The sequence below is a fragment of the Amblyomma maculatum genome, chromosome 6 (genome assembly GCF_055883805.1).
Source record: "Amblyomma maculatum isolate TAMU_Amacu chromosome 6, ASM5588380v1, whole genome shotgun sequence".
NCBI lineage: Eukaryota > Metazoa > Arthropoda > Arachnida > Ixodida > Ixodidae > Amblyomma > Amblyomma maculatum.
Genome location: NC_139349.1, coordinates 962,843 through 1,497,577, shown reverse-complemented (window position 1 = coordinate 1,497,577; position 534,735 = coordinate 962,843). Strand labels below are relative to the sequence as shown.

General features: G+C 46.6%; 10 protein-coding genes, 2 long non-coding RNA genes and 1 pseudogene across 20 annotated transcripts in view; 3 read left to right on the top strand and 10 right to left on the bottom strand.

Annotated features, from left to right (window-relative positions):
- The window catches only part of LOC146184942 (guanine nucleotide-binding protein G(q) subunit alpha), a 56,161-nt gene extending 5,003 nt beyond the window's left edge, over nucleotides 1-51,158 (bottom strand). The window contains exons 1-8 of one of the 3 annotated variants that reach the window (XM_084605916.1): nucleotides 51,040-51,158; nucleotides 50,546-50,773; nucleotides 43,950-44,134; nucleotides 32,372-32,526; nucleotides 27,915-28,043; nucleotides 20,456-20,585; nucleotides 19,725-19,878; nucleotides 7,049-7,156 (exon numbers count right to left, since the gene is read on the bottom strand). In XM_084605916.1, coding sequence (XP_084462042.1) covers nucleotides 7,049-7,156; nucleotides 19,725-19,878; nucleotides 20,456-20,585; nucleotides 27,915-28,043; nucleotides 32,372-32,526; nucleotides 43,950-44,134; nucleotides 50,546-50,666 — 982 coding nt within the window. In that variant the 5' untranslated portion in view covers nucleotides 50,667-50,773; nucleotides 51,040-51,158. Of the gene's footprint in view, nucleotides 1-1,870; nucleotides 6,549-7,048; nucleotides 7,157-19,724; nucleotides 19,879-20,455; nucleotides 20,586-27,914; nucleotides 28,044-32,371; nucleotides 32,527-43,949; nucleotides 44,135-50,545 lie in introns of those variants that run through there. The other 2 variants (XM_084605917.1, XM_084605915.1) reach the window with 2 other exon arrangements.
- LOC146184943 (uncharacterized) lies at nucleotides 34,874-37,424 on the bottom strand (annotated as a pseudogene).
- Nucleotides 51,159-51,210: 52 nt separating the features above from the next.
- On the top strand, nucleotides 51,211-54,750 carry LOC146184941 (uncharacterized). Its single transcript, XR_014707766.1, has 2 exons — nucleotides 51,211-51,495; nucleotides 54,479-54,750. It is a non-coding gene; the product is annotated as an uncharacterized LOC146184941 (long non-coding RNA).
- An 11,127-nt stretch (nucleotides 54,751-65,877) lies between these two features.
- On the bottom strand, nucleotides 65,878-95,832 carry LOC146184939 (uncharacterized). The gene is made up of 10 exons (XM_084605914.1): nucleotides 95,635-95,832; nucleotides 91,625-91,652; nucleotides 89,397-89,502; nucleotides 86,742-86,836; nucleotides 77,167-77,253; nucleotides 75,577-75,725; nucleotides 73,277-73,370; nucleotides 72,231-72,324; nucleotides 70,660-70,752; nucleotides 65,878-66,069 (listed from the first exon to the last, which is right to left on the bottom strand). Exons 1-10 carry the CDS (start codon nucleotides 95,635-95,637, stop codon nucleotides 65,901-65,903), a joined length of 918 nt encoding a protein of 305 aa, XP_084462040.1. The 5' UTR covers nucleotides 95,638-95,832; the 3' UTR covers nucleotides 65,878-65,900.
- Nucleotides 92,694-95,619, bottom strand: LOC146184940 (sorting nexin-19-like). The gene has a single exon (XM_084605913.1). It carries the CDS (start codon nucleotides 95,434-95,436, stop codon nucleotides 92,869-92,871), a length of 2,568 nt encoding a protein of 855 aa, XP_084462039.1. The 5' UTR covers nucleotides 95,437-95,619; the 3' UTR covers nucleotides 92,694-92,868.
- Nucleotides 95,833-103,054: 7,222 nt separating the features above from the next.
- On the bottom strand, nucleotides 103,055-110,852 carry LOC146184938 (uncharacterized). The gene is made up of 2 exons (XM_084605912.1): nucleotides 107,856-110,852; nucleotides 103,055-104,256 (listed from the first exon to the last, which is right to left on the bottom strand). The coding sequence occupies exons 1-2, from the start codon at nucleotides 110,742-110,744 to the stop codon at nucleotides 103,855-103,857; spliced, it is 3,291 nt and encodes a 1,096-aa protein (XP_084462038.1). The 5' UTR covers nucleotides 110,745-110,852; the 3' UTR covers nucleotides 103,055-103,854.
- Nucleotides 110,853-128,741: 17,889 nt separating this feature from the next.
- On the bottom strand, nucleotides 128,742-135,316 carry LOC146184937 (uncharacterized). The gene is made up of 2 exons (XM_084605911.1): nucleotides 133,856-135,316; nucleotides 128,742-129,940 (listed from the first exon to the last, which is right to left on the bottom strand). The coding sequence occupies exons 1-2, from the start codon at nucleotides 134,711-134,713 to the stop codon at nucleotides 129,539-129,541; spliced, it is 1,260 nt and encodes a 419-aa protein (XP_084462037.1). The 5' UTR covers nucleotides 134,714-135,316; the 3' UTR covers nucleotides 128,742-129,538.
- A 17,867-nt stretch (nucleotides 135,317-153,183) lies between these two features.
- LOC146184934 (uncharacterized) lies at nucleotides 153,184-333,062 on the top strand. Its single transcript, XR_014707953.1, has 4 exons — nucleotides 153,184-153,246; nucleotides 155,407-155,490; nucleotides 163,358-163,455; nucleotides 332,984-333,062. It is a non-coding gene; the product is annotated as an uncharacterized LOC146184934 (long non-coding RNA).
- Nucleotides 164,098-190,530, bottom strand: LOC146184936 (transmembrane protein 192). 3 transcript variants are annotated; one of them, XM_084605909.1, is made up of 6 exons: nucleotides 190,366-190,530; nucleotides 188,719-188,856; nucleotides 186,235-186,463; nucleotides 184,140-184,295; nucleotides 179,378-179,486; nucleotides 164,098-164,399 (listed from the first exon to the last, which is right to left on the bottom strand). In XM_084605909.1, exons 1-6 carry the CDS (start codon nucleotides 190,396-190,398, stop codon nucleotides 164,258-164,260), a joined length of 807 nt encoding a protein of 268 aa, XP_084462035.1. In that variant the 5' UTR covers nucleotides 190,399-190,530; the 3' UTR covers nucleotides 164,098-164,257. The 3 variants fall into 3 exon arrangements, with proteins under 3 accessions (XP_084462035.1, XP_084462034.1, XP_084462036.1); XM_084605908.1 differs by lacking the exon at nucleotides 190,366-190,530 and adding an exon at nucleotides 189,726-189,876; XM_084605910.1 differs by lacking the exons at nucleotides 184,140-184,295; nucleotides 190,366-190,530 and adding an exon at nucleotides 189,726-189,879.
- Nucleotides 198,668-287,506, bottom strand: LOC146184935 (monocarboxylate transporter 13-like). Of its 2 annotated transcripts, none has more exons than XM_084605902.1 (6): nucleotides 214,285-214,348; nucleotides 208,676-209,018; nucleotides 204,971-205,114; nucleotides 203,368-204,528; nucleotides 201,988-202,113; nucleotides 198,668-200,918 (listed from the first exon to the last, which is right to left on the bottom strand). In XM_084605902.1, the coding sequence occupies exons 2-6, from the start codon at nucleotides 208,968-208,970 to the stop codon at nucleotides 200,671-200,673; spliced, it is 1,974 nt and encodes a 657-aa protein (XP_084462028.1). In that variant the 5' UTR covers nucleotides 208,971-209,018; nucleotides 214,285-214,348; the 3' UTR covers nucleotides 198,668-200,670. The 2 variants fall into 2 exon arrangements, with proteins under 2 accessions (XP_084462028.1, XP_084462029.1); XM_084605903.1 differs by lacking the exon at nucleotides 214,285-214,348 and adding an exon at nucleotides 287,010-287,506 and having other exon boundaries at nucleotides 198,669-200,918.
- Nucleotides 324,205-415,216, bottom strand: LOC146184933 (uncharacterized). Of its 4 annotated transcripts, none has more exons than XM_084605906.1 (7): nucleotides 414,544-415,216; nucleotides 339,657-339,857; nucleotides 333,022-333,303; nucleotides 332,099-332,242; nucleotides 330,058-331,665; nucleotides 329,465-329,590; nucleotides 324,205-327,522 (listed from the first exon to the last, which is right to left on the bottom strand). In XM_084605906.1, exons 1-7 carry the CDS (start codon nucleotides 414,560-414,562, stop codon nucleotides 327,305-327,307), a joined length of 2,598 nt encoding a protein of 865 aa, XP_084462032.1. In that variant the 5' UTR covers nucleotides 414,563-415,216; the 3' UTR covers nucleotides 324,205-327,304. The 4 variants fall into 4 exon arrangements, with proteins under 4 accessions (XP_084462032.1, XP_084462030.1, XP_084462033.1 ...); XM_084605904.1 differs by lacking the exon at nucleotides 414,544-415,216 and adding an exon at nucleotides 393,593-393,818; XM_084605907.1 differs by lacking the exon at nucleotides 414,544-415,216 and adding an exon at nucleotides 369,959-370,993.
- A 3,297-nt stretch (nucleotides 415,217-418,513) lies between these two features.
- LOC146184932 (uncharacterized) lies at nucleotides 418,514-440,748 on the bottom strand. The gene is made up of 3 exons (XM_084605844.1): nucleotides 440,502-440,748; nucleotides 427,310-428,155; nucleotides 418,514-418,554 (listed from the first exon to the last, which is right to left on the bottom strand). The coding sequence occupies exons 1-3, from the start codon at nucleotides 440,746-440,748 to the stop codon at nucleotides 418,514-418,516; spliced, it is 1,134 nt and encodes a 377-aa protein (XP_084461970.1).
- Nucleotides 440,749-504,794: 64,046 nt separating this feature from the next.
- Nucleotides 504,795-533,898, top strand: IFT57 (intraflagellar transport 57). The gene is made up of 11 exons (XM_084605452.1): nucleotides 504,795-504,983; nucleotides 505,065-505,234; nucleotides 505,400-505,508; nucleotides 506,062-506,115; nucleotides 506,216-506,334; nucleotides 513,529-513,622; nucleotides 514,452-514,535; nucleotides 523,468-523,596; nucleotides 527,553-527,819; nucleotides 529,564-529,630; nucleotides 533,693-533,898. The coding sequence occupies exons 2-11, from the start codon at nucleotides 505,074-505,076 to the stop codon at nucleotides 533,863-533,865; spliced, it is 1,257 nt and encodes a 418-aa protein (XP_084461578.1). The 5' UTR covers nucleotides 504,795-504,983; nucleotides 505,065-505,073; the 3' UTR covers nucleotides 533,866-533,898.
- Nucleotides 533,899-534,735: the final 837 nt, after the last annotated feature.

Here is a 534,735-nt window from a genome sequence, read left to right as displayed (position 1 = left end):
TTTTTGTTTAACTACCTCGATTCCTAAAATTAAAAAAAAGAGTCATGATTGGAGGTCTGATTGACACCTCACTCCAGAGTCCCTGATATACTGGTTGTCTCGCTGTTACTGGCATCACCATGCTTTGGTTTCCAGTGCAAGTCTCTTCCCCCCCCCCCCCCCCCTCATTACATGCAGAATTTTAAAAATAAAAAAATAATAAAAGAGGCAGATACGCAATCGTAGAAGTGTAGAATAGTGGAGAGCTCCAGCTTATCCAACCACATGGAACTGATGATGTGCACCAAAATTACAGTACATTAACGTTTTGTCATTTCTCCTGAACTGAAGTAAAACATTTTGTTGGGCTATTTCAAGAATTTTCGCGCTACGATATACACAGATACACAAGAAAGCAGGAACCACATGCTTTCTTGTGTATCTGTGTATGTATATCTTAGCGCGAAAATTCTTGAAATGGTAAACCAACTAGCCCCCATTGCTGCTTTGCTTTGTTTGTTGGGCTAGTTGGCCCATTCTGATATCAACAAAATAGTGCAAACGAAGTTGCCTGAAGGCAAAAGGAAGCGACAGGAAAGAGCACTAGCTGACAACTAATCTTTATAGAGTGAAACGCACACAATGTATACGAAAGAAGTGGCACAAATAATCAAACCCACGGTAAAAATGGCCATGACAGCAATAAAAATCAACAAGGGTGAAAGACTAACAGATTATGGCAACTCAAAAGGATGGTATAACATATGGTGCTCTGAATGAAGTATATAACAAAAAGAAACATGGATGATCAATCACTCTGGCATGCGCAGACAGCAATTAAATTTAGCAATGTGTTTCAAGAAGGCAAGGTCAGTACTGCAAAAAGATTATTACACGTCACTCACACACTCTGAGCTCTTTCTTTTTACAAAGAAGGCTTCTTTCAATTCATGGCTGCACTCTCTCGAATTCTATCAAGAACCCCCAGTGTGTGAGTGAGCGCAAAAAAATTGCTGTACAGGACTTGCCTCTTCGAAGCAAACTTAAATTTAGTTGCTGACCACCACATATACCTGATTGATCGCCCATGCTTTTTCTTTTTTTACATCTTCACCTTCCTATGTTTCATATATTTTAGCATTCCTTTGAGTTGCCATAATCTTCTATGGCTTATCAACCTGTTTTAGTTTTTATTGCTCTTACAGCCTTTAAAGAGACAGAACACTGCCCTTTAAGCATCTCAATTTTTTTCGCCACGATGGAAGATTCCTGTTTTAAGTGGTCGATTCCATAGCAGTTTTGTCAGAAACGCTGTAGAAAATTATTTACCGAGAGTTTTTCTTATCAGTGCACACGCCCATTTTTATGTAGACTGATGCTGGAAACCATGAGCAGCGACCACGATGACCGATGGTCGACAAAGCGACACACCAAAAACAAAAATAAATCTTACCCGCCAGACAGTAATTAGACATTATTAGTGTAGAGTGGCGTTCATTCTAGTTTCAATGCTCAAGAATGTTACGGAAGGAATGTACACATCGTCGACAAAAGTTTTAGCGGGCCCCAGTTACTGCTTTATCCAAAGAATTCAAAACACTGTGGCCCCATCTAGTGACAAAAGTTGAAAGCATGCCATTGGCTTTGCGAAAATGGGGTGGTTTTTGCCGAAGGGCGCACCAGCGAGAAAGAGCAAAATATAATAGAACAAGGCGAGCGCTCGAAAGAATAGAGAACACTGTGCACTCAAAAAAAAATTTAAAAAAAAGACATTTTCCAGAGAGATGCGATCACATGGGTTACTACAGTGATAATTACAGCAGACCTCTTCAGACATTTTCGTCTCATTTTCAGCGTCAAACTAAATTATAAATCCTCGTTCCTTGGATACTGTAGTGCTCGATCTACACTATACAAAGCGAGATCTTTGCATTTCCATCATAATTGCATTAAATACTTTGCTCACTGTTCTATCCCTTTAACACCACGCGACATTGACGGCATCCGAGTATTCCTGACACTGCTTTTGCATTTATGGTTCACATTTTACTCAACAAGGATTATCGTAAAAACCCGCATACACTACGAGGTTGCTTTTTTTTCCTGATTTTATCATATGAAATTTCCGCCTCATGAGTCATATCACATGCTGACCCAAATTTCTGCCTAAACTCGCAGTTCCGGTCTCGCTTTTATTCAGCACTATCAGCACAAGGCTTCCAGCGAGAGTAGGTGCCATCTGGCGCTGGCGTCGGTCAAGTGTTTCGAAGATTTCAGTTTCCCTGCGCTGAACCAATGTCCCTCGCGACCACGGCATGACCCCGTAGCTTGCGATGCACATGCGACTGGAAGCAGGTTGATCACACCTCATATAATGTAAGAAAGGCAAAGGCAAAAGCAGCCCTCTGCATTTGCACTGGTCTCCTGCAGCCGAATCGCAAACACTTCAATAGCATTACCAGGGTCGCACTTTCGAGAAATGTGGGATAACGAACACACCATTAAGAGGTGCCGAAATATTTTTACGAAAGGATCTCTAGCAAGGGACTCACGGCAGACAGTAAAAAGGACATCGTGAAAACGTCATATTTGAAAACACTTCCAGGGCGCACGAGCCACACGTCTGCGTGCAGTGTTAGACGCGAACTGAAGCAAGTGCGGTGCATGATAACTGGCAGCTCATGCACAGCCGTCACATGTCTGAGGTGGAAGCGGCCTACACCGGTTTGGAATAACTGGATCATCATGTGGCTTCCGCGATTGCCGGGACAAATGTGAGCTGCGCTCTTCTCTTCACGGTGCACGAAATTCTATGATCAAGCGTGTTGGCGCGAGGAAAAGGGAAGCGAACCAGCACTGGCACATCAAGGTACACACGTGGCACTAGTCGACGCCTGGCGCCAGGTTGCGAAAGCGCAGAGAGAGTACGCCTCACAGAGCAACCCCGAAATATAATGCCAATACATACTTTTGTTTTTTCTTCGCTCGCACTATATACAGATTAAAACTTTTTTTCCAGAAGAAGGATGGACAATTGGGCAAGTTGTTGTTGGTTCATATTGAAAGGGCACAGCGCAAAAAGACACAAGACGAAGAGGAAGGAGATGGACAGACAACACATGTGCTGTCTGTCAGTCTTCTTCCTCTTCGTCTTGTGTCTTCTTGCACTGTACCCTTTCAATATGAAACTTTTTTTCCAGTTTTCACTACCTTGAAATTACACCTCTTATTATTTGTGGGTCCATATTATATACGCGAGTTTTTACGGTAGTTGTCAGTGAGCGATTTCGCATTTCGGCAAGTTCATTCATGGCGTTTTATTCACGTCTTGAATAATGCCTAGCAAGGATGTGGGATTAGATCCCCTTACTGCGGCTGTTTTTCTACAGAGCAGAAAAACAAGGCACCTATGGAACAGTGTGATGTCAGCACAAGTTAAATAACCACCGGTGGTCGAAATTTCCGCAGCCCTCCACTCCACGAGCATCCCACATAGGCTGAGTCACTTCAGGCCATTACATACCCCGAAAACCTATAAATATTGTTGGAACAGTTGGCATAAACGACTGCTCAAGATACTCATATGAAGTAGTGAAAACAAAATGCAAGGTCAACTGTTCTATTAAAGAGACAAAAGACGAGGTGAAACGACCATTTTCCAGTTCTCAAGTATATTTTTGCTATTAACAGAGTTTGTTTTAGACCATTTCCACTTGGTAAAAACCCTCCCATTTCTTCCCCTGGGCAGTGTCAAAGCATTGTACTGCAAGTGGACTGTGCGCCTTTTCCAAAGCTACTGTAATGGCAAGGCTTGTAGTCTCCAAGACAAGTGGCATATTGTCATAAGCCATAAATAAAGCAAAAATGTTAGGAGCAGTTCAATTTCCATAGAGTAACTGCCAGGAATAGCCTGCAATGTAACTAACGGCACAACTCAGGCAGTTTAACAGTTACAAAAACAAGGCAATGAGCACCGAAGGGATAATACTGCTGTCACATGGGCACGGCTGAACTCCTTTTAACTCCCTTCAACAAAGGTAGTCTTTATCCCAATGGAGATACGCACCGTGTCACACGGCAGTCCTTTAGGAAAGGAAGTTTAAGGAAGTTCCTAGCGTAAGGAGTTCCAATCATCTCCCTCGAGCAGGTAAAGGGAGTACTCTGGTTCCCCGTGAGCTTTATGCAGGTTTTAAAAGAAGTACTTATGCATTAATTTTGCGTTTGTAATTAATTTTAATACTGTAGCCCAACGTAGAGCATGGAAAAAAAGGAAATGCGCTAATATCTAAGCATACACGCAAGAATTTTGCAAGCACATTGTGGCCAGCAGAAAGGACAAACCTACTATGCTAGTAAAAGTAACAGCGCATTCCTTTCATATGAATGAAGGTACATTTATATTTTAAATTACATTCAAACTGTTGAAAAGAAAGCAGCTAAAAATTACTTTACATGTTTCCAACTTGATTATATAATATGCATACACAAAACGAACAGCGCCTAATGGGACCCTGACGGCGTCTTTGAAGAGCTCGTTCTTAGCCACCGTGTGACATGGCGACAACTCCTTTGGGGCTGAACTCCCTGCGTGGTCCTTTATGGAAAAGAGGTTCGAGGGAGTTGGGACTTGCCCGTGTGACGGAAGTATAAGGGTGCTCATTTTCTTCAAGTGACAGCTTAAATGATAACAGCTATTTATATATTTATACACAGCAGAATTTCCTTAATTAGAACTTCCTGTTTATTATAACTGATGACGTTTGTCCTGAATACATACCGTCAATTAAAAATGCTCCGCTTAGATCAAACCCCACATATAATGCACACATTTTCCATGTTCAAACTATCAAGAAATAACTGTACGGAAAAGTCCGAAGTACAGGTGTGGACAGAAGTAAACGGAGCACTCAGCCTAAGAAAAAACTGGGGGTCAGCGCCGCTGAGACGAGCCAGCCGAAAGCAGAAAATCGTCAAGCGCATCTAGCCAATCCCTGCCGGCGAGACCCTACATTTGCTCCATATGCCTTGTCACTGTCGCTACATCACTGTCACGATAATGATGATCACGATTTTATGGTCACGCTCTTCAAGACGAGCAGTCATTTAAGGTGCACGGACCACCTTGAGGCATTACAGTCCGCGAGGCGGTGCTAATTCAGCCGCATCGTTTAGAAACCAGTAGATGGGCCAGTGTGTTTTGAACACTCGCCGTCACTGATTTGTATCTCGCTGTCGACCTGCTCGAAATATGTGAGGTGCCGCCGCAAATTGAGTTTGTTCAATTTGGGGGACCATTGGTCCATATTTGCGGGTAGCACCCTTATACATCGAGGGCACCACTGACTGGCCTTTGTCAAATCAGATTGGATACCAAATTTGAAGTTCAGACCATGTCAAATGTTGAGGCTCCAGGTTTCCAAATTTTCGAAGTGGCCACATTAATTTAGTACTCATCACTGATTTTACCATAGCTAAGAATTAATATACCGATTAGTAGTTGTGGATTAACTTCCTATCGATCTTATTTTTATGTGGACACCTTCTAAGAAAATATTTTGTAAGTATGTACTCTCCGCCACATGGTCGTATTATGTCCAAGCATTAACAGCAGCCTTATTAAACGAACCCGAAACTGTGCCGGCACGTTGAGGTCGAGCACATTTCGTTGGCATCATGATAAAAATGAATCCCGGCAGCAACAAAAGTTCAAAACACAGAACACGCTGGCATCTGCACAACTACTTGCTGAATGAAGCAGCTTAAATGTAGTGCCATCCATGCGGGCTCTGCTAGGAAGGTAGTAGTCCGCCCACCTTAAATGTCCGCCCGGCTCGGAGCCCGACCATCAGATCACGATTATCATTATCGCGACAGTGACGCCGGGACAGTGCCAAGGCATGCGGAGCAAAGGGAGGGTCGCGCTGACAGGGGTGTGCAGATGCGCACCATGATTTCCTGCTTTCAGCCGGCTCGGCTAAGCGGCGCTGACCCTCAGTTCTTTTGAGCTGGGCGCTTCGTTTACTTCTGTCCGCACCTGTACATGCATGCAGCCTTCCTGCATGAATTTCCTGCCTTCAAGTGCAGCACATCGGGTCACGTAACCAGTGCATCAGTGGCAGGACAATTACAGCTGGAATCTGCCAACAATGATGCATCGGTCTTACATTACCTCTCTAACATAAAGAAAAAAATGTTTCTTTTTGAATTCCAACTAACGCTTCGTTTTCTTTTTTACGCTGTTTATATATAGACATTTCAAACATCATCGCATTCATTGCGCCGTCTGCACTTGTAGGATCAGAACCATGCGGAAATGCTGTATGAACAGTATAACTGAAAACACACTCTCTGGAAAGAACTTCCCCCCAATGCACACACATGCAAGAGGAGAGGGACCGAAAAGAGGCAAGTCACACAAACCGATCCAGACCACAGGATGTGCTGTGCAAAAAGAAACACAGAGAACAAGAGAAAGGCGAGAGAGCGTCAGGCAAAGTTGAACTCCTTAAGGTTGTTCTGCATGATGGTGTCCTTGACAGCGCAGAACACGAGCCGAATGTTCTCCGTGTCTTACGCCCACAACGCATGCATTGAGGAGCAGGAAGAGAAAGGAGAGAAAAGGAAACAGGTCAGGCATCACAAACGTAGACAGGCAGCAAAAATTAAACAATTCAACTCCCTCAAGAAAAGAAACTTTCTGGGTGTGCATTAGGAAACACAAGCTGCAGTCAAGCAGCAAAAGGGAAGATGCATACAAGACGACGATTACACGAAGAATCAAACAACATTCCATAAAAAAAATATATATATATATGCGAACAGCCAAAAGAGCGGCTGCACAAGCAACTGCAAGCTAGGCCCAAGACAGCCACAAGTCAGAGGGCATGCACAGCAAGACCCACCACTCCAGAGCTTGGCTTGACAACAGGAGGAGAGCAGAAAAATGCAAATAAGGGAAGACACCCCAAGCAACAACCAGAGAGCAGCACGCTAGTGGTGGCACAGAGGTGTGCACAGCGTGCGAGTTGGGAGGGGGCCCACTGGAACAGGCCGCCACGCTCTCCCCTACCTGTTGCACACGTGAAATGAGAATAGATGATTTTTTCACTGTCCGGGTTGAGGTCCACAAACATTTTAAGGATGAACTCCCTAGCGTGAATGGCGTCTTTCTTTGGTCCTACGAAAAGCAAACGAAGCGAGGAGGCAAGGTTCACATCAAGATCAACAGGTCAGAACAGCGAAAGGAAGAAAACAATGGATGACGAAGGAAGACATTAACAAATGTTGACATCGGTAGCAAAATAACTGGCAAGCAACCACTACCTGTAACATAAAGCGTTCACACACGATACTAGAAGCAAAAAAGAAGCCACGTATCTAATACATTGGCTAAAACTACATTTCTACTAGCAGCAATGGTAAAAAAAAGAAACATGTTAGCTTAAATGAATGTTTGCAGCATATTTCAGTGACCAGCTCCAAAATGAGTGACTTGAGCAACATACTATAAAAAAAAAGGGCAGCACGGAGAAATTAATGGATCAAAAAAAAAGGAAAAAATCCCATTCTATTATGTTCAGCAGGTTTCTGGGTATACGTAACACCTTAATACAAGATTTCCATTTATGCTAAACGTGAAAAAAAAAAAACCCCAAAGAACTAAAGACAATGTTCCAGATGACTACACATTGCTATGACCAAGCACAGCACACATGTGCCTCGCCACGCCAACTCTATCTGCTGCCTTACTTTAGGTAGTACTGTACCAAGCAGCAGCAGCATACTGGAAGGGTGTACTCTGCTTTCCCTACCACAATGTGAGACGGCTGCAGGCTCTTTCAGCAAGTTGGGGTTGCTTCTACTGCAGCGGCACAGTGGTGACCAGCAAGACACCCCAGCCTACAAGCTTCCCAGTCCAATTTTCACACCAGGACTGCTGATTAGCACTTTCAGGTACTAAGCACGCAATCAGTACCGCGGTTGCATCCAGCTACAGCAGGGCAGCTTGCAAAGCTCACACATTCATTGAAACTTGTGCCACAGGAACTCCCCTGTTGCCATACTCTCTTGCTCCGAGCACTGTCAGAATCGCGTTGCTCCCAAGCAAGCCTGTGGATGCAACTATGCAGGAGGCAGGATTTAAAGAAGCAATTTTTGTCATGCTGTTCCTGTTACTGCCCCAAACACTTCAAGAATAAAAAGAATTACTTTGCCCCCCAAGGGCCAAATCTAAACATTCGTTCCTATGGCTTGCCTGAAGACCGCTACACTGAAAACAGAGATCACACAGCCTTTAGAGTACACACAGATTCATTACCCTGTGCTAAATGAAGCAACATGCTAAAGGACCAACTCTGACAATGTGGAGTGTCTTAATGTGCACAATTAAGCAGCACGTACCACACCTGCAAAAACGTGCTTGTGAATATGAATTCGCTAAGAAATTTGCCTTTAACTACGACAGGCATCATATGGTGGAGTGCTCTTAACATATTAGGGCGCATATTTTTTTTGCCTCCTCAGAACAAGCAGTGAGTGTTGAATACAAGGCAGCCTAACCCAAGCAATACAGACACACACACGCGTGCACGTACGCGCGCGCGCGCACACACACACACACACACACACACACTTAAAGAACACACATACCCCAGAGAAATCTATGGAGGTTTGGGCACATTTACAAGATCTGTGGCTGATAACATGCTAGGTTCTAAAGAAAGATGCAGGCTGCTTCAAAGCACGGTCATCATGATTTCGGTGACCATACAGCATCAAGCAATGCAATGAACATAAACCACTAAAATGTAAAAGCCTCTGGCAGCGAAACCTAGTAAGAACCTCTGCGAGGTATCAAATCCCTCAAAACTAATTAAAAAGCTCTGGTTTAAGCTTCACACAAGGAGTCAGAAATTACGATGACTTAGCATTTATTTGCCAAGTTCAACCAGAAGATGTGCGCACCTGTGGCATTCGGTTCGTGCCCATTACTCTGTATTTTTACTCCACATAATAATTTCCACAATTGAGAAAGCTTGAGGAATAAATGGGACCAAAAAAATGATCCTTTGCGTGTTGCCAATTTAGCTACTTTGTAGCTAGATTTAGCTACTTTTGGACTCAGCTAGCTACCAAGAAAGTTAGTTTAGCTACGAGTAGCTGTTTTAGCTCCTTTCTTCAAAATCTAGCTACAAATCTAGCTATTTTGGTGAAAACTAGCTTAAATTTGGCTACATTTCGGAAAATTACTATTCTGGCGCGAAAAATCTTTCCACAGACGCTACACATGAAACTGACGTCAGGCACATAGCGCCATCTAGTAGTTTTTAAACAAGACGCAAAATAGACAAACTTGGGAGTACTTTAGAGAAAGAAGGAAACACTTGAAAAGAGAGAGGAGGATGCAATACAAGGCAACAAGGCGCCACTTAGTGGGTGTTGGTATGCCGTATGCCTCGCCGCCTCTGCCTCCATAGAGCTTCCTCCATGTCTGCCTTAGCGGGAAGAAGAAAAAAACAGCTCGCAAAGTAAAGAGAGGCGAGGCGGCCATGCGACTGATGCGGCGGCGCAGCTTCCGACGGGTGTCGCCTATCGCGCAGCGCGGGGGCTCCGATGAGCATCGAAGTCGTGCTCGCAGTACACTATTGTACATGTGTGTACGCATTCTTATTGCTTAATAAGCCTGGAATCAACTGTCTGATGTCAGTGCCGAGCGGATGAGAGGCCAAGAGGCCCACCGGTCCGAGTTATGCCGAGTCGCGGACTGAAGATATTGCCTGGACAGTCATTAAACCTTTCATAACTCTCCGTTCATAGGCCTCTGTGTACGTGCAAAGAGTAGATAAAAGTCCATTCTTTACATGTTTACAGAGCAGTGATGCATTCGCAGCTCGTCTTTTCTTAGCACGCAAGCCTTACGCTTTGCGAAAACTATGTCTGCCTAAATTATCAGAATGGAAACCTGAGCACATTTATCGTTCATAATTCGTTAGTTAGCCCTTGCCATGCCTAGTCGCCTGCAGGAAACCATGTCTTGATAGCTGTGTTTAATTTTTACAATAATAGAGCTGCCAATAAATGCGTTATATATCCAAAATATAAAGTAAAAATTCTTGGGAAAAACATTTAACTACTTTTAGCTCCTTGCTAGATTTTTTAGCTACTTTTAGCTACTTTCACACTGCCATCTAGCTACTTTTGCTAAGCGACATTTGGCAACACTGCAAAATTGCGAGGGGAAAAAAGAAAGAAATAATCCAAAATCTTTCATCAAGTATTGCTCATTCCACCACCAGAGCCATAGACAAGACTTTTCGGTGCTCACGACTGCTACAATGGTGATACGATTGCGAACATATACCATTTTGTACAAAATAAAAAAAAAAGCGAGAACTGCACATACAACTGCAAGTAACGTCTCCATGAAGCACTTGCCACAGTCTACAGTGCAGTTGCATACGAAAAGCATGTTCCCCTTAGCGTCCCCCTAATCGCTAATGGCATCTAGGTACCTTCCAAAAGCAGCCTTTGCCAAATAAAAGCAGGCTACGGAGAAGGCTGTCCAAAGTAGAGGTGTGCACGGGCCGAAATTTTGAGCCAGAGCCCAACCCGGGCCCGACAATACAGAACCGAGCACAGCCCGACTCGGATAGGGACTGAGCCCGGCCCAGCGCTTAAATTTAAGACCTGGGCCCAGCACGTCATGCACTATAATTGCAGTTGATGCGATGAAAACGAAAATAATTTCTAGAAAGTTCATACAAGATCTTAAAAAATTGAGTCTTCACGTTTTTAATTACAAATTTGCTGAATATGTAGGGGCACAGGGCGTTTGTAGAATTAGCTTATTGTGCAAAAGCAAGTTATCCATTGAATTGAGGCATTTGCGGCGCTCCTGGATAATGAACCCGGTAGCGGTTAAGTTTATTTCGGTGCTACAACTTTTGGCTGGAAAAAATAACACGTTATAGGAAAGGAAGTTTTCGGTAGGCGGACTGCTTGCTTCTTGAAAAGTTCTCAAGCTCTAAACCTAAACAAGAAGTTGATTTTGTGGCCAAGAACTCGGTGAACTCGTCTAGCTCAGCGTGTGCCTTTCCATTGAAACTTTCGCAACAAAAACACGAAGCTCTTGCACTGCCCATGTCTCGACTATGTCCCGCTTCAATCGAGTCACAATAAAGAAGTAATTAGCAATAGACTGGCGCGAATTTTGAAATGGATACCTAAACATCAGCGCCGGTCTTACTAAAGCAGAGATGCGAAACTCGAAACTAAGTAGCCCACAAGCTGCCCCTCTCCTCGGTCACTGACAGCTACCAAATATGCATTCGTGGAGAGGAGGCGGGGAGAAAAGGCGAGTAGATGCCGGGAAAGAACTCAGAAGCTCTCGCGTGGGGACGACACGGGAAGTTGCTGTGTGCATTCTAGACGCTCATCGCACTACGACCATATTTACACTTTCGCAAATGTTTCATGTGTTCATGATCGGGGCATCCGGCCCGACCCAGCCCGGTCAGCCCGAGACAAATACAACTTGGCCGGGCCCGGCCCGAGCCCGAGTGAAAGGGCTTCCGAGCAGGGCCGGGTAAGGGCTTTCGGGCCGGCCCAAGCCCGTGCACAGCTCTAGTCCAAAGACAGCTGCTCACTCCTGCAAGTAAAAGGAAAAGCAGCGTGCGGGAAGAAAAGGGGCCTGCTTGGGACTTGGGCTAAAGCTGCTACTGTTTCCGAGTGCCGTTTGCCGAGCCTCCTAACTGACCTGTGGCGCAAGTGAAGTGGGAGTACACCATGCGATTTTTATCAGGATTCTGATCCAGATACAGCTTGAGAATATAGTTCCTCGCAGCCGCATGATCTTGTTTAGGACCTGTTGCAGCCACAATCGATTACTGTAGTATAAAGTGCACAGAGTGGCAGTATGCCACCCTTCTTCATGGATACAACACAACAAACTGAACTGCTTCCGCAGCCTTCAGTGAACACTTTCTCTGTCTACGGCATGGATTAACTCCACACGTTCGGACTACCAGCTATTAAATTTGACTTCTGTCCTCAACACCTCACGACCTTCACGGAACGTTGCCACTGTACGCCATTACCACATTTAGCCTATGCACAACTACAGGAGGATTTCAGTACACAAGGCGTCGGGAACAAGTGCAGCCTTCCTTCCATTTCCATCGTAGAGCCCCTCCAAATACATTGGAGGTGCGGACAGCTGTAAGTAAGTATGACCTTCCTCAAGAACGCGCCGCCACTGTTTGCACTAAGAGGAGAGACAGTTATGTGTGGATGTATGGCACGGACGACATCACGTGCGCAGTTGAACTACACTATGCCACTGCGCTTGCAATATAGAGTGAAAACACCTAGCCAGTGAGGAACAAGAGTTCTGTGTGGCCAAAGCCGATCTTGTGAAAATATTCCCACGCTCGCACCACACCTTCCTCACTTCGTGGTAACCACCCTCCAGTTACACATTCCTGTGCTATCATACCCTCCTCCTTCCAAAGTAACTGCCATCCAGTTTCATATTCTAAATGCCGTTGAACCTCAATATAACGAAGATGCACCTTCTGGGGAAAAACTTCGTTATATTGTGAACTTCGCTGCACTGAGGGGTTTTGGTCATACAGAGGTGCAAATGCATCCCTGAAACCTTCCTATTCCACTTTGATTTGCCTACGTGCATTTGTGAGGCTAATACAGGTGATTTTAGAAGAAACACTGAGCAAAACAAGCAGCGAGAATGGTACAATAAACCTTCGTTAACTTAAAATCTCATATTTCAAAATACTGCATCAGTCCAGGTTTTCTGCAGAGCTGGGCAGCTTCTCACTGGCGCTGTGCATCGAGATATAACCTTCGAACTATTTTCTGACCAAATAATGGATATCTTGAAATCTTGATCGGTGGCTGGAGGATCAATGCCATCAATAAAAATTATTACGATAAAAAGATTTCCACTGAGCAGGCGCTTTCACTGAATACAAAACCAAGCGGTATCGTGGGAGTCCATTAATGGCGCCAAGTAACCCAGCGACCCGTCACAAGCTCTCGTGGGCTGATGGGAACGACACGCAAGCAGCCGGCAAGTCACCACAAAACAGCACAGCCAGCTTGATATCATTCGTTTAGTTTAGTCGGCTGCGGGCTACACCGTGAGTGCAGTTGGCACACACACTGAACGTGATTTAAAGGCCGTCGACTGTGCCCACAGTTAGTATTTGAGAGCACGCGTTATAGGTTACACAGCATCTTCCACAAAAAAGCTAAACATCTTTTTCTGCTGCAGGTAACCATGGCAGAGCTTCAGCTCACTCAAGAAATGAAGAGGCACACTGTCACAGTATCTTTGGCTGCAGGACATCCCGATTCAGAGATTGCGACATTCTTGAAGGTTGCCCGATCATTCGTCTTCAAAGTCCAGAAAGAAGTGGAGGCTGCCAATGGTGATGTAGATGCAGTTTCTCAAAGGAAACAACATTGTCGGCGCTCTGACACTCTTAGGACACCAGAATTCATCAGTCGCGTACAAGCTCTCATTGATAAAGACCCTGGCAAGTTGATAAGAGCCATCTCCGAGGAGGTGGAGGTTGACGAGGCCACTGTCAGACGCGTGGTTCATGAAAACCTTCGCTAGAAGTCCTATGCTATGCGGAGAGGACAGTTCATGTCCGAGAAAACCAAGGAGAGCCGCCTGAGCAAAGCTAAGCCCCTCCTGAACAAACTGAAACACACAAAGGAGCCTGGAATGCTGTGGTTTTTCTTCTTTTTCAACTTTTCATCAAAAACTTTTTCATCGGAGAAAAATGTTTATGTGTATGTTATGCATTTCACAAATTTCCCGGTCCTTGTAATTAGCTGTTACTTATACTATGTATTGTGCGCTTGACCTAATTAGATATGTTGTCATTGCTTGTTTTCATTTTTATTTTTGTTTCCACTCCTGTAATGGCCCTCACTAAGCTGGCAGTATCAATAAAGAAAGAAAGAAACTTTGTCCAGGACCAGAAGCTCAACCGCAGAAATGATAGGTGGCTGTGCAAAGGCCCTGAGGAATATCCAACCGTGATGAAGACAAAATACATCAGTGATGATCCTGTGCATTGTGAGCAGTGAAGTAGATGTGATGCCTCCACATTTTTTTCTTCAGGGTAGCAGGGTCAACGCTGTTGCTTACACTGAGGTACTGAACACGGTTGTGAAGCCATGGATTACTTTTGTGGCACGTGGGAGACCATATGTTTTCCAACAAGACACTGCGCCATCCCACACAGCCCACCCAATCCAAGAATGGATGGCGGAAAACCTCCATGACCATGTCATTCCAAACATGTGGCCTCCCAGCTCCCCAATCTTAACCCAATCGACTATATTTCGTATGAGGCGTGGTTGAGAGAGAGTGCAATAGACACCAACACATTGCCATTGCAGACCTAAAAGGTGCTATTGTTGATGCAATGGCGAATGTTCCAAAGACCCACCTCATCACTGCCTGCGGTCGGTTTCGACAGCGTGTAGAGTCCGTGATTGCTGCTCTCGGCTGTTTCATTGAATAATAAAATTCATTGCATGCATGCCTACCTGTACACAATGTTAAATGTTCCTAAACTATCTCTCCCCAGTGTCTGCGTCCGTTTGCACGTGGACACAACTTTGTTCTTAAACACCTGCCGCATGTTATGCTCGTGGAACAAGGCAACTTTGAAAATACCTCAGCTTGAACTTGTAGCGCCCACGCGGTGCAATGTGGAGAAGAAAATAAAGTCGAGTGGCATGTGCCCAGGGTACTCCGCTGCAACCCCGTGAAAACCGACAGTGGTGACTTCGGACTTAGTGATGAACAACCCTGCCAGCCCGCCGCCTTCAGGAAACCTTCCGCCTGACGCTACCTCGCGCCCACGGGACGTTGCGGCCATTCAGCTTTGCCTGCAGTCTTTGCACAAGAACCCTCAGGTGTGGTTCGCACAGGTGGAAGCCATCTTCAGTCTTCCATCGCGTCCCCTCAAAAGCTTCTCGGTACCAGAACCTCCTTTCAAACCTGTCTTCCGAGGTGGCTGATGAGGTCGCAGACATCATCTCTGAACCAGTGTGTGATGCCCCATACCGGAGCCTCAAGCAGAGCATTCTGGACCACACTATGGCATTCGAAAGCACGCACCTTCAGCTCCTGCTCACCGGCGAAGAGCTTGAGAGACCACCACCAATTCCAGCTGCTCAATAGCATGCGGCAGCTCCTAAGAGAAAGCACGGTCAACTCCAACGGTGCCGCGCTCTTCCTGCAGCGCTTGCCGAAGTCCACCTGACTCATCTTGTCTGCTGCAGGGGTGCGTCTCTCAACCGCCTCCCACAGTTAGGTGATCGATGCCACGACACGAGTCCTCCTTTGGTCGCCGCCCTCACTCCAACAACTGAGTCCTCCGGCATCTCCCGATTAGAAGCATGGATTGAGCAGCTCGTCGCTGGTTGACACCCTTCGGTCCTCGTCGCATGGCGTCTGCTTGAGCAATTCTCCGACCTCAACTATTCGCTGGTAACACTGCCCTTTCCAGCAAAGTGCCCGCCGGCGCACTTCCCTAAGCAAGTGGTCGAAAAACGCTATGCGAGATCACTGGCGTCGGCATGTGACTTTACCTTGCAACCTAGCCACCTTTTCTTAGTCCTGGACCGCATTTCCAACCTTCTAAGTCGACTGGAACTGCACTCCAGGCAGCGTACTCTTCCTCCATCCCCACGTATATGGTCTGCGGTCCCTCACTCTCGACATTGACCTGTGGCACACGTTCCAGTGGGCATTTATTGTAGCCAACGTTCATCAGCCTGTCCTCGGCTTCGACTTTCTGGCGAACTTCGACCTGGACGCCAGCATACGCCGCCATCACATCAACAGCAAGACGCGCCTTTCTATCACTGGTGTTACGTCGACTGTCGTTCCTACTGGCATCTGCATGCCAATTCTGAAGAGCCTGTACACTAATGTCCTTGCGGACTTCCAGAGGTTGCGAAGTCCTGCAACCTCAACCAACCTACGAGGCGCAGTGTCACCTACAACATTGTAGCACGTGATCCACCCATTGCTGCACAACCGCACCACCTATTCGATGAGCATCTCAGGATTGCTAGCACATGCACATTCGAGCACATGCTCCAAATGACATAAATAGGGCCATATTCACAAACGCGCCTCGACTCGACGCTCCACCTCCACTTCGTGGAGTGGAGAAATCAGCCGCTCCTCCACTCCAGGGCCGATTCGGATTCGTGAACGCCCCTCAGTGTTTCCTCCAACAAGTTCTTCTAGAGAATACCTCCTTCACTCGAAGCAGCGCAAGTGGCGTAAGGGGACGAGATTAAGATGAACTTTTGGCCCGATAACTGCATGCTGAAGTGTGCAACATGTTCAGTTTTTCATGTCAAGTCTTCTAAACAGCTTTCACAAGCAACCTCGACGTTAACAGCATAGTGGAACTTGTTTTGTGGGCTGGATGAAAAAGGCGGCTGTGAAAAATGGCCGAAAATGCCTTTGCATCTGGCAACAGTCGCTGCTGGTGACGTAGAGTTTACACAAAACATGACGTAGGCTACAAGAAATGGTGTGAACACTTCGGTTTATTTTTTTGGTGCGAGATCCACGTTTGTTATTGCCCAACCTTGACAGAATTTTTTTTTATTGCCGGGCTTTGACAGAAATCAAAATATATTACAGGAAAAAAGAAAAAATTTTCAAGCCGCCAAATCGTACGCGCACGGCTCTGGCCTTCGTAGGGCTCGGGGGCGAGCGGTGAAAACATGCGTGCAGCTTCGCAGCTCGTTGCAGCTCATACACACTGAATTCAAATCTCCAGAAGCAAATGCCACGTGCGGTTTCCAAACAAGCCCTAATTGAAAACATGCTTGAAAAGCCATGCCCTTCGTCGGCCGCGAAAGTCTTTCTGTAACACGCGCACACCAACGCGCTCCCTCAACAGCGTCGCGCGTCTGAAGACTTACTACATACACTCGGGCGACGGGCAAGCCATTGATGCGCGGGGTGCAGCACAGATGTCCGCAGAGTCCCACTGCGCCTCCGGTACTTCTCAGCTTACTGCATGCAACACGCTGTTCCCCCACAAATTCGCCGCCGTCTGAGGAAACACGCAGGACGAGCCACCGGAGGAGTGCGCCGCCCGACTGTTGCGTCCGGCCGCGGGCGAACTCACCATTAACGGTCAAATCACGCCTCAACTCTGCAGTTGGTAGGCTCCGAAAAGTTTCCCACTTATCCAGTGACGACTTGAAATGTGCCAACGCTACACAAGCGCAATGTGATGATGTGACGATCAACACAGCACAGACGTCGGTAGCAAAGACAGCCAGAGGCTAGCCATAGCCGCATTCGTAAAACGATAGCGTGCCAGAAGTCCCGGGTCGCTGGCACTCTCAGGCGATGCTCTAGAGAAAGGTTCAGTGCATCCTTGTCATATCCGCTTTCGTGAAAAGTTTGGTATCATCGGAAGAACGAAATCCACACAGCGAGCGAGCGATACGATGTCGGCCATGTTTACAATTGAAGTGGTGGTCGAGGAGCGGCCAAGGTAGCAGCATCGCCGATTTGAGATTCTGAAACGAAAAACGGGCCTCGAGGGCCGCTTGGAGTAGAAGTTCAAGTGAAGGCGTGTTCATGAATACGGCGGTTAGACTTTCATCCAGCACTTGGACTTCAACCATACATCTGGTGCCCAAGGAACCAGGAAACTGGTGACCATGCAGACTACCGGACGCTCAGTGCTCACACGGCAGCTATCCCCTTCCACACATCCAAGATTTCATGGCACACTTAGAAGGAAGCAAGATCTTCAGCAAAGTGGACCTTGTCAATGCCCTCCCACCAGATCCCCCATTGAGCTTTAAGATATACCAAAGACGGCCATCACAACGCCTTTCGGCCTGTTTGAGTATGTGCGCATGCCATTTGACCTTCACAACGCAGCTCAAACTTTTCAAAGATTTATTGCCGAGGTGACACGTGGACTTCCGGCTCTATTCGCCTATGACATCCTCCTCCCGCATCCCACACCACAAGATCACGAGCATTACCTTAGAGAACACTTTCAACTACTTCAACAATTCGGCAACAAGCCAATGCCCAGAAATCTATCTTCGGGTCTTCCAAGCTTGAGTTCCTGGGCCACCATATTTTGCCGTTCGGAATTCGTCCACTGCTTTCCCACATCAAGGCTGTAAAAGGCTTTCCAGCTCCCACTATCCTGCGCAAGCTGCGGGAGTTTCTGGGCCGAGCTTCTGCAACCACTGACTGACCTTCTTCCCACAACAAAGAGCTCCTCCACGATTTCCTGGTTACCGGAGGCTCAATCTGCTTTAATAGCTACCAAGCAAGCCATCGCAGGTTCGGTCCTTCTCGTTCACCAGAGGACTGACGCACCCACGCGCATCATGGTGGATGCTTCCAGTATGGACATTGGCGCTGTTCTCAATCAGAAAATCGGCTCCGAGTGGGACCCACTGGGTTTCTTCTCTCGGGAGCTCCAACCTGCTGAGTCCTGCTACAGTGTTTCTCGCCATGAGCTGCTTGCTATCTATCCACCATACAACATTTCTGACATTTCTTGGAGAGCCAGAAATTTTATGCTCTTACAAGGCAGAAAGTAATATGATACTTAGATCCCTTCAAAAAGGCTTTTAACCGTAGGAACACATACACACACACACATGCATGCACACACACATACACCTTGTTAACATTTTGATCGTGGCATTTTTAATAAAGAAAAACAACAAAATTCCCGAAAATTTCTTGAGAAAAACCTTTTAAGAACACTTTACCATGCAATCTCCTCTGCTCACACAGACTGCGCCATTCCCCTAAATGGTTTACCTGCACAACAATGCACCTGGCAAAATGGCCTCTCCATAGTAGCTACACTGAAGTGCCTGACCGCTGGTACCACCTATAGAAGCTTCTTGTAACCACAGCTGCACAGCTGCTTAGCAAATCCACTGCAACCAAGAAAACTGTTTCTTTCTTAACCTTCCATATTGTAAGTTGCCAACTGTATTAGATATATGCTTGTTTTGACGGCAGCACTGGAATACTACCGGCTTTCTGCGTTCTTTTTGCAATCAGTTTCCTCTCCTTACGATGGCAGCATTCTTTCTCTTAAACTATCCGTACTGACAGCATAACGTCTGAAAAAAAAATAATAATAATAATAATAATAATACTAATAATGAACTGCAAGAGGCGACTATATTTTGCTGTGTAGGCAGAATGGGCAAAGCTTTGGCTCTGCAGCATCAGCTTAATTCTCAGAATAAGCTGTCACAGATTATAGCTGCATTTATTCTAGCTTTTACCATGAAAATATGCCTTCATGATTCATTTTTCAGCAAATGGCCCTTTTTTTTGTTGTTTTAAAAAGCTAAAGGAGGACCATTTTTCGTTACCACAAAGAGACAAATGACCGAGTAAAAATAAATAGCATTATGCTTTAAATCAACATAAAAACAAACCACTTCACAAAATGTGAAGCACAACAAAACAGAAATAAAGGAATAAATTTCATGCTTTGTAGTAACATGCAGCATCAATAATTTATAACGAATTCTTACTTCAGAGTACACAATACTCATACCTCACACCAATCCTTCAACCTGCTACTGCTACGCACTCCACTCATTGAATCAGTGCATTTGCTAACAATAAGAAACCAAAATATAAGCAGGTAGAAGGGCCTTGTGCAACTTACCATCATACTCAGGAAAATAGTCCACTAAATGAGAATACATAATTTTTTCTTCTAGTAAGTCCTTCTTGTTTAGAAATAGGATGACAGAAGAGTTTTGAAACCAGGGATATGTAATGATGGTCTTGAACAAAGCCTTGCTCTCCTCCATTCGGTTCTGGAAATGACAGAAAAGAATGACAGACCTCAGTTTTCACCACAGAGATGCAAAGGCAACGGAGTGACCCTGCCGCCCAAATCACAACTGTGTCAAAGAAAATAGCAGATTTCTGATGCCGCACAGTTACTCCGTATGCCAGAGATGCCACAACACAAGGGTCTCAATCCAATTTCGACCCCTGGCTGGACCTTTTGTTCCACACAAGATATCTCAGTACAGAGGCGTTTTCGCAGCTGGCAGCATATACTGAGATAGATTACTTCACGCAAAAAGTGTCCGTAAAAAATGCAAAGGAGGGCACCTATTTGTGATGTACATACATGAAAACAAAGCATTTTAAAGTTTAGGCCACAACTTATTTACAAATACTGCAGCCCAAAACATACTGTGAGCAATTTGAAGCTTTTCGAAAATGAATGAAAAGAATCCTTAACGTACAGCAGGCCTAAAAAAAATGTACACCGCTCGTCTGACCGTTACAGACCGGCAATGCTCAGCAGTATGCAAACTCACGAGGTCACCCTTAGACAGAAGCAAAGAAAAAGTCAGGAGAAAATGAATAGAAAATATGTACCTCATTGTCCGACTCAAAAAGAATCTGGTCGTATTCACTTAAGGCTACTAGGAATATAATAGACGTCACATTCTCAAAACAGTGGATCCATTTCCTCCGCTCAGATCGCTGGCCACCGACATCCACCATTCTGAAAAGCACAAATAGAGAGAGAAAAAAATTCCAATCAAAATTAACATAAGGCATAATATGTTACCAAGAAGCCAAAACTCGAACTGTTAAGAGTCCAAGAGAGATTTCTTTTTTTTTTTCTTGAAAGATTTCTCTCTTTTTTTTTTTTTTTGCCGCTACCAATAGTAATTAGGTTCTGCATTACTTGGTTTATTGGATTTAACATGCCAGAGCAAATCGCGCCACGAGAGACGCCGTAGTGCGGGCTCCAAATAATTTCGGCCGCCCAAGGTTCTTTAACATGCACCAAGGTAGCACCACACATGGGCATGTTGCATTTCTCCCCCAAAGAAACACAGCTGCCGTGGCCAGGCTCGATACTGCGTCTCTAAGCTGAGCAGCTGAGCGCCTGATGCCAGTGCACTCGGCCAATGTAGCAGGACAACTCGCTTTCCGCAGTTCCCAGCAGCGCTAATACGAGGAGGCCAACGTACCGGACACTGAGGACATATCATCAATACCAGAAAGTCGGCAAAAGACAAAAAAAGCGTGTGCCCCACATAGCAGCAAAATGCCACAAGGAAGCACGACCGGTGTTCCCATCGACAACTGCATTTTGTGGAAGGGCAGCAAAAGCACTCACAATCTATTAGGCACTTTGATCTTGGAGGCAGGCATGCAGCAAGATATGACAAATTATAATGTTGGCAGAGTGAAGGTAGTGGCGTTTTCCCAGCTTAGAAGGGGCACCCCAACAGATGCAATAAGGCAGCATGTAATGAAGGACTTCTCGGAAGTTTTTTTCAAAGGCATTTGAAAAGATATTACTAAGAATGGACAACGTTTTTACAAAACACAGTTCAACTGATGCACAATTCGCTCCTTGCAAGGGTCACTGGACTGAACCTGCTTCACTATATAAAAAAAAAATTCTCCTGCAAAATTTTGAAAGCAAATGCTAAATCTAAGGTACGGTCGCACTTATTTTATAATTTCATGGTGCAATTTACAATCTCTTGTCATTGGCAGCAACGTCACTGCAAGCCTAAGTCTCTTTCCTCCTCGATTGTACACATGCCACAAACCAAAAAACAAGGAGAAAACTGCTTCCAGCATTTGAAAATTGCTGGCACGGAAAGAGTGGTAGCCAGTCCCGTGCAGAACAACATTTTTGCCATCCCAAGTTCGTATGTAGTGCAGCCGAAGGCAAGGACTCTAGATAAAAACGAACAACACGGGCACCAGCTTCCAACAAATTTCTGCTTTTCACATGGTGCACATTTACACGCCAAAGACATGCTATCATTTGTGCAAACAATATTGGTGCCTTAGAAATGACAGCTCTTTAAGGGGGGAGGCTACCTTTGAATACCAACTTTGTTGTTTCTTGAGATAATTGAATGAATTTTTAAGGATATACCCATGGCACAGCCATTTGAATAACTGCAAAATTTCATGGAGCTGCGCACATTGGTACTCAAGTTAGAGAAGTATATCAGAATGGTTCACATGGGTTCCTTGTTCCATGCCTGGAGAACTTGCAAAATGTGTTGGCACTATGGAATTCATTATGAAGGTTCCTGAATAGGTACCACAGGGCAAGACAGAGCCCTTTTTTTTTTATTTCTCTGCCGAAAAATTTTAGCAGTGCATTGAGGTTAGCGCCACTAACTGGACTTGCATTAGCCTAATTTTGATTGTTTATTATAAATTCCAGACTCAATAATTTGAAAAAATGAGCTTGTCTTGCCCTCGGAAATTTATTCAGGCACACAATAAAAAAAAACAGGTGGGAATCCGATTAGCGGTTCCAGAAATACTGCGGGAATAAGCAACCATACCATGAAAAAAATTCATTCTGAAAAAATGGCCCTTGAAGTTTAAAACAGCATTTTCAAGTCTAAAGTTTGTTTTTCACTGCAGCACGTTGTGCCTCCACCTCCCCGATTCCCTCGGAAAGTGCATTTTCATGCGAACAGCGGACGACGCTGACGACGCGTTATCGCTTGCGATGACAGACGCGATACGGGAGGCAGAGATCGCCGAGGTTGATATGGTCGGTACAGCAGGCACGCTTCAAACGCTGACTCCTTACGTTGACGCGAAAGATACGCAGTTGGAAGTGGCAGCGCAGTCGGTCTAGTAGTGATGTAGCAGAAGCAGCACTAATAGAAGCGTCTCTGCACCCGTTGGCAACGCTTTTCGCTAACTTCGCGATTCGGACGGCATTCACAGAACGACGACGTATGCAGTGTTTTGAACTTCTTAGCGCGCATCGTGGCCGACCGTGCAATAATCCACAAAGTGCACATAACCGTTCAAAACAAGCCATTAGAATTCGTAACAAGCGATGATCACGGCAATCTCAAAATGGTGAAACGTGAAGCGATTCAGCGAGCGCACAAAGAACGCCAGCTCAGTAGGCAGCCAGAGCAGACGACGCGCCGGGGAGGGGCCACCGCATCAGCGCGCGCAGCAGCCAATAGCAGTCGCGCGATCCCCCGCGTTTTCACGGAGCGCACGCTTTGTCCAATCACAGCCCGAATTCGAGACGCAGGAAGCTCAACAATCCCTGTGAGGCCCCCAATCACAAGCGAGTCATGCTTCTGCTACGCCGCGGACGCCGCCGGCGAAGGCAATATAAAAAAGGGCAAGCATTCACAAACAAAACAAGACCAAGATGGCGGCGCTTGGTTCAGCGGCAGAGAAATGGCGCGCGCGCGAAGTTTGGGTACTTTTGCCATTCGCTCGCGACTCTGGGGCTGCCGCGCCCAGTTGTATATTTAATTTAAAGCAGTTCCACGATGAATTAGGCATTTATAATTATAGGAAAGGTAGTTTATAACATATACAGCCGAGATAAGCACTTTTTGAAAAGCCGACTTTTTCGCCATTTTTCGACTTTCATAGCCCACGTCCCCCCTTAAGCGCACAGAAATGTAGATGGTATGTTAACACACTTGCCTCTTGATGCGTTTATCTTTACGGCATAATTATTAATTGCGTGGTCATGTCTACTTTTGCCTATAACAATAGATTTTCCAAGAAATGGCTTGAATGAAATAATGTGGTCAATGAGCAATTCTCATAGCGTAACATCATGCACACGCATGATGTTACGCATCTGTTCCATTAATCGCTTGTTTAAACACCTCCTTATTTGGCCAATGTACAGGGCCCTGTACAATAGAGCTCCTGCATGATAAAGGTAACGAATACAATGACACCTCCAATGCAAGTTAAATATGGCTTTTGATGTCAAGTAGAGCATCCCAATGCTTCGATATTGGTTTTGCCAATCTTGCACAATGAGGTATGTTTCTTTGGGGCTGGAACATGACGTTGCATTCACTCACCGAAAAATTCTTTTCACATGGTGGAAAATCATGTGCAAGTGTGTAACAAAGCGCTTCCTTTCACCAAACAACGGAGGTGGTTGGCACTGCTCTTCACTCAATTTTCTTCTTAGCAATACCCGTGAACATCGGCGGGGAAACCAGCATTAGTAAGCCCCATGGACTGCTCTTAAACTAAGCTTTCGTTCATCAAGGTAGTACATGGCTTTCAGAGAGAATTCTGAAAACACATGCCGACGATGGCTCTATCTACAAGCTTCAAGAGTGCAGCATGATATAGCAAAACAGTGCAGACCGCTTATAACGTAAGTCACGGGAGTTGCGAAAACCTGCACTATAAGCGGTACCGCGTTATAACCAAAACATCGCGTTTTTAGGCTCTTACGCATGTGAAATGGGCAACCTACCTTTCAACACAATTTATTGCACATTTAACACACATACATACAAAACAATTGCAACTCGGCATGAACAATGTTTATCTCACGAGTGCATTATCAGCGCAAGAATGCAGTGATTTTCGTCTGGCAGTGTTTTTTCACTGCACTCCAAATGATCTCATCCACAAAGAAGCTTAAACACTGAAGTGCCTTGTCGCTCAAGTTGTTTCTCGTGCAGTACATTTTCACTTTGCTCAGACATTCGAGCGCGTCCTTGCACGGCACATCCGGCATCGGGTCTACATCGTCCTAGCCATCCGATTCATTTTCGGTTGCAAGCTCCACGCCACTGCGAACCACTTCGACAATCGCATTGTCCGTGCTCGCCTCCTCGCAGACAGCCAGCTCATTTTCAGCAGCATCGACATATTCTTCAAAAGTGTCTGTCACGGAAACAAAGTTGCTCTCAATGAGGCCGGACCACACGTCGTCAGCATTGACTGCCTCATCGACAACGTAGCCCTGCTCCTCAGCTTCAAGAGCCATGGCATTGCGTACGAAGCCAGCCTTATGAAAGCACTTGCTTATTGTTGTGGCCTTTAACTGCCACCACGAAGCAACAACCATGTCAATCGCGCCCCTTAAATGCACCTTGAGGGGCTGCTGCTGCTGTATGTTCAGCAAAACTCTTTCGCAAAGGCGTTTCTTGTAGTGCCTTTACAGTGGCAATGACGCCTTGGTCAAGGGGCTGACTTTTAGCGGTAGTGTTGGCCGGCAAAAATTTCAAGTTGACTGCAGTCAACTTTGGCTGGATGTAAGAGCTGTGCAATTGTCAAGGATGAGCACAACCCGCCGCTTCTCTGCCACCACATCCTCATCAAACTTGCAAAGCCAGCTTGTAAAAATCTCTTGCCCCATCCACGCTTTTTTGTTCGCTTTGTACGTCACTGGCAGGTACTGTCTCTTTTTGAAGCAACGCGGCCTCTCAGATTTTCCAATTACGAACAGGTAATGCTTATCGGTGCCGTCCATATTTGCGCAAAACAACACTGTGATACGCTCCTTCGAAGCCTTGAGGCCAGAGCAGGGTTCGCCTCTCAGCGCGAGACTGCGGTTGGGCAGGAGATTGTAAAATAAGCCAGCTTTGTCAGCATTGCAGATGTCCCTGTCCACATATGACGAGACCATATTTTCCAAATTTAAGCGGAGCCAGGCTGCGATGGACTCGTCGTTCACCTCTCCACTTTCGCCGCACGCAACTTTGCAGCTGATGCCATGGCGATCTTTGATACGTCGGATCCACCCATTAAGTGGATTAAAGTCGTCGTGACCTAGAAGAGCACCAAGGCACGTAGCTATTTGTTGGAGCAGGGGGCCACTTACTGGTATGCTCTGAGCCCTCACTAGTCCGCTTATGCTGGCACTCTCCCCTTACACTTTATTGGGTTAGATCTCTAAGTGTGATCGCAATGCCACAATCCAATCCTAGGCTACATGACTAGCCACACACTTTTAGAAGAGTCTTCACACATTTTTTCATGCCTAATCACCATTTCTACATTTTGTTTCATTGGTGTCATATTGTCTGTCAGTGAATTCGGGAACTGCCTCTCAACAACAAACTGGGTGAAGGAAGTGGTAGCGGACGCTGGATGTGACTTGATCATTATTCCAGGTGGGCTGACATCTATCCCTTAGCCGCTAGACTTAGCACTGAACAAGCCATTGAAACACCACATGGTGTTTTCTCTGACTCGATCCAGCAGGAAAACCTGATTACACCTACTGGGCGGCTGAAATTTGGCACAATGGGCCAACGGTGCCTGGTATGCACTGCCAACCGATATGGTCTCTAGAGCATTTGCCACATGCTGAATCTCGGCATTGCTCTCGGCAGCCAACAGCAGCAGTGGCTTGTATGTTGACGACGGCCATGACTGCATCCTCCTTGCAAGCAACCACGATTCGCAAGAGGAGTTTCATGTACGAATAAACGTCTCTTTGAACGACTAGGCCTCCTGAAAAGTTATTGGTGAGCTATGATAGCAGCTGGAGTTAGGGTTAAACATGTTTTTTTTTTGCTAAGGAGGTTTTGCGAGCTGGGGTGTTGACTTATCCGGGTATTATAATTTGCAATATACAGCAACAGATGCTACCCCCGGTTGAGTTCAGTTGTTTAAGTTGCCAGCCGCTGATATTCTCAGGTTGTAGGTGACCTACTTTTGACATTCGAGAGATTTTAGCCACAAGGTAGTGCCTGTACCAGTCAAGACTTTGCGAGTGTGAATGCCCTAGTGCTGTGTCCAACTGATAGGGTGAATTCTCTAAAAAAACGGCCTCACAACACCTTTAAGGAGCAACTTGTTGCGAATGCAAAACCACCTTATGTGTGCACAACACATGGCTCGTGCTATGGTTGCAAATGCTGCATAGGAATTCTGGCGCACATCAATAAAAGGGCCATTGTATGACAAATGCAGTTCGACAGCATGGTTTCTAGGGTTGTACCTCACCTTTATATGGGGAGGAAATAAAATACATTTTCTCTTGTGGAGGCTAGTTGTCTGACAGGTGAGGCAAACCGATTCAAAGAGGGCACACCGGAGAGTAAAAAGAAAAAGCTGTCAAGTGAGGCCCGCTACACCTAGACTATGCATGCACATTCATACAGTTTGGTCAAAGGCTTCATACTGCCACATGGCTGCACGGCCACCGCGCTGAGCCATAACAACAAAGCGGCTGTTGACGCATGAGGAGTGTTTGCGGTAGACCAGGTTCAAAGATTAGAAAGAACACGGCCTGCATGTCCCTGTACGTCCACACGACACTGCGCCTACTCGCACGTCTGCAACTCCTTGGGTCTAGACAAAATGTGTTTTTTTTTTGTTTTTTTTTTAAATGTTTAACCATTCGTACGTTCCAAGAATCTGAAACCCACCAGACTTCCGCTATTTTTCGACATGTGGTCAGGATAAAAAAAAAATAAGACAGAGACCAATCACAGAAAAAACTTATAGCTGATTTGCATAGCTAATCAAATGCAAAGTAGGTGCGTAGCAGTGATTAGGTGCGAAGGTAAGCACAAGCTGCTTCACAACGCAGCAAGCGGCTCGGAGCTGAGGTCCAGGGAGCCCCGCGCGTGCACGCCTGCTGTCCATGAAGGCTGAGGATTGACTGATGCGAGAAGAAAGATGCCGAAGTTGAGGACGCGCAAGCGACACACGACTGCTCACTCCAGAGTAACACACGCTTGTGAAACGCTGCCCAGTGACGGCCGCCTTGTCCGCAGCTGACATACCCCTCGCTCACTGTCTTACTCTCTCTCACTGGGTGCATTTATGCAACGACTCCGCCCCGTTTTAAGTCCCGTGATGCGGGCATCGCCACTTCCTCCTCTTCAAGTTCAAGCAGGAAGGGATGGACAAAGAGAGAGAGCGGCTTGTGTGGCCGCTCCGCCTCCTCAATGCCGAGCCGCATGACGCGCGCATCGACACCTTCTCTTTCTCCACTTCAAGTTCACAAAGGGAGAGTGAGCGGCTTCGGAAAGACATCGCCGAAATCCATGACCGCGGCTAGTAGTGCTACGCACTGAAAATTGCACTGTGAACCGACCTGAAAATGATGGAGTCCAAATCGAACGGGTATTCGATGATGCCTGTGGTGGGCACTCGTACCCGCAGGATGTCCTGTTGTGTGGGAAGGTAGTTCGCGGCAGCTATTCTGTCCACGTCCGTTAGGTAGCTGCACAGTGACAGTAAACACACATCTTAATTCACTAGTAAGAAAAAGAACAAAACAGGGCAAAACATTCTCCACAATGCCAAAACTCATTCCACACAAGTGGGGCAGAGAATGAATTTGAAATTCTATAATGAATTGCTCCTATTGTTCCCGCTACACCCACAAAAAATATGTCAAGGTTCAGTACTGACTACAGAAAACTATATTAGTACAACAATTAACTTCAGAAATAGGACGCTTGCTACCAAGGATCATTTACTTTTGGCAACCTCTGTGAATTATTGAAAGGTGCTGTGGCAGCATACTTTGAGTTGTTTGTGCTGAGAGAACAAATCGCACAACATAGCCTGCTGAAGTGCTAAAATTAAAGGAACAATTCATGCCATCAAATTAATGTTCTTAATGAGGGTTGGTTCTACAGCTCTTGCCGGGTACACAATAAAAGAGTAATTACTAGCGATGCGTGAATACTAAAATTTTCAAACAAGAATGAAACACGAAGAAAAATGCCTTTGGCAACAGGGGCAAGTTTCAGTGCAATTTTTCTGATCACACTGGAGCCCTCATGACATGTCCCTCTTTAATGCTGCGACATGCATTGTTATGGCGCTACAGTACAACACTATCTGCAATCCGCTACCACGGTCCATATGCACAAATCACCTTGAGGGGATCCAGGTGGCCCCATGCTTTGGCCGGTGGCTGCTATGTCGTGACCAATCAGCTGATAGGAGCTGGTGGCAGAAGACTGAGAGTCACGGTAACAGATTACAATATTCTGTGACTCTCTTTATGATCCATTAGCATAGCCTCAGCAAATCCTTCAGATATACGCAGCCAAGCAAGTACCCAGATATTTCAAATCATTAGCTATTCAAAATATGTGCTGCATGTCTGCGTGGCCTGGAACCCGGCATATAGCCAAAAAAAACCCCGCACTAGGGCGGCATATTTATGAGGCTGCACAACTTCAAACCATTGAAGAATAGGCAAGGCCAAACTGGCACCATGACCGCCATGACGGCTGGTGCCGCCAAAGGGTAGGGGTTGGTGGCTGCGGCAGTGGCTACCCTTCTCTGTTCCATGCGACTTTGGCAACTTCCAACTAAATTCTCGTTAACAGAAATATAGATCAATCTTAATGTCAGCGTGATTCCAGTCAACGCCCATGTAAGACTGTGGTTTCGGACAGGTGCTACGGGTCTCGCACCGGTTAGGCCACACAAGGCACGATTGACATTTTAAGTGATTGTCCAAATAACATTTCTAACTAAAACCCAAACTGCATGTTGCAAAATTGACAGCGCACCTGTGAGGTGTGCTCGATGAAAAGCATGAAAAAACACGGATGGCCTTGTCGTTGATTATAGGTCATTCAATAATATGCAGATAATGGTGCGGCACTCATTCCAACCCACGGTGACGGCGACTATAAGCCACGCATCAACTGGCTAACCAATCTCAACTGTGCAGTATTTTGAGTAATTATTAACGGTACAGGACATTTTCCATGCTTCCGCCCAAACAATTTTCCTTCAGTGCTCCAAAAATGCTACTGAGGATAAATGCATGCACAGTCGAACCCGGATATTTCGAACTCGAAGGGGATCGCGAAATTGTCTGATACAGTCGCCGACCGATATTTTGGACGCCCAATTTTCCAGACCTGCCTGAAAATCCGAACCTTGCCATGGAACCGCCACACCGACCAAAATTTCAGACGCTTGAAATCCTTCTCGTTCAATTTTCTGGACTTTTTTTTTCGATTCGCGACTCAAGAGGTACCGAAAACGCAAACAACGGCAGTGCCATTTTGCTTTTCTGCAACCTCGAACCCATGTGTCATATCGTCCGCTGATCACGCCATCGAAACCTCGCATGCCTGGTAGAGCCTCGATAGCAGGCACCACTTGCTGCACCCTCCCGCCAGCTCCGCCATGCTGCCGTCATGCACAGTCGTCAGTTGCCGCGGTAGCCATTCATGTGTGGTGTGTTGTGCTGTACGACATCCCTACCACAACCCATGGACCAAGGCATTATCCGGACACTCAAGCACCTCTATCAGTCACGCATGGTCTGTCGCATGGCGTGGACAGCGGCAAAACGCACAGTGTCGATTGTCTGCCCTCGGCATGCTTTCCGATGCATGGAAGGCGGTGACCGAGGAGACGCTGCGGAATTGCTTCCGCCACGCGGGTTTCGCGATCAGAGATGAAGTGCCGTCGTCATCCGATGATAGCGCCAGTGAATCCCATCAGCGGTCTCCATGTGCTGAGCTCATCGAGCACTTGCGCGCTGCAGGAGTCGTTCTCATGGAAGCGACACTAGAGCAGTTTGCTAACGCTGACAGCGAGCTATGCGCTGAACTCAACAACGACCAAATTGTTCGCCAGGTGCTGGAAAGTGATGACTTGGGCTCCGACAGTGAGGAGCCAGAGGCTTTGCTGCCAACTAGCAGTGAACTATAATCCAAGCTCTGATGGTGCTTTCGGCTGTGTACAGCGAGAATGTCACCCTTGTCGACGTGCAAGCAGACTTACTTGTACGGCAATGTACCACCCCGCAGAGGCATACTGACCACTTTTTCAAGCCACTCGCTAAATAAAGTGACTTTTTTTGCGTGAATTTATTTTTTCGGACTGCCTGATTTCCCGGACACTATCTCGGCCCCTTAGGGGTCCGAAAAATCGGTCGGCGAATATATATTGATAATTCTATATACAGAATTCAGCTTGAGATGCCACTTGCGATCGTGAAAAATGAATGGCACATTTGTCACGATCAACCCACTCGTATAATAAACCCACACTCCACTTTTGCCGCCGAGAATTCGAAAAAAAAAAAAGTGTTAGTCGATGGCGCGTCCCTCCGTCTCAGCCATCGCATCCACAGCTCATTTATTGGCAGCCCGTCAAGAAGCTGCGCAGCGATAACATCATGGCGTGGTTATCTTTGGCTATACTTTTGATGTTAGCTCCTGCAGTGGCAAGGAGCGAACTTGGCAGTGCCCATGATGGATGGCTTATTTCACAAGCGTAGCTTGATCTATCACGCCGCGCTTGGGGCAGGCGGAATCCACTGGCACAAAATCATTGGAGAGCGTGATAGCTGTAAATGCCATTTGAAGCGAATGCTAAAAGCTGGTGTCATGATCGCAGCTGACCACGTGCTTTCACTGATTCATAGGTGCAAGGACAAACGACTCTTGCAAAAAAAAAAGTTCCCGTTTCTTAGCGTCTGCAGCTGCCATAGCTTACGCTATGCCGCACGTTCAACACGATGACAGAAGATGTGCATCAATTCATCGGACGTCACGCGCCGTGCACAGAGGGCCAGAGGGTTCACAGCACACACTGGACAAAGCGTCCGAAGTTCTGTCTGCCATGCCATAGGCTGAGCAGCTGAGCTGGCTTGTTGGCGCATGCTTAGTGCATGCTGCTGCGAAAGAAGACAAAGAAAGAGAGAGGAAGGGCAGAGAAAGAAAGCTCGGCAGAAGAATGGGCACACACTTCTCCTTCGTTCTATCGCGTTTCCCCTCGCCTGAATGCCACGCCTGCACTGGCTACGTCTGCTTCGTTCCTGCTGTTGTCAAACCGGTTCCCTCTCGTTCCTTCACGCACATGGCTTGCAAATGTCACGTGCTGGCGTGCGGTAAACGATCACCACAGATGCGCACACCTTTGGGGAAAGTGCGCGGTGCTGCTCTGGACCAGCCGTCGCTGAATGGTTCTCTCTCATTCCACGCGTGGATTGAAAATGTCACACGGCAAAATGCCGAGGATGATGCTATCGTCTTTGAGGAAGGCGCACCCTCCAATGCATGGTGCGGAGTTCAATATATCAAAAGACCAGTGAAATTGCAGTTCAATATACGATGCAGCTTTCCTAATCTTTTACATGGGATTTTCAAGGGGATATTCCGTGAGTTCAATATACCCAAAATTCGAATTCAATATATCCAGGTTCGACTGTATACACAAATCTTTGCAACCTACATTTTATGTTGCAATAAGGGTTAACAATGGTAACTGTCACTACGGAATCTATTCTATCTTCGAAACCATCTCATATGAAGATTATGGCATCATTTGCACTTGATATAGTGTTGCAAACAGTCAATCCCATTAAATTTAAAATTGTCTCTTATTAATTAAAAAATATAAAATCAAATATTTAAAGTGGAAACATGGCAGTTTCATCTAACCCCCGAAATTTGCTTGGATTTACGTCACTGGTGAGGACATCATAAAAGAAGTTATGGCAGCTAAATACTAGTAAATATTTTGAGCCAGGCATATGGAGGCAACACAATAGGCAGACCGACTCACTATTTGGCAGAATCTGTCAGCTGGTACTCGCGGCGCCTGTCGTAGCACTCCTGGATGCCCGCATCAGCCCAAAGCTGTTTGATCGCATCCACATAGGGCTTCTCGAAAGTTGTGACTGTCTCGTAGTCCACAGACATCACCAGGTTGGCGTTTTCCTGCAAAAAGCATAATGTCACTGTTTCAGAGCACGGTACATGATACACATTGGAAAACAAGGCAGACAGCATCCTTCATCCAGTCCCCTTTTCCCCTGGCACCAGGGGAAGGAAAGTGATGGCAATAGATTTGCTGCACCCACCAAACTGAGGGTGCCTATTCGAAGGGCAGGGTTCTACCCAGAAATTCTAGAGAGAGAGGGAGGGTAGGAGAGGGGGAAATAGCCATTTAAGAAGTCTCTCAGCAAATCCAAGCAGAATATGAAAATTACGCAACAAGATTGACATTTGTTACTAAAAACAACAATATTAGAGTACAACCCTGCTACTGCACTCTTCATGGAGCTCAGAAAAAAATTTCTCCCGAGTGCAGATTCTGCAGTGCTCTCGGAATTTTTTTTTTTTTTTCCTACCAGCGTGTGAAAAAGTATTACATCAGTGTCTCCCCTTTCTCAATTTTCAGAAACCTTCTCGCTACCACAACTGTTGGCTGCAATCGTTTAGCATGCACAGAACAAAACATTCCGTGTGTCGTGCGATGGCTGTCCGCACCAACCGGAACAAGTGCCCGCAGATAGGCAACGACTCCTTTATTTTAACATAACCATCGTCGACCAGAATCGCAAAACTCACTTCTTATCCCATGAAAAGAAGTCGAAAGAAAACGAAAGCCTCAGAGCCCACTCACACCAGAGCATTTCATACAGCAGTGACTACATGCTCTCTCGTGGCATGGTTTCATTTTTGCAGATGGCACTGCACAAGAAGCACGTGCAGCTGACATCTGTATTTGTTGTTTCCTTGTCAGAAAGCGGCAACAGCACCTAATTCCAAGCTCAACAAGATTAAAAAAAAAAAATGGCTGTGGCTCAACTTGGCTAAGCTGGGAAATTGCGAAAGCAATACCCATGGCTACGCCCTCGCTCACGTGATAGTCGTGCTGTTGTGGTGATCACTTGGCTATTCTATGTACAACTAGTAGTGAAACTATAATCGCTGCGGCTGTGAGGATATACTTGGTTGCTGGTGATATTAATGCAGACTGTAGAACTGCTGTTCCTGCACTGGCTACAACGGCATGCTTGGCACTCATGGTAAGTGTCCTGGTAAATCCAAGGTACACACTAGTCACACAAGAGACACATTGTTACAGTGGTTACACATACTACACGTCGCTTAGTGAGTCTTGTTTCACGCTCTTCCTCTATCTCTGTAGCTCACCGCTCTCTTTTACGCACATTACGACGAGCTTCCCTAGTGGTAGGCGGCATCGCCGCGAAGTAATGTTAAGCCGCTGGTGGTTGGCACAGCTACTGCTTTCTAGCGACGTGAGTCGAGCCTAATCTCGTCAGCATAACGCCACAATTGCGCTCCTAGAGGAGAACGCAGGAGTTGGGCGCTGGTGGTGGCACCGCCGCGGCTTGGGACAGCGTGAGTCTGTCGCCCTTCTCTTCAGTGTGACGTCACAACACCTGTTGCGCTCCTAGCGGAGAGCGCAGGAGTTAGGCGCCGGTGGTGGCACCGCCGCGGCTTGCGACGGCGCGAGTCGGTCGCCCTTCTCTCAGCGTGACGTTACAACACCTGTTGCGCTCCCAGTGGAGAGCGCAGGAGTTAAGCGCTGGCGACGGCACGAGTCGGTCGCCCTTCTCTTCAGCATGATGTCACACATGACGTCACACAGAGGTCAACTAAGGTCAATGGTGGCACCGCCACGCCACGGCAAAGGCTGAAAGTGCAAGTAGTATTGCTTTCGCAATAAAAAGAAAGTTGCTTGTGCCCACACCGCAAGCAAAGGCATGTCACCTGCACCAGCGATAATCTGGAAGTGCTTTCCTGCATGCCCCGAAGCAGGCATGTAGCGATGACATAGCAGCAATCTCCACCAGCAAAGGGACAAGTAAGTATGATAAGCTGGACAATTCTGCATTCTTCGCGCTATACATTGCCAATTCAGGCAGCCGGGCTCTTGGCCAGCCACAGCATGATCGAATGGTGGGCAGAAATCGTAGGTGTATCCACTGCCACCCCCCGTGAGGACATCCCTGCCCAAGGAACATCTACATCAAGTGAGGGTGCCCACTTCTCCCTAGCTAGCTGCTTTTCTACACACAGCTGCTCCAGCAGACGCAAGGTGCCATCAGGTGACATTCAAGACTTTTTGCACATGTAAAATACATGTGACCAACAGCTGGAGGAGCCAAAGTCTGGCAGGGACGTTTTGCTCACAACGCCAACACTGACAACGGCATTGATGACGAATTTTGTGAGTGACAGGACTTTTAGCACTGTCACATTAAAATGCGGGAGACACAGACACAAATTTTTTTTTCCGACCTGAGGCAAGGTACTCACTGGGTCCATTTTTTTCAGTTCGCATCTTGTTCCCTCCCTCCTCCCCTCCTCAGAAGTGCTGTGTGCACATATCACAAAAGACTTCATAAGTTGAGCCTGATGATATAGGACTCTGTTAAATTGAATTTTCCTTTAATCGAACAATTTCTGCGCATTGCAAAGCTACAATGTGAATGTATAAAAACAGGGTTCGTACAGGTGGCAAAGAAAAAAATTCAAGGATATTCAAGGAATTTCAAGCCCCCATAGGAGGATTTTCAAGGCCCCCTTCGAGGGCTTAATTTTTTTTTTCCATGTCAAAGATCTTCAAACAGTGCTCTCAAAACGTCTGAAATATTTATTCCACAAAGAAAAAAAACATCACTACGCAGATTTGCTTCTATTGCACAGAAAAAAATTAAATATAGCTTCATAAAATATCACAGTGAAAGTTTGGCCATATGCCGCAGAAAAGTAAAAAATTAGTTTTATAAAATTGTTGGTTATTTCCTATACCCTCACAAAATATTGTCCACTGCTTCAACTGCACAAAACAAAAAAATCCTTAGGAAGCAGCTCCTCAGAGCTACTTCAGGAGAGCCAGCAGCTTTTGTTGAATTTGGAGCTTGATGGCGTGTAGCTCCTCACTCTTGTCTTTGGCCGTCTTTCTGAGGCTATTGGACTTTACAATGTGTGTCACATTGTTTTCTGCCTCTGCTTTATCAGCATAGACATTTGCAGATGCCATGAGATCATCAATTGTCAATTCCAGCTTCTTTTTCTTTCTTTTCATTGCATCAAGCTCTTCCTCAATGCAGTGCTTTTTTCTCTGCTTTGAAGCTTCAAGGTCCTGCTTTTTCTGGGCTTCCAAGTATGCTCCATACTTTTGCCTTGCAGCTGACACAGCGATCCTCAGTTCCTTGGTGATTGGAACGTTTAGATCACCACCTGCTTTCTCGACCGCATCGCACACGATCCGTTGTGAAACATATGAAAGGTCCTTCAGATTCTCAACGCACACCTGTCGGTTTACACTGAATCCACGCTCGACAGTTGCCTGGCCATGACTGAGGACAAGCAGAAGTTTCACAATGCTCCACAACTTCGAGTAGGTTGACCTGAACTTAAAGAGATCAGGGTAAAACTCATCCAGTCTGTCAGCGCACTTGTCAAATTGTCTAAGCTGATGTTTCTGCTCGTGCAGGAGCTCCGTGTACTCGGCCAGCACCGTGTCTCGAAGGTGATCAGCCATTCTACCTGCAGTGATGAGGGTGTCCAACACTTTTCTGAAACCTGCAAGGCATTCCTCTGGCTTCGAGCACATCTGTCGTGGATCTAGTGAAGAAAGGCCCCTAACAAATGCAAACTTCAAGGGGCTTCTGTCTAGAACTTTCTTTGTGGCACTGATCAAAAACTGTTTACATTCCATCCGGAATTGAAACACGTCCTTTGAGCTCACTTTAGAATTCTTGAGAACTTGCTCTGCTTTGTAGCCTATATCCACCTTTTCAAGTGGAACATGGTTCTCGGCATTATCAATGTCGATCTTCAGCAGACCCACTATCCCTTTGGCAGACAGGATCGAACATTTCAAAAACTTCGTCAGCAGCTTTCCGAGAACAGTTTCTAAATCCCTTGCAAGGAAAAAAAACCATTGGTTTGTCTGTCTGGTACTCTACCAGAAAAGGGTTCAGTGCCATCGCCACACATAAGGCAAAATTCAACTTTGCTGGCAGCAAAGCATCACAGCAGAACTCCCACAAGTTATTGAACGATGCACATTTTGGCAGGTTGACTTCTTTTTTTCTAGCAGCCTCAATGTACTTTTTCATGTCACACCACAACAGCAACGCTCTCTCAATCACAGGAACATTCTCTACCCACTGGTGGGCGACAAACTTAAGAGAAAAGGTATCTTGGCCTGTAACTGCCGAAAAGTCCTGTCTCCGTGCTGGAGCACCTTCGAAAATTGCACTCAGACTAGACAACAAGCAGTCAAGTCCCCATTTAGTCGCTGAAACTCCAGCCCTATAAGCATTGTGCACTGTGTGTAGCCCACAAGTGCCTAAGTCCACACACAGAACTTGGTGGTTTTGTTGCAAGTGCTCTTGAAGACCTTTGAAGAACTTCAGATTGACATTGGGCCCATCCATCGATATCTGAAGAATCTTGGCAAGAGGCAAAGGCTCGAGGGCGCTTAGCAACTTTTCCTGAATGTCATCGGCTGTGGAATGCCCCATAAAAACGGAGGTGTAATACCTGGTCGTCACTTGGTGAGCAGAGTCCCAACACCTCATGTGCACATCCATTTGCTTACTTTGCAGAAGGTCATTTGCCGACTCGTCAAACAGTACGACATAGAATTCACACTGTTCTATTTCTCGCTGCAATGCTGAAAGAAAGGCCTGAGACCGTGACACGTCATATAGGCGCATTTCTTCTCACCACAAGAAAACGCCTTTGCCACTTCACTGTCCGGAAACATGCGCTGAAATAGCTCCCCTGCTTGGGATGACGACCGGTACGAAAAGTGGGATGTCACAACTTTCAGAGTCCAAAGAATTTCAGCGTCAGTGACAAGCTCGTGCACTTTGCAAGCATCGTTTAAGCTTGGCGACTGCGAGGAACACTCGCTAGTAGACTGCTCTACCGCAACCGGCGTCAGGTACCTTTTCAACGCGCTCCCTTGCGCTACCTTCATTGCGCCAATATGCTTGCCGCTTTTCATGTAACTTTTTAAAGCGGGTTCACCCATGGCAGTCACATCTACAGTTTTACCGCAAAGCTTGCACTTAGCCCGATGCGGACTCGTATCAGGCGCAATCCACTGCTTGTATTCGTCATGGTGGAGCCACGTAGCCTGAAACTTGCTCTTTCCGGGCATTGCGTCACATATGAAAATATCACGTGCGCTGACAGGCAGAAGCCACGCTCATTCCAAAAATGCAAGCACTAGGGCAACGCCAGCGTAGACACGGCCGCACGGCTCGGTAAACCTATCTAAAAACGTTGGGCTCGGTGAGTGATGGCGATGCGATAGCGATGGGACGACGCAGTCGCGCGCCCACTGCAGTGCTGCCAGCCGCCTAACGAGAATGCACTAAATAGGCTAAAAATCGATACGTTTCCTTCCCCGCAGTTCATTCAGAACTCAGTCAAGAATAAAAGTTTAGCAACAAAAATGTTTTCATGACGAAAAACACCAGTTCAAATTTAGTATTCAAGGAATTCAAGAATCTTCAAGGACCAGTCATAAATTCAAGCTTTTTAAGGGCCTTGAAAACAGACTTCCGTAATTCAATGGTATTCAAGGTTTTCAAGCACCTGTGCGCACCCTGAAAAAGCAATATGGCTACATTGCCCTAAAGTTAGCTGTCGCAACCAACAGATCAAACGTGATCGGCTGACTCACGAGTGTTGAAAGTGGATGGAAGAGCTGCTGTTCTAATTGCAGAGGCAACACTCTGAACAGCAGCACTTCCAGGAAGGGAGAATAAATAGTGGAAAGAAGAGCCAACACCACTCATGCATTTCTCTGTTTAAGCAATAATTACATGCATTTAAGACATGAGCACTGCAGTAGTTTTAGCACTGTCAAGCAGTTCACATGGACGGTGCTTCATGCCGTGGAACGACCGCTGTGAAATGTCAGAATCTCCCCTATTCCCTAAAATTGAAAAATACTGGGCAGAATACAAGACTCCAAGAAGCGCTCTGAGGACCAAGGCCCCAAGGTTCCCAGGCTTGATTCCTATCTCAGCCTCCCAACCCAGCCAAAAAAGCTACATAACTTAGCTGCTCCTCATGTGGTCCCACGACATGATACGACCCGCCAACCATTCAGTACAAACCCTTGTCACCTGCCAACCGCCGCCTGCGAAAGGAACGGCACCAACAACACCAGATTTTTTGGGGAGAATTGGGCCTTTAATGCAATTACATTATTACAAGGTAATATCGGAGGTCTCCCCACGGTGAGCGGCGGCAGTGTCGCCACCCACCTCTCAGCTTTCTATACTCGTGGACAGCTTTCTACGACTAAGTTGTGGCCAGTCACGCCATTTTAGACGATGCAGCGCACGTCATTGGCCTTTTATAATTTCATTTCGGGAAGACACCACGTCATTTCATCGCCTAAGAATATTTTTCTCTCGTGCGCGTGTGTCGCGTACATGTGCTGCTTTCGATCTCCGAGTATGCAAAGTTCAGCAAAACCGTTGCAGTATGGGGATGCTTCACTGCACGGGTTACAGTCCGTGCAGGGAAGCACCCTCAAAACGCAACAGGGCCATTTGTAACAAGGTGCCAATGCGTCGCACTGCAAAAAGAGCCGTAGTGAGACTTGCAATTCTGAACCAATTCCTCGACACTCCCGTCAGGTGCGCAGAACTAACCACTCAATGAATCCGTGAAAAATGATCGTCACTCAGACTTCATCTCAAATCACCATGTTCCAGGTGTTCATCAAATAAAATTGCTGTAATGCAATTGGTTTTCAGCAAGGTACATTCGATAATTTGCACTTTTTCAGACAATTCGAATATTTTCTTTGAAGCCCAAATTAGCAAGCTTTTACTGTATTTGCAATGTGGCCATCACCTTCTTCTCGTGGTTTCATCATGGAAACCAAGCAACCATCAGAAACGATTATTTTAACTAATCTCATCTTGCCTCCATATTGGACATACCCATTTGACACGCAACCTCATTCTTAGGAAATATAAGCCGATATGTGAAGAGTGCTAAGATGAGGTCACTATAAACCCCACATTATTATTCTCTATGAAATTCGAGAAACCAAGAAAAAAATACTTTACAGCAAGCAAATCCCATTCCATCCCAACTTTCTCCTCGGAGAGGATGCACTTGTCGATAACCCCTTTGTTTTCCACTTCATAGAGGATGCAATGACCCTAAACAAGTTGTAATGCCTCTGATGCTTGTAGTTTGTGTTCATAACGCAGACATAACACATCTCGTGTTTGGCGTATGACAGCCTTAGTTGCTTAGGCGCCATAAAATCCGACACAACACAATAGTATTGTTAAAATTTCTGAAAAGCTGCATTTTTCTTTGCATACAATACTAGCACTAGTACAGCGCCTACTTGTGTGACCCGTTAACACCTTCAAAATGTCCTATTTTTCACCACAGTTTAGTGCCACTGAACATCCCACATTAGGGCAAGGCCGATGTAGACCTCATGATCTATAGAGCTAGCACGGCATTGATGCATAGACAAAGACAACAAATGATTCAGAGTAGTGCCATGGGTCCAAAAAGAAAAGCTGCGCAGTCATCTGTGCGGTCTTCTTTTTTTTTTAATGTCTTCCTTCATTATTACAGCGCAAAGACGGCACGGAACAAGAGGAGGACACGCAGCACCGTTGTGTCCTCCTCTTGTTCCGTGCCGTCTTTGCGCTGTAATAATGAATGTATGTAACCAACTCGCCCAAAATGTTGCATTATAATGTCTGCCGCGTCATCATTATTTGATTATTCACGCTGTCACACATTCTGAATTTGCATGGAACATGGATGCCCTGTGTAGTGAAGCCCGTAACTTCAATACAGAGTCGTGGTGAGTGCGTCAAGTCAACTAAAAAGCAAATCTGAACTAATCGTCAATTCAGGTCAATAGAGTATGCTGTGGATCAAGCTTTCCAAAATTGCAATAAAAACAATGGTGTTCCATAGGGCCAAAACGCACACTAACCATGTACAATTGCAGGGAATAAAACCAGCGGAAGGACGCATGCACAGAGAGTTACACAGAACAACACCAGACTAATAACTGAATTCATTTCTAAGAAATTCACAGTGATATGTAAGGGCCATTTGTTTAACCTACACCAGTGTTGCATATCTCCTATAGACAAGCGTCAGCCCGTGACGTCAGCGGAGATGCGGTGGCGCTGGCGACAGCAGTGACTTTCGTGGTGTAGGCAAAAGCGCGGGCCGTCTGCATTGGATGCGCGGCAATTGCTGTGTTTTCGGGCATAATTCCCAATATTTCTACGAGCTGTGGTGCGGTTGATTGCGCCACAAGGCACAAAAAGCAAAATGGCACTTGTTTTAACATGTTTCTTGCGGTAAAATAAAGATGAGAGCGAAGGGCAGCGGCATTGAGCGCGACAAGTAGACTCTTCGGTGACGGATTGCCTTCGCGGCTAACATATTATATGCGTTGCAGTTCTTCACCGAAACTAGATCAGTTCGTTTGCAACCCTTAATTATCATGATTGCTTTTCGGCGGCACGACGAATAGCGCAAGAACAAACGCCTGCAGCTCGTGCCCATTTTGATATGCTATTAAGTTGTAAGAAGTTCAGACGCGATATATTCCGTGTGCGTATGATCCCGCAGGGAAGCTGCACTGTGAGTTCTATTCACTTGCAGTGCTGCCCGTGCATATGTTCACACAGAAAGGACACAAACGCTGCTGTGAAGGTAATTGCAATTACTGTGAGCGCGGTCACTCCAGTACGATATTGCTGGCTACAACAGGCCCGAACCTGTAAAGTATAGCTTTTCTCTGTTTGTACTTTCACGAGTTTCAACCAGTCTCTTCATCACTGGTTCTATAGTGAACATTGTTATGATCCGGGCAGTCCCGCAGCATTATTTCTGATTTCTAAATTTTATTTTTGGAGGTCATTATAAGATCCTGACGAACGAATTAAATATCCACATGCAATCTAGCTCTGATCGAGCAGGATATTTAAGTATATATGGTACATGGAGTTCAATGTCCCAAAGAGGAATCGACTATGAGGGGTGCAAAATAAGCTGAATAAGATGATGCGCATTTGAATAAAAAATTTCCATGTATATTAAAAAAAGCTCAGCAGATCACGCAAATTTCACTGCAAGCGATCGTGGAGAACGTTTCATCTGCACTCATGCGTCTCTCCTATAGAGCAAGAGAACAAAATGAGAGCTTTCGTACTGGCATTCATGTACATATTAACCTGTGAATGACCTTGCTACATCTGTAAGATGAGATAGACATCAACGTCTTTTTTATCGGGCAGGCGAAAACAAGTTGGCAGTGCACTTTGCCAACATGTTAAAAAGATCTAAAAGATTGAGTTCTTCTTTTTAGATATGAAATTCTATGACTTAAGTTGCCGGTAAAGTGAGCTGGAAATGTGATTTCTAGTTTACTATATATAGTTGCCGATAATATTGTTCTTTAGAGTGAGTGCTTGAAGCAACAGAAAGGCAGTCAATAGATTCGTCATATGAATTAAACACACTTCCAGTCATTCATATTGTCGTCCTCCTTGCATGCGCTAGGAATAGGCCTGGGAGTTGAACAGGGTTGACTATTAGTCTTTCTTATACATTGCGCTTTCTCGTTTTTATTTAACTTAATCACTCACGGCCGTCACCTACGTACCGCAGCCGCGCGCTGTTGAGGCCACGGAGAAGGAAGCCAATGCAGCGCTCTTCGCCAAGTAATTCTGGCTGTAATCGGCTGATAATGTGCGGAAATACTCTCCAGGCATAAACCAAGCTATTTCTACGTATAAGCGAAGCTTACGTTTCAATATATTCGCACGCGCGAACTGGTTTCGAAGGCAGCGTCGCTTTGCGCAGTGTAGGCACGCCGCGCTTTTGCCTACACCTCATGTCGCTGCCGATCGCAGCGCCACCTTTGTTTACAAACATGACGCTTGTCTATACCTACAATGGATTTTTTCTGCACTGGTGTAGGTGGTGTAGGTTAAAAAAAATAGCCCTATACCCTTCAGATATGGTGCAACACATGCGCATGTCATAGAAAAAATGACGAGAAAAATGAAATGCCCATCACAGCAAGCTAAGTTACCTATGGCCACTAGGAGTGTCACAAGTTAAGTTCTTTATAAAACAGGGCCATAGACATGTCACTGACACAATTTTCTTCATTTTTTATGATATGATACACTTTCAGGATTTGTGTTGGCTCTGTCATTTTTGCCCCTCCACAGAACGGTAGTTTTCTTAATAAACAGGCTACATTTATGCTTCCGGCAGTGTTTTGGCAAATTCACCCTCATTGGAAAGTACAGACCTTTCATGTTCACGAAGTCGGGCATTTATGCAACGGCCCGTCTATCCGGCATACGTTGTTTTCCCACACGACAACTGTATACGATACACAACTTGCATTGCACAGGGAACAAACTCTGAATCATGCTTTACAGTGCACTGTGAATTTTCGAAAGCAAATTGGAAATTGAGATGTGAATTTTTTTCTTACAAGCGCTCCTGTACAGACTAGCCAGTTTACGTGGAACAGAAAAAGCAACTCGAAAACCTTGACGATTGGCAACCGCTTTTAGGTTGTGGGAAAGCGTGTCCATGCAAGTCAATCTTCCTTTTTTTATTTTTTACCTGCCAGCTCCATTTGTTTCGCCTTTACCGCCTTCAGTACTTTTTCGAAGATCCCTTTGCTTGCATAGGGAAACCTGCTTCTTTCAGATGTTGCTTTTGCTGCGGAATGCTATGTTGCATGGTGTTAGTTATACAGGTTAGTTATATCCCTTCTAGTTAACTTCGAAAAGCGTTGTCAAGAAAAGTGCACAGAAGGAAAAAGCAGGTGCAGTATAATGTGTTGCACAATAACATGCGCGACACAGAATGCTTCTCTCAGCTTAACCCCTGAATCCTTGCAGCTCACATTTCGCACGTAAATGGCATTTGGTCGGCAGTATTTTCCAAGGAATCAGCGGTTTAGCTGGGAGAAGCAATCCACGGTGCGCAATTGTGCAATGCACTGTCTGTGTGTCCTATCCTAAGCCTGCACAGAGCCATTTGTTGGCATGCATTCGTATTGTTGGTTTCACTGTGCCATTTCTGCCTTTCATTCCTCTTGCCAATGACTGTGGATTATGCTTGTATTATGTGAGCCTTGAGTACAGAGTTCGCACCACCAAAGAGCAACCCTCACCAAGACAACCCGTATAACTTTGTCCTTGATTAAATTTGCCTTTATCCTCACCCTCACACGTGCCTTTTCTCCATGCTTTCCTCAGAGCAGAGGACCACAAGAATGTTATCACGCAGCCTCAGTCTCCTTCGATCTCGAAACGAAGATAGCTCACCTGGTTTGTCGGATCGTGGAAGGGGATCTTCAGCATCTCCCGGGCCTTAACCATGCTTTGCATTGCCATGAAGATGTTCTGATAGACAAGCTTGATGAAGCCCTTTTTGTCCTCATCATTGTAGCCATGGCCATGGATGATTCGCATCTGCTTGATGAAGGTACTTTTTCCCGACTCGCCTGTGCCTGTGGAAAACAATGCCACCCAAAAAATTCACTTCAGAATGTGGCCAATATGCGAGCCTGAAAAACATCATAGCCTAAGTCTCTTTGGGACGTTAAACCCCACAAACCAATCATGGGTGCAATAGCACTGATAGGACACCCTCACTAAGCTGCTCAACAAAAAAGCGCTTTGTATGCTGTCTGGTGAAGCTTACGAAGCAACCCTTGCAAACTAAATTTTTCTGCTCACTGCTTAGAGATCATAATGGATTAGTACCTCTGCAAGATGGGAAGGTTTAGTAAAGGTACTGGGACCCGAGGAGCAGCGGAGAAAAGAGTCTGCGGACAGCCAGGTCAAACATATGCAGCGATAGTGATGCCGCTGAACACAATGTTCTTCGTCTTTACACCACATGTAATTACCAACGTCGCAAATATGGTAGCACAGCTACTGTACTGGCAAAATGAATCTTTTTCCAGCATACTTTCTCAGCTTTTCTGGTCATCTGTACCAAATCTCAAAGCGGCTCGATGTCGTGTTGGAGCACAAATTAATTTAAATATTTCAAATTTCGAGGCCTCAATCAGGGAGATTTCTATGAGCAACCTTGAGTGCAACATCACTGGCTGCAAAGTGCTCCATATTTGCTCTGCACTTTCTAGGGGACCAAATTTAGAGCCCACTTTTAGCCATTTCAGATAAGCAGTGAGCCAAGCTTTTACGATGGCCAGTTTGGCCAATAAATGCACGCCCAACAAGTAGTGGCTATACCCATAACGACATAGTGTGGCTGAAAATGCTTTCGCTTTCAGTTTCTCAGTTCTTGCTCTTATAAAGCTTTGCATTTTGCAAACTGTTTTTTGTGCCAGAGAGTGGAGGATTTGAGAAAACAGATGCGATTATGAACTCAAAATGTTCAAAAAACCCCAGGGGGGGAGGGGGGTAAGTGCCCCCCTCCCCTTCCCTCGCTTTTTCTTTTGTGACCCTGTAAATCCTTTTTTACGAACCTTTACAGGGTAAATGGACATTCAAAAGGAAAACCAACTGGAACAACAAGCTATCCCAGACAGATTTCCCTTCAGGAACATTGCAAAAGATTCTTTTTCTGCTCGAAAAGATGACTGTAGAGCTACAAAAATTGCCACTGAAGCTGCCTTAACACCCCACAAAACACATGCATTGTTATTCATTGCATACATCCATCTAGCTAGCTATTTATTGTCTTGGCAAGTTGCTGAAAAACAAAAAAGAAAATACTTTTCCCACTAATTAAAAATGCGTTCATTTGACAGATCTTAGCAGCAATACTTATCAGTCGATGCACCATCACACTATCTGCCATGAAGATAAGCTCACCTCCTTTCAACTGAGATGCCTCAGCGGATAAGCCAAAGGAGCCAGGTTCAACAACACCCACAGTGGCTACATTTCAACTGAAGCAAAAATGCAAAATGCACTTGTGCGCTATGTAATGTCAGTGCACATTTAAAAAGAAGAAAAAAAAACTGGTAGTCTAAATTATTTCGAGCTCACCACTATGGCATCCCTCAAAATCCCCACATCACTTTTGGATGCAGAACCTGACAATTTACAATTATTTACCAATCTTTGTGGTGGCTTCACAGTACAGAAATGGCACGAATGCTAGTCGAAGTGCTCATGCCTAGCTTGTGCATCTAAAATTACTGCACACAACAGCTTCATGGCGGTCGGCCAGGTGGCATTAGAATTGAGCGACACTTCATGTTTTATGTTGACAGCACTTGCTATGTTGCTTTCTTGCTTCTGTACTGCTAGAGGAGTTGTTTTCACTGAGACAATTTGCACATGAAAAACAATGAGCCAATTACGGCAGGTGAAAGGTTTAATCTGGCCAGTTTTGACTGCCAGGATAGCCAGTAGAAGTAGGCAGTAGGATAGTTAGAGAGGATACCGGTAAGCTGTCTAAGGAGACGAAAGATCTGATTAAGAAACGCCAAAGTATGAAAGCTTCCAATCCAACAGACCAGATCGAATTGGCCGAGATATCAAAGCTAATCAATAAGAGCAAGGTGGCTGATATAAGGAAGTATAACATGGAGAAAATTGAGCATGCTGTAATGAACGGGGGAAGCCTTAAAGCGGTAAAGAAGAAATTGGGCATAGGCAAAAACCAGATGTATGCGATAAGGGACAAGGCGGGCAACGTCATCACTAATATGGACAAGATAGTCAAAGTAGCCGAGGAGTTCTATACAGATCTCTACAGTAGCCAAAGTAGTCAGGACCGTAACGAGATTGGTGATAGGGAAAAACAGTCAGACGTTCCACCAGTGACGAAGGACGAGGTCAAGAAAGCACTAGAAACTATGAAAAGGGGGAAATCAGCTGGAGAGGATCAGATAACTACAGATTTGCTGAAGGACGGGGGGGATATCGTGCTAGAAAAACTGGCCACTCTGTATACGCAGTGCCTGGTGTCATCGACGGTGCCGGAACCATGGAAGAATGCAAACATTATCCTCATTCACAAGAAAGGGGACCCTAAGGACATAAAAATTACAGACCAATCAGCTTACTGTCTGTTACGTATAAGGTATTTACTAAGGTAATCGCTAATAGAATCAGGACAACCTTAGACTGCAATCAAGCAAAGGATCAAGCAGGGTTTCGGAAACGGTACTCTACTATCGATCATATCCATACCATCAATCAGGTGATAGAAAAATGCTCGGAATATAACCAGCCCTTATACATAGCATTCATTGATTACGAAAAAGCATTTGACTCAGTTGAAACCTCGGCGGTGATGCAGGCATTGCGAAATCAGGGGGTAGACGAGCCATACGTGAAAGTGCTGGAAGATATATATAGTGGCTGCACAGCAACCATAGTCCTGCATAAAGAAAGCAACAAAATTTTCATAAAGAAAGGTGTTAGGCAAGGAGACACAATCTCCCCAGTACTATTCACAGCTTGTTTAGAGGGAGTATTCAGAGACTTGGAATGGGAGCAGTTAGGGATAAGGGTAGATGGAGAATACTTCAGTAATGTGTGATTTGCTGATGACATTGCCTTGCTAAGCAACTCGGGGGATGAACTGCAAATAATGATTGATAACCTAGACAGAAAAAGTAGAAAGGTAGGCTTGAAAATCAATATGAAGAAGACTAAGGTAATGTTCAACAGCCTCGGGAAGGAACAGCAGTTTACATTAGGTAGCGAAATACTGGAAGTAGTAGGCGAATATGTCTACTTAGGACAGGTAGTAACCGCAGATCCGGACCATGAAAAGGAAATAACAAGAAGAATAAGATTGGGATGGAGCGCATTTGGCAAGCACTCGCAAATTATGACTAGCAGCTTACCGGTATCGCTCAAGAGGAAAGTATACAAGAGTTGCGTCTTGCCTGTACTCGGCTATGGCGCTGAAACGTGGAGGCTAACCAAGAGAGTTCTACTTAAGTTGAGGACAACCCAGAGGGCTATAGAACGAAAAATGGTAGGGGTAACATTAAGAGATAGAAAGCGTGCAGAGTGGGTCAGAGAAATAACTCATGTTACCGACATTCTAGTGGAAATTAAGAAGAAGAAATGGACATGGGCAGGACATGTAGTGCGAAGAGAGGATAACCGATGGTCGCTGAGGGTAACAAACTGGATTCCAAGGGAAGGAAAGCGTAGCAGGGGGCGGCAGAAAGTTAGGTGGGCGGATGAGATTAAGAAGTTCGCAGGGATCAAGTGGATGCAGCTAGCACAAAACCGGGTTAAGTGGAGAAATATGGGAGAGGCCTTCGCCCTGCAGTGGGTATAATCAGGCTGCTGCTGATGATGATGATGATGAAAGCCCTCACTAATCGCAGAAGCAAAATCGTGAATGTTTACTTCGGAGTCAGCTTTGCTTGAAACTGCCGCTCTCGTGACACCTTTCTTCTCCCTACTAGGGACATCTCCCCATTCAAGCTCCTCTGCTAAGCCACACGTTTTTTGCCCATAGATAGAAGCAAGTGCACTGATGGCTTAAGCTGGGAGAGGCTGGTCGTGGCAGGACAATCCCAACAATCTTCCACTTTTATTTTCTGGCTTGCGCAGTTGCCGATTCTTGGCTTTCTCAATAATAGCACGCTTGAAACACCAATGTAAGACTGAAACTGGGCTTATCGGTGACCTCTGAAATCTCTTTAATCTTAGATAAATCAATGAAAAATATTGTGTGCTCCTATCAAAGGCAACCTATACAAGTGGTTAGTTTTTATGAAATAAATCTGGATGCTTCATGAAATTTGGAGCCCTTAGGCTATTCCAATACGTAAGCATACAGCAATACATCACCAGCAAGCTGAACTTGAAGAAAAGGTTATTGACAATATACATGAACATGGTTTGACTTATCAGCTCATCTCATGACTAGTAAATGCAAAACTATCACACTAATAAGAGCAAAGGTCAAGCAGGTTCTATCAGCATTATGTACTAGACTTGTGCATCATGCAGCAGAAACTACAAGCTCAAAAACGATGAAAACAACGGCTGCCCGAAAAGGATGCAAAATTTAGCTTTAGACTGCTTTCAATACGCAGCTGGCATTCATATAACGAAATCCTTGCAACATGTACAGTCTGACGGTTCATGTTTCAAAACAATAAGCAGCCTTCCAGGTTTCATAACAATTGCACATCCACTTGCTCATTCCCGGCACACAGCTATTCAGCACAGTTGCTGCGGCTTACAACACAATGCCCGAGCTCCATATCAGCTTTTAAAAGGTTAACACACACACAGAAGAGACCACTTTCAGCACATTTCTACTGATATCTCATTTGCCTCACAAATTTCAAGAAACATGCATGCGTGTCACCTCTGCCCTGTCTAATGCTTGCCACCAAAAGAAAAAGCAGATGTAGATAATTGAATGCCAAGACTGAGTATTTACATGCACCACGACGACATAACAGCGTTAAAAAATATTACAGTAAAGTTTGTGCACGATTTTTAAGTGAACATTTTCATACAGCAGCAAGGAAGATTTACTACAGCACTGCTACCCGTAAAAGCAAGCAAGGATTACCAAGGTACTCAACATGTGAGAAGACTGGTATTCAAGCAGGCAGCGGTTTCATTGCCTATCACTGAAAGCTGTTCCACTCACGCTGGTTACCATCACTACGCTGACATATAGAAAGATAAACAGTGCATGCTCAACGAAACAGGACATCCCCTCTCCCCACCCTCTTCCGCCAGCTACTGTGGTTTTGACAAGCGCAAACAGTCACGCAGAGCACGAACTGGTCATCGGCTCGTAGCAGTGTGCAAATGTGCAGTCTCAGTGAAAAGTTTGTAGCCCACTACTACCGTAAAACCACAACGCAGCCCTAGATTCAACGATTGCAGCGCCGCCCTCCACCGACATCGCCCTCAAGCTTTGACAGCCTGTACGCCCCTACAATCATAAGGAAGCCGCCTCAAAAATGAGTGGCTCCAGGTCACCACGATCGCGGACTCAGCTGAAACCTCTAACCTCGAGGAAAACAGCCAACTCAACGCCGGCGGTGTTTCTGTTTGCACCTCTCTTCCTTTCGCGACCGCGTCCGGCTGCCTTGTATAAACCGTGCTGTTTACGAGATCGTGCGTGCCAAGGCGCCTGCCCCGCCTACTTGATTGGCTCGTGCGCTTTTCTCGAAATAGAAAAATATCGCCGCTCCCACGTGCTGCCCAGCGCTCGAAAGGGATTTCGGCCCAAAATAGCGACGCCCGGACTAAATGCACAAACCTATTTCGTTCGTAACCCTGCCGCTTCAGATAATCGTGCAAGTGGAGCGAGTTCCCGTTATTCCGCACCAGACGTTCGCGGAACGACGAGCTAGATCCCACGTCGGCGAAGATTCTTTTCGAAGCCCGACTACTGCTCTCGTCCCTAACATTCATTCAGCAAAATCTCGCAAAACTCCAGGAAAAAAAAAAAATGTATTACCATCCGAACCGAAATGGGCTTTGAGCGGATCACCCTGGAGGTGTAACCGCAGCACGCAGTTCCTGAATGTCTTTCAGCACCAGCCAGTGGAGTAGGAAACACTAAGCACTTTCGATCGGCATCTGTTATAATCGGAAGACTAAAGCAGTACGAAAAGATCGTGCTTGAGAGCGTTGCAGCCGGCGCAGTGCTTCCAATCATCGGCTGTACGAGGCGCTCGCGAGAGTACACCGGTGGAGCCACACGCTGTCCCCTGAAGGGCTTCGTCGCATTTCTCACGTGCACAACACTCCCTCGAACTGTTTCGCGCGAATCACGGCACGATCGGCCGGAAAGATGCAGGAAGTTTTCGAAACGCAAAGGTCCGTAATAGGCTTAGTACCGGCCAGCATTTAGGCCTAAATCAACATGGCCGCTCATAGCCTGTCATGTAATTCCCTTGTAGTTGATCCGCGCGCAGCATGCAATCCGTGCAACTTACCGAGCAGAAGGAGCTTGAGCTCCCGCCGGGCATCACGCTTATCCTTTCGTAGTTGTCGCTCGATCTCTTGATTGATTCTTCTCTGTTCTTTCGCTTCTTCACTAATGCAACACGCCATCATGATCGCGGACTCCTCTGAACACCCGCCGTCCAGTTTGTCACTCCGACGACTCCGTGGTGCCGCACTCACAATTGGCGTTCGCCGGACAATCCACAAAGTGCTCCAGCCTTTCGGAGAAATGAGGAAAACAAAGAAAAAAAACAAACCCTAGTTCTGAACACCTCGTCACAGATACCCAATCAACCCTCACCGCCGTACTCTCAAGCTTCCTTTACTCCTCTGGGTGTGGTGATAGCCGAGAAATTTGCGTGAGTCCCCCCGTTGTCCGCCAAACGACTAACTCCTTTGCCGCATGTCGATTACTTCACCCAACACTAAAAGTGGCCGCATAAATCAATTAGCTGCCAATGCAGGCTTATGCAAGAAGACGTACCTGCTTAAAGGTTTCCTAATCCAATTTCTACAGAAAGAAAGCACATCATCACAGGGAGTTCACGCAACTGAGCCAACAGCCACTGCCAGAATGCCTTGCAAAGCATCATGGGACAGAGGTCGTGTCTGAAAAGGTCACGTGACTCTACGACTCTACCACGTGATTGTCCATGTGTGCCGGCCGGCTTGTCTGCGTGTAATCCATTTAAAAAACAGCGAAAGATTGTTTTCTTTCGACACCAGATGTTGAAAACTGCTACACGGCTTTTGTAAGAGCATCCGAAGCCACTACTTAGCAGGGCGATGCGTATGTGCACGCCAAAAAGGCATTTTAACCCAGCGTTTGTAAATCACTTTCGCGCCGGATTTGAATCTGTACTGACGGTGGGCTGCGCGTAAACAAATGTTATGTGACGGAAGTTCCCGGAGCTGCCAGTGTAATGCATAAAGCCTGTGTGTATACGTATGCACACTCCCTTCCGTTCGTGCAAACATGCTCGCTACTAGTATCCTGTTGCTAAAAGTGTTTTTTTTTTTTTTTTTTTTTTTTTTTTATGTATGCGGTTTACGCTTTTGCGACGGTACGCTGCTTTCCAATTGTGCACCGAGAAAAACACTGTATGCAGCCTAGCTGTATTTTCTGGTGCCGAGAAACGTGACAGGCAAGTAGTTTTTTAGAGATTCATTAGCCAGTTGGATGCCAAAATGACTGTCATTTATGATAAGAAAGCACGTCTTTCAGTTTGAGAAACGCGTCTCCTTTTCGTGTTACTTTTTGGTTCCCGTCGTGTGTCGCAATTAGACGTGATGTGCCTTTTTCACGAAAATTTTGTTGCATTTTCAGCGACTTGCTATACTTTGCCGCACGTCTCATATATGGTTACAAATTCATCTCTTCACTAAATAATTAAGCATTGTGCAGAGTTAATCAAAGCTGAGCAGAAACGCTACCTTCGTGGAAAAGCTTTGCTTTAGCCGAGCGAGCTACAAATGCAGTGTGGAAAAACGAGCTGCCTTCTAGATGCCATATATATGGCACCTTTTGTGACATGAAGCTTTTTTTTTTTTTTTTTAAGTCGATATTTATTGCCTCAGGGCATCAGTAGGGCATGAGATGAAGGATGAATAAATGATTAAATGAATGGGAAAAGGTTGGCTGATTTTATGAAGTCCAGAAGTGAGCGATGATGAGGTCCCTGCGTCCAAGTGACGTATGAGGCAGGATTGGTTGCTGAAAGGCCAGCTCAGGTGCCGGATTCGTGTTGGCTTGAGTGCTGGGCAGTCCCAAAGCAAGTGGTGGATGTCGGCCTCGACATCTTCGTTGTTACAGATCGGGCATCCTGGGCGAGGATATAAGTGTTGTACTTGCCAGGTTTTGGCAAGAGGTCCTGACAAACACAATTTTGAAAAGGATTTCGCCAGACTTCAATGTGAAATCGAATGCATGCACATTATGTATTTTCCATCATATGCACCTAATTAAATATATACGTGAATTTACTTAGCTATTTGTTATTCTAACAAGACATATTTCTTGCAGTAAAACAGTTCTTGTGAGCATAATGGCTGAGACAGTAGAAAGAGATAAGACTAGCTTCGCATGCTCGTCAGGCTCAATAATGGCCTTTACATTTAGACCTGTGTCTTCTACCGTTAGGAGCTTACTAATATATGATCTAACGAGAAGACATTCGACAGACCTGTCTGGTTGGGAAGCTTAAGAGAAAGGTGAATAACATCAACCTAGTTCATTTGCAGAAAAACATGACGTTTTGGAACCGGCTCAGTGCCTTTCTTATGGTATGACTATGGGCGAGGTGCAACTTGGCTTTTTAAGCCCCCGTGTGGACGACCACCAGGTCAGTGGATGGGAACCATGGATGTAAGAAGGGAAAAGGGTCCCTCCTGCCTGCTGAATGTGCCACGACTCCAGTAGAAACCTCCCACACTGGTCGTGGCGCATTCAGCAGACAGGAGGGAATGTTAATCACTCCCTGGTGACCCTCTTCCCTTCTTTAATCCACTGTTTGCATCCACTAGCCTGGAGGTTGTCCACATGGGGGCCAATATGCGCCTCACCTGTTGTCACACCATGAAGAAAAAATCGAGCCGGTTCCGAAATGTTGTGTTCTTTTGTAAAAGTACTTGGTTGGCAGTATTCGCATATCTCTTAAATTATACGACCTAATATTTATGCAAACTGTGCACACAGTACTCAAAAATGGTTTTGCATTAAGGGAACTGAATGGGTTTCTGGCTGTGAACCAAAAATAAATGTAGTTCTAGCAAGTGGTACTTTATTCTGTGAACCAAAATTACGGTCATTAAGAAAGCACCTGGCAGGCACCATCGTGATGGCATTGTTCTATCATGAAGAGGTTTAATTTTGCTGCTCCTAAAGCAGGACTCCAAACAGTCAGTCGCTTGGCCCTGATAAGGTGTCGAACAAGCTTTTGATGTGGTTATAACAGTTTTTAAATGTGCCAATAAATTTGATTTTTCAAATTACTCTCCCATACCTATCACATGTTCTGCATGTAAAATTTTAAGGGCCCATACTATCTAAATATCTTGCAGAATACATTGATAATAATGACTCTTTTCTCGTGGTAAGCAGCATGGCTTCCATAGTGGTCTCTTGAGAGAAGCAGAACTTTTTGACATTACGCTTTTGCTGCAGCCGTAAACTCTAAAAAACAAATTTGTGATGATAGATCTGTCTAAGGCATTCACTAGAGTGTGTCATGTCAAATTCTTAGGCAGACTGGAAGAGTTTGGTATAGATATGCAAACTATTAATTGGATTTATGCTTATCTAATTAGCAGAAAACAGTTTGTAGTAATTGATGAATGCTCATAGATTTCATCAGTACCCTCTGCAGTTCTGCTAAGGTGTGTTCTGGGTCCTATATTATAAAGGGCATACACCTTCAGGTCAGAGCACAATTATTTACTAATTATTTCTTATTTTGTTCTGTAAAAAGACTTGTAGGACAATAAAAATGCTTAAGCACAGCTGTTTTCCTGCAAACAGCCAATGTTCGTTACTCTTGTCAGAAAAAAGTATGGGTTGTGTTCCTTGGCAGAAAGAAAATATAAACCTTACTGCCAATCTTTGAGCATGTTCATATTTGTATGAGATATCTTGGATTGGAAATCGAAATTATGTTGGCTTATTTCAGTTGTCCTTACTATCGAAATTTTTTCCTTGGGCTGCTCTAGAAATATATTGTACATGGTCACTTCAGGCAAAATCGTGAGGAATAGTAATACCTAAATATTTTAATTCATTGAAGCACTTTATTTCATTTTTAATATGTATTGGAGCACTATGCCTTTTTATAAATTCAATTCAGGTTCCAGCTTGTACTTGCAGCCACCAGGAATACTGTCATATTACTACTAACCACCCCTTTTCGATTATGTCTTATGTGCTGTAGGGCCCGTGGCGCGCCGCGCATTCGAAGGCCGCGCCACTTCCCAATACTCCCTGCGCGGTGCCTGTTTCCCTCTCCCCGCTCGCTCGGTGATAACCGGTCCCGCGCGAGGGGGCTATAAAAGAAGGCACGCGCCGCCGTCTCGGTCTCTCTTCGTTCCTGCTTCGCGCCTGGCGCTTCTCCACGGAAGACGACCCGCAGGCTGCAGCCCCCCGGACGACGACCTAGCACCGCCTTCGACGACCCCTGTGAGATTAAAGATGTTTGTTACACGGCCCGCTGTGTATTTGTCGTGCGCATCCCTCGGGCAGAGGAATCGCCCACAATGCCTAGAGTTGATGTCTACAAATTTTCATTTCTGTCTAAAACAGTTATAGAATGGAATAACCTTGTTCAATGCATATTCGATAAAACTTGTCCACTAGAAACTTTTGAAAACAACTTGGAAGTTTTCTGTATTGACTGAATGTACCCTTTGCTCCTTGTAACAGCTCAGAAGTGCTAAAAGCTTATGTGAACATATCATAAGTGTTCTGTTTGAAACGGCCCCGGGTGCACAAGGACACGAGATAGTATAGCAAATAGAAAACTTGCTAAATTTGCTGGCCAGCATTAAGCTTATGCTAGATCAGACAATATGCTAAAGTGGTTGGAGCCAGCGACACCTTATAAGCAAAAAAGAAAAAATGGATACAGACTTCCGCATTTTCGTTTTGAATGCTCCAGTGGCTGATTGGAGAGTACACTGGTGTCACTGATGAGCGGCTTAAGGATTGAAGTAGGAAATCATTGCAGACACACATTTGCAGAAAACACGGTTGTCATGTCTCAAGAAGCTATGTCAAGGCACTTGCTTTACGAATATCTCAAATGCACACTAAAGTGCATCGTTCAAGTCCTTTAGACAAATGTGTGCACGCCTGTGCACTGTTCATCCAAATGAATTGCTTACAATTTGGCCTGTTGCAGAACTCTTGAAAGGAAATTTTTATGGGAACCCTTTGGAAGGCAGGCGTGTGAAAGCAGAACTAAAGGGTACCTTCAGTATTTCCCAAATGTCTGCATTACATTAATGGATTACATTGTCTTTTCACTTTCAAACCATAGTGGCTATAGTATCACTTCAATAAAAATGCACGAAAAATTTTTGATTGTCTTTAGGTCATTCTGGCTGACTGAATAGCAATTATCAGCATTCTGCCACCTTTTGCAGTATCCTTAATCCTGCCGTGTCACAAGGTTTATTCGAACTTGCACATTAATGATTGTGTTACATGTACAATTGCATAAATTGTTCGTGAAATGGGTGCATTTGTCTTTATCAAGAATGCATAGTCTAAATGGTATACTGACTGCTGTTTTAATAAAAATCACCCTAAACACAATGACCTGTAATGTTTGTTATGCAGGTAGGAAAAGGAAGCATGTGCAACATATAACTGCAGTTGAGGTGAAAGTTTTCGCCTGGGAGTAAAACTGGATTCCTAGCTTTAACTGGAATAAACTGGTTCTGGTTGAAAAGCAATTGGTCACCTAAATTTGAGCATAACTGGGAAGCATCTCGTTCCATTTAGGTGCCAAAGCAGCAATAAACGGTCTCACTTGAGGCTTGTACGAAAATTGGTACATGTAGGAGTCAGCCTACCACGTGTGCACTATATGCTGTAAAGTAGGAGTTTCGATGGTTCCATTTAGCACATGTACTGTACTCGGAAAAATAGTTCCACATTGCAATAGCATAAAGATGAATGTGAGGAGGAATATGTCATTTTGCAAAAGCTTTAGAATACCCGACTACTGTGGAGTACCCGGGTTCGATCCCGACCACCGGCGGCTGCGTTTGGATGTTTCATGTGCTATGCATTGTCAGCGCGCGTTAAAAATCGCCAGGTGATCGAAATTACTCTGTAGTCCTCCACTATGGCACCCCTTTCTCTCTATCCACTTTCGCTCCAACCTTCCTCCCTTGCCTTATAGCACGAGTCGTACAATTGTGACATTATTTATTGTGACATTATTTATTTATTTATTTACATAAGCTTTGCAATTAATAACTTCGTACTGCAAGATATGTTTTTCTGTCATGGTTTCCTGGCTTCTGCACTTTCAGAAATTTTGCATTGTGCAAAATTGCTCATATGAATACATATGGAGTATAATATAGTTTAGCTTTCTCTGATAGGGGGAATTAATTCAAAATTTCATACTATGAATTTGTTCTTTTAAATGTAAATCTTACAGGTTGTACTTGGCTTAGTATGGCTGGTGAGTCTATAGGAATAGAGCTCGTTGTGCATAATCATGCAGTTTCTTGAATTAGACATCAAATACCTGAAGCTTTTAAAGTACACTGACATTTCAAACCGTCAAAAAAACTTTCAACTGTGAAACTGCTGTACCAGCAGCTACTGGTGGAATTCATCCACCATAAATCTAGATCCAAAAGAGTTGGCTGAAAAATTCATTTAGTTGAAGCAAACCCTTACATACGAGCAATGGAAAAAGAAGTTTAATAGCAAACCACTCAACCCTGATATAAGTCCAGTGAGTGCCTACTTCCACAAATAGAAAACCAACCGGCTTCCTGCTGGCGCCATGCAGCACGTGGATCCCAGCGCAATCAGTTTGCGTCCTACTAGAATCATTCGAGTCATGACAAATTTTTACGTGCGTTGTGAAATACAGTAGAATCTCATTGATACTTTCCCAGTTCATATGAATTCTCGTTTCATACGCTAAAAAATTCAGGATCACTTTATTGTATAAAGTGGTGAGAGGCGAAATCCTTTCTCGCTGCAACTGCTACGAATTACCTCGAGATCATTTGTGGTTGGCCCCACAGACTGGTGGCGGCACCCGCCAGTACCAGCCATCGCAATTGCTCAGTCGATAGAGTAATTGCGACGGCTGCTACTGGGTGCCACCACCAGTCGTGCGGTGAGCAGTTGTGATTAATGATGGATAATTATTTAACTAATCATTGTTTTATTGTAAAATTTGGTAGGTATGTTCATTATTACCACCTACCACTCCTGATCATTAGTTCGGCCTCATTGGTGTTGCTTAGGCGTCGCAAAATGCGGACACTTCTGTTCACAGACTCTTCCGTTCACAGACACTTTTTTTCATGGACACTTCCGTTCACGGGCACGAACGATGAGGCATAAGGGTACGGACACACTGGCGGGAGAACGCGCGCGGCGCGCCGCCAGCGGCAGGACGCCCGCGCGGCAGAGAGGCCACATCGGATTCGCGCGGCGGTCGCCGCGGAGGTCACGTGACAACGCTGATCTCTCCTTGTGTTCGACTGCTTGAGCTGATCGGCTGATCTGCGGTTCTTTTTTCGGCCGTAGACCGCATTCCAGCTTCTCGTTGTCCTTCGTCATCTACCGCGACGATCGTGTTTGCTCCGCAGCACACCGCTCGAGCATTCTAAATACGTTTACTGCTCTGTTCACATTTTCCCCGACGTGAATGTTCAGCGGGCGCTCACGCATGAAAACAACTCGCCTGCGAGATCGAATGCTTTGCCGATGATCGCTCATCGGTTGATTTTTGCGTAAAAGGGGAATAACCAAACAGTCTCAAGCAAGTATTCCATTATTCTCTCACTGAGGCTAAGTTTTCAACACGGAGGCACAAAAGAATGCTCGCTTCGTCGTTCATGACACGGAGCGCTTGATCGTAGTCTCACCGCCTGAGCCGCGGGTAGTTAACTTCGGTAGTAGGCACGAGATGGCGACACTGACGCGCACGTCGCAGAGCCGGACGTCTCTCATTGGCCCTTCCGACTCGCGGCACGCGGCAGGCCGCCGAAAATGGCTCCTCGACCCATTCGGCGCGCGGCAGGTCTACCCGCCGCCGCGGCAGGTTTTACCCGGCAAGCTGCTTGCCGCCGGCGGCCTGCCGCGCGCGTCTTCCCGCTAGTGTGTCCCTACCCTAACTTTCGCCTCAAAATCACGGGCTGTGAAAGATATCTTCTATAGAGGTACACTATTTTTCTCTCGGTTAATATGCTCCCGGATAACACGAATTCCCGGCAACTATGTTCAAAATTTCAATAAACTGTGGTCGTACTATAACAGGTTTTGCGATCAACCGTACATGTGCTAATGAGCGCTCGCGACATGAAAAGCTATCGGCGGTGCTCACCTGCCATCTCTTCTGCAGTGCCTAGGTGCAATGGGGCAAAGCGTCAAAGAACATACCAGGCGCCTGTTCCCGCAGAAACATGACTTCATGGGGACAAACGCGGTGGTTTCTTTGCGGTGCCTTGAGGGCATAGGGGTGAACCATTTGACTACTATTCGCTTACGAGCTGGCCCGGTTTGGGTGACGCAGAATGTGCAAATATGCGCCAACTGTAAGCCTGGCTTCTCCACATGGTAAAAAGGGGTGAAGCATCCAGAAGCAAGCAAGTGATCCCGGTTCGTCATTGTTTTCTATGAACCGGATTTGTTAACAAATCTCTTGCGCACTGAGGATAATGTAAACGTGGACTGAATTCTGTAAACGCTAAAAAAAAAAGCTGCGCATACTTGATGTCTTTAAACGCTAGCCTATACATTTATGCAGTGAAATTCTCAATTCTAAATGCTTTTGTACCTCATTCAGCACTTAATTTTTTCAAAATCAGGCAGTTCGGATCATACATTTTCCCAGATGATGCGCTTTTTTTTTTTATTAAAAAAAAAAGTATCATCAAGGTTTTACTGTATATGGCACTATAAATACTGGGTTTTAGCATAGCGGTGACGTGTGCCGACGCTCTCTCCCTCGAGTGCTGGGCTTGGCCAGCGTTTGCACACACACGCACATACACACATGGCGACACATGTAGATTGAGCACGTTGGAGCATGCCCGCGGGAGGAAGCGCTGGGCGGCCGATTGCACAGCGCTGAAATGTCCGAAATGCTCGCTGCTCTGACTGATGTTCTTGCATTCGCTGCATTACGCTGCATTACGCTGCGGCCGCCTCTGCCACTGTGCATGCACTGGATGTATCCTGAAGAATGCGCTTGACAAGTCAAAGCATAGAACATGAACCATGGTGGTGCATGAATTCAATGTTGCAAAACTGATTAAGCCAAACATAGGAGTTCTTTCAAAAATGAACAAGATTTCACCCTTGTCATGAAGAACACATGTAAAGAAATGTTCACATAAGTTGGCTGGGCACTGCACGAAGTTAATTTGGCTTACATGGTTGCGTGCACTACTACCACCTCAGATGCTGAGTGAACACGTGGCCTATGCAGCAACAACCACAGGTGACGTTACCAAGTTCGGCATGTTTATATGAGGAACTCATGCCATGAAATAAAAGGTATCGGTATTAGGATACATGTTTAAAGAACGGCAGTTGCTAACTATTGGTCATGGTATGTGGCGCATGTACTCTGCTGAACAGTTGACCAAATCATTATTGAATTTGACCATACAAGCCATATTTGTCAAAATTCTTAAGCTTGTAATTTAGTCTCATGCTTAGCTTTCTAGCTTAGGTAACCAGAAAAGATATATTTTTATGTTTACTTAAAGCTTACTAGAGGCAAACAGCAATACAAAAAAGGTGCACCTATATAATAAATTACAAAAAAGGTGCAGATAAATTACTTTTCGGAAACTAATACTAGTTTATTTTCTGCACGAAAGAGTGTCTGCGCCACCAAGAATAAAATTGCTAGTTCCTAAATTCATCTCTTATTAATTAGTATGCATGAAAATTGATGTTTAACATATTTTTGTCACCTGTGCAGCTCGGTTATGAGCCAATTCATAGAGATTGAAGGACTGAAAACAAAGTCGCTTTGCCCAACGACTGCTGTATTACAGACAGAGGGCACCACCACACTGTTGTATGAATCTGTGGGAGACTTTATTCATGCAAGCGCACTGCACTTCTCATGAATGATCATACCATTCGCAAGATCAGGCACACAGATCCAGATTAAGAAAAATTGGGGCCCTGGGCCAGAGCGCAGGCAACCCCCCTCCCTCCCCCACCTATACACACATTTTTGGTGGTGCCTCCTCAGTTCCATATTATAATTCTACAATATACCTCATCTCATTTTAACTACACTAAACTAAAAAAAGAACAAAGTGTGAACATTAGTGCGAGAGCGATGCATTAGTTTGGCGGCACACAGAACACAACCTTAGCCATTAACGCTCAGGCAAGGAAGTAACGAATAACAAGGATAGACCGAGACTCGCTCTGACACAGCTTAGTTTTCTCTCCCAAAGCAGGAGAAAAGGAGTGATGGAACTATTTGAGATGTATGGCAACGGTGATTGTGGAAAAAGATTTTTCTCATTATCTCATCTCTATTGTTCCCGTTCCATTTTTTAGACATTGCTCACTGCCACAGGAAACCATAACCAGGGCTGGGCAAGATACTTCAGAAAAGTATCTTCGATACCGATACTCAATACCCTGACAAATTGTATTTTCGATGCCGATACAAGAAACAGAAGCGAAATCGAATTTCGATACAGATACTCGGTACTGTATCGTCGATACTTCGACACATCACTGAAATCCCAACCTAATAAAAGTGGCAATACGCTTAGCGACATCAGGAAATTTTATCGTGCTTTCTGGAATCGTTATAGCGTAGTTTTTCTGAAAGGGCTTAAATGAATACGCCAGCACGGAATTATTGAAGCTCATCCGTTTGGGCAGCTGTACTTGTCAGAACTTCGCATTCAATTGAAGCCAGGGTTGCAATGAAGCGATTGCTTTCACAAGCAACCTAGCGAAAAAATTTTTTAAACTTATGCTGTTCATGCGAACCAACCTATGAGCACTTGGCTATGCATACAAATACATCTGAATTTTGTTTCTGTTTATTCTGTTGATTTTCATTTCATACTACACGTTACTTACTCGGTGACCCCTGCGTAAATTTATTTGTGCTAAAAGGTGCAACCTGCGTGCGTTTCGAGAACTGAGCAGTTATATTACCATTAGTGTGATAACAAACTGGTGAAGCTCTGCAGATTGTTAGAAACTAGAATTAAAACAAGAAATATAAAATGGCTGAACAGTATTTAGTGGGCGCGATGTGGGCGTTCTAAAAGCAACGGAAATGAGAAAAGCCTTTCTTTATACGCACACGAGCACATTGCAGTGTTGCATTAGATGAAGATGCCTTTTATCAGCGTCTAAGAGTGAGCCATAGCAGCGTTGACTCAAGCATCTTGGAGGAAGTTAGGAAACTCGAGGTTCACTAGCATCGCTGGAGAACTATGACTAGTTATAGATAAAATATAGAAGTATTTTTTTAACAAAAAGTGGCTAATATGGTGCCAATTCGCACATTTCAAAAAGTTTTTTTTTTTTTTTTTTTTTTAAGGTAGAAATGCCTTTACAAGCTTTACTCAAATGTATTTTGCAAAAAAAGTGTTTGACAACGTATAATTTGTTATTCGAACTATACTGAAAAATTGCATTCATAGCTTTCATGTCGTGCATTTCATAAAATGTTAGAGGTAATATTATTGCCAGAAAAAAAATCTAGTGGAAGCCTCTTCCTTCTGCAGTTACAAAGAATGGATTTGTTTTAAGTCAAATGCAGTAACTGTAAGAATGGCGGTTAAGCGACTGCATCATGGCAGACTGATGCCTTAATTGAAGCTTGTGTTCTTGCCGGCACGCGGAGCCCAAGGGTTTGGGGAAGGGTCGTGCATAAGTTACTGCGTGCGACAGGACACTGAGGACGCTGCTTGACGGGAATCAGATGACAAGGCGAGGGGGAGGGGGGGTGGTAGCAAAGGGTGGGCAAAGCGGCTACGGGTGCAGCTGTGCTTGATTCCTGCTGCGTGTTCGCCTTGCAATTCCGCTTTATTCAATCTTTCTGTGCGTCTGTTAACGGCTTAACTGCTTTGTGGTACGCACCCGGTGCTCAAAAGTGCAGCACCTCGTGAGCGCCTACTGACTATTGCCTCCTTCAGTTTTAAAGAAAGGGGATCTGGAAATGTGGTTGATGCTGAGGGGCCAGGACATTTGTAGGGAACTCATGCGGTTCTACAAGCCGAGCTGTCTCAGGGCCTGGAGCTGTCTGAGCGAGCGTCATCAACCCAAAATCTCACAGCAGTTTCAATATTTTAGGTTTTCTTTAGTATAGAGTATCTTCAAAATACACGATACTTTAAAAATGTATTTTCGATACCGATGCTTCGATACTTTCATTTCCAGCACACGATACCTAATACCGATACACAAATTGTATCTAAAGATAGTATCGAAGATACATGTATTTTTGATACTGCCCATGACTGACCATAACAAACTCCCCTCAAGATCACCTCAAAACAAAGGGTACTCTCAGAGTCGTGGAGAATTCCTGTTTTTTGCAGCTCAACAAGGTCTTCCCAAAAGGTAAACAAAGTCAGAATAAACTGGTGCCTAGTCTCATCGTTCTAGTTTTCTCTCTTTATATGTGTTGCTAGAGGTTCCATTAATTTTAGTTTCATATATGAATAAAGGTTAGAATAAACGGGCCCCCTCCTCATACCCTCAGAGATGAGGCCCATCTTAATGGCCATTGCCATGCATGCCGTGAACAAAGAATCACAGCCATGGCCCTGGCAGATGGTAGTTGGCAGGTGACACCAACTCAGGCCTCTTCTTTCATATAGTGAAGTGAGATGGAAATCAAACCTCCAGAATCCTTAGGCAATGAGTAAGGAATGCTACTCCTAAGCCATGCAGGCCTGTCCATACAGCTTGGTTGAAGTGGGGGTTTTATAGGTACCCATACAGGTTGTCTTTCATATAATTTGGTATATTTTCTTATGACTGTATGCTAACAAATATATGCAGTATAATAGAGGCACGAATTGAGGAATTAGCAGTTAAGCGAGTAGCAAACTGTGTGTAAGGAAACACCCTCGAGACGACCCTCAAGGCAGAACTTTTGACCTCTCAATTTTTTTTAATGGAAGTTTTATGTAACGACTTTATAGCTATCACGTTGTACACGAAACGATGGGGCCATTTGAGGGTGAAATACAAGAGAAAGCATGCTTGTTTTAAACCACCTCTGTTCTTCATTAACACGACTTTCAACTTATGCCATACCAAGTCCTCATGGAAGTGACCAACCTTAGGACAAAACTGACATGCATTCACTGCCCTCGTATAGAGGTAGTTCCCAATTTGCTGCAAGGACACATAGAGCCCTGCGAAATCTTCGATTCAAGGACGCTAGCAAAACAGGCTGCTTCTAAGGTCGGCCCGGAGCCGACATCTTATGTACCAACTAGCTCAACTTTCCGTATTACTACATCTCAAGTTTACCAGACAAGAGTTTGCTGAATAAATCAAATTTTCTTCTCATCTTGGCGCTTACTGCACACAGACCTTTACATTTTAAACATCTGCAAAATATGCGAGTTTGGAGAGCAGTAAACTGTTCATAAAACAAAAAAATACACAACTTTCAAGTTTTGTACGTTGCATGGATGGGTTGCATATATATTTTCTTTCTTCATACACCTTGTTTCAAATGCTGTAGTCATCATCAGGTCGAATGCTTTGTTTACAAAAATTGTCAGAAGCTGGTAATTTAATTCTGCCATCTATGACAGATTACATTCATTTTGAAGCAGGGAGATACCATATTTCTAATGATAACTAACTTGCATACAACACCACTTGGCTCTTTTCACCATAATACGACTAGTCGAACCTCGATACAACGAAGTCCTACTCGCAGCCAAAAATTTTGTTAAATCGCGATTTTCGTTACGTTGAGGTATGTTTTAGCTGCCCAAATGAAGCAACAGGTTCGTCGAAAACTGCTGGGAACATGTAAATTACGAATTCAGGAAATAAGCAAGAAATTCTAGCAGCGCTAACAAGGGCACCGAAAGTTATTTTGTATATCCGGAGCACATAATTAGTGATAGCAAACGGACGCGAACGCATAAATTTTCGCTTGCGCAAAGAGCAAGCGCAGTGCCTAGTACTCAAAGCCGCTGCCAAATGTTGTCAATGGTATCATTATCATCCAAAGTTTGCAAAAGAAAAAAACACAAGATAGAGTTAGTCCCTAGATCAAGGGACTTTAACGGGGATGCTGAACTAGATTTAGTAGTATGTCCGCATTGCCCATGCCGGTGCAGCAATCTTTGCTCGGGCTTCACGTACGCGTACCATATTTATTTGCACAAGAGCCCACCTCCCACTTTTGCCACTGAGAACTTGGGGGGAAAAAAAGACGCATCGTTAGCGCGTTCCCCCTTATCGCGCCGCCGCAGTTGTGTATTTCCTTGGCAGCGCACCAAGGTGCTGCGCAGCCAGAACATCACGGTGTGTCACTTGGGATTAGGCATTAGCTCTAGTAGTATTTTGAAGGGGGGGGGGGGGGGGGGGGTAACTTGGTTGAGTGCCAGCGGCCTTGAGAGGAGTGCCTGCGGCGGCTCCGTTGCGCAAGCCTGGTTTTCAAGCACAAAATTCGCTTTATCAAGCAGGGGGTGGGCGCCGTCCGCCGTCCGCTACCACAAAATCATTAGAATGTGTGATAGCAGCAAGCGCCTTTTGAAGTGAACAATGCTAAGAGCGGCGTCATGATTGCGGCTGACTGCGTGCTTTCTTTGATGATTGATGGCTGGGATATGGAGGACTTCCAACATTTTAATGGCAAATTCGAGTGGGAGAGCAGACGAACTCGAGAGCACTTCGAACGTGCTCTCAGACAAGCGGGTGCCCTCAAGTGGGAGAGCAGGAGTAGAATCACTAACTTCCAATGGTAGAGGAGGAGGGCTTTTCCTCCGCTGAGAGCACCCTTGTGCACTTCCGGCTGCTCCCTCTTCTAAAGCGAGAGTAGAGGAAGTCACATGGCAAAAAGCGTTATATCCGCGCCATCTTTTTTCTTCTCTCTGGACTCTGGAGTCGGCGATGCTCAAAATGGCAGCTGCAAAGCGTCGGCGAGCGGAAATCAATCATTGCTCATGTGCTGTATGCATGTTTTAGAGTCACTGCTGACGTCGAAAGGGCCAAAGGAGGAAGATCGCCGCGCTGCGAGAACAAAGGCATACAAAACAAGCGGTTCTACACGAAGCGATGGCCTCTCCTCGGGTTGCAACTGCCGCCACTGCGGGCAAGCGGAGAATGCTGGGGAGAGAACTGCAGTCACATGGTCGTGGCGCTCTGCTCTCGACACGTAGAGAACGTTCCCATGGGAGGACAGTTACACCCTCGCTCCGCATGCTCTGTACTGCTCGGCGCCTTTGCTCTCGTCCCCCCAACCAAATGCGCCATAAGAGTGTTGAAGAGCAGCAAGCAGACCCCCGAATTTTCCATTTTTTATTCAGTTGGCCCACAGAATTCTAATGTCAGTTTATCCAGCATTTAATGGTTGCGCTGAGTGCTGGCAGCAAAACAATACCATCAGAGCAGACACAGTTTATTTACTACACGGGACACTGGTACACAATGATGCTTTTGTCTTCAGAGACGGAGACCATGCGGCTGCCCATGGGGTTGTACTTGGCACACCACACCTGGTCTGAATGCTGAGAGAAGGAGTGCACACAGTCCTTGGCTGGGAGGTCCCACACCTTCACTGTCCGGTCCGATGAGCTGCAAGGCATGTTGGTTATTTACTTGCTCCTCTAAGCTGACCTAAACTTTACACTATTTCAGAAGTATGGACATCAGTTTTTAAGCAGTGTGTTTTCTCCTTCGGGTGACGTGCAAGATGTTAAGTACATATGGATCATCGCGTGAAATATGCCCATGCCTGGTAAGTTACTTATACAGTAAGAGCTCGTTAATTTGAACTTCGATAATTCGAACTATACTACTTGGTACGGCTGAGCTCCATAGAGGTATGTGCACAAAAAAAGGCAATTAATTCAAACACGAGTTGGTTCTGCTGCAAATAATTCGAACCACCCATGCGACCTGGCACCCGGCAACTATGGGCAAAGAAACATCCCACAATAGGACAGCACAGTTATGAGGCTGTGCACGAAAACCAAAATGGGGACAGAAAATAGTAAAATCATGGCAGAATGGGTAAAGCCTAACCCATGACCGGCACGGCGGGCGGCGGCGCCGGAGAGTACGGGGTTGGTGGCCGTGGTGGAGGCTGCTTGCCGTTACTGCTGCGTGACCTCCGGGACTTGCAATCAGTGCTCACTAATTCAGCCCCTGTTAATTTGGAAATAGATATTTTTGTTGGTGCAGTCCCAGCTGACACGGAGGTAAGGCTAGGCATCGAATGGGTGCCACCGGTCAAGCCGTGTCTGCATACAATTGCATGACACAGCGATTGTAATTGTAAGAATAGCATTCCTCAAACATGAACTAAAATGTTGTGCAGTTGACCGACACCCCTGACGTGCGTGCAACATCAAGTTTGACGACAGCAAACCCATGCTGAAGTTTGCTCCGCGACGCCAGCAGTCGGTTTCTGAGGGAGCAGAAAGAAGCGACATTTCCTACTCGCAGCTGTGCCCACGCAGCACATGGCTGACTTGCTGCCAAGAAATACACTGTGGAATGCGACAGCGCGAAACAAAGGGAAGTGCTTAAGCTTTTTTTTTTCTTTTTTTCAGATTCTCGGCAGTAAAAAGGGAACGAGTTCACTACACGAGTAAATACGGCAAATCTGCCATAACACAAGTAGTTCCTGTCAGTTTTTTCGAGGCCATTCGACAATTCTAACATTTTTTTCCGGTCCCGCGAAGTTCGAATCAACGAGCTTTTACTGTAACTGAATCTACTTCACGTTTACATCCTGATTTTAACGGTGCACGACTGTTGCATTTAAAAATTCTCTACATTAAATGGTCAGTCATATTACAAGTATAAAACCGTGGTTAATTAGACGTTACCCAGCTACGCATCTAATCTGATGGGCAAGTTTGCATGTTAGGAAAAAAGGTGGCACACGTGGCTTAGCAAAGTTGAATATTCAGCAGGTTTCCCGGCAGGCAAACACCTCCCAGGTTTAAAGGAACAATAAAGGGAAACATCAACAGAATAAGCAGCTACATGCACCAAAATTACGAATTACTCTTCAGGAACATGACCAACATTTTGTGTGGCTTTTTTTGTTGTTGTTCTAGGCAAAAAGGAAACTACATTGCTGAGAAAATTGCAAAAGAATGCCCTATTTCCTCAGCCATTCATATTCCCCTTGTAACACAGGTATACCAGTCATTTTTATGACAAGCACAGTGGTGGAACTGGCGACTGGCCTCTTGTAGCAGCTTTTGTAGCAGCAGGAATCTGTTTGTTGCAGAAATTTCAAGTTTTGTAGCAGGAAAAATGGCATTTTGTAGCAGAAATAAAAACGTTTTGTAGCAAAATTTCAAATCTGAGATGGTTAATAAAGAAGGCTCATTTTATTTTTGGAACCCAATTGCTCAGATGTTTATAACGACCATAGCCATGCAAAAACAAGCTTCAAGCTCAAATGCAGTCTAAAGTGTTGTTCTTTCCTTAAAAAGCTCTAAATTAGGCAAACAGGGAGTTTTTCTAAAAACAAAGCAGTTTTTATTCAGAGGGAAGGCATAACAAGATATGCAACTACACTATAAACACTGTAGTCTTGGAAAGAAGGTAGTTAGCTGTCTTAGTATAAAAACTCTCTGTAGAAATTCAGAACTTCCGCTTCTTAAACCTGCAACTTCAAGGCACTATTTCTTCTCTTGTCTTGATGACTCCAGCTTGGACAGTGCCGCTGCGAGCCTTTCCTGTCCATTCTTCAGAAGGGCTTGTCCACTCTCAATGTCTGCAAACCTTTTAGACTTGACACCTTTTGAGAAAAGCAGCTCAGCATTGGTGCTCATATTCCTGGCCAGCCTGATTTCTTCCTGTACCTTTTTGTGATTCTGACCTCTTTTCTGGGTGTCCTTATGCTGTACATCAGGGTAACGTTGAGCGCATATGCTTTTCTCATTGCAATGATAACGTCCAAGGGTACTTACTGACCGTATGTGGAGCTGCAAATATATTGAGTGCCTTTTGTTTTTTAATAACGTTGTTTATTACCTCAGGGCATAATGGAATATGTAAAAAAATTTAAAGGGGTATTAAATGAAAGAAAAAAGATTGGCAGTTCTAATAAAGTTCAAGAGAGAGCGATGATAAGGCCCTTCCGTCCAAGCAATATACGAAGGTGAGTTGTTCCGCGAAAGGCCCACTGCCGTCAGGTGCCGAATTCTCGTCGGCTTCAGTACCGGGCAAACCCACAAGTGGTGAATATTTGCCTCATAATTTTGTGACTTGCAGACAGGACATCCTAGATGTTGATATAAATATCGATATTGAGGCCATGATCGTGCTACAGCAGGTGTGAGGGCAACCCCGACCCAGATTGAGTACCTGCACAAGAGTTTTTATTTGCACACGTGCACGCCCACACAGATGAAGTTTTGTAGTGACGAAAAACAAATAACTGTCAAGACAGATAACCTTCTAAAGGGTGCGTAAAGGTTGACGTTTGGGATTAAGCTATGAAATTATACAAGGTGTTCCACATAAGAGGTTGAACTTAAGGTACAAAAGCGGACAACAGAGTCCAGTGCGCGCGCACAGAAGCAGTCAAATCCTTAGCGCTCCCTCCGCAGCCTGCTACTCAGCTGCCATCGCAGCCCATACCTCACTGGTACGAAAAAAAAAAAAAAAAAAAAAAAAGGAAGCAAGCGTGCATACTGCTCCAGCTGTGCTTTGCCGAGGGCAGTTTCAAACCGTCACTCGTTTGAAACCGTGCTGTCTGCGTTGGCCAGCTTGCTCGCACATCCTTTGCACACACACATGCACACACGCACCCAGGGCAGCTCAAAGGCGTCACACGTTTGAACGTACTTCGACTCTTCGGAAGAAAAAAGAAAAAAAAAAAAAAAAACACCGGCAGGAGACGCAGAAGTAACGTAGACAAATGTCAATTTTGTGTCACGTGATTGTCTGCACAGAACCTGAAAAAATATTCCTCCATCTTGCACAGTGTTACCAGCAGATGTCAGTTTGGTTTTGCGACAGTTCGGTTTCGCTGTCAGCAGAGTTATTCAGCGGCTTTTGGTGCAGGCGTGGCGCAGAAGTAGGCAAAAAATGATTTTGTAGCAGCATGTAGCAGTATTTCTGATTTGGCGCGATTGGTGCAGCAGTTCCACCACTGCAGGCAAATCCAGGTATTTGTTACAGCATGTATCCAAGGATAGTACCTTACATTTGCCACAAAGCAGAGTTTATCACTCTTCAATATTCAAAAAGAGCACGAACTACACCAAGGGTTTGAGCTTGGCATGCATTTAACAGCTTCAAGCAGGCGGTTGGGTGGTAATCAAAGACGACGACGCACAACAGTTTCTTATATCAACAGCATCTGTCACGCTGTACGCTTTGCTATTTCTACGGTTCCCACCTAGAAAGTGTTATACAAAAAGCGACCAGCCAATCATGGTCAGTGAATGGTTCACTTGACCAGCACAGTTCTTTACTCAGAGACACCTTGCTTTACCCAAGGGTGTTTAAGCAGGTGGGTGACAACATTTAAAAAAAAAAGAAACACCTTTGTTACTACAACACATCTGGCTAGAAGAGAAACAATTCCCCTCCATCATGGTTCTCGCAAAAAAGGAATAAATAGCATAAAGGTTCATTCTAATCCGACATTCTGGTACTATTTTAAAGTCATGATCAGCGAAGTGCTCTTCACCATACAAATGTGCAAGAAAATAAAAGTAAAGACTGGAGGCTTTTTTTGCAAACCAACCGCTTTAAAGTGTAAATGGCATTCAGAGATCTACAATCACCAGTACCTGCTCAGCAGCAAAACATATCAACAATTCTATCGTCTATTCATTCTCTAGACTGCAGCACCACCCAGAGCAGCTTTCTCTTCTCTCCTCTAATATTTGTAATGTACTTCAACAACGTGCGTGACAGTAGTAATCCATTTGTATTGCTAATTACACATGACTGTTACTTTTGTAACCAGCCCTGATTTTGAATCATTTCAGCTATCCAAACCTTAACCGTAATTCTACCTACTGCACCAAATGGCCAATGACTAAATGCTACCGACTACTGTGACGTGGTCACATAGTGTGCACAACAGCAGCAAGTCTGAGGTGTGCAGCAGACCGGAGCTGTGTCAAATGCCAAACCCAAGGGGTTCATTCCACAGAACGCGCTCCAGTTCTCTCGCCAATGCAATACCTTGATGCAAAGTGGACGTTGTCGGAACAGAAGGTCACATGCAGCACCCACGAGCCATGGCCGGCAAGTGTCGTCACAAGGCCGGCGTGTTGACTGCAACAGACATGACAATTGGTATTAAAGCTTTGCACTTCAACAAACATTCAACTTCCAGCAGGTTGGCCTATTTTCAGAAGCTAGCACACATGCATGGTCAGCGAGGGCATTTTAATTAATAGGTACTGCCAGAGCTCAATTCACTATGAGCTTGACTACCCACAGGTGACGCAAAGATTTGCGAAATCAGCATGTTCTGTAGCAGTCAGAGCTACAGAACCATCTCTGTGGTTCCACAGAGCTACCATCTCTGTGGAAGTACAGCTTGCCTCTCTCAGCATTTCTGCGTCTGCCTTTTTCCCAACACACAATGTACACGGTCAATGCGCAGAATACGGACAGAGTAAATCCTCAGTGATGGTCTAAAACCAAGCATTTATACATTCTTGATCCAGATCCCGATATCTTGTTTAAGGCACAACCGCTTGGTTCTTTCAACATTCACAGTTCTCACTGAACAGCAGGTTTGCTAACCATTGCATGTTAAATATGAAGTCTATTAGAATGAAATTCTGGCCACTGACCATGTCAAAAAACTTCTGCTTATGTTTCAGAACATTTGCAAGTTCCTTGGTCACAATGAAGAAGCGTCCATGAAAGAAGCAGCTTAACTAACGGGCATTTTGTTGATCGCATTCAGCATCATCTGTATTACCAGGAATTTCTGAAAGCTGCTACTCTCGTGGGGCTAGATGGTGCTGTTGCACTCCAGCTGCAAGATACTTGTCAAGTCGTTACAAACAAAAGAAGTTTGTTGGTGCTGCTGCATTTGAAATCCCTGATAATACAGCTGCTGCCAAATACGGTCGACAGAACAAAGGGAAAACTTCACCTGGCATATGCAAAATAAATATGCCGATTATTTAAGGCTACATAACCGGCTTCTTTCGTGGCTGGTTCTTTATTGTGGACAAGGAACCCACACGGGTTCCAGAATGTTAACTAACCTTTTTAACGCGACAACGTTAAAGGGCACATTGCACAGAAAATTTGGCATTGCTATTAGGAGCAAAGAATCACGGGCTGGTAGTTGGCAACTGATACTTATGAGAGTGACAGTATTTAGGGTATATCCAACGGATTTAGAACTTGTTTAGGGCAGAGAGTGAGCAACTACGAACTTCCTCTTGCAGCGAAATGCTGTTCTCACAACAAATGTCAGTGCAGCAGTGGCAAAACTTACAACCTGCCTTCAAGCGCATTCAACTTATCTCCCTAGAGTTATTGGAATGCAGAGTAGCCATGATAATATGCTAATGCATTACATCTAACATAAACATGGCATGGCAAAAACCACTGGCACGCTTTAGCAATCCCATAGCTAAATTTGCATGTGATGTAAAAGAACCCAGAATGTGTTGCTGTACATACACACAAGTGGAAACTGCACAAAAATGCGCCACCGCATTGACAAATGAAAGCAGCAACGCAGGTTTGGTTCTGCACCAGTTCACGAGAGTGAAGCAGCCACTCACACGTCATACACCTTGATATGGCAATCGTCGGATGCGGTGACCAGCATCTGAGAGTCGGGTGAGAAGGTCAGCGAACGAATAGGCATGGCATGACCTGCAATCAGAGAGAGACCATGTGTATACTTTGCATTATTTCGATAATGTATCTTCAGCACAAGCCTAGAGGCTGCCTAAAGGAAATGCAAGTCCCCAACTGTGTAACATCCAAGTAAATCTAATGGGACGAAAAAAAAAAAAAAAGACATCACAACAAGCTGACCACTGAAATGTACAGAGCCCACTAGAAGTTGAACGTCATTTACGGACACCAAATTCCGAGCTTGCTTGCATAAAACCTGCCACAGACAGCACACGAGTAAGCAAAGCCAAAAAGGTTTAGTATAAAATTATGAGTATTCCGAAGGTTTAAAGGGGCACTGAGGATTTACAGTTCTCAGTGAAAATAGATTGCTTGGCTCTTTCTGTGCATGCTGACGCTTGTCCTGCAGCAAAAGCCAGATTTATTGCTTACAAAATGAAATTTTAAAATATTCCAGTCATTCAATTTCAATTCGAGACATTCTTGTCAAAAAGGATTATCTGCCGTCATAGTGAAGTTATTAGTAGCAAGGACCTGGGATCCATGCCCAAAAATCTGTATTGACGCATGCATGTTTACTTGCAAAATTGGCCGATGAGAGTGGCACCTGTATTTTGCCTTTCAAAGCTTAATTAGCTTAGCTAAAGAACTGCCTACGGGGTGTAAAATGGCAGAGTCGAGGCCACACCACGGAGTATCATGCTTGGAAAGCAGAAAGCATAGTTAGCAAGAGTTAAAGTCTGGTGGATACATGTGTACTCAATGAGAGAATGGAGCTCCCACTGGTTGCTATGGTGACAGCAGTTGCCATCATATGACATGGCTAGTACACACTGACTCGCCATGCTAGTTTTAATACCTCATTCTCCTTTAGTTCATTGCACATACTGAAACCAATGCAGCACCTGCTGCTGGCTGATGTATGTATGAAGCCACTTATGGGCCAAAGGAGAGGAAAGATGATCACCTTCTAACGTGTGCACCAGCTTCCCTGTGGAGATGTCAAACACATTGATGATGCCGTCAATGGCACCGCTGGCGATGTATTTTCCGTCAGGGCTCTGCAATAACAACAAAAATTAAAAAAGCGTGCGCTACACCACATATGGCAAAAGACATTCGAAAAAAAAAAAAAATTGCTTTCAGTAAATCCTCACTTGTAAGTATAACATGGAGAAAATTGAGCATGCTGTAAAGAACGGGCGAAGCCTTAAAGCGGTAAAGAAGAAATTGGGCATAGGCAAAAACCAGATGTATGCGATAAGGGACAAGGCGGGCAACGTCATCACTAATATGGAAAAGATAGTCAAAGTAGCCGAGGAGTTCTATACAGATCTCTACAGTAGCCAAAGTAGTCAGGACTGTAATGAGATTGGCGGTAGGGAAAAACAGTCAGACGTTCCACCAGTGACGAAGGACGAGGTCAAGAAAGCACTAGAAACTATGAAAAGGGGGAAATCAGCTGGAGAGGATCAGATAACTACAGATTTGCTGAAGGACGGGGGGGATATCGTGATAGAAAACCTGGCCACCCTGTATACGCAGTGCCTGGTGTCATCGACGATACCGGAACCATGGAAGAATGCAAACATTATCCTCATTCACAAGAAAGGGGACTCTAAGGACCTTAAAAATTACAGACCAATCAGCCTACTGTCTGTTACGTATAAGGTATTTACTAAGGTAATCGCTAATAGAATCAGGACAACCTTAGACTGCAATCAAGCAAAGGATCAAGCAGGGTTTCGGAAACGGTACTCTACTATCGATCATATCCATACCATCAATCAGGTGATAGAAAAATGCTCGGAATATAACCAGCCCTTATACACAGCATTCCTTGATTCCGAAAAAGCATTTGACTCAGTTGAAACCTCAGCGGTGATGCAGGCATTGCGAAATCAGGGGGTAGACGAGCCATACGTGAAAGTGCTGGAAGATATATATAGCGGCTGCACAGCAACCATAGTTCTGCATAAAGAAAGTAACAAAATTCCCATAAAGAGAGGTGTTAGGCAAGGAGACACAATCTCCCCAGTACTATTCACAGCTTGTTTAGAGGAAGTATTCAGAGACTTGGAATGGGAGCAGTTAGGGATAAGGGTAGATGGAGAATACCCCAGTAATCTGCGATTTGCTGATGACATTGCCTTGCTAAGCAACTCGGGGGATGAACTGCAAATAATGATTGATGACCTAGACAGGAAAAGTAGAAAGGTAGGCTTGAAAATCAATATGCAGAAGACTAAGGTAATGTTCAACAGCCTCGGGAAGGAACAGCAGTTTACATTAGGTAGCGAAATACTGGAAGTAGTAGGCGAATATGTCTACTTAGGAAAGGTAGTAACCGCAGACCCGGACCACGAAAAGGAAATAACAAGAAGAATACGATTGGGATGGAGCGCATTTGGCAAGCACTCGCAGATTATGACTAGCAGCTTACCGGTATCGCTCAAAGAGGAAAGTATACAACAGTTGCATCTTGCCTGTACTCACCTATGGGGCTGAAACGTGGAGGCTAACCAAGAGAGTTCTACTTAAGTTGAGGACAACCCAGAGGGCTATGGAACGAAAAATGGTAGGGGTAACATTAAGAGATAGAAAGCGTGCAGAGTGGGTCAGAGAAATAACTCAAGTTACCGACATTCTAGTAGAAATTAAGAAGAAGAAATGGACATGGGCAGGACATGTAGTGCGAAGAGAGGATAACCGATGGTCGCTGAGGGTAACAAACTGGATTCCAAGGGAAGGAAAGCGTAGCAGGGGGCGGCAGAAAGTTAGGTGGGCGGATGAGATTAAGAAGTTCGCAGGGGTCAAGTGGATGCAGCTAGCACAGAACCGGGTTAAGTGGAGAAATATGGGAGAGGCCTTCGCCCTGCAGTGGGTATAATCAGGCTGATGATGATGATGATGTAAGTCAGGTTTGAATCCTTCAACACTGAGACCTCAGCAAACTATAAACAGAGGCAACAGGACATAGAAAACTATGCCAAAACAATAGAAAGCAGTATATTTGCTATTTCTGTGCTCTGCATATACAGGAGTAAGGACTTGGTGCCATGCCGTTGAATACGGCTGTTATAAAAAGTTAAGATTAGGATCCTTGAATATGGTACTCAAAAAGGAGAGGATATAAAGAGTGCTGCCTGTACCTTTTGCTTCATTTCCTAGTCTCTTTGTTGAAAGTATACTGTTACAAAGAATACGCAGCCAACCTCCACTATCTACTCGGCAGGCAGGCATGCAGGCACACTGGGAAGCACTTACAAAGGCAATGCTGAGCGTGAACTTTCCAGTGGTGTCGAGTGAGGACTCTAGCTTGCAGGACTCAACACCGTAGAGGTTAATTTTGCCAGAATGGGAGCCAGATGCCAAAAATCGCGAATCAGGCGAGAATGTTACAGACCACGCATCAACTGCAAAAAAGAGATATATATATTAAAAAAAAACTAAACAGAGGAGAATGTTATAGGTACCTCGCAACACAAAACACAATTCAAGCTTGCTCTTAGTGCAAGCTTCTTTCTTCAATATCAAAGCATGCACAAATCAATAGTGGGCATCAAGATGGCACACAGTGTTTGAAACAGATGTGAGGAGGGAGTAATGCACACAATGAAATCATTGCAGCCAGGCAGGCATGGCCAGGTCTGAAATTGAAAACCCGCAGTACATTAATCAGTAGTGTCTATGCAAGTATGCAGTATCCTCTTTTATAAAATCTAGTTATGTCATATCTACGAAACTACACAATGGGCTCGCATAAAATCTGGTCCAATTATGGGACACACCCCACTAGTTTCCTTTCTCTAGTCATGCTTCCAAAACCTGTAGACAGCTGTGGCTACCACAAACAAAACCTTTTAGAACAGTACCTAACCAGTGTGATCGGGTGTACATTCGAAACAATCATATGGGCACCCTTGTGACCATCTCAAATGCACATGCCCTTTTTGCAATACGAACAATATGAACAGACTCACCCAACAGCAGATCCTGTTCAATTCACTACGAGGCACGTATGCAAACGGGAAACATTTCGATAGAGTACCTTATCACCATATACTGCTGCATTAAAAGAACTCGGCCATGTTACGTCTCATGTCAATGATACAACCCACCGGTTTCTGGCTATGCAGCCAACGCTGCGGGGATGAAGCTTCCGCCACGATGTTACTACACCATGTGGTTATGGCACATCTGGCCTCAGTTACTGTTTCGGTTTCAGTTCCACCTTTACTTGAATAGTTTTGGGCCGCAATGATGCAGAAATGACTTTCCTTAGATCACTTTAGGCCTAAGAGAGCATAAAATCATGGTTAATAAACATCCCGTTTGCTTGGCGTACTGTAGTGATTTTAAAATGCACTACAATAACATTGTACACGCTTGTCTTGTAGTAAAATCGTGACATAACAATAACGTTAAAAATTTTGTAATGGTATAATATTCCAGAGCATGATCCGTGAACTCTGCGACGGGACTATATTCTGCTGCGCAGTGAGCTGATGCGGTTTAGTTTTGTAGCTTTGGCTGGATAGCCAGAAAAAGTTGTCCGGGAGTATAGTGTTTCTGTGGCTGCAGTCCTGTGGAGCACAACCATGCGATGTGGCTAGCATTTGTGCCACGGTGGAAGTTTGTATTGCATTTTGGCAATTCTATTTTGCCAAAGACTTCACAATCAAACAAATGACAAGGGTCGAAACGAATTTTGATTCAGCTTTTTGAAAAGTACACCTCCAACTAACGACCGGAAAAAAAAAAAAAAAAAGCCATCTCCAAAAGGCATTCATTTAAGCAAGGTTTTAGATGTGCAGCCATTGTTAGCAAACTGTAAAGTGTGCATCATTTTTTTACCTGGTCCAGCATCTATATTTCTCTTTTCTTCACCAGTCTCCAAGTCCCAGAGCTTTATGTTGCTGTCCAAGGAACTTGAGGCAGCCACTGAAAGCGTTCCATAAAAACTTTTTATTGGAAGAGGCATACTCCATCATGCAGCTATGATGAAACCAATCACTTCGGCAAGTTAAACTGAATACGCGCTCAGTAACATTTTACAGTGTTAGCTCTTATTAGCTCGTTTTTCAATTTTCATGCCACTGTCATCCGCAGGGCCACCTGCCTCAATTGACAGGTGGCGAAGTGGAGAGCCAGAAAGATAGCCTCCCCTTTCTGAGGAGATGCAGCAAAGGGACGGTAGGAATGGGATAGACAGCTGGGGTGACCTAGTGGCTTGACTGCTAGGCGAGGATAGGTAGAAATTTCCTTTGGCTTAGAACCCAGCCTTCTCAGAGGTGTGTGTGCTTGTAAGAGAACCCACGAACCCCATTGCACCCTTTTGGGCAAACCCTGTTTTCAACACTCCAACCTGCAAAAAAGGTTCACGTTACCATGTTCACATGGGTGTTCAAATTCGTATGCTCTAACCAGAGCATCTTAAACAGACATAGAGGGTAACTGACTACTGTAAGCGATCGCTCCAATAAGGTTCACTTCATGATAACTATTCAGACCTGACCGAGTCTACGTTCATCTCCAGCTGCCTGACTTTGCGAGAAACAACAACAAAACATTTTTGTGAGAAATTGTTAAGCTTTTTAAGGCGAAAGACTTTCTAGATTCATGGAACGAAATCCCGAGCATGAGAGTCGTACACAAGATTTGTGCGCGAGATCTGTCATACTCCGCGAGACTAGTTTTTGTCTAGCGTTCCTGCCATCTGCAAAGCCACACTTGAATGCACACCAAGGAACGCCACACGACAGGAGCTGTGGTGTACCGTCCAAATCCACACTTGCCGGAGAAAGCGTAACAGATACTGCGCCTTCCCTTTCCTGTAAACCTGTTATGACTACATATATGTAGCACTGCAACAATCGCCGATAAGAGGCAAACGGTGAGAGGCAAATGATACAAGAGGAAGAGTAGGCTTTCACCATTCTCCTCTTAGAAAGAGGCACCCTAATTTTATTTATCCAAACACCAGAGACAATGACTTCACATATAATCTGATAGTATAGTCGTATCCACACATTACTGGAATATATGGTGCATTTTGTCTTGAACCTTAAAAAAAAAACAAAGTGACCCAGAATTTTATCTGCAGTATGCTTCTTTTAGTGTCACTGCACACAACTGCACTGCCAGACTCTAGTAGCACAAACTGTCAGCCTCAGAACCCTATTTTCGAGTGGAAGATTTTGGTTTGGCACCACAACCCCAATTTCATGTCACTTAGCAGCTAGGCTCAATGCATCTTTTTATGAACCACTTGCATAGGGTCCATAAGCCCTACTCTGAGAGAATAATAAAAAATAAAATAAACTATGGCAGACTGTTAACAAGGCAAGAAGATGAATTCCAGGACTCGCTTGCACATGGCCTATATTTTTACAAGATATCACCACCATGCCACCTGTAATAGTAAAATCCATGTCCCACCACTAACTCCCTCACATGTGTGGACAAATGAAGTGACAGTTCATGAAAGGAACAGGGTGTTTTCAGTTTCATTGCCGAACTCGGCCTCAATGGTAGTTGCCTTAACATATCTCCAGTGCCCAGAACGCATAGTGAAAATAGTACTATAACAAATAGATGCAGTGCATAAATGAAACAGTGCACTCCTACTTTCAGACTGCATGCCATTCAGCAGGAATTGTATCTGGGGCTTCACTCAGAGAGAGTGTGCCTTCAATGAAAGCAGTCAAAGCCCTTGTCATGGCCTTGCCTCGAGTTATTGATGGCCTTCTTGTACCAGAGCTTTTGCAACTACAAATTCGCCATCATGATGCTGTCGCCGCGGTGCCTTGGCAATTGCTTAGACACTCCTCTGATGCCACATACTGGACAGCATTTAGACATAACCTCCTCATCCAGCACTTTCCCAGAGTCTACGCTGGTCGCAGAGACTGTACTGTCATCGAAAGTGTAGCCTCACCTTTGCCAGCTTCCATCCTGAGCAACTGCTATGTCCTTGTTTACCTCATTGAGCTGCACAGTTCAAACTGCAAACACTTGCAACGCCTACCCGCTTTGACACAATTTTCCCGAGTTCAACGTTTCCACCACGCAGTCTACAAGCACAATTCTGTGTAATTGCGCCATTAATAACATCCATGTCCATTAGGGCATACTCGCTGCTGCTCTGTAACACATTCTCTTCCTGGAAGCATACAGAAAAGCTTGAAAGCTTCGATGTTGAGGCACTGGCCAGTTCTGAATTTGGCATCTCAACACATCACGAGCATCCATTTGCTTTTTTCCAACGAGTGTACTGGTTGCCGTAAAATGAATGCTTGTTGAGCGTTTTCTTTGCCCAGAGCATGTCAACGAATGCAGGCACAATGTATATTATTACTAGAGCAGAAACGCACTGGAACGCAGCTGCTCGATGTTTGCAGAAATGTAGAAAAAAAAATGTGCGCAGCGTGTCTGAATTGTCTAAGCTAAAGGGGAAAAATAGTTGCCGGACCATTTTTTTATATGTCGCTGATTTCAGACAAGCTTTGGAATCTGGTGGCATTTTTTTTCTTTTTTTTTTAATTGACGATAAATGCAGAGAGTATTTGAAAAGGGGGTGTGGTCGCTGACTACTTGGTTTAGGAAAGAATGTTTTTCAGCCCAAAATATGATTTTCTGAGAAAACTGCGGCCGTGAAATATGTGTAGAGAGAGATGAACTTCTCAAATTCCAAAATAAAAAAAAAAATGTGATTTTTTTTTTTTTTTAATTTTACCTTACCCTGTGCCCTTGAAAAACAAATTGCATATAAGTCGCATCTGTTCACTAGGCCAGAGCTATAAAAGAAATATTTGCCTGTTGCAATATGCGTTCCTTACCCTGTGCCCTTGAAAAACAAATTGCATATAAGTCGCATCTGTTCACTAGGCCAGAGCTATAAAAGAAATATTTGCCTGTTGCAATATGCGTTCTTCCAACGGCCTGCCTTTATTGTTGATTTCTTTGATGGGGGTGTTCTTGCGGAGGTCATTTTTTTCCACCCATGTCAAATGGCCACCCTGCCACCTGCTTGTCATTTTCCAGTACACGTATGCTCAATGGCAAGCAACTTCAATTTTTCACTGTAGCAATGTTCACCTTGCAGGCAGTGTCATGGTTAAACTGGATACGGAGTCTAGTGTCCGTCCTGTTCTTATGTGTTCCTCCTTCATCTAATGTCCCTTGTGTGTTAAAGAAGTGCTAGAAAAGATGAGTTCAAATGCTTTCCAACTCGCCCAAGTTTCCGCCTTATTAAGCACTACAATAGTTCATGCTTTAGAAGCAGCAAAAAATAACAGAACAAAAAAAAAAAAAAAAGACGAGGCAAGCAGCGTACGCCCATCGCTGCCATGTGGTTGCTCGCGGGCTCTCGCCCATCATCGATAGCAGGTCGAGGCACCCTAGTAGCAGGAACAGCGGAACGCGCCGGCAGGCAGAGTCAGTTTCCTGGGGCTATGCCTGGGGCAACAGTGGTAGGGAAGCAGGAACATGCGTGAACACACAGGCGCCTCTTTGCTCGGCGGCGGCAGGAACGCGCGCGCTCTCCTCCAGACTGGCTCCGCCCCCTTTCCCCCGCTCCCTTGTAGATGCATCGCGCGGGCTGCGGCGGAGATGGAGGCTGCCACCGCAGTCGCACCGTGCTATCAGCGAACGCAATCGTGAAACATTTCACGGCTTCTATAACTTCGAATAATTCTCATTTATTGTAAACACTCTCAAGGTTGTTTTCCTTACAATCAATTAATCTGGTTTCTGTTGTACATTGTCCTTAAGGCCGAGTCAAACTGCGGAAACGCAACAGCGACATCAACAGAACACATTCGCCAAACAAGCTGCCAACAAGTTTCCAAACCAACTTGTTTCTCGACAGTATGTCATACCGCATGAACAACGGCGAGCCAAACAGGTTGCTGCGATGTTGCCTCGGTGTGACAATGTTGGGCAACCAAAACATGCAGGAAACAGTGTCCATCAACGCTGTTTGGTCTGTTCGCTAGCCGGGCAAATTTCAGGGTGACAACACACCGACCAAAGTACTCAATTTGAGCTGACTGCTCGTTCCTGCGCGTTTCCTACTTGCAGAAGTGTTCTTTTTTTTTTTGCAGAAAGTATCCTTGCAAACCATTTTCCACGTGGCGTCTTGCAGGCGGCGCATGCAGGCGGGCGCTCATGCCGCAGAGGTCGCTCGTCCCATTGCCAAGGGCATGAGCAGTCGAGTGAGATTGCTTCAGCCATACACCGGTGCTTTGTGGGGATTGTACATCCATGCTGCGATGTAAGCAATTGTCAAATACACCTCACTATAGCCAAAACTGTACTCAATTCTCCTTTTCATTCACTAAAACTTATGAAGGCTGCCGCGGATAGCCCGCCAATGGTCCACGTTGTCCGTCGCCGCAGCCGAGACTGCAGAGCTGCGCAGCATATGTAGCACTGTGTGGTTTGATGCAGTACACATTCGTATCAGAAAACATTTGCTATCAGAAAGACTGCCTACTATACTTGTGCAATAGCAGCATGCCTGCACAAAGCACGGAGCTTTCGGCAACGGCACTTCCTGCGGGTGCGCCAGGCGATATGTACTGCTGCCAGCCTACCGTACTCGTCGCTAGGCGTAGTCGGTTTCGGCGGACGACAGTCCTGGTTCCTGAACAGGTCAACGGCCTCGACATTGTAATAAAGATTCGTTTTTCGTCACCGCTTTACAGGGAAGCCCATCTCAGTAAAATGCGTCGAATAAGACGTGCATTCGGCAGAAGTGCTTAACTTGTTTCCCACAAGCAGAGGTGGGCAACCTCATGAGGTCAACCTCAACTTCAAAATGACCTCAACCTCACGGAGTGAGGTGAGGTTGAGGTGAGGTCGGCAACACCTCAACCTCACGGAGTGAAGTGAGGTCAGCAAATGAGACCTCAACCTCATGCGTGAGTTTGAGGTTGAGTGAGGTCGTAACTTAGTGAGGTCGGCTTGTGAGGTCGAAATTATTGTTTCCAACAGCGATAAAATAGCCGGCAAAACACCTTTCATAATGCCTGTCGTGTACGCTCTTTTGGCTACCAACGCGCACGTAACGAACAGGTTGCGTCTGTGCGTTTGCGTTCGACACGAAAAAAAAAGGAGGGGGGAGGGGGGGGTAAAGTGCAGCGCGGCAAACAAGTGGGGTCGGACGACGGCTGCAGACTCGAAAGAAGGTGAAACAAGATCCCGCCACCATGCCGAGCGAGTTTGGGAAGTAAAGAAAGTCTGCGCAAACTCGAAGGGTTTCTAGACCTATGTGGGTGTGTCGGCTTCTCGGGGAAAAAAAAAAGCTAGAATAGTAGAAAAGAGGGAAGCGCAAGATCCAGCAACCAAGGAATTGCTTGGAGAGGATGGCACGAGAGAGGAGGTTTCAGAGAGGCATATGGAAAGAACAAGGATGCAGAAGAGACGAGAGATAAATGGCTTGACGAGAAGTCACCCCACGAAGGCTGTATTTTAGTAAATAAAATCTGCTTTTGCTATTGTATATGGTACGAGTTAAAACGAAAGAAAGAAATAGGACGGTAGTTCGTAGTTGTATCAGTGCAATCCACTCTTTTATTATTATTATTATTAGTCACTAGACATTAAATTAACCCTTTTATAAAAAGATAAATTTAATGTGCCCTTCTTGAAGAATCATTGAAGAACAGACAGGTGACTGACGACTGCTTGCAGTCATTCCTTTCTCATACCCTACATGAGCTTGCGCCTTTTTCATTTACATGTTTGTTTATCGAGAGCCTCCCCTCCGTTTTACAGCTTGCAGCCAAAGTGGCGGGCGCGCCTTTTGTTCGTAAGCTGGCTTCTGCTCTTTCGGCTCCGCAGCCGGTGTCCGATCTCAACTAGCGGACAAAGCGCGGACCCGCGAACCCCTCGGCATTTCTTGGAAAGTAAGCCACTGCACATACGCGCGCCTCTGGGAGTTTGTGAGTTTTAGGTATTTTTGAGAGCGTTTCTGTCAACGGGGCCGAGAGTTACAAGGACAGTGGCAGTGTGGGCGAGAGAGCAAGATGTGTGCGCGGTGCTCGAGCGTGTGAATGCGCGAGTGAATATCTGCGTGTCCTCTTCTCTTTAGTTTTTCAGTACACTTGCACCACCCCTATTTTTCCTCACTTCTTATATTCGTTTTGTGTGGTCACTTACCAGTGCCCCCTCTCGCGTTTGTGCACCCGTGTTTACTCACAACCGGCCGCTTTTCTGCGGTACGGCCAATCGTCACCCTTCCTCCTCCGCCTAAGAAAAAAAAAAAGACAAAAAAAATCAGAAGATACAATTCTCAGATTCTTCCTCTCGCAACATTCTTTTCTTTTTTTTTTTTTGCTTCTTTAGCTTTTGGTTGTGCGCTATACCTCCGACTGGCGTATTCCTGTTGGTCTAAAGAATATAAAGACAGGCCCTTCTGGCTTCTCGGAACACCACGGCGGCTGCACGGACTACTGTCGCTTGTCGACCATGCAGGCATCTCATCGTTTCGCAGGAGGGACACGCTAGTCAGTATTCAAACTCTGCTCTTCCTCCGTGTAGACGCGTTGCCACCCTGCTCACCACCCGTTAGTCTTCCTCTCTTGACGGATATTGTGCAGTCGAAGAAAAACGAAACAACTCCCGTAGCATGGGTTAAGTGTTTGCGCTTCATTCTCCCAGTGGGCGTGGTTCTCTCGTCACGACTAGAAGCTGGTGTCTCAGCCCCACGTTCTCATCGACACCAATCGTTCCTGGAACGTCTGCTTGGAAGTCACCCTTAAACGGCGTCGGTGAGCCGCCCGAAATCGGCAAAAAAAAAAAAAAAAAGGCAGCATCTAAACAACATGCTGTGTTCTTCGCCATTTACCGTGGCCATCTTTTTCAAGCGAAGACACGCAGCCATGCCGTGGTCGGCGACTTGCTGTAATTTATGACGGAAGTTTCCGCCCTTTCCAGCTGAGGCCTGCCCTTCTTCTTCGTGGTCTATCGCATTGTTGCGTTCGGCGTCGAGGGTGCATTAAATGGTTGCGGTTATGGAAGGTGTGGTTATGGCTGATATAGCGAAAAAATCTAAATATACCGACGACGATGTGCGCACACGCAGTTGTCGAATTGACAAAGACATCGAAGGCCATTTCCGTTACTATAGCCACGCAAAAGAAACGAAAAGCATTGTAAACTTGGAATGCATTCACTGCGACAAGAAACTGTGTGACAAGGAAACCAGCTTTTGAGCTTCTCTCGGCATCTCAAGGTAATGTGCGAATTATCCCTAATCCAACGTATTATTTCTTTAACTTACATCAATGATAAAAGGAATGTTTTGGGGCTGCAAATTCACCTTTAGTTATTATAAATAGAAGGGAGGGTAATCTTTCCAATAATTTGTCACGGCGTTTGTTCTATACAGCACAACCCACTCGTCAGGATTATCGAAAGTAGCGCAATGTTAAAAGTCAAGCACGCTTTACCTTTTTGTAACTAAGCGTCTCTGCATATCGCAACATTTTGTTCTGTCCGCCTCTTGTGATAAGCCCCACGTCAGAAGTCAATTTAATAAAAGAATGTTATAGTACTACAACTTCCATATATACGTAAGTGGTCGATCTACTTTTTCTTTTTTGTAACAGAGACGTAACACTGAAGAAACATTAGATTGCTTGTGATTTTATCATCCGATTCGATTTCAAATCGCAGGAAAATGTCTTCACCAAGAAATTATGACTTGCTTGTCATGAGGAAACACTATTTGACGGTCACAGATATGTGCGGCGTTTCACTGCAGACCTTCGGGGGTTTGCATCCAGCAGTGCCAAGGACACACAAGCATTACAGCGGGAATTAGGTCAAAAGTCATCATATCAAAACAAATAAAAATAAAATTTGAAGAGTTGAAACTGACCAATTTGAACTGCCGTTATTAGGTCAGCTTGCTATGAATCAGTAGCCCCGCTGGCAAATGTTCATTTCAATTTTTTTACTTTACAAGTAAGCCTCTTCATATTCAATGTTGTTTAAAATTTGTCGTCATTCTGGCGTGTCACCGCACAGGACTTGTGCCATGACGTTTTATAGTTAGTGTTCTCAAGTGAAAAACCTTTTATTTTTTTGTTATTATTTTTTTATTTTTTCTGAGGTCGAGCGACCGACCTCGAACTCACAGTTTGAGGTGAGGTTGAGTGAGGTCGGTGGTGGCATCAGAAAAATTGAAGTGAGGTCACCTGGTCAAACCTCAACCTCAAAGCGTGAGGTTGAGGTTGAGTGAGGTCAGGAAATTTTTATTGAGGTTGAGGTGAGGTTGCACTTTTTGAGGTCAAATGCCCACCTCTGCCCACAAGTAGCGCCGACGACTGCTGTCAGCCACTTGTGGCACTGCTCGGTGGATAGTGCCACGCTGGCGCTTCGTGGTGATTTTATGCGCATCTTGTGACGTAAGCAGTCATTAATTTCAGTTCACTGTAGCTGATTCTATACTCGATGGCCATTTTCATTTGATAAAATCTTCGAATTTTGTCCACAATTAGCAGATTTGTACACGAGAAGGCAGTGCTCAAGATGGCGCATGAAAGCGGTGCCTCAGTACGATAGCAAACTAAAGCCCACAAGCATTTACGTGCCCTCCTTCATCCTTAAAGCAAGTTAAGACTAAAGTACAGCCTCTTTCACTATTTAATTTTTCACAACACCCCGTATAGCGCATGAATTTGGGCGAAATTGCAGCGAAGTGGGCGGCTCCAAACATCGGCGCCGCAACGAGCAGCAAGTTCCCGCGGTGTGACACGGTGTTGCGCAACTGTTGAGGAACAAGTTCGCAACAGCTGTTGGTAGGAGACAATGACATGTTTCAGCGCAGTTCGTGTTGGGGCGATGTGACAGGGTCGCCAACACTACACGAACATGCTGTTGACAGACTGAGTTGACCAACTGTTTCTGCAGTGCGACTCTGCCTTTTTGGGTCTACACGCAAAAACTGCATAGAACGAAAACCTGGATACTATAACGAAAAATTGCAGACATTATACAATTTCGTTATAGCCAAGTTTAACTGTACAACGATTATAGCTACTGACCACTGTAGTCTGTCCAAGCCTCACTTCCGAGCAGCGCGAGAGGCAATCGGAACCTTTCTTTGGAACCTTTCTTTGCTTTTCACGAGTGCCTCAACCAGATATGGCTGAGACTCACTTCACCTGTGACAACGAATTCATTTTTGTGTTTCAGAAAGGTACTGCATGCCTTGGCAGGGATGCTTCGATTGTCCTCTAAGTGACGGTAAAGAAAAAGGCACATCATGCCCAGACCTCTCTTGTTTACACAGCTCGAATGTTTCCCTACACTTAGAAAGCTCGTAATTAATTTGTTAGGCAGTTTGTGAATTCGATTAGAGAAGAACGAAAGACGAGGCGGAGTGACAGTGGGCGACAAAGAGTAATTGGGAAGCTCACCTTTTCCGTCATGAGACACATCAACTGAGAAAACGCCGAGAGCATGGCCTTCAAGGACATGCAGCAGTTGCAGTTTTTCAATTTCATCGTCATCCCTGAAAAAAAAGAAATAAGAATGGGTGGCGCGTGATAAAACCTACAAGGCAGCTCTTCACAGTGAGAAGTAACCTGTGCCCTTTGCATTGGTAATCGCTGCCCATGAGGAGCAACTATAAGTGAGAACACATTCTAGTGCCATTGATACTAACACAAAAAGGATGTTGCCTACGTAATTCACAAGTTTTCGCTCATGTTTGCAAAGCCAAGCACACAAAATGGTAAACACTGATTTCTAGTCGAGGCCAAACAAAAAAGAGAGACTAGCTAAATGAGTGTGCAAAGATGCATAAAGCAAAGTTTCCACGCGTTTCCCTTGAAATATTTCGCCAGGTGTAACAATATCCTGAAAATGAATTCAGAAAGCTGTCTTGAAACATGAATGACTAATTTCGATACTTTTTTTTGCAGATTTCAAGCTTCTGCATTAAATTATCACACTGATGAAAATGCAGAAGCTGATCATCCACCAACTTCAAAAATTGCACTTTATGAAGTTCCATTCCAGTTGCACGGGTCACTCTTGGAAGAAGCAGTTGGAAAAAAAGGAGGGGAGGGGGCAGATCCATTTGAACCATGCCTTTTCTGGACATTCATTGTAACATAAAAAGGAGAACGGGTTCAACATGGCTATCTTATGTAAACTTTCTTGCTGGAGTGGCGCAACCCCCTTGAAGATTACATCCTCTGTTAGTCTTTGAAATATTGTGCCCATACCTCTTTAGATACACAGTTTTACACACATGAGCTTTGAATACACAAAAGCAAAGAACAAACTTGCCTTAATTTTTTTATGCAGCAAAGAAGATAAAGAAAATGCATAAGGCACAATCTATCAGACAAGCAGAAGCTATGAATAGACCACTGATTTGAGAGGTGACCTCAAACACGTCAATGTGAGAAAGGTTTGCACTTAAAACCCTATAAGAGCCCTCTCCAACACAAACGAACAGTGTACATTTCCGCACAAATGGGACACAGTTTTGAGGTTATTGTTAACCCTAGCCTGAATCATGTGTAGTATCTACTCAACGTTTCAGTCATGCCAGAAACCAAGGTCTCGCCAATGATGGCGCCACTGCTTAGCAGTGGTGTTATGCAGCAGGCATGATGTGGCTGCCCTCAATGGAAGAGAAACCAGGAAAACTTACAACCTGAGGGCGTTCCCTACAACTGCCATCTATATATCTCTACGTTCTGCTACACACAATTTACATTCTTCTTCTCGTACAGAATCATTTTTGTGGCTCTTCACATTTCTGTTGCCGTTAAAGTCTATTTATTTACTTTTCGTAGAAATCAAATTGCGCATCTAGCTGATACAAGCAAGATACATGCCGCACTGCATCAGGCTGCCCGAGCAAAAGAAATATGTACAATCTGCTTTCCATCAATACTCCATTTAGAGCTAGACAACAGGTGGAGGCTAACAGAACTCATCGACGACTGAACTACTGAGCGTGCTTGGTGAATTTCATTAAAAACACCCACAAACTTGCCCAAGCATTTGGCATCCACTTACAAGCAACAACAACAGCTTCAATGTGGTGATGCACCAATGAGCACCACACTTTTATCAATGGCAGCCGCCCGCACAGAATGAGCACTATATCTAAGCCGGTTGGTCGGTTATATGAAGGCCACAGGCCTTGATCCTGTCCCAGTCTTCAAACTACTTCCATACAAGGAAGTAAAAGGCCACAGCAGCACTCGTACAAAGGGTTTTTTCCACTTTAAATTAAACCAGCATATTTTGAGAAGTTCCCCAAGGTGGAGTAGTTTTCCACTAAGGAGTAATTAATTGTCAGCATACCCCTGAGCATGTACACACAGAGAAGACATACCGCTTTCTCAGGAGCATTGCAGTAGAAGGAAAATTCATTTTCGTTGTGGGATTAGGACAAAGTAGGTAAGAAACAAACAAACAAGTGATTGCAACACTTCTTGTTAAATGCTATTAGCAAATCACAATGGGGCGATCAATGTGATTTTTGCAACTGGGACAGCAATGCCTTCAATCCGAGCACAAACAACTTACAGTGAGCCATGAAACAGTGCGAATGGAAGAAAGAAAGATGGGAAAGAGATTCACAAATAAGTGCTCCCTTTCCCTTCTGTCTTTCACTTATTTCAGCTGTTCCACCCAAAAATCAACTATTACCAACTTGCCCAATTGTCCACTATGGGTGTCAATCGGCCGTCCAACTGGCTCTTCACATGTTTGCATCACAAGTGTGGCGAAATGGAAAGAGGAAAGCTAATGCATTTCAATTTAATTTTTTTTTTCTTTACTTCTTATTATCTCTTTCTTTCTTTTTTTGCTGAGTAACTTCTGTGATGGAGCACCTGTCTTCGTAAGACAACGTAAATTCACTCAAGTCATTAACAGCTTTTGCTTCAAAGAGTGTTGAAGGACTTTTTCACAAAGGACCTGCTTAAGAGGCAAGCAACTACTAAATTATTTTCAGTGTTTGCATTCTCTCAGAAAGCCTGAGCCTAAGCAAAAAGCTCTCACTAAGTTGCACCTGGTGGCCAACAGACCTAAAGAGGCCAGCTTACCACTTCCAGACTTTGACAGTATCATCAACAGAGCCAGTCAAAATATGGTTGGTCCCATCTTTCGGCGACTTTGACCAAGCACAGCTCCAGATTGCATCATCATGGGCTAGGGAGAGATGGGCACTATAAAGTAGTTGCCAAACCCACAGCAACGACACATTCAACAAGAGGCACATTCTTGAAATATTGCAATGCAAACAAAAATTTGCTCTTAAATTCAAGTTGCAGATTCACCAGAGAAAAAATTGTTGCATCATTTATGCATACATGGACATACCCAGGTATTTATATTTCCCAAGTAATGCTTCATGGCACTGTAATTAAAGTGCATGATCAGACATTTCATTACGTGGCCAAAAATAACACACTGAATTTACAAGTTACACACCTAAGGTATTTGCACTCTGACACCTGGGCTCGAACCCAACCACCTGCTGGCGGCTGCGTTTCGATGGAGGCGAAATGGACTGGCGTCCATGTGCTATGCAATGTCAGTGTGCATTAAAAGTATACTGAATAAAAAAATTGCCGCCGAGATTTCTAGCGCAGATGGTAGATATCGCATTGGGAGTGACCAAAACAATCCACTTTATGAACAGAAATGAGTGGAAAGTAAGCATTTTAATGAATATTTCTCAAATCACCACACCTAGCGGGCTCCTGTGAAAGCTCTGACAAAACCGGATATCACGTCACAACTACCCCCATTGCGGCCGGTCGCACCTGTTCATTTTTCCTTTCCCCCGTAGCACTCACAAAGCGCAGGGATGGACGCGCTTTTTTTTAATTTTTTTTTTTTGCTGCCCGTGTTCCTGTGCACAATTCATCGTTCCCTCCCAGCGAGCAAACAATTGTCCGCAATATGCGCCCTCCGTACGCGTCCCCCTCGACCTCCCTCGTGTGCAGTATTCCACACCTCGCAGCATTGTGCACAGCGCGACGTGGGGGAACCGACACTGCGTGTGGCTGGTCAACCAACTTCAGGTGCGGGGGCGGCGGCGGCGGGATCGCGGGGCCATAATGTTGATGAGGGTAGTTGTGACATCACACCCGCCGGCTCGCAGTCGGGAGCATGCTGCCTCTGGCCAGGCAGCCACTCAGAAAACGTCAATAATACAGCCATCCGCTCAAAACTAACCCAAATTATGTGTCTGTACTAGTGTAATCGTGTCTTAAGAATGCAATTGTGGTGATTTCTCAATATTCTTGGATATCTGTTCAGTATACCTTTAAAGAACCCCAAGTGGTCGAAATTTCTGGAGACCTCCACTACGGCATCTCTCTAGCCTAAGTCACTTTGGGACGTTAAACCCTACAAACCAACTCAACTTTTTTTAGCGTGTGTTAATGTTTGTAACCACATACCAGTGTGCCAGCTTCCTTCACTGAGAAGCATATAAATTCATTGTGAGTCTGAGCGAAGGATTGTTGTCTCCGCAAAGAATATGACGAATATTAGTGTCAACATAACAAGAGCAGCTGCATACAGTTTTAGAGTGTCCTACTCCAAAGCATGCGGTGAACGCTACACGTGAGCATACTTAGCCCCTTTATAAGTGCCCAACAAAACAATTCAAGTTACAAGCTAAACTTCTTCGACCTCGCGGAATCCCTAGGGGAAGTGAAGTGGCAGAGGACGTTTGCTTCATTACCAAGAAAGCAGCAACGACCAAGTGAAAACAAGGGACACATCAACCTGTCTAGGAGCTCTCTACCAAGCAAGGTACAGTCCACTTTAGACAAAGGTCCTAAGTTTGCAGTCTGCGCTTCATTCGTGTGTCGTCTTTCACTTGTCTCTGTCTATCAAGTAGCGCAGTATTCCCCAGTAAGCTAAATCTACTTTTCAAATTTTGTTGCCCTTCTACTTGTCAACCTTGAGCCATGCACTTTGTTGCAGCACAATGCACAGTATGTAGAATCATGTACAGTTTTTGTCAAAAGTATACGGCCCAAAGATTTTTGTTCTAAGCCCGTAACGAGGCTTGTAAAGCAACTCTAGCATTCGAAATCTCGTAGATGACAAATCTCGGTATCATTCTCCTCTAGCTTACATTCATATTCCAGTATTGCTGCCAGGAGCCGTGCTACAGTGCTTAGAAGCAAACCTCTTGGATCATGTACTTTGGCAAAGACTGTATATGCCAAAAACGACCTCAGGGCTATGTGTCGTTCCACAACAGCAAATGAGAATACTCTGCCACTGACAAGAATCGAGAACAAGAACTTACCCAGGTCCTTCCTATACATATGACAATACTGAAACAAATAAAAAAAAAAGGACACAGTGATGAAAGACATATTAATTGGAGCAAGTCACTCTTATGAGGCATGTTAAGGCAAAAATTTACGATGGGCTTCCATGGCACCTCTCAGTGCAAAATAAGCTCTGTACGAGTTCTCATTTGTCTGAAGTACAAGGACACAAAGAATTCACCCTGGTTCAAAACTCTCACAGATATCAAGTTGAACCATTTAGGGGTGGCAATATAATTCAGCATTTTTTACACTGAGCAACTATGTCATAGAAACAAAGGAGAGCAACAGTTGAACCTACTATATTTCCTTGCTTTGAATGTTCAGCGACGCATAGTGAATTCTGGTTTATATATATATAAAAAAAACGAACATTAGAAGTTCTGTTTCAATACAAAAATTCAATACTATTATGATGTATGCAAGCAACAAACTGCAATAAGACCGAAATACTTAAGCAAAGGGTAGTTAATTGTTTTTTTATTTGCCCACTATGCCTTTGGAGCATTACGACGGAAAATGAACTTTACTGCTTGCTACACCAATCTCCAGATGCCACAAGTTTTCACATGTTGAAACCAACTTCTGCTGACTTCAACGTTTACTTTTGCGTTGTGGTATTGAACTACAGTAGAGTGACTAACTGTATAAAGGCTTGTTTGGCATTGTTGAATCTTCATTGCTTGGACCAGCATCATACGAGGAAGTCTCGCTACAGAGTAAAAAATGCATACTGGTATTCAAGTCCTCACTAAACAAAGGGCAGACTTCTGCGTCTTCCACAAAAGCAAGGGCTTTCGAGCATTTATGCAGGAACTATGGCTTTTCATGCCCAACGGGTTCAATTTTTTCACCACCAATCGCCAGTAATCAGAACAATTATTTAGACAGTTTGTGTTAATCTTAATAGCCGACAGCAGTTAAATTGGTGCACTCTGCACAATTCAAGGGGCTAGTTACATTGTTATATGCATTGCCCATTTAAGGAGTTATCTGTGAATTAAACGCATACTTGTTACTGAACAGTACACAAAGCAACAGGTGTTTCCACTCAAAGAGAAGCAAATTTATTGTACACACAGGGTGTATGTAACAAACATCTAATGGTATCCTAAGTAATCAGTAAATAAATAGAGAGGGTTCGCAACACACACTATATAGAGGGCGTAACATGGCAGCCAGTAACACTAATAGTGAACAATTGAAACAGTGAACAAATCTACCTGGCATCACAGTTTTCCTGAGCAAGCAGGGAATCGACCAAGATGTCCATTAACTGGTAAACTAAACATTTGTTCACATCTCGAATCTGAATGGATTTTGCGAGCGTCCTCGCTGCTTGGCACACATTGTCCACGCCAAACACAAGCTGCGCCCATGTGGGGACAAATTTTGTTAATCCTCGAGCAACCTGTGCCTCAGTGAACATTTCAGCCCTGACCTCTGAACCCCACAACTGTTCATGCAATTTGTGCAAGTAAACAGTGCAATTGGCCACGTCAAAGAGCCCAGAAAACTGCTCCCTCAGAGTCCTCTCTAGTGTCCTACCCAACAGCAGTTCGACAAATAGCACGAGTTGGGCAGATTTGCAACCATGGCCATCTTCGAGAGAGTCCACCACAAAGTCAACTGCCGAAGCACACAGAGGGATGTCGAGGTGCAAAGACTCTGTGACCCGCTCAAAAGGTGTCTGGGGTGCATTGCCTCTCCACAAGGGCACAATGTCCTGCTCAGTTGGGGGGAAGTGCACTTCAGGAGTTGACGACCCCTGGGAACTCTTGCGCGATGCAGTGCTTGGGGAATGTTCCTGAGGCAAAGGTAAAGAACTTGGTGTAAGCGGTGGTGAGAACTCGGGAGATGATGCCTGGTCAAAGTTGTCCAGGAAGTTGTACATACACTGCTGCAGCTGCTGAGGCCGACTGCCTTCCGTGAATGAATACTCAAGATCGGCAGGCAAGTAGTCGGATAGAAGCACCATGCTACCTTCCAGAGGGGACAGCGGGCTCAGAATGCTGTGATCATCCCCAGGCAAGGCTGTCTTGAGCAGTTCCAACGTACTCTTGACGCCTTGCACCAGGACCCGGTCCAAACGGCTCGAAGAAGTTTGCCGCCGCATTTCAGCCGGTGGCTGCGGCTGCTCCTCTGCATCCTCTGTATAGTCAAGAAACTTGTGGAACTCCTTGCTGTTAACAATTGCTTCCCTACTACAAAGCTGCTTGAGGTAGTGCTGCAAAAATATAAGCCGTTCCTGGACATTTTTCTTGTCAGACAGCACGCTGCCTAGCCCACGGCTGGGCCCGCGAATGCCTTTGAGATGCTTCCTCAGCTGCGGGTTGCTCTCAAGAGTCCCTTGCAACTCTAGAAATTCCCGAAACCTCCTCCACACTTTGCGCACTTCAGTTGTAGGTGCTGCTGCAACCTCACTGTTATTACAAACTTCATATTTGATGCAGTAGACAGTGTGAACTCCTTTGCCTGGCACAGATCTAGACTCTGTGCGTGTAATGCACATATCCGAGAAAACTAAGGACCCTAAAAACACTTCTGCTTCGACGCCCTTTTCGACATCTTTGGCACCAAAGATTTTGACCGAATTATCTTGCGTGCCAACATAGACATCTGGGAGACTTAGGTAATCACTCCCAGATTCTTTGCTCGACCTTAGGCTGGATGAGCTAAAACCCTGGTAAGGCAGCGCAGGACTAGAACTCTGGTCCTGCACGGCACTGGAAGACTGGTCGCTACTGCCGGTCTCTGCAGCAGCAGGCGGGCCTACATTCTGTGGTGGCTGCTCTCCTCTGCAGAGACAATCGCCAGCACCACTCCAACTATCGTTGCGGCGCTCCACCGCATCGCGGCTTTTCGAGGCAAGCACTTCTGCATCTTCCTCCATCGAAATAAGGTAAAGCACAGCCCAGCTGAGCCATTCGGGCTCGCATAACAGGTCGATGGTAGGAACAAGTACGTTGTTTGCCAGAATGTCTATCACAAGCGCGTTCGTCGCCGGGCTTGCCAGAAGGTGAGGCGGCTCGAGCAGTTTGACCAGAATCGAAGTAATGCCCCTCAAGTAGCACTGCTCCGAGGCTTCACTCTCGAAGGCGACGTGTTTCAGGGGGAACCTCTTTTTGATCGCCTCGCGCCGCAGGGCGTCGCACGACTCGTCACAGCTGTCCCTCTTGGTTCGCTCGACGGCCGTCATGCACGCCTTGTATTTCCTGTAGTGGGCGTGCGCCACGGTCACAATCTGCTCCAGGAGGTCACACGGGTCCAAGGAACCAAGCCGCAGGTACAGAGCCCGCAACACGTCCTCGATAATGAACTCGAGCTCCCTGGGGAAGTCTTGATCGCTGCTCACGGCGCTGTACCAGGAGTCGATGTAGCGACTCTTAATGTTGTCCACGAACGCTTTTACCTCTGCAGTGACACAGTCCGACATGTGGTGACGCTCTTCGTCGCCGTCTTCCCCTCGAATAGGCAAGGCGAGGCAAGTGCTGCCGCTTTGCGAATCTGTGCCCGGAGCTTCCTGACCAGCGAGCAAGCCGTACAGGTGACTCAGAAACTGCACGGTGCTGTCCGGCAGAATGAATGCGTCCTTTGGTAGGCGGCATTTCGCTGCGCTCGCTCTGGAAAACTTCTCAGTTAAGCTGTTTAGCTTTCCCTGAAGCACCTTTTTGACGCCGTAGAAAGCTAAAACACTACATATTACGCTTCCTAGAAAGGGGTTCCACTTATGACACAGCATTAGACCTAGCGCAAGTACAACTAAGCTTAGTAGTGTCGAAAGCATCACAGCCGAGATAAAGGCAGTTCCCAGTCATACTTTCACAAAAAAAGCAGTTAGCCAGTCAAAACGGGAATGAAATAAAGTTGGCACATCGGACAGAACGGACAACAGCTATGTACGCCATCTTGTACAACACAATAATCCGCGATGCTCATTGGCTGCTAGAAATGTACGGAAATCAAACCGGCGCTATCGGCTTACCATTTTGCACGCGGTATCTCACAGGGTTATCCAGATGACGCGCACGATTGCAAGTTGTTTTGTGGAGTAGCCACCTGTTATCAGCCTACGAATAAACGTTGACAGATAGGTAAACTAACTCTGTTAATAGCTTCCAAAACCATAACACACGCCCATGCCCTCGAGTTTTTTTTTCTTCTTTTAGATAACGCTAATTCAGCCTTTTTGCTGCTCTCTGTTCCGGTGCATCAACGTATTTTCAACATCAGCGAAAAATGATGAAATTTTAATAAAAATTACTAACACCTTTTAATTAACTAATACATAAACTTTATATTTTTAAGTGTCGCCCCATTCTAAGTGGTAAGAAGAAAACGGGAAAACCAACTTTGCTGTAATATTATTATTATTATTATTATTATGTAAGTGAAACTGGCGAAACCAGCGAAACTATGGCGAAACCGCGAAACTAAAAGGTGGGCGCTGCGGGCTGCGTGTTTATAGTGTTTATAGAGTCACCCGATACGTGTTTAAATGATTTGCAACAAGTCTGCATAGAGAAGGAATGAAGTCTGTACCGTTAGACAAAAGTTCATTCTAGCGACACGACTGCCCCTTTCTCTTTACAACTCGTATGAGGGCGGATAATGGCCTGCTAAGCGTCGCCGGTAAGCTCGGACGCCGCTTCTTAAAACATGATGCACTCCAATCACTTTTGCGGAGGATGGTCCGAGCAGAACTCAATCGCCTCAAGACGACTTAGGCGGCCGGCCCTGACCGCATTTCAAATAAAATGCTTAGGAATCTAGACGACGCATCCATTAATTATTTTCAAGAATGTTGGGCCAGCGGTACCATCCCTCATGAGTGGAAATGCGCCAATCTAGTCCTCATCCCCAAGCCGGTCACTTCCTTTAAGTTGTTTTTTGCTTGTTTCTATTTTTTTTTTTTTTTTACACCACAGAAAGATGGCGACGCACATCCGTTGCTTCGCCGACGCTGGCGTTGGGGCGTTGGTTAGCCAGACAAGCGTGTAGTGCCTGTGGTTTAAAGGGTGCTGCGGCCGCAGTTTTGAGGCTTTATAAACGCAGTGGCCCAAGCCGTGCCATTTGGATGCTGGATACTGTGATGCTTGCAGTTCGAAACAAGTGTTTTGGCCGTCATCTCGAAGTGTTTGACTCTGACAGCAAGCAATTTTGTGAAGCCACGACTGCTGAACTTTTGCTGCCTAAGCATGCTGGATGCCGACTGTGCTGGTGCTGGATGTGCAAGTGCGTCGATTCCAAGAAAGCTGCGCAGCGCCGTTGGATGCTCGCCTTGGAGCCACTAGTCGCTGAAAGTGCCTTGGTTAGTAGCACTGCAATATTTGGATAAGCAGCGCTGGAATATGGGGGGTAAAAAGGGGGGAAACAGAGAAAAAAAAAAAACTTGGTTATGTGGTGTATTTGTGAAACATTTGCTGTGATGCTGCATCGCTGCTCGAGGGGGTCTTCGCTAAGGATGCTAAAGCTACTGGCCTACCCAAGGGCGTATGTAGACTACTACCGATGCTAAATTACATCTCAAAGACCGTCTCTCATTTTATGCTACCTTGTGAGCAGCTGTTTGCACTCATTTTTTTTTTTTTCACTTTCCGGCATTTAAATACGGAAATGTTTCTATATGTCAACATGCTGTGACAGCGAAGCCAGTTTTCTGAAATTAGCGGTAATAATCCTTGAAATGAAAACATGATCTCGTTTTGTGAACGCACGCATGATTACGGCGCCCTGGTCATAGCGGCAACCGCCCTTTCTGAAGCCCATAATCTGGCGACGTCAAACTATTGATTCTGAAAGTAGTGGGATAGTAGGTGAACTCGATAACCAAGTACTCGCGCTTCTGTGGCTAAAAAACAGCGCTGACACGAGACGAAGCAGAGGGGACACGACGCTGTTTCGTCTGCTTCGTCTCGTGTTAGCGCTGTTTTTAGCCACAGATCATGCACCAACCAGCCAGAATTCCCACCCTCTTAAAGTACTCACGCTTGTTTGAGAGCACTGCGTTGAATAGGCATTTTTTGAGCGCAGTAGCTAACTTAACTGCACCTGTTAAGCAGAGGCAGTGGCATAGCATGCTGTGTAATTTGTATTTTGTAACTCTTTATGTATGTGATTGGTATTCTGCTCAAGTGTCATGGCAAGAAGAAACAAGAGTTTATTTTTGAAGTCGTGGGCACCTCATAACATGCTTACGCAGAATGGTGCAGTTCAATATTGAGTCAAATAAATAAGTGCTGGCTTTCACAACAACTGTTTATTCCTTGTATACATCTCAAAGTGACTTTGGCTAACTTGAATTCCAAACTATCTTACAGCCACTTCAAAAGCCTCTGAATTAGGTGACATGTTGTACTTGCACCATTATGCCTACCAATATTTTTGAGGAAGGAAGCATTGCTACAAAATTAAAAGCTCACAAATTATACCAACACTTGAAGAGGGGAGAACCAGAGTATTTTGACATCACTCTCTTATGGTTTGCACACTGGTCCACTAGCAATCCAACATTTCGAGAAACGCTTGTGGTGGCGGTGGTAGTGGTTATTTATTGTATATACAAAAGAAAAGAAAAGATGTTTGCCAGCCCCGGTATCTGCTATCTGATATCTGAAGCACCTGAACTGGGGCGGCAGAAATAAAGGGATAGCGAGGAAAAGGTAGAGGAAATCAAGAAGAAACACTTGTTAATGTCATCATCATGTGCCAGAAGTGTGTTTATAGTAAATTAGGTACTACAAGGCTACCCCGATGAAAGTAGTCTAGGAAATAGTATGAAACAACCAGTTTTAGGCATTTAAATTTGAGGAACCTGAGTTCGATTCCTGCCATAGCGACCATGTTTTGATAGAGAAAAATGTAAGGCACCCATTTACTGTGTGATGTCAGTGCATGTTAAAAAAAAAATCATTGGTCAAAAATGAGCCGGAGACCTACACTACAGAATCCTGCAGAGCCTAAGTCAGTTTGGGACACTATACTAAGCAAAACTGAAATGCACTGCTTCTAAATTTAGGTGAAACAATGCCTTTACTGTTTAGTAAATGCACGGCAAGCAATACACTGTAAACCATTTATGCAGAAGCAGTTTGTTTTACTGGCAAATGCCTTCAACTTTTTGGCAGGAAAAAGTGGCAGATGTGACTGCAGTTCTACAAATGACACTGGGCAGCCATCAAAGAACCTACTTTGAATTGCAAATTGCCACATTTGTGTTTGCAAGGAGGCCCCCAAGCACAGTGAATAAGCAAGATAGCGATGAAAATAATTCAATGAAAAGAAAGGTGGAGAGTTCGGCCAGCAGCAATATGACCCTAGCGTGCTGCCCCACACTAGAGAAGGGAGAAAAGGGAAATAAAAGGAAAATGAGGATACAAATGGTTGATGACAATGTTGTAGTGCAGTGAATTGGTTCGAGTTATAGAGAAGACTACGCACACAGTGGATTGCACTCGTCTCGCATAGTTGACGTATAACACATGAAGTGCATGTTCTCCACATGCACTAGTTGTCATTGCACACACTTTCACTCTCATATTCTGGTCCAAATGCATACACAGGCTTGCCACGCACTGATTCTGAATAAGCTCAAACTAGACAGAAACATGATTGATCGCACTGTAAGCAGCTGTATAGGCATGCGAAGCACAGCACTAACAATTTGTGGTGTGTCACATATGGAATGGTTTGACTGTTAAATTGACAGGGTACCATGCCATCAACTAATGTCTAAAGGCTGAGATGATGGCTTTGGTTGGAAGTAGTCTAAGCCCTTGGCGATGCAAGTACACAAACGTAATCCAAATGCATTGTTCTTGAATGGCTGTTTTCCAAACTGTTGATATTTAAATTAAAGTAGTGTGGTGTTGGTAGCATGTTTTTCTGAAAAAATCTTTCTGTGCAGCTAACTTCATTGCAACATCTGAGTGAAGCTGGAACATCTGCAGCAGTACCAGACAACAAGACAAAAGTGTCCATGCAGATTGCAGAACTTTTGTAGACATGGAAAATAATAAAGTATGATTCATACTTATGAAACCTTTGCCATTGTCTTCGTTTTGATAGTGTGGCCCTAGGCAGCTGCTGCACCAAGATTTTCATAGGTCAACAGGCCCACCAGAACCAATGCACCCAACCGACCTTCTGCAGGGAGACCCAGCCGCTACCGATTCCAGTGGCTATGCGGAATGTGTTAATATACCAGTACTACTGGAACTAGTAGGATCCCAGCAAGAAACAAGTAGGAAATGTTTACCTTGGATAAACAATTATCATCTTTGGCATTTTTCAGCAATTGCTCTGATTGCTCTTATTATAAAGTGCTGTACTCTTACTGCACAGCTCACAACCCCTAAAAAGATGTTGGCTACATATCCACAGAATATCATTTAATATCTCATCAAGAGATGTGTGGGCATATGTGGGTATTTGGTACATGTCCACTTTCTACTCTTCAACGTGGACATTACAATGTATACTATAATGATATATTAGTATTTGCGGAAGATATTCACTGGATGTTCACTGAGTATAAGTTCTTTGGCTAAGATTCTTTTTTTTGTAAACTGATTTTACGAACGCTTACAAGGGAAAGTTATTAGATTGACGGCATGTGACTAGCACTTTGTGTCATCATTTCTACAATTAGTCATTTAGCTTCGAGGTGATGACTTCCTTCAAAAGTCTCTTCTCTGGCGCTTGCCAGCTAACTGCATAGGTCTGCATGGAAACTATCGCCTAATATATTGCGCTCGTGTACTTTCGACTCCAGTATGAGCGAGAAATGTAGTTCCGCATTTTATTAAATTGACTAAAATTCAACCCACATATAGCACTAGCCGAGTATAAATTATTGACAATGATTGAAATATATTGCTAAGAGCAATGCGGGCTGATCGGCAATGTACGTACCTTTCTCCATCCCTTTGAACCTTTTGCACGATCCAAGACGTGTTGGTTTCGACGCTGTAGGCTTCCAGCCATTCGTTGACGGCTGCCTCGTTTGCCAGGTTCGCCCGATACACTGATCCGTGCCCTTTTGTCGCGAGGTCATCATTTACGAGCTCGAGCGGCTCTGGGAGCTCATCCATCATCTCTAGTTATCCGCAATTGACACACAAATTCGACAAGCACAAAATCACCCTGGTTAGCGCAGCGCGCAACGGATGAACCAAGTGCAAGTGCGTACAACCCAGAAGCACCGGACGAAGTGCGCGGAGCTATGCGGATGGGGAGAAGTGCAAACTTCGGGGTGTAGCCGAACCGAGCGCCGATTCCAGAACATACCAGAACAAGAACAGCCGCGCAAGTGACCACTGGACTGAAATTTACGTGACACGTGACCGGTAACCGACCGACGTTTACAGAACACCACAGCAAAAAGCCCGCGCAGTGGTCACTGCACCGAAATTAACGTGATCGCGTGACCGAACTATTATCCGACGGCAATTTGCGTGACTTTTACGTGAACTTCAGCTGACAGCCGTGCGGAAATATGAGCCCTGCGCGAAAACGACACCGAAACATGCGTACCTTTGACAAACACCAGTGGGGAAAAAACGTAAATGCGAGCCCTGCGCGAAACGAAACTGAAACTGAAAGCCTATGGAGTCTCGTCATAAGGCGCGCCCGAACTTTTAGCCGACGGCAATTCGCGTTATTTTTACGTGAACTTCAGCCGACAGTCGTGCGAAAATACGGGCGCTGCGCGAAAACGACACCGAAACATGAGTACCTTTGACAAACACCAGCGGGAAAAAAACGTAAGTGCGAGCCCTGCTTAAAACAAAACTGAAACCATGAGTACGTCACAAGGCGCTAGGGAGAAACAGCGTCGCTGCTACTCTTGCTCCTACGGGATATGGTTCGTCAATACGCTACCGGGTACCCATAATCAATCTCATGAATATAGCAAACTTGAAGGGGATAGTTAATTGATATATCGGTAATTCGGTGCATAAAACATGTCGAGAGATGAGCTCCTCTGTGTCAATACGGTGTACCCAAGATATATTTGGCAGAGTCGGATATTGGCCGCAGCATTGAAGCACACTGCTCGCACCTAGGGTCTAACGCCGCGTGGCACATGCATATGCCGTTAAAGTTGAGGATAACATCAATGCTGCTGCGGATATGATGCTTGGGATATGGGGACAGAGCGCATGCCGGAAAAGAAGGCGGTACAAACGGCCGCGAAAATAGGCAACTGAAATGCCAACAAGTATAGGGAGAATCAATGGATCACTCTTACAGTGTGCAATCGAATTTAAACTTGTTTTTTCTGGACGTTTTTGGCGGGAAAAAAAAAAACAGGCTTCTGCATTGTTCTGCCATATAACATTTTTTGCATAGGGAGAGACCACCCTTCCTTTTTTCAAATCTGGCCCTGGACAAGTAGGACAGTGGTTCGGTGGTGGTTGCTTCTGCATGGGAAGCTGCGTGCATTAAGAGGCTTGGGTTAACTTGACTGTGGTATACAGAGCTGAAATGTTGCTTTCTAAATGTAGGTCGGCACCAAGAGGGTGGCTTACTCACACTCCCAATCACTCAATTACTTCTGAGTGAGAGAATACGAATGCACTCATGGGTGAGAGCACCAATCTATGCTCTCAATTAACAAGGACGTATCCACTGGTTTTCAAACATTCCAGCACGCCATTTGCATTTTTTGGGAGGCCCTCAGGATTGTGATTGCATTAAATGTAGAATAAAATGTTTTAACATCCTCCTTAGCATTATATATTTACGAGATTGGTCATTTTTCCATTTTACTGTCATTCCTGCTGATCCTCCAATAATATTACCATCAAACAGAGAATGTGGCTACTAACACATCATTCTGCAAAAAAAAAATGCTCAAATCCACAATTCTTTACGAAATCATGCAAAACTAAGGGCCTTAAGCATGGTTCACCTCTAGAGAATGTTTTCCACTTATTAGAACAGCTAAACCTCTTCCCACAAGGTGCGACGTCGTACAAAAACTGTCTGCCAACCTTATGCCACGTCACGCGAGGTGAAGCGCACTGCAGGCTTTGAAAAGTTTGCATAATCAGCCACACGGTGTGGTTTGTCAAAGTCCCATTGAAATTCAGCAGACAGCCCCAATGCCCTTGAGACGCTGCCACTATAGATGCAAACTACACATAACACAACGACAACATTGAAAGCACTGAGGATGCTCTTTGCTGCATGTGATGGAGCAAAACAGGGCTGCAGTTCCCGTCTCTACAGCACTGACAAGCCGAACTGTACACAAACCTGTTTACTCGCTGTTAACAATGCATAAACAATTTACTGCTCTTTCACAGGAGAAGCTAATCCAATCACAAGGCACAGTTGAGCACATAAATCTCATATCAGAAAGCATAAATGCTAGCAATGAACTAAGCCGAAAACCATGGTAATGTTTCATAAAATATTTAATGCTCTAAAATGAAACCAAAGAGTACAGCACAATGCAAAAAGCAATCTATGCTGATAAAAAATGGAAACAGATTAAGAACTCGTTGAAAATCTGACTCAAGAAAGAATTTTATCGAGTACAAAAACCTATGCACAGTTCCTTCCCGGAACTTGCTCACTGCGTCAGATTGGCATATCCAATGCTCACTCTATTAAGCAATAAAATGATAAAATATCCCACCAGTGCATGTATATCACCACTGCAGCAGTTGTACAAGCCAAGGCCACATCATCTCTGCGCTCTTACTATACTCCCAGACAACTTTCTGTGCCCTGCTGGCGAAGGCTAGGTCATTTGTTTTTTGTGTAGGGGTGCGGCAGGATAAAAGGAGAGATGGTGCAAGGTCACTAGCACCGAAGTAGGCCACTGCCAATGAGAGGAGGACAGAGTCCTGTCTCCATCCATCGCTTTCCTGCCTAGCCTCAGTTGCAAAGACAAAGAAAGCTGTTTGCGAGTTTACATAACACTGCACTTCACAAATTACTAACATGTCCTGCAGTCGATCTGCCAGAAGTAGCAGGTTGTCTACAATACGCTGTCACTCTGAGGTCAGTTCAAGCAAAGAACCATCTTTGTACATTCCAATACAATACTCACATTCAATGTATTCATGTGGTACAACATCTGAACTGCCATATTATGATGCATCATGATGGTATCAGGTCACAATGTTGACTAGCAGACCTGGTAGTCGCTTGACCGAATGCCACGGACAGCAACTGTAGTGTCCACTGCACGTCACGCGCTGTCACTGCTGCCCTGCTCCTTCTCACTACTGACTTCGAGACGACGCAGCAAGATCTCTAGCAGTAGGGCCGTGTTGGCATCTTCAATTCCGGGGCTCTCACTTGGCAGTGGCTGGCCATGGTAAGCCAGGAAGGCACTGAGTGAAACAACTGCTCGGGCCGCTTGAATGTACTGAGCCGAACGGGGGCAACAGCAGTCTGCTGGGCACCTGCTATGCGGCTCCATGTTCTGCCCTGCTCTTAGGACTCCCAAAAATGTGACCAACATTTGTCGCGCCTTGGAAATGTCATCCTCCTCGGACTTTGGAGTGGAGTCTTCGTCTGCTGAGTCGCTGGATATTGTGATCGCACTCTGGATGCTAACTGTGCTTGCCTCTGAATCTGCCTCACTGACCTGGGAAACAGAACGAAATGCCACTGATCATAACATGGATTGCATACTGGAATGGAGAAAATTCAGATGGGAATTCGGCTGACCAATGAATGCCTGGCCATGTCATACGCCAACTACCACCTGCCAGAGGTACGCGCGATTTTTGGTCCTTGGGTACCACGGCAACCGGCTTTTGTGTTAAAGGGTCAAACAATGTTTAGGAATTTGAAAAGTAGCCCAGGCATATTTGCAGTGACAATTCGGCTATCTTACACTTGTGGGCCAAGAGCTAAATTGAGACCAATTTTCATAACAGCACAAATGCCTTAGGAAGGCTCAGTCATGGGCAGTATTGAAGATACATGTATCTTCGATACTATCTTTAGATACATTTTGTGTATTGGTATAAGGTATCGTATGCTGAAAATGAAAGTATCAGGGCTCACGAGGTGCTTTACTTCTGAGCACCGAGTGAGTACCACCAAGCTGCTAAGCCTTTAACAGACATGCAGAGAGATATGAACAAAGCGGAGACGCAAGGTGAACACGCAGTATACGGTCCACGCAGACTGCTGTACCCCTAGCTGCTATTCCCACCCTTTGTTATCTGCCCCCCATTTCTGCGGCATTTGATTCTCGTCAAGCAGCACCCACAGTGTGCTGCTGGACGCAGTAAAGCATGCACAACCCAATACCCCCGGGCTCTGCGTGCCGGCTCTGCTTGGCGGCAAGAACACAAGCTTCTAAGGCCTCAGTCCACCATGATGCAGTCGGCTAAACATGTTCTTGTAGTTACGGCGTTTGACGGAAAACAAACCCATACTTTGTAACTGCACAGAGAACAGGCTTAGACCAGACGTGTTTTTTCTGGAAAAAAAAAATCATTTCGCCCCGCCGCGGCGGTGCAGTGGTAACACGCCCGACTACTGTGCCGGAGTACCCGGGTTCGATCGCAACCGCAGCGGCTGCGTATCGATGGAGGCGAAACGAAGAGGCGTCCGTGTGCAGTGCGATGTCAGCACACGTTAATGATCCCCAGGTGGTCGAAATTACTCCGTAGCCCTCCACTACCGCTGCTCTTTGTCTTTCCACTTTCCCTCCAACCTTCCTTCCTCCCCTACAGCATGGTTCAGGTGTCCACTAGAGCAAGTGTGACAGATACTGCGCCTTTCCTTTCCTGCGAACCAATAACTTAATTTTAAAAAATATATCCAAAATGTCATGAAATGCACGACATGATGCTATGAATGCAATATTCCAGCACGTTTGAATAAAAAATCATGCGTTGTGCGTTAGCAAACAATTTTTTTTTTTTGAAAAAGATTTGAGAAAACCTTAAATTAAACTTGTCAACATATCTCTATCTTTTTTGAACTATACGGATTAATAATTGACACCATGTTAACCACTTTTGTTAAAAAAAAAAAAAAAGATACTCTATCTTTTATTAGAATCAGCTGTAGTTCTACAGCGACGCTAGTGAACCTCGAGTTTCCTAACCACCTCCAGGATGTTTTAGTGTATGCAGCTATGGTTCACTCTTACACGCTGATAAAGGGCATCTTCATCTAATACAGCACTGCAGTGTGCTCGTGTGCGCATGTAGAGAGGCTTTTCTCATTTGCGTCGCATATAACACGTTCACATCGCGCACTTTCCGTACTAAATAACGTTCAGCCATTTTATTTTTTTTCCTTCTAGCTTTTAACAATATGCAGAGCTTGAAAAGTTTATCGCACTAATGGTAATATAACTGCCCAGTTCTCCAATCGCACGCAGGTCGCACCTTTGTATTTGTATGTATAACCCGGTGCTCACAATTCGGTTTGCATGAAGAGCATTAGTTTAAAGAAATATTTCGCTAGGCTACTTGTGGAAGAAATCGCTGAACTGTAACCATGGCTTCAATTCAATGTGAAGTTCTGACAAGGACACCTGCCCAAGCAATAACTCCATGCTGGCATATTTGCTAAGCCCTTTCAGAAAAAGTACGCTATAGGAATGCTCTAAATATTCCAGAAAGCATGTTAAAATTTCCTGATGCCGCTAATCGTATTAGCACCTTTATTATGTTAGGATTTCAATGATGTATCAAAGTATCGACAATACATTACCAAGTATCTGTATCAAAACTCGATTTCGATCCTGTATCTTGTATCGGCATCGGGAATACAATTTTTCAGGGCATCGAGTATCGGTATCGAAGATGTTTTTTCGAAGTATCTTGCTCAATCTGTTCTGGTTATCACTTCATTTGCTAGCCTCAGGCTAATGCTTAATGCAGATTAGCATAATTGTAAGCAATTAACAGATATACAGAATAATGATTTAATGCAATTACAAAACCATTTACGACAACTACAAGGAAAACGTATCAAGATTTTTTTTTTTTAGAGTGCAGCTCTTTGGCGCCCGTTCCTGCATATCACAGCATCGCCGTTGTCCCTCATAACCAGCTCCATAAATAATAAAAAAATTACTTAAAACCTGTCTCCATCGGGAATCAAACCCCCATCACTTAGATCCCCAGCCAAACGCTGAGCAGAGTCGTGAAACGCACATCATAATTCTCCTTGTCTACCGTGAGGATGATAGTAGCGATGACAATGAAGCTGCAATTAGTGATAGTGACAATGATGGCATTAGCAATGATAATGAGGGTTATTTAGTTGCTAATGATGAGAGCAAATGCGATGCACAATGTGCACCAGCAAGGCTTAGGCTTTTGTATCCCTGCAGTGTAGATTCCATAGTGCTCTCGGAATTTTACAGCGCAGGTCTTTAACTCCCTGCATTTTGCGGCGTCGCCGTTGTCCTTCGTAACCAGCTCCGCAAATAAATAAAGCTTCAGGCTTCTCATTCGTGCACATGCACTTTACTGGTCACGCCATTAATCTCTTAATCTGAGGCAGCATTATCTCACATGGGGTAATTAGCATACTGTCATAAGCTACCACATTACATGAAAGACCACCTGACAGACAAAATTTTGGGGTGCAAGGGTATGATGACTCAATAGCGTAGGGTACCCAAATGGCCAGTTCCTGCCAAGTTGACTTTGTCATGTGGTCTTATGACATCACACAATCAGCCAATCAGTAAGTTCCATGACCACCTGCCAGAGGCATGCTTCGTGATTTTTTTTTTCCCATAATGCTGGTGCTGCATTTTCTGCACAATGGGCCTTTTAAGTGCAAGATCACTGTCGTGCACTAACCAGCCCGCAGTTGCACAAGTAACGAAAAGCTATACGCATTCACAGCAATCATGGCATAATAGATGAAATACATGCGCTGCCTGGGATTTACAAGGACAAGGTTCAAAGACAACACAGGCATCATCTTCTTTCCCACTAAATTTTATTAAGCTAAGGTCAGTCACATGCTTCCTCTTCTTTTTTTTTCTTCACTTGAATGGAAACTCCAGTTGTTAGATTGCACTTAAATGTTTGTGTTGTCTTTTAAGCTTGTTCCTGTAAATCACAAGTAGCCCATGTATCTTCATCTAAAATGTTCCAACTGGCCCAATCACAAGCACTAATCATGGCATTAGTAGCTGCACATTGTAATCAAAACATAAAACAAGCAGAAAATGTGAATGTGAAGTACAAACAGACTTACGTCACGCCCCTGTATTTCTCCGGTAGCCATGGCAGGGCGACCTTCAGCAACATCTGGTGTAGGCCTAGGACTTCTGCTGAAAGCAACTTCTTGCCCCAAAGCCTCGGTTAGCAGGTCTTCATCAGCACTATCTAGAATTTCCACTTGTTCAACACCAGTGCTCAGCTTTAACGTGCGGATCTCTCCTGTGCCTGCATCCTGGCATGCACTGCTCGGCCGGCCATCTTCACTGTGTTGCGGAGGTGAAGGGCTTCTCCTAGAAGTTTGACGTTTCAGAATACCTTTTGGTGCCTTTTTACCCTTGCGTTCAGTTTTTGCTTTTGAGGCTCCTGAGCCAGACTTGCCCTGTAGTTCTTGAAGCAAGGAGCAGCGGCTTCTTGTGCGTTTTCCAGCGCTGGTTCCTGTACTGGAGGTAAGGTCGCTTGACGCTGTCTCGTCAGAGGGTGTGATCAAGGGGCTCGTACTTTGGCATGATGCGTTGCCACGCTCTCCCTTAGCTTTTTGTTGCTTGCGAGGCGAGGTATTACTTTTGTGCTCTTCAGTGGGTACAGAGTTTGATGCCACCTCACTGCGCAATGAAATGCCTTTCTTTTTACGCCTGTCTGCTACGGAAGTGCAGGGCAGCAGTCTTCTGCCAGTCTGCAAAGGAGCTAGCTGATGCTCAAGATCCGAAACTGCTGTCGTGTAACTACTCGGTTCACTACAGTGGAGTATGAATGACTGACTGCTGGAGTCCTTTTGTAGTTCTGCACTCTGCTGTTTCCTCAGAGATGAGCGTGTAATGCCTCGTCTGCCGAGTGGAGGTGTGGACTCTAATAAACCTGCCGTAGCACTCTTGTCAGTAGCCCGAAACTGTCTTGGTGAGTGTGAATTCTGTTTCCCCTTTGAAGGCCTCACACCTACACCTGGCTTTGAACATAGCTGTGAATCTGAATGGTTGTCAGTGAGCGCTTGGGGTGTTTTATTTGGTAGTTTCCTCTGAGATCTCCGCAAGGGCATGGTTCTGCTGGAAGCTGATGCGTGTTTAACTGCATCTACCAAAATGCTGTTCTCACTACTTTGGGCAAACAGTTCCTGACCAGAGTGGTTACTGGAGCATTCTTGCAGAGTTGCACCGTCAGACTTCACAGGGGATTGGCGGTGCTGCTCTACAGGAGTTTGTTGCTTGCCAATAACATCGGAGGAACACTGCCCTTTTGAGACCACCGCACAAGTGGGACGGCCAACGCCTGTGATCCGAGAGCCTGATCTCATGTTGCGACGAGGAGCGGGCTTTTTATGATCCCCGAGTGATGACTGCAATGCTTGTTGCTTTTTCAGAATCAGTTGCTCTCTTGTATCCTCAGGCACAGGCACAGAACTCTTTGATGCCTCTTCCGGTCTCGTAGGAGAAGGTGAAGCAGAGGATACAATTTCCTTGGCCCTTTTGCTCTTACGAAGATTTTTGCTGATGACAGACAGCTCAGAGCTCTGCAGTAGCGACGAGCTTTCTGTTTCAAGAACTACATAGCTTGATGTGCCCTCAACACCTAAACCATTCTTAGGAGGACTTCGAGGCTTTTGGGAGTCTTGCTCATACGCGCTGTCCTCAACGAGGACGTGCGATGCTGCAGGGAGTACCAGCGAGCTGTGGTTGTCAGTGAGCTTTTGGGGTGTTGTATTTGGTCGTTTCCTCTGAGATCTCCGCAAGGGCGTGGTTCTGCTGGAAGCTGATGCGTGTTTAGCTGCATCTCCCAAAATGCGGTTCTCACTACTTTGGGGAAACAGTTCCTGACCAGAGTGGCTACTGGAGCATTCTAGCAGAGTTGCACCGTCAGGCTTCACAGGGGATCGGCGGTGCTGCTCTACAGGAGTTCGTTGCTTGCCAATAGCATCGGAGGAACACTGCCCTTTTGAGACCACTGCACAAGTGGGACGGCCAACGCCTGTGATCCGAGAGCCTGATCTCATGCTGCGACGAGGAGCGGGCTTTTTACGATCCCCGAGTGATAGCAATGTTTGTAGCTTGTTCAGAATCAGTTGCTCTCTTGTATCCTCAGGCACAGAACTCTTCTTTGATGCCTCTTCCGGTCTCGTAGGAGAAGGTGAAGCAGAGGATACAATTTTCTTCGTCCTTTTGCTCTTACGAAGGTTTTTGCTGACGACAGACATCTCAGAGCTCTGCAGTACTGACGAGCTTTCTGTTTCAGGAACTACATAGGTTGATACGCCCTCGACACCTAAACCATTCCTAGGAATGCTTCGAGGCTTTCGGGAATCTATATCACACACGCTGTCCTCAACGAGGACGTGCGATGCCGCACGGAGTACCGCCAAGCTGTCAAGTTCTGTCGCCACTTCGAGGAGACGTCTTTTGAACAGAAGATTGACTGCATTAGGCGACTCGTACAGGTGCTTGAAGGGAAGTATTTTTTTTAGGTAATGCTGCTTCAGAGACCGCCATGAATGCCTGCCAGGCACGGCACCAACCGCTACCATTTCTTTGTACACTGCACTGCCATGGATACGGGCGCCTGGCTTATTCGCTATGTACCTCGCAATTAAAATTTCCTCACCAAATGTGTAGTTCCTTCTTCCTCGAACGGTGCGGGGTCTTCGTGCATTGGAGTCGACTGGTATCTTGAAGTCTGCGAGGCGAAACAGCGTGTCCTTGTCGGAACATGCGCGAATGTAATTAGCGGAGAATACGTCATCGGTGCTGCCCGTAACAGTAACGCTACACGGCACCAGTTGTATGACAGCAGAAACTTCTGGCTGTAGAAGGACGGCCCCTCCGTGCTCTATAAGCTCTCGTATTTCCTTGCGCTCCGAACAAGGCACCAAGGAGAACACCATAGGGCCACCATCCGCCCTCACGAAGAGCTTTCGACTTCGCTGCTTACTTGACATTACTTAACAGCACTCGCGGTGGGTCGCAGCCGACGGCGCCTATTTTCATTCGGTCGCACGAGCGTCTGACTGGTTGCTTCAACGTCGGCCCTTGCAACCATGCTTGCAACCGACGCAAAGCAGCCAGAGCCAGAAGTTTGATGAGCTGACGTAAGCCAAAGAGCCGAAGCAGTCAGTTAGCGGGGGAAGGAAAAAACTGAGGAGAGGCAGGAGGCAGGCAAGGCACGCCCCATGTATCCCAGATGCATTGCGAAAAACGTGACGAAAGTCACGTGCTTTTTTTTTTTTTTTTTAACCTAGAGTTAATACAAGAGGGAAAGCTGCATTCGAGTGGTGACCGCGTGATTGATGATGCTGATGCTGATGCTGATGCGGCCATTCCGGGGGCCCGATCCTCGATATTCGCCTTTTCGGCCATGTTGTGACGTACCCGTGACGTGAAAATTGGGGCGGTGCTAAAACGCGTATAAACAAAAATTGATGACGAAATTTAAAACACAAGGAAAAAAGTGACAAAAAATAACGCCGTCGTCTGCTACTTGGCGCCGATTACAAAAAGGCTGTGGCTAAAGGTACGTCGGACGGACCCGATCAATGGTCTTAAAGGTACGTCCGACGGATCCTGTGCGTTTTTCTTCGGGATCCGTCCGACGGATCCGGGAAATATTTTTCAGAGGTACGGCGGACGGACCCGATCGGTAGGGTTCTTCCGACGGACCCAACGCATTTTTCTCCGATATGGGCCTTGGGATCCGTCGGGAAAGCCGGACGGATCCGAGATCCCCAGATGTGGTTGTAGGTGGGTTGTAGCAACAACATGGTAGCCATATGTAGCCAAATCGAAGTTGGTATGAGGTGTACGTGCGAGGTGCAAGAAGTATGTACTACATACTGCATGCGTGAAATGTGAAATTACAAAGAATAGTACAGTGGCAAGAATAGTGCCTAGAATGGGTGATATATACTACGTGATGGCATGATGATAGGTTTACGTGAGTTGGACCGCGGCAGGGTGGCAAGCAGGACCAGAGCGCAAGCGCATGTAATCGCGGTGTTGACGGCCAGCCCGCGGCCCGCACGCCCGCTCATCTGGTCCTCGTTATTATGTGGATTAACGTCTACGATGGTCGTTATGTAATTATGTAGTTTTGATTCTTCAAAGTTTCCTCACTTCCATCTGTGATGAGATGCGTCACGTAACGCATCGCTTTCTGCTCGCATTGAGGTTTGGTGCTGCAAGTTCCACGTAGTACAAGCGGCGCTGAAAATGCTGGGCACCGCCGGCGTGTCTCTAGCCCAAGCATCGCGTCATTCGTGTTTGTTGTACAACTGGAGGTGATGTACGGATTACGTCCTACTAGAGTGCTGTGATGAGTGCGCCGATGTCCGGACGGACATCAGTGTGTCCGTTTATGATCGGCGATGTTGCACGTGCATGTCAGTGTTTATTAGGTGCAGTGGTAATTTATTTACACGCGCTGTGCAACAATCAGACGAAAATAAGTCATCGACAATTTGTTAGCCTGTACTACAGAGCTCAAAACTCGGAAAATGGGAATGCACATGATGCAGTTTTCGCATGTTGGAGTGGACCGAAAAATAAGTGCCCAGCCCACACCGCCGGGATGCGCATTACTACAGGTGAAATGGTTCAAGTTTCTATAAAATAGCTGCCTGGCACAGCACCTTTTTAAATGTTCAGGCTTTGTACTATTGTTGAAGGCCACTTTATCATTAATAAAGGAACGAATATGCTTTATGTGTTAATGACTAGTGCTTTTTCAACTTATTATCTTCATTTTTTTTTTTTTTCGTTTTTCCTTAGTTTCCTTTGTTTTTCATGCTAGACAAACACAAATAGTACACTTTTAAACTTGTCAGTCCAAAGCTGAACATGAATATCTGCCATGCATGTGACAGCTTTAATGCTAGAAAGGTTGACATGTATAGCATGTACGTACACGCTGTGACATCTTAGTGGCACGTTAGGCTACTTGCCCCAAGGTCGTGATGTTTAATACCAGTGATGGCAGTCGCACTTTGGTGCAGGTGAAATGCAAATGCTTCTGTTTTCTGCAAGATGTCAATGCAAAGTACAAAGCCCGGGCAGTCAAATTAGTCTGGAGCTCTCCACTACGGTATTCTTCATAGCTACATATGTCACTTTAGGATGTGAAACCCTACATGCCACAGGTAGGCTGCATTGTTTTTTAGATTTTGTAACCTCTCATCTATGTTTTGCAACATTTGGCTAATTTTAGTTCCCAAACAGTTGCTAAAGATGAAACCGAAGCAGTTCTTGGCATGGTTTGCTGCTTAGATTAATTTGCTAATTGCAGTTCTTTGAAACTTGCATCAATGCTGGACAGTTCAAATAGCAAGCAGTTGAATTACAGAAATGATGTGGATCATGCATTTCAGTTCTGACAAGTGGAAAGTAACGGTCCCCTCCTTGCATGCATAGGTGCCTTTAGACAAATACATACTCGGGTGTGTGATTGTGACGCATATCAAGGGTCAACAGAAGGCCATGTGGAGCCAGTGTGATATTCTTCATGAAGGCTAAAGTAAAATTGTACAACAGCTGCTGTACCATGCAGAAAAAAATTGATCATTTAGTGTATGATTAACTGACCATGAATAGCATCTTACTCAGAGTATGATGTGATATATATCTGGTTTAGCATCCCAAAATAACTACGGCTATGAGGAACACAATAGTTGAGGGCTGCGGTATAATTTCGACCATCTGGGGTTCTTTTACATGCACTGACACTGCACGGTGCATGACGGCCTATTGTTTCGCCTCTATTGAAATGCCCCTGCTGTGGCTGGAACCAAATCTGCATCTTTGGGTTCAGCAGCCAAGCACTCTAACTACTGAGCCAGCACAACGGGGCCAAGTATCAAAATGCATGCCATTACATTTCTTTCTAGCCTGTGGTTTTCTTCACAGAACTAATGTATACAAGGAAAAGTAAACAGCAAGAAAACACTAGTTTTATTGCACATTATATTCACATTTCAGCAAACATTCTCTAGGAAAAAATTTCTCATAATGTTTTCATGGAAACCATGAACAAAACAAAACAATGCACTTACTCCACTCGAATTATTAATGGGCAAGGTTGCATCTATGCTACTACACTGCACTTATCACAAAACCACAAGCCCCATCTGCTTTGGCCAATCACTTGATGAAACTAACGGAGACAGATGTCGTACACCACAGACTGGTCGTCTCGCAACATATCTCTGCATATGTTACATTTCAATTTCATGCCTTTCCACTTAGTTTCAACTGTTGCCAGAATTACTAGTCACCCATCTTTTCTGAAATTCCTTTTTACGCTGTTGGGATCAGCATCCTTGTTAACGATGGTCTCTGGCATTTTGGATGCTATCATTTTCACATCTTCCTCATCTGGAAGAACGAAGGAAATGACAAGCTTTGAGCAGACAAAAAATTAGGGAGACTCCTAATCTCCACCTGTAAGGGTATGGTGTGCCAGCCTTAATTGTTCTTGTCTGCAGATCCCACTGTGGATTCTCGTTAATTTACGTGCCCTTTGCTACAAACATTATTACTAATTCCTTAATTCATGTCTCTGTTATCTCAGATATACTCATTAGCATACAGTCGTAGGCTGCCTTGTAAGGTGATAGACAACCTGGCATAGACCTGTGTAAGCCTCAACCTTTCTTAATTGGAGCTGAAACATCCCAGAACATATTTCAAATATAACTTTGTAAGCTTGACTTAACAGCTCCTGCCATGTCGTGTGGCCTCGTGAGATTTGGCTCGTGGCACTTTTGGCTTGTGCACAGGGGTCATCTGTTAAATACTGGTTAACATGCATGAAAAATACATTTTCACACAAACTGGTGGCAAATGGTCAAGTGGTGCACTGAAGATTCTGAAATGTATACCCATATGCATGCAAGGATTGCATCATCACATAACATGATCAAGAGTTTTATCAGTACCTGTAGTTACATAGCATTTCAATGCCCATTAAAGGACCACCTCAGACAATGGTTGTTGTTACCACAAGACCTGTTCTGACAGCGTACTGACACCATTCCACTGAGCGATGGACATATGCATACCCTAGATAGCTCATGATTGTGGATCTCATTTATTTCTATGACTTCCAAGGATTAAAAGGTGATGAAAAGAAATAACCAGGTTACCTTGACACAATGCTAAATTACAGAGGGTGAATATGCTGCATGAAGATACCAAGAAGCTTGTACAAAAAAAGTTAAAGTGAAATGGCAGGATTTTTGAAACATTGAAATAAACTACAAACTATACTTGTCAAACCTGTCATTAAGGAATGGAAATCATGCAGTAATCAGAAACACAACATGGAGGCCATTTTAGGTCATCTTCAAAACACATACCAACACCTCACACACAGCTTCATACTTATGAAAGAGGACAAACCAATATGCAAGGAGTGTGGAGATGAACTAACAATAAACCATATATTACACGTGCGCCAGAGTCGAGAAAATAAGAGGAAACATTTTGTACAATTTTGCAACAGATCCCTTTCCATCCCAGCATGATCCTAGGAGAGACGTGCAAATTTCCTGCATTTTTGGTTTCCTAAAATGTTCCTAAACAAGCTACATCCTAAAAAACATTTTAGTCATTACACACAAAATAAATACATTAAACATTGTTCTTGGTGCATGGCAGCATTAGTCGCTTATGCACCATAAAAATCAACACAATGCTGTAAGGTATACCTTAGTTAGCTATGTTATATGAGACAAGCTTTTGGTCTGGTGTGGTCCTTATTCACGTGAAAGCGCTGTCATGAGGGTCTATGTCCCAGCGATCGGAAAGTGACCTATTCCAATACTTTTACAAACTGAAGGCGATTCTACAGATTTCTAAAGACTGGAGTGCTCAACTGTTTTATCAACGTCCGCCTGCTTTGACAGCCTGGAGTGAAACTGTTGAAGAGAATACATTTTTGAACATTTAACGCGTTTCTGAAGGCGTTGCTTTCAATTACGGGGCCAACAAAAAGCAGGTGAATGTCAAACGCCGCCTAGATAGGCTTTCTAGCAAGACAGCGGTGTAGCGTGGAAAATCGCTCCGCCGATCCATCGCTGGCGCCGCTGACTTGAAAGGCGAACTGTTCAAACTTATATAGCTACTGACCACACCTGAAACACTGAATTGCGCATGATCAAGGCAGAATTTCTCTAACACTGAGCACTGGTAGCTATCGATTTCGCGCCCAATATTGTGAAAATCTGTCCTCTCTTCGATCATTGATACGTCCACGGTTGAACATTTATGCGCCTCGGGGTAGGCCAGCCGTGGGAACATGGATGCGTGGTTGTAGCAACGATCACTTGCATGGCACACTGCAAAATTCCAAGAGTCAGCTTCTTCAACGAAATGTGCAGCGCACATTTTCTACCGCGTACCTAAGTCCGGCGATGCATGCATATCGATCCCGATCGTTTCAAAGCTGCGCGGCCGTTCAGTCGGGTCACGCTAACCTCGAGCATGCGGGGGTTTAAACTACATATGTACGCAAAGTTCAACGACAAGAAAAAGATGCAGCCTAAGCACTTTAGTCTAGTCTTCCCCTATATACCAAAGAACATTGCTGTTCACAGGGAATTCGGATCATTCACGCTTCCGGCTTTCCGGTTGTGCACTCTTGCGGTGCGGTGCAGTAGGCCTTCGCCTCGACGAGTCGATGTGCAGGCCTCTAGTAGATTCGGCATGTCTTCTGCCACGGCTCTGAGGTAGAATTTAAACGAAGAATTTAGCTAAAAACATCTTGTTTCCTCGGTCTGCATGTGAGGAACGAGCATAATGCCATTTCACATACATACTTTGGACTGCCGAATGTTCAGCTGCACGGCGAGGTGTGTGTGTTGTGCCGGCGCTAGATCTTCGGAGGTCGATGCAGGACCTAAGACAGCGTAAATGCTAGGAATAGCTCGCTCGCATTACGGGCAGATCGAGGTGATAGTTTAGTGCGAAGCGAAAGCTGCTCGTGAATGTGCGTATCTCGATGCCAGCTGGTGGAGCTGGTGCAGTACGTATAATGCCAGTGATGGCAGTCGCACTTTGGTGCAGGTGAAATGCAAATGCTTCTGTTTCCTGCAAGATGTCAACGCAAAGTACAAAGCCCGGGCAGTCAAATTAGTCTGGAGCTCTCCACTACGGTATTTTTCATAGCTACATATGTCACTTTAGGATGTGAAACTCTACATGCCACAGGTAGGCTGCATTGTTTTTAAGATTTTGTTACCTCTCATCTATGTTTTGCAACATTTGGCTAATTTTAGTTCTCAAACAGTTGTTAAAGATGAAACCGAAGCAGTTCTTGGCATGGTTTCCTGCTTGGATTAATTTGCTAATTGCAGTTCTTTGAAACTTGCATCTATGTTGGACAGTTCAAATAGCAGGCAGTTGAATTACAGAAATGATGTGGATCGTGCATTTCAGTTCTGACAAATGGAAAGTAACGGTCCCCTCCTTGCATGCATAGGTGCCCTTAGACAAATACATACTCGGGTGTGTGATTGTGATGCATATCAAGGGTCAACAGAAGGCCATGTGGAGCCAGTGTGATATTCTTCATAAAGGCTAAAGTAAAATTGTACAACAGCTGTAGTACCATGCAGAAAAAAATTGATCATTTAGTGTATGATTAACTGACCTTGAATAGCATCTTACTCAGAGTATGATGTGATATATATCTGGTTTAGCATCCCAAAATAACTACGGCTGTGAGGAACACGATAGTTGAGGGCTCCGGTATAATTTCGACCACCTGGAGTTCTTTCACATGCACTGACACCGCACGGTGCATGACGGCCTATTGTTTCGCCTCTATTGAAATGCTCCTGCTCTGGCTGGAACCAAATCTGCATCTTTGGGTTCAGCAGCCAAGCACTCTAACTACTGAGCCAGCACAACGGGGCCAAGTATCAAAATGCATGCCATTACGATTCCTTCTAGCCTGTGGTTTTCTTCACAGAACTAATGTATACAAGGAAAAGTAAATAGCAAGAAAACACTAGTTTTATTGCACATTATATTCACATTTCAGCAAATATTCTCTAGGAAAAAAATTCTCATAATGTTTGCATGGAAACCATGAACATCTTACAAAAACAAAACAATGCACTTACTCCACTCCAACTATTAATGGGCAAGGTTGCATCTATGCTACTACACTGCACTTATCACAAAACCACAAGCCCCATCTGCTTCGGCCAATCACTTGATGAAACTAACGGAGACAGATGTCGCACACCACAGACTGGTCGTCTCGCAACATATGTCTGCATATGTTGCATTTCAATTTCATGCCTTTCCACTTAGCTTCAACTGTTGCCAGCATTACTAGTCACCCATCTTTTCTGAAATTCCTTTTTATGCTGTTGGGATCAGCATTCTTGTTAACGATGGTCTCTGGAATTTTCGATGCTATCATTTTCACATCTTCCTCATCTGGAAGAACGAAGGAAATGACAAGCTTTGAGCAGAAAAAAAATTAGGGAGACTCCTAATCTCCACCTGTAAGGGTATGGTGTGCCAGCGTTAATGGTTTTTGTCTGCAGATCCCACTGTGGATTCCCGTTAATTTACATGCCCTTTGCTACAAACATAATTACTAATTCCTTAATTCATGTCTCTGTTGTCTCAGATATACTCATTAGCATACGGTCGTAGGCTGCCTTGTAAGGTGATAGACAACCTGGCATAGACCTGTGTAAGCCTCAACCTTTCTTAATTGGAGCTGAAACATCCCAGAACATATTTCAAATATAACTTTGTAAGCTTGACTTAACAGCTCCTGCCATGTCGTGTGGCCTCGTGAGATTTGGCTCGTGGCACTTTTGGCTTGTGCACAGGGGTCATCTGTTAAATACTGGTTAACATGCATGAAAAATACATTTTCACACAAACTGGTGGCAAATGGTCAAGTGGTGCACTGAAGATTCTGAAATGTATACCCATATGCATGCAAGGATTGCATCATCACATAACATGATCAAGAGTTTTATCAGTACCTGTAGTTACATAGCATTTCAATGCCCATTAAAGGACCACCTCAGACAATGGTTGTTGTTACCACAAGACCTGTTCTGACAGCGTACTGACACCATTCCACTGAGCGATGGACATATGCATACCCTAGATAGCTCATGATTGTGGATCTCATTTATTTCTATGACTTCCAAGGATTAAAAGGTGATGAAAAGAAATAACCAGGTTACCTTGACACAATGCTAAATTACAGAGGGTGAATATGCTGCATGAAGATACCAAGAAGCTTGTACAAAAAAAGTTAAAGTGAAATGGCAGGATTTTTGAAACATTGAAATAAACTACAAACTATACTTGTCAAACCTGTCATTAAGGAATGGAAATCATGCAGTAATCAGAAACACAACATGGAGGCCATTTTAGGTCATCTTCAAAACACATACCAACACCTCACACACAGCTTCATACTTATGAAAGAGGACAAACCAATATGCAAGGAGTGTGGAGATGAACTAACAATAAACCATATCTTACACGTGCGCCAGAGTCGAGAAAATAAGAGGAAACATTTTGTACAATTTTGCAACAGATCCCTTTCCATCCCAGCATGATCCTAGGAGAGACGTGCAAATTTCCTGCATTTTTGGTTTCCTAAAATGTTCCTAAACAAGCTACATCCTAAAAAACATTTTAGTCATTACACACAAAATAAATACATTAAACATTGTTCTTGGTGCATGGCAGCATTAGTCGCTTATGCACCATAAAAATCAACACAATGCTGTAAGGTATACCTTAGTTAGCTATGTTATATGAGACAAGCTTTTGGTCTGGTGTGGTCCTTATTCACGTGAAAGCGCTGTCATGAGGGTCTATGTCCCAGCGATCGGAAAGTGACCTATTCCAATACTTTTACAAACTGAAGGCGATTCTACAGATTTCTAAAGACTGGAGTGCTCAACTGTTTTATCAACGTCCGCCTGCTTTGACAGCCTGGAGTGAAACTGTTGAAGAGAATACATTTTTGAGCATTTAACGCATTTCTGAAGGCGTTGCTTTCATTTACGGGGCCCACAAAAAGCAGCTGAATGTCAAACGCCGCCTAGGTAGGCTTTCTAGCAAGACAGCGGTGTAGCGTGGAAAATCGCTCCGCCGGTCCATCGCTGGCGCCGCTGACTTGACAGGCGAACTGTTCAAACTTATAGCTACTGACCAAACCTGAAACACTGAATTGCGCATGATCAAGGCAGAATTTCTCTAACACTGAGCACTGGTAGCTATCGATTTCGCGCCCAATATTGTGAAAATCTGTCCTCTCTTCGATCATTGATACGTCCACGGTTGAACATTTATGCGCCTCGGGGTAGGCCAGCCTTTGGAATATGGATGCGTGGTTGTAGCAACGATCACTTGCATGGCCCACTCTGCAAAATTCCAAGAGTCAGCTTCTGCAACGAAATGTGCAGCGCACATTTTCTACCGCGTACCTAAGTCCGGCGATGCATGCATATCGATCCCGATCGTTTCAGCTGCGCGGCCGTTCAGTCGGGTCACGCTAACTTCGAGCATGCGGGGGTTTAAACTACATGTACGCAAAATTCAACGACAAGAAAAAGATGCAGGCTAAGCACTTTAGTCTAGTCTTCCCCTAAATACCAAAGAACATTGCTGTTCACAGGGAATTCGGATCATTCGCGCTTCCGGCTTTCCGGTTGTGCACTCTTGCGGTGCGGTGCAGTAGGTCTTCGCCTCGACGAGTCGATGTGCAGCTCGCCGCAGTAGCAGCGCAGGCCTCTAGTAGATTCGGCATGTCTTCTTCCACGGCTCTGAGGTAGAATTTAAACGAATAATTTAGCTAGAAACATCCTTTTCCCTCGGTCTGCTAAGAGGAACGAGCATAATGCCATTTCATATACATACTTTGGACTGCCGAATGTTCTGCACGGCGAGGTGTGTGTGTGTGTTGTGCCGGCGCTAGACCTTCGGAGGTCGATGCAGGACCTAAGACAGCGTAAATGCTAGGAATAGCTCGCTCGCATTACGGGCAGATCGAGGTGATAGTTTAGTGCGAAGCGAAAGCTGCTCGTGAATGTGCGTATCTCGATGCCAGCTGGTAGAGCTGGTGCAGTACGTAGCATCGCCTGCAGCTATGTGCGTGACAGCGATGCTTGCCGTACACAATCCTGAGTGAAGACCGTGATCTATGTTAGAACGGATGCACTCTTCGTAACACCTCATCGAGAGTCGCGGATAGCTGATATGGCTGATATCCATTCACGCGTAGCACGGAATGTGGCCGCGCTCGACGTGCATACAGCCATGAGCCTGTATATCGACGTCCGCCGTATCTTTACGAGAATCGAATGGATACGTCGGACGTACCTTTAGACACTGCGTTCTGTTTAACGAGGACTACAGGCGACGACCATGGGCTGCTTGAAGGTTGAATGACGCCATCGGCGAGCATCTCCTTGACTTGCTGTTGGATAGCGTCTCTCTCCCGAGGAGACACACGCTAGGGCTGCTGATGGATGGGTCGAGTGCCTGATAATCCGGTGTTTAATGACCGACGTTTGCTGCACTTTAGATGAAGACGTGAAGCACACACGAAACTCCAGCAATAGGTCTTGGAGTTGCCTCTTTTCAACGGAGGAAAGGCTAGAATTGATGTCGACAGCGTGTACGGCATCATCCGGTTCAGTGCTAGGCGTAGCTTCCTCTGAAGCAAAACATTCGGCGACTTCGTGCAGATGGTCGACGTAAGCAATGACAGTGCCACGGAACAGATGTCGATGTTCATTGGAGAAATTGGTGACAAGTACCACCGTCTCTCTTCCACGAAGGAAACAAAGACCTCTTGCCACAGAAACTCCCAAGGCGAGTGAGAGGGAGACATTAGGTTCAACAACCCGGAGGCCGTGATGTGGCTCGTCACAAGTAACTCTGGCGAGGATGCTGGCGCGTGGTGGCACTGTGAGGCTATCATCGGCGACTCGCAGCGTGGAGTACGTACCCGCGGGATCATGCTTTTCAGTGGCCAGTTTGGCGGAAAACGTCACCAATTAGCGGTTCGGTAGATCTATAGTGGCACCGTGCTCACGAAGGAAGTCTATGCCAAGAATAACATCACGAGAGCATTCGCGTAGAACAAGAAAAGTCGCAACAAATGTGCAGCCTCGCACCGTAACCCGGGCTGTACACATACCCAGTGGTGCAACCACGTGTCCGCCTGCCGTACGTATGTCTGGTCCGTTCCATGGCGTCATCACCTTTTTCAGTGTCCTTGTAAGCCGCCCGCTAAGGATAGAATAATCGGCTCCCGTATCAACTAAAGCGCTGACCTCCTTCGTGTCGACGATAATAGGGATGTCCAGGGAGACCCGGCCAAGACCAGGGCCTGTCGACGTCGGTTCGGAGTGAAGTGAGCGATGTGGTGGCGGAAGCTGGACGGCGGTTGGGTGGTCGGCGTCGGGACAATTCAATGTCGACGGCAGGTCGGAGTGAAGCAAGCGGTGCGGCGACGGAAGCTGGGCGGTAGTTGTGTGGTCTGCGTCGGGGCGATTTAAGCGACACGGCGGTGATAACTGGTCGGCGATGCGGACGACGTCGGGGCGATCTGGTCTGTGCGGCGAAAACTGGACAGGAATTCGGCGTTCGACGTCGGGGCGAATCGAGCGGTGCGGCGATGGAAGCTTTACGGCGAATCGGTGTGCGGCGGCCTCGCCCCCAAAGGTCGCCGGAGCTAGTTTTCCCGATGAGGGCTCGAGGAACCATGGCGTCCAGCGGTATACCGTGGCCCAGAAGGCGAAGAGCGACGAGGCGAAGGCGAGCGCGACTCGCGACGAGGAGAATGTGGCAGACTACGCTGGCGGGTGACGTACTCGGCGATGTCCTGAGGCCGCTGACCAGGCCGTGGATGAGGGCTGTCGGGGGAAAATCCTCTAAGGCCCATCTGACGATAAGGGCACTGCCGGTAGAGGTGACCTGCCTCGCCACAGTGGTAGCAGAGAGGGCGGTTATCTGGAGCGCGCCAGAGATCAGTCTTCCGGGGCGCCTGGCGCCGATCTGCCCAAAGGGGCAGCGGTTCCGCAGCGTGCACAGCGACCTGAGGTTGCGTGTAAGGCGAAGGGGTAGGTAGCAGGGCTGGGCGGCGTGTGACATTAGCATAAGTCATCCGCTGGGTGGGGCCCGGGGGTGGTGATGGAACGACTGTACTTGTCGGTGGCGTGAGTGCGTTCTGGACCTCCTCACGGATGATGCTGGCCAGGGAAGCTGCACCAGGAGTAAATGATCCATGAAGTTGCTGGAGCTCCTCGAACCACGGTGCGAATGAGGTCGCGAAGGGAGCTCATATCTGCCCCGGGATTGTAGTCGGTTCGGTCAGACGGCGGTAGTGTGGGTATGGAATTCAGCGGCCGACCGTACTGCAGCTGCATTGCTGCTGTAGCAGTTTCTCCATGGTCACAGCTTCAGCCAGAAGCGCCGCGACGGTGGTGGGCGGGTTCCGCACGAGGCCGGAAAAAAAGCTGTTCTTTGACGCCGTGCATCATGTGCCGCACCTTCTCCTCACTCATGGACGGGTCGGCGCGATGGCAAAGGCGCATGACGTCTTCAACGTACATTGCGACCCCCTCGTTATGACGCTGAACGAGAGGTCAGGGCACGCTCGGCATTCTCTCGGCGGTCACTGTTGGCGTACGTACCGAGGAGCTGACTTCGGAAGGCCGGCCACGCCTCGCGGTTCTCGAACCATATCCGAGCAGCGTCTTCAAGGCTGAAGTAGACGTTCCGCATTTTCGCAGCGTCGTCCCAGCCGTTAAACGTCGCGACCCTTTCATAGTGAGCTATTCCAATCCTCTTCAAACTGCTCACCGTGAAATATGGTTTAGGGGTACGTGGGGTCTGAAGGATGAGACAGGACGAAGGGGTGGAAGGGACAGTCATGGTACGGGCGGGCGGTGTCGTTGCCACAGCCAGAGTCTCTTCGTCAAGAGGGAAGGCCTCGGGGGACAAGCCTCGGAGCCGTCGGCTGGTACGATGAACAGGAGTGGTCACGAGAGGCGGCCGCGTAGGGTCGTCCGCAGGAGAAGGGATCATCGATGGCACCTCCTCCAGTGTCACGACTGAAGTCAGAGGGAGCCGTGAATTGGTACACGTAGCCGAGGACCCGAGAATAAGGTCGGCTTGTAGTTCCGAACACAGAGTCGTTGTTGTTGTTCTCCTCTAATGTGATGGCACATACCCACACAGGGGGATCGGCCAAGAATTGGGGTGCAGAGATATTAGATTTTGAGATGTATAACTACATCGGAAAAAAAAAATAAATGCTAGGGAATAGAAAAGGAAATGTAAATATGATAAACCAAAATATATAAGAGTAAATACTAACGCACGCAGTAGGAGAATAGTAAGATTTATATGTACAGATTAAAACTTCAAAGCATATTAGCCAGGTGGACGTTTTGTTTCTATTAAGAACAAACAGTCACAGAGTCCAGCACCAGCGCGCCGCTCGTGCCAACCACCGCTTCGTCGTCGTCGGCACCAAACACGGCTGTCGCGCGGCGCTAGGCACGTGGCAATATGTTTTTTTTTTGTTTTTTTTTTTTGCGAAGTTTATTGCCTCAGGGCATAAAAGGAATGTTATGATGGATGAAGGGTGTGGTCAAATAAATGAAAAAGGTTGGCTGATGCAATGAAATCGAGGAGTGAACGATGATGCGGTCCCAGTGTCCAAACAGCATATGACTGCGGATTATGGGGTGAGAGGTCAGCTGCCACCAGGTGCCGGATCCGCGTTGGCTTCAACGCTGGACAATCCCACAGTAGGTGATGGATGTCAGCTTCTATATTTTTTGACTTGCAGACAGGGCACCCAGGGTGTGGATATAAATACCGAAATTGTGGCCACTTTCGGATCACTGCTGGTGTTAGGGCCACCCAAACTCTAATCCTCCGAAGCGCCACCTCCTCTGCACGGGTTAGACCGCGGGGGAGGCTTACCGTACACGGAGGTATAAGAGCACGTGTACGGCGCCGGAGGTGCTCCTTTCTTGTTAAAAGCAGGGTGGCATTGTCCAATTTTATAAGGTTTGGCGATGTCGATGTTGAGTTTGAAAGGCGGGTCGCAGAATCTACTTGGCTTTGAGCACTTAAAAGGTCACGCGGGGTCCATTCAATACGAATTGGATTTGGTATGCGAGCCGCTAGACTGTGTATGTTCTGGCAGATTTCCGGGCTACTACTAACTCGTCTAAGTAGCTTTGTCACCTGGAGAGCATCTGTACGTATGATAATATGGGCCGTGGGAAGCATGGGAATGGCGGTCACAGAGCGAAGCGCCTCTTGCACTGCAAGCAGTTCCGCACAAAAAGGAGATGGAGGTTCCGATAATTGAAATGTTGACGTCTTGTTCAATGAAGATTTGCTAGGACAGTACACTGCTGTTATCACTTCACAGGCTTTGATGCTTGCGTCGACGTAAATTATAATGGAACCATGTGGCAAGCGGGCGTCTTGTTCCATAATTCGGTCGCGAAGTGACGACGCCGTTTCTTGTGTTCTTGGTCGGTGTAAATCAGTTGGCTTGTTATCGCTCAGCTGTACAAAACGCCAAGGAGGAAGAGCTGGCAGTGGCGGCGGTAGTATTGAATGTTTCGAAGCATAAGCCTTCAGAGCGCACGTTGCGTGAGAGAGTGTGGCCTTAAGCTTGCGTGCATCACGTCGTTGCTGCACCAGTTCATCTATTGTGTTTAGTTGTGCGTTTTCTTGGAGCGCCACGACTGGTGTAATGCGAGGGAGGCAGGTGATGACCCTCATTGCCTCTCGATTTATAGCCTCAAGTCGATCCCATTGTGCCCTTGTCAAATGCTGAAATTGGGCTTGATAAACAAGGCGCGGTTGCACAACTGCCCTCACCAACTGTACCAACTGTCTCGCAACATCTGAGCGAGCGCCGCCCATTTTTGGAGCAATGCGTCTAATTAAACCCAGTGTCTGTAACGCCTGTTTTTTAGCGCCAGACAGCCATGTAGTTCCAGTTCCTGACTCATGAATTGTTAAGCCCAATATTTTTACTGTTGGACTTTCCTGAAGTGGGGTTCCGGATAGATGTAGACGAATAGGAGTTGCCGATAGTTTACGGCGGCCCCAGCGGTTGGCGACTGATATGAACGTAGTTTTACTGGCGGAAAGTTCAAGGCCAATGGAAGATGCATATGTGCACGTAATGTCTAAAGCTGATTGCAGGGCCGATGATTGAGTCAGTAGGTCGTTGTGTGTGCTCCCCACCGTGATGTCATCAGCTTATATTAAGAATTTAACATCAGAAATTTCATGATTATTCGCTCCAAATAAAATTATAATTTGCAAGTTAGCGCTTTGCTCTGTGTCTCTTTCACGTCACTGTCTGTTTTGCACTTCAGGCCTCACCAAAATGAGTGAACCCAATAACTAGTCCAAGAAACAGCCCTAAGAAGTTATGTATTCATTTGCTTTTTTTTTTTTATAATGTCTTGTTCATGCAGAGAATACAGAATTGTAATAAAACATTTGTTGAATGTTGCGACAGTTATAGTGCTCTCCGCTGAGTTCCAGAAATTTCACAGAGTACAGAAGCTCAACATAAAGTATCAGAAAAAACAAACTGGAACAATTGGTTAGAAAAACTACCCTTGCAGCATCCTTCTTTGGCTGTGCCTTAAGCGCGGCTGCACAAGAGGAGGAGAACAAAGAATGCACTGGGCTAGAGGCACGTGCTGCCACAGCTCAGCAGTTTGGTTATGCCTTAAAATGTGTGGGAAGCTTATTTTTCCCTGCGGCCGATTGCACCGCATCTACAACTGATTACCTAGGACTAGAGGATGACTGAAGCCGGCACCTGCTCTACAGAGCCGCTCTTACTCTCGCAGAAAGTTTCATTGTTGCAACTTTGCCTTTCACCCTTCTGACCCCAGAATCCTCGGGCAGCAGAATAGCATGTATTCATTGGCTGACCGATTTGACGTGTCAGTCTCGTCGGTGAGTGCTTGCGTTGATAGAGTGCTAGATTTTTTGAGCAACATTAGTGAATCGCCTGGCCTGACCAGCGCCGGCAAGAGCGCATTAAGGCTGCCGTTTTTCGGAAACCGGCGGCAAGAGACCGTGCAAAACAATCAGCTGCGTGGACGGCTGCCACGTTGAGATTAAGGCCCGCATTATATAGTCGCCGCAGTCGTACTACAGCCATAAAAAGTAGCTGTTGATAATACTGCAGTGCGTGTGCGACGATCGGAGTAGGTTTATGGGGTTTCCTGAGTCGGCCCATGACGCCAGAGTATTTCGGGAAAGTCCTCTTTTTGAAGACTGTTCTCAGAAATACAGCAATACATACTTGCTTGGTGACTCGGCATATCCGTTACTACCTTGGCTTTTGGCCCCATACCGGGTACCCATAAAGATGACTTCGCAACAACCGTTGTCTAGCCATTACAATCAATCTCATGAATATAGCAAACTTGAAGGGGATAGTTAATTGATATATCCGTAATTCGGTGCATAAAACATGTCGAGAGATGAGCTCCTCTGTGTGAATACGGTGTACCCAAGATATATTTGGCAGAGTCGGATATTGGCCGCAGCATTGAAGCACACTGCTCGCACCTAGGGTCTAACGCCGCGTGGCACATGCATGTGCCGTTAAAGTTGAGGATAACATCAATGCTGCTGCGGATATGATGCTTGGGATATGGGGACAGAGCGCATGCCGGAAAAGAAGGCGGTACAAACGGCCGCGAAAGTAGGCAACTGAAATGCCAACAAGTATAGGGAGAATCAATGGATCACTCTTACAGTGTGCAATCGAATTTAAACTTGTGTTTTCTGGACGTTTTTGGCGGGAAAAAAAAAAAAACAGGCTTCTGCATTGTTCTGCCATATAACATTTTTTGCATAGGGAGAGACCACCCTTCCTTTTTTCAAATCTGGCCCTGGACAAGTAGGACAGTGGTTCGGTGGTGGTTGCTTCTGCATGGGAAGCTGCGTGCATTAAGAGGCTTGGGTTAACTTGACTGTGGTATACAGAGCTGAAATGTTGCTTTCTAAATGTAGGTCGGCACCAAGAGGGTGGCTTACTCACACTCCCAATCACTCAATTACTTCTGAGTGAGAGAATACGAATGCACTCATGGGTGAGAGCACCAATCTATGCTCTCAATTAACAAGGACGTATCCACTGGTTTTCAAAAATTCCAGCACACCATTTGCATTTTTTGGGAGGCCCTCAGGATTGTGATTGCATTAAATGTGGAATGAAATTTTTTAACATCCTCCTTAGCATTATATATTCACGAGATTGGTCACTTCTCCATTTTACTGTCATTCCTGCTGATCCTCCAAGAATATTACCATCAAACAGAGAATGTGGCTTCTAACACATCATTCTGCAAAAGAATGCTCAAATCCACAATTCTTTACGAAATCGTGCGAAACTAAGGGCCTTAAGCATGGTTCACCTCTAGAGAAAGTTTTCCACTTATTAGAATGGCTAAACCTCTTCCCACAAGGTGCGACGTCGTACGGAAACTTTCTGCCAACCTTATGCCACGTCACGCGAGGTGAAGCACACTGCAGGCTTTGAAAAGTTTGCATAATCAAGTCCCATTGAAATTCAGCAGACAGCCCCAATGCCTTTGAGACGCTGCCACTATTGATGCAAACTACACATAACACAACGACAACATTGAAAGCACTGAGGATGCTCTTTGCTGTATGGGATGGAGCAAAACAGGGCTGCAGTTCCCGTCTCTACAGCACTGACAAGCCAAACTGTACACAAACCTGTTTACTCGCTGTTAACAATGCATAAACAATTTACTTCTCTTTCACTGGAGAAGCTAATCCGATCACAAGGCACACTTTAGCACATACATCTCATATCGGAAAGCATAAATGCTAGCAACGAACTAAGTCGAAAACCATGGTAATGTTTCGTAAAATATTTATTGCTCTGAAATGAAACCAATGAGTACAGTACAATGCAAAAAGCAATCTCCATGTTGATAAAAAATGGAAACAGATTAAGAACTCTAGAAAATCTGACTCAAGAAAGTATTTTATCGAGTACAAAAACCTCTGCACAGTTCCTGCCTGGAACTTGCTCTCTACGTCAGAATGGCATATCCAATGCTCACTCTATTAAGCAATACAATAAAAAAATATGCCACCAGTGCATGTATATCACCACTGCAGCTGTTGCACAATCCAAGGCCACATCATCTCTGCACTCTTACTATACTCACAATTTTCTATGGCCTGCTGGCGAACGCTAGGTCATTTGTTTTTTGTGTAGGGGTGCGGCAGGATGAAAGGAGAAATGGTGCAAGGTCCCTAGCACCCAGGTAGGCCACTGCCAATGAAAGGGGGACAGAGGCCTGTCTCCATCCCTCCCTTTCCTGCCTAGCCTCCGTTGCAAAGACAAAGAAAGCTGTTTGCGAGTTTACATAACACTGCACTTCACAAATTACTAACATGTCCTGTAGTTGATCTACCAGAAGTAGTAGGTTGTCAACAATACACTGTCACTCTGAGGTCAATTTGAGCAAACAACCATCTTTGTACATTCCAATACAATACTCACATTCAATGTATTCATGTGGTACAACATCTGAACTGCCATATTATGATGCACCATGATGGTATCAGGTCACAATGTTGACTAGCAGACCTGGTAGTCGCTTGACCGAATGCCACGGACAGCAACTGTAGTGTCCACTGCCCGTCATGCGCTGTCACTGCTGTCCTGCTCCTTCTCACTACTGACTTCGAGACGACGCAGCAAGATCTCTAGCAGTAGGGCCGTGTTGGCGTCTTCAATTCCGGGGCTCTCACTTGGCAGTGGCTGGCCATGGTAAGCCAGGAAGGCACTGAGTGAAGCAACTGCTCGGGCCGCCTGAATGTACTGAGTCGAACGGGGGCAACAGCAGTCTGCTGGGCACCTCCTATGCGGCTCCATGTTCTGCCCTGCTCTCAGGACTCCCAACAATGTGACCAACATTTGTCGCGCCTTGGAAATGTCATCCTCCTCGGACTTTGGAGTGGAGTCTTCGTCTGCTGAGTCGCTGGATATTGTGATCGCACTCTGGATGCTAACTGTGCTTGCCTCTGAATCTGCCTCACTGACCTGGGAAACAGAATGAAATGCCACTGATCATAACATGGATTGCATACTGGAATGGAGAAAATTCAGATGGGAATTCGGCTGACCAATGAATGCCTGGCCATGTCATATGCCAACTACCACCTGCCAGCGGTACGCGCGATATTTGGTCCTTGGGTACCACGGCAACCGGCTTTTGTGTTAATGGGTCAAACAATGTTTAGGAATTTAAAAAGTAGCCCAGGCATATTTGCAGTGACAACGCGGCTATCTTACACTTGTGGGCCAAGTGCTAAATTGAGACCAATTTTCATAACAGCACAAATGCCTTAGGAAGGCTCAGTCATGGGCAGTATCGAAGATATTAAAATTGCATTTTTGATACTGATACTTTCATTTTTAGCATACGATACCTTACACATCGTATGCTATCGTATATATAGTATCGAAGATACATGTATCTTCGATACTATCTTTAGATACATTTTGTGTATCGGTATAAGGTATCGTATGCTGAAAATGAAAGTATCAGTATCAAAAATACAACTTTAAAGTATTACGTATGTTGAAGATACTCGATACTAAAGACAACTTCAAATAAATGAAACCGCTGTAAGACTTTGGGTTGACGGCGCTCACTCAGAGGGTGGAACAGGCCCTGAGGCAGCTCAGCTTGTAGTACCGCCTGAGTTGCCTACAAATGACCCGGCCCCTCAGCGTCAGCCAGATTTCCAGATTCCATTTCCTTAAAACTGAAGGAGGCAATGGTAAGTAGGTGCTCATGAGGTGCTTTACTTCTGAGCCCCGAGTAGGTACAACAAAGCTGCTAAGCCTTTAACAGACACGCAGAGAGATATGAACAAAGTGGATACGCAAGGTGAACGCGCAGTATACGGTCCACGCACTCTGCTGTACGCCTAGCTGCTCTTCCAATCCTTTGTTATCCGCCCCCCGTTTCTGCGGCGTTTGATTCTCGTCAAGCAGTGCCAACAGTGTGCTATCGGACGCAGTAAAGTATGCACAACCCAATACCCCTGGGCTCCGCGTGCCAGCTCTGCTTGGTGGCAAGAACACAAGCTTAAGGCCTCAGTCCACCACGATACAGTTGGCTAACCACGTTCTTGTAGTTACGGCGATTGACAGAAAACAAGCCCATGCTTTGTAACTGCACAGGGAACAGGCTTACATTACTTTTTTTTCTGGAAAAAAAGAAACATATATATTATTTCGCCCCGCCGCGGTCTTGCAGTGGTAAGACGCCTGAATACTGTGCCGGAGTACCCGGATTCGATCCCGACCGCAACGGCTGCGTTCCAATGGAAGCGAAACAAAGAGGCGTCCCTGTGCTGTGCGATGTCATCGCACGTTAAAGATCCCCAGGTGGTCGAAATTACTTCGTAGCCCTCCACTACGGCTCCTCTTTCTGTCTTTCCACTTTTCCTCCCACCTTCCTCCCCTACTCTACCGCGCGGTTCAGGTGTCCTCTGGCACAAATGTGACAAATACTGCGCCTTTCCCTCTCTGCGCATAATTTAAAAAAATATTATGTCTAAAATGTCATGAAATGCACAACATGATGCTATGAATGCAATTTTTCAGCACGTTTGAATGACAAATTATGCATTGCTAAACAATTGTTTTTTGAAAAACATTTGAGAAAACCGTGAATTAAACTTCTCAACATATCTCTATCTTAAAAAAAAAAGCTTTTATCGCACTAACGGAAATATAACTGCTCAGTTCTCTAAACACACGCAGGCTGCACCTTTGTATTTGTATGTATAGCCCGGTGCTCACAGTTCGGCTCGCATGAAGAGCATTAGTTTAAAGAAATATTTCGCTAGGCTGCTTGTGGAAGCAATCGCTTAACTATAATCATGGCTTCAATTCAATGTGAAGTTCTGACAAGGACAGCTGCCCAAACAATAACTCCACGCGGGCGTATTTGTTGAAGCCATTTCAGAAAAACTAATGCTCTAAATATTCCAGAAAGCAGGATAAAATTTCCTAATGCCGCTAATCGTATTAGCACCTTTATTATGTTAGGATTTCAGTGACGTATCGAAGTATTGACGATACATTACCAAGTATCTGTATCGAAACTCGATTTCGATCCTGTATCTTGTATCAGCATCGGGAATACAATTTTTCAGTGTATCGAGTATCGGTATCGAAGATGCTTTTTCGAAGTATCTTGCCCAGCCCTAGCAAGGCTCAATTTCTTGTGGTTATCACTTCATTTGCTAGCCTCAGGCTAATGCTTAATGCAGATTAGCATAAGCAATTAACAGATATACAGAATAATGATTTAATACAATTACAAAACAATTTACGACAACTACAAGGAAAAAGTATCAACAAGATTTTTTTTTTTTAGAGTGCAGCTCTTTGGCGCCCATGCCTGCGTATCACAGCATCGCAGTTGCCCCTCATAACCAGCTCCATAAATAATAAAAAAACTAAATAAATCCTGTTTCCATCGGGAATCGAGCCCCCATCACTTAGATCCCCAGCCGAGCGCTGAGCAGAGTCGTGAAACACAGATCATAATTCTCCTTGTCTACCGTGAGGATGATAGTAGCGATGACAATGAAGCGGCAATTAGTGATAGTGACAATGATGGCATTAGCAATGATAATGAGGGTGTATTTAGTCGCTAATGATAATGACAGCAAATGTGATGCACAATGTGCACCAGCAAGGTTTAGGCTTTTGTTTCTCTGCAGCGTAGATTCCACAGCGCTCTCGGAATTTTACAGGCAGTTCTTTGACTCCCTGTATTTTGCGGCGTCGCCGCAGTCCTTTGTAACCAGTTCCATAAACAAATAAATCCGGTCTCCATCGAGAATCGAACAACGATCGCTCAGATCCCCAGCCGAGTGCTTAAACCGACTGCGCCACGACAGGGATTGTGAAACGCACATCATAATCCTCCTTGTCTACCGTGAGGATGATAGTAGCAATGACAATGACGCTGCAATTAGTGATGATGACAATGATGACATTACCAATGATAATGACGGTTTATTTAGTTGCTAATGATAGTGAGAGCAAATGTGATGCACAATGTGCCTTTTGCATTTCTGCAGTGTAGATTCCACATTGCTCTCAGAATTTTACAGCGCAGCTCTAGAACTCACTGCATTTTGCAGTGTCGCCGTTGTCCTTCGTAACCAGCTCCGTAAATAAATAAAGCTTCAGGCTTCTCATTCGTGCACATGCACTTTACTGGTAACGCCATTAATCTCTTAATCTGAGGCAGCATTATCTCACACAGGGTCATTAGCATACTGTCATAAGCTACCACATTACGTGAAAGACCACCTGACATAGAAAAAAAATTATGGGATGCAAGGGTATGATGACGCAATAGCGTTGGGTACCCGAATGGGCAGCTCACAATCAGCCAATCAGTGAGTTCCATGACCACCTGCCAGAGGCATGCTCGTGACGTTTTTGCCCATAATGCTGGTGCTAGATTTTCTGCACAATAGGCCTTTTAAGAGCAAGATCACTGTCACGCACTAACCAGCCCACAGTTGCACAAGTACCCAAAAGCTATATGCATTCACAGCAATCATGGCATAACGGATGAAATACATGCGCTGCCTGGGATTTACAAGGACAAGGTTAAAAAATGACACAAGCATCATCATCTTTCCCACTTTTATTTTTATCAAGCTAAGGTCAGTCACATGCTTCCTCTTTTCCTTTTTTTTTTTCTTCACTTGAATGGAAACTCCAGTTGTTAGATTGCACTTAAATGTTTGTGTTGTCTTTTAAGCTTGTTCCTGTAAATCACAAGTAGCCCATGTATCTTCATCTAAAATGTTCCAACTGACCCAATCACAAGCACTAATCATGGCATTAGTAGCTGCACATTGTAATCAAAACATGAAACAAGCAGAAAATGTGAATGTGAAGTACAAACAGACTTACGTCACCCCCATGTACTTCTCTGGTAGCCATGGCAGGGCGACATTCAGCAACATCTGGTGTAGGCCTAGGACTTCTGCTGAAAGCAACTTCTTGCCCCAAAGCCTCGGTTAGCAGGTCTTCATCAGCACTATCTAGAATTTCCACTTGTTCGACACCAGTGCTCAGCTTTAACGTGCGGATGTCTCCTGTGCCTGCATCCTGGCATGCACTGCTCGGCCGGCCATCTTCACTGTGTTGCGGAGGTGAAGGGCTTCTCCTAGAAGTTTGACGTTTAAGAATACCTTTCGGTGCCTTTTTACCCTTGCGTGCAATTTTTGCTTTTGAGGCTCCCGAGCCAGACTTGCCCTGTAGTTCTTGAAGCAAGGAGCAGCGGCTTCTTGTGCGTTTTCCAGCACTGGTTCCTGCACAGGAGGTAAGGTCACTTGACGCTGCCTCGTCAGAGGGTGTGCTCAAGGGGCTCATACTTCGGCAAGGTGCGTTGCCACGCTCTTTCTTGACTTTTTGTTGCTTGCGAGGAGAGGTATTACTTTTGTGCTCTTCAGTGGATATTGAAGCTGATGCGTGTTCCACTGCATCTCCCAAAATGCTGTTCTCACTACTTTGGGGAAACAGATCCTGATCAGAGTGGTTACTGGAGCATTCTTGCAGAGTTGCACCATCAGGCTTCACAGGGGATTGGGGGTGCTGCTTTACAGGAGTTAGTTGCATGCCAATAGCATCGGAGGAACACTGTCCTCCTGAGACCACTGCAGAAGTGGGACGACCAACGCCTGGGATCCGAGAGCCTGATCGCATGTTGGGACGAGCAGCGGGATCTTTACGATTCATGAGTGATGACATGCAATCTTTGTTGCTCATTCAGAATGGGTTCCTCTCTTGTATTCAGACACAGGCACATCCACTTGGCCTATGGTCGCCTTTTTTTTAGATACGGCGAAATCCTGCCTGAACACTTACACTGCTCGTGAAAGGTTTTCTTCGTTTTCTGCTGTACAGAACTAGAGATGAAGGCAAAGTATGTTTTCTTAGTGCGACTGCAGTGCTGCTTTTGCCTGACGTCGAGGTGCTGTGTTCATGGCGATCCTTTCTTGGCAATGAACCGTCCAATGCAATTTTGACAGAACTCTTCTTTGATGCCTTTTCCGGTCTCGCAGGAGAAGGTGAAGCAGAGGATACAAATTTCTTGACCCTTTTGCCCTTACGAAGGTTTTAGCTGACGATAGACATCTCAGAGCTCTGCGGTAGTGACGAACTTTCTGTTTCAGGAATTACATTGGTTGACCTGCCCTCGACACCTAAGAGTGCTTCGAGGCTTTCGGGAGTCTTGCTCACTGTCGCTATCCTCAACGATGACGTGCGATACCGCAGGGAGTACCGTCGAGCTGTCAAGTTCTGTCGCCACTGCAAGGCGCCGTCTTTTGAACGCCGGCGTTGCTGCAACCCGGTTGCAATAAGCTAGACCTGACTATCCAGGGACTCTAACCTGACGATAGCCACCTTGCGATCTTAGTAAGCTGCGCATGCGCGAGAGGAAAGAAAGTAGGCGAGCAGAAATCGTTTGTAATCTGACGGATGTGACGTAATGGCTGCACTCTTTGCACAGTTCTTGCCGCAGGTGCAGCACCGGCACCAGCTACTTACAAACGAATGGTAGAGTGCAGGCCGGGCCGTCTGCTGATAGAACCATAACGCATGCATGCACGTGCTTACTTGGTAGACCACGGCCGGTCTCGATCGGAGAGCGCGCGCTCTCCCTCGAGACCGGCCGTGGGTAGACATGGTTTGAAGTACGCGTCGTCGTTTCTTTGGCAAACACAGGCACCGTTCTCGTTCGCGAGTGGAATAAGGGTCGCTTCACTGTTTATATCACAACACGCAAGCCATCGTCTTGCAAGCTGTCGTCTGTTTTCATGCGGCGGCTACAGCTGCCCCATTTCAGCACTAACCGCTGAGGAGGTGCACAGTTTTGCTGAACTTTTCGTGAACTCGACCTGCACGACGTCTGCACTTTGAAACGAACGGCGTGGTGCAGAGCAGAGGGCGCCATTTTGCATCGCTGAAACGCATGGTGAAGTGCAGCACCACGTACGTGAATCAGTTCACGTAGTGCAGGTAGAGTCCCTAGAAGTATTTGCCGTCCGAGCGGGGTTCCCTATGGAACCGGTTGGCCGCTTCCCGGATGAAAGCGCAGGGGGCGCTGCACGCATTCGCCGGCTTCGTCTGAGCGACATTGGGTGGCGCTGGCCATCTCCTCGTCGCAAAGGGCGCGATCTAGATTGCCAGCTCCCGTTGTATCTCCCAGCTTGTCCCAGTCCACCCTGATAATGGCGAAGCGGTCGACAAAGAAAGCTCAGGACGACGATGCGATGGTGCAGTGCGACGGGTGTCGGCGATGGGCCTACCTCGACGAAACGCACTTTGAAAACAAAGAAACAGCGGGTGCAGGGTTATTCACCTGTACCTTGTGCCGAAAATTTGAGTCCCTCACCGGCAAATTACAGGATGCGAATAAACAGATCGAAGCACTTCATGGGGTTGTCCGGGCGCTGCAGGAGCAGTTACAAGGTTTGCAGCCTGAGCCAGCAAAGGCAGCTCGCATGGAGGAGCCCCGAAAGTCAGATGCGATCTCATCTACTCTCGAGACTGCTATGGGCACAGTGTCTGACGCCCACACCCCTTCGGCTGAGGGGGAGCAGCAGTCGGATAGCGCTTCGCTGTCATCGGCGGGGCAGGAGACGCCTAAGCTCCTGGGGAACTCCAGTACACAGGGGGCGGAGAATGCCGGACAGATGAGCAGCACACAGAGCACTGCGGCAGCGGTTGAGTCCGGTTTACCCCAAGAGAAAAGCGGCAACAGGCGTCAGGATTGCCGCTTCAACAAGGCCACAAAAACCAAGCATTCGGCCCCCACAAATAGTGCTCGACCCCAAGGGGCGGGCATGGCAAGTCATGATAGCATGACGCCTGCTGACCGGCGACCAGAAGGGGGGGAAATCCCCACACCGCAGGTTCTCGTCGTTGGAGACGCTAATGCCCCTCGAATTGCGGGGGCGCTTCGGCGACAGCTGGGCAGGGGTGTCCATGTGCGGCTTCGCTGTGAGCGCAATGCGACAGTAGGAGCAATGCAACAGCTGCTTCAGCGACGGGAAATTAGCATTCACAGTGAGCCACTGCTGCTTTTCCATGCAGGGTTGACAGACCTACTGAAGGGAACGGAGCTGAATGATATTACCCTGGGTATTCAAGAGATCGTGGCTCCATACGCTCCTAAGCTTGTGATGTGCTCCATCCCGGAAATCACCACTAGGGGCAAAGCTACGCGAGCAAGAGCAATGCTAGCCAACGCAGAGCTCAAAAAGGTGTGTGAAGCGGCGACCTTCATAGACCTCACCGAACTGCAAGCAGGCGTCAGCAGGGATGGGCTGCACTACCGAGCCGGCACAACCCGTGACATTGCGACCCAGCTGGCCCAGGCGACACGCCCTTTTTTAGAGGTGCAGAGGCCTCAGAACAGGGAAAGCAAGGCCGCTCGCCAGCTTCGGCGGAAATCAAGCCCGAGGAGCAGACTGCGGGCGCTGGAGAAGCAAGCCAAGTCTCCAGGCCGGTTTGTACGAGCCAGTCCCATACACGGTGGTCCCATGTGCCCAGAGGGCGGGTCGTTAGCGACACAGGGTATGGCCCCCACAGGCATTACACCGACAGTGAGACCACTCCCCATCTTGCAGCCGCCACCAGGGACCCAGGGGATACGCTGGGAGCCGCAGTCCTTCGGAGTCGGGACACCAGGTCCAATAATGACCCACCAGGTGCCACAACATGCCCCGTCGCCACCGATGCAGATTTTGCATCATCCGCAAGCTGCACCACAGGCAATGATGGCCCATACGACACCACCCAGCCCAGGCACCGACCTGGTCCGGATGGTCGGCGACCTTGTCCGCCAGTTCATGAGCCACCAATGGCCACATCAGCAGCGCCAATTAGCCAGTGCTGTTCCCGTCGCACCAGAAGGCGTAAACGGCAGGAGCATTTTATAGTGGGGTTCCTAAACCTACATGGAGCTCGCCGCGCGCAGAAGTGGGCGGAGTTGTACTGTGCACTGGACGCTGAAAAATTCTCTGTGTATGCAGTCGCAGAAACACACCTTCGGGAGCTGGAAGAGCCCCCCATCCACCCAGAGTGGTGCTGGGCTGGCGGCAATAGACGGGGGCAAGGACGCAGAGGTGGGGGTGTCGGCTTACTGTGGCGGCGAGAGTTGCAGTGGCAGGTGCCATCACCGGAGCAAGAGTGCAGCGACCACCTGTGGGTGCTGGGTGATGTGTTGGGGGTGCCAGTAGCACTGTGTGTACTGTACCTCTCTGTTTACAAACCCAGAGATTGTGCAAATGCCCAGTTGGTGCAGTGTGTGTGCCAGGACTCAGCTAGGTGGGCTAAGGAAAGAGAGGTTGTGATTGGCGACTTTAACGGACACCTCGAGGAACTGGATGGGCACACAGACAAGAATGGGCAACTGTTGCTGCAGCTTTCTGAGGCTCTCCACCTGGGAATTGTGAACCTGGACTCTCGTTGTATAGGGCAGAGCACATGGTGTGCACGTGGTAGTGCTACTTCCATCGACTATGCGTTGGTGTCTGGTCGTCTCAGTGCCATTCTCCGGACGATGGATATCGACGAGGATGGAATGCATAGCCTTGGGAGTGATCACAATAGGTTGAGACTCGTGTTTAGCCACTCCTGGTCAAGTGGCATTCGCCTTCCTCCTGGAAGGAAAGTTGGTGTGTTCCTGCCAAGCAAAGCCATCGAGACGGTTGCGGAAGAATTTGAGAACAGCCCATTTCGACGAGCAGCCGCGTCGTACCAGGACTTCTTATCAGCCTTGCGAACCATCATGGACAGCCACATGGTACGGTATGCAAGGCCGTCGCGGAAACCCAAGAATCCATGGTGGGATGCTGAGGTTGAGAATGCATGGCGGGCACGTCGCGAGGCCAACCGTGATCATCGCAGGGCCCGTAAGTACGGCGATGCTAAGTCATGTATGGTTGCATGGCAACACTACCTCAACCGTAAACATGACATGCAACGGCTCGTACAAGCCAGAATTGCAGAACACAACCGCAAACTGATGGAGTCTATCAGGGCGGAAGGACAGTCTGCGGCCCAGAGGTTCTGGCGATATGCCAACTCGCTGGACAGAAGTGCTCCAAGGCCACCCACACTAAGAGACTCGGAAACTGGTTTGCCGGTCACCAAGGTCAGAGGGCACCTCACCCTGCATTTCACTCACTTGTATGGGAGACCAGGTGATGAGGATCCGCCTATCTCCACAGACCAGGACCTTGAAGTTTCGCATGAAGAGACAGAACCGGACAGCACACCACCACGATGGGCCGTCTCAGAACGCACGATCGACCGAGCCATCTCTCGCCTGAGTACCCGTTCCTCCTCAGGTCCTGACGGGCTCCCCGCTAGCCTGATAAAAGGCCTTGGACCGGAGGCCAGAGGACAACTGGCTGGCATCTTTACGGGCATAATTCAGGGGGCTCCGGTGCCTGAAGACTGGCGTCACGGAAGAGTCACCCTCATACACAAGCGAGGAGGGGACGCGGCCAGTCTTCGATCGTACCGCCCAATCACTGTCACGAGTGTCATGTATCGGCTGTTCGTGCGTGTCATGAAGGAGTGGCTAAGTGGGTGGGCCGAGGCAGCCGGTATCCTCACCGAACTTCAGAACGGCTTCCGCCCGGGCCGCCGGTTGGACGATAACCTTTTTGTCCTCACTCAGTGTGCCGACATTGCTAGAAGGGAGGGGCGCTCTTTGCTGTGCTGCTTCCTTGACGTGGAGCAGGCATACGATAATGTTCCGCATGCTGGCCTGTTCAAACGCCTGTCGGAGCTGGGGATGCCCGAAGAGTTGCTGCGCACCATTCGTCGCCTCTATGACAAGAATGAAATCGTCGTGCACTTCGGCGACGCAGTATCGGCTCCCATCACTGTAGCAAAGGGCCTACGCCAAGGATGTCCCCTCTCCCCACTCCTATACATTTTGTATGCCACGAGCATTGAGCGGGCCCTGCTGCAGGCACACATTGGCTTCCGCTTGCCGTACTCGACCAGCGGCTGTGACGAGGACCACCGGTTGCCGGGCCTGGCATTCGCAGATGACTTGGTGCTAACGGCGGAATCGCAGGCGGACATGCAAGCTCTGTTGGACGTCTGCTCCGCCGAAATCAAGCACCTCGGCCTGAGGTTCAGCAGCCGGAAGTCTGCCGTCGTTTGGCTGGCGGGAGGAGATGCGGAAGCTGCGGATCTCACACTGGGCGGAGAGAGTATCCCGGTGTGCAGGGCATTTAAATACCTTGGAGTATGGCTAAGCGCAGGAGCGGGCTTGTACGACCTCCACGAGGCGCACCTACGACAGGCCGCTCTTAAGGCGCAGTCCATACTTCGCCGCCGCTGCCTCTGGGGATACAACCGCTACATCATGGTCCGAGATCTGTGGAAGCTGGTGCATGTGCCGGGCCTTACATTCGCCAACGCGGTGGTGTGCCTCTCGGCGGCGACGCGGGACTGGTTGGAGCGGCGACAGCGAGATGTGCATGGGCCGCACCGCGCTCGGATGCCATGGCCGGGTGGCGAACGAGGCCATTCAAGGTGACCTGGGGTGGTCGACCTTCAAAGCCCGGGAGGCCAAGAGCAAGTTGGTCTACCTTGGCCGCCTGCGGTTCCTGCCCCGAGACCGGTGGGCCCGCCGTGTGTTTGAATACATGGCAGCAACATGCGTCCGCACGCCATGGACACGTCGCCTCTACACGATAGAGAAGGACTGCGGCATTTTTCAGGATCGAATTGTGGCCGACACCGTGACGAAGTGGACGGCTGAAGTGCGTGATCGTGTGCAGCGCATTGAGCGGGAGGTGTGGGCTGCAAATATGGAGAAGAAGTCTACTCTCTTCTTCTACCACCTGCACAAGACAGACATCGCTCCTGTGCCGCTATATGAGAACAGCGGTGCTAGCAGCCTCCTGTTCGAGGCCCGGGCTGGGGCTCTCCGTACGCTGCAGTACCGCAGCCACTTCGAGACAGCAGTGTTGTGCACGCAGTGTCGGGTGTGTGGGGTGGCGGGAGAAACAGTGGAGCACCTCGTCCTCCATTGTCGCGGACTCGAGACACCGCCCCTAGAGGGCGCTACGCTGTCAGAAGCTTTAGTGTTCCTAAGAAGCTCTCGGGTTTGGACAGGTTAAACCGGCAGCAGTAGCAGCCTGCAAGCGCCGCCTGGCTGAGTGGTGGGCCGTGGTGCGTGGTGTTGACTGATGGTGCCCGGAGCACCGCTAGCACAGCACATACCGTTTTTTTCTTTTTTCCTTTTTTTTTTTTGGTGTTGTACTTTAATTTTTCATTTTGGTCGGACTCGGTTAGCCCGACGTCCACCCGTTGCAAAGGGCACGACCGTTATATCATCATCATCATCAGCGTGGTCGCATTGTGTATGTGGTGCTGTGGCGGTGGTGCCGTACTGCGAGTCTGCGCCGCGCTGATCCGATGGTGCCGTGGCAAGGCTCGTGCACCACGTGCACTTCTTTTCGCTCGCGAGCCGGAATGCGCGCAAATTAGCTAGCATGTGTGCAAGTGTGCCTTTTTTATGGATGTGTGATGGCGTCATGTCCAGAAAACGGGGTTTCTTGCCCGGGTGCAAGAGCGGGTAGCGCTCATGCAAGGTGAAATGCTCTCTCTTCAGGACACCGAAAGACGCAGGGAAGAGGCAAGAATGGGAGCGCAACATCAAGCGCGGCGGGAAAGGCAATAACATTGTGAATTGCCTCAGCTAGGGCATAAAGGAATATGTAAAACGAAAATTAAAAGGCGTAATAAATGAAAGAAAATGGGTTGGCTGTGTTCTAATAAAGTTCAAGAGAGAACGATGATAAGGCCCTTGCGTGCAAGAAATGTACGAAGATGGCTTGCTCGGCGAAAGGCCCACTGCCGTCAGGTGCCGATATTGTCGGCTTCAGTGGCGGTCAAACCCACAAAATAAGTGGTGAATATCTTACTCATTATTTGTGAGTTGCAGACAGGAAATCCTGGACGTTGATATAAATATCGGTATATAATTTATATACCGGAGGATCCGGTATATAAATCGGATAATGAGGATATAATGAGGGCAACCCCGATCCGGATCGGGGTTGCCCTCACATTACTGTAACACGAACAAGCTATAGTGTCGACGTTTGTGAGCGACACCTCGAACCCTGCTTTATTGAGCGAAGTTTTAAGACAGGTAAAGGTAATTGAGAATCCCCGGGATGTTACGCGACTCATGAAGGATACCATCTCAGTGCTGTTTAATGACATTCCAAAATACTTGTTGAAACCCCTGCCTCTCAAGAGAAAGGATCACTTGTACGAGCAAAAACAGTCAGCAGGAAGACCTGCAGAGAGAGAGAGAGAGAAAAAAAGCGCACTGATCCTGAAGCATCAGTGGAACCAGTTGAAGAATACAGCGGTGGTGGATCGTGTGACGCGAGCCTGCCCCAGGAATGCAGAAAGCTGCATGCCACCGCCACTGGGGACAAATGTCGATATTTCTGATGTTGAGCAATTAACACTCGCATAGTGCCACTCAAGCGAGGACGAATCTCCGGAGGCAATTGCCATCGGCGAGTTCTGTTCCATCGCAGTGGTGAAGCTGCCATGAATGCTGCTGTGTGCATTCGAGGAAACAAAGTCAAGGAGATAGCTGTAAAGTCGACAGAAGAGGTAATTAATCTTCTTCAGGACATTGCGAAACTCAACTTATGTCCTGGCAGCGGATTGAAGCCTATTACCAATTCTTTCCCTCCTACAATGGGCGTTACTTAATTTGCGACGAATTGTTTTCTGATGCAGCATGCATATAGCCTGCAAATACTTGCGAAAGTTAACTCAGAACACCCTGTCAAGAAGAAGAAAAAATTAAGAAACAGACTTCTAAGTCTCGAGCAGTTTGTAGTACGAAGGACAAGGTGGCAAAGCTGGTAAAAGCTCTAGGTGAAATGAAAAATGAAAATGAACACCTTTCAAGGACAGAGTTTGAAAGAAGTGTTAGTGCCCTTCCTCTCAACTAACGGCTGGCTGTTAAAATATGTTTTAGAGGTTGCAAAACGCAAGTCAACAAAAGTGATGGCATACTCTGATGAGTGGCTACTAGGCTTCCTAAGCACCAAAGAATGCCTATCAGCAGTTTGCCTGAAGCGCGGTGCGAGTTGAAGGGCTCGGGTTCCCATCTTGCGTGCTTTAATTGTGCATGCATCCGAAAGTCTCTAGTTCTACATACGTGTTATAACTTAGCTAAACGTCCGAAGAAGTTAAGATGAAACTATAGCGCGAATGAAAACGCCGGCGACAGCGCTCTGTTGCTCGCACACATGGTCCTTGGAGCCTAGAATGTGCGTCTAGTACAGTCCTCCATGCAAGCGCAATTGTTTGCACAAAATCCTCAGAATTCTTAATTACAATACAGCACGGCGGTAGCTTCAGCAGGATAATAGGGTATAAAAAGCAGCTTCGTTTCTACATCGGCTCAGGTGCATGTGCGCAAAACTTCGCTCACGAAAAAAAAAAAAAAATCGTATCTGTGGCTATGCCAACAACTCGGCTGCGAATTCAATATTACGACTAAACTGAAATCAAAGACTAAAGAGCGGCATCGCATGTACAAGGCACCTGACAATGAGCATGCAGCGAATGCATTTCGAAGCGCACGGGCGCGCGCGTCGTCTGCTCCGCCGGCAGTGGCACCAAGGTCAATGTAGTGGCACTCCACTTCACCGCAGCGCCACCGCAGCGATCATTCAGCCTTTTCTTTCTTTTTTTTCTTTTTTTCAATTTTGGCGCGCAGCGGTGATGGCAGGAGGTTTGTTTGCATCGCATTGTTTCAGATCGACCGGACTGAAATGGATTCTTCAAAATAGATTGGGCGACACGCATCCCTGCGGCTGTCTCCAAACTTTCGTGAGTACTGCGAAATACTGCGCAAAACACGTGTGGCACTCCGTACTTGCCTCGCCAACTCATGGCACCGCTGCCCCCTCGTTACATATTGTTTGGAATTGTTTTTCTGCATCGACGCGCTATTGTTCAGCGATCTCAATTATTTTTTCGTAATCTTGCTGTGAGTCTATTTGACAATGACTTCAAATGAAGTGTAGAGGAACTAGGGAGCCCTTTTTCGTGCGCTTAAAAGCAACGCAGCCGGGCAAACCACCAACCTTGGCCAACCTCCGTCCCATCTCTCTCACGTCCTGCGTTGGGAAGCTGATGGAACACGTTATCCAGACCAGACTCTCACGATACCTTGAAGACAACCATATCTTCTACCTGACACAATGTTCGGCTTCCGCCCTCATTTAGCGGCCCCGGACATTATGCTTCTTCTCCATCATCAGATAGTCATAAGACGTACACTAGACACGAGTCATCGTCGGCCTCGATGTTGCCAAGGCATTCGACAACGTCCTCCATGAAGCGATTAATTCTTCAACAACTTCAAGCTCTCGGTGTTGGACATCGCATGTATGCACATCCGAAACTTTCTCACCGACCGCACAGTGCAACTTAAAGCCGTCACTGGAGATCCTTCCATCATCTCTCCGGGAAACCGTGGCACGCCGCAAGGCGCCGTACTTTCGCCGATGCTTTTTAACGTCGCACTGATAGGCCTGCCGAAGCTACTGGCTGACATCCCCCACCTGCATCACAGCATTTATGCTGACGACCAACACTTTGGATCACGCGCGGCAGTGACGGCCAGATTGAAGAGACTTTACAGACCGCGATCGAACGGATTGGAGATTATCTAAGTACAGTTGGCCTCACAATTGCTCGGCGACAGAGTCCGAGTATATCATCATCCCTTCCCCGGGACGACGCCCTGCAAAGATACTTCCTGACATCATCCTCCAGGTGCAAGGAAACCCGATTCCTCGAACAGACAACATCAGGATCTTGAGCTTGCATATATCTACAGGCCAACGGCAGCAACAACATCACGATCCAACGCATCGACCAGTCGGTTGTACAGATCGGACAACAAGCATCGCATGCGAGAGTCCTACCTCCTGCGCCTCGTTCAAGCTTTCATCTGCTCCCGCATCACCTACTCTGGACCCTACTTACTTCTCACTCGTGCCGAAAGCGAACGGCTAGAGGCGTCACTTCGAAAAGCATACAAGACGTACGGCCCTAGGTCTTCCCATGTCCACAGCTACCCATAAGCTCATGGCTCTCGGAATCTCCAATACCGTGAGCGAACTGATCGAGGCAACCCTCACCGCGCCCAGTATGCAGCTTCTTGGCACCGTCGTTGACGAGGATGCCGAAGGACGACCGAAGCCGAAGCTGAGTACTTTTCTTTACCAGTTTTTTTTACGTAATCGTATAGTGGCGGCAAATTTAGTTTATAATTTAGCTTAAGATCAGAGACAGGGAAGTGAAAAAAAAAAAAATTCGACCTATAGGACTTAAATAACATAGAACAGCGCTAGGAAAAAGTATTTAGGCCTAGTTCGGAAAAATTTTCTGAGCAGCGCGAATTCTGTCGCAGAGTTGAAGCTATGGGGCGGCCGGCCAGGAAGGCAAAGGGTGGGGATCCAGGGGGTCTCGTCCAGTGCGGAACGTGTGAGCGCTGGTGCTTCCTGGACGAGACAGGGTTTGAGAGCATGACGGAAGCTGAGGAGGCCAGCTTGAAATGCAAAATATGGACGGCGGTGGAGAAAGTAGAGGGGGAGCTGACCAAGGAGGTAGAATGGATGAGGAAGTAGCTTCAGGAGGAAAGGACGAGAAGGGCGGAGTTTGAGACAAGAGTCGAGAAGGAGTGCGGCGTCAGGGTGGAGAGCCTACAGCGCGAGTTGGGAGAGGTGCGCGATAAGGCAAGCAGATTGGAAGAACAGGTGGAAGAGTGGACAAAGAGACAGGCAGAGGGACGGAAAGCACTCCACAAGAATGCAGGCAGTAATGCCACCCTGGACGACGGGGGGGGGGGGGGGGGCGGACAATGAAGCGATTCTGGGAGACACGAGCCCCGATGTTAACCGGAGGGAAGAGGGGACACGGGGGTCGAGGCAGCAGAGACTGGATAGCACTGACAGGGAAGAGACAGGAGCCGGCAGCAAGAGGGTATGGGTGGTAGGGAGCTCTAATGTCACGAGAATTAAAAAGGCAGTCTTAAAGACAGTGAAGTTTAATGAGAAAGTGCAAGTGGAAAGCAGGCCGGGCGAGTGTTTTGAGCAGGTAGTGGAGAGGACAAAGGATATGCTGTGGGAAAATAGAGAAGGAGACAATCTGGTAATCATCCATGCCGGAGTAAACGACGTGCTGAAAAACAGGGGACAAAACCTAGGCAGGCAGATAAGAACAGGGGTGGCGAAGCTACGGGCTACAGCTGAGAATGTGCACATAGTGTTGTGCACAGTGCCGGCAGTCAAGGGACAGGGCCCGTACGTAGCACACCAAGTACTGAGGGCTAATGAGATGATCTGGGAGGTAGGGAAGGCCCTCAGGTGCGATGTCATGGATGTGAACAGGGTGATACATGGGGATAGGAACTACCTCCCCTTCACGCCTGATGGCATCCATTACACCGCACCAGCGGGATGGCCGCTTGGGCTACGGATGGGGCGAAGGGCGCTAGCTTTTTTACAGGTGAGCAGATTGCCCTTGCATACCGAGAAGTAGGAGACAAAGATGGAGGGAGGAAGGGCAGGACGAAGGCACGGAGGAGGAAAAAGAAACAACCCGTAAATTTGACCTTCATTAATATGCAAGGGGGTAGAAGTAGAATTAAATGGGATGAAATTCAGGAGCAGCTGCAAACTGGAAATTTTGTGGTATATGGTGTAGCAGAAACCCACTTTAGAGTCAGTGAAGAACCTCCACACATTGAAGGATACTCATGGCTGGGGTGCAATAGAAAAGGGAAGGACCGAAAAGGAGGTGGCCTGGGGGCGCTAATCAAAGGCCAAGATTGGAAAAGGATAACAGAAAGCTGCAGAGAACATGTATGGCTCCAGGGTAGAGTGGGAAACCTAGATACAGTACTAGGGTTTGTTTACCTAAAAACAGGAAATGACTCGAATGAGGAAAATTCAGAACATTTCAGATGTTTAGCTAAAGACATAGAGGAATTTGGCCAGAATAAGGAAGTGATAATCTTAGGGGATATGAATGCCCATATGGAATTTTTTGATGGAGCTATCGATACGACAGGCAAAATGTTAGGAACATTTTGTGAAACCCAGGATCACACAATAGTTAATTCAGATATAAAGTGTGAGGGAAAAATAACATGGGAAAGAAATAACTCTCATTCCACTATCGACTATTGTCTGATGTCCCACAAGCTGTATGACAGGTTAGTAGGTATGGAAGTTGATGAAGAAGGGGCGAAGAGCTTAGGAAGCGATCACAAAAGAATTAAACTCCAATTTGGCGGGACAGCGGCCGCAACAAAAATGCAGGCATGTGAAAGCAACCAGAAACTCAATGATATGCAGTTGGAAAAAGGGTCAAAGCGCATTGAGGACATAGTAAACCAACAACCAAATAGAGAATGGACATACGATGACCTAGTAGAAGTATTTAAAAGAGAGCTAAAAAAGCTCAAGATTAGAAGAGGAAAGAGAAAATATAAACCAAAAAGCTGGTGGGATGCTGAAGTTAAAGCAGCCATAACGAGGCATCAAGAGGCATCCAGAGAGCACAGATTAGCAAAGAAGAGGGGAGCCACACCAAGGGAAGTAGAATCCAAATGGGAGGAGTACCTTGAGAGAAAAAGGGAGGCGTCAACCTTAATCCAAATCAAAATAGGAAAAGCTGGAGTCCAGTGGATGATGGACATAAGTAAAAAAGATAAAAATGCTGCAAAGAGGTTTTGGAACCACATAAGGCTACAAGCAAAAAAGACGGAAGGGGTCCAACGCTCACTGACCACACAGGAAGGAAAAAGAGTGGAGGGAGAGGAAGCACAGGAATATGTTAGGCGCACAATAGAAACAGCCTTTGCCAGTCTGGAAGTGAATGCCGCAGAAGAAATGGAGAATAATGAGCACCACAGGGACGAGGAGCAAGAATACAAGGAGATGACAGCAAGAGAATGGGAAAGAATAGAACGGAAGGTCCCCTTGGGAACAGCGACAGGACCAGATAGCATACCCATGGGATTGATTACCAGATTAGAACAAAAAAGCAAAGTAAAATTGCGACAGTTGATTGAACAAACAATAAAGGGCGGACAAGTACCAAAAGATTGGAAATTAAGCAGGATGAGACTAATGTACAAAGGCAAGGGAAGCAGAGATAACATAAAGTCCTATCGGCCAATCACAGTTACATCAGTTATATACAGGGTAGCAATGCAGTTAGTAAATGTAATGATGGAGGAATGGGCAGACGGAGGGAATATCCTCGGAGAACTAAAAAATGGTTTCCGCAAGGACAGAAGACTAGAGGATAATATATTTGTGGTTACCCAGTGTATAGAAACAGCAGCAGCAAGTCAGAGACCATTATGGATAGCGTTTTTAGATATTAAAGGGGCATATGACAGTGTAGATAAAAAAAAACTGTGGGACCAGTTGAAGGAATATGGCCTGAATAAAAACCTGGCTCAGTTCATACAAGAAGTGTATGCAGATAATGAGGCAGTGATAGTATGGGAGACGGAAACAACAAAACCAGCAAAAATAAAAAGGGGGCTTAGGCAAGGGTGCCCACTGTCACCGCTGCTTTTCATGATATACATGAGCCAAATGGAAAGGCGCCTGGAGGAAAGTAATAAGGGATTCGATGCAAGCTATATGCAGGGAGGACAGAAAGTAACACAAGTTCTACCAGGATTGATGTACGCGGATGACATTGTACTGCTGGCAGATAAGAGGGATGGGTTGCAGGAGCTGCTTAAGATCTGTGGAGAAGAGGGCGAAAAGCTGGGACTGCAATTTAGCAGTGAAAAATCAGGAATAATGGTATTTAATGATGAAAGGGGGGACGTGCTGGAAATACAAGGCACCAAGGTTGAACATGTGGAGAGCTATAAATACCTGGGCATATGGATCAACGAAGGAAAAAATTACCTAGAAAAGCATGAAGGAATTACGATAGACAAAGGGAAAAGGAGTTTGGATATTATGAAACACAGGGCCCTCTGGAATTATAACAGGTATGAGAATTGTTAGAGGGGTATGGAAGGGTGTTATGGTACCAGGTCTCACTTTTGGAAATGCAGGCCTGTGCATGAAATCAGAAGTACAGTCAGGCCTTGAAATCAGACAGAGAAAGGTAGGTAGATTGGCATTGGGAGCACATGGCAACACACCTAATTAAGGAGTTCAGGGAGATATGGGCTGGGCATCATTTGAGGTTAGAGAGGCAATTAGCAAACTAAAATATGATCAGAGACTAACCGAAATGGAGGAATCAAGGTGGGCACGAAAAATGTACAAGCACCTCTTCATGAAAAGCCTGAATACGAAATGGACTAACAGAACCCGAAAGCTCAGATTTAAGTACCTAGAATTTGGAGATGCACCGCAGCAAAACAGCAGCATTGAAAAGCAGGTAAAGGAGGCAGAAAGGAAAATGTGGGAGGAAAGAATGCACGGAAAATCAGCATTGGGTATGTGTAGAACTCGAAAACAGGATATAAAGAAAGAAAGTTTATTCGACAACTCACGAGGGAGCTCATTGCTGTTTGAGGCTAGGACAGGGGCCCTCAGAACAAAAACGTACAGGAAAAAATTTCAGGTAGTAGATATATTATGCGCGGCGTGCGGAACTGAGGCGGAAACAACGGAACATGTTCTAAGGGGCCAAAAACTTCGTCCTGCCCTTCCCGCGGGAAAAGCGGCAGATCTGGAGAGAGCGCATGGAGAGCGCTGGGATTTGCTGGGGAAGATGGACGAATGGATGAGGAACGCGTTTTGATAACAAAAGAGAGGTTAGAGAATTGGTGGAAAAAGTTAAGAGAATAAAGAGAAGAAAAAAAAAAGGGAGGGGGGCAGATACGGGCGAATTAGAAGCTAAAAATAGAAAAGAGATAAATATATTTCTTTTAATTTTTTGGCTGGCGGCGCAATATCATCCATCCATCATCCATCCGTCCATCCATCCGAGCCGAGCCATGGCTTGTCCGAGCGGCTCTCACTCACACACTCTGGCCGAGTTAGCCGAGTGGTACTGCAGCAAGTTGGGATCTCCCCGCCGAGATCGGCCCCAAGTTACGCTGAACTTGCACCGGAATATCGCCTAAATCTCCGCATTCCTCCCATTCCGAAACGGATGCACCCGGAACACCACGCCGAGAGACGGGCCGACCGGGCTCGTCAATTCGAAAAACGCTTCAGCGGACGTCCGGACGTCACGTATACGGACGCAGCTTACCATCCATTGAGGCCAGCGATGGTGGCGGTAGCTCTCGCCCCTCATCGCAGCTGGTACACAGCCTGCAGCATTCGCAATGCAGAAACAGTCACCGCAGCTGAGGAGGTTGCCATTGCGCTAGCGTTAGCCGACCCTAATACCAAAGTCGTCATCAGTGACTCTCAACAGGCTATTCGCAATTACGATGCTGGCCGTATCTCTTGCCAGGCGTTACATATTCTACGTTCTACAGCACCCTCTTCCACATCTCGCTTACTTCTTTGGGCTCCAGCCCACGAGTCGCTCAGCGGAAACGCCCAGGCGCACACACTCGCTCGAGATCTCAGCTGCCGAGCCGAGAGTATGATCAGCCACCCTGCTTCCGTTTCTACTCACCACGGACATACTCCAGCACTACCGACTCCAAAGGTGCATATATCCTCCCGCACACCGCGATCTAACAAGACGCGAGGCCGTCCAATGGCGCAAACTACAAACTGGCAGCTTCCCACACCCCCTCTTATACAGCAGGATATTTCCGGATCAGATAGCCCCCATGTGTAAACACCGCTCAACTCCGGCCTCACTCATACACATGGTGTGGACTTGTACACATTACAACACAGACAACACAAACACCCGGCCCAGAGACGTGGGAGTCTCTCCTGTGCACTTCCGAGCCAGCAGACCAACGCTGGCTTATCCAGCGCACGGTGGAGGCCGCGGCATCCCAAAAGATCCCCGCCGACCTCCTCTAAGTCAGCGCAACCGGTCCTTTGACTGGTCCCCTGTTTTTGGGCGCAATAAAATTGTTCACCACCCCGCTGCGCGTTCACTGGAACGCGCTGCGCGTTCGATGCAATACTGGAAGACGCTCCAAAGTTTAGTTATGTGGTGTACGTCCCAAAGCGACTCGGGCTATGAGGGACGCCGTATTGGAGAGCCTTGGAAATTTCGACCATCGGGCGTTCGTTAACGTGCACTGACAACGCACAGCACACGGGCGCCTTGCTTTTTCCTTTCGCCTCGATACATAAGCGGCCGCCGCGGCCGAGATTCGATCCCGCATCCGTGGGCACTGTAGTCGAGCGCCCTAACCACTGCAGCACCGCGGCGGCGGGGTATGACGCGATAGCGTTTGGCATACACGGATGATGTTCTTTATTTTTATACATCGATCGATACTTAGGATCAGCAAGCATTGGCTTTTCATCCTGAGCATTTTGACACGTTTGAAACCTCCTTTTTCCAATATTTAATTTTTTTTCATTATAAGTTGTCAATGTGCACGCTCTAAACTTTCTGAATTAGCATCATTAGTATTCGCATTTCATTACGAGTATTAACTTGACATCTTTCAACCCCCCTTTTCTGGTTCATAATTTTCTATTTAAGTTAACTAATCAATTACACACTTCAAAGTTTGTTAACATCATGAAGCATTTGCTTTTCATTCTGAGAATTTTGACACCTTTGAACTCCCTTAATTTTTTATTATTTCTTTAATTCAGCAATTAATTACCACAATTTAATTAACTCGTCATCGCATATCACGCACCAATCAATCACTGGAACCATACATCAGCACAAGGAGGTTATATAACCTCCTTGCATTAGCATGATATGATTTTTTTACGCAGCCCCTGATTATTTCCGACGTGGTGCAGACTACTACAGTGCCGAAGGCTTTCAGGCTGATATTGCTTAACAAAGGTGGCGCGATAGCCCTCCATGGCCTGGCTAAACAGTTTTTCAGGGTTAAAAGCAAGCAGTTTGGAAGCCCACTTCAGTTTCTAAAGGCGGAAGAAACGCGAGAGGTGTGGCAACGGAGAGCATGCGCGAGAGGAAGAGAGCTTCTACGGTAGCGGTGAAACTCAAGCTTTCGCTGCACTGCTAGACGGGGCTGCAATGCAAAGCGTTTGGCGAGCAGCGGCGCTGTGTCGGGAAGAGCCGAATCCCTTCTAGCAGAGATCCATCCCCCCTTGGCACAATTAACGGGTCCCCCATTACTTCCACTGGTCCACAAGGGCTACGTCTCCGACACATGCATGGCTGAGAACCACTGGCTTACAGAGAGAGAGAAAGGTATTTAATAAAAGAAAAGGCAGAGAGGTCAGCCGGTGGTAAAAGGACTCTGGCGCCAGCTACTCCGCACTAGGAAAGGGGAAAAATCATAATCAGTTATCAAAGTAGCCAAATGAAATAGGCACTTATCGTCTTTCTAACGTAATAGCATTAACGGCCCTGTTCTGCAAAAAGTCTGTTGTCAGCGTTGTAAAAGTCTGTGTGAGCAGGTCGGCGGGTTGTGCGATGTCACGAGACCACATACATGATGTGGTCTAGTTTTCAGGGCATGGCAGCTGTGGTAGCTCTTGAGAGGTGGCAAACGAACCCGGAACGCTTGAAAGCCCGCTACCAGTAGACCACTCAGGCATATTTGTATGGCTTGGATTTATATAGCGTGGTCCTGCACATATGGAAGCTTACAACTGTGTTCTAATGAGTATGAGTGGGGTCACAAATTAAAGGATCATACTGATTGAGTAGTAAAATGCATGTATGCGAATGATGGTCTGCAAGGGGAGCTATTAATACTGATGCATCATACCTTAAAAGGCAGCGTTTAAGTGTCCTCAACTTTTCCCCCTCTCTCCACGTGCACAAGCATGCACTGGCAAGCAGCCTGCGTGTGCCATCATGTGACCTGCTTCTAATTATACACAGCACCTGTCACAGAACGTCCCCCAGTGGGTATCCTGTTCGCTTATTGGCAAGATGATAAATGAGTGAGTGACTAATCTTTATTAAATGGAGCTGGCTGTTGCCTAGCTGTTAATTTAAAATTGATGCATCACAACTGTGATCACTCCATTTTCTCTATATATCCTCTAGTAATCCTCTAACCATCACTGACTGCTTGTTTTCATGCATTTTTCTAGAAATTGTCCACATGGAACCACTTTTTTAACCTGCAGAATATCTCAACATCATACACTGTGGGCTCAACTATGCATGCCTATCATTTTTCTTACATGCAGCAACACGATATATCCTGGGTGTCAAATTTTTGGTGGTAGCATTTCATTCTCAAGGACCTCGTCTATCTTCGAAAAGTAAACGTGCTTCCTCTTAAACGTAAAAAAAAAAAATAATGCTCTCAATTTTGTTGATAGCTGTGTTCACTGCCAGCTTCTGAAATTTGTTCAGCCAGTGAATATTTTTTGCATACATTTCACGTGAAGGTGTATATATAGATTGTTATAGGGTGGACGCTTAAGCTCCGGATTTAAGTGCATGATGGAACAGCGTAACTGGCTCATATTTACCAGCTCCCTTTGCAGTTCCTCGTTTGCATACATGCATTTTCCTTTTGGCACTTAAGCCGCATTATCATGTCTACTCATACGGAAAAGCTTAAGTGTCGCCCTAGTTTTGTTTCATGATTATATGTTTCTTTCTCCTTTTAATTTGTGTACTTATTTGCTAGCCATGAGAATTATCACCGTGAGGTATCACTACACAAAAGCTTATCATCACCGATTGCTTTTCCTTTTGTTTTCTTCAACCAGTCTGCATATGGAGCCCTGCTTATTGCCTCACATAGCACTTTGACTGTAAACAGCTTCACTGATCAGGCTCCTATAGACCAACACCGTGTTTACAAACAAAGGGGGCGCTCGTGGCGTCGCAGCCGACTGGGGGTGAAAAATAGGGTTAGCGCCCATAGGAATACATAGAACCGAAATATTTCTAAGCAGTTTTCTCATTTCACAGGGCACCTGTGATGTCGTTATTCAGTACAAAGCAACTATGAACATCCTAGAACAGATTACAAAAGTATGAAATCTCATTACCGAGGCGAAGTATTTTTAAAATACCGCGAAACGTATGGGGGTTCCAGTTTGGAGGGCGACCCGTAGAAATACATGTAAACGCAACTTACCGGAACATTTTTCTCATTTCACAGAGCATCGGAAGTGGTGGCCGGTCGTTAAACGTTGACCAGCGCTTTGAAGAAGTGTGTGATAAAGTAGGGTGCGTCATTACGGAGGCAGTCCACTTTTAAAACTCCCCGAATAACCTGTGTTATGAATCCAGACACCGCCAAAAGGCAAGCTGGGTGTAGCGAATCGCGCAGTTTTGCTTACAGTCTGATATGCTGCCGCCTAGGGTAAATAAGCTTGATAATACTGTCGCTCCAGTGATACGTGCTAGACAGAATTACATTTAAAAAGCAGTTGTCAAACGCCATACGACAATATGAACCGAACGAGATTCGCGCATTGCAGCAGACGACAGCGTATCTGGCGATACCCACCGCTGCCGCCTCCAGCTCCGGAGCGTCTGCTAGCGACAGCGCCGGTGGCGCATTGCCGTCTGCAACTGTGCGCGGTCAGTTTATCGTGCTGTGAGCGGTCCGCAAGTCGTCAGACTTGCAGTACTTGCAAGAGAATGTAGTGTGTCATGCAACGTGACGTCGGGGTGTCGTACAAGACGTTCACCAAAAAATGAGAAGGGTTCAACGCTGCTGAACCGAGCAAAATGTTGCGGTAAGTTGTGTTTACATGTGTTTCTATGGGTCGCCCTCCCAATTCGCACCCGCATACGTTTCGCGGTGTTTTAAAAATACTTCGCCTCGTTAATGAGTTTTGATACTTTCGCGATCTGTTCTAGGATGTTCATGGTTGCTCTGTACCGAATAACGACATCACAGATGACCCGTGAATTTAGAAAACTGCTTTGGAATATTTCGCTTCCATGTATTCCTATGGGCGCTAAGCCTATTTTTCACCCCCAGTCGGACCACGCTGGCGATAGAAGCGCCACCGCATCGTGCTTACGTCACAGATCGGTGTTGGTCTATATGCGCCTGAGCAAATCTACCGACTTTCTGTCCCTTTATTGCATGTATTATAAGGTTTAAGCCATATCCGGAAACATGACAGTGTGCCCCAGTAATAAACCTGTCATCAAAGTGTTTACTGCCCGAGTGTGAAGCAGCTGTCATTGCCCATTACTATCATGTCAACGTTCAAATAAGATTCTGGTCACTACAACAATTACTTATGTCGATAGCAGTCAAGTATCCAGTTACAATAAACTGCACTGATTCTCTCTTTCCACTTTCACTCCCACCTTCCTCCCTTCTCTTACAGGTGTCCACAGAAACAAGTGCGACAGATACTGCGCCTTTCCCTTCCTGTGAACCCATTATATATGGTGACACTGCATAGCCCAGCGTAAGCTTCTCAAGGAGTTATTAATGAAATTGAAGTAAAAGAGAGACATGTTTAAATATCGGTTAGAAAAAGGATGCAATATCACTATTTGTATTTAAGGACTGCTCAGCAATAACCTTACTTTAAGCTGCTTCTGTTAGTATTGCTGTACAGTGGACTGCTCGCAAGGCTACTTGTTAGTATTCAAGGACATTTATAGCTGTCATCAATGATGATAACAGCAAAAGGAGCATGCTTTCAGTGTAGCAACATGATGCTCTACCCAACTGACATTGTGTTACAGTAAAAAGAAGAAAGGCTGCTTTCACTGCATCATGCTGGTTACTCATGACCACACTGGACTCCAGCGCACACCAAAATATTGGCATGAGTCCATTTCCCTTCCACTGTAATGCAATCACAGGGACTGGGAATCAAGCCTGCGACCTTGTTGCCAGTAGCAGACCTCTGCAGCTACTTGGCCTTTGCAGCAGGTCTTGGAAATTTGATGTCTCAGTGGGAATTGAATTTTTTTAGAGCCAGAGGGGCAAACTGAGCTTTGCCTGTATTGATTCATCACAGCAGCAAAATAATAAAAGGTTGCTGCCATAGAAGGTAAAGCTGTTAAGTGGGGACGCGGGGCTAAAAGCGTAACTTTCACCAAGGAAACGTGTTTTTAAACTTTTGATGTTTTGGATTATGCACGAATTAAAGAACTTCTAAGTTCGGCTGTCATCTGTGCTGTGGAAAAATTAAAATTAATTTTATTGCGAGATAGGGTGCACTTACCACCGAAAGCGCCTATGAATGCTGATTGCAAGACGCAGCCGCATAGCAGGCAAGAACCTGGACGCAGAATGTATCCTCAAGTTAGTATGCCCTTTTTGCGTGCTCTCCAGCCAAAAAGGGCCTGCTATCGAGAGTACAGTAGAGAACAAAAAGGAAAAACAAAGAAAAGGCAAATTTTGGGCAGTAGCAACAGCAGATTGGCTGGCAAACCGAAATAGAATCTTTTTTTTTTACTAAAACGTATCACGTAACCCTGAACACTGTTCCCCATCATTGGAAGTCTGGCTAACCAAAGTGCTCGACATGCTGGAGATAGAATATGGAGCCTAGATGAAGAGGCACGCCCAGCAAGCAACCAACGAAAGTTTTTCATGAGCGCAGACAAGGGCGCTGCACAGCTGTAAAGCTTAAAAAAAAAAAAAAAAAGGCTACTCGAAGCAATCACCACAGAGCAGTGTCATGTTGAAAAGGGCAGCCCAGCGTATGCACCAGACCAGTTTGATACATTAACTTAGGCTCTAAACTTGAATAGCACGCGTTCTGAAATCTCTGAACTCATTTTTCTCAGTTTGCACTTTTTGCAAGAGCACAACCATTAGGAAAACTATCATTTCCAAACTCTACAACCAAGGGATGCTTTCAAGGTGGTTTCTTAACTAAAATTTTGTTGGGAACGAGATGAAGTACTTTCTGGAGAACAAATTATAACATAAAAAAAATGATCACATATCTGGCATGCAATGACAATAGAAAAAATGAAAATTGATTTTACAGTGCTGAGAGTTTTACAAGAATGTCATAAAGAACCCGCAACTTGCCTTATCCTGCACAATGAACTACCTAGAAGTTATCTAAGCTCAAACGGTTAGTACATCTTCACGATTTTTGAAATAGCTTTCCTAAGTTGACACACTTAATTACTCATTATGAAAGCTGCAACTTTTTTCTTTTTGTACTAAGGTGATGAAATGTGGAATTTATTCTAATAAGAAGATAAGCCATCCCTGAAAATTTTATCAAAATTGCCAATAGTTCGCAAGCTGACCCTTTAGCTCCGCATTCTCCCTTAAAGCTAGAAAAGGTATAAAAATGGAATCGTGGCACCGCCACTATAAACGATCTTCATAAACAAGCTGTAATTGTGTCAGTTCTGCTTGAGGGTCTCTGCCGCTACACCGCTATCCATATCACGGCGCCAAGTGCTGCGTCCACATTCCTCTCTACATTGCCACTGCCCCAAGTTTGAATAAAGTAGCAGGTAAAAATTTTCAAATTCAAATTTCTAAACAATGAATAGGTATTTTGCTGCCAAATGAGCATTAATAAAATCTCATTAAAAGATCTGGAAAAACTGACTTTTACCACAGACAAAAATTAGACGTGATTGCCCTTAGTGTTAATTGAGAAGTGTTGATTTCACTCTGTAAATTGTCTTGTCAGCATAAAGTGACTAGTGTATGTTTTACTCAGAGTTCTGTCTACACATTTCTGGACCTTATGTAAACACCCAGGATTGACCTCACACCATTGATCAATGAAATACATCAGGCTCACTCATAAAAAACAAAACAGTGCAGTGCAACCCACATTTATGCAGTTTCTTGCATAACAATAAATCTCACAACAGTAGTTGTCCAATTAGCGCATGGTGACCTAGGAGGAAATAAATATACTGCTGGAGTGGAGAGGGTAAATGGCAGGAAAAGCGCCGGGCCGCTGCACGCTAGGATGCCACAAGCCGTTTCGCGCACAGTGCCGTGATAATTTTCAAATGCTGATGCAACAAGCATGGTGTGTATTATCATGCAACAATGTTTGTTGCATCAGCGGTGAGGATGAAAAAGCTGCTGTTGGAAGTTGAAATTGATGTGGTGTCCGTTTTAAGCAACAGCTTGCACAGTTCGTTTGGCCAGCAAGCCATCAGCGTATTAGTAGTGGTAAAACCTCGCTACAAGAGACACTCAACGGACCCGAAAAAGATGTCTCTTGTAAGCAAGGCCTCTTGTAACCGAAAATTATAAAAGCACTATGTTGATCAGTTTACTGCACATCAGCATAGAAAGCATTCACACGCATTACAGGAAATTGTTCAGGAAAGCTTAAAGAAGTTATTCGTACTACGTTAAATCTCGTTACAAGAGACACTCGGTTATAAGAGACATTTGAAAATGGCTTGGTTGGTTTTCCTATGTCTGCCATGTTAACAACATTGCATACAAGAGACATGGTTACAAGAGACACTCGGTTACTAAGGAAAACTTTTGCAGGTCCCTGGAGTGAAATCTTCACTATTTAGAAGAGACACAACCCAGGTGTGCTCATGCAATGCAGCTGAAGCATGCCAACTCGTACATGATGCAGGTCAGATTCCCCTGGCTAAATTCTGTTTCATATCAGCATCCTTTTTGTTGTATATGTTAGTAACTGAGAAGGAGTGCTTCCCCATGATTAGGAAGTCAAAATGACCCCGTTGTTTCAGCCACTGGCATTGCATTACTGTCACCTACGAAACAAATCAAAATGCATGAATGACATCCAGCATTTTTAACCCCTCGCTGTTGAAATTTGATCACAAGATGAAAGCTCAGAATCCTGATGTCTTTCTCTTTGCAGACAATGCTTCTTGCAGCACCAAAGTTCTCGTGCTCAAATTCACCGAAGTTATTTTTTCCCTCCAACCTCCACATCCTACCTTCAACCAACAGACAAAGGCATTATGCACTCAGTCAAGTTTCTGTACAAAACAAGGTTGGTAGAACATCTGTTGCTCGACAGGCAGCAAGACTGTAAAATAGCAGTTGATGCGAAGTTTGCTGTTCTGGTGATTTCAGGTGTCTGGAATGGCCTGAGAAGTGAAGCTGTGGAAAACAGTTTTAGACAAGCGGGTTTAACTGTGGTGACATGATGTAAGAGGGCTCATATATGGATACTGTGGAAAGCTTCCTTGAAGAAGCGTGGGCGAGCATCCAAGAGACTGCTGAGGTACCAGAATCTTTTGAGGAATTCGTATCCGCAGATGTGGATCTTGTGTGCTCCCGAAGAGCTTACAGACTGCAATTCTAGCGCAAGTAAATGGCACATGTGCCATAGAGGATGACTACAAGGACATTTCAGGGGAAAAGTGTCGGCATCTGAGGTTGACAAGCATGTAAGAGTGCTTCAAAGGTATTAGAGCAGTAGGAAGGCTTGTAATGCAAAGTGCTTTAGCTTCAGAATTAGGAAGGAATACACTGTGCACTCACAAAAATACATACTTGCATGAATACCTTCTTTAAGCTTTCCTGAACAATTTCCTGTTAATGCGTGTAAACACATTCTATATGCTGATGTGCAGTAAACTGATCAACACAGCGCTTTTAGAATTTTGGTTACAAGAGAAAAGAGACCTTGCTTACAAGAGACATCTTTTTCGAGTCCCTTGAGTGTCTCTTGTAACGAGGTTTTACTTATGTATTTTTGTGAGTGCAGAGTGTATTCCTTGCCAAATTCTGGAGGTAAAGCACTTCACTTTGCAAGCCTTCCTGTCGCTCTAATACCTTTGAAGCACTCTTCATGATCGTCACCCTCAGATGCTGACACATTTCCTCTGAAATGTCCTCGTAGTCGTCCTGTATGGCACATGTGCCATTTACTTGCACATGAATTGCACAGTTTGTAAGCTTTTCGGGAGCACACCAGATCCTCATCTGCAGATATGAATTCCTCAAAAGATTCTTGTACCTCAGCAGTCTCTTGGATGCTCGCCCAAGCTTCGTATTCAAGGAAGCTTTCCATAGTATCCATATATGGGCCCTCTTACATCATGTCACCACATTTATAACCTGCTTGTCTGAAACAGTTTTTCACAGCTTCACTTCTCAGGCCATTCTAGACACCTGAAATAACCTGAACAGCAAACTTCGCATCAATTACTATTGCAGAGTCTTGCTGCCTATTGAGCAACAGGTGTTCTACCAACCTTATTTTGTACAGCAACTTGACAGAGTGCATAATGCCTTTGTCTATTCGTTGAAGGTAGGGTGTGGAGTTTGGAGGGAAAAAATAACTTTGGTGGATTTGAGCACGAGAACTTTGGTGCTGCAAGAAGCATTGTCCACAAAGAGAAAGACATCAGGATTCTGAGCTTTCATCGTGTGATCAAATTTTAACAGTGAGGAGTTAAAAATGCTGGATGGCACTCATCATTTTCATTTGCTTCGTAGGTGACAGTATTGTGATGCCAGTGGCTGAAACAAGGGGGTCGTTTTGACTTTCCATTCATGGGGAAGCACCCCTTCTCAGTTCCTGACATATACAACAAAAAGGATGCTGATATGGAACAGAATTTAGCTAAGGGAATCTGAAGTGCATCATGTACAAGTTGGTATGCTTCAGCTGCATTGCATGAGCACACCAGGGTTGTGTTTCTTCTAAATAGTGAAGAATTTACTCCAGGGACCTGAAAAAGTTGCCCTTAGTAACCAAGTGTCTCTTGTAACTATGTCTCTTGTATGCAATGTTATTAACAAGGCAGACATAGGAAAACCAACCAAACCATTTTCAAATGTCTCTTATAACCGAGTTTCTCTTGTAATGAGATTTAACTGTATTAGCAGAAGGCACTGCATGTTGGAAATAATTGGGGGCTGCATAGAAAAATCATATCATGGTAATTAGTGATTCTAGTGTAGGGTATACTGCTGGGCTAGTTGTTGGTGGTTATCAAACATTATGGTATCGCAGCGCTTTCAGACAAGGACAAAGGACTAGGGACACACACAACTGCGCTGAATCAGCGCAGCTGTGTGTGTCCCTAGTCCTTTGTCCTTGTCTGAAAGCGCTGCAATACCATAATGAGTGATTCTAGTAATTGATAGGCATGTAATAGGTGATGAAGAGTGAATTAAATCAGTTTAATTGATTATTTGATGAATTAAAGAGATGAAAAATTGAAAAATGGGATTGGAGTGTGCCAAAATGCTCACATTGAAAAGCCTATGCTTGATGATGCTCATTAAGAAAGTTTAGAGTGTGCAACTAAGCAAGTAATTAACTAAAATAATTTTAAATAATCAAAATTAGTGAAAGGGTTGATTATCTTCGGAAACCCGTAAAATGACAAGCTAGCAAATGCAACTATAGCGAAACATGAACAGTGAAAAGACCATCATGAAATGTACCATTTGCCCCCCAACACTTCAAATAAATGTTGAAAATCAGGGGGACACTTATGTCTTTGCCGTTAAGGCTATGACGCGATAGTGTATCACGGACACGGACAATCGTTTTTCGCTTTTGAAATTATATCTTTTTCAGAATTTTTATGCTGCAAGCTTTGGCTTTCCATTCTGAGCAGGTTGACATCTCTAAACCCCTTCCTTATAATTTTTCATTCCTTAAATGAAAATTAAATATTTTTAAAATTCTATATTGATTAATTGATTGATTACACACTCTGAATTTTTTTAGCATAATAAAGCATTGGCTTTTCATTATGAGCATTTTGACACCTTTGCACTTTCCTTGTTTCAATGTTTCGTTTTTCAATAATTTCTACTGATCAATTTCACACAATCACCGCCGCGATGGTGCAGTGGTTAGGACACTCGAATTTTATGCCCAAGGATGCGGGATCAAATCCCGGATGCGGTGGCCGCTTTTTGATGGAGGCAAAAAGCAAGGCGTCTGTGTGTTGTGTGACGTCAATGCACATTAAAGAGCCCCAGGTGGCCGAAATTTCTGCAGCCGTCCACTACTGTAGCTCTCAAAGCCCGAGCCGATTTGGGATGTTAAATCCCACAAACCAAGCCACCAATTACACACTGTAAATTTTCTGAATGTCATCAAATTGACTTTTTACTATGAGCATTTGATACCTTCGAACCTCCTTTTTCAATTAATTGATCAATTACACACTCCTCATTTTCTTAATTACTATCAGCAAGCATTGGCTTTCTATTCTGACTAGTTTGTCTCCTTTGAAGCCCTTTTTCTATTTTCTTAATTCATTAATTCATCAATTACTGTACATTTATTCAACTGGCATCATCAAGCATCGGCTTTTCACTCTGAGCATTTTGACTAATTATAGCCTTCTGTTTAACAGTTAAATAATTAGGATGATTTCATTACCTACTCATCGCCTATCACACACTAATCAGTAATCAGCCACTAGAACTATAAATTACCGTGCTACGATTTTTCTCGAAGAGCCTGATTATTTCAGACACGCGGTGCCGACAATTACTACCACATGTTACTACTGCTGCTACTACAGTAGAATACCTCATGACTGAAGGTAATTTAAATGAAGTATTCAATTGTACGAACATATATGCCCTTACCGAAGATCCAATGAACACTATACAAACGGTCTTCATTTTAATGAAATTCAGTTACTACTCATTTCAGTTCTATGAATATTTTTTTGCGACATTATCCGGTGTCTCCGTCATACTGAGCACTTCAACAAGCACAACCCTCACTTTTTCTTGCATATTTACGTTACTAACCACGTTTTTATGTCTCATGACGAAAAGTGCCCGTCAATTAGCCTAAAACTGAATTGGCTATCTAAACAAGCTTGTAGCCAGGTGAATCCACAGCTGGCTTGCATGCTTAACTAGCTCCATGCTCATAGCCAGCAATAGCCAGAGCTTCAGCCCTACTAGGCCTTTTCTCTCCAATAAAAGTATGCATGCACGCTCGTTAACCATGATCTGCTGAAGAAATAATCTGTTGTAGAAAATGAAGGCCTTTCCTGCCCAGCAGATTGTTGTGGTAGACAGGGTTCATGGGAGCCTCCATGGAGTGACTGAGTTCAAGACCACTGCAGTCCCAAGTTAAAAAATGCTCCAAAAATGCTGTATTCTTTGCTTGTAAATGAGCGCAGTGACAATAAGTGGATCAATATATTATCTGAACACCGGATGTTTTTTGGAGTATAATGGAAGCAAGTTTCCACGCACTTATTTACAGCGAACTTTCACTTTAACGAAACTTTTTCCTTACGTCACTAGAAGTTCGTTCCAATGAAGTCTGACTGCACTACTATGAGTTGTGTAAGCTTTCACTTAATATTTGTTTTCTTTGCGGTTTTATGCAACATGAACTCAAAAAGTGCTGGAAGGCTGCATCGACTGCGGTACCAAGGGGCTTGTGCTACCAGCTTTTTGCCCACTGCAAAATGGCCTCCATCGGCTTCACGGCAGCCCATTGGTAAGCATAGGAAGCTTCTACTCCAGCAGCTTTTTATATCGTCTGAAATGGCACCAAACAGAACCAAAAAAGGTCCGATATGTGCACGTGGGGGACCACACTTGGATGTACCGACTGCATCACTCGCAAAAGTTTGGATAATAGGCTCAGTAATTTCATTCTTGTTTCTTCCAGACAGGCTTTGCATTATGAATTTTTGTCCAGTCAGGAATGGTGAAACAGTGTCACATCAGCAACAGTGTGGAACCTAGAGTCCTATGGTAAATAAGATCTAAAGCATAGCATGCACTCACAAAAGAGAAAAGAAGTTTATTTCTTTTCAAGCTTGCAAACAAAGCACCTCACGTTATTGCAAAATTATGTAACTAAGTATATGGCAAGTAAATGCTGCCTTTCTGCACACATTTAGGTCTTGTTACATCTTGAATCACAGCATGTGGGCCTCAATTTGGCCTCATGTATTGTCAACAGGTGGCGTGCTCAAGGCTGCTAAAAAGCCTCAAGCAATGCCACCCAAACTTACAGAACAGAGTAACTTGGCACTGTGCTCATTTGAGGCAACATAACTGCCTTCAGTAAAAATGGTAACATTCAATTTAAAGTACAAACATTAAAGCAGTAAGAACGAGACTACAACTAAAGTAATAATAACAACAACAAGCAAAGATTTTAATAGTTTCAGTAAAACCTCACTATATGACAATCCAATAAAAGCAAAAGTTCAGCAAGTCGGCAAAACATACAGACCTGTGCACATACACATAAACACATACACACACTTGTTGGAACACGTTGCGAATCCTTAGCAGGATGTGTGAGACCTGAAGTTGTTCAGTTCAACGCTGAGATTTAGTATTTTCCGTCCAAGAAAGGCGTTGTATTTCTTCAGGTATCGAATCATGTCCGATTGCTTCTCCACAATATCTTCCAGATAGGTGTCATCCCTGCAAGACCAACATCATTTAAATAATTGGCTGTCACTCGCAGTAAACAACTGCATTCTTCACATCTCCTATCCAAACTTTTCAATCTTCAGTTGTAAATTTTACTAGTGACAGCCAGTTACACAGACTTGGATGGGAGCAAAGACATCATCATCAGAAGCTGCCAAGAGCACAACATAACAAATGTCCAAAAGTTAATACTAAATCACTGAAAAAGGGGAAAAAGGAAGTCTATGCATAAATGTGTCAAGGCCCAGTGGCACAAGTGCACGAGGCAGACGGGTGAACAATAGACTCTGGCACAATTAACAATTTCCACTGCCCGTTGCTGCAAGCATGAAGATTCGGTCACACCGAACATGCCCTCAATCATAGTTATGAGCAATGTATACACATAAGGCATAAAAACTTTGATGAACAATGACAGCATCACTCACTGTGGCCCAACACTGACTCGGTACTCATACATTAAATGCAAGCCAAGATTTCGCAACTACTCCTTCAACTGCCGTCAGCCAAGAAAGCTACCAAACACTTCAACAAATCGAGGTTAACATATTTGACTGCCTGCCTGCAGACACGCTGCGATTGCTATTTCAGTTTTTTTCTTTTATCTATAACTGTGCAGCTATAAATGCAATGTGATTAGCTTTTCTATTCTCTTTCTTTCTACTCCTTTTATACCTCAGAAGTACAGCCCAACCTCCTTGCCACCTGTGCTTCTTGATTGCTTTCGATCTGGACCTCTGAGCTCACAAAAAGCTACTCTATTAATCGGGAAAGAGGGTACGCACAACAAGGCTCAGGTGTTCAAGACAGTCTTCTCAGCATTATGCATGTGCCTTTAAGGTGAGGTGATGCTGAGCTTCTGGCATACCACAGGGGGGGAAGCAGAAGTGCAGCAGTTACAGGGTGCGTCTGCGACAGCAGCGGTCAGCTGGCATTTCTCAAAGGAGTTCCCACAGGAATACAAAATCTGGCCTACAATAGTTCACTTATATATAATACCCCCAGGGCACATATGTATGTTAAGAGAGGGAAGGGACAGATACAGGATAGTATACAATGCAAAGGCAGATGGTTGAGAGAACGAACTTGTACAAATCTCTGTAAAACAAGTTTACTGCAGAAGTTAGCACGTGAAGAAAAATAAAACAAAAAAGCTGGACCACAGCCCTCCACAAAGGAACTCCAATGAAAGTGCCAAGCTGGTTATGAAGGTCATTTAATTTCAGTAACCAAAGAAGGTGCGAAGGAGTTGCTAATAACGATACTGCATCCCGCACACCTGTACAATTTTGGGAGCTCCTGAATTTGTGACTTTTTATTTGGCTTCTGCACACGCTGAGGTTATCAGACAAATCTCGGTACTTCCATCGTTTTATTAGGGAAGGTAATGGCCAGAAGGTTAAATATAAGTTGATATATATCTTGCTAATGTGACACATCCTGAACTGTATTTTGTGAGAATATTATACCCCAACCTCAGAGCTATCAGCATAGAGTACCAACTGTGGCTATCCCTCCAAAAAGTAACGAACGAACGAGCGGCCGGCCGGACGGACGGACGAACGAATGATAGGAACAGGGATAATAAAGAGTGTCATGTTTATGCTCTCAAAGGCTTGGTTCTGGACTTCGGCTGGTATACCAACCGCAAGTACTTTTTATCCAACATAAAGGTGTCCTTTGAGGGACATTGCCAGGATATGGCTAGTCAGGTTAGACCGACACGTTGGTATCATAATAGCAAACATGTAATTTCCATAAAGAATAATGCTTTTATAACACAGGAACTTGCATAAAAGCAAAGTAGCCCTGGCACCATCACTGGCAGATTCCCACAGCTGCCATGAGAAACGTAAATATGACACCTCTCAAGGAACGCTATTTTGCCGCAAGGCGGCAGGGCGAAATCTACTCCAATTCCTGTCCTCTTATAAACCACGGGAAGCAATTCAACAATGTAGAAACTGTAATGAAGCAGAGTCAATCACAAGGATTACCTGCAATCATACTTGCTGCATAGTTAGTGAAGTTAGTGACGAGGCAACTGACAGCACAGGGTGCCATTCAACAAACAATTTGGGCCCAATTTTTTTTACTCAGGTGAGGTGCTGAATGAAATAAGTTCAGTTTGACTGTTGCACACGTGACTTTGAAGGCCCCTTCATGTCTCCAAGCGCACTTCACTGCCACACACAATGCACCAAAAGCCACACATTAGCATCACTGTTCCTGAATGCACACGTGCGGAAGTGCTATCAGCAGTTTGTGCTGCAGTCTGTGGCTGAGCTTGATAACTTCATCTACTGAAGCCTATTTCTACCGTGCACGCGCATTGCAACGAGACACAGGTGCATGCGATGCAGTGGAGAGCTCTTCTGATTGGTTGAACTGCAAAGACATCATAAAATGACATCAAAGCAATTCATTTTATGTGGGTGCATTGAACACGGAAAGGTTCGAAGACATTTATCAGTGAAGTTCTCAGCTATGCAGCCATCTATCCAAGCAGTAAAAACACTGGCAGTGATCGTGGATAATAATCCATCTATCTGTCTTGCTTAGTTGGATATTTTCTTTGAGTGCCCCTATAAGACCAAAAAAAAAAAAAAAAGGCATCTTTCTTTACTGAATGCGCCCAAATAGTAGGCATGCAAGCACACGTCCTAAAAGCTCACAATCTTGCCAGCTTCAACTATTTAACTTCTGAGGTTTGCTTGTATAAAGGCACACAACCCCAGGCACAGCAGTATAAAGCTAATCGCCCACAGATACTAGCGATATTACTACAGTTATTACAGAGCCTCACATTTTAGCAAATTTCCAGTTTGGCCAACAAAGACAAAGTCGAGGAATACACCATGTTTTTGGTTGAGGCTACAAAAAAGGAGTGTTCTTTAGTCTTTTGTTTTGCTGACACTACACACACGTGCTACCTGGTGTACAGTCAGGCCGGAATGTACTGTGAACAATGTGGGCGTCTAATTAGATCCCTCCGCGTCCGGTGTTCACATGCAGCCCAAAAGTGGGTCTCTGCGTATCCCGACGCCGTGCGGAGAGGGAGACCCACAGCAGGGTTCGAGCACCGAGCTGAAAGGGGTCCGGTCTGCTCTCGCCGCGCTAGGGCACTCCCACTCCGAGGGAATCAGCGACACTCACGATACAGACATTTAATCGCCGAGGGCTACGGTACAAAAACACTGTGCAGTAATACACCCCTAAGTAACTCTTCCCAGGCGTCCACCTCCTCGTAACGGACCACCGCGGCAGCGCGCCCCGACAACGGTTGGAGAATGCGGACTGGTGCGGCGGGAAAAACCCCGTCGCCGGGCCGTCCAGCAGCGGAGGCCACACGGCAGATATGAGGGAAGGAACAAGCCCGACAAGGCCCGCGAATGTCCGTCGGCACAGGCCTTTGGAATAGCGGAAATGGTCGCTCACGTACCTTGTCGTTGCGGCTGGCCCCCGTTACGCGTGACCCGCGCTCGTCGCCTCCGCATCCCAACTCCCCCGCGCCCCGCAACCCCTGCCTTCAGGACGCAACCCCGTGCCTATGTCACGTTCATGGTGCCCAATGAGAGGGCCGGCACAGAGCGGCACCCCGGAGAGCGCACTGGGCAGCCAGGTAGAGACAAAGTACTGCCGCGCCTCACGGAAGAGGGTTCGCGCGTGTCGCAGGGACAGCACAGGCTGCGCCTGCAGACGCCGCGTAATCCCACATCCCTCTCTCCTTAAATACCCTGGTCGGTCTGGAAAGCCAGCCGACCGTTCGCTGCAAAAAAAACAGTGGGCATTGTGAGGAGACCCCACTGTCAGCCTCAGTTCCATCCCCTCTACCAACGCACAACAACAACAACAACAAAATAATCATAAGAAAATCGAGACCAGGCTATACAAGCGATAACATAACACAAAAATATTATATAAAGACTAATGATCATAAGAAAATCAAGACAAGGCTATAGAAGCGATAACATAACACAAAAATATTATATAAAAACTAAAGGCAGGCATGCTACGAGTCATACGCTACACTACAAAGCGGCAACGTTATGTAAGCAGGACTAATGACACACACGCACAAAACTAACCAGCGTCCGTAATCATGGCGTGAGGTGATGACGCCCCAAATGTCTCATGCACGTCGTAGCCGAGCTAATCCATCCCAAGGCTCGCCCACGCGGCACCAAATGCCACGGATGCCGTGCGTGAAGTGTTCGTTGCTCTTTCCTCTTTTTTTTTTTTTTTTTTTTTTCGGCACACCCTGGTGAGATGACGGGATCCCCGAGGTTCTCGTTTCTTTCGCGCCCTCCTGCCAGGCCTCAGCCTGCCCCCTTCACGCCAGGGGCTTCTTTTAGAGTGCTTGCGTGCCGGTGGGGGGGGGCGAGTCCCACGCAGTCATAAGGCGAGCGGAACAGGCAGTTCAGGCAGCTTGGTGCTCGCGTCATCAGCCCCCCCACGCGAGTGGTTTGTGCTTTGAGTGGAAAGTGGCTTCCGGCCACTTTCGGAGGGTCCATCGTTGTGCGGTCCCGGTCCTGTATCATCCGGGGCGGGTTATCACTCCTAGCGGCCAAGTACCACTTGTGAGCACAGTCTCGGACACCACACACGCACACGCAAGTTCACTCACGCGCACTGCCAATGAAGAAAACAAAACAGATAACAGACATGGATTTTCAACACTTCCGCGAGCGGGAAGGATGCATGCACACAAAAGTTTACTCACGCGCACTGCCAACGAAGAAGACAAAACAGGGTATAGACATAGAGTTTCAACGTGTATACGCGGGCGGGATGGAAATGCGCGCGCTCGCCTCTCTGCGAAAGGTCTTAGAAAAGGTGTATACGCTAGCGGACGCCGAGACGACCGTGTGGGGCATTGTTTAATTCCCGGACAAAGTCCAGACACCCGGAAGCGCTGTCTCTATGGGGTACGGCGCCTCAGGGGGTACCGATGCGACGGCCGAAAGTATTCGGGCCCACCGTCCGTGCTCTGAGACCCGATGCCATTGTGCTCCGGCATCGACTCCTGCGGCCTGCAATGGTAGGCTTTCAAACCGGCTATATGAACGCGGCCGCCGGTGCGTCCCGTTTGAGGTTCCACCAGCTGGTACACAAGGGGAGAAAACCGTTTCTCCACTCTGTAAGGCCCCAACCATTTAGGAGCCAGCGCTGCGGAGAACCCTTTGCTGGCATCACTGAGGGCATGGTTGCGTTTCAGCACGAAGTCACCCGTCTGAAAGCAGATGTTTCGGTGGCTTTTGTCATACTGAGCTTTCTGCTGGGCTCTAGCCGCTCCCAGGCTTTTCCGCGCCCTGCTGAGGGCCTGTGCAAGCCTGGTACGTAGTTGCGCCGCATAGGAAGAGCGCTCCCGTGACGCGTTATCAACCCCTTCCTGGCACCGCGTGACAATGGTCAGCGGGTTACCTAACTCTCTCCCAAACGTGAGAAATGCGGGGGAGAACCCTGTGGAGCGGTTCTCAGCCGTCCGAATCGCGAACGCGAGTTCGTTCAGATGGTCCACCCAGTCTCTCCGACTCCTGGCAAAGGCCGTGAGCATCGTCTTTACCGTGCGGTTGCAGCGTTCTGTCATATTGGACTGGGGGTGATAGGGCGAGGTGGGGCGGTGTTCGATCCGAAGGGATGAACACGTTTCTCGAAACACCCGAGCGGTGAAGTATGACGCGTTGTCCGTAATGAGGCGCTTTGTCTAACACCGCCCGGGCCGTCACTTTGCGAAGTGGAAAAAGCTCCACCCATTTGGTAAAATGGTCGACCACTACCAAGAGGTGCTGAAAGCCCTGCTTACTTCTGGGAAAAGGTCCCATTAAATCACAGGCAGCGTATTGCCACGGCCGCTCACTTTCAATCGGTTGCATCAACCCCGGCGGGCGGCCACCGCGAGATTTCACCGTCTGACAAACGTGGCATGTTCGGCAGTAGCGGAATATGTCTCGCTTCATGACAGGCCAGGTGACAGTGCGGCCAAGGCGTGCAAAGACCTTTGGCTCGTCGTGAGCGTACCGCAAAAGTGCGCACCTCAGACCTTTCGGTACCACCACCTTAAACGGATCAATGGTCTCATCCTCGGCAGCGATATACCTCAGCACAAGCCCATCGGCGTCCAGCAGGAACGAATCTTCAGGGCAACCGGCAAAGCACGCTGGCTGGGGCCCTTTGGCGGCCGTTGCACTATCAGCAACGTTACGGCGCTCTACTCTCTGCATATGACTCACGATCGCCCTACAGAATGGATCGGCCTGCTGGGCCCTCAGGAGCTCTTGCCGGCTGAATATGATAGCGGCATCCCCAATGGAGGAGCGGTCTTCATTGCGATTAGCTGGAGATAAAGCAAAGGCATGGTTCTCCGTCGCGTTGCGGGGCTGGCCTACAGTGCAACACCCCTTAGGCACTCGCGAGGCGGCTTCGCCCTTAAAGAAGGGGATAGCCCGTCCACCTCTCTATGGGCCGTTAATGCTTGACCCACTTACTTTCTCCGTACAGCGCAACTGGCACCCGCGTGCCGCCTCCGGCGCACAGTCACCATCGGTCCCTCCCAGGGGGAAGGCAGCCACCGTGCAGCTCTCTTCACATACTACACCGCCCCCGCCCTCTCTCGTCCCCGAGGGGGAACCCGTATCATTACTTTCACAGCGAACGGCAGACGAGCAAAGCGACTGCGAAGGGAGCTCTCTCTCCCGTCTATTCCCTCGACGCTCACGCTGGGAAGGGGCGCTGCTTCCCCCTGCCGTCGCTCGTCCCCAGCAATAGCGGTGGCGAGCAGAGGGGCGCGCGAAAGCGCGTCTGCGACGACGTTGGTATTCCCTTTACGGTATTGCACCGAAAAGTGATAGTGTTGCACGAGAAGCGCCCAGCGCGCCAGCCGACCCACAGGTTCGCGAAGGCGCATGAGCCAGCTGAGTGCGCTGTGATCGGTTTGCACCACGAACCTCGTGCCGTCCAGATAGAGATCGAACTTTCGAAGCGCAAACACGATCGCCAAGCACTCCTTTTCAGTGACAGAATAATTCTTCTCCGCGGGGAGTAAAGATCGGCTAGCAAAGGCCAGTGGATGCATGACGCCATCGAACTCCTGGAGGAGGACAGCCCCCAATCCCAAATCACTCGCGTCCGTCTGGACAACAAATTCTCTGGACAGGTCGGGCAACCTAAGCTGCGCCGTCTCGGCAATGGCGCGGGACAAGCCGCGGAACGCTTCCTCTTGTTCAGGGTCCCATTGCCACCCGACTGATTTTCCTAATAGCCTGGTCAGTGGAGCCTGGAGCCTGGCACACAACGGAATGAATGATCGATAAAAATTGACCATTCCCAGAAAGCGGCGAAGGTCACGCACGTCTTTGGGCCTGGGAAAATTTAGAATCGCTTGTAGTTTCTCCGAATTCGGTTCTATGGAACCTCCACCCAGTGTGAATCCCAGTAACTGAATTTGAGTTTGAGCCACCTGTGCTTTCGCTGGGTTAAGGGTTATGCCCGCTGCCTTGATTCGGCGCAGAATGTCCTCTACGTGATGGGCGTGCTCCTCGAACGTGTGCGAGTATATCACAATGTCATCAAGGTAGCACATGGCATGAGACCACTTTGCATCGCCAAGGACCTTGTCCATTAGCCTCTGAAAAGTGGCCGGCGCGTTGCACAATCCGAAAGGCATTCTCGCAAACTGAAATAGGCCTCGATGGGAGGTAAAGGCGGTCTTGGCTTGGTCCTCGGGCTCCATCTGCACCTGCAGGTAGCCCTTGCCGGCGTCAAGCGTTGTGAAATATCGTGACGAACCCAAGTTACTCACAATAGACTCAATGGTGGGCAGCGGATAAGCGTCCTTCCTGGTTACGGCGTTCAATCGACGGTAGTCGACACACAGGCGAACGCTACCATCCTTTTTTGGGACCAGGACAACTGGGGATGCCCAGGGGCTATCGGAACGCCTGACTATACCGGTAGACAGCATCTCATCCAGCACGCCGTCAATAGCCCGTCATTTGCACAGACTAACTAGCCTGGGATTGCTCTTCAGAGGAAGCGCGTCTCCGGTCACAATCCTATGACGCACCCTATCAGTGCAACCTGGCCTTTCGGTGAACAGCTCGGCATAACGACGAAGCACGTCTGACATGCGAGCCTTTTGTTCCCGTTCCAGCCCGGAAGCACCGATCATCAAAGGGTGTAACACCTCACCTCGCGCAGTCGCACGCCCCCGCCTTGTTCCGAGTGCGACCGTCGGTTCCGTCATGGCTGTCGCCCCCTCGCCCACAGTCCCGCACAAAAGAGGCGCCCCCTCCGAAGGGGCCAGAACACGAGTGGGAGGGGGGCTTGCGAAAGGCCTCAGGGGGGACAGCAGTCCGACACGGTAGCCACCGCTTGCAATGTCCACGACTATCCCCGTCCTATGCAGAAAGTCGCGCCCAAGAATGACGGGGACCGTTACCCCAGGGAGGTGAATAAATCGAAAGCGCATCGCTCGGCTCTCCCATCGGATTTTCAACCTCGCCGCACCAGCCGCGCGTACGGTACCGCTGGCAAGGTTAAAAACAACCCGGCATTCTCTCAGGCGAACAGAATGCCGCTGAAGTAGGGCGAAAACATCGTCTCCAAAAAGGGAGGCACTGGCCCCCGTGTCCACAAGTGCTAGCACTTCATGACCCGCGATGGTGACTGTGATGTACGGGGCTGGCATGTCAGAGCGCAGGCCCGCACGGCACACGGAGGGGGCAACCATTATCTCGGTTGAACGTGTGCTCACGCCCGACCCCCGACCCCGTTTCCCTGCTGGATGGGCCGACTTGCGCACTGACGAGAAATATGGCCTAAGCCACCGCACTCAAAACACCGCACCCCGCGCGTATTTCCACTTCTTGGAACGGCCTCGGGCCGGGTGCTCCCCGCTGAGCGGCCTTCCGGTCGTTTGGGGAGTGTCTCTCCCTCCTCCCTGCTCTGTCCCGGGCGGCGATTTTTATCAGAGTGGCAGACCGCAACCGGAGTGCCACTGTTTACACGTCGGTGGAAAGAAAACGGGTCCAGAGCGCGTTCGCTTAGCTGCCATTCTTGGAGGCTCTCCATGCCGACTGCGCACACAGCTTGGGAGGGGGAATAATGACGCGACTGAGAGAAGGACCCCCCCGTCCACGCGCACCGTGGCTCCAACGCTTCTCTGGCAGGCGGTGGAGGGCGATAAGCGCGCATGGCAAGGATGTCGCCTTGCACGCGCTTGGCCTCCGCCGCCAGCTCCCCCATGTCGCTAAACCGACCGCCACGCAAGTAGGCCGCAAAGGTCGGATGCGCCTGTCTAACAACTCTTTCGACGCGCTCCTCGTTTGAGGCGGTCGGCTCCGCAATCTGGAACAGCTCCTCCATCGTTCGCACATATTCCAACAGGGACGCGTCAGGCGCCTGCGTCCGCAACTCTAGCTCTCGCCGCATCCTACGATGGTAATCTACAGGTAAAAACTCCCGACGGAGAGCCTCCCTGAACTCATCAAGCGTCGTTGCGCGATTACCGCAAAGCCTGTACCACTGCGCTGCTCGCTCCGTAAGGGCAACAGGTACAATACGTGCGAGCATATCGCGGTCATCGAGACCTGTCGCTGCCTGGTAATGCGTCAGACTTTCAATGAAATCCGTTACACTGACTGTGTCGGCATAGCCGCGGTACGTTGGGACAGCCACTTTTACTGCCGGGCGCGAGTTCTTGGATGACTCCAGGGAAGCCTGGAGAGCGTTCGACAGCGACCGGATGAGCTTCGTAGCGTCTTGCAGCAACGACGACGCGTCTGGCGCGGCCGCTCCGCCGAGAGTTCCCGCCTCTTGGGTCCTAAGTTGTTCGGGGTCCGTAAGCAGCCGCACCTCTTCCACCCATTCCTGCGGTCCCAGGAGCATCCAAGGCGACTATTTCATGGCTCCACCTGAGCGGGCTCCCAGCTCCCTGCGCGTTGGCACGCCCTTCACGGTGGTCCCTGTTAAAAAGCGGTGTGCTTAGCAGTCTGCCCTCCTCCATCAGGGACTGCAGTCCACCATTATCCGTTGCCAACTCGCGCGAGCCCGAACCGGAAAGAATGGGCGTCGGGGTGGCGCTTTCCGCCTGCTGCCCTACAGCCGCTAGTGCCGTTTGTTGCACCGCTGATTCCCTTCTCCCCGACATTAAAACATCCCCAGTGACGACTGAGCTATCCCATTCAGCGACGTTTGTGAGAAGCGTCAAAGGTGACGCCTCCCGAAAACTGGAGTACATGACGCGGCAAGATAACACCGGTTTTCAGCTCGAGGTGCACAGCAGCAATTGCACAGGCAGTCGCTGCCCCACGTTCGGGCGCCAGAAATGTGGGCGTCTAATTAGATCCCTCCGCGTCCGGCGTTCGCATGCAGCCCAAAAGTGGGTCTCTGCGTATCCCGACGCCGTGCGGAGAGGGAGACCCACCGCAGGGTTTGAGCACCGAGCTGAAAGGGGTCCGGTCTGCTCTCGCCGCGCTAGGGCACTCCCACACCGAGGGAATCAGCGACACTCACGATACAGACATTTAATCGCCGAGGGCTACGGTACAAAAACACTGTGCGGTAATACACCCCTAAGTAACTCTTCCCAGGCGTCCACCTCCTCGTAACGGACCACCGCGGCAGCGCGCCCCGACAACGGTTGGAGAATGCGGACTGGTGCGGCGGGAAAAACCCCGTCGCCGGGCCGTCCAGCAGCGGAGGCCACACGGCAGATATGAGGGAAGGAACCAGCCCGACAAGGCCCGCGAATGTCCGTCGGCACAGGCCTTTGGAATAGCGGAAATGGTCGCTCACGTACCTTGTCGTTGCGGCTGGCCCCCGTTACGCGTGACCCGCGCTCGTCGCCTCCGCATCCCAACTCCCCCGCGCCCCGCAACCCCTGCCTTCAGGACGCAACCCCGTGCCTACGTCACGTTCATGGTGCCCAATGAGAGGGCCGGCACAGAGCGGCACCCCGGAGAGCGCACTGGGCAGCCGGGTAGAGACAAAGTACTGCCGCGCCTCACGGAAGAGGGTTCGCGTGTGTCGCAGGGACAGCACAGGCTGCGCCTGCAGACGCCGCGTAATCCCACAACAAGAACATCTCGCACTCCTCAAACTTCCAGCGAGATAGTATTACAGTGCAGTCCACTTATAACGATATTGAGAAAACCTGAAAATTCAATCGTTATAACCGATTATCGTTATATCTGGACCGGCGGAAAAAAGAGAGGAAAAAAAAGGCACTCCCACGTATTTTCCCATGCTGTAGGCTTGCCTAATTACTAGCGATGAGTAAATTGGGTTTAACAATTCTAATCATGGTAAAGAGCACTAAAGACCTTATTACAGTATACATCAGTAGCCATAAAGTAACTTAGGCATACTTATAGAAGTCGGTAATTCGCGCTCGCTTGAGCAGCAGCTGAAGCTTGACAATCGCTGTGAGCATCACTTGTGTGTACGCTGGCGGCAGTCCTTTTTGTGCGCACGAAACCGATTAGCGGCTGGATGAACTGAAGGACAGCCCCAGCCTTGATGATCATTAAAATCGTAAAGTGCGAATGTCCGTATTTTTTCACAAGGCTTCCAACCTTGAAACCCTGCCAAAAATCCCAATGAATTTGCCATTTCATCTCGTGAGCTATCGCGCCGTCCGTCTATGTGGTCGTCGCTAGAGTCCCTAGAAGTATTTGCTAGTCTGCCGTCCGACCGGGGTTCCCTATGGAACCGGTCGGCCGCTTCTCGGATGAAAGCGCAGGGCGCGCTGCACGCCTTCGGAGCATGGTCGCGTGGTGTAGCTTGTGCCGTACTGCGCGTCTGCGCCCTGCTGAACCGCTGGTGCCATGGCAACGCTCGTGCACCACGTGCACTTCTTCGCGCTCGCGAGTCGGAATCCGCGAAAGTTAGCAAGCATGTGTGTTGGTGCTCCTTTTTTATGGATGTGTGATCGCGTCATGTCCACACAACGGGACAAGCGTGACAGCACGTGTTTCGAACCCTACCGCCTTCTAGAAACTGACGCTAACACACAAATAATATATGCCAAGTATGGCTCCCTTAGTGGCCTGGTAAGAGCAATTTGATTTCAGTGATGATCTGTGCAAACACTAAAGATTCTGCCTACTCCACATTACCTCCATCCATGGCCATGAGCCGTCCTATTCAATAAAGGACTTCAACTCTTGGATGTAAGGGCGGGTAGCGCGCGAGTTGGAATCCACGGAAGTTAGCAGGCATGTGTGTTGGTGCTCTTTTTTTATGGATGTATGATCGTGTCATGTCCATACAACGGGGCAAGCGTGATAGCACGTGTTTCGAACCCTACCGCCTTCTAGAAACTGATGCTAACACACAAATAATATATGCCAAGTATGGCTCCCTTAGTGGCCTGGTCAGAGCAATTTGATTTGAGTGATGATCTGTGCAAACACTAAAGATTCTGCCTACTCCACGTTACCTCCATCCATGGCCATGAGCCGTCCTATTCAATAAAGGACTTTCAACTCTTGGGTGCAAGAGCGGGTAGTGCTCGTTCAAGGTGAAATGCTCTTTCTTAGGACACCGAAAGACGCAGAGAAGAGGCAAGAGTGGGAGCGCACCATCAAGCGCGGCGACAGAGTGCTCGACGAAGGTAGTGTCGTTTGTGAGCGACACTTTAAACCCTAGCTGTTTTATTGAGAAGACTGTGATTCAGGGAAAGGTTAATTGAGATTCCCCGGGATATTACCTCACGAAGGATGCCGTCCAGATAGTGTTTCCTGACGTTCCAAAATACTTGCCGAAACCCCTGCCTCAAAAGAAAAATGAGCGCAACTTATTGTGCGAGCAAAAACAGTCAGCAGGGAGGCCTGCAGAGAAAAAGAAGTGCATTGATTCCGAAGCACCAGTGTGTTGATTAAAGAATACAGTGACGGTGGATCGTACGTATGAAGCGAGTCTACTTCAAGAATGCAGAAAGCTGCAGTCACCACCACCGCGTAGACAAATGTTGATCTTTCTGATGATGAGCAAGTAACATTCGCACATGCCACTCAAGCGAGGACGGGTCTCCGGAAGCAACCTACGTAAGCCGGCGAGTTCTGCTCCATCGCAGTTATACAGATGAAGCTGCCATGAATGCTGCAGTGTACATTCAAGCAAAGAAAGGGAAGGAGATAGCAGCTGTCAAGTAAACAGAAGAGATAATTACTTCTTCAGGACATTGCAAAACTCAGTTTGTGTCCTGGCTGTGGATTGAAGCCCATGCATGACCAAGACCTTTCCCTCCTCTAATGGGCGTTACTTTGCGATGAATTGTACCATTCTTTCTGATGCAGTACGCATACATAGCCTACAAATACTTGCGAAAGTTAACTCGGAACACCCTGTCAAGGAGAAAAGGATCAAGTCTGGCAGTGTAAAGAATAAAAGACTTCCAAGTCTCGAGCAGGTTGTCGTATGAAAGACAATTGGTGACAAAGTTGGTAAAAGGTTTATGAAATGAAAAATGAAAATGAACACCTTTCAAGGACAGAGTTTGAAAGAAGAGTTAGTGGCCTCCCCCTCAAGCAGCAGCTGGCTGTTAAAACATGTTTTGAGGCTGCAAAACGCAATTCAAGAAAAGAGGTGACATACTCAAGTGGCTACACGGCTTCCTAAGCACCATGCGATTTGCAGGGCTCGGGTTTCCATCTTGTGTGTTTTAATTGTGCATGCATCCGAAAGCTTCCAGTTCTACTTACGTGTTATAACTTAACCGCCCAAGAAGTTGAGATGAAATTATAGTGTGAACGAAAACGCCGGCGACAGCGCTCTGTTTCTCGCACATATGGTCCTCTGAGACTAGAATGTGCGTTAGTATAGTCCTTCATGCAAGCGCAATTGTTTATACAAAATCTTCAGAAGATATTATTACAATACGGCACCGCGGTAGTATTCAGTGAGGATAATAGGGTATAAAAATTGGTTTTGTTTCTCCATCGGTTCCGGGGCACACACGCAAAACTTCGATCATGACAAAAAAAAAATTGTTTCCGTGGTTATGCCAATAACTAGGGCGCGAATTCAATACTACCACTAAACTGAAATAAAAAACTAAAGAGCGGCATCGCACGTACAAGGCACCAGGCAGTGTGCAGTGAATGCATTCTGAAGAGCACGTCTGCTCCATCAGCAGTGGCGCACTCCGGTTAACCGCAGCGCCACCGCGGCGATCATTCAGCGGCAGCCCCCGCCGCGGCCGGCGGATGAGAGACTAGCAATATTTCTAGGGACCCTATCGTCGCCATCTTCCACGGACGCAGAATCGGTGATGGCGATGACGATATGGTCGCAGCAGCACCCTTTGCGTGGTGGCAATTGCAATGATGATAGTGCTCATTTTATTCCATTTTCGTCGCATATCACCGTTTTCCACATATGTTGAGCTTTCAAGTCATCGTTTTCTAAATATTTTATCTTTTATTGAATATTCAGTCAAATTTTCACGGTATACACTTACCGGGCGGCGCTAAATTTATCGTTGTATCCAATGTACTGCCAATAATCGATCGTTATATGTGGTTTATTTTTACATAGGCGCAAGGGAAAAAATGATAAATCACAAGAATTTGATCGCTATAAGCAATATATCGTTATATCTGATATCGTTATAAGTGGACTGCACTGTATTGCTTTACGGCTGGTTTGTGAATACATACTTCAGTAGGCAATGTACCCTCAAAGATAACTGACAGTATTTGTCGACTACAGTTGAAAGTATGCAGGTGTAAATCATACTGTTTCACTTGCTTGCATTTCACTTCAGTGTGACTACTAATACAGTTAGCGCTGCACCATTTCCTGTTCTACTTATTCGTCTTGTTCTGCTTGCTGTCACAGAACCAAGCATGTCACACGAACTAGTCGGGCAGTTCCTGAAGCATTGCGTAGCTCGTTTAAGTAAATGATACAAAGTCTGGCTAAGTCTGCGCGTACAGTGGACACAGCACCAGTGTGGTACTTACCGAAAGCCCAGATCACCAACAGAGGACTGAGAGTGCATGAAACTGAGGAGAAGCTCATCATGCTGTACGTCCAACCTGTACTTGTTCTTGTGGAAATTCACTGTCATCACTGTAAAAAAGAGCGCAGCAGGTAACTAAAATTAGAAAGCACTTATGCTTGAATTGGTGCCGGAACTTACAGCATTTTGACCTGACACTTTTGAAAACAGAAGGCAGAGAAAAGACTTGCATTAAGTCAAACTGCACACACTGGCAAAAAAGAATACAAATTAACTGACTTTTCCAGCCCTTAATTTCAAGCCCTCGGCTGCATTTGCAAAACGCAAGTTTTGCTACCTCAATGTTTCATAACAAATACTTAAAAAAAATACTTGCTTGAAGCAACGAGAAAATAGACATCAAAGACAAATGCACAGACAAGTATGGCAGGGAAATGAATAACACAGCTTAGCTTGATGCTGCTAATGTGCAAAACAAATACTTAAAAAAAATACTTGCTTGAAGCAACGAGAAGCTAGACATCAAAGACAAATGCACAGACAAGTATGGCAGGGAAATGAATAACACAGCTTAGCCTGATGCTGCTAACGTGCACCAGCTCACGAGCGGACTCTACCTGATGCAGTTTACAGATGGCATTAAATAGTCTGATGAGACGGGACTTACTCGAACATTTTAAATGATCGAAGCAAATAATAGTGAATTCAACTCTGTTTCGAAGCGAATATCAGTAGTTGAAAATTGCACAAACATTTGGAAAGTATTTCAATGTTCGAGAATAAAATAAAATAAGCTGTTCAAAGAAGCAGTCTATGGTCTGACTCTTCCACGCGATCACACCGTGGCAATTGTGTGCTGTTGACATGCTTGGTACATAAAGCACGCCAGCCGCATCTGCAAACTTGGCCTTCAACGACTGTACCGTTGGGCGTGTCGCCGACGAGCGTTTGTGATAAGAGATAAGCCCAGATGCGAAAGTGAAAAGCTGCAATGGGAACAGCGATGCAAAAGACAAGTGACAAAGAAAGATACGAATGCACGATGAATAAACTGTCCAGGCAAGCAGTTTGTCAGCATCGGTTTTGTAGTTGTGATGCTGCTGGAAATTAACTTCAAAGTCAGCAATACTTACTAGTAAGTTTACACCTTTCAATGGCTAAAGTTAGATTAAACGTGAAACATCTTAAAGGTACGGCGATGAGAAAGCCGGGAGAGTGAAGCATTTCATCACGGTTGTGCAGTCTTCGATTTTGAGAGCATCGCCATTTACTTGTGCTTCGATCATAGATTATAACCCTGCCACACTTCTCCACTACCTTTACATATGTTTAGATGAAAGGACTAACATCTAAGGAGTTCCATTAGTTAAACCAAGATAGGCCGCCCACGCCTTTGTGCGTTGGCGCATTGGGTTGTACAAGAGGGTATTTTCACATCTCGCGCTTCGTGCTGACGACGCAATCAACATGATTTCATTGTCACCAGTACCATGATGCGCAATGTTTAAGGATTTGTCTGTACAAGAACTCATCCCAAGAATCACGAATACTGCAGTCTTCGGTTAGTGTGCGGCAACGTTATAACACGTGCTCCTTCCGACACGTGCTCAAGAGCCTTTGCTTCCTCTGGCAATGGTACAAATGCTTGATCATGTATGCGCAGTGCGGTTACATGACCAATAGACCTATCCCACCAGCCAGTTTCACGACGGCACCGCTGTAGCGGTGCATGCTGGTACATGTAGTCAATCGGCCGCTCCAGGCGCCCAGAGAGCCTGCGCGCCGTGCTTTCGAACGATTTTTAGCTCGTGTGAATGCCGGAGTGGATTGGGAAAATTCACCTGTCTCGTTTCTGGGCGCTATAACAGCACATGGCACATATATTACTCTAGTTTATACAGCTCGTTCGGCCGAAAAGCCGTCGGCGTTGTTGTAGTAGTCGAAGTAATAGTTCTCAGCACCGCATGTCGGAAATAAGGAGGGCTGCGTAAAAAACCGTATCATGGTCATTTGTCCTACTGATTGATAACTGATTCGTGTTTGACAGACAACGAGCTAATGGAATCAATGTGATTAATTGATTAAATAAGGAAATAAAAAAAATGGAAAATGGGTGGTTCAATATTCTCAAACGCTCAGAATGAAAAGCCAGCTTTATCATGCCAACTTAGAAGGTTCAGAATAATTTGCCACATATTAGTTGAAATAATTGAAAAACAAAAACTTTTGTGTCCTATTACCTGAATGAATAGCCAGTGCTAGATGGTGCTGTTTACGAAAATTTAGAATATGTAACTCAATTGAAAAAGCAAAAATTAGAAAAATGGGGCCTCAAAGGTGTCAAAATTATTTGTCACAATGAAAATCCAATGCTTAATTATGTGAATTAAGAAAATTTAGTTGTAATTAATCTAATAAGAATTGAAAAAGTGAGAAATTAAAAAAAAAAACGGGGTTTGAAGGTGCTTATTTCCGAGACCAAAAAGCCAATGCTTGATTGGAAGGAAGATAATTTAGAGTGTGTAATTGATCAATTAGGTTATTGAAATATTTAATAAATGAGGAATTAGAAAAAGGGGTTTAATGGTGTCAAAATGCTCGGAATGGAAAACCAACGCGTGATGATATTAATTAAGAAAATTTAAAGTGTGTAATTGGTCAATTGATTGAAATAATTGAAAAAGTAAGAAATTTGAAAAAGGGGGTCAAAGGTGTCGAAATGACCAGGATGAAAAGTCAACGCTAGAAGGTGTTCAAGCATTGAACAAATAACAATTGAAATAATTGAAAATATAGTGTTATCAGATAAGGCAGTTCAAAGATGTCAAAATCAGTTTGACTTCGTTAAATGCACTTTTCCTTATTATACAATCACTGAAATTTTTTGTTTGTCAATAATGCACTTTAATTTTTTCATTATCATCATGCATTTACCTTCCATTACAAGTATTTGACCCCACTTCATAATTTTTAAATTTTTCCTTTATTTGGAATAAATAATTGGTCAGTTCCACCCTCTAAATTTTCTTGAATATTATATCAAGCATTGACTTTTCGTTTTATGCAATTTAGCAACTTTGAACCCTATTTTTCTTTTTTCACTTTTGTGTTATTTCAATTATTTGATCAATTACATACTTTAAATTTTCTTTGTTAGACCATCAAGCATTGGCTTTTCATTGACACCTTTGAAGCTCCTCCTTCCAATTTATCATTTTTTCAATTAGTTCACTTAATTGATCAATTACATAAGCTAAATTTTCTATAGCATTATCATGCATCGGCTTTTCATTCTTAGCATTTTGACACTGTGGAAACTCCCTTTATCCAATTCAATTTTCTTGAATTCATCAATTAATTACAATGATTTCTTTACCTCGCCATTGCCTATCACAACCAGTCAACCATCATTCACCAGAGCCACAAATCACCATGATACGATTTTTTGTACGCAGCCCTCCTTTATTTCCAAAAAGCTCTTCACAACTGAACGAGGCTGCTGATTAAAAAAACAAAAACAAATTTAAGGCACTTAGACCGCTTGTTTTGCATGTAACAGTCACTGTAAATTTGTGAAATAATGAAAACGAATTTTTCTCGGCAGTGAGGTATGGGAAATGTGCCTTGAGTTCCTGGGGAGCAGAGATTGCAATAGTGCAGTTGCATGTACGCGCGCTGACCAGACGACAGCCGACTACAACAAACATGGCGGTGGTGCAACTTCCGGAAAACCGGCGCATGCGCAGATCGGTCGGTGGGATCGGTCTATTGTCATGCCAATGGGGTCGGGAGAAATTGTGGTGGCATGAGTTTCGACACATCCAAAATTTCAGCCGTGGTTATACACTCGCTCTGGGATGTATGAATCAGTGCTACGCAAGTTGGATGTATGAACTGTGTCCAAAATTGCAGTGTCTGAAAAATCTGTCACTGACTTCACATTACATCAGTAGCATATGAAGGGTCATATGGTAAGGGCTTGAGACTATGATGCTCTGTGCACTCTGGTCTGCTTCTGACTCAGTGTTACGAAATGCAAATACGAAAGAATTTACTGTTTTTTTTTCCGTTTTATTTTTCTCTCTCAGGTAGCTTTGGTTCTAAATCCCACAAAACATGTCTACAGGTGTACCCTACTGAGCTCTTACAAATTCTCTTTTTGAACGGCTATAATTGCAGTCGCGAGTATTTGATTTGCTTCAAAAGTCTTGAAACAAAATAGCTGTTAGTGTCATGTTCACTGCAAACACGAAGTTTGACTAATCGCACATGCCTAGTATTGAAACGGTTATGCGACATTTGAATGCTTTTGAAACCATTTCTATTTCATTTTTGTTTTCCCCTGCCCTTGCCTACACACAAAGCACTATATAACATGAGCACCATCTTTAAATATAAAATGGGTATTATTTAGCTTCCATTCACTTCTCTTTAAAAATTCCACTTCAAGCCTGTGTTGTAAAATTGATCAATATGTATCCGAGTTAGAACATTTGCAAGAGAAAAGCTCGTGGCATCACGGGCAACAGCCTCGATTTATCAAAGAGTGAGACCTTAAATATTGCTCTTTTTTTAACACAAGCTAAGACTGCAAAGGAATATTAAAAATAAAATACAGCTTGAATTTGCCGAGAGTGGCATTTTATGGGACTTTTACTAAGATTATAGCCTGTCCATCTCTAGGCTTTAGTGCGCAATTAGGCTTCAGTGCATCATTACGTACACAACTGTTAAGATAAAAATACTGTGTTGGATGCTCTTACCAAGGTACTTGAGCAAGAAGGGAAATGCCACAAGCGCCTCGAGCGTAAGGAGAATTTGCATATAATGGATGGGCTTTAGCGGCGAGCCTGGACAGGCACCTCGGTCGTGGCAGTAGTTGTCGACAAGGACAGCCAGAAGGACGAACATGGTGCTTCCTGGCAGCACGTGAATAACAATGAAAACTGATCACGATGGACGTAAAGACCAAGTGACTGTCACACTCATGATGCATGCCTCAACAGTGTCTTGTAGGAAAAAAAAAAAGATAGATACTGCACCACCAAATCTGACAGGGTAACAACACAAAATAAAGCTCGCGCAGTAACATCTGTAACACTGCGTTATTTAAGCATTTCTTTGTCCACCGTCTATTACCATTACTGTTTGATACAGTAAGCTAGCCAACCTGAGCAACTACTTGTGAATGGTAAGTACAAACTCAGCACTATCCAATGGCCCCACTTGAAAAGCCATTCACACATATAAAAATGAAAACTCAATGGCAACCAGCTGTGATCACAGCATATATAAGTACGCACATACATTTTGTTTGATCCACTATTCTAGAAACCAGCACTGTAAGGCTTGCATGCAATACTTTTTTTCACAACATAACTTCTGTGTCTGCAATGCAGAACTCTCCAGAACAACAACAAAAAACTTCTTTTTAAGCACACATTCATGTACAGCATGCACTTTATATATATACTAGGCTTTTCAGCTCACAATTTCAAAAATTTGTAAATATAGGGCGGTCAAAAGAAACTAAAAAAGTTAATGAAGATACTTTCAGTTACAGCAAACATAGCTTATAGTAAATTTTCTCTAATTATGCAAGTAATTAGGCAAACTTCAGTAACAGACTTTTTAATTTGAACTTCTACTCTATTGCATCGTGTCATGCTTCTTTCTTCTGCCGCGCTCTCTCTAAAGTAACTACTATGCAGTTGGTGATGCCTGTTCTTTTCATTGCAACAAGCAGCAAAGCGAAAGCATACACATGATGATGCCCAAAAACACAGGCAGTTCAAATTGCGTGCCATAGGCAATGTAACACCTCGCCAGCAGGGAGTGCACTTCCACTGAGCTCCCTGCACATCTAATGTGCCTAGTTTCAGCCATGCTTTTGAAAAGTACTCTACATTTTCTCGCTCTGTGGCGCTTTGCAGAACAATTTTTTTCTTGTTTCATAAGCTGATATGGCATTGCCTTGTCTATGACATCAAAACTCCCAATTGGCACTAACCATCTAAGTGGGTTAATCAAAAGTTTATTTTGGTTTGGCTTGTGGGGTTTGACGTCCCAAAGCGACTCAGGCTATGAAAGACGCCGTAGTGGAGGACTCCAGAAATTTCAACCAACTGGTGTTCTTTGCACTGACATCACACAGCACACGGGCACCTTGCTTATCGCCTCCATCAAAGAGCGGCCACCGAGGCTGGGATTCGATTCCGTATCCTTGGGAATAGTAGTCGAGCGCTCTAACCACTGCACCATCCCGGCGGCGAAGAAGTTGAATTTAATTAATTAGCTGCATTATTATAGACGAGATTTACAGTGTAAATTATGTCTGCTGTGACTGAGAGGATGCTTTTGAAAATATTTTTTTTCTGTTTTGAACTCATTTTTAAGAATTGATGAAAGTATTCATTGAAATGCACAGTAAGTAACAAGTGCACAGGAGGACAAGTTATCCATGCTAGCAATGTCTATGCTGGAGATGAAAAAGTAGGAGACAAAGAAAACAGCTTCAAGAGAATCTGTGAGTCCACATTACCAGTGTTAAATTCCAGCACTTATACTAGCAAGCGATCACCAAAAAAAACCCCACCAACCTAGCGTGCAGACAGGGAAATTAAAACTTATTTGACAGTCTCAGACACGTGGCTCAAGCAGGTGTAGCTGCCCCAGCTCCCGGTTAATTGGAGAATAATGGGAGTGGTCTCTGTCCTGGCGCAGGGCTAAGGCAGCAACTGATGATGCTGATGATAGTTACCTTTTGTCCCATGGTCAGCTTAAATGCACGCAGCAATCCATTAAAATTGGGTCCAAACCGAAAGCATGCTTATTCTGGTGCAGCAAAAGTTCCCTCACCAGCTGACATAATGTAGACGTTAGCCCGGCGGAGGCGTTTGGTGAGCTGGTAGAAAGATATGTAGCCGCAGCAGTGCAGGATGCTGTGCTGTCGGTGCAGGTAGCAGTCAATGAGCATCATGGCGGCCCACAGGCAGCAGTGCGTGTATAGGAGAACCGAGTAGGCATCGCCAGGGCCACTGCTGTCAACTATGCTGGGCAGCACAAAGCTCAGCACAACCAACACAACCTGGAACATGCACAGAGGCAGCAAAATGAAGCTAGCCCATGTTCAACGATCACAGCATTCTAGTGACAAAGAAACCACTTCACTGAAGATGGAGCTTTTGTGACGTAGGAATGACTAAAAAATTCTAGGGGACACATTGGACCACTAAACTGCGATGAGGCGAAAGCCTCTATTGTGCAGTGGTCCGAAGCCTTCCACTACGGCACCTCTTTCACTATTTATTTTCACTCCCATCTTCCATCTTTTCCTTACAGCTCGATTGTGGTGTCCATGAAGAATTGTGACAGATACTGTGCCCTTTCTTTCCTGTAAACCAATTTGAAATGCTGCTGATGCCTGCTGTACTGTGTCTGCATGCAGTGTGGTGCGCATTCGAGGTAGCACCAAATGAAAGGCGCCACATGGACACCTGAATCGGACGCCCGGAAAAGTCAGCTTCATATATGCGTGAATTGCCTGGCGACGTCACGACCGGATGTGACGTCATGATGACGTCACATCCGGTTGTGACGTCACGCCACGGCCATTGATGTCACCATGTGATGGCGTCACAGTCATCTCTGTCATTATCATCATCAAAGTGATTATTACTAACTACCACTATTATTATCGGTCACTATCTACCACTGACTTAAGTTCTTCAGTGACAGCTTTAAAGGTAACAGTGGCAGTGGTCTCCATGGCAACCGTGTTGGCATGACGCTAGACAAGGAGAAACTGCCGCCGTGGCTGTCAAGATGACTGACAGCTATAGCATGACCGAATGGACGACAGTATGAGCCATCAGCCAGTACGAGCCTAAAGTACAAGTGCCAGCCACTCACTGTTTCACCGGCCATCACGGCAAACAAACTGTAATAACGTCAATATTTTTTCCTATGCATATCTCTGAAAGTAGACTGCAGCACCACGAGCTGCCTGCTCGTAAATAATAGTCACTAATGCTCTTATCATCATCACCGTGAGTTTTAACGGTTTCAACTTCAAATTTCTCGGCTAAAAATACCTTCTCCTGCCAAAACGAATCTCGGAAGAGCTACAAAAAGCAAAATAATTGAATTTTAATTCGTGGTGTCCTCAAAGGGCCTTCTACTCTTTTTTAAAGTTTATATATACATATATACAATACACAAAAAAAAAATATATATATGTATATAATATACCTCTTAAGAGTACAAAGTCTCGCAGCTCCTAATGCTCATGATCTTAATCCTTTTTATAATTTTTTGGCTCTGGACTAAGGGCCCTCTTATGTTATCTTTGTTTTTGTCTTAATTCAATAAAGTTTATTCACTCACTAACTCACTCAATTGCAGGTGTCACCCCCCACCCATTATTTATTCTCTTTGAAGAGATGTTGAATGAAACCGGGCAAGAACTTTTGTTATCTGAGCAACCTGATGCTATTGTTCAAAATGTACCCAAATCTGTCACATCAGCAGATAAAAGTGTGACAGTTCTGGTGAATCTGACTATTTCCATGACTCACTCAGCTTCTTACAGGCTAAACTTGACTTTTCAATGCAAACCAAGCACAGTCACAAGAATGGAATTACAATTAATGGGTCACTCCTACAGCAATGTTACCAATTTTGTAAAGTTGGCCATTGATGCCAGAAGCATATGTTTGGTTAAGGCAGTGGACACTAAGGCTTTCCTGCCAACATTAAAAATTTCAGCAAATATTTGTGCTACACCACAGGTAGCAGGTTATCAGACTACAGGCTCTAGCAAAATGGTGTCACAAGTGCGTATGAAGTGTAAGGATCGAAATGAATTCCTGCAGGCAGGAATTGCTCCATCCAGTGACGTTTATCCTTTCCTGCAAAAACTTTGTGATCAAACATTGGATATGAAATAAATTAAGGCCAGTTTAAAGCATGCAACCCGTTGTTTTAATCTGACCACAATAATATGGGAAAAAAAAGAAAAGATTGCATACCGGCGTTAAATGCGTACTGAGTCACATCGCTGCTGTCCATAGTTTACATTCATAGTAGCCTACAATCACTGTTATATAATATATATATATATATATATATATATATATATATATATATATATTTTATTTACTTTACAGCAGGATAGTTGCTAACTCCCCAGCTTGACAGCTACCAGTGGTTCCTGTTTGTCCTAAAGGATGTTCAAACAGTGCCCAGATGCAGTATTTTCACACCTTCTGCTGTATTTCAGACAGCACTAGGTAGCAGGACATAGTACTGATGGTGTAAATGAAGAAAGTTGTTCATACTTACAAGACTTAAAGCTTGAAAAATTATAACTCCCGAGGTTGCTACAATCCTGAAAGGCGGTTCAAGGTCCGGTGCAGAGCAAGGGTTGACCAGAGGCGTTGCATCCTTGTACATAAAGCTAACACTGTCAGCTGTAGAAGCCTGCAAGAGGTAGCCAGAAAAGAAAATTAGAGGCTCATCTTTTGATCTCACAAATAGCACTTGGAGAACAGCGAAAAAATTGGCAGCTGACTCAGTGCAATTGCTGACTTGGCCTACCTTGGCCCTCTTCACCTTACGAAGCAATTATTTATAGATATTAAAAAAAAAAAAAGTCTTTTTGATGTACTGATTCATGACATTCATGACATCACACAACTGATTTATATTGCTCATTCATCCCGAGCACCATTTGATGAATTAATGTTCTCATAATGGCATAAGGGCATGAGAGAAGTGCTTGCGCATGTTCCTTCTGCGACGTTTCTCATGTCATAATAAGTTTTTGCAGGTTCCACAACCTCCTCCCTGCTTCAGATCATACAATCGTGCTGAATTGTGGATGCATTGCTTATCAGAAAAATATAAAAAAGTATTTACACCATGCCCACTTTCAAAAGGCACTGTCAACATACATTGATTTTGTATTGTTTTTGTATAGTCCTTGTGAGGAAGCTGCCACAAGGACAATGTTTACTAATAAGCCTGAGTATGCATTACAGTTGGCTTGCCACTATTATACGGACATTAAATGAAAGGGGTTCTAAAGTTGGCCTTAAACATACAGGACTGCTAGTTCCTGATCCGTTTGTAAGCGGGAATGCAACAACAGCTGAAATGCACAACTGGTTTGCGCAGCAAGTAAACTCCCTAAATGTCACACTTCTCTAGCATTGCTCTTTTCATCAGTGGAGTATTCGGCCGTGTCTAGTCGGCTCACTGCCCGATTGTTAACGGCTCCCAACAACTACCGGCTAGTTCAATGCTGCATGCAAAGACAAAAAAATTAAAAAATATATAAAATAACATACCAATAAGTCGTCGCGGTTCGTCAAGTATTCCCATACACCCCTCATGATAAAGGCACATCAGCCGCAACCGTAATTTGAACTTGGCTGGAGCTGATTAAAACCTAGACCTAAAAAAAGGCGCATTCACCTCTGAAATTGCCCCTATAATACCTACAAGCAGGCAAACGATCGACACGCTAGAGGGCTTGAGTCGAACTACTGAACTGATAGGGCCACGGCTGCCTTGCCTTCGGGATACGATAACATTGTAAATTCCTCCGTCGTGCATCGCGACAACTTGGGAAAGCTCTTACACAGGAGATATTTCGATCAGCCAAACGGCGAGTTATTCTGCTTATTGATTCAATGTTAGTAATATAAGAAACACAAGGAGCCGCTGAAAATGAGTCGATCAGTTTTTATGCTTAGGTTTCAGAATCGATATATGCACTGACTGCATGCAGGAACAGTATGACAGTGCATGGGCAAAAACATTTGCGCATCACAAAAAAAGGAAAGAAGAGACCGAGTTTACGGCAGAGTGCTCAGTTGAAAACCAAATGCTGACCGATCGGATATATGCCGCTCCTTCAGAGGCAACAAAACAACAACGCTGAAGCTCGCTCGCAAGCAGGGCACTCAATAGAGTACAAACGTTTACCTCAAATGTCTCGTGGTTTGACAAGCTCACCATGACTGTTTTTTCGATTCTAGTATCGCTCACATCTAAAGTATTATGGAGTGACACTCATAGGAATCGGAGTACCCATCACATCAGCTGAACGACACTTCATCATTGCAGCCGCGACCATAGAGAAAGAGATTGCGATTGCGATGGCGATGGCGATGGCGATATGGTCGTACCCTTTTGAACGGGCGATCACCCAGTGGGATCTGACCAGAAAAAAAAAAACAAAAAAGACACACACACACACAAAAAAAAGGAAAAAGGCGGCGGAGCGGCGGCTACAGCGTTGCCACCATAAGCCTTAGCCTGTAGCGTTTGCCGCTCTATATGGCCACACAATGCAAAAAAAAAAGTTATTTTCTGTTTTCTTGCTTTTTGTGTTCTACATAATTCTCAACATATTTTTATTATAATTTATTTTTAATTAAGCATGTAATATTTTGTACATGATATCTGCAGAAACGAACCGTTCTGTGACGTAAACAAAAGGAGGTTGAGGCATGGTAGACCTTGGTTGAGGCGTTGAGGCAGTTGAGGCGCGTAGATTGAAAAGAAGCGAACCCAACAGTGTTGTTTTGTCTGTCCCTGTAAAATTTAAAAAAAAAACAAAAAAAAAAACGGTAGAAGAACTGCATATGCTCATAGAAGCTTAAAAAACAAAACAAAAAACGAACATGTTGAATATTTTGGGAGGGATAACGATCAATAATGATATTGGTGCCCTGACAAAATATTCTTTCATTGCCATATATTTCCGTCTGCCACACAGCGCCAAGCAGCACAAATGATTTTGAACTCCCTATTTCAATTATTTCTCCCACATTCTAAATAAACCCCTTGCCCCATCTCGACGCCGTGCTTGTTTGAGAAGGAATATGTTTTAATAACTTATTAGGAGTACTTTTCATGTGCATTTACCATTTGAGGGTCGAATTGTTTTGAAAAAAAGAAACTTCTCCATATGGTCAAATTACTTTATTGCGGATTTTGAAAGTTTATATGAGTAAAGTCGAGGAAACGTTGTAGAAAAATCTTATGAACCGTATTTTGGACTCAACCTTGCTCCAGAGTGCAAATTCAGGAACCTCAGGAAACCACAAAGAGAGCAGAAATACCTCGTGAGCGTCGATGATAAACAAGCTAACAGCAGCCCCAATAAAGATGGAAATCGGTTTCTATGGCCCTTGCACCGGGAATGGCCATAAAGATAAAAATCAAGATTTGCTCGCCTCCATTGCGATCACGGAGGGGGGGGGGTAACCAAAATCATGCAAGGGCCTTGCCGGAGACCGGGCCACAAGCTGCAGCTAAGAATCAGTTCAGTTTGTCCCCTGCACGGAAGCACCCATAAAGATAGAAATCAAGTTTCGCGCCTCCGTTGCGATCACGTCGCGAAACCGAAACCGCGATGGGGTAGGCTGCAGCTGGGAATCACTTCTGTTTATCCTCGCAAGAAAGCAGCGTTCATTCATTCATAAACTTTTATTTACAAGGATGACAAGCGTTTCTTGTAAGCCCTAGGAGGTGGCAGCACCTCCCAGTGAGCATGCATGTCATTAGGGCGTAAAATTTCAAACGGAGGATTGAAACCGTACCGGTACGGAAAAACCTTGCGGGATGGAAAACCGCCGCCGTACATTTACGGCAAAAACCCTCAAAGGGATGTTATTGGATCATATAACATGCACAGCTATCCCTTCGCTGGGTGCGCACACCTGAACGAAATGTTCGGTTCTGCCTGTTCATTTAACTCATTGCCGCTTGATGAGGCGGCGAGGTCCTAGCCGTATGAACATCTGAATAATCGGCAGTCCCACTAATACTTTCTCTGTATTAACTGCCGATTTTGCCTTGCACGCATTCGTTTTCTTGCAAATTTTAAAAGGCTTGAAAGAAATAAAACATTCGTTTTTAAACTTTTTCATCATTTTTTTTTCTTTGAGGTAATATGTAAGCACTTGGCTAGAACACGTGTACGAGGCGGTGAGAAATATTCTTCAGTGGTGCTGTGCTTGCGGCCACGCTGGCTACAGTGTTATTCAATCGCTTTCGAGCGTTTCAGCTTTTAGTGTTTCAGTTACTTTTGCACATCTTGCCGACTGACTGTATTAAAATAATAGTTTGGTGTAGCAGCGATAATTGAGTGCCTCGTCATAGATATTTGTTCACCCGTTTGTCAAAAGTGCCTTACATGAAGCATTTTTCAAGGTCTCCTCTACACTACGCTTCACACGCTTGTACTTCGAATCGCGAAAAGAGCTCCACTTCAGGTGATTTTTGCAGCTCTGGAGTGACGCGGTCTACAAGAGACGCAGACCTCTTGATTTTTTTTTCTGTGGTACCAACTAAGTGCCACTTGTCCAACTTGATAACTGCGCTTGATGTTGATTCTTGGCGTTTGTTCATTGATGTATATTTATTTGATCTTCGGTCGCTGTCACAGGCAGAACAAGATGCAGAACCGCTTTCATGTTGTGTCATTACAATAATTTCAGTGCACTTCGTTGTCGAGATCTTCAGACGGGAGTAATTTCCTGGCTTGCATTGAAAACAAATGTATAGGCATTAATTGACTATACTGAGCCAGGGAACGCGAGTTTGTTCCTGGCCACGGCCACCGCGTTTCGGTGATGGCGAGATGTCGTGTGCTGGTCGGGACTCAGTGCACTTAAATAACCAATCCCTTATAATCGAGATTATTCGAAGCCCTCCGCAACGACGCCCCTCATAGTCGATGTAGATCAGGGACGTTAAACACCCCAGAACACTAAAAACGGCGATGATAATTGATCTGTACTGTTTAGTCACGGTTTTCAAAGAAAAAAAAAATCTGAAAACAAGCACTCATAGAACCTTGAAGGTACATAAAGAAATTTTCGATGCTTCTTTCGCCTTTTAACTAAAACAACAAATAAACAAAAACAATAACATGTTTTTATTTTTCAAAACTGCAGCGTTCTTCATTGTTTCTTTTTTTTTTTTCGCCATTCAAACATCAGAATCCCCAAGCGCGCCTGCCGAACCGATGCCACCATGGTGCGACGGGAGCATTGGTGGCCTGGTACGCCTGAGAAAATTTTAACATAACCATATAATCTTTCGTGGTGCTGTTGCATTGTACACATTGATTTGCATTTGTGTGGTGCTCTGTATGCAAGCAATAAATAAAAGAAAGAAAGAGAGTAAAGGCCGAACCACATGGCAGTGTCAAAATTGCGCCGCCCTTAAAGCGAGACAACGCTGAAAGACGCAGGTATCTGGCAGTGCCAGATCTCAGCGTCGACGCCGGAAATGATTCGCAAGTGGGGACCAATGACAGGCCATGCACGGGCAGCTAAAGCACCCACCGCCACAGGCGCAACTCGTTTCCACGGAAGCCAGAGCTCTTCTTTGTCCGCGCGCATGTCTGCGCCTTTGTTCCCCTTGCCACCCCCCACCCTACCCAGTAAGTACCTGTCGTCGCTGAATAGGACGATTTTAGCTATGGACGGGGGACAATTGTTCGAACTTCCAGGATTCCCCCATGCCTTGGCTTGCAGACGCCAGTTCGTAGGCTGTCATGTGTTTGGTCGCCCTCTCCGGCGCGCGCCGAGCGACGACGCTCATAACGAGACGCTGGCGCGACGCTACAGTGTACTAGAATAAGTATTCTAGTACACTGTACGCGACGCCGAAGAAACGCTGTCATGTGGTCGGGCCTGTCGCTGCGAGGCGTGTCATGTCACGTGCACGCCTCCCATCACACGCGGGTGGCGTTTTGGGTGCGTGAACCCCCCCCCCCCCCCCCCCCCCCCCCCCCCCAAAAAAAAAAAAAAAAAAAAAAACTGAGTATTATAACTCCACCCACGCAAAAGCAAGTGGAGTAAATATTGCAGCCTTAGTTGGACCTTCTGAATGCAATTTCAGCTATTTCACAGAAAGTGGTAATTTCTTTGCAATACATGCCTTTAAATGAAAACGCAGCTTTTACAAACTGTCGGAAAGTGTAATTCACAGATATCACTACTGCCTATACCGTTCCTGTAAGGAAACTGGATCTTCAAGGCATTCCCCAGTCGGAAAAAACTACAGAAAAAATTTCTGTTGTTACGACACAATTTTTGTGCGGTTTTTGACAGAAAACGTGTTGTGACAGCAGGACTTCCTGTAGTAACATCAGAGCTTTCTGTAACAACAGAAAAGTACAACAGAACTACAGAAAACTACTACAGAAAAACTACAGAACTACAGAAAAGTACTACAGAACTGCAGAAAACCTGATGTTTACGACAGAACTACAATATATTATGCCGTACTTTTTACATGGTTCTTTAGATTTTTCGACTGGGTGGTTTTTATCTATTTATTTATTTTTGCAACCGTATTTTTGAACCTTGGCTGCCAAACGGAGATTACAGACTAGTTTTGACGCCTGATTTTGAATCGAGTGACGAAAAAAAAAAGTTCCGTTCTTGAATGATTTTTTCGGCAACAATATGTTTTGCTGTCACACAAACATCGACAGAGCCAGGAAGACTCATCCAATCAATTTTTACAAAAAATAAACTAAGACAAGAGTTGTCCTCGCGGTGTTTCTTTAGCCACTGAAAACCGTTCACGGGTAAACAGTAAAGACAGATGAGATGGTCTCCGAATGCGGAATGGCAGGGTTGATGAATCTCAGTCTTTTATATTGAACGGGAATGCCCGAACGAGTATTTAAAGTTTCGTTCCATTTTGCTGTTCGCGTTCTGCAATATGTGGCGACCCATTACACTTGCGTAAGCGCGAATACACCTATATTGTTCCGCAGTGAGTTGGTTAGTGGATAAGATATATAAAAACAATGTGGTACCTACTCTGTAATAACAGCTAAGAACTGCATGTTTCCCTGCTTTATTACCGTTGTTGTGACCGTGCATGATCCGCGCTTGCGCGCGCTATTGTGCGCCTGTGGGCATGGTATTGATATGTGCTGTTTGTGCAAGGGCTCTAAGTGAGCGTGTTCACATGAATCTTTTTGTGTGAGCATGCTTTGCTTTGTCGTGACCCTACAACTGCCAACTTGGCCCTGTCAAGGGAACGTCAAGAAAAATAAAAGAAACGTCGCCCTGTGAGAAATAGCCGGAAGTGCTTTTGTTCAACTGTTCGCCCTTCCCGTCGAGAGGCGCTATTGTCAAGTGAGGAATGCCTATTGTCCAAAGGAGACGATCGGAGTGACACGTCCGCTGACGTACAGAAGAAGAAAGAAGCATGAGGATTACAGCCATTAGAGGATTTCCCGTGAATGCAGGAAAGAGTTGCAATTGCCGGAAAGGGACAATGCTGGGAGCAGTATGGACAATGCTGGGAGCAGTATTCGTGGCGCGCACGTACACTTCGGTTTCTAAGGAAATCCACTTGCCGGAACCAACATAGTGGATCTTTGCAGAATAATCGAAATTTACCTCTTCGCCGCTCCCAAGCTCTACCCGACCACAAGTGACCACGCCCGACGAAACAATACTGGACCAGTCAGTGCATCAGACCATCAGTGCAGTGATTTGTTCGATTGGTTGCCGATATCTGAGGGGTGCGCCCTGGAACTGATTGGTCAGCATCTTCAGAGAGGGGCTGGACATAAGGGACTTAAGGACGTTGTAGAGCACGAAATGACGCTCTGAGCCCTGGGTAAACGGCTCATGATAGAAAAACAGCGCAACAGACGTGGACGGATGTAAGAACAAACAGGACGGGCGCTGATCTCACCTCCGTCCACGTCTGTTGCGCTGTTTTTCTATCATGTCACCATACCAACTCGCCCAGATGTCTATTTTATTACAGTAAATGGTTCATCCAGACGCTTCTCGCTATGAACTCTTAACGCTTGCCATTTTTCTGATATACCCTTTTTTTCATGTAAATAAGTTTTCTCAAAGTGCCATTAAACCTGCTTGTATATATTTTACCAACTTCGAAGATTCAATCCTTCATCAACCCGGAGTCTCTGCACGCTACCAAGTGAAGGCCGGGTCGACTTAGTCCCAGCGTCACGACACCGTCCATTGTACGCACTCATTTCTATGTGCTAGTCAAAGCTAGTCATTTTCAATCATTATTTCCTATAGATGACTGCATATTTTAAACTTCCCCGGCAATTGCTGCATACGTAATGTCTACTTAATCGCCATCCTGAACTCTCGACGTGATTTTTACGAACTGCAGTCTCGGTTTTCTTCAGGTAATAGCGTCAACTCAGAGCAAAATACTTTCGTTCTCCGAAGCACCCGAGGCCGTAATTTCCGCCGCCACTTCATTCTTTAATTTAGATCAACGGCGCATTTTTTAACCTGCTTTCTAATGACTATGTAATACAGTTCGGAATAGCTCGCCTCTAAGCGTGAGAGCTTTTCAACCCGAAAAGTCTGTGTGAATCCCGCACATCCATTAAAATGTTATGGGGCGTAACCGCAACAGTTCGCCGTCAAGGACACACTCGCAGGCTTCAGCACCGTCGTTGCTCACTACTCCAGCCTGCCATACGGTGCGATACCTGGTGCATACAAAAGTTATTACAGGGAGGCACCCACTCCTTTCACTATTTACTGCCTTTATAACATTCGCTTAGACTGTTCGTGACGCATCTCATTTCTCACGACCCTCTCGCTTCTGTAACCGAACGCAATACTATATCTCGGATGTATAAATCAACTCCCCGCTTTGGCGTAGCATACATTTTGCCTCAGTTCAGGTTAAATAAAATGGATGCGAATGAGGGTGAATACGTTTGCTAGTTTTATATTTCAACTCAGCACCCGACATAACTGCTTTGAAGCAAACCCTCACCTGCCATTCTTGTCATGACCTGTCATAAAAGCTTCCTGTCGGTATCCGGGATGAAATGTTACTGCAGCAGCTCTGTAAATGAGGTTGCCGCAAAAAGACATCCTCTTTGGCGTAGTATGTCGTAAACGAAGAGTTGCGGCCCACCATAAGTGTCAATACAGTGAAGCGCTCAAAATCACAAAGGACGAGGAGGGAACAGGACAATAGCGCACCAACATGATTAACCGACGGAGGAAAGCCACCAAGCAGGGCTCTAACGGCGGGAGGGAGGATCCTGGATCGGATACAGAAGGAAAAAGCACGAGCTTGGACCTCAGCGTTGGCAGCAAGTGAAACCAGGGAACATGAATCCAGAGAACAAAGAGTAGAAAGGCCCAAGGTACTAGAAATGCACTTCAGAAGGGAAAATGTTTGGGCGTGTTGGTTCATCGTCAATACAGCGAAGCGCTCAAAATCACAAAGGACGAGGAGGGAACAGGACAATAGCGCACCAACATGATTAACCGACGGAGGAAAGCCACCAAGCAGGGCTCTAACGGCGGGAGGGAGGATCCTGGATCGGATACAGACGGAAAAAGCACGAGCTTGGACCTCAGCGTTGGCAGCAAGTGGCTTTCCTCCGTCGGTTAATCATGTTGGTGCGCTATTGTCCTGTTCCCTCCTCGTCCTTTGTGATTTTGAGCGCTTCGCTGTATTGAAGATGAACCAACACGCCCAAACATTTTCCCTTCTGAAGTGCATTTCTAGTACCTTGGGCCTTTCTACTCTTTGTTCTCTGGATTCATGTTCCCTGGTTTCACTTGCTGCCAACGCTGAGGTCCAAGCTCGTGCTTTTTCCTTCTGTATCCGATCCAGGATCCTCCCTCCCGCCGTTAGAGCCCTGCTTGGTGGCTTTCCTCCGTCGGTTAATCATGTTGGTGCGCTATTGTCCTGTTCCCTCCTCGTCCTTTGTGATTTTGAGCGCTTCGCTGTATTGACGATGAACCAACACGCCCAAACATTTTCCCTTCTGAAGCACCATAAGTGGTTGCTCTCAAGAATAATGTGCCTTGTGCACGTCATCTAACCCAGATCCCCCCTGGGCAAAACAGATATACGTCTGGCAACTGTGGTGGACGTCTGGAAACTGTGGCGGGGATATGGCGTCGTAGCGTCGTAATAAACGTGTTCGTGTTGATCATGTGAGTCGTGCTGTTTACTGCTTGTTGAATTACTCCGGTGCACCCTAAGTGGACAACATTATCGACGTTTGGAAACACTGACGATGGGCTTCGAAAACCGTTGCGCCTGCGCCGCCGTACTATTGCGCTTGTGCCGTTCGTGGTCGAACTTCGTTATTGTAGAGCTCTTCGCAAACGAAGTGAGAGTTCGTCACTTCACTAGACTTTTCAGCTGTTTTTCGCGTAACAAAGAATGTAAGCTTGTTCTACCTTCCTTGCTGCACTCACCTTACCCATTCACTAACAGCCATGTACAAAGAAATGAAAATAAAGGAGATTTAACTCTGCGCTTAAATTCTTTTATTTAAAAAATGACATAGCTTATGTACACAACACAGTCGTTTCTTAATACGCGGAGACTTTAAATCGACAAAAGTGGGCCAGGCATTGCGGACTACAACCAATGAATACGATCGCAAATAGTTGTTAGAAATAAGAAAATGATTAAGGAGACGGGAAAGGAACCAGCAGGCCGGAAGAAGACATCACGAGAACACGAGGAAGCGAATACTTTGAAAGAGCGTGAGGGAGCTGAGCTGGGAAAGGATATTCTTGCACACCGTGGACCCACACACAGCATTAACATAACTTTGTTCACTGCAGAACTTGTTTCGTGATGTTTGGCGAAAAAGAAGCACCGCAGTGAGCAGTCTCCCGCGTATTTTTATTTGAAAGGCAACATGAATAGAGAGCAACGTGTATGTAGCTATAGAGGATAGCTGATGGGGCTCATAAATAAGTCTAGCAGATTTCAGTAGCTTCCCTAGTAACCTTAGTAACCTTATATCGAATCAGGAGATGCAAGGGACAAAAAAGGAAGGTAATGCGGTCACCTTTTAACAGATGTACCGGATCTGAACACTGCGGGACAGGGCAGCAACAAGTGCTTTGAAGTTTGCCGCATTTGCATGTTCTTGCCCTGATTAAAAATGACGTTACGACACATAGCCGTTCTCAACTACAAACTCTGTGTCATTATATCTGCTGACTGAAATGACTACAATAGGAATAATAGCACCGGTATTTATAATGATACGAATAAAATCAATCTGGCCGATGAGATCGGTGTAAGCAGGGGAGTATGGTCCCTGTTTCTTCTATGGGAACGCACGAACATTAGTTATTAAATATATCATCAAGCTGCGAGGTAGGAAATGGATAGTGAATACATAGATTCATGTGAAAAGGACGTATCTGTAATAATTACAATCATACAGAACCACAAATTGAATCGGTTGGGATATCGACCAGGTAAGTAAGGTCCCACATTTTTTGTTTCGAACGTTTGTGGCAGAAATAGTTTTCTAGTAAGGAAAGGCGGTCGCTCAGCAGTGTGTTAATATTTGATATGAAAACACGGAGCCATGTTTGCAGGGGCCGCGCATGTCTGTCACAACGCGCGCGGAAAACGGCTGCGTTCGGAGCTGCGCACTCATTTTGTTCCACGGAAGGAGCGCTGCCCCAGGCACTCTGGATTGCCACAGAACGAGCAGAAGGTAACGACACTACTCGGTTGTTTGTGTGACGCGCGTCCTGCGCCGTCGTTGATTAAATACATGTTTGCGTGTTTCGACTTCTGCTGGTTGTTGATACGGCACACCGGGGGCACAGGCCACTCGCAGACCTACGCGACAACTGAGGCAACAAACTCTTTCTGAATGCTGGTTTCTGGATGCTCAGGCTAGTTGTCCCCGGCAGCCAAATGGAAGTGTGATGCCCTCGCTTTAGATGTGAGAACAAACAGAAGCCCACGACACCGACAACCAGGCTGGAAGGAATACACGCTTCACCACTAGCTTGCACAATGTCCTCCCAGCCAGGATTGCATTTCTTAGCCATTCAAGTAGTTGGCACATGGACCGGTAATCGGCTTAATCCTGGCGTCACTTCACTCAACTACCGCAAGCTTTCACTAGCGCAGTGGGACAAAGAAGCCCGAATGCATGGTTGCCGTGAGTTCATCTCTGCTGATGGTTTCGTCTCCTCCGAAACTCCTCCAGGTCTAGAACTCTCAGGAAGGGTTGTTTCAAGGAGGGACACTTCCATTCTGAATCGTCCGAGAAAGCTCTTCCAGACACCCTGGGAACACTGCGTTCTGCGTCTGCTGGTCTTGTGTCACCCACCATAGCCCTCGACTGATCGACGGAATGCATGTGTAGGGGCTTGCTTGGCTGAGTATGCGCGAAGACGAGTATGTCTTTGGTTTTTCTCTCTCCTTCGGTCTCCCTCCGAAACCGTGGTGAAACAGGAGCTCCTAAGTCGCCGCGAGGCCGGCTTCACAGTCGTCACTACCGCTGCCTCCTTGAGGGTTGAGTGTGACCTCATCGTCGTCTCCGCTGACGGTCGTCGTTATGATCGTGGGCACGGGGCCCACCTCTTTCCGCCGCTTCTCCCAGCGCGAGATCCACGGCAGCGGCAGGCACATGATGCCCGATAGCGTGATCAGCGAGCCAGCGATGTAGAAGGAGGCGTCGTAAGTACCCGTCAGATCAAAAAAGATACCTGCGGGCAAGAGAGCGGATGTTTCGATGGAACGCCAAGAAATATCGCAACATGATGCGCACACATCAGGGCATGCAGTATGCGGTTACGATTGTGCACTTCTGGAAGCAGCAGCGGGCATGTCATGGCTTCTTACAAATGCTAACAAAGCGTCTTTATGTATTTACATGCATAACGCGCCTTAGCGGTATTATTGCAAGGTGACATTGCTACTGTAACTTTTCTTTCACTTACATGCATTTAATTTGCTTTGTTTTCGAATAGAAAAAAATATACTTCAGCAACGTACGGCGAAAGTGAATTCAGTGTTTGTCTACACCATGTACTTTCAATGGCAAAATATTTACGGAAATCCCCAAGGATAGAATAGATTCGCAATAGGGGAGAAATTCACCCAAGCGCAGCCGAATGGCAACAAAGGAACTTTATATACAACTTTCACAGAAGCTTCACAGATGAATAAAAATTACACGTGATCCGGGGTAATTACTGACAGGTAATGAGGTAACGAGTAATTACTTCCTTACTAGATGCATTTCCTGCTTCTTCAAAGCTTAAGACGATTTATAATTTATATAGTTATTGAATGCAAGAGAAGGAAAGCGTAGCAGGGGGCGGCAGAAAGTTAGGTGGGCGGATGAGGTTAAGAAGTTCGCGGGGGTCAAGTGGATGCAGCTAGCACAGAACCGGGTTAAGTGGAGAAATATGGGAGAGGCCTTCGCCCTGCAGTGGGTATAGTCAGGCTGATGATGATGATGATGATGATAAATGAATAAAGAAACTTATAAGAGAGCAGTTACTTGAAATGAGTGTTTGGCGAGATTAGTTTTGATTTTATTTATTCCAACGGTAAATAGTATCTTATGCCGCCAGATGTCAAAAATGTAAAAAACAAAAAAAAAAAAAAATTTCTGACAAACAGTCCTAGAAATGAGGGCACGTAGGTGAACTGTTCACCACTTATGCGGCGGCTACACTCGTGCTCCACATTTTCAAGAATATGAGCTACTAGATTATGGCATCATACAAGGCTAAGGTTTGCAAAAGCCTGTTTTGATCGGGAACTTACCTGCGACTGGCGAGCCGATGACTGAAGCTACTCCTTGGAACAGCAGTAGCAGTCCAAATGCATTCGTGAGTTTTTCTACGCCGAACATCTCGACTGCAATTATGGAACGAAGGGCTGCGAAACAGGCTGAAAAAAACAACAACAGAAAAGCAGGAGGTCATTTAACGGAGTAAGTGAGAAGTGCGAGAAAGTAATGCTTATGTCTAAGCGACGAGCTCAGAAATGACTCACTATTTTGACTGCTGGTTTCATGACGGAGTAACCATTCAACTATTACATAGTCTAGAGCAGCAGCTACCATATAATGTTTTAATGAACCTCTTGGGCGAAAGGATGCCCATAAAAGTCAATTTCATTTGACGCAGCCCGTAGTCATCTGCCAACTACAGGCAGTTTAAGTGCCGAAAGCCGTCTCCGAAGGGAGAACTCCGAGGCCACGAAGTAGAGTTCCCTCAGGGCCACGGACGGGCCAATACATGGACCAATACTTCTTCCTCTGTGCACAGGGCGCGGGCTCCACCCCCGGAAAACATTACACTGTTCGCACTCCATCTGTTTGGGAAGCAGCGTACACCAGCTTGCTAGTGTTTCCCGGAGGCCGCCGCATGCCGGGGCCCGAGTTTTACGTCAAGCAAAGAGGCCACGCGCACTTTGATATTTGCTTGATTACTAATCCCGTAATTAGACCCCTATAATTACACACATACTAATTACCATGCACTAGTTAGATACAAATTTACGTGAAAGACTACATGACATGGTACATTTAAACCATGTCCAAATTACGCAAGCGTCCCTTCATGACGTAGCCTGTAGCGGGCCTAGCTGACGAGTCAAGGCTCATGGGTTCGAACTGAAAATTATGAAATTTTCCTTACGTAAAACAAAATATTTGGTAAATGAAGTCATTTGGGACATACGCCGACGTTTAATTCACATTACAAGCCCTCCTTTTGAATTACTTTTCCAGACATCCACGCGTGACGTCTGTTTCTCGACAAAAAGCTGACGCCACCTCTTCCGCTGAGCAGGAGCTTAAGCACGTTTGTTGCCAGTGCCAATAGCTATATGTACAACCATGCTTGATGATCGCGGCTTTCTAGTCGTTCATTTAATTGTTCTCTGTACTTTAGTGTCGCTTCAAGGCATCTCGTATTGTGTGCTGTAGTTCTAACCCTCATCTAAATACACTGTTGATGCCTGTACCCTCTTATTTATGCAACTTAAAAGGCTTGCTATAGCATATTTTACGCATCATGTCGAGAATTCCCTGATATCATTGGATAAGCATCGTGCTTCCTTTCACGCCTTTGTTCTTTGACATTTCAAGCGCATGCTGTGTACAGGAAGAGCACCACGTACGGGCGGAAAAATGCGTACCTATCGAAAAGCCAAATACCGCGCTGTAGACGAGTAGCATCGTGTAGGTCTCAAAGAAGGGACAGAGCGCGGTGGCGAGGCCGCCGACGGTGAGGGCCACATTGTTGATGCAGAGGGCGTTTACGCTCGGCCGATCAGACACCCAACCGGAGAAGACCCGGCCCACCGTGTTTGTGATGCCGATGGCTGACAAGATGAAAGCAGCCTTGTCCGGTGGAATGCCTGACATGATTGCCTTGTCCACAATGTACATGAACGGGACGAAGAAGCCTGCCAACGTCATGAACCCGGACACGGCCAGCGTCATAAAGGTAGGACTCGTCAGCAATGAGACGTCCAGCATTTGCGTCATTGTGTCCATCATCTCCGGAGAAAGACAGCCGAACTTTTTATGCGGCCCTTGCTTGGGCAGATGAACGATGCTCTGGTGGTACGAACCAATATCTCGCTGCGACCGGTACTCAGGAATGCGCAGGAGACTGGCACTGAACAGAATGTCCTGTCTGTAGAAAGGCCTCATCTCGGGCGCCGTCATGCGCCGTGGCCTGCTGTCGTTCTTTTTGCTGAAAGACATTTTCCGAAGAACGGGGGGAGCTTGGAAGGCCGGCTTGTGGTCGACGCGGAGCTGGTTGTTGTTGTGGCAGCAGCTAAACTGCTGCTCCGCTTTGACCGCTTCGGAATAGGGCGGTGGTGGACTGTTGTTGCTGCCGCTAGTGGAGCTGGAACCGCTGCGCTCCTCGGTGCTCAAGATGGCTTCGTTGACGATGTGAGATGGTGGGCAACTCTGATTGCGGTGGATTCCGTTGATCAGTGTCTCGTCGATGCCGTCTTCTTCCGAGTCCCACTTAGTCATAGCGTCGCGGGCCTCCTTGATGCGAAGCAGCAATGGCTTCAGTGGCACCGGCTCCGATTTAGGCTGTGACTCCTCTATTGGTCGAAACAGGGCACCCACTACGCAGCAGTTGAGCGTCATGCCCGCCAGGATGAGCATAGAACCCCGCCAGCCAAATTCAGAGACCAGTAGCTGACAGCAGGGCGCCAACAAGAAGCCGCCGATACCGGAACCGCAGACGGCGATGCCGGTGGCGAAGGCGCGCTTTTTCTCGAAGTAGAAGCTGATGTTGACCGCTGCAGGTAGGAAGATGAAACCGAAGCCAATTCCTGGGAAGATGCATTGAATAGATTTGAGTAACCCAGGCCCCATAAGTTGTAACGATTCTGTTTCTCTGGCGACTCAAAATATAACATGATGGCTTAGCGATGAGCACAGAACTAGTCCTTAATTTCTAAGGAAACCTTTAGAAAGTGAAAGAAGAAACTAAAGCATTGCTTGTAGTTCCTCTTAGGTATTCCGGCTGACTGTTTAGTAAAAGCAGCATGATAAAAAGTGTAAAGTGAATTTTTTAACCTGTAACCGTTATTTCCACGTCACTGATAATGCTCTTCATCTTTCACATGCATCTAAGTTCCAGCTCCGTTAAAGCCAAAATCCAGGACTCGAGTGGCCAAGCTGATTCTTCCGCGCGTCTTTTCTTACAGATTGAACAGCCAGTTAGGCATTACAAAACACAGGGCTTAGTGTCAAAAGCGTATGCAGGTTTACCGCTGAAAAGTCCGATGGCAATGTAGAGGTGGACGATGCTTTGAGCGAAGACGGCGCCGCAGAAGCCAGCGGCTGCCAGCAAGCTCCCGCAGATAGTCACCGGTCGGCAGCCGAACGCATTAGCGAGGCCCGCCGCGACTGGACCTGTTTCATCGGCGAGAATAAAGAAGACTTGCTGCTCAGTCCCGTAGTCATATTGAGGTTGGAACTTGAGTATATGCGCGATAATATCTAAATTCCTTTGCAAGAATTATCCAGGAAAACGGAAGCTATGAGCCGTTGCCCAAGAAGCCTTGCCTGTCTAACCGCCCCGCTATATAGTAACGATGACCAAGCAAGCGCCAAGTACTTTCTTTTTATTTCGCTTTTCAGTGTGAGAGTATTAGTAATCAAACATGCATTAGGCTGATTTCATACCAATTTATATAGGCGGCAGGAAACGTCGCGACCACTTAATAAATGATGTAGATCGCAGCAATTAACAGCCACGGAGAATAGTATTAGAAGCAAACTGCGGGTCCCACTGCTGCAACTGTTTAGCCTCCGTTCCGGAGACCTCGTAAACTCTAATAATACCTTGCAAGGATGTTATTACAGGCTAGTTGGTGCATTTCGTAAAGTTGACTTCGAGAGCGGAACAACGGGACACAAGGAACAGAGTAGACAGGACAAGGCGATACTAACAACAGGAGTTGATAGTAGCGCCTTGCCCTGCTCTGTTCCTTGTGTCCCGCTGCTCCGCGCTTAGAACCAACTTAAAAAAAAAAAAAAAAGTTTTGGTTTGCGCTCATTATTGGTACTCTTGCTCTAGTCTCAAAAGACAACAAGAGAGATCAAAAGGTTTTCATTTTATGTACACGTGACAATAACGTGAGACCCTTCGGCTGAAGAGACCCAACGCCAAATACGAATTTGCTGCAGGGACCGCATTAGCGGAGACTGAGGACGACATATCAAGATAACGGACCAGTGGAGACCTGCAAGCGCGTTTCGTCTGATGTCTACAGGGCAAGACATAACTACCAGGTATACAAACTTCACCAAGAGAGGGTAACCTCCAATAAATGTAACGGCTCTTGTCGTATTAGGTAGATATAAGTTCGACTATTATATAAGTTCGATTGTGTGATTTACAGTCACTTCAAAGTTCGTTTCTTCTTTTTTTTATCTCCATCTTTTTCTTCACTTTATATATGAACAATATTCCACTTGAAATAGGTACCTAAGAAGCTCCAGCACCAAATGTCCTTCGGTCCACTAGTGCAGCAATTAAGCCTCGTGCCTTTGGCTCTGCATTGACAGTGCAGACTACGTAGCAGAACACGCCTACCGCCTCCGTCATGCAGAGAGTTAGGACGTTCGCGTAGAGTTATCTGCTGCGGTTAAAATAATGAGCAAACAAAAGACAGACAGCCTCTAGTGCGGAGCTCGCTCTTTAAATCAAAACGTACTACTCTAGGATAAGCAAATTCGTAGATGACAAATGGTCTGATGAATGTGCCACTCGACGCAGCACGCCTTCAGAGAGACCGCATTATCAGCTGCAACTTATTTTTACACCGCTACATTCTCTTCGCGAGCGGGATACACGAACGAGACGGCGATGCCAGAAGGCGTGTGTTGCTTTCTTGGCAGATAAACACGGTTTCAGGTGTTACTATTTGGAATGCCCTATCAGCGCTAACGTCACAAGGAGGAATGCGGGGCAATCTGACGGGCCAACTGCACGAATACGTGGCGCGCTTGTCAGGACTGTTGCTGGCATATGGGCGTTCGGGGATTCTGGAACTCCGAACACAAATGTCCTTGCGCACGAGTGGGGGCTGCGAGATCTCAAGGAGCGCAAGATTATCTTTGGCCGCGCGCAGCTTCACGTCATGCATGGGCTGACTGACGCCTCTTGGTGGGAATTGCGCGCGGCTGGCTATCAGGACAAACCATGCCTGCCTATCGGTGTCACGCGTTGGCTGACAAGCGGTTGCTGGCCCGTACCGGTGGGCGCGCGCTGTTTACGGAAAGGCTGCCGAAACTGTTACGAGGCTAAGCCCACCTCCAAAACTGACCTGCAGCTGCAGGGAGTTCTACAACAGTACGTTTTCTACTTCGCTTCCTCGACTACTGCAGTCAGTTGCTACTGTCCGGATCGTCGGGAAAAATATGGAAAATCACGAAGCTGTGAAATTATTTAAACCATGGCCCGTAAATCAGACGTTGGACTTAGGATAGCTTGATTCAGGAATGCCATAGTTATCATCACCTCCGTAGGCTGAGCTAGACTAGCTTCTGGTTTGTTAAAGCAGTACCTTCAGAAAGTGCGTGCGACACTGGGGTAAAGGGGCTAGCAGTAAAGGCACAAAAGAAGCGCGGATACTGCAACGCTCCTCCGTACGCGTCCCTTGGGTTGTTCATGTTCCCGCTTCTTGCGTCTCTCACTTTGTCCCGCCTTTCTCGAGCTGTATAACTTCGTTACCATAGCGTTTGACTATTAGAGAATTTAAAATGCATTGAAATTGGGCTTGTACTGAAAGCATTTGCACAAATCACAAGCGACTGCACGTGCAGTCAGACCCTATGGTTGAGCTTAGGGGAAGCAATGCACGTCTGATTTTTGGGCTCTTGTGGGCGGGTGCACACAGCTCGCGCTACCCGCTTTCACCGCGCTTGCGCTCCGTGTCTACAACATTGCAAAGAACAATATAGCTGCGCACAGCGAGCGCTTCTTGAAATGTCCTATAGTGGTAGGGAAGTGAGCCCGTGATATCTCACTTGCTCAGGAGGCTCTACAGTGAAAGGTAGCTTGGCTTGTTTGCTGGCCTACGTAATTACATGCATACTTCTGCGCCTTGAGACATAATAAATGAATTACGTAATGAGCCCCCCACCCCCCTCCCAATTTGTATGCCAGGTGAAGCTACACTGTTAGCTCAACTAACCCTATAAGGGAGCAAAAAGAGAGTGACGTCGTCTGCGCGCTCCCTGTTAGGGGAAGGATATAGTGCACAAGCCTGGGAGTAGATTTTCGTCACCAAATTTACGCAATACTTGCGTTCGGAATTGGAAGCACATTCCCACTTCAGAGAATGCTAAATGTCCTAGCAGTTAAGAAAGTTTTAATCGATGTTTCAATCTCCTCTATCTGCAAACCTCAGAACTCGTTGTGCCGCGGTTATGTCTCCTTTCACTGCTAAACACGTGGAATTAATATCACCTGAGGTGGAAATATGTCTCTGTTCGCAACTGCTTGTCTTCCTAGTGGCGATAATTTCCCCTATTAAGAATGCGATTTAAGACATGCTACTCCCATTTCGCTCCCGTATTGGGTAGTTCAGAGTATACATGCAGTCGGGCACAAGCCCATAACGAAGCTACTATCGTCCCTCAAATGAAGCCTTCCAATCAATGGTGGCAACCTACTTCTATGACGCTGCGATCATTCCGCTGTGCTTTCCCCATGGTTCGCAGGTAGCTACCAAATGCAAGACGACGCACCCGACGTCGTGGCGATATGTTGACATAATTGACTGAAAGGTTGACATCATTGACTGAAAGGTTTCGAGGGAGCTTTCGCTTAGATCTTGACATGTATGAGTTAAGCAAATGGTAGTTGAATCCAAGTGCTGGCATACACCCTCAGATGGTGCGATATAACCGGTGTACCTGCGCTCAAACTAATACCATAGGCAGGTCAGCAGTTGATATACGTACCGGCGAGCAGGTAGCAGCCCGTCTGTATGGAGGCTACCCAGGCAGTGGCACCCTTGGACTCGTCGAAGGTGGAGGCGAATTCGCGCAGGAAGATCCCGAACGAGAAGATGATTCCATCGACGATCACGAAACAAATGAACGAGGCGAACACGATGACCCAGCCATAGCCGCCGTCTGGGGGACTGGGCACTTCTACGGCGGCCGGATCGTCTTGCAGCGATGAACTGCACTCGTCTTCCTCCGTCCTTAAGGCGTCCTCCTTGCGCAGGGACTCGCTCGACTTGCCGCTACTCATGGCTGGTTGGGGAAAGCTGCCTCCGAGACTGAAGCCCAGCTCCTTACGCTGCGAAAAGGGCAATACGCATGACGTATGAGGATGCACAAGCAAGTGCTTAGAATATAAGAAAAGCCTTGATTAAGGCTTGTAGCCATGTGTAGTCTGCACAATATCTTTCACAGCGACTTAAAACTTGGCGAAGCCGGCATTTTTATTTTGCGCAATTCGCTTAAACTTAGATGACGCCACTGTGGACAAATCCCTTGCGTACACAACTAGTAGGAGGCGGCAGAAAGTTAGGCTGGCAAATGAGATTGGGAAGCTTGCGGGGACCAAATGAATGCAGGGATATGGGAGATGCCCTTGCCATGGAGTGGGTGTAGTCATGCTAGTGATGATAATGATGAAGTTCATAATCAGACATCTCAGCGGCTACACAAAAGTACGCATCGTGGTTAAAATGTGCAGCACATGTTCATGTGATGCACTGTATACACAGCTGAGAGTGCAAGTGATGCGGTAATCTGCGGCAGTTTCTTGCGCGTGGACTTTTGACTCGTTTCATGTACTGGTATTTCAATGCAACGGTTAGACATGAAGGTCAGGTAAATCATGAATTGGTGAATTCAGATTCAAACTTTCAGCAACTTCTGATATTTGGCATACTTTCGTGTATTGTTACCTTTCTTGCATTGTTGATTACTTAGAGCTGCTGCTTGTGTAGGAGGTCAGCTCTATCTTACTGACGCCATATGCAACCTGTCCTTTGCGTGCCTTTTATGTAAAATATAACAGTGAGATCGAACTAGTATATGCAAATGCAATCTAATTTCCTTAATGTGCGTCTTCGTACTGCATGACCAAATATCGTTCCCTTCCTTTGTGGAATTATGACGCCTAAGTCAACGAGAGGGTTCTTTTGCTGACAATAAACTAGAAAGATATCTTTCAAATTAAATTACGATCCTTGGATGAAAAAATGAACTGTTAATAGTTTTCAAGCCCATGCCGCTCTCAGTGGTGGGCGCCGTGTTCCCGTGTTGCATTTCCCTATCGCGCAAGCCTCCACGTCAGCCCGCAGACTCTTCAATGGCCAAAGCTACAGGGTACAAACGGTTTAGAAGCACGCGAAGCTGGATAAGACTTATCGCTTATGATAAGAACGACAGCAACGGTCGAAATGCAAACTGCAAAAGATAAATAAAAACAACAAGAAAGTCTAGTGTTTGACTGACGGCGAAGCACGGAAGTCTTTGATGAGCCGCATCCACTCCGCGGGTCCGCACTTTTCTCAGCTTCAGGCGATTGCCTGGTCCAATGACTTTTGAGTCAGCTAGTTTATAGACAAGTTTGTGGACATGTTTGGGTGCGGAAGTAGACAATATGCGGCGCTACAAGCGCGAATAAAATGCGCTGCAGATGAGGGTCAATCAGATGTCGTTTTCTGAATACCATCCTTAGCCGAAACGTATAAAAATGATTTTAATTTGGCACAGGAAGAGATTGAAGGCGTAATAATTACTTCTTTCTGTCTTGTCCCCTCTGCTTTAGATGGCTGAACGCAGACATTGAAGACATAATGTTTACTTTTCTCTGTTTTAGATGACTGAAAGGAACAAAGTGGTACTTTTTGAGCTTACCACAATGGTTATCTACAGAGCAATACTCATATTAAACCGAAGTGCTTACGCTCTGCGCATCAGTACAAGCGCCCTTTCGATTAATCTCAGCTCCACAAAAGCAACAGCTCGATTGCTGTGGTGAAATGACTGCGCCATAACAATACCGCGTATGCGACAGTATAAAAGGCCTGAAAAATCATGTTTCATTTCTTTGCACAGGAGGAACTCGAGGTTATTTGCTCTCTGGTAGCATAAACGTGTCAAGTGATCAATATGGCGACACGTAGTGATCGCTTTTTTATGAGCCTGCATGACGGGCGTCATAACAGAACGATATTAACAATGCGATTCGTTACGAGGAATCACATGCTAGAAAAAACACGCTTTAATGTCGATCGATGGTACTTTACAAGGGGTACTTATACACTGGTATTCAGACATCCGTTAGAACGCTCCCAAGACTGTCGACACTTGAGCGATGACGGCAACGCTGCGTTATCTGCCCTATGCTGAAGAGCATCTTCCACCTACAGTACCTACGTTGCAGCAGGGCTATGGAAGAGTTAGGAGGCACTTGTGAAATGCAATCCAGTACGACGTTTTTCTACTGTTAAATGCACTTTGAAAACTCCATCCAGAAAGGGTGAAAAATAGGCTAAACACTCAATCAACTCAGTATCAGGGTGTATAATGATCCTGCCTGCAATGTTTCTCACGGCTGCGGCTAGCGCAGAACTAAGTAAAGAAATATATTCGTTGCGTATAGGCTGCGTGCGCTGTCCGCTGCGTACTTTTGTTAATGCACGTACGTCCTCAAACAGCAATGTTCCGTTCTGAAATTATTGTCTCAAGGAATTTTAAATCGGAAATATGGCGAAAAGAAAATTTCTTTTTTCCGAAGTTTCAGACAATCTTAGGAAACAATTGGTAGGGTGTTCCCGAGCTAATGCAGTGAAATATGGCCTAAAATAAGGATTTCTGAGTCTCACTGAGGTAATTTTCGGCAACGGCATGCACCACCGCTCCCTTCAAACAGTCATGACAAACACTACGGCATGGCCAAATACTATGTCATATCTACAAGGAATATGTGCTAAGCCGCAGACATTATGCTGGAAATATGCTCAAAATACTGCAAACGCCTTCAATTTCAGACCGTAGGAAGGACGCTCAAGGAAGTGTGTGATTGCATTCAGTTTGGTCGTACTCCCTTCGCCGCCGGGGTGGCGCAGTGGTTACGGCGCATTAGGGAAAAAAAAATGAGCATGATAGCTACTGCTACCGCCCCGTTTCAAAGGGGACGCTCCTATATTCCATCCATCCATCCATCCATCCATCCATCCATCCATCCATCCATCCATCCATCCATCCATCCATCCATCCATCCATCCATCCATCCATCCATCCATCCATCCATCCATCCATCCATCCATCCATCCATCCATCCATCCATCCATCCATCCATCCATCCATCCATCCATCCATCCATCCATCCATCCATCCATCCATCCATCCATCCATCCATCCATCCATCCATCCATCCATCCATCCATCCATCCATCCATCCATCCATCCATCCATCCATCCATCCATCCATCCATCCATCCATCCATCCATCCATCCATCCATCCATCCATCCATCCATCCATCCATCCATCCATCCATCCATCCATCCATCCATCCATCCATCCATCCATCCATCCATCCATCCATCCATCCATCCATCCATCCATCCATCCATCCATCCATCCATCCATCCATCCATCCATCCATCCATCCATCCATCCATCCATCCATCCATCCATCCATCCATCCATCCATCCATCCATCCATCCATCCATCCATCCATCCATCCATCCATCCATCCATCCATCCATCCATCCATCCATCCATCCATCCATCCATCCATCCATCCATCCATCCATCCATCCATCCATCCATCCATCCATCCATCCATCCATCCATCCATCCATCCATCCATCCATCCATCCATCCATCCATCCATCCATCCATCCATCCATCCATCCATCCATCCATCCATCCATCCATCCATCCATCCATCCATCCATCCATCCATCCATCCATCCATCCATCCATCCATCCATCCATCCATCCATCCATCCATCCATCCATCCATCCATCCATCCATCCATCCATCCATCCATCCATCCATCCATCCATCCATCCATCCATCCATCCATCCATCCATCCATCCATCCATCCATCCATCCATCCATCCATCCATCCATCCATCCATCCATCCATCCATCCATCCATCCATCCATCCATCCATCCATCCATCCATCCATCCATCCATCCATCCATCCATCCATCCATCCATCCATCCATCCATCCATCCATCCATCCATCCATCCATCCATCCATCCATCCATCCATCCATCCATCCATCCATCCATCCATCCATCCATCCATCCATCCATCCATCCATCCATCCATCCATCCATCCATCCATCCATCCATCCATCCATCCCATCGACTACTATTCCCAAGGGCGCGGGATCGAATCCCAGCCTCGGCGGCCGCTTTTCGATGGAGGCGAAAAGCAAGGCGCCCGTGTGTTGTGCGATGTCAGTGCACGTTAAAGAACCCCAAGTGGTTGAAATTTCCGGAGTCCTCCACTACGGCGTCTCTCATAGCCTGAGTCTCTTTGGGACGTTAAACCCCACAAACCAAAACCTGGTCGTACTCCCTTGCTTTGAAAAATGTGTCTGATTAACTCAATAAATGTGATAGCCTAAATTCTTCATGATAATAAGTGTGTGCAAACTTCCCGTTTCGTGAAGTTTGCCCCTGTTTGTAATAGTGAAACTTCTTTTGTAGCGACGCCATTTGCGGTTCTTAGATGCGGACGATCGATAACTCAGAAGCGTATTTTATACAACTAGTGCACCAGTTCAGGTAGTTTCTGAGATGTGGCGATCTGTAGAGGAAATGGCACGTGGTAAGCATAGTTAACGGGCGATTTCTTTTCAATCACGTGAACCTCTCAGTCACACAAGCTAAGACGAACTCTTGCGGACTTACAAACATTCTTTTTTTCTGCGACAAACTGAGCCAAATGTTTTGCTTTCTTCTGATCCTACGAAAGCAGGAATCTATGAACTGTAGTAACACTCCCCGCATAAACATCCGATCTTTTTCATTTTAAAGGCACACTATTTACTTTTTGTCCATCACATTAATCTGAGAACGTTGCGTTATGCTGAACCATTGAAGTCCTTGGTGCGAACATTCAGTACGTACTCTACGGCGAAGTGCGTGCTGACTTCCCAGGCCCCAAGGTATATCAAATATACAAGCATGGTCAAACTTTATTAAGCTTGCTAAGCGTATTAAAACCCACGATTCTTTCTCGCGATGTGCAGAACGTGTACACGTCAAACAAATGAAACACAAGTGTGTTTTGGTTTTCCCCTTAAGTGCAATTCCATCGATCGCGCGTCCATGCAAAGCCGAAAGTTCTATAGAGCACAATACTCTTCTTCCATTCCAGCGCACTATGGTAAATGAGCGGGAACGACGGCGCCAAAACGACGCAAGCATGGCGGAAGCCCCGCGTTTACTGCAATACGGTCCACCACCCGCGTTACCATGCAGAATAAAGCAGGCGTCCAATTCGGTTCGCAACGCCAACTCACGCACAGTACTTTCAAGAAAGCGCTTCGCGACCAAGCAAAGGATTCGCTCACCGGGTTTTCCGCCGCCGCGGCCGTAGCCGATAAGGCGCCTTCCAACTGACGCGAAACCCGCGGCTCGAAAGACCCCGGAGGACTCTAGGCAGGACACATCTTGTGCCGGTGGGCAGGCTTATCGGCGCCGGCCGCTGCCGAGTGGCAGATATGACCCACGCGCATGCCTCTGCGAGGCCGACCGATTTCTCGCTGGCCAAGAGGACCTTCCCTTGCGAGACACTTCCCTAGCCTCCCCTCGCACACTGATGGCTTCATTGTGTGCCCTCTCCCTGTCTCTCTCTCTCTTACCTACTGGTGCCCCGTCTTTGAAGACACTGGGCCTCTCCTCAGACCTTCCGTACTGAAGAAGAGGCAGATGCTTAAAGAGCGATTACTTGAAGCCGCTGACGCTGTATCCGAAGCTTGGGGTACTGGTACTTTTGTGGGTTGATCGGTCAGGAGCTGACGAAAATGCGCTGAACTTACCCGCACACCTGTGGGACACTCGGCGAGAAACTGCATTCTAGAAATCTCCAAATAGCCGATTCGTTTTGTTGACCTCTACATAAGGAAGCCAACCTCTTATTTGGCGATGTGTTGTGGAGGCATGGACAATGGTGTGTCAGGTATGAGCCAATAAAAATTAAGCGCGAAGGTGTCCGCCAACTGTGTTGTTTACACAGGGTGAATGTAATAGGTGTGATTACACGGGCATTAGACGCTAAAATCATCGGACTGCTGCGTCCCCTTTCTTCCCTCTGGGGAAGATACTATTGTTCTCCGGAGTATGTTGTAACGCTGACCATCACTACGGAAACATGAGCGCCACAAAGCTTCCGAAGTCACTTGAGAGGTTTATGTAAAAGGCTTGTGCAACGTTTCGTTGTGCCAACCGAATATAGGAGGCATGCTTCAAGGTCACGCGTTTCGAAGACATGACGCGACGGCAGTTTTCGTGCCTTGAAAGCGATCAAGTGAGCGGAAGGGGCAATGCACACTGGCAGAGGTGCTACCCAAGAGAAAACAGCGGTAAAATGACGCTCTCAATCGCAATGCGCGACAGCGATTGGCCAGTGATGGGAATCAAGAACTACCCAAGCAGCGTTCGCACGTCAGCTGCCTCGCAACAACACGCGGCTAGCAAAATGTACGAAGAGAGGAAGCGTCTCCAGGATTACTAAGATGACCCGTGGAGTGAAGAACCACCGTGGGTCCAGGGTGGGTGCCATACGGTGCTTTTACATCATTGAGGTGTCTAATGTCGGTGACAAATACACAGACCGGGAAGCACCGGCTGACTATCACAGAGTTGTTGCGAAAATACTCTTGAAACTAATTTCACGAAATACGCTATATGCACTCGACGGTGAAGGACACTACGCTACGAAGTTTCTTCAGCAAGAATTTTTCGGAATGCGTTTAGTAGAAGTTGACTTATTGAAAATGGAAACTTATCCTCCGTTCTCTTCCCATCTCTCCTTGTCCTCTCAATGTTCAGCATGGTTAAGGCTATGCGCTCGTCCACCAGCCCCGCCTCGTGAAATGCCACTGTTGACTTAATTAGGTCGTCCTTTGTCTTTGATTGCTAGCTTCACATTTCTTACGAGACATCTGCCCCCAGCCATTGTGCACGCGATATAATGATCTCCCCGACGCTGTTCAATCCAGCTTTGTCAGCTAGCCATTTCATATACTGTGCTTGTCCAGTCCCTGTCTGAAGTTAATTTTCTAACTGTAGGATCTCGCTAACAACAACTACGAAACGCATGAACAAGAAGAAGCCGTGAGATTTGAAGAGGCGACAGAGGAAGGGAGCTAACTTTCAAACACGTTTCCGCGTTTTTTGCTGCATGTGGAAGTGAAATCCTTGGCTGAGGTGCTGACCGCAATAATGCCTAGCAACTGAATGAGTTTATCTGTAATATTTAAAAGGCACTGCGAAATACCCCTAAGATGTGTTCCTGGCGAGCCACAGAAAGTTTAGACCTCGCGTCTGAATTTCACAGCTGTGCAAGCCCCGCCCTGGGATGAAGTGATCATAACAGCGCTGGAGCAGCTTTGGTCAAACAGCGCCGTACCACAAGGTATTTCTGCTTTGCACATAAGGTAGGGTCATCTATACCTTTATTATATGTTTTGTCCATCTCAAAGAAGCTACCCGAGATGGCAGCTCCTTAAAACCCGACCATGCCATGGCGTCTCGTGATGTCACACAAATGACCGACCACCTGTCAGAGCCATGCCAGCGATTTTCGGTAAGAGCGCTGATAAGGTCCACGCCGAAGCTACAGGAGGAGCGCCGCGCCTTTAACGCTGCTGTTTTAAAACGTCATTCTTATCCACCCATTCTCCCCATTTTCACAGGCAGGTGTGCGCAAATAGTCATAACGTGCAATAATGATCACAAACATGCGATAACGCATCTCCTAAAATAAATATAAAGTGCTAAAAACACTGCATCTGCATTGTTAACGACACATTTAGAAGTGAACGGGGATTGTAGCAACATTAACTGATTCGAAAGCAATTCTTTGCCACGTGCTGTTTGCAACTATATGTGACGTATTTAGCATATTTGCAGAGCAGAATTTTATTTCTATTCATTACTTCCTGGCTCTAATAACAATAATGGAGACCGAACCTGGATGCTGAAAAGAAGCGGGTCAGTGGACATCCGACCTTGTTGTAGGTCTGTTGTAAGTGAACTGCCAAAACCGATGACAAACTAAGACGCGCAAAAAAGTGGATGAAACAATCGGCCGTGCAATTCTTTGTTGTAAAATGACTGCACTAAACGATGGCAAGTGAAAACACCAGTGGTTAAGATTACAAGCTAGAACTTGCGCGTAAATGGCAACCTGCCAATGACGCAGGAGAGGTGCGACCATAATGCTGATGGAGCTGTGGCAAACGAGTGCGTTAATGTATTCTCCAAACACATTTGCAATTTAAACAAAGCGCTGGGGTGCAATACACCTGAACAAAAGCGGGTATGTATCGACGATATCGCCACACCTGGTGAAAACAGGATTGAACACAAATTCAAGGGACACAGAGGCCAACTTCTTTTTCACTTGCATGGCTTTTCCTGGCTATCTTGGCGTTTGTTCAGTTGCAAAAGAACAATTTATAGATTTCAAAACTGGATTACGCTTAAGTATTAGCGGAGGCTCGATTAATCATAGTCAGATACGGGTTTAAAGTCATCCATGGCTGTCTGCGAATGTCGAGGAAACGCAGTCGAAGCACTGGTTACAGCGGACGACTTTTCAATGGCTGTCTTTGTGCCTCAAGAACAACACAGCCGGTTCTGGACGACATGAATGTGTCGAGGGCATTTTAACGCGATAGCGTTAAAGACTCCATTCACCGAAAATCCGGCGTCGTCCGCCGGCGTCGGCGTTGGTGTTGTGGGCGAAAAACCACGAGCATGGCGCTCGCAGGCCGTATATGGCAGCTCACAAGGCCGTACACTGACTGAACGTAGGTTTGCCTGACGTTACGTTTGGCAGGATCTGCCAACTAGGTCCCATCCTTTCATACGGGAGGGCGATATCACAATCACCCTTGCATTCACGTTACCCCTAGGCTAAGCAAGCATGTTCATATGGCTTGGCTAAAGTGGGGCTTTGTAAGCCTACGCTATCGCATCATACCCTTAAAGACGGAGCTTAAGTGAAGTGGGAAGTCCCAGGAGGCGAGCTAGATGGACAGCGCTGGAGGGAAAGGGTAGGCAGGGACTGGAATGATATTTAGCACTGTGTCATGCAATGCTGTATATATTTGGGGAGATATGTGCCCGTACGCATAAAGTTTGGCAGGAAGCAGCAGCAGCAGCAGGTGTGGGAACTAGAAGAAGAGGCGAGCGCCACCGGTTTTGCGCGCTGCACCTGAGGTCATTTCTAGGAAGGACGATCTTCAGGTCTGGCATGGGCGAAGTACAGCTTCCGCTCTAAGATTCGTGATCATCGCTTGAAACTGAATGGCAACCCAGGCCTCGGGGATGCGGATGTAGAAATGCCAATTTTTCATTAAAACGCGGTAATTTAACAATACAGGCCTACTTTTATTCTCCCCCACTGTCTTTAAAAGAATACACAGACAATATGCTGACGTTCACAGCGAAGTAAAGAGACAATGCTACAAGCCAGATGCTATTGTGAAAATGGCAATCGGAACAACAGGTGCTACCTCCGTATATATTTCGTTGATACGTGGAGGTGACCCTTGAAAAGAACGCGATAGAAAATGATAAGCTGATTCGGTTGCTGTGTTCCTAGTATAAATGACAATATTAATTAAATTATGGTATTTGGCACAGCAATGTGAACTCCCGAAGTTGAAATTTGAAATGAACCTGTCTAAGCAATCAGTGGCTTGGTGAATAGGGCCTAGCGATACTAGCAGTCTGCCGCTATTGTGCAGATTTATTATTTAGCATTAGCATATTACCCGCTGCTATTGAACACAGTTTAGATATTATAAGCGGAATGCAGACTTCAGAATTGCTAAAAAAAGAAAGTTATCTATTCTGCAATCAACAAAGCATACATTTAAAGAACGGTAAACTTTCCGGCAGGTAAGTTGGAAATTGGGTGCCCAGGCATAGCAGCGCCGTATCCTCGAGAACGACGTGATGGTTATGCAAAGAAGAGCAGCTACGTGAGTTACTCTATAAAGAGCGCTCCGAAAATGCCGCCGAACGGCAATCTGCATGAAGAATGAAAGGAATCAAAGATGAGAAAAGTTTATAAGATACGTTCACAATAACACACGGCTATTAAAAACATTTCCTGTTATGTCTTTCAGTCAACAGTTGATATGGTTTTTTCTATCAAATAACAAAAATCCAAGGCGTGCAAGTATCTGAGAATTCTTTGGAAAAGAGAGCAATAATTTACTGACAGTGGCACCATCCTCGGACATGATAAAATAGTCAAACGATGCTCCGAAGCCATTAAGATGAGGTAACGCATTTTGCTGCTGTGGGTAGTAACTGATAACCGGTAGTCGTTGAGGGCAGTTTTCTACAAATTACAGAAAACAAGAGACGATGCCGAAGAACATGACAGGCGGTGTCAACTCGGATAGTAAGACACGCCACTGCAAGGACACATAGGCCCGCCCTCTCTCATATACATCCAATTAACCCGGTCCGGTGCTAGCAGCATCCCCTTGACCCCCGTAAAATTGTTAAACTCACCCGCTTACCTAGTTTTATGCCATCCCCTGCTAAGCTTGCCTTATCTTGGTATCCAGTTTGTTATCTTTAGCGACCATATGCTATCCTCTCTTCGCATTACATGTCCTGCCTATTCATTTCTTCCCAATTTCGGCTAGAATGACATTAAGTCGAGTTATTTCTATGACCCCCTCTGCACGCTTCCTATCTCTCAACGTTACACCTACAACTTTCCATTCCATAGTTCTCTGCATTGCCCTCAGCTTTAATACAACCTTTTTTTGTTAGCCTCCACGTTTCAGCCCCTTAAGTAAATGCCGGTAATATGCAACTGGCTTATATGCGTTGCTCTCGAAAGATACTGGTAGGCTCTAAGTCATAATCAGCGAGTATTTGCCAAATGCGCTCCATCTTCTTATTCTAATCATTTCCGTTTCGTGATCCGGATCTGCGGTCACTACCTGTCTCAAGTAGATATATTCGCCTTAACACTCCCAGTGCTTCGCTACTTATTGTAAACTGCTGTTCCTTACTGAGACTGTTGAACATTACCTTGGTCTTCTGCATACTAAACTTTAGGCCTGCCTTTCAGTTCTTCCTTTCTAAATCATCATTCATTATTTGAAATTCGTCCCTTGAGTTAATTAAATACAATGTCATCAGCGAATCGCGGATACGGAATCATTCTCCATCAACCCTGATGCCTAACTCATCCTTCAAGTTTCTGAATACTTTCTCTAAGCAAGCGGTGAACAGTACTGAGGAGATCGCGTCTCATTGCCTAACCTTTTTTTAAAGGGAATTTTATTACTTTCTTTAGGGAGCATTATTGTTGATGTGAAGCTACTGTAAATATCTTCCAGTACTTTTACATATGGCTTATCTACACCTTGATTTTGCAATGCCGACATGACTGCTGAGGTCTCGACTGAGCCAAACGCTTTTCGTAATTTATGAATGCTAATATAAGGGTGATTATATTCCGAGTATTTTTTCTTCGCCTGGTTGATAGTGTGAATGTGATCCCTTATATACGAGCCTTTACCAAATACTGCCTGATTTTTGTTTTAGCGAAGTCTAAGGTTGTCATGATTCTATTAGCTAATCATTTATCAAATGCCTTGTTCGTAACAGGTAGTAAGCTGATCGTTTTGTAATTTTGCAAGTCCTTGACGTCCTCTTTCTTTTGGGAAGAATGTTAGCATTCTTCAATGGTTCTGGCACTCTCGATTTCGTGAGCAATTTTTGTATGTATGGTGACCAGTATTTCTAACAAGTTCTCCGCCGTGTTTCAACAAATCTACAGTTACCTGCTCCTCCCCACTTGCTTTGCCCTATTGTAATTGCTTCTAATGCTTTCATTTTTTCGTTACCTGTGGAAGGTTTGATTACTCTGCGCTATTGCTATTCTCATAGTTGTTCTGGTTACTTCGACTGCAGTACACATCAGTATAGAACCCACCGGCTACTTTGAATATCGGATTAATATTTATAATGACACTGCCCGGCTTGTCTCTCAGCGCATACATCTGATTTTTGCCTACGCCTAGCTTCCTATTGACTGCTTTCAGGCTACCACAGTTCTTTAAGGCTTGCACTATTCTCTCCACGTTATACTTCCGTATTTCGGGTACTTTACGCTTATTGATTAGTTCTGACAGCTCTTCCAGTGCTATCCTGTCTGCTAGTTTGGAGACTCTCAGGTTTTGTCGTTTATTGGTCATATCTTTTGTCTCCTTAGAGAGTTTACCGGTACATCTAACTATACTACTGCCTACGTCTATTGCGCAGTCAGTACTAAATATTTGAAATTATCGTTCACTGCTTCTGCACTAAGCTTATTTTCAGCACTCAAAGCCTGTTCTGCAGCGAGGCTAAGCTATTTTCGATGCCATTAGCACTGGGAGTAAACCCCCAAATGCATGGTTGTTGGTTTATTGGGTTCAACGTCCCAAAGCGACTCAGGCCATGAGAAACGAGATCAGGGGTATATTCCAGGTAATTGCGACCGCCTTCACCGGCGTTTCCATGCGATGACTGTGCGATATCTGAAAGAACCCCAGATTATGGGAATCATTCGTAGCCCAAGGTGTTCAACTTAGATGATTTACTCGCGCATTGAGCTGCGACGTCTGAAGGCTGGTGCGGAAGCTACGCTCGTGTTACACGCTCATGTCTGTGCTGACTGCTTTTTGTGACGTCACGATATCGCATATCGCGGCCGAAGCTGCGGAGCATTTTTAAGATGACAATCGAACCCACTGGTGCCCTTCGATCCTAGGTCAGCCACGCTACCCGTACGACATGCAGGTACGTTTCGTTTGCACAGCTTGGTTAAAGCGGGGCTCGATCGTAACGTCCACCTACCTGACTCAGGATGAGTTTGACTGCTATCTCCGCATTCATGCCGGGTGCACGGTCTCTCACACAATGTGGCAGATTGCGGTTATATGCGAATGAGAATGCGGAACCCGAAACCGAAGTGAAAACCGAACGGCTAGTGCACCTTATTCGCATTTGCTAAATCGCCAGTCATTATTCTTTTCTCTGTCGGTCGATTTTTGAATGTTTCGATGTAAATCCATTAATTATTTATTGTTATCGCACCTAATTCTTTCTAGCTTGGGCAGCAGAGGTGCCTACAGAACTCGCCAATAAATAGATACACAAATAAATATAGGTCGAAATTTCCGGAGTCCTCTACTACGGCGTCTCTCATAGCCTGAGTTGCTTTGGGACGTTACACCCCGCAAACCAAACCAAACCTAAGTAGATTGTTTTTAAGTTAAGCCAGATGTTCTTGCCAACAAGGCTGGCCACTTTCCTCGACTGCTACTTTACTGATTCCTGTAATCACGAGTTTTTGTTTGGGTCCCAATTTGACAGTAATCTCAAATTTAGTTCACATATTGCCCAAGTGAAATCACTGGAAGATATATATATATATATATATATATATATATATATATATATATATATATATATATATATATATATATATATATATATATATATATATATATATATATATATATATATATATAGTGGCTTCACAGCAACCATAGTTTGCATAAAGAAAGTAATAGAATTCCTATTAGGAAAGGTGTTAGGAGAGGAGATATGATCTCCCTAGTGATATTTACAATTTGTTAAGAGAGCTTACGTATTAAAGACATGGAATGGGACCAGTTAGATATCAAGGTTGATGGAGACTATCTCAGAAATCTGCGATTTGCTAATGACATTGCCTTGTTATGTAATTCATGATGTGAAATAAAAGGCCACCCAATTAAGCGTAAGGACACTCAACAAAGCAAGCACATTTTCTTTTCTTCGTAATTTCCTTTTCCGTTTCGCCTGTTTCATATTCAGCATATCCATAATCGAGCCGATCGCATTATCATTATAAGTCTTTAATACATATCCTATTATGAGCATATCGTTCCTGAGAATACCATATTACGTCTTCGAAAATTATTCTTCCATTATCGTGGCCACACGCTTTGTCAAGGCGGAACAATCAACTCTCATTATTATTGACCCCGATTCTGCAAATAATTCCCAATTGCTAAAGGTTGATGCAAATGGCAGCGAATTAACGCATTTCGCACTCATTAAATTATTGCGGTCTTCAGTAAAACTGAGCCGCATTTTCTTGCTTTAGAAGTTGCTTGAAAGATGGCAAAAGTAAGGGAATGCTGACGAAAAGCTTGTTAAATAAAGTTACACTTGCCAGTGTAAGCATCTAAACTTTTCCTTAAATGATTTCCATCTTTCCTCTTCACCCGGCCAGGTGAGATTTCGTGACACCTTGGATTGCATAAAAAGATCTCATTTTAAACATTTAGCGGCTTTTAGAAACTTTATTTTGCGCCACCATTTCTTCGTTCTGTTTTACACAGTTACAGGCTACTTCCATAATACAATACTTAATAGCTAAGGATACGCTTTCCTTTAACTTTATTTTTCCAACAGTTTGTGTTCTAGGGTTCAGGCGAAGTATTGTAACTGTTCCACACAATTGTATACAATAGTATAGCTGGCTACCTTGTTCCAGATGTGCACCATCAAGGTAGTTGCATTGATAACCACTTGCTACCCCTGGGAAAAGGGTCTTTGCATAAGTAGCAGTGGTCTTGACCGTCGTACGATTTGGTTTGCATATATTTTTCGTTTTGCAACTTTTGCATCCGCCATTGTAGTTCCGCATTCGGGTCGATTGGGTTGATCCAGGGCACACGTCCTCGTCATCATATCGTCGCTCCTTTTCCACAGCCGCTATAATCACCAAAACCGCTGCCAACACAACTGTCATCGTTGCCGCTAGTCGTTATGCGCGTATACGCCCAGTTCGCCTTCCTCAATGCTTTCTGCGGCCGCTGTCCTCCTCACGAAGCACAGATTATGCACGCTGCCTCCTTTGGCCGTATCTCTTCCTTATAGGGGCTGCTTGGGAATCGGGGCCGGTCTTGTTTATTGCGTCTGTTGATGGGTTCAGAGAATGGCTTCTTGAGCATGCTCGCTACAAGCGTCCCATGTTGACACACCGCTCGCGGACTGCCGTTCCTCAAAGTGCGCCGGTATCTGGAAAGCGAACTCTATTTATAGCTGCACGCGCTGTTCGAGCAGGCGCAACCGCGGAGGACACTTTCGGGACCGCAACAACCAGAAAAGATGCCTTCGTACTTCCTCGGTTGAAGAGTCCACCTAGCGCGGCTTATAGCAAGGTAGCCAACATAAGTTGGCTATATGCGTGCCAACAGTAATGGCACGTTTTCGCAGCTCGAATCCGCGTGCTCTGCTCACCCATGCTTAAGCAGCAGCGCAAAAGGACGAGTGGAAGGAGGTCCTTTTGCGCTGCTGCTTAAACATGGATGATCACCGTTCTTCTATACTCACTTCTTTTTCTTAATTTGCAATAGTATGCTTAGCGATTTTGAAACAACACAAACGTCACAGGCTTAAGTGCGATTCACACCATGAATGAGAAGGTCCATGACGTCACTTACGGCAGGTCAGCGGACCCTTTCGTTGTTGAAAGCATTCACTATACAAATGCGAAAAGTTTATGGCAAGACCCATCTCTAGGCAGATGCGAAAAACAGCAAAATGTCAGCCATGGCTGCCATATGCTGCCTTGTTTTAGCAACGTGTACGAATTATTTTTGTTTCGGAAATATTTATGGCCACTATAACACGCCTGTGAAATAAACGATAAGTAGGGCAATTTTGTTGTCATGTGCCCCGGTGTTTTTATTTTTTTCTCTCTTGGAATAAAGACGCATTGCTCTGTCCGTCCAGATCCACCACGCTGTGACGTGATGCCGTTTGCAGCTGAAATATGTAATTCAGGACTTAGGATAAATATCCTAATTTTAGCTTCGCTTAAGATGCTATTTCACTGCATGCATGGTTAACAAGGCTATCATAGATCAACATCATCAGAGTGGCAATCGATGGAGCTCCTGGTGTGGGTTGAGATATTGGTTACTATCACGGACAGTGAAATACGTTACCTTTCGTATCATTATTTTTAATTTTATCACCAAATACTGCAGGACCTTACAATGGACCCTGGCAGGAGGGAAAGAAGAATACAGCATGACACAATATGAAATCATCGCAGTGACAGCACGATACATAAATAATGATTTAATTACAATGTGACATGCCATGTAGTTATATTAGAGGATCTGCACAAATGTCAAATATAACTAGGCACAAAAAGTAAGCAGTTTGTTAATGAAGACCATCGTCATAAGGCACGATCTGACAATAACTCCCTTGAATGCGCGTAAAGACTGCTTTAAATATTCTTTTTTTCCTAGGACAATTACTGAGCGGAACGAACTTAACAGCGAGACTGTTACTCAGAATAGTGTAGTAATATTTGAAAAGTGCCTGCAAATGAGGCACTCATAGGTAGATTCATAGAGAGTTTGTTGTTTTTGAGCAGAAGTAGAAATTTTGGTCTCTGAAACTTTCTTAGTGTTCGCAGTGGTGGAATGAAATTTTTTTTTTATTAAAACGTAGGGAGAGTAGGTTGTGCGATATATCGAATAGATGAGGCACCCTGATTTGCGCTGGATAGACTACAGCACCTCGATATTCAAAATAATCTAAGTGTCCTAAATCGCGTAGGTATGCTCTAGGTTTTGTGTGATAAGGCTGTAGGAACCTACTGCGCTGCCCTGAATGGAACGCTTCTTAGTTCGCCATGATGAAAACTAAGATTTCGGTGGGAGGACTAGCAAGTATTGCCAACATTACTCTTCCAAACTGGTCTGTTCGGTATGGTAACACCGGGATATGTTTTAATACGTTTTTATCTATCAATTAAGTAGGCATAACTTTGTGGCAGAAATGAGGCGGTCTGTTCTCATGTTTATTAAATTCTAGATGCTGACAACATGAAAGGGCGTACAAACAATAATGCACAATGTTTTTGTATGTTTCATACAACTTTTTTTTTTTTTTCTTCTGCTCTAATTTGGTTATCCGACTGCTGCATCTTGTGTCGGTTTTCTGGCGGTCGAAGCGAAGGAAAGCTTAGTGACTAGGGCCGTCGATTTAGTTGAACTATCGTCAGCAAATAATCTAATTTCAAATAGTTAATATATACTACTAATGGTGCCCTCCTTAAACTATACATCTGAACTAACAAAACATTATTATTATTATTATTATTAATATTATTATTCGTACGATTTCTCGCAAATGGGTTAAAAAAAGCTATCAATGCTAACAAACTGCGTATGGTTTGTGAGATATCACGAAACCAACGTAACTATAGTTTAGGCAGACAAATATTTCATTTTTATATTGCTTTTGATCGGGATACAAAATTGAATGCTTATCCAAATTTTAGAAAAATGGCATCGACCTGCCCTGAGCGGATATAAGAACAGTTGCAAAGCTGTGTACAACGGACGTCAGTTGGTTCACGATGAATAATCCTTTCCTAAAATGGTGTTGCACAAATGGAAGCACACTAATTGCACCTAGAAATTTGGTTATGTAGTCAGCTAAAATATTCAGCTAAAATAGTCAGCTAAAACAACACGTGTCATGTCATCCCTTTCAGGCGGAGGCACAAGAAAAGCTGTCCTTCACTCAGAGGTAGCCTTCTGCAGCAAATGAGAAATAAAAAATTATTACAAAAATTTTGCAAATCTTTACGCATAACGGGGAAAAATTATCTTCATAATTTTGATCTGTTTCTTGGAGAAATTCTTATTTTAACAAGAAACGACATTGGAGTTAAGCGGACAATAATACAATGCCTGGGTAAAAAGAAGCGGAGCACTGTGAAATCTCCATGATTCGGAATTGTAGATATACACTGCGGAAATGAAGCTTTACTTTTGTCAGCGATTCAGTTATTAGGTCCTTTTTTTTCTGTTAAATAACTCGACATTTTACTTAGAGGAGTCCGATAGTGTTTGTTTGATATAGTGGAGTTACATTTTGTAACGCCTCGGTGTTAGGTTAGTGAGTTTGAATTATGCGAGACTTGGCGGAAATACTTTCTAAACACATTAAAACGCAATTAATTTGATTTCATGTAGATTCAGCTGCGCCATAGCCTGCTCAAAAAGAAACAATTACAGGACAACGATTATGTCTTCTTAAGAACGTAAATGGCAAAAGCCACTTTACACGACCATTTTCACTAACTGCTTCGTCATTGTCATCCCTGTAAAGTATAAGCAGATTACACACAAGCTTGAACTAGGGCTGTAAAAAGACATAACATTGCCTCATGTACAACAAAAAACTAAAGTGAAGACCGAGTGAAAGTAAGATGAGGTTTATGGGCATTTAATTTTGTAATAGGGTAGGGAATGGCTTTGATCTGGGCTTCTCCTTTTCAGTTAAATTGCTGTCACCTTTCGGGCGATAAGCAGTATCCATATTTCTGTTTGCTTACACGCAACTGCGGACCTTGAGTGAGCCTTGCACCACTTTTCTTGAGCTCCGCGCTTTATACGTATGACAATGTTGAAAAAAATAAGCAGACGACATATACTGATACTCAGGTTTTTAAAGCAACAGTAAAGAATGTAAAGAAGATCAAGATGCTATAATTAGAAAATGCTGCTTTAAAACTTCGAATGGCAAGAAATTAGAGGGCGTATCACCTTATATATTTAGACATAACGTCTGGTTGTGTTCTATGCGCGTGTGTGGCATTGTGGCGCCATCCTTGGAGAGAGCGCGAAAACCTTAGAGAGCGGATAACTCGTCTCGTTAAACCTTGTTTGGTACCCGCATGTTCCAGTTTCGGCTTCCAGATCAAAGAAAATGAATGGCCAGATGACAGCAAAGTGGCGCCCGGAGGCTGATTTTCCGTTTTTGTCTCGACGTCACCTCAAGGTTGCCGGCAACGGGAGCTAAAATCATTTCATGCCTAAAAACTGTGAAGACGAGACACCAAAAAGAAATACGCAGGGGGAGCGCGTCATGTGTGCTTCTTTGCCGCATCTCGTCATTCGCAGTTCTTAAGCTTAAGGAATGTAGCGCTAACTATAGTCCAATCGTACTCTTTCATCTCGTCTTAGTCTTGCACAGCTGTAGGTGTGCAGGTTATAAGAGCAAATAAATGCATCTTGTAAGTGGGAATGGGTGAAGAGCGAGATTACCTGAATGAATAGCGGGCGGACGAGATCTCTATTATTCCGCGCATACACATTAGCTTTATCCTCTGTTATTCTACATATACATATTTGGCCTCTATTTATCCAAGCTGTATGAACGTGCCCGCATGGCTTTGATGCAAAGTGTCTAGGCCGGGATCCAAGGGTCTGGAAGTCTGCGTTCCTATCGCACCGTCTCATCTCAAAGACGAAGCCCGAGTTGGCAGGTGTTGCCAATTCGGCCGTGTCATGTAGCCTCATGACGTCACAGAAACTGATGACCATGCTATGTGACCGCCTGTCGTGACTTTTCGGTCATAACGCATGCGCCGTACTTTCTGGAGAAGGGAGCCTTTAACAATATCGCGTTAAAAGAGCTTTGAGTGGGCATCCTGCTGATACCCAACCTGTGTGTCATCAGAGCTGCCAAATGATCAGGCGTATTTGGCCGAAATATTTGTCAATGAAGAGTTCAACTTCTCTCTTGGTCGTAAAATACGGATAAACACATCTGTCCGGAACGACACTATCAAAAGCAGGGGTCAACAACCGTTTTGAGTGGATCTCCTTCAGGAGCGATTTCTCAAGGCCTGTTTGCCCGCCCGTTACGTTATCTGCGATATCTGGCATAAGCAGGGGAGGACAACTTTATCGCTCCCAAATCGCACGCGCTTGTACTTGGTACCGACCTGAAAAATAAAACCGTAAGGATTAGTAAGTCTCGGAGTTTTATTAATATTGAGCACCAACGGAACACCCAACGCAAGTACACAGCAAAACAGAATGCTAAATATCCTACGCAGGAGAATTCGAATGAACAAGATGTTTTGCTCGCTAATGTTGCGCTCTGACGACGTCAACCAAAATCTAAAATTAGCAGAAACTAGGCCTGTCACAGACCATGCCACTGAAGTTATTGAAGAGCAACTGCTCTGTTTTGACCTTTTTAGAAATTATGTGTAGCGCTGCGGACGCCCTTCTATAGCAGCCACCGCTGCCTATCGTTCAACGGCAGGGACGTCTACTGTTGTGCCTATCAGCGAGCACTTCGTCATTCGTATGCGCCCTGGTGAGCTTTGATGCAGATTGGGCAAGCGTGAATGCTCAGTGCAGTTTCTTTCACAACGTATGGAAATTTTTGAAAATCTAAGCATTGGGTTTATTTTTTATCTACACAATTCGACTAAATTGATTATCACAGCCATTGCTCTTGTTATGCTAATGCATAGACATACGCATGATATGCTGACATTAAAACAATTACACTAATTTTTGAACCCCCTACAACATGCACAAAGTAATATAAGGCGTGCTCTCAAATTTTGTCTCACGTCTGATAATTGTTTGTTGAAGTACCTACAGAGCACAAATCAATTCAGAAAACTAATGTTGTGTAAACAAGATGGCCATAGTTTGCGAATTTATGCTTTGTATAGATTTCGTAAGCATTTTGAGTCAATATTGAGAGTAAAATCAATGGCAATGAATGCGTGTCTCGTCTTTATTCTCATTCTTATGCTTTGCGCTGTTTTCGGTCACGTAGAATCAGCAATCGTGTCGTCTATGCCAGAAAATAACATAAAAATGCTTCGCCATGGCATAAGGCTCCGGAATATAGGTGTGGACTTGGTCGATAAGTTGGAAGTATAACAACACAGTTTCCCTAGGGAGAAGCTGCGCTGAGCAGTGAGGCTCAGGAGTATCAGCGACAACTGGTGGACAGGGCCGGCGAGAGGGCAATCGCCGCAGGGTTTCCGCGCTAAGGGCTAGTCCCGGACGACAACCGTCATCACCCACTTTTCAAAAAAAGATAAAAAAAAGTAAATTTTTTTTCTCCTTCTCAACAGAGAGAAGGAGCTATGAAGAGGACGACACAACTGCATGCACACTGCTAGCGTCACGAAACGCGTCCCGAAGAGCGGCCAAGCTCGAAAGAAGGCCAAGGTGTTTTTCAGGTGCTTCGCTCTGGCAGAGATCACTTCTCGGTATCGCCGACAGTAATACGAGTGTACGGAGTGCTGCGCTAAAGAACCAAGAGGGCGCAGTAATCGACCCGTCGCCATTGGCCGCCACGTCGGCCAGTATCTCGAGAGCGGGCTCTTGTCACTCCTGCTCGTTATCAGCACGGGCAACACGCGTGGCACCCAGCACGGTAGCCAAAAGAAAAACGTTCAACCACGCTCATTTCTCGTATTCCGAGTCGCGTGCACACCATGTGCGCTGTTTGCCATGGATCTTGGCGCTAATGGACAGCCCAGTTTCGCTTCCGAAAGGCTGCTGATAACAGCAGAAGCAAGGCAATGCTCACTGCCCCCACCATTCGACTGATAGATACACACGGTGACACTCTCTGGAGGTGCATTGAGCACGTCTATGATATGTCCACCGCAGCAACGGTGTAACCTCTCTTCTGAGAAATTGCTTCGCAGTGCGGGCTTATCTTGTAAGCTTTCGACTCCTCCTTCAACATTTCTCTCTTAATTATTTTTTACCGTGAGCATGCATGAAGCATTCTGCTGACATCATCATGATCGTGATAAATTATTGTATCAAATGCGTTTGCCTCTGTTACGTGTTCAACGAGTGTATTCTAATAACAAGGACCCTTCGCACTCTCATGAGGTACGCCCACTGCACTGCTGACCTGACAATACCACGCTATTCAGACCACAAAGATAAAGAAAAAATAGCTACAATTATATTGGCGGCCGTCGCTTCTTGAGCCTTGTAGATTAAATTTATGGAACAACATGGTCATCTGGGACACGTGCGGGATGTCACAAGAGGAGTGCACAGGTCCATCGAACTGCCGCGGCACAAGCTTCGTCTTTCTAGACGGTACTTGTTCGTACCGGTAGCAATCCAGAGGTACCACTCTACCGGTCTTTCTTCTTTTTTTTTCTGAGACAAACAGCTGACATGGTTTGGTTTATTGCGTTTAACGTCCCAAACCAGCTCAGGCGACAGAGACGCCATAGTGGAGGGCTCCGGAAATTTCGACCCCTGGGGTTCTTTACCGTGCACTGACATCGCACAGCACACGGGTGCCTTGCTCTTCTCCCCCATGGAAAAGCGGATGCCGAGGCCGGGATTCGATCCTGTATTCTTGGGTGCAGCAGTTGAGCGCTACAACAGGAACGCTAGCTACAACCACTGCGCCACCGCGGCGGGTAAGCAGACAATGAGGATAACAGGCCTCTGTTACACGGGCATGTCTGACAACCTTCTTCTTGGACTTCGGGAGCGAGCATGTAAACTAACTGGAATGTATGGGATGTAGTATTTATTCTTCTTCACTGTAGCTTCCCAATGATATCAAAATGCTGGACGCGGCACTAATGATCCCTTCGTTATCGTTGTCTTACGTGTTCAGACGAGGTAAATGTTTAAGCATGTTGGTTAGACAATATCGGTGCAGCGCACATGACTATGAGTAGACGAGCACACAAATACAGCGCTGACGTACGACTGGTAATTTATTAAAGGTTTTCTGCTTAAATACTGCGGCGAACAGTCTCAAAAGAAAAGTTAGTGGGACGCTTAAGCTTCGCCTTGAGAGTAGACGCGAAGCGCCTTTTCATTGGGCGCACTTAAAAAAATGTTGTTTTATTTATTTCAATTTTATAAATTATTATTACTGCAACATCAGTACACATCCAAAACACACGTCCCGCCGCGGTGGTGCAGTGGTTAGGGCGCTTGACTACTGGGCCCAAGGATGGGGAATCGAATTCCGGCCGCGGCGGCCGCTTTTCGATGGAGGCGAAAAGCAAGGCGACCGTGTGTTGTGCGTTGTCAGCGCATGTTAAAGAACTCCAGGTGGTCGATATTTCCGGAGTCCTCCTCCAAGGTGTCTCTAATAGACTGTGTAGCTTCAGGGCGTTAAAACCTTACAAACTAAACCAAACCCGAACACACCTTAGTAAGCCACACACATAAATAAAATCCGTGGCCTGTGTACAGTATCTATACAAACACCCGCAGCCGTATTTGGTTAAGGTAGAACGATTAAATATTTTTTAGTGACTAACGTTTCAACATGCTGAAACCTATTAGTTAAGTGCCCGTCTGGCATGCAGGGGTCCTGGGTTTGAACCCGTACGGCAGCAATTTATTTTCATTGAATTGCTTCTAATTTTTGAAACAACTCAATTAGAGGAACCTCCTCGACAATATTGGTTTCATTAAGACCGAGTACTCCCCCCCCCCCCCCCCCCATTGTTATATAATTTTATTTTGAATGTGGGTCGCTTGGAATCCTCTTGTCGTTGGAATGTCATAACACTGTCGACTAGTCAGGATTTTTGCGCAGAAATATTTCAGACACGCTGGTGCTACTATATACTACTACGTCGAAGGCATTTCGACTAACCAAGCTGTATACGCTTCGCGTAAAAACAAAATAGAAACGACAAGAAGGCATGGCAGGAACTCCGCATACGACAACATGCCACATGAAAGCGTGTTTCTTTTTATAACAGAGAAACTGATGCAATGCTTGGTGCTTACGCATTGGTGTTGGTGTTTCCCCACTTTCAGCCTGTGCGGAGTTCTAAGAGATAGCCGTGTTAAAATCTTGAGAATAATTATAGTAGCCTACGAGATTCTCAAACACTCGGCCCATGCATAAGCACCGCATCAATTGTTCTGCCCGAAAAAGAAATACGCTTTTTAATTAATAGAGAAAGAAATGTACAGACCAGCTTTTCAAGCGTCACTGTCGTACGCGCAGAAGTCGTGTTGTGCCATTCTAGTCATCTTTATTCTGTATATTATTTTAGACTGTTTGCCAGAGTATTTAAGCAGTTGCAAACCCTCAATTAACTAGTAATTGTAGGTCAGCGCCGGGTGTGTGTACTCGTCTCGTCCTCGTCTTATGCGCTGATTTCTTTCCATTATCATGCGGTCAATCGTAAAATATCGCTGCAGAAGGAACAAATGTAACCTCGATAAAAGCGAGGCAAGCTAAGAGGTTCAAGCTTGCAAGTAAGCGCCCTCACAATTGTGTTTGGCTCATTTTCATCCGTGCATCGGCAGGACCTGCGTCATTTCTGATTTGACGCAGGATTGGCGCGAATGATTTTTAGGCCTTTCGGCGTGGGTTGGACTGCTTTTTAACGCGATAACTTTAAATGCCCCGCTCACCTAGACTCTCGCGTTGGCTCTGGTGTTGCGAGCAAAAAATCACCTGCATGGGGTTGAAAAGCGGTAGCTGGCAGCTCACAAGGCTGTTATTGACTACCTGCTTGATGTTACGTTGGGCAGGAGCTGCTAACTCCAGAACTCCCTTTTCATATCAGACATCAGGATCAGCCTACTAGGACCCTTGCATTCATGTTGCCCAGGGCCACGCAGGCACGGCAGACAATCGGAGGCCTTTCTGGTTAACATCCCTGCCTTCCCTCCCAATCTGTCTATCATACGGCTTGGTTAAAGCAGGGCTTTATATGTAGGGTTGCAGCGTCTCATAATTTTTTAAAGGAAACTGCTATGGTGTAAAATTGGAGCAAAATTTCCATTGTTTCAGTCTCTGGATTTGGCACATTTTATTGCGAAAGCAATACTACGACAGCCAAAGCGAGACCTCGGGTGGCCGCAGCTACGCCGTGAAGAGGCGAAGCTACGATCTCCTCATAAAAACATCAGCCTGTCAGGACATTTGAATTCACGTTACCCCTATGCTACGGGCAGGAGCTGCCAACTCTTCAGTCATTCGCCGGCTCCCATATATTCGGCTTGTGGAACAAGTGAAAACAAAGAGAATATCTGTGTATTTTCAGCGCTTACAAGGATTCCACAAACGAGTGTCTTGCTTTTACTTTGTAAAAAAAAGAATGGCAGGGCACTTAAGCTCTGCTCTGAGCCATATAACGTGACAGCGTTGACTCCCGTCCGCGGCTTTGCTACTCTCTTAATCACTAATCCCTAAATTTTCGCTTGTATTATCTCCCACATGCTCATCGGCATACAGTCGTAAACTACTACATTAAGCGGACATAATTATAAAGCCCCACTTTAACCGAGCTGTACGAACGTGCCTGCGCAGCTTAGGAGTTGCGTGTTTTACTCGAAACGGATTAATGGTTCGATTTCCACCCTGTATCAAAGGAGCAGCCCGTGTCGGCTGCTCCTATACCAACTCGGCCCTGTCACGTGGTCTCGCTAAGTCACACAACGCGGCTATAGAACACTGTAGGGCCAAATCACCTGCCAACTACCGCCTGCCAGAGCCATGCACACGATTTTTAATTCACAACACTGACACCGCCGACGCCGTATTTTCCGCAGAAGGGACCTTTAACTCTATGGCGTTAACATTCTCACTACGGGGCTCTGTTAGCTTCTTAGTATCTATACCTGCGACTAATCTCTTCCTTTATATACATTATACCTACATCCGTGCAAGCGCAGACTTAAAAGCCCAGATACATTGCCCAAAAAGCGAATCTTACTTCTTATCTCCGCAGAACTCTGTGTAAATTGATAAAAACAGAGCAGCATTCAAGGCATCCGGCAGGAGGTTAATCCAAAATACGACAAAGTCCACTCGGACTCCACATTCGTCCGAAACCCTCGGGAACCAGACGTGCCAACTGCATCGACTCCGTTGCACTCTGCATTATTTTGCCCCCTGACGGGGAGCTTTTTGCCCTTGTCGGGGCGCGTAGTGCCATCAAATCCTTGAGCCCAATTGTTCACTGGCGGCCACTCCGCACTCAGATATAAAGGCATCCATTATATCCAGGGCGAAAAGATTGAACTGAAATTGCCACGGACACTCTCTCCTGGAACCCGTGTGATAGCTCAGAGCTTTCGATACCTTGCCTAAGCAAAGAGAGATTGAATAGTAGTTCTGCAGTGGCTTTTTGTGTAATGATCCTATTGCGTACGTCCTTTTCTCCAGCTTGAGTAGTACATGCCACGGAAGGCAAGGGAGGCTCAACAGATGAATCACTCGCGCCTTTCCTATGGTAAGATTTCTAGACGTGCTATACTTTAGAAAACCAGAGCGCATCTAAGTTACCCTTGAACATTTTATTGCAAAATCAATACTCCGACAGCTAAAGCGAGACCTCGGGTGGCCGCAGCTATGCCGTGAGGAGGCATAGCTACGGTCTCCTCATAAAGAAATGAGCCATGACATTTGAATTCACTTTACCCCTATGCCATGGGCAGGAGCTGCCAACTCGGGCCGCTCCTTTCATATGGGAGGGTGATGTCAGAATCAGCCTGCCAGAACCGCATTCTCGTTACCCCTATGACACTCAGGCACGTCCATACGGCTTGGTTGAAGCGTCACTTTATATGTGGGCTGGTAGGTATACGTTCTCGCGTCATACCTTTAAAGGATGAGCTTAAGTGTCCCCAATAATGTAGCAGCTTACACTGATAGGGCGTGACAGGGGAATTAGGTAGCAGGCAAAAGAAGTTTCCGCCATTGCTTTCGCAATTCAACTAGGGTTAGCCAGAGCGAAACCACAGCTAATTTTTTTTGAGAGGCACTGACCAGAAAAAACTCGGGAATATTACCTTTGCGGTTATTCTTCATCATGTTCGTATTTATCTCACAGCGCGTCGGCGTGAGCCATTTAAATAATATCAATGTGACAGCAGTAGAGATTGTAAGAGAATGTACAGATACGGCAGTACTTATATTTAAAGCACAACGGAGTTAAGGCAGTTCAAAGCGTAAAGCATGTAGTGGCATGAGCTGAACAACTTTCTCCTAATGCGTATACTGAGCGATGTTCTTAAAGCTCGATACTTGGTCGTTTGTCGTAAATGAGTTGCACAGCCTTGGATGACCTGTATCTGTTGTAAATTGGCATGCACTATGGAACACATTGAGCAAGGACCCTTGCTGACAAAACATCGGCGACTAGCTACAAATGAGTAAAGCTATAGAGAGTGTTCTAAAAAAAGCAATAAACATATCTTGCAGCTCGGCGTAAGCTGTGGGATGCGTGATGTGTAGAAGAACTTATTTCTCCCATTTCCTTTTTAATACCTTAATATTGTCGCGTCTCGATAGAACGCCAAGGAGGACCCAAAGATAGGACGGGTTTAATAATCAACCTGGACGAGTCTTGCGCTCCAACTTCCTTCTCTTCCAGGCTCGCGCTTGTGGGGCCAGCCATCATCTTTGGCGTCGTCTTCTATGCGGCATTTACCCCCCTCCTCAAGAAGCATCGTCCCGATGAGCATAAAAGGGAGTAGGAGGTCAAGGTCAGTCAGAGTTGTACGGCTTCATGCGTACAACGTGGACGACGTCGGCTTGTTGCTGACGTCGCTTTGAGGTCGACACCCCGTCTGGCACCACCTCATAAGTGACGTCGGTTAAACGTCGCTTAACAACATATGGCCCGAAATATCGCCGCAATAGTTTTTCGGAGAGTCCACGGCGGCGAATAGGCGTCCAGACCCACACTTTGTCGCCAGGTTCGTACATGACATGTCGGCGTCTATGATTGTAGCGTCGTGCATCATGCTCTTGCTGATTCTTAATCCGCACACGCGCTAGTTGGCGGGCTTCCTCTGCACGCTGAGCGATTTCCTCGGCGTCCTGATCGAGATCGTCGGTGTCGGCATTCGGGAGCAACATTGCATCCAGCATAGTTGTTACTGGTCGCCCGTGAAGGAGGCTGAATGGTGTCATACGAGTGGTGTCTTGGCGTGCCGTATTGTAGGCGAACGTGACGTAGGGAAGAATTTCATCCCAATTCTTGTGGTTCACGTCAACGTACATGCAAAGCATGTCTGCGATGGTTTTATTTAGGCGTTCCGTCAACCCATTGGTTTGGGGGTGATAGGCTGTAGTCTTACGGTGACTGGTACCACTGAGGCGGAGAACGGTCTCCAAAAGTTCGGCCGTAAATACAGTTCCTCGGTCAGTTATAATGAGCGCTGGAGCGCCATGCCTCAGGACAATGTTCTCCACGAAGAACCGAGCTGCTTCGGCGGCGGTACCCCTTGGCAGAGCCTTGGTCTCCGCGTAGCGGGTTAGATAATCGGTGGCGACAATTATCCATTTATTTCCGGCTGTCGACGTCGGAAATGGTCCCAGGAGGTCCATGCCGATTTGCTTAAAAGGTGTTGTTGGCACTTGAAGAGGATGGAGTAGGCCAGCTGGTTTTACAGGGGGTGACTTACGGCGCTGGCAGTCTATGCACGTACGTACATAGTGTTTAACTGTCGCAGGCAGTTTTGGCCAGTAGTATCCGTGCTGGACTCTAGCCAACGTGCGGGTGTAGCCTAGGTGACCGGCGGTTGGCTCGTCGTGACACGCTTGCAAAACTTCACTGCGGAGAGCAGATGGGACGACGAGTAGATGACTGTTTCCCCCAGGGCGGAAGTTCTTCTTGTAAAGTACGTTGTTGCGAATAAAGAATGAAGAGATTACTCGGGTGAAAATCTTAGGCACAACGGTAGTTCGTTTTTCCAAGAAATCAATAAGAGGGAGCAATTCCTGGTCTTCTCGCTGGTGTTGGGAAAGCGTTGCGTCATCTATGACACCTAAAAACGCAGTGTCTTCATCGGTCATAGTGGAAGGTTCGACCGGCGCTCGCGAAAGGCAGTCAGCATCCGTGTGCTTTTTTCCAGATTTGTAAATAACTGCCATGTCGAATTCTTGTAATCGAAGGCTCCAACGCGCGAGTCTCCCTGAAGGGTCCTTTAAATTCGTCAGCCAACAGAGCGAGTGATGGTCGCTAACGACTTGAAAGGGGCGAGCGTACAAATAAGGGCGGAACTTCATAACCGCCCATACCACTGCAAGGCATTCTTTTTCGGTTGCCGAGTAGTTCGCTTCTGCTTTAGATAGGGTCCTGCTGGCGTAAGCAATTACTTTTTCCACACCATCCTGGCGCTGCACCAGCACAGCACCTAACCCCACGTTGCTGGCATCCGTATGAAGTAGTGTAGGGGCGTCGTCATCAAAGTGCGCCAGGACAGGTGGTGTCTGTAAACGTCTCCGTAGCTCATTAAACGCTTGTTCCTGTTCTTCACCCCAGTGAAAGACAGCGTTGTCACGCGTCAGCGAAGTTAATGGCCAGGCAATTCGTGAGAAACCAGCAATAAACCGGCGGTAGTAGGCGCAAAGACCCAGGAAACGCCGCAATGTCTTTTTGTCCGTAGGTGTCGGGAACTTGGCGACTGCGGAGAGCTTTTCAGGATCAGGCCGGACACCTTCTTGGCTAACGACGTGACCTAAGAATTGCAGCTCCTCGTACCCGAAGTGGCACTTCTCGGGTTTTAGTGTGAGGCCCGCAGATCGTATGGCCTGAAATACAGCTAGCAGACGGCGTAAATGCTCTTCAAATGTGGCCGAAAACACAATCACGTCGTCAAGATACACCAGGCATGTTTGCCACTTAAGTCCCGAGAGCACAGTATCCATCAACCTCTGAAATGTTGCTGGTGCTGAGCATAAACCGAACGGAAGGACCTTAAACTCGTACAATCCGTCGGGAGTGACGAATGCTGTCTTCTCCCGATCCCTCTCGTCTACTTCTATCTGCCAATATCCACTTTTCAAGTCCATTGATGAGAAGTAACGTGCGTTTCGTAGGCGATCAAGGGAATCGTCAATGCGAGGAAGCGGGTACACGTCTTTTTTAGTTACTTGGTTGAGCTTGCGGTAATCTATGCAAAATCGTAAGCTGCCGTCCTTCTTTTTAACAAGTACCACGGGGGAAGCCCAGGGGCTCTGCGACGGCTGTATAACGTCGTCTCTAAGCATTAGGCCACCTGGCGCTGAATGGCTGCACGTTCTTTTGGAGCTACACGGTAAGGATTTTGTCGAATCGGGCGAATCGAGTCATCCGTGATGATTCGATGTTTTGTCAAAGGCGTTTGGCCGATCCGCGATTCGGAAGCAAAGCAGTCCCGAAATTGATCTATGAGATCCAAAAGACGGTCCCGTTCTGAAGAAGACAAATTTGGACTCACATCGACGATGGTTACGGGCGTCTTGCACATTGATCCTTCCTGTTGCAGTGAGAAGCAGTGCTGCGCATTTGGGAGGCTGTCGAAAAACGCCACAGTTGTGCCTTTCGGAATTTGCTGACGCTCGTCGCTGAAGTTTGTCAGCAGCACTTCGGTCTGTCCATTGGTCAAGTTGACTAGCCCTCGAGCTATAGAAACACCTCGGCTTAGTACCAGGGCGACTGCTCTTTCGGCGATACCATCGCCGGTATGCGCCATGTCGCACTTCACTTCAACAAGAGAGCATGATCGCGGAGGTAATGTTACTGTCTCATTGGCGACGCGTAAGGGCATTAGTGGTACTTCCGCATAACCGAGGTCTTCATGATTGTTGGTGAAGGCAACGACGCTGTCACGAATGCTGATTACAGCCCCATGAAGACGCAGAAAGTCCATGCCCAAGATGAGATCTTTGCAACAGTCAGGGAGAATAGCGAAGCTGCCAACAAACACCGCGTTTCCTATTCCTATCCGGGCAGTGCACTTCCCTGTCGGAGCCAGTAGCTGGCCCCCAGCACTTCTTATTACTGGCCCAGTCCATTCCGTTTTTACTTTGCGCAGCGTGTCAGCGAGTTTCTGACTAATAATTGAAAAATCCGCCCCGGTATCCACCAGAGCATGTACCTCAAGCCCATCAATGGAAACGGCGAGGTCAGCGCTAACAACGTTATCTGTGTGGCTCGTCTCTTTCGGCATTTTCGGCGGAAGTGCGGCAAGGTCAGCGGTGTCAGCTTCGTCGTCGGGGCTGCTCATCTGGTGCGGCATTTTCGGTGGCAATGTAGGCGGCATTTTCGGCGGTAGTGCGGCAATGTCAATACTAACGGCAGTGTCAGAAGCACGGGCTGTCGGCAGTTGCGGCGGTGGTGAGGGTTTTGACACTTTTAGACTGTGTGCAACCTCCCCTCGCGAGGTTGCGGCTGTTAGTTTCCCCGATGAGGGCTAGGGGACCGCCGTCCGCCAACGTCAGCATTGCCACGACGCATCGGCGGAGAATAACGCTGTGGCGATGGGGAGGAGCGGCGGCGGAAGCCCGGGGATTCGGTTTCCCTGCTGACCGGAAGGCCGTCCTCGGTTTGGGCAGTGTCAGCGTCGAAGCGGCGGCGAGCAGAAGCAGACGGAAAGGCCTGCCCCTCTTCGCGATAGCGGCAGTACCGATATACGTGGCCAGGTTGTCCGCAGTAGAAACAGAGTGGCCGGCTGTCATAACTGCGCCACCTGTCCGTTCGGCGTAGTTGAGAGCGCCTGGAAGGCGCCCACTGAGGTCCCTGGAAGAATCGTGTCTCCTGACGGCTTGGTGAGCTCGGTGAGGCGTGGTCTGGAGGCGGGCGACGTAGGACCGCGGCGTAGCTCTCAGATTGCGGCTCGTGATATGGTGCAGGAATGTTGACCGTGTAGTTGACCGGTTGTGGAACACGGTATGGTGGTTCGGAAATGGCTGCCGCGTTGTCGACTGAATGAAACTCGTTGCACTGGGCAGACGGTGATAGGGAGCACCGAATTTCATTCCTTACAGCCTGCACGAGGGCCTCTGACGACTGAGCTTTCGCAACCGTAATTCGCTGCAACTCCTCAAGGACAATTTCTCTAATCATGTCTCGAAGCGTGGTCTGATCTGTTGAAGTCAGCGCCGCCGCAGTCGTCGGGGCACAGCTGGCTGGTCGGTTGTACTGGCGGCACCGATCTTGGAGGGCTCGCTCTATAGCCGTAGCGTCCTTAATGAACTCACTCACGGTTTTAGGTGGGTTGCGTACCAAGCCGGCAAACACCTGTTCTTTGACACCGTGCATGAGATGCCGTAACTTCTTCGGCTCACTCATATCAGGGTCGGCACGGCGAAAAAGGCGAGCCATGTCTTCCGCAAACATGGCCACGCTCTCATTCGGCTTCTGGACACGCACTTCAAGCAGGCGCAGCGCATTGTCGCGTCGATCAGTTCTCGCAAAGGTGTCTACGAGCTGGCGGCGGAAGTCATTCCATGTGGATAAGCTGGCCTCGTGGTTTTCAAACCACGTTCTAGCATTATCCTGGAGGGCAAAATAAACATTACAAAGTTTGTGATCTGCGCTCCACTGATTAATCTTGGCCACTCGCTCAAACTGGTCAAGCCAGTCCTCGACATCTTCAAATGCTTCCCCGCGAAAGCACTCTGGCACCTTGGTGTTCTGAAGAGTCACCGGCGTAGGGTTGGGATGTGCCATGGCTTGGGAGACTTGATGGACTTGGTCTTTTGAAGAGTCGCTTGGAAGATAGTTGTACTCCGGGGCTAGGCCTAGAAGGCGGCGGCTAGCGCGATGTACAGGCGTGTCGATGTCTGGGATTCGCTGTGGACTGCCGGAAGGAGTCTTATGCATACCCCAGCGCGCTCCACCAGTGTCGCGTCTCGATAGAACGCCAAGGAGGACCCAAAGATAGGACGGGTTTAATAATCAACCTGGACGAGTCTTGCGCTCCAACTTCCTTCTCTTCCAGGCTCGCGCTTGTGGGGCCAGCCATCATCTTTGGCGTCGTCTTCTATGCGGCAATATATTCTCATATGGCATAGTTCAAGTGTCCCCTTAGGAGGTGCCAAACCTTAAGTTATATGAAGTTGTTCTGAAATTAGCCTAACACACGCGCATCGCTGCGGGAAAACTGGCATTCTTTGGGACATGAAAATGTCTATGAAAATGCCTATAATCGCGCCAGCTCGTTCTCTAGAGCGGTTTGGCATTCTGAAGCTGCTTTAAAATACAACATGAATGTGCTGAACCACCCCATTTTGACCGGTACGAGGCACTGCTTTCAAGAATAAAGCACAGTTTCGCAATTCATTCCTGTAACAAATGACGCAATAGTTATTTGTACCTGAGCTCCAGACACATCAGCAGTCGGTTGTATGCGTATACATGAGAAGCACATTCGACACGCGTAACTAAGTGCGTCTTGGGTGAGAGATATGGAATCTCTATTCGACCCTCAACTGACATGCCTTGCCGTTTCTTTTGTTCGCTGCTTATTTTTTTCTTTGGCCGACAATGAATAACTCAATTTAGTAAGCTTTGAACCTCATATGATTACACTGCTCATACAATTCCCGGGTCATAAAGAAGACCCTACACTACACTGTTCCTTATACGGCTGTATTTCTCGCCAATTGCCATGCTGGAGCTCCCCGGCCACAAACAGAGACCGTTCAGGCTCCACTGAAGCTCGCATCTCTCAGGTTCTATGAAGTGAGCACTTTCGGTGCACTTTTACTTCTTGCCTTGATGTGCGTTCATTTTACGAGGACCCGCCTAGTGACAGCGACTTATCGCTGTGAGCGCCCTTATCGAGAGCTGGAAAACACTCCAGATTGAGGGAGAGCCTGCTACATAATAGCGGGACGAATATCGACAGCAGGCTCCGCAAATGATACAGGCTTGCTGATGGAGTGTACACACGACGACAGGCCCATCCACCGATCGAAGTTTTTGCTGGAAGGGGGGGGGGGGGGGGGGGAGGGGGGATGAAGCGCAGGCCACAGCTGATTTAAACTCCAGTTAGCAGCTGGCCTAATCCTAACAAAGCTCGCTGCTGGGCCAGTCGGTGCAGCACCTCATTTTGCTCAGTCGTGCTTCGTCTTCACCTAAGTTTCCTGAATGTGTGATCTTCTCCGCCAGCCCCACACGGTTCTAGAATTTCCGAGTGGCGAGCTGAATTGGGAGATGCATCAATCTATAAAATCGAGCTACAAGTTACAAACACCAAGAAACGCGCCTCCAGTCTAGCCACACCTTTTGTAATTTTTCATTGTGCATAAATTATTAGCGGTTTCAGTATTACTTACTTCTTAAAGGCGCAATTTCCCCCAAAAAATGTGGCCGAGACACGTTTCTATGGAGCGAAATCCTGACAGCCGAAATGAATCTTTTTCAATAGATTTTGTCGCATATCGCGCGTGCACAGTAGAATAAATTTGCAATCAAATAAACTTCATGAAACACCACTTCACTCCTTTATTTTATTTACACAATAGCGCGAACTTTTTTGTACGTCCAAGCAAGAAGGGTAGAAAGATAATCATCAAAATCAATATAAAGCAAGGCAATATTCAAGAAAACAACCTGACCATAGCGAATAATATTTTAAACAGCACAAGAGGCGCCTGTACACATGGACTTCACCGGACGGTCTGTACAGGAATCAGATCGATTATATTCTTTGCCGGCAGAGATGGAGAAGCGCTATACAAGCAGTAAAAACAAGGCCTGGGGCCGATTGTGGCACCGATCATCAGCTTCTTGTTGCCAAAATTAAGCTTCGATTGAGGAAAACGCAGAAAACTAGAAGGCCTTTCAGGTATGATCTGGATCAAATTCCATTAGAATATGCTGTGGAAGTGAGGAATCGATTTCAAGAATTAGATCTAGAAGACAGAGAGCCCGAAGAGATGTGGACTGACGTTCGTGATATAATACAAGAAGTTGCTACTAAGGTAGTTCCAAAGCAAAAGAAACGCAAGAAAGCAAACTGGTTATCTGAAGAGGCTTTGCAAATAGCTGAGGAAAGGAAGATGGCAAAAGTTATGGGGAAAAGAGAAAGATACAAGGTTCTCAATGCGGATTTTCAGAAAATAGCAAGGAGAGATAAGAATGCCTTCCTGAACATACAGTGCCAAGCAGTTGAGGACAACAGCCAATTAAGGAACACAAGAGCTCTGTATAAGACAATCAAAGATATCAAAGGAAGCTTCTGTGCTAAGCTGGGCGTGATAAAGGACAAACGAGGCAAGGACCTCACTGAAGCCTCAGAGATAAAGACGAGGTGGCAGGAATACACAGAAGAACTGTACAAGAAGGACCCGAATGTGCAAACCCAACATAAGACGGCTGTGATTACTGATCTCGAGCCGGGCATCCTGAAGAGTGAAGTTGAATGCGCATTAGCCAGCCTTGCTAAGAACAAAGCTAGCGGAATTGATGGCATTCCAGCTGAGTTGCTTCAAAACCTCAACCATGACGCTGTTAACATTCTGCATACATTATGTCAGAAGACTTGGACAACCCTGCAGTGGCCACAGGATTGGAGGAGGTCAGTTTACATCCCCATTCCAAAGAAAGGCAGTGCCAAAGATTGTTCCAACTACCGCACGATCGCGCTTATTTCCCATGCTAGCAAGGTGATGTTGAAAATCCTCCAAGGTAGGCTGCAGCAGTATGTGGATCGGGAGCTTCCGGACGTGCAAGCTGGGTTTCGCAAGGGCAGAGGAACTAGAGACCAAATTGCTAACCTTCACTGGATCATGAAAAAAGCAAGAGAGTTCCAGAAACCCATCTACTTCTGCTTTATTGATAATGCGAAAGCGTTTACAAGAAGAGAGTGATGCGCGTACAAGAAGAGAGTGAGAAGTTTGGGCTTAAACTGAACATTAAAAAGACAAAGATCATGGCGTCTTGCCCTATCAAGTCCTTGAGCATCAATGGACAAGAAGTGGAAGCTGTGACAGATTTTATCTTCTTGGGCTCCAAGATTACCTCGGAAGGAGACTGCAGCCATGAAATTAGGAGACGCCTGCTTCTGTGAAAGAGAGCAATGGTTAGCCTTGACCGCCTAGTAAAGAGCAGAGACATTAGTCTGCCAACCAAGATCCGTATAGCTCGTGCTATGGTCTTTCCAGTTGTGATGTATGGGGGCGAGAGTCGGACTGTGAAAAAGGCTGACCGCCGAAGAATTGACGCGTTTGAATTGGGGTGCTGGCGAAGACTCTTGAGAGTTCCTTGGACTGCCAGAAGATCAAATCAGTCGATATTGTCGACCATAAACCCTGACAGCTCATTGGAGGGTCAAATTCTAAAGTTAAAGCTCAGCTACTTTGATCATCTGATGAGAAGGGAGGAGTCGCTGGAGAAAGATTTGATGTTGGGAAAGGTTGAGGGTCGCCGGAGAAGGGGTAGGCAGCGAACGCGATGGTTAGATGGCATCCTCGAGGCACTGCAGATGAAGTTATGTGATGTTAGGAAGATAGTGAGAGACCGGAAAGCGTGGCGTGACATGGTCCATAGGGTCACGAAGAGTCGGACACGACTGAACGACTCAACTGAATATTCGATAAAACCAACACAAGGAATAAAATCGCATAATATATGAAAGTACGTTAGCTCAAACATGTCATCAGGTACCTTGCCGATGTCATCAGTCGATTTCCCTTTCACAGGCAGAGTATTCCGCTCTGTGCTTATTTTATATCCTAAGTCTTTCTCATATCCTGGTATTAACCTTTTTGCAGCATGCGACAAATGTAAACTAGCGCATATAATTGTAAACATTGCTGGTGCTACGCAGTCCCCACTATAGATCCGCGTGTACTCTTTTCCCTTATCAGCAAATTGTGATTGCAAGCCCTAAATATCTGGCGCAGATGACGTGAGGCTAACTGTTCAGTGATAGTCATGTGATGTGACCACGGTATTCTTTTCTTTGGAAGAAAGTTCAACTAATCGTAATTAAAGAGATGGTCTGCAGACCTTTACCGGCTGCATATTTATTTGGTCGATCAAAAATTGGAGGCTTATCAAGGTTAAGCCCAGTGGAGGCGAAGCATGTTAAGCAGCTGCCTCAGTGTGGATGGGGCTAAGTAACGGAGACGTGGTTTTAGGTTAATCGTCGTACTTTATTCTTTGCAGCCCGACAAACACACTTTTATGGTCCGTAAATGCATGACTCTTGGTTTGCACGTCACTTACGCATACACGCCCGGCGCAAAGACGCTGTCGCGGTTGCGGGCACAGAGACTGACGCGACGGCGGGCGCGCGCCGCTTCATCCCTGGCGTGACGTTACATATCACGTGATGCAGCGATGGTGGCGCCGCCGCCGCGTCGCGCGCGACGGCGCGAACCGAAGCGTGGAGGCCTCCGCCGGGCGACGTCCGACGGCGCGATATGAGGCCCCATCTGCAGCCGGTGTGACGTCACCACGTTAGGTCACATCATGTGATCTCACTTCAAGGTCAATGGTGGCCACCGCCGGGAGGCGACCGACGGCGCGATATGAGGCCCCATCTGCAGCCGGTGTGACGTCATCACATGACGTCATGTCACGTGACCCCACTTTAGGGTCAATGGTGGCCACCGCCGGGCGTCGCGCGAAGGCCCGAAACCTACGTTAATATGCTTCGCATAAAACACCTTGACCAAATAAACGTATATGAGACTGTGGCGCTGAGAAACATAGCCCGACAACCTAACACTTAGTTTTCATTATGGTAGTTTTGCACCTAGTATGCAAACTCTGACACCGGTAGGTAGGCAAAAACTTTAATTTCCAACAGAGACAGGATAGGTGTCAACCTATCCGCATACACGACGGCCTGGAGCCCTTGGACCGGGGCGGCGTGTTCGGACAGTCGGGTTACACCTAGCTGAGTCTCAGGGTGTGAGCTATAGAGTCTCCCAAAAGTCTTCCGTTTTTGTCTGTTCATTTCATTCTGTTCATTGGAGGCGCTTACATACAAGGACTTTTCCGAACTCTGACAACGGGGACATGCCAAAAAGTTGATGCAGCAATCTCTGCGCAACTGTACGAGCAGCAATATTGCCGCGCCGCCTAGGGGACGTGCAGTGCTCTAGTGAGCGTGACATTAACCAACATGCGTATATCTTGTTAGGACAATATTTGAGAGCCCTAAAGTGGCTTTAAGAATGCGATCGATAAAACAGAAGTGGCGCTATTTGCAACAGATACCAACAACTGATCTTGTCGTCGGCAGAAACGCTTCCCATGGCAGGAGACACTGGCAACAATGTGGATACTTAGCATCAAAAGAGATGACGAGAAAGCGAGGAATCAACAGTGACTAGCTGTGAGATAAAAAAATTACGTCGTCTGAAATTTCTTTCAGGATAAATAAGACGCTGCGATACCTAACCGTTCGATCACTTTCCACGTTGTACTCTTGTGATAAAAGGGCGCTCTGTGTACGCAGCTGTGGAGGAGGGTGCCGCTGGCGAACACTCTCGGGGTTGGGTTACGGGCAGCATGACTGTTTCAAAAATAGAATGTTGTACAGCCAATGCTATTACGCAATTAGTCGGCGACTTACGTAGGTCGTGGTTCAGATCCAATTGGGAGCATGTGGTTGTTTTTAAACATGCTTTCTAATAAATATGACGATGGCGAAGCGGGCAGTGGCGCGGGGCGGAGTGCTCGCGCTAGGCCCGCTGGCCATTAAAGCATATTTCATCGTCATGTCATCACGTCGTTCTGTTTCTGTTGTGTCGCCGTGTTCCATCTCTTGTCATGCCGCCATGTAACAATACTCCAGCCATAAAATGATTCCATTGCTACTTGCCTTTTGATAAAGATCACAAATTTCAAAATAAGAGAAATGTTGCCCCGTTAGCTTCCTTCCGTTTCGGTGGCTGTTGGCTTCCTCAGCACATATATCGTAACAAGCACCTCACTTTCCCACACTTGCCTGCTTTGCGTTTAGCGTTAATAATTTGTAAGCATTGTGCTTCTATATAAAAAGAAATAAAAAGAAACATTCATGGTCCAACCCCTTTAACGCACTTTCGTATAATCAGCTCCAACTGACGTAGCCGGATTACTAGAAGACCCTTGAAGATTTAACACGCCACACTATAACCATACGTCTGTTTCGGCCTGACTTCCTTTGCCAATCTAAAATATAAATTGAAGTTAAATCATAGAGTTCTTCCTTCACCATTGTCATCACAGGGAAAGATCTACAATAACATGCCATTATTTTTAGGCCCATTTACAGCAGTAGACTGTCCCTTAAGAGACGGTACTGCAACATGGCAACTACGTCAAAGTGCATTCCCACTTCATATCCTTGTAGTTATTCCCCCTAATATAATCAGCGGAAGTTATACCTTTGCGGCACGCACCTAGGCACTCACTTAGCGAGCAAACGCTGCTCAAGAAGCGCGGCCACTATATTTCCTGCAGCAAGCACTACATGCTCACTCACTACAGAGAGGCCGACACCTTGACATCATCGCAAGGTGTACGTGCGGCACTCGAAAGGCGTGAATGGCGCCATGCTATGCAGAGCTATGCAGCGTCCTGCCCAGCCATTACGTTTGAATCCAGGTCACGGCAATGCCAATGAGCTTCGGCAAACACGAAGGCTGCGCTTTCTCTTATGACGGTGATACTTTATCTTGCATGTAAAAAAAGAAAGCGGGAGTGTGTCTCCAAAGGTTGCGTTTGCAGCAGGGGCCGCTTTGATGCTCACCGACGGCGATGTTCCTTCTCCAAGCCAAGGCGCAAATAAGTCAGGGGCAAAGCATGTCACATGCGAGAGCGGTACGTTCTCTCACCACATCAGAAGCGACGAAAGTTCAGCGAACCAGAAAAATTACGGGCAGTTATGGCGAGCATTCGAAGAGAATTATAGCGAGGTATACTGACGCAAATTACACGTGCGTCTCATTTTACGGCAAAAATGAAAAAAAAAAAAAAAAGGGTGGGGGGTATTCGCTCAGCTCAGTACGCATTTTACTGGCGGACACTTTTTTAGTGATGAATCACGTACATGTAACAGCACAAACTTGACCAAGGGGAGAGAGAAAACACTCCATCCGCTGACATTCGCTTCCGATAGGAGCCCGATCTTCCTCAGGCCCCGAGAGGAGATCCGTTGAATAGACTGATGCTAGCCTTCGCACCGTTGCTATAGTTTGCGCTTAGAAGAAGCGCTTCATTACAAGGCCAGGCACTTGGGAATTTACTTTTAATTGTAAGGGAACTCCGGAATATTACAGGGTATTCCTGTGCACATATTGATGGCAAATGGACACCTTCCGATGGCTTGCAAAATCTTTTCTGAGGGGTAATCGGAGGACATATTGGTTGTCATGGCATAATCTGATGAGGAAACACTGCATTCATAAACAGCTTCCTTCCCGTTCAAAGCGCGCGCTTGCCCATATTTTCTGGGTATGGCCCACTCTGGTTGCGCATGCGCGCAGTAATTTCAGTTGCCGAGTGGGAAATCCGTTGTAGGATGCAGTCTTTTTTTTGTGAGGACAGACTGGGAGGATGGTGGAAAAAATATCGCAGGCTCGAATATTTCAGTTTCCACATTATTCATATAAAAAATCAAAGGGTACCCAATATTTTTTTAAAGTGTTGCCAGAAACACCATTAAAGCTTCTCGGTAGAGGCATGAGTTGCGAAAAATGGGAGTGAAAGTACGCACTCAGTACGTAGATATCAAAATTGACAAAATATTTATATTCAAGTTTTTTTTCTTAATTTTTACATGGCTGCAAGAAAATTTGACATGGGTAATCAAGACATCGCTCGTCATCATTAAATGCTAAAATTTCTAAAAAAAACCTTGTGCATTTTCTCAGACAGACAAAATATTCACTTGTTTCTTGACTGCAACTATTATATAATTCAGTATATGACTTCGCGCGCGCATAGCATACATCTTGTGGGGGCACCCTGGGCGGCACGGCGGCATCGAGAAACAATTACGTTGTTCTGACACACCACACCCGGGAAAGCCGTTCCTTGCTCAGGTGGGAAAACATCGGCTGTCATTGTCAGGCGTCCAAGGTGACACCGCTGCGTCACGCGATTATTCGCGCGTTCGCGTCAACATATAGCGGTTCGTCCAGCCCGCATGGGCGAGCGTTCACTCCCTGGGCGAAGCATGTCTCATTTCACCACAAAGTTTCACGTTCTACGGTATGGCGTACACCGTTCACACGGTCGGTAGAAAGCCATTGTGTAGGGCTGTCGTCGATGCTGCCGCTGAAACGCGCACGTTGCACGTGTCATCGCCGCGCGGGAAGGCCCTCACGTGGTGCAATTCGCATGCTTGGCAGCGCAGTGGCGGAGAGGAGGATGTTTTAGATACGCGTCAGCCCGACAGGATACAGACCCGGAGCGGCAGACTGCGTGGAGTCTTGCGGCCCTACGAAACCCGAGTCGGACGAGCAGCCTCCTCCTCAGCTCGTGACTGTATCGAAGTTTTCTGATGACATCATCATCATCATCATCATCATCATCATCATCATCATCATCATCATCATCATCAGCCTAACTATACCCACTGCAGGGCGAAGGCCTCTCCCATATTTCTCCGCTTAACCCGGTTCTGAGCTAGCTGCATCCACTTGACCCCCGCGAACTTCTTAACCTCATCCGCCCACCTAATTTTCTGCTGCCCCCTGCTACGCTTTCCTTCTCTTGGAATCCAGTTTGTTACCCTCAGCGACCATCGGCTATCCTCTCTTCGCACTACATGTCCTGCCCATGCCCATTTTTTCTTCTTAATTTCCACTAGAATGTCGGTAACTTGAGTTATTTCTCTGACCCACTCTGCACGCTTCCTATCTCTTAATGTTACCACTACCATTTTTCGTTCCTTAGCCCTCTGGGTTGTCCTCCACTTAAAGGGACACTAAAGACAGCCAAAGATGGTATGAAAATCTAATAAACTACATTTGGTGACACTGTCGTCGCATATCCGGCAGCAAAAAATCGAATAATTGCTGAGATATTGCGATAAGAAGTTGAGGTTTTTTCTTGTTCCCGCCGGTCGAATTCAAACAGTGGCCTCCAACTACGTAGTTGGAGTTGAGTGACGCACACTATGACGTAAGCGGAGACTCCGTGATAGCTAGCGAGCCGGCGCGGCCCGCGGCGTCGCATCCCTCAAGGGCCAACTTGGCAACAGCGTACTCGCAATGACGGCCTCAGCCGAAATAAATAAAACGATGAAGAGAGTAATTTACCGAGCGATGGGCCCATAAAGGAAGAAAAAAAAAACATAGAGCGCTTGTAATGCACAATACTTTACATGTTTCTCAAGCTTTTGCGCTCCTTCTTGCACTGTGTATAAACAAACCGAGCCCTCGGTCATCGCAACGCTTCCTGACATGTTTACATACAAATAAGATTTAGTTACCAGCAAAATAGTGTCCTCGCTGCTGCGCTTGTCAGTTTTGAAGCTTCGTCGCACTTTTTTCCTTCAAGGTTTGTGCTACAGCTCCGTGTTCAGCGAAAATTACGTTCACGGTAGCAGAACATGACCGAAGTGCCGGCGCCACTACATTTGCCAGCGCTGTGAAACTACACATGTTAAAATGGATCCAGTACACAATATAGTGTGCATAGGCATCCAGAACATTAGTTGCAAGACGTGAGAGCAGGCAGCATGCGCCGCAAGATCAAAAAACAGCGCGGCTACTTGAGACAAACAGAGAGGAGAATAACAGTTATTCTCCTGTCTTTTTGTCCCAAGTAGCCGCGCTGTTTTTTGATCTTGCAATGCACCAACTAGCTCAGATTTCCGTTCTTCTGCAGCATGCGCCGATGATCAAGAAGTTGTAATTTTTAGACCGGCAGCAGAAACACTTTATTGTAAATGGGGCCATGACATAAAAACGAAATATTTCCAAGGTTCCTGCAGCGCGTTCGTTCGTTCGTTCAACACATTTATTTATTCAAAAGGGGGAGTAGATATGACGGCAGTCCTGGGTGGCGCCCTCAGTCCAGGGCGCCAGTTGAGCGTGCAGCCAGCCGTGCCCGCACTATGAGCCTCTGCTGGGCGGGCAGGCTGGAGTTGCAGAGCTGCTCTTCCCAGGTTCCGCTGATGTCGGGGGGAAGAGGAGGGAGGTGGGGGTTCGAGGTGCAGGCCCATGTGACATGTGCGAGGGTGGCGGGGCTGGTGCAGAAAGGGCAGGTGCGAGTGTAGCTAGTGGGGTAAAAAAGGTGAAGACGCGCAAGGCATGGGAATGTATTTGCCCGGAGGTTTCGCCAGTCAGTAGAATCTTGGCGCGTGAGGCGAGAATGCGGAAGGGGGTACAGAAGCCGAGAGGCTTGGAAGTAAGCGAGTGTGTCGGAGTATGTGGGTGGGACCGGGATTGGGGTGAGATCCGGTTCAGAGGAGGAGGAGGTCGGCGTTGCCCGGTAAGTATGCTCGCGGGCTAGAGCGTGAGCTCTGTTGTTGCCGGCCGCCAACTCGTGTCCCGGGGTCCACACGAGGTCGACCATGTGGTCAGGAGGGATAGTGGTCAGGATACGGAGTGAGAGTGGGGAGATTCGGCCATCACGGAAGCGACGAAGGGCAACCTGCGAGTCCGAGAGAATCACGGAGTGCTCCGAGGCGGAAGTGGCTATGGCGAGGGTAATGGCAACCTCTTCAGCAGTTGCAGTGTCTGATGTGCGCACACTGGAAAGGGCCTGCGGCTGTAGGGAGGCATTTACCACGGCAACGGTGTAAGCATGGTGGTCGGGATGCGGGGTGGCATCAGTATAGCGGACTTCATCATTACGAGAGTAGTGGCGTTGAATGTATCTGGCGCGAGCTTGGCGGCGGCCCTTGTTGAGCGTAGGGTTCATGGCGCGGGGGATGGGAGCAACCACGATGCGTTGGCGTAGCTCAGGGGGGAGCGGGACAGTTGTTAAGTATGATTTGGGCAGAGGGTACCGGAGTGCTTGGAGTAGGTGGCGGCCCTGCGGGGTCTGTCCAAGTCGTTCGCGTTGCGAGAGCAGGTGTGCCTCAATGTGCTCTTGGATTGTATTGTGAACGCCCATGGCGAGCAAACGTGAGGTAGCCGCGTACAATGGAATGCCCAGGGCTTGCTTGTAGGCCTTGCGGAGGATGATATTTAGGCGGTCAAGTTGCTGAAGAGTGAGAAGATGGTAGGGAAGAGCATAGAGAATTCGAGATATGATCAGGGATTGGACAAGGACGATAGCGTCGGATTCTTTGAGGCCATGACGACGATTTGTGATACGGCTTATCATGCGAAGAACTTGGTGCGCGGATTTGGTCAGTCGCTGCATTTGCGTCGCGGCCGAGCTACGGTGATGGAGGTAGAAGCCGAGGATACGCATCTCCGTGACTTGGGGCAGCAGCTGAGAGTCGATGAAAATCGACACCCGTGGAGGAGGGCGAACGCGTCCGTGTTTTCGAATGATGGTCATCACGGCGGATTTGGACGGGGAACAGATTAAGTCACCGGCTTTGAGGTATTGGGGCGGTAATATCTAGGGTAGTTTGAAGGGAGTCTTGCTGTGCACCCAATGAGCCTGAAACAGTCCATAGTGTTATGTCGTCGGCGTAAAACGCGTGGTGAAGATGGGGGATGGTTGAAAGCTGGGAGGGGAGTTGGCTGAGAACGATGTTAAACAGTATGGGACTGAGCCCTGAGGGGTGCCTCGATCTGGGACTTCGGTAGAGCGGAGGGAATCGAATGCTGTGCGGGCAGAGAGGAAACTTTGGACGTAGGAGTAAAGGCGGGAGCCGCAGTTGGTAAGAGCAAGGTTGGAGAGGATCAAGTTGTGGCTGACATTGTCAAATGCACCCTTTATGTCCAAACTGGCCACGAGGCGGGGGGTCTGAGTAGACAGGTTATCGAGGACTTCCTCTTTGAGCTACGTCTTGGGCGGAGAGCTTGGGGCGGAATCCAAAAAGAGTGTGAGGGAAAAAGTCTATGGATTCAAGATAGGGGTTGAGGCGGTTGAGTACAACATGTTCGAAAAGCTTGCCGACGCAGGATGTGAGGGAAATAGGTCGAAGATTGTCAATTGCCGTTGGTTTGTTCGGTTTAGGGATGAGGATGATAGTGGCGTGCTTCCAGTCAGACGGGAGCTGTCCCGTAGCCCACACCTGGTTGAAGAGGTCGGTGATCGAGTCGTAGGAGGAGTCATCGAGGTTTCGGAGAATGCGATTGGTTATGTCGTCGCGACCCGGTGCAGTGTTTTTGCTAAGAGCCAGGGCAGCGGCGCGTATCTCTGTGTCGGTGAAATCTCTGTCTAACTCAGGGTTGGGTTCCCCTGTGTATGGGGGCTGTGGGGAAGCCGTAAAGGGGGGGAGGAAACGCTGGATGAGTTGGTCTTTCAGGGCAGCGGGGTCGTCAGAATGGTCATGAAGCAGAAGCCGAAGGACTCGATTGGAATGGGTCCGAGTACAAGTGGGGTCAATTAAGTGGCGAAGCAAGCGCCAAGTGGCCGCGGCGCCGAGTGTGCCTTGGAGCCTGGAACATGTGTCATGCCAATTTGAGCGGGCAAGTTGTGTAGCGTATTCAGCAGCTTGGGCGGTGAGATGCGCGATGCGAAGGCGCAACTTGCGGTTATGCCGCTGTTTGCGCCAGCGGCGGACGAGGCTGCGGCGGGCTTCCCAGAGGTGGAGAAGGTGGGTATCTACGTCCGGTTGTGCAAGGGTGACGGATAGTTCTTTGGTGAAGGAGTGGACGTCGGTTTTTAATGTATTCGTCCACTCTTGATATGTATCTAGAGTAAGGGGGGGCGGATTGGACGGACGAGCTTTGCGAAAAGCGGACCAATCCGTTAAGGGCTGTGTACGGACGCGACGGTGGGGGAGACGGGCGAACACGTCAATTTGAAGTATGAAGTGGTCGCTTCCCAGGTTTTCCTCTAGGTTGACCCAAGCTATGTGGGGGAGAAAATGGCCGAAGGTCAAATCTGGGGTTGTGTCCCGGCTGACACTATTACCTACGCGGGTAAATGATTGGGGTTCATTGTAGAGGGTGAGGTGGTGATTACAGACAGCCTCATATAGTAGCGCGGCGTAGCCGAGCGGTTAGCGCCGAACGTTACGGAGCAGCAGTAGCGAGTTCGAGTCTTACCGCGTCTGTTGGTTTTTTTTGTTTTTTTTTTTACAAATCTATTTTTTTTAACCTTTTGTAATGTATTTCTGGTGCTTCGTTATTTTTAGTTTTTACTTTTTACCCGAGGCCCTTTTTTTCGCCGGGCGACGAGCGCAATATATCGACGCTCTCCTTGGTATGAGCGGCAAGTATGCCCCTTTTGTTTACGACGCCTGCAAATAGCACGTTGAAGGTCTTGTTGACGCAGTATATGTTGGTCAGATGTGCCATGATTTAGTGAACAATTGAATGATAATGCGTTTTTCCTTCGGTACTTAGCATATGTATGCTTTTCGTGGCTTATGTAGCTGCAGTCAAGCGGTCAGGTCGCAGTCGAAGCGGCAACGGCGGCGATATGTTGGCGCTGAAGTGTGAACGAAGGAGTGTGTCGGCGGTAGCGGATTTCGCTCGCTCGTGCCTCCGAATGCTCAAATGGGAACCATCAAGGCGAATCTGCTGCTCCAAGCTCGTAATTCAGGCGCTGCAGGTTCAAACAAACTATCCGTGTGCGCACGAAATGCCTGAGCCGAAACATAAACAAAACTGAAGTGGGCGCCTGTGGCGCCTCCAAGTATATTTTTGTATTTGCCTTGCAACATTTACGCTGTCTTTTCGCCGTCGTTTACGTATGATAAAAGCGTGTTATCATGTTTGAGAAAAAACGTACTACCGCATTCAAACATGCAACGTAATTCGCATTTGTCAGCCTCCGGGATCCCTAGCGCGTCACGTGATTTGTAGTTGCGAGCCTCGGCCGTTTGGCTGTGGTGGCGATACCTGTATTTCTGTTATTCTTCTTTACTACCTTATAACAGCTCTGTTTTCAGTAAGAGTGGTCTTTTTGTAATTAGGAACTGGCATTCTATCGATGCAAACCCACTTCCTTTCTCTCTTTAGTGTCCCTTTAAGTAAAACCCGCTTGGTTAGCCTCCACGTTTCAGCCCCATAGGCGAGTACAGGTAAGATGCAACTGTTGTATACTTTCATCTTGAGCGATACCGGTAAGCTGCTTGTCATTATCTGCGAGTGATTGCCAAATGCGCTCCATCCCAATCTTATTCTTCTTGTTATTCCTTTTCATGGTCCGGATCTGCGGTTACTACCCGTCCTAAGTAGACATAATCGCCTACTACTTCCAGTACTTCGCTACCTAATGTAAACTGCTGTTCCTTCCCGAGGCTGTTGAACATTACCTTAGTCTTCTGAATATTGATTTTCAAGCCTACCTTTCTACTTTTCCTGTCTAGGTCATCAATCATTATTTGTAGTTCATCCCCCGAGTTGCTTAGCAGGGTAAGAGCAAATAGATGGTAGGAGCAAATGAATCCGACAAGTGATTCTCTGCTGGCTCTCGACCCCGACATTCGACTCACGTGAATTTCTTTATTTTCATAGCATCTCGCCATTGGTTTTTTGTGACGATGTCAAGTGTTGATCGAGGTGTGGTTGTGACCGTGCATGGTCCGCGCTTGCGCGCACTATTGTGCGCCTGTGGGCATGGTATTGATATGTGCTGTTTGTGCAAGGGCTCTAAGTGAGCGTGTTCACATGAATCTTTTTGTGTGAGCATGCTTTGCTTTGTCGTGACCCTACAACTGCCAAGTTGGCCCTGTCAAGGGAACGTCAAGAAAAATACAAAGAAACGTCGCCCTGTGAGAAATAGCCGGAAGTGCTTTTGTTCAACTGTTCACCCTTCCCGTCGAAAGGCGCTATTGTCAAGTGAGGAATGCCTATTGTCCAAAGGAGACGATCGGAGTGACACGTCCGCTGACGTACAGGAGAAGAAAGGAGCATGAGGAAATTACGGCCATTAGAGGATTTCCCGTGAATGCAGGAAAGAGTTGCAATTGCCGGAAAGGGACAATGCTGGGAGCAGTATTCGTGGCGCGCACGTACACTTGGGTTTCTGAGAAGGAAACCCACTTGCCGGAACCAACATAGCGGATCTTTGCAGAAGAATCGAAATTTATCTCCTCGCCGTTCCCAAGCTCTACCCGACCACAAGTGACCACGCCCGACGAAACAATACTGGACCAGTCAGTGCATCAGACCATCAGTGCAGTGATGTGTTCGATTGGTTGCCGATATCTGAGGGGTGTGCCCTGGAACTGATTGGTCAGCATCTTAAGAGAGGGGCTGGACATAGGGGATTTAAGGACGTTGCAGAGCACGAAATGACGCTCTGAGCCCTGGGTAAACGGCTCATCCAGACGTTTCTCGCTATGAACTCTTAAAGCTTGCCATTTTGCTGATATACCCTTTTTTCATGTAAATAAGTTTTCTCAAAGTGCCATTAAACCTGCTTGTATATATTTTACCAACTTCGAAGATTCAATCCTTTATCAACCCGGAGTCTCTGCACGCTACCAAGTGAAGGCCGGGCCGACTTAGTCCCAACGTCACGACAGTGTCGAATCTTGGCGCGAGGCAGCTTGAGGTCCTTCGAAAGAAGACTGGTGACTTTTTTAGCGCTGAGATGAAGCGGCTAGATTAACTTAATCTACGCCGAAACCTTCTTCTTTATGACTTGGTGCGTCCGTTCAGGAGTATATACGAGGGCGATTCAGAAAGTAATGCTTTGATACCTTTATGTATGTTTGACAGATATCACCGATATCAGTAGAAAGCTTGCAATGTCAGCTACAAATGGTGGCACCACTTTTCAACACTGTCCCCACTAAAGGCAGCACACTTGCGCTAATGTAAAAGAAGGTTATTCCTGCTGTCGACGAAAAATTTTGGTGACTGTTACCACTGGCGAACTGCTGCTTCCACCTTCACGTCACAATTGTAGCGTTGGTCCTTAACGTGTTATTTAAGTTTGGGGAAGAGCCAAAACTGATACGGCGCTATATCTGGAACATAGGAAGGGCGAGGCAGAATGTCCGTGAAGCTCAGGCGCTTTGCGCTTCCCAAGCTTTGTGGCTTGGACGAGCATTGCCGTGGTGCAGAATTTCCTGTTTGCGCGTATCTTCGCGAGCGCATTGCAATCTGGCCCGCAGTCGCTTTATGGGAACAACGTAGCGGTCTGAGTTTATTGTCTCACCGTGTCGCAGAAATTCTATACGCACGACGCTATCCCAATTCCTGGAGGGAGTCAACAACACTTTGCCAAAGATGGGACAGCTTTGAATTTTTTTGGAACAGACGAGGACGTGAGGCGATACTCTATCGAATGACGCTTCGTTTCCTGGACGTAATGACGTGTCCACGACTCGTCGCCAATAAAATATCTCTGAAGAATATCATCAGCTTTGTGTTCATATCGCAGGAGCAGCTGCTGACAAATTCTCCTCCTCGACTCTTCCATGTCAGTTGCCGTATTACTAAAGCAACGCAAACCTTCTTGTAACGCAGAAGATTCTTAACGATGTGGTTCCCTGAACCCCGTCTTTGGGGAGTGTCGTTGCGATATGTGTTACTCGTTTCTGCAATTACCCCGAATCAACTCGTGCACCTCATATTGATGATCCTCATCACAGGCAGTTGCGGGCCGTCCACTTCTGTGCTGATCCACGAGATCTGATGCGGCTGGATCGTAGTCTTTCACAGTCCTTGCCTAACTCCGCACAGTGCTGACGTCAATAGAGGCATCCCCGTAAACTGAAGACAGACGGCGAGCCAACCACACTCAGAAATTCAGTTAAACGTCGCTGTCTCAACCAGACGTCACCACTGGATGCGTTGGATTATTCGTATCATGGAATGAGAAGAGATAAGAAAGTGCAGTAAGTGACATTCTATAGCTTAAACATGAATGCATTAATGATAAAGAGTACGACATGTTGGCTATACTATTGGCAAAAAAGTGATCTTGGAGACATTACTTTCTGAATCATCTATTTGAAAGCAACTGGGACAAGATACGTACGCAGCTCTTCAAAGCTTGAAAGCGGAGGGAATCATTGCTTCTTTCAAACGTGAAGGAATCTCACTGAGGGATTTTGTTAAAAGGGTGTTTCATACCTGGTCTACTAACGGGATGCTTCATTTCAGTCGCTGCATGATTTTCTCCTAATGCTTCTAGATGCCTGAATATATTGCATCCAGGGCAGAACAAGAAAAAGAAGTTTGCTACACGGTATGAAAAAGCACTGAACAAGGGCTTTAAGGGGGAGCTTCAGAGCGTAAGCCGAGCCAACGTCCACTTGTCGAAACGTTGGCTCGACTTGCGAACTGTAGCTCCCCCTCATAACCGTTTTCCAGTGCCCTTTCATACTGTATATATTGGAGCAAGTTATCACAAAAGTCCAAAAAACCAGTCGCGTTTGCTGAAGTTCCTTTGAACACTGCGAATCCGACAAAAATTGAACAAATTTTAATACAACGTTAGGCATTTGTTCTCACTAAGCAAATAAAAAAAAATCTATCAATTAATAAGGTTCATATGTCATATACATGAGAGCGCTATGTTTATAAATGCTGCCACATGATTATATCTTCTCCTGTGTAAACAAATGACATAATCATCGATGCTTTCAATGAGCATGGTGTTTAATGGTGTTTTTTTTATTATTATTAAAAGACATAGCTCTCGCACGTAATCGCAACTCCTTCCGACCCATCTACAAATATCCGACGACTTCAGTAACTGAGCGCCGGCGCGCCAGTGCACCTCTGACAAATCACTACCTCGCTATGTAACCTGCCATCAACCACCTGCCGGAGGCATGCCGAGAGGCTTCGAACAGGTAGAAGAGGAGGGGGGGGGGGGGGGAGGGGGGACGCAAATGCCCCAGAGTTTGTCATTAGGTGTCAAATACTACCAATATACAGGTATATAGGCATGCTCGTGCATTTTCGAAGCTCCCACGCCCAATCACACGTATGCATGCACGCGCGCGTGTGTGCGCATGCGTGCTTCAGATACGTTGCGGTATTAACCAGAAAATTAGGGCCGCGTTTTTGCAACAATATTCACACTTACAGGGTTGGCACTTGTCATTACTTTATAGGCACTACGAGAGCAGAAGTGGCTCAGCGGAAACCAGCTGATGATCACCTAGAAGGCGTTTACGCGGAATATTATAATCGTTACAGGGTATTACGCGCTAGGGTGCCGCTCTTCGGTCTTCAGAGCACGCTCTTGGGCGATCGTACTTACGTATCACGAAATCAACTGTGGAAAACAAAACATATGGACGAGAGTGGGAAATAACAGGCGCCGACTAGCAACTTAATGTATTCGGGAGTACACACATTTCATACCGTCATAACTGTAATATCATGAATTAAGTGCAGTTGAAAAACCTGCTTTCTTTCCGATGCGAGTGAGTTCTGTTTGGGCGTTTAATCACAGCTGGGAAACTCCCGCCGCGGTGGAGAAGTGGTTAGGGCACTCGACTGCTGTACTCAAGGATGCGGGATAGAATCCCTGCCGCTTTTCGGTGGAAAGCAAGGCGCTTATGTGCTGTGCGATGCCAGTGCACGATGAACAACCCCATGGTGGCTGAAATTTCCGGAGCCCTCGACTACGGCATCCCTGAGTCGCTTTGGGACGTTAAACGCCGTAAAGCCAAATCCAACCTAACTGCGAAGCAGAGTCATAATCGTTGACGAACCTATCACGCTGACAGAAGTAGCCCCTCCCTTCTGTGACCAGCACTTGATTGGTTCGCTCACAAATTATCGCGTCGATGCAGATGCAATTGCTCTAGTATGGGCTAGATGAAAGGAAGGGTCTGCTCTTCGCCACTTTTTTACCGGAGTTTATGTGGAGTGTTTTGCGTAGAAGGCTTTTAATATATATATATATATATATATATATATATATATATATATATATATATATATATATATATATATATATATATATATATATATATCGCAATTGCAGAGACGAACACTGAGAGGGACAAAGACCAGCCCTGTGTCTTTCTTTCTGTTTCTGTTCGTCTCTGGAATTGCACTATAAGGGACCCCGAGAATACATCATGTGCGGAGAATGTTATGTGAAAAATATACAAAACTAGTATTCGATGGTGTCCGCATGGTATGCAAGACACGGGACGGGACGGGACGTACAGCTGCTGAACGTCGCTACTCAGGGTTTACGAGTCTCAAGCCGAACTCTTTGAAGCACTGCAATCAAACGCTGAAATCGAAATTATGCACTACCCATAACGAGGGAGGGGGGGGGGGGGGCGATATACATAATCGACACCTTAGAAGAAAATATGGCCAGAGAGGGCTGAAAACAGAAGCAGCGCTTCAGCGCGCCTCACGTGTCTGCTTCGAAGAAAAGCCGGGATAATGAAGCATAGGGCATTGTGGTGATACAACAGGTATTAGGTTTTGAGGGTATTTGGAAAGGAATTATGGTGCCCGGACTTACTTTCGGAAATGCGGTTTTGTGCCTAAAATCAGAGGTACGGTCGACATTAGAAATAAATCAGAGAGCCGTCGGACGATTAGCACTAGGTGCCCACGGCAAAACCACAAATGAGGCGGTACAGGGAGATATGGACTGGGCATCTTTCGAAGTACGGGAAGCTCAGAGTAAAATATTATATGATGAACGCCTGAGGAAACTGGACAGTAACAGATGGGCAGCTAAAGTATTTAAATACCTATACCTAAAAAGCGTTGACTCACAATGGAGGAAAAGAACTAGGAAACTAACTAGTAAGTATGCTAGTCACAAGGACGGAGAAATAAAGAACGTTAAGCAACAGGTGAAAAACACAGAAGGTAAATATTGGATAAATTCGATGGAAAAGAAACAGAGTGTGGAATTATACCGAAAGTGGAAAATGCAGATAAGGAAGGAAGCTTTCTTTGATAACTCAAGAGGCAGTGCCCTACTTTTTGAAGCTAGATCAGGGTGCCTTAGAACACGCAGCTACAAAAAGAAATTTAACAATGAAGATGACGCATGTGCTGTATGTGGTAACTCCAGTGAAACAATTGACCATATTGCCAGGGGGCGCTCGGACATCGTAGGATCCGCACGCTTAAACAGGCGCGTCATGTCTTCGATATACGCCGCGACGGTTTCGTTAGGCATTTGGATCCGAGTGTGCAGAGCGCGTTCGGCCCGTTCGCGGCGATCTGAGCTTCCGTAAGTTGCCGCAAGATGACGTTTGAACTCACTCCAAGACGACAGCTGCTCTTCATGGTTCTCGAACCACGTCCGAGCGCCATCCTCGAGGCTGAAATGTACATTTCGAAGCCGTGCGGCGTCATCCCAGAGGTTGAATGTAGCTACCCTTTCGTAGTGCTGCAACCAGTCGTCGACGTCTTCATAGGTGTCCCCGTGAAAGGTCTTTGGGACGCGGGGGTTTTGCAACGTCACGTAGGTGGGGGTCGCGCCAGGCATTGCGACGACGTCGTGGCTACTGGTAGTCATGCCCGAGGGGGAAAACTCAGGTGGTAGGCCTCGTTGCCTGCGGCTAGTGCGGTGAACGGGCGTTTCCTCGAATATATGACCAGCACTCCTGCTTAGCGTAGGGGTACGGGACATCAGACCTGACCTCCACCAGATTTGTCACGGTGTTGGCGACTGGGGCTATGTTAACAGAGCCGGTACAGGTAGAATTACGCGGTAAATGCCAGGGGGCGCGATGGAGCTTTCGCCTACAGGAGTTTGACCTCACTATAGTCTATAAGTCCGGACATAAGCATGAAGATGCTGACGCGCTCTCTCGTGCGCCCGTCGAGCTCGCTTCACCACACACGGGTGACTCTGGCAGTTTTCTCGGAGCTGTTGATGCTTCAGATATGTCTCATCAGCAGCGTGCTGATCCAGAGTTACGAGCCCTGATCGATTATTTAGAAGGTCAGCCAGCCACAATACCTAAGTGCTTTTCTCGGAGCCTCTCAACTTTCTGCCTGAGAAGTGGTGTACTCTATAAACACAGCTCTAGATCCGATTCGAGAACCTACCTCCTCGTGGTACCCGCAGCTCTGCGAGAGGAAATCCTTTCCGCTTGCCACGATGAACCAACTTCTGGCCACTTGGGCTATACTCGCACACTTGCTAGAATACGAAAGACATTCTACCGACGCCGAACACTTTGCCCAAGATGCTGAGCAAGCACGCCAACTGGCACGCGTCCACATCGCCCAGCAACAGGACAAGGATTCACGCCGGTACAACCTCCGCCACAAACAAGCTTCCTACCACACCGGGGACTCCTGTTCGACGCCGTGGCCTATCAGAAAAACTGATTTGCCGTTACTTCGGACCATATAAAGTCTTGCGGCGCCTCAGCGACGTTAACTATGAGGTCCTCCCAGATGGCCCAGAGCAGAGAGGCCGTCGGCTACCTCGTCCAGAGACAGTTCATGTCCTACGCATGAAGCCGTATTTTGCGCGGTAACTGACAGACGGCATCTGCAAACTTTTTTTTTTTCGTTTACTTTTGTCCACCTGTGTGCACGTGTGCCGTGTGCGCCACGCTTAAGGGGGGAGGAATGCCAGGGGGCGCTCGGAGCGAAAGACGTTGAAGTGGCGCTCGGGGAAAAAGGACGAAGTGAATCGGCTCCGGACTCGTAAGACTTACCTAAACCTTGGACCGCGTAATTCTACCTGTACCGGCTCTGTTAACATAGCCCCAGTCGCCAACACAATGACAATATTATACTAGAATGGAATGGTATCCATCCGGAAGTCGATGCAGGCGCAATCACTGTTCCTGAAGCTCGGGGTACCAGTGGCCGGGTGAATAAACCGGTGGTGGAAGCTAGTAAAGAACGACTGGAAGATTGGTGGCTTAAAAGCAAAGAAGTGACGTAATGTTAGTAATGTAGAAACAAAAATTTAATAAATAGAATGATGGCATAGTTAACCAATCTAAAACAATAATTAAGATATAGGGAGAAAAATGATCATGATAGCTACTGCTACCACCCCGTTTCAAAGGGGACGCTCCTATATTCCAATCCATCCATCCATCCATCCATCCACCGGACGCATATATAGGCTTTTTAATTAGAGTGAGGGTTGCAGTTTTCCAAGTAAATTTAGCAGCACTGCTCGGTCGCCGAGAGAAAACTGTTGTGGAACTTTTCGATTGTGCACAAGCGTACCGTACGTCTCAAGGCTAGGCGCAGATAATGGTATAGCGTTCGTTGTGCTGATTGTAGTAATGGAATCAGCGGACGAGGTCCGTGGATCAAAAGAAGAAGAAAAAAAAACATTTAACCGCCTTTAGTGGCGTGATAGCTCGGACCTCGAGGAACAACGAGCCCTCGTCGAAAGAGCACGGGCAGCGGCTTTTACCAATGGTGTCCCGGACTAGAGACCCGACCAGCCTTCCCTTAATTAAAGCCAATGTCAAGAAATGTTTTCATCATCATCATCATCATCCCTACGATGATGACGGCAAAGAACGCTCAAGGGACAAAATATTTTGAAACAGCGGAGCACATTGCAAAATGATTAATATGGCCAAAGTAGCCAATGAAGGCCCGCGCAAGAAAGTTCATTAGGACATCTCGATAAGGATAAGCGTCTGCACTGTAGACGTATTTTGTTTCCGCCTCCCTTGCGAAAGAAAAAAAAAAAAGAGGAGAGATAGCTGAAGAGAGAAATCGGGGCGCTTCCCTTCCTCGAGAGAGCTAGTTTGGCGTTAAGCGCAGATAGGCGTTCGGCCGCCGTAGCAGGCTTCCTGGAAAGAGCAGACCGAGGCGGCGAGCATGCGGCCCGCGCATGCAGTCTGACGACATCGGTACCGGCCCAGAAGTTTCCAGCCGCTACACAGCCTGTCGACACGCTGAAAACAAACACTACTCGGAAGAGACGCGGCTTCTTCAAGGGGGACAGTTGCTTCACCGATTAACGTTGCAAGACGCTTTGCTTGGTTGCCTCATATAGGGATGCGTCTGCAGCTTCGTCTTGTCGTCTTGACGTGCGCAGCGCCGCAGCCTTGAAGCGGCCATCAGAAGATATTTTCTCCCTCGCCTCGGTATCGTGCGTGCGTAACGGCCATGGGGGAGGAAATGATTAGAGCCGGCTAGTAACGACAAGCAGTGTAATAGTCTAGAGGAGAGGGACCAGTAGACGCTGGGCTGTAGGCCTCGCTCGTATGGACCCGCACTTGCGTCAGGAGATATGACGTGAGTCCATGCAGCGTGTCTCGAGATCGCCATACTGAGCCCATCCCATCTCCAGCGACGCTTCCATGAGGGGCTAATTAGCCCGGAAACTGTTTCAGACGCAAAGGAGCTTCGCATCCATGCTACTTGTGTGTGTAACCGCTGAGTAACTGTCAGAGTGCACCGTGCTCGTGCTGTATATATTGCCTGTTCCTTACGAGAATAATCAGGATTTTCTAGCTGCTAAGCTGGGTTCGAGATTTCCGCTCTGAGTGCAGTCAAAGCCGACTATAGGACCTGTAGCAGCGCTCAGCGTTATAGATTTCCTAATTGATGAAAAACGGCCAGCCCCGATGGTTCAACTCACCAAGGGAGATGCTTACTACTTCATGTTTCCGCAAATAAACAGTTTCTAAAGAAAAAAAAGAAATTCAAGCAGAGCAGAGCAATTATTAGAACTCAAGAGGTATCCTTCATGTTCGTGAAAGAAAACATGCTGATGCAATTTTAAACAAATTTTTGAACAGCTTTGTGCGAATGGCACTCATGCCGCGTCTTCTTCGTCTTCGTTTCGTTTCCGCTGCTGCAGGCGCGTATGCCACCAGTGCTGCCGTACCTTTATGATGTCGGGGGATGAGGAGGCCCTTAGCCATAGATGAAGCTTCAAAGTTCAATCAGGCCCACCGCGGTGGCTCAGTGGTTAGGACGCTATAGTGCTGTACCCAAGGACAGGGGATTGAATTCTGGCCGCGGCTGCTGTTTTTCGATGGAGGCGAAAGGCAAGACGCATGTGTGCTGTGCGATGTAAATGCACCTTAGAGAATACCAGGTGATCTAAATTTTCGCAGTCCTCCAATATACGGCTTTTCTCACAGCTCAGTCGTCCTGTGACATTGAAAAACCAAAACCAACCATCACAGTGCAATTACGCAGCTAGAAAGGCAACGCAAAGTAGACAGATACTTTTTCCATCTTTTTCCCCCCTTGTAAAACCCATGTTATCGGGCTTGCCGAAAGTTTTTGTGGATAGCCTCAAGATGCCTTTTTTTCGGAGGCATTGGGAACATTGATATAGTCGGTTTGTATACGAGTGTACTTTATGAATAGCCTCTCTCCCTCTCAGACTGTTCTGTTAGAGGTTTGCGTTGACTTCCCTCTCCCCTTGACTGCGAGCCGCTTTTCAGATGCCGGCCCTAAGCGACTCAGTCACAGATAGACTGCGTTCATAGCGGCGGGCAGTCATACCTTTTTCGTGTAATAAACCGTACCATATCACAACTAAATTGATATTGATACGGACACACAGTATTAACTCTACTGAGCTACTGTCAGACGACGAGGTAAGCTGGCAGCTAGTGAATAAACATTACCTGCGTCCTCAGCCGCTGTGACGTTGATCTTGCTACTTCTTTCTGCTAAGATATTTGGCCAATGCGAATGCTATACATGATCTTATATGTTCGTAGTGAGATTCGCCAATCAGAGCAAAACTATGAAGAAGCGTTTTGCTCTAATTACGAGATAAAAAGAAAGAAAAAAAACTTGCAACTTAGGCGCTACAAAATTCACATTCACATTTCTAGCCATTTTTGCCTTATCGGCAGTAGGAAAGTTAGGCAAAGGTTTCCATCGACATCACAGCGACATCACACCGACAAGTCCCCTCGCCAAGCGTGTTCCGTGATATGCCGTCGAATGTGGCCAGCTCCGTACGCATATTTTTTATCGCTTTCCCGTCAGCTATACCAAGAGCGCTGCCGACACACGTTGTCCTCGGGTTTTGATTTTCCACGCCGCTTCGCGGGTCTTCCCGGCGAAAGGATGGACCGGCCGCAGCTAGCTCGGGGCGGAAGCCTATTAACGGACAGCGAGTGGGGCACGAGAGGCGTTGCGTAGGGGGTCAAGCCCCGGCCCATGGCAACGCGACGTCACGCTGCAACCCTGGAAGCGCCGATCGAAAGCGACAGCATCGGCGTGACAAGCTTCTCATTGGGCTTCTAATTGACACTGATACGATGTGACGTGTACAGGTACAATGAATGAAACGAGTCAAGAGCTAGAGAGAGAAAAAAAAGCATATCGCGTGGTCAAGGGTGCACCTCTCGACATTTTCTATACACATTTACATTTGTTTGCAGCAATGAATGAGTATGGTTATAGGATATGATTTCTAGAGATCGCCGCTACAGTCATAGATAAAAATAAAGAAACGGCGCCATACGAACGGGACTCGATTGTGTAGACACATAAGAAAAGGAAGAGTTGCATTTGAGTGATAAGTTTAGATCGCCCTATATTTTCTCTTCTAGAAGAATGATAAGGAGATTGATACCGACGCAAGATATCGAGATATGGGTCTGCGCCTGCTTTGTGAGCCAGTTAAGTTCGCATCATCGTTCTAATCATAATACTCACCTAACTACGCCTACTGCAATACAAATACATATTCCATTGACTATACCAAGTAATTGTGTCCTGCGCCTGCTCCGGCCCCCAAATCGGCCGGTATGCTCCAGATCTTATCGGAAAAGGTCAATTTAAGCTAGCCTCTGCTAACTCTCCATTCTCTTGGAATCCATTTCGCTCCAGCACACGTTAAAGAACCCTAGGAGGCCGTAATTTTCCGGAGCGCTCCAGCGTCCCTGGAAGTATGAGCTGCTCTGGAATGTCAAACTGAATAAACCAATTCATTCATTCATTCATTCATTCATTCATTCATTCATTCATTCATTCATTCATTCATTCATTCATTCATTCATTCATTAGATTTGCCTCGCTTAAAACAATTGCTAGAAGCGATCCTGTGTTCGGCGTTCCGATGAAGCCAAGATCCGATTACATGGTTTACTTAACCCGACAGTTCGAGCTGAACGCAATACTCCGAACGAACTTTCTTGCTCCAAACCAAGAACTAGAAAAGATCATCAAAAAAAAAAAAAAAGTAGAACTTATTACGGCGCACTAAGAAAGTCCACGCAAGGATGCGGAACGTTTTAAATAGAACGTTCCGAGGCACAGCTTCACGGCCGAACCAATGCAGCGACAATCTACTTCGTTCTTTTTGTTCTTCCCTACTGCGTCGCGCAGCTCGTCGGCGCGGGAGCTGCGGGGTTTTTTCCGTTGTTGGAGACCGAAGCACGCTTTGTGCGCGACATGCGGTCTTCCGACTCCCAAGTGATTCCTCCCGACCTCGGTCAGTTGCACGCAGCCGGCGAACGCCGCAGCTGCTGTGAACAGACGCGCAGGCGCCAACACGTGCCGTAGCCGGAACTCCTGCTGCAACGGCAGCGTGTAGTGCAAAGAGAGCGCGGCGACTGACAGGAGTAGTAGCGGAGAATTTTGCTAATGTTTACATAAATTCGTTGTGGAAGCCCCAGACATTTTTTCTGATACGTTAGAAAGTTATGTGGGAACAGCTTCCACAGCAGTCTAAAATGAAATGAACGAATACAGGGGATTCGTATTTTTTTCCATCCCTAGATAAACGGATTTACCGTTGAACACATTGACATTCTTCTCTGCAGGATCAGACTTGAATGAAAACGTCACAGTTCACGGAAACGAAGTAAGATCGAAGTTTGGGTCCGCGATGTGTAAGGAAAGAGTAAACATGCAAAATGCAGAAAATTTTGTTTCGTGATGAATTCTCCTTGGCGAAAGGTGTCAGGTAATAAGAGCATTCTTTTCATTGTTCTTCCCAGGAACGCATACACATCAGTTTGGTTTGGTTCATGCCGTTTAACATTCCGAAGCGTCTCAGGCTGTGAGGGACACTGTGCTGGACGGCATCGGAAATTTGGCCACTTAGACTTATTTAACGTGTGCTGACATCGCTCAGTAGAGGAGCGCTCTGCTTTTCGCCTCCACCGAGAAGCGGGCGCCGCGGTCGGGATCCGATCCCGCATCTTTGGGCTCAGCAGTCAAGAGCCCTAAACGCTGAGCGATCGCGGCGTTACCAGGAGCGCATGATACGCTATTATTCGGGTGGGCTGCAGTACGATGAAGATAGCCTGCATAAAATGCATTGTCTTCCATGAAATCTCTCACGCGTACACGGAAGCTATAAAAGGATAGTCTCAATGAAGGATGCCGTTGTAACCAACATATGCCCTGCGTTCGAACCCGGCCCCGGCGGCCGCGTAAGTGCCCGTCAAAAAAAAAAATTACGAGGGACTTTAGCACCTAGAGTAGTGAAAGGCGAAAGCCTGAGTGCCGTATTTGCGACGCAACTGATCATCAATTAGTCAATAATTAAAATGAATAGTCATTATTTATTAATTAATCATTAGTCATTGATAGCTAATTATTAATGAAATATTAGCTAGGGAGTAATTAATTACATAATATATAAATTACTAATCACTAATTAATTAGACATTACTGACTCATTCATTACCCATTGATCATTAGTGATGGTAAATAAATATTTAATTAGTCATTAATTAAACTGATTAGTAATCGATTAATAATTGATTATTAGTTATTGATAATAGATAATTAGTCAATAATTGAAAAGATTAGGCATTATATGAATTGATTAGTCATTAATTTGTAATTGCTCATTGATCGGCATATGGCCATATAAGGTACGCATTCGCTTAACTGTGGTGGTGCTCTGTGATTGGTCGAGACCTCCATGACATCATCCCGTCTCGACCAATCAGAGCCGCCGCAAAAGCGGGACACATTTTGTTTACGACAGTATGAGCCATTACAGCGCCCTCGTAGCCTGAGTAACTCTGGGAAGTTCATCCCCATAAACCAAACCAAAATAATCATTCAGGGCGCCTTTCGGGCTTGCCAAACACACAGAAAAAAAAAAAGGCTTTTGCTTCCGTATACACTTAAAGGGATCTTCTCCGGTCGACGAATGTACATGCAACTAAGTTTGCCCTTCAGATTACATTTTAATTTCACCAAGTACAGTCTTGGTACAATGCGGATTTTCAGAAAATAGCAAGGAGAGATAAGAATGCCTTCCTGAACATACAGTACCAAGCAGTTGAGGACAACAGCCAATTGAGGAACACAAGAGCTGTGTATAAGACAATCAAAGATATCAAAGGAAGCTTCTGTGCTAAGCTGGGCGTGATAAAGGACAAACGAGGCAAGGACCTCACTGAAGCCTCAGAGATAAAGAAGAGGTGGCAGGAATACACAGAAGAACTGTATAAGAAGGACCCGAATGTGCAAACCCAACATAAGACGGTTGTGATTACTGATCTCGAGCCGGGCATCCTGAAGAGTGAAGTTGAATGGGCCTTAGCCAGCCTTGCTAAGAACAAAGCTAGCGGAATTGATGGCATTCCAGCTGAGTTGCTTCAAAACCTGAACCATGACGCTGTTAACATTCTGCATACATTATGTCAGAAGATTTGGACAACCCTGCAGTGGCCACAGGATTGGAGGAGGTCAGTTTACATCCCCATTCCAAAGAAAGGCAGTGCCAAAGATTGTTCCAACTACCGCACGATCGCGCTTATTTCGCATGCTAGCAAGGTGATGTTGAAAATCCTCCCAGGTAGGCTGCAGCAGTATGTGGATCGGGAGCTTCCGGACGTGCAAGCTGGGTTTCGCAAGGGCAGAGGAACTAGAGACCAAATTGCCAACCTTCGCTGGATCATGGAAAAAGCAAGAGAGTTCCAGAAACCCATCTACTTCTGCTTTATTGATTATGCGAAAGCGTTTGACTGCGTAGATCACAGCAGATTGTGGCAAGCTCTTCAAGAGATGGGAGTTCCAATTCACCTCATCTGTCTCCTCAGGAACCTGTATGAAGGACGAGAGGCCACAGTCAGAACGGGACATGGTCTTACCGATTGGTTTCCGATTGAGAAAGGAGTGAGGCAAGGCTGCATACTGTCGCCCTGCCTATTTAACCTATATGCAGAGTGCATCATGAGGAAGGCCGGTCTGGACGAGTCTTCAGCTGGAGTGAAGATTGCTGGAAAACGTATCAACAACCTTAGATATGCGGATGATACCACTTTAATGGCAGAAAGTGAAGTGGAACTCAAGAGACTTCTGATGCGCGTACAAGAAGAGAGTGAGAAGTTTGGACTTAAACTGAACATTAAAAAGACAAAGATCATGGCGTCTTGCCCTATCAGGCCCTGGAGCATCAATGGACAAGAAGTGGAAGCTGTGACAGATTTTCTCTTACCTCGGAAGGAGACTGCAGCCATGAAATTAGGAGACGCCTGCTTCTGGGAAAGAGAGCAATGATTAGCCTTGACCGCCTAGTAAAGAGCAGATACATTAGTCTGCCAAACAAGATGCGTATAACTCGTGCTATGGCCTTTCCAGTTGTTATGTATGGATGCGAGAGTTGGACTGTGAAAAAGGCTGACCGCCGAAGAATTGACGCGTTTGAATTGTGGTGCTGGCGAAGACTCTTGAGAGTTCCTTGGACTGCCAGATGATCAAATCAGTCGATATTGTCGACCATAAACCCTGACTGCTCATTGGGGGGTCAAATTCTAAAGTTAAAGCTCAGCTACTTTGGTCATCTGATAAGAAGAGAGGAGTCGCTGGAGATAGATTTGATGTTGGGAAAGGTTGAGGGTCGCCGGAGAAGGGGTAGGCAGCGAACGCGATGGTTAGATGGCATCCTCGAGGCAATGCAGATGAAGTTACGTGATGTTAGGAAGATAGTGAGAGACCGGAAAGCGTGGCGTGACATGGTCCATAGGGTCACGAAGAGTCGGACACGACTGAACGACTGAACTTAACTGAACAGTCTTTCCAGGCATGCATAAAGGTTCGGTAACATTACGCAAATACCGAAACGTATATCTTAATCATTAGCTGGAACTTAATAATAGTTCCCTCTTCAGAGTGAAATTTTTGTGAGCAAGAAGAATTAATGTATACACCAGTGACCAAGAACACTATAGTGAGCAAAATCAAAGTAACTTAATCAGTTGTTTGCGCGTAAGCGCGAAGCTTATATTCACCTGGAGTTTTACTGTGTTCGGTCCGCAAAGTAGGCAATTTCAAGAAGCGCTTGAGCACCTTTCTTTGTTTTAAGTGGCAATTGCCTTTTAAAGCAACGCAGTAAGGTTACATTTTCAACGTAACAGTCAAGAACTTCCGGTAATAACATAAAGAGCTCAAGGTACCGAAATTCATGCTTAAAAACAACAACAAAAAAGAAACACTTTCCGCACAAGGCCGCATCGAACGTTTGAAGAAGGTAAGGTTGGCACTGCTGGTAAAGAACCACGCCTATAACTGAACTGCGGACTCTTTGAATTGAACAAAAAAAAAAAAAAAAAACGAAAACAGTTTCTCCATTCTCCAAATTCGCTTTCTGAAATTTCAACGAAAATGCCGGTATCATTGAGATGTACGTCCCGGAGTGCTGGCTATTGATAAGAGTTGCGATGTCAAAAATAAACTATGTCAAGGAGCCAAGACAGGGGCGAAGCAGTGGGACCGCGAGGCTAATTAGTCTCTTGTACGTTGTGAGTCACTGATCCGCGGTCTTATACACAGGGTGATGTAGTCTGGGATTTTCCACCTCCTCGTCATGCTTTGTCAGTTAGCGTCACCGTTTATTCATAGACTTTCATCAGCTGATCGGAGGCGTTAATTCCATAGGGGGTTTCTACCACTGCTTAGAATATGAAAAGTGTGCGCTACCGTAACAACATTCCAATGCCAGAGGAAACATCCAATGCGGGGTAGATCTGCAATAAGGCAAGCTGTGGATACTTTACACTTTTCTTTTGTAGACGTATGGGTGCGCTTGTGTGGGTGGTAATAAGTTATTGCCCGTAACAAGATACCACAGAAGCGAAACCATGAACAAGCTTCGCGGAGACGTCTCGGTTCCTGAGTACTGCGAAGGGTCGGTCATCACTCGGACCTCGTGATTCCTGCCCAGCTGCCAGTTTTTCCTGCTATGCTGACTTCTTTATTTCCAGTTGGAAACCTTGCTTTTTGTGACGAATTTGATTCATCCAGCTCTTTCTACAGGGGAGCAGTAAGCAATGAGTCTCAGGCAAGAAATAAGCATACATTTGTCATGAGCCCATGAAGTGTTCCTGACATGATTACGATTATACAGAAAACCCCTGCTCCACTTGCTTAAGCGCGGTAAGAGGTTATATGTGAAGTTGGCCTGTGGCTTTTCGCGTATTTGTTCTAGATTATATGAATTATTGTGCCAAAATGATTTAGAAATTAACCTGATTTGCATTTCTTTAGCCTTTCCGGGCTAATCATTTAACTTCCGAGTTTCTTTCCATACGGCGATGCCATTTAATTCTGTAAACAAATGGCTATGAAGTACAGTCACACGTGCGTTAAATATTGGTGCGTTAAAGACAGACTGTGCATGACTTTTAACCGAATAAGAGTTTCACAGTAAACAATTATTTTGTGTGTGAACATAATATCGCCATAAAAAAATCCGAAAAAATGTCCACCTAATTCCCCAAACATGAAAAAACGAAAATCACAATGCCTTTTTGAAACTACGATACAGGTCACAGGCTCCCTGTACGGCGTCTCTAAAAAAAAAAGAACACACACACACACACACACACACACACACACACACACACACACACACACACACACACACACACACACACACACACACACACACACACACACACACACACACACACACACACACACACACACACACACACACACACACACACACACACACACACACACACACACACACACACACACACACACACACACACACACACACACACACACACACACACACACACACACACACACACACACACACACACACACACACACACACACACACACACACACACACACACACACACACACACACACACACACACACACACACACACACACACACACACACACACACACACACACACACACACACACACACACACACAAAGTGTCCGTTGGTGACGCTGAGCTATATGTAGTGTGGAAAAATGTGCACGCTGATTATAGTTTTCCGGTAGAGCAGCGGTAACAGGAGAGTGGAAATGGCTGCTCCATTTGTTTGTGCACCCTTTTCTACCTTCGCTACCCACCGCAGTACCCTTGCGGCTTCCATGGGTGTTCGCCGATGACCTCGCACTGTACGCCATGTTTCAAACAGTGCACGCAACTAGTGACGACTTCGACACGCAGAGCGATGTCGCACTCCGCTGGGAGAAGGCGGCGACTCGCGATCTCTTCCACGCGTTACTTCCGGTCCTGTGGTTAGGGTAATTGTAGCATCGCACTGCAATCCTCCACTTCTTAGAAGTCGCCCAACTCCATTCCTTGCATGCGTGTAGTACTACTCGTACTAAATAAGTAGGAGCGCGCGATGATTGCCGCCGGCGACTGCTGCTGCTTATGTCGCTCTCTTTGCGGGAGTTTTAAGACGGTATCTGGGCTCCGGGCGGCGCTGCAGGCGGCATCCTGTTGCCACGCGCACGCCTCCGAAGGGCCCGCCACTGCGCACTGTTTTCCGCTAAAGACAGTATGACGGCAGCAATCGCTCTACGTTCCTCACGGAATCTGCTCCCCACGATAGGACTTCCACCACTTGGAGGCCATACAGTTCGGCACTCTCCTGATTCGGCAGCAGTTCTGGTAGTGTCTACTTCGGGGCCACCACACCTAACCCTCACCCATTTAAGCGTATAAATATGATTTCAGGGTCGCTACTTCACGGGAATTCCGCGCAGCGACTTGTCATTGCCACGTTTAATGGAATAGCGTTAAAGGTCCTTTCATAGGCTGGGCCCACCGGGAATGCACGAAAACATTGTAGGAAAGTTGGGATCAGGGGGTACGCTGTCTTTTTTACCAGAACTGAGTACAAGTGACTGGGTCTTTTTTTTGGGTGTATAGGACCACGTCTATTGTTTATTTTGCTTGCCGAACGCACTTTACTTCGTGGTGTTTTGAAGCGGTTAGTGGCGCGCCACGTTCCTGCCCTCATACACTCGCTTTCTAACGCAAGTAGCTTTGAGGGTGGCAGCAATGGACGGTCAGTGGAAATGCCAGTCCTATATATTGCCGCGTGTAGAGAAAAATAGGGTCATCATGTCACACGGAATACTAAGCGATGTAAACATCAGCTAAATTGGGGTTACAAGGGCACAACATAGCTCAACGCCATTACGATGCGTAGGAGTGGAAAGTAAATTAATTGCGTTGAAAAAAAAAAATAGAGTAATTTGATGGGAATTGAAACAGGCATTTGGGTTGCTAGTCACATACGCTACCTCTAGGCTATGGAGGCAACTTGATGATTTCAAAATGTTCATCATATCATGAACATGCTTCCTGCAGGTGGTAGTTGACAGGTAAAGTTGCCCGGGCATTCAGCGGTCGACATTTTTATGAAATGAAATGACATCGCCGATGTGGAAGACGCTGCCGATTTGGGTCTCTCCTTTCGGATGAGAGGACGAGACGGGACATGAACCCACCCGCTGGGACTCTTGCGTCCTGTGTCCCACACGCTACCCTTAGGTTACGCAGGCATGTTTGTACGACTACAGCTAAACTGGGGATTTATAGACCTGACGGGTTGCCCTTCACACAATGTGGCAGCTTACGACTCTGATAACGAGTATGTGTCAGTGCGATAGAGGCAAACGTTAAGGGATTATTGATGGAGAGAGTAGCATGTCGGCGAACCAGCTTCCGCGAGCGAGTCGCAGATGGGAGTGACACCTGTACAGGCATAGCTTAAGCGGAGGAAATATCTGTCAAGTCCCAAAGCGTCCGCGCCAACTCAACAAAACATGTGCATAGATCTCGTGTTCCACAACCAAGGACCAATTACAGATGCTATATACATTAGTGTCCACTCATTTGACAAGGCGATCGAATTTCTTTACACCAACACTATCATAATCGCATAGCAAGCTGTAGAACAGTAACGTTCACGCGTATGAATCTCTTTGATTGTCTGTAAACTTGTTTTCAACCGCAAAATCTTAAAGGATGCGTTTTTGTTTTCGCATATTATGAAATTCGATTGCCATTCAACATATCTCCCGATCTCCCTTCGGGAGGGTCGAATTTTATTTTTCGGTTTAAAGTTATTGCTATCGGCCAATTAAATCGGAGAATAATATCGGGAAGTATAGCATATGGCGGCAGAAAATTGGGTGGGTAGATGATGTTAAGAAGTTCGCAGGGGTCAACTGGATGCAGCTAGCACAGGACCGGGTTAGTGGGAGCAATAGGGAGAGGCCTTAATTCGCCCTGCAGTGGGTATAATACTGCTGATGATGATGATTGTCCAAAAAATCTTTTTCCATTGGTTTTCTTTCTATGCGAGCGAAAGACAAACATTTAAAACAAACATTTTGTAGCGCACCACAAGGATGATACACACCTTTAAATATATAATATACGTTATATGACAATATTTCACAGTGTCCTCATCAATAAAATTGCTGACCTTAAAACACGACTTACATATTGTAAAATCCAGCCTAACTCCTCAGCTGATGGTCTGACTTCTGGAGTAATAAATGGCCACATAAGTGACCATCTTCCAATATACATGCTTATTGAGAGTGTCTCCTGTCCTAAAAATCATAAGTTCCCATTTACTACCTTTCGACGAATTAATCATGACACAATGGATCATTTTAGGGCAGTATTATTAAATGTTAACTGGAATACTGTGCGAAACAAAGAGGACCCAGAAGAGGCTTACAATACTTTTATTGCCAAATTTAAATCTATTTACGAACAATGTTTTCCTCTTGCAACATCCAAAAAACCGCGCAGAGCTCGCAAACCATGGATAACCGCTGAATGCCTCAAGATGATAAAAACAAAAACAGACCTGTACAATCGCTTTATCCTAACCAGGTCATCGGATTATCTTGTACAATTCAAAGCATACCGGAACAAAGTTACGTCTTTTCTTCGTCAGGCGAAAAAAGAATACATGGCAAAACTATTCAACCAAGATTTATTAAAAAGGAGCGATCTCGTGTGGCAAAATATAAATCGAGTTTTAAATCGAGTTACAACTGCTACTAGTGCACTTGAAATGTTGGTGAACAATGAAAGAGTGAGTGGGAAACAACTAGCCGATGAGTTCAATAATTACTTTGTGTCTCAGGCAGTTTCTGGGAATAACAGTTCTAGTAACGTGAAGTGCATTGACTCGCGGGTTGTTTCCAGTGCATTCTTGTCTCCAACCAGTGCTAACGAAATCGAAAATTGTATCCTGGCTTTACGAAACAGCAAGTCTCCTGATATCGACGACCTCAAAACTTGCCCTGTCAAACATGTAGCTGATGTAATCAGTCCAGTTTTGGAATATATTTTTAACTGCTGTATTGAACATGCAGTATTCCCTAAGAGAATGCAGTTTGCCAGAGTCACAGTCATTCACAAAGGTGGAGACCGGAATAATCTGTCAAATTACCGTCCCATATCTATTTTACCTGTTTTCTCAAAGTGTTTTGAAAAGATCTTGTTCACACAAATATTACGTTTTTGTGACAAATACAACATAATAACGCCGAGTCAGCATGGTTTCAGAAAGAATTTTTCAACAGAAACTGCATTGCTAACACAAAAAGAGCTAATTTTAGAGTCTTTTGAGCACAAACTTCTAACTCTTGGCATATTCGTTGATTTTTCAAAAGCATTCGATCGCATCAATCACAAAATAATGTTGGCTAAACTCGAACACTACGGTTTCCGCGGACAGTTTCTTCATATATTAAAGTCCTATTTAAGTTCTCAATCACAACAAGTAAAAATAAACAATCACTTATCAGATGTCAAGCACGTGGTTTCTGGTGTTTCCGCAAGGTAGTATCTTGGGACCGTTGCTGTTTCTTCTTTACGTCAATGACGTTGTCCGTATCAGTAATCGACCAACTTTTGTGATTTATGCTGACGACTCCAGTTTATTTTTCAAAGCTGCCCAATTGGTAGGCCTTGAGAAACAAACCTCAAAATGCGTATACAGTCGCTTCTAGAATGGTCTCAAAATAATCTTTTAAACATAAACACTGAAAAAACCAAAGCTGTGCTGTTCAGGCCTCGAAACAAGTTGACAAATATGCCACCACTCTGTTTAAAGATCGGTGCGTCATGCATCCAAACGGTCTCGGCGGTAAAAAGCTTGGGCGTTATTTTCAACGAGAATTTGAGTTGGAATGATCATGTTGATATGGTGATGAACAAGCTGTCAAAAGTTGTCGGTATCTTGTGTCGATTGAAATATGTTATGCCAAAGCGTATTAAGGAAATATTGTATAATGCTTTGTTTTCTTCTGTTGTTAAGTATTGCTTTTTGGTGTGGGGTACCACGACGTTTACTAATATTAACCGCTTATACCTCCTTCAAAAGAAAGCCGTTCGAAATGTTATGAATGCTCCCCGACTTGGACACACTGAACTAATTTTCAATGAACTTCGAATTATCCGCTTGCCACAATTATACGAAATTACTCTTGCGGCGGTATGAAATCGGTGTTCACAATAACAACTGCCTGGTAATAAAACTGTCAGGATTGCAAAGCAAAGAATCAATATACACTACACGAACGACACCCAAATGGCTTGTACCTAAGATCCGAACAAATTATGGTTACCAAATGCTGAGCTACACTCTCCCGCATGAATTAAATAAACAGTATGAACGAATGTATAGATAATGAAAAATCAATTGTTTTATGTTTGTTCTTGTTTCTAAAAGTGATATTATGCTATGTACCACTGCAATGCCTCTGTAGGGTGCGTCGGCCTCGTCAAGCCTTTCTACTGGCTTTTTGCCGGCGCACGCAACATCCTCAAGATGTTTGTTAAATAAACATTATTCTTATGTATATATATATATATATATATATATATATATATATATATCGACACTCTTGAGTGTTGGAACAGCGTGAGGAAGACACTGGCGTCATTTACGAGTGGCTTCCGTCTCGAAGCATCGACTTACCGTGCATGCTACCTCGCGTGCATTGTAATTTACTTCTCATATGTTAACAGGTTACATAGAGTCCGGCAGGCAGCGATGAATGTCACAAACGCCCAGCAGAGCGCTCTGTTCGAGGGCTCTATAAGGGACCTCTATAGGAAATTGCATGGGCGTATCTACAAGAAGAGATGTACGACAACTGTAAATGGTCTTCTGTAACTTGAGGTAATGTGATTACAACAAAAATTATTTGCACACGTACAATTACATATCTACCATTACATATGCACAATAAAGGTGCAAGTCAACTAATAAGATGCGACTCGGTAATTCCAGCAGGACGAAATAGGAGGAATTTCAGTCATTATACTTTTTGATCGTTCATACCATGCGCAGAACCGTACACATAAAATCTTCCATGCATATAAAGTCTCTGCTGAAAATAGGAGATAAATACAGGCACACAAAGAGGTCACACTTTCTAATGGTTCTATATCTTGCTCAAATATCAGAGCAGAAATAAGGAAGAAAAATTTGTTACTCCCTTGAGTTTCCCAAGAACGGAAATTTCCGGTATACGTACGACGACCCTTCATCATCCGCTCGGGAGCTCCAGAGAGGGGAAGAAGAAAAGGAAATAACACACACACACACACACACACACACACACACACACACACACACACACACACACACACACACACACACACACACACACACACACACACACACACACACACACACACACACACACACACACACACACACACACACACACACACACACACACACACACACACACACACACACACACACACACACACACACACACACACACACACACACACACACACACACACACACACACACACACACACGCGCGCGGTCGCGGCAACAAGCGTCGCGCCCGATACCCGGTGTGCGTCTGCTCTCCGAGCTTGCGCTCTAGCTCGGTTGCATTCTCTCGGCATCATATGCGCGAGCTCGGTCTTGCTTTCGTTCCACCTCCTGCTACTGCTGATCGTTTCCTCCTGCCTCGTAACGCGACCTGCCCGATAAACTCTCCCGCGTCGCAGAAGAGCGGCCAATACCGGACGGCAATATGTGACTGATCTCAATACCCTACACAAAAACGAACAACAAGCGTGTCATAGAGTGGGTCCAATATTCACGGTTTCCGAGGCAAATAGAACCTCGGGACTATATGAAAAACTACTTGGCTGGAACTCTTCACGAAAAATGAAAAAGGGCCGGGTTAAACTTGCTGCATCAATCTGTTTCGTCACCAAACTGCCTCTTATGACATAATGAAAATGCTTTTCTTTTTTTCACGGTCAGTATACGTGGATACTGCGGGTTGCTGGAAGGCCATAGCTCTTCTATTTAGTTCATTTAAACCTTTAGTGCAGTGAACGACCTAGTTATTTCGTTTTTTCTGACCGCATCAGGGCTGCAGCACAAAACACGTGATACCACTCCCGCTGGTAGCACGAGAGGAGCTGCTGAACAACTGAACTCGTGAGTGTAAGTCATTATTACAGCAAATTGTTTGACCGTAACCTATACCATACTTCTGTGATGCGAAAAAGATTATGTACTTATTTCGCCAACCCAGACAGTCTGTGATTTGTGAAAGTGACTGACTTGATTAAAATTTCTGCACTGACGCTAATAGCTTCTGTACATCAAACCTGGCGGTCAAGTAAATGGGAACTGGTTTGGTTTAGTTTGTGGGGTTTAACGTCCCAAAGCGAATCAGGCTATCAGAGACGCCGAGGTGGAGGGCTTCGGAAATTTCGACCACCTGGGGTTCTTTAACGTGCAGTGACATCGCGCAGTACACGGGCGCATTGAGTTTCGCCTCCATCGAAGAGCGGCCGCCGCGACCGAGATTCGATCCCGCAAACTTGGGCGCAGCCTACATCGGAACTAAACACGAACATCGCTAATTGGTGGCACGACTGTATGGAATGGAGCCAGTTGAGGAAGGTGGGGTGCAGATGCAGTGGAAGTGGTAACCACATCCACATAAAAAACGTTGTTGCCAGGAGAAAAAGGGTTGGCCTGAGTTCACAATGCAGTCATTCTCGTGCTATAACTGCACCTGACCAATATCCCTCAAGTAGGAAAGAACGTTGCAACCTCTCGCTGGTAATGAACGGAGATCACAGATTAGTGAGATAGTCCTTAGTGCTTCAGCAGGAGTAATCTTCCTTAATCGTTTTAAGACATCTTTTCCGTTCCCCCTTTGTTTGCTCTTCACTTTCTGCAGCTAAGGTGCTCCAGGCTGACAAAGCGAATGCCTTGGTCAGAAAAATGTCTTCTTTACTTTTTGCACTGTACTTTAAAAAAGAAACTATCAACAGAACTGAAAGAAAATAAATGCTTTCGAGAACTGCAGACCAATCAATCAGCTAACTGCCCTTTGGATACAAGCTATTTACATAGGTATAGAATCACAAGTGAAATCGGGGAAGCCTAACGTTTCCGTCAACAAAAGAATCAGGCGGGCTTTCGTATATAGGTCACTCGAGAATCAATCACGTGACAGAGAAATGAACAGAATCGCACAGGCATTACGGAATTAGAGCGCATAACCACGATATGTAGAAATACGGGACGACTTCTAAGCGACAGCAGAACAATTAATTCCTCAACAAAGAAAGTACTAAAACCCAATAAGGTAGGAAGGCACGAACTCTACAGTGCAAGGAGTTAATTTTCGAATGCATTGAACCTAATATTACTCCATGCAGATGAGCTTAAACAGCAATAATCGCACTAACAAATATTAATTTTCCAGGTAGTATTTCATGGACAAGGAAGAGATAAAACAGCACACACGCTAGAAACAGGAATGTCTTGTACGGGCGGTAAATAGTGACTACAGGTTAATCGTACAAAGCAGTCATATATGTAGGAACCATGACACGTGTCAGTAGCAACTGAAGCATCAATAATATTGTTACGGACTAGGAAGAAGCGGGCAGGGATGGAGCCCACCTCGCGCTAGGATTCATTAAAAATCATCTCACGGTCATCGAACATCATCTTCTTTGTTTCCATCGGTTTGCCACCCCGTAACAGGAAGATCGAAAAATCAAATAAGTACCATGTATATGTATCCTACAGTGACGAATAACGTGTGAAGGTTGCCCAATTAAACTATTTCAATATTGTGAGAAAACAATACGCGTTCGAGGTAAACGTAGGAAGCGACTTAAAACCGTAGTAACTTTTCGTTTGGGTGCCTTACTGACTATGTCTGTCGCAGCAATGCCAAGTTGTAAAATTATTTGCTTTTTTATTTGCAGTGGATTGCTGCCTTGAAGAGCAATAATTGCGCGAGATATTATAAGTTCCTTGTTAGGTTACTAATGCGCATGATGGCTACTACGGGCGCTAAGTAGACATACACCTGTGACATATATTGCTGACGCCCTTGGTCGAGCTTGAACGTTTATATCCAGTGTGCGTTTTCACTTGCCGGAAAATTTAGAGTGCTTATAAACTTTCTTGCATCCCCTTCAGCGAGACGCCGCTGCGTCGCTCTAGCTGTTGCTTTTTGAACTAGCTGCTTCGATCAAATTAACCAATTATAAGTTCTTAAGTTCTTACATCCATACGGTTCTGTCGAGTGCTCGTAGGCAGTCGTGATGAATTTTCAGCAAACTAAATCTACTAGTTCAATAAACTACCCCTGCGAAGTTAGCGTACAAAAGCTCGATACAAATTTTGTTTTTTTTCTTCGTTCCGTTCGCTCTATCAGTCAGAGGCCGCAGTGAGCCACCATGTGTCAACAAACATTGTATGACTTCATTTTTGCTATTCTCGCTTCGGTATTATGTCAACGTGAATTGATGCCGCATATCCTTATCGGATATCCCTCAAGTCCTTTATCACTGGTAGGACCTGCATGCGCAAATATAATCTGGCAGGCGACTCCACAAATTACGTGGAAATCTAGGATCATGCGCCAACCCAAGTATGAAACCAAGATAAAAAGAATACGCATGGGAAGATAAGATTGCTGCCTCTTTACTCGAAGCATGCCAAGTCGAGCAAGAGATGTCGTAAACCTCGTTCTTGCCTTATTTGTCCAATCACGAGTTATCTTAATTTTTGTACACGTGAGCAGTCGTACGCAAGACTGACGAACATTGTTCACGAGCCAGTTGAGGAGATAAATACGTTGGTGGCAAAACAAGTTGGTGGTGAAAAAAGAGACAAGATGCACCGTTATGCACTGCAAGAGGCCTTTAATGAACGGTGGCCCTTCGTGTAGGACTCCCCATGGTACAAGAAAAGGTGCGCAGTGTGTCCCATTCCACGTGATAGCGCGACCGCTATAGATAGGAGCGGCCCTTGTGAGCACTGTCATATTTCGATTACAGGCAACATTAATACTCAAGAAAGAAGACGGTTGGGCAGCCGTTGATGTAGCTCAGTTGGTAAGAGCACCGGACGCTATATTCGGAGGTCGTGGCTTCGGTTCCCACCATCGACGCGTAGTTCTCTTTCTAATTTGCATATAATTATTCTCCTCAGCTGAACGGCCGAACCAAAGTTTCGGGTGCAGACATCTGTTTTCAGCGCATGGCGCTTTCGCGCGTAGCCCTCCCTCCAATTCTCTCCCACCCCCTAACATTGGTCGTTAATCGCACAAACTTGCTTATCCTGCGCAATCCCGACTTTCCTATCTGCCTATATGTCATCTACCGCGACTTCAGTTTGCTCCGACGACATTCGAGGAAAAAACATTTGCTTTTCGCGACTAGCGGCTGCTGTTAGCGCTAGAGGCGCAGACAACCCGATACTGCGAGTGTCGGCACAAGAGGCGGCGATACGGAGAGCACTTCTTAAACGCAGAAACTCTACTGGTGCTTTTATCGAAGAAACAAAGAAAGAGCGGGCGCGAGCAGTCCGCTATCGGCGGCGCATCGTGCCCGCGAGCGGGACGCGGATCGGACGCGTTCAGCGAATGGGCCTTGCAACTTATCGATCCCTGCTTGCGAGGCCGTTATCGATGCTGGCCTCGGGTCAAGCATCCTGGACAGAGCAGTGCACGTCCATCCGTTTGGTACGACGTAAGCCCTGTAGCGCGACCGTCAAGAGCTGCCGCAGTAAGGATTTGCGGGCACTACGAAGAACTTCAAAAACCTGATCGGGACAAATCTTTGTCAGCCGCTAGTTTCACCTAAGTCGTTAATTAGCCGTTATATAGCCCTTGATTACGAGTGCAGAATTTCGCCGCTCTAGAATTGAGAAGCGTGCCTATAGCGCGCAAGCATTTTGGTGGAACACGTGGCCGTACATCATGACTCCTTGAAAGAGTCCTGAGATAAACCGTGCAAATTAAGTTTCTTCTTTTTTTTGTGTGTGTCACGGAAACCCTTGTAGCTGACTCTCAACCCGCAAAAAGAATGCGACATGAATGTTATTTATTAATACAAGGTCGCAATGGGAAAAAAGTTATTATCATGAGTTGTAGACGTAGGAACATTGACTGTCGCGCCTATAGCAGAAGCGATAGCTTGAACGGCCGGAAGCAAATAGATGCCTGCTCTTTCACTTTAAATGAGTGTGCCAGCACCGAATCCAGCGGCAGAATATGTGAAACGTTTGGTACGGTGATGTGACGTCACCACTGCCATTTGCATTGTAATGTGCCTATGTTAGGTGCATTACAGAATCTGCACCAAAGGCACTGACAGCATTAATTCCGAAGGCAACCTTCGCTTTGCCCTTAACGTGTGTCGCGGGCACATGTGTGGGACAACGAGGCCCTGAAACTCGGCAAGCTGCCTATCATATATACTGATTTTACTATATGCCCTTCAGGGCTTCCAATGAAATATAAACTTCACCTGCATCACACTGAGAAGGCTCCGTGTCCGATGCACAGGTGACAAAGCCTGCCCGTTTGTCAAACTTCTTCTGGCACTGCAACGCATTCAATTGAGTTGTCGCCACTGACGAAACGTGTGTCTTGAAAGAACGCCGCAAGCGTACCTGACACTGACTGTCAGCACGGGCACACGCCATTCACACCATGACACCTCCTGTACATTCACACGGAAGGACTCCATTTCTCTCCTCCGCTGTTAATGCTATGAGCGCCTTGAAGGTGTAATACGTGTACGCTATTTATATATATATACGTGCTTTTGGCTACCTTGGCTATAATTTTGAGACACTGACGTAGGGTGAGACATTGCACGTTGGTCGGCGCAATCCCGTTGCAGAGGCTCCTCATCCATTAACGCGGTCTTATCTTTATGGATCAAGAAAGCATATCTTTAGGACCCAACAAAGCCCGCACAAGGCATTCTGCTGCCGGAATTACCTCCAGTCGCGCTCAAAGCTTGCGCTTGCATAGCTCTCGGCACCGTATCTTGCACCCAGAGCTGAGCTATTGATGCTAAAAACAAACCTTGTCGCAAAAGGAATCTGCGAGTCCATGCTAGCATATAGGTAAATCCTGCAACTTGCACTCCATTGTTGAGAACAGTAAGAAGGGCTGAGCAAAAAATGCGAGGAGAATATTAACAGGCCATGTATTTTCCTCGAGAATTTGAAGACACGCTGGAAGACAAGCGCGTTTTTCCGGAGTGCCTGACAAAACAACAACCCGCTAACAAAATTGTCTGGTTTGGTTTGGTGAGTGTAACGTCCCAAAGCGACACAGTCTATGCGAGACGCCGTAGTGGAGGACTCCAGAAATTTCGACCACCTGGTTTTTTTTAACTTGCACTGACATCGCATAGCACACGGGTGCCTTCTTTTTGCCTCGATCGAAAAGCGGCCGCCGAGGCTGGGATTCGATCGCGCATCTTTGGGCACAGTAGTCGATCGCCTTAACCACTGCGCGCGCCACCCTGGTGGAGGTGCTAAATCATTGTGCCGTTTGGGTAAGTGTAGGAATGAGCAGTAACAGTATGTATCTTTTTTTCCCATCTCAAATTAATCCATTGTTATAGCGCTTTACATCTTCATAGCGCTTTGGTGCACCATTGAGCCGCAAAGCTATGCACGAATATTTCGTGTGGAAAAACCTCACATCACACTAAATAAATCTATGGGTCATTGCAACTGCTACTAGAATGTTTACTTTTGCAGTTGCGGTGAGAATTTATAACTTATTTCTGACTAGCTTATGATTTTCTGACTAATCTAGCTGAAAAGCAAGGTTGCCTTGAAGAACATTTGGAAGTTCGCAGTTTACAGCCTTAGCAAATGCTGACATTAACAAAATACATCGCTTGCTCAAACATTTATTAAATAAGCAAACCCAGCGACCTTACAATATGCAGCTGTATGTCTGGCCGCGGTTAAAAATTCGCTCTGAGAAACGCAGCTGCTGATACTTTGGAAAATTGTAGTTAAGGGAAGAAATGATAATTAGTTTGCATGCTGGCTTGATGACTGCAGTTCTTTCTTTCTTTCTTTCTTTCTTTCTTTCTTTCTTTCTTTCTTTCTTTCTTTCTTTCTTTCTTTCTTTCTTTCTTTCTTTCTTTCTTTCTTTCTTTCTTTCTTTCTTTCTTTTTTTCTTTCTTCCTTTCTTTCTTTCTTTCTTTCTTTCTTTCTTTCTTTCTTTCTTTCTTTCTTTCTTTCTTTCTTTCTTTCTTTCTTTCTTTCTTTCTTTCTTTCTTTCTTTCATTTCACAAGTTTGTGCAAAGCTGTTCATGGGATTTCCGTGCGCGTTAAATAAATACAACAGACAACAAAGAAACGAAATCTCCGCACCAGGCATATCATACTGCCTCTTCTTGTTCTGGCGCGGAATAATGCAGTTATAAACAAATCACAATTGCGAGACATTCGACCACAGTAACAAAGTACGTGACTTCATCGCGTTTATTTCTCGCCAGCGTTAATGCGTCAGGTAGCCTTTCCTGCAATCAAAATCACACTTTCAAGGTTTTATATTCTGCTCCGCTGTCAGCTGCCCGCTGACGAACGAGAACCGTGAGCAAAAAGTGTGCTTGCAACGAATCTTCACCGCACGTTACTCGTGTAGATAGAAAAGCACGCTTACAGGAGCACTATGCGAGCTGAGCTCTCTGTTGTTGACCACCAAGGCATTACACAACCACAAAGAATAAGCTGCGGCTCTCCACGTTCTTTCTCAATGGCTCCTCGAAAGGCAGAACTCGAAACGAAAAACAAAAACTCGCCCACTCACTAGCGTAGAAAGCGCGCTATTCGCACCCGAGGCACAGCTAGCTGTCGCCTTCTACCTTGGCGCGGCCTCAACTGCCATCAACTAGACCGCTGTCAAGGCACACTCGGGGAAGAAGAGAACCGCGTGGCAACCAGTGCTGCTGTTTGCATGTGCGCAGCCACTCGACGAAGCGCAGCAGTGCTCACCTTGATGCCGATAAGCCCTTTCGCCCACAGCACTGACTCCGGGCAGCTCCGTGGAAGATTTCCGAGAGCACGGGTCCTCACTGGAGAAGCGGTGTGGAAATCCTACCAAACAGCCGATGACCGTAAAGTGCGCGTGGGTCCCACGAGGCGTCGGGAAAAGTATAAAAGAAACAAATAAAAGCAACAAGATTCGCGCACGAAACGGTGGCTGAAGGACGGATTCCTGCCGGAAGAGAAGTATGTGCGCGGGACTCTAGCGCTGTCGCTCGGTCCGGCGGCTGCACAGCAAGGCAGTGAGGCCAGGTCTTGGCGCGTAGCTCGCCGGGGTATGGCGGTGCGTGTCCAGGCGGGCTAGGACGGCGCCGGAGCCTGGAAGCGGTGTTCGTCGCACGCGCCGTGTCGCGGCCGTCGACGCAAGCTGTCGTCACGTGCGCCAGGCGGCGGCGGTCGCGTGAAGACGCTGCGCCAGGCACGAGACGCGCCGGATTCGCGCGACTCTCCTCGCGCGACTCTCAAAGCAGAATCAGCAGCTGCCTAACACACTGCGCCGAGAAGCGTCCACAAACGCCGTCTCCGGCAAGAAGCGCGGAGATTCGCGTGGGCTTTTTTATGGAGTACATGGTGTGCAACATTCGGTGTATATGCGCCGGAAGTTACATACCAGTGTGAGCCGGAGGGTACCAGACCAATGTGGTTGGCTCGGGAGAGCCTCAAAACTGCCCACCTACGGAAGTTGTCACCTCATTATCGTAGTTTCCGCAGACTGCACGACTACAGGGCGTTGCAGGTAGTTGGGCGATCTGCGAAATAAAATGGTGCGGACCTTGGATATCCGGTAGAATAGCGTGCACGGCGTTGCTGTCTTTGTTGAGGGTCCCATGGTTTTAGCATACGCGGTAATTCTAGGAAAAAGGAAGAGGCAGAGCTCACCTTGGACTTATGCAAGCAGGTCTGCATATAAGTTACCCGCATGCTTTGGAAGTGTACACAACATTCTGTTAATATGGAGCTTTAGCAAGTTTGGCATTTTGCTAGGAACAAAACGGGAAAAGAAACCTTGGTCTCAAATATTTCGGGCTCAAAAAGGATGCGGCATCTCAGTCATCTAGTGTCTCCATGTCCCACCTCTACATCCCCCTCGTCATCAGCATCATCAGCTCATCATGATCGGTTACATTCACTGCGCATACCAAAAGCCTCTCCTAGCGATATCTATTATCCTTGGTTAGAGCAAACCACGTCCGCACCTACCCAGGAGATTTTTTTTTTTTTTAATACGATCCTTATCTGCGTATGAGCGAGCCGACAAGCATGGCGCTTCGCGTTCCTCTTCTTTTTTGCTTTCTTTTTGGTTCTCCGTTCGTAACAGTTCCGACAACATTTTCAGGCGCCTTCCTTTCAAATAATCGGCGCAAGTCTCTGAATAGCTACCAGAGTTTCCGGCAGTTCCAATGCGATGCAATAGAATTTCGAAGTTGGTGGCTTGTGTTTGATTATTCACGCGAACTCGTCTGTGTGGCGGCACCTTCACACTGGCAAAGTTCCCACACCGTAGCATTTACTGTCAAAAGTCAATTTCTTCCTTCCGCAGAAAGTGTGTGAGTGAGCAGTGTGGGTAAAAGAGAAAGAGGTAGTATAAGCTGGATATCATTTCGCTCGTCTTGAAGGCGCTTTATATGCTCCGTGAATACCCCGGTGCGGATGGTCGCTGTAGTGGTGTTTACGAATAGGCGCGATTAGGTTTACAGCGGCCTGTCGGCTATTGCTTCGTTTGAGTAATATATTTGCACAAATGTGCATCTACCGCTGTTACATATACTGTCAGAGTACCCCTGGGAGCTGCATGTATCATGTAAACTGTGGAATGGGCATTCTGTAAAGACAGAGCACTGGAGCAGCGAGCATTGGCGAACACTGCAGCGCGGGCGGGACAAAGAAGGTCACGTGGCAAATGCGCCACGAAGGAGGACACAGCATGGCAGCTTTAATTTTACTCCATTGTAATATAGAGTAGATTATTATACACGTTTCACGGGCGGCCACCACTAATGCTTAAAAAGGCTTCTTCCGACTATGAAGAAAGCTAATGCGGCGCAGTAGTGCCAGTTTTGGCGGACACATGAAGACATGTGATTAATCGTAACTAATAAGCTGGTTCATAAGTTTGTGATCATTTACTTTTCAACTACTTAGCTTGCAAGCAGAAGGTTTGCTAGCCTCGTCGAGCCAATGTCATCGGGGCGATGAATTTGACCTTGAAGTGAAGGAGTGGAGGTGTGTCAACCACCTGACGTACCACGTGGCTCACCTCCGCAGTTGTGGCGCGCTGAGCCGGCGGCGCTCGTTCGGCTCGCATCTACGCGGAGCCACGTGTTTCGCTGCTCGGCTAAATAAAAGCGCAATGATTTTGCTTGCCGTTCGCAGACAGGCAGGAGGAGCCACGTCTCGAAACCAGTGCTTCGACTGTGTATCGTACACGCCGGGCTGAATCTTATGATCCATAGCTTACATAAAACAGTATATAGCAGCGTGCATACACACTGCTGCCTCGCAATTTCTCGGAACCGTCTACACCGTCAGGATGGTCTCGCAGACTATGGGCCGAGTCTGATCATCCTGTTGGAGTTGCCAATCATGCTATGTATTTAGCCAAACTGGGTATAAACGAGGCAAAACATGTGGTTGTCTATTTGAGTCTAACCTGACTTAGGAACACAGCATAACCAGGCATAACAAAGCTTTCGCTTACACAACCAGGCTTAGCCGAACTAAGCCTCAGCCATCGTATCAGCATTTCGAAACATTCGTACTCACGTCTATACGGATGGCTCGGTAACCCATACTAGTTCTGCATGCGCCGTCGCCATACCTTGTCCAGACTGCTGCCGTAGCTCTGGGAGCAGGTCGTGGAATTGGAATTGAGTAATCAAGGTTAAATAACTTGCTAAGCTAAGTGTCTTGCTAAGTAACTCAGGAGATGAATTGCAAAGAATGATTGATGACCTAGACGGGAATAGAGAAAGGTGGACTTAAAAATCATCATGCAGAAGACTAAGTTAGCCTAGGGAAGGAATAGCAGATTACAATATGTAGCGAAACGCTGGAAGTGGTAGCCGAGTATGTATACTTAGGACAGGTATACTAACCGCAGACACGGACCCTGAAAGTAAAATAACAGAGAGAACAAGATTAGGATGGAGCTCATCTGGCAAATACTCGCAGAATATGACTAGCAGCTTACCGGCATCGCTCAAGAGGAGAGTATACAATAGTTGCATATTGCCTCAATGGGGCTGAAAAGTGGAGGCTAACGAAATAGGTTCTACTTAAGCTGATAACAACGCAGAGAGGTATGGAACGGAGAAGGGCAGATGTAACGTTAACAGATCGGAAGCGTGGTCAGAGAAATAATTTGGGTGATGACGCTCTAGTGCAAATCAAGAAAAGGAAATGGCTTGTGCAGAGCATGAAATGCGAAGAGAGGATAGGCGAAGGTCGCGAAGGGTGACAAATTGGATTCCAAGGGAAGGAAAGCCTAGCAGGAGGCGCCAGAAGGTTAAATAGGAAGGTGGATGAGGTTAAAAAGTTCGCAGATGTCAAGTGCATGCGCCGCTAGCACAGGACCGCGTTAGTTGGATCAATATGGGAGAGACCCTGCAGCGGGTATAATATGGCTGATGATGCTGCTGCTGATGATGATGATGGCGGTGGTGGTGGTGAATCAATGCTACACTGGCCTCTAAAGAAGCTCACTTGATAAGCCAGCGTGCCATGGCCTGCAGAGGACGTGGAGGAGAGGTGACGCGTCGGTGCCAGCATGCCACTAGAGTGGATTCGACTCCTCCCAACATCGCGCTCTCGCATGTTGGACGCCAGTGAAGCTGTGCATTGCACTCTCGTACAGCAGTGCAGCCAGAGCTCGAATTTCACCGATGCTGGCATGAAAAAGCGCCGTAGGTTATCTCTCTCTCTCTCTCTCGTTCCCGTACTCCACTCGCGTTTCTTTCGCTTTGAGAAACTAACGTCGGCTTTGAACCTCCGTGATTTTAACCCCGCAGAACTGTGTCTATAGCTAGACCACAGGTATCATGCGACCTTCATTTCTTCCTTTTTTATTTTTGCTGTTGTGGATTTCGCGGGTCCGCGGACCCTCATTTGAGCAACATTGGAGTAATAAATAGTCGTCTCATAGTACTCAACCACAACCTTTGTAGTCAAACCTTTAATGCGTGAGCGTCATTCTTCTGGTGCAAAACAGCATCCTCAGAACGGGTCCGCAGAAAGTGTTTACAAAAAGCGTATGTCTGCACTTCGAAAATTGGCCCCTTGGACCCTCAAAATTTGGCCTCGTGAGAATTTGACCAAATTTGATGCCTAACTTACTTTTACTGTAACCAACTCAGTGGTAGTTTTGAAATAAAGGTAGGCCGCCCCCAAAAATTTGGGATGCTTATGCATTCTACGCGCGTGGAAGGCTATGTGCGCCCTTGGATGTATTTTTATATTACTAAGCACCTGGGGCTATTTATGCTCGAGTGATGTCGGTATTTATCGCCGCAAACTCAATGTATTAGCACCAAAGCAAAGTTCCGCTTTGGTGGCAGAGACAGAGCATGTGCAGTGAACATAGCTTTATGGAAGTCAGTGAGACGCCGTAGATCGTAAGTGATTTCGTAGAGTGAACCTATTAAAAAGCATTCCTACTGAAAATAGCCTGGCAATGGCAAAGTCATTACGTCTGAGAGCACATTGATTAAGCATATGGAATAGTGTTTGCTTGCATGTAAAAAAATATATACCCACAACGGTAGTGAAAAGGAAATGCAGGCCTGGGCTAGTTTTTCAGTGGTAGTTAGAAGTGTTTGCATAGATGTGCGCTTGCAGAAGAATAACGAGATAGAGCTTATCGCGAGCACCTCTGTCACATGGCTGTGCGCATCAAATTCCACAGCTTTATCTGCCGAAATTTAGGCTTATGTTAAATAATGTTGGTATCTGACGAAGAGGACAAATTCTGGGCAGATTGGTTCGAAATGTCGCACAAGAGAAAAGTACCCCGACTTCAGGCAGAACATGAGATCACTAACTATTGCTGTCGACATCTCGGTCTTACGTCCTATTTAAAGACGCGGTTCATTTTTCCTATACAACTTGTCTGCCCAATTCCTGCGCATATGTTATCTGTACGCAGCCCAATGGTTGGGCTTCACTACATTCCTTGCAAGAGTGCGGAGAAAGGGATCACTGCTGGGTTCAAGCACCAAGATGAAATGTGTCCGGTATGCACTTGACGCGTTCATGTACTTTCATTCCGAAAGAATTAAGAACACCTGCCGTGCAAGCATGTATTTCACAAGCACATATGATACACGCATTTCGCTTCCCTTATTTAAGGCGAAAGCCTTTCTAGGCTCATGGAATGAAATTCCGTGCGCGAGATCTGTCATACTCCACGAGATTCCGTGAGATGCGTTCTCCTCTAGCGTTTCTTTCATCTGCAATCCCACACTTGAACGCGCGCCAAGGAACGCCACGTGACAGGAGCGATGGTTACCTTCCAAACTCACACTTGCCGGAGAAAATGTGAAAGATAAGCACCTTTCCTTTCCTGTAAACCAATTCTAATTATATATAGCCCTGCAACGAACGCCGATGAAAGGCAAACGATGAGAGGAAAATGATGGGAGAGGAAGGGTAGGCTTTCGCCATTCTCCTCTTGGGAGACATCTGAGAGAACCTGTAATTTGTATCGTACAGTTCGCTACAAGGCAAATAAATTTGACTGTAAGGGGCGTTGAACATCTTACAAGCAACCATGTAGTACTATTTCATGTAATTATAGACATAGGCTAGTAATGTGGTGATTGTGCATCAGCTATAAGCGGAAGTGTGAGGACTGTTTTCTGACATTCGGCCTCTTGAAAAACTCGGGTGCCCTACCATTGATGCTCCTAAGCATGTGCACAGATCTCCTGCACAGTGGCATCACAGCCAAGTGGCACGCAGTGGGAGCACATGTTAGGAGTTGGTGGAGTCTAGCCACACCACTGGTGCTGAACTGCCGAGGCCAACTTTTTCTGCTCGAAGCTGCCTCAAGGAGACCTTCTCAAATCGAGTTATAATGAAAGAAGGTAGAGAAACAGAGGAACGAGAACCTCACGCTAGTGAAACCCTCCTTGCGATAAGTGTACATCCGGGCACCAGCCGGTAAAAATGCTTCTCATTCATATATCAGCCTCCACCAAACATCAACCCACCAACCTACACCCACCATCACGATGCAGAGGCTCCTGCCACCGCCACCAACCTGCACCAATTATTCAAAAGATCTCCCGTACCGCCTTCATGTCTCTGTATGTGCGTATGCGTGCGTGTGCGCGTCCGTTCGTATGTGTGAGTGTGTGTGTGTGAGAGGAAGGGAAGGGAACCTCTACCTTCTAGAAGCACTCACGCGTCAAAGTACCTGTTGAAGTAATAAAAATGAGGTAGATAAACGTCCAAATAAAGATTTTTTTGTAGAAAAAAATGTGCTAAACCACTAATAAAACTGTGTACAGTTTCAAGATTCAAAACTCTAGTTCCTGCAAGCAAATGGAGCATGCATTAGAGCGACTTAGCAAGGCGGTACCAGCGCAGACGTATACCGGCTTACCGCAAGCCTCCTCCTCACGCGTATTGGCGTAGTGACATGGGTGTGGCAAGGCGTCACCGCTGCGCATGTGCAGGAGGCGTCAGGAATGCTGGTATGCTTCTACGCGAGTACGTCTCGGGTATGTTAAATCTCTCTATGAAGACGTCTTAGGGGCCGCGTTTTTCTTTATTTTTAAGCAGCTTTAATTTATTGCATTGAGATTAAATATGACTTCTTGGTCCACTGTAACTCTTCCAGAACCACAGAAAGAACGTGAGATTTCTGAGGGATCTTAGATATTTGTTTTTCAATAAATCGAATGTTTAGGCAACCCAGGAATAGCATATATCAAAATGTATCTATTTAAATGTTATTTTATGCTCGTAAATAATACTGCAATTAATCGTTATCAAAACATGAAAAAAAAAATCTTTGGGAGCTTAAACAGAACAAGTAAAGAAAAGCATAAATATCAAAATAAAACACCGCAATAAATATAAGGAAGAATATAAGAAAAATTAACTGCGTTGTCTTTATTTAAATGTGTTCATTTGGCACAGCTGCCTGTTTTTTTCTTTGTCTGTTATTCGATATCGGTGGCCCACAACTTGTTCTCGCGGCGCTTGACACGACTCTGACGTGCCCATTCTCCTAACTACACGAATAAAATGCAGTGAAACCAACACCCCAGGAACAAAATACTGTTGCGAAGAAGATCGGCAGAGGCGCGTAAGGAGTCCTCGCGCTAGGCCAGCCATTAAATTATCGTTCATCCTGTAACCATGTTGTGCCGTCTCTTTGCTTGTCACCACGTAACATTTTGTTTGGAGGTGCGGCGTACGTCATACCCATCCTCGCCTTGGAGCATTGACGCCATCTGTAAGCCGAGACCATCGACCGAGAGCCCTGGGATACCACCGCGAAGCTTCGCCCCAGCCCTTCCTGCCCAGACCCGACCAGCCGCAACTACCACCGCCCAGCCCCCAGCCCAGATCTGAAGACAAGGCACACACACGAACTGAGCAGAGACCAGATCAAAGACCCGACGGACCTGAAGAACCGAACGACCTGAACACGGAAACCCCACCCCGCCCAGCCGCCCGACGCGACCTCGTGCCATCGGTCTCATGAATGCTTTGGTGGCGAATGGCTGAAGAGCTCAAGGGGAGGCGGGGATTACCCAATCATCATCAAGGTCACCGTCATGATGGTGGTAAGCTCATCATTCTCTTCTATCTCTTCTTGAACGTTCTCACCGTCACGTCAGCACCAACTTCAATGAACCGATCGGGACGATCGCTCGGTGGCCCCGGGAAGAGTTGCGAAGAAGAGCCCTCGCGCTAGGCAAGCCAATAAATCTTCGTTCATCCTGTCACCATGTTGTGCCATCGCTTTGCTTGTCGCCACGGAATATATACGTGGTGAAGTCTATTGTGAAGGCGTGCCGTTTTCACAACTTTGCTAAATTGCTAAAACATCCGTTTTGATCTCGTTTTTCGGTTCATAGCACAGTTTAGGTTTTGCGTTTTGTAAGCTCTGGTGGTTCGTACTTGATTGATGTTCTCAAGAAGCCACCATATCTCCTCGTGGCAACTGACTTGCACCGTTCAAGTGTGCAACTTGCAGGAGTACCGGCAACGTGATTGCTTTACACCATCCAACATAGCTTCATCCCAGGAATCTTCGCAATGCCCGCTGATGTGATTGGGGTTCGGGGTCCTAGGCTTCAACGCAGTGGAAACATGAGGAGCCGAGACGACGGAGCAGGAGCATTCAGGAGCAGGAGCATACGCCGCCGTAGTCGGTGTCCGCTAGGTCGGTTTCTGTTTTCTGCTGCAGAATCTGCGCAAACCTCGGCCGAAACCTTGGTCACAACGTTCACAATACTACGTAGATCTTGAGGCCCATGAGTATCAACGTTTGACAATGGAGTCACTTCTTTCAATGACCCGTAGCCACGAGCGTGTGTTGGTTTTGCAAACTCCGTGCCCAAGCATTTTTTTTTTTACAAAGTGCTTGCATAATTTGAGTTGAGAAAAATAAAAAAGGAGAAGAAACATTTCATGGCATTTAGTAGTTTCTTTGATTCGGTTTTGATTTCCGCTTCTGCGACTTAGCTCATGCATGTGCACACCAGGTTTCCGCCTCGTCAAAAACTCGATACGCTAAGCTGAAATCAGAGATTCCAATGTCGTTTTCCGACAGTTCGCTGCTAGTTTGATTTAGGCAAAAAACGCAACAGAAGCGGCGGATCATGCGCTTGACGTCGGTACCTTTGCATGATCTGACGCGAGCTCGGTGGCATTTTCTGTACCTCAGTCGTACAGTGAACTAGAACAGTACGCTATGCCCAGTTGCCCCCCCCCCCCCCCCCCCACACACACACACACACGCTCTAGACAAAAATATTTTATGCGTCACCAACTGTTGAAAAAAAATTGAGCACGCTAAAACCGAAAGCTTAGTTCTCAAACTGTATTCTGGACGGTGAGATGTGTTCTAGCGTGTCAACATTGGAGATTGTCAACGTACGCAAAACCATCGATTATGTATGAATTGTGCCCTATATGGGGTGGTCCTGAAAAAGCAATACGGATTACAAAATTAACAGTAGAAACCATAAGAACCAGTATTACATTTCCTACTCGAATAGGAAAGAAACGCCATTTCTAATGAGGCCAGACACACGTCTTACAAAATACATTGACGAAGAAATTTGTTTTTATACAAACGAATAGAAGGGCTGCGGCTATGAGACCACGCGGCTCATATCGTGTCCATGAAGCGTTCCAAGACGGCAGCATTAGCTTTCACATTCCAAGTAAACGCCGATGGTGTGTGTGTGTGTGTATGTGTATGTATGTATGTATGTATGTATGTATGTATGTATGTATGTATGTATGTATGTATGTATGTATGTATGTATGTATGTATGTATGTATGTATGTATGTATGTATGTATGTATGTATGTATGTATGTATGTATGTGTGTGTGTGTGTGTGTGTGTGTGTGTGTGTGTGTGTGTGTGTGTGTGTGTGTGTGTGTGTGTGTGTGTGTGTGTGTGTGTGTGTGTGTGTGTGTGTGTGTGTGTGTGTGTGTGTGTCATGAATTCTTTGAGTGGCCGCCAGAGGTCACGTGGTGTCATGAGCTTGTGCTGCCAGCTGGCCAGCCACACAGCACCTAGACTACTACGAGGCCTGTGCAAGCTTATTTGACGTCATCTTAGTGAGATCATACTGAAAGTGGGCTTCACCATACACGGTTGCATTTTTTTTTTATTCGGCGCTGCTCTGGAGCTACCTCTTGAAATTTTTAGTGCTAGCGATGAAGAGGGTACTTGTGTTACCTGTGTTATCTAATATTGCCAGTCTTTTGAAGTATATGAGAAGTTTGACACAATCCACCTGGCATTTATTTCAACGGTAGAAATGAAGTTGCGAGGAAATTTTCACCTTCATTCAGAGTTATTTGAATAAACATTAAGGCAGGCACAAAATTCATCTGAGAGCACATTTATTGTTAGATGGATAGATAAAGCTAAGAATGGTAGGCAGAGATATCACTCAGAACGGTCACCTTGACGACACTCGGTGTAGCTTGTCGTGAATACGAGGTCGCTTTCACGGAAGTGCTGGTCACAGAGCTGTAAGGTAAATATAAAAATAGCTGCTTAAGCTGGGAGCAGCGATTGCCATGAGCATATTAACGCAGCGAGCAGCTAACTCAGCTTTAAACCAGTCATTTACTACGGCAACTACGATCACGTGGCAACTAGCGAAGTAAAAGTGTTTCCATAAGAAAATAATTTAGGTTGCAAAACAATTTTGTTCCGCACTCAAAACAGGGCGAATGCTACTTGATTATTAGTAGCTGTGCTGTCCAAATTGTGTGTTCGATATGGGCACGCCTACGCTTTAATGCACTGTGCTAAATCAAATAGTGGTGAATAGCAGCACGAGTATTAGAAAGCAAACAAGAATGGTTTCTTACCGCAGTGCAGTTCATCGGTAATAAAATTGAGAACACTGTGGAATCTACACTGCAAAAATGCGAAAGCTGGAGTTTTGGGGCTGCATACGGTGCATTAAGTTTGCTCTCGTCATTATTATTAACTAAATGTACCGCCATTATCAATGCTACTGTCATACAGCTGTATAACGTCACAACACCTGTGGCGCTCCTGGCGGAGAGAGCGGGAATTAGGCCGCGGTTCATGCGCACCACCGTCTCTCACGGACGGCGCGAGTTGGTCGCCCAGCTTTGAGGCGTGACGTCATAACACCTGTGGCGCTCCTGGCGGAGAGAGCGGGAGTTAGGCCGCCGTTCATGCGCACCGCCGTCTCTCACGGACGGCGCGAGTTGGTCGCCCAGCTTTGAGGCGTGACGTCACACAGAGGTCATGCGAAAGATCATTTCATGTGCACCGCCGTCGCACCGCAAAGGCTTGAAAGGGAAACTAGTATTGCTTTCGCAATAAAAGTTTTCCATGGCATAGCCTTTGTCCACGCTGCATTTTGAGCAGAGTCCGACGGAAACTGGTACACTTGTGCTTTGGATCCATTGGCATAGTTTGAGCGACAGTTTAGCGCACAACAACACCCTGATATTGTAGATACCTCGCTCGCAAGCGCCTATGCAGTACGGATTAGGAACACAGCTAACACAGGCTGAAAACACGCACACTCAGGCCGAGTTGTTCCAGATCGCCTTGCTTTGCTACGCTTGCGATCGGCGCCGCACATCTATCGCCAGATCTCACTGTCGTGACGTAGGATTAGTGGAAAGGGGGACTTGTGCAGGCCTTCTCTTAGTCTAGGTGGTGTTGGCCGGCCCCATCTTGGTTAGGTCACGAAACGTTGTGACGTCAACAACCTCTAGACCAATAAGAAATTTCATAGCCTGTTTACTATTCTACCTCAGTCTCCCTTTTTTCTTATGTTTTGGGTTTTGTACGTCTGCCTCTCTCTCCGTACGTTATTTTTGATTTTGTATGACAGCTTTTTTTTTTTTTTTTGCTGCTGTTCCCTTCTTTTCTGGTTCTGGTTCCTGTTTTTGTTTCATTTGCAGGTCTGGATGCTACCTTCTGTTTTTTTTTATTTTTATTCTTCTTAAGCCAGCGTGGACCACCTTGCAACATGGACCTCGTTTTGTTTTTGTTTCTTTAATACCTTTTTTCGCTTTAAAAAAAAGATTTTTTTTATTTTGAGCTACTGCTCCCTTTTATTTATTTTTAATTGGTTTAAGCCTGGCAAAGCTTTTGCTGGTCCGGGCTCCCTCTCCTTTTTTTTTTTTTTTTTTTTTCAGCTCGAGAGGACGAATAAATGGTAAATAGTCTGACAGGTGGCAGTTGGCCACTTCAGCTGAAAATGAAATAAGTGGCCAAGCTGAGACCAACCGGTGCCCTATTGGTCGCACGTCGGGCGTGCTATGGCTACACCACTTAGAAGTGTTTTCTTCTTTTTACAGTTTAGAAATCTTGTGCGACTTCCTGATATCCTAGACAGCAACGGCACATCATATGACAGCAACCATTAGTTAAAATTTATGCTACAAAACCACAACTAAGCAGACCTATGTAGTTCTACTACTTAGATACTACTTAGCAACTCAAGGTATCACAGCTACTTACCTCTGATGTTTAGCTGAAATAATGTGCACAACTAGTCAGAACTACTAATGAAATAATCAAATCTGTTATCAACAATGCATAACTTTGCGCGGCAGCGTTCATTCATCAACTCTTGAGGTTACGTATGCTTCTCCAAGGCTTTTTAAAGTTAAAATATGGCATCGGCGAAAGGATCATCCAAGAACGCATGCAATATGGCTAAGAGAGACGCTGTTTCACGGAGACCGCTCAAGTTGTGTTTTCTTTTTCTCCTTTGTTAAAGGACAGAGGCACGAGCACGCAATCACGTCAGCCATTGGTTCCGCTGCAGTGAGCCTTTATTCCCTCCGCCGTCTCCTTCGCCATTATCTCGTTCACCGCGGACAGGTGCGAAGGTGCGAGCAGTGCACTGCATACCCTCGTCCGCTCCTGTTAAAAAAAAAAATCTCGTCCTCCCGCTGCTTATCGCAGCCGCGCTAAGAGTAAACAGCAGCCCTAATCTTGTCTCCCCGCGAGCTTTCCTGCGCTTACATACATGCGTAGTCGCCCGCACACTGCACGTCATCCTCCTGAAAGCTCGGTAGTGGCGATGCCACCACCACCGCCGTGCCTACGCGACGAGTGTTTTCACCTTGCAACTGCAACGGGAAAACAACGGAAGTCAGATAACAGGAGGCACAGTTGCGAGCTCGCCCCTCTTGCTCTCGCAATGCCGTTTTATTTTCCCGCGCGTTCAAGTTTCTGCGCTCGTGAGAAAGAAATGTGCCTGCCCAGTCCATTATTTCCGTCGTAGTAGCAGTCATCATCATCAGCAGCAGCAACCATCAGTCGAATAAGTCCAGCGCCGGACGAATTCTCCATTTCACCGTACATCGAACGCTACCATTCTTTCGAACTTTATCACCTCAGCGAAGATCAAGCAGCACCTACAAACGTGACAAAATATACATGTTGCCACAATCAACGTACACACGGCAGGCATGTCCAAACACACCAGCAGTGATTAATACCTCGACATACGTAGTTTACCCATCTGCCGATTCCAACTGCGCTTCGTACTTATCGTTACCTCACAACATAGATGGGCCAACAGTGACCTGCTCTCTGCATTTATAAATGGGTGCCAGCGATTCCTTACATTAAGTCAGGGTGCGGCTGCAGTGGGGAGAGACGTTTTCCCCGAGTACGTTATTTTAACCATCGAAATTATAAACACGCGAAATTGGCGAAACACATCATACTGAAAAGTCTGCTCCGAGATGTGCAGCTACACCTCGGTTCCGCGCGAGTCCCAGTTAGTGGTTTTACGAATATAAATGAAGCCAACGCGAAAGCCTTTAATGACTCATAGTGTCGTTCGCAGAAGTGTGTCACAGGTTACGGCCACCCTAGATTACGTGATGCCACCCCCGATGACGGCCACTATAGGTCAAGGTGGGCCACCCTATTACGCTTTCGTTGCATGGGAGGCGGTAGCTGGCACCTGACATAGCCGATGACTAACTGGATGTAGGGCTTTCTGACATTACGTTTGGCAGGCACTGCCAACTCGGGCCTCCCCTTTCATATGTGATATCACAATCAGCCTGCCAAAAGCCCTTGCATTCTTGTTATACCTAGGCAACGCAGACACGTTCATATACAGCTCAGTTAAAGCGGGGCTTTATATGTTGACTGGTGGCTATCGCGTCATACCGATCCAGGCGTCCGTGCGGCACCTTTCATTTGGCGCTTCCCCGAACGCCGCACCACGCAGCCTACTGAAGCAGACGTAGTAAAACCAGGAAGTTTCAAACAAAGGCTTTCTCTTTATCGCACTACAGTGGTCCAAAGTGCCAAACCACTTTGTAATGACTATGGAGAACAGATTTTCAGTTAAATTGGAATGTTTATGCGGAACGCACAACTTCGCATAAACGTGTCAGGAGTAAATAAATAAACTGTATTTTTTCGTTGCTGACCTGGCCTCCTGTTAAGCATATATCAATAGTCCGGACCCCTATTTCAGAACTCCACTGGCTTCTGTAGGCTTATTTGCTCTTCTGACAAGGATTCTTCCAACATTAGGTCGCGTGTCTCCGATGCACGAAAAGGATTCCCCGACTTCGATGGTGATACCAACGTTTATAGATCAAATGACGGGTGATACAGTGTTCCGACACTGCGTGTTTAAAAAAAAAGAAAATGATGAAAGTTTAAGTACGGCTTGAACCTAGGCTGAGAGTTATTTTCAGAGGGTGCCAAGGCTTGGGGAATGATGGTCTTCCCGTACAGCAGGTGTTCTTGCTGTTTCTTCTGCTGCCTTCGCTCGTACCGAGTGGTGTTGGTGACCACCGCTGCGTCCGTGGCTCAGTGACACATTGCGGTGCGGAGATGACGACTTCTCTTCTCGGACTGTACACGTTTATTTACACTTTCTACAATTGGCGTATTTACACTAATGTCGTCGGATGCGACATCAAACGTAGAGGGCTAACTGCGACTGGTGAACGATCTGAGGTCAGAGGCTAGCAGAATCAGGCCTTGGCCTCCTGCTACACTTTAGGCCGGAGTCCCTTGAGACCTCCGTCAGCCTAGCCTCCCTCTCGAACAATCCGTCTGCTCTCCACTCTCGTCCGAGCCGAACTCTCCTCCGAGCCCAACTGTCTCCACCTCGCTTCCTTAGCGCTCAAAATTCAAGTCTAGTCCGTTGACCAATCAACGACTAGTCACTCTGTGGCCAATAACATTCAGTGTTTCAAAATGGGCTGGCCAATCATCCTGCCACATATACCCCTCTCCTACGCATGTCAAATAAAACACACACAAAGCACGCACTAAGCGGCGAGTGGTTGCGCACACAAACACATACATCTGCAACTTTTCCCTCTCCAAAATCCTCCCACGCAAGAGGCGCCAAGCAGTCGCAAAGACAAACGGCGTCCGAAAACACTTCCGAAAACGCACACATATAAACACACACACGCAGACCTCAGGCCAACACATTCCGATCCCTGCTCTTGGTCGGTTGCGCGCGGGCGGTGGATTCCCAGGGACACAGGTGTCTTCCCGGGAAGACATGTCAACAGCGCGTTCTCCCCAGGCCTGTGTTACGCCGCGTTTCGGGATTTATGGCCTCCGCGCCCTCTCCACTCGAACCGGGAGACACCGCAGTTAGCGCCGAACCCACAACCACGCGCTTATGCTGTGCGCTCTAACTGCACTGTTCTGCCTCCCTCGCGGCACGGTACGGAGAGAGCCGGCGGCGTCGCCCGCTGCCATGTGTTCTGGGCTCACTTCCGAGAAGCGGTCGCCCGCGCGACCGTCATAAATCTGCCCGCGTCAAGCTGCCCCTTGACCTTGCTGGCCCCTTCGGAATCTCGCTTCTGTGCGAAGCCCGCAAACTTAACTCCTCCCCATCGAGAATGTTGCGCGTACACTTGCTGTACGCTCAACATAAAACTCCCCTAACGGGGGAAGGAGGGGGGGGGGGGGGCATTGTGGTGTGGCGTACACCAAACAAAACAAACAAACGCAGCTATGCAAACAATCGTGCAACGCTCCGTACAGAGGCGCGCGCGCCCTGAACGACAATCTCCGCGTGCACGTTCGCAAACGGCAACTAAACCGAACGCCATTCAAGGCAACACAGCTTGGCATACATAACACCAAATCAAGCAATAAACACTGCATAATCAAACGCAAAACAATACAAGGTAACACGTGTAAACCACATGATACACAGAACATAGGAGTGCCAGATACTGATACACACAGACAAACTAACAGTCCTTATTCGACGCTCAAGTGCAGGCAGGACCCTGCCCTGTACGTTCCTTGGTCCACCATGGTAATTTCACCCACCAATATTAGGTGAATAGCACAATCACCGCAATCTTCCCCATACTCAACAAGCCAACGGGGCTTGTTACAACTTCCAACACCCCGATGAGCGGCGACCTGAGCCGTCCACTCTAGATACCACTCTCTAGCCTAGACAGAGCATCGGCACACCGGTTAAGCGATCCTTTGATGTGCGAAAACTCCAGATCATATTTTTGCAGCGCCTCCCTCTCGAACAACCCGTCTGCCCTCCACTCACGTCCGAGCCCAACCCTGCTCCGAGCCCAACTGTCCAACCTCGCTTCCTTAGCGCTCAAAATTCAAGTCTAGTCCGTTGACCAATCAACGACTAGTCACTCTGTGGCCAATAACATTCAGTGTTTCAAAATGGGCTGGCCAATCATCCTGCCACATATACCCCTCTCCTACGCATGTCAAATAAAACACACACAAAGCACGCACTAAGCGGCGAGTGGTTGCGCACACAAACACATACATCTGCAACTTTTCCCTCTCCAAAATCCTCCCACGCAAGAGGCGCCAAGCAGTCGCAAAGACAAACGGCGTCCGAAAACACTTCCGAAAACGCACACATATAAACACACACACGCAGACCTCAGGCCAACACATTCCGATCCCTGCTCTTGGTCGGTTGCGCGCGGGCGGTGGATTCCCAGGGACACAGGTGTCTTCCCGGGAAGACATGTCAACAGCGCGTTCTCCCCAGGCCTGTGTTACGCCGCGTTTCGGGATTTATGGCCTCCGCGCCCTCTCCACTCGAACCGGGAGACACCGCAGTTAGCGCCGAACCCACAACCACGCGCTTATGCTGTGCGCTCTAACTGCACTGTTCTGCCTCCCTCGCGGCACGGTACGGAGAGAGCCGGCGGCGTCGCCCGCTGCCATGTGTTCTGGGCTCACTTCCGAGAAGCGGTCGCCCGCGCGACCGTCATAAATCTGCCCGCGTCAAGCTGCCCCTTGACCTTGGTGGCCCCTTCGGAATCTCGCTTCTGTGCGAAGCCCGCAAACTTAACTCTGAGAAGAAAACCCTCTTTTAGGCATTTGTTTGCATGATTCATCAATGTCATACACGGCTTTAGCTTGAATTAGGGTGATCCTCCATCTTCGTATTAACAGGAAACGCGATAGTGCCTTTGCGTTTCGCCTTCGTCGAAACCCGACGGCGGTGGTGGTGGAAAACATTGATCGACAGATATGAATACGGGAGGTTAGACATGAGCTGACCCTGAGGGGGATGCACTAGGTGGATGTCTCTAGGAAAGGCGCTGTATCTGTCACACTTGTTTCTGTGGACGCCTGAACCGAGCCGTAAGGGAAGGGAGGAGGGTGGGAATTATGGTGAAAGAGAGAAAGAGAAGCCGCAGTGGAGGGTTTCGGAGTAATTTTGACCACCTGGGGATCTTTAACGTGCGCTGACATCGCACAGTACACGGATGCCTCTTCGTTTCGCCTCCATCGAAACGCAGCCGCCGAGGTCGGGTTCAAACCCGGGCACTCCGGCACAGTAGTCGGGCGTCTTACCACTGCACCACCCAGGCGGGGTGGGGATCTTTAACGTACATGTGAAAGCGGAAAGAGAGAAAGGGGAGCCCTCCACACTGGCACCCCTTTATTTCTTTCCTTCCTTTCATTACGGCGCGGTACAGGTATCCACAGAACAAATGTGGCAGATACTGCGCCTTTCCTTTCTTGTGAACCAATTAATAAAATTAATTGTGGGTTAGCTCTGGTTAACCCTAGTTTAATTGTTAAAGCAACAGCGGAAGCTTCGTTTGCCTGCTAAATTATTTTCCTATCATGCTCTATCAGTGTAAGGTGTTACATTATTGGGGACACTTAAGCTCTTCCTTTAAGGGTATGACGCGAAAGCGTAGTAGTAGTAGTAAAAAACATTCATTTTAACAGAGGAGTTCGGGGCGCGCAGGCCCCTGGGCCCCCGCACGGCCCCACTACACTCAAACGTTCATGTTCCTATGGTTCATGACGTCAGCAGCTCGGTCTGTGGCGGTCTTTTGCCGGACCGGGTTTTTAGAGCGTAGCAGGGTCTCCCATTCCTCCCAGGTGGTGAAGTGCTCCAGACCCCGCGGGGGAGGATCCGCCGGGCATTGGAATAGAATGTGGGCGAGGGTGGCAGTGGGGTGGTTGCAAAGGGTGCAGGAGGGGTCGGTAAGAGTGGGTGGTAACGGGACCTAATGTAAGGGGATGGGAGGGTTCGCGTCTGGAGGCGGCGCCATAGTATTTGGTGGTGATTGCTGAGGGAGGAGTGAGGTGGGGGGTAGATCTGTCTCTCGACCCGGTAGGCCTGTGTCATCTCTTTAAACGTGTGCATGCGCTCCCGGGAGAACTCCGACGTGGGGACCGCCCGTGCCCGGCGTATTAGACCTCGGGCTAAGCTGTTAGCGGCCTCGTTGCCAGGGTTCCCCGAGTGCGCAGGCACCCAGATAAGCTCCACGTGGCGAGGCGGGTTGACAGTGGGCGAGGTCAGTATGGAAAAAGCAGAAACATGAACTCGCCCACGTGCGAAATTTAGTAGTGCAGTTTTTGAGTCTGTGAGTATATACTTAGCTTCCGTGTGGGCGATCGCTGCCTCCTCGGCCACTTCTGAGGAGGTAACAGAGGGGAGGGGGAGAGTCGAAACGAAGAGGCGTCCGTGCGCTGTGCGATGTCAGCGCACGTTAAAGATCCCCAGGTGGTCGAAATTACTCCATAGCCCTCCACTACGGCTCCTCTTTCTCTCTTTCCACTTTCACTCCCAGCTTCCTCCCTTCCCTTACGGCGCGGTTGCGGTGTCCACAGAAAACAAGTGGGACAGTTACCACGCCTTTCCCTTCCTATAAATAAATCAGTTTAAATCAGGGGGAGAGTTGCAATGGACTGAAGGGTATTGTTCACCGCGGCTGCCGCCGCCTCACCGCCCGAGCATGCGGCGTCCACCCATACGGCATCCGTCTCGGAGCCGTAATATTTGTGGAGCGCCTTTGCCCGGGCTCGGCGGCGGGGCTCGTGGTGTTGTGTATGGGAGTTTCGGGGAAGGGGTTTGACAAGAAGGTTAGAGTGGATAGGGCGTGGGATGGAGAGGAGTGTGGGGTCGTTAGCTGGAATGTGAACATCGAGAGTTCTGAGGATGTGACGTCCGGTGCCAGTCTGTGTCAATCGGATATACTGGGTCTGTCTGTGGGCCTCCACAAGCTCCCCAACAGTATTGTGGAGACCCAGCTGAGTGAGTGAGTGAGTGAGTGAGTGAGTGAAAACTTTATTGAATATTTCAAGGGTTTCGCGGTTGTGAAGTCTCCGTCGTCTTCTCTGGCGCTGGTGACTTGAGACTTCTCGTCAGCAAGGGTGGGCCCCTATTCCAAGGCTCCACTGAGTCGTGCTGCATCAGTCGCGTGCTGCACTAAGGCCCTTTGGGTCGCGAGCTCGCCGCTGGTGAGCCGACTCTCCCATTGCTCCGCACTCGGGTCTTCGTGTTGGTGGAATGCTTTGTTGCGTTCCCATTCCCACGTGATATGATAAAGTGTAGGTGTGGCATCGCACCAAGGGCAGGTGGCTCTGTATTGTGTCGGGAACATTTTATTAAGTATGTGTAGGTTAGGAAAGGAGTTGGTCTGTAATCTGCGCCAGCCGGTCGCTTCCTCCTTTGTTAGGGCTTTGTGTGGTGGTGGATATCTAATTCTAGCTCCCCTATGCAAGTGCAAGATCTCTGCGTATCCCCCCTCGCAAGCCTGTAGGTGGAGCTCCGGAGCATTTGACTGCCCTGCTCGGAATGCGTAACCTCGAGCTAGGCCAACACCACCTAGAAGACTGATGGCTAGGCTGTCTGCTATTTCGTTCCCCCCTATGCCCGTGTGGCCCGGGATCCAGATTGGGTTATGCCTGGGTTTCTCCTCGGCGGAGGTTGCCCCGCTGAGTATTTTAAGGGCTGTTCTGCTGATCCTGCCCCTCGTGTAGTTCCTGCACGTCTCCTCCGAGTCCGTCAGTATGTTGAGAGATCGGGCCGTTCTGTAGCCTTCTGCTGCCGCCAGCGCGACGGCAATTTCTTCGGCCTCCGCTGTGCCGGCGACCTTTGCCGTGGCACACGTGATCATGTTTCCTTCCTTGTTTACCACTACCGTCGCGGCTACGCGTTCTCTCTCGCGCGGATATACGGCAGCGTCCGTGTATACGGTGTTGTCTAACTGGGCTAGCGTTCTCTAAACGTACTCGGCCCTCGCTTTTCGTCTGTTTTCGTGAAGATTGGGGTCCATGTTTTTCGGCAATGGTCCCACGTTAATGGTGTTCCTAAGGTGGTCCGGTACGTCCGCGTATCTCTCTACCAGTCCGCTCGTGTCCCGACCCAACCTTCTTAGGAGCGCTCGTCCCGTGGGGGTGCCTCTGAGTCTCGTGATTTGCGTTCCCAGCAGAGCTTCGGCGAGCTCGCTGAAGGTGTTGCTGATGCCTAGCTGGAGCAACTTTTCGTTCGACGTGTGCTTGGGTAGGTGCAGAGCAGTCCTGTACGCCTTCCTGAGAATGATGTCGGCTTGCTCTCTTTCCGCCTTGGTCGTCGCGTGGTACGGCAGGGAGTACGTGACTCGGCTGACAATTAGGCTGTTAACTAGCTTGAGAGTGTCTTCTTCTCTCATTCCATATCTCTTTTGGGAGACTTTGTTGATCATACGGCCCACCTGCTCTGCCGCCTTACTCAGCAGGCTGATGGTGTGGCTGCATTTCCGGCTTCCTTGCAACCACATGCCCAGGATCTTTATCATGTTCTTTTCCGGGATGTTCTGTCCCTCGAGAACGACCTCCAGTGTCGCTTGGGTGGGATGCTTGCCGACCCTGAGGAGTTCCGACTTCTCCGTCGAGCATCTTAGGCCCCTCTCTCTGGTGTAAGTTTCTACGCAAGTTGCCGCTTCCTGTAGTTTTTCTTGCTTCTCCCCGAGTGATCCTTGGGTGACCCATATCGTGATGTCATCGGCGTACATCGCGTGTTGGATGCCCTGGATCTCCTTGAGCCGTCTTGCAAGTCCAATCATTGCCACGTTGAAGAGGACGGGCGATATGACGGATCCTTGGGGTGTGCCTTTGCACGGCGTGGGGAAGACGTCGCTTCTCAGCTCGCCCAGCCCCACGGTCGCCGTTCTGTCGCTCAGGAAAGCTCTGACGTAATCGTGCGTTCTCCTCCCGCAGTTGGTGTTGTTGATGCCTTCCATGATGGCCGCGTGGCTTACGTTGTCGAAAGCCTCCTTTATGTCGAGGGCCATGACGACGTTTTCGCCCGCCTTCGGCATCGCCTCGAGCACTTCCTCCTTGAGTTGGAGCAGCACGTCTTGCGTACAGAGGTTGGCTCTGAACCCGTACATGCTGTCCGGGTACCATTGTTCGTTTTCCAGGTGTGACTGGATTCTTTTCGTGATCACTTTCTAGTAATTTCTCTGTTGAAGTGTTGAGGGGTAGGTGGAGGGCGGTTTTGAACGCGGTACGAAGCATCGCGTCCAGGATGGAGATCTCTTCACCTCTAAGTCTGAGGTAAGGGAGCGTGTACAAGAATCGGCTGAGGATAAAGGCATGAATGAGACGACATAGATCGTGCTCCCTCATGCCCCTATGTTGGCCCGAAACTCTGCGGATGAGGTGCGAAATCGCACCTGTCACCCGCTTGAGTTCCTTTATTGTGAGGCTGTTTCTACCGTTGCTTTGGATATGAAGCCCCAGGACCCGGAGAGTGTCCACCTCCATAATGGGGCGATCATCCAAAGCAACGGTTATGGGGGCGCTGGGAGGGTTACGGGGGGTGGGGCGAAGGATGAGGAGCTCGGACTTCTCTGGGGAGCATGAGAGTCCGATGCTTCGTGCGTGTTCTTGTGTTAATGTGGCGGCGCTTTGTAGTGTGCCTTCTATGTCGCCATCACTGCCGTGGGTGGTCCACAACGTTATGTCGTCGGCATAGAGGGTGTGCCGGAGGTTTGGTATCGTGGTAAGTTTGCGGGCGAGTGAGATCATTGTCGCGTTGAACAGGAAAGGGGAGAGGACAGAGCCCTGGAGAGTACCGACCCCTTTAAGGTAGTAAGGAGGTGATGTGTCTGGGCCAAAGTGGACCTCAGCCGTGCGGTTGTTAAGGAAAGTTCCGATATAGGTGTGCGTACGCACACCCACATCAAGACAGGAGAGGGCTGTCATGATCGCGGTGTGATCAACTCGATCAAATGCTTTAGATAAATCCAAAGCCAGGACGGCCTTTGTATGGCCCGGGATAGCCGGGTCAAAAATGTCGGTGGTGGGTTGCAGCATGGCATCCTGCGCGGACAAACGGGGGCGGAAGCCGACCATGCTGTGGGGGTACAGGTCATTGTCCGTCATGTGCTGAGTGAGTCTCGCCAGCACGACGTGTTCGAAATGTTTTCCCAGGCACGAAGTGAGGGAGATGGGTCGGAGGTTTGCTAGTGTAAGTGGTTTATTTGGTTTAGGAATAAATAAAACTTTGGCATGACGCCAAGACTGGGGGAGGGTACCTTCCGCCCAGCATTTGTTAAAGTAGTCCGCAATCTGGGTGATCGATTGATCATCCAGGTTGCGAAGCATGGAGTTGGAGATTTTGTCAACACCAAGAGCGGAAGAGGTGCGGAGAGTCAGGAGGGCCGCTCGGACCTCGGCTTCCGTAATCTCAACATCGAGAGTAGAATTTGGTTGCCCTGTATAGGGAGGAAGGGGGTCGGATGTGCCGGGTGATGTATGTGTTTGTTTTAGGTTGTCCAAAAGGACGTCCGGGGTTAAGTCCGTGTTGTGTATGAGCCGAGTGACGTGATGTTGCGCAGCTGTTTTGGACTGTGTAGAGTCGATGAGATGTCGAAGGAGTTGCCAGGCTCGCTTGGTGGACGGATTGCCGGCCATGCTGTCACAAACCTGTCCCCAGTTGGACCGGCAGAGCTCCTCTGCATGTTGGGTGATCTGAGACTGCAGTGCGGCCAGCCTCTTTTTCAGCTTGCGGTTAAGTTTGTTCTTTTTCCAGCTCTCTAGGAGGCTGTGATAAGCCTCCAAGAGGTGGGCGAGTCTAGAGTCTAATGTAGGAGTGTCCTGTGTTGTTTCGATGTGTTGGGTGTGTGTAGAGCGTAAGCTACCAGCCCACATATAAAGACACGCTTCAACCAAGTCCTATGGACGCGCCTGCATGTCGTAGGGGTAACGAGAATGCAAACGGTTCTGGCAGGCTGATTCTGATATTACCCTCCCATAAAAAATGAGTGACCCCAGTTGGCAGCTCCTGCCATCGGCATAGAGGTAACGTGAATTCAAATGTCATGGCAGGCTCCATTTTTTATGAGGAGGCCGTAGCTACGCCTCTTCACGGCGTAGCTGCGGCCACTCGAGGTCTCGCTTTGGCTGTCGTAGTATTACTTTCGCAATAAAAACGGAGATGGTGGTGGTAGTGGTAGTGACAAACTTTATGAATGTGAGCTTAGCTGTAACATCCTAGTGATGGGATTGCTCCTGGATGCGTGTCGTGACCAGAAGGTGATGCTTCCTGGCGACTTCCAAAGTCCAGTCCACCAGCTGCCGTTGGGCAGCCGGGTCAGAACTGGATACCGCAAAATGCCATCACTCGAGGCCTGTGAGTTGCCATTCGGCTGGTGGACGATTCTCGGTTCAAGAATAAAGATGTGAGCAAAATCTGTTTTGGGAGCATCATATATGTGGTGCATTCCGACGTGAACAGGCCTGGGTGAACGGTCTCCTTGAACGGGTCTCGATCAACCCTGTGTCCTTGAGAAAAGTAATGAGGCCTTTGTAGCTCTCACAGCCGACGACCCGTCGCAACAAGGACCGAGGACATGTTCAAGGCGCAAGGTTGTGTCTTTAGCTAAGCCTAAATTATTACGCAGTGCCCTGCGATGTGCAGTAAACCTTTGATAGGAGGTTACCAAATGTTCGAAATCTTCACACACATCACATGTAGAGCACAGAGGGCTCTGGCTATACCTATTTTATGTAGGAAGTATTTTGTGTATGCCACATTCAAGAGGATTCGGTTTAGACAGTTGCGATGACATCTGTTCAAATTGTGAGGAATTCCAAAGACGCAAGTGGGATCTATTCGGTGTAGAGGTCGATACTGATGGTTCGGGCCACACCACAGAGAGCGCTGCAATCGCCATTATTCAGTGGCTACAAGTCTTGCTGCGTCTCTTCGAGAGAATGAATTAGAATTGCCTTTGAGGAGTCTTCTGGTAGTACTTTTGCAGCGGCGTCGGCGTAGTCATTGCCCGCGAAGCCCCATGTGAGCAGTTAACCACTGTAGTACAATGCGGTGACTCAGGTCATAGGCCTGAGTGCGCAGCTTGTTTAAGTCAATGACGAGCTCTTCTTCAATTCTTGATGACTTAAGCAATTGTAGTGTAGCGCGACAATTACTGAAAATAACCCATACGGCAGGGGGTTGTTGTAGAATATTATATAATAGCTTCTCTCAGAGCTGTTAACCCAGTACCCATAGCTGAAGTACGGTGACTGAATGTTGTCAAAATCGTGCTGTGCACTGATGGTATTCACACGCCGATGGATGAAGAAACAGCTGCAACAGAGCCATCAGTATATATGTGGCGATGTCGACTAGCATGCACAGATGTGCTCAAGGGCAAATTATTTAAGTGCGGGTCCTGGGGTGTGGGCTTCACTTTTGATGCCAGGTACCGCACTCCATCATCAGACGTCCTTTTTCTAATAGGAGACTAGAATGCTAAGGTGGGGAGTGAAGAAATATCCGGAATTACAGGGAAGTTCGGTCTTGGTGAGCCAAATGAAGCTGGGCAGAGGCTAGTATAGCTTTGTCAAGAAAACAACCTGACCATAGCGAACTCTCTTTTTCAACAGCACAAGAGGCGCCTGTACACATGGACTTCACCGGAAGGTCTGTACAGGAATCAGATTGATTATATTATTTTCCGGCGGAGATGGAGAAGCGTTATACAAGCAGTAAAACCGATCATCAGCTTCTTGTTGCCAAAATTAAGCTTCGATTGAGGAAAACGCAGAAAACTAGAAGGCCTTTCAGGTATGATCTGGATCAAATTCCATTAGAATATGCTGTGGAAGTGAGGAATCGATTTCAAGAATTAGATCTAGAAAACAGAGAGCCCGAAGAGATGTGGACTGATGTTCGTGATATAATACAAGAAGTTGCTACTAAGGTAGTTCCAAAGCAAAAGAAATGCAAGAAAGCAAACTGGTTATCTGAAGAGGCTTTGCAAATAGCTGAGGAAAGGAGGATGGCAAAAGTTATGGGGAAAAGAGAAAGATACAAGGTTCTCAATGCGGATTTTCAGAAAATAGCAAGGAGAGATAAGAATGCCTTCCTGAACATACAGTGCCAAGCAGTTGAGGACAACAGCCAATTAAGGAACACAAGAGCTCTGTATAAGACAATCAAAGATATCAAAGGAAGCTTCTGTGCTAAGCTGGGCGTGATAAAGGACAAACGAGGCAAGGACCTCACTGAAGCCTCAGAGATAAAGAAGAGGTGGCAGGAATACACAGAAGAACTGTACAAGAAGGACCCGAATCTGCAAACCCAACATAAGACGGTTGTGATTACTGATCTCGAGCCGGGCAGCCTGAAGAGTGAAGTTGAATGGGCCTTATCCAGCCAAGCTAAGAACAAAGCTAGCGGAATTGATGGCATTCCAGCTGAGTTGCTTCAAAACCTCAACCATGACGCTGTTAACATTCTGCATACATTATGTCAGAAGATTTGGACAACCCTGCAGTGGCCACAGGATTAGAGGAGGTCAGTTTACATCCCCATTCCAAAGAAAGGCAGTGCCAAAGATTGTTCCAATGCGATCCTGCACAATCACCGAAACAGTGTAGTCACGTCCAAGAGTAAAAACGATAAAAACGATAAAAAAAGGTGAAAGGCCGAAAAGCCTAAAAGCGATAAAAACCACGGTGTAAGAGGCCGGGACGGAAAGTAAAACCGTTAAAAACAGATATATACATAGCCAAAAAGGTAAGTAAAAGCATTAACATATAACGGTAAAAAACACGGAACTAAAATCGTGGCAAAAAGTGATTAACAAAGTAACGGAGAGGGGCATTCATGAAAAGGATTAAACATTTACCCTGCCTCTGAGAAATTCCAATTCTTTTTGCGACAAGCACAGGGAGGGTGCACTCACACATTGCTCCTTTGCGCTGTGGATTTCGATAGCTTCTGCGATTTCCCTGAATATCCTATCCCGTCCTCTAGCAAGAACTGTGCAGCAGTTGAAATGTGGGTAACAGGTTTCGTCCGGATCATCATCGTTATGTTTACACTTTTTGCAGTGCATGGCGAGGTGCCTGGAAATTGCAATGCTGCTTACGTTGTTCCTGTGCACTTGAAGCCTAATGTTGAGGCCCCTGCCTGTCTGGCCAATGTATCTCTTCCCACAGGATAAGGGCAGGGAGTAGACGACGCCGGTTTTGCAGGGGACGAGTTGTTCCGAATGAGTCAGCCCACATCCACGGGCGATCAGAGGTTTGTTTACCTTCGCACAAAGGGCGGAAAGCTTATTAGGCGCTGAAAAGACGACGTCAACCCCTGAACGTTTCGCGACTTTTTTGAGGCGATGACTGACCTCATGAATGTAGGGCATTACGACCACACTTCTGTGCTCCCTGTTGGACGCCGCCTGTGCGTGATGTCGTCCCCGTTTCTTGTCCGCGGAACCGGCCACGGACACCAGAACGTTCAGGGGATATCCGGCGGCTGACAGGCGCTCGACCTGGTTGCTAAAACTATCCTGGAAATGATGTTCACAGGACTTCTGATGCGCATTTTGAAAACAATGTCTTACTGTCCCTCTCTTAACGAGTTTTGTATGGGCAGACATAAAAGGCAGAAGAGGTTTCTTACTCCTGGGCTGATAGGACCAGCAGGTATGCTCGTTAGAGAAATGCAGTCGCAAGTCCAGAAACCTGATTGAGCATTCATGCGGCGTTTCATCCGTCAAAGCCAGAGGAATACATTGGCCAAACATGGAAAGAATTTCAGATACCATTGGGCTAAGTGCTTCGTGGCTGCAATTCAAAAGGACGAGAAAGTCATCCACGTAACCAAAAAGTTTTACTACGCTCGTATCAGCAATTCTGTAATTCAACATACTATCGTATCTAGCAAGGAAGAGTTCGCTTAGAATAGGTGCTACGCAAGAGCCTATGCAAACACCTTGTTTCTGTATATATGTATGTTCGCCGGACGTAATATAGGAAGAATTCAGATAAAAGTTCAGAAGTCGTAGAAAATCATCAATGGAAAGGCCTACTTCGTTCTGAAAATTTACGGCTCCGAAAGTGTCGATAAGGTCGCACCCAAACCTGTTTATGCCATTCTGTCGACACATGATATTTTTTTCAATTCGGTGGAGAACTGCGCGGTTCCGGGATTCGAACCACGGTCCTCTTGCATGCGAGGTTGATGTTCTATGCCGCCGCTGCAACTACAGAAGCAAAAGTAAGTCACAGCGAAAGGCAAGAACTACGGATAAAAGTCAACCGCAACTTCTTAATCACTTGAAGCGGGCGGCTCGCACTGGAAGGACGGAGCCATGTCTTTCGCAAAATCCGCAACTTCTGAAAAGTGCGTACTTCCGCTAATTCTGTTTTTCATTTAGAGCATTGAGCATGCGCACTTTACATTTTTTGCACGGCTAAGCACGCATTCATTTAAAGCTAGCTATACTTAAACTCCCTATCTTTACCCGCGTAGAAACAGGGCAATAGGAAGGAGACTTCAGGCCTTTTTCAAAGATTCCTTCAAGACACTGATATAAATTCGAAATCTTGACATCAGCATTTGATGGCTATTGAAGGTATCTGTGTGCATGGCGGTCTGTACGTGTAGCTGCGTTAGTCACAAATACGTGGCCCTGCTACAGTGGCTCACTGGTTAGGGCGCTAAAGTGCTGATCGCGAGGATGCGCTGTCGATCCAGGCCGCGGCGATCGCTCCCCGATCAGGGGTAAAGCAAGGAGACCGTGCACACGTGCGATGACAGTGCTCGTTAAAATTCTCCAAGTGGAAGAATCTACTGAGGTCTCCACTAAGGCATCCTTCAAGGCCCGAGTTGATTTGGCATGTCAAGGCTTAAAAACCAAACCAATCGCAAATATCCGCTAAAACTCTGGCAACTATAATATAAGTATCGCTACGGTGGAACAAGTGCCGATAGAATTCTTGCAATGTTTACCCGAGCAGTAGATATAGCAACAGCTCGAACCAGCGCTCGTTCTTTGCTATCGCCTCGGTGTGGTGGTAGTATAATAGGCGTGGCGGAGGATGGTTGCCCTTAGTACCTCCCGGAGAGGGGCTACCTAGGGAGAACAAGGAGGGTTACCGTGCGATGAGGAATGCATAACCAGTGTGGAGGAATGCGCAGGCAGGCTAGTAGTGGGAGTCTATATCTCACTTTCTAGCGCTAATTGTTCATGGCTTGTTTTGTGGGGTTCCCGCCTTTGTAATACAGAAGTGGAAACAGTGCTGTATAACTCTACATATATGCATGCCACTCTCACATTGTTTTTCTGAATATATGGTGAAAATGCCTCCACAGGTTGTCATGATTATCGTGCTACAGGTGATAAAAGGCTTGTGCGTTTTGTTCCGTTCCAAGCTCCGGTGATACGAGGTTGAGGTTCACCTGATCCTGCTTTGAACGTCGTCTCCGCTGCGGCCGTGCGCAGACAAGGCAGTTATAATAAAACACCGGTGTACATGTCGAACATATTACATCAAAGCGGTGGTCTTCCGGCAAAGCATCCACCCGACATTCGGGAGGGTTCGATCCCCGCTCCGCCAGGTATTTTCCAATGGTTACAAGATTTCTCAAATCTGGGGCTAGGCCCATATAGGAAGTAATCTTCGAAAAAAAAAAAATGCTTTTGGATCATTACAAAAACTGAAAAAACGTCGTAAAAAGAACTACTGCAGTATTTCGATTCCTCTTTCAGGGAATTTGTAGGAGAAATAATTTGAGGTGTAAAGAGGAAGAAGTGCACAAGGAACATGCCAGTCAGTGGCATCGTGATCGCTGCGCGTGCTGGACCTGACTGTGTTCGCTGCCGCTGTGTTCGCCGCTGATCTGCTCAGTCCTGCTGATCAAGTCCTGTTGGTCTACTGAATAAACCCCCCATTCTTACAGAGGCAATAATTTGTCAGCGAAAGTAATGAATTACTTTCGAATTTGTTTTAGATGCATCATTTCTGTTTCTGTCAGCCAAGCTTTTTCCTTCCATTTGCCAAACCAGATTCCGTGAAAACAGGAGGGACGCGCAGAAAGTCTAGCTAGCAAACCAGAGCTGGTAGCCGCACTCGGGGACAGGTGGAAATGTACTCCTAAACCTCAAGAAGCACCTTGGAGGTCGAAAAATAGAAAGGTACGTGAATCCTGGCGCTTCATTGGAGCATAAACACCCAACATGTCCTATACATTTCATAATTCCTCCGCATGCATGGTAACATACAGCACAAGCCCCTCCAACACAACATGAGCGCCACTTCCCAGCAGTGGAGGCGGCAGGCTCGCGAGGGCTATTACACCAAGAGGTACCCAAAACCACTCTGACATTCTCTATGTGGACGCAGCTAGAGTGAACCAGAACCTAGTTCACTAAAACGTGGCAGAGCACACAAAACTTGGATTATAATAGGATGAGTAGGGACTGTCCGCACACTCAGAATTCATTTTCCGGCAGAGGAATCTGCACTGGTCCCCTGAACGATAGGCAAGACAATCAGCAAAACCTGCCCAGATTCTCAAACCGCATGCCGTCTGTACGTGCAGGACGAGGCGTCGCCGGCCACTCTTCACATTTTCACCCCAGCCTCATCTCTCGACCGAGCTCATTACTCTTGCGTGGATCCCTGGACATGTCTCGATTCCTGATAATCAAAGCGTTCATGAACTCGCCTCCCGGGATCCGGACAATTAAGCATTTACCCCACGCAAGAGGCCATATCAGCCCTTTCTATATAGTTTCAGATCATCACTTTATAGAAGCAAATTCGCAGACACTACCGCAGTAGAAATCTTCTGCGAAGGATGTCTTGCGGATAAAAACCGAACGGCGGTGCCTCTGAAGAAAATATATTCCTGCCTATCAGCACACGCCCTCTCTAGTGCGCATCTCCTGGCTGTTACAACACGCAAGGAAGTCTCCGGTCCAAGGAACCACCATCGCTTGCCCACTTGAGGCACTTCAGACGAGTCCGGGCCAAGCACGCGCAGCCTTGTCTGGCGGGGGGGCAGCGTGTTGGTAATTAAGACGCTTGCACAAAGAAGCGGGGCCTTCTCCGAAGCGGTGTCGTGTGCCGAGAAGTGCAAAACGTACGCCCTTCCCAGCTCTGTTGGTGGTAACGTGGCCTTCTCCGAAGCGGTGTCGTGTGCCGAAAAGTGGAAAACAAATCTACGCCCTTCCCAGCTCTGTTGGTGGTTGGCGGGCATTTTCTCCATGGCGGTACATCTCTACATCGTTCCTGGGATATCGTGTAAGAAGCAATGAGGCAGATGATTGAATGCGCTGAAGTATCTGAGATTATTAATGTGGAGAAGCAGTATGCAGAGCAATCTATCGAGCAGTCTATCAAACACCTGTCTTTGAAGGGTTTCTTCACAAGCATGCTATCAGTCTGATCTAACATACTTGTCGTATAGGAAGCACGCCATACAAGATCTCTGTTAGTCACCCCTCACCGTCACCCTTCTAATGACGTTACAAACATCTTTATCTCCCCCTGCGGTTTAGCTTTCTCTCTCATGCCATGTCCTGTACGCTCAATACTGAAGCGGGATACGAATGCAATTCACTCGTCTAGACTCCGGTCACTGCAAGCGAAAGTGGTAGATAATTTGTTTTACCTTTATTAGGAGCATCGTACACCCCCTCCGCGGTTCTTCAGCGGCTATTAAAAGAATTTTCGGATAAATGTTCTCAGTTTTTGTCACAGCGTTGTAACAGAAGACCAAGCAAAAATTTCTTACAGTGGCCCTTCTAGTTGCTTTCGCTCGTGCAGCTGTAGACGACAGTCGACAATACATTTTCCTGCTCATGTGAAAGCTTAATCCAAAAGATCGCTCGGCTGAGTTCTAGCAGTGAATGCTTTTCTGGTGAGAATGGCGGCCGTCGGGCAGTTGTGACAGTTGTGAGTCGTGACTGAAGGGGAATTTGTTTGCTGAGGGTATCGCCGTATCTAATCGCTAGATGTGCGCTATGATGACGCATACGTTGCACCGAAGAGAACACGCGAATGAAACGCATTTAGTTTCGTAGAAGCCCATCGACTCGAGTGTAGGTAGAAAAAGAGGGACATATATGTTTGTTCGCGTCATTTCAGCTTGCACTTTCTAGACGGCCACTCGATACCGATAAGGGTTGCAAAACTTTCTACGACAATTGGCTGCGAACTGAGTCCCCGCGTGCAGGATTTCCACGCGCTGTTTGCTTTCGGTGATCGTTCTAGAACACCTGAGCTAAAGCTCGCCGAGTTCACTGTGAGACAGCTCATGCGCATTTGATTTAACTGTGGCGATCAGCATGTACAGAAAAAAATCTTTCACTTCAATCTCAGATTTTTTTTTCTTAACACAACTTATCCATTTCTCTGACTCTTTCCTCCGTGTTTATAAATTTTTGTTCGTTTTTTTTTTTCACTTCCTTAATGCACGGTTTATTTTGGTATGTTGCCACATATCTCCCGTTCTCAGTTTATCCTAGCATACGCACACCACAGCACAAAAATACGCGAAATTATTTGCCGTACAAAAGTATGCCAGTCATCCTTCTTTCTTCGTAGTATTTCCGAATGGAATAAAGTGCCTCAGGCAATAGTGTCAGCAAGCGAGAAGGAATTCGCGCATGAGTTTAGGGACTATTTCCATGATAGCGCGTAGTCAGGTTGTGGCTGTGTGTGTGCCTCTTGAAGTGCATCTTTGTTTTGTTATGGTGTTGAAGTGCTCGTCAGTACCAACTTGTTTTATCATATTGATGCTTTGCTCTGTACTGCTTTTGACCTGTAGAAATTTCGTCCTAGGAGTGTGCACCTGATTCTCCTAATAATGTTACGTTGTTTCCATGGCCGTTGTCTGCTACTTTGTGTAACATCCCCCCTACAACAATGCCTCCGGACAATTTGTAGTATCACATAAATAAATAAAATACGCCTGCACCATTCACCAAATTTAATAGTCTCAAAATTTTGATCTCTGTCTGATGCCTTTGATCCCTATGTCTTGCCGTCTTGCTTCCTTCGACCCGAGTGATCTCAGGAGGGTAACGTGTTTTCTGTGCCGAATGGTGTGCATGGATGATGAACCTGTTTAACAAAAAGCCCGCTGCGGAGCTCGTTGATTATAGTGTTGTGGCCGGGACGCAGTTTCGACCCTGGCCGCGTTCTGATGGAGACGAAAAGTAAGGTATCCAACCATACCACACCCCAATGTCGTTGCTGCGTGCGGCTGCTAGTAGGAATGCATCGATTAGCAGCGTTGTCTATGCGAGATCCAGAACTGAAACAAGGCTGCTGGTTTGTTGCAGTAGGATAAATAGAGGGACGATGACGTTACTCGGCGACTGCCTCGTGACTCACCATGCCGCGTCGCACCATGCCGTACCATACTATGTCACGCCTTGCCATATCTTTAACAAAATCTTTGTTTCAGCCCGATGTTCTTAAGAAGGCTGCGAAAGAAATGAAAATAAAAAGAGCGCATCCCATTTGGTCACAAGAGTTGGGTCAGATAGAGCCTTTGTCAGAAGATTAGAGTACAGGAGGTTTGCCTCTAAGCCACGTGCTGGAACTCTTAATGTTGCGGCATTTCTACATGTGAATCAGTAGGTCGAGAGTTCCCCTTTCTTTCAAGAGATGTGAATTCTGGCTGTGCATAGAAAACCACATGGATAAGACCACAAGCAAATCATTTGATCTCTCTACATCAGACAAGGGTGAGCATGTCGCATTATAGAGGTGACTGTAGCAATATCCCGCGGACGTAACAAATAAAGTGAGCAAAATTAAGGAGGGACTGCAACGATCTTGATGAGTTCGTCAGATTTTTTATATTGGTCAGAAATCTGAAGTTGACAGAACGGCTGTAAACAACGCGGAAAGCGCTGCGCAGACGGCAATGGAGAAGAAAACGATATGCCATAGGAGGGGACCAGCACTTATAGAACGAAAGGGCATGTTGAAACTGTAACTGAAATGGCACGTGGAATTGACGACGTCTCTTGATGAGCGCCCGGTAATCGCTCGACAAAGAAACAAAACAGTGTCAAGGATAAAGGAGGGTAGCACATGTCGACGTTTACTGATAACGGAAATAAGAATGCTGGGAATAGGCTGACAGCAGCCGAAAATAGTAATGAGCGGTCGCAGGGAGAGGCGTTTGTGCTATAGTGAACTGAAATCCCTTTCCAATGGTGCCAATAGCAATTTAAAGTATCTCACGAGTTCAGTCTTTCACCATGGAATTAAATTCTAGCAGCAGCTCTTCTAATATTTCCAGGGCCCAAACTTTTGTTGAAACTTGTACTGCAGGTAATCATTCGTAATCGTTAGCGCTAAGCATGGAAGTCGTGCAGCTTTGTTTTGTTCTGAAAAAGTGTTTTAAAATTTGCCCACCTCCTTTCAGGCGATTGCCAAGAACGCTGCATTAGTGACTTCACAATCATTACTTGAACGTTTCTCTTCCCTTTTGTGCCGCTAATATACGCGTCATTTGAGCAGGACTGATATCCTTTGTCGCAAGTCATAATCATTCCGACTTATGCGATGCGGCGCGCAAATGAGGCCGTGTCCACTGCGAATCATGTTCGTATTGAAGTTATTGTTATACTACATTCTTGCTGCCTTTCGTCTTCGAGGAACGACTTTGGCGCCTGTAGGTGCTTTAAAACTGAATATAGAAGTGAGCGTCGACAGTAAATTTCGAAGAGCATGAGTAGATCCCTTTGCGACTATTCTGAGCACAAAACCACGGAAATGAAAGATTCCCTCAAAAGGCAACAATATAAACAAATTTAGCAAAGTTATCTGCTATAAAATTGCAAGAAGCAAATATCGCTTTTGACATAATCCGTTAGTTATTGGTAGGTACCTTCTCGCAATTTCGAAACTCTCTTGCGAAGACAATTTCAAGCTCGAAGTTTTGTTACTTGATGGCATAGTCTACCAACATCCACAGTCGCCTCTGGGTAGAATTACGCCTTCGAACTGCCTTTGCATTCCTCAAAGCATGCAGGCTGTCCGTTGGGAAACTTTGATCAATCTATGGCTTGCTCTGCCAAAGCCTGCCTCATCCATACCCTTATAAAATTTTCAACTGAGTACGTGCTGCAAGTGTTTTACGTTTTGTCGCCATGACACTCCGTATCAGCAATATCACATCAGACAACAAACACGCGGGCCTGCTTGCCATATGGAATTTCAGGGTCGTTCTCCGAAGTGCGATGAATTATCCTCGAACGACGCTGGCATGTCTGTCATGGCTACTGGTTTGTTTTACTTATCTTCAATACTGCAGCCTCCTACGGTGCCCAAGCAGGTGGGTATACAGAACATTTACATTGGAGCAACAGCCGCATCCCACAACTCAAGGAAAGTTCACATGGCGGCAGGAATACGTTATGTTAGTGTTTCAGGCCTCGAGACTATTCTCGCCCTATACGGCAGCGCCTTAGACGTTCTACTTACGATGTTAGTAACCACTCTTAATCGCACGTTAATGATCCATTTATTCTAGCTAATGCGTAGAAAGATTATTTTTAAGGTTATTTTTCTCCAATGTCCAGTGCTGGTAAAATCAACTTATCATGGCCTCAATTATGCCAACGGGAATTTCTCAGACCTTTATGCCTATATGATCGGAAGTGCTTACTGTATCTTTGCAAAGACTGCCGGATCGATGTAGCAGCCGACGGATCGACAAATATTGTCGAGAGAAGGCGATGTCTCCTTTCATTCCGCGAAAGAAACACAGGACGTCCATTACTACAGAGCAGCCACACTAATGACGGACAAGAAGGGACACACAAGGCGCTGTCATGGTCAGCGTTTGGTGGGTACTTTCTTGTCCGTCGTCAGTGTGCGCTGCTCCATAGCAATGAATCCATACCAACTAGTTCAATTAGCCGTCCTAGCAAAGGACGTCCAACTACCCCTGTCTGGCTTTCAGCAGAAGTGAGATATTCTATGTGCCGGAACCTTCACTTGCAGAGGCTGGTAGGAATACCAAAAACAGCATAATAGCTGAACTCAAGACCTGCGCAGCCGAAAATAAAAAGGCTATTCAGATGACAAAATGTTTATCCGGATTATATCGAGAACAGCATCATGAGACATCCGCAGATTTTCTGGCGCTTCGATAGCTTGGGAGACAACTGTTCCACTCTCCACATAACACTGATTTCGAAAGTCTATACGTTACCGACTCCTCGCAAATTTTTGACATGTTTGCATCGTATTTCTCGTCTGTGTTGATAGTAAATGGCACGAACGCTCCTGCTCTGAAAGTCGACAGCGCGTACTCTGCAATGCAGTGCACATAACGCTATCCATCATTTTCCATCTAAAACATCCTGTGGCGCTGGTGCATCCCTCCATCCATCTTTGAAGTTTTTTTGCGACTTCACGGCGCCCTTTTAACTAGAAATATTTAATTTTCTCTGAATGGCGTAAGATTTCCCCGCATCTTGGAAAAATATTGTAGCACCAGTTTCTAAGGCCGGAGCATGCACTACTCCTGACAACTATAGGCCTATCTCAACTTTGTTCTTCCATGCTACGTTGCACGAGGTCTCTTACTCCCGACTGTCTTTTGTTTTTTAAAAACCACCTATATGACCATCAGCATGACTTCTGAACAAGTTGTTTCGTTAAAACTTACACTGTCAGTTATTTCAGTAGTGCTGCTGTTTTGGTTTCCTATCATGAGCAGGTCGACGATATTTTGATTTCAACAAGGCTTTTAACGTAGTAGACCAATGCACCAATCTTGAAACGCGCTAGGACTACGATCTTTGTATAACTTGTTACAGCTGGTTTGATATTACGAGCAAGGTAGTTAAAGCCGCGCGAGCTAAGGTGGGCAAGATACTCCCTTTAGTGCGACATCCATGGTTCCCCGCGGATCTAACTTGGGGCCTCCGCGGTTCGTTCTCTTTGTTAGTGATCATCACGAGGTTGTCGCTAACTCTCAGATGTCGCAATGTGCAACGAGTTAAAGATATACCCCATACTACACTTACCTCATTACTGCTGTTTAATCCAAGAGGACGTGATCCTCGTGCGCATGTGCTGGCTATAAAATAAGTGAACTAATGAATTTATTATTGTTTACTGGCAAGACCTAACCCGCTGAGTTTTCGCTCTCAATAATCTGACCGTTTAACGAATATCTGTTGTTCGCGATTTAAGTGTCCAATATTTCCGCCTCTCATTCCGGAGATCAAGAGCAGAAGTCCTTGCGTGCTCGGCACCGTGACCCGTGTATACAGAGTCCTATACTTAAAAAGTTATTCCCCGTTGCCGAGACTCGGTTATGCATCTGTTGTGTGAAATACTTCAATCGCATCTTTGACACTTCAAACACTGCCGCTCTGCCACGGGGTGCGGCCGTCCTTAGTCATGCGACCAGGCGCATCTCTCGCTGTTACGGAAGCCGAGAGAGTTATCTAGGTCCTTGCACATTAGTGCTGGGTGAATTATGGTGCAATGAAGGGCAGCAAAATCTGTGAAGATGAGCGTAATACCAAGGCAATGAGCACACAGGAAGCCGACTCATGCGTAGAAACTGCGCACTGATTTGCCATTGCACAGCACTGCATGAGCACCGGCCTGCAAAGAAGCGTTCATACGTGGCAATGCCTTAGTAAAAGCTCGACACCGTAGAGACGGCGCACTAGCAGAGGAAAATGAGGATGAGGTTAAAAGCAAAAGAAAATGAAGAGTGAAATGTTAAATTAAATGTAGTGGAAAGGAGGAGTAGAACAGAAGTTCTGGAGCTCCCACTGACAGAGGTCGCACTGCACCAGATCGTCTCTCGCGGATAGCTCTGCAATGCGACGATGCTCAGCGCCTTTCCAAAAACACGGTCACGCACACCTAGTAGGGCGTAAACAAATAACAGCTTTATTCCGTCTCATGAGAAAAAGAATGTTGGCATTCTTTCTGCTCTGCCACATTGTGTTCTCAAAGGCTCTAGCGGCAAATGTGCAACCCAAGGAGTCTGTCAAGGCCATCGTCGTGCGTGCGTGGAGCTAAACGCAAGCAGCACCACACAGTAGCGCACGTCTGTGTGTAGGCGTTGCAAATGGACCACTTCGTACATGTATACGTTCCCTCTACAAAAGCTCAAGCATATGCGTTCTCCTCAACGGCTGTTCCAACTGCGGCGAGTCCACTGTCGAGAAGAGTTGAACGCCCAAGATGCTCCCGACTCCGGTCAGCCATCGAGCGCCTCACAAAGAACATACACACTCGATGCTCCGCGCTGCCCCGGCGTGAACATAACTGCAACGTGTCTCTCCTGGAATAAATTCCGTACTGTAATAGAAGCAACACTCTGTAGAGGGGTTGTCACTCTCAATTTCGGCGTTCGGGCTGGCGTGCCAGAAAGGCTTGTGGTTGGCGCTGCGTCAGACTGACGTGTCGATATTTCGGGTGTTGCGCGCGAACGAAGGTCCAAACAAAAGCCGGTGGCTTACTCTGTTGCTATTGCTTCCAAAACAGCTGGCTTTCTAGCTTGATGAAGCGATCAGTTAATTGATCGAAGAATAAGTTTATCAACGGATCAGTATATCAAGCAAACTCGTTACGCAGCTTACGATTCTCTATTATGCTGACAGGAATTGTAGGATGGTGTAACATTAGCTTCTCCGTTCGTATCCTAGCCTCCTAAAAACAATTGCGCTCTGTATCACAATATAGACCTAGCATCAGCATCTTCGAAGCTGGCTAGAGAGAAAAACTTGAAGTGTACATGTTAATGTGTTTATGTGTGCGCATATTTATACAGCAAAAATTCAGCATACTATGAGTGCAGTAGCATTGTCTGCCCGCATAGCGCACCACATTACACGCAGACCTCTGTATTTTTGGACGACAAATGCCTCCGCAGCGTGAACCACCAGCCGCTTCGAATGACACATATATTTTTAACTGTAGCCGGTTGAGAAAAAAAAAAACTAATACGAGCCGACTAAGCTATGCATGCGAAGAAAAAAATATTAAAATCGCTACTACGCTTGCCACATACTTTTAAAGCTTGGGTTGCTTTCGACAACTTTATCTTCCTTTTTCTAGTAGGTAGATGTTTGATGTTGCCGCGCATCTTGGAATGTCACTTCGAGGACCCATACATGCGCGCAGTCATCAGTAACAATGTTGCAGTCCTCGGCCTGCATCATTAGCTATCCACTAAATATGACGACAATGAACGAAGATGGTCCAGTGATAAAAACATGGGAGACACTGCTGACACCGAATGCGAAAGATGAAACACGGAGCCCATTATTTTTGCCTCCACAAAATAGGGGGACACATCGCGGGAGATTGAAGCAGTCACAACATTATGGCTCCACTACGGTAACTTTGGCTACAAAGAGAAAAGAAAAACGCGGCGCCATTTTCGAACAAACACGTCGTAGCTATTATTCTAGAGTCTTGCGGCGTAGCGATTAACTGTCGGGCCAAGGAGCGTATATCACAGATATGTAGTGACTACAATCATGAGTGTTTGTGTACGTGTGTGCTGCGTATATGTGAGGACGCGTTCAATGCGCTTGCTTTCACAACTTTCTCTCCCCTCCTTTTTTTGTTTAGTTAACATTAAGCGAAGGAGTCATTTCTCGAAGTCCCGCCGTGCGCTCTGGAATGCGTTATTAATTAACGATCCATACGAGCCCCAGGATGCCGTTTCTGTTTCATTTTTCGCATCCGATGTGTGTCGCTGGGTCGAACGTAAGAAACAACAAAATTGTTTCCGAAAAAAAAAAAACAAAGACAAATAACCAAGCACACCGACGCATCCCCGTCCCATCACTGCGCGCACACACAGTATGCACCCTCCGCGCATAGTCCCGCAGCGAAAGTCTGTCTTCTTGACGAAAGTCACATCTTTCGGGGAGAAAACGCGCACTGTGCTGCAGCGCAATGACGTAATGTGTGCCGCATATGAGAAAAGCGGGTTTGGCACCCGTCTTTGAAGACAGGTGCATGGCACCTCACGTTGACAAAGACCATTCGTTTCGTCTTCCTTTCATTCTATACCATCGCTCCTCTTCCTTACTGGTCCGCACAACTGAAGCTCGTGGAAGGCTCGACCACGGGAACCTCAGCTTGTCACAGTCGAAAGACATAGCCTAGTGTCGGCTCAGTGAAACACAACTATACGGATGAATGCCGCTGAAGACAACGCGGCGCTCGGTGAGAGACGGGCAAATACTTGAGAGGACCGACCTCTTTGCGGTCTCCGCCTTATCGGAGCATGGCATCTCGACACACGTGCGCGTACACTTCACAGAACAACAACGAAGACCGCACACACATCCAAGGACAAAAATAACCCCTGCTCTTCGACCACGCATTGAAAACTACTTTTGTGGCCAAGCTAGACACCCTTAGCCACCCAAACGTGTTCAAGCTCCTTTGGCGAACCGGCAGTACAGGACAAACGAACGGCGGCGCATTAAAAGGCGCAGAGAAAGGATAAAGGTAGGGGGCTTTGGTTCAATTGTCTTCTTCACAGAGCCGCAGAGGCGCTTGTCGTAGTAGACGTCGAGGTGAAGCGAAGACTTGGACATGAGGCGGGGTACGGCACTGTTGTAAGCGAGGCCGTAGCTGAAGGTGCCTTCGGACGCACGGAGAAAGGAGGAAAGAATCAACAATAAAAACAAAAACGTCAGGCCTGGACACTGGCGAAGAAGCAGGATGCTCTCAGAGCTAAAAACAGTCTTGTGGGCAGTATCAGGGCGAAGAAGACGCGTGTTACATGTCACCGGCGTTTTGTGTTACATGTCACCGGCTTTTCTTAATTTATTTCCCTTGTCTGCTCTCGCCGTTGGTGCTCCTGCTGCTTCTCTTCAGTTGTTCCGTGGCGTTTTTTTTTTTTTTTTTTACCCCACCGCGATGCCGGAGAAGTCTTTACTCCATGAGGATAGACGAGCCGACCGAAGATGAATGCAGCCACGGTTAAGAGTGCTCCGCGTTTAGACGATGCTCTCGACGTTGGCCTCATCCTCCTCGGGCACGTCGCTTTCCTCGGGGATCTCTTCCAGCGGCGAGGCGATGTCCGGCATCGGCTCCGGCTTCACGGCCGTGTTGCGCACGCACGGGATGAAGAAGGACATAGAGCCAGACAGAATGAGCATGGTGCCGGAGACGAAGAAAGGAACGTCGTAAGAGCCCGTCATGTCGAACAATGTACCTGCACAGCCAAAAGATTATTGGAGTCGTTGACCGAGCAGCGCCCACTGCATCCACATGCACCCATACATATTCATTATGCATATATGCATCTAGTATCCCCCCTTTCCCCCCCCCCCCCCCCCCCGTTATTTTTTTTTTCTTATACGGCTCCTGCGCAGCGCAAGCTTAACCGTTGAATGCCATTCTATTCCTTTGTTAGCCCCTTGATACTCTTCCGCTCTAGTCACAAACGTGAATAATTATGAAAACATCCCGTTTTTTAATGAAAGGCGTTAGCCTTGGTAAAAAGAAGTACTACATGGCATACTTTGATTTAAACCATGCAGCAACGGGCTAACATTTCATGCATTACCTTGAAAAGAAAACAAAAAATAAAACCAGCAGCATCCTTGCTGGAAGCGAAGAGAAAGCCATTTCCTCGTAATGCAGGTTCAGAATGCCTGGGATATGTTCGGAAAAGTAGTGAAGAACGTTTTGGAAGCGGTGGCTTAAGAATGGAATACATTTGGAGGTAATAAAATTGTTCGAGAACATGCTCAATAATAAGCATTCTATTTTTTACTCGGTGTTGAAGGAACAGCTTTCAAAATTGTGTGTTTTGAGACCATGTCATCATGAATTAGTATCGCCAAAACTTGTGTTCAACAGAACAGTATGTTCAAGCGGTGTCTCATAGCGCTAAATGTCTGCATATTTCATGTGGGACATGATTAAAATGTTACACTCAAGCAAGGTGATTTTTTTGTCTCATACTAATAAAGCGTATGCCAAATCAACCGGTGTGCTATATTCTACTGCAGAAAAGTGGTTATAGTGGCAGATTACAGGAGCACAAAATCTTACACGGGGATACAATTTACAAAGCGAGGCTTGGACTGACACCAGCGCCACGAAGCGATAGTCATCGAGTGCGAGATAATTCGGTGGTGCGCGTATGACGGCTGACGATAGCTGGTGTGCAGATCGCTTTGACTTGTTTTTCGACTGTGCCTGACCCCCGCGTAGACAGCGCGCTCGTTCGCGGATGCAGCATCGCATCCAATGAACACGCGTTGCATTTTTTTTTTACCTCGCTCAGGCTTCACAGGCGAGTCAATTCAGTAAAGACTCTGAACATCAAGATACACTACTGTTCAGCTCCGACTCGGAGACTCAACTCAACCTGATCCGACTGACAGGAGACGCCGTCGAAGCTCAAGGGCTAACGGCCGTTGACTAGGCGGGTGGTGCCGTCCATCCGTCCTCGGAAAATCCGAATTTGGATGCTAAGCTTCCGCAGCTAGCGCGCCTCACGAGTTTCGTGCGAATGCTTCGGATCTAACACAACAAGTGTTCTGGCCAGTGTCGTGCACATTCAAATGAATTCCACGGGAAGTCACACGTATTGCGTCGTTATCAAGGAAGGAAAAAAGCAAGAAAAAAAGCAGCCGATAGGGTTTGATGACAAGTGTCCCGAGCTGCCTGCGAGGCACTTGAGCTGCGACAGCATGCGCAAAGTTTCGGGTTCCGGGGAAAGAAATCTGCAAAGCGTTGCCCGGGCGTGCGAGACCACATGGGCGACCATAACACGGAGAAGCGCCTACGTAACGAACGCGCTTTCTACGCAGCGACCGGGCACAGTCGAAAAACTCAAAGCTTGCTGCACACCAGCTATCGTCAGCCGCCGTAAACGTACCGAGGGCATCATCTCGCACTCGACGACTATCGCTTCGCGGCCAGGCGGCGGTCCAAGCCATGATTTCCGTCATTCGCGTTAAGTCTGTGGACGACTGTACACCTATGGGACTACCACCACTTTGATTCAGTCCACAAAACCTTCGAACAAGATAGAGAACTATAGAAATGCTTGTTTAATTTTGCTTGCAATTTTTGTTCGTTTAAGTGCCTGTGATTTAAAACTTTGGCTACTGTGTCTACCGCCAGAGAAAACGGGTGCTTACCTGCAAGAGGAGGCCCAACCATGCAAGCTGCGCCTCTGCACAGACTGAGTAATCCAAACGAGTTTGTCAGATTGTCGAGACCAAAGAGCTCCACGAGGATGATTGATGTCAGCAAAATATAAGCAGCTGAAATAGAAAAGAAGGAAGGAGAATATTCCTTATTTGTCACCATGACTTCTGTTTACCAATCATGTCAAGTAAGAGTAAGCCACTTCGTAGACTCAACGAGACATTTTACTCTAAGGCAGATAGCATTTTAAATTACTGATGGCAGCTAAGCCAGAAGGAATTCACAGTTATTTCTGAAAAAGCTTGGCTTCAGCTCAGTGCTTTGTGTACTAAACAGCGCACTTAAGGCTTTAGGGCATATTCTATTTCATTAAAAGATTTGTACTGACTTAAACATGCACAACAAAGAGTGCAGGCTCTCAGGGTTACATGGATAATAAGGTGCTTTAAATTCCTTCCATAAAATCGAGACTGCACTGCGGTTGAAAGCCGCAGCCTGGTTTTGTGGGATATTTATTGCGTGGTCAGAGTACTATTCTATTTCGCGACGATGTTACTCAAAGGGGTGCAGTGCTACCACTCACCGACTATTAATCCAAAGATCATGCACGTTGCCACAGCAGTCGGGTATGAGTAGCAGAAGGGCATGACGAACACAGTGGCGCCGCTCAAGCAGAGTGAGAGGTTGTTGAGTAACAAGCAGTTGATCTGCGGCATGTCGGATAGCCAGCCAAAGATCAGACGTCCGATCATGTTCGTGATGCCAATGAGCGAGAGGAGGAAGGCAGCCTTGTCCTTGTCGATGCCTTTGAGCACGGCGGAGTCGGCGATGTACATGAACGGTATGCAGAAGCCCATCATACCCACGATGTTGGAGACACAGACAAGCACGAAGGCCGGGTTTTTGAGCAACTCCATGTCTAACATGTCGGCAAGGGTGTCCGTCATGGAGGCCGGCAGTTGCAGGCAAGGCGGGCAGAATGAGCTCGCCCCGGGCTTGCCGTCCGGAAGATCCACGCCACTGGCTGCGGGAACCGTGTCTGCTGCCGGGATGGTCAGAACACTGGCAACGTAGGAACGGACATCGCCCTGGGACAGACGGTACTCGGGAAGGTTGACCACGCTCCCGCTGTAAAAGATATCCTTGCGGTACATCGGCCGTGCAATATCCTTCTTCTTGGCTTTTTGAATCTGGCGCGGCCCGCCAGCCACGGTCTCTTGGGACACGCGTTTCCACACTTCACCGGAGGTCGCAAGTCGTCCGTGCGGCCGACTCGCCGAGTACACGTATCCACTCGAAGACATGCGTGGAGACGAGCTGTTCCTCCTCATTTCGGTTCCCATGGTGATGTTGGAGAGGCACAGCTTGGTGGCGCTCCTGGAAGACATAATGCCCTTGCGTTTGACGATCTCCTGAATCGCCGACATAGCCGGCGTCGTAGCCGTGGGCCCGCCGTTTGCAACGTGGCCGTTGGGTGCCGGCTGTCCGCTCGCTGTCTGGCTGTCCGGTTCTGAGGGTATCATCTGCGTTGTCTCTGTGGCGGTCTTTTCGTCATCGACAGCGAGTTGTGTCCCTGCATCTTTTTCAGGTTCAGTTGGCGCAGTCGGGGATGTCAGCTGCGTAGGCGACTTTTTCTTGGCGTCGTTCTCCTTTCCAGAGTCCCCGGAATCGTCGTTCTGGTCTTCCTTGGAGCCCATCCGGGACGGTCTAGCCTCCTGGATCGGAGACAGTGTGATGACCGGCGTATCCATGGGCGACTTTCCCCACTGGTCAAGGTAGAGGGTTGAGTGGACGCCCGGCTCGGTGTTTAACAGCAGCTTCTGCCTCTTCTCGATGGTCCCGTCCGCGTGCTGCACCAAGAAGAACTGGCTGTTGCAGAGCGAGTCCTGCCGCTGTCGCTCTTTCTCCTCCCAGATCCGCTGCAAGAGCGGCTTCGTCTGGGGGTTGTCTGAGGCGAGGAGTGGCCGCATGAGGGCCCCAAACACGGCACAGTTGAGCGACAGGCCGGCCAGGATCATGAGCGCCCCTTTCCAGTTGAAGATGGTGAGCAGGTACTGGCAGAAAGGGGCGAACACGAACGCGCCCATGCCGGAGCCACAAACGGCGATCCCTGTAGCCAGAGCACGCTTCTTGGAGAAGTATTGGTTCACGCTTACGATGGCTGGGAGGTAGATGAGACCGAAGCCGAGACCTGCGGGAAGAAAAAAGGTTGTCGTGATGTTTCTGCAAGATATCTGTTATTCAGACGGGCACGGCACAGCATATGGCTACAGCTACTAAACGTAGTACTTTAGTAGCTGTAGCCATCTTAACTCTAGAGCTGTCGCGATGGAGCATGAAATCGTACTGGCGCATACTTTTTCCTCACACATGACACCCGAAGCGAATACTTGCGTTTGAAGCCACCAATGTCGAAGTTATAGCGAAGTACGGCCTTTTCAGTCATGAGTCAGGTGGACGCATATCCTGCTCGCCGTATTCAACTATGCGAGCTTAACGCACTAGTGTATATTCATAAGCGCAACTCAAGAATTATTCTTCTTGCTAGATTTCTCCCGGTATACAAGCATCAGCTTTCAAAAATAAAGAATACAGCGAAGCGTAGCATTGCATGTTCACCTTACCGGCCATGACTCCAAATGTGACCATTAGGCTTCCGACGTCTTGCACGATGGTGCTGAGCAAGAAGGCGATGCACGCCACCACACTGCCGCCGATGCACACCGCCCGGCACCCGTATCGGTTTGTCAAGGCGCTCACCAGGGGACCTAAAATGAAGCACGGGTATCATGGCAATGCTATGCTTGCGGTGAAGGAAATTTACGCGAAAGTGCAGGTGCAAAACATTGTTTCCGTAATATCCCAGAACAAAGAAACACCATTTACAACTTCCTTCGCAGTTGAAAGTGCTGTCACAGAATTTGAGCAGAATGTGACCAAAGAAAACGAATGAACTTCTGCTGAAAAGTGGCACTGCATGCTTCAGTTTGGCCTAGGTGCCACAAATACACAAGCATTCAGTGCCTGTGTTCCTTTAACCGCCATTTCCAGGTATTAAGTTGTTTCCCGACATAAAACGTCTTTACAGCATAACTTTTATAACAGCTGTGCCCTTAACTTACCGACGGTACAACAAAGACTATCAGTCGGGAAAAAAGAAAACTAGCGTTTCCTTTTGTTTATAAAGTGACAATTGCACGCGTATGATCGGACCATAAATTTCGCACTCTGCTACATCTCTGAGGGTGTCAGTTATACGCTATAAAATCTAGATAACAGCCGTCCAAAGCCAATTCTGCTGGAATGCAGTCATTTCGTAATTCTGGCTGGTTTTCAGCTGTTACATCTGCATTTCCTTGAACACCAAAAGGGAGCTAAACAACGTGAACAACGAACATCTTTGTTACTCATTTCATCATATATGTCTTTGCAAAATGATGCAAGCATATTTGCAGAACATCACTGAAACCCTACCGCTAAGCCACCACATTTTCCAGTCTCATGTGCAGTGCACAAAGAATGACTGGGAATCAAGTGAGGTACACACCAGCGCTCAGGTAGCACCCCGAGAGCAGCGATCCAACCCAGGCGACGGTTCCCTTGGGCGCTTTGAAGTGGTCCACAAACTCGGGGAAGAATATTCCGAAGGTGTAAGCGATGCCGTCGACCACCATGTTGCAGAGGAACGAGGCAGCCACGATCATCCAGCCCCAGCCGCCGTCCGGGGGTTCCGGGATGGCGGCGTAGAACTCCTCGGGATCCAGGGCTCCGTCGTCCACTTCCTCGTCCGCGGCTGCCGCCGATGCCGCCATCATGGACACCACCGTCGCTACAAAGAGCGGCCAGCCTTGAGACGAAGGATGTATAGTGTACGGTCGTATTGTTGCAAAGTTGTTGTTGTTGTTCTGCTCTAATGTGATGGCACATACCCACACAGGGGGATCGGCCAAGAATTGGGGTGCAGAGATACTATTAGATTTTCAGATGTATAACTACATCGCAAAAATAAAAAGAAATAAATGCTAGGGAATAGAGAAGGAAATGTAAATATGAAAAACCAAAATATAAAAGAGTAAATACGAACGCACGCAGTAGGAGAATAGTAAGATTTATATGTATAGATTAAAACTTCAAAGCATATTAGCAAGGTAGACGTTTTGTTTCTATTAAGAAGTTTTGAATGGCGTTAAAAACATGCTTGTGGCTGTACCCAAGCATGGTGGCACCGAACGATAATAAAATTTGGCTGCTCAAATTAATACCCAGCTGTTGTAACGGCTTCTCTAAATATCGTTTTCTCATCATGGTAAAACGGCGGCAAAATATCAAGAAATGATCTATTGTTTCCGGGTCCCCGCAGAATGCGCAGACAGGAGAAAGCGCCAAACCAGACCTGTGCATATAGAAATTTAGGAGCGGAATACGACAGCGTAGCCTGGTTAGAGAGACCTCAGTCTGCCTTGATTGACATGATTTCCTATTCCAGGAATACTTGAGATGCAGGTAGTCATCCGATGATAAACTAGATCCAGACTGCGTGCTTAATAAGGCACGCCGCCGAAATCGTGCTGCTGTTATGTACGCTGTTGCCGGGAGGATGTGCAATACAGGGCCATTCAGAGAATCTTTAGCTAGTCTGTCAGCAACCTCATTGGCTGTCACATTGCTGTGTCCTGGTACCCACACTATATGTATGAGGCTCAAATGTGAGGGGAGCAATGAAAGAAAGGTGTTTAAAATTGGCGAATCCATATTCGAAGAAAGCGACAAGCACAAGGAATAAGAGTCTGTAATTACAGCCACTGTTGAGTATGCTGGGTCTAGTTTGCGCAGAGCAAGCACCACCGCCAGCAACTCCGCCTGGCAAATTGGAGTAAAATCCGGAAGACGGACTGAAAAAGCCCAGTCTAAAAGCGGACAGTATATTCCAACGCCGGCTTTTTCAATAAATTGAGAAGCATCCGTTGCTATCGTTATGCTAACGGGAAGACTTTGTAAATGATCTTCTAATAATCCATTTAAAATGTAAGGTGATAAGTGTTTTGCATTATTTGGGAAAATGTCATCATAGACAATTTGAACCGACGATGCACTTACTTTTGTTGGAAGGATGTTAGAAAGGACTACGTGCAAATGTTGTAACAGATTTTGCACTAGAATTACCTGCGGGGTATGAAACCGAGGCCATCCGACTCCAAAAAAGGAGTCTGGCTCGCAACAAAAAATTGATATGGAGCGGTGGAATTGTGATTCATATATTTTTAGATACGTCTGGACAGTCAAGAATTGTAATCTAGTTAACAACGGTGGTATTCGGGCTTCAAGGTATAATATATTGTTAGCCACAAATTTGGGGAGCCCAAGGCATAATCTAAGCGCTTCCCGCTCTAAAAGAACAAGCGGACGAATTTTGTAAGCAGGTGAACCAGAAAATAACACAGATCCAAATTCTATAATTGGGCGGACATACATAACATAAATCATTAAAAGTGCGTCTCGCCGCATCCCAGACCTTGGATTGCTTAACCTGCGCAACATACCCACAGCACGTGCCCCCTTTGCTGCAACATGTTCAATGTGATCCCTCCATGCCAGATGGTCATCGTAAATCACCCCTAGATATTTCAAAGACTTAACTTGAGGAATCATTTCCTGCTTAAATGTTAGAGAAAGATTTACCGGATCCTGAATTTGGAAAACAAGGAACGCGCACTTTTTAACGTTTAATGTAAATCTTAAGTTACATAACCAATTTTGAAGGGAGCTTAGGTACGATTGCGCAGGCGCCTGTTGAGGGATTGAATGTCAGGTGCAGCAGTAAAGAATGCGATGTCATCCTCATAGACATACGTGCGAACCTCCTGATGAGTGGGAATTGAACTCATTAAAATGTTAAAGAGCACGGGCGAGAGAACTGCCCCTTGAGGGACACCTCTGGTTTGTTGATATTTGCCAGAATGCACTCCATTCAATGAACAGTAAAATTGTCTGTTTTGTAGGAATGTAGATATCCAATCAATTAAGTATTGTGGAAAACGTAGAGATTCTAATCTGTGCAATAAAATTCGGGGCTCTACACTATCATAAGCCTTCTCTATATCGAGAGTCACCAATGCAGCAAGCATTTTTTTGCGCCGCGCAAGAAGAATTCGACTCTCAAGGTCGGTATGTGCATTCCATATTGAAAATTTTGCTCGAAATCCGATTTGACAGGGACTAAAAATATGTTTTTGTTCGACAAACTCGGTAACCCGTTTGAGTACGACCCTTTCAATTAATTTTACCAAGTTTGATGTTAAAGATATTGGTCTGATATTGTCCAAAGTATAGCCACCACCATTATGTTTCCGTAAAGGAATCATTTTGGCTAGTTTCCAGTCACCAGGTATCCAAGAATAAATAATTGAGTAATTTACCAATTCTAACAAGGAATTTGGAGACACCTCAAAAAGGATCTTTAACATTTTTGACGTTACTCCATCAGGGCCAGGCGCAGCAGCTGGCAATGTCATTACAATCGAAGAAAGCTGAGAAAATGTAATTTTAGGGACATCCTTAATCGTATATACTGGGCCTACAAACATAGGGGATTTGGGAAGTGTTGACAAAAAAACGCTTTTTAAACCTTTAGCGATGTTTTCTACTGTTTTAAGAGCTTCTTTAGGAGTCGAAACACATGAGGGTAAATTTTCTGAGACAGGAATCTTTTTCCGTGATTTTAAAAACCTGAAAGGTGCACGTCGGTTATTAGATTGTGAAAGGTAATTGAAATACTCAGTATCATAATTATCTTTCGCTTGTGCGACTGTGCGTTTAAATGTAGCTGCAAAAAATTTATAATCATGCCAATTTTTGGGGCACTGGTTGTGAAGGAGTTTCTTCCATGCAGCCTTTCTTCTTCTATAATCGCGCGAACAACCTGCATTCCACCATTTTGTTGATGTATTGCCTTTAGATGCACGTACTAAGAATTCACACTTCTTACGACAGGATGCAATAGCCTGGCATAATGTTTGCGATTTTAACTCCTCCGTAGCCTCAACCACTGACTCAAGAGACGAAAGCAAAAATGAGTGAAACTGGTTATAATTTACGTATGATCTCAACTGAGATGTCGGCGGAGTTAAGCGGCAGTTAACCTAAAAAACAATAGATATATGGTCGCTAGAGGTGCCACCATCAATTGTCGACCAATTTAGTATAGAAACACTAGTGCTGGAAAAAGTTAAATCTATCACAGATTGACTGTGAGCACGTACAAAAGTTGGTAAGCCAGAATTCATGCAGTTAAGGTTATTGTCTGAAAGCCAATCCCCCAGACGCTTGCCGCAGGGATCCGTCTTGTAACCCCACGAAACATTGTGCGAATTAAAATCTCCAGCCAAAATAACCGAATTTTGACAATTAACGAGTAGGTGGTCTAGAGATCTGGTGTCCTGAACACCACGAGGGAAATAAACATTCGCTAATGTAAACGGACTGAACCCTGGAATTTCAAAATCTAAAGCCATTAATTCAGAATCTAAAGTAGAATATTGAAAAGAAATCTTAGCCCTATGACAAAATTTTGAAGAAACTAGAATTAGTAACCCACCACCTCTTGACTGCCGATCTTGTCGGAATGATCGATCATTTTGTAAGTGAAAATGTTTTTCAGTTGTAAGCCACGTTTCTTGCAAAACGATTATTACTGGATTATGTTTTAAAGAGAGATAAGCTAAATCTGTAGTAGCTGAAAGAAGAGATCTACAGTTCCACTGAAGAACTTTTAACTTTCCTATGGTTATGTAATCCGGGCAGCAGCAACAGCCTGCCCCAAAATGTTTTCCTTTGGTTTAGAGCCTAGCTGTTGCTTTTTTGATTTTGCTTGTCGGCGAGGTGATGACGGGTTTGACAACGGGGATCCACTGCGTTTTAGAATTCGCGTATCTGTCTCTCCCATATCTGCATCATGAGCCTCGTCTGACTTGTGGGAATTTTGCATAGGTGATGCGGAAAGAGACTCATTTTGCGAGCAAGACATTGCAGCTAATGAGTGCTGCACTGATAGTGAATGCCCAGGTGCCGTAGGAGAAACCATAGCAGTTTGCACAGTCTGAGAAATGTGAGCTGCCAGAACGTTGGATATGCATTCTGTGACTGTTGTCACAATCCTATCCACCATTTTGGTCATGGTTGCTTCCACAGCAGTTATTATGGTTTTAGACATAGTGGAATCTAATGATGCTCCTGAACGGGCTGACACACCTGCATACCCATGAGCTCTGTCTTTAATTTCTTGAATTGCCTCACGCCTCGAGCAACGTTTGCGGTCAATAATCTCCAGAATTTTCATTTCATGCGCTCTAGAAGGACATTCCAAAGAATTTGCTGAGTGAAGTCCGCCGCAAAGACAACATTTGACATTTTGATCAGAGCATAAGTGTGCTTTATGGGCATCGCCACATTTGCAACCCCGCAAAGTGGATTTGCGCCTGCAGTATGGCCATAACGCCAGCAGTTGTTGCACTGCAGAGGCTTTGATGGTAGGGGATCTACTCTGAATATTAAAGGCCACGCTTTAATCTCCGATGGACAGACTGTGCCTGCAAATGTAGCAATAACCGATTCTGTCGGCACACGAACATTATTGACCTCCCGGCTACAGCGATAGACCGCAACAACTCCTGCCGCGGAAAGAAGGTCAAGGGTTTCTTGTGGACTTAATAAGGAATCAACACCTCAGACTAGACCTTTTGTGCAGGCCAGGTGTGAAGGGATAAAACTGCTTACCTGATGAGAGGCAAAAGTAGAGCATTTTATCAGATCCTTTATATACATAACAGGTCAGGTGAACGGCAAAGAATCCCGCCGCGACCAAACTGGCGCACCTCGGCTATTCCTTCGTAGAAGGAAGTGATTTCCTGAAGGGCAGTTCGAACAGCTCCTGGGTTGTTCATTTTAATGGTGCCCCCATCCTTCGGTACGAGTGCCACAGGGATGTTGCGGACACCGGAGCTCTGAAAAGCTTCCAAGGGCAGATCATCGGTCAGGAGGGAAGCCGACCAAGGGGAGCGCCCTTGGCCGGGGGACTGCGTCGACATTACCTTAAATTGACAACGTCACCGCGTGCGTTAGTCAACCGAGAACAAAAGAAGCACAGGGGAAAGACAAAACCGGGACCAGCAACCCAATACTTAGCCGATCGTCAAGTGAGTGCCTTCGCCTCTTGTTACGTGGCTTTGTAAGCTAATGCATCTTCTTTGTCAGCTAATAACCTCTCTAACGTTGGCTATCCTAGTCCTAAATGAGTGTGAGGTCCCCTGTCAAGAGCAAGACATCACAAGTATACCAGACGAAGATGGTACAGAGAAATGCCTACCAATAAAATTGCTCATATCCCTCGCCGGAGTTCTACAGCTTTTATATCTATTTCTCGCGAATGTAGTCTATTGGTCTTTGGCGTGCAAGTGTGTCTACGTAGCAAAATAAATAAGATATGCTGTTCAAGCGGAAGGTACAGAATGACGTTTGCGTCAGTAGTTGCGAACAGAGGAAAGAGGCCAATGAAATCAAAAGAATTTTTTTGCGTACCCTGTACGAGGAGTTATATAGCCATCGTTACAACCAGTCACGGATGCACAAGAACCTTGATGAAAGGATGATCACGGCTTAAGAGTTAACACCGCTAAATAAAAACTTTATTAAGCCAAGCGTTCACATCGTGGACTCCTTCGTAGGAAAAAGTGCGGCTTAGTCCTCTGCAGGAGTACCGGGAGACAAACTTCGCGCTAGGCTTAGCAAGTAATCAGCCTAAACGGCGTATTCAGCAGAGATAAAATCATTTCCTAACGTTCACACGCACCTCAAGCCAAATATCTGCTTGCACTATATTTAAAATTAAAAAGAAATGTTATTAAAGTAATTTAGCCTAGGAACAGTGGGGAACATAACGAAGCAACTTTGTTTTCCGAGGGATAGTCCATGTTTATGGCCATACAGGTACACAGTCTAAGTAGTTCCAAGTTATCAGCATGCTCGCAGTTGGTTCTGTATAAAACTGCTGGCAGATGGTGGCACCTTGCTATCCTCCAGGTAATTCGGAGAACTCTGTGAAGTGTTTGATCTGAAGAGAGCACCTGCTGTTTTCTTGAGTGCGCACACTTTGTACCGCGCCCGAAGAGCAAAATAACGGCAGAGTACCTGATGGCGGAGCTGCGGGCGGCAGTACCGGGCCGTTGTCCGTGGGCGAAGGGAGGCCGCTCGGCGGGCCATGTGGTGCCGCCGCCGCTGCTACTGTGGAAATGGTGGCCGCCGATCCGAGGCCAGCAACACTGCCGGCCAGGGAGGGGCTCGACTGGAGCTGGCATAGGGTCTTCGAGTCCAACTCCTTGGACATAGACTCTACGCACACGAAAGAAAATGGACAGAGCAAGTACATTAGTTGGTTCCTCGCTTACGGACAGAAGTGCGGTGAACGATCACAGACTCCGGATCATATCTGATCGCAGGTTGGATTGGGTTTTTGGTGCTAGTAAAAAGACCGTCGTCGCCAGTCATACATTTCTGCATAAAAAATGTGCCGTGCGAAAACGTATTTAAAATGACAACTCAGCATGTACTTTTGACTAGGTACTCAATTTCAGTCGGCTTTTGCACTTTTGCACTTTCTCGCAAAACGATTGCGCATGATGGCCTACTATTTTTCAACGCAGAAAAGCGGGTAAATCAAATCTATGATTAAATTCTGATTGATTGTTAAATTGATGGACTTCTTTTTTTTATTTATTTTGCTAACATAACAGGGACAATATATACCGACAGTGCAATAAATGACTTGGTTCTTTTATGCTTCAATGCAACATTCTGTGCCATAGAAAATGATATCGACAAAAGCAGTTGTTGGGCAAGTTGGTGTTTTCGATGATCATAACAGGGACAATATATACCGACAGTGCAATAAATGACTTGGTTCTTTTACGCTTCACCCCGCCGGGGTGGCGCAGTGGTTACGGCGCTCGACTACTGTTCCCAAGGACGCGGGATCGAATCCCGGCCTCGGCGGCAGCTTTTCGATGGAGGCGAAAAGCAAGGCGCCCGTGTGCTGTGCGATGTCAGTGCACGTTAAAGAACCCCATGTGGTCGAAATTCCCTGAGTCCTCCACTACGGCGTCTCTCATAGCCTGAGTTGCTTTGGGACCTTAAACCCCACTAAACTAAACTAAACTAAACTAACTTTTACGCTTCAATGCAACATTCTGTGCCATAGAAAATGAAGATCGACAAAAGAAGTTGTTGGGCAAGTTGGTGTTTTCGATGATCATAACAGGGACAATATATACCGACAGTGCAATAAATGACTTGGTTCTTTTACGCTTCACCCCGCCGGGGTGGCGCAGTGGTTACGGAGCTCTACTACTGTACCCAAGGACGCGGGATCGAATCCCGGCCTCGGCGGCAGCTTTTCGATGGAGGCGAAAAGCAAGGCGCCCGTGTGCTGTGCGATGTCAGTGCACGTTAAAGAACCCCAGGTGGTCGAAATTCCCGGAGTCCTCCACTACGGCGTCTCTCATAGCCTGAGTTGCTTTGGGACGTTAAACCCCACTAAACTAAACTAAACTAACTTTTACGCTTCAATGCAACATTCTGTGCCATAGAAAATGAAGATCGACAAAAACAGTTGTTGGGCAAGTTGGTGTTTTCGATGATGCATAGCTACCGAGCAATAGACGGGACAAAGATGAAGGACCTCCTTCGACGCTTTAACCAGGAAGAAAACCTCTCTGCACGGATGGTATGCGAACAACAAATACTTATATGAGGTTCAGTGCTTGTCACATATACGCATTCGCTCGAAGAGTTCATTGCAGCGGCCGCCATGTTGCTATCCTCAAAAACGGTCCGCAGCAACCAATAGTGCTTGAAGCGCATTTGTCAGTGCAAAAGAACGAAGGCTGATAAGCGAAGTGCAGCGAGCAAGGCCACTTGTCCAACGGATGACCGATCTTCGCAAAAGTTGAGCAAAGTGCCGTTAAGAGGTAAATGGGATAATCGGCAGAGGACAAGAGAAAGGTGCTATCGCTCTGGTCTTACACGTGCATTTTAAGTGTCTCGTAACACGACCCAACAGGTGGATATTTCCTCTGGTAATGTATAGAAGAGCGACAAAGGCGCTATCGTGGAGCAAGTCTGATCGGGTGGCTGCGCCTAACCGCTTTCGAGGGGCACCTTAAAAGAGCTAGGGTGCTTTCCGTCGGTCCGAGCAGCGTTAGGTGCCTCAGGTGACTCGAACCTTTGAAGAACACGTGCTGTTAGCGCTACGCCGGGAATATGCTAGATAAGGATGTTATTCAAGAGCGTACAATCTCGGGTGACCGCTTTACGCATCTTTTTCTTTTGCCTATCTGCTGAGTCAGGTACGCGAAGTAGTCGCGAGCTCCTCACTCCGGCCTCTCCGTATGCATGTTTACTTGCTGGTTCCAGGGAAGAAAGTCGTGATATGTATCGCCGCAAAAACGCTTGCCTGTAGAGCGAAGTACGTGAAAGAGAATATAGTAAGCCCCACGCCCGCCCGAAGTGAAATTAGAGAGCGAGGACAGCAACGTGTCTTTCAAGAGAAACGTATCGTTTCTGAAAGTTAATGACATGTTTAACTGTATTGAAGCTTCATCTTTGGAACTGTTAGTTGTGTTTTAAGTTCACTCTTTCGAGGTACGCGTCTCGGTTACGCACGAGATGAAAGTCAAAGTTCTTGAGTGAATTCACTTGTCAAATATGAGACCGTATTGCCACCATAACACACAAATGGTTCAGTCCTTCGACAGACTGTGAAGGGAGGTAATAGCCCCACAATATCATCAGCGGCACGAGGTTATACCTTCGTCTCATACCCGAAACGACCGAACCAGCGCTGACAGCACTGCTTCAGGTCCCTCCTAATTCGTCTGCAAAGCACCGCTATGCAAAATTAAAGGCTTCATACAGTTCCATTCAAACAACTTCATTTTGCGATGGAGTAGAACTATATTTCACCAGGTGTCTGAAACAAGTGGTGAGTTTGGCCGCTTTCTTTATTCCGCCAAGCTCAAAATTGCCCGTCGGTGAATAGCTATATGCAAGCTTTTACTTCGAAATGTTTCAGTAAAGCCACTATAAAAACATGCGTCCAAGTCGTTTCGGGTATGAGACATAGCAGTTGTAAGTATTCGAAGCGAACGCGTAGCCGGAGTCAAATTGTTGCATGCGCGATGCCAAAAAACTCCGGAAGGCACGGCTTGCCGAACCACGTGCAACGAGGCAGAAACGTCCGATAGTGCAGGCTTCTGTTATCCCTCTCAGTGTCGATCATCATACGTGCCACAAATAAATTCAGCTCTTGCACCACCACTTTTGCCATCAATACAGCGACAACGCTGGACTAATGCAAGCCATCCAACATGCACTGCTAACGCCACTACAACCAACACCCCCCTATCAGCACACATGACGGCAATCCTAACGAGGCACACACACATTGGACATGACTCTCTAACCTGAGGAAAAGGATCCCCAGCAGGGGCTCCATGCAAAAATTTTAGAACGCCAACATTTTGCAAGATCGGAGACGCAGGGCTGCGGCACAGAGGTGCTCTGTGGATATGGACTCATAACACTGCTGCGCAGAGCACTCCATAATATCCCTCCACAGCACAGTTGCAGCGCACTGTCTGTCATCAAGCCAGTCGTCCACGCGACACAGCAATCAAGAAAGGACAGTTATCCGGTTACGTTATCAGTCGACCTAACGATAAAAGGCAAAATAGTTCACCGAGCCTCTTCCTGGATTCTGGCGCGAACTTCATGTCGATGGAGGTGAGCGGAGCAGGCAGCGGCGGCATGCGACAAATGAGGGATCGGCTGTGGCAGCACCACGCACCGCACACGATCACCGCGCCTACCGACGAAGGAGCCCTTGGCTGGCCGCTCCGATGGCCTGGCGGCTGAAAGGAGCGTCGCGAGGGAAGTCTGCACCTTATATGTGACACCTCTCTCAAGGCATTCCTCGGCGATAAGATACAGCCTTGCCTAATAATCGCGGTGCAGGCCGTGCTCCGTCTCTGACAGTGGAGTAGGGGGTGCTCTCGTATCCACTCTCTCGCGAAGATCAGCTTGCGAAAACTCCGCAAACGTGGTCTCGACGGCTGCTAGTGATGCTCGTTGGGCGATTGAATCGCATACACCAGTGACACGAATTTCTCGCCACAATGCAGGCTCGCCTAATTGCTTCTGCTTTTCCCCGAAGCTCGCCCACTGAGACTTCTAGCGGGTCTGCTGCCGGGCGCGTGGAAGTTTTCCTGTATCCACATAGGGTGATCCTTGTCGCAAAGAACCGATGAGTTACAACAGATTGCTTATGGAGTTACTTCCGCCATGTTAACAATTCGTTAATACTCGTAACTATGCTTGAAGGAGTGTTCCGCTGCTAGTACAGTGTTTTCATTAAGTGTCGCGTGTGCAGGCATGCTTGTGTGCGTGTGCGCCTGTGTGCGCGCCCCAGGCGTGCATGAAGGCGTCAGTGCGTGCTCGTGCGCGAGACGTCTAATTGGTTTTCGCCAAATTTGGAGCGGCTGTATGCATTTACTGTAGCACGTTCCTATGTTTTATTTATTATTTTGACATAGTTTTAATTTACTTTCATTCTTCTTCTTTATAAACATTTTATCACTATTAAACATTCGGCTTGCAAGTTTCGCTCCCTATGCGTCTCCCACATGCACCTAAATGAATGAATTTGTTCATTGAATCGAGCCGGTATGATATTCATTCAGTACATGGATAAATGCACAGTCACAAGAAAACAAAAGCGCCCGTATACGGTGATCTTGCGTCCTTGATTAACAGCACGTTATTCGCCTATTTACAGACTACTAAGTGCCTTAAATTGAGCACAATTAAATGTACCCTCGTGTAGCAGACACTTTGCATCTGTTGAACACGATTACCGCAATAGATATAAGTCAAGCGATTATGTGTAATGAAACGCATTGACGTATATATATTTCTTGAATAATTTGTTTTGTTACTGGCAATAAATTTTCAACGATCTCCCCTACTTTATCTGCCCACTTGTAACACTCGTTATCACTAAAACTGCAACAGTTACTTCCAGAGTAAAAGTTGTTTGTATCTCCTGCCGCTGTTTGCAAATGCTGTTGGGCACTGACACCATTGTGTGTTAGTAGTCGAGGCACGTGCATATATAATAATCGGCTGTCCCGCTGGGGCCGCATCAGCTTCGAAACCCTATAGATATCTAATCATTGCTTTGCTTCGTTTATCTTATCGGATGCTTACTTGCGCGTTTCGCTCTGTGCAGCAACGATATCTAAGTAAATATATTTTTTTTCGATATGTCGTCACATTGCTGCACAGCGACCGCACGGTCAGGCGTGCGATGTTCATGCGACCATTTCTTCTAGCAGAAGCACTGGGGTGGGGGGGGTGGGGGGGGGGGGGGGTGGAGGTAAAGCGCACGGCTCAGTTGCACAGAACGTTTCGATCTGTGCTCCGGTACTATGCGCGCGCACACGCACGCACGTACGCACGCACGCACACACACACACACACACACACACACACACACACACACACACACACACACACACACACACACACACACACACACACACACACACACACACACACACACACACACACACACACACACACACACACACACACACACACACACACACACACACACACACACACACACACACACACACACACACACACACACACACACACACACACACACACACACACACACACACACACACAAGATTAAACCATCCTGAAGCAGGCAGCAACGCCCTCCTTATAGAGAGCACTCAACACAAAGTACAGTGCCAAGATAAAAAACCCTACATTCGTTCCCGTAAGGGCACTCATCGGCAGAGATAAATATCCGATGTAATTTTCTTTTCTTTATATGTTGCTGACCGCAGCAGTCAAGAACAAACCGGACTCTTCTGGTTCTTGTGCGGTAGCACACATACTTAGAAGTGCACTGCATGTTCTCACAATGCAGATGCGTTCTAACCGCTCTTTTTAGCAACGACCTATGGCTCCCGTTACGGGAGTTCATGCACGTGTCCGCTATCTTCACAATTCCGCAAGGGACATTCGTGCACTCGCTCGCTTTCCGAGTAGGAGAGGATATATCAGGGGATACTCGACACCCTAAATCTGGAACGAGGTGGGAACAACTGTCCCGCTATCGACTACGGAGTGTGCGGTCGCAGTAAATGACCTTCAAAGCAAGCCCCAGAGCGTGGGCTGAGTAAACAACAAGCTCATTAACTTTGTGTTCCAACATAGTTCGCTGAAGCTTTGACGACACACGCCCACGCTTGGAAAGTGACGAAGAGCGTCCATTCTCATCTAGCACGAAAACATCGCTGACACAACGCCTATTTGGCTGAATAAGAGTTTTCGTGAAATAAACAAATAATCAATAGATCACTCAATCAGCCAGCGAGCAATATGGAGTGTTAAACCATTTTCATTTAAGAGGACGCGTTGTTTCATGGAAATGAGGGTTTACACAATTTTGCGCGCGTTTACACAACTTGCATATATTACGGCACGTTACTAAAAACATATTTGGTAGGAAGTGGCTGGCATGCAAATACTATTTTACTGCCCGAAAAACTTTTCTTTTTTCTGCTCCCGAGGATGACCTCGCAAGATTATTCACGTAGGGCGATATTTCAACTAATTTTTTTTTTTATTTGAGTAACAAAATGTACCAGGAATAGGTTCAGCCACTCCCAAAGTAGCCCAAAATGAGCAAAATTTCGCGGACGCTTGAGCTCCGCATTTAAGGGAATGAAGTGACAGCGTTATTCACTCCCATGTGTGGCTCCCCTAGCGGATTATCCTTGACGTTCATGAACTTTACTACTCCCCTAATCACCAGGTGTCTCCATTGTCGCGTACATATTACTGTCGTAAGCTACCGCAATGTGTGAAAAGCCACCCGACGTAAACATAAACCCCGCTTTAACACTACCCGCGTTGACTGTGGGGAAGAGTGCCTGATTCGAGACCAAAGGGAACATTAATTTCCATCTCACTGTTCCATCTCAAAGAAGCTGGCCGATTGGAAGGGCGCTTCCAGCTCAGCCATATCACGTGTCCTTGTGACGTCACACAACCCGCCAAACAATCAATGTCCGGGCATGTCACCTTCCTGCATGAGGGATGCTTATGGTGTTTCCCCCACAACGACAACGCCGTCGACGCAGATGCCGAAGCCGACGCCGGATTTTCTGGAGAATGAGCCATCTAGGTTGACAAGTTACAAACGTAGTTGCCTATCCTTAGAGCTCCGCATCAACTGAAACCTCCTGCTCATGTGACGTCTGATCACATAAGCCAAGATACGGCTTTGCTAATGTCGGTGCGTGCAGGCCGGATTGGGTCGAACAGCTGGACACCACAACTCGTTAGTAATTAGGCCGGTTAAAACGGGAAACGTGGCGATACTGAGCACACCATATATGTGATAAACCTAATGACTTCTCAACTCGAGAAAGGTCAAGCCAGCAGGAAAAACGAGACTATAAACGTTGCAAACCACCGTTACAGCACGACCTCAATTGTTTAATTGCAGCGGTTCCCGCGCCTGGTTCGTGGAGCCCATATCTCGGCAAACGTTGCACGTGTTATGTAGGCCACGAGCTTAAGGCACTCATTAAAATGCCAGCTGATGCTACACCATGACGTCAGATGTGTACTTACATAAGTAAGGATAAATATGCATTCACGTACCTGTCGTTTGACTTTCATATCATTGCCGAATTAATTCACTCGTGTGATTCGTTCAGAACTGTTCGCCGATATGCAACAGCAATGTCGAAGAGAATGAATAGCATAAAAGTATAGCACAGTGAAAGTATGCCAGAGTATACAGAGAAAACCAAACAATTGTCGAAAGGTCGGGATCGCATAGAAGGTTTGGGTCCCTCTTAAAGCTCGAGCTCTCCGCTAGTAATTGTTGTATTTCTGTTAGTGATACGATGATCCCACTCACCGCACATCACCGCAGCTAATTAATGGTATTTTCAGCTAGTTGACATCTGTCAGGCATCAGCGGTAAAACAACCTGACGTATTATTGCGTACATCCCACATGTGACGTTTTGTGGAGCAAAGCCACTTGCTTACGCCAACAGAGTGCTGCGCTGCTGCAAATGCATTGTTCTTCTATATTTTTGTAGTCCTTCTCTCGCAGTATGAAACAAACACGTTCTGGAGAATGTTTCTTCTTTTTTTATTTTTAGGAAATGGGTAACATTCAGAACTGTAAAACTACAACAAAACACAATGCCCAATGTACTCGCAAATTTGTATGCACTGGCAGCCCCAGTGTTCGAAGGAGTTGTACATTTGGCAGGCCGGAGGCAAAATACCTGTCGCGCTTGTCCGACACCGTGTTAATCTTGCTTAATCTAGCCTCCGGAGGCATCTCGTTAAACGTGCGCGCGTACCGTGCAGGGGAGCGCGTAATATGAACGTACGATTACTACTTCCGTCCGATGCACGGCGCCTGCTGCTCAACGACGTCGCGTCGTCAGAAAGGGCAGCCTAACTGCACCTGTTTTTGGCACCGTTGTTTCGGGGGCGTTTCCGTTCCTAATACAGGTCTTGACGTCACTTACGTCCCTCCGAGATCATGTGTGCGGCTCTCATTAATAAGTGATATGCATAGGACGTATATGTGAAACACGCAAGCTTATGGAGAAAATGACTATATGTTGATCGGGTATTCCAATCTGTAAACAAGTTATTAAATAGCCGAGTAGTTAAGTATCACGTATTCAAAACATAAAATTTGTCATGAGCTCATTCAGTAAACAGCAAAAAGAAAAAAAGAACACAAAAATACATATTTCGGGATTTTATCTTACTTAATCAGTGCAGATATTTATTTTCATTATTTAACTGTGTTAGATTCTTCTCAATAATCTCTTACCTTCCGGGTGAAAAACGCATGAACTCAATTTTAGCGATCAGCTATTCATGATTAGCTCACTGCACTTTACAGGCCATTGAGGGGGAACAATGAATGGTTCATCTGCTGACAGGAGCTTAAAAGAGCAGCGTAGATGTCATTGTTTGGCATATTAATTAAGATATCTCCAGCGTAACGCGGCGTATTTCCATACGCGTCTGGCTTCTGCCGAGGCGACATGTTAAGTACGGCAAGTCAACGAACATCTTTACTTCAGATTAACACTACCGGCTTAGGTAGCCGCGGAATGGAAGAGAAAAATCACTATGCCCTCAACGAAGAATTTCGCCGCCACTTTTGCACTGAAGTTGATAATGTCTTAATTGCCTCTCTCGTCCAAAGGAAATATATCTGAAAAAGGAGAAAAATTCTCCTTCTCCTTCCTTCCTGTACAGCGTCACTGCTTTTAAACGCACGTTTCTTTTTTCTCTCACATTGTCACTGCCTTTACATAAAGGACTTCAAGAAGATGTGGCGCTATTTTTGGACCTCCTTCGTTATAACCTATATTAGGACAACTTACAGAGGCAATAATAAAATAAAGAAACTGAGCAGTACTCGGAAACGTGGAGTCGCTGTTGACGTCATACCACGAAGTATGAAGGCTACTGGAAGCTGCGCCGGCTATCTCCCCCGCCTATGACTTCCACGGGAAAAGACAGCGGATGCAATTTCCTGGCACTCTTTGCGATCCTCTACCGGGCTGCTCGTCATTCTGGCGGATGCAAAAGATGGAGCGCCTATAAGAGTGCACTGGTATCGGTCTAGAAAGAAGCTGGCGCACTTACGTAGCACATCATGCACGTATCTTTAACGATAACTCAAGAACGCCTACCTGTTCAAGCGCTGCTATATGGCATATTTTGACGCCCTTGGTTTTCGAACTTTTTTCCTCGCCGTTAATATTTTACTAACAGAGCGCGATGCATATTTCTAGATCACTACTGAGTTTCCCCCAGGCGTCCATGCATGGTGCCCCTTGATAATTTTAAAAATCTCCGACTTTCAGTCTCGCACACTAAATGATTCGATGGGCCTTCTTTTCCAGTTCCAAGTTACTCCTTAATGACATTTATTCTCTGACACTTGTTCTACACTTTGAAGTAAGAGCATAGTCACACAGGACTGCTTCTTCACAACTTCAATTAACCTGCAATTAGATATATTGATATGAGGCTTCGGAGACAAGAAGAATGTATATTGCTGAGACCGGAATCACAGAAACTTCGGATGTTGCATATCAGATACAAGGCGTCCGTTATGATGTCGATATCATCATTGAATGCATGTCATCAGCAAGGCCTCGATGGGAATCGCCAGAGCCTTCCTCAAACTTAAACTTGCATGAGTCATTCAGCCATCCCGCTGTGCTCACAGGCTCGGCACCCTTTCGACAGTGACCTATGCAGATGGCTGGCCGCAAGAATCTCACTTGCAATGAAAGCTCACTTGCTCGCGGCATCTACTCCGACAAGTGCTCTTTGCAGCGCTGTGTTTATCTCTACCCGGCATTGCCAACCTGCGAAAATAAGTTGTTCTTTACCACAGGCGAAAACGCTTTGGAATTTCAATCGCGCTAGACTACTAAGCAGACTCAGCTGAGTTATCTCACTGCACTGCGTGGCGCCAATATCCAGCCTCCCCCCCCCCCCCCTCCCCTTCCCCTTCTAGAGCAATTTGCTAGCGCTCTTCGAGTAGGGGTTAAATATAAAAAGGGAGCGTACCGTGCGCAGATGAGACCCTTAAAAGCTCATGCGCCATAACCCAGACTTATCTCTCATGAAACAACCCACCTCTCGCGAACACCTACGGGGATCCTAAAATAAGGTGCGCAGAGAGCCAGCGGCGGGTCAGTCAGTCATTGCGTCGCCAGACAGCAACACGCGCCGTGTTTTCCTGAAGCCGAGAGGAGAAACAAGGCGCGAGCAACGAGGATAATCACGAACTGGCTCGATCCGTCGTCGTCGTCATATGCAGTGCTGCCGATAAGCGAGCGTATGGGTTCGCTTACAACGCGTTCTCTTCGCACCCAGGATGTGCACAGAGTTGCGGACCCCGCATACAACCGATCACTGTCGAGGGTGACCCTTCACTTTTATTCCAGAAGGGAGCCGAGTGGCCTGCCATAGGCTATTTATTGTGCCTATGAACTAACGCGTCACGTCTCGTACAGCCTACAGCTGCTGCAAACCATTATGCTCAGCAGCCAATGTCACAAACACTGCTAGGCGGATCATTGCTCATCAGGCGACGGTCTCTGAACACTAGGCCAAAGGGCCGAGATCCAGCCGCAGGAGCACATTTCCAAGCCGTTGAAATCCACAAGTGTTTATGCTCTATGCGATGGCAATGCACGTCAACGAACCCCAGGCGGTCAAGCTAACTGGGAGCCCTTCATTACTGCTGTGTATTTCTTAAAGGGCAGCTGCATCACTTTTCGGGAATTTCGCGATATTAAAGGATTCAAATCTACATAGGCTGTTAATAATGCATGCAAGGTCGTTTTGCGCTAGCATTCAAACTGATGGCGTAATTGACGATTAAACCTCGTACTTCTCACAGCACTGAATTTCTGCGGAGAAGCTCGGTGATGATGTTACGGACGGTAATATTTCTGATGCTCGTTGCCTTCGCCCACATCCTGCTGCGCCTTTTCTGGCGGTGCTAATCAACATTTCTAAGGCTTTGTTTTTATTTCTTTCAACCAAGAGTGTCTATGTAGGAAACGCACCGGTACCGTAAATGACGTCATCATGCGTCCCCCACCCATCGCTGTGCAGTGCGGTGAAGTCTGATAGCTGGCACGGTTTTAATCGCTAATTGCGCCAATGTTTCAAATGCTAGCGTCAAGATATTTCGCATGCTTGAAGTGCAAGCTATAATCATTCAACTGCTCGAAACTCATCTAAATATAAAACAGGTGCAGCTTCCCTTTATTGTGTGTACTTTCACTCCCTGCTTCACCCCTTCACTCACGGCTCAAGTGTCTGCGACGGCTAATTTCCTTTTGATCCTGAAATACTTCCAGTTTCTTCGGAAAGCATACTGCAGAGCAAGGCCTGGCACAGTTGTCCACAGAGCCCGGAGTGAGCAAGGCACCGCTCCGGGCGTCGCCGTGGCGCGCTGGCTGTTGTAATTGCCTGTCTCCGGGTGCGTGTTAACGTTAGCAACGCGCGCTCATTAGGGTCTTTCGCAGGCAGGAAAGGCGGGTGGGTGCAACACACGTGCACGGAGATGATGCGATTGCGAAGCTTTTGCGCATCGACGTCAGCTTGCTGTTGCGGGCGTTGTGTTCTGCGCAGGTTCTGCGAACAGTGCGTGCATGGGTGCGCCGCCGCGCCGACCTCGGCGACTGGGGACTCAACAAGAAGAGATTTAGGAGGCGCGATGTTGTGTTTCTTTTGCTGTAGCGGCAATTATAACTTTTTTTTCTTGCTGAAAATCAGCCATTGAGAAGGGGAACACGAGCACTGCTTGCAGCGACCGTCTTTCGCTCCAGTCACGCAATCGGGAACGCCCGCCATAGGGTTCCTGCACGCCGCTTGAAAGTCGACAGGAACAGCTCGCCTTGTCGGTCTTCGCGTCGGTCTTCGCGAACATGTGAAAACATTCTCGAGGACCCTGCCTTGCTAGACACAGAATTGCATTAAAGGTTCCATAGAAACCGTCGTACAACGTATTATTAACTTCTAGGCGGGTAGTTAGAACATATGATCTGGATGTTTCTTTTAAAAACATTTGTTCTCGGTAGCTAGGCCGTTAGCGTTGAGGAACTGCTTTATCCTTGGATCTTGGTGTACCCTGCGCATCCAGCGGGTCACGAATTTATGCAATTCAAAGCGTCAGCCGTTCGCGATATGCGGTTACTGCAGAATACCCGTCGTGCAGTAGCACACAAAAAAGACTCGGCGCGTATGCGGCACTCACCAATATGAGGAGATAGCTTACGGCACCGTGACAGTAGGTACAATTATAAGGCTGGTTTCTACATCAAGGAGCGGCCCACCGCCAGGAGTGAAATGGAGGGTTGCCACACGCAACGGCAACGCGGTGTCCGTCGCCTTCCCTCGAATGTCGTAGAGAGTAGAGTGGTCGGCCAAAGAGAGATGCTGCCAAATTGACGAGGAGGAGAGCACCTGCAGGAGCGCCAGGCAGTCTGCCGCTGCTGTTCCCATTCCAAGGTGCCGTTGTCTTTCGTTGCCAGCGGCTACGTCGCGCGCTTAGCGGTCACGCCCTCCTCGCACTATTGCCAGCCCTGAGGCGTCGGAGTAATGCCACCGCCTCTCGTGGAATGCAGCCGCCAACCTCACGAGCTTGGATCAGAAGTAGCGAGCCGAGCATGCCTCCAACACGCGCCCATTTCATCTTGCCTTCATAAGGAGGGCAACGGTGGGCAAAGGCTTCGGCCAATGAGACCAACAGGGCTGCTTGCCCCTTTCGTGTCTGGTTGTTAAAAACCGAGGCCGATACCGAAAACGAATGGTCGTCTAATTCGGAACATTATTCATGCTTCACTGTTTCATTAAATCCTTTTGAAGATATCCTCTTCCGCTACCTCTATGCGTTGCTCTCCGCAAACAGAATTCCCCGTCAGGAATATCAATCCTGTTCCAATGAAAAAAATAGTACTTTTCTTTCAGCTGCCTCTGAGCTACTTCGCTTGCTGAGTCGCATCAAAATATAACGCTTTGAAGGACGCACCTCTACCACAACATTGCACACCGTTAATAATAACAAGCAAACCAACCGCATTTGCCAAGTGTCTTTGTTTTTGTTTCCAGTTGGCAACGACACATGCAGCCCTTACGCCTGCAATAAACAAGCACCCCATATCACCTCAAAGGCAGACACACACCTTACTTCTCTCTCTCTTCTTGTTCCCTGTGAGCTCGGGACAGAAACACCAGACAGACCCGTCGTCGACACAGCGAAGCGAGCAAGGGAGGTGTATTAAAGGGGGCTGTTACTCGGCTAACCCGGGCCCACTCGCGACCTCGGCTTAACACGTCGGCTTGCTCGGGGCCTTGGGGACGCACTGGCCATCTCGAGCCCCATGAGGTCAGCGGGAGGCGTACGTTTCCATTTTAACGTCACCTGCGCCATTGCTCTTTGCGCGCAGTTTGTTCGCAGTTCTCGTTAGCACAGCACCCCTTTGATATTACTACAGGAAGAAACTCCACGCGAGGTCAGTTTCCTCTAGAGACTAGGATATCTTCGCATCCCATTCGCTCGGTAAGTCTAAAACCACTTTGTAAGTGAAACATGAAATAGATAGATGAATGCTTTATCTTCCCATTTATCCTTCCCTATGAGTGACATGTTCCATTTGCGAAATTTTCCCATTTGCATAAACTTGAGAAACGAGATTTCCCGTAAGAGGATATTCGGGGACTCTTAGGGCATACTGCGAACCAAAATTATCACCGTTTTCCAAATTTCCAGATCTAAGGGAAAATGGGCATTAGAAGAAAAGTTCAGGTAACGTGAAGTTATGTATATAGTTACGTTAACTGTCGGTTACTGCATGTAACGTCACTTTCCTTTACTTCCGAAATCTGGGTACAGGAAGTAGCCATCAAATTTTAACTGATACATAAAAATGAAACGTGGCCGTAAACGAAATTTCGAGCTCCACTTCGGCGGCCGACAGCCAGAGCTGTTAACAATATCAATCGCCACTGTACTGCGCTGACATCGCACAGCACACGAAGAGGCGTCCGTGTACTGTGCAATGTAAGCGCAGGTCAAAGATCCCCAGGTGGTCGAAATTGCTCCGCAGTTCTCCACTACGGCTCTTCTTTCTTTTTTTCCACTTTCACTCCCACCTTCCTCCCTTCCCTTACGGTGCGGTTCAAGTGTCCACAGAAACAAGCGCGACAGATACTGCGCCTTTCCCTTCCTGTGAACCAATTATTATTATTATATTATTAATTCTTTTTCTCGTATAGAAGCGGACCCTGATAACAGTTCGTGCGCCACAGATAAGGCTCAGCGGTGGATCTAAACAGCATCAATCTACTTGCTCATTCGCAATGTAGACGTAAAGTCTTGGCTAAAGTCATTAGGCAAAGGGGCTTTTCGCTTCAGCCACACAATGAAGGCTTCACGGTACCATTAAGGGCCAAAGGTCCTCGGAATGAAGGGGGTTTCTTGTCGCTCAACGAAAGCTACCTGCTAGAGTTGCGCATTGAATGCAACGCAACAAGGAGCGTTCAAGGGGCATTAATTTCCATTACAAATGAATTATGTGGTTTGAAGACTTTTGACAGGCTGTGTGCGTATGTTATTATGGACAAACGCAACTCTCTCTCGCGCACAAAGAAGCGAGGACTTCCACCGCCGAGTTTACACAGTCGCATGTTTTTGCGCGTGCGCTGCTTATTTCGAAGCACTGTTTCTGCGGTTTTCCTGTCACTGTACAGCTCAACTTTCCCGGAGGGATGCATCGCCGGCGTCTTTACTTAGTCATAAGAGCGCGTAGGAGGAGCAGGATTGGCTTCGCGCGGAACTGTCAGCACGCCAGCGGCCGTGCAAATATAGGGAACGCAGCATTCACCGGGCGCGACTTCAAAATAGCCTTCACAGAAGCACGACAGCTGAGTCGCGGCCCGGGCCCTGTTTTACATGTATACCCGCAATGCCCGCTAGCTAGCTCGCGTTCGCAACAATCGAGATTTATCCACGCGCGCCCTCTGTGCGAAAGACAGAGTCAGTGCCGCGCTGTTCCCGAGTCCGGAATAAGGTCAAACGGCCTCGCCGCGTCCGTGGGGGATTCCGTGTAGTGCGGATAGGATCGCTGCTTTTCAGGTCTTATCGAGGGGGCCGATAGGGCGCGGTAAATGCCTCAGAAAGTAGCGCAGCTGTAATGCTCGCGTGCACAGTTCAAGGCTCCCGTGTCGCTAAGGGCTAGTGGCGCGGAGTCTAACTACACCTGAGGCATGCGGCGTTCACGCAGATGATATTGCGAATATTACGCTACATGCCACTAACAATAACATAATGTATAGGCGAGTGAGGATGCTGTAAAGAAGAGTGAGGACCTGACGCTGCCGACAAGGTTCTGTCTACTCATGCATTCCATGTAATCCATTGAGCGGATGCCCTCACTGGAAAGTGTGTGTGTGTGTGTGTGTGTGTGTGTGTGTGTGTGTGTGTGTGTGTGTGTGTGTGTGTGTGTGTGTGTGTGTGTGTGTGTGTGTGTGTGTGTGTGTGTGTGTGTGTGTGTGTGTGTGTGTGTGTGTGTGTGTGTGTGTGTGTGTGTGTGTGTGCGTGCGTGCGTGCGTGCGCGCGCGCGCGCGGCTGGTGGAGACTTTCTTCAGCTATCGCTGTCATTTCTTGCAGTTCAAATGTGAGTACTGTTCATGCTGCAACATAAAACATTAAACAAACTAACCCCATCGTTCGCTCGGTGAGGAACAAAGAGAAATTAAATTGGACGTAAGGTGGCACTGACTGTGTAGATGAGCGGACATCTCGCGGCGTTAAACTGCGATGTTACTCGGGCAGGATACGCAAAAAATAACGCCGGCTAAGTTTTTCCTCACTTTGTTTTTTCGCGGCACGGTTGTATATATAACCCAGGTCGTTGTTACACGCACCGGATGAATATCATATTTTATTGTTCATTTACTTCCATGCTTACTAGCATGGTGCTGACATAATGGAAAAGTCAATCTTTGCGAGCGTAACGCATTTGTTCCGTGAAAGCTTGAGCTATACCTGCAGAACACTCCCTTACAAGTAATTCAAGCAGCCTTTAATGAACATAGTTTACAGAAGCCCCACTTATATGAAGGCGCATCGGCCTTGTATAAGCCGTCAGTAGCCAAGTCCCAAAGAAGCGAAAAAATCTTCTAGGGCACTAAAAATTGTATCCCACGAAGTCCACAACTGAATTCTAAAGTTTGCGTCTTTTGTTGGCTGATTTTTTATGGACTATATTTGGCGCCCTCTATAAGCAATTACGCAACAACGCAAATATTTCGAGCATTCGACGGCTGTGCTGGCGGTGTTTGACGGCCTTGACTTCCGTAGCGCGTCCGGAGGGCACCCAACGACAAAAGCGCCTTCGAACTGGGGCGTCAGCCAGCGTTCCTTGCACAATCGATGCCGGACAGACCGTGTGGTGAACGCAACGATCGCGATGGTTTCTTCTGTGACCAAAGAGAGACGGTACACCTTGGATGGGTGAGGAACAAACAGTGGGCTGTATTACATACAGCAAGGATCTAAAACTCTTATACAATTGAAGAGGCACATGCTCGCCCAATATCCATATACTTGTCACACGAACCCCTTCGTGTATATTAACGAGCACTTACAAGACACCGTTTTCATCCGCTCAGCAAGATTCTGGATGAGCGGCCGGACTGCAGTTTTACAAGTGCACTCCGCTGCCATCAGTCGCAAGTACCGACAGGATATGCCCTCCCATATCGTCCCGCCCAACCACCATGGACGATGGATAAACCTTTGGTGCACCTTCGTGTTCCCGGAATACTAAAGAAATCAATGGTGCCAATTAGTGGACTCAAACAACTTACTCTGGCGCACATCTGGTCAGATTATCCTAATTATATTCACGTATACACCGATGGATCTGTGTCAGCACAGGCATCCGCTGCAGCTGTGGTCATACCAGCTCAGAAAACGACTCTGCATTTCCTTTTGGGACATACTTCTACATCAACCGCTGCTGAACCTGTAGCCATTCGGGAATCTATTCGCTACATATGTGGGGAACCACCTCAAAAATGGTGCATATTCACGGACTCAAAGACTGCATTGCAAATTTTGGAAAACTTCTTACGCCACACTGCCTATCAGTCCCTGGCACTAAACATTATGAATCTCCTCACATCTGCCCAGCTGCAAAGCCACAGGATAATGTTTCAGTGGATCCCTGCCCACTGCGGGCTCCATGGGAATGAACAGGCCGATGTTGAAGCGAAAAGCGCACTCAGCAATGGCCTCCAAACAGCTGTGCCTTTTTCAAGAGCGGATGCGACATGCCTTCTTACAAGTTGTATGAAGAATGCTACAGCAGCTTACAGGGCCCAGCCAGGCGCCCGACACATTCGTCTAAGAAGGCTCGATCGAACATTAAATTTTTTTTCTGTGTCATCAGGCATGCTTGCTACATAGACTTCGTTTAAACGTGGCTTTCACGCACAAGTACTTGCATTTAATTGGACAGGTGGACTCGCCGGAATGTTCAACTTGTGGCATCCCAGAGACTGTGGACCATATATTATTGGTGTGCCCAGCGCATGCGTGCGAAAGAAGTGTGCTAGCCGCTTCCTTGAAGCGTTTGGACAAGAGGCCTCTGTCGGAGTAACTGCTGCTGGGCGCTTGGCAGGACAAGCGGAAGGGTGTCTAGGCAGTGCGTGCTCTTTGCCGTTTTTTGTGCGCCAGCGGACTTGATTCGCGCTTGTAAAGCAAGCTACTGTGCCTGTATATGTATTTCATATGCCTTCTCCCACATCGTCACCCACCATGCATCTTCTTTCTTCTCTCCTTCCCCTTCCCTAGTGCAGAATAGCAGACCAGATTTGAATTATTTCGGCCAACCTCTCTGCCTTTTCCTTTCAATAAATATATCTTATTTATCTATCTAAAACTCTTATTGATATGTGGGCCTCATTGAGAAAATTTATTCCCTTACAACAGGAGACACAAATTAAACAAAAAAGAAAAGTAGAAACAAATATAAAGTATAGAAGAGTGAAAACAATGAGTAGAAATAAAATGCATAAAATGAAATAAAATGAAAGTGAAGTAGAAAGGTAGGCTTGAAAATCAATATGCAGAAGACTAAGGTAATGTTCAACAGCCTCGGGAAGGAACAGCAGTTTACATTAGGCAGCGAGATACTGGAAGTAGTAGGCGAATATGTCTACTTAGGACAGGTAGTAACCGCAGATCCGGACCACGAAAAGGAAATAACAAGAAGAATACGATTGGGATGGAGCGCATTTGGCAAGCACTCGCAGATTATGACTAGCAGCTTACCGGTATCGCTCAAGAGGAAAGTATACAACAGTTGCATCTTGCCTGTACTCACCTATGGGGCTGAAACGTGGAGGCTAACCAGGAGAGTTCTACTTAAGTTGAGGACAACCCAGAGGGCTATGGAACGAAAAATGGTAGGGGTAACATTAAGAGATAGAAAGCGTCCAGAGTGGATCAGAGAAATAACTCAAGTTACCGACATTCTAGTAGAAATTAAGAAGAAGAAATGGACATGGGCAGGACATGTAGTGCGAAGAGAGGATAACCGATGGTCGCTGAGGGTAACAAACTGGATTCCAAGGGAAGGAAAGCGTAGCAGGGGGCGGCAGAAAGTTAGGTGGGCGGATGAGATTAAGCAGTTCGCAGGGGTCAAGTGGATGCAGCTAGCACAGAAGCGGGTTAAGTGGAGAAATATGGGAGAGGCCTTCGCCCTGCAGTGGGTATAATCAGGCTGCTGCTGCTGATGATGATTATGATGAAAATGCATAAAAACCCCGCCGGGGTGGCGCAGTGGTTACGACGCTCGACTACTGTTTTCAAGGATGCGGGATCGAATCCTGGCCTCGGCGGCCGCTTTTCGCTGGCGGCGAAAAGCAAGGCGCCCGCGTGCTGTGCGATGTCAGTGCACGTGAAAGAGCCCCAGGTGGTCTAAATTTCCGGAGTCCTCCATGCATTTACGGCGTCTCTCATAGCGTGAGTCGCTTTGGGACGGTAAACCCCACCAACAAAGGGACAAACAAAATGCATACAAATAAGCCAGAACATCTCGATCACATACCGCACACTCCTTTTCTGCGTGTAAAAGAGAATATGTGCGTGCTCCCTTCTACCTAAACGTTGGACGGTCGCCACTTCAGGAGAGCTTAAAGGGTGCAGCGGTTAATGCCGCACTCATTTATCGTCAAAAGAAAAATATATAGCCGGAGATGAAAGCGGGAGCACGCTGTCTGGCGTCTCGCTATTGAAGGCAGCTGAGGTCCAATGCCTCTTTTTATTTCCACAAAGAGCGCGTACCGTCTAGGGTTGGGTCCTTTCAATTCATATTAATGGAAGGTAAATCTGGTTGTAAAACTGGATCGTGAAGCTTGAATGTGTTTCGGATCAAAGGCTGAAATTTTTGGAGGTGGCGGGCCGCATTGTGCGGGCCGCCTGTTTCTTTCGCATGGGCACAGACCCAGCGCCAGCGTGGCCTTTCGCGCGTTTCCGCGCGGCTTCACACTCTGCTGTGGCAGCGCCTCTTCGATCCCTGCTCCGTCACACCCGGCCGCCTGATTCTATAGCCCACCTCCTCAAAATTCCAGGGTGGAGAGCATGCGTGCGGACGGTGACAGCAGGTGACGACAGCTCCGTGGCTATGCGTTAGAAGCGACCCCATTAAAAGCATGCAGTGTTAATGAGGGCGATCTGGGCAGATTACTACCGTAAATATCGCTGATAGTTTCGATATGCCGGAAAGGTTTTTAATTGACGAGAGTCTCTTAGTGTCCCCTATTTGCGTAGGGTAGTCTAATCACATCCTCCGGTCCCTAGTTAGTCGCAGTTCGCTGCCGTGTTTCAGTGGTTTTGGCACTCAGTTCGACTGTTGAGCGTAAGGTCGCGGGATCGAATCCTGAAAGCGGCGGCCATTTTTCGGTGATGCAGAAATGCTCAGAACATCCGTGTGCTGCGCAGTGTCATGTCGAAGAACCGGCACCCATATTCTCCCAATTCCACAGCTGAAATAAAGTGCGCGGGAGCAGCACCGCGGGGCTAACCTCACAGAGACTGGCCCGCTCCGCGGCTGTGTGCAGCAGCTTCCACAACGGTGCACGGTTCTCAACCTTGAGCGCCACCTCGAAGCGCATTATGTGAGCAAAAAAGTAAACAATTGGGTGGGACGAGCTTGCAAAAATAAAACACGAGGCGCAAGCACAAAGCGGCCCTTGCCTCATTGACGTGCGGTGTCTTGCGCAACCGCATAAGCAGCGTATTGCCAAGGTCAGCAGCCAAGTGGGCAGCAGCGGTCAAGGGCATGTATAGTGACGGTCGTCACGATGGGTACCCGGGAAAAAAAAAAAGACCTAGAGCAAGAAAGGTAATGACTGCGAGACCATCAAGCGCTTGTTTGAGCAACCAGCGCTTGTTTGAGCAACCAAGGCGGGAGATCTGCGTGGAGACGGGAGGAAGGACCAAACGGCGCGTGGTGATCCCTTTGCGCAATGGCCTGGGCCTGGCGCCTTCTACTAAACTCCGACGAGACGACTGCGATTCCGGGTTGGGATGCAACATAATTTGGTGCTGCCATGTACGATATAGTTGAGAGCGGCGTCAAGCCCATATTTGCAGTTTCTTATATCCAATGTCGCGCATAATTTGCAAAAACGCCTCCTATTTTGATGAAATAATGTTTTTGTGTGTTTGACGCCAATGCGTGACTGATACGATTGTATTACTTTATCAGGCACTTGGATCTGTAAAATGCGATATTTAATGCGATTACTGTTTATTTTGCCTTGCGTTTCCTTCTACGTAGAAGGTCTCTCTTCTTTTCACCGAAATAGAAGGAAAATTAAAGCAAAAGCACTTGTAATCGCCTTAAAAATCGCATTTTACTGAATCAGTCCTGGCAGACTCTGATCGTTAGCACGGAACTAACTGCTAAACCTGTTTCCACGTATATGCCTGAAGACACCGCCTAGATTCAGGAGGACCGAGCCGTCGTCTAAGCTGATGGGTAACCGTATCATTTGCTGTTAACAGTATAGTAACTGCAATTCTTCCACCCAAGTTCTTCCATGGGCCCTGATATTACACAGAACACGCAAGTTCATTCTTCTTCTTTTCTTTCTTTGATCTGGGCTCCATGCTTATATACCGCATATCCGAAAGCAGCATTTCTATGTCGAACGTTTGATGCGCTTGAAAAAAGAGTTTATCAAAAATCAAACTGTGGACGCGAGTTGTAATAGCCGCCCCGCAAGAAAATACGCTGGAGGCACTTAGATATCTCTCCTAAGCGCGGATTTTTTTGCTCTTTTTTTTTATTTGTTTACTGTTTTGCTCTTTTTCCTCTTTAATGCTTTTTTTTTTCTCTTTTAATCTTAATTGACTGATTTCGACGTTGTAGCGCAATGATGAAGCCTGACGTTAAAGGTTTGCAACTTTTTTGCACGTTTTCTGCACTATGTTTACGTATTTTGCCCAATTTCGACGTCCATGGCTGTTTTAACGTCTGAACACTATATCGAGGTCCTTGGCTATTTTGACTTCAAATGAACGTTTTTGGCTCTAATTAATTAAATAAGCTTTCCACGTCAGCCAAATTTTGCACAGACATATTTTGGCACCCTCTACCTCGTGTAACCCTCCTCAATTCATTTGTCAGCAATGACGATGTGACACCATGCGCGGACGCACAAATCCTGTCCACACTAATGACGGTGGCACATTCGGACGGCTGGTTAAAGCGGTGCTTTATATCTGTGTGGGCTGGGCTTTCACATATTGCGGTAGCTTTCGACTGTGTGCTATGTATGTGTATGTAGAGTATGCGGAGATAACAGTGACCCAAATTAAGGCAGTAGTGAGTAAGCGAGAAGCAAAGTGCGTGTGAGGAAACGAAGGTCCGAAATTGCAGCCGCAGACGGCAGCCATTAACGAAGCCGCGTCATACCATTAAAGGTATATCCCCAAATATTTCTGCGATGAAATATGTTTGCGCACAAAGAGGTAAACGCCGCTCGACGCAAGGTCGACAGCGGCGACACCGGCAAGCCTCCCTTATGACAGTAAGGAAGGGGACTACGTGCCTGTTAAAGGACGGCTGTGTGAGAAAGTATAGAGCAGGCTCAAACTGCACATACACTGAAGCATATCTCAAATTCTTTACGTCAGCATATTGCAAACTAAAATACCCGAAGATCGGCGCTCCATGCATTTTCACATTACTCAGTATCGTGATCGCGGGATGTTCTGTTTTTTTGAGCATTGTCATCGTAATCTTTTTTTCATTTCCTGTTATGCTTTCCCCTCCACGCCGATTGAGTACAGAAAATAAATTGATTTGAACTCCTGGAGTCCTAAATTAAAAATGTGGAGTCTCTTCATGATAGCTCGCTGCCGATTGGTTCACTTGAATCAAAGGTTTCCCAAAACTGGAAAACAAACGAACGAAAAAACAAGCAAACAAACTGGAAACTGCTTGACCAAGCTTTTGAACTATCGTACTGGTTTTCTAAGCCCGATTTTATCTCAGCAAAGACCTGTTCCTGCACGCTGACTAACACCGACGTTCTGCTTAGTTTTGTATATAGGCCAGCGGGCCACGAAGCCGTGGTGCAGTCGGGGGCGACCTGTTCGAGCTCGGAACGTGCTGACTGCAGCAGATGTAAGTCTACAGAACATCGATAAATGTCAGCTGTAAGGACAGTGCTGCGGAAGTGGCCGTCTAGACCGCGTCTGAGCCGAGCTGCGGCGTCGACAGAGGACTGCGCCGATCAATCGCAGCGAAATATGGACTGAGGCGCGCCCGCACCGTGAGGTCCTGTCTACCCTCTCCCATTTTCTTCCCGTATCTGGGTCAGGTCAAGAGGCTTTCCCCTAAAAGCTCCCTCCCCATCCAGGACGCTCAAATCGACAACCTTCCTTGAAATGCCTGCCTCTCTGAGCAAGAATGTTCTACCACTTTCGCAGGGATATTAGCAGCTTTCAGCAACGTTCCTCCTTGTAGATCGACAATTAAGAGGGCACCGACGCTAGATAAATGCCATGCGCCGACGCTATGCTCACGACATGTCTTCGTACGTCAGAGGAGGTCGTAGTAGCGAAAAGACATGCGAAGCCAGCACTACGGAAAATAATATGGCGTTCTTATTTGGAATATCGTGTCCCAGATAGAAAAGCACGCTCTTTCTGACCCGGCACTTATGCCCGCATTTCGCGACCGCAGCTCAGTTCGCCAAGCGTTAGGTCTCGGCTGTGTGACAGCGCGATCGGATGGTCGCTGTTCCCCGTACGCGACACAAGGAAAAGTAAAAAGTCATTTTTCTATGTCGACGAACATGCCTAACAGTAACGCCCACGTGTGGCGTTGAATAAGACAGCGAACTTCTCCGGCTATGAATTAATGACACATTTGGATGCTATAAGTCCGGCACGCGTTTTCCGCGCTGCACCTGTATGTTGATGTTCTCTGTCCCTGTGTTTTGCGTCGCACTACAAGAAGCACGTCACAACGCCAAATGGCACATGCTTCCCGTCTAACCCTTCATTGACGGCGCAGTTCCTTTGCAGACCGTCCTAGGGACATCTCAACACATGCAAAATAAATATCTAACAATGCGCTCAATCGTGTAGCTCGTGCTAAAGAAGCCGAACACCAAACAAACAGCCTCTCAAATAATCTAATGCGCACCTCCCATGCGCCATCCAAGTCGCAAACATCAGCTCTGCCGCACTCGTGGCGCGATCGCTTTCCTTAGCAGCGTCCACCAACGTCGCGAACAAGGGTGGCTGGGTGTACGCACAGGTGAGCAGCCGATGCTGTGTCTCTCGCTGGCTCGTTTTCCTTGGCCGACGCCATCGATCTCTCAAACACAGGAGCAAGCAAGAGAACGAATAAGCATAAATAATGGGCGGACGACTGCATCGAACTTGCAGTCCCTTCGATGCAACGATGCAAAACAAATTGCACACGGACGACGTGCAACACTGCACGCCGCCTCCCGAAGAACGTTCAGATTGCCTTGCTTGAGCAGCCTTGAAAGCTTAGGCACCGCATTAAAGAAGCTACCACTGAATGAAAGCCACCTCGAAGATACTCAGCTGTGTGTATCCGGTTACATCGAAGCGTTCCTAAACGAGTGAGCTACTAACTTTGGAAGCAACGCCACCCTGTGTTACTACCTGGTTAATGTAATTCTACATTTCATGCCTGGGAGCTTTTTAACGCTTAGTTTGCCGCCTGCCTTGCTCTTGTTTCTAACCCACATGCACTTAATCGCTAAGTCTGGTTGATTACTTATACCTAAATTCGTTTCATCGTTTATTTTCCCTCCATATTTGTGTCTTACGCACCTGCCCGTCTGCCTAAGGCAGGGTACTCAAGCTGGCCGAATAAATGGTTACTAAATAAATAGATAAGCAATCGAACAACAGGGAAATGATTAAGTGAATAAAAGATCATATTCATCTTGCCATTATTCTCCTATACGCAACCTCTTGTAGCGATCATCAGAATGTTATCTTCCGTGTTTTATCTGTGTCCATTCGCTAGAGAAATTTTCAATTAATCTATATCTTCCTTACTGCCCCCCCCCCCCCCCCCTTTCCTCAAACAACTGCGTTACTTAAAATTTGGTCGTTAACAGTGCTTCTTTTTTAAGTTCTATGACTAAAAAAGAGAATATTCTTTAAGCACTTGTCACCGTGTGTTCAATGCACCATGCGGTATATGGCGCGGCACTGTAACTCGCTGAAAATATTTTATACCCAGACTCGTTCTATTTACCCTCAAAATTTAAGCTAATATTGTGTCATCTAACTCGCTCCATTGTCGCTGTCAAGCTCATGTGTGAGAAATACAGCTTGTACGGTTCTAGACACACCTACGGAACAATTATATGGAGCAAAAACAGTCGCAATTCGTGGCTGTAAGCTGTGGCTAACAGATTAGCTTTCGTATCTTTTATGAAAAGTTGGTAGGTGGTCTTTGATTGAAAGCTATCAACAGTCGCTTTGATATTGCTTGATCTGGATCACGAACTCACCATGAAACGTGAAACAGAAATGATCGCATGCCTTTTTAGCAAAAGAAATTCAAACAATCACTGCGGGTCCTAAAGACCCCAGGTTACTCTTTCAATGCTCCCCGTTGCGAACGGATGGTATAATGCAAGCACCCAAACATCACGCATAATACACGTTAAACAATTAGCTACGCATGCGTGTCATGTAACTTATTACGCAACGTTATGAGCGCCGTCGTTGATATTGCCGTAATTAGTGTTCCTAAAAGGACACGTGGTTGAATGTTCCATAATACTTAGAGGGTTTTTTTTTTTTTTTTTTTTTCTTTTTTTTTTTTCGTTCTCCATGTGCGATAAAAGTGACCCAGCGACAGTGACACAAAAGTACAGAAATTTTTGTTCTCTTGGGGTCTTTCCTTTTCTGTTCCATTCAGCAAAATATCTCACTTACGAGCACTGCAGTCTACTTGTGGAAAAAGCCGAAGGACGACGCCCTTGCTTTCATTTTTTCGAAACTAGCGCGCTTTTTAAGAGCGCCGTTTATTTCTGTGAACATAGCCCCTTTGCGGTAACAGGGTAACAGGGCGATCCATCAATTTAAACCAATTTCAATGCGTCCCCATCGCTCCTTTAATCGTTAGGCAATGCAGCGCTCATCTTTATGGGGCAAGACTTCATTTCGTGCACGACCCGTAGCTGGGCCTGCGATCTCGCAAGGGCGGAATGCGCGGCTCCAGAGCTGTTGCCAGGGGCAGACGTCAGACAAGGGGAGCCCGCACCGCGCGGCATGGGCTGCGGCCTCGCGCGGCGCCGAGGAGGACGCACTCTCCCTCTCTCCCGTCAGCTGTTCGCGAGGAAAAGAGACGACGAACAGCGTGAGCAGCGGTGAACAAAGAACCGCACTGCAGGCTAGGAGACGCATGCCATGAAATCTGTCGATGTGGGGCCCCGAGAGCTGGTGTGTTCTGTATGTGTGTGCCGTCGTGCTCTGCACAGTGTATGACATACTGTACGGTGTATACATATGAGCTTTATACATACAGTGCACTGGACTCCGTATAGCTACTAAACCTAGAAATGTGTTACGCTCTGATTTGTGCTGCATTGGACTCCGTATTATGTACCGAATTCGATATGGTGCTGTGGACATAGTACAGAGTACAGGAGCATGCGAGGAATTCGCCGCTGGGCCGGCTGCTTTTATTGTTGTGCCGCAACTAAGCACAAGCACGAATGGGCATGACGCAAGCTCTGCGATCGAACGGTTCTTGAAATGTTCTCGCATGCGTGCGCGTAAAAATATGTTAAAAAGCAACTATTTCTACTACGATATTGCCGCGTTCCTTCTTATGCGATCGTTTTGAAAGCACTCGAAAACGAGACGAGCTACGTTATCACTGTCACGACTACTCAATCTCAAGCGGTCGTGGCACCGTCGACAAGGCCAAATTTTATGTATAAACGAAGTGTATCGCCTGTCTCACGGGTTCATTATCTGTGGCTTTGTTCCCGTTTCGGTGCCCTTTCGTTCACCAATGTCAGCAGCCAGCGGAACAGAACCTTACTGCAGAGCTACTGCAGTACCAATATTTTTTCTGCTTTTGTACACATACAAAAGTGTTCGAGAAAGCCGCTCTGAAAGCAGCTTAACTCCCAAGCAATTACTTGCAGCAGCGACAACATATTCGATGGAAAAGAAAACACCAGTAAAAGCAAGGTGATGTACGGAACCCTTACAAAATAGATCGTGAAACCAAAGGGAGCGGTCTGCATTTAGCAGATAAATATTACTGACTGCATTCTGGTTTACAACCAAAGGCAACGAGCGAATAACTGATGTGCACGTGCTGGTGACCGCGTTCCTACGCTGCGTGCTACCAATGAAGCATTACGTAAATAATTATTACGTATTGATGTTAGTCACGTAACGGCAATTACAGCCTGCGGTCACCGCGGAACACTGCCGTGACAATGCTCCACCGGACAGCTGATGAGACCATCAGAGCCATCGATCAGCGGACTCCCATGAACCGCTCGGAGCTGGCACCGAGCCACGCAGCAGCCGCTTTTGCCGAGCGAACACTATTAGAGGGACGCTTCCGTTTTGCACTCTACTACGTCCGGTTAGCAGTTGCTAGGCGGAGCGCTCGACAAGCGTTGTTTATCGCCCTTGCAGCCTTGAACCAGGCCGCTGTGAACAGTTGCGTATGTTTATTGATTTTTCAATCGCCTACAAGGTGTCTGTCTGGTTGTTGCTTTTCGTTGACAATCCGGTAATATTTTTGCTGCCGATGTGTTTACATGAACCGGAACAGTAAAGTCGAGTCAGAGTAATAGCGCATCTGCATCTTCAAATATAGCTGCATAAAGTGACTCAGGAATGCGTCTGAAGTTGAAGGGGTCAAGTGCTTAGATTACCAGTTCCTCGTCTTCCCGACTGCGAACATCAGATCCTTCGTGAGGCTTGTTATCTCAGGCTTCACCCCGCATGTCAATCAAAATTACATATCCACCTTCAATATCAAAGGATTCGCAATGGCGTCTGCGAAAGCTTCTAACAGTGCAGACGAGCCAACCTTCAGGTTTTTGTTTTGTCAGTCTTTAAACATTTCCCTGCATTTAAACTGCAGGCTACACGTATAACAATAGCCATCGACAGGCGACACCTCATGCCTTCTGGAATGTTTCATTAAACTAAATAAAAAAATCTCGGAACAGTGGCATTATTAGTTGTGGGAACCGCCGCAGCAAAGGTAGTTGTAGTAATGCACCTATATATGTCCGAAAGAGCCAATCCGGGAGATTGCGGAATAAAATAATGAACGCACTAGTACAGTCAGCTGTGTAGTAAACATAACACAGAGGGCCAGAACAATACACTTAACGTATTACAGTTTTGTTTATCTCGGAATTATTTGACATTAGGTTGCAGGACAGCGCGACCAGCAGCTCTCGCCACAATCAACCAATGAAGCATTATGAACAAAGAATCCTGCTTTGAGAAACAGTGCGCCTTGCTAATTCCCCGCTTGCTGAACAAAGCGATTATACGAGAGAAATCGGTGCCACGCCGTCTAGCACTCGCCGGCTGTTATTGCCTCCTTGCACATCCAAGCGCTGAATGGTGGCGCCTACTGTGACGTCAGTGATGCGCGAAGAGTTCTCGTTCAAGGCCATACGTGCACAACCTGCGCTCTTTGACAACACACGAACCGGCGCACGTGGGCATTCCTCGACCGACAAAAGCGAACGCAAATCACCAAGAGTCAGCGAAGCGCTTTAATCGAAGGCCATCATCTCCAGCCACCCTTGCGAACCCCGTATCGGATAGCTGCGCATGCGGATCTTTTGAAGCCGGTCCCAGCAATTTTCCTCCTCTCTTTTCTTGGAATTTATCTCTCACGAGAAATGACGTTGGATAAGTATTGTCATCTTGTAGCACAACGCCTTCTGCCGCCATTCACGAAGAATGGAGAGAGATATGTGAATAGCCGGGCAGGTAAAGGACGTGAACTGCAACTAGCTTTGGAACATATTTAACCGCGGAGGAATTCACCAGAGTAAAGCGATGAGAAGCGTGCGCATAAACGACCGCGGTCAAGATAAGCTATTATGCAGGTGAGATAGCGCTGCGCATAATCGGTCGCAATAAGCGCGTCACAATGGCCGCTGGCAAAACGCGCGTGATGCGATTTCGCAATTCGGAGAGCGCCAAGTATGCCGCTCACCCAATGTGTACATGTGGCGAGCGGGCATGTGTTCTCATCCTGAGCTTCAGCGATGCTGAAGCTGCTTGCATCGATAGGACTGACTACAGCTATATCTTTCTCTGTTATAAACTTTTATTATCGGCTTAAAGCGTACGGAAATTCTCACGCCCGTGCCGGGGACATCTAAAACAACGCAAGGGTGGAGAAATTTAAGAAAATGCAAAAATTAGATGGGAAGAGAAGAATGTGAAATGAACGAATGCGGATGATGTCGGTGAACATACTGCGTAAAACTGACATTAATCACTTTAGAAACTGGCCCCTCGTATGGGACGTAACTAATGTACTTCATTGTAGTGCATCTTCCAAAGCCAAATCTTTCTCAACTATTTACTATACGCGTCATTATCTCCAATACCTTTGAGCTTAGTAAATACAGGAAGCACAATTTTTTTAATCACCAGTAGCTTGTTTTTCTAAGCAATGGTCCAATACACTGTTGATGATATAGCGTGCTAAGTCTCTACTTGAAGACCGCTGACATCACTATGATGCATCTATTGAACGCCTGCGCATTTGTGCACTAACCGAACAAGGAGGCTGGGCTGCTTTTTTTTTTTTTTTTAATTTTCAGCATCTATTTTACAAGTGCACATTTTCTACATATGACGCCCCAAGTTTGGTATCTTCATTCTTACGCTTCAGCACCGCTTGCGGAGAGTTGAGTCATTTTTAGCCACTCGGACGAGAATACTGAGGCGAGGCGAGTGACAGAACGCACAACCGTTGTGGAGGCACGAAAACGACGCTCGCGCTCCACAGCTGTATTCGCCACTGCTGCGTGCATGCAGGTGTCCCACGCAAAAAAAAAAAAAAAAAAAAAAAAAAAAATAGAAATCGTAAGCAGACCGCACGGCTTCTCTCCCTCCTTTCTCTTCCGCCGAGGTCGTTGGAGGAGCGGTAAACACGGCGCTCGCGTTGCGACGTCTCGCCGGCGACTCACCGTCATCGTCGTAGCCGATGTAGAAGTCTACCGCCGTGGTGACAACAGCGCGAACGGGCGCCCTCCACTGAGACGTAAAAACGCGCGTGCAGGCTTCAAGTCGTTACCCAGACAACGATGCGCCTATGTCGCAGTCGAACAGCACGGAGAACGACCGACTGCAGTCGGTGCGATGGCCGCAATAGGCTCCTCGGCGTCAATGTACACCAAGTGCAATATGTTGAGGCACAAGAAAACAAACCGGTGTTGTCGACACACGTGAATAAGAGTTCACAGCAATATAAAGCAATCTAGCCGGCTATTCGCCACTGGCAGTCTCCGCACCAGTTGTGCTGTCTGAAAGCACTGGCTTAAACTAAACTCCGAGATTGTTTTGGTTGTTCGAGGACGCAGGCGCGGTGTGACCTTGGTGTCTCAGGCACGGTCCAGAAGTGCACGGTTCAGAAAGAAAAAAAAAAAGCACACTATCAATCCTCCAGCGGCGCACAAATGCAAGCTTCCTTTTCCGGTAAAGAAGGACCAGAACAACAAGTCGTCGGCGCGTCACACACGGCGAAAACAGTGCGAGCAGCGGTCTTCCGCGGCAGCGGGCTTCGAGCAGCCGCTCCGAGCTTTCTTCCGCACGTGCAGGTCGCGATTGGCAGCGCTTTCACTTCTGGATCCCAGTTGGGCAACGACGAGCGGCTCTTACAAGCGTGCGGTGGAGACTTTCCGGCGCCTCTCGTTGCGGCGGAGCCCGCACTCTGGTTGGGAGGAGACACCCCTCCGAAGAAAAATACCTCTTTAACGACGCTCTTTGAAACAGTCCGTCTTTCTTGCGGGTAAAACTGGGACAAGGGCCAAATGCTGTCCGAGTAACGGCGCTCGCTCTTCCCTAGTGAAGAGAACCGAAGTGTTTGGTCAGTCGGTGTGTACCGGACGTCACGGAAGCGAACTGAGCCTGGAGCACAGGGAGAGCAGAGGAGGAGAAAACAACAACAAACACAACAGGCCTTGCTGTTTCAGCGTCGCGCGACGGCCTGGCGGAAACCTGGCGAGATTCGACGCCTGCAGACGGGGATAGTCCTCCCAGGAAGCTTTCGCAAAGCCCGCCGCGCAAGCGCCGGGAGGACACGTGACGTCACAAGCACTCGCGCGTGATTCACCGCCGACTGCTGCTGGAGGTTTCCACCGCAGCTGGCCGGCAGCGAAATTGCGTTCTCTCATATCTGTTTAGTTATAAGTTGGCTTTTTTTTTTCCCTCACTTCTCTGCCCTGCCAAAGTGCTATCCTTGAGCAATAACTTTTTTATGTAGCCAGATGCCTCGTTCGCACAGCGCGAGTAAGCAAGCAAAGAAAACGGCTCTCATCGCAAGTGGAGATACGAAGAGAGAGTTTACGCCCGCGCTCTCTTAAGCCACGGCATCGCGTTACATTCTCTGCGTCCTTAAAGCAAACCGCGCAATACAAGCTGAGATAGACCATTCATGACGAACTCTGTTATAATGAAATAGGCTCTGAGATTATGGACGTACAAAGCACGGCTGAAATAAAATTGCATATCGAGCGGATGTCATCAGTTCGAAGTGGTCAATTCTATCGCATTTCCCAGAACCTGTAGCTTCGCTGTGTTATGTCATGTAAATAGAAGTAACCTCCATCGTGAACATCAGCTGATTAGCGATGATGAGCTATTCACGCTTTAGTCACGCGACTGAGCACAGAGCTCTAGAACAGAAAGGAAAGCGGGTAGCTCTTCATCTTTGCAGGTTCACCCTACGTTTTATTCTAGTTGTTCTTTACTCGAATATGCTTCCCCAGTGTGCGAACAGTACACCGAAAAAAATCCTCACGTAGCTTAATGAGTTCATGGGAAGCTATCAAGTGTATAATTAACAAATATAAAAAAAGAAGTTCTCTTCGCAGCCTACGCATTTAAACTAGATTAAAGCACTGGAAACCCGTAAGAAAAATGGCCGATTGGCATCTCTTTGCTTCCAGAGTGCGTTAAACCCAGCATGAAGAACGTGCGACGTTCATCATTCATTTCCTTCTCTTTTCGCTAAAATGAACTGTTTTGAGTAACTTTTTTTTTTCTTTAGCGTAGTGGAAGACTGGAATATATAGCCACCCCATGTGCTTCGCGTCGTCACAAAAACTTGTTGCAGAGCTATAACGTCCGTTTTTCTGGTGGAATATTTGTATGTTTTTGTACGTTTTACGCTTCGTATATTTGTTTCCAGTTTTTTCATAAGCAGATTGTGTGTATTCACCTCTGCTTGGGCCATACATTGGCCGGCCGTATTTCGAAACAACTAAATAAAGATAAATAAATAAAATAATTTGTCTTGTGAACTAATAAAGCCTGTGTGCAGATGGGCATTTTTCTCAATACCAACATTCCTATATAACGCCTCTTAAAACATGAAATAATGCCAATAATTCCTAATTATCAAAATTTCCTTTGAGAATTTTCGTGGAGTAGCTGGCATCAACTGCCCTTCAGATTTAGAATCGCGGCACCAGTAGAAGCGACATCATGTGGGTGTGCATGTACAAAGTCTGTAAGCCCCTTCCCCGCAACTTGTTTTCTTTTGGTATCAGGGTGACAGCCAGCCTGCAGTTCTACGACGACCTGCAAACATAAGTTCGCTGTATACGGCACTCACTACACACATCAAACTATCGCATATATCGATCAAGCCTTAGCGCGGCCTGCAGTACCTTACAGGCGAATTTTACAATCTCACGGAAAACATCTGCCACGCCCAGCACAAACATTGTGCCGTGTATGCCGGAGTGAAAGTCGTAACGCACATTTTCGTAATTTTGCACACGGTCATCGGTATTTGCCATCGTACACGTTGTCCGGCGGACGACAACGCGTGCTTCGTGAAATTGAGAGTGTGTTAAAGAACAAATAAAACCAAAGTGTACTGAGTTCATACCGTTAGAGTGGAACCGTGCCACCGTCAGCCATGACCGCTGGTCATGGAACAAGGCCGCAGAATCAGACGTGTCACCCGCAAGCTACCGCTGTTGTTCGGCGTGGATGTTGTAGCGAAGGTCAGAATTTGTGCGGTTTTCAGGTACGTTTGTGTCCGGCGCGGTGTGGACACGCCAGAGTGCGAGAAAAAGAAGAAAGAAACAGCCTGGCTGTGATCACCGAAACAATGCGAGCGATTGAAAAAGAATGCCGAAACAACGACCGCAGAGATCGTCCTTAGCTGTTTTCTCCATCGCCAACAGAAATTTCCACTCCGTGCGGAGCGTTTAGGTTAGATTATGTTTGGTCAGATTACACCTTATTAGATTAGATAACACTATAGGTGCTGAGGTAGCTAACAGCCACCGGCACCAAGAAAAGCATAGAGGATTTTCTTATGTGGCGCTGATGAAAGTAAAATTTTTTTATATCTATCATAATATTAATTTATGTAAAGGTTTAATAACCTTATAATAGAGTGTAAAAATCTATTACATTACTATTTGCTCTTTTATCAGCCCTTTATAAGCACCCCAAGAAGAAGAAAAAAAGACTCCCAATGCTTTTGTTGGTGTCAGAGGCTGTTGTCTGCCTATATGTGAGTTAATAAGCAGCGCCTCATTTATTTATATTTCTCCGCTGAATACACTAGGTTATGCTAGATGACACTGCCATACTACATTAGATTACACTTGACGAGGCTTAGTGGTCATAATTTACACGCACACTTGCATTGATTGACTGAGTATCCTTTATTATGAGGGGAAGGTGCAAGGCCGCTGTGGGGGGAAAGGGGGTAAAGAACGATACCACCTCGAGGCCCGAGTCATAGAACCGCCCATTTTTATACGGCTGAACTTAAAACGAGATTAAGAAATCCAGATAGCTCGTATGCCACAGACGTAACTATAGCGTAGCAAGCTACAACGAGCAACATATTCCAGGAGTGAGAAGCTTGATTCACTGGAATCGCAATTAGTTTGGAAATACTTCTCCAGGCCACTGCAGCATCCTCTTTTTGCACCTTTACAAGTGCTGTCTTGCTAGGAAATCTGAAATGGTGTCGGCCACTTGCATGAGCTTCAAACATGCGCTTGAGTGCTGTGGCTGTATGCTATTCGCTGTTGTGCATCCTTCCCCAATAAAGAGGTAATAATGGTAATATATTCATGCCGTGTTGTATGTACGCGTGATGTTTCACGCATATCATAATATTTAGTTATATTTTACATACCGTAACGAGGGAGTGTTTTATGCATACTTTGTTGGTAAGAGTTGGTCTCTATATTTTTGTGCAATTTGTATCATAGGTTTAGTGCTGCGTCTTAATAAAAGACGATGGGAGGTAGCCAAGCTGCCTAAAACAGGCCTTTTCATCGCGCATGAAAATAAGCTCAATTCTAATTGTTTTATCATTATCGGATCGCACTAAAGGCGTCCATTTTTTTTTTAATAGCAAAATACATGTAGTGTAGGTAAACAAATAAAAATGAAAATGTTTCTGTAATGTGTTCAGCGACAAAAGACGAAAACTTGGTTTGTTGTCGTTCATCACATTAGAGATTCCGTCAAATTGAACGGTCTTTTTAAGCCAATAACAATCGGCACGACATAAGCGCTACGTCGGACTTTAGCTACGTTGCCAGCGGACCCGAAGGCAGTGAAGAAACGATGAGCCCGGACCTTGACGGAAGTCACCGTGACCGAAAGAAACCTGCCACGCTTCTCGTAAACAACCTTGTAACGTTGCAACAAGTACACGATGATTTCGCCTCGGCGTATTCCACAACTGGCGGAACAAGTGTTTTTCTCTTACGAATAGTAACTGTCACGTGGCTGGACCAAATGGAAAAAGAAAAGGCTCTTGTAACGGGCAATAACACTCGCTGACATTGAATAAACCAAAACACTATCAGTAACATGCGTTATCTTCGTGCACGGAGCATAATTTTCCTTTGCGTGCTCAGCAACAGCGGGCCGTAGAAACTCGCGCGCAAAAGGCAATTGTTCACTTTCGTACAAGCCGAATTTATTATACTTATTTATTATATATGCTAATTTGCTGACGTCTATGTAGATGAGTGCTAGCATTGTTTTCACTGCTTTCTAAGCTTAAATAAATGTACGCGGCATTCCTCCCTCATAAAACGTATGCACTCACGTGCCATTTGGATCCCCTATTAGGCTATATTCACAAGCACATAAATGTCGCGTTTTCCTGTTTTTTTTTTTTTTTTTTTTGCTAAGATTCGCGAATATAACAATTTTTGTCTCAATTTGTGTACCAGGGCGATAATGTTGGTTTAATGTTTCCGCTAGCCAAAGAGGTGGGGAAAAAAATAACAGGTTGTTCCTACACCTTTTGCTAAGAGCACTATTCAGCAGGGCGTATCACAGATTCCAGCGGCCCTATATTAGTTGAAAATAGATGCTGCCAAAAAAAAAAAAAATGCACACACACACACACATATAACACACACACACACACACACACACACACACACACACACACACACACACACACACACACACACACACACACACACACACACACACACACACACACACACACACACACACACACACACACACACACGTGTGTGTGTGTGTGTGTGTTGTTGGGAATTATTGTGTGTAGTGTGTAATGACGTAATCACGTCAGGCCGCTCTTATAATTAACCTAGCCGAAGGGCAAGCGACAAGTGAGGCCACAAGTTTTATAAGAGCGAAAGCACACGAGAATAACGCACCGAGTTTACTGCCACATATCAGCATAACCGAGAGGTGGAGCCATTCATTTTCAAGGCTTCGTTGTTGGCAAACCGGCAGAAAACTTTACTCGCAGACACATGAGGCTGTTTGGAAAACCCGCTGGTTTGACCACGTAAGGCCAACCTCCTTAAATTCTGACTAACAGACTGTCCAGCTAGCATAGCTCCTGCCCTGCTTGACCCGCATCATCCGAGTTCTACGTGTTCGATATTAACCAACGAGTGTCTGACACCTGATCGGAACAATAACTAACTCTACGTTCGACCGGCAAAAAAGGACATATTTACCATTGCTTCATTTTCGAAGACTCCAAGGCAAACATAGACAAATATGCAAGAATAAAGTAGCCACTCTCGTACTAGTCTCCGCCAAGGGTTGCGCTGTTGCCCTTCAGAAAGTGAAATGTCTCTAACTAGCTCAGTTGTCCACGCTCTTGGCCGTACCCAACGGATTCGCTGCTTTTGCCGCAGATTCCGTTGATTTGAAGAAAAGGTGCCGATTTCTTTTCGGGCTGAATTTCTTCCAGCATACATCCACGATTGTTTTTCAAGGTCTTCAATGGTACTTTCAGGCCAATCTTATCCGCACCATGCACGGCGTATACGAACGCAGTACTTTGCCGCGTGGCATGGCGATCGAAACGCTGCTTATGCAACGGCGTCCATTGGCGAGACCTTGACTACACTAGCCACTGTACCTTGACATTGGGGTCACAGGAGATTTGAGCGGCTCAAGCTGCCAGTTCGTCGTGCATGCGGCGGCCGAAGCGACACTCGAGAAGCGAGACGCCCCCCTCGACTTTCAACAGTCACGAGGCGCGTGAAGGGGCAGGCACGGCCGCGCGTGCGCGCGCACTTTCATGGGCAGAGCGAGCGAGGACGAAGATTGTGAGGACGGAGCGCTCTGTACAAGGGTCTTCTTTCCTTCAGCGTTTTTCTTCGATAAACGGCACTCTTTGATAGAATTGCACTGGCGAGGCTTCGCTGCTGCCTCTCAAGTATTTGACCGAGAGCCGAAAAAAGTATGCATGACACCGGGGATGGAAACTCTTTCTTTCTTTCTTTCTTTCTTTCTTTCTTTCTTTCTTTCTTTCTTTCTTTCTTTCTTTCTTTCTTTCTTTCTTTCTTTTCTTTCTCTCTTTCTTTTCTTTCTCTCTTTCTTTCTTTCTTTTTTTCCTTCTTTCTTTCTTTTCTTCCTTCTTTCTTCACACGATGAGGACACATGAACACACTTCACAAAAAGGCACAAATAATATTCCAAGTCTGTCCAGCCACGCATATATATGTTTTATCTATAGAGTCCCCCGTATTCCGTACTGGTGGTGCTTTGCAAGCGACTGCCTGTCTTCGGACAACAATGGAAGATATCCGCACTGATGACGCAGCATCCAGAACGCAGCAGTAATTAGGCGTAGGAGGAAAGCGAAAGCAAATCACCTAAAAAAAAACTCTGTTATCAGGACCTTGTTTATTTGCAAGAAAGCTGCGTCCTGCTCTTTGTGGCAACTTGCTGGAAGAGATATTAAAGAGAAAATCTACGTTTTTTTTTTGTTCGTTTGCATGCGTACATTTATTCTCTTGTCATCCACTCTGCATTCCTGCCGACCGTAAGGGGGCGCTAATGATAGTTTTTTTTTTTTTTTTCGATCACTAATGCAGCAGTTTCGCAAATGGAGGCAACAGGAAATTCAGAAAATAACCATCGTTATCTGCTTTCTTTCGTTCCTTCTTCCCGGGGATCTAACCACATACAGCCCAAGATCACGAACCTGGCAGCAAAAAAATGTGTTCCCACGCGTGACACAACCTCCTCAACTACCTTCCTGACCTTGACCTCTTTATTAATGACTGATAGAAAATCAGAAGGACTTAACTCCCTCCACCTCCTCCCAGAATTTTCTCGATGAAATGACGACACAACGAAGATGCCTCTCCCTATTTGTCTGCCGCTTTTATTCGCTTCGGGCGCCCGCATAAATGTGGTCAGTGTATACGCGTACCACGTGCACTGCAAGCAGAGTGCAGCCAACAAACGCCAGCACAGGGAACGAAGTATCCAAGGGGCACGACAAAGACGGGCCGCATGGCAACAAGCTCCTTGTATGCACCGTGCACTTTAGAAAGCTGCACGGGGCGCACCACCTTCGCCAATTGCACACCTCGCGGCCAGATGGAGAAGGCGCATCTCGACAACGGATCCACGCGCACATAGTGGAGCTGTGACGAAACGCCAGCTCTGGATGCACGAACCTATATATGACAGGCTGCAACAGTATAGATGTGTACACATAGCAACCGCCCCTGCATCGATGCGCAAAATACGACCGACGCGATACGAATGAAACGGCTCGGCAAAAGACAATGACGAAAAAAATGCGCGCTGTAAGCTGTCGTGATGCCGGCTTCCTTTTATCTGAGTGTGAGTACTGTGACCAGGGATATCGGACTACGCTTCGGCCGTCCAGTGGTTTGTCCTCCGTTGCCCTTCCCACGCTGCGCCATCCCATCCCAATTGGTCTTCAAAATACGTCTTGATCTGTACTCGAACGCTTGCACGGGCAGAACTGCTCCTCGCCGAGCTCTTTGAAGCGGAAACGCTCATCGTAGCATCGAGCTAAGCAGGTTCGCACTTCTGTTTATACGTTCTTTCTTTTTCTTTTTTTTTTTTCATTTCATATTTCTTTCCAATTTGTCTTTTTTCTTTTTTTATCGTGACATCTACACGTCCCTTTTTAACTTTCAGGGCACCCGAAGCGCGAGGCTCCTGAGATGGAGGAGGAGGAGAAGGATCCACAGTTAGCCGTAAACAAGTGCGCGAACGCGAACAGCTGGCGTGGACCCCAGCGGTTCTCGCTCCACGGGGTCTGCCTGTTTCCCTACTTCTTGCGCTTAAAATATGTTTATTTGCCTCGACATCGCCGCCAAGCTGATATATAGATTTTTTTTTTCTTTTTTTTCGAATCTAAGGGGGCGTTCGGTGGGGAGGACGCCCGGGGTCCGGCCGGTCAGCGAACAATGGTCTGCACAGAGTGACGTCCGTCTATGCACGTGTGGGTCACGTGTATGCGCCGTGTTTCTGTGTGCACAAGGCAAATAAAAAAAAAAAAGAAAAAAAGTGTTTCCTGGAAAAGCTGGCAGCAGAATGGAAAATATGCTGCTGAAGACATTCTAGTATACGCTTTCTGGTACAAGTTGATCATGCAGCTCTTATTGGTCAAACAGATGGAGGATTGGAAGAAGCAGGTCGGCTTGGTGTGCAGTCAGCGTTGCTGTGAAAAGATGGCGGTAGAATGAATAAGCATTAGAGCTACGTGGCGCATAGCACGGCAAATAGCAGCGACCTTTTGATAGACCGTTATAAAGTACACGGGAAATGCTCTATTTTTTTATTTATTTCCCCTTCTCGCTGTGTAGTAATTATGAACAGGAAAAGGGAGAAAGCTTTTATTCTAGCAACTCTGAGCAAGCCCATCGAAGGAGGGCTCTTCACTTGCTACAGTTTACGCCGAAGGGTGATGAAAACAGTATGCACGGAAGGAAGGGTGACAATGAAGATAATTACGATAAAAAAAAAAATCACAAATGCTAAGTGGACGCCACCGATTACTCAATGCGGAGAACGTAAGAGCAGTCCTTTGTATTGCATGTAGCCGTGTTCCATTAGGATCTCGCAAAAGATACAGCGAACAATACCCTTTACACAAAGTGCATCGTGACTCTTGTCTTGCGCTATAGCCTGCGGCAGCCAAGTGCCTGATGTATGTATCGGAATGCTGTGTCAGGATAGATTTCGAGATTTCGGAAAATGAGCTGGAGAGAGCTGCGATATTACGCACCGGTGATAGCTCACTCATCGCCGATCCTAAATGCGTCTCGATATGCGCCCACTTCACACGCCTCCAAGCGCAGTCCGGAGGTTTATCGCGAGGCGCTTACCGCGTCGTCAGAGCCAGAGGGATGTTTAAGGATTACATTGTACACTGCGGGCGGTAAGAGCTTCCGTGTAACCGGATCTTCTTGCTCTGTTCGGTAGCAGATTCAAAAAGCCATCGGCGTACAGACACCGCAAGCGAACGTAAAATTGAGGCGCCCATAGCTTATCACAATTAGGTGCAACGGATAAGTAACCACATTAAAAACTGCCGAGAAAATTGAAGTACACTTGCCTTCATTGAGACCGTGTTAGTGCTCCTCGCTTTCTTTTCTTTTACAGACCTGCGTTGCTACAGGGTTTTAAGCTGCGCTCAATTTATGTGAGATTCTGTGCATCAGGGTAATACCCTCAACATTAACGATTCCGTAAGGCAGGATGACAATTATTTTGCGCCTTCCCCAAATAAAGTGCAAGGAGCCAGGCTCATGATGACCTTCAGCGAGACGATAAGGACCGCATTGGGTTTTTGATAGCAACTTATGTATGAATACACGTGGCCCCACGCGTTCAAGACGACAGCGGTGAGCAACGTTACTTTGTTTCCACGTAAATCAGTCACTTGCTGGTCCCTTCGGAGAAGCATTAGTCAGAAAACGATGACTGAACCACGCAGAGTATAACCAACAGCTAAATATAATGCACTTCGATCAGCTCGTACTTTGAATGCGTAAATCTACGCTATATGTTCTATTACACTATATGTTGTATAGGTGATGCCACGAAACTATATTAATGCCGCGTTCATCGTGGATTCTGGAGCAACCTGACGAGTGCGGTCGTTCACGTTCTAGGCAAAAGTGTGAGATATGAACTTTTCCATAGTTGATACACACGCCCGATGTGTGCGGACGGCTTGAAGCGTGGTTTAACCAACACTGCTTTGGAATCACAGCTGTCCGATTGGAAGGTGCAAGAGCGCCTTTTTACCAGGCCTTTCTACCGCAAGCGTGCGTTATTGAAACAAAGCTGACGAAGAGGTAGCCAGGGGCCAATTCAAGACTTCAGGGAGAGGATTTTATCCATCATTCGGCGATGCGAGGATAGGGACAGCGACGATGATGACGGCGGTGATGAAACTAAACAAATGACATACTATACAATATGGAAGCGGGACAGCTTTATTCCAAGTCAATTCTCTGGGAATTAACATTGCTCTACCAATGACGTCACGTGCAAAACTGGCACATTGCTGGCTCTCCGCTGTGATGCTGACGTTTTACGAAGTCTCATCTGAAAAGAAAAAAATTCGAGGACACTCTGGCGACTAAAGTGATGAAAGGCGAAAGCCCGAGTGCTGCATTCTGCTACGCGACTGTTGCGCAATTAGTGATGAATACTGCTACGAGTAAAGCGAGCGACAACTCTTTCACATTCTGCGAGTGCATTTATTCAGTTAATTCTGCTTGGCAGCGACCAGATCGCGCTCCTTGTATCTTCGCAGTTGTTCCACCTTAACTGTTGTGTGGTTGATTTTACCGGATGCGCGGTATTAATTAGTGAATAATTACCTATTATTCGTCATTGATTAATAATTAGTAATGACTTCGTAATTGGTATTCAGTAAATAACTAACTATCGGTCATTAATTAGTAACTGATCATTGATTGGCATAGGGCCATATAAGGCACGCATTCGCGCATACTGTGATGGTGCTCTGCGATTGGTCGAGACCTCCATGACGTCATCCCGTCTCGACCAATCAGAGACGCCGCAAAAGCGTGACACTTTTGCTGACGACAACGATGAGGCAATAAAGGCTTTCGCCTTGGCAGGAAACATAAGTGCACTCTAAGAGCATGACGCGGTCGCTATAGGAGATCCGCTGGTACACCCTTTCGGACACCCAGCCGAACGATCGTGACTCGGTGACGCCGGGATAGCGATTTGGTTCACAACCCAAGGGTCAGAGGTTCGATTCCACTGCTAAAGCATTCTGACGGCCAGCTAGCAGCAAGTTGGTTGGATTGGCAGTGAAGTCTTTGATCAGCGGTCTTAGATTTTAGGACGAAGCATACGAGTACCTTTTAAAGGAATGGATGGACCCCAGGTCGTCATTTGTCTGGGACTAGCAGCATGGTTGGTGTCACCCCTGTGTAAAGCGCTTGAGCAGTGCATACTGGGATACAAAAGCTGACACGAGACTTCAACGCTCTGAACAAGATTCTCGTGTCTACCTTGCCTGTGAATCTGGGCACTACTTCCGCTGAAGCGCTGCCTCTGCAACCTGAAAGATGCAACTTAATCTGGTTTTCTTTCCCGGGCAGTGAATACCTCAAGCGCTCTACAGAAGGGTGACGCCGATTGTACATACGCCGTGCGCCACTTAACTCTTATTGCGCCGGCCGCAACGGATCATAAAGTTCCCCAGTCGTGTGTCTGCATTTTTTTATACTCATAACCGTCACCATATTGCATCCCGTTTTTCTCCAGCCTTACGCGCTGGCTGAACAGCTGTTGTTTTGCCGCGCCGTGAACGTAGAGGGTGAGTGGGTGAAGGAGCAGCGCGGTGCCTCTCCGCCTTCCTCTCGATATACATATAAAAAAAGGGGGGGCGAAGGAGGGGAGGGAAGCGGAGGCCCGGAGCCCGAGTCACCTATGCAGCCAGCCGCATCGTCGCTCTGTTACCAAGGGCAAGTCACGTGATCCCAGTCTTTCTCTCCTCCTCTTGCTCTCTGTGTCCTCACTTCCGCTGCGTTCCTCCTCTTACGTGCTGCCGGTCGAAGGCGCCGTCGGCTGCACCCTTCCTTCCTCCCTATTCAGTTGGCGCACGACGCTCGGCGCGTGCGGGCGCGCGGCGCAGCTCGCGCTCTGCAGCGAGTGTGAATGCCTCTGATTCTTCAGGAGCGTTTTACAATGTTAGAGGGTGCTTTCGAGTGTACTTGCAGTACTTACAAACACTTGTTGGGACAAAAAGCGGACACTTCATAAATTTGCCGATGATTGATCGAGCGACGACTGGCTGGATCTATGACTCTCTGGTGGATATGTATGTCATTTTCTCAGTTGTATGTCTCGCTGATTGTTTCACAGAGCAGCCGAACAATTGGTGGCTTGCTTTATGGATTGATTGAATAACGGTTGATTATTGCATTGTTTCGCTTCCATAGCCTTATCTAGGGCTGTAAGTAACGCATCTATTTAATGAGCTCGCCATCAGTCTAAATCTTGTCAGTACTTCTCCCAGGCTCAAATCAAACCACATTTTTATTTTGTCTCGTAACAGAGCTGATGGACCATGCATCAAGCCATGGCAGCATTGATACGCTTACCATGATAAGCGCATCAAATGTGCCACGCCTTTAAAATAGCAAGCAGTCCGGAGACAATTACAGAAGGGAAGGCGAGAATTCAGATTGGAGGTGGAGCTTGCAAATACACGCGCATAGCTGACTATAGAAGCAAACCTGACTCGTCGAGTGGTATCGTCATAATTTGATATGGCTGGAGATGTCAGCACACGTATGTGCCCATTTTGGAAAACACTAATTCACGTTTATTTTCATTTGGCTGCGAGCACTCGAACCGTATTACAGTCTAATGAGTTTGTAACAAACAGCTACAATGAATTAGGGCAAAATGAGAAATTGCCGGAATCAGAAACTTACAAGTAACATTGTCATCAGCTGTTGATATCCAGAAAAATACTTTCAACTTATACTGTCCCGCCGGCCAACATTTTTTTTTTTTTCTTCAGCAATGGCAAAAGTTTTGCTTGTCAGCAGCTTTCAGCACTCAACCCCCGAACCCCTCCCCTCCGAATGCAACCTCCTGAACTCTGTCCACCCGTTTTCTTTTCTTTTCTTTTTTTTTTTTTTAACACTGACGCAACACTGTTTTAGGCCTTTAAAGTTGTTTGCCGCGGCACGCGTTATTAACCAGGGAAATTAGGGGAAGGGGGCGGCGGAAGAGAAGCACCCTTTCATGAACACTAGAGGTGTAAGCCTTGTGCCCCAGCAGAAAGGCTGCTCTATATACAGGACTATCTGAACCGTTCCGGCAGCCAGCTAAGCAAGGTGATTCTTTTTATTTATAATCCTAACCATCAGCTACTCATGACCAAATAAAATAGCGACGTCATGTTTTTCGCAGAGTTCAGTCCCATACAAAGCATGCATTTTGCTGCCCACGTAGAGTGGTAAATAATGACGTTCCTCGTCGATGAAGTCATGTCATCGTTACTCACAACGTATTCGACGCGGTCTTTGCTTTCATTGCGCCTCTTCTTAGCCACTGAAGCTCGAACATTTCGGGATACAGGTTTTTGGGTACTCAGCCCTGGCGCCTAAATTTGTTTTCACTGCCGAACATCGCAGTGTTGAGGAGGTGCACGCTTTATAGGATGCACGAGTGTCAATTGTGGGTTAACGATATTCTGCGCGCGCCATCATAACGATAGATAGATGAGTTTGTTGCTCAGCAAGGCAGTGAGTCCGGCGGGAAAGTTGAATATCAGGTCTGCTACTCTGCTTTAGGGAGGAGGAAGATGAAAAGGAAGAGGGTGATGCTCAGATTTCGGAATGGTGAAACGTATATGCTACTAGACTTATATAGAGTCGCTCAGTGCATGGTCTTCATCTAACAGGCTTAAGTTCTCTCCGGTCTGGCAGTAATATTTTCGATACGTTCGCCTTGTTGAGGGCACGACGCAAGAAATGCATAACGACGGAATCACACGTTGCGGGGAAAATGCTGATTCGTCACTGCACTTTGTTATTCCATTTCCCCCGTTAGAGAACGTTGCCCTCACGTCGAAGAACTCCGCGGATGTCCTTTGTGCGAAATGGCATCGCCTGTAAGAAATGCTCACACACGAGGGACCCGTCACGGGTCCCTGGGCCTTCTAACGGCTCTGCACTGCGTCAAAACGTTCATGGCTCTTTTGATCATGACGTCGGCAACCCTAGTCACCACAGCAAGCTGCGATGCCGGGTCTGGGGACGAGATCAGGACCTCCATATCCTCCCACCTTGAGATGGCGGGCTGTCCTCGCGAGAGAGGGACAGCAAGGCAGCCGGAAAAGATGCGGAAGAGTGCGGCGTGTGGGTCGCCGCTTAGCGAGTTGAACAGTGGGATAGCAGCTGAGAAAATGAGAGAGAGAGTATGAACTCTGGATGATCGGTAAGTGAGAGGTGAGGGTGGGGTAAGTCCTCGGTACAAACGGGGTATTTTGTGAGCTTTGCAAACGTGAGCGCCTGCTTTCTCGAGAAGCCCAGATCGAGGCTGTCCTGAACGAGGAAAATTAAACCTCGGGCCAGTTTAAAGGCCGCCTCGTTTACGGTGTTCTCAGGAGCTCCGTCCTACGTAGTAAATTTTGGATGGGGGTGTTGTTCAACAGGTGCCAGCTCTGGCAAAGTTTGATAGAGCTGTTTTTGAATCACGAAATATGTATTGGAGCATCCGAATGTGCAAGGACTAGGGGGTTTCTTCTCCTTCCCACAGGCCTGATAAAAGACGACGAGCTAGGGCGCACGTGCGAAGCCAGGAGCACCAAATCCGCTCACGAGCGACCGTCCAATTGTCGTTCCATCCGCCTAGTGTTGCGTCGATGCCGCATCACAGTTACTGTGCCGAGCAGGTGAGGTATACACCCCCGCCTCTTCTTGGCCTGAGCGAAGAGGGTCTAAAGAACGATGGAGAGACGATTTTGCTTTTGTTTGTGCGTTTCGATTCCGGTCGGTCGACTCCGTTTCTGGACCACGGAGGGTAGAGGACTAACGGCACACACGCATATGTGGCACGTTACTCGACAAAACGGTCTAGTTAGGGTTTATTCAAATAATTGAATCTTTCTGCAGCTAGCGGTTAACTTAAGTACCGCTCGTTTTTGTCTAACTCGCAAAATAAAAGGGAAGAAATGACATCCCCGCACCTTTCCACGCTTTCTTTGAGCAATTAAACATATATCAAGCGATGGAAGAGAGCAGGGTTGCTAGTATTTAGATTGATTGCCAGCCTCGTGTCATATCAGTGTTTGCTGTTTTCCTGGACCTCCTGTGTGGAACGTCGCGGGTGTTCGCCCGCAGCTTTGCAGGTGGCTAACGCAGCATAAATATAAAGGCTATAGCCTCAAGCTGCAACGCACCGAGCGAGAGCTTGCAAACTCAGGCAAACCCGTTTCCGCTTAGCTGCTCGAAAAGAACGGTTGCTTCGTGTCCAACGTCCTTGCGCAGCACCTCCCCTATACTACTGAGCCGTACAACACACACACACGCATTCATTCGCCAGCCCGGTGTGCTTGTCACCGCCGACGGCGACGACTGCAGCAGCCAAGCCGGCAGCCTTCGGTGCTGAGGTCACCGTATTCGCTGTCACTAGGCGGTCGGAAAGTGTTACCCCGAGCGCTGTACACGTGGTTATCTTGCCTATCCATAACTGCGCCTTCACGAGCGGTGTGCCGACTAACTGCACTCGCCTTCGCTCCCTTTCATACTGCCCAAAAGCAACAAACTTTTCCCAGTTTCGCTGGTGCAATGTCGCCTTATTCTTTAATAACGCGTAGGCAGTGATTTCAAAAGTGAGCTCGACTATCAAAGAGAGCCGACGCGAACAAACAAGTCAGCCAGTACCGAATAACAAGCTAATTACCATACCATTAACGGTTTTTTTATCCGGTTCTCCTATATCTGCTGCGCCACACTCCTTCCTTACTTTCTAAGGGAGGCTGCTGAACCGGTCCCCGGACAGGCGATAATACAGCTGTCGCAATCGGCACGGACGACGACGCAGGGCGCCTCGATCTGGCCGTTTAAAGGCTCCGATCGGCTGGATATCGTTTCGAGAATGCAAATGATGCCCGCTAGTTTGTGTGTCGCGGGAGCTGACGGTTCGCGAGAGCTGACGCAAACTGCGGACAGCGTTTAGTAAGCAATCCGCGCACCAGTATGCAGCAAAGGGAGGCCTTTGAGTCGAGTACATGATTGCGTTTGTGCCGTGTGTCCGCTGAGCGCGCATTAAAACGCGATAGCGTGCATGGATACGGGAAAAAAAAAGAAGAAAATGATTGCTTGAGGGCGCACGATATCAGCGGTGGACAAGCTTGGCACTTGATGGACAGGGTGCTGCGATCTTCACGAGACATGCACTTCGCGTTATCTGTAAAGAACCACGGGGCGATCGACGCAAAAGCACCGCCGGAAGGCATTACCGCTGACCGGACCATAAGTGTTCTGCGTAAACGTTGCATCATGCGGCGATCTGTCACAAGAAGCCGCAATATATAAGCTGCATCATGACGCCCGGTGGTTAATGCCAACGGCAAGGACTGAATTGATGCAGTTTTTAGATTGCCAAAGAAAATGCCGATAATGTTATTTATCAGTCATATAGGTTAGAAACGTAACATCTGCTTTACCTCAACAGTTTAAAATCAAACTTCACGAAGATATGTAATGCGGATAATTGCTACATGTAGGGAGCTTTACAGCGCACTTAATGAGTGAGTGAGTGAGTGAGTGAGTGAGTGAGTGAGTGAGTGAGTGAGTGAGTGAGTGAGTGAGTGAGTGAGTGAGTGAGTGAGTGAGTGAGTGAGTGGAGGGAGCGAATAAGCGAATGAATGAATGGGGTGACTTATTTAGGCGCAAGATGCACACTGTAACCCTATTTAAAGTGCACCTTTAGCACAAATATATTCTTGCTCAAATTCGAGTGCACGTTGGAATATATGCTTGACCTTTCGAACTATATTATTTGCTAATGGCACAGACTAGCAGCAAAAGGTCGAAGAAATCTATTCTGTGACATTAGGCAGCGCTGACGAATTGCATCCAGGATCGTAGGACTAGTGCATCTGCAAGGGAAACCCTTGCACACCTTCCTTAGGCTTCGCCATCTTGCCTCATAAATGATGTCAATGCTGTTCGAACAAGCGAGGACGTCAATGTATCTTTTATCTCATCAGATGCTCGCGCTATGAGTAAGCGGAGGGAGGGTATAGAAACGAGGAGTGTTTATGTAGAGGGCGATAAGGGGGAGTTTCGCCTATCAGGTGTTGCTTACCTTAAGTTTCTTTCCCTATTCTTCAAATACCACACGTCACCATGCGTTGACAAAGGCGTCTATAAGCAGCCCTATTGTATGCCGAAGAGAAATCTTCTGCCGAATAGGCTACAGTCACAAATGTGGCACAAGGTTGCGAGACCTTTAAGCCACTGAAGTCACACGTTTATTTTGTTTTATTGCTGCAATAAATTTAAGTTAGAATGTGCCTCCTCGTTTACAGCTTGACTGAACCTTCAAACGACTAGCACAGGCTCTTCTAGAACCAATATCACTTAGAAGGATCGCACGCGTCCGTCAAATATTCGTGCGGCAGTGAATATAAAAGAAAAAAAAATAATCGATGCTAGGCAGGGGTCACTGCTCTCTTTCTGGCTGCTGCCAAGCAAACATGGCTCGGATGCAAATGTATCGAAGTCGGTCCTATTTTTCAAGCGTGTTATCAAAAGTTTTGAAGAACACGACGTTATAGTTCTAGAAAAGAATACCTTCCCACTCTACACATATGCCTAGGCTGGAATGATGTGCACTAACCCCAAAATCAAGCCCCGAAACCATAGGATACAGCGTACATTTAGCTGGGCGCAAGCGCAGACCTCGCTCCATAGTCATTTATACTTCGCCAGTGCAAACTCATTCTCGCTTCTCGAAAATCGCGTGCCTCTCGAGACGATTCGATAGCGATCGCCTGTTACACAAGTCGGCATTCAAACACCGCCTCCGGCAAATCACGCGTAGCGTCTGTTTCGTCTGTGATGATCCGGGCTGTTACGCAACAACTGTTGCGTTTTGTAACAACTAACGAGCACTCGCGGCGCGTTTGCGTTTTCTCTCACAGAAAGCGTTACAAAACAGAGAGTAGACAAACAGTCACCTCAGAACGAAAGCTCTGGCGTAGCCTGTGAACAAAGCCCGCTGCGAAGCGCCGAGGGCTTCGGTTCAACGCCTTTTTCCGGCGCCTCAAAGAGTCCCAGAGCGAAACTCAAGTACATTGCTACCACTTGCAAAAGTTTTAGAACTCTCTATACGCGAAAGCACAATGCTTTGTGTGCCCGAAACAGGTACAGCATTCGGCCTTCATGGTCTGTAATACTGCAAATAAATTTCAATCCAGACTGACTGATCTTTTTCAGCGGCTGGAAATATGTAGCTAACAATTCAATGATGATGTATTTGTATTCAAAATGTACACTTGTTTCTGGTTGTAACGTATTCGTTTTATTTTACGGCTGTGGAAAGATGATATCCTGACAAATTTCTCTTGTTTCTTGATTTGTAGTTGTGCCATTTCTTTCATATTCGCCTTGCATGAGCTGCTCTGAGCATAGAATTACCGTTATTCTGTAATTCCATTGTAACCACCCTGTAATGGCCGCGGGCAAACAGTATTATTAAATAAATAAATACTGTGAGCGCCTTGTGAAACACTCACCCGTTCAAGACGAAACGGTCTTCAAGGGCTACGGCATGAGTGCTTCTCACTCCACGTAAGCTTAACAGCCACCTTGAATGCTCCACTACGCGCTCGAAAGCAAGAACTTTCGGCCTGAATATTTTTGACGGGCACATGGTGCGCATTACTTGTCAAATGTCTCCAGGGGATGTTCACTGTTGAGAGCTGTAGCAACGCGTTTAGAGCCCTTTAAAGCTACAGAGCTTCTGGGGTGGCGCGGTGGTGTGCAGGCAGTGTTTTCGATGCGCAGACAGTATGTTTCAAGTGCCCGAACTGCTATACACTGCTCAAGATTGAAATGAGCGGGTAACGTTTGGTGAATATTGTGCGCATAGAGAGGTACAAAGAACCCGAGAGGGAGAATTATGTTTTAGCTTGCTACGAACGACTGCTTCTCAAGTATGAGCGAAGAGCAAGCTTGTCGAATTCTGTATTTTTCTTTTGCGAGCAAGTTTCTCGGCTGAGTGAGTCCTAATATAACAGATACAAAGCAGGAGTGGAAATAAACTTAGTTTTCGCGAATGGAAAGACGAATATGTGTGTTTCATTTTGGATTCTTTTTTTTTTTTTTTACCTGTAAGTACATAAGTCTCAACCAGCTGGCCTTTCCATGCCTTGACTGCTGCTCTTTTATTCATTTGGACTCACTATACCCGAGATGATTTGGTGGCCGTGACAATACGCTGTTTCTCTTCGTGTTGACACTGGGCCATTGCTTTCTCCTCTGTTATTTTGGCGTGCAGCATAACAGTGGTCAAACCTGACAGGGAGGACAGGCACATAAAGAGATAAAATAGATGTCTTAAAGCTTGCAGACCTTTCCGGCTTGAAAACAACTGTGTTCCGAGCTATTAGTAAGCGATATATTGAAACTCAGCCCCTGCTGCCAGGCACCCATGGCCGCTAAGCAAGCCGCCGTGGCTGGTGAGTAGCAATTGAAAGAAAATCTAACCAAACGGGTGAGCGGAAAAGTCAACACCACTAAGGAGAAAAAGCAGCTCAGTCACAGTGGCTATAATTTTCTTTTACTGTACAACTATAAAGAAACATGAGCAACAAGTGAACTACATGCTGGAGTGGGCAGCGAGCCGGCGCTTATTTCTTTTTTGAGCAGCTGTAGTCGGGCCACACACAAAAAATCGAACTGGCAACACACTGGAAGCGAGCGAAAAGACCGGTCACTTCGCCCGTTTACTCAGCGGTCTTAACCCCACCGCATAAGGTGGGCTTTCCCTGATGCCACAACGCGCGAAAAGAATCGTTTATTTTGCTAACCTCACTGTTTTTGTGGCTCTCTTTTCGCTCTTTCCTTTGTTCTCTTTAGATCAGCTGCACCTGTATTTTTCGCGCCCTTTCTTGTTTATTAATCCGCGCGCCGAGGGATGCCGCTACGCCGCCTGCCGGAAACTGCCGGTGTTGAATACCCGGTGTGTGCAGTGCATTTCAAACGGCAGATCCGTTGGCCAGCTCAGTAATTCTGTGCAGTACGCTTTTAAGCTCTCCTATCAGCCGCTACATAATATATAGTGACAGGAAGGAACATAGCACTGGCCTGCTGCTGCCTCATATGCCCCCTCCTCCCTCCCCCCTGTGCTCGAAATTACTAGGCATGAACATATATGGAATATAAATGAAACATTGTTGCCTTGAAAGGCCGGACGTCGGCTGTCAAGGGGAGGAAATGTGAGAAGAGAGAGTTCCGAGTTCAGTTTTTACCCCCAGGATTTTCCGACATACTTCGAAATTTTAGCACACCATACTTCTTCCCTTTCATTCGCTGCAAAATGAAGCTCCTGCGCCAAGGTATTTAATCACTATTTCGCTATACATGATGCATTGGCATAAAGGAGTGTATAAGGCCATTGGCAGCACGGACCTTCTTATATGCTATCAGCTCGCGCATCGTTGTAAACTATTCGCAAGGAGCTAAAATGTTCACCAGCGGATCTTCGTGACGTGTATAAAGTACCCTATAGAAAGCGGCTATTTGCTGCCAGCCCAATTTAACGGTACAGATATTATGACGGCACGATGCAATAAACTTGCCTCTTCTATCGGTTGCATCTCTGAAGAGTATCGGGCGTTACCGCGATGCTACCGCTTAATTGGTCCTAGACGACTGCCTGCAGACGCTGCGTAATGAAAGCGTTTCTAGGCTATCATTACAGAGCTACCACACTGAGAAGCCTTTGTATCTTGCCTCAATATAGGTCGAAAGTTATCTGGCTAAGAACTTAGCCAATACAGTGCAATTTCGTTGCCTTATGCTTACAGCAAGGTTGTGAGGAAGCGGTGACGTAATCTTTTTAACTAGCGCATAGCGCTTCGAAGACCATAACTGGAGCGAGTGCCACAGTAGGTGTGCTATTTCTACTGTTACAATTTTTTTACCGGGTAATTCCTCGCAATGAAGGTATGCTGAGCACATGGCGGGATGACGAACTAGCTTTCTTTTCTTTTTAGTGGCGACCACTGCAGCTGCAGCTTTTTATTGCATCGACTGACATGATTAGTCACAAAATATGTGCCTCGTTGAGCTCACAGTTTTTAGGGTTAAAAAAGAACAGGCGCGTTTGATGCTGGCGAACTGTAGCGTATACGGGAACGCATGTTTGGATACTTTCTTTATCCGAAGGATATATGAGGCATGCCGCGAACAATCCTTGCGTTAGTAATGTTCGCGTACTTGTTGTACATTGTGAACCTGTTTTTTTTTTTGTTTTTTTTTTTTCCCACTCTGTCATCTGCACCTGTTGCCAAGAATTCTTTGACCCCGGCTAAAGACAATTTAAGACGAAGCACGGAAGTTTCTCTAGGGACAATATTACAAAGGAATATGCAACTTCTAATTAGATACGACGTCCAGAAACCCGTTAAGGGAACATCCGCTGCTTAAGACACTCGTTCGCCAAGCCCGAGGACAGGACATGAAAAACGTCTGAATGGAAACAAAATGCAAGGTGCTTTCAGGTGCGCGGTGTCAATGCAGAACCCCAGGTGTGGAAATTAACCCGGAGCTACCCGCTTTGGCGTCCCTCGTAACCCATGCGTCTGGTGGGATGCTAAATATCAGGAGTAAATGAACCTAACTGCGCGCGTATGATGATACTACACATTATTCACATTTGCAACATACATCTGGAGTTACATGCTTTCCACTTGTGAATTCGATGATAGACAAACTTTTAGGCGCTACCTTCATTTCAAAGAACTCGAGGGCTGCTTCGAGCCTTTCCTCGAATATCCGCGCAATGAGACTTCTTGACTTCCTATTCTTTCTTTCGGTCGCGAAACTCTTGTTCGAGGAAAAGAGAACAGTTGCGTAACGATGTGTGAAGCTTAAGCAACCGACGCTGACGGAATATAAATTCCGAAGCAAATGCGCCTCTTATCTCAACAAGCGACGAGTGATCAAGTGTGTCAATGCGAAGCATACTTCGCATTAGCACACTGGATCCCTCGTAAGACAGAATCGCAGCTTGCTACCTTTACACGGTTGAACCAGTTTTGAGCAGAGTGTATGTACGCAGACGTATCTATACAGCAAAGCGGTTGGTCCAGGGCACGCAGTGAATTCTGGAAGCAGAAAGCTATAGAAGCGTTCGTGATCTTCCACATCGCCGCCTTAAAGTGCTGCTCCCTTAATTACCCGTATTTTTCCACCTCCGCGACAGCGCAGTGCAACGGAGAGTCCTAGAGCCAACGCAGAGCTGCCAGGACGAGAGATGTAGATCTCCAACTCGACAACACCTAGATCTATTCTCGTCAAACCGGCGCGCAGGGCGGATCACCAGGATCGCCCTGAAACACGCGACTTCGCGCTGCTACTACACGGGGCACGACAGGCACTCTTAATAGCAATTAAACAATATTACACGAGACGACGCGCCGGTAGAGGCGACGTTGGCCACAGCGAAACGGGCAAAACAAGATAAAGGGAATCACATTCGCACTGTGGCGCAAAGCTGAGAGACGCAACACAGCAATCTGTTACGCCTCAGCTGCTACTTCCCACTCTACGCAAGGACGTTCGGGGCGCCCTACGGCGATAAGCCTCCAACCATGTCTCTCCCTCACCAATCGCGTAGGACATCCAGGAAGCTGGCAGCTTCGGAGACTAAGAGCCGGAATCACGAGGCATGTCATCCCGCTAAGGATGGTTCGCTAGCATTTTCGAAACCGAAGACGCAGTATAGTTACGGCCTCGGTCAGCCCCGAAGCTTTTGTCTATGTGGTCAGATATAACTAATTCTGTCATGCTGAGTGCAAATGACGACCCCCAAGACTGCATATCACAAACACATCTTCCGGACAGTCCTGTACGTGTTCCGTCATTCGTAGTCGACAAATGAGATTTAGTTAGGTCTTTCACATTCAAACAGGTTCGTAAGTTCAGGGCCTCGATGGCAGCGATATGTAGCTTCCGGTTCGGCACACGGACCATCGAACCGGGACACGGAATGCGGTGCGTCGCCTCGGGCGGAGGCATAGGGGCGCACTGAGGCGAGATACGTACCGCGGTTCGGCAGACCGACGAATCCCGAGGGCCGACGAGCCCGCTGACCCGTCGCAGAAGTCCGAGGCGGTCCGGCGGCCCGCTGGCGACCGCGGCTGGGCGCAGAGCGTGCGCTCCGTCGGGAGTCGGCCATGGCGGAGCCGCGCTCACTCGCGCCGGGGGACACTAGACGCGTGCCGCTTCTCCTGGCAGACTGTCGGCAAGCGCGCAAATGCCAGCGACAGCGCTGCTGGCGTTGAGTCAGTCTTTCTGGCTCAGCGGCGGCAACAGCGGATCCTCCGCTTTTTGTATTGTCCGCGCGTACAAGGCGATCGCGGCGCGCGTGTGTTGACACTGTAAAACGTGAGCCGACGAGTCAGCGCAGCTGGTACGCCGTGGCCGCCGACGACGTCGCACGCGCCGGTTCGACGACGTGCACCGCATCACCCATCTGCACGAGCGTATACGTCTGCTGTGGCGTATACGTCTCCAGTCGCCGTATATAGGCAGCCACGCGGGCATCTTTAAAAGAGCCGTTGAATTCCATTTGCTTTCTCACTCTCTCTCTTTTTTCAGCTCCCTTACTCTTCTCCTGCCCGTGCGAAAAGAGAAAATAAATTGAAAAGAAAAAAGGGTTCGGGAAAATGTGAAAAACTGGCGAGGATGTTGCTCCCATCTATGAGGGCAATTCATGCACGAACTGCTACATTTGGTTGGTATACGATTCTCCGCACTCCGGCAAGATAGATTGTAAAGCAATCCCTGTTTTTTGTGCTCTGTTTCCATTCTTGTTCTTGTACGCGAGTGAAACGAACCTTATCTCAGGATACGTTTACACGTTTCGCTAAACTATACACGCACATTCGTTGACAATACTGTGGTGACCTTGATATATCGAAGATACTATAGGAGATGGGCTTAGCGAGGCATTCTCACGGATGGTCTTGCAGTTGCGCAACCTGACTGTCTTTGTCAAATGCGATCTCTAGCCGACCGTGTTTCGCCTGTGCACTTTCAACAATTGAGACGAACAGCAGCTGTAGGCTAGTTCCTTGCCACTTCTATACTAATCGAAATTGCAACCCGCAAATGGGCAGAAGTAATGGTAAGTATATAACAGCTTCATCTTACCGGCACTCAGCTATGGGGCAAAAAAGCGAATGCTAACGAAAAGGCTTAAATTGAGGACCACACAGAAAGCAGTGGAACGGGAAACGGTAGGTGTAAGCTTAAAAGATGGGAGGCGTGCAGATTGGGTCCGAGAAATGACTAGCGCTAATGGCATTGATCAAGAAGATGAAATATTCGTGAACGGGACAAGTAATGCGAAGTGAGGCTAAGGGTAACAAATTCGACTCCAATTTTCGAGGCAAGGCAATCGTATAGCAAGGGAGCGGCAGAAAGTTAGGTGCTCGGATGAGATTAAGAGGTTTTCCGTAGATGCAGTCAGTTAATTGGAGGGATATGTAACGAACCTTTGCCCTGCAGTCGGTATAGTCCGGATGATGATGATGATCAATGGCCACATTTTACGTAAAATGTGCGCTCACAAAGGTATTCATCTCTGCTCAGCTAACACCTGCTTCACAAACTAAGAAAATGACCATACATTGCCTCGACGGCTACCATTTCCTTTGCTTACTTTGCGAGGGTCGCATTTCTGCTGTCCACGTAATGACCAAAAATGCAGTATAGCTGCGAATGGCGGACGTTTGAAAACACGTTACGCAAAATACCTTATGTCGCCACTAGCGCGGAGGTCACAAACACATCCCGATTACGCGTCTTTCTTCCTTAACGTGAAAGTGCTGGGTCGCAAAGAATCAGAGGAGGTCCTTCATTTAGCTTAGCCAAGAGTCATGTGTAGTGCCAGCCAGAATCTTTAAACCTACTGATCCAAAGCAGCCGCAACAGAAGCCTGGGCTGTTCATGCAGCAAGGCCACTCGATAGTCGTCGACACCAAACTCAGCTGTAAAGACGGCAAAGCCTTTGGTGACAAAACTATTTGCGTTTTTTTCGGTCACTCAGGCGAAGTCAGCGTCGTGTTTCAGTCGTCTTACACAGAGAGCCGTATACATTTAATGTTTCCTCTCCGAACACGCTCTCCGGAGCCGAAGCAAATCCGCGTTGTTGATCACAACGCGACGGTGAAACCGGTTTTCCACTTCCGAATGAAACCAGTCCAAACGTCGGCATCTAAAGATTTATTTATTTAGTATACAAGCATGTGACGCGAGGAGATTATTAGTCTTTAAGTCACCGTCCCTCGAACACTACATTTTTCTACAGCATTGCCCTTTCCTTTTTCTGAATACGGAGCATTTAGAAGAAGAACTTTTTTTCTCCCCTGCCGATCTTTTGGCTACACCACATTAAGGCTCCCGCTTGTCTCTCTCTCTATGCACACATGCACCTCAAGCCGGTGAAAAAAAAAAAAAAAAAAAGACTAACGTTGTATTCCTCTTCGCAGTACAGAAGAGCGAACCGCTAAGATTAAGATACCAGCAGCAGCTGTTCAAAGAATTCGGGGTGCACTCGATGGATAAATTTTAGTTGTAATCTTGCGATACTGTGACTTTTTGCTTGTCCGCCATTTCTTCTCTAACTTCCTAATACCAGCCGAAGTGCTGGGTAAAACCTGAGCGATCAGCATGGCGGCGAGCTTCTGTATACACGTGTGCCTTGCATCGCGCATCGCTTGCCCCCGTGCCGGGGCAGCCCCCCATGCCTTAGTCACCGGCCCGGAGCTTCCGGCGCCGGTCACAGATCGAGGGCCGCGGAGCTTCCTGGTAGCAGAGCGCCGAAGGCAGCGCAGCAACAGCGTCGCGAGGTGAACGCCCGGCCGAAGGCATCGAACAGACTATTCTCGGTAATCGGGACGCCCATTGTGCACTGCGCGTCGAAACCACGGCGCAGACTGCAAATGTCGCTGGACTCCACTCTGGGGTTGACGGAATGGCGTTTCGATTTTACTGCGATAGCTTTAACAGGGAACGTCTCGATAAGGTTAACGGCATCGTTATCGGATACGTAGTATCGTAATGAAGAACTCGCTGCGCTCATCTGCGGTTCCGTAACTATGCCCAGGTGGCCTTTTTGAATGTGTCATCTCTGGTCATGAGCAATACTTAGGCAGGCGTAGGTATCGGTGCTTTGCAAAATCTAGCGCGTCTTTCTTTTCAGTAATAAGATTCTTGAAGGTACCTAAATGAGAATAGTTGTTAGCGCCGTAAAGTTCAAGCGCAGTGACGCAGCGAATGATCTGATTTATTTGGCTCAATTAATCTCTTATGATACAACTTAGCCTTTGTTAATTGACGTGATTGTTCCTTGCAATTGAGTGTTTGGACTCACGATTACCTTCCTACTGCAAATCAAACACGCATAATATATATGCACCGCCATTCATGCAGTTGCGTCGAAGAAATAGCTCTACATCTATCCCTACAACCACGCAGGCCGATATTCTGGGAATTTATCCTTCGACTTTCAATTTGTGTCAACTTATGGATGCTCAGATTATTACGGATTTGTCTCATTGATCTTTATAGCCATTTTACCTATAAAGTGTCCTGGATAAGATTTTGCTGCCTATTCCCTGTCGCATTTTCTTCCGCTTTTATTATCTTTGCAAAAAAAAAAAAAAAGAGAGAACTAACAAACAGTGCTTCAAAAAATGCAGATCTGATCAATGAGATTTATGTGGCATATACACATTTCCTGCGACTTGCATGGAGGAATAAGAAATGAACGCCGGCGCGACAATGTGCCTCCGACCAATCACAGGCCGGTCATGTAACCTTCCAAACTGCCACATGTGAGAGGCCCGCTCATGATTTTTTCCAAGTTACGAGGTTTCAAACGAGGGATACAAGGGTCCAGATGTTTGTCACCTGTTAACAGTGCTTAAAGTCTGGCTCTATTGGATAGGGCTCTCTACTGATTAAGCACAGGTTTGAGCACAGGTTTGAGCACAGGTGGAGAGGGAAATAAAGAGTAAGAGAGAGAATGCGGCTTGTGATCTCTAAACTCTCATTTCAAATGGTTGTTCACTTGTGCTGCATAGAAGGTCAAAGAAAGGCCTGTAATATCCTTATTTAGCAACCCACTTCAACGGAACATATCATCCGATAGCTATTTTAGTGAAAGTAAAATGAAACCAAAGCCATTTTCTTTTCTTTGGCAAATAGTGCCTCTTGGTGGCTGTCTACCATCACCCATCCCCTCCATGCCCTTGTCTACCGTCTTCCTCCCAACCTCTCTACCTTCCTCACTACCACCCTCCCTGTCCTCCTGCAAAATGTTCTAAGGACTCCCTTAGCAGGTGACGTTCAACTTCGCGAAACTGAGTGAGAAAAGAAAAATGAATGTGACGTGGTTTTACTGCGCGTGGTTTAACAAACCAACTCGCCCAGCTTTCTGTCCTCCAGAAAAATGAATGTTCAACGGCTTTATTTTCCGCTGTATACCTTGACTGCTTGCATGGTATATTTCTACAACCTCTATCGGTAACCCTGAAAGATAACACGGTTTATCCATGTCTCTTTATTATGTTGGAGCCAACTGTGTTTTCAGTGCCCACGTGGCCATGCAAACCATAACGCGTATTTATGCCTAACAGTGTCAATACTTAACTGCTTTTCACCTCATCTTGGTTTTTGCGCAGTTTTGCAGGATGCCCAAATTCCTATCGACTACCTCGCATGTCCTCCCAATGTCATCTTTATTATTTTTTTCATTTTGAGTGACTTTTCTTTCCACTCCCTTGTCTTTCTCGTTCTACCTTCCGCCTCTTTGCCAGTTTCCCTTCGCACGGGAAAGGTGGCCATTGTTGCCATTCACACACCTGCCAGCTCTCCTCACACCTTTGTGATCATTCAATCCCTCCTCCCCTCCGAAAACGGCTGCCATGTTTTCCTTTCCTCATGTTTTCCTTTCCTCGCCCTGTTCCAGTTTTGATTACTTTTTAGTTCATTTCGCTTCCTCTCTGGCACCTGGCCTTGATCTGCTAAATTAGAAATTATGAAACAAAATTAAAAAGAAAAGCAAATAGCGCTTCCCCTTCACCTCCCTTTTCTTCTGACGATGCCTGGCATCGCCGTCGTCTCGCCGTCTTTATTTATCCAGCAGCGACGATCGCCTGCAGTGCCGCCCAGATTGCGTCAAACGGGCCTCGAAAATAGAATTTCGCCGACGGCCCGCGGCCACAGTGCGGGCTTCTTTCTGGTCCCGCAAGGCGCTGCGTCATCACCACCTTTTCACCTGAGGGAGCCGTCCTTCCCTTTGTCTCTCCATAATACACAGCATACCTCACAAAATATTGCCTACAATGTATCGGTGCCCACCGCGCTCCACGATGTATGCGGGGGCTATGCAGGGGGAAGAATGCCGTATTGAAATTGGTAGGCGACTTCGTAAACCTTCAGCACTACTCCAAGTTAAAAAGCTTCTGAAAGTGAGCGACCTTCGAACACGTCTTGTATACAAAGGCTGTCTTATCCAAATTGAACGCTCTTTGAACCCCATATAAAGGGATCAAAGCGACGGCCTGCTAGGGGCAGTATTTAGGTCTCAGGTTGGAGAGTTAGTTGGTTAGTTTGCACACTCGAAAAGGAAGCGCGAAGAGGGGACGGGACGGACGCGCAAGGAAGCAGCAGGCGAAGGCACTGAAACGCGCGCATGTCTATATGACGGCGTACCTACATGCGCCTAGATGAACTACTTATGTTCCGTGTAGTTCTTTTTTGTTATTGGGGACCTTGACCTCAACCTAGTCCATGCACAAATTTCTCCTGAACTGCATTGGCTTGGGAACCAAATCCAAATTATCACGACGCAAGTCCTATTCTGGCAGCTGAAGTGTCTGGTTGGTCTGATGCTTTTTCTGCCTTCTCATCCTCTTATTTTATTTTTATTTTTTTTTTTGCATTAGAAATGTCTGCCAGCGACAGATGTAGATGCTCCATATCTATCCTATGGCATCCAAGAATGATCTCATGGCATAGAAGGCTGAAGCAAGGGAATGTTAACACTTCAAGCGACGCTCACGATAAGGGGCACAAGATGATGACATCTCCATAGTATGCCACTCAAGTATAAACGTGTTTCAGCGAAGTAATATTTTGCATACCGCCTTTTGTCTATCACTGCCTGCCTCGCCTCTCCTCGGCTCCATGATATTTCCCGCAGCCTTCAAAGCTGCCACGCTCTGCGGAGTGAAAAATAGTGCAAACACGCTTGGCTGGCTATGTGAAGCCACTTCCGGCAAGGACCACTGCGGCGCCCTCTGGCCGGCCTACGAACGCGGAGGAAGTGACGCAGCGTGTTGGGCCCGTTCGAGTGACGTCTCGACGCACCGCTCCGCCTGCTGACTGATGAGAATGTCGGTGGCACGTAGTACGAAGCGCATGCTGGCAGCGCACCTGGGCCCGACAATGCGAGCTCTAGACTTGGGGTCATTAGCGCGCGGTTGCGCTGCAGTCACCAAGCGGAGAGCACTCCTTCATTTGCTCAAATACTACCAGGATCGGCATCACGATCCAGTAGCAAGATGTGTAAGCTTCGAGCTGACTTGAGCACCTCCATACGCTCCACTCTTCCTCCCTGCCTGCCTACACGTCAGACTCGAGAGAGAGCCACATTACTCGAAAAATATTAAGTATTCTGATTCAAATCTAGACGTGCAGGTAGGCAGAATTACTGCACAACAGTTGCTCTAACCGAACTTACCGACAAAATCAAACGAACTTTAGGATAACAGCCTTTATTCAGGTGCCAGTTTCACTGATTAACTAAACTTTGTTGGAGGAGTTGATATAATATTTTACTCGAATTAAACGCTCAAGGCATATGTAGTCCTAAACTAATCTTGATCCTTCGTCACTTAGCAGACAGACTTTGGGTAGTTCAGACAAGAAACATATTTTCTGCAGAGGAAGAATTTGGGTGTTAATAAAAAAGCGTAATAATTTTCCGCATCGCATCTAAATATTTTTATATAAGTCTGTGTATTAGAGCGGGGCAACGCTTATAACACTCTTATTTCATAAACCCACAGAATGTCCTCATGACGCTCAGGCGTCATACTTCGCCCATGTCTGACGTATTCTGTAATCTAAACATATTTCAGAGAGTAACTGAGACTCATCAGAAATTTTGAGCCTTCATTTTTGCGTTCGGAACGAATATATAATATTTAATTGTATTCGTGTTCTCAATTTGGTTGATGCAACATTAAAATACCAAATTTGCTGAGCAAAGTAACCTGGTGCTGCCATAATCCCGCAGCACGGTCATACTCTCGGGAATATTCATCTGCAACTCATTGCCACCAGCATCAAGTAATGCCACACATTATATTTATTGCGCTGCGCACCAAAAAAATATATTTCTTGAATACTTTGCCGTAATACTCGCGGTAATATTTGCCTCCGTTTACCACATCAAATCGAATGATTTACAAAATTAATTTATAAAATATCCTGAGCTCCCCCGCCCCTCTGTTATGTATCGACTGCACGTTGCATTGCTATCATTATATGTACATTTTACTTTGTATTTTGATTCCGTTATTTGCATTACACTGCTATACAGTTGTAATATGTGTTGCATTATTACACAATGTTTGTGTACTGTGTACTCTCATTTTGCTTTTGATAATACTTTTCATTATCTCAGTTGATGAATATCTATGGGATGTATCTGCTGACAGGAGGTAACCATTTGGGTGCGCACTCGACGGCGGAACGCCGCAGCCACCGAAGCACGCCGCCACCGGTGAGGATGGTTAAAATAAGCGGCGACCCCAATACGAGTAGCAGGGGGCCGCTGATCCGGCGTGTTAGTTTGACGAGATGTGCGTTGCAGCGTGTTAGGTTGCGGAATTCCGGCTCGCATAGTGGAGAGAGCGCGTACATTGCATCCGCGCGCTTACGCAAGCCGCGCACGCGTCGCTCCGTCAGCGGCGTTCTGGTGGCAGCAGCCTCTCGACCGGTTCGGGCCGCGTCTCCAGTTGCAAGCCCGGTGGCAGGAAACGCCGCAACAGTGCTCTCCGACGACGCGGTCGCCGAGCTCGCGCAAGCCATGTTTGTGCTGAGTTTTGCACAGAGCTGCGCGCCCATCGCGGATATCGTCGATTTTGCGCGATTTAACACTAAGAAGGTGCGCGCCGTCATCTGCAAGCATCGGACCTCCTTAGAGATCAAATGTCTGCCTATATCACCTGCGCATTGAGAGCAGCAGGGCTGTCATAAGTTCCTCACGACCCGATAGCCCCCGTGGGCAGGAGTCTTTGGACAGATTCAGTGCTAGAAGAAAACGGTAAAAACGCCATGTGGGAAAATTCGGAGGCTCGCGGAGGGTATGGAGAGCGAGATGTGGCCGGCGAAGACTGTTGGGCGCCGAGTAAATTACCATTTATGATGGGCCGGTCCTGTGTTTAACTAAGGGATCGGCAAGCCGTTCGGCAAACCCTCGTTATGGCGTCCCTCCGTAAGCACTTGTGAGCCTTCGCGAGAAGCATTTAATCTGCATATACAGGCATAGACGAAGACTGTATCGCTGCTTCGACGAGCAAGAGCGCAGATGTGACAATTTCCACGCAAGGTCATCCCAACATCTAGGTCACGACTAAACTCCGTTCAGCGCAGCTCTCAACAGCGTACAGTGGCGGGCGTCAAACGTCCGGGGTTTCGCCAGCAAGAGGCCCTACACAAACTGGCCTATGCTATCGGCGTCGAAGGAGGCGGCAGAGCAAGACGGACAATTCCCACACCCGCGGCAGTCCGCAAGCTCACAGATACGTCACGCGCACTAGCTCGCTCCTCGGAGGAAACTAATACACGGTCCAAGGGGCGAGCTTAAAATAATACTCGAAATGTCGGTCGCTATCCCCCTCGTACCTACAGCCTATGTATACGCCGAAGACAAGATGGACACGGGCTAATCCCGAGTCACGTATGGGGGGCCTGCAACGATCTCCTACTCTCTGCGGCAGCGAGGAAAAGAGCACTGCTCGGACAAAAATTGTGGTCGCTTTTCAACTACACCATTAAGTTATTACCATAGTGATCGAAATATATCCAGCATATATATGCAATGATCGACCTAGTCCTAAATGTTTTGCCAGCTCATTAAGACAGGCATGCGCTACACACAGTCGCTTGTTCGTACGTTTCGATTCAAAATTTGTGGTAAACGATGGATGCACGACGGCATTGTGCTTTAGCTAGATTCCACCAGACATGGAGGCGCAAGCAGAAACCGACCCTTTCAATCCTACTGCTCGTATAGAGCACTTGATTTCTGCTCTAAAATAAAGTGCTTTTACTACTACTAGTAGCACAACTGGAGCCACATGTCGGCTAATCGTACAGAACGCCCCCTTACGGCCACCGACATGCCGCCATCCCCACAAAGAACAAGACATTTTTGCTTCTCGACACATGCTATGTAGAATAGACATGCGTTTCCGGCGTCATAGTGAAGAACTACTCCAACTCCAAGTACGCGTAGCGTATTTTCATTTTTTTTCCCTCAGTTTGCATCGCGCTAGTGGAACATTAACCCAGGAGACAAAAGGAAGCAATGTCAGAAATGAACTCCTGTCGAAGCCCTCTTCAATGCTTGTCTTCTTTCCTCGCTAACAAAGCGTCACAAATGGATGAACTGCTATACAGCTTTTCGTACTTATGTTCTTTCTTTTCTAATACTGCATGCGTCGATCAGCAACAGTTCCCTTAACCGGTTTGATATCATCTTTCCTGCTTGCCTCTTGCCCAGGAGTATCCTTTTAAAGAGAGAGGAGTGGGCGGAGCAGAGAACCTAAATTATACCATTAGCGGAACCTGTTCTACGGCTTTATATACCTGACCTTATACAAGACACGAAGACAGCAGATCTGTTGCCAAGTTGTTTACACCATCCTCAGCATCATTTCCCCAGCTTCACACGTCAGAAAATGAGCCTTCCAATCTACGATGCCTGGTAATTACGAGAGAAGACTATAGTGTCCCAAGCTTCTGCTGTGTAAACAAACCTTGAACCATTCCATTGGACAGAAGCATGACGGGCATTAGGATATATGTATAGAAGTCAAGCCACTCACGAAACTCGCACGTTACTCGCTCGCTAAGTAATTCAGACTGCATCAAGAAAAGTGAGCTCATCACGGCATCTGGTGATTGGTAGTCAGCAACTAGGTACTGTGTTAACGAGTAGCTATCGAAGAAAACCATGATAATGTGTTAACTACAGCTATCAAAACAAAGATTGCCTAGCAGTAAAGCAAAGGTGAAGCCAAGAGACATAGATGGGTAGACAAGAGATTTTGTAGGGACAAGTCGACAAAGCCGATATACACGCCACGAATATAGTGGTACTAAATTAATTTTTCCTACACTTGACCTGATACAGCTGCTCCGTCCGTTTGATGATGACAATCATCCCCTACCTTGCCTTGCTCCGTCAGGCACCGGGCTAGTTGTCGCCAGTTGAGAGCGCTAACTCCTTCGCAGGCGCGCTGCTCACTCGGCTGACGTGAAGAAACCCCGATGCGCCAACGCGTTTCATAATTCATCACGCATGAGTTGGGAGAATGGGTTGCAATGAAAAAAAGAAAACAACTGGCGGATACAGAGCGACGTGTTCACGGAAGCCGGATCGATTGAAGCCAACAGCGCGCTCGATTTCACATCGCTTGGGAGTTGCACTCCTTGCTCGGTGAGGATCGCTCCTATATATGTGTCACGAATGAACCCTTTAATTTATACTGTAAACTTTTGATTGATTGATTGAATGTACGTGATATATAAATGTGCCTGGAAGTCTGATGTCTGGATGTGGTGGTCGCACTTCTACCATTGCACAATGCATGAATCCCCACCACAGGGACAGCAAACCAAAGATGGGGCGACGGGATGGACAGCTGTCACCTTGGAAAAGTGCTGTAAATCATAAATGTTCACAGTATCTCAATTCTCCCCTTCGCCTTACGGCAGAACAGATTTTAATCGATACGAAGGCTGAGTGATAGTATAGTTCCCCAATCTATTCTCAATCTGGCTCCATTACCTTTCACTTAGCAGTCTACTGCGATCCCGATGCTATTTTTACCCTATTTTGATTCGTCCACGCTCCTTTTATCCATTTTTAGGTAATCATTCTTGACCAGTTTGATTTTTGCTGGTTCATTTTTAGCGCAGTCTCTGCCTCCTCTGGCACAGAAATGGATAGGTGATTTCTGTCACACCTCCTGCCTTGGTTGACAGGTAGGTGCAGGATCCACAGACGCCGACGCTGCCGCAGAGTCTTCTCCTTCAAGGTACTTCCAACCCTATCGCATTATAGCACAACACTAGTATGGCATCCCTGGCTTCATGTAAGTACTAAGCTTGCATGCCTCAGTGAATTTCGTGTAAGAGAAATGGATGCGAGACCCTTCGCTGCGACGCCCCTCGCGTGCTGCATAGAGCAGTGCAATACGGTAGGCGTCTTCGGAGATTTTAAATTGTCATATTTCGCTCGTCACGACCACTGTATTCTTCCTCATCATCACCAGCATATAAGTTGAATGCTCTGAGAACAGAGGCCTCTTTCCATGACCTCCAATTGTTTCTGATCGGCTCCGGCTGCACTCAGCGTTGATATCTCTACGCGTGGCCCTATTTAATGCCGCAACCGGGTTCAATCGCAGCAGCGCTGACCTCGCTACTCAGCTGGTGATGTCTCCGTGCCCCACTATCTTTGCTCTGCTATTTTTTGCCGTTGGAAAGCGCTTGGAGCCTGCAAGGGCGCGCAACGGGAACGCGTTGTGGTCGCTACCCACCCCCTTTAATCCCGTGCGTTGCGTGACCCAGACACGGCGCGTTCTGTGCTGCGCAGACTGCGGCAGCGAGAGCGACAACTCCCAGCCCTTTTCGCTCCTGCGCGGAAAAACACCCGTCGCCTGCTTCCGTCCCCATCCTCGCTCGGCCATCTTTGAGAACCGCATTCTCTCTCGCGTTTAGGTAGGCACGCCAGCGGGTTTAGAAAGAGAGAACAAGGTGGCGCTAGTGATATGTCTTAGCGGGGACAAAAGAGGTGGAAATAGACATGCGACGACGGGCGAGGGATTCTAAAAGAAAGGGGCGCAGCAGGTGGTGTAGAGAGTCAGGTGAGGAGAAATAATTCACTTGGATTGCGTGCATACGGCTACAGCAACACAGGAATAACCGGCGATCAGTGAATAGTCACCCGTCCGACAGTGGCCGAAGTCAGGGTAGCTGATGATGATTATGCAAGCTCTACAATTCTACTATATTCTCAACACTTAGAGCAGGTGCTGTGCAGGTAATTATATCCTATTGATCTCTGAAAAATACTTGCAATGATGTCTCGCAAATTCCGTTAAACCACGTATGTCAAGCCGAGGTATATTTGCACTACTGAGCAACCAAACACTTCCTGCCAAGCTGCTCCGAATGTTACACAACCTGCCCCTGAGTCGGGGCGGATTTGCCGCGGTGTCCGCGTCGAACTGCATAAGTTCAACATACGTAGGTGGAGTTCATTTTTTTAAACTACACGTGCATGGGATCACGCGAGCGCATAACCTTCGAGGCTTTCGCATTATTCAAAACCCGTGTCTTTCCTTTTCCTGTTCGCTCTCGCCTTTCTATTCTCGCTCTAAGAGACTCAACATTCTTTCTTTCAAGGGATTAACTTCATTCCGTGGAAGTATCCCGATATTTATGTAAATGCAGTCAAGTTCAGCGTTCTGTGATGAAATTGTGAGATATGAGCTATACTGGCATGCACAAGTTGATGGGAACAGCCTAAACCTCTGATACCTTGCAAAAATTTCATGTTATAATTTATCCTGCGCTCACAATGAACAGTTAGAGCTGCCACAGAAAATCAATAGGCCGCGTCTGTGAAAACACTGTGAGGCATCCGTGGAATGTCGATCAGAGTACTTTATGAACATGTTATTAATTGTCCATGAAGGGCTACCGATGCGTAGCAAAAATTTGCTTCCGAAGTTTGTCCTGTGCTCACAATGGATAATTAAGACTCATATAAAAAAGCCAATAGTGTGCGTCTTCAAAATAAATAGAAAAAAATATATGCAAAAAAAAAATCGTTTACAAAATATTTCTAGGATTCGCCAAAATCTATCGGCATGATGATGCGTGCTCTTTTCGTGTCATCCACTTCGACCTTTTCGTTGTTGTCTTTTTTTTTTTTAATATTGTTTCTAAAGACGACCGTTGTAACCTGAATAGAATACAACGTCATCCAGGTCGTCGAATGGAAGAAAACGCGGTAGTTAAGGAAAAAGATAGGCACAATAAAATTCTTTGGCTGCTGCGGTAACTTCCGTTTAACTTCCGGTACACGCCTTGAAATATCCGAGTTACTTCGCTTTTGTACGATGGACATAGTGGATAGGCTTAAAGACACAGGTGTCCATATAAGATATTGATATCGGTGGCAGAAGGCATGCTCAAAAATCATCGCACCAAAAAAGAAGCAGGCAGCCAGGATGAAGCTAGAAAAAAAGCAAAATACAGTCGTGATTCCATAATTCACAAAAAATCGCACAATTTGAAGGGAATTGCTGCTCGGGTGAAAACAAAGGTGGTTTTTCCCGTAGCGGACAATATTGGTAAAATTGTGCAAAATAATAACCTACCCAGAAAGGAACACCCAAGGATGTAAAAAGAAACAAAAACAAAAAAAAAACTGCGCTCGCATGCAAACAAATCATTTGCGTGTAGGATTCCGTTGACATGCGGAAAGACTCACGCTGGTCAAAGGAGATGCTGTTTAACTGATAGGATCCATGAGTACAAGAAATATTTAGAGGGGAAAAGGGACGGGAATCTTGTCGAGCAGGACTGTAAATGAGAAGCGTGGATCCAAAGGACGCAAGCCTAGACCAAATAGCAAGAGAAATTATTGAGGCACTAAACATAGCAGATTGCAAAGGAACATGCGTGAGCAGCACTTCCCTAACAGTTCAAGCGAAGGAAAGGGCCTTTTAGAAGGAAGAGGGTGACGATTTAGGGACGGGTCTGTTCGTCGACTTTTTATCAGCTGCTGTGTATAACAGGAAACGCTTCATGAATAAAAACTCAGCTGCTGTGTATAAAAGGAAACGCTTCATGAATAAAAACTCAGCTGTCAGTGCAATGTCTCTTCCTATCTGTTCTAGCGAAAGCGTAAAGCATAGCGTGCTGTGCGATGTTAAAGAAGCCCACGTAGTCGGAATATTCGGAGCCCTCCACTCGGCTTCCCTCATAGCCTGAGTCGGTCTGGGACATTGTACCACACAAACCAAACCATATACAGCGGGGGAAACCATAAACAGTTCAAAATAACGTGCCATCTTCGTTTCCCGGGAGGTCATCAGTTCTTTCCTTTCCCAACTAAAGTTTTCCCTGCAAGCTGAGAATTCAAAACGCCTTTAAGACAGAGCGAAGGATGCGTATCACCTTAGCGGATAACCACCGTCAAACTACCAATTAGTTAAAGGGGTGCGCATGCCAGGCATGACTCTGACATGCGCCCTGTAAGCACAGCGGAAATATGGAAACTTGAAAGAGGCATTAAATTAAAAATACATACATATATATCTATATATACAAGCGAAAGCTCGGCCAATGAGTAAGCTCCTCCATAACGAGACTGACACACGAGTGAAGTGAATGGTGGTAGTCCAACCCTTATCCAGTTTGAATATTAAATAACGGTGTGTAAGCGCATTAGCATGCAACCTCGCTCAGACCTCCACCGACCACCTCTAGGAGTAGAATCACGTAGGGCATCTCAACACCACAAATCTCCAACGATGCAGAGCGACGCAGCAGGTCACAGAGTAAGAAAACAAAATATCGGGTAGACGTGCCAAAACTTTGGAAAGTCACACCATTCGAAGCCCACAATCTGGAGCAGCATACGGTGTGCGTTCTAAGATCGTCGCAGCGCTGATGTCGATGTCACGCTCTGTCGCCGACGGCATGACTTTTTGCGCAATTATAGCGTGTTGCTATACTGGGATTCCTGCTGTCGAACATAAACCAACGAGCGTGGGCCACCGCTCCCGACAGAGAAATCGGCAGCCTGTTTGACAACCGACAAATGATCAACGCTCAGTTTCAGCAAGACGGACTCTGTTCCTAACGAGGACTAATCCCACCATGGGTTCGAGCCAGTCGACCACGCGAGAACTGTGATCTGTGCCACGCTGGGGAAAATCGGGTAACTGTCGCAAGGCCATATATCCCCGCGACTCTTTCTTTTCACATTTCACGAAGTCAACAAAACGGAACGACATTTGAAAGGCTTGAAGACTGCACAGTTTTGCTATAGGTGAAAATCCATATGGGAGACACAAGGAATCCTGCGATCCGGCTCTCCACCTCTTATTGTGACCCATCATTCTGTCTTATCGCAGCTTGCTTCGAGGCAAGCGAGTAATCGTCACCTTACGGATTCTTGAAGCTGCAGATTAGATGGTCGATGAAATATACAAAGTGAGAAGACTACAGTTCGTGGAGAGCATTCTTTTGAAAAGCCGATATGCACAGAAAAGGTGGGTAACAAGATGCTGCCTCATCGACTGATTTTGCCACAGTCCGCAAACATAATGCAACCGGCCAGGCAGAAGCAGGCGACGAACATCGCCTACTCTACCGAGCCAAAGACTGGGGCAGTCAGGAGTCTGCGCGTACGGAAACGGCCACCTTCATCTACTCCTAATAAAGTGCATTCCGATATGCTGTGTTCGGTTCTTTGCGAATTGCCTGAGAATTGCCTGCTTCAAGAAAAATGCCGATTCTATACATTGCTTCAGCGCTGACCTCATTACCTCTCCTTTAAGTACGTCCCTTTCTTTGATTTTTTTCCCCTAATGCCTTTCACAGGCAGAGATGCATGTTTTTTCTCCATAATGTAGGTATATTTTTCTTCTCTCTCTCTCAAACACACACACTAATTTCTGCTCTTCCTCAGGCAGAAACGTAGTCTTAATTATCTTGCAAAGTGAGGCGTGGGATAAAAAGACCTTCAGTGTGTCGAAACTTCTTCGACCGCGCCCGACACTGTGATGACTCTTCTTTAGGCAATCATCGGTATACGGCAACCACGAGAGAGCTCTTCCTGTTTAAGGTATGAAACGCGGACTGGTTCAAGGAACGATTCCAAAAGCTCTCGCAGTTTCTTGTCAAAAAAGTATTTGAGAATATCGGCTCCTCCTCCGCATCACTCTCGTGTGACCTGCCTGACAAAAATATTCAAAAAAAGAACTTCATGCAATTGATCAACTGGCTTTTTAACGATGGCCGTTGCGATTTGTTGTTTTGAACAAAGCTCACTTCGGCGTTTGTTTCCCGAGAAACGTGATTGCATTCACGGAGCCGCAGAAACGAGATAACAGTAAACTGAAATTTGATCAAATCGTCATCATCACTATCCCTTTTGTGTACACAGCAGCACCAAAGATCTACCTATACTAATCTCCAGTTAATCCTGCTCTGCGCAGTGGCGCCGACCATATTGTCACGAAGACAGGGATTTGTGGGTATCGGCAACAGGGGCAGATACACACAGTCAAGAGAGAGGTTCCCGAGAAACGGTAGCACGAAGACACAAGCTCAAGAGTCCACAGGGGTTAACTAGCCGAAGCGCGCGAGAGTCTCCAACTTCTTTGTCGTTCAAGCGCTACCTCGAACCGTCAGGTGGCATTATTCCCCCCCCCCCCCCCCCCCCCTCAAAAGAAAAAAACCGCAAGCTCACAGAAAAAAAAAAACTGCTCCGGATGGCAAATATGACTTTCAGCGGGTAAAATACGGCTTCATGCGAAGCACATGCACCAGGTCAGACGAGCACTGACGACTAGAACTCGGTACAGTTCCGTCTGGAATAACCTCGTACGTAACTTCTGAGAGGCGACGCAACACTCTGTAGGGTCCGAAGTAACGATTGAGAAGTTTTTCTGACAGGCCTGGGCGCCGGACAGGTGTCCACACCCAGACTTTGTCACCAGGCTGGAACACGACATAGCGATGGCGGTCGTTATATCGGCGTGCATCTGTTGCTTGCTGTTTTGTAATGTGATTACGGGCGAGTTGGTGAGCTTGCTCAGCGTAGTTGGTGAATTCTTCTGCGTCAGCGGTAAGCAGCTGGTCGTCAGCCGCACATGGCAGCATAGCGTCGAGCATGGTCTGTACATCGCGTCCGTATACTAGGCGAAACGGAGTGAATCGAGTTGTTTCTTGAACGGCCGTGTTATATGCAAATGTGACATAAGGCAATATCTCGTCCATGTTTTATGCCGGACATCGACATACATGGCGAGCATGTCCGCTATTGTTTTGTTTAGTCGCTCAGTAAGGCCATTAGACTGAGGATGGTAAGCAGTAGTCTTTCGGTGATGTGTCTGGCTTAGTTGGAAAACTTCTTCAAGAAGACGCGCTGTAAATGCCTTGCCACGATCAGTAATGACGTATGAAGGGGCGCCATGGCGGAGGACAATCTGCGTAGTGAAAAATTGTGCCACTTCGGAGGATGTTGCACGTGGCACCGCCATAGTTTCCGCGTAACGTGTCAGATAATCTGTAGCCACGATAATCCACTTATTGCCAGCTGACGATAGAGGAAAAGGGCCAAGAAAGTCCATACCAATTTGGTCGAATGGTACTAGCGGTGGGGGAATAGGCTGCAGGAAACCCGCTGGCTTAAATGGCGGTGTCTTTCGTCGCTGGCACTCGCGGCAACCTCTAACATATCGATGAACGGTGGCGGTAAGTTTGGGCCAGTAGTAGGCCTGGCGCACTCTGGTAAGAGTGCGTGCAAAGCCCAAGTGTCCAGCGGTGGGTTTATCATGGCAAGCATGAAGGATTTCATCGCGGAGATCTGCAGGGATGACTAGAAGATAGGCTCGGTCACTGTTGCCGGCGCTTTTCTTGTAGAGGATTCCGTCGCGCATACAGAAGGATGACAAGTTCTTAGCAAACAGTCGAGATACTGTAGAATCGAAAATATTACACAACATTTCCTGATTCCCACGGGGTTCGACAGTATTTAGATCGTTTCCCTGATGATGGTCACGTGACTTTCACATCACTGCGACGTCCAGCCAAGGTATTGTCAATAGTTACATACCCTGGTGATCAAAAGTAACGAAGGGCACTGCCCTGTTAACGCGCCTATGTTCTGTTCACGTACTCTTTAGACTTCAAATACTACACCGACGGGATATTGTAGCGAAGTGGAGTTCATTCCTCGCCATGCAGGCGGCGAGTTCGCTTATTAGCTCGCAGTTTTCTACCAGGCCGGTTAGAGCCCCCAAACCAGTCCCTTGAGGCCAGACACAGCTGCAACAAGAGAACATATTACGTCAGACACAACTCGACGCTAGCGGTGTGTGTGTGTGTGTGTGAGGGGGGTGCTAACTCGACCCAAGCGGAAGCGGAACCTAATCCCGAGGGACGAATTGGGATTATTATTAAACGACGACGCGGTGGGAACTGATTCTGTTTAAAGGCTAGCCCGTGTGTTCTGGCCGCGCTGCCAAGCTCTCTCTCTCTCTCTCTATCTGTTAAATACTGGCCTATGTATGAATCAGCATCGCTTGGAAGCCGTCCGAGATGGCGAGCATCAATTACGGCGGCCGTTCCTGTCCGACTGGCCAACAATTATGCGCCTCGAGGAGGCTCGCGTGCCCGCTTCCACGCGGGTTTTCCACTAATCGGCAGGACCAGCGTGCGATCAAATCGAAACGCTAATGACGTCCCATTACTGGGTTCCTTTTTCGCTTTCTCTCTGTTCGTGCGCCGTCTCAAAGGGTTGATACGCAGCGTGATCACACGTCGGATCCTTTCTCCGTGCGCCTCCTCAACTTTGTCTGCATGTGACGGCTAGCTGCGCTTTCTCCCCTCAATTTTACTAACCGGTCAGGGTCGTTTAGCATACCCCATACTGTAGGATTAGGAACATCATAACAAGATTATCTTGAGCATGGAGCAAGGCTGCCTCATTTAACGCATTCAGCCAATTGTTTCATGTATACATATGCGATTTAAATCCTGGATTCTCATAACCTGAAACCATTTTAGAGATACGATATAAATGCACGAGACATTCGCTTGCCCCTGATGTATGAAATTGGAGTCGGCTTAAGAATATAGCTACGAATTCTTTTTTGCGTTTTAGACATACAAAAAGTCACAGACCGCCAATTAAAGGATATAAGACCACCTCCACAGTAGTCGCAAGCAAGAAAATCATTAACGTGAACCCGACATTGCCAGCAGTAGTTTATAACACTTTACCTCGAACCACAAACTAAGGTTAAAAGAAACAAAGAATTCTGTTATCTGGAAATAAACCACGTTGCTTTGCATCGTTTGTCATTTTGTAGATACTATTACGTGGAAACAAAGGGCCAGACAAGAAGCGAGCTGGAAACATTGTACCAATCGTTCAAGTAAGCATGCGCACATATGCGAGTTTGCTACAAATTTTTAGACGACAATTTTGCTGTAAGAGGCTGCACTCAGAGAATGACCACCTAGACGAAGGCGTGTCGACCTTAAGAAATATGCAAACCGTTTTAAATACGAAACTACAAAGCAAAAAACAGGGCAATACAAAAAGCAATACAATTCCTTCACTGCCAGTAACGTCCACCTTGCTTGTTGACATCGCCAATAATGTATCTATATCTTGCTTGCTCAGATGGTTTTTTGGTCTTCCCGCGAAACCAAAAGGAAGCACTTGATTCTTTATTGTACATCGCTGACATCAATTGATGCGCGTCAACAGTTCATTCCTATATATTAAGACCTCCTGGTGCAAGGATATCGAAAATGTTTTCGAAACGCAAATGCAGTCATTGTAAGAACAACGCGACAATCACAAAACACGCACGTATTGCGTAGTACGCAATTCGATCGCTGTCACAAAACGGTTTCGTTCTGATGACACGGAGCGATGTCAGGCATCATAATTGCAGGAAAGCCGGCCGTCAAATTTCTCTCTTGGCCATAATGAACGCCAAGACCGGTCAGCATGCCTCACACCATTTAATGACACGTTTTCCTCATTCTCACTCGGTTCCGGGAAACAGCACTTGCGGCTAAATAACTACTCAGCAGTGATAGGTATTAATTATACTGCACTAACAAGCTGCGTGCTCACCGGAAGTTAATGGCTTCTCCAACTAACAGTTTATCCTACCCTTTAAGCGGCCAAACCGTAGTAATAAAGAATTCGAGCGTCCCCGCCCTTCTTTGTGCCCGATCTTGCCGCTCGTCATGTTCTTTCGATTTATGCAAAGCAAAGCCGGAGAAGCCTCAACAAACATAGAAGAGCTTCAAACAACTACCCACGCGAGCTACAACTCGTGTACCCAGTACCGCAACGCCCTCGTGGCGTGAGCTTGCGTGATAGGGCGAAGCCTAGCCTCATTTTCTGTTTTCTTTTGTCAGCCTCAGCTTTATTACACCTGCAGACACTGGAGACGCAACGTGGTTAACCATAATTATCGCCTCTCAGTTGACCTGCATCTCGCGCAGAAGCGCAGCCCTCGACGACAGGACTTCTTTCTATTTGGTGCGCTGCGGTGAAACACACCGCGCCGGGTGACCCACCGCGCGCGCCGCTCGCCGGCCCCAGAGTCAACGACGTTTCTTCTTTACCCTTCATATCTAGACCACCACTCGCTGACTCGACAATTTATTTACGGGAGCTCTCGATAAACCACAGTGGCCGACTATTCCTGCACGCGGCGCAATGCACGCGGTCATCTTCGTTTCTAGAACAAACCAGCTCGAGAGCCAGCGCGCGGCAACCGCAGGAGAAACGCAATCGGTTTCCAGGAAAAAGTTGGCCGTTGAAACCCTTAGTGTAAAATGAAAATACGTCTCAGACACATTTAGCCCGACGAGACCGCTACGTCTGAGAAGAAAGACAAGAGGCAGCGACTCACTGATGTTAAGCGGAGGCATGGTGACGTCTCCCCCTTGCCTCAGGTCCTGGAAATCCCCTCCTGGCCAGTCGTCGGCGGAACGGCAGTGGGCGGTCGGCGGCAGCCTAGCAGGCCTGCCAAAGTTTTTCCTCAACAGCCGCGGAGGCAGCCAGCGCGCCCGCGGCCGCCCGGCCCGGCGCTCCGGCCCAAGCGCTGGTGACGGCGGCGGTAGTGGAGGTGACGGCTCGGCCGTGGCTCTGCCCAGCTGGCGGGGCGCGCACTCATCGGGCAAAGGGGCTATCGCACAGGGCGGCAAGCTCTCTCAACCTCGCCGGGACACCGACACAACGGCACACGTCCGCGCGCGCGAGACGACAGCAAAAGAACCCCGGCGGCGGCAGCCACCGGCGACGTCGAGATGATGAGGCGGTGTCGGCGAGGGGTTCGTCAGCTGAGAGCAAAGCGGAGAGCGGGCAGGAACGCCGCGACGCGACGCTTGCGCGTCGGCACAGCGCAGCAACGGCGGGCGGCTACGCAATGTCCGACGCGGCGGAGAGGGGTGGTCGCACTCCGCAGGTCCTTCTTGCCCTCCGCGACCCTGCCGCAGCGAACTCGAATGAAAGCGCTTGTGCGGTGGGTCCAGGCAGCCAGCTGTGCTGCCGTGCCCCCCTCCCCAACGCGCGAGTGTCGTGGAGGGGAGAGAATGCGGACCAAAAAATATTAAGAGCACCAAAAGCGTACCACCAGGACTGCCGCCGCCGCCGGAAAAAAGCAATGGGGAAGAGAGTGAGAGGATTGGTGCGGGAGAAACTTCCGCCGCCGGTGTGGAGGAAGTCCTCCTCCGCGAGCCGGTGGCGGACCGCGGTACGCACCTCGCCACCGCCTCCTTCCGCTAGCTGCGCATGCGCACCCGAGGTGCCGTGACGTAACTCGCTTTTGGCATGCTGACAGCGATGCCAACCCCACCGAAGCCCTTCAGGCCGTTCGAATCGTTATGCCAGCGGCATTAAAGAAGACACGAAGTCGTAATGGAGCAGTTCTAATTCGTTCTATTCTTTCTGTTCCTATTCTTTTCACTCCCTGCTCCGCGATCAATCCAACTATAGTCGGGCACTCCGGCCATGCATTAAACAAAGGATCACCCCTCATCCCGTTGTTTTCACACTCAATCAAGAGTAGGTCCGCAGCCCCCCTCCACTGCTCGGTAAAAGTAATGTGATTTCGCGCATTTTTATGTCAATTTGTAGAGATAAATTGATGGTAATATTGTTCCCGACTTTCAAGTATGCATTTTTCACAGTGCAGCAAATGCATATTTTTATTGGAACATGAGAGGAATAAAAAGCCCATGTGGCTAAAAACAAAGGGTTTAGGGTCACTTCCAACTCGTAAGTGTCCAGCTCTTATGTGTTGGCTGGTTTTATTTTTCTCAGTCTATGCCTTTCTAATTTTCCAGTTTTTTTTTTTTTTTTTTTTTCGCATATTTGCCCATGTGCTGCGGGAAGCGGCTGGACTTCGCGGCTGGACTGGTGCGTAAAGCCCTTGTGCTCTTCATGAAAGAAAGTAACAAACATTCCTCCACGCAGTGTTTTATTGTCTCTACTAGAGTAATATGGTATCAGGCAACCGGTAACTGCATTTATAGTTCTGTAATAAACAGCCGGGTTTGTTTCACCGCACAACACAAGTTGGTGCGGAAAAGCCGAACCAGAGTAGAGCACCGAGGCGTCGTTGACGTACAAAAGCAAAAAACTTGTAGATTGGCATCTTTCCTCTTTTCGCACCATTCTTCAGAATTGTGCTGCTACTTATATATGGTCCAATCATGCTTATGAGTCATAAAAAGAGAAAGGCGGGAAGGGGCGCTGTATTGCAGACCGTAACGGATGTCTGCGAGCACTGAGGCGTCGACGTAAAAGTGCAAAACCTTTGTTGCAGATTGGTATCTTTCCTCTTTTCGCGCCCTTATTAACAATTGTGCCGATACTTACTATAGACCGGAGCCACCAGATATGGTCTAGTCACGATTACGAGCCAAACTCAACGTAATGCTACCCCGCAACACAACTGGGCTCTACATTATGGTACTTTGCGGTATCTCACGTTTCGTGGCGTACACACAGCAGCAGTAAACTTTCGTGCGCAACCATTGGGAAGGTTCCTTTTGCAGTTTCTTGTTTCCTTGGAATTAAGCCAACTTATTGCCGCTTTTAATAATCGGAGAAGACAAACATGTGAGAAAACTCTTCGAGGGCTTTTAAAATCTTTTTTTCTTTTTACACCTTTCAGGGGTTTTATTCGCAAGGCTAACGATATGACAACGCCGAGGCGAGACAGGGAGTTCTGAACCTTTCAGGGCCAGAGTTTGCTCAAGTACTTGCAGGTTGATCTTAGTACTCGAAAACACCGCTTACAGCCGGTGGTGAAAGCTCTTTTCGAGATTCGGCCGTAGAGGGCAATTTCAAGCCAACAATTTTTGAAAGGCCGTCCTCTTTGGCTGAAAAATACACCGCGTGTCGTAGAGGAGTAATGCGTATAATTCAGTGCGATTAACCGCACTGACACAAGAGCGAGGTAATCAAATTTATTATTAAAACTTTCATGTGGAAGAAGGGTATAAAAGAAAACCGCTGCTTTGGCTCCTACGCCAACATTTGAAGCATTCGTGCCGAAACTAGGCGGGAAGCGTCTTCCGTCATCTGAAGCGCGAAAAAAAAAAATTATTCATTTGCAATATTTCGTAAGTGAAATCATGATGTACAGACCTAGCTACTTAGCCAGGCGCAAGTTTCAACTGCTCAACAAAGAGCTTAACTACATTCGTTATAGTAAACTGTTCAAACTGATTTAAATGGTTTAGAGTCATCAAATGCAAAATTATTGTTAGTGCACGGAAACTCAAGCTGAAGATATCACCTTTATTTGTGTCGGGTGGAGGCGAAATAAATAAGACACCTGCATATGATGTGAAAAGAAAACGCGCGTTCAGTAAAGCGTTTGGTTGCAAATGGCGCATGTTCTGTCGTTTCTCCCTCCTCTGTGTGCCGTCTTTGTTCTGCTTTAATTTTAGCGAAGTGTGCGTTAAGGAAGCCCCTTCGTCGAAAGTAATTCACAGCCTTGTAACTGCAGCTATTATATCCTTTATTTCATTTTCTCCATCTTCCTGTTGTGAGCCTGAGGTGACCACTGAACACGAGATAGTTATCGCGAATGTTCGGTCGTTATAACCAATTCTTATTATTCGTAGAAATGTTCTATTTCCGTCCATTTAGTTATCTCTCGCTTCTATAGTTTTTCGCATTTCCTCTTGGCTTTTGTGTCACTTTAGTATATATATTTTTTGTTCTTGCACGTATTTGTCGCTTTTCTGGCTTCACTTTTCTTGCATGCCTGTAGAGCCTTTTTTCCTAATTTCATTGCCGCAATACTTTTATATGCAACTTCATGTTCCTAGTTGCCTGAAAATTTTGTCATATTTGATTTCTGCTCTTCAATGTTCGTTTTGTATTATATTTTTTTTTGTGTTGAATAGCACTTCTTTTGTCGTATTCACTCTTGAATTTTTATTCTTTGTGTTCTTCCAAAAGAACCCCAACACAAAGGGTCTATAAACGAAGATTGAATGATCGTTATATATACTTAGAAAACCTGGCCAAGCGCATTTTTTGAGCGAAAAGTTTTGGTTAACGCAATTGTAGCCTTATCATTAGACTGCATTATAATGATTATTGTGTCCGCGGATTAACCCCCCCCCCCCCTCCCTTTCCCTGGACGCTTATGTCGAAAACGCATGCCATCCGTTTTCTACAGCACCCTTATGTGCAACCGGATGATAAAATTTCAAAACAAAAATTTTCGATGCATCGAAAGATTATGCTATTCCCGTCAATATATTCTAGCGGTATCTTTCAATACTCCACAGGTGTCTCGCATTTAAAAGTGATAGAGCTGGACGTTTCTAACTTGGTGCAATAAGATAAAAAAACAGCAGTTATGCTTGACTGCTCCAAAGTGATAATGCCGCATGCCTCTCTGAAAAGAGGACAAAGAAGAACAGAGACCGAAAGGAAGCACTTTAAATTCATAAAGGCCGTCGGGGGTGACGAACGCTGTTTTCTCTCTGTCCCTTTCGTCCACTTCTATCTGCCAGTAGCCATTCTTGAGGTCAAGCGACGAGAAATATTTGGCATTGCGTAACCGGTCCAATGCGTCGTCGATACGTGGGAGCGGGTATACGTCCCGTTTCGTTACCTGATTTAACTTACGATAATCGACGCAAAAACGCAAGGTGTTGTCTTTTTTCTTCACCAACACTACAGGCGAAGCCCAGGGGCTGGCAGACGGCTGTACCACGTCATCGGTAAGCATTTCCTGCACCTGTCTTCGAATAGCCTCTCGTTCCGTTGATGACACTCGGTATGGGTGTTGGGAAATCGGCTTGGTCTCCGCGTCAACCATAATGCGGTGTTTGGCTACTGGGGTACGCCCAACTTTCGAAGACGTTGCGAAGCATCCAGCAAATTCATGAAGGAGGTCTAGGAGTCGCCGCCGCTCAGCCACCGACAGATTGGCATTAATGTCCACAGTTGATAGAATGTCGGGTGCATTACATCTGGCTGGCGACGGCGGCGCCAGAGTACAGATGTTCCTTGGCCCAATAAAGTCGGCAACATACGCGATGGCTGTTCCTTTCGCAATGTGCTGAAACTCGGTCCCGAAATTCGTAATCCAGAGCTTCGCACAACCGTCCCGTAAGCGAACAAGTCCTCTTGCAGCGCAGATCCCTTTCTCAAGAAGCAAACCCACGTTCCTCTCTGCCAGTACGTCTCGGTCGCATGGTGAGTCGCTTTCTACTAAGACCATAATGCTGCACCGTGGCGGGACCGTAACGTCACCAGCTGTAATACGTAAGGCGGACGTTGATGAACCGTCGACGCTAGATCTCGCAATGGCTTGGCTCGGCGAAAATGTCACTCGTGATTCTTTCAAATTAATTATCGCACCATTAGCCTGTAAGAAGTCCAAGCCGAGTATGACGTCTCGCGAACAGTGGGTAAGTACAACGAAGTCGCAAACATAAACAAATCCGTCAATTGCAACTCTCGCAACGCATCTTCCAGCCGGAGTAATAAGGTGTCCCCCTGCAGTGCGGATCTGAGGCCCAGTCCATTCGGTTAAAACTTTCTTCAATTTCCTGGCTAACCCACTGCTCATAACTGAATAGTCCGCCCCCGTATCAACTAAAGCTGTAATGAGACAATCATCGATAGAAACCGGTATGTCCGAAACTGCGCACTCAGGATCATCGTTACATGTCGCCGTCTGATAGCCGTTATCTTGTACTAAGCTTGATGGAGGATGTTCAGCACTTCGCTCGTCAGCGGCCTCACCTCCGCAGGTCGCTGTTCCTAGTTTTCCCGAAGCCTCGGGGAGCGGGGGCTCGTCGAGCGGCTAGTGCGGGATGTAGAGGGCCGTGGACTTGGAGAACGATAACGGGAAGAGGTAATGACGCGGGACCCGTATTGTGGGACGTCCGGAAGATTCGTATGCGTCGACAGGTACTCCTCTATTTCGGGTGGTCGTTCACCACTCCGAGGACATCGTGCACGCGGATGGAAGCCACGAAGTCCGGCGCGGCGGTACGGACAGAACCTTAACATGTGACCGGCCTCACCACAGTGGTAACAAAGGGGCTGATTGTCAGGGGTACGCCAGACGTCAGTCCTTCGAAATCGTGCTTCGGCTAGAAGAGGAGAATGGCGTGGGCTTGGATCAAGAGTAGGGGGGTTCACTCTGGCCCTGGGAGAGCCGTACCCACTGTGGTGCTGGTTTGGATGCAGCACAGTGGGGTTCCCTCTTGGAGGATCACCGTGGTTATGCTGCTGAAGCACGGCCGCATACGTTGGCACACTCGGTGGCGGTGGCTGCACACCACGCACAGACGTTTCCGGGACGACGGCTTGCCTCACTTCTTCGCGAACGACCTCCGCGAGTGATGGGAGCCTCGACGACGATGTTAGACCCTGTAGCTGAATATGTCTCAGCTCTTCCCTGACCACAGATCGAATGAGCTCCCTTAGGGCATCATCAGAACCGTTGAAGCCGGAACCGTAGACGACCGGTGACATGGCGGACACGTTACGGTTATAGTGCTGAGCCCTGTGTCGAAATGTTTGTTCTATCGTGGTGGCCTCCGCTAGAAACTCTGATGCCGTGCCAGGTGGATTGCGCACAAGCCCAGCAAATAGTTCTTGCTTCACCCCGCGCATTAGGTGGCGCACTTTCGTCTCTTCTGGCATATTTGGATCAGAACGCCTAAAAAGGCGGATCATGTCATCGTAGAACATTCCAATGCTCTCGTTTGGGGCTTGGATACGAGATTTCAGCGCCGACTCCGCACGCTCTCTTCGGTCGTTGGCGGTGTAGGTCGCCAACAGCTGGCGACGAAAGAGGTCCCATGTTGATAGTGTCGTTTCGTGGTTCACGAACCACGTCCGCGCTGAATCTTCGAGAGCAAAGTATACATTATAGAGCTTCCTTTGCTCATCTCAGCCGTTGTAATTGGCGACCCGTTCGAATTGGTCCAGCCAGTCTTCAGCGTCCTCATAAAGCTCGCCATGGAAGGACGGTGGCGTTCGAGACTGGAGGACGACGAAATGGGGTGAAGACTGTCCGTTAGCAGCAATGTTCGTGTTGGATCTATGCATGTTGGCCACAGGCGTGCAGGAAAGAGGCCCGAACTCTGGCGACTGACCTCGAAGGCGACGGCTCGTTGTGCCGTCCGACCTCAGGCCAGAAATCTTGCACGCATGCCACGATGAGCCTTCGGCTGGTCATTTAGGAGTCACCCGAACATTAGCACGCATTCGACAAAAGTACTATTGGCCTAAGTTGCTACCTTCAGTCCAGCACTACGTGAGAACATGCCGAGATTGCCAGCGGCGAAAGACACCTCCGCTGAAGCCTGCAGGGCTCCTTCAGCCGATACCTCCGCCGACAGCCCCTTTCCAGCAAGTGGGCATGGATCTTCTGGGCCCTTTCCCAACGTCCGCATCAGGGCACAGATGGATAGTAGTGGCGACGGACTACTTAACGCGATACGCCGAGACACAGGCACTTTCCCGTGCAACTGCTGTAGAAGTAGCCCAGTTTTTTCTTAAGACCATCGTACTGCGCCACGGTGCCCCATCGGTTATTATCACTGACCGCAGTACAGCCTTTACGGCTGAACTAATGCAGGCTCTCTTCAGTCTTACCCGCACAAGTCATCGTAGGACTACTGCTTACCATCCGCAAACAAACGGACTGACTGAACGCCTCAATAGAACGCTTGCAGACATGATTTCCATGTACGTCGACGTTGAGCATCGCACGTGGGATGAAGTCCTTCCGTATGCAACTTTTGCATACAATACGGCTGAACAGGAGACGACGCGTCTTGCGCCATTCCAGCTAGTCTACGGTCGTCCCGTCACCACAATGTTGGACGCTATGCTACCCATAAGTCATGGCGACGATGTCACCAACGCCTATGCAGACGTCGACATATTTCTACAGCGGGCCGAAGAAGCGCGCCAGCTCGCACGATGCCGTATTCAACAACAACAACATCGCGATGCCAGTCGGTACAACCTCCGACACCGAGACGTTCACTACCAACCTGGCGATCTTGTTTGGATGTGGACACCAGTGCGCCGTCGAGGACTCTCCGAGAAACTACTTCGCCGTTACTTTGGGCCATACGAGGTCATTCGGCGTCTTAGTAACGTGACTTACGAAGTTGTTGCTCGGGGCCAACGACCTTCAACACGGCGGCACTCAAGTGCTGAAACTGTTCATGTAGTGCGGATGAAACCGTATTATGAGAGGCAGTGATCTTTTGCGCGTGTGCAGCTTTGTGTTCCCTGCTTCTCCTGTGTGCATAATCTGAAGACACTCTCAGCGTCGAGTCGCCGCTTTCGAAGAGGGGGGGTAATGCCGCATGCTTCTCTGAAAAGAGGACAAAGAAGAACAGAGGACAAAGAGGACGAAACTGAGTGTAGCGCGTGAAACTGTTCCGATCAGTGATCGCTGCCTTGTACTCGTTACAATAGTATGTATGTTAACCATTAAAGTAGAAGCACATTATATCTACCGACTGGCAGAATCTTTGTGCAGAAACCTTTCCAAGTTTTGCTTCGACAAAACTTCAACCCTTCTCTCGAGGCTAATGAACATGTAATAGAGGGACCACCTAATCTTGCAACATATATTGTCACGTAGCCGTTTAGGCCCGTAACCAGAAGGTTGGGTTTTAATGGGGGGTTGAGCTAGCAGGCGCAGAAGAACAGGGTCGGAGCACCGAGAGACGGCAGCTAACTTCAGCTTCTTCTCGAACGCCACGGGGCACTTCTTCGAGTCCGCGCACGAGACTCTCGATGAGCAGCCGCCTAGCGGCTGCTGTTGCACACGCTACAATACCCCCCTATCTAAAAAAAAAATAAATGTCAACTTGATGAATTCGAAAGCAGAGGGAAAAAAAAATAAAGCAAGAAACATTCGTTAGGCGGTGCGCTAATTTTCTCGCGAAAAGTACGGCTTCATGCGCACGACATGGACAACCTCGGATTTCTGCTGGCGACGAGTAGAAGAAAAGCCGTCCGGAAGCACTTCGTACGTGACGTCGCTCAGCTGACGGAGCACTTTGTATGGGCCAAAGTACTGTTTCAGAAGTTTTTCGGATAGTCCCCGACGTCGAATCGGAGTCCAGAGCCACACTCTGTCGCCCGGTTCGAAAGTCACTACACGGTGGCGGTGATCGTACCGCTGGGCGTCTCGACCTTGCTGGTTCCGGATGCGTGCCCTCGCCAGCTGTCGCGCTTGTTCTGCGCGTTGAGTGAACTCCTCGGCGCCAACTTCGAGGTCACGGCCGTCGTGGGGCAACATGGCTTCGAGCATTGTCGAAACTTCACGGCCATACAATAAGGAGAAAGGCGTCATTTGCGTTGTTTCCTGCTGCGCCGTGTTGTACGCGAACGTGACGTACGGGAGGACGTCATCCCAAGACCGATGTTCAACATCCACGTACATGGACATCATGTCGGCGAGAGTTTTGTTCAGACGTTCTGTCAAGCCATTAGTTTGTGGATGGTAGGCTGTTGACCTGCGATGGGTAGTGCCGCTTAGCTGCATGACAGATTCCAGTAGCTTGGCAGTGAAAGCAGTGCCTCGGTCCGTTATTATAACTCTCGGGGCACCGTGCCTGAGGACTATGCGTTCGATGAAAAATTTCGCTGCCTCGATTGCTGTACCGTGCTGGAGAGCCTTCGTTTCAGCGTAACGCGTGAGGTAATCTGTAGCGACAATTATCCACCTGTGGCCCGAATCAGAAATTGGAAAAGGACCCAACAGATCCATGCCAACTTGTTCGAATGGATATCTTGGCACTTGAACAGGATGCAGTAAACTGGCCGGTTTCACAGGCGGTGTTTTCCGTTGTTGGCAATCATGGCATGTCCTCACGTAATGTCGTACTGCGGCCGCAAGGTTTGGCCAGTAATAACTCTTTTTAATTCGGGCCAGAGTCTGAGCATACCCCAGGTGACCCGCGGTGGGCTCGTCATGACATGCCTGTAAGATTTCTTCTACGAAGAGACTCTGGTACGACGAGGAGGTAATCTCTTCCCATTGGAGCGAAGTTGATCTTGTATAAAACATTGTTTCGCATGCAAAACGATGAATGCGTTCTGGCGAAAAGACGGGGAACTTCTGTAGAGCGCGCTTCCAGAAAATTGATAAGTGGTGCGAGAGCCGGGTCGTCACGTTGCTGCTGCGAAACAGTGAGCGCGTCGACGGCTGCGATAAGGGGGAAGTCTGGTTCTTCGTCTTCCCGCGCAGCCTCGACAGGTGAACGGGACAAGCAGTCGGCGTCGTTGTGCTGACGTCCAGACTTATACACGATGGTCATGTCGAACTCCTGTAGCCGTAAACTCCATCGTGCAAGGCGTCCGGAGGGGTCTCGCAAGTTCGTTAACCAGCACAAAGAGTGATGGTCACTCACAACCCGAAAGTGCCGGCCATAAAGATAGGGTCGAAATTTCATCACCGCCCATACAACAGCCAGACATTCTTTTTCGGTGGTGGAATAGTTCGATTCGGCACGGGACAAAGTCCGGCTGGCGTATGCGATAACTCGCTCGGCACCGTCTTGCCACTGGACGAGTACAGCGCCTAGACCCACGTTGCTTGCATCTGTGTGGACCAGAGTCTCGGCATTCGCATCGAAATGGGCAAGCACAGGTGTTGTCTGCAAGCGGTGCCGTAACTCGTCGAATGCCTTTTGCTCTTCGTCCGTCCAGGTGAAGGTGACATCATCCCGGGTGAGACGTGTCAACGGAGCGGCAATGCGCGAAAAGTTTTCAATAAACCTGCGGTAATAGGCGCAGAGGCCCAAGAAACGGCGAACTGTCTTCTTGTTACATGGAGTAGAGAATTTGGTGACGGCTGTTGTTTTAGCGGGGTCGGGACGAACTCCTCGATGGCTGACGACGTGGCCCAAGAACAGGAGCTCTTCGTAGCCAAAGTGACATTTTTGTGGTTTTAACGTGAGGCCGGCAGATCTGATAGCCCGTAGCACAGCGGAGAGACGTTGGAGGTGTTCCTCGAACGTTGGTGAAAACACAACAACGTCGTCCAGGTAGACTAGACACATCTGCCATTTAAGACCAGATAGAACTGCGTCCATCATTCGCTGGAATGTCGCTGGAGCGGAGCACAATCCGAAAGGTAAGACTTTGAATTCATAAAGTCCGTCGGGCGTGACAAACGCTGTCTTCTCGCGATCACGTTCATCGACTTCGATCTGCCAGTAACCGCTCTTAAGATCAAGCGATGAAAAGTAGCGTGCGTGGCGCAACCGGTCTAATGAGTCATCAATGCGTGGCAGCGGGTAGACGTCTTTTTTTGTGACTTGATTGAGCTTACGGTAGTCCACACAGAACCTTAAACTTCCGTCTTTCTTCTTAACGAGGACAACAGGTGAAGCCCAGGGACTCCTCGATGGTTGTATGACACCGTCATTTAACATCTCGTCTACCTGTTGAGCAATGACTTCGCGTTCCCGCGGTGACACTCGGTAGGGGTTCTGTCGGACTGGTCGGGTGCGGTCGTCGGTTATTATGCGGTGCTTGGTCAAGGGCGTCTGTTTAACCGCGGAGGCGGATGAGAAACAGTCTTGAAACTGAAAGAGTAGCCCGACGAGTCTGTCCTTCTCTGCCGGTGATAGAGCGGGATTCACATCAGGGTCGAAGTTGGGCGTTTGGCTTGCAGACGTGTTGGTCTCAAGAACAAAGCAGTCGTGGGCTGCTTCTACGACACCTTCAAAGTAGGCTACCGTGGTGCCTTTAGCGATGCGTTGCCGTTCGTTCCCGAAGTTCGTAATCAGCACGTGAGCTAGACCATTAGTCAGATGAACTATACCGCGTGCAACACAGACTCCATGATGCAACAGAAGCTCTGTGTTCTGTTCGGCGACGCCGGCAGCACAGGACTGGTCGTCGCACCTGACTGTGACGAGAGCAGACGAACGTGGCGGCATAGATACATCCGCGTCAACGATGCGTAAAGGTGCGTGGCGTCGTTCGGAGTCAGCGGTCGTCGTTGCAGGCGTCGAAAACGTGACAGTTCGGCGAGGAACATTAATAATGGCTCCATGCTCACGTAAAAAGTCCATGCCGAGTATGAGGTCCTTGCAGCAGTGCGGCAGTATAACAAAAACGGCTACAAAGGCTGAATCAGCGATGGTTACTCGGGCAGTGCATCGTCCGATCGGCGTCATAAGGCGACCGCCAGCAGTACGAATTTGCGGCCCCAGCCATTCAGTTTTAACCTTGGAGAGCCGATCTGCGAAATTCTTGCTTATTATTGAAAAGTCTGCTCCGGTATCTACCAAAGCGGTTACTGGGTGTCCGTCGACGAGAACGGAAAGGTCGGCGCTAACAACGTGATCGGCTTGAGGTTGACTGGGAGTTTCGTGTTCACGGGGCGGCGGAGGCATCGTAGTCACAGCATCGGGCTGAGTCGTCACGGGAGGGTCTTCGGGACATCGATTCCGTTCGTCAGCAACCTGCCCCCCTGAGGTCGCCGCCTTCAGTTTCCCGGTGTGGGCTTGGTGACCGGCGCCTCGGCACATGATTAAACTCACGGCGGCCGGGTGACGAGGAGCGCACGGGAGAAGACTGTGTACTGTCGCTCGAAGAGGTTGCACGGGTTGCCAGATATTCTGCGATTTCTGGAGGGCGTTCGCCGACCCGGGGACGCGGGGAATCACGAGCAAAACCCCGAAGACCGAGTTCCCGGTATGGACAACGACGGTACAAGTGGCCGGGTTCTCCGCAGTGGTAGCACAGCGGCCGTTGGCGAGGAGTGCGCCAGACGTCTGCCTTCCGAACCGGTTGCTGCATGAGGGGGCTCTGCTGGGATGGCGGCTGGTAGAACAGTGGCTGAGGAGCGGACGGCTGCATGACGAGGCTCTGCTGGGATGGCGGCTGGTAGGACGGTTGGTAGAACGGTGGTTGCAAAATGGACGGCGGCTGTGCTTCGAAACGAAGCTGTTGCGCAGGAGGCACTGCAGGCCGACGAAGAGCCGCTGCGTAGTTCATAGAACGTGGCTCCGACAGTGACTCAGGCGGTGACAATGTCTGACGTATTTCTTCCCGCACGGCTTCGGTGACAGCCACGGCAGTCGGGTTAGGCGATCCAAGATTGAACTTGAGGAGCTCCTCGCGAACTACCTCGCGGATCAACTCACGCAGAGAGCGATCGTCAGTGGACCTGTTCAATGTGGCCACACTGCTGAAGGGCTGACCACAGGCAGACTCCGTGCGCCGGTATCTTTGCTGCAGGGCTCGCTCAATGAGGGTAGCTTCATTGATGAAGTCCGCGACGGTTTGAGGTGGACTCCGAACCAGACCAGCGAAGAGGGGTTCTTTTACGCCCTGCATCAGGTGGCGCAACTTCGCTGATTCCGTCATGTCGGGATCAGCCCGTCGGCAAAGACGCGTCACGTCCTTGGCGAACATAGCCACACTTTCGTTAGGCAGTTGCACACGGGCTTCTAGGAGGCGGCGTGCGCGATCACGGCGGTCGTGGTTGGCAAAGGTTTCCCGCAGCTGCTGGCGAAAGGAATCCCAGTTTTGAAGACTGGCCTCCCTATTTTCATACCACGTTTTAGCACAGTCTTCAAGCGCGAAATATACATTGCGCAGCTTCTGAGCCGGGTTCCACTGATTAAATTGCGCCACTCGCTCGAACTGGTCGATCCAGTCGTCGACATCTTCCCCAGTACCACCATGGAAACTGGGGGGCGTACGAGGCTGGTGAAGCAGCAACTGATGCTGACTTGCCTGGTCCATTGCAGAAGTCTCTAACTGCTGGTCAGCTGGCGTCGGTTCAGGTAAAGGAGCGAATTCCGGCGCCAGACCCCGGAGGCGACGGCTGCAGCGATGAACGGGTGTAGATACAAGCGGAAGCCGGTTGGGACTCGATGAGCGGCTGCGAGAGGCCCGAGACATGTAGTTCAAGGCCTCACCTCCACCAGTGTCACGTAGCCGTTTAGGCCCGTAACCAGAAGGTTGGGTTTTAATGGGGGGTTGAGCTAGCAAGCGCAGAAGAACAGGGTCGGAGCACCGAGAGACGGCAGCTAACTTCAGCTTCTTCTCGAACGCCACGGGGCACTTCTTCGAGTCCGCGCACGAGACTCTCGATGAGCAGCCGCCTAGCGGCTGCTGTTGCACACGCTACATTATACTATAGTGAGGCTGCTCAAAAGTAACAAAAAATAATGTGCAGACAGTGATATCAGCCTGATTTAGCCAACAGTATGCTTGTTAGCATTTGTCATTTGTCATTTTCGGCCATGACGGAAGTAGGTGTTGTCGCATGGCAGCGGCATCATCTGTCAGTTGAGCAGCAGGCATCAAACTAAAAGGCTGGCACCAAGAAAGTCAGACACGTTTCGTCAACTTGTGCAGACCAGATCTTAGGTTAAATAACATGTTTGCAATAATTCCAGTCAATACATTGAATGACACCGAAGTTAGGACTTCTACAACTATATGCGGTGTCCATGCACGCACCTTCTTTAGATACTCTAGCTTTCCGTGTCCCCCTCAACGGCATTATTTTAGCTTAGCGTTATGGCCCGTCAGCCTGCATTTACAAGCTCAGCTGATACATAGACACCTCGAGTTCGAAGAGAGCAAAAGAAAAATGTAGCCAACCGGTGACAAGGATATCAAATCGTTATCTCTGGGAGCTTTTGCGCTATAACAAACAAGCTTCTCTCGGTCACCTTGCCAAAGCCGTTGTGCTTATAAATCTGCCTGTCGAAACAGCCCTCCGTGCTTCAGTGTTGTTTAAAAATTCAGACCACTGGGGATTGTGTTCTGATATCTGAGTATATCATTCGAATAAAGTTTATTGAGCTCATACCAGACCCATATTTCTTTTCATTCTTTCTTATCGATTTTTTTTACCTCTCTCTCCTTCCTTCTCTGCTCAATTCTCTTTTTTTTTTTTGTGTGTGCATATAGCAAACCAGCTGGTCTGAAACGCAGTAAAAAAAATCTGCCGTTTTTAACAGTTTCTTTAAGTAAGGAACAGCGCTGAACTCAACACATCCACCGAGAGCAAGGCAACCTTCCTATAAACGCAGATACGACGCTTGCTGACTTCAGATCGTGGACTTTCAGACTTTATAACATCGTGGACCGTCTTGTCGTGCCTATATAGCAGGTTGCACAACATTTTGAGGCGATCTCTAAGCGTCCCTAACGGTCTCAGGATCCACATACGAAACGTTCACAAAACCTTGTTTGCGGTCTGCTCACCGCACTCACTGGGTATGTATTTTGTCATTCCTTCCTTCAGTGCCATTTCTCACTGACTCACGGCAACCTAGCAATTCAGAGAGAGGGCTGACTACAGATTCACTCGACAGCATATCAGTGCATCGTCTGAGAGCCACACCGCAACGCGCAATTTGTTTTGCGATTTTTGACGCGATTACATTAAAGGCCCCGTTCTTCAGAAATGAAGAACGCGAACGCTTTCTAGGAGTCACCTTTGGGAACTAAATATGAAGGGTACGGCTCAGTAAAGCTGTAGTCGGTGGCTAGCAAAGGTATGGCCGGGCACTAATTGGTAGTAGGGTCATCTGACATCGCGCGACCAGATGACCTGACACATTTGGCAGGATATGCCAGCTGCGGCCTCTCCTTTGGGAGGCAGAGATGAGGAACATGCATGGCCTTCCAGGACACGCTGCCGCTGTAGTCCACGGACAGCTTGGCTATAAAGCATGTCTTTATATCTACGTCGTGTGGCCTTTCACATACAAATGTTGCTAAGGAGTACGAATGAGGAACTAATTGAAGGACAGGTAATTAAGCAACTAACAAGTTTCATGCACGCCAAGAAAATGTCCTCAAGGAGAGTCACAAACGGAAGCCATAAACGCTGTTGCACCATACTCTTACCGGTGGGGTTAAAGTGTCCCCTCAAATTTTTCAATCAGTTCGCTGAACAAGCTGTGCGTAAGAGTAGTATGAAATCACGAAAGTCTTCTTCGTTATTCGTCTCCGTCTTAAACTGATTTGCTGCGTCGCCCCTGCCGCTCGTCAGTTCCGCCACGGACCCACCGTCGAGTTGAGCCATATTCCAAGGCTAGTAGAATCTTCTGCTATAATGTTATCTTAGCGGAACAACCCACAGCAAGCAAATGGTTGGCGTTTCGGGACCGCGATCCTCACTTTGCGAGCCAGGTTCTGGAGGGCAGGCTCATATCTATGAACACTATCGGCTTCGAGGTTGTCGCTTCCCTCGCAGCACAGGTGTTCCCTTCCGCTGTGGCGGTCGCCTTCATCTCTGCTTCCTAACCTCAAGCCTTACCCGCATGCATTGTCGTTTGCACTGCTATCACTCCGTGGCTGCTGCAAAAACACCGGAAACTTCACAAGATATGCTGATCGGCGGTAAGGTACGGCAAAACCCCTGCCATAAATCGGTCAGTGACCACTGGCTTCCAGCCCGGTTTGAAGTAGCATAAGTTATACACGTTGACAGCGCGATGGTTTTTGTCATACCCGACGAGATGAGCAAAGCTACATTGCTTATGTGAAGACCACGACAGCAGCGACAGCAATTGCTGACTTTTAGGAGTCATGTCCAAATTATCTGTGGATGAGAATGTTACGTAACGCCACGACGACTGAAAAGAGCGGCAAGACGCATCTACCGATGGTGCTGCAATTACATCCTTGGTTCTATATTCCTCCTGATTTGTTCAGAGCGCATTGTCGAAGACACTTATCCCTCGAAATGGGTAACATACATTTTCAAAGTGGTATAAGGGAACTTTTGCAACGGCGACGACTGAGCCGTCTGACAAGAACCCCCCCTCCCCGGGGCATAGCTATCGATTCCTGATAAACTGACCAATTTGTTTGATGGGTCTGCTCTGATGTTTTTATGGCCTATGCATATTTGTCTGCTCTACTGCAGCCCGGCAGGCTGCAACCCGTGAAACAGCACGCGCTCCCCAGGAATGAGAGGTGCGTACGGGAATCCACAGTCTGCAGAGGCACACCCTTTGAAAAGCAAGTTTGCAATCAGGAAGAAGACGTAAGATAAAGAATGGAATAAAGCACTGCAAGGACACATGCAGGTGCCTGAGTGACAGGATGAGTTAGAGGCGTACCCGGAAAGCTCTCCTTGTCCACTGCTGACGTTTCTTGCTGAATATGCGGAGAGAAAGAGCGGGGCAACTTTCTGTTGGTGAGGCGCAAGAAAAGTAGCGGCGCCCTTCAATGCTGCTGACAAGCGGTGATTGATGACGCAAGATGCACTGACAATGCCTACGCAAGCTGGAAAACTAAAGCTGTTGACGCTTTAGCCTCATAAGAAGGCGACTGCGCACAAAGAAAAAAAAAATGGCAAAAGATGCACCCGAGAGCACAAAGATATGGCATCCGGCTAAAGGAAAAAAAGGAAATATGGAAGAAATTAAACACGTCACACAAGCCGGTCGAATGGAGCAGCTGAGCAGCACTGATAAATGGATGTAGCTCATAAGGACTGTGTAACAGTGCCTACTAGCTCTCCCGGTGGCTCAGTATAGTGACTCACAAACTTGTGTTTCTCGCAGCCAATTACTTCCATCTGCCGCAGCTTCGCCGCCGCAGTGTTGAAATAACGGCTCCGCTTCCGATGGCTCTCTTCCTGCAGAGCAGCTGACTCAGCTCTCGTGAAGAGAGCGTGATTTCAGTTAGGCTTGTAAAAAATCTGTACCAATACAACGACGTGTCATAATTTCTAAAGCTGAGAACTGAGCGGAAATAACAGCAGATTTTCAGTTTTAGTATACCAGCAAGTTTGGAGTTTTAACACAGCAGCCGTCAGCCGGTTCCCTTCTCAGCAGCCGTATTCTCTTTAGAGAGCAATGGTGTTGTGATTTATTGATCGGGATAACACGGAGGTTTAATCTGACCACGATGTTTCTTGCTTGCAACAAGTCTTTCTTATCTGCGTGCATGCCAGCGTATACTGCACTAAATTCTGCTATTTTTATTCCTATGGCATGGAGCTATTAACATCACTCTCTAGCTAGTTAAAATCTCGGCAGATCACAAGAACGAAACAGTGCAGGGACGGGACGATGAAAGGGGGCCCCAATGAAATTTACAAATCGATGTGCTTTTTTTGTTGTCCTTCTTTCGTACTTCCTGTTGAGCTCGAAGAGCTCCCTGACGGCTTGGATCGCTTTATCCATTGAACATTGAGACGATATATTAAGATGGGTTTTTATTTCAGCAGCTTTATCACAAATGTCGGCTTAACGTATGGGTAACTAAAGCAGGATGTTAGCGAACGCATCTCTGAGTATCTACACTAAACACCATTCGCTGGCTAAAGGAATATTATTATTATTATTATTATTATTATTATTATTATTATTATTATTATTATTATTATTATTATTATTATTATTATTATTATTATTATTATTATTATTATTATTATTATTATTATTATTATTATTATTATTATTATTATTATTATTATTGTTATTACTTTTTTTTTAACTGACTAAGTCTGTCGGGTACAAATGGGCCACCGTTCATGTGATTGTTACGTGATTGGCTCGCTATCTGTCCCGTTCCTCCACGTAGGCCATACATGGTGTATGGCCTACGTTGTATGGTTGTATGTCCTATTATCGCTGTGACATATTGCATTGTACAGCTGCTGTGTCCGAAGTTCCCGCCTACTAATCCCGCATCGAGACCGTGCATGTCGACCGCTTCAGACACTGCAATTCGTACTCTAGCTTGCTTATGTAGTGCGAACAGGGACTATGGGACTTTTCTGGCAAGGGGAGGGGGGGGAGGGGGGGGTTACTTGAGATTTATGGAGACCCATAAAGGGACAGTGTTGACTGATGACGATGACGCTGTAGGGGCGCGCTTGAAAACAGACTTGTGGTCTCAGGATGTCTACCTCTGAGCTCGCAGATCACCTGCCTGTGATCAGCTCCCCTGATGTAATGTTCTCGGACCTCAAATGTGCACTGATGCGTTTATACGCTAAAGCCAATCCTAGCACTCTTTCGACATTTTTGTTTTACATGCAAAGAACACTGCACTGGAACTGTTTCTACTGGAGCATATTTTGCATTGTCCAATTTCTTTTTCCGAGAACCCGACTACAGAGCTCCCAAGCAGTGTAACGGTGTCGCTCGCCGCAAAAAAAATTAGCTGTTTCCGTTGCCTGCTGTGTACGTAACTTGGACAAGATTAGTGTAAGGGGACGATAACGCATGCTGCGCAGTATTCATCATCCGGCCGGCGCCGACCGCGTAATACAGAGTTGAGAGGAAGGGGGATAACAGAGGCGTCTAGATGCACGCGCGATTTGCGTAAGTCAGCGCGAAACCGCACGTATTCCTTCTTGTTCAGAGGAGGTACTCTTATCATTTCAGGCTCCTACTCTTATCAGCGCCGCTGAAGTGGGCAAGAAAACGAAGGTATCAACGGAAGCGGCTAACGGAAAGCGGCCTGCACCTGTCGTCCACCTTGCCTTTGCGATTTCTGAGAACAAGCTGACAGGATAAGCGCGAGAATGATTCTGTTCGTATGCACGGCACCACGCTGTCTCGGAACGGAGGAGAGAGGCCCGACAGAACAAACTGTTTTGTCAGCAAACAGCTCATCCAATTTTACGCTGCGTATACGGCATTGTTGACATCAGGACGGAAAACGCGGCTTTTATCAGATAGTATCTGGCAGCCGACAAAAGCTTGCACGTGAGTAAGAATCGACGTAAATGCATACGGGGTCTATCAAGAGGTCAAGCTTGAAAAGGATATTCGTATTCCGCGTGAAAATGTCTCAGTATTGCGCTTTGCATCTCTTTTTCATCATCTTATCTCGCCATTTGTTTTTGTTGTGAAATTAAATCGCATATGACAGAATAACTATGTTTGAGCAGAGAGCTCTCGACACTTCGACACTTTAGACACTGGGATTCAGTTCAGGCCTCTTTCTTTCCATCAAACTATTGCACACCAAATATGTTTTTTTTTTTTTTTTGTTATGGACCGGTACTGTCGTGGCCTTCTCAGCGATTGGCGTAAGTGGCATTGATATATGTTTACATGCATATTGTTCGTGTCCTATAGGCTCTATCTTTGCCCGTTTAGAGCGTTAGCTCTACAGTGTTCATTTGCGAGGTTCGCGTTATTTCGCATTATTCCTGGGCCTAGTACCTCCTGCGTTCCACAGATGGCGCCACATCGATGCAGGCGCAGGCACTCTTCTGAGGCCCTGAGGTTTAGAGATGCCTATGGCCGGGTGAATGAACTAGCAGTGGAAGTTAGAAAAAAATGATTGGGAGATTGGCGGCTTAAAAGCAGAAAAGTAACATAATGTTAGTAATGTAGAAACAAAAATTCAATAAATAGAATGATGGTATAGTTAACTGATCTAAAACAATGAGATATAGAGGAAACACGAAGACGATAGCAACTGCTACCACCCCGTTTCAAAGGGGACGCTCCTAATTCCATCCATCCATCCATATCCATCCATCCATCCATCCATCCATCCATCCATCCATCCATCCATCCATCCATCCATCCATCCATCCATCCATCCATCCATCCATCCATCCATCCATCCATCCATCCATCCATCCATCCGTCCGTCCGTCCGTCCGTCCGTCCGTCCGTCCGTCCGTCCGTCCGTCCGTCCGTCCATCCATCCATCCATCCATCCATCCATCCATCCATCCATCCATCCATCCATCCATCCATCCATCCATCCATCCATCCATCCATCCATCCATCCATCTGCTTTATTCCATCGACACTGACATGAAAATAGGCAGCACGTTTACATGCCTGGGAAGAAGGAGGTGCGCAATGTCTGAAAGCGCTCGTTGATAAGACAACACTCTCTCTATACCGGACCTACGAGGCAGCTATCGGCACTGAAGAAATATAATGGCCCTGGCGTGAATTGTTCCTTGAGGCTCGTGCTGGTGCGTTCCGAGCATTGGCGTGTAACCGCCGCTTCGATGCAACACAGGAGGTGAAGGAAGCGAGAGACCATGCGTGTGGCGATGCGGAGGAGAACGCTAACCATCTTGGGGTGTCTTGACAGAGACTCCATCTGCACCTATCAGATGGCACCGCCTTTTCGCCTGCGCTCGGGTTCCACGACCCTCAAGTGAGTGACGAGGGCGGGAACCATCGGAATAAGGGTGCAGTGCATGCAATGCACTAAACTTCGACTGACTGAATGGCGGAATATTGGTTTGGGTTGTTTTGTGGGGCTTTACATCCCGAAGCGACTCAGGCTATGAGAGACGCCGTAATAGATGGCTCCGCAAAATTTTACCACCTGGGGTTCTTTAACGTACAGGCATTGCACAGCACAGGGGCGACTTGATTTTCGCCTCCATCGAAAAACGGCCGCCGCGGCCGGGTATGTAACGGCGCCAAGCTTAGGGGCTGAAGCTTGGTGAAGTACGAGTTACTTATCGCCTGCCGCTCCCCCTTGTTTCTTTCTTTTCTTTTTTAATGTTGTCTCTATCTTTTTTTAAAAATTTTTCTACATATGCCTGGGCACACACTATGCCTGCCCGTTACAAAGGGTATCATCATCATCATCAGCCTGATTATACCCACTGCAGGGCGAAGGCTTCTCCCATATTTATCCACTTAACCCGGTTCTGTGCTGGCTGCATCCACTTGATCCCTGCGAACTGCTTAATCTCATCCGCCCACCTAACTTTCTGCCGCCCCCTGCTACGCTTTCCTTCCCTTGGAATCCAGTTTGTTACCCTCAGCGACCATCGGTTATCCTCTCTTCGCACTACATGTCCTGCCCATGTCCATTTCTTCTTCTTAATTTCCACTAGAATGTCGGTAACTTGAGTTATTTCTCTGACCCACTCTGCACGCTTTCTATCTCTTAATGTTACCCCTACCATTTTTCGTTCCATAGTCCTCTGGGTTGTCCTCAACTTAAGTAGAACTCTCTTGGTTAGCCTCCATGTTTCAGCCTCATAGGTGAGTACAGGCAAGATGCAACTGTTGTATACTTTCCTCTTGAGCGATACCGGTAAGCTGCTAGTCATAATCTGCGAGTGCTTGCCAAATGCGCTCCATCCCAATCTTATTCTTGTTATTTCCTTTTCATGGTCCGGATCTGCGGTTACTACTTGTCCTAAGTAGACATATTCGCCTACTACTTCCAGTATTTCGCTACCTAATGTAAACTGCTGTTCCTTCCCGAGGCTGCTGAACATTACCTTAGTCTTCTGCATATTGATTTTCAAGCCTACCTTTCTACTTTTTCTGTCTAGGTCTATCTGTAAAGGGTATATGGGTATCTATCTATCTATCTATCTATCTATCTATCTATCTATCTATCTATCTATCTATCTATCTATCTATCTATCTATCTATCTATCTATCTATCTATCTATCTATCTATCTATCTATCTATCTATCTATCTATCTATCTATCTATCTATCTATCTATCTATCTATCTATCTATCTATCTATCTATCTATCTATCTATCTATCTATCTATCTATCTATCTATCTATCTATCTATCTATCTATCTATCTATCTATCTATCTATCTATCTATCTATCTATCTATCTATCTATCTATCTATCTATCTATCTATCTATCTATCTATCTATCTATCTATCTATCTATCTATCTATCTATCTATCTATCTATCTATCTATCTATCTATCTATCTATCTATCTATCTATCTATCTATCTATCTATCTATCTATCTATCTATCTATCTATCTATCTATCTATCTATCTATCTATCTATCTATCTATCTATCTATCTATCTATCTATCTATCTATCTATCTATCTATCTATCTATCTATCTATCTATCTATCTATCTATCTATCTATCTATCTATCTATCTATCTATCTATCTATCTATCTATCTATCTATCTATCTATCTATCTATCTATCTATCTATCTATCTATCTATCTATCTATCTATCTATCTATCTATCTATCTATCTATCTATCTATCTATCTATCTATCTATCTATCTATCTATCTATCTATCTATCTATCTATCTATCTATCTATCTATCTATCTATCTATCTATCTATCTATCTATCTATCTATCTACCTACCTACCTACCTACCTACCTACCTACCTACCTACCTACCTACCTACCTACCTACCTACCTACCTACCTATCTATCTATCTATCTATCTATCTATCTATCTATCTATCTATCTATCTATCTATCTATCTATCTATCTATCTATCTATCTATCTATCTATCTATCTGTCTGTCTGTCTGTCTGTCTGTCTGTCTGTCTGTCTGTCTGTCTGTCTGTCTGTCTGTCTGTCTGTCTGTCTGTCTGTCTGTCTGTCTGTCTGTCTGTCTGTCTATCTATCTATCTATCTATCTATCTATCTATCTATCTATCTATCTATCTATCTATCTATCTATCTATCTATCTATCTATCTATCTATCTATCTATCTATCTATCTGTCTGTCTATCTATCTGTCTGTCTGTCTGTCTGTCTATCTATCTGTAGGTGTGTGCGTGCGCGCACTTGTGTGTGTGTGTGTGTGTGTGTGTGTGTGTGTGTGTGTGTGTGTGTGTGTGTGTGTGTGTGTGTGTGTGTGTGTGTGTGTGTGTGTGTGTGTGTGTGTGTGTGTGTGTGTGTGTGTGTGTGTGTGTGTGTGTGTGTGTGTGTGTGTGTGTGTGTGTGTGTGTGTGTGTGTGTGTGTGTGTGTGTGTGTGTGGATAGCTATAGCTAGTTATCCACATGTTTCAGCGCGCGCTCTGCAGCAATCATCGTAGGCTTCATCATCGTGCCCGGGCGCAAGATTCGCTACGTTATCACCGCAGCCGATCACGGCTTGTGTAAAACTGATCTACACGGTCGCTCTGTGCAGTAAACATTATCGTTTTCACCAAGTTACAACTGAAAAATATTGGCTGTGTACACTGAACATAGTCTTATTTATGAATTTCTGCTCCGCTCCTTCATTTAAGTGAGGTAAATAGGCTATAGACATATGCCATCTTGCCACAGCCAGAGACCGCAGCCGTGCCAGAAAGGCTACCGAGACCATCGAAGAACGAGAGGCCAGACTAGCCCATTGTCGAGAAGCTTACCAAGCGCGGAAGCGAGCAAATGTCAAACCAGCAGCAGTGACTGCTGCTGGCGGCTAACGCTCGTAAAACTTGGCTCACCGCAACAACGGTTTCTCTCTTATAAACGCGCATTCATTTATCGCCTCTGTTACTACAGGTGCCCATCTTCATTTTTCTGCGATGGCGTAATAGGATTACACAAACGTAATTAACAAAATATGAAAACTGAGAATCAGCACTTTGCGTATTTGAGCTGGATCTGTGAATTGTGTACGAATGTGAGGCAGAGTACCTCCGCTGCCCAAAACCGAGATAAATATGATTGTTTAGTTTGCAAGACACGCTTACAGATCATACGAGCATGTATTCGTGAGCTCCACCGCTCGACGGTATACATTTTGACGATGCGTGAAGATGCGAGATAACGGACTCCCATGATTGCTGATTTACATCAGTCCCAGGAAGGCGCTTCTGCAAGCGCCATCCCTCGATACACACGCCGAAGCAAGAGCAAATCGGTTAAGAGCTCTGGCACGTATGATCCTAAGCCAATGCCGTAAATATTTTTTGTGTATGTTGGCTGCATCATCACGGGGAAAAAAAAAGCCTGATCACTACTGAAATATCACGAGTTCAATTCAATTTCATTATTTATTCATTCACAGAAGAACGCATTATAAAAATAATCAACGGGTAAAAGCTGTGTCGACAGCTTGGTTACGTCCACGACCCCAGTTTCTTCAAATGTCATGTCCATGCGGCTAACGCAGCGCCATGTAGCCCACCACGCTTTGTGCATGGGAAACTAAAACACACGGTTGATGATGTCGTTGCTCATGCGGTCGACAAGTGACAAGTCTTCGATTTATGAATTTGCTGAATTTTACAGGTCTTTCTGTGGTGGAGCGGTTTTCCCTACCTTGGGATAGAAACTCGATTCACCACTTAACCATGAGTTGTTACCCCCACTGCATATTCTTTACAGCAAAGCATGTCTGGCTTGTGATGATGTCACCGTCTTTGCCAGCTAAGACCGTGTGACGAGGAAGCGTACTGTTAAGGTGTTTGAGGCTCTCTCAAATTACAATAAACACTTGAATTTAGTCTCAAACCGCGCCATCGGACAGTCACAACTGCATATTTCATTATCAAACTTCTTTTGCTTCCAAGGAGGAAATATCGTCTACGCCACACACGTCCGTTATCACTAGGAATCTAAATTATTTCGCTATCAAAGCGGGGGGAAAATCGGCCACGTTAGATACCTCCGCTAGCACTAGTATACTAATGTGTGCACATCGAGAAAAGTCTCGAGCGGCGTCTTGATGGCTTCGCGTATCGGCATATATGCGGACAGTATATGCTGAAGAAGAATTGAAGGGCGGAGAAATCTAGAAGGATACAAAAACATGTTACGGCTAAAAATGTGAATGTATATCAAAAACGTAACGCGAAGTTGATCACTTCGAGTGCTTCGCAAAACAAGTTTCGAAAGGCTGCTGCAAGATGAGTATGAATAACTGCAAATCTCGATACACACAAGCTAAGAAGAAACTTCTAGCTTTCAAAATCGACAGACACTCCAAAAAAAAAAAAAAAGAAAGGAAAAAAGAGTACAGGTGCAGCTTGGTCACGTCTCATATATGCGTTCTGCAGAAAGGCAGATTTTATTGCAATCACGTAAGATATCTTAAAACACTGCGCTGGGATGACGGCGAGAGAGTTTCTCTGGAAGTAAGGTTAGGGGATGATATTTTTGTGTCGTACTTGCTTGTGAAAGCAGCGCATGTGCGCCTTTATCGGAACTGCCACTGTTCTAATAAGAAATTGGAGCAAGCGATGAATGGGGATGCAGAAAATGGACGACAAAAAAAAATAACCTGAATGATTTTACACCGAGTTCAGCTGGAAAGGTTATGCAGACACTTTTATTTATTTACTTTAGGTAGGACATGGGAAGAACGAACCATTCCTTTTGCGTCTTCTCTACTTCCGACTTCACATATGCGGCGTAAGTTCGAGCAAAATACTGCAAATGCATGGCCATTTAGAAATTGGCCTCTGATACTTGTATGTGGTAACCCTGTTTCGAGCTCTGGTGCTAACATATTACGCCTCCTACACCCTTATTGTTTTGGTTCTCTCCTCGCAGTTTATGAACCCTTGTGATATCCCTGAAGCTTATTCCTTTTCCTTTCAAGATAGAAGCCTACGTGACGCTGCACTCTACAAGCGTAGTAACTGGGGTTAGCGCACCAATCGCACACGCTAACTCACCTGCCGTGAAGTACATGGAACTCGTGGCGGAACTAGCCACACTGTCCACCTCGGCATAGCTGACCAGGCTGGCCGACCGCTCGCGTAGCAAACCATCCGGAAGGGCCAAAGTATTACCACCACTCTGCTGGTCACTCCACGACACCCGGTGCTGGCGTCGGCGTCGACGGCTGGCCTGGTCCACCGACGATGCACTAGACGGAGGCGGAGGAAGACGCCGGACGTTTGACAACGACGACGAAGGCATCTCCAGCGCTTTCTATCCGCCGAGGGCAGCTGCCTATTCGGATGAGCAAACTCGAAGGGCTGTTGCTAGCGCTGAAAGTGCTGCTGGAAGCACCCAGCCACTCATACACACTCTGTGGCAGAGACGTGAGCCGGTCAGTGCGCCTCGGAGCTGTGTAAATACCAGGAAGATCACACTCAGTCAGCGATTAACGCCGACCTGGTTATGCGCGTTCGGAAACGTACTCTCCCTCCGGAGGCGATTTCGCACGATGGCGGCACAGAAAGTCCGCTTGGTCCGTGCACTGCAGTGAAAGTCCTTCGCACCGGTGGATGGTGGAAGCGAACTCCGGCACTTCACCATGCGTTCGTGTCCGACTCCTCCTTCAACGTGTCTAGAGATCAGCCGAGGCTCGTTTCATCCATGGGGCCTCCTCCTCGAATCTCCAGAAATCCTGTGATCCCAAAGACTCGGACGGTTGCAGAGTGCAGGTGATAAGTTGCTGCCACTCACTAAGGCGTGCGGTTCCACGTAACGAGTCGGTCTTGTGGAACGGCGCGTGCAGGATAACGAAAGATGTGAAGGCTCGGTGGTGGCGAGAGGGAAGGGGAGATCACAGCTCCGGCAGGCAAGCAGGACTGGAAGACGAGATACGATTGGAGCGGGCGATCATTATGCCAGGAGATCGATTGCTGAGCTGTGCGGAGAGAGAAGATTGTAAGAACTTACCTGGCTGTGGCGCGAATAGGAGGAGAAGAGAAGGTGACGAGAGTGGGAGAACAATGTTATCTGCATGCGTTCCCGTTTCTTCGCGCTGTTATCGGTGGCCGGAGAAGATGAGCCTCTTTGAGTGAGAGGGCTCCTCCATTTCCCGTCCAGTGCTGGTGCGAGATGTACAACGCATGTGCATATGCTACGACACCACTGAAGATATAGGTGATCGCAGCGGTTTCCTAGCGCTTCTCGATGTCCTATGAGTGCGTGCCGCTGTCCGCAACCCGCGGTCGGTTGGGACGATGAACTCCAAGCCGTCGGCCTTTCTGACAAGAGGTGGTATGCGGTGCAATCGCATCGTATCTTTTGTCGCTGTTTCGAGGGGCTGACCCGCCGTTGCGCGGAAGTGGAACTGGGTGACTCACATCGAAATGAGTGGGGACGTCTTCGTTACTGAAAAAAACGTCCTGTACCCCAAGTAAGGAAGACTGCTGAGTGCCACGCTGTAAGCCTAGACCGTGAGTCTGCACTCGCATTGAGCCCGCAAATCAGGTCGGGAGCAATCACGTCCAAATTCTGATAACTTTGCGCGTTTGATTTCAGGAAGACTCGAGATTCAATAAATTCCGCCTGCTCGAATATCCGGCTGCTTTCATGTATGACAAACTTGTAAAAACGACTGTTGATAATGTCTGCGAATACAAACTCCGTGCTTGATGATTCTGCACTATCTGGAGGCCACATATTTGAGTTTGGCGTGAGATGTACATACCGCTATTGAAAACACGAATATTCTGGTCGATGCTGACCGAGTCAACCAAATCCGTTCGGATAACAGGAATGCGGATTGCGAGCCACTTAAAACTGCGCAAGGCGCGCGCGTTCACATTTCTTCTGGCCCTGCCGCCACTTTTTCTTTTTAGTTTAATTTCCGGGACCATAATACGCATGACACAAGCAGGAGGTTTGCCTGAGCGTTCCAGTGGGCAGATTGGTTGTTGAAACCGACAAGAAGGCAAGCTTGACGCACCCGAGCCCGCTTTTCTTGTGTGTGGATACGAAGCACGTCGCGAAAGCCCCGCCGCAGTACCGCGGCTCACAGGTCGGCTCGCTAACCTTTCTAGCGCGAAAGCTGCCCTCAGATAGCCTGAGCCACAGAGCACGACGTCAGACAAGCCGGACATAAATATAATGTTATATATAGCGTCCCGAAGCCTTCTTAGCGAAGAAAATTTCTGTGCTTTTAAATCGGATGTCAATGGAAAAAATAACACGTCAGCGACAGGGGTTTGCGGGACGTCTTTCGGGCCATTAAGAAATAAAGCATTACAACATGCTCCCTATCCGTTTACTTGTCTTGGCGTTGGCGCGGAGAGGACAAGTGAAACCTTAATGTGACCTTCGACTGGTAGAAACCGGGCTACTGCGTGAACTGCGAAAGGAGCAGCCGATATCAATACAAACAGCCATCCTCCTTTAAGATAAGCATTGCTGCAGAAAACTTGCGTGATAGCTCGCCAGCTCTATCTGTACGAACCTTTCCGTACTTCACATGCACGTGCACTGGGTAGGGTTTTATGTGGGGAGGGTTTTTCTTGATTGGCTGAAGAGCTACCCAATGCGAAAGTGTTAATGACAAGGAGATTAAGAGCTCGCTGCTGCTCGCTTGGCGAGATATCTCTAGCACCTCTTTTCTCTATTGATGCGCTCAACATGAGCACCATAAAATAATGTGGGTTTATCATAGCCAAATTTATTTAGGCAGATTTGCCCTAAATGGCTTGCCAAAACTGAGTCCGCAGATTTAGTGAGCCTCTCAGAATGGCTACTATACCAAAGAACTACGCGAGTACGCTGGAGCATCTAGATGGACGCCCATTGAGTGAAATTAAGGTTTTAGGTCCCTGGCCACGGCGATCGTCTGCGGTGAAGGCCTCCCAGGCACTGCTCCGCTTTATGAGAAGCACAGGCCTAATCGAAAGATTATGAATTTGCTATGACATGACTGTGACGTGATGTGATGTGGCGTGTCTGTTATGTGACTGTACTAACTTCGACTATCCCTCTCTCACAACGTTTATATCCACTCATCCCCTTCCCCCAGTGCAGGGTAGCAAACCGGTTGCTTTTACTGGTTAACCTCCCTGCCTTTCCTCCTCATCTTCCTCCTTCTCCTACGCAAGTAAAGAAATTGATCGAGGTAGATTTTATTTTCAGGGTTCTCATTTTCATATGGGAGACCCGTCAGCTGAGATCGCAGGTCCTGCTCGGTGTCGAAGCGGGGTCCGTGCTGCTCTTGCGGGGAAAATAGACGGCCCCGTTCGAATTGGTGCATCGTGTCAGAAATGGGGGTTAAAGCGCTGCGAGGAGGTTGTACTATTTGTGCTACACTTGCGTAAGTACGAAATAGTCTGAATAAATAAGCTCATATCAACAAGTTAGTATTAAGTTAGCAATGATGGAACAGAACACACAATAAGACCTGTGGAAATGCTGAACTGTGTAAAAAACTTAGAGCTAGATAAGCCATGAAACATGATGTTGACAATGAATAAAATATTTAAGAAACCAGCACTCGAATAGAATGCGTGCGGCCAGATTGTTCGCATCATTTAGGTGGTGCTGTGAAGAAACACGTTAGAGATCACACAAAAAGAAAGGGGGGGGGGGGGGGGGGGAGGTTTTTTTTTTTTCGGTGTCTGAGAGCCAGTAGTCAAGGCGATGTCGGGTTCAACAAGCTGCTCTCGACTTTACATAAGGCTCGATACACTGTATCCGAACTAAACGTGTCCCATGCTATAACTATTATACTAATGCAGCCGAGAAGATACAGCAGTGCTGTACTGACCACTAAAATAATTATTTTAGACTCCCACATCCATTTACAGACAGAAAAAATAACGTATCCGGTATTTAATCACGTAAGACCGCATGCGTAAGCATTGTTCAAAATACCGGTCAGGACACGTAGACTAAAAAGTCACGATCTGAGGGGTCGATCAGGAGCCAAGCACAACGATGGTTGACAAGACTACTGCTCGGCTTTGATGTCCGCATTAGTGGTTTCACACTGATATAGGCATCATCATCATATCATCACCATCATCATTATCTCGCCTTCTTTTCTTTAACCGCCTGCAGCACCACGTGCTCAAGAAAAAATACACTTCTTTCTTCGGCAGGGCTCCACTCCTGGATGGCTTACGCTTGTAAGAGCTCGCGAGTCAGTGCTTTCTTCTTGAGTGCTGTAGGCATACGCATCATGTAGCATACATATTTTCCTTCGCATTTCTTGCAGTGCCTCGCATGGCGTCTCTCGTAATGGTGATGCATGCTCATTTATGCACTTTCCTGCCCCATGATGTAAAACTATTCCTTGAATGCATTCTAAGGGGTTCGTTTAGTGCGCGATCTTGCATTTTGATTTTTTGTCCCTCTTCCCATTGACATCCGCATCCATTCTTCTCGCATTTTCAGGCGCTGATCGAAGACCAAGATGCCGTTCCAATTGGTCATCATCACATGGTTACGTAATGAACAACTACATGGGACTTTCTGCTATATGCTTCCTGTAGCATCTTCGTGGGGAACCCATGCAACAGATGACTGGCATTTTGTGCGGACACGTTTGATGACATGCTCCGCCCCCCACTGGCCAAAAACACGCGTTCGCATTAATAATTAAATTCCACAAAAGAAATAGAGCTCTGCTTGCCGTAAACAGAAGGCACCAGAGTCTAGCGCAAAACTTTGCGAAATACTAGCCCATCCATTTGAGCCCTCTGGAGAAACACGTTTGAAAATTTTTGAACAAAATATAGGCACTGAGGAAAATACTGGAGACTTGGCAAAAAAAAAAGAAAAAAAAAGGTAATTGCACAATTTTTGAAACCAGGAAAGTTGCTTCTCTCCAATAGTACAGTTACAGTTCCATCGTCTTTACAATCTGTTTCGGCAAACCTTTTTACAGTGCTCCGAATATTAGGCTACGATTTGCCCTGGAATCTCGTGAGATTCTCGACGCTCATTAATGTGGTTTAAAAAAAAAGAAGCGTTCTCAGAACCCACCATCTAGTCTGCCCTAAAGGTATTGCCTGAGAAGCTTCTAGCACTCGCTTGCTGTCTTCTTCAACCTGAAGGAGGCAAACGATACAGCATGGGGGCTCGAAATCCTTCGCGCCTCTGCAGATTTAGGAATGCTTAGCAAGATGTTGAGCTGCTTGAATCACTTTCTTACCATTCGTTTCATGCATGCCTATGCTCAACCCCCGCAAGGAATTTCATTCGGAGGAATGGAGGGCTTCAGGTGTGTATTTCAGTAACTACACCATTAATTGATAAAATGAACTCCGTAGCCAAAGTAATCCTTAATTAAATTATGTATTTAGTTTATGTTCATGATCTCCAGATAATGTGCGCGTCCTCCAATGTGCCAGTGTGTGAGAGACAAGAACAATTGAGTATAATTAACCTAGCTACATGAGAAGAAAGAAATGGTTTCCAGCGCTTCCCTGCCGAAATCACTGGCTGCTTTGTTCTTGCTCAAAACAGACTTACATAATCCCCCTCTCTTCCCCAATATGCACCTATACACAGCGAAATAAACCCCGCCCCCGTGGCTGAGTGGTTAGGACGCTAAACTATAGTGAGCCAGGAGATCCAGGTTCGACACCGGCCGCGGCTGTTGCGTTCCGATGGAGGCAAAATGCAAGGCTTTTGTGTATAGTGCGACATCAGAGCAGGTTAAAGTAACCCGGGTGGTCGAAATTATCCGGAGTCCTCCACTACGGCATACCCCATAGCTTGAGTTACTTTGGGACGTTAAACATATAAACCATTAACCAAACACCTAAATGAAGCCACATTACCTGTAAAAAGCAAATGCACATTTCTAGGCGCAATCTTTTACAATAAAATTGAACAACCTTCAAAAGAAATATTCTCGATCTCTGAGCCCAGTCACGGACTCTCAAGAAACACGTACTGCACCTCTATTAGAATGCGCTTTTACGAATATATTCTACCGAAGTCACCGGCCGCAAGCTCCTAGAGAGATTAGGACACGACGTAGAAGGGATCGTAGATAGAACAGCCACCATTCCAGACGAGGTCCGTCAAACACTGGATGTCAGCCCTCTGCCGAGAAACATGGATCCCAACCTCCACGCCGCTAGAAGGCAGGCCAGGGCAGACTATGTGCAGCGGAACCTAGCCACAATGGAAAATACAGTATACACAGACGCGGCCCTATACCCATGGGACCGCAGGACCAGAAAGTTCAGAGTCGCGGCAGCAGTGGTAGACCAAATGGGGGAACCAATCAGCAGTGCGACGTTAAGAAACTGTACGGTAACGGAGGGGGAGGAGGCTGCCGTAGCTCTAGCGGCGGCCGAAGGTTACCGTAGGAACAAGTCTCTGATAATCCTAACAGACTCCAAAGCAGTATGCAGGAACTACACACGGTGCAAAAAAAGCAAGGAAGCGCTGAGCATCCTCCTCGAAGCAAGGCTTCCATATAAGACCTTAAGACACAGGATTTTCTGGATACCGGCACACACCGGGATAGAGGGTAACTCGAGGGTAGACAGCCTAGTTCGCGAGATCACGAACCGAGCAGGGCAGCCAGAAGCCCTGGAGGACCACATAACGGTGGAACCAACGTATACAGAAATACAAATCTGCCACAGAGGGCGGAGATTCAAATACCCACCACCCCACACATCATTAACACAGCACGAGGCGGTCTGCTGGCGGAGACTGCAAGCAGGGACTTTCCACATACTACACAAGATGTTCCCTACACAATACAGGAACACATGTCCGTGGTGCGGGGCAACCCCCCCACTATACCACATCACATGGGAATGCGAACGAAACAGAGCCTTCCACAAACTAAATAACCCGAGTGCGGAACAATGGGAGGGTCTGCTGACCAGCAGCGAGCTCACGGCCCAAAGGCCACTGGTGCGGCACGCCTGCGAAGAAGCAAGACTCAGCGGTGCCCTGGAATGGGGGCGCCGACCTTGTGAAGAGGCCGAAGATATGAAGACATCGGCCCGCCGCTAAAACCAGAAATTTTTAGAGCAATAAATGTTTTTTTCTCTCTCTCTCTACCGAAGTATGCTGTCATTTGAGTTATGCGTGTGTATGTTCAGCGTGACTATGAAGCCTAAACCACTGGATCCATTACTAAACCTAAGGTTTCTTAATTTGCTCAACGGATGTATGTAGAACCGCCTGCAAATAGACTTGGAAACAAATTAACTGCTCCAAGAGAGCATATTGGCGGGCTAGTTGGTCGCCTGTGTTGTGTGGTCTCGTCTTCGTTTTCGCACTGTTTTTTATTAACTTCTAAATAAACCGCTCTTTAATTAAAAGACAGGAGAACAATGCTTACGCGTGCATACGAGGACTGAAAATGTGCACTCCACCAAAACATGTCTGTTACTCAACAGTTATTGAGTGCATGTCCAGAATACTGCGAATTAAATATCTTCAGCCGGCCAGACTTTGGAATCTATGCTTTGTAAATAATAATAAAGAGTTAGGAATGCTTGATGCCGTTCCTTATAATTGCCTCAAGACATGATTAAATCCAGTCATAATACAGCCTTCGCGCTGTATTAGACTTCCCATTAAGGCACTCCCGTAAAAAAAAAAAAAAAAAAAAAAAAAAAAAAAGTACTGGACATATACACAAGAATTTCTGGACCTGAAAGAAAATTATGAACGTTGTGAATTTTTAACACATTGCTCATAAACAGTAGTACACGTAAAAACTGCATTTGTACAAGACAAGTTGATAAAACTAAATATTTTCTGAAGCCACTGCAGAATCTGCACTGGAGAAATGCGTAAACCTGAGGGTTTCTCGTTGCAGTGTTGTCCGCGAGGTGTGTCAACGGGATTCTGCGAGTGACAGATACTGGACCATTCCTTTCCTGTAACAACTTAATTGGTTCTAATAAATTGCCTAATTAACCCATATCAGCCATTTTGTCACACTAACACCTTTCCTTGATGCTCTATCCGATGGTACCATTGTTTTTCCGATATACCAACTTGTTCTTCTTACGCGAGTGACAGGTACTGGGCCTTTCCTTTCCTGTAAACCACCTAACTGGCTCTAATTATTTACCTAATTACCCACATCAACCATTTCGTCACTTGTACACCTTTCCTAGGCACTCTATCTGACCATTCGTTTTTCTATATACCAGCTGGTTCCTCTTTTACCGCTCCGACAACGTGACGTAAATGCGAAAGCCGCCTACATAGCCATGCAGTGCTTACAGCTTAATTTGGTTGCCGAACAGCGCATCAATTTTTACTACGGAATGAATGTACTGTGTGTGGAAGAGAACAAATGAGTACATCGAAAGAAGCATATTCTTCACTGAATCTACTGAAGGCGCAATTTTGCGGAAGTCACGACACAAGGACATTTTGCTGGGTCATATGTTTCGTTGAGATAATAAGCGGCAGTGAGAGCTGACGTATGTGCTGCACAAGCATGCAAATGTGAAACAAAGAAAGCGAAAATGCCCAGAAGAGGCTGCATGAAATCACCCCACCGTAAACTGAAAGATAAATGGCAGGAGGCGTACGTATTATAAAGAAGTAAACATCAAACTACACTTCCTAAAGGCCATTTTGGGATAATAGAAGTCATTAAAACATCAGAAATGCATAACTCATGTAATCCAGCGCTGTTTCGCGTCTTACACACAGACGCTACACATAACTTCTCATTGACAGAACGAAACAAGCCTTTATGTGAAATATGTGGATGTGAACCCTCAGTAAACCCTGTGTTATTATCATGAAAAAAAAAAAAAAAAACTAAAAACGTTAAGAAACTGTTAACGTGCTATCATTGCAAAACTGCAAAAATGGTCCTGCGTTGGTGATGGCTTGGGAAGCTCCCACGTTCCGAACATCGTCCGCACCCAGGAGGTATCTCGGTCACCCACGTATCAACTCTCACTCTCCACAGGCCCCCACCCATCTCCATCAAACCTGCAGAAATATCCACCCACCACCCACACAGACAGCTCCGGAAGCCTCGAAATACCACAAACCCACGGTAAAATAAAATTAAAAGCCACAAGTGTATTGCCTACCAGCTGAGCCGTACGTCAGACGGAAACTACAGACAGAGTCCAACATTAACGAACCATCGCCGCATGGATCGCGCTGATCATCCGTAACTTTTTTGTCTTGTCTCATAATGAAGGCATTCCTTTTTACCCAATGCACATTTTGAGGTGAAAATGCATTTGTTTTTGTCGCGTGTGTCTAGGTCTGTAAAATAGATCGTGTCATAAACTTTGGATTTGGGAAAGTTTAGGCTGTTAAACAAAAGTTTCAAACCTTGTGCTTCGCCCATGGTATAGCCTGGCCCTTAGTTATACTTATAAACCGTAAAACATAGAGCAATTGACATATTCTTACTTTGCACTTAAGTGAGAGTTTAACTTTTGCAAATAATTTATAGTCTGAGATCTATTGGCGTGCACCATTTCTGTATACGCTATAACAAGGTTTCTCCTCACTTTCTATTGAGCGTGAGCTTGCACAGCGAATCCAACCCAGCGCAGTGGAATGCTCGAGTTTGTTCGCCATTTTCCTCACGACTAACAGAACAAAACAAAACCCTAGAGACCCTATCTTCTCTCCCTTCTCATTTCCAGTCTGCATGACATATAAGTGAACAGAATATGTTAGCGTTTTGTTTTATTTAGTTTCGCAAGGAGCATGCGCTCACGAATACTTTTGAATAAATACAACACGTTCGACTTCCGTAGCAAAGAAAGAAAGAAATAATAATCAAAGGCGCCGCTAGTCAAAGCTACCTCCTACTGAATTGTAAATAGCGTCAGGCTTTTGGAGCTCAGCGGCGCGCATCAAACACTCGTGTCGACAGTCCTGCCTGGTTACCCATGGAGCGAGTCGCTGTCGCCGAGTTCCCCAGTTTATAAATAAAGTAGTAAGAAAAGATGAGATTCGGCCACGTCTCACACACCTTGAACACGTCTCCCGCAAGCGCTGCCGTCTCCTGACTACTAATGCGGACTCCATTTCTCGCATTTTCTTCCTGCTTTCATTTTTTTCTCTCTCTTCGCATATAGAGTGACGATGACAAATTTGTAAAAAAAAAAAAAAAAAAAAAAAAAAAAAAAAAAAAAAAAAAAAAAACGGGACTGTATGCAGGAAGTCGGGTCCCGCAGGAACAGGAACATGAAAGGCGTAGCCATGGGTGGTGAGTGCGTTGGTGGTCTAGTCTGGAACATAAATTATCTGGAACTATAGAAGTAAAGTTGTGCGCTACCTGTGCCAATCTTATTGAGAGCACTTCACTGACGCTTCCAAGCCCTAGTATCACAGCGATGCAGTGCCCTTCTTTTAATAAAACCTTCACTGCACGAATAATGTTTGCTCAAGGCACGCAAACGGTATGAACAATATTCCATTGTTTTTTGTTTGTTTGTTTGGGCCGAAAAGAAAATGGAAAATAAAAGTCGAAGAAGCCGGCACTTAACGTACTTATTGGGGGAAATAATCCAATCAAAGACAAAAGAACCAGTGCCTAAAACGGGCCAGGAAGGACATTTACGAAAACAGCCACCTGTAATAAAGAAAACGCTGGGACACAATTGCGAGTTCATAACGCTGTGCCAGTTAGCAAGAGCCTATGAGAACAACCAGAATAAAAATGCTAAAAATGCGACCGGGTACCAGCAAAAAAGACTTGTTCTAGGGTACAATGTCCGGGCTGTGAAAAGACACGAATGGAGAAATGAAGAGCGCAGAAAAATTAATATTAGCAAATGCCCCTCTTCGATAAAAAAAAAAAGAGAGAGAGAGAAAAAAGTTGCCCTCCCTGCTACTGCGATTAGCTCCGCGGCGTACCTAGTAACGTACTGTAACGAGGACACCGGCGATGGGGGCCGAAAGCGTATTCATCGCCCTGAGGCGTGCTTCAACACGTCGACTATTGTTTACTGGGCAGACTTCTCGGAGCCGCTAAGACAAACGGGTTGCATCGGGCAGCCGTCGCGACGTTACTCTCCAAGGCCGGCCCACGAGACTGCAAGGAGACCGCGCTGAAACAGGCACACCGGCGAACAAGAGTGGAAGAGCGCCAAACATGAATCCTGACTAGGTTAGAGTATCTTACTTTGACGTGCTGTAGTGCACGGTGACATTAGTTTTCCCAAACAAGGCGCTGATCGGCACAAAATAGTTACGTCAGACGAACGGCTAACAGCTGAATAAAGGAGGTCTGTTACTTCAGCTCTTGAGCGCACAGTTACTTTCAAAAGTTGCTTGAGAGACAACAGTAAGCTAAACTGACCTTTCAATTAGTGCAATTTCATCACAACAAAAGTGTAATAGCCTATACTAACCACAGCTATACCGCAGCTGTCGGGTACGCATGCGCCATTCCAGAGTGGGGATTCGAATCTGTCACTACGCTTGCGCAGCAGGCGCACGAATAGTGCTGTATACCTCTACATCAATGTGTCCTCTATATGATACGAGTTTTCTTCGACCCGCTACAGCTATCAGGTTCATCCGCAGAGCTGCAGCCTTGGGCAACGTCGCGGACGTCTGTGTGGCCTCGTCGTTCCTGTCGCCGCGCAGCAACAGGGAGGCGGTTCCTTGCGCTGACGTATCCGAAGACGCCGCTATGTGCGGGGCCGTCCGCTGTATGACCCGTCTCGGTAACAGTGTGCCAATTGAGGTGACGAAGAAATGTTTCTCAAATTGGGAACGCCAGCCTTTGGATACCTCGGTAACGAACGAACCAGCGGCACATTATCCCTACCCAACTACCAGCGCTTATCATCGCTGTGGGCAAAGCCAGCGCATAACTCTTCTCGTTCTTTTTTTAGTTGCAAAGCTTTAGGAGAGCGCAGATGACGATAACTGTATGCCTTGTGTCTAGAGCCTCTGCCAGGGGTGGCATGGTTAGCAGATGGCGAAATGAATTGGAGAAATCTCCCCTTCCTTCTTGTAGAGGAAAGGTTCGGGGGGCGAAGGGCTCGCATGTAACGAAAGGTTTTACTGTAGTGAAACTTAAAAAGTCGTATGCTTTCAAAATTATAAAGAGGCGACGAAGGAGGCTAGTTGGTACTGCTTTGCTACGTGGCTTGAATGCGCTGTGTAGGGACAAAGACAAAACGACTGTACGTGACGCTATAGGTACAGTCGTTGTCTCCTTTTACCTGTGTTGCTATGCGCCGAGCATTCGAGCAAAGCAATGTGTTTTCGCATTTCCTCCGCTGCAATCAAACTGATCGAAATAAGTTTTCCTGGTTGTGGAACCGCCGTTTTAATACTTACTGGTCTGTAGCAGAACGTATGTTTAGTAATTTGAGCCTTTATTTTTTATTCATTTTGTATGTATGCTGCATATGTCTGTTTCTTCTCCAGGTGTGAAAGCCATCCGAAATTTACGCGCACAGCCTGAAGTAGATAAGCTTGTATAGTAAACTGTACTCCCCAAGTCCAAAACCACCCCCTACTTTCCCCCGCCTCGGTTGTCAACTAAGTTTGCGCGTGCTATAGCCTATTAATGTATTTAAAGCCATTCCAAAAGTCATTTATATCTGCTTTATGTAACTACCTCTGTCTATGAGATACCCTCCAAATTTGGCACCAAATCGTTTTTACCAGTCATTGCCATGTTCTCTAAATGGGCCGTTAACTTTCAGTACGTGCTTTCAATTTCTCAACCTTGCCTCGCATCTGGGTGGTGCATTCGAGAAAGTTTCCTTAGTCCCAATAAGCAGCGCGGCTTTGGAGCTTAAACTAGCTTTCTTTGACTGGTCACGCGTTTTTTTCTGGCCGTCCTTCGACACAGCAATTGTGTTAGTGTAAAAAACTATTTCGGCCTGCGCTACTAGGCGTTTTATAATAACGCTTTTGATAGCAGCGTTGTATAACACTTTTCCAGCGGCAGATCTGATCTGCACACGTTACAAAATATTCTATTCAGGCTTCTTCAGCGCGAATCAATGAGGGGATTTCGTCCAAAACGTTAAATCAAAGCAAAAATATTCATACACTGTTTCAGTTGCTCCGTTCTTTGCAGCTAGCTTATACTACAAGTCATGATAACCTAAACAAAACAACGTTGCTCAATGTTTGCTTATTTTGCGCTCATTTATCTCTACGTTGCATGTCTCGTCCCACCTTTACCGCTTAAACTGCCGTCGAGGCTACGTTGGATGTGTCTCTGACTCGTTATTTTTCATTTACAAGCTACGATACTTAAATTTTGCTATTGCGGGGGATTTGATAATATATCACAACCAAATTGCTGTCACCTGGTGTCACATGCAAGCACCGCACATCAGACAGATGCACCGAAACGGTCGTCGTACAAAAAGACAGCTGAGCGTCGACATTATCTATTTCGCACTTTGCCATGACTTCATCTCTGCGGCGTTTCTATTTCGCTTCTATCGTTACGCTTTACGTTCCCTTATGTGTTTCTTTTCTTTTTCATTGAGCACGCACTGCCGCCGCCGATCTGTCGTCATGGATCGCAACAGCGCTGAGCTACGCAGTCGTTCCTCTCTCGCGCGTGCTGGGACAAAATTGTTAGCGCGGGTTCACGGGAAGAGGTTGAAATACGCTTCACCTCTCTAATCATGAAATTTGTCAGATTCTCCTTGGACGCTAGACTTCAACATTCAGCGAGCAATCTGGCCCAAGGTTAAAAACAATCCATCACACCATATAAACCTTTTATACGATATTCAACTTGAATAGCGCAGCTAGTATAGGGACGCATGACAACAACCATGGGCGCTATCCTCATTTGCTAGATACCGACAGTAGCCGCAAAGGGCGCCCGGAATCTAAGCCGGAGTTTTCCTAACTGGCGTGATTGAGGAACCTAGCCTGCCGGCGCTCTTCCGGAGAGAGCCACGTGCTTCCGGTCTCTTCCGGTCCTCCTCGTGTTTCCCGTTTCCGGCGAGATAGATCAGCGGACATCGGAGTGCTCCTTCGTGGTAAACGTTCACTTCCAACAACAGGCGGCCAGCGAGCAGGAGGAGGGTGGAAAGCAATCGCGTGTTCGGCCCAGAGAAGTGCGCGCTGAAAACCGAGTCCGCGATGCGACGACGCCCCTCTTTGCACTGCGGAGAAAGGCTTCAATGTCGGCTCAGCTGGTCTCGTGTTGCTTGGAGACGTCAGAGGTGACGCGTCTGCGAATGAAATCAATAAAGCCAATACTTTTACTTGGCAAGGAACAATAAAAAAAGTAAGAACTAAGTCAGCCTTGCTGTGGATCTCCTGAAAAGGCAATGAACAAGAGTAAAGCAGGCTGTGGGGATGTCAAAGAAGAGTACTCCTGCATGAAGATGACCGGCACTGACTGAGATTGGGAAGAAAAAGAAGTTATCAAGGCTCTCCCAATAACGTTAACGTTTTGTTTCATATACGAATTCAAACCCGCCGTTTCCTTTTCGAGGGAAAATAGCATTGTGTGTGTGTGTGTGGGGGGGGGGGGGGGGGGGGAGCGAAGTGTATTAGTAAGACCTTTAGAAAAGGGACAAATATTTTTAACATAGAGATGCAATGTTATATCGACCTAATGTTAATGACGATATCATTGCAGTGTTGAAGAGGAGCCACTGTTTCTCCGCTGAAACAGTTTGCTTCAGTATGTGCATATACACTTCCATAACAGCCGAGAAAACTGTTTTCGTACATGTGCCGGGCTTGTGAGCCTATGACACACAGCAATACTAAGCCGGCTAAATAGAGGCTGCATCAACACGACGGCCGCGCAGACGCATATGCAATACGTAATCAATGTCCATCGCACGACAATCACCCTTCTCCCCCCCTCTCTTCCTTTGATCAAGATGACTGCTGAACATGATGAGCAAAGTTTGACAGGCCATCGATTATAAATGCGCCGCTCCAATCTTCTGCCTGGGGGTGGGGGGGGTGGGGGGGGGGGTGGGGGGGGGGGGGGGCTTGTTGTATGCTTTGGAAAGAAACTTTAGAAACGAAATACGTTCGCTATAACCGATACTTTGTTACAATACCGGATTTTTGTAATGACCTTTCTCCGCATTTGCTGCCGAGATCGACAGTCTCGCATTCTCACATTTAATTGTTTGGTGCATGGGGTTTGACATTCCAAAGTGCATCAGGCTATGAAAGACGCCGTACTGGAGGGCTCCTGATAATGTCGACCATCCGGGGTTATTTAACGGGCACGGGCACCGCACAGTACATGGTCGCCCTGGATTTTGTCTCAGTGTGAGGCAGACGGGATCGCACTTGGGTCTGCTGGCACAATTGTCGAACGCCCAAACTACAGATCCACTGCGGCAAGGTTCATTTTCTATAGTAAACAGTTTTATTTAGAGCAGCCTCTCTTGTTTTACCGCCGTTGCGACAGCTGTACGTCTGGTTTGCATAAGAAAATAAATTTTGACGTCTCCGGGAGAGCTTGAGCCTTTAAGGCATTTGCTACATTGTGCAGACATGCTGCTGTCGCCGGAGACTCGATGAGATCTTGTATAACATAAGGGGTCGCAGTCAACAGCTACGTTACGAAAGCTATATCAAATGGCAAAGCTGTAAGTCTAACAAGACAGCGTTGATGCAGCGGGACTGTATCAACGAAACTAGAGCTAGCAAGGCGAGATGGTAACGGCCTGTTATGAAAAACAGACCGAGAAAACATGACGACCAAAACGTACCTGCAGGAGACAATGAAATCGCATTCTTCCGCACAAGCTGATTTGACTATGATTACATATTACGCCATTTTCATTCACATGTGTTTGTGGACATTTTCTCTTTTTCATCTCGCATTTCTAGCTGCTCATGCGTGTATAAAATATGTACAATATGGAGAACAAAGTTGGCATGGCGTGGTATGGTATATGGTACGGTATGGTATGGTATGGCATGGTATGGTTTAGAATGTGGGGTTCGCCCCAAAGCCACGTCGGCTATGAGGGAGGCTGTGGTGGAGCACAGCTTTAATTTCGAGTCATCATCATCATTATTATCATCATCAGCCCGACTATACCCACTGCAGGGCGAAGGCCTCTCCCATATTTCTCAAATTAACCTGGTTCTGTGCTAGCTGCGTCCACTTGACCCCTGCGAACGTTTTAACCTCATCCGCCCACCTAACTTTCTGCTACCCCCTGCTACGCTTTCCTTCCCTTGGAATCCACTTTGTTACCCTAAGCGACCATCGGTTATCCTCTCTTCGCATTACATGTCCTGCCCATGCCCATTTCTTCTTGATTTCGACTAGAATGTCAGTAACTTGAGTTATTTCTCTCACCCACTCTGCACGCTTCATATCTCCTAATGTTACCGCTACCATTTTTCGTTCATTAGCCCTCTGCGTTGTCCTCAAATTAAGTAGAACCCTCTTGGTTAGCCTCTACGTTTCAGCCCCATAGGTGAGTACAGGTAAGATACAACTGTTGTATACTTTCATCTTGAGCGATACCGGTAAGCTGCTAGTCATAATCTGCGAGTGCTTTCCAAATGCGCTCCATCCCAATCTTATTCTTCTTGTTATTTCCTTTTCATGGTCCGGATCTGCGTTTACTACCTGTCCTAAGTAGACATATTCGCCTACTACTTCCAGTGCTTCGCTACCTAACGTAAACTGCTGTTCCTTCCCTAGGCTGTTGAACATTATCTTAGTCTTCTGTATATTGATTTTCAATCCTACCTTTCTACTTTTCCTGTCTAGGTCATCAATCATTCTTTGCAGTTCATCTCCTGAGTTACTTAGCAAGGCGTCATCAGCAAATCGCAGGTTACTGAGGTATTCTCCGTCTACCCTTATCCCTAACTGCTCCCATTCCAAGTCTCTGAATACTTCCTCTAAGCAAGTGTGAATAGTACTGGGGAGATTGTGTCTCCTTGCCTAACACCTTTCTTTATGGGAATTTTGTTACTTTATTTATGCAGAACTATGGTTGCTGTGCAGCTACTATATATATCTTCCAGCACTTTCACGTACAGGTCGTATACCCCCCTGATTTCGCAATTCCTGCATCGCCACCGAGGTTTCTACTGAGTCAAATGCTTTTTCGTAATCAATGAATGCTATGTATAAGAGCTGGTTATATTCCGAGCATTTTTCTATCACCTGGTCGATGGTATGGATATATCGATAGTAGAGTACCGTTTCCGAAAACCTGCTTGATCCTTTGCTTGATTGCAGTCTAATGTTGTCCTGATTCTTTTAGCGATTACCTTAGTAAATACCTTATACTTAACAGACAGTAAGCTGCAATGTTTAAGGCCCTTAGCGTCCCCTTTCTTAAGAATGAGGATAATGTTTGCGTTCTTCCATGGGTCCGGTACCGTCGATGACACCAAGAACAGCGTATACAGGGTGGCCAGTTTTTCTAGCACGATATGCCCCCCGTCCTTCCACAAATCTATGGTTATTTGATCCTCTCCAGCTGCTTTCCCCCTTTTCATAGTTTCTATTGCTTTCTTGACCTCGTCCTTCGTTACTGGTGGAACGTCTGACTGTTTTCCTCTACCGCCAATCTCATTACGGTCCTGACTACTTTGGCTACTGTATAGATCAGTATAGAACTCTTCGGCTACTCTGTCCATATTCGTGATGACGTTGCCCTCCTTGTCCCTTAGCGCATACATCTGATTTTGCCCAATTTCTTCTTCATCGCTTTTAGACTTCCCCCGTTAGCACTGATAATTTCCTGACGTTATTTAACGTGCACTGACATGGCACAGTACACAGGCGCCTTCGTCCTCCGTCAAAACGGGGCCTGGATCGAAACCACGTCCTCGGACGCAGCAATCGAGCGCTCTAACAATTGAGCTACCTCTGTGGGGCGCGAATAAATTTAACTTAGAGTAAGCACTCATTGTCTCATTGTGTGCCTTTGTGCCTTTTTGTCCCCGAATTTTTCGCGCCAATTTTTGTAATGTATATCTCCAAAGCTTACGGACCATAAGAGAGATTCTGTCCCCGTGAATAAGCGGAGAATTTTCCCTTAGCGAATGCGCCAAAACAATTTCAGCGTGGTCAACATGCTGCACGTCTAGACGTGTCAGTCGTAAAAATGAGCTTGTACAAGTCGTAAACGTTAGCTTGTAAAAGTCGTAAAAGTTAGCTTTCCTATGGAGCCACATGGCTGCAGAAGAAAGCTATACAGCTTTCTCAGAAGATTCGTAGTTAAAGTAACATTCATCCTGGTCCGGTGGTTGAACCCGGGACAAACGCCTTTCCGGGGCAGCCGGCCCCATTTCTACTTCGAGTTATTGATTCGCTCTCACCTTACCATCTGATCAGCTGACCGTCTTGGTTAGCTCGGTTGATAGAGCGACTGCCCCGGAAAGGTGGTGGTCCCGGGTTTGATCTCCGGACCAAGACGATTTTTTTTTAACTTCTAAGCCTCTTAGAAAGTTGTATAGCTTTCCTCTGCAGCCGTATGGCTGCGCTTGGATGGATGTCAATGACTAATTACTCCCTTATTAGAAACCTGCTCCACCTTGGTGGATTCCCCTAAATATTCGACCTAAATTTAGCTTGTTAGATTATTGCGAAAATATTACATGTCCTAAATTTCAGCATTGTCAGTCGTCGGTGACCGTCTCATACTCAGAATTTTTGTACATTTTCTGGAAATAAATTTTGACCGTTATTTAACAGCACGGCAATAATCAGTATTTCCACGCACCTTCCCTCCACTAGCTTCTAGTTTCTCGCTCTTAATTTTCAAAAAAAAAAAAAAGAAAAAAACAAGCCGAATTGCTTTTTCAGTAGTCTGGCATACGTTAGAGCGCAGGGCGTCTGTTCCTGGCATGAGCGTCGACGTAACCTGTGGGCAATAATAATGTGGTCCAGTGGCCACCCTATCACAGTTATAATGTGCTGTCCTACCTGATGCATAATTTTCAGCTCGGCCTCGGGCCACCTTCCATTCTTGTTGGGAACACTGACGCCTCGGACAGTTTGGTGAATGGCAGTGTATTGATCCTGATGCATTACTTAACATGACCGACGACTGGATATCTACGGACTACCAGCACTGCTGTGGAGCTCGCAGAGACGACGACAATGCAGCGGGAGTGTGCATCTTCCTGCCTGGGGCTCTATCTACAGTGCACATCGAACTATGTGGTGCTTCCGGTGATGTTGGTGAACTATGTCCTGCAAGGTTGTCCTTGTAGGCCGTGGCTGTTTACTTTTTTCCTACTGTGCTTACCAAAGACGCTGTACACTTCTCGAACTATTCATTAACCAAACATAGACGCACACTAACGTTAGTAATGATGGATTTCGCGCACAAAGACACAAGAACCCATACTACTTATGCGTATGGGTTCTCTCCCCCGTAACTCATCCCACTGCTGCAACGATCTGGCGAAACTTTCATATAACCCTCTTCTTTTTTCAGAACTAGCCATTTGTGTATGCATGTATAACATGTCTCCCTCCATTTCTCCGACCACAAGGCTTCCATCATCACAATAAAAGACTGGGAAAGGATAATGACTTGAACGAGTATTTGCGTAAAATAAAGTGTGCTCTATGACTGTACGCGTCTACATGACTCTCTAAAATTGTTTGCCTCAATATATGGCATCATCAAAACAAGTAGCTGTGCTAAAGTGTCGCATTGGTGAGTGTCGTAGAAATGTGTGTCCTTTTTTTGTGTGTGTGAGCGCAAAATAAACTTCAAAAGCAAAATTTCGGTCCGCATTGGAAGCTTAAACCATCCTTATTAGTATATATTTGCAAAAAGTATGTTGCAGTATTTCGCAGTTGTCACGCAATTGTTTTTAAAAACGCATCCCACCCATTGGTTTTTGATGGCAGCTTTAACTATTTGCTGCGAGTGCAAGAAAAAATTCGAAAGCAAACTTCTGCTACTTATCGGAACCTTAGACCGTTACTATCAACAGGTGCTTAACAGCGTTTCATGAAACGCTGCTTACGTCTTGTCTTGCAGTTAAAAGATGTCCCAGGATCTCGAACCTGATGGCACGAAGGTGGGATAACGTTACGCCGATCTACGATGACAGAGCGTATATGTAAGAACTGAGGTACTGTCACGAATGATGAAACGTAACGTATCAGTCATTATGCGTAGTCACAATGACGCCCCATGACCCCTAGTCATAGTGCAATGTAACGTGACTCAGCCCTTCACAAAAGGACGTACTGTAATGTACAGAGTTTTTACACACATTACGCACAGTGGGGGAGGGGGAGAAAGGAAGTTCACAGTGGCTAATGCACAGTGGGCGTTAAAGTGCCATAGTCACTATAATTTACAGAGTGTGTACACACATTACGCACAGTGGGGGAGGGTTGAGGAAGTAAGTCCACAGTGGTTAATGCACAGTGGGCGTTATAGTGCCATAGTCACTATAATTATTTCGCATTCTCACACTTTAACAGCAGCCGAATTTTATTGATTCATTCATTTATACTATAATCTCACCATTGAGAGATTTCAAAAGTGTCGGATTAGGACGGAAAAATTATTAAAAAAGGGCTGAACTGAAAACAACGACAAGTTGCAGAACCATGCAAACAAGCAACCAGCGCAAAGAAAAAGGGCATGACTATAAAGTACAAAAGTGTATAAGGCGAAACCACGCAAATGCATTAACTAGACGTAGTACACACAAGAAAAACAAAACTATAACCCAGATACGTATGAATGCGAGTCAGATAATTAGGCAGGTGGCTGTAACCCTTCATTATTTGGAAGGAAAAAAAGGAAGGGAGGATACTTAAGATTTGCCTCTAATGGTACTAGGCGAGGAAGTTAGAAGCTCTTGTTTGCGACTTTCTTTGCGAATCACCATTCGCGTAAATGCAATTTACAACTCACTTCATCACTTATTCCTTAAACTGTGCCTCCGTTACCTCACCTGTTGTCACTAGTGTGTAATAGTAAGTTACTTCTGTCAAAGATCACACGAAAAAGATATAAAGCTCCGCTTAAACCAAGCCGTATACGTGACTGCTTCTGACACAAGTGCCCAGGAGGGTTTGATTCCTGTCTCAAAGCAATTGGCCGATCCTGTCATCTTGGCCCCATTAGGGGGTCTCATGACATCATGCATACGACTGATCAGTGCCCATTCATAGATCACCTGCCAAGTATACCACCTGCCAAAGGCACACTCATGCTATTTCGCTCACAACGCGGACGCCGGATTTTCTATAGAACGGGGACTTTAACTCTGTCTCATTAAAAAGGCGACACAAAGGTGTTATTTCTGTAAAAAGAGATTTATTGTCAAATTATGAGCTTTTACATAAAATAAACGTTTATTGTCTTGCGAGTGACCAGCACTAGTTTGCAGTCCTATTCACTAGAAGTGATGTACTTAATACTGCAGGTACACTGCCGTTGTCCGAGGTTATAGCAGATGTGACACATTGACAAAAATCTGCGCTGTCGTTCACTGCAGACGAAGTGTTCAGCGTTCATATATGGTTTATCCACATGTCTATAAAGAGCGTTTATTGTAACTGCTTACACTCGAGGCAAAAGTCACGGTACGAATAAGGCGGACAAGGCGGCCAAGCATAAGGCGTGGAAGTTCATTGATATTTAAGCAAGAAAAAAGGCCCTTGATCTGTTTTAACTTGCTTTATTACATGCAACAACTAGCATAAACGTGGTATTTTATAACCAGACTTTCTTAACGGAAAGCAGGCGCTCCCTCGGGAGGAGCTGTTAGTGATCGCGCAGAGCATCGAGGAACAGAAATCTGTTTAGAGAGCGGTTGCTGCCTCTTTCACTCGATTATTGACACGAAGTACCGGTATATTCGCAGAACAACCGTGCATATCATATTGATCAACAGCTAAATGTGCGGCCACGAAGAAATAATATGGAACTCGTAGCGCAGTATGACGAAGCATTGTGTTCTGAATTTTTGTGTGGAGCGCTCGAGCGAGATAAGGCCGAGGAAAGGGAAGGACCAGTGCGAAATCGTGTTACACACCACGGGTTACACCATATTTATTTAATATATCCAAACACCATTTATAGCCCCTTCTAGAATACTGCTTGTATCGAAAGAAAAAACTAATGTTCGAGTATACACTCACGAAAAGCTATTTTCAAAGGGTAGATACTTGGGCTTGTTGGTGCATGATCGAAGGGAACAAAATCTAGCGCACCAAGACAAGGACAGACACACACAGCACGTAGCGTTGTGTGTCTTCTTTCTCTGTCCTTTTCTTGGTGTGCTAAATTTTGTTCCCTATTTCCAACTTACGCCGATATACATATACCTGTCGATTCACCAAGTCCCCGGCTATTTCCTTCCTCTAATGTTAAAAAACATTGTCCCCTATGTACATACTTACTTGTTTCGCTGAGTGCTGCCTTCCTTCAGACAGCAGTGTATAGCGGTTTACAGCCTTACAAGCTCACTTCGATAATAAAAAAGTACCTATTACGTTATATGTGTTGCAGTGTACGCGGGTGTACAGAACAGTTCAGTTCAGTCGTTCAGTCGTGTTCGACTCTTCCTGACCCTATGGACCATGTCACGCCACGCTTTCCGGTCTCTCACTATCTTCCTAACATCACATAACTTCATCTGCAGTGCCTCGAGGATGCCATCTAACCATCGCGTTCGCTGCCTACCCCTTCTCCGGCGACCCTCAACCTTTCCCAACATCAAATCTTTCTCCAGCGACTCCTCTCTTCTCATCAGATGACCAAAGTAGCTGAGCTTTAACTTTAGAATTTGACCCTCCAATGAGCAGTCAGGGTTTATGGTCGACAATATCGACCGATTTGATCTTCTGGCAGTCCAAGGAACTCTCAAGAGTCTTCGCCAGCACCACAATTCAAGCGCGTCAATTCTTCGGCGGTCAGCCTTTTTCACAGTCCAACTCTCGCATCCATACATCACAACTGGAAAGACCATAGCACGAGTTATACGGATCTTGGTTGGCAGACTAATGTCTCTGCTCTTTACTAGGCGGTCAAGGCTAACCATTGCTCTCTTTCCCAGAAGCAGGCGTCTCCTAATTTCGTGGCTGCAGTCTCTTTCCGAGGTAATCTTGGAGCCCAAGAACAGAAAATCTGTCACAGGTGTTTTCTTTACCTAACTTTATTTATATCCCTAGTTGACGCGGCCACATTTCTAAGGCGGTACGGTCCCTTTGTGGAGGGTACGGCTGCTCCGGTGCCGGCGGTCTTGAAGAACAGCGCCAACCGAAGGCCGCCAGCGGGAAGGAGGCGTTCACGGCTTCATATTCCGTGGAACGACCATAACAAAGGGACGACCACCCGTTCAACAAGTCATCATCGCTCTGTTGGAGCGAGGCGACTATTGTGAACGGAGATGAGTTAGTAGTTGACATGGCCGATGGGCACAGCGACGAGGGATTCAAACTAGCTAAGTCATCCAAAGCGAAGAACGGTCTTGATCCCGGTGATAGTTATGCCAATAGAGGTATTGATTTTAGACCTTGTCATGCTCATCGCAGCTTTTAAATCACTGCTCGGATCACCCCCGATTTGCAGCCGATTAACGATTCAAGTAGTTCTTTAACTGTATATCTCAACAGAAGAGCAGGTGGATATTCTTCTGCAGCGCTCGAATATAGGTCATGCCAAATTTCAAGTTTCACTGCCCCATTCTTACGTGAAGAACACCTGTGTTATTAAGGGTGCACTAAAGTTTTACTCAGAAAGACACCTACCTGATTAATTGAAACTACAAGGTATTCTGTGCGTGAGACGACGGCGCGTTCCATGGAGTGTCAAGAAAAGGAGTGAGCGTGAAACCTACCAACTCTGTTGTGCTGACTTCGCTCCCAATAGAGAGCGCGCCGAACAAATTGACCTATGTGGTTCACTAAACTTGCATTCGCCGAGCTGATCGAAACTCATTCCCGGCGATTTAGATGCCAAAGGTTTGGGTCCGTGGCCAAATTTTCCCCCGTTGATCAAAGTTGCAAGCAGTGCGGTGGAGCTTGTAATATTAAAGCCTGAAAAGCAGATTTTTCTTGTTCCAAATGCGGTGCTGACTCTCCAGCGAGTTTCGATGGCTGCTCCTTCCACGTGAGCACCCTACACTGCCGAATGCCCTTCATTCCTAGTCCCAAAATGCAACCGACTAAGAAGCCTGGGAGTGACGAGGTCTCTGCGTTGTAGTCTGATGTTTTCGCTGCGCACAAGCATGTGGCCCTAACAGACTTGAATCTAGCAATACTCCAAGGTCGCCTGCGTGCGAGTCGGTTATTCAAGCGGCGTCAAAAAAACGTCCATATTTTTGAGTGACCAGGTCGCAACCATACTCGTCGACGACGAGGAGAGGACTCACCTATGCATCACAAGCGATGAGAAAATCAAATACGATCGCTAAGAGCGTCCCATTCCACATCTTTTGTCGACGTTGTGAGTCCATGCGTTGCGGAAGATAAGGAGCTAAAAAACCAACGTATTTTCGACATTCTGTGTGTTTTGCTAAACCTGTTCTCTCATGCTCTAGTGATGCTTCCATTTTTATCCACCTCATTCGCAGCGAATTCCCCCCCATAATATGGCTAGTTTTCAACCTCGGAGAGCCTAAAAGTTCCCTTTATAATGCAGTGGAACAACGTTGGGCCGTTTAGCTGAACTGAAATTATTCCTGAATGAAAGCAGAGTGCCAGCGTTACCTTCTCTGAAGCCGGAGATCAAATGGATATGTCACTAATAAAAACTGCAGTATTAAGTCTCTTCATTCAGGAAATGCCGCTCTTTACATCTGTCGGGAAATTTCACATTGAGCGATCTGCGCCTGAATGACATCGAGGTAGCGGCTGTGAGGATACACGTCCGGTCCTTAGAAATCTCTCGTTTGCATCATTTTTACGTGTCTCCGCGGAAGAAAGTGGCAGTGGATTTGTTTCAGAAGCTTTGTAACCGCCGTCCAGCCCTCGCGTCATATGCGGTGATTTCAACGTTCATCACTCCGTCTGAGGTGACTGGAACACGGATTCCCGCGGACGCAATCTTGTATATGCCATCGTCAGTTTGGGCCTGTGCATTGTCAATGATGGAAGCCTCACTTTCTTTCGACAACCATGCAGCCTCAGCTACAGCTGTAGTTCTGGCTTTGCGATCATCTGACGACCGGGTGAAGGGGTCAACACCACCCGACCGCATGGGAAGTCGATACCCGATTTTTGTGTTTGCTGCTGACTTCCGTAAATGGGGCTCTAAAATCCACTACGTTGTCAACTATAGACAACTACAGGGAACACCTAGGATGTGTTTCTGCTGATGTTATTGAGAAAATGATTTCTAGTAAGATGGCAGCAGGGGCGGCGGTCTAGATATATACCTGACCATTTGCGGCCGCACGATTTAAAACTCAAGAACCTTTTGTGCAGCGTGTAGAAGGGCGGGGAGACAAGTCATGCGGAAGAAAGACGACAGGACCTTGAAGACGACTTAGATTAGGCTTAATTTTGGAACTAAGCTCTGCAGGTCACAGGGCTTCTCCTTCTGTGCAAGCTTGACTGCATTCTCACCGATGACTATAGAATAGGGCGAATAATTGGCAATCTATCTGGAGGATCTCCTTCTTATAAGCCTTTTGAAGCTCTTTCAATGTGCAGGCAGAAATCTCTAGCGTGTCTGGCAGATGAATTTGTAGATGTGTTTGTAAATGGAAGCTCTTGAATTGACCTACGTCCTCCACTTGCTGCCTCCACATCCGTCGTGGATGTCCCATTCACGCTCAAGTAGCTTCAAACAGCACTAAGCAGCCTGTGGCGCCGATGTACACCAGGTCCCGACGGCATCACCAACCAAATGCTGCAGAACCTGCCTCTAGAACACAAGGCGCTCCTAAACTATCTCAATCGAGTTTGGGAGACTGGCGATGTGTTTCCGTCATGGAAGGTGGCATATATTGTCTCACTGCTTAAGTCTGGCAGAGAGATGACGGACTTCGCCTCGTATCGTCCTGTGTCACTAACATTCTGTGTGGCTAAGCTGATGTAGAAGCTTGCACTTGAACGTTTATCGTGGTGACTTGAGGAAAGCAAGGCATTGCCAATATGTTTAAGTGCGGAAGATAGCGTGTTGGACTTAGTAAGCTACGTTGAACATCAGAGAGCTTTCGGACTTTCCACACTATAGCCATTTTTCCCTGGACGTCGCAAATGTCCATGATAGCGTTCTTTAGGGCTCAATCCATTCTGAATAGCTTGCAATTAACGAGTAGGTGTACAGGGCAATCTGCTAAAATTAATTCAGTCATTCCTTAGTGATTGTGCAATTCCAATGAGGTTAGGAAGTACGTTAAGCACCGAAAGGGCTGTATCGCGAGGTGTGGCTCATGGAAGTGGTCCATCCCCTAAACTTTTTAATGTTGTAATGGCTGGCCTTCCTGGTTCGCTGCAAAAAGATTGCAGGCATGCGAGCACGTCGATATATGCAGATAACATTTGTATTTAGTCTACCGGCTACCAAACACAAGTGCTTAGCCTTAATAGCTCGGTAGGCCCTATTTTTCCTACGGCATTGCCTTTAAGGCGTAGGGTTTGTCTCTTTCAGTGGAAACAATCTAACTTCGTCCTGCTTCCGGATATAAGACGTTCTGCGACGTTGAAGATGGACCTCGTGCACTCTTACATTCGACAATGTGATCGCGCGCGCTTTTTGGGACCGTCTACAGCGGCGACGAGCTGAGGACTCAATTGTCTCAATTGTATATATATTTGCTTTTCAATATGAGAATCGCAAGTGAGTAATGTGGAAGGAAGGAAAAACTTTATTTTGCCCTATAATATTTTAGCGGTTTTTGGGGCGTCTTCAGAGGTGTCTCCTTGTTGTATACCCCCAGGAATCTTCTCTGTCGACCTCTTCCACTTTTACCCAATGGTCGGTTGCCCTCAGTGCAGGGCTCCGCTGGCCCCTGCCGCCCGTTGAGCTCGCTGTACCAGACCTTGCTGGTCTTCGCAGCGATCGCTGGACAGCAGAGTCTGCCATTGCTCCGCACTCGGGTTTTGAATTGTGGGAACCACGTCTATGTATTGCAGGCCCAAGTGATGTGGTATAGTGTGGGTTTTTCGTCGCACCACGGACATCTGTCTGCGTATATGGTAGGGTGCATTTCGTTTAGTATGTATAGGTTTGGGTATGAACCCGTCTGTAATTGTCTTCAAATGACAGCTTCCTCTCTGTTGAGAGAACTGTGCGGTGGAGGATATCGCATAATTCTGCATCTATAGTTTTCTAGTATGGCCGAGTATACCTTGGGTGCTGGCAAAAGTTCCGTGGACTCGTCGGATGCTCGGAAAGTAAATCCCCTACCTTTCTTCAGTATTGAAACTGCACGACGTTCTGATTGTTAGTCTCATTATATATTGATTATCTTTAATTACCCCACTCAGCTCGAAAATCTCGAAATGTTTAACAAAAGGCCTATAAGAAGACCCATTAGAATTCTTCCGGCGACAGCGAATTATGCTATGCTTCATGAGGCACTATCCAAACCTCTTAGCTTTATCGCTTCACTGAGATTACTAGAGCAACTTGGCCGCTTCAGAGGGTCGGTAGCTGGGCCAACGGCTACGCAGGAGTACTGAGCCTCGACTCCACTTGGTGTTTAATACTTTTAGTTCTCTATAGGCCTTAATGATCGAAGACGAAACAAGCGTTTGAATCCTCCCAGGTCATTTCCAAGTCATCACCTCACGTTCGCTCTAAAAGCAATTCTCCTTTCACAGCAATGCGTTCGATCGTACTTGAACATTTGTAAACAGAGTATGCCAGCCATCTTAACATTTTCGCGGATGGCTCTGTGAACAAGGTCAGAGAAGCTAACGGACCGGCTTTTAACATTATTTGTTTGAATAATTCATGATCTGTATGCTTTACTGATGCCATGACCTCCACAACGGCCGAAAGACTTGCCATTAAGTCGGTTTTACGGAAGCTGCTACGGTCGTATCCAGATCAGCCTGCTATGACCCTGACGGATGACTGTAAATCCACGCTTCAAAGGTTAGAGCGCGGATTCCTTATTGATGACTTGCCCTTACCTCTGTGCGCTTGGTACACACTCTGCAGAGCAGAGACTTTTCAATACGTTTCCAATGGGTGCCCTCACACATAGCTGTCATAGCCAACGAGGTGTCTAGCCCGTAAAGTGAGTCCGTAAAGCGCTCTCAGTATATCCGTCAAGAAGAGTTCTTCAGAACACTAAAATGCTCATCACAGAAGCAGCCTTCAGGCATTTCAAATGCTTATGGAGTTCACCCTACTAACCACGCGTCACCAAAGGACTAAAAAGACCCCAAGCCACATTAATATATCGTATTCGGCAACGTCTCCGCTGTGTTCCATATATTCCATATGTGCCTGTGTGCGGGGGTATAAAACATTGCATGTGCTGTCCAGGGCGCCGCATGGAAAGGAGTATGTTTTTCGCTTGCCTCAAAAAAGCAGTTCACGACTTTGTCTTCCAATGTGGAAACCAGTGTTGTAGAAAGGAGGTTTTACGCCTTCTTTTAGTTTTGCTACGTGAATCTGGACTCAAGATGGCGACAGCAGTAGTGGTTATTATATATTAAGTGCGATAGTGTATATGTACCTGACTTGTGGAAACTAGTTACTATTTAAGTGGTGTTACGGTGGAGCAATCGCCGGCAGAGCCCGCAACGCTAACCCTACCTCTAGCCTGCAACAGCCTCAACCTCGATCCCTCGCGCTGTACATTGCACGTCGTCGTCGTCTTCAACTTTCACTGTGCACAAAAGCTTCCGCACATCCTATTCGGTTTAAACACGCTAAAACCTTACCAACCTTTACCATGATGCATCTAAAAGATAGAAAATAAACATATTCCATTCGGCCGCTCCACTCACGCCCTCAATATATTGTTTTCTTTTGTTTTGTTTCTGAATAATAAAAGAACGCAGACAGTTCTTTAAAGTCTTTTTATCATTTGTATTTCTTCAGTTCTCTGCGCATACACATGTCGCTGTACGCTCAAGCTAGGCGAACTATATATGTGCGTGCGCGCAGTTTGCAAAATCCAGACTGTCTCATTGTTCCCTGCTTCCTTGTTTTCTCTTTCTCGTCCAGTGTTTGCTGTCGGGGGTACGTGTGCAATGTAGCAAGCCCTGCCCGGAAGAACCTGACGTCAGCAGCTGCACCCGAAGCAGCGCGCAGCGTGTGTCGCAAGGGGTGTGCAAGTCTCCCGATCGAGACGACTCCCAAGCTTTTTAATGCGCCTCCAGGGCCGATGGCGCTTTTCTCATCTCTCGCCCGCGTCTGGGGACCGAGCGCCTCCAACGTTTGGATATTCCACCGACGCTGACATTTAGGCACACCGATTCTGCATCCTCATCGGCCAGTAAAGCCCAGCTTATCTGGTACTCTTGAACAAGGCAGCAGGTAGAACACATTTTTTATTTCATTGCTTGAAACATGCGATCTTTTGCATTAGGTGAGGATTTGAGCCATACGCTGCGTTTCCATAGCTTTGCACTATGCAAACAGAATACGTTCATTTCAAAACATGTCATCTGATATAGCTCCTTCGGAGATCAGCAGAACCTCCCGACAACGTTCAAGGGGAAAATGCATCGCAAGACCAAATAGATAAAAAGTGCTTTCCTAGAGAAAGCCTCTTTGGTCGCATCACATGTGGTGCTTGCTTGCTTGTGCGCCTGTGTATGTGCGCACGCTTTTTCGTTCCTGTGAATGCGTGCGTGCAAGCGAGAGAAAAAAAAAGAAACATCAAAACGGGTTCCGTAAATCCTGGTCCGCGCAGGGAAAAATGCGGTGCTACCAAAGATGGTTATTAGCGCGTCATATTTTGTAGACCTTCATTACATAGGTGATCCGATTCCACCAAATGCGCCTTGACAAATGCATTGCGCTAGGAAAACACCATGGTGCCACGAATATAGCCAGCCCAAATCTGCAATTAAAACTATGCGGTGCTGCTGACTGTACATATGGATATCCTTATAGCTATCAGAATGTCACCTATCTGTCTAGGTCAGTAGACGATCGTCCCAAAAGAATTTGACCCATTTGGCCCGTCGTCTTTGTGGAAAGCGCTGCTCCTACCATGCACATCGATCACGCCGCGCGTAACCGCCGTTTCCAGCACGCTCGCAACAGGTTCACCGAAAACAATTCAGGACATAGGCTTGAGCAAAAATAACGCGCTCTTTCTCTCCTTGCGCTCAACTCTACGGATCGCTGCCGGAAGAAGGAGATGAACTCGAGATCCACCCACCGCACCTGCTCCACGTAAATTATCGGACCCATTCTCCTTCGTCCATCGATCGCCTGGTTGCCACCGCCTGCCATGCAGTCCAAAAAAACGTTGTACTCTCATATCAGAGCCCGCCACACACACACAAAAAGCGTGCAATGTGGCGAAAGCCAAAGGTGGGTTTGTCTTATCAGGCGCCAAGTTTCCTGAGCAAGTGATTCGAAGACTTCTCTGGGCTAGTGTTACCTCCTTTCAACTGGTTCTGACCGATGACAAATCATTAATAAGTGCAAGGTACAGTTGCATCGATGACCTGCAATAAGCCGTCTTTTACGGCACAGCAGGTCGCCCTATATAGCGAATGGACGTGCCATAACAAATTGCACTAAGCATGTTCATAAAGATTCTAAGGAAACTATACACCATTTCAATCGGCGTTTAAACAAACAAGTTCTTGGCATCGACTCTCTCCAGATACTTCTTGAAATGGTCCACATATCTTGAGCGCTGCATGTCGTCGTGGGTACGATAACACGTGTGCTAGTTTTGCAGATATTAGCTCCCGACATGCATCACTCAGCCCGTTTTAGCCCGCGCACTACTGCACGCTACTTAGCTTGGTCGCACATATAAATCGCCCCGCTAACTGCTTCACCGGGAGAACGAATCCACGAAGCCTGAAAGGAAGAGCCCGCCCAAGACCGGGGATTTCCCTGCCAGCTTAATGGACGCCGCAGGGTGAACCGAAAGGGCCCCAAACTGAGCTCGCTTTCCCAGGAAGCGCAGAGATGTACTCACGTATATGGGGTGAACGACTGTCACTGCCCTCTGGCATCGCGCCACCGCTGTTGCTTTTGCCGTTGCTTCCCCGGCGCTTATGTAAGGCACTGTGGTGAGCTAATCTGCATGCAACGACCGTTAGCCCGCTGTACACATGTGGGGACTCACTAAATGAGGGCCTGGCAGAAGAGATTAGGCCACATCCGCCTATTTGTTTGCTTCTGTTATTTTCTTTCTTATTATAGATACTACGAACTTGGCCACACGTACGCCAAGAGGACGCTCATCAGAATGCTGGGAGCCTCTAGTAATCTTGCTGCGTAGAAGAAAAGGGCAGTTTGAAACCTTCGTGGTTGTAGTGTATGCATTTTGTGTACATGTTAGCGTCTGCACCTGTTGTCCACTTGTGGTGTACCGTACTCACCAAACAAGAGGTAATAATTTCGACGCACATGAGTAATGACGCGAACGCGTTTATTGCAATACCAAGTTGTTTTCTTCCCCGCTTAGCCCCATACCTTAGTTGCCAGATGTATTTTCTACTTCGGCCACCACTCTCCCACACTTGGTTTGACAACCACATCACTGGAGTTCACATTACAAGTTCAGTCGGATTGGCGGTCCCCGGATACGAGTGGGTCGTACGATCGGAGCATCAGCTGCGGGGGTTGGTGATCAGCCGGACTGTGCCTCATGCATGTCCCACCAAGCACTCTCCTGCAGTCACACTTTCGCAACGATGAACGTGGTCGATGTGTCTGGCGACGAATCCTTCATTTGTGTCTATCCTGAGCACCCTTTTACCCCAAACATCTTGAAAAGCCCCCTTCGTCCAATGTTGGCCATAGCCAAAATCACAAAGGACAGTCTGCCTCCGGACCCATTTCACTTTTGTTGGCCCGTGCCTTCTAATGACGCTTCTTGAAGCTCTACAGAAGTAGGTCCACGCATTCCTTGGGTCGGTAGCTCAAAATATTTCGCTGGGGATTTTTCCTTACCTCCGGATGGTGTGCGCCTGTGATCGTGCAGCCAACGGTTCAAGCGAGTGGTGAGCGTTCTACTTGTAAGCTTCTTGATACCTCCTTTCACTGCCGCTCATTGCTCTCTCTGCCAGCTCATTAAACTGGGGGTAGAATGGCGCTGTTAGGATGTATCATATAGCATTCTTCGCATTTAATTCTTCAAACTCGGCATTGACGAAGGCACTGTCATTGTCAGGCACTAGGAAGTTAGGCAGATTAAAATCTGCATATATTCCCCTTAGAATATCGATGGTTGGAGAGTTGGTAAAGCTTTGGGATCCAAGGGATGGAGGTTCGATTTCTAGTAGAGCCAAGATTCATTAATTTATCTTTAACTCTCGCTCTCGAAAGAGTGACACCTCCTTTCGCCTTAATATTCTGCGTATTGCCCTTCTTTCTCGCAGAGTGTAGAACGTGCAGGACGAAGATAAGCTTTGAAAACAAGATTGATGGCAGATTTACGCTCTAGCAAGCACTGAAAGTTCCCGACCTATCCAAGCCTGAGTTTGCAGCCTCATAGATAGGATTTCTGAATTCCAATATGCTCCCCTGTTGAGAAACTAATGTGGAACTCCTAGGTAGTGCAGGGGGCCGACATCCCAGCATATGATCCCCAAGACTCGGCCTCGTACCCCACTGACCCAACCAAAATTGTTTGAATTAGTCTAAATTAAGAGGCGTACCTGATACCACGCAAAAAGGTTCAATTGAATGCAAAGCCTCGTGTACACGTACTATTTCTGCCAGAACAAAAAACGATGACGTCATGGGTCAAAAATCTTAATTTCACATTAAGCCAGGGAGAAAATTTGAATAGAAGCGCTGTTTAAAATGGTGAGACAAAGGTGTTCAAGAAATGTTACAAATGACAAGGGCGATCGCCTTTGTCGACAACGGACATCCTTAGTGAACAGATTATTTCAGTGGAATAGGTTTGGTTAGCTGTTGGTTATAGCCTTGAATAGGACTATTTCTAGTACAGATATATGTCCTTCAGCAAACTATATCACCAATAATTGTATGCTTCAAGCCCGTGAACAAGAAATCTTGATTAACTTTATCAAATGCTTTAGCAAAGTCAATCTGAATTAGAACTACTTGGTCAGTGTCATCAGATACTATTTTCAATATAGATATGAATATGAGAGGTACGGGGATCGATACTGCGCACCTCCACCAAGGTTATAACGAGCTTTATTGTAGGGAGAGCGTGTTCTCTAGGGCTGAGTCAAGGTAGGCGCTTGAAGTAGCTCGTGCTCGCGTCTCGTGCCGGCGCGCTGGCGCCAGGTGATTTTCTTGTTTACAATAGATATGAATTTGTATCCTGCGGCCTCAAATACCACAGACCTGGTGCATTCCTATAAAGTGTGACTACTAGCTGTATATGGTCACAAAGAACCTCAGCATAAATTTTGTAGTCTACATTGCAGAGGTAAATTGGACGATATCCCTCAACAGTCTTCAAGCGATTAGTGCCTTTGCTTTTTGGTATGAATATAGGGTGCCCAGAATACAAAATGGGAAGCATAAAACCAGCATCATAAGGTTCTTAAAAAACTTGCAGCAAAACAGGTGCAAGGTAAGGTCAAAATGTTTTATAGTACTGGCAAATAATACCATTCGGCCTAGGGGGTCTCTTACCCTGACGTTCAGAATTAGTGGATTTAATATTGTAAAAGGTGATGATCCCTCCCCTACAGCACGCTGCTCATCAAGTTTAGGAAAAGGCTTTGTTTGTGATGCTTGAAGTTCCAAACAGACTTAGGCTATGAGAGAGACGCCGTAGTGGAGGGCTTCGGAAATTTCGACTAGCCGGGATTCTTTAACGCGCACGCTCTGACATTGCACAGCCCAAGCGGGCGACTTGCTTTAGCCTCCATCGAAAAGCGGTCGCCGCGGCGCGGATTCGCCCTCGCAACCTTGGGCGTAGCAGTCGAGAGCCCTAACTACTGCATTGCGGGGCGTCTAGGAATAGCTTCGAGCAAGCAACTGCAGTCTGATCTCCCATTTTTGTCCCCCACAACTATAATAATGACGCTGCAATCATTGATAATGATAATGGTGGTAGTACACCACAGGCCTCCTCCACTTCAATACAGAACCTTTCAAGTCATGACCTTCAAAAACGGGTTGAAGCGATCGTTCACGAAACCTTAAACAACTACCTCGGTTCTCTCGGGGTGAAGATAGCACAACCTCTAGAGCCCGTTGTCGTTAGACTTGGCGCCATAGAAGTTGAACAGAAAACCGCATCTTCTTTCAAAACTTAAAGGTATTCAGAGGACGCTCGACAATAAACTTCCGGAACTCAAGATTAGCGGCCGCACCGTACTGCCTAGAACAATAAGCCATGCTAATTGCAGGTCGGTTGTAGCTAAAACCTTAAAGGCCCACTGTCCACCCTCCGGTCGAAAATATTTTCTTCCCCGGTGACTGTGAGACTTCGCCCCTGGAACGCAAGGCCGCAAAATGTTTTTGAAAAGAGTAACTAATAACGCAGTTACAGCCACCTCAATCACCCGATTCTATCCTGCCTCTTTCCTTCCGTTCCCTCGCAAAGGTTTTTCACTCTCCTGCCCGAGGTCGTCTAGCCTCCGCAATACAAATTCCCCTTCCTCCTCCGCGTTTGGCGGGAGGTGGGGCGTGGCTCTCCGCGAGCGCGAAAAAAAAAAAAAAAAAAGACGGTCGAGGGAGCGCGCGCCGCTGGATTCAGTCTGGCCGTGGCGAGGGAAAAGCGCGCTGCGAGCGGTAGACACCCATCCTTCTCCCGTCAGTCAGCTAGACGGACCAATGGACGTCGTTCCCGATACGTACGTCGTTATCGGGGCCCGTCGGGCCAGCGCAGGGAGCGGTGAAGCTGGCTTCTCAAAGGAGAGCATGAGGGAGCTTTGAATTGTATTTTCGATGCTTTGCGGCGCGCGTGTCGCTGTAGAATTTTGCACAGACTATCTCCGGTACCTGATCGAAACGCTGGGCTCCTTTGCTTAAAAGGTCCTTCCCTGGACAGTGGCCCTTTAAATAGGGTACCACGGCTTGCTTCGAAGTCACCAACCTCCACCCCTGATGGCGCCTAAGCGTAGAGTCCAGATCCTACAGTGCAACTGCAGGGGGTATAAAAATAAAAGAGCGTCATTACAGCAATACGTTGATGCCTTGAATCCCAAACCCGAAATTGCAGCTATTCACGGCGTTAACACCGAGGCAAAACTTACTTCTTATAGTACACACCAAACTAACCCTTCTACATGTATTTAGTTCAAAGGACTCCACAGTACTTGCTATAGGTTTAGAACCCACGAATGAGATATTATTCAAATATTACCAAGTACGCCCAAGTATGTGCTAAATATTTATAGTAGACCTGTCACAAGCTGCCTCACCAGCGGAAATTGCGGGATCTCCTGCCTCACATATAGAGCTGAACTCACGGGATCTCCCCGGTCCTCTGGGCAGGGTGCGATATGACGTTCGGGGCAGCGACCACACGTCCTTGACGCGGGCACTGCGCAGCCAGCCGGAGTATAAAAAGACAGACCGCAGCACGCCGCGGCAGTGCGCTCTGGGAAGATTCAGTCTTCCGGGGCTCTCTCGCGGTCGCTTTGGGAAGCGTCTTGTGTTTCACCGAGCCCGCTATCAACGCATCGTTCTCCTCATCTGTATGGCCGCCGCTACCGATAAACTCAACCTTCGGGGCCTCATCTAACAAGAAAGTCGTGAGAACTCCTTTTTGCCACAGACTGTTGGTCGAATATTGTTTTCGCCTTGGCCTCTTATTGGACTCTTGCCCTTACTTATTATACCTGGAATACTTGTTTTGTTATTTATTTATTTATTTACTTTCATCGCAGTGTTTTGTTCATTGTCGGGTTTTTTCCTCTTGTCATTTACCGAGTCGTCTTTTATTACTATCGTGTCGTGGCGTTTTATATTTTTATTGTATTCTATTACTATGCAATGTAATTTGGACTACTATCTATAAATATTCAATTTTTTGTAAAAGAAAGTGACTTTATCGAACGTATTCCTCAATCACACACCGACACACGTACTTCACGGGTTGACTGGCCTAACTGTGTTCTCGAACTTCATAGACGGATGACGGGTAAACTGTAAAGGGGATCCCGCGCCTCTGTTGACCGTAAAGGCGGAGATTTGTAACATGATTGGTGTCCGTGGACAGGAATCAACCAAGTGTAGGTGAGGGAGAGAGGAGTAGGTGCAATTTTTTTTTTCTTTTAGTGTTGTAGTCTGGGATTTCAACGCGCATAGCTGCATGTGGAGCTACGGTAAAGAGACAGTGAAAGGTGGTAAATTAGCAACGACGATATCTCACGTCGCCCTCACATTACTAACGGACCCGCAGCCTCTCACACGAATTGGAAACAGCGTCTCCAGAGATACCTGCGCTGTACTTTCGTCAGTAAGAATGCCAAACACTACGCATGGCACAACACGCAGGAAACTCTGGGTAGCGATCACTGCATATTCCGCATTGTGTTTGCATCTAACAAACACCGCACACGCTGGGGACAAGCTCGCATCACGGATTGGACGCGGTTCCGTACCGCAAAGACGCAAATCTTCACCACAAAAATTTACAACAAAACGTGGGTCCGAACCCTCATCAACACCAAGAAAAAATTCACACATACACTGAAAACTTCTGAAAACACCTCTGTGATTGATAATCATCTCCTTCATCTCTGGTAAGTCATACGAAGTCTCATACAGCGGTGGAAAAAGCAACGCCACAACCGCAAGCTTAAACTAAAGACAGCATGTCTCACGCAACAAACCCAAGGCTATGGTTGGGCTCTAGCTAAAATCAACAGCTGGCTTACCAAATGTGACTCGCTCAATGGTAGCCTCGGCACTAAATCAACCTGGACCCTCTTCAAATTCCTGATAGATCCTCCTAAATCTCGAAGAGAGCATCAGCATTAATCTCAGAAAAGCCCTCCATGGGTTCAAACGGACAGATGCCTTCTAGATGCCACCCCCGTGGCAGCAACGAAGCGATCTAAATTAAGATCCACGATACACCAATTCCCGAAGCAGACACCATTCGTATTCTCGGTCTATACATAAGCAACAAACAGGTCAACGTGACAGCTATCGCTAAGCTCCGGACGACGCGTTAACAAGTCACCAGAATGATCTCACGCATAACGACCATGAAGGATGTCATGAGAGAGAACGACACGCTGCGACTTATCCAGACCTTTATCGTCAGCCGCATAACCTACGTAACCCCTTACCTCAAGCTACGAAAGAACAACCTGAAGCAACTCGACACCATACTTCGCATGGTCTACAAGCGGTCGCTGGGGCTACCCCTCACCGCATCTACCGACCGGCTCCTTAAACTTGGCATCCACAATACCATAGACGAACTCAGAAGCTCACCTTGTAACGCAAACTGTCCGCCTCTCTGGTACCACCACTGGACAGCAAGTATACTTAAACAGCTCGACATTAGCCTTCCCAGCTCCACGCTGCAGACAGGATATACCGTATGAATAGAGGGGCGAACTCCACACCATGCAACTACCACGCAATACGCATCCCCAATATCACGAGGCACGACGCAAAGCACAAGCCATCACGATGGATAAGAACTACTCCAAGGACAAAGAAGCCTTCTTTGTGGATGCTGCGGGTCCTTGCGAAGGCATCACAACTGCAGCCGTCACTCGTCTAGGCCATATTGTAGCGGGGCTGATGGCTAGAAATTCAGACGTCGCACAAATGGAGGAGGCAGCGATCGCATTAGCCAACACATACCGATACAATTTACATTGTCACCGACTCTGAAACAGCCTACAGAAACTACATGCGAGGCCGGGTTTCTCCCTTGGCCTGTGAAATCTATGCCCCAAGCCAGACACCAGGCCTCAGACAGAGAACTAATATGGGTACCTGTCATCAAGGGGTAGAGGAAAACCAGTGTGCACACGCCGTAGTCCGAGCATTCCTCTCCCAAGATCTCTCATCACTCCTTTCACATGACCACCCCCAGTCCCTCACTACATTTCGCAATATAGTGCAGCACGTCCGCTTAGCGAGACAAAAATTCCCTGCACCTGGTAAAGGACTAGATAAATCAGAGGAGTGCCACCTCAGATATTTATATTGCCCTACAAAGCCCAGCTAGACTGCACAAAATTATTCCGGGCATTTTCTAACTTGAATGCACATTTTGCGGTCAGAAAGCAGATCTTTATGATATGGTATAGGCTTGCCAAGAAAACCAAGCCATACTTCGCAAAGAAAACCCAATGTGGGCGGATTGGGAATTGGCCCAGCCAGCTCCGACCTTGCGGCACAAAGGATCTTGCTGGCGAGAGCTCGGGAAGCGGCATCAGTCAACGGAGACCCGGATTGGGGACCCGATCAACTTCTCCCTTAACCCATAACTCATGCAACCCAAATGTTTTATAGTACTACTACAACTAATGATGGTAGTAGCGGTGACGATGCATTTAGTCGATAATGAAGATAGTAGCGCTAGGGATGGCGATGTTAATGGTGATGCTAATATTAGGGATGAAAATGGTGATGCAGTTAGTGAAAACCATCATGTAAAGGGACATGGTTAGAAGAATTCCTCCTAAATATTGCGGCAGTAGTTCGTTTGTTGCACGCCAGCTGGTGAGGGCAGTTATGCAGCCACGTATTATTTACCAAACTTTTAAACACACTGCAAGAGCACAATGGGATCGCCTTGAGGCAGTGAACCTAGAGGCTATGAGAACCATTACATACCTACCACGCGTCACACCGGTGGGGGCTTTACAAGAAGACACACAGCTAAACACCATCGACAAGCTGGTACAGCAGTGCCGTGATGCATGCAGACTTAAGGCCAGTCTATTGCACTCCACACAAGCACTGATTGCTTATGTAACTATACACCCCAGTTCTTCCGACATCATTGTCGATTACGCGGCTAAAAGGGGACTTTCGTGCTCCCCGCATAAATCTGAGTTGTTCGTTTATAACTCAAAGTACCTCCGCTGCAAGAATGGCGGGGAGTTTAATATTCAGGTGGAGGGCAAACCGGTGCCAAAAGTAGATCATATCAGGATTCTGGGGATGGTCATCCAATCTCACGGCCATAACGGAGAGGTCCTGAAAAAATTAGAAAGTTACGCGATGCAAACCCTCGGGCTCTTGAGAAGGGTCGCCACTAAAGGAAGAGGCCTCAAGGAGAGAAATTTACTGAAACTAATCCAGGCGTACGTAATAAGCAGAATCAGTTACGCCACGCCCTACCTGGACATCAAGGCCCGTGAAAAAGAGAAGTTAGACTGCCTGATTTGAAGATGCGTTAAGAAGGCGCTAGGACTGCCAATGGGTACCTCGAGCGAATGACTGCTCGAACTCGGGGTGCATAACACGTGGGCAGAATTGGCAGAGGCAGTGCGAGTCTCCCAATTAGAGAGACTAAGCACGACCGAGACGGGCAGGGTAATCCTTGCAAAAGTATGCCTCAACCCAGACAGAGGAGTTCAAAGAAAAGTCACAATTAATAGGGAAAGCAGGAACGCCTTGGTAGTCCCCCCTTTCCCTAGAAATATGCGTCCAGAATTTAATATCGAAAGAAGAGCCAAACAAGCCGAAGCTCTAGAGCGACGGTTCAAGAACATGAGAGCGAAGGAAGTAGTCTATGTTGATACGGCAAGTGGCAGAACAGGTGCGGCGGTAGCTTCGGTAGTTGATGGCCAAGGGGCGCCGGTATCTGCGGCAGCCTGCAGAGGCCGCAACATATATAGAGACTGCGGAGAAAGTTGCGATAGCGCTAGCTTGCGTAGGAACGGAAGCCAAGTTCATATTTTGTCAGCGTAAAATTAAAGACAGGACTAAAGGAGAAAGACAAGGGACAAACGCTGAACTTCAACTGACAGTTTAATGGACGTAACATCAATATATACAAACATTCTACAACGCCATCACTTGAGCGCATGCTCCCAAACCTTCCCCTCTGCATTATCGTACAGATTAGAGCCTCATTACCTATGGCCACGTGTCATTCTCCTCTTTAAAAATTCCAGCTCTTTGGGTGACAGCACAACCGAGCTACTGCTAACACAATTATCGCCTTGATTGTGAATCTCAATGGCCTCAAATATCTCCCTGCTCAACTGCTGCTTGAAGCTGCGCAGCACACGTGTCGCTCAACGCAGGCGTGCGTGATGGACTGGTAGGGCTAGGACAACGGCTGCAGTGCAAGGCTAAATGACTACTCTTTACAAGGGATCCTACTGCTCTTCGGTGCTCTCGCAATCTGTCGTTTATGCACTCCCGTCTGTCCGACGTAGGTTTTACCACATGACTGAGGAATCTTGTAGACTACCCCCGTTCTACAGGGGACGAAGCAGGTGTCATGCTTCTTCGTGCATGCATCAATGTCACTCTTTTGCCCATTCACTTTAGGGCAAAGCCGCGACAATTTTTCAGGAGCAGAGAAGACGACAGGGACGCCGCACTTCCCTGCAACCTTCTTCAGACGGTGGGAGAAACCATGAATGTAAGGAACGGCAACAGGCCTTGCTTCCTGGCGTCTGTATTGTTGTGATCGCCCTCGTTCCTCACTCTCCACTTCCCGCAACAGCTTATTCGCTACCGAAGCCAGGAGTTCATTCGGATAGCCGGCGGCTTTCAGGCGTTCGATCTGGCCCTGCACTCTGATGGTCATAAAGTGTGCACACGACTTTGCGAGAGCAGCACGTAGAGAATTAACAACGATCCCTCTTTTTACCAATTTTGAATGGGCCGAATCATATCTCAACACTTCTTTTTTCGACCGCGGCCTGTAGCTCCAACACACATCCGCCTCCCTGAAGATCAAACGCACATCCAAAAACTGAAGTCCGGTGTCCTCTGGCAATTCAAAACTAAAACGAAGCCCTTTCGAGCAAACCTCAAACACGTCAAGCACTGTTTTTACCACGGCCTCCCTACACTGAAACTTGCTTGCCCTGATAACTACTAGGTACTCGTCAACATATCTGAAAATCTTAGCTATTATAGCTGCGTCAATGCACATGTCAATACGCTTGTCACACTGGGCTAAAAAGATGGTGCTTAAAACAGGCGCAATGCAAGAACCAATGCAGACCCCCGCCTTTTGTATGAAAGGTTTACCGTTGAAATCTATAAAAGTGGAAGAAAGATAAAATGATAGAAGTTCCATGAAGCCATCAATAGATAAACCTGAAGAATTCTGGAATTGCAGAGGCCGAGATTCTCGGCCTCTGCAATTCCGTCGGACAGACAGGCGTCCGTCGGACGTCGAACTACTAGGTGCATAAACGACAGATTGCGAGAGCACCGAAGAGCAGTAGGATCCCTTGTAAAGAGTAGTCATTTAGCCTTGCACTGCAGCCGTTGCCCTAGCCCTACCAGTCCATCATGCACCCCTGCGTTGAGCGACACACGTGTGCTGCGCATCTTCAAGCAGCAGTTGAGCAGAGAGATATTTGAGGCCCTTGAGATTCACAATCAAGGTGATAATTGTGTTAGCAGTAGCTCGGTTGTGCTGTCACCCAAAGAGCTGGAATTTTTAAAGAGGAGAATGACACGTGGCCATAGGTGATGAGGCTCTAATCTGTACGATAATGCAGAGGCGAAGGTTTGGGAGCATGCGCTCAAGTGATGGCGTTGTAAAATGTTTGTGTATCTTGATGTTACGTCCATTAAACTGTCAGTTGAAGTTCAGGGTTTGTCCCTTGTCTTTCTCCTTTAGTCCTGTCTTTAATTTTACGCTGACAAAATATGCACTCTACTTATCAAGACCAATTAGCCCGTCTTTCTACGTTAACCAAGTTCATATATATCGACAGCAAAACTGCCATTCAAAATTTTGGAAAGGGGAGGATATCGCCGGAAGCGGCCAAAATCCTCACCAAAAGAACGTTGAATAGGAAACTTCAGCCAATTTGGACACCTGCTCACGCTGCCGTCCCTGGTAACGAGGCGGCTCACGTGCTAGCCCGAGCTCTCTACTTCCGGGTAGCCGTCGAGCCCCTCCCCCCCCCCCCCCCCGAACACTGGGCATACGACGAGCGTCTGCAAAATTACGGGGAAATCATAGACCATTAAAAGTTGGGACGTAGACTGATACCCCCGCCAGATGCTAGCCTAAATAATAGAGAAACTGTCCCGTGGAGCTGGCTACAAACTAATACGTTCATAAGCCAGGTCTGCGCGTTTCACGCGCTACCAGACCTTAGGGACAATGATCTGTGCAAACACTGTGGGGCGAGAGTGGGATCCTCGACCACATAATTTGGGTATGCCCACAATCTCCAGGAATAGGACAAAATATTACAAGTAGAGTAGCCTGGGATACCCTGCTGCGAAGCGCGGACCCTGCGATCGAGCACCGCACCATCCATCTGGCGGAAGAGGCCGCAACAAGCCAAGGGCTTCGTGCCAGCCTCTAATCCGCTGGCGCACGACTCCCCGTCTTCCCCGGCATGCGTGCCGGGGGCGGGGAAGAGGACGCCCATTTCCGATGGAAATAAAAGTTGTGCAACCAACCAACCAACCAACCAACCAACCAGTTCTTCCTTCTTAGAACTTTGTGCAGCTAAGCGACAACAAGCCGGCAGATAATCGCAGACCAACGTCTATCATCTCGGCATCGTCGCTTCGGCAGAGATTAGAAGAGCAACAGGCTCACCTGCCTCAATTGGGTCCATCGTTGTATACATGGATGCAAGCATCCAAGATTGCGAAGCATGAATAACAGCAGCCTTCTGTCAGTGCAGACCTGGTCTTAATCAGACCTCCACATTTCAACTAACGGAACCATCTGCAGCATTCTGTGCTGGGTTCGTCGCAGTTCGAGGCACTTAGCTCCGTGGTCGCCACAACTATGCCTCCCGAGGCCCACGTTTTCATCCGTACTGACGCCATGCAAGCCGTTCGGTTGCTGCGACGTATCAGCTGCTCCTCAGCAATATGTCAGAACATCCACCAGCTCGCCACACGCATTCCATAATCTGTATGTACGTATCGAGTGGGTTCCACGAGGTCTGTCTACTGCCTTCTCTTAACATTTGCAGATTTCGCGACCCGCTTCGTGACCCCAGGGTCATCATTGCCTCGACTCCTTAATTTGGATACCACTACTCTCCTTTCATCAAGAAAAGAACACCTCTGGCGCCTCACACATGCTCTTATCCCTCCGTGCGTGTTAACCCTCCCACGCGATCTACCCCGTGCAGGGGAGGTTGCGCTTCTGAGGATCCGAGTCGGGGTTGCCCTCACTTCTGCCGTTACTCGGACGTGGCCCCATTTCCGGCATTTATAGGGTACCCAAGCTGCAGTTTGCTCCGCGACGCCAGCGCTCAGTGCCTGACAGAGCGCGCGGCTTACTGCGGAGCCTGCGAAGTCCGGGGAGCTCGAGCCCGGCGCCGCCGCATGCGCAAGCGGAGCAGGAGAAGGATCGGCCGCGTAGAGACGCGTAAAGCCCGGGTTTTTCGCGAGTGGGGCTTCTCATTTTTTTTTTTTCATTTTCGGCTCATCGGCTGACAAAGAGGCTGGTTGGAAACGTTTTTTATCGGTGCTTTCGAAAGCGAGAAATTATGATTAACTGATTGACCACCACTACGTGCAGCTTCATGTCCACAAAAACTATGAAAAACGGGCCGCGGACATTGTTTTCAAAGAGCGCTTGTTGGCAGGCTCTGAGACGAAAACAATCATGGACGCGGAATTGCTTCTCAAAGGCAAAAGGCAAGCGACAAATAGTTTGAGGGACCCGAGGCGGCACCTTTTGTGTTGTTAAGGTGTAGGAGGGCAAATAATAAGGCAGACGCCCCGATGTCTGTCCCTACTGTTCAGCCTGGGGCTTTTGACATCGGCACTCAAGGTCCTCACAGCCCTCTCAGCAGAGAGGGGACGCGTCTCTCCCTCCAAAGGAAGGCCCCTACTACCCTCCTCCTGCGCAGCCCCTCCAGGACTAGAGACCTTCTGATTCTGGCCAGGCTGACTCCCCCTTGGTTACCCCGCCCGGAGACCACGGGCAGTCATTACTGCCTTCATCAGGGCCTCCCCTCCATGATGACCATCGCCCCTCCTACAGCCAAAAAGAAGGACAGAAGGACAACGGGGAAGGTTGAATACTTGTCTATAGGGGCTGCAGGAGACAGGCGCCTAGGTCCCAGAGAATGACCAATGTTCTTATCCGCCCTCGGCACCTTCACTCCTTCCAGGACGCAATCAAGGAGGATTGGAGTGCCGCTCTCGGTGCTTAACAAGTTTACTCCAACAGATGCGGAAGCACAATTACAGCTGACGTCACCTCCACCTTTAGACCTCGGAGGCCTTGATTATATCCTTGGCATAGCTGCCTTTTGGACACTACTACCCGGTCGTTCGTGACATCCTTGGCAGATGGACACATTGGTGTCAGCAGGGAAGTTGATGCTTCCACCATTCCTGACCATGTGGAATCCTTTGTGGACATTACCAGTGGCAGATGCAGCGGACGTGTGGTCGCCCCTCGCTTCGCTGGCCTCCCTCCTGACCACGCCCTCTTCCTGGACATGCGGTTTGAAGTCCGTCCCCTTCAGTCCCACCCTGTATAGTGTAGGCCCTGCGCTGGGTAAAACCATATTCCAAACACATGCAGCAAACCCTTCCGGTGTGCCATCTGTGGAGGTTCTCATCTTCTCTCCGCCTTAGACAGGGCATCCCAGGTGTCTCCCCTGTAAGGGACGGCATGCAGCCTCCGACGCAGTCTGGCCAACAAGGCGACAGCAAAGCCGAGTAACCACAGCTCTCCGACACACAACAGATCCAGCGGACAGGAGAAGGATATTGACTGAACTGTGCGCTTCCAACTACACTGGAGGACTGCAGGGAGCATCCCTGCCATTCAGTCCTGCTATGCTGGGGTCCTCAGGTCCCTCTTCGCGGAGCCTCTCGCTTCCAGGGACACCCTCGGCAGACCTCACGGCCGTCCTTGCAAAGCAAGCCCTTCTCCCCCAGCTGCCTTCCGACTCGGCAGCCCACTCGCTTTGCCTGGCAAAAGGCGTTTCGCCTTTGGGACTGATGGCATCAACAACCAGATGCTGCGTAATCTGAACGCACCTGAGCTACAAAGCCTCCTGGACAGCCTCAACGCCGCGGACTGTCTGCCCTCCTGACTGGCTCCTGACCCTCGTTATACCTGCCCTAAACCAAGGAAATCTGCCCGGCTCCTCTCATCATACTAGGGAGTATCGCTCACCTCAGCTGCTTGAAAAATTCCGGAGGTAGCTGCAGTGGCAAGGCTGACTTGTATTGCCCGAGCAATCCCCTTCTCTCGCAAGCTGCTGACCAGCTTCCGGCGCTGCCGCTGCACAACGGACTCCCCCCGATGTGATGTCTATCCCGGAGGATGCCAGAAGTGAAGGCGATGTCATGCTCGTTCTTTTAGACATCCAGGCGGCCTTCGGTACCATCCCTCACGCCGCTATCCACGAGTATCTGGACATATTTGGTGTGTGAGGGGAGGAGGCGCCCTGCGTGCCTTTACCATGGCCTTCCTCCGGAGACGGACCTTCCAAGTGCGTCTTGGAGGCATCTTCAGCTCCTCGAAGCTATCACAACCGGAACGTCACAGGGCTCTGTACTGAGCCCGTTTCTCTTCAACCTGGCTATGGCATCGCTCCCAGCTTGCCTAACATCCAACCAGAAACTCCCTGCGGGCTGCTCCGATTACGCCAACGACGTGGACCTCTAGATTCGTGGTCCTTACTCACGTCTCAAATCAGCCTACAGAGTGCACTATACACTGTAAAAGCTTTCGTCGAGCGTATCGGGCTATCCCTCTCTACCATCAAGACCTAGACCAAGAGGCCTTCTTTTACCACGCTAGGGGAGCTCGGGAGAGTGAGCACGCTCAAGCTGTTTGACGTGCCTCTACTCTGGAGGGATCAAGTCAAGTACTTGGGCCTCCTCATTTACCGGAGGTTGACCTGTATTCCTGCAGAGAAGGCCTTTCTTTCCCTGCTAAAGGCAGCCGCCAAGGCTGTTATTCGCCTCCGGGCAGGAAGGAATGTCCGCTCGCCTTTCTGCACAATGCGACTTTACCAGGCCGCTGTACTTCCCTCCTGCTCCACGCCTTCCCCTTGTCACCCTGTGGCCTGCCCGACTGAAATCTCTGAAGCAGCTCATCGGACAGTCCTCCATTCCTGCCTGGGCCTTCCTCGCACCTTCCCCATCGCGGCCACCCATGAAGAGGCTGACACCTGGCCCTTTGTCCCTCCAACTCCTTCAAGCTGGGCTCCGACATGTGGACCGGAATCAACACGCTCCAGATGGTGCTTCCCTGCTGTCCCGGCTTCGTGGCACCCCCTCCTCTCACATGGGGCATCTCTGTGTTCTGTATGGTGACACATGCATGGGAGGAACACCAATATTCACGCTCTTCTCTCCTCCTCTCAAACCCCTTGGAGATTCATCCCACACTCCCTGGATGCGGCAAGCAACGGACTCCGGTTACAGCCACACAACAGGCCGCCTGCCCGCTTCAGGAGACTTTGGAAGGCCGCATTCTAGTCACGTTGAGTAAAGCTGATATTTGGACTAGTTGGTATGCATTTATACTTGGGAACAGCGCCCGTTATTGCCCGTTATTGTGCCAGCAATCAACGACATCGCCTCTGCAGTGACATCGCACAAGACCAAGGCTATAAAGACCCTCCAGCCCGTCATCCTCTTCAGTGGGCAAGGAAGCAGCCATTGCAGCAGCATGGCTAACCCGCTTCTGTTCTTCGCACCAAAGGTGCGTAATCAGCTCTCTCTTTTCACTAAAAAATGCGACAATAGATTCCTTTTATCGCTTCCTTGCCCAAGTGTATACTTTGTGCTGTTGCTCGCGAGTGCCTTGATTATGCTCTTTTGTTGCTATGCTGCGGTGATGTCGAGTCTAACCCTGGTCCCAACACACGCGCTGGCTATGGCTCCTCAGTGACGGAGCGTGAGCCCGAGCATATGAGCGAAGTGATTAACTTGCTTAAAGACATTGACAAAAAAAAAATAACAACGGAGCTCACGACTGGACAAGCGAAACTAAGTGCTGACGTCAATGCAATCAAAACAAGCCAAGAAGCATTAGAAATTAAGTTGCTCGATGTATTCAACCGTCTGGAACAGGTTCAAAACGCGTGCAAAACTGTGGAGGCCCTAGAACTTGATATTGCCTGAACTCAAGATACTTTCAGCCAGCTAACCTTGCAACAACGTGAATTACAGGCCCATATAGGCTACCTTGAGGAACGCTCACGCCGAAACAATTTAATCTTACGAGGTATACCTGACAAACGTGAAACCTGGGAAGAAACAGAACGCAAGGTGTCTGTGCCTTTTCAAATACCTTTGACAATGAACTTCCCGATTCGTTCATAGAGCGTGTTCACCGCATAGGCTCATTTTCAGTGGAGCGGTGTCGGTTGATAGTTGTCCGTTTTTGTTCGTTTAAAGTTCGTTCTTTGATACTGGAATCGCGATCTTAACTTAAATCTGACAACATTTCCGGGTCGGAAGAGTTTTCGCCCGCCACCCGCAAAGCGCGCCAGCAGCTTACTGATTTCGCCAAAAACGTGCCGGAATCACCTAAGTTCCAATTGCGTCACAACAAACTTTACGTTAATAACAAATGCTACATGTGTGACCACATCACCAACAACATCAAACTGATAAAGAACTTGCCAGTTGATTCATCACATAAACGCACACCTCGGCGAGCCACAGTACATGCCGAACATTCCGATAACATCCCGTAGCATGACGTGAGGGGACGTGGACAGCCATCTACACCACGAATATCTATCCTATATACTAGCTAACGTGAGAAGCATTGTTAACAAGCGTGACACATTTCATTCTGTAGCTGACACTTGTAACCCAGATGTTATTGCACTCACCGAAACCTGGCTTCATTCTAATACAGTCGTGCCTCGTTAATATGGACACTTTGGTTCCCGACCAAAACTGTCCATAAAGCGAGTCATCCATAATAACGAGTCATGAACAAAAACAAAAAGGATTTTATTTAGAAAAGAGAATTGTAATTAACGACTGCTTTTGTACATAACGGTGTGCACTGGACTCAAAATTTATCAGAACGCCGGCACATTTGAGTGCATTATCCTTGTCATTATTGTCTTCGAAAAATTGTAGTGTAGCCTGAAGCGACTCGCTTACCATGACACCCGTGATGTTGGGCTTTGTGTTGGTCGAACTTTCGAGCACGAACTCCCCACTGGGCGATGAATCAGCGTCTGATTCTCTACTCACCGCCACTTCCAAAATGTGCTCTTCACTGAGCTAAGTAGCCGCTAAGTAGCTGCTTGAGATTCTCCTGAGGCGAGGAAACAGCTGAGCTGTCGATACTAGTCTCTCGCAGCTTGGATTGACTGAGATGGCTTTTGCCGCTTGTATTCACTGATTTCTTCGCGGCTACGTTCAGCTCTGTTCTTTTGCGTTTAACTCCCGCCATGCCAAAAGCCAGACTCAAGTTCAGGGCTACAGGCTCCTAATGCTGAGCACTTTTTTGCCTAGTTAACCTTTCTGCCTTTCCGTTCTTCTGATTCTTTCTTTTTTTGCCTTGTACTGTTTCTGTAAGAAAGCGAAGGAGTCAAGCTGGCAAGCTGCTATGCAGAGGGCAAATCGAACATCCCATCTTCTTGGCGCCGTTTTTATGTGTTCCCATAAAACAAACACTGCAAGCTGAAGTACAGTTTAGAGCGACGGCTAGCCGACTACGAAGAGCTCAGACCTTGTCAAGGCCGCATCGTTGACTCAAAGCGGAGCCGACATACGGACCGCCTAGTGTGCAAAGTTTGGCCGTTCGACAGCGCAACAAGGACGAAAACCAGGAGCATGAGAGGGAAGCGCGTCCAGGACGGGACAACGGGTCCCGGTTGCGTGTTCGTACGTCGCCTCTTTTGTCGCTGTACTTTGTGAGCGTGTCTTAACTCTCACCGAAAAGCGTTAACGGCTTCATGGAACACACATTGCGCTTTGGGAAAGAAAACTTCAGTTCCCACCGCCACTGTAGGCACTTGTCTTTCTTCCTGTCATTTCTTTTTTACGCTTTTACCGGCCACTCTGTTCACGTTCAGCAGAATTTATTGCAACCACATGTTGCTGTTTTCCCGACTGCGGCGGCACTTCCGCTGCACCCAGAAGCCTCCTGGTTCCCCCTTTCGGGGTCTTTCTTACGCTGGCCCTCGGTTTGCTGTGTACGCTCCTCTCCGCTCTCGCGCTCCCCCCCCCCCCCCCCCCTCCCCCCTTCCTTAGAACGGCGACACGCCGGCTTTGGTTCTTTCCAATCCCCCGGGACTCGTTCAGGCATCCCGCCGTATCGGCTGTCGCGTAGGTTCGCGGGCGGCGCGCCCTAACTTGCGTTCGGACTCCTCTGCTTTTTTTGCAAGCACTGTCCATATTAACGAGACAAAAATACATGGGCCCAAGTGGGGCGCGTGCATTCTTTCCCTGTCCATTGTCCGGACAGCGAGTTTCCATATTAACGAGGCATAAATACATTGAAAAGGTTTCGTCCCCAGAAAAACTGTCCATAATTCGGGTCGTCCATATTAACGGGGTTCATATTAACGGGGCACGACTGTATACGTAACACAGAAATCTTTAACGACTCATGCCGCTACACGTTCTATCGCTGCGACCGCACATCACGTCAGGGTGGTGGCGTATTACTAGCTGTTTCTAAAATAATCCGGTCATACGGACTGAACATCATTACAAACCTCGAGATTGTCTGGACATGCATTGAACTTGGACACTTAAAGGCCCACTTTCCACCCTCCGGTCGAAAATATGTTCTTCCCCGGTGGCTGTGAGACTTCGCCCCTAGAACGCAAGGCCGCAAAATGTTTTTGAAAAGAGTAACTAATAACGCAGTTACAGCCACCGCAATCACCCGATTCTGTCATGCCTCTCTCCTTCCGTTCCCTCGCAAAGGTTTTTCACTCTCCTGCCCGAGGTCGTCTAGCCTCCGCAATACAAATTCCCCTTCCTCCTCCGCGTTTGGCGGGAGGTGGGGCGTGGCTCTCCGCGAGCGCGAAAAAAAAAAAAAAAAGACGGTCGAGGGAGCGCGCGCCGCTGGATTGTCTGGTCGTGGCGAGGGAAAAGCGCGCTGCGAGCGGTAGACTCCCATCCTTCTCCCGTCAGTCACCGAGACGGACCAATGGACATCGTTCCCGGTACGTACGTCATTGCTGTGGCCCGTCGGGCCAGCGCAGGAAACGGGGAAGCTGGCTTCCCAGAGGAGAGCATGAGAGAGCTTTGAATTGTATTTTCGATGCTTTTCGGCGCGCGTGTCACTGTAGCATTTTGCACAGACTATCTCCGGTACCTGATCGAAACACTGGGCTCCTTTGCTTAAAAGGGCCTTCCCTGGACAGTGGCCCTTTAAAGCTCATTTGCGGTTTTTGCTGCCATCCTCCCGGTCATTCTGCCAACTTCATCGATGACTTACACGATGCAATAAATGCAGTCTCTACTCGTCACCCAAAGGCGCCTATTTTCTTACTGGGTGACTTCAACTTTCCCAACATATCTTGGTCTTCCGACGCCCCTGTTCAGAGTCAAATTTCTAGTCTAAGCAGCGACTTCATAAACCTTTGTTCCACTTTTTCATTTTCCCAACTAGCATCTCAACCGACAAGAATTACTAACAATACCGCTAACACCCCTGATTTAATACTGACCACACATACCGATATTGCCTCAAAAATTACGCACCTTCCTGGACTCAGTGACCATTTATCGCTCTCATTTGACATTTGCGTACGTACTTCACCAGCTTGCAAGATTACCAAACAGATCCGTAACAAGAAAAATGAGAGGCGTATTACGGGGCTAACAATGCTTACATCTGCACTTAAAAAAGTGAGGCATAATTTTCTTCATACTACGCTTCCCAACATTCTTTCCATGGACCCAAAAAGGTTTTGGAGGGTGGTTAATCCAACCGATAATAACACCATTTCTTTATTAGACACTAACGGTATTTCCATCCCTGATGAAGAATGCGCAACAGTTTTGAACTCCGCCTTCTGCAGTAAATTCGTTTAGTGTAACTACACCACATTTCCGCAAACTAAAAACTATAATTACCTAACTACGGATCCAATAATAATCGAACCTCGAGGTATTGAGAAGATAATCGACTCCCTTAAAACATGTTCTAGCCCAAGAAGTGACTTAATCAATTCAAAATTTCTAAAGGGTGCTAAAACTTACTGTTCATTATTACTGTCTAAGATATTTCAGCACTCCCTCCACACTGGTACCCTCCTGCTGACTGGACGGTCGGGAAGGTGATCCCCATGCATCTATAAATCAGGTAACAAGAATTCACCCCTGAATTTCCGCCCCATCTCCTTAACAAGCATTCCATGTAAAGTTTTAGAACACATATTATATTCAGGCATTGCAAACTTCCTCGATTCCAATTCATTTTTTACTAATACACAGCACGGTTTTTGTAAGCGGTTTTCTTGCGAAACACAATTAGTATCATTCACGCACAAACTGCATGCCATCCTCGATCGCCGCTCATTACCCGACTGCGTCTTTCTCGACTTCGCAAAGGCGTTTGAAAAAGTACCCCATAAACTACTACTCCTCAAGCTAAGTAAACTTAACCTCGATCCAAATCTTTTTTCCTGGCTTGAATATTTTCTTTGTAACCGCTCTCAGTTCGTAGCTGCTAACAATACATTTCTTCATTAAGTCCCGTCGAATCTGGCGTACCCCACGGTTCGGTATTACGCCCTCTCTTCTTTCTAATTTATATTAACGACTTACCTAAATGTGTATCTTCTAACATTCACCTTTTTGCTGATGACTGCGTTATTTTTCGCGAAATTAACGATTTCTGTGCTCTACAAGACGATCTCACTTCCATATGCGCGTGGTGTAAATTATGGCTATAATGCAACTTAATTCTTCAAAATGCAAAGTTTTACCTGTTTCCCGCACATCGCCTACTACTAATACATATCATCTCAGTAACACTACACTCGAGGCTGTTACATCATATCGATATCTTGGCGTCTATATAACTTCTTCTTTCACTAAGTCACTCCATATTAACACCGTAATTAACAACGCTCAGCATGTTAGGCTACAGTAAAACAAGCTTTTGGGCGAGTTGGTAGCTTATATTCGACATAGCCGCAGCGAAAAAAAAAAACACAATCACAAAAGGAAGACACGTACACAAGGACCAACCTGCGCCGCAACTTCTCCGCCGCTCATATACTTCATTAAAACTAACGCTGTATTAAACGCTTTTCCGCACTAAACTCAAATATGCATCAGCAATTTGGTATCCAAGCTCCACTAACTTAACTAATTCACTCGAGCTAGTGCAAAACAACTCTGCCCGGTTCATCCTGCTTAACTACAATCGTACAGCAAGTGTCACCTCCATGAAAAACACGCTAAATCTTCCTACTTTAGCCTCCCGTCGAAACTTCTCACGGCTATGCCTATTTCATAAACTTTTCTACAATTGCCCCATTCTACGAGATGAACTAATTTCTGTGCCATATTTCATCTCATCCCGGCTTGATCATGCACATAAAGTCGGCATCATACAAAACCAAAGCTTTTTCGCAGTCGTTTATTCCCGCACATCAGCAGATTGGAATCACCTTCCCGGATCGACAGCCAGCATTCAAGACAGCCTACGATTCCATGCCAACTTAGCTAACATTGTATACTCAGGCTCTTAACAATTGTATTCATTGCTTCTACAATTACCAATGTTATTTTCGCCTTGCACTTACAGATATATTCTTACTATAGCAGCTAAACATGTATAACCAGGAACATGCCGCTTGTTTTTTCAATTTTGTTCTTTAACCTCTGTTTTATTATTTTTGTAACCACTCCCCTCTGAAATGCCCCTGGACTTTAGGGTAATCATAAATTAAAAAAAAATAATAAAACATCTTGTGCGAGCCCCTGCCTTGCTGCGTCTCTTTCCCGTGGTATCTACTAGGCCGACCAGATGGTCTGTTTGATGCCATCTTCTCCCCCAACCACAGTACTTTCCCCCATCATCCTCCTTCCCCCAATGGCTCCAAGACGTGCTGACACAAGATGGACAGCAGAAAACGGGCCTTTCCAACCATCCAGCCACTATAGGGAACCCAACCTCAAATTTGCCTGCAGAGCGCGCGCAGGCTCCCCAAGCGGCGAAATTCAGACGCATGAGAGGTTCCGAGCAAAATATTTTACGAAGGACTCCTCAGCAAAATGAACGAGAATAGGCGGACAGCTAAAGTATTTAAATACTTTTACCGAAGGGTCATTGGCTCGCACAGTAGCGGAAAAGGACCAGAAAACAAACCAGTAAGTAGAAGGCAGGACGGAGAAATAAAGAACATTAAACGGCAAGTAAAGAACGCAGGCTAAAAACTGGAATAATTCAATAGAAAAGAACCCGACCATACATATATATACACATATATATATATATATATATATATATATATATATATATATATATATATATATATATATATATATATATATATATATATATATATATATATATATATTGTCACGACTGAAGTCACAGGGAGCCGTGAAGGTACACGTAGCCGAGGACTTCTCTTTGAAGCTATAGATCAGAATGTTAGAACCCGACACTACAAAAGAAAGTTTAATCGAGAAGATGAAACTTTTCCTCTGTGCGGTAGATGCCCAGAAACAATTGGACATATGATACTGGAGTGTGGCAGTATCCATCCAGATATCGATGCGGACATAGTCACCCTAGCCGAGGCCCGTTTAGACAAGGAGGTTGGTTTAAGGTAACGAAGGAAGCGCGAACGGCTCGGCAGTAGAGGTTAGCAAGATACGTTTGGAAGATTGGTGGATAAATAACAGGGAGGGGACGCATGGATGGTAAATCGAAATTAAACACGGGTATTTAAAGATAACCCGAGTCTAAAAATAAAGTCGTCAAAGTTGAAGGGTTATCTAAGTTAAAAAGCATAAAAATGAAAAGTTGAGCACGGTGATGACTGTCACCACCCAATTTCAAAGGGGACGCTTCCAACATCCATCCATCCACGCAGTGCCCCCTGACCGAGGTTCCGATATGCAAATATGAGAACACTGAAGCTGACATTCATCGCATTCGCCTTCCACTGAGACCGACAAGAATCAGGCACCTGACTGTAGCGTGTTTTTCAACTAGGAATCCTGCTGCACATATTACCTGGACGCAGGGAACACATAATCGCTCACATCTGGACTTTATAAAACTAGCAAACCTCTTTTCACTAATTTAATCATATTGACGCATAGAAGACGACGCAAAAGATGATGAATGGCCCCACAAGCGCGAGCCTGGAAGAGAAGGAAGTTTGAGCGCAAGACTCGTCCTGGTTAATTATTAAACCCGTCCTATCCTTGGGTCCTCCTTGGCGTTCTATCGAGACGTGACACTGGTGGAGGTCCTGGGTATGCATAAGACTCCTTCCAGCAGTCCACAGCGGATCCCAGGCATCGACACGCCTGTCCATCGCGCTAGCCGCCGCCTACTAGGCCTAGCCCCGAAGTACAACTATCTGCTGAGCGACTCTTCAAACGCCCAAGTCCATCAGGTCTCCCAAGCCATGGCACATCCCAACCCTACGCCGGTGACTCTTCAGAACACCAAGGTGCCAGAGTGCTTTCGCGGGGAAGCGTTTGAAGATGTCGAGGACTGGCTTGACCAGTTTGAGCTAGTGGCCAAGATAAATCAATGGAGCGCAGCTCACAAGCTTTACAATGATTATTTTGCCCTTCAGGATAATGCTAGAACGTGGTTTGAAAACCACGAGGCCAGCTTATCCACATAGAATGACTTCCACCGCCAGCTCGTAGACACCTTTGCGAGAACTGATAGACGAGACAATGCGCTGCGCCTGCTTGAAGTGCGTGTCCAGAAGCCGAATGAGAGCGTGGCTATGTTTGCGGAAGACATGGCTCGCCTTTTTCGCCGTGCCGACTCTGATATGAGTGAGTTAAAGAAGTTACGGCATCTCATGCACGGTGTCAAAGAACAGGTGTTTGCCGGCTTAGTACGCAACCCACCTAAAACCGTGAGTGAGTTCATTAAGGACGCTGCGGCTATAGAGCGAGCCCTCCAAGATCGGTGCCGCCAGTACAACCGACCTGTCAGCTGTGCCCCGACGACTGCGGCGTCGCTGACTGCACCAGATCAGACCACTCTTCGAGACATGATTAGAGAAATTGTCCTTGAGGAGCTGCAGCGAATTACGGTTACGAAAGCTCAGTCGTCAGAGGCCCTCGTGCAAGCCGTAAGGAATGAAATTCGGTGCTCCCTATCACCATCTGCCCAGTGCAACGAGTTTCATCCAGTCGACAAAGCGGCAGCCATTTCCGAACCATACCGCGTTCCACAACCGGTCAACTACACGGCCAACATTCCTGCACCTTATCACGAGCCGCAGTCTGAGAGCTACGCCTCGGTCCTACGTCGCCCGCCTCCAGACCACGCCCCACCGAGCTCACCAAGCCGCCAGGAGACGCGATTCTTCCAGGGGCCTCAGTGGGCGCCTTCCAGGCGCTCTCAACCACGCCGAACGGACAGGTGACGCAGTTATGATAGCCGGCCACTCTGTTTCTACTGCGGACAACCTGGCCACGTATATCGGTACTGCTCGCCGCCGCTTCGACGCTGACACTGCCCAAACCGAGGACGGCCTTCCGGTCAGCAGGGAAACCGAATCCCCGGGCTTCCGCCGCCGCTCCTCCCCATCGCCACAGCGTTGTTCTCCGCCGATGCGTCGTGGCAATGCTGACGTTGGCGGACGGCGGTCCCCTAGCCCTCACCGGGGAAACTAACAGCCGCAACCTCGCGAGGGGAGGTTCACACAGTCGAAAAGTGTCAAAACCCTCACCACCGCCGCAACTGCCGACAACCCGTGTTTCTGACGCTGCCGTTAGTATTGACATTGCCGCACTATCGCCGAAAATACCGCCTACATTACCGCCGAAAATGCCGCACCAGATGAGCAGCCCCGACGACGAAGCTGACAAAGCCGACCTTGCCGCACTTCCGCCGCAAATGCCGAAAGAGACGAGCAACCCGGATGAAGTTGTTAGTGCTGACCTCGCCGTTTCTATTGACGGGCTGGAGGTATACATGCTCTAGTGGATACCGGAGCGGATTTTTCAATTATTAGCCAGAAACTGGCTAATACGCTGCGTAAAGTAAGAACCGAATGGACTAGTTGGGCCAGTAATTAGAAGTGCTTGGGGTCAGCTACTGGAACCGACAGGGAAGTGCACTGCCCGGATAGGAATAGGAAACGCGGTGTTTGTTGGCAGTTTCGTTATTCTCCCTGACTGTTGCAAAGACCTCATCTTGGGCATGGACTTTCTGCGCCTTCATGAGGCTGTAATCAGCATTCGGGACAGCGTCGTTGCCTTCACCAAGAATCATTGAGACCTTGGTTATGCGGAAGTACCACTTATGCCCTTACGCGTCGCCAAGGAGACGGTGACATTACCTCCGCGATCATGCTCCCTTGTTCAAGGGAAGTGCGACGTGGCGCATACCGGCGATGGAATCGCCGAAAGGGCAGTCACCCTGGTACTAAGCCGAGGTGTTTCTATAGCTCAGGGGCTAGTCAACTTGACCGATGGGCAGACTGAAGTGCTGCTGACAAACTTCAGCGACGAGCGTCAGCAAATTCCGAAAGGCACAACTGTGGCCTTTTTCGACAGCCTCCCAAATGCGCAGCACTGCTTCTCACTGCAACAGGAAGGGCCAATGTGAAAGACGCCTGTAACCATCGTCGATGTGAGTCCAAATTTGTCTTCATCAGAACGGGACCGCCTTTTGAATCTCATAGATCAATTTCGAGACTGCTTTGCCTCCGAATCGCGGGTCGGCCAAATGCCCTTGACAAAACATCGAATCATTACGGATGACTCGATTCGCCCGATTCGACAAAATCCTTACCGTGTGGCTCCGAAAGAACGTGAAGCCATTCAGCGCCAGTTGGCCGAAATGCTTAGAGACGACGTTATCCAGCCGTCACAGAGCCCCTGGGCTTCCCCTGTGGTACTTGTTAAAAAGAAGGACGGCAGCTTACGATTTTGCATAGACTACCGCAAGCTCAACCAAGTGACTAAAAAAGACGTGTACCCTCTTCCTCGCATCGACGATTCCCTTGATCGCCTACGAAATGCACGTTACTTCTCATCAATGGACTTGAAAAGTGGATATTGGCAGATAGAAGTAGATGAGAGGGATCGGGAGAAGACAGCATTCGTCACTCCCGACGGATTGTATGGGTTTAAGGTCCTTCCGTTCGGTTTATGCTTGGCACCAGCAACATTTCAGAAGCTTATGGACACTGTGCTCTCGGGACTTAAGTGGCAAACATGCCTGGTGTATCTTGACGACGTGATTGTGTTTTTGGCCACATTTGAAGAGCATCTACGCCGTTTGCTAGCTGTGTTTCAGGCATCAGGCCATACGATCTGCGGGCCTCACCCTAAAACCCGAGAAGTGCCACTTCGGTTACGAGGAGCTGCAGTTCTTAGGCCACGTTGTTAGCCAAGAAGGTGTTCGGCCTGATCCTGAAAAGCTCTCCGCAGTCGCCAAGTTCCCAACACCTACGGACAAAAAGACATTGCGGCACTTCCTGGGTCTTTGCATCTATTACCGTCGGTTTATTGCTGGCTTTTCACGAATTGCCTGGCCATTAACTTCATTTACGCGTGACAACGCTGTCTTTAGCCGCGGTGAAGAACAGCAACAAGCTTTTATTGAGCTGCTAAGGCGTTTACAGACACCACCTGTCCTGGCGCACTTTGATGACGACGCCCCTACACTGCTTCATACGGATGCCAGCAACGTGGGCTTAGATGCTGTGCTGGTGCAGCGCCAGGATGGTGTGGAAAAAGTAATTGCTTACGCCAGCAGGACCCTATCTGAAGAAGAAGCGAACTACTCGACAACCGAAAAAGAATGCCTTGCAGTGGTATGGGCGGTTATGAAGTTCCGCCCTAATTTGTACGCTCACCCCTTTGAAGTCATTAGCGACCATCACTCGCTCTGTTGGCTGACGAACCTAAAGAACCCTTCAGGGAGACTCGCGCGTTGGAGCCTTCGATTAGAAGAATTTGACATAGCCGTTATTTACAAATCTGGAAGGAATTGCACACGGATGCTGATTGCCTTTCCCGAGCGCCGGTCGAACCTTCCACTATGACCGATGAAGGCACTGCGATTTTACGTGTCATAGATGACGCAACGCTTTCCCAACAGCAGCGAGAGGACCAGCAATTGCTCCCTCTTATTGATTTCTTGGAAAAGCGAACTACGGTTGTGCCTAAGATTTTCGCCCGAGTAATGCCTTCGTTCTTTATTCGCAACAACGTACTTTACAAGAAGAACTTCCGCCCTGGGGGAAACAGTCATTTACTCGTCGTCCCATCAGCTCTCCGCAGTGAAGTTTTGCAAGCGTGTCACGACGAGCCAACCGCCGGTCACCTGGGCTACACCCGCACTTTGGCTAGAGTACAGCATGGATACTACTGGCCAAAACTGCCGGCGACAGTGAAACACTATGTACGTACGTGCATAGACTGCCAGCGCCGTAAATCACCCCCTGTAAAACCAGCTGGCCTACTCCACCCTCTTCAAGTGCCAACGCCACCTTTTAAACAAATCGGCATGGACTTCCTGGAACCATTTCCGACGTCCACAGCCGGGAATAAATGAATAATTGTCGCCACCGATTATCTAACCCGCTACGCGGAGACCAAGCCAAGGGGTACCGCCGCCGAAGCAGCTCGGTTCTTCGTTGAGAACATTGTCCTTAGGCATGATGCTCCGGCACTCATTATAACTGACCGAGAAACTGCATTTACGGCCGAACTTTTGGAGACCGTTCTCCGCCTCAGTGATACCAGTCATCGTAAAACTACAGCCTATCACCCCCAAACCAGTGGGTTGACGGAATGCCTTAAGACCATAGCAGACATGCTTTGCATGTACGTCGACGTGAACCACAGGAATTGGGACGAAATTCTTCCCTACGTCACGTTCGCCTACAATACGGCACGCCAAGACACCACTCGTATGACATCATTCAGCCTCCTTCACGGGCGACCAGTAACAACTATGCTGGATGCAATGTTGCTCCCAAATGCCGACACCGATGATCTCGATCAGGACGCCGAGGAATTCGCTCAGCGTGCAGAGGAAGCTCGACAATTAGCGCGTGTGCGGATCAAAAATCAGCAAGAGCATGACGCACGACACTACAATCATAGACACCGACATGTCATGTACGAACCTGGCGACAAAGTGTGGGTCTGGACGCCTATTCGCCGCCGTGGACTCTCCGAGAAACTATTGCGGCGATACTTCGGGCCCTATGTTGTTCAGCGACGTTTACCCGACGTCACTTATGAGGTGGTGCCAGACAAGGTGTCGACATCAAAGCGACGCCAGCAACAAGCAGACGTCGTCCACGTTGTGCGTATGAAGCCGTACAACTCGGACTGACGTCATCGAGACGATGCTTCCTGAGGAGGGGGGCAAATGACGCATAGAAGACGACGCAAAAGACGACACCTGAGACGACAAGTCTAGTACGTTATATATATATATATATATATATATATATATATATATATATATATATATATATATATATATATATATATATATAACGTACTAGACTGCTAAAAGAGTATATAGCGAAGTATACGCTTCATTAAAGGAAACATTTTTTATTTTTCATTTCACTCGATGTTTCGATCGGAGACCGATCTTTCTCAAGAGTCAAAGATGAAAAAAAAAAATATTTCCTTTAATGAAGCGTATACTTCGCTATATATATATATATATATATATATATATATATATATATATATATATATATATATATATATGGACAAGAAGTGGAAGCTGTGACAGATTTTCCCTTCTTGAGCTCCAAGATTACCTCGGAAGGAGACTGCAGCCATGAAATTAGGAGACGCCTGCTTCTGGGAAAGAGAGCAATGGTTAGCCTTGACCGCCTAGTAAAGAGCAGATCTTCTGCCAACCAAGATCCGTATAACTCGTGCTATGGTCTTTCCAGTTGTGATGTATGGATGCGAGAGTTGGACTGTGAAAAAGGCTGACCGCCGAAGAATTGACGCGTTTGAATTGTGGTCCTGGCGAAGACTCTTGAGAGTTCCTTGGACTGCCAGAAGATCAAATCAGTCGATATTGTCGACCATAAACCCTGACTGCTCATTGGAGGGTCAAATTCTAAAGTTAAAGCTCAGCTACTTTGGTCATCTGATGAGAAGAGAGGAGTCGCTGGAGAAAGATTTGATGTTGGGAAAGGTTGAGGGTCGCCAGAGAAGGGGTAGGCAGCGAACGCGATGGTGAGATGGCATCCTCGAGGCACTGCAAATGAAGTTATGTGTCAAATCTTTTTTTTTTTTTTTGATGTAGTGGCGAGCTTCAGCAAAGCCGGAGTGCAATGGCCAGCCTCAGCCCGAACAGACGGTATTCATGATCACCGATCTGCCAACACCAGGTAAGTATATATATATATATATATATATATATATATATATATATATATATTGCTGCATAGAAGACGACGCAAAAGATGATGACTGGCCTCACAAGCGCGAGCCTGGAAGAGAAGGAAGTTTGAGCGCAAGACTCGTCCTGTTTAATTATTAAACCCGTCGTATCCTTGGGTCCTCCTTGGCGTTCTATCGAGACGTGATAATATTATCGTCCTTCATTACTGAACCCTTTGATGCCTGAGGCAACTAAAATACTTAAAAAGTTGCTTTTACCGTTTCTGCTTTAATCAGATGTAAGTGCAATCTTGTAATTTTTTGTTGTGTTTATGCCTTCTGCTTTTCGTGCAAAGTCATTGGGAGTAGTAGTGGTGGTTATTTATTAAAATAATAATAGTAAAAAATCTTCCGAGATCACTGCAGATTCCGCACTGAAGAAATGCGTAAGCCTAAGCGTACGCTGTGTTGTCCGCGAGATGTGTCAGCGGGATTCCGCGAGTGATAGATACTGGGCATTTCCTTTCCTGTGAACAACTTAATTGTCTCTAATAATTACCTAATATACCCACACTAACCATTTTGTCACTTGCACGTCTTTCCTTGGTGCTCTATCCGACGGTATTTGTTTTCGATATAACAACTAGTTCCTCTTCCGCGAATTCACGACCTCATACAAGAGCTCGTAAGCTTTCTAAACAAACACTGGGAGGCAGAGACGGTTCCTGAAGACTGGAAACACGCCGAAGTAATTATAATACCTAAACCTGGAAAAAAGTTCCAAATTGAAAATCTCAGGCGCATATCTCTCACGTCGTGCCTTGGCAAGCTTTGTGAGCGGGTGGTGATGCTGAGACTGCAAAATTATATGGAAGATAATGACGATGTGTACCCCATACCATGTTCGGCTTCAGAGCAAAACTCTCGACGCAGGACGTGCTCCTCCAAATACAAGCAGATGTGCTGCGCAACGTACCCCGAACGGGTGAAAATGTCATAATGGCCCTCGACATCAAAGGGGCATTCGATAACGTCAGTCACGAACAAGTCTGGATGATTTCCCCATTATAAATTGGGACGTAGCCTGGTACCCCCGCCAGATGTTAGCCTAAATAATAGAGAAGCTGTAGCGTGGAGGTGGCTACAAACTAATACGTTCATGAACCCGGTCTGGGCGTTTCACGCGCTACCAGACCTTAGGGACAATGATCTGTGCAAACACTGTGGGGCGAGAGGGACCCTCGACCACATAATTTGGTAGTGCCTACAGTCTCCAGGGATAGGACAAAATATTACAAGTAGAGTAGTCTGGGATACCCTGCTGCGAAGCGCGGACCCTGCGATCCAGCACCGCACCGTCAATCTGGTGGAAGAGACCGCAACAAGCCAAGGGCTGCCTGCCAGCCTCTAATCCCGGCACGCGTGCTGGGGGCGGGGAAGAGGACGCCCATTTCCGATAGAAATAAAAGTTGTGCAACCAACCAACCAATTACAAGTCTGGACGACCTGGACTGCGGACGCAGAATCCACGGATACGTCAAAGCCTTCCTTTCAGATAGAACTGCCACCATCGGCATGGGAGACCTTAGATCGAACAAAATTCACGCGCCGAACAAAAGAACACTCTAAGGGTCAGTCATGCATACCATGTCACCTATCCTCTTCAATATACAGTGTTCTGCAACTTTATCGGAACCGTCTTCAAAAGTTTTCCCGCCTCTACCGGTGGGAAAATTTTCGAAGACGGTTCCGATAAAGCTGCAGAACCAGCAGAACACTGTACCACGATGCACTGCACACATATATATGAATGAAAGAAGCCAACAGTCGGCGAGGCCAAGGAAAGCATTGGGGATTGTACTTTATGTCTTTTTTTTTAATTTTTACCTCGGTAATCACATAAATTAGTAATGTAATATGTCTAGGGGAAAGATAAACACAAAGTAGAAGGAAAAACAACGTGCCGATGGTGGGGACCGAACCCACGACCTCCGAATATCGCGTCCGGTGCTCTTCCAACTGAGCTACATCGGTGCTCTTCCTATTCGATATTCGGAGGTCGTGGGTTCGGTCCCCACCATCGACACGTTGTTCTTCTTTCTACTTTATGTTTATCTTTACCCTAGACAGATTACATTACTAATTTATGTGATTACCGAGGTAAAAATTAAAAAAAAAGACATAAAGTACAATCCCCAATGCTTTCCTTGGCCTCGCCGACTGTTCGCTTCTTTCATTCATGTATTATACCGAGTACCCTAATTTCCCCTTCATTTATCTGCACACACACACACACACACACACACACACACACACACACACACACACACACACACACACACACACACACACACACACACACACACACACACACACACACACACACACACACACACACACACACACACACACACACACACACACACACACACACACACACACACACACACACACACACACACACACACACACACACACACACACACACACACACACACACACACACACACACACACACACACACACACACACACACACACACACACACACACACACACACACACACACACACACACACACACACACACACACACACACACACACACACACACACACACACACACACACACACACACACACACACACACACACACACACACACACACACACACACACACACACACACACACACACACACACACACACACACACACACACACACACACACACACACACACACACACACACACACACACACACACACACACACACACACACACACACACACACACACACACACACACACACACACACACACACACACACACACACACACACACACACACACACACACACACACACACACACACACACACACACACACACACACACACACACACACACACACACACACACACACACACACACACACACACACACACACACACACACACACACACACACACACACACACACACACACACACACACACACACACACACACACACACACACACACACACACACACACACACACACACACACACACACACACACACACACACACACACACACACACACACACACACACACACACACACACACACACACACACACACACACACACACACACACACACACACACACACACACACACACACACACACACACACACACACACACACACACACACACACACACATATATATATCAGCTAGAGGCCCGCCCGTGATTGTCTCCAATTCCTGTTCTTGCGGTTTGGTTTGGTTTGAATGGAGGCGAAATGCAAATGCATCCGTGTGGTGTGCAACGTAAGTGCACATTAATCACGCAGGCGGTCGAAATAATTCCGGAGCCCTCCACCTCGGCTCCTACTGCTCTCTCTCCTTTCAATCCCACCTTCCTCCCTTTCTTATAACGAGATTCAGGTATATTTAGGTGTCTATGGATATTTGTGACAAGTACTTTGCCCTTCCAGAAGGAAACCGAAACCAGTTTTCCAGACAGAAAAATTCTTCTCGTTGTCATTTTGTTAGAAACATTTATTCCGGCCATAATTATTTTAATACAAAATTAAATCAACAATACTTTATTGCAGTATGATTACTTCAGTGAAAACTTAAACATTTGTTGTCATTGCACGGGCTTTTCCTCGTTTTCTTATTTTGTTTAGTAGGCATGGCAACCGCTTTGTCAACAAATGACTTGGAATGGCGCGCTTGTCTGCGTGGGTTGCGTGCCTTGGTTATCTACATATTTTATTAGTGCAAGTGAAATTCTAATGTCTCCCTAAGCTGGTTAACAGCACTTTAAGAAGTTATCTAATGCTGAAGGAGCACTGTCTGAACCCACTGTAATTTGTCGCTTTGTGGAAAGCCTCTGACCTCTGGTATGATCAAGATTTCAACTCGCGTAACACATAAAAAAGTGCGCATTATGAGCATGTCAATTTCATATACTCGTTCCTTAGCTTGAAACCATGTCATCAAAAAAGCGTGAGGAGCCGGTGGGAACTGACGAGGTCGGCCCCGGCCAAGCGTACCTGCCGTTCGTCGTGATGGAAGACTTTCTAGACAAATTGAAGCTGATAAACTATGACAGCGAGTTTACTACTCAATTTAAGATAAAACCTATTAGCAGGTAAGCAACTTCTCATCTTCTATTCGTTTAATATCTCTGCTGTAGATTCGGATAATTTGATTTAAACTCAAACGGATTTTTGGAGGCTCTGCTGTTAACATCAGACAATTCTCTAATCTGACGGTGCAGCATTTTTTTTTTTTTGTTCCTCACACTCTATTTCAGGCACTATTTTGCTGTACCAACAAACCCGGGAGAACAGTTTTATATTTTTTCCTCTCTGGCTGCTTGGCTGATCCAGCAATCGGGAATAGCATTCGAGGCACCGCAGGAGGTAAATTGTGCCGGCCGTGCTCTCCATTTTAATTCTCCTAGTATGAAGTGACAGTGGCCTTGTAACATATACATTGTGCTAGTTACGCCCGTGGTGCGATTGCTCTCTTGTTTCGGGCATGACCTTTAAGAAAGTTCAGTTTTCTTTCTGCCGCTGCTGCCAATTAACACTATCAGCTTTATATACATAAGTGGGGTGTACTGCTAAACATAGTATATGAATATTATGGCATTTACTTTCGCCTGAATAGTCACATTGTTAACTGAGGTTAAACAAGTTCAGATATTGATCATCAATGTACAAACTACCAGAATTCCACTCATTGAAATATATCAGTTCACTTTGGGGATCTTTTACCATTTACATCTGCAAATACACATGCTTATCTTTCGGTGGTTCTGTTGCCTCTATCAAAAGCTAGGTCTGCCAGAAGCATGGAAGCTACTTGACATTACCGTTTGGTAGACTGAAGGGTTTCTTCGTTTTTTTTTTATTTTGTATGCATACACTATAATCTGAATACAGCAAACCAATATGACATTTCCTTTTTCAGTCAGATGATCCAAACACCACGATATCCAACATCCTGGATGTCGTCAGAAGCATGGCAAGTTCCCACACTTGCTTCCTTTTAGCATGATCGAGACCCGTGTCTGAGCCAGCACATTTCACAAAATATTTATTCATTCAGTCTACTTTCTCCCTAGGGCACTTCTATTGATTTTCCTCCAAGCAGATTGAAACAAGGCTGGGGAGAACACGTGATATTTGTTCTAGATCATTTAGCCGATAAGGCACTCAAGAAAAAGCACTTTACCTGGAAAACGTGAGGACATTTGACTTTTCTTGATGGCTGCTTTGATTTTATGTCACACTACCATGTCTTCCAATTCATTCACCCCACACCTGTTGACTAACTCCATCTGTCAGCCCTTTTTCATTGTTGAATTTTTGCTATTTCAATGTGCTATACACAATGTCATAGATTAACATGCTATATTATTGTAATTCTTGAACGAAATTGCTATTATTATTCTTTTTTTTTTTGTGCATGCATACTGTTTATTACATTTCTTCTACTGTAGTACGGTTAAATGTTGAATTTCTTGATTTAAACCAGGAAAAGCCAAGAGAAGTACATCAAATTCAATTCTCAAATTTGGTTTTAACAGAAAGGTCAGTATTCTTGACATGCATACCATAGCTAATTGGGTGTCAAGTTGCAGTTACACACAGTCAGAGATAACAACTTGCTGAGTCCAGGGGCAGGTGTACCTCTTCATGAATTAGTGTGCATTTCGAGGTATTACATCGCCCCCTGCACACCTCCATATTCTACCCTGCCGGTGTGGCTGAGTTGTTAGGTTGCTCGACCGCTGATCCTAAGGGCATTGGGTTTGATTTTAGCCATGGTGGCTGCTTTCTGATGGAGGCGAAAAGCAAGATGCCTGTGTGCTGTGCAGTGTCAGTGCATGTTAAAGAACCCCCGGCCGCAAAATTTCTGGAGCTCTCCACTACGGCGTCTCTCATAGCCTGAGTCGCTTTGAAGCATTAAAAACCCTATAACCCAAACTAAACCAAAGGCCTCCTCAGACTGGGAGACCTCGTGTCATTGACAGACAGTGACACTGAACTGCATGCGGTTCAGTGTCATCACCCATTTAGGACAGTTGACCAGTTCAGCAAGTTTCTCAGTTACATACAAGCACTTGAAACTGTGCATAAGCATAACGAAGAGGTTTCTTGACCTGTCTATTGTGATCATGAGGGTCGTCAGTGTGCAGACCAAGTGATGCCCCCTTCTTACTATCACTAATGCAAGAACTCAGTGATAAAATTACAGTCAACCATTTAGAAATCAGCTTCCATTTGAATTTTTGTTCACATGGCTCTGTCACTTGACTTTCATTGAGATTTTTTTTTTGTTGGCAACAGTGCTTCCTTATGCGGTTAAGCACTGCTGTAAATTTCTTACCACTAATTAATGACTAATACTGCATTATTTACTGGTAAATGTAATGCTCAGGGTCACGGAAAGAAAAGGTAAGCTACAAGTAATTTTCGACCACACAGAAATGTGAGGTTATAATCATAGAAAGAAGCAGATAATTTATCTGTAGGAAATATTGTTCATTAAAGAAAAAAAAAAACTACATTCTAGAATAAATACCAAAAAAAGTTAGCAGCCAATGCCTGAATATGATGTGCCGATTATCATGTAACCTAGTCCCCTTTGCAATGCTGCATCCTTTGAGTTCACATATAAATAAATAGCCAGTGCGTATGGTTGCAATAGGTTTCGCAGAGGCGCTTGCTAAGCAAGAAACAAAGTACGTACATACAGCCATTACATGCGTATGGCTAGCAATACACAGATATTGCATTCACTTTGTTGTAACAAAAACTTCATAACTAAAGTGGCGTAAGAAAATTATGTTAGTAGATATAGCTGTGGCCACTTTTAATTCAATGTTTTTTTTTTGTTTTTTTTGTAGACTATGCATTTGGTTCATGGTGACCTTAGTTTTACATCGAAAAATTTCCGCGCTTTTTGAAAGATTATGTGCATTTTGATACCTGCGCTGTGATTTCCTAATAGATAACTAACATGCCAATTTTTGCTTGTTTGATTCATTTTGCAGAGTAAGTTTTCACTTGTAGTAGCTAGTATAGCTATCCAAAACCTGCACAGGAGTTGTTGATGTCATTGCTTCCTTGTGTATAGTTCTTGTTGCCCATAGCTACAAAGTGCAGTTTAACTTCATTTTACTCTTTTTGTGGTTTGAAGGTTATTTTACTCATTGTTAAAAAAAAAGCAGATGGCTTTAACAAGGAGCAGAAAAAGAGAGACGGTACATTATATGCTCATGAGCAGACTTTGATAAGACATCTCGGGAGTTGCTCGCCAGTTGCGATTGAAAGTCTGGGCCTATACCTGCTTTTATAGCACATACAACTGCTTATTTTCTCTACATCGTCACAAAGTTGTGGAATATTGGATTTAATGTAGCATGGTGCTTTGTGAATGCTATAACCTAGTAATATTAATAATAATAATAATAACAAAAGTTAGTTCACAAGAAAGGAAAGGCTCAGTATCTGTCACACTTGTTTCTGTGGACACCTGAACCGCGCTGTAGTGGAAGGTAGGAAAGGGGGAGTGAAAGTGAAAAGAGAGAAAGGGGAGCCGTAGTGGAGGGATCCAGAGTAATTTCGACCACCTGGGGATCTTTAACATGCGCTGACATTTCATAACACATGGACTCCTCTTCGTTTAGCCTCCATCGAAACGCAGCCGGCGGTGGTCGGAATCGAATGTGGGAACTCCAGCACAGTAGTCGGACGTCTTACCACTGCACCACCATGGCTGGACGAGCTGTAACCTCCAAACAGAAAATTTGGAATGTTTATGGTCTAAAACTGTAACGGGCATGAACACTGAATATATTCCTGCGTCTGGCTCATGGAACCTTTCAGTTTCATGTTGTGCAGCAAAGTGTAAGACAATTTGATCCTTTCGGGGCCATGCCACACATTTTTTGAAAAGTTTTGTGGGTGATTGTACCTATTGTGCACAATCTATCACATTTTTTTTATTTGCTTACTCAGCAAATTGTTGTGTTTTGCTTTTTTAGTTTTTTGCTTGTGAAATATATTGCTATGTCTCACTTTTAAATGTATTTTTCGCCTCAGTTGCGTGCTATTTACTTTGTTGTTTATTTCTTCATTTCACAGGAGTCGTCATTCTTTTGTGAGCTACACTTTATTGTGGCACCTCTTGCTGTTGCACCTCTAATGCATGTGAGTTACCAATGCGGCTTCTTATATCAGTCTGTAAGCACACATCTAAGTTCAGTTTTTATATTTGCAATTCTTTTCATTTAGAGAACGAAAAATTCAGAGGTTACGTATCAGTGGGGACCTTTGTGAGGTTTCTGTTTGGCTTCTAGTTGGTTCTGGCATCAAGGGACAAAAGTAAACAGGTGCCTATTCATACTGCTTACTTGGCTATGTAGGTGTGGAGGAAGGGAGACAGTCGCGCAATACAGATTATATTTTCACTTTCATATTTTCTTACCAGATTTCTGTCATTCACAGATTTGGTTTTGTTTGCGATAACATCTTCCAGCATATTGGTCCTTTAATGCAACAGCAATGGAGCTTTTTTTGTTTGGAATCTTGAATATGCATAAAGCTAATTGGCTTGAAAACTTTTGATGTGAAATACACCCCAGTATTATAACTTCTTCTAAACTGCGAGTGAGAGAAGCTAGGAAAAGTGTTTGCATTTTTACTTGGAATCAGCCTGTCATTCACAATTCTTATGGTTTGTCATTGGCATGCTGTATTTGGTGAGGATTGAAACCTAATTTTAGCCAGAAATGACATCACACTAGTCAATAACACTAATAAAAGGTGCCCCTGTACTGTGCAATGTCAATGCATCAACTAATTAGTGGTGAGAGGGAGGGGGGAAGAATTTTGGGATTCCGATACAATACAGATATTCAGTTTTAACTGAGGAAGGTGGTCTTAGTGTAGAAGCAGCGACCAATAATTTCATAGGCATCATTACTGAGTGTGCGGTAGAAGTAGGCGGTAGTATAGCTAGAGATTATACCGGTAAACTATGTATGTAAATTAAAGGTTTGATTAAGAAACGACAAAGTATGAAAGCCTCCAACTCAGCAGACAGGATAGAACTGGCAGGGCTATCAGAGCTAACCAATAGGCTTAAAGTATCCAACACAAGGAAGTTTAACATGATGAAAATCTGCCATGCTCTAAAGAACAGTCGTAGCCTAAAAGCGGTGAAGAGAAAATTAGGCATAGGCAAAAACCAGATATGTGCTTGGGGACAAGGCAGGGAATGTCATTACTAATATGGAGAAGACAGTCAAAGTAGTTGAGGAGTTCTATGCTGACCTATACAGCAGCCAAAGTAGTCAGGGCAGTACTGAGATCGGCAGTAGTCAAAAGCAATCGGACGTTCTGCCTGTAACAAGAACGAAGTTAAGAAAGCTCTAGAAGCTGTGAAAAAAGGGAAAGCAGATGGGGAGGATAAGGCAACTACAGATTTGTTGAAGGGCAATGGAAATATCATTCTAGGAAAAGTGGTACCGAAATTCTTGAAGAACTCTAACATTATGGTAATTCATAAGAAAGGGGATGCTAAGGGCTTGAAAAATAGACCAGTCAGCTTACTATTCATTACATACAAGTTATTTACTAAGATAGTCCCTAACAGAATCAGGGAAACCAACGACCAAGCAGATTATTGAAACGGGTGCTCTACCAACGATCATATGGATCATATGCATTCTGTAATAAGGGAGTAGTTACTCATTGACATCCACTCAAGTGCTGCCATACGGCTACAAAGGAAAGCTGTTGGACCAACACTGTTCCCACTTTGATTTATTGATCAATTTGCTCTTGCCCTACCATCTGTTCTGCTGACCATTCTGGTTAGCTCAGTTGATAGAGCAACTGCACCGGAAAGGCGGTGGTCCTAAGTTCAATCCCCGGACCAGTACGAAAAGTTACGAAGTTTCTGAGAAAACTGTATAGCTTCCCTCTGTAGTCGTATGGCTGCACTTGAATGGATTTCGATGACTAATTACTCACTTATTAGAGATCTACTCCACTTTGTGGGATTCCCCTAAATATTCGACCAATATCCATGCTATCAACCAAGTGATAGAAAAATGCTTGGGATATATAATCAGCCCCTATACATGGCATTTATTGATTACGAGAAAGCATTTGATTCAGCTGAGACCTCAGCAGTCATGCTGGCATTGCGAAACCAGGGTATAGATGAGCCATATGTGAAAGTAATTAAATTTTCATAAAGGAAGGAGTTGGACAATTAGACATGATCTCCTCAGTACTATTCACCACTTGCTTAGAGGAAGTATTCAGAGACATGAAGTGGAAGCTGTTAGGGATATGGGTTGATGGAGAATACTTCAGTAATGTGTGATTTGCTGATGACATTGCCTTGCTAAATAACTAAGGGGATGAACTGCAAAGATTAATTAATGACCAAGACAGAAAAAGCAGAAAGGTAGGCTTGAAAGTCAGTATGCAGAAGACCAAGGTAATGTTCAACAGCCTTGGGAAGGAACAGCAGTTTACAATATGTAATGAAGCTTTGGAAGTGGTAGGCAATGTGTCTACTTAAGACAGGTAGTAACTGTAGATCTGGATTATGAAAGGGGAATAATAAGGAGAACAAGATTAGGATGGAGCACATTTGGCAAATACATGCAGATTATGGCTAGCAGCTTACCAGCATCGCTCAAAAGGAAAGCATATAACAGTTGCATCTTACCTATACTCATCCATGGGGCTGAAATGTGGAGGCTAATGAAAAAATCTCTAATTGCGCTGAGGACAATGCAGAGGGCTATGGAATGAAAAGTAATGTTTAGAGATGGGAAACGGGCCGAGTGGGTCAGAGAAATAACTCGAATTACTGACATTTTAGTAGAAATCAAGAAGAAGAAATGGGCATCGGCAGGGCATGTGGTGTAAAGAGAGGATAACTGATGGTCGCTTAGGGCAACAAATCGGATGCCAAGGGAAGGAAGCGTAGCAGGGGGAGTCAGCAAGTTAGATGGGCAGATGAAGTTAAGAAGTTTGCAGGGGCCAAGTCGGTACTAGTAGCACAGGACTAGGTTCATTGGAGGAATATGAGAAAGGCCTTCACCCTGGTTTTTGTAGTTCAAAACTCAAGTTTCCTTTTTGAAAATGCGGATTGAAATTCTTAAAACACAGTTGGTGAGCTTACCCGAGGAGACTAATTTTGATGCAGACTACAGTGGCTCAGTGGCTTTGGTGTTAGGCTGCTGACTGTGAGGTCACAGAAATCCTATTCCACTGTGGAGGGGCAGCACCATATGTACGGTTTGATGAAAAATAAACATGGGAAAAGCCTGAGCAGACGTCTGACAGGTGGAGCCACATCATTAATTATATTCGTAGAATTCCTTTGAATATATTATCCTTTACTTTCTGGGGCGTAACGATTGTGCAATAGGACGGTATGAGGGGGCATAAAGTTATAGTGAGGCTGGTGAGGCTTCAGAGAATAAAGAGCCTTCGGTGCTAAGTAAAGTGGTGCAGTATAAAAGGACACTAGGTTACAGTGAGGCTTCGAGGAGAGGATATGAATAAAGAGGCATAAACCTGCGCAGTAATGTTTGATATTGAAGGAGAGCAGGGAGCAAAAGGAGTTGTCGAATCCCTGAGCTACCGGGAAGAGTAGGCTAGTACCTCCCCTTTCCTCTGCTTGCCGTGCTTTGTCAGAGCGAGTGTTGCAGCACCGGTTCCTACCAGAGAGCCTTCACTGCTCTGATGGATCGTGGCCGAGTTTGCATAGCTTATTGAGTCCGGCATTGTGGACTTAAGCGTTGTGGCAATGCTCGACCACCAGACGAGCCCTCACTTCCCTGTCCGCGCACCCAGGACCGCACACCCTGTCGGACTCATGCCTCATTCTTCCCTTTTTAAACTTATCCCTGTTTTCATGCCTTCTTGAATACACCATGGCATGTCACAAAAAAGGCTCTTTTCATATATTCATGACACCACTATGATGAGCATATTTCAGTGGTGGCCAAATCACGCATTTGCTTAAGTCTTCTTGCAGTCAGTGCACATTAAAGAACACCGGATAGTTAAAATGATTCGTGCAACTTTGGGATGATAAACTGCAAAAACCAACCAGAGAAACTCTGATGGCCCCGGGTGTTGTCCCAGTTTCATGTCTCTTTTACTAAGCTAAAATAATATGGTCACTTGTGCTGTGATTGAAGATGCTTTGTTATTGGCAGTTGGCCTTTGTACTTTGCCTAAGTCTTCTTACAGGAGGTTGCTCACCAACTTTTGCCAGGAGAGCTGAAAGGATAGTTGGACACTGCACACAAGTTGAAAGCATGTCTCTTTAGTTTCTAGGATTTCTTTATTCACTTTATGCATACTAGTACATGCATGCTCACTTTTGCTTCTCAAGGCTCTTACCACCAGAAGAGCAGCTGGAGGAGGACACGGTGGTCGATGACGCTGCTGAGGTGACCTTGGAAAAAATTGAAGAAGAAATGATGGAGGTGTGTTCTTTGATATGTTTTTCTTGTTTCCAGCATCCAGTCTTGTGAAACTTAGCATACACTTTGCACGCATCTTCTCCCTGCACTTGGTGGTAAAAAGCTTGCCCTTCCTTCGTAATAATCTAGGTGTGATAGAGATTCGTAATAGCATTACAAAAATACAAGAGCAGCAGATTTCTGCTAACAGTACCACTGAAGATAAATGTTAACTTTTGTTAAATTTCGGATTCACGTTCAGCATGCATATGAATTTTGGTTGTAATAATTGCACATGGTATTCATGGCACTTATTTCAAACCGATGTTGCTGCATGCCCTGTGTTCATATTGCTTTTAGCTTTGTTACCCAAGTGTGGTATTAGCATTTTTCCTTTTAGCTAAACTGTGCATTCACAGTCTTGTGTTGTATGCTTGTATCTGAGTTTGTAACTTTGTGTAAATATGTTGATACTGCCCTGAGAGCTAGAATACGCTAAAAGAGGGCTGCTAGCAGGCCAACGTAATTCGATATGGATGGCAATTGATTGTCATTCTCACTTAACCTCAGAGTGAGCTTTCTTTTTTCTTCCAAGTGCAAGTATGTGCAATTTCTCACTTGTTCTTTAATTGTAATTTATTACTTGTTTTCAACTAAGTAATTTCTTGGCTACTGTCACTGAGATGCAGCAAATAATTTACGCTCTCTTACTGTGGCTTTGTGCATCTCAATTATTTAACCATTCATAAACAGTGTCAGGTTCTGGAACACATGCTGCTTTTTGTGGGCAGATCTTTGACGTCACATACAGTTCATGTCTTCATCTCTCATTGTACTCCTTTTAATTTGCTAGGAGTTAGCAGCAGATGATGAGGACGATGATGATGGCCCAGTGATGGACCTGGATGGCCTCAGAACACTGTCCGCTGGCCGCATGGTAAGGCTGCTCTATTCCTGTGGCAAAATAATTCACTTAAAAGCAGCAGTAAAGGAATTATTGACCGGCTGTGGTGTTCTTGTGATTAATCCTACAATTCTTGTGTTTATCACATGTACCTATCTCATGTTGGATAAATTTCACTGTAGCTACCAATTTGTTGTTCTTGACTGCTATAGTAAACTGCTATAGTAGTGTATAGTAGTGCTATAGTAGTAGAGTATAGTAGTATAGTGCTAGTATTCTGCTATAGTAAACTGGGATTTAGTAAAGTGAAACTGCAGTCTCATTTTACCAAATGATATCATGACTGTTTTGCAACAAATCGTGGAACAAGGCTTTTTTTTTTTTTTTTTTTCTGAGAAACGAATGACAATATAACGCACCTTGTCCTTCAAGGAAGGGGGGGCTTAATCACCAGACTCACGAGCTATGAGGAGAAGCCAGCTTCACAAAGGCCTTAGAGGCGCGAGGCAAAGCATGTGGCGATCAGGGGAATAATAAATAAAGCTGGTTATGAATGGGCAAAGAAGGCGGCTCAGTCTATTGAGAAAGTAAACGAGTAAAAGTGCAGCTGGGTGTTGGAGGAGGGAAAAACAACTAAAAATTTGCAACTCTGGCCAGCGCAAAACATGCGGCCGCAGTGACAAGCTGTGGCGGCACGGCATGTGTGGTTTTTGCCGCACTTGACTATGTTGCACGCATTTTCCCAACTACTGCTTCTTAAATGATGCTGAGACAGTGGAAGACAGTGCAGTGTTCATGAAAAGCTTTGGTTTTCGCATGAAATCAAACTCGCATTGTATTCGTAGCCATTGTATTCATGCTAAAGCGATAATTCCTCAAGGTGTAAGTGAAATCAAAAACCTGATAATGTAAAATCTGATGTCTGCAAAACGAAATGTATAAAGAGAGAATAAGGAAACGATGGCAGGTGTTTTGCAGTGTTACTTTCAACGTCAGATTTTCTGGAGAACAGGTTGTTGTGAAACCAGATGGAAATACCGAACACAGACACATGTAACGACTGCAGGTCTCCGTCTTCCCCGCTAACAGCGACCTTCTGAGAAAGAGCGGAGCCGACAGGGAGCCTCGAACATGAAAAGGGTGTTCCCATTCGTAGGGAGGAATGGGAGCACTTTCCACAAAGGCTGCTCATTAGCTCCACAGTCATAAATTTTGAGGCCGCGGCGCCGGCGCACGGCTGTCGGAGCTGAAGAGGCGAGCGCCGACAGTAACAGGGAAAGGAGGAAGACGGTGGCCAAGCGTTCAAGTCAGCGACACAAGCCAGAAGCTCTCTTTACCCCATCCTTTTCGGACGTACCATGTATTCGAGTCTGTTTTCCTCAAAAAATGCAGTTGTCTGCTCACTTTTGTCTAATGTCGAACCCACCGTTTTAAAGTTATCTCACATATTGGTGCCGAAACCCAGGAATTAGATCAAAGTTTCTTGTGAGCCTTTCATCATTGTGTGTGAGCGGGTGAGATCGTTCCAGCTGCCCCTTTGGAAAAGCCTCAACGAAGACAACAGTGAAGTAACCGACAGCCATGGAAAAACCTAAAGGGAAGAGGAGAACGCGGCATGGACAAAATACAGTCGCGATTAAGGAGGTCGCAACAGCAGTCCAGAGCTGGGATGCCAGCGTCGAGACCCTGACAACTCTGTTGTGCCAACTGGAATGCAATAATAACGAACTGCGACGAATCAACGACGAGTTAGAGGCTTCTCTTCCAGAAGAGACGTTCGAGTCGGAGTGCGTTGAGGCCATCTAGTATGACAATAGAGCGATTCCCGCCATCGGACAGCTGAAAGGAAGAATAGCTGCAGTGCAGGCGACAACAGCTTCATCGCGCGACGTGGCCACGACACAAGCAATACCATCAGTGCCGCCACAAACCGGGATCAAGCTTCCAAAGCTGCAACTAGAGACATTTAATAGTGAGCTGTCCAATTGGCAACCGTTTTGGTAATGCTACAGGGGCGCTGTGCATGAAAATGAGGGCCTCTCCAAAGCAGAAAAAATGTACTATTTGAGAATGTTGCTATCCGGACCTGCCTTGGCAGCCATCAAGGGAATGCAGACCACAGAAACATGCTACAGCAATGCTGTAGAAATGTTGGCAAGGAGGTTTGGTGACAAGAGCAGGATTGAGCAGGAACACCTCTTAAAGATTAAGAACATTGCCAGCTATTTTGTCGTCAAGTGATGTGCGGGGGTTCCGCCGTCTGCATGATCATGTGCAAGCTCACATCAGCAGACTCAAAGGACTAAGAGACAGCTCATCAACATACACGCCAATGTTGACTGAGATCATTTTGTTAGTTCTGCCGAGAGAGCTGGTGATCGAATTTCATCAACAGGCTAGCTGTGTGACAAGGAAAAATGCCGAGCTCGGATTGGCCATTGATTCTTCTGCTACGACAAGCAAAATAAGCGAGGAAATACTTAAAAAAGTATTAGAATTTGTCCTATTAGAAATGTAAAGTAGAGAGAGATGCGTGGAAGGTGCCAATGTTGTCCTGGAGGTCAGGAACCAAAACACAGTGCACAAGACGACCTCAAAATCTGCGTATGGAAATTCTCGCCGACTGCAAGTGCCGCGGTGTTGCATGCTAATTCCTGCAGGGTAGAAAACTGTTTCTTTTGTGCATCTCAAGAGCGCAATACAGAAAGCTGCCCATCAGCCCTCTCCATCGGTGAAAAAAGGAACACGCTAGCGAAGGCAAGACGATGCTATCGCTGCACAAAGTGGGGCCACCAAGCGAAAGACTGCAGACGACAGATTAGTTGCATGCACTGCAAAAAGCGGCACGCGTTATCAGTTTGCAATCCCAATTGGATATCGGGAAGCAGCATCACGAAAGCAGGAGAGACAAATATGGCACCTGCTCATACCACAGCCAACGTACACACCACTATTGGCAAAGAAGAAAATAAAGAAGTGGCTCTGCAGACGTTCCGCGCATGGGCTGTTGGGGTCAGTATGCAGGGCTACATACGAGGAGTGTTAGATTAATGAAGTTGGCACACATTTATTTGAGAAGACATCTCACGAACGCTGAGACTGGGAGTCTTGGGAGAAAAGGACTTCCAACTAAACACATTCGGCGGTGCTAGCACAGATGTCCGAATATATAGAGTTGTCGAGCTTTGTCTACGGGGACAATACGACCAAAAGGAAATGAAGGTGGACGCTGTCGAAGTAACTTTTATATTCAGCGATGTTATGCAGGTACCAGTGGAGCACAACTTTCTACAAAAGATGGAGAAGAATGGGGCATTGATAGCCGATAAATTTTTATGCACCGGCATGCCAGCAGTGCCTGGCATTGGAATACCAGTTGGGTCAGACCACCTGTAAAGGTTCGTGATAGGAGAAGTTTGCCATTCTAAAGAGGACGAAGAATCAACTGCCATGAACACCACCTTAGGGTGGACATTCCAAGGTCCTTTTAACATCACCAGCACATTCAATTTGGTAACTAACGTATGTGTGCTGAAAATTGGAATCGAGTCTGCAGATCAAATGACACTACAGAAATTTTGGGAGTTGGATGCAATCGACTGAAGGTTCACATGTTTGCTTCCCGGGCTTGTCATTAAGACAAGCCCGGGAAGCAAACATGTGAACCTTCAGTTTTAGGTATTGCATGGACAGGCGACCGCTACGAAGTTGTGCTGCCATGGAAAGAAGACAGTGCCGAGCTGCCGGATAACACAACTATGGCATTGCATCGACTAAGCAGTTTGACAAAGCGCTTTAGTCGCGGCAAGGAAATGATAAAAAAGTATGACTCGGCAATTAGAGGTTACTTGGAGGAAGGACGCGCGGAAAGAGTTCCTCAGGGAACGAAGACCGGCCATGTGTATTATATGCCACACCAACCAGTTTTCAGAAATGAGTCGACCACTACCAAACTGCGTGTTGTGTTAGATGCCTCGTCGCACGTTCCCGGCAAACTGTCGCTAAACGACCATCTATAGAAAGGACCCAAACTGATCAGTGACTTGGTGTGCATATTAGTACGATTCCGCCTACACGAGGTAGCATTTGTTGCCGATATAGAGAAGGCATGTCTGCAAATCAATGTCCGACCTGAGGACAGAGATGCATTGAAATTCCTTTGGTACAGCTGCCTGCCTATTGCCAGAGAACCGTTGCCCAACGCAGAAGAATGGAGAATGTGTAGAGTGACGTTTGGCACTGCAGCAAGCCCCTACCTTCTCACTGCCACACTTCTCCATCACTTCGAGAAGAAAAAGGACAATCTGAAAGAAGCAGCAAACATACTGAAGGAATCCATTCTATGTGGATGACTTGGTAACGGAAACGAAATCAGACGGTGAGGCAGTAAAACTAGCAGCTGAAGCAGCAGGCATAATGAAAAATGCTGGAATGCACCTGCGAAAGTGGACATTAAACTCGGCCGCAGTACGAAGAGTCCTGAGCAGTGGGGACTGCTCAGGGCTTTTCGCACCTTTTGTGTCTCTGACGAGACACAAAAGGTGCTTGGTCTTCACTGGATGCCCGCGAACGACAGCATGGTATTATCGCTCACAAGCGTGCTAACTAGCATGAGCACAGGCAGCAAAACTAAACGTGCGGTATTGCAGGCATCATCAAGTGTGTTTGACCCATTGGGCCTTATGTCTCCATTTGTTGTCTGGGCAAAGATATTATTTCAGAGAATGTGGGAAAGGGGGTTAAGTTGGGACGAGCCTTTGCCCCTTGATTTGGAAGCGTAGTGGGCACATTGGTATTTAGACCTTGTGAAGCTTAAGCAACTACATTTCCCGCGCTGCATCATGCCCAACAATGTAATTTCTTGGCAGTTGCACATTTTCTGTGATGCAAGCCCTTAGGTTTACAGCTCCTGCGCCTACTTGAGGATTTAGGACAGCAGGAAGGTGAGCGTCAGCCCTCTTTTTGCAAAGCCGAGAGTAGCACCTCTGAAAGCTCTGTCTTTACCTCGACTCGAATTAATGGCAGCCCTGAGTGATGCAAGAATAGCAACATATTTGCAAAATATAGTCTCTCAGAAAGCGGAAACATACTTTTGGTCTGATTCAACAATCTGCCTACATTGGATCAAGAGCTCAGCCAAAAACTGGGAGCCTTTTGTGCAGAATCGAGTTGAAGAAATACAAAGTGCCAGCCACCCAGAACAATGGATCCACTGCCCGGGTGCGAACAATCCAGCCAAGTGCCTCACTCGAGGAATGAAAGCAGAGACACTCTTGACAAGCAGACATTGGTGTAATGGTCCAGATTGGCTTGCAAAATCCTCAGGTAACTGGCCATCAAAATGTCTGCTCGAGTGTGATAACGTACTCGCAGATGACGAAAGACAGAAGCAGTCGAGCCAGCTCCTGATTGAGGCATCCCATCTGCCACCTTTGCTACAGGCAGACACTTTCTGCAATTACACTCGCTTGCTGAGAGTGTATAGATCATGAGATTTATGGTGGCCATGAGTGGTGGCCATGCTTTCGATGTCACTGGCATTGACTTTGCAGGACCCTTATACACAACGACCAAGAATGTTAGCTCCAAAAGCTACATCGCCCTTTTTACCTGCGCTACAACGAGGGCCATTCATTTGGAGCTTGTCTCCAATTTAACGACAGAGTGTTTTCTGCTTGCCTTGAGACATTTTGTTGCTCGTAGAGGATTACCATCGGTCATTTATAGCGACAATGCATTGGCATTTAAGAAGACATCAAAGGACGTCAAGGCACTCTGGAACATTGTTCGCAGTAGAGAAATGCAGGACTACTGCAGTTCATGTCAAATCAGCTAGAAATTCATAATTGAAAAAGCAGCTTGGTGGGAACGGATGGTGAAATCCGTAAAAGTCGCCCTATGGAAAATCTTCAGTCGTCAGAGCCTCTCCTTTGAAGAGCTTGCCACCGTACTGACTGCTGTAGAAGCCACCATTAACTTCCGACCGCTAACTTGCACAACAAATGATCCGGGTGAGCCATCTATTCTGACGCCGTCACATTTGCTGACCGGCAGGAGGCTGACTTCCCTCCCTGAAACAAGCTCAGCCCGTGTTCCGTCGGCCACTGCTTCGGACATTACTCGTCGCTTCAAATACCGACAATCTATCGTCAACTCATTTCGGAAGCGATGGCAAAAAGAGTACCTCTTGCAACTATGGTCGGCTCACACAGCTGCAGCAAGTCCGGCCAACACTCTGCAAGTAGAGGACATCGTCATTGCCCACGACAATAATGCACCAAAGCACATGTGGCCCACCGCTTGCATTGTGGAACTATTCAAAGGACGAGATGGTCACCTGCGTTCTTGCGCTATAAAGATGCCATCCAGAATGAAGTTACGGCGACCTGTGCAACTCCTGTACCCTCTAGAGACGAATGTAAAATGAGCATACCCATTTTGGGCAGAGTGTGTTGTGAAACCAGATGGAAATACTGAACACAGACACATGTAACGGCTGCAGGTCTCCGTCTTCCCAGCTAACAGCGACCTTTTGAGAAAGAGCCAAGCCGACAGGGAGTCTCGAACACGAAAGGGGGCATTCCGGTCGTAGGGAGGAACGAGAGAATGTGCTCCCGTTCCTCTCGTATTTACTTATTACTAATTAATTAATTAATTAATCAATTTGCTTTGCAAATTTATGCTGTATGTGCCAGGGTGGTCTGCACCCTTTGCATATGTCATGTTCTGGCTTGCTGAGTATATGATCTTATAACGTAAGTGTGCGTTTGTGTCAGAGAATGTAAATATGCATTCGAGGATGAGAGTGGTGCTTTAAGAACTTAAGAAAGAATTACAAGTGTTCCTTGGTGCGTAAATCTGAGTAGTCTGTTTAAACAAGACACTCCCAGTTGATTTTTCCTCTGGATCTTATAGGGGGAAAGATGTTGATGATGATGGTTGTAGGATGCTTGACGTCTTGCAGGTTCGATGTTGCTCAATCACATTACTCGAGGACACTTCCGGAAAGGTTAACTATTTATTAACAATTAATAAAACAAACAGAAAGATACAAGCAAGGAGAAAAATATTTACAAATGACTGACTCGCAGTTTTACCTGACCAAACCAGCCTTGGCTCTCGCAGCAGCTCGCTAAATTGAACCTCCCAATGATGCCGCCTTGTTCGTCAGCAGCTCCCTGGCTTGAACTTTTTCGATACGACGACCCGGTTCCTTCAGTAGCATGCTCACATCGACTTCTTTTGACTAGCTGGTCACCTGGCTCCTCTCTTTTGAACCTCGACATGGACGCCTGATTCTTTCCGCAGCAAACGTACTAGAACCCTCCACGACTCTCCGGTCGCCTAGCTCCTTCAGCTCCTCACTGACTTGAGCCCTCTGCGTCCTGTTGATCTCGACCAGCAGCCTTCGTAGAAGCTTCCGACGTCAGTATTTCGACACTGACTTACATTTCCTCCTTTAGGACGTACCGCTGTGCAGCTTGTCCACCGACTTGATCTTTCCACCTTCCGTCAGATGCCTCGAGCAGAAAGACGTTGCAATCCTGTCGAGACTGCGCCAGTTGATTTTCCCTCTATAAGATCCAGAGGGAAAATCAACCCTCTCGTTGCTCACAAAATTTTATCATTTTGCTTTTCTGAGAAACTATGATTCCTCTTCACCTTGTAACAAAGGCACTGTGCTTTGTAAGCACTGGGTGGATGTATTGTGGAAAGCTCAGGTGTGTATGCCAACTGCATATATATGCTTCTATGTACAGCAAAGTGATTACTCGTGCATTAAAAGGAGACTAATAGAATCAAACCATTGAATTGGAAGGGGATCACAAAGTAGTTCAGCAATCGGTATTTTGATAAATGAGAAATGGCAATAGATAATCCCACTTTAATCAAAATGCAAGAATACACTACAGACCTATGCCAGTGGCGTACAGCCCGTTGCTATCTAGATGTTGATAGGCTTATTATGCAGAGGACAGTGCTCTGGAATTAGTCACTGCCTATCATAGGGTGTCTAATCAGGTTACCAGAATGCCTCAAATATAATAATTGTTTGTAAATGGTAGGCTACTGTTGGTTTCTATGACATGTTCAGCAATCAAGCGAGCAAAGCATGCCACGCAAGAGTTGTCACTAGACTCTGGTTAGTTGGGTTGACTTCACCCGTGGACAGCGATGTGGCCTGGAAAATGAGTGCTAGTGACCAAAGACCACCATCAAGCAAACCACACACACACACCTTGTCAGCGGTTTCACATGCAGCAGGTGCCGAAGTACCGAAGCAGTTATTTTAGCGCATTAATTTGAAATATGCATCAACGTCCAGTGTATCTGGGCTGGACTGACATATTCTAGCCAATTCCTCTTATAAGCATGCGAATATATTTACGAAAGCTTTATATTTGAGAGCTTTTGTGAAGAATTTAAACACTGCAGGCACTCTAAAATATCATGGCCTTACCTGTACAGGCACGGACAAAAGTAAATGGAGCAAGCTGTTAGTTTGCGGTATATACCTGCAAGTACTGTGCACTGAGATGCTTGTCGATGCACAAATGGTGCTTCTCTATTTTAAATATGGAAGAAGTAATTGCACTAAGAATGAAGTAATGCTTGGTTGAGTGATTTTTGTACTTGCATCGGCTTTTTTCTTTTTTGAACAATTTTTGAAAGCCTGGGTAGTGCTTTTACCTCACGTGACAATATGTTAATAAATTTTTTTTTTTTTATGAATGAAATAACAGGTGTGTTCGTTATATGAGCAGATGTGGTAATTAGTGCTGAGGCAACTGGTTTAGTTCGCATAATATTAATAACTGATAATAATTAATAATAAATATTAGTTAAGAATTAAGAATATATATAACAAGGAAGGAAAGTGCTTCCTAAAAGAGCTGTGCAAGATATATGAAACTGTAGTCCTCCTGTGGCCTGTAAGGATGTGCAGTAAGTCATGTTGTTGCAGGGCGGATCAACTCAGGCAAGCAATAAGCCTGAGGAAATCCTGCAGTCAACTGTGGACAGCGCTGAGTGGAAGATGGAAGTGGAGAGGGTTTTGCCACAACTCAGGGTCACCATTCAGCCTGACGCTAAGGTCAGTCAAATGCGATCCAGTGGTTTGCTCCATCCTGTTCTCATTTACACTCTTTTCTCGTGAGCTGCATAACATCTGTCAAATATATAATGGCCTGTATATTTCAGCCCATAAGTTAGCTTTCTGGCATTACATTAGCTGTAGTGACAGGCAAGGCTTTCGTCACTATTTTGTTGCGACTGCAAAATTGGAAGTGTGGCCAGCACTGTACACTAAATGACATTACTGTTGCCAATGGAAGCTGCTCTTTTATCACCTTTTACCTTAATCAGCAGCCAGAAAGCTTTTTGGGCTCTAGCTCAGATTCTTCTGCCACCCTTATTAGTATGGCCATGGTCACTCAGTAGTTAGGGCGCTTGGCTGCTGATCTCGAGGCTCAGATATCGTCCCATCCACTGCAGCTGCATTTCGATAGAGGCAGAACACAAGGCACTCATGTAGTGCCTGATATCAGTGCACATTGAAGAACCCTAGGTGGTTGAAATTTTAGGACACCTCCACTGCAGTGTTCTTCATAGCTGATGTCTCTATGGGGCGTTGAACCCTATACACCAAATGTACATCAGGGACTAAAGGCTTTTAGCTGTCATGACATGCATTTTTCATCCAATGTTTATATTGGGCCCTGTTTTTAATGTTTGTAGAGACCTACTATGAAAGATAGTTTGAAGTCTATCTGTCAGCACCAATCCAACTACATTTTATACATTTAACCTTGAAAAAAAAAAATCTTTTAGCAGAAATTTTGTTATTGAAAACATTCGCTTCACAAGTACAAGAGCAGTAAGCCACTTCATGCTGCTTATCTACTTTGCGAAAGCCTTGAAAGCTAAATGTGCATAGCGTTAAGAAGATGAAAAGTAAGTGGCCGATTACACCAACCACTACGCTGACAACAATGTTGAAAATCCACAATGCAGGAGTGAGCGCCGAAAATTGCACTCAAAAATGCACATACAATAATACAATGCAGTGTAATAAATTCTGCATAGTCGTATTGTTTGTACATCTTGCATTTAGGTTGCTGACTTTAACACTGTGCCTTTTAATTCATTTTCACCATAGGGCTCTGGTAGATTGGCTTGTGGAAGGCAGAGGATTGTGGATTAGTGTTGTTTTCATGCATTCTGAAGGTCTGAGGAGGGCGGAGTGGTTGTAGGGGAGGCTCACAAGTGAAAGATGCATTTTTACTGGTGGTGGCATGGTGTATCTAGTTGAGGGTGCCCAGGAGATAAAGGCTTAAGATGGACAAATGGATAGGGAAAGGCGTAGGCAAGCAGACAGACAAAGAGGTTTTTGCTGAATAGTTACAGCTGAAGATGGCTTTGACCACAATTATTGCAAATAAGTGAGCTTCTCGCCAACATGTAGATGGAGAACAGTGTACGTTTTGGCTGCCACCTGCAACGAAATTGCAGTGTGGCGTTGGTATGTGGGGTTTAATGTCTCAAAGCTGCGTACGTGCTGTTCAGGGATCATGGGCTTCGAGGGACGCTGCAGTGTGCAGGACATACGAGTATATTCGTATTTCAGCTCCATCGGAATTTGGGGGCTGCAGCGAAGATTCAGTGCCTCAACCTTACGATCAGCCGCAGAATGCCAGGCACTGAGCCACGTGTTCAACTTTACTGGCTTTTTCTGGCATCATGCGGAGAAAAGAAATAAAGATGAGACATTCTTTGTTGCATGAAAACAGTGTTCAGCTCTCGTTTTCATTTTTGAAGAAGAAGAAAAAAAGATTGTGATTTTCTGCCATTGAGTCTTGTTCAAGCAAAGAATTACCTTTACAGAGCACCTGGGATCTCAAAGGTATGATGCAGCGTAGTTATTGATGGTTTTGTCATTTCTCAAATTAGGCGATCTAGTTATAGCACACACAATTTCATTGTTGGTAAAACTCTTCTCTCTCCAGTAAATTGTGCCTGCATCAACACTTGCACGGTCACAGACCAGTTTCTGTTGGGCGCAGCACCAGCATCATAAACTGCCTTTCATAATGCTGCCACTCCATCAGACGCAATACTTTCTTCAGGCACTGCTATGTATACTTACCCTGCTGCGTCGAGGCCTCACACCACCGGAGCTCACGCTGCTTGCACCTCGCGTTACGCAAGTGCTGCTGGGGTTCACGTGCGCAGACAGTGCGGACAGTGCTTTGGGAAAAGCCATTGCTGATCATAAGAGGCGTAATTTTGTTACTGGCACACTATAAGCACACTATAAATATAGCTCAGGTAAAATAGGCTACAGTTGATTTCTGCATTGCCTTTAGCAGTGAAGCAGACCGCTCTAGAGACGCCGCAAGTGTTCTGTCAGCAAGGCTGGCTTTACCACACAACCATTGCACCGAATGTTAGCTTCTCCACGTGACAGCAGTGTCACATTGAAAACAAGCATGTCACACTGGATACCACTTTCAAGCAGAGAAGACCTTCCCCTCGACAAGCTGTTTTAGAGCGTTCATGTTTCCAGCAGGTGCCCAAGGCTGATCCGGCTCTACGTGTGAGAAATGATCCTGCGGTCGCCATTATTGGAAGCGCACCTAGCAGCTGCACAATGCACAGTTTGATGTATAAAATGTTCCGCTCAACAGGAGTTCGATAAACGAGAACACCTCTCCTATACTTTTGCACAGGATACTCAAGGGGATATTCTGAGAACTCGATGTAGGCAATAATTTTTTATATCTGGGTTTGGTATATCCAGAATTGACTGTTCAGATTAGTTCACAGATTACCATGCAGAAGCACGATGAGGCACATTTTGCAGTGCTTACATGAGGGCTCATTTCTCAGGAATGAATTCTTTGGCATTAACATTGTTTTGGATTGCTTTGTTGTGAGTGCTTCCTATAATCGAGTACAACTCGATCAAAGCGGTCGTCTGACCAAAGGCATTGACCGATGTTCGTGACATTGTGTTTAGTTCGTGGGTAGTACCCTGTCATGCCAGGTTATCCTGTGCTCAACTCCATGCCTCATTTGTGTTACAGGGGATTAAGCACAGACTAATCATGACATCGTGAAAAGCATTCGGCACCATATGCTGAGGGGCCTCCATTCAAAGGCATTTGCCTGTTTATTTTTGAGTTGTGTCTGACTATAGTATAGTTAGAGCATTTCAATGAGTGTCACAATGTTAAAAAAGGGCTCAGTGATGAACCTCTATTCATCAGCCAGGAATCCTCGGTAGTGTCAGTGAAAGGTAAATGTTGGGTTTTTGCTAACAAAATAAAGATATATTTTTTCAGTATTTGCAAGACTGCTGTAGTCTTTCAGATGTGATGTATACAAAGTCCCCTTGAAGCAGTACCCTAGTAGTCTGAGATCACTTGGTGCAGCTTAGGCATGGTGCGACAAGAAAGAAGTGGATATATGCTGTTAAATACTTTCCATTTACCTTTACTAATGAATGCACTTATGGTGTTTCTTATGAATATACTGAAAGGGATTACAAAGACATCATTACCCCGTGCTTCCTTATGCTACCTTATGTTGAGTTTTTTTAAGATATTCTGTGAGTTTGATACATTGCTCACTTATTAGTGCTGGTTATGTGACTGTCCTTCCTCTGGGATTTTGTCTTCAATATGGCAGCGTATGGGCAGCCCATGTAGTGAGTCCCTGATGAGAGAATATGGAAGGAATGTTGCTGAGTAGTGTACACGTTTGCATTTTTGTATATCTCCCGTGTAACAGAAGAAACAAATGGTTTTACGCACAGCGGATGAGAAGACTAAGTTTAGAGTAAATGAAAGCTTCAATGGGGAAAGGAAGGGGGTGTGTAGCTGCAGCGGGACATATCTGGTTCGTAATTCCCAAATAGGTAAGTGGGGGAAGGAAAAGGCAGAAATAGGAATTGAGTGAAGGTAAGAGTGGATGAGGGTGTAGTAGTGCGGGTAACAGATAGTTGTTGTCTGGGATGGGTGGGCAGTGACACCCTGTAGTGCTTTGCAGGACTGGCGTGGTCACCTGGAGCTCATCCACCAGCAGAGGCAGGAGTTGGATGAGGGCTTGAGGTCGACGCGAGTTCAGCTGGAGCGGCTGTCTGCTGGGCTCGGCTCAGCTCTTGACAAGCTGGCGAGCCGTGAGAAGTACCTGAACGCACAGCTGGAGGTGCCCTTGGCCCAGTATCGGTCGGTGCAGGAAGCCTTAGCACGCACCCGTGAACACTACCGAACCGTCAGCGGCGGCATCACAGATCGCTCGCGTACGCTCGCACAGGTGGGTTTCACTACTGGTGCTTCACTTAGGTTAAGTGACTGCGGACACACGATGTTTGGTTGCGTTTTCTTTTTTAGAAAGGTATGTGTCAGTCATTAATAGTACACAGATCTCCTTGTGGGGTTTGCATATGCCTGGTAAATAATTTTTAATTAAATACCTTCTGCAGTTTAGGTTTCCTCGGGCATTAAGAAACTGCGATATGATCGCTGCTTTTTTTTTTTCCGTTCACTACAGCTCATGTGCCAACTTGCTCATTTAACAAAAATGACAATAAATGAAAAAAGATTAGCAATAACATTGCCACCTTTATATTCATTGTGCGACCTTAACTGAATTTTGGTGTCAAAGCCACCATTTGAATGATGAAACCGAAACTACATTGTAAAAGAAAATCGGTTGTAGATTATTTGTCAAAAAACTAGGGGGGGTTCTCAAGTTCCGCCTTAGAAGCAGACGCGATAGCGCCTTTAACACTGCCTGTTCATTCCGTGAATTTCCTTTCTAATGGCATGGCTGTTCATTAGCATACAGTCGTAAGGTAAAGCATACGCTAGGCTCACTTTTACTTGAAAGGAGCAACATGGTTCTGTGGTGTATGAGTTGCATGCTCGCTTCGCATCTGAAGAGCTGGAGTTTGATTCCCTATACATTCAGGAGAATTTTTCATTTCTTTGCTTCCTTGTAGATTTTTGCATTACAGCGGAGAACAGCAATGACAACACCGGCTGTTCTGTGACACGGGGCCATTAACGCTATCGTATTAAACTTTTATGCGCCGATTTGTGTTTATTCATTGCTCTCAGTCCATGGCCCTGAGCAAGAGTATAGCTGATGCTAGGATAAAAGAGTTTGAATTTTAATGTCTTGCGCATAATTACAAAAAAAAAAAAAAAGAAGAAAATAACGCACATCCAATCTGTTGTCTTTGTACTAATGTATATCAAGTGACCATTTTGGCCATTCAGAGAGTTATTGCTGGCCCCGCTGGGGTGGTGCAGTGGTAAAACGCCCGACTACTGTGCCGGAGTTTCCGGGTTCGAACCCAACCTCGGCGGCTGCGTTTCGATGGAGACGAAACGAAGTGGCGTCCGTGTGCTGTGCGATGTCAGCGCACGTAAAGATCCCCAGGTGGTCGAAATTACTCCGAAGCCCTCCACTACGGCTCCCCTTTCTCTCTTTCCACCTTCACTCCCACCTTCCTCCCTTCCCTTACGGCGCGGTTGAGGTGTCCACAGCAAACAAGTAAGACAGTTACCGCGCCTTTCCCGTCCTGTGAACCAATTATAATTATTATCGCTGGGCATTATCCTGCTCCTACAAAGAGTCAGTCAGGGAACTGCTCAAAAAAGCATTTGAGAGAATGCATTATTTAAAAGGGCATCTACAGAAGTTGTTTGGACATAGGAAATACTGGCAGGTGACTACGTATTTTCTATAGTCTCAGTCGCTTTGGGATGTTAGGTGCCAAACCAAACTAGATCAAAAGAATTTGTTAGAATCATTAGTGCAAAGGATTAAAGCCATTGCCGAGGATAAGTTCAATTGCTATCGGAAGACTGTTGCCGCAGATATGTAATTGCCGTCTCACTTCCTTGTTGAAGCATTCTCGCACTTAAGGTGCCTGCATTCTAATGTGAATTTGAGTGACGGACTTCAGCACATAAATGTGGCAGCCTATTGGATGATGATGGCTTCAAATGAGTTGCCTTGCTGTGACTTAACAGTTGCCCATTTCTTGCAGATTACGGAAGAGCTTGAGCAGATGAAGCAGGAAATGGAGGAGAGGGGCTCCAGCATGACAGATGGAAGTGAGTTTCTTGGTTACACTTTCTTGACTTGCATTTTGGGGAAGAAAATGTCCCAAGTGACCAACAGGCTGCAACTACATGTCTGCTGACCTGTGTATAGTCAGCAGACCACCATATCAATTTTTTTATCACTGAAGGTGTCTCCTGATTGGGGAAAATTTTTTAACTGCCCAAGAAAACAAAAAAAAACAGAGAATCTGACTATTGCTTGGATCTCATTTTCTTCATTCAAAACGTGGAGCGTGTTAAAGGTTGGCCTCGGTTGCGACGGCCACTTCTCGATGGAGGTGAAAAGCTAGGCACCCGTGTGTTGTGCTATGTCAGTGCACATGAAAGAACTCCAAGTGGTCGAAATTCCCACAGCCCTCCATCATGGTGTCTCTCATAGCCTGAATTGCTTTGGGGCATTAAACACCACAATCCAGAACAAACCAAAATGTTTTAAAGGTTAGGTACTTGATCTTGAACATAATGACAATTTTTTTATCACAAAAGGTCTGTTGCAACTATTCAGTGCGTTACAGTGGGTTAGCTATCTTAGTTATTGGTATTTTATGCCATTATTATATTGATATCAAAAGTTGTAGCTGTCTGGCATATTAAATTCTTACTTCACAGGTCTTACTTCACCTCCATCATTCAGAATTTGCCTCGAAAAGATTTTAATAGCCTTGGAGAGAGTTAAACCTTGAGTTTCAAAACATTTGCTCTGATCTCATCAGATTTGCCTCTTTAAAACTGCAGCAGGCATCTAGAAGTGTTGTTTTTAATACTCTCCTCTTGTGTTCAGCGGCCGCATCCTTTCATGGACTTTAGGGTACACAAGTGTTGACGAACGACGCTTTTTTTTTTTTTTAATTTTGAGTTTAACTATTCTTGCTGTTAGAGCAACCTTGTGCATTCTCCTCTCACATCAAAAAACAAAAGAAAAAAGAAAAAAAATCAGAGCTGGAATTGGTAGGGAAATTATAAACAGCTCAGTTAAAGCACTTATGGTGGCTGGTATGAAAGTTACAGAACCAACCTATTTTCAACCGTATGATGTGTCAAATCACATACGTGCCTGCAATCATGCTTGGGCAGGCGGATAGGTCTATACATTTTCTCCCCAAGGCTAGTTACCGCTTCACACTCTTGGGAAGTAATAACGGAGAAAAATATTTTCACCGATGATGCTGATCTCTTTCACAGGACCTTTCTATAACTTCCAGTTTCATTATTTTCTCAACTTGTTTTGGGCTAAACATCACGTTTTTGTACAAATTTCATGTATCTATATTTTAGATGCAAAGACCAAATTTGGTGTGCAATATATTTTGAAGTATGAGGAATGCAACTAGTATATAGGTTTCAATGCAATCAGTTATATCTTTGAGGCTTAAAACTTCTTTAAATATTCAGGTGCCAGCCACTGAAAACAATGCACCAGATGTAAAATTGTCTCAGAATGATGAATCTCTGAGTGATTGAGGTTAGTTTGCTCAGTTGTACACCACGAAATGCTAGAGACAAGCAAGAACATTTTGTACAGCTCTGTTACACTTACTGCTGCATTCATCAGCTGCCTAGGTAGTTAAATATTGTTACAAGAGACACTCGGTTATAAGAGACATTTGAAAATGGTTTGGTTGGTTTTCCTATGTCTGCCATGTGAACAACATTGCATACAAGAGACACGGTTACAAGAGACACTTGGTTACTAAGGGCAACTTTTTCAGCTCCCTGCACCTTATTTAGAAGAGACACCTTGTACATTATGCACTTCAAATCTCTTTAGCTAAATTCTGTTCCATATCGGCAGTCTTTATGTTGCAATATGTCAAGAACTGAGAAGGAGGGCTTCCCCATGATTGGAAAGTCAAAACGACCCCCATTGTTTCAGCCACTGGCATCGCATTACTGTCACCTATGAAACAAATCAAAATGCGTGAATGACATCCAGCATTTTTAACTCCTTGCTGTTAAAATTTGATCACAAGATGGAAGTTTGGAATCCTGATGTCTTTCTTTTTGTGGACAATGCTTCTTGCAGCACCAAAGAAAACACAGAGAAACAGGACCTTCCAAGCACGTGCAGCCATTCCTTACGTGCAAGGGGTCAGCGAGGCACTATCGGCCGTGTTTTCAAAATACGGCATGCGCATTGCCTGCATTCCGACCAGAAAGCTCAGGAACCAACTCATGAACTTGAAAGATAGGCTGCCGATTGCGGCTTTTCCAGGCGTTGTCTACCAGATTCCATGCGCTGATTGCCCCCAAGTGTACGTTGGCAAAACAGGAAAGTTTTCAAGACAACTCAACGAGCACAAATGTGACATGAGAAATAACAATCACATGACGAACGCCATTGCCGAGCATGTGCAATAACATACTCACAATATTGACTGGAGCAACACCACTATTGTTGCCAAGGAAAGAAGCACATCATCTCGGCGGCTGCTGGAATCACTAATCATTCAATCAACACCAGCTACCATGAACCGGACGCAAGGGACTATGCTAGCCATCTACACACGCTCGTTACGTCACGTGCTACGTGATTGTTTGTCCAGCTCAATGAACAAGGAACCCATATGCGGTTCCGAAAAGTCTAGAATTTTTTCTGACTTGGTCAGTGACTGTGCTCCACTTCTTTTTTTTTCTCTCAGTGATTAAATGTAGCCACCATCTCAGGTCACAAGTTACTTATAGGTCACCTTGGCATTTCATTACTATAGGCAGTCTGTTCATTAGTGAAATATGTGGTTGTACTTATAGTTGTGCTTGTAGGAGGAAGTGCTGCTGCCAATAGAAAAAGTAACAGAAGAGAGCATCTTCCAACAGCTGTGCACTACCGTGTACACTTGAAACACTCCTCCTTTGTTCAAGTCTTCATTTCTGTTTTTATATCTCTACTGCATTCTCTCCTTCAACTCCCCGAATTTTCGGCTTTGTCGTTGTCTTCAGGTGTTGTTCAAAAATGACGCTAACTCCATCCCGTCCTCCAGTTCAATCTTCTGTCTCAAACCCGTTCTTCTGACTCATGACAAGTAGATAGTGAATGGCAAAAGCATGCTTGTCAAGTCCCGTTGCATGTAACAAGTCAGTCACATTGGGTGGTAGCAATAAGTTACTTTGATCTTGTTGGGGCTCTGCCGAAAACATCTTTCGGCGGAGACAGTGTTAAGGACAGAGACAATGCCATTCCACATGAATGGCAAGAAAAGGACACTTCCTTCTTCGTGGTTGCTGTCTGCCCCCCAAGCAGTGCTCAGGATCTCTTTAGAACAACAATAAATAAAAAATGAGCCCCCCTGATTTAACAAAATAGCTAGTTTTACTATAGCTAGATAAACAGTAGGCACACAAGGGAATAGCGCAAGCCTAACTGCGACCACTACTGTACTTTCCTTCCACCTTGAATGAACGATATCTTATTCTTGCTCTCTGGGTGCCTGAGTGTTCGACTGGTCTCATGTTCAAGTTTGCAGAACTGTATCTCAGGTTTTGATTTTCTACCCAGTGAGGCCGCGCTATTCATAACATTCTATGATAGCCTTTGTTTGCCATATGTGCTGCTGACAAAAAAGAGCATGTTATTAAAAAAAAAAAAGGAAAAAAAAAAACACTTTCCAAACGAGGATCTGCACACCAAGCCGGCTGTATTCCTCGCACTGCTTGCGCGCTTTAAAAATGGTGTTTGTGGCTCGTCTTGTAGAACCTGGAGCAGTACGCACTTAAAATTAGATTCACCATACTTCTGTCTTTTTTTCCTTTTTTTTTTTTTTTAGTTCATAATGAAATGTCAACCTCTACGCATAGCCCATAATTATGCCGCCATCAATGTTATGAGTATGAATCGAGCAGCAGGAAACTGCAACTTTAAACTAAACATTTCTCATCAAGAAATGCATCTCTTGCTTTTCTATGAACATTGATAAAGGCACAGAAAACCAAACAGTTGAATTGTCATGAGGAGAAATAGTGGACGGAGTTGCTCCTTTTAAGTTGACTGCCAATGAGCACATCATCCCACAGTTGCCAAAAGCTGTGTAATGACATACGATGTGCATTTCCTTCCAGCTCCTCTGGTGAATATCCGCAAAGCACTGGCTCGTCTCAAGATGGAGATCACGCAGATGGATGTGAGGATTGGTGTGGCTGTGCACACCCTCCTCCAGGCCAGGATCAAAGAAAAAGGAAGCCTGCGAAATGTCGCAGAAGCATCGGCTGTCAGCTACGACTCTGTGTACTAATCTGTACTAAATCAGAAGAGTAAATTTTATTGAAAGCGACCCTTGTTGTCATTTGCTTAGGTAAATGCATTGTTTTTGCACCAACAGTTTTTTTGGGTGTTGCAGCAACTGAATAGTGCCTATTGCCTTTCCTGCTTCTTAAGATAGGGAGAGAGACTAAAGTCTGTAGAAAACCGGTTAGTGCTAGCACTTTTGAAGTCTGCCATGAGTTTGTTCTGGTTTGTGTTGCATTAACCCAAAAAGGTAGGTGCTATTCAGTAGGGCAACCCTGCAAGCAGTTTATTCAAGATTTTCGGGAAAATAAGAGCTTCCTCGGATTAAAATGCTCCAGCAGAGGCTTCTTTCATGCTTTCCTTTTATTTTGTACGTGCATGCAGACTAAGGAACGCACAGTGCAGGTGAGGTCAAAGTTGACATGAATGCAGTCAATTTGTGCTTAGCCTGCTTGTATTCCTTTAGAGCAGTTCATATTTCCAAAGCAAAACAGAGAACATGAACATCGAAAAAGGCCATCCACATATTGATATACGTAGCACAGCCGAACCACCTGCGACTTGGCGATAGAAATGCCGATGCCGAGTGCAGGCTATAGCTGAGAAGTGGCAGTTGTACTTGCCAATGACTGCCTGTGTGTAGTTGTGAAAGCAGATTATAGAAGCCTGTTTCAACATCAGAGAGGTGGCAGATGATCATATCGACAGGGACATAAAGAAAAGTAGTTTTGAAGCTCATTTATTGCCGCTTACAAGCAGAAATGGCACCAAAAATTTTTTGATGGAACTGTGTGGAGAATTGTGGCATCGCTGTTCATACGAGCCCAGTGGGTGGTACTGCTGCTGACTATTCTCTCGTGGGCTGTAATGTGGAAAT

Excerpts from the sequence above, each read along its gene's own strand:
- LOC146184940 (XM_084605913.1), bottom strand. The coding sequence starts at position 95,436 with ATGCTTTCGACACTACTAAGCTTAGTTGTACTTGCGCTAGGTCTAATG.
- LOC146184939 (XM_084605914.1), bottom strand. Across the intron at positions 89,503-91,624 it reads TATGTATAGGAAGGACCTGG|CCCATGATGATGCAATCTGG; the intron begins GTAAGTTCTTGT and ends ATCTCTCCCTAG. Across the intron at positions 66,070-70,659 it reads AACGTCCACTTTGCATCAAG|CTCATCGGACCGGACAGTGA; the intron begins GTATTGCATTGG and ends CATGCCTTGCAG.
- LOC146184938 (XM_084605912.1), bottom strand. The coding sequence starts at position 110,744 with ATGTCAAGTAAGCAGCGAAGTCGAAAGCTCTTCGTGAGGGCGGATGGT. Across the intron at positions 104,257-107,855 it reads GAGAAATACAGGGGCGTGAC|GTCAGTGAGGCAGATTCAGA; the intron begins GTAAGTCTGTTT and ends TCTGTTTCCCAG.
- LOC146184937 (XM_084605911.1), bottom strand. The coding sequence starts at position 134,713 with ATGAGCAACAAAGATTGCATGTCATCACTCATGAATCGTAAAGATCCC. Across the intron at positions 129,941-133,855 it reads GAGAAGTACATGGGGGTGAC|GTCAGTGAGGCAGATTCAGA; the intron begins GTAAGTCTGTTT and ends TCTGTTTCCCAG.
- LOC146184936 (XM_084605908.1), bottom strand. The coding sequence starts at position 189,770 with ATGAGGGGTGTATGGGAATACTTGACGAACCGCGACGACTTATTG. Across the intron at positions 186,464-188,718 it reads TTTTTCAAGCTTTAAGTCTT|GTTGTGTTGGTTGTGCTGAG; the intron begins GTAAGTATGAAC and ends TGCATGTTCCAG. Across the intron at positions 164,400-179,377 it reads GTTGGTGATCTGGGCTTTCG|GGATGACACCTATCTGGAAG; the intron begins GTAAGTACCACA and ends TTGGTCTTGCAG.
- LOC146184935 (XM_084605903.1), bottom strand. The coding sequence starts at position 208,970 with ATGAGTAGCGGCAAGTCGAGCGAGTCCCTGCGCAAGGAGGACGCCTTA. Across the intron at positions 205,115-208,675 it reads GGGCTGCTACCTGCTCGCCG|GTCCAGTCGCGGCGGGCCTC; the intron begins GTACGTATATCA and ends CCGATGAAACAG. Across the intron at positions 200,919-201,987 it reads CATCGGCTCGCCAGTCGCAG|GTATCTTTTTTGATCTGACG; the intron begins GTAAGTTCCCGA and ends TCTTGCCCGCAG.
- LOC146184933 (XM_084605904.1), bottom strand. The coding sequence starts at position 393,725 with ATGGCCGACTCCCGACGGAGCGCACGCTCTGCGCCCAGCCGCGGTCGC. Across the intron at positions 329,591-330,057 it reads GATCTTTGGATTAATAGTCG|CTGCTTATATTTTGCTGACA; the intron begins GTGAGTGGTAGC and ends TTTCTATTTCAG. Across the intron at positions 327,523-329,464 it reads GGTTGGGCCTCCTCTTGCAG|GTACATTGTTCGACATGACG; the intron begins GTAAGCACCCGT and ends TTGGCTGTGCAG.
- LOC146184932 (XM_084605844.1), bottom strand. The coding sequence starts at position 440,748 with ATGCCTTCGTCGTCGTTGTCAAACGTCCGGCGTCTTCCTCCGCCTCCG. Across the intron at positions 428,156-440,501 it reads TTCCATGTACTTCACGGCAG|CTCAACCCCCCATTAAAACC; the intron begins GTGAGTTAGCGT and ends TGCGCTTGCTAG. Across the intron at positions 418,555-427,309 it reads CACTGACGATCGCTCTCTGC|AGAGGCATGCGGCATTATCA; the intron begins GTGAGTTGATCC and ends TCCTCTTTTCAG.
- IFT57 (XM_084605452.1), top strand. The coding sequence starts at position 505,074 with ATGTCATCAAAAAAGCGTGAGGAGCCGGTGGGAACTGACGAGGTCGGC. Across the intron at positions 505,509-506,061 it reads CATTCGAGGCACCGCAGGAG|TCAGATGATCCAAACACCAC; the intron begins GTAAATTGTGCC and ends TTCCTTTTTCAG. Across the intron at positions 514,536-523,467 it reads CACTGTCCGCTGGCCGCATG|GGCGGATCAACTCAGGCAAG; the intron begins GTAAGGCTGCTC and ends ATGTTGTTGCAG.